Source organism: Myodes glareolus, chromosome 18, assembly GCF_982192425.1.
Source record: "Myodes glareolus chromosome 18, mMyoGla1.1, whole genome shotgun sequence".
In the NCBI taxonomy this organism is placed as follows: Eukaryota; Metazoa; Chordata; class Mammalia; order Rodentia; family Cricetidae; genus Myodes; species Myodes glareolus.
The window spans coordinates 37,709,385-38,186,130 of NC_142043.1; the positions used below are offsets into that span (position 1 = coordinate 37,709,385).

General features: G+C 45.2%; 5 protein-coding genes, 1 long non-coding RNA gene and 1 other non-coding gene across 15 annotated transcripts; 3 read left to right on the forward strand and 4 right to left on the reverse strand.

The window, feature by feature from the left end:
* Positions 1 to 8,255: 8,255 nt before the first annotated feature.
* Positions 8,256 to 194,705, forward strand: Npas2 (neuronal PAS domain protein 2). Of its 3 annotated transcripts, none has more exons than XM_087898097.1 (22): positions 8,256 to 8,492; positions 57,256 to 57,347; positions 84,793 to 84,846; positions 108,870 to 109,024; positions 113,513 to 113,604; positions 121,521 to 121,610; positions 136,614 to 136,734; positions 137,727 to 137,840; positions 148,751 to 148,869; positions 149,590 to 149,672; positions 150,379 to 150,485; positions 152,628 to 152,775; positions 154,783 to 154,867; positions 158,050 to 158,191; positions 158,751 to 158,860; positions 160,030 to 160,119; positions 164,225 to 164,371; positions 173,530 to 173,727; positions 175,835 to 176,025; positions 176,671 to 176,763; positions 191,332 to 191,506; positions 193,281 to 194,705. In XM_087898097.1, exons 2-22 carry the CDS (start codon positions 57,337 to 57,339, stop codon positions 193,458 to 193,460), a joined length of 2,505 nt encoding a protein of 834 aa, XP_087754223.1. In that variant the 5' UTR covers positions 8,256 to 8,492; positions 57,256 to 57,336; the 3' UTR covers positions 193,461 to 194,705. The 3 variants fall into 3 exon arrangements, with proteins under 3 accessions (XP_087754223.1, XP_087754224.1, XP_087754225.1); XM_087898098.1 differs by having other exon boundaries at positions 8,258 to 8,492; positions 108,870 to 109,018; XM_087898099.1 differs by lacking the exons at positions 8,256 to 8,492; positions 57,256 to 57,347 and adding an exon at positions 9,008 to 9,223.
* A 5,477-nt stretch (positions 194,706 to 200,182) lies between these two features.
* Positions 200,183 to 204,470, forward strand: Rpl31 (ribosomal protein L31). The gene is made up of 5 exons (XM_048430265.3): positions 200,183 to 200,310; positions 200,575 to 200,681; positions 202,682 to 202,807; positions 203,763 to 203,875; positions 204,127 to 204,470. Exons 2-5 carry the CDS (start codon positions 200,575 to 200,577, stop codon positions 204,156 to 204,158), a joined length of 378 nt encoding a protein of 125 aa, XP_048286222.1. The 5' UTR covers positions 200,183 to 200,310; the 3' UTR covers positions 204,159 to 204,470.
* Positions 204,471 to 204,816: 346 nt separating this feature from the next.
* On the reverse strand, positions 204,817 to 310,875 carry Tbc1d8 (TBC1 domain family member 8). 3 transcript variants are annotated; one of them, XM_085679547.2, is made up of 20 exons: positions 310,588 to 310,874; positions 257,370 to 257,525; positions 240,012 to 240,130; positions 234,913 to 235,141; positions 233,642 to 233,882; positions 225,594 to 225,801; positions 223,286 to 223,483; positions 222,302 to 222,475; positions 221,330 to 221,480; positions 220,992 to 221,206; positions 220,085 to 220,202; positions 215,936 to 216,221; positions 214,890 to 215,019; positions 214,651 to 214,749; positions 214,112 to 214,180; positions 211,977 to 212,217; positions 211,507 to 211,572; positions 207,006 to 207,095; positions 206,627 to 206,724; positions 204,817 to 205,815 (listed from the first exon to the last, which is right to left on the reverse strand). In XM_085679547.2, exons 1-20 carry the CDS (start codon positions 310,712 to 310,714, stop codon positions 205,360 to 205,362), a joined length of 3,471 nt encoding a protein of 1,156 aa, XP_085535673.2. In that variant the 5' UTR covers positions 310,715 to 310,874; the 3' UTR covers positions 204,817 to 205,359. The 3 variants fall into 3 exon arrangements, with proteins under 3 accessions (XP_085535673.2, XP_085535674.2, XP_085535675.2); XM_085679548.2 differs by having other exon boundaries at positions 257,415 to 257,525; positions 310,588 to 310,873; XM_085679549.2 differs by lacking the exon at positions 211,507 to 211,572 and having other exon boundaries at positions 310,588 to 310,875.
* A 26,136-nt stretch (positions 310,876 to 337,011) lies between these two features.
* Positions 337,012 to 376,274, reverse strand: LOC148119118 (uncharacterized). The gene is made up of 3 exons (XR_015735458.1): positions 376,193 to 376,274; positions 341,758 to 341,992; positions 337,012 to 338,364 (listed from the first exon to the last, which is right to left on the reverse strand). It is a non-coding gene; the product is annotated as an uncharacterized LOC148119118 (long non-coding RNA).
* Positions 376,275 to 376,315: 41 nt separating this feature from the next.
* Positions 376,316 to 388,213, forward strand: Cnot11 (CCR4-NOT transcription complex subunit 11). Its single transcript, XM_048430259.3, has 7 exons — positions 376,316 to 376,913; positions 378,108 to 378,272; positions 381,446 to 381,598; positions 383,530 to 383,732; positions 385,609 to 385,811; positions 387,766 to 387,862; positions 387,943 to 388,213. Exons 1-7 carry the CDS (start codon positions 376,403 to 376,405, stop codon positions 388,138 to 388,140), a joined length of 1,530 nt encoding a protein of 509 aa, XP_048286216.1. The 5' UTR covers positions 376,316 to 376,402; the 3' UTR covers positions 388,141 to 388,213.
* Positions 388,214 to 390,337: 2,124 nt separating this feature from the next.
* On the reverse strand, positions 390,338 to 420,283 carry Rnf149 (ring finger protein 149). 5 transcript variants are annotated; one of them, XM_085679553.2, is made up of 9 exons: positions 419,734 to 420,279; positions 407,631 to 407,881; positions 406,487 to 406,555; positions 403,160 to 403,242; positions 401,042 to 401,138; positions 398,063 to 398,255; positions 393,645 to 395,066; positions 391,722 to 391,938; positions 390,338 to 390,420 (listed from the first exon to the last, which is right to left on the reverse strand). In XM_085679553.2, exons 1-7 carry the CDS (start codon positions 420,182 to 420,184, stop codon positions 395,023 to 395,025), a joined length of 1,188 nt encoding a protein of 395 aa, XP_085535679.1. In that variant the 5' UTR covers positions 420,185 to 420,279; the 3' UTR covers positions 390,338 to 390,420; positions 391,722 to 391,938; positions 393,645 to 395,022. The 5 variants fall into 5 exon arrangements, with proteins under 5 accessions (XP_085535679.1, XP_085535678.1, XP_085535677.2 ...); XM_085679552.2 differs by having other exon boundaries at positions 392,040 to 395,066; XM_085679551.2 differs by lacking the exon at positions 393,645 to 395,066 and having other exon boundaries at positions 419,734 to 420,283.
* On the reverse strand, positions 391,536 to 391,650 carry LOC125397956 (small nucleolar RNA SNORD89). The gene has a single exon (XR_007231243.1). It is a non-coding gene; the product is annotated as a small nucleolar RNA SNORD89 (small nucleolar RNA).
* Positions 420,284 to 476,746: the final 56,463 nt, after the last annotated feature.

Below are 476,746 nucleotides of genomic sequence, written 5' to 3' on the forward strand. Positions count from 1 at the left end.
CAGTCCATCTGGAGTTGTTTAAACAGTATGAGGTAGGTTTCAGTACATCCGTTTTCTTTTATGTGTTCATGTACAGTTGTCCCAACATTATTTGTTAGAGAGAAATAACAATAATAATTTTCTCATTGAAAAGACAGGGTCAAAATCAATTAACCATAAGTGTGAGCGCTTATTCTGGGCTCTCATTATATTTACTTTAAGCTTCACACCTGCTTTACACCCACCCATATTCTCTACGAATATTGTTGTATTAATTTGGAAACGGGAGTCTATTTCCTGGCTTGATAGCTCAGATGATTTCTCTTAGACTACCAGCTCCTGCGAGTTCAGACAGTAGCCACAGAATCTAATTTGCCTGGAAGTTGACACCGCCATGGCTAATGAATTGCCCCCTTCACACTATGCCTTTCACAGTAATGGGGATTAAACCTCAAGGCCACACCGTGCTAGGCAAGTGCTTTGCCACTGGGCTGCACCTCCATCCGTGTATGGGGTCCCTCTCTGCCAGCTGTCCTCCATCCCAAGGCCATAGTAAAATTTCAGCCTGAAGGCATTAGGCCTTGTGTCAAGATGGGGTGATGTGCCAAGTGGCTCATTTCTATGGGGAGGGTGTGTGTGAGAGAGAGCAATAGAGAGGTGAGTGCCAGACATGGAGTGTAGGAAAATAAAGGACTAGAAAACTTGGGAGAAGGGACTGGGCAAGGTGACACATTAAAATTCTTATCAATCTCATGATTATGTGCCCCTAAGCTAATATAATAGTACTCAGAGTTCAAGGAACAGGACCCTCTGCACCTCCAATCTAATGCCTGTTCTGTAGAAAAGGGGGGATAGGTGTAGTGGTGTACCCCATTAATCCTAACACTCAGGAGGTAGAGACAGGCAAATCTCTGAGTTGAGGTCTGCCTGGTAAGCATAGTGAGCTCCAGGCCAGCCAGGGTCACAGTGAAACCCTATCTAAAACAAAATAAAAACCATCCTCAGAAAGTAGCTGTGAAAGTTAAACAAAGGCATGCGGTTGTATTTGTCTTTGGCCTTGCACAAGAGGCCCAAGCAGCTCAAACCATAAAAGCAGAACAACCAACTACATAAAGAAATGACTCTCAAACTTCGTATGCAACAGAGCCCTTCTGAGAAGCTGATTGACATGGTTTGCCCAGACAGCAGATTCAGGGACCACCAGGCTTGGAAGTTGACGTTTCTAACAAATTTCCGAGGGATGCTTGAGATAGTTAGTACAAGGAATGAGCTCTCAGAACTATTCGTCTGGTCTGCTGACATCTTCAACTTCTACCTTCTACGTGCAAAGTCTTCGAATAAAAGCTCTAGCAATCAGTCCCAGCCCCGGATGCTGTGGGCTACCTGGATCCCACTAACGTAAGAAGGAAAGGGACGTGGTTTACAGTCAAGCCTTGTTGCTTGAAGCATCGGTACAGTCTTCCTGGATCTGGAGAGGCAGAAAGCGAAAGTGCTGCGCATAGGTGCATGGAAAACCCCAGCGGGGTCATCTTCACGTTCACTGTCAACACACGCAGTCCACCGGAGTCGCTGAGCAGAGCTTCTTTCTCACCAAAGTCTTCAACAAAGCATGCTGATCAAATAATGCATGCCCATACAGGAAATGCGTCGCCTGCTGCCTACTGGGGAGGGGACTATAAATAGCTCCTTGGAGAACATTTTTCTATAATTAGCCTTCCACTCCAAGTGAACTATGTGTAACGAATTTCATATCGCTAGGTGTTCTTCCTGGACAAGGTACGTGCAGAATCTGCATTTGTCGGTGCAGAAACTTAACAAACAGCATCGCACCAAATGCCTGCAGATCTGAAAACGGGGCAGACGAGCAAACCACACTGGGAAAGAAACTCCTTTGCCCACGTGTGTGTGTGCATGCGTGTGTGTGTGTGTGTGTGTGTGTGTGTGTGTGTGTGTGTGATCTAAAATATCAGAATCACCTCTTTACAGTTGGGACAAATGGAACATGGGGTGGGAAGAGCTTAGACAAGGTCCGCTTGAGAGTCGGTGCAGCTGTTTCTCAGCCTGCACTTACAGGGTGTTCCTGGTGCTTGTTAGAAAAGCGCGTGTCTCAACAGCTTGTCCGGGCCTCCACCAACGCTGGCCGAGAGCAGAAGCCTCCCTGAGTGGAGATTTCTCCTCCGTCGGTTGTGCTCAAGCTCTGGTTCTTCTGCAAGCCTCTCTGCTAATTACAGGCACTAGCACCACCTCCCATCCTTCTGGCACCTTCTCAGTTCACCCACATTGCTGCCCTCACCACCTGCCTTTCCCCAACCCTCAGCGCCCGGTACACAAACACCTTTCTTCCCATCTATTTTTCACAGGCACTGAACGCCCCTCCCACATTCCACAGGTTCACAGCAATGGCGGTTCACCGTGAGTGGGAGGGATTAAAGGCTTTCTCGGGCCACTCACAGTTTCTATCTTGCCCGTGAGAAAGGATATATCCCTGTACATTCAACCAAGCACCTTCTTTGGACTGACCTATTCTGGAAGCAGGAGAAGGAGGTCTGAGCTGTACCCAGGGACTCTGTAAGGAGAGGAACTTGCATCCATTCCCAGTCTAAGACCTGGAATTGGCTGGAAGGTCACCTGTATTTGCAAACCTACACTCCCTTCGAGCCTATTGCCAAAGTCCAAACAGTGCCTTGGTGAGATGCCAGCATGCCAGTCATGCACATATTGACCCATGAACTTTATTTCCTTCAGAGAATTATCAGAAGGGACGAGGTGTTGCTCTCTCACCAATCCCAAGCCTCCATCCTAGAGCTCTGTTTCAGACCCATGGAGCAGTGCTGCTATAAAAATGGAATAAAGAAGCCAGGAGTGGCTAACGCCTATAATCTCAGCACTTCAGAGGCAGAGATGGGTTGGTCTCTGAGAGTTCCAGGCCAGCCTGGTCTGTGTCGCTGGTTCCAGGCTACCTAAGAAAGCCGCATAATGAGATCCTATCTGAAAGGTCTGGGGGTTAAAAGTGATTGCTGCTCTTGCAGAAGCCCGGAGTTCAGTTCCCATCACACCCGTGAGGTAGCTCACAACTGCCTGTAACTCCAGCGCTAGGTGATCTGATGCCCTCTTCTGCACAGGCCTCTGCACACATATGACCTACACACACAAGGACACATGCACACACAAATAAGAATTTTAAAGCCAACCCAAAGAAAACAAGTGTAATGAAGACATCGATGACCAACGCACCCAAAGGAGAGAGCAGCAGTTGCGTTAGCAGGGTGGTACCTCATCACCCTGCATCAGCCAGCAAGACTCCAGCAGGGCGGTGGTGGCGCACGCCTTTAATCCTAGCACTCGGGAGGCAGAGGCAGGCAGATTTCTGTGAGTTCGAGGCCAGCCTGGTCTACAAGTGCTCATTCCAGGACAGGCTCCAAAACTTCAGCAAAACCCTGTCCCAAAGGAAAAAGAGAAGACTTCATGCAGAAGGAAAGATGACCATCTCTGCACAGCTGTCTGACAGGTGTATGTGGTGGGCTGGGCAGGAGACGCTTAGACACGCACAGTCCTGAGTCCTGCTCATGTGTTTCTCTGTCAGATTTGTCTGCTGAGTGGCTGAGAGCACCTTGAACAGGGCCTCCTGAAGATGAAATGAAGTAGTTTGAACACCTGGCATATGATATTAGATAAATGTCACCTTTTATTACTGCAAACATTATTTACTGAGGTTTCATTTTAAAATACCTTCTTGTCCAGACAACAGATTTTTTTCTTTTGGCACTAAAATGACATGGGCTATTGAGCCATGAAAAGACATGGATGAAACTTACTTAAATGCAGATAACTAGGTATACAAAGTCGGCCCTAAAAGGCTTGCATACTGTATTATAGCAGCTGCACAGAATTCTGGGAGCAATTAAAAAGTCTAGAGCATGGGATGGGGTGGGCAGGGTTTTTTATTTGTGTGTTTGTTCAGTTAGTTGGTTCATTGGTTTTTAAGGACGGTGTTTAATACCACGATACAAGGCATAATACATTTAAAACCACCAGCAGGGAACACTAGTGCACACTGTGACCCTAAAAGATTGCAACACCTCCTATTGGCTCAGCAAGTATAAGAAATGTGGGGCACCAGCAACAGAGAGGGCTCAGCAGTTAAGAGCCACTACTGCCCTTTCAGAAGACCCAAATGTGATTCCCAGCACCCACATCAGGCTGCACACAACTGCCTGTAAGTCCAGCTTTGGGGGTGCCGGCACCCCCTTCTGGCCTCTGAGGGCACTTGCAGTCACAGGTTCAGACTGACACAGAGATACACACATTTATACATAATTTTAAAATAATAAAAATAAAATTTTTTGAAGCAGTAATAAACATGAAGGCCTAGTGGGAAGTGTTGGTATTATGCGTCTACAGTGGGGGAGAATACGCTCTCTTAATTTTTTGTGGATGAACAATGCTCTTACATGTCTGCAATTTTTAATGCTCCTGGACAAGTAAATAAAACCTAGATTCAGACTTCATTATCAGAGTTGTCTCTGATAATAAAGAGACATCCTCCAAGAGCTCAATCATAAGGAAGGATTGCTCTCAAGTGCCCACATTTCTTACAGTGCCAACAACTCTTTTTCAGATATATATGTGCAAGCCTGTGAACCCAGATCGGCACCCCGCGCACCATCTCCTCCAGGGTGTTAGCAGAGACGTTAGGGCTCTGTCACCTCCAGGCTCCTTCAGCTCCATTTTCCAACCTGGTCCTGCCCACCAGCTCACTTCATTCTTCAGATGATCTATCAGGCAAGACCATCCAGTGAGGTCCAAACTATACCAGGCTGGCTGTGCAGGCCGGATTGTCTCCTGCTGACTTGGAGGCCCCCAGGGGACAGCCAGCTGCAACCTGCTCTTCCCTCCGCTATGAAGCTGCTGTGGGAACAGTGTACCTAATTCTCACCTTGATAATTTCAACACAGGGTGGGTAATTTCTATTTTCTTCATCGCTGCTCACAATTCCTGTGGTCGGAGGCCTCCTCATGCTCTTCCATCCAGCTCTCTCTGCAGTGTTCGTCTCAGACTCTTTTCTAGCAGAATATGATTCTATGTAAAAGGCATGGTATGGTACTTGATTTTTCTTTTGGGTGGAAAAAAAATGTTGTTCGGAGGTAACAGTCCAGAACCTTCTAGATATTCAAATCAAAGTGTCGTCCCACCTGTGGCTAACTAGAAATAGGAGCTATCCTTCCGAGTGGAACTTGCTTCTATTGTTTTTCGAAACCTGTGCTGCGGTTACTGAACGTATGTCCCAGTATGAGTTCCAAGTCCTAGGCTAGTGTTGTGTTTACTGTAAGAGCCCACACAGTCTCGCCTATATATAACACTAAAAGCAGACACCGATAGCTGCCCAATACCTATGCTGAAGATTAATTCTACTGATATTTCTAATCAGGACATGCTACAGATTTGATGTCCATGATGGAGAAGATGCAGTTAGACCATAGAAACTTTGAAGTGTTTATCATATTTTGAAAAAATGATAAGGAGGAAAATTTCATCCTCCACATCACACGCTTTCGTCTCTTGAAAAGTACCTACGGTTCCTTGGGGAGTCATTGAAAGAATCAATAAAAGAAGGCTCCTTTCAAGGGTTAATGACCGGGACCGCTTAAGAATTTTGCGTTCCCAGTTTTGGAATGCTGCATTTGATCCGCGTTGCATATTTTAAATAGTGTGTAGGTCGTGAAGACGCAGCTCAAGGTTGTCCCCTTGCCATTGGAAAGTCCTAGCCCGTAGGCCATCTTGCCCAAGAAGCCCATTCCCAGTTCCTCTTTCCAGCTCCTCTGTCACTTGCCCTATTTAGCTCCTGTTTATCTGTCTCAGGCTGCAGAGCCTTCTGTGTACACAAACCCTCTCAATGGTCCCCTCCCCACCCCCGCCCTTCCCTGGGAACCTGGCCTGAGTCATGACAAACTTTCAACAAGAGGCAGTAAAAGGAAGCACACCCTCAAATACGTAGAATGAAGAGCAGGCTCTCTGCATTTGGAGGGAAAAAGCATTCTTCTGTGGACTCTATTCTCCACTCTAGCTCAGGGTCCTACCTGGGAGGGAAGAAGCACTCATGTAACGGGTTGAAGCTCAGAATAAGTATAACAACCACATCTACACCGTCTCCACATGAACAGGAAGAAACCAATCAGTAAGATATCTTGCAACCGATAAAAACAGGACAGAGCAAAAATACTCGTTGTGCTGCAGACTTGATGAGTTATTAGGCTATGCCAAGTTTCTTAAAAGATCTCCCAATGAGTTTTCAAACTGCCAAAGGGCGTTTGGAATCTCTTTCAAAGAAAAAAAGAAAGAAAAAAAAAGGAAGGAAAGTAGCTCTAAATTCTTCATTAAATCCAGCGAGAAGCACACAATTTCATCTTTGCTAGATATTAGTCATAGCCACCCTTTAAGGGCAAAGTTAAAACATACTTGCCTGAAGGAAAAAGTAAAATGAAAGACTCCCCTTTTCTAGTTGGAACATAGCAAGGGGGTCCTCTTCCCTCAGAATCCCGAAGCAAGCCTGAGAATGTCAGCGGCTAGGGGATGCTTGGAGGTCTATGCAGATGCTTATTTTTCAGGAGAATTAAACAAAAATAATACAAATGGGAAATAAAGAGAATGACCTACTTTACTGTGTGTGTTGGGAGGGGGGGCGGACTCTGTGAGTGTTTTGATCTAATTGACGGTGTGAGGTTGCATGCCCAAATAAGGCGCCTTTGGTACTGGTCCTGTTTGCGCTGGAGAGGAGAAATCCAGGCCCTGGAAACCCATGAGCCCCACTCCCCCCCCACACACACACACACGTGAAAGTGAAAAGGGGAGCCAGTGGTGGCGCTTTCCTTGCCTGAGCCACTTGCTGGAATGTGGGATCTAGAAAGACACTTGAAGGACTGCCAAGGCAGGGTGCTGCTCCAAGAAGCCAGCACAGAGGTGTCAGGGAGCAAGTGATCTTTGTGTGCCTAGCGCAGGGGGAGGTGGCTCTTTCTTTGGGCTGGGCTAGCCAGGTGCCGGCGGCGGCCTTCCGTGATCGCCGGGAGTGGAGGGTGGTTATGGGTTTGAGTAAAGCATGCTACCCTTGTACTCCTTCACCGGGTTACCGGGTTAGCAGCCTCCGCCTTTCATCCCATTCGCGCCCTAGAGCCCCTCAGCGTGTCCAACAGCAGCCCCTGGTTCTGGGACACCGTGTCTGCACATCTGTCTCGGCTTGGGGTTTGCAGGAGCTTGGTAAAAAGCCTCCCTGTGTTCTTGCGCGCGCCGCTCGCTCCAGCTTCTCTTTCTCTTGGATTCTTGCCTGTCTCCTCCCACAGGAAAAAAAAAAGGTCACGTATGTTTGGAAAAATATGTAGGTCAGTGGAACATTTCCTGCACTGGTGCAAAAGGAGAGAGGGCAGTGGGGGCGGGGAGGGAGAGGCCCGGCGCTGCTCCGAGGGCGCCTCCTGGCCGCAGCCCCCGACCTGCTGGCCTAGGCTTGTGAGGGGGACACTTAGCGGGTTCTTGCCAACCCTTGACCCATTTTCCGGACCAACTACATTAGCCTTGGAGGAGGCACCGAGCATTCTTCTCTAACAACCGGTGCTGTTTTCCACGAACAGCGTTCACTCTCACGTCCCCGGAACCTCTCTTCTCACCTGGTGTCTCCTCACCCACCCACGTCCCAGTTGACCTGAGTCACAGAAGCACATTGGTCTGTCCTTTCAGGTCTGCGTTGGACAAGGGGGAGTGACAGTTATGTTCTAGCGTACAGGACACCCCATTCCCGTGACAGCAGGCACTGCGATGGTTTCCATTTACCCCGGGGCGCAGGATTCTTTACTACCCCCCTAGTGACAACTTTAGCGGGACCCCAGCTGGCAGCTCCACGATGTCAACAACCTTGCCTCCTCTCTTCCCGGTTCCGCGCCAAACACAACCTCCACCCTTCCACTGAACCCAGACTGGCCGGAGCCCCCACCTCTATCCCCCAAGCTCATCCTTGAAGCCCCCGCAGGACCCACAGCGGCCTTGGGGACGCACTGGTGTCTGTGCCTCCGAGAGACGCCGGGGGTCGCAGGGTCCGTGTCCCTGCGGCACGCGCTGAGTGAGCGGCTCAGACTGGGTCCGGGCCAAGAGAGAGCGGGCAGCCGCGGGAGCCTCAAGGCTTAGGAGGAGGAAGAGGAGGAGGAGGAGGAAGAGCGGGAGGAGGAGGAGAGGGAGGAGAGGGAGGAGGCGGCGGCGGGGCGGGGAGGCGGCGGCGGCGGTCCCCGGCTCTGCGCGCCCAAGAGTTTGCGGCGCGAGCGGCGGGCTTTCCCGCAGGACCCGAGGGACCCGCGCAGCAGTCGCGGAGCTCCGAGACCCCGGCGGCAGCGGCGAGAGCAGCGCCTCCCGCCGCCGCCCGGGAGAAGGTCCCCGAGCCCGCCTGCCGCCCCGGCTCCCAGCGGCGGCGGGAGGCGCGTCGCCCCGGCCCAGTTGGTGCCCGGCCTGGTGGGGCCACCCCGGCCAGCTCGGAGGTAAGAGGCCACTGCGCCTGGGGACGCATGATTTCGGGTAGGAAGACGTGCGCGTAGCTCGCGGCTCTGGTCACCTGCTCGCCAGCGCTGGGGACGCGCGGGGCAGGGAGGGACGCTCGGGCGCGACACCGCGCGAGGCTGCGCAGCGCAGGCACCCGGGGGTGGGGGCGCGGGGAGGTGAGTCCTGCGCACTACGGTTCCTGTCGCCCAGGGCATCGGGTCCCACCGACCACTGCAATCAGACGGCCGGTGGGTTCCCGGAGCTGCTCGCCAAGGGAGAGGACTAGGCACCCCGAACCTCGGGATTCAGGGCCCTCAGAGGGTACTAGAGGGGTACTGCGTCCGGGACAGGAGCTTTGAAGATTGCCAGCTGTCCTTCCAGAGATTCACCTCGTGCATCACTAAGCATAGGAAGCCCGGGACGTCTGGAGAGTGTGACTACCGGGCCGGGGCCCTGGTGTCACCGTGTCCCTGGGTCTGACTCGGCTTAGGGCCGGATTGAAAGCCAGGTCTTTGTGCTTAGACAGCCCGAGGCTTCTGGGACTCCCGGGATTGGGTGCTAGAGCGTTGCTTTACTGGGATGTGTGGCCCCTCCCCATGTGGAGGAGTGGTGCACCGTGACCTTTCTATAAAACCACTTAGGGTGGGAACCAGAGGGCAGGGACAGGTACCGAGAGGCTCAATTCAAAGCCAGCCTCTCCCCTCTGCCCACCTCTCCTTAACTGCTTAAGGTAAGAAAGTTTGTTTTCAGCTCTGTGATTCATAAATAATTAGTAGCCAGTTTTGTTGACGAGGCAAGATGGAAACCTTACGTATACAAGCGCATTTCCACGAATTCTAAAATTTCCTAAGGTTAAATCCGGGAGTCTTAAGCTCATAAAGTTCTAAGTTGCAGCGTTCAACAGGTGTTGCAAGGGTCCTAGATGGGCCAGCTTAGTGTTTCTTCTCTGCCCATTGCCATAGGATCTGCCCCGAGTTCGTGATTAGCTTGCTTCTTTACAGGTGAATATTGAGTAGTTATTAACTGAGTCGGCGGAGACAGCTAGTCTGTCTGTCTCAACCGCTAGAACTCTATTATCCTTAATAGGGTTTTCTTTAATAGGAGGGATTTCCCATTTGGACTTTCCAGGTAGTTAATCCTGAAGCAGTTCCTGGCAGGATGGCTCTCTCAACACCTTTGTGTCTCCCACAATGAAGTCCCCATCCAGCTAACTGGCCAACTAATTAAGGCTTGCATGAAAAACAGAGCTAGCCCTGGAAGGAATCCTTCAGACTCAAGAGCAAATACTGCTCGATCTTCCATCCTGTTACTAAAATTCCCCTGAAGAAAAACGTTGCCAGAAATAACCTTCATTTTTTTAAATAACCCCCAAATAAATATAGTCATGTTTTTTAAAAGAGAGTTTGCGATCTGGGCCACTATTTTACAAAGCAAAATTTTTCGTTACAGACAAATGTGAACCAGTAGAAGTATTGGCATTTCCCAGCAGTCTACTTACAGATTTAGTTAAAAATAAAGTGTGGAGCATAAAAGCATTCAGTAATTATCCTCTGTCTCAGAGAGACATGGAGCGTGGCTTAGAAGATTTGTAAATGTGCTTTTTGCCATTTTCCCTCAGAAATCCATACCTCTATTTATTTGCTGATGTGTCCCGCTGTGCAGATGTAGAAATGGTTTTATTCTCACTCCTCCCCAGAGTGACTTCCTGGGGAGTAGCACAGGCTATACTCTAGAGAAAGTACATTATTAATAAAATGTTCAACACCATCCCCAAGACTTAAGCGTGTCTAGAGAATGAACTGAGACATTCACAATCGGTGTGTTGAAAGGAAAAACCTCTAGTATGATAGATATTCAGATGGTAATAATTGCAATTTTTTAAAGCTTACTTAGTTGTTGGTAACAATTTGGTCCCTGCTTTATATTTCTGGCCGTTTAATAATGGAAACATAAAAACAATGAAAACAGCTTTAAAAATTGCATGATGTGTCATCAATTTAAATCCATCTTTTTGTACTGTCCTTTTAGGTCTTGGTAACCTATAAAAGCAGCTACTTCTCAAGGGCAAGAGTCAATGGTATTGAATTTCCTTGGGTTAAATTAATGCATGGGTCTCTCCGTCTTCATATGTTTTTTTTTTTGCCCCAGAGTTTTGCTTATAAATTTGCTTCTAATTTTGCTTATAAAGAAGCCAAAGTACTAAAGCTTTGTGAATTTTAAAAACAAGCATATGTGTGTTGGCTGTACATACATACAGGTATATATGTGAATGACTGCCTGTGAACTTCCACTGTGATCCAAACACTGGCTGTTTGATGCTGATACCCTGCACACGGCAACATCTTCCCCAGCACAGGTCAAATTGTGAGGGGTTGAAAATAGCCTAGTGACTCAGGATTCTTGGCTGCTTTATGCTAACAGTTTAATTGGCTTCATCATAGCAGGCATCTAATCGAGTTTCACATTTAAGTAGTGAAAATGGTACTTGAAGCCTTATTGGCTTACAGGGATGTTTGATTAGCATATTTCCCCATCCTCAGTTCTATTTGTAGCGAAGACAGGAGGTTGCGGACAGTGACGTTCATATGTCATTTCTTCCTCTCATCTCTATGAGGCCGTGTTCATAATAGATGCTCAATAAATAGGTGTGGGAAACAAGCTGAACTGTCGGTAATCACTATCCAAAGGTTAGAAATTTCTGAGTGTTAATGGGGTACTTAACTATGAGTAATCCTGCGTTAAATCAGAGGGTGATTAATAGCACGTAAGTACACCAGGAAACAATTATTAAACACCAGCATGTAAAAAGGGACATTTTTCATGCACTCTTTAGCTCAGGCCGTGCTGTTTCTCATTTGAATTTTTTTTTTTTAGATTAGGGGCCATGTGCTGTTAGGCCAGGAGTCATTTCTTGGGAAAATTTCCCCTAGAGGCCACTTGAATGACTGCAGGTCAGAATGCCTGGTTCCCTTTGATGATTCACAACAGAAAAGAGAATTTCTCTTTTCTTCTGTGAAATACACAGTGTGTATAAAGAGGTGGAAGGGGGGGGGCCTCAGAACACAGTGAGTCACTAGGGGTGGGGGTTTGTTAAACAAAGATTCTAGTTCAGGAGCTTCGGTGCATCTCACCAGCTTCCGGTGTGACACACTAGCAAGCTCTGAGATACATTTGCTTTCATTAACACATGCTAACTGGACATGTACTAAACAATAGCCCAGATGATACATCACATGGAGATGGGTCATGCCTACACCCTAGGAGCTAAGGGACTAGGGGGAGGCAAGTGCAATGGATTTCTGCCATGCCTCTCCTAGGGTGGTGGACCAGGAGGAGCCTTGACCGGAGTTTTCTGAGAGGGTTTCCTCATCGCTGCCTTTGTGCCTTGGTGTGAATGGAGGAGCATGTTGCGACCTGGCAAGAAATAAAACCCAGTTTGAAGTCAGAGGGACTTGGGCTAGGCTCCCTCACACCCAGGTGCCTAGGGGCAACTTCTTAACATTTATAAGCTTAAATATTCTCATCAGAAAAAGTAGTGGAGTGATGATTGTCTTGCCAGGTTCCTGGGATTGCCAGTAAGGGATGTACAGAGGCCTAGCAAATGGGATTGCTCTTGTTGTCATTGCTGCTCCTGTAAATAGCTCCTCACCCATATCCCTGTCAGTTACCCGAATAAAACTCACTGGCCCTCCCAGTTGGACTTTGGTGGTATCTGTATTCTGCTGTCATGAGCTCCCTATCTAGGGTGAGTAGATGTGTCTGTTACATCTCCCCAGGAAATCTGCCGTGCAAGAGTGAGTAAAATAGTAAAAGATGGAGATCATTTTAAAAGTTTTTTTATTTATAAGAACACATCACGTAGATGTTGGAAAAGACTGAAAATAATGAAGTGAATGAGAATGCATATTTTGGCCAGGGTGTCTTCCCCTTCCAGTGTCTTTCCCAGAGTTTAAAATATTTATAGTTGACTTAAAACTCACACACAGAATTTTGTCCCTTTCACATTGCTGTCCCGTAATGTCTGACAAAAGCAATGGAAGGAAGGAAGGAACCATTTTGGCTCACAGCTTGGGGTACAGTTTATCATGGTAGGAAGGTCAAAGCCACAGGAGGATGAGACAGCTGGTTACCCTGCGTGCCCTTTCCTCAGCTCAGAACCCCAGTCCATGAAATGAGGTTGCCTATATTCTGGGTGCATCTTCCCAAGAAACACCTTCATCCATACACCCAGAGCTGTCTTTCCAAATCCAGTCAACTTGATAATGACAACTGACTGTTACACATACAGGAAAATCTTACAGGAAAAAAAGTCAAACAACAAATATATTTCAGTAAGAAGCAAAGGATCCCTTCACCTCTCCATGGCCTGCTTAGCCACCATTTCCCATGTTTTGACTTGAAAGAAACCTGGCTTTTCAGAGGAGTCTGCTCTCCCCAACCATGGGGCAGGAGGAGAACACTGATGAGCAACCCTGGAGGGCCTGTAGCCTTTTCCCGTGATTGGCTCCAAGTGATTGCCAATAAAATGTGAGGTGAGGCGACTCAGAGGCTTCTAGGAAAGTTTCCCTAGCTCTGGAGAAGAGGTAACAGAATAAGCCACCCTTCTCCCACACAGTCCTGTGCAGAAAAGATGTAGTGTCTATTAGCTAAGAAACCAAGGGCCTCTGGTAGGCGGGGCTGAAAGAATGCAGAGGTGAGAGCAGGGTCTCTTTAGAGGGCTCTACCCAGAAAGTCCACTCTGAGACATTTCCGAGCTCTTAAAACCTTTGCTACAATGTGTAACCGGCCCAGTTAGGTTTTCCTTGAGTTGTAGCTAAGGTCACTTAGGTGCCTCTACTCCCTCATCCTTTACAAGGGGGAGGAATTTAACCATGGGGCTTGCTCTGCTACTCATTCTGATTGATGCACTTACACACGTAGGCAAATATTTTAGAATAAAGCTCATTCTATATATATTACTGCCGATCTTGAAAAGTAACTGTGTGGCACAAAGCTTTGCTTTGTTAAAAAAAAAAAAAAAGAAAGTCATCATCACTCATATTCCCTTTAAGGACCATATAGTATCATTTGATGTGGCTAAAACCTGGTTTCTTCAGCCCATGTCTATGACCACCATTGACTACATTCCTCTCACTTTTCAATTTTATCTACCTCCTTAATATATTCATCTGTAATTCATACTTTTGTAGGTCATGCATTTCTAGGAAAGGCTTCCCAAGTAAAAGGTCTATCTCTTTGGAATATTGGTAGACACTGTTCAGTTGATGGCTAAAGAGTGGTACCCATGCTGCCCATCCATGGGGCTTGACTGTCTCGCCATTGTGTCTTCACTCCACTGTGTATTACCCAACTTTCACATCTCTTCTGTGCATTTTCACACGTAGGGCACTTATTTCCACCTGTGATTGTTTGGATGCACTAGGGTAAGCTAGAAGATGGAGAGCGTGGAATGCAATCATTGGGCAATGTTTCCCGTGTGTGTAATGGTGCAAAAGGAAACCTTAGAAACCGAGACTGTGTATGAAAATTGAATACAAGTGATTAACCTTGTTGTAATCTTGGGATATTCTTAGAGAATGGTGTTAGATGATCTTTAGTGATCTGTTTCCAAGAAAACTCTAATGAGAGAGACTTTCAGGTTCTGGTCTCAATATGTAGCTCTGGCTGGCCTCGAACATCACAGAGATCCCCCTAGCATCTGCCTTCAGAGTGCTGGGATCATAGCGTGTGCCACTGGACCCAGCACTGGCCCCATGCACTTCTGAGAGGCTTTATTGCTGGGCCCCGTGTGTTACCATTTGATGTACTCTGATTTGAGCTTTCTGAAGGTTCAGTTATCACTTGCAGATATGTTGTGTCGCTCATAAGACACAGCTAGAGAGAAAGATGCTGGATCTTTTGACTTTTTCACAAAGAAGACAGGGAAGAAAATGGAATGAATGAAACTTAAGAAATACTAATCGCCCTTCAGAAAAAGGTGGTTGGCAGGGTAGTACTCTTGTTCCAGCAGTGGCCATGCATGGTCCTCTGATAGACAAGAGAATGGGAGCAAACAAACAGAGAAACTCTCCAGGAGGAACTAGCCACACAAATAGATACGACTTCCTAATGAGAGCTCTCAGTAGACTTTCTGGGTGTGCCAACAGGTACCTGACATATCTTTTTGGTCTTTATTGTGTGGATTCCAAATAAGTTGAGAAGAATCAAATAGTCACCAAACCATCTTCAGTAATGACAGAAGACAGAGGAGACTTGGAGATGACCAAGAAGTAAGGGCATCTCCATTTCCCGTCGGTTTTCTTTTCCTATTTTTTTTATGGGACTCACTGCCTATAACCCCATCGGTTTTATTAATATTTACATTTTTTGGCACACAAATGCAAATGATTTTTTCTTCTTTAATTCTGACTGGTTAATTTTATTAAAGCCCAGTGTCTCGTCACTGGCGCTGTGTGTAGGGCTGAGGAGCTTCTGGGTGATACTACAAGTCTTTCACATCAATAGAATTTAGTGTCACATAGAGAAACCTTGATCCAGTGTTGTGCTAGCCAGTTTTCCGACACCGTGATAAAATCCTGAGACAAGCTAATTACAGGGAGGAGATATTTATTTTTGGCTTATTTTTCAGAGGTTACGGTCTTGGGTCACCTGGCTCCATCGCTTTCTGCTTCATAACATAGCAGATCATGAGAAAAGGGCTCTGTTCACCTCATCATGGCCAGGAAATAAAAAGAGACAGGCTGGGCACACCCTCGGCAAGCTAATTTCCTTCCTCCAGACCCATCTCTTGAAGGTTCCACCAGGTCTCAGTAGTGCCACAGGTGATACCCAAGCTCCCAGCAAGAGCCCCCTGAAGCACGTTAAAGATCCAGGCTGCTGTGCATGCATTCAGCTCTGGAACTTCTTGGTTTCCGTTTCCCGTCATTTTGCAAGGGTGAGTGATGTTTGGAAATAGGTGTCGTTAAAGCCAGGCTTATCTCAGGTGAACAGTTCAGAGCAGCCTCCTGTTGACAGCACCTGGGACAGGATGAGCTCACCCGAAGGCAGAGAAAGCCAGGCCCACTGCAGTAGTGACCAAACCAGTCGTGGCATCTGCCACATCCACGCGTTTATCTCTTTCTCTGTCCTAGTTACTTTCTTAATTGCTGTGATAAGATAGTGTGAGCAAGGACATTTAGAAAGCATTTGTCTTGAGCTAACGATTGCAGAAGGCTGGAGTCCACGATAGCAAAGCAAAAGTGTGGCGGCTGGAATAGCTGGGAGCTCACAGCTTGATTGACACTCAAGAGGCAAAGGGAGCACACTGGGAACGGAGACTTTTGAACCCTCAGAGCCCTCCCCCAATGACAGCACCTCCTCCAACAAGGTGACACCCCTAATTCTTCCCAAACAGTTCCACCAGTGGGGGGAACAAGTATTCAAACACATGACCCTGTGGGGGCCATTCTCGTTCAAACCCTCACAGTCTTGGGAAGGCACAGCCTGCCATTCATCGGCCCTGCTAAAGATGCTGGTTTCCCTAGAGACTAAGATCTAAGAAAAAAAGAGAAACCCTGCTGCACCCAAGTTTGGGGTTGTGTTTGTTGTGGGGCGGAGAATGCGGCAGGAGCACTAGAGAGTCCAGAGGAGAAACTCACTCAGGGTAAATGACTGTGGCCACTGTAGAACGGCCGTCAGAGCCTTCATGCCAGGGACCGAGCATGTCATCCCATGCAAACGTCGGGTTTGCTTTGCCAGCAGTCTCTAGGTGGGTGACTCAGGGCAAACTGAACTTCGTTCAAGACGAGGGAAATTCTTACTTGTGAGCTGCTTCTGGGGCTTTCCATACTCCACCTTCCTCAAATCTCAGCCTCAAATCTCAGAGAGTGGTGAGCTGGCCTTGAGCCGCCTGGTCTGGATAGCACAGATGTTCTGTGCTCTACTTTCTCTCCTGATTTGCACAAGTCTCCCCCAGGCACCAGGTTCACGAGTGGGCACAAAACAGTTGCTTTCAGTCTCCTTTCTGAAGATGATGTGTAAGGTGTGGGAGTGTCTCGATATTGGGGTTTAGAGTTTAAGGTGGCCTAGATGTAAATAGTCCCCTCTCCGTCACTACAGAGTCTCCCTTTATGAAACTTAGGCTGGCCTCAGACTCACTGTATAGCCCAGGCTTTCGAATGTCAAGTGACAGGTGTGTTCCACCACACTTAACAGCCATAGCATTCAATGTTGGGGCTAAGAAAACTAAATGGCTCCTGCCAGACAGCAGATGTGTCCCCTCGGGAGAATGACAAAGAAAGCCTCACATTGATTCTCCTATGGGCAGACAGTACTTTGTCGACCTTCCTACTTTGGGCCAGTTTGGCATTCATTCATAACCACTGATTTCTTTAGAAATCTGCCCCAAGTCTCAACTAGTATGCTTACAAGTTATCCTGGCCTTACCTTAGCATCATTGGGTTTTCTACCATTCTGTACTATACAGGTCCCTGGCAGTTTTCATGGTCTACACAAATGATGATGTTCTAGGCGTCAAGATGGCACATTTGGTTGCACCACATTTGTTTGGAAATGTATTGATTGACATACAGTGATCCCTAGTGCCCTTAGGGTTGGAGGGGTTCCAGGACTCATGAGAAAACCAAAACCTGAGCATGCTTAAAGCGCCTTATACAAACTGATGTAATGTTTGCATGTGACCTACACACGTCTGCCGGTGCACTTTAAATCACTCATGCGTTGCATAGATCCCTGAAAATCCTATGATGGCTGTGCAGATCAATATTGTACTATACAGGCCACAACATGAAACAAAATATGAGTGCATGTTCAGCATAGATAATGTATTTCCAAATATCTTCAATCTGCGGTTGATGGCATTTGTGGATGCATTGCTGAAGGGTGCAAAAAGCTGACTGTGTGGTGTGTGGCTTTACTCAGCAGCACTCGCCTATTGCCATTCCAGCTCTCTAGGGCAGTGGTTCGCAACCTTCCTAGTGCTGTGACCCCTTAGTACAGTTCCTGGTGTTGCAGTGACCCCCAACCATAACATTATTTTCATCGCGACTGCATAACTGTAAGTTTGGCACTCTTACGAATTGTAGTGTAAATATCTGATATGCAGCATAGCTGACACATGACCCTCAAAGGGGTCTCGACCCACAGGTTGAGACCTTCTACTCTAAAGGGTTTCTTATTCTGTGCTCCCTTCTTGGGACAACGGCATTCCCCTATAAGAAGCTTCCTGTTTGTCAGCTTCAGCCTGGGTTCTATAGCCATTTGATGGCTGAAACCTAGGAAATAAGGGTTCCGCTAAGATTATGTCATGCCTACACTTTTAAAAAGAGCCATTCTTTTTGTGTTCTCATTTCCATAATGTCTTCACAAAGTAGCTGTTGGATGGTCATCGAGGTGACTTGTACTTGCTGTAGACAGCCTCCTTTGGTCCCTGCCTTTCTGTGTATCTTGGGTCGTATCACCATTTAGTGCTTCTTAAGGTGCCTCGTTTGGTGCCTCACTAGGATGTACTGACTGGAGGTTCCCTCTGTGTCTTCTTTTTATACTTCATTAAATTTATTTATTCTTTCTGAATATATGCACATAACACACTCATATACACATGTACACATACATGCATGTATATATACATATATACATAATATATATATATATATATAAACATATCTCTAGTATTTAAACTCGTGACTAAAGACAGTTAAACCACCACTAAAGCTAATAAATAGAACGGATCTGAGACCATAAGAGGATGTGTCTCCTCTCCCATCATGCCGTGGCTCAAATGTGAAAGTCAGAGGATAACTTGCAATTGGCACTTCTCTCCTCCTACCGTGTAGGTTTCTGGGATTAAACTCAGATCCTCGAGCTTGGTGGCAAGTACCTCTACTCACTGAGCCATCCCGATGGCTCCGATGCTTGTGTTTTCTAACACCTCTAGTATATGTGATTCAATTAGGTGCCTATAAAAATTCCTCTGATCCTCGGGCATGTCAGCTTTGACTTACGACCTTGTTTTAAATCCCAGCCTATACTGTCACACGGGTCAGTGACACTTTTGTATGGCTTAATGGATACAGCTTGTGGCCCATAATAGGAGGCTTTGACGTCTTGACCCCGCTGCTGTGACCAAACAACCTCGGCAAGTTCCAAATACCAAATACCTAAGAGTCAAGTTTTCCTTTTGTAAAGGGAGACACCAATATAAAAAGTTGAAAATCAGGAACATAGACTCCTTACTAAATAGTTTCCTATAAAAAAGAAGTAGTATGGTTTCATCGCTGCTGTGACCCGTTCACCAAACTGCTGCACACATCAGCTGGGGACATGCCAGCCTCAAGATGGTTTCTTCTTGAATGAGGCTCTTGGGTTTTTTTTTTCCTGACTATGAACACTGTCTGCACACACAATTAAAAGCATAGCGTCGCTCAGTGTCCTCTTGAAGGCTAACACAGTGAGGGAAAGTGAAAGTCGACGGTAGAAGCGGAACACTCAGAAAGTCTTGGCAGTTGCTCGAGGTTGCAGTTTGCTTTCAAAGGCTTTGTCCATTTAAAAGAACAAAGTGCGGTGATAACCCCGGGTGCCTGAGATTGTAATCCAAATCAAACAGCCTCTGTGCATTCCCGGTTCTGAATCTTATGGGCTGTGTGCGGCTGTGCAGGTGATGCATGTGACCCTCACTGTTCCATGGGATCTTTCTTTTTCTTTTTCTAATGAAGTTTGGTCTGAAGTATTACTGAGTCTCAGCTCCTCCCTCCCTGAGAGGGTCTTGTCATTTTCCTCCTGTGCCAGAAGCTCCCAAAGAGCAAAACTGAGCTGGTTTTCAATGGGACCAGAGTTCTGGCTAATAAAGTGGACTGACAGGGAAGGATGGGGCCCGCGGTCACGTCCTAATGATATAGTTCATGTGTCCCACAAGAAAACTGGAGGTGAACACACCCACAGCTGCCTGCCCTGGCTCTGGAGCTTATAGGTGACACCAAGCCTGCACATTTCTGGGTGGCTGGGTGCTTTCCTCCCTCCACTTAGACTCAGGGAAGCTTCTTCATCGGGAGAATCAGGGACTTCTTGGGCTCTCCTTCCAGCCAGTCCTCAGGAATGAGGCTTCCCAAGCTACAGCCAACTCATGCAGCACCCAGAAGTCCCTGGAGGGCCGTGCCGTAGACAGAAAGGCCAACTTTGCCCTGCCTCACCTTATCGCTCCGCGTGCTCACCCCAATCTGTGCTCCAACATGAGAATAATAAGATAAAGAAGTCAGAGTTCTGTAGGCAAGCCAGTACAGGGAGAAACGAGGGCAGGGCTGGGCTCGGAATGCCCGTACTCATTCGGTGAACCTCCTCGCTCCTAGTCTCTGACATCCAACTTTTCAGATAAATAAGTTTTTTTTTTTTACAAAGTACCTTGCTTTTATAATAAATAGTAAATACTTTAGTGACAATCCTGGTTAGTTCTGTTGCCAACATGACACACCTGGACAATTGAAGACTTGCTTCAGTTGGGTGGGCCTGTGGGTTTGTCTGCAAGGCATTCCTGGGCAGGTGGGTCTGGGCCTTGTTAGAAGTGTAGCTAGCTGCCCATGAGTTTGAGAGGGAGCCAGCAGCAGTAGCATCGCTCCATGGTTTCGGTTTCAGTTCATTCCTTGAGCTCCTGTCCTGACTTCACTCCCCGGAAGTATAAGCTGAAATAAATTCTTTCTTCCCCAAGTTACTTTTGGTCCTGGTGTTTTTCACCTAGAAATAAAACTAAGGACAGTAAGTTTAACAACTGGCAAGGAACCGTATATCCTTTTGGGAGACAGTGTGTTTCCCTAGCACGTTTTTGTTCTGTGTGGGGGTCAGCTCGGGGAAACAGCTTGTCCATCATCGCCAACACGTCTTACTTCCTTATGATGAGAACATTCAGAATTCTCTCTTCTAACTGTTTAGACAATTTGTTTGTTTGTTTGTTTGTTTTGGTCAAGGCTGGAGAGATTGCTCAGTGGTTAGGATCACCCACTGCTCTGGCAGAGGACCAGCGCACACATTGGGTGGCACACAACTGACTGGACCTCCAGCTCCGGGGGATCTGACACCCTCTTCTGGTCTCTGTGGGCATCTACACACACACACACACACACACACACACACACTCACACACACGGGAGGGAGGTACAGCAAAATAAGGCTCCCTTGTTGCGTTATCATTCACTACCTTCACTCTGTGTGCGTTCACTACCTTCAACCAGAATGCGTTCTCTTATCTAGCTGGGGTTTATCTTCACTTTCAATAGTCCTCAGATTCATGGTAGTACAGGGTTGGCCACAGGGTTCACACATGCACAGTCCCTTGCTGGGCATGTCCTTCTCAAGTGTCCTTTAGCAGTTAGACAAGTATGAGTATCATTAGCTTCAGCGATCACCTGGGAGAGGGGAGCCCATGCCGAGGTCATTGTCATCCTCTCCACACATATCTGACTTCCCTTTGACTCAATGATAGTCTCTGGGGTGCGGGGTTACTTTGTTGCCATATTTCTTTTTCATGGAAGAAGTTGAGGCCCGGAGGAGTGAGATGACTCACTCAGCTGGAGTCAGAGCTTGAATGTAACCCTTTACAAAAAGGACCGAAAATAGAATCAGCAGTGTTTATTTACTTTTTTTTTCTGAAATGCCACCTCCAAAATGATAAAGAACGTGTCCAGAGCAAATCAAGCCTTCGACGTACGCCTGCTTCGACTTAAGCACTTTGCTCAAGTGCACGGCTATTGTGCGCTGTTGGGTGTGTGCAATTTGGTTTCTCTGTGCCACCCAGCTCTTGGGGAGAGAGGGCTGCATGTGAAAGGGCACAAAAGAGGAGCGCTGGCAGGAAAGTCTTTCTAGGGCACAATCATTATTCTGTCTCTTGCCATCTTTGAGTAGCTAACCTGCTTTTAAAAATTGTTTCTCTGCCTGTAATAAGGACTGTTAAATCAGGACACTCATTCTGCCGCTCCTCATCTTCTTGGAGTCAGGTACAACTTCCTTCAACCGGGCTCAGCTGGGAAGTCACTCGAAAAATTGTGGGAGGAGCTGCCTTGGGTACCACGTTTGCCAACCAACATTTCAGCAAGGCTGTATCCCCCAACCTGTCCCCCCAGCAAATGCAGATGCCTAAAAAACTGTGGAGAAGTCTCTGTGTCTCCAAGCAGTCACTCAGGGTTATGGTGAAATCTCTCCCATCCCCCACCACCACACATGAGTGCAAACCTCAGCCCTCAGTGTAATATAAAGAAAAATACAACCAAAGCATTATAGGCTTTCCAGTAAAAGAATGTTCTAAGATTGACTTTTTAAATGTATACATGTACGTGTGTCTACGTGGGGATGTGTAAGTGTGAGTGTGGGTGTCTGTGAAGACTGAAGGAAGGGGTCAGGTCTCCTGGAGCTGCAGGTTCAGAAAGTTGTGAGCCCCACTCCGAGGTGGCATGGATGTGGGGAACTGAACCCTGGTCCTGGAAGAGCAGCAAGCACCCTTAACCCTTTAATCTCTCCAGAGATAGTAATAGCCCTTTCCACGTTTTTGTTGTTTTGTTTTGTTTTAACTTAGGGGAATACCCCTCAGGAGGGCTACTTGCTTTGCTAAGGGCAGGGTAAGACACCACAGCCCTCCTTCCCTTCTGATGTCTTTGTCAGCTGTGGTCCAAGGTACTGGGCTCTTCTTGTATGGGAGCATCAGGGGTCCCAGTTATATGTTACCTATTTGCCTATCTGTCTGCCACTACCATTTAAGAAAAACAAAATCTGTAGGCATAAAGATAATTTGACCTGTCTTATGATTGACTTAGGTATACACACACATCATATTTATCCCTCAGAGAGTTTAAGTTAGCCACTCAGCACCTCCTTAGAATGAGTCCAAGAAATTTCTAATTTTTTTTCCTTCAGAATTCTTTGGTAATGTCTCTCTGAATTATTTCTGGCTGCATGTGAAAGGGTACATGGCAAGGATGCTTGAATATATATTTTCAAAACTCTAGGAAATCAACACTCAAACTGACTAAGGAAGGATGTTTTAAGGAATGGCAAGGCAAATGGGGGATGTGATTCAATAGTGGAATACATGGCTAGCATGTGTGAGGCTTAGATTTGATCCCAGCAATGTAGAAAGATGGATGGATGGATGGATGGATGGATGGATGGATGGATGAAAGGGTGGGTGGGTGGGTGGGTGGGTGGATGGTTGGATGGATGGATCGATAGATAGGTAGATAGGTAGATAGATAGAAAAAATAGAAGACAAAAGTTTCTTTGTGGAGCAATGGTGATATGGGAGTTTGAATTTGTATGGGCCAACCATAAAACAAATTGTTGAGGAGTTAATGATTCAAAAGTACAGCAGAATTTCTGAGTGTTTTCCAATTTGCCTTTACTATAACAAAATAACCTGAGACAATAATAGGAAGGCTCTAGTTCATGACTGATTCTGCTGTTTAGGGGTCTGTTTTGATACATGGCAGAACCATGTAGCAGGGCCAGCTATTCACCTCATGGCCAGGAAAACAAGAGAGAAAAGAGACTAAAATTCTCCAGTTGCCGTCAGGAACACGTCCCAATGACCCAACTTTCTCCCACTAGGCCCTACTGCTTTAAGGCTCCACTGGTAGCTTCATGCTTTCAATACAGGGCCTTTGGAGATGTTGAAAATCTAAACCACAGCATCAGGAGTGGCTGTACTACGCGACCGCTTCCTTACCAGTTCCACACACAGATGTTTCTGCGTCCTGGCATCAGTGCCTCCCTTATTCACGGTGGTACAGTTTTGTCTACATTCAAAGTAGGTCTCTAAGTCACAGCGGTCGGGGAAGGAGATAAACTAGATTTACACGGAATGTTTCCTCTTCAGCTTTCCCAGATAGGGGAGTATTTAGTCAGAAATACCAAAGGATTGCATAAAGCGCATGAGAAAATTGGGTGACTTGGAAAACAAAGATCTTCACTTAGTTCTGGGGTAGGCTTCTCTTTTCCGAGATAAATCATCAAAACCAAGGATATTTTTGAGCACTTCAATGTACCTTTACTATTTTTTACTTTACCACACTCCTTTGCTGTTTCTAGTGAGTTGGGTTGCTTACAGACACCTGGGTCATGCAAGAATGAGACCCACCCTTCCAGACTTTCCCATTGTTCTAGGGTAAATTCTAATACCCTAAGATGTTACAGAAAGATCAAAGACCTGAACTCATTTGAACTCTGGCAGAAAGAATAATTCATTTAGATCACTGAGGGCCAATGGATGCCTATGGTGCACCCTTGAAAGACTGTATCTCCCTCATTGTCCATTCTCTGTGTTATACCTTCGATACTATATATTTTTTGACAAACAGATCTCATTCCGCATGTGCAGTGTTTTGATAAGTATCACAGACTCCTAGCTGTATTTAGAGTTAGTTTCCTATGAGACTGAAGTTAAATCAAGTTTTCTTTAAATGAGTCCTTTTGCCCTCTTTGAGCTAAAAGGAGGAAAAATGGAGCACACCCCAAGAAGATAAGATACAGAAGAAAGACAGCTTCAGTGTTGTTTGCAGGCGCTGTCAGCTAGACTTGGGGCAGTTGACTGGGCTGTGAGTTGGGAAGACAAAGCCACGGTGTTACAGAGGGGGAGCCTAAGGCTCAGCAATCAGAGCCTAGGAGGAATTGCCTCCAGCCTCCCATTATGTGGCGGCCACCTGCCTCTTCTTCACTGGGCTCTCTGGAACAGCCTTCCTTTCTCACCCTACCTACCATCCAGTAAAGGCGATGGTCATCTTAGGAGCCAAGGCAGGACTGTTCTGTTGACATACTCAAAAAATCTTCTGCCATTTAAGCTCCCAGTTGCCCTCACCAGTTTGGTTCATTTTTCTGATTTCCATAAATTGGATGTTAAATGTGCTCTCCGCGAACTTAGAATCTGATTTATTGTCCTTGAAACTTGATTTGCAGAGTTAGTGAGTGGAGATGCAGAGAACTGGGTCTCCCAGGTCAGAAGGCCCTCCCAGCCCCAGTCCAGATCCTTTTAATACACTTACTTCTTCAGTGTGTGTGTGTGTGTGTGTGTGTGTGTGTGTGTGTGTGTGTGTATGTGTGTGTGTGTGACTGTGCGTCTCTCTGTGTTACAATGCCTGTGAATGTCAGATAACAATTTCTGGGGAGTCACTTCTCTTTCCACCTTTTGGGTCCCAGGGAATAAACTCAGGTCATCAGACTTACTGGCTGGGGCCTTTACTGCACCGAAGTCACTGGTCTTCCAGCCATTTTTTTAGCCTCAGTGAAGTTATCTACTTCTCTGAAGCACTTAAGATAACAAAGGCTGCCTTCTATTTGTTTTATTGTTGTTTTATTTAGAACGACTTAGTTTTTTAAAAATTATTTGAGGTTGTCATACACTATACATTATTTACATTATTTACATCTCTCCTGTTGTCCCCCAACTCCAGCCACCCACCCACCCACTAATCCACCCACGAATCCACCCATCCATCTACCCGTCCACCCATTCATCCATCCATCCATCCATCCATCCATCCATCCATCCACCTACCCACCCACCCACCCACCCACCAAACCAAACAACCACCCACCCATCCATCCATCTACCGATTCAACCATCCATCCATCCATCCATCCATCCATCCACCCATCTACCCAACCAACCTACTGAGTACACTTAGTGTCACTTATATGCACACATCTGTAGGGATAACTTCTTGGGATTTGACACATTATTGGAAGCTCATTCCTGGAAAAAGGTAGTCCTCCCTCCCCCAGCAGCCATTGATTGCCTGGAGCTCTTCATCTGTGGATGACAATTGGTGAGTCTTCCCCATTCATGTTGGTATATTGACTGGCATGGTCACTATGCAGGTTGTGGTTAGGAAACCATATTGTTGAGACTTCATGGGTACAGCAACCCTCTCCTGTCTAAACTACACTATCCTGAAGCAGGCATCCTGAAACTCTGAGTCTTAGAGCTTTTCTGCCCTTTCGTCTGCATTTGTTTCCCGGGCTTTAGGTATGGGGGTTGTGCTGTAGGTGCATCAGCGGGGACTGAGCACCCCCACAGTCACTCACTCTCTGCATTTTGACCAGGTGTGGGTCTCTGCTGTAGCTTCCATCTGCTGCAAAAAGAAGCTTCCTTGATAAATGGGGAGAGCTAGATTTATGTTGTTGGCAGGCACTCGGTTAGGACTCTAGATGGGCGGCCACCTTCCACTTGTGATGATCAAATGACATAACGGGGCTTGTTTTGAAAACCATTGGTACTTAAGACTAAAGGGCATTTTACTCCTTTGTGTCAGAGAAGTGGTTCTAGGATGCAAAAAGAGATTGATTGCCGTTTGGAAATGAATATTAATATTGGGATGTAGATCATTTCAGGGATCCGCAGAGTGTTCTCCTTCCTCTTTGTTTTTATCAAAAAATCAACAGCTAGGGTGTCTAGAGCTTGTGTTTCATATTGGTTACATGTCGTGCCTACAGAGAGGCAGACAGTACTGCATATTCTCAAATGTGGAGGCCTCAAAGGTTGGTCTCATAGACACAAAGGGGAACATAGAGGCTAGCAAAGGCTGGGAGGATGGCAAGGAGCTGGGTGAGATGTGAGGGAACAAGAAAGATAACCTCTGATGTCCCATGGCACAGAAGGGGAATTGGGACTGACACCAATTGATGGACTATTTCAGAATTGACAATGTAGAGAGTTTTGAATGTTTCTAACATAAAGAAATGTTTGCGAGGGATTAATAGTTCCTCCAGTGGCCCTGATCTGATCCTTGGAGTTACACACCGTGTTCTGTCTAGGTACAATCACTATTGTGTCGATTAAAGAGCCTTACACATTTTAAAGATCGTGTGCTCAGCTTTTGAAGTTCATCTCTAGACTGACTGTGAGCAGCACTTGCAAGCTCTTCTGTTTGCTTAAATTACAGTGTCATTGTTTTATATGGAATTTAGGGCTGTGTAAAAGCCGCTTCTGATCAGCACATGCTAAGCATGTGAATCCTTCTCATCCGTGTCCAGGGGGTTGTATTTGATGTTTCATGTGTACAGCGACTGTTGTTTGCAATTAGCTCTCATCTAGGACTCCGAGACTTTGCCTGTGTGTGACCTCTGCCTGTAAGGAGGGTCCACGTGGCCCATTCCTTCTTTCAGCAAAACACCCAGTACTTTTTTTTTTTTTTGCACAAACTCTCTCCCTGGGTTCTTTTATAGAAACATACAGTTTGATGAGATGACTCTATCCTACCCTGCTTCTGAGAGGGGTGGGAAATGCTGCACACACCCCCCCCCCCGGGCATTCTAAGTTGATCGGCCTCATCTGGAAATTTCATACACTTTCTTTCTGATCAGAGTCCAAAGTCTCTACTTTGTTCAAGTTTTCATCTTCGGTTCTCTTCACCCCATGCCCACTCCTACCATTGTACACACATATTTTAAACTCAGACCGTGAACGGTGATTTAGTTCCTTGTTTGGCCGGGGATGAGCAAGCACATACTTCAATAACCAGGTTACCAAATCTGTCATTATGTGAGGACGCTGTGTCAGTCTCAGAGAAAACAGCTCACTTTTGAAGTTTTGCTCTGTGCGCTTTGAGTGTTTTGAGATAGCCTGGCCTGTGTGCCGAGTTTTGCAATGGCTCTGTCTTCTCTGTTATTTCTTAATATTTATATCAAACAATAGAGGGAACAAGTTAGGCTTAAGTGCTTTCCAAACTCTTACTAATATGAACTTTCCCTTGATTAAGAAAGCCTGGTGTTCCATTTCCTTGGAAGAAAGAGGTGACATTGATCAGCCTGTCTAAAATATCAGGAATCAGGGTAAGGTGATAACAGATGCCCGACTGAACCACTTCCTTCTCAGAATTTCTGATACCACCCTATCAATTGGCTGTCCAGATAGGTTGGGAAATGGGCGGCGATATTGAGATAACCCATTCCTGAGCTGAGGTAGCCTAACCCTCGTGTCCTCGGTCCTGTGGTCACCCAGGAAACAGAAAGTGATTCGCTACTCAGAGGAGACAAGATGAGCAAATGATGAGAAAGACGATGGGTTTAGAGGGACACCTGGTCTGCCAAGATAGTCCCTGACACTCAGATGCTTGGGATCCTATCAATGGTCAGTTGCTGTAAGCTATAAGCCTTGCCAGATCTGATGGTTCTTTTGTCAGTGCTGAGCCAGCTAACACAGGGTTGGCATTGGTCCTATACACGGTGAGGTGATTTAACTATCTCACGTGGGCCCATCGTTTGTCAGGCCCTCACTGTGCTGGGCACTGGGGTAAGTGTGTAATGGGATACTGGAGAGGTTTAGTGTCATGTCCCAGACCTGCAAGAGGCCTTCCTCTGTTACTGTAACAGACTACCCGAGACCGGGATTTACAATAACCAGACATGTATTTGTCCTATGATTCCAGTAGTTAGGAAGTCTAGCATAGGATGAGGTCCTTGAGACTGCACAATCCCACAGTGGAAGGGAGACAGGCAAGAGCAAGGAAGCCACACTCATCTTTTGTTGTTGCTTGTTTCATTCCGTTTTGTTGTTTAAAATCAGGAGTCTACTGCTCGGCTAATGCCTAGTAACCTACTTCCCATAACTCCTTCACGGAGGGTTAAATCACCGCATGAACTCTGAGGACTCATGCAAACCTTAGTAGACCTTTACCTGAGGTGTTCAGAGAGTCCAGAGCTATGGCTAGTGAGCGTTCTGATGATTCTTTCTAAATATATACTTCATACTTAGAATAACAGTTTTTAGGGAATTAAATAAGCAGATGGAAATGCTACTCAAAAGTTTACTAGTTGAGCATTTTAACTAGAATTGATTCATTTCTTCCCTCCTGCTCCTTCCTCCCTCTCCTCCCTTGTCTGCCCCACCCCAGAATTCAGTCTCCTTCTCTAGAACTTTGTCGTTACATTTCATATACATAGAAACAAGCCAACACAGAACTACAATCTGCTGAGTCCAGCCTGAGTTGTCTGCGTGTATATGCTTCTAGGGCTAACTCGTCAATACCAGATCACCAATCAAAGGCCTCATTCCTGAAGTCTCATTTTTCCCCTCTCTCAGCAGTGTTCATTTCTCGTACCTCTTCATCTAGGAGTGCAGCCCTGTGAGATTTTCCCATCTATGCTGGGATGTCAGCTAGTGTTGGAATGGTCCAGGTCTTTAGGCAGTCACACTGTGGAGATTTCAAGGGCATTACTGCTATCTTATGGTTAGCAGGCACAATCTCACAGCAGGCTTCTGGGTCCTCTGGCTCTTACAGTCTTACTGCCCCCTCTTTGAGGATGTTCCCTGAGCCTTAGATGCAGGAGTTGGGTTGTAGATGTATCAGTGGGATCCGGGCACCCCATGGTGAGTTGTTCTCTGCATTTTGACTGGTTGTAGCTGTCTTTAGTGGTCTCTTGCAATTGCGAACAGAAGCTGGTTTGATAAAGGGTGTGAGCCACGCTTATCCGGATGAGCATTTAGAATACAGTTGGGAAGAACCCTGGTTTAGAACAGCAGCAGAAGTAGGTGCTCCTTTAAGGTCCATGGCCTTGCTCTACAGGAGTAGTTGGCTATGTTTGCAGCACCAGGAATGATTTTCCTCCTGTCTAGAGGGTCATGAGACAAATTAGACGGCTGCTGGTTACATCCAAACTATTGCACTTTAGGGATACCTTGCTGCTCTGGTCATATCTGGGTAGGAGTATTAGTTACTTTCTTCCTTTAGCAGTTTGCACATCACACCTTCTGCTACTGTGAAATCAAGTCCTTAGGGAGGTAGCTGTTTGGTCAGTTCCACCTCGAATTCTCTGAGTCCTGTGTCCAAAGTGTATGGTGTCTTCAGCAATAGGGATTGGGCTTAAACTTCCAGGAGGCAACCAAGGTAAAAATAACAATAGGCTCTATTGTTTCGGGAGTCTCTTGGATGTCCTGGACCAACAATTTGACAGGTTTCTCATGCCTAGTACTAGAGTTTTTGTTAACTAATCTGTGGTTCTTGGGGGGAATACGATCATTTCAAGTGGCATAATTTCATTTAATATATCAATATTATATCTATCTATATTAATCATCTATCAAGCACCCTTGGTAGGTTTTAAGTCCCTTCTCCCTCTCACTCCTTTTGTATACCTCTCTACCTGACCCCCACTTAAGTGCCATCCCCATTTTCCCATTTCCCCTTCCTATCCCCTGTATTCCTGCTCTTACTCTCTCTACAGCTCTCCACCACCATCCCTAGGGATGTAGCTCAGTGAAGCGAGCATTTGCCTAGCGTGCATGAAGTCCTGGATATAATTGATCCCTAGCATCACATCCACCAGGCATGTTGGCACATGCCTGGAACGAAGGCACTTGAGAGGTAGAAGCAAGTTGATCAGACGTTCAAAGCCATCCACAGCTGAGTGGCAAGTTTGAGGCCAACCTGGGCTACATGAGACCCTGCTTCAAAACATAAATGTTCACCTTTGCTTATTCAACCTCCAGCAGCGCTGAGGAGCCCATGATGATGAAAAGTTGCTTCACGTTCCCTGCTGGCTTTATGACTGAAAAGGGTTGGGTTGAGTCACTGATGCGCATCTGCAGTAGTAAGGGTATCATTGAGGCAGACTCCTAGTGTTAGTAGCCACCCCCTTTCACTTTCTCAAGAATCCCTTCCTTGGGGGATTGGCAACAACGTCCACTTCTCCCTCCCAAGGTCCTGACGACAATTCACTGTGCAAATCTACCACTGTTCACACCAGGAAGCCAATGGGTTTGTTTGGCTTACAACAGAATCCTGGGAGTGGAGGCATTGGCAAGAACAGGTGACTCCCAAAGCATCAGCCCTGAGAAGTCTTTACCCACCGTGGTGATGGCCTATAGCTGCAAAGGTGGAGCCCCCTCCCCCTGGTGTTCCCTACCCTGCTTGCTCTAGCCCTTCCCAGAATCCCCAAGGCTGTATGCAATTAGGGCAGAATTGCTTACAAATGGCTGGCAGCAGTGGCTGATTACTTAGGTATGGGTTCAATGCCCCTATCTACCCCTCCTTCTAAGAGGGAAGGTCAGCAGTCCACAGCACAAGTCCGGTGGAGATGGAGTCTCACAGTAGGAAGCACTGAACTCATGAAGTTGATGGCAGTTTGGCTTAGAGCAATGGTTCTCAACCTTCCTAATGCTGTGACCCTTTAATACAGTTCCTCACGTTGTGGTGACACCCAACGATAAAATCATTGCTGCATCATAACTGTAATTTTGCTCCTGCTATGAATCATAACGTTAATATCTGATACATGACCCCCATGACAGGGTTGTCCAAGCCCTCTCCCAAACGGGTCACAACCCACAGGTTGAGAACCACTGCCTTACCCTAATCCACATCCCTGGATGGTGTGGGCACCTGCGGTTAGTTTTTCTACATCAGTGAGTATTTACTGCCAACGCTTTCATCCAGGTCACTCACTCTACCTGAAGGCAAGAGAAGATGATCATTTTTCCAGAGCCATGTCTCACGCCTGCATTAGAATTTGTTAAATTGGCCGGGCGGTAGTAGCGCACGCCTTTAATCCTGGCACTTGGAAGACAGAGGCAGGCGGATCTCTGTGAGTTCAAGGCCAGCCTGGTCTACAGACTTGGTTCCAGGACAGGCACCAAAGCAACATAGAAACCCTGTCTTGAAAAACCAAAACAAACAAACAAATAAACAAATGAAATGAAAAAGAAAGAATTTGAAGAATTTGCTAAGTTGTCCTCGGTGCTTTGGATAGAGGGGAGCATGAAGAAGGTGTGAGAGACCTTGTCCTGTTGGAATAAAGGAAGACTCCCAAGAGAGAAAGGTGAAGATTTCTTAGCCCTCACTACAGTAAGGGGGCTGGACACCGCCGCCACCCACACAAGCAGGGACAGGAAAAGAGTTCATAGTGAAAGAAAGAAAAAGGTTCTCTGAATGGATATGATTGGTCCAGAAGAGCCAATCAGGTAGGGGGCGGGGTTAACTAGAAAGGGGTCAGCGTGTGACAGGTTGGGAGTGTACACTGGTTTGTTCTGGTTGGTCCAAACTGGAACACACATCAGCTTACCTGGCAACTTGCTCCTCGTCAAGTCCTGGCCAACGGGGGGTCTCTGGTAATACTTGGCTTCAGGGATTATTGTTATATAATGGTGTGACTTCTGCAAGTCTGACATAGTGCAGGCTGGGCCCCTGGGCTGGGTCCTGCAAGCTCACTGTAAGAGTTCTGCTTTTATATGCGGCCCTGTCTGTACGTTAAATCGTTTAGAGCCGATGTATGATGTTGGAAAGCAGCTTCTCTCAGGGCAGAGCCATTTAGAGGACAGGGTCCGCCCACAAGGACCAGCACTGGGGTTCTTGCTCTCAGCCTTAACCTGGTCCTCACCATAGCAGAAGAGCTTTCGATCAAGAATGGATTATGCTAACCATTCTAGAATTTTCTGGAGCAGTGAATTCCTGCACCACCCCGGAAGCTCAGTGCCGTAGCTTCCCTGCCCTGGGTGCTTCAGGAATTGAAGCCCGAAGGCTGTTGCACAGGTTTAGCTAACTCATCCCCCGCAGTCGTGGGCCCCATAGCCCTCTGACATTCAGGACACTCGGGGTCCTCTGTGTGGCTTTGTTCTGACATTTACAGGAAATTCCTCAGTGGAAACATGTTGAATAGTCAAGAGAGGCAATGGAACCTTTTACTTTTCTAGAAAATGCGGGGTAGGAAGGAAGCTTGCAGCTTAAGGCCTTAAAGCTTTACAGAAAATGTGTTTAAACTACGTAAGTTCTATAAATAAACTAAAAACATTGTGTAGGGATTTGAAAGGCATCTGCATTTTTTGACGAGGGGATGGTTTTAGAAAGACATCTCCTCTGTCCCCGTGTGTGTTTGCGCTTTTAAATTAAATGACATCCGCTGTGTGTAGGAGGTAACTCAAAGCTGGCAAGATTTTTTTTTTCCCCTTCCTAATAACAACTCTTATGCCATTGACTACCAAGAATAACAATAAGACTTTTTTAAGTTAAAAAAAAATGAGTATTTATTTTTGTCCCTGAAAGAACAATTATCTGTGTCCTTAAGTTATTTAAACTATTTTTCTGAGTTCCAAGAATAAAGCATTTTGAGATTCTGTAGCATGAAATAAAACTTGCACCCGAAATGTCTCGGCCGCTGGCCTTTGGGCAGGGTCTGTATCATCTAGTGAAAGGCACAGCTGTTCCATTCACTGTTGGAAAAGTGTTGAACGTATTGACAGGGGCTCCTCGGCCTTGTCCCACTTTATAACTTGCAGACTGGCGTGGTCCACTTTTCACCGCACGACAGAATTCTAAACACAGAGGCAAATAATAAATAATCGAGTTTGCTTGGGTAATGGTTCTTGAGGTTGGCAGGTCCAAGGCAAGATGTGGCAGTTCATCTTCATCCCGTGACGGAAGGCGGAAGGGGAGGTGAACACTGAGGCCGAGGGGGTCCAGTTGACTGTACCCTTTCATCAGAAATGCTCAATTGTGATAAGGGGGAGAGCTCTCATGACCCAATCACTCCTGCAATCCCCACCTATTAATACCATTACAATGGCAGTTAAATTTCGATGGAAGCTTTTGAGGAGACATTCAAACTCTGCTATGATCTGAGGGCCAGACAGGTTCAGTCATTTGCCTGAGATCATGCAGAAAATATGTTCTCATTAAACCGAGGCTGCCAGACATTCACTGTAAGCCTGCTTTGACCGGAGAAACGTTCTGCTGTGCGCTGCTGAGACATTCAGCTTCTCTCTTGTTTTCCCTGCAACTCACACTTGGAAAGGAAATGAAACATTTGTTACATATAATTTTACCTAAGAACACTTTAGGCTTCTGCAGTCGGAGAGATAATAATGGCCATTGTGTTCTCTTTGGGAGTTTGACCTGAAGGGGCTGATGACACAGTTGCTGCTGGTTTATCCGGAAAGCTAAAGTTGAAGATGGGTCCAAAGGACAGAGAGAATGGTGCTGATAAAAATACGCCATGGCTCTCTTCTTATCTTGTGGTTCTCTCTGTACGATTAAATGGCGCCATTGAACAAGCCTTTATAAGTGGCTGCAAACATAAAATTCACCTAATGGCTGTTCCGTAACAATAAGATGAAATAGACATGTAAATACACATTCATTTTTAAACCCATGCTCGGCAGGGTATGATGTCCATGAGTCTCAAAGGCATGTTCATGTTCTGGGTTGACCTCAAGAGTAACCAGAAAGCTTTGGCAGCACATGAAGACATTAGAGGAAGACAAGAGACCAGGGAAGGCTTTTGGTCCCCCTGCCCCATTCAGCGGTGGTTTTAGTGGTCTTAAATCCACTGCGGTTTTAATGAAGCGTGAGGGTGCGACAAAAGCAGAGATTCAGAGCTGTGTCTTTAGTAAGGGTGCGGGTAAAGGGGGGAAGCCAGAAAGGAACAGGGAAAGGACTGTGAAGGATGGGGCCATGGCTTTAATGTTAGTGAGCCTGGCTTCCTTCAGAAGTGGAGTCCTCAGGACTTTCCCTTCGCCGAAGCCAGGGCGGGCACTGGCGGTGTGGGCGGGCCTGGAGTGTTACAGCTATTCACACAAATCAGATGCATCCTCACTACTCTGCCCTGATAGTGGCTTTTTTTTTTTTTTGACATTATCAGGGTTTTGTTTTTTTAAGACTGTGGTTTCAGGACCATGTGTTCTAGACCCGGAAGTTAGAAACGTGAGGCCATTGGGAGTCCTTAGGGAGAGGGCAGGACCTGGGTCAGAGCTGGACTTTTAACCTCTCTGGGATCCAAAGAGGATCCAAAAAAAAAAAAAATGAAAATGGGTGGTGAAAGGAAAATTCCAGAGGCCCAGCCCCCCTACATTTGACCTGAACTCTCCTAGCTTACCATAAAAGGGTCGCTTCCATATCTAGGGAACGCTTTGTGTCTCAAAGGCCTCCTCCCTTTTATAATGATTTATTTACTTTTGTTTTATGCATATGGGTGTTTTGCCTGCACGTGCCACATGCATGCAGGGCTCACAGAGGTCGGAGGAGGGTGTTTGAACTAGAGTTACAAGGGGTTCACATGCCCTTACCCGCTGATCCAGCTAGGACTTACTCCAGTCCCTTCAAAAGCCTGCTTTGAAGGACGGAACACACCCATGCCAGCATAGGTTGAAGCAGTAATCTTCTCAGCCTTAATAGGTGGGAGACAAGTCCAGTCAATGAATGCATAGGTAGAAATCTGGGAATTAGTTTAATCTCAGTATTTCCATAATAGACAAACTACCCATGTGTATAAGCCCCTCTAGACTGTGAGCAAGTTCAAAAAGAATCTTTTTGGGGGGATAAAGCTTGTTGCTGCATGTTCCCAGTTGCTCTGAGTGTTTCTCTGTTTCCCCAAGTTCTGTATCTTGGTGTATAGCTTGTGAAGGTCAGAAATGCTGTCCACTCCGTACTCTGGGAATAGCTGCAGCAGGTCACCTCAAGCCCTTGCCTTGCTTCCTGTCAGGAGTGCAGGTCTCCTTGTACATGGGTGCAGTGTGGGAAGCCATTCCTGGGGAGACACATGTGTCCACTTTCCAAGAAAGGGAACCCATAGCAGAGCCAAGTAACCATTGGACTGAAGCCCTTCTTGATGAGCCAATGAGTTGTTACTGGGGTTACTAACAGGAGTGTACGTAAGGGGTTACTGCAAAGGAGTGAGGGTGACCCAAAAGTACTGAGAAGCGGGGGTGGGGAAAGGAGAGAAGAAAAAATAGCAGGCCCCATCCTCAAGGGTGCCATTGTCTCTAAAAAGTCAATGTAAACTAAAAGAGGCATCAGGAGTTGTTGTGGGGAAAGCTGATTCTGCACTGTTCATGGAAGGACTCTAAAAAATAAAGTCTACAGATTTACATCCTCATTGTACCCTACCTATATAATCTGCGTTCAGTTCCAGACCCGTCTAGTGGTGACATTCTTTCTTTTTCTGGAAACACAGAAGAAAATAAAAAAATAGAAACATTTGTGAGCCACTAAGAATAAAGAACCCCCTAAGAAGAGCAGAGCAAAAAGAAATCGCGAAGACCCATAAATTCCAGTTATACACCTGCCCTCTAGAGAAAGAAAATAAATCAGGTGTGGTGATGTTTGTGCAGGCTCCTCGCCCTTGGAGGGGGCAGGCAGGAGGACCCAGAGTTCTGGGGCATCCTTAGCTACATGCTGCCTTTCTAGGACTATCCTCACAGACACACCTAGAGACGGACTTGACTAAGCAGCTCTCCAACCACCCACTTTGATAATGAAGATTAGCCCAGATGGGTTGGCACTGGTTCTTGGACAGGGGTTGAATGGGACTTTTAAAAAGCCATTAAGTGCCTTGGTACGAATTTACCCATCTATCTTTTCATATCCCTTGAGATAGGAGGCAGTCGTCAACTTCCTGGGCTTCCGTTGGGGAGCAGGGATCGATCATTGGAATCATGGAGACATTTTAATAGCCAGTCTTATAATTACTGTCCCCAGTGTGACACAGAGTGAAGGTGCTCCAGCTGCACCCCCTTGGGTTCTGAGGCGGGATGTTTAAGATTCCGTGACCCTGCCCACTATTGCTCCAGTGAATGGAGTGTTGTGGAGAGATGTGGTGCTCAGCTACCGTCTGAACGCAGAGCTCTCTGGTTCTGCCAGGAACAAGCGAACAGCACCTGAACTAAAGGAAGAATTGCACTCTGTTTCTAAATAAAATTGCATGGTAAGTTTATATGCACGTAGCAGACTCCTTCGCATATACTACTGTTCATAGTGCCATTGAGGCCAGACCCAGGTTATTTCCACAGGGTGTCAAGTGGTGGCTCATGGATTCCCTGAGTGACAGTTCTTTGGACAAGTGTAGAAATTACTGTAAAGGGGAAACCTCACACCTTTGCAGAGGACAGGGCTGTCACCCTTGTACTTATAGCCTTGGGTCTAGAACCTCTCCTTTGGGGCTAGATGGATTTGAGATGTAGGTGTTTCAGAATAGGCCTTTTATGCAGTGACAATGGGGCCACTTAGAGCCTGGTGGGAAGGCAAAGTATGGCCCACGATACTTTGGAAGGTGTGAGGACAGAGAGGAACTGCAGGCTTCAGCAGGAGATGGGGCCACTTGACTTTCTGGTGCATGTCTATCCGCAGGACAGGGGTGTGAGGACAAAGATCTGAAGCCACATGGTGACCTGGGCAGGACACTGATGAAACTCAAAAGATGCAGCCCTGTCTGTTGAGTGTCCCAGTGTTCCTCTCTGAAACTTGTTGCCTCACTTACAAGGTCTAGATGATGGTGGTGGGCGGGGTGAGGGGGTGTCCCTGCCAATAGCTGAAACCCAACTCAGATTAGTCTACATGTGTGCGAGAAGACTGAGAAGGAAATGAAACAGGTAGCTAAATCTGTAGAGACCTGAACTGCAGCCTCAGGGCACGGAGCCATTGGTTTTTGTTTCTCCGTCTCTCTGACATTTATGTTTATTGGACTTCTCTGGGTACCTTTCCCTCCAGTATGGGCAAGGACAGTGTTAGCTTTATTTCCACAGCTCGTCTATGGGATGGTTGGCTCATGGATAGCCTAAGTGACAATTTTGTCTCTTCACAGCCCCATCTTGAGACAGCCTCAACTCATAATGGAGAGAGACCCAGAATGACATTCTAGAAACTTCAGCAAAGAAAGGCAGAGAACTCCACCACTCCCTCACCTGTACTATCCAACTTCTGAGTATGAGTTCCAGGGTTTGGCTTGCCTGATCACATATCTTCCTATTATACTACCAGTGTAATATAAGTTATATTTGGAAGACCAACAATAGGTAATCATCCGGGATTGAGGTGGCAGATACTCTGTGAATGACAGTCTCATTCAAACTGTCACAGAAACTCAAAGGAAACAGACATCAAATAAACTAACCTGAGCCTCCCACAAAGAGCTGGCTGCTGAGCCTCTGAGATCTGAGCTCTGCTTAAGATACATCATAAATTTATTATAATTTATTACATTATATTTAAAGATTCAGTGGAAAAGAACATGTGGTGTTCTGCTAGTATGTTTCATATTTATTGCTTGTTGGAATGATGGCATTTTGATATATTGATTAAAATTAAGTATCTGACCAAAATTACATTCACCTATATCATCTTCTAAAAATGTGTCTTTTAGATATTTTTTTCATTTATTTTATCTTTGTGTGAGTGCAGGTACATCAGGGCCACAGCACGGATGTGGAGCCAGAGGTTAACTTTTGAGAGTTTGTTCTCTCTTGATGCTTTGTGGAATCCGGGACTTTCACCATCAGCCCCTACTGTTGGCCTCTGTCTCCACCAAGCCACCCTGCCAGCCCACTTCTAGATATTATAAATTACATATGTGAGTTGCATCATGTCTCTCTGCAGAGCATTTTTCTAGACTGTCCAGGTCTCTGTCTCGGGGATATTAATATGACAAAATAAATATTGTGGGTAAAGCTTCCTGTCCAACAGGGTCATGGTCTTTCATTTTCCTTGAATTATCCACAGATTTGAGCATGGATTCCCAGTGTTGGGGGATTCCGGGAGTGAGTCATCATTTTCCCTTCATGGTTCTGAAAGAAAAGTCTCCTAACTTGTTTAGTCTGCCTCATGAAGGCCGGACTGCAGGTTCACTGGAACTACCTCAGACCCAGGAGAAATCTGGTGTCTGGAAGACATCACAGCTAACGGAATGTCATTGTTGAAGTTTACATATCTCAGCTAAAACAATTGCAGTCAGAATCTCTCTCCCTTTCTCTGTCTGTCTGTCTGTCTATTTGTCTCCCTCTTTCTCTCTGCCCCTCATTTCTTACAGGTGTTTGGTTGTACCCCCACCTTGCTGACCTATCATGCATTTCGTCCAAAGCCCGGGTGTGAGGGAGCTCTTCAAATCTTAATGAAAACGAGAACCCCTATTTTCCTTCATGGGTCTCACACTTGTTCTACCCATCCACCCCTCCATCCGTGATCTTGTCCCCATCACTGTCATCCCCATGGTACTGGGTGCTGGCAATATTGCAGTGAACCAGCTCATTCTCCAAACTAGGGGAGCCAACAAACTGCCCACTGACACATGACTTCTCCTTACACATGACCAGTCAGTGGCTCTAAACCAGTGTCCCCAAAGCTCTCCCATGAAAGGTCACTGCCTGGATCGGCCAGAAGAGTTCTAACTTCAGTGGAAAGGCCACTGCGGGGACAGGTGTCCTTACTGATCTCTCCAAAGGACTCCACAGACGCCCCTGTCACAATCATCCCTGTCCTCAGAAGCCCTGCTCTCAATCACTCGTGTCTCTCCAAATAAGTTAACTTGGGCTTTCAGAGATATATTTTGATTCGATGGGTTAGAACTGAAATTTCTATTAATCAAGCAAAAAATACAATGAGATTTTCCTGAAATCCACAGCTTACGAGAAGACAAACCAATAGAAAGGGGTCCAGATGTGCCTGGGTTCTTAAGAACTCTTCCCTATGGACCCACAGTAGGTCCAAAGAAATGACACAAGATTGTCCTCTGAGGAGGAGGCAAGATGCTAGTTACTAGTCTCTGTCCTCTTTAATTAAGCACACAGTTTATTCATGATTAAATGCCAGCATCATTAAGTTATTGTCCATGTTCCTGAAATGCTTCTGTTACTCCATGCTCTTACAGGCCCCTTACTCATGAACCTCTGGTCCACTGAGTGGCCCCAGCTGGAGGCTCCCATCTCACCTTCCAGGGCACCATGGAAGATATATTCATTGATGAATAGTCAAATGCTTTCCATAGATACCTTAGTAGAGATACATTAGTGAAGAATTGGGGTGAAGGAGAAAAATAAGAAAGAGAATAGTTTTCCTCTTTGGACTATTGACTCTGTAATGTTTTTCAAAAGATACAGTTAAAGAAGTTGAATATAATAATACTTAATGAAAGCCACACAATGTGTTCTGAGTGTGTCTGTAAAATCAGAAACAGCACAAGATGAACATGAGTCCAGAGGGGAGCATGTGTTTGACAGAACCATTGCTGGTGTGGGTCAAAAAGGAGCTCGAGCTGCGGCCAAGCGAGGTCACCACATAAGAAGGAGAGGTGTGGGCGTGCTTGGCAACCAGACTCACAGGCCATTCACAGTGTTAGAGGGCGGGAAGAAGACTCTGTGTAAGTCCGTGGGGCAGATGCTCCAGAGCGGACGGCAGGGGTGCCCTTTTGATGGAACTAGGCATAGATCTCTAGGAATGGCATAGGGGAGGAAGAACAGGATGTCCAAACACACTTAAAATGTCACGCCCTGAGACCACACACACATACAAGCACACACACACACACACACATGCACAATTGTGTGTGTTCTTCTGCATGTATGTGCTCATGTGTGCACATCCCTGTGACTTTCCACTTCTTGGGAACACCTGCTGAAGCCTTCTGCAGATGTGTGACAGGGATGTGGAACTAAACAGTCCATTGTCTTAGCATAAGAAGCTGCCAGGAGTAAACACAGCAGAGTGAACCGTCAGTGCTCTGGTTACCCTAGGATACAGTCACTGGGCTCTGTGCTCACCAAGGAGGGCCAGGCCAAGACTGGTAGCCATCAGATGGGGCACCAGACCTTTGTTCTAGAGAGAGTTCTGATATTGAAAGGCCATGGACTTAAATAATAGAATTAATTGCCCAGTCTTCCTGGTGTTAGAGGTGATCTCTGCCCATCTGACTCAGACTCAGGGGTGCCTCTCTGTCCCCAGTTTTTGCCACCCATGCATCTCTGTGCCCATGCTTCACCCTGGAACTCAGCCTTCCTTTTCAAAGTGTCCGATTAATTTTGATGTTAGTTTAACAGAGTTCAGAGTCATCTGAGAGAATTGTCTGGATCAGACTGGCCTGTGGGTACGTCTGGGTGGGTGTCTGGATTCTTAACTGCCGTAGGAGGACCTAGCCCACTGCAGGTGGTCCCGAACTGCTTGAGAAAGCTGAGTGTGAACTGACTCGTGAAGCAGCTGGTAAGCAGCCGCCCCGCATGCCTCTTTGGTTCCTGCTCTACCTCCTTGGCTGTGAAGTGAGCTCCTTGGTTAGCAGTCATACTGTGTGGAATCCCAAGTAGTCCTGACTTGGAATGTCTGACCTGCCTTCCCTCAGAAACGATCAATAACACATAAGCTGAAATAAACCCTTTCTTCCCCTCAGTGGCTTTTGGTCAGGATATTTTGTCGCAGCAACAGAAATGAAACTAGGACAGGGCCACCAGGTCCCTCTTTGCTCCGTAAACTTCCCACTCGTGCTTATTTTGTGACGTTTCTCCCGAGCTTCCCCTGTATGGGGACTCAGCCCGCCCCTCTCACACATTGCCCCAATGTGTATCCAACCGTCAGTTGTTATAGGCAGGCTGGCAAGCTGGTTAAAGCATTTTTCTTTAGGAATTTGGAGGAAGAGGGGATTGGGAGATGATTCAGTGCATAAAGCCTTTGCCTTGTATGGTGGCTTGAATGATCTGTGTCCCCCATGGCTCTCGTATTTGAATACTTGGTCCTCAGTTGGGGGAAGTCCAGTGTTGGGGAGATGATGGAACCTTAGGAGACAGAGGTTCACTGGAGGAAATGTCAGGAGGGTGGACTTTTGCCTCCACTCCCAGGTCACCCTCTCTGCTTGTTTTTGTGGTTGAAGCTGTGCTCTCTCAGCTTCTGACTCCAGTTGCCTGTTGCCATGCCTCCTCCATGCCATTATAGACTCTCCTTCACCCTCAAGTTCAGCGTAAACCCCTCCTTCTATAGGTTGCTTCTAGTTATGGTATTTCACCACAGTAACAGAAAAGTAACTCATACACCTTGCAAGTGTGAAGACCTGATGAGTTCAAATGCCCAGAACACACATAAAGCCGGATGCTGCAGTGTGCATCTAAAGCCAGATGCAGCAGTGTGCATCTAAAGCCAGATAAAGCAGTGTGCATCTAAAGCCAGATACAGCCGTGTGCTTCTAAAGCCAGATGCAGCAGTGTGCGTCTAAAGCCAGATACAGCAATGTTCATCTAAAGCCAGATAACAGCCATGTGCGTTTAAAGCCAGATACAGCCATGTGCATCTAAAGACAGATACAGTCGTGTGCATCTAAAGCCAGATACAGCAGTGTGCATCTAAAGCCAGATACAGCCGTGTGCGTCTGTATTCCCAACCCCATTACAGTGAGATGGCAGTCCAAGACAGAGAAAATCTGGAAGCTGACCTATGGCATCAAATAAGAGTCCTTGTCTCACACAAGGGAGAAAGAGACAACCAACATCCAAGGTGGCCCTCTAACCTCTACACATATGCTGTGGTATGTACATACCTGTACTCACACATGCACACATAAACCCTTGTCCATGTGCCATCTATATGCATATATACAAGGATTTAAAAAGAAGGAAAAGATTATACAGGGTTTTTATTGTTGTTATTTGGTAGTTGTTATCATTTTGGTGCACACATTGGAACTCAGAGCCTCAGTCATGCTAGCAAACACTGAACTACACCCCATTTCCTAGCTGTGGCTTTAAAAATGTGATTAGTATTAATCAGTTTGTCTGAATGCTAGGCCGAGACCAAGAGAGTGAGGTCAGCCTTGATTCTGTGTTAGTCAGCGTCCTCTAGTCTAGAGGAACAGAACCTAGAATACACACATACATGCACATATACACAAGTACACATGCACACAAACATACACATAAATACAGATACACATACACACACATGTATACACACATGTACACAAACATGCATACACAAACACACATTCACACACATGTACACAAACATACACATATGTACAAACACACACATATACACACATACATACAAATGCATACAAACATACACATACATACAAACACACACATATACACACATGCACACATACATACACATATATAAACACACACATATACACACACATACACACACATGCACACAAACATTCACATATGTCCAAACACACACATACACACACACATACACAAACATACACATATGTCCAAACACACACATATACACACATGCACACACATGCACACAAACATACACATATATACAAACACACACATATATGCACACATACACACACATGCACACAAACATACACATATATACAAACACACATACACAGATGCACACAAACATACACATATATACAAACACACATACACAGATGCACACAAACATACACATATATACAGATACACATACACACATGTATACAAACATGTACACAAACATACACAAACACACATTCACACACATGCACACAAGCATACACATATATAAACACACATATACACACATACACACATGCACACAAACACACATATATACAAACACACGTATACACACACATACACACATGCACATAAACATACACATATACACAAACACACATACACAAACACACACACACACAAATACAAATTCTGCTGCCAGCTCAGTTCAAGAAGCCTGACTCTTCAGCACTTCTCATCTGGCACAAAAGGCACAGGAGTTCCCAGGAGAGATGCCCATGTTAAGTCCAGTGACAGCTGAGTCCTATGTCCGTGGTTGCTACAGAAACCTCAGGCACACTTACTTGGAAACCCACCAGTCCATTACTTGGTGTTGCCCATATTTGTGACTCCCAGACACTGCCCTACATGTATGCCAGTCCTCTCCAGAATGGCCCTCACAGACAGCACCAAGGTGTTTGTCATCCATCCTCAAGTTTCTTATTCGGGCCAAGTTGAGACCGGCCATTCAAGTACTTCCCACCAAGCCTCTGCTATCACTTAGCACAAAAGTCTCAGGTCATGTGACTCGGCCCTATCAGTCACAATGCTACCTTCATTTAAAACTGACATGGGCACCTAAGGAAATAAAGTAGATGGCAAGAACCAGGATTTGAACACATATCTCTTGCCCTACTCTGCCAAATACTGCTTCTCTCCCTTGGTCTTTGGATTTCTACTCTCTGCTCTTAAAAGTTACAAAGAAAAGCATGGTGGTTCCAAGATGTGTCCTTGCTTTGTATGAATTACTGTAATTACCTCTATGAGCAGGGAGAGCATCGGTCACACTAAAATCTGCTTGGTGGGCATCTATTTCTGGTTCTCCACGTGTCCCCCACTTTAAAGAGAGTAGTAGCCCGTGGCCGATGGGGTTGGGAGAACTCGGAGGGCTGAGCGAGGAGCTGTTGGGAAGAAGTTGGTAGAGGACTTCCAGGTCTGAACATAAAAATTAATTACAGAAAAGAAATACATCATTAACGTCAGAGCTCACAATAGGTCCCAGTGTGACTATTATGTGAAATTAATTACTCCCTGCTCCACTTTCTAAAAATCATCTTCTCTGAGCTATGAAAATAGTCCTAATTACTGGCGTCAGTTGCTTTAAGTCATTAAGGGTCATCACTTGGGGTGTCGCTGCGCTCGTTCTGTGGTCGTACTTGGGTTTAAATATAGCAGCCCTCATCTCTGTGAAGATCTCCCCCGCCCCAACACTTAGACATTTGGTAAAGCTATGTCAGCTTGTGAAATCAAGGTTGGGGGGCGGGGAAATAAACAGGCATTAAGTATAAAATAATAAGATTGATTTGTTTACATGGAAAGACTATTGTCTAAGACTAGGATCCTGGCCACGTCTCTGCAAGTGAGATCCCTTTTGCAACTGGGTCTTGGAGCTGGAAGATGAACGTGGGGAAAGCAAGCATAGCCCAGAGTTTATGGCAGCTGTTCTTAACCTTCCCAAAGCTGCCACGCTTCAGTGTCGTTCCCATGTGTGGTGACCCCAACCATAACATTATTTTAGTCGCTTCTTCGTAACCGTAATTTTGCTACTGTTATGAATTGTAGTGCAAAATATCTGAATGCAGGGTAGCTGATATGTGACCCCCAAAGTGGTCTTGACCCACAGGTTGAGAACCACCGGCTTATAGGCTGGTGGGGAAGAAGGAACTTCAAGTGGACAGCTATAGAATGTTACCCACAGTGAGGAACTTGATCTAGTCTAGGGCAGAGGAAGCAACACTTAAACTGAGGCCCGAGTGGTGGGAAGAGGTGGGTAGATTTTTCCCAGAGGTAGAAGTCGTGCCTATAAACCTCATAAGGCCTGGAGGGACAAGACACTGGCTAGGAGTTCCTTTTGAGGACCAAGTTTAGTTCCCAGCACCCATACCAGGCAGCTCACAACTGTAACTCCAGCTCTAGGGTACCTGATTCTCTCTTCTGGCCTCTACTGTCACCTGCACACGTGTACACAAATCTCCACCTGTACACATACGCATACTTCTTTTTGAAAAAAAAAACAACTTAAATTATGAGCAGAGAAAAATAAAAATGTGACCTAAGGGGCAGACAACTGGAGTTCCAGGGTTCTAATGTAGCTTGAAGCATTCTGTGCCAAAGATGCTTTGGGGCATGCTTTTGAGGTCATTTGGTTGGACTAAACAGTTTTTCTGAATCTTTTCACATTTAAGGACCAAGAAGAGTACAACTGAGTTCCTTCTATCCTTCGCTGGGAATCCCTGTTATGTAGAACCGCCTTTGCCTTATAATTACCATGCATATCCATGTCGTGGGTTTCCGTTAAACCATCTCATGTCCCATTAGAACAGTATCCTCTGTGTCAGCACATGACCTTCAAAATGGGGAAACTAAATAAGGACAGGATTTCCTTCCGAGCTCAGATCTCACTGGGATTCATGGCCTGTCCCATTGTGTCCCCAGGAGTTCAGCATCCGGAGTCTACCTTGCATTCAGCTGTCTTGGGGCTTTAGTCTCTTCCATCCCGGAAGGTTACTAAATCTTCCATAGTGTTTCATGATCTAGTCACTTTGGAAAAGTAACAGGTCATCATTTTATAGGACGGCTTTTACTTAGTGTTCGTCTGCTGCATAGTGCTTATTAGTGATGGTGTAGGAGAATGGCTGGAGCACGGTGCAGCTGCATGGGCTGGGCTGTGATGCAGGAGGATGGCTGGAGCACCGTGCAACTGCATGGGCTGGGCAGTGATGGTACAAGAGGATGGCTGGAGCACGGTGCAGCTGCATGGGCTGGGCTGTGATGGTGCAGGAGGTAAAGGCAGACGACTGTAAGGTCGATGGGAAACTAGAACTGGCAGAAGAAGTAATGGGTGGGATATGGCAGTGGTACAGGAGGATGAAGTTAAGGAGAGAGGAGCAGGTTTTGGCAGAAGTGACTCAGACTTCTAGTTTGGGCCTGCGAACCTTGAAAGCTGAATGGTGGCCAAGCAGCGATGGGAAGAGGCAGTGCGCACGGGAGCATGGGGCTGAGGAGAGACGGGAGCCTGAGCTGCTCACCTAGGAAGAATCAAGCACAGTTTTCCCTTGCACAGGTTTTCAATCAGGTCCTCCTGAGCAGTGACTGCTGCAGGTGCTACTCTGCCTTGTTTCCTTTTCGCAGTACTTGGCAAATACTTGGCATTTTCACAGCAGATTTTGAAGCCTTGGGCTGTTTAAAGCTTGGGGCCTGTTCTCTGGCTGTAGCCCTTGAGATATTCATCAAGAAAGAGGACTATAAATAGATTATTTTCCTGTACCATCTCATGGGTACCTAACTCCAACACACTAGGGAAGGCATCAAACTGTCCCATTTTGTCCATGTGTTCAGTGATCTATGCAGGTGCTAAGAGAAGAACACGTGACATGTGTATATGCAAATATGTATTCATATGTAATGGTAAAACCATTTACTAGCAAAGATACATTAACAAAATTATTAAAAACAGACTGAGAGAGACCTGGAGAGATGGCTCAGCAGTTAAGAGCACTGACTGATCTTCCAGAGGTCCCATGCATGAGTCCCAGCACCTACATGGTGGCTCCCAACCTTCTGTAACTCCAGAAGGCACTGCATGAACATGGTACACAGACTTATATTCATAGCTGTGCAATCAAAACAAACGAATCTTTAAAAAGTGAACCAGACTGGAGACTGGAGGGATGATTCAATGGTAAAGAGCACTTCCTGTTTTTCCCAAAGGCCTGAGCTCTGGTCCCAGCACCCACATCAGGTGCACATCAGGTACAGCAGTGTGTGACCCCAGCTCCAGGAGAGCCGATGTCCTCTTCTGGCTTCTGTGAGCACTGCATTCATATGCACAAAGATACGAAGGCACGCATGTAAACATGTAATTTTTTATTTAATTTTTTTCATTTTGCATTCCAACCCCAGTTCCTCCTCCCTCCCCTTCTCCTGCCTCCCAACCTGTCCCCTTCTCACCCCCATCCACTCTTCAGAATGGGTAAGGCCTCCCTTGGGGAGTCGTCAAAGTCTGGCATACCAAATGGAGGCAGGAACAAGCTTCCCTCATTCCCAGAGCCAAGGCTGAGCAAGGTATCCCACCATAAGAAAATGGGCTCCAAAAAGCCAGTTTTTAAGTATTCTGTGGTCTGAAGAGATGACTCAGCAGTTAAGAGCATCTGCTGCTCTTGCAGAGGACCTGAGTTCAATTCCCAGCACCCATGTGGTAGCTCACAGTCATCCCTAACTCCAGTTCCAGGATATCCAACACCCACTTCTGACTTCTATGGGCACCACACATGCATTTGGCACACGTACATACATGAAGGCAGGCCAAACACTCACAACCACAAAAAAATAAATAACTCTAAGAAACTATATTTAAAAACTTCTAACAGCACCCTCTGATCAAACACTATACATTTTTTATAAAAATATTTTTTTAAAAAAAAAGCAGATTATTGCTTAAAGTCACGACAGACACTGTCTTCACAGCATTTCCATAACCCAGGGGCGGGGCTGCAGAGAATCCTCAGTCCAGGAGATGCTGTGGCTTGAGTATGTTAAGAATGTGTCTCCCAGAGGTAGAGTATGCTAGACCCCAGTGGGGCAGTGTTGCTGTAGAACCTCTAGGGAGTTGCATGTAGTGGAAGGCGGCTGGGTCGCGCGACATTGCCCTGGGGTGGGGCGAGGGGGGGAGGGATTAATGATGCTCTCAAGTAGTGACTCAGCTCTTACAAGAGTGTGTCGTTTTAAAGCAGAACTACCCCCACGTACTTACACACGCAACTGGTCCTCTTTCTGCTTTCCATCCATGCTATAATGCAGCTGGGGCGAGGGCGCATGCGCTAGAGGCTGAATCGATGGCGTCACCTAACCTTGGACGTCCAGATTCCCAAACTCAGCTGAATAAACTTCTTTTCTTTATAAACTATCCAGACTTGGGTATTTTGCTATAATATCAGACTAATACACAGGACCAAAGCCCAAACTGCTACTGAATCAAATACATAATTCATAAACACGTAGTGATTTGGTCATAAACCATGCTGCTCGGACTGAAAGAGAGAGGCATTTGGCTTTCGTGCATCTTTTCAGTTAATGTAGGTTTGTTTGTTTTGGCATTTGGGGTGATGTCTACTGAGTTCCCTTTTCTTCTGCATCAGACACAGCTGATGTTAATCAGGTTGGTTTAAAATTCTGTTCTCACCGCAGAGCTACGTTGGGAGGGTTCGATGCCCTTTGGTTTCATTTTTATTTTAAATCAAGGACTGCCACTGACCATGGTACATAGATAAAAACTGATGAGTAGCCAGGACTGGTTCTATCGACAGAGTAGCAGTCGTGTGGCTGGGGGTGAGCCGTGTGTTGCTTATGACACACCTACTCTGTATCTAACACATGCATAGGCTTTGGCCTTGCACTTGGTCAGTTTGAACCAAAGCTCTATGTGGAAAGCTCCGGTGATCGTCGCTCCTAATGAGATCATCTGTGTACAGGTTCACTGTGTGCACCTCTAGCTTATGTCTTTGTCTTACAGAAAACATCAGCTCTTAGGCCCCTACTTACCCTACCAGTTGACAGCATTGGTAACAGCTTATGTAGTGCCCTCGGCAGTGAGCAAGGACCTGGCTTCACTTCTCTATCAGGGACCACAGGCAAGGCAGAACAGTGTAATGATGGCAGACCACGGTTGCTCAGGTGATCTGATGCCTCTAAAAGCCTCCTTGGAAATGGCATGCCCCCCCCCCAAAACAAGAGAGCGAGCAAAAGCCTATAGCAACGTGTGACATAGCACGGTGAAAATACACCTTGAGCACGTGAGTGCTGCGTATACAGAAAGTCACTTTGGTATCTGGCCATTCATGTTCCAGAAAGTGACCACATCTGCTAAGTGTGCCTTTCCCACAGTGCAATGAATGGTTGGTGGATCAGTTGGTTTGGTGAACACTCATGTGGCTACTCATGGGCCCTTTTCTCAATTACTGATTGTGTTGAGAGAGAAGAAAAGAGAGGAGAAGGGAAAGGGGAGAAGGAAGGGGGAGAGAGAGAGAGAGAGCGAGCGAGCCTGGCAAGTAGAGAAACGCCTATCTGGCTGTACTACCCACACACCGTACCCTGTATTTGATGCACTGTTTGCTTTTCTCAATATATGAAGCCCATCACTAACTTCTGTTGAGGAAATATATTAAATGGGTCAGAATGGTATGTGAATGACTTTAAATAGCGTTTCCATTTTTTGTCCTACTATCTAAGCACTGGGGTGGGAAATTATAGATGCTGACAAGTTGCATATTTAAATACTGCTAGACCAATTTCACACAATGGCGAAGAAATGCTTTGTGCCAATATTTTTATCTCTTTGTCATTTTGATCATTTTTATTTTAGTCTTTTCCATCTGTGAGCTCTAATGGATCCTGTTATATATGTGATGTGTACGGAACTCCCTGGATTCCACCTCATGATGCTATTGCTGATGTGTTACTGCTCCATGGTATCCTCCATAATGTAAACATTCAGCTCAAAGCACATGTTACTTCCGAACTGAACACAATTTCACACACGGATGAACAAAAACATCTCCTACAGTGAGACTGCTTAGGTTAGCCTCATGCCGCTATAACAAATACCTGAGACGATCAACTTCGGAAGAGAAAAAAGGTTTCTTTTGACTCAAAAGAACTTTGGAGGTTTCATCCAGCAACTGAAGATCCCCATTGCTTTGGGCCTTTTGAAGCTGCTGCTCGCCAGAGTAAAGCCACTCACCTCATGGCCAGGAAGCAAAAGAAAAAGAGACCGGGCTTCCATACTCTTCCCCAGTGAATCCTTTGGGGCTCTCATTGAAACAGCCCACCTATCAAAGAGGGTAGCTTCTACTAGGCCCTACCTCCTGAGATGGGAGGTGAGGTTTTGGGGAGCCACTTAGGCTCCAACGTTGTGACACCCATGGAGCTTTAAGGTTGCTATGCTGCAGTCTGTAGATAAGCAGGCCACTGTGACCAGCACATTAGAGGCTAAAGGCTCTTCCGGAAGTCAGTTGGTTAAGATCAAAGTTTCTCAACATGTGGGTTGTGACCTCCCCCTTTAGGGATCAAATGACCTTTTCACAGGGGTCACCTCAAGTCCCCAGAAAACACAAATATTGACATGATTCCTAACAGTAGCAGAAATTGCAGTTACGAAGTAGGAACAAAGTAATTTTATGGTTGGGGTCACCACACCATGAGAAATGTATTAAAGGGTCATAGCATCGGGACCTTTGAGAGCCACTGGTTTAGATTATTGTGAGCTAGCATCGGATCTCTTTGGAAGTTAGAGATAGTGTAGAGCATATATGGAGGACCTTTCTCTTCTCCTTGGCTTGTTGATTTGTGTGTTGCTTGTGTTTGAGAAAGAGGGCTCATCTGAATGTCATAGCAACATTTTGTGGTATTGTATCAGTCATGTGTTCAATTAGCTTCACTTCCAAGCCTTGGCAATCTATTGAGAGAAAATATTAGGAGTATATCCAAATTGTTCAAAAATGCCCTGTTGTTTTCCAAAATAGTGTCATATAATGAGAGTCTATGCTTCCTAAGAGCCTGCAAATGAAGCCTTTGCGGCATTTAATCGTGACAGTTCCAAGCTGAGTTCCCATTTGATTAGCCAAGAAGTCTTTGGGATAAATAGCTCCATGAGGACCCTAATTTGGGACACACGTAACATGCCTACTTTAGAAACTATGGAGCCATTTCTGAGGCACAAGAAAAATGCCATTAAACAAATGGTTGACACCACTTCCTTATTACCATACATCTATACAACAACAAAAATGTGACACACTGGTTGTGTAGCCTTGTTTTTAAATTTATTATTTTGTGTGAATAGGTGGCTTTTTTTTGCATGTATCTCTATGTATCACATGGGTGTGGTGTCCATGGAGGCCCGAAGAGGAGATTAGATCCCCTGGGACTGGAGTTACAGATGGTTGTGAGCCACCATGCGGGTACTGGGAATTGAACCCAGGTCCTCTGGAAGAGCAGCCAGTTCTCTTAACCACTGAGCCATCTCTCCATCTCCATCTCATAGTTTATAAAGTGATTCATGTTCCCAGTGAGTGCAACGGTTTGAAACCAAAGATTTAACAGTGAAAAGTTGAAGTATTAAACTGGTTGATCTCAACACTCCTGGACATTCCTAAAAAGTTCCAAGAAGAGTGTATTTGTAGTCCTAAGAAGGTTGAGGCAGGAAGATTACAAGTCTGAGGCCAGCCTGTGAAATAGTGATCACAGATAGTGAGATCCTATCTCAAAAAGAAAAGGCAGGGGGAGAAAGGGAGGGAGAGGAAAAGGAATTAAAAAGTACAGAGAATCCTATCTGTGAATAGTTGCCATCTTAGAAATTGAATGTGAGAATGGTTTTGAGTGTTTGTTTATTCCTTTTAAAGTAGCAAGTGCATTTAAACAAAGTAACTGTTTCCTAAAACAGTATAATCTGGTGAGAAGAATGACATTGCTTTAATTTTTATAAATCTCTTCAGTGTCTGGCTTCACAGAGGCAAATATCACACATCAGTAACCCCTGGGAACTCCCCTGCACATTCAAGAAAAAAGTGAGCTTCCGGGAGGAAAATAACATCTTGGTGTTGTTATGAAACTGAAGTGGAAAAAAGAGAGAGACTAGTTTTGATTTCACAGTTCACGATGCAGATGCCTTCGTGAGTGACCCAGACCACATCCTGGAAATCACAAACATAATAATTATTTGAACAAGGATATTAAGCCCTGAACCAATGAAAGTTCTGCTCTTTGAGGCAAGATGAGAGGAGTCTGTGGGAGGACACAGACTCTACCTGCTTAAGCTAATATCGTCCTTCGTCATCCATCTTCTCTCTGTAATTGGGGCACAGCCCCCATTCTTGTCTGCTTGGGATGACACTAACTCCCTACTTAGCTTCTTTGTGTTCCTAGGCTGTCTTAGTTAAGGTTTCTATTGCCGTAAAGAGACACCACGACCACAGCAACTCTTACAAAGAAAACGTTTAACTGTGGCGGTTCACTTCCAGCTCAGAGGTTTTGTCCATCATCATTATGGCAGGACATGGCAGTGGGAAGGCAGAACATGGTGCTGGAGAAGCAGCTGAGACTCCTGCATCTTGCAGGCGAAAGGAAATGGTCTGAGACACAGGGAGGTATCTTGAGCATATATGTGACCTCAAAATGTACCTCCATAGTGACACTCTTCCTCTAACAGGACCACACCTCCTAGTAGTGCCGCTCTGTTTAGGGGCCATTTTCTTTCAAACCACCACACCCACTCAGTGTTGTTCCTTGGATGGCTGATCTGATTCCTGTGGTTCCATGACCTGTTCTGCTCTGTCAGACACCTGTGTTCAACCCAGGGAACCTGGAGATGCCCATCCCTATTGACTAAGCTGAGATGTTAGCTCCTGAGCACCCAGGATCAACCTTTCGGCCTACCTCAGAGAAGAATTTGGAAAGGGAACAATTTCAGGTGTCTGGTGCTATTGCCTGAACCTTCAACCCATATGAAAGAGATCAAGCTTCCATTGGGTTTACAAACTGAAGTTTCTCTGCTCTGTATGGATACTGCTGACTTTGAAACAAAGTTGCTTCCATTTGGACCAAACTGTTGGCTTTTTTGGAAAGCCTCCAGGAATCCTAAGCACTTGCCTAGACCCCCGTCCTCCTATCTTCGGCTTCTTGCTTTTACACCCATTTGAACCACATCCCGAGACGCACTTCTCAGGCTGCTTGCCGAGGGTGATCCTCCACACCTGCTTCAGTACTCATGTTTCACTCTGCTTTCGTGGGTGGAGAATACATGGCGCCTTCTCGAAGTGGTCCTTGGTGTTGATGATGCTCTTTGCTAAGCCCTAGCTGGACCATGAGTGAAGATGAAAGTTTGAAACCCGAGTGCTGACATAGAGGATTTAAGATAAAATGGAGCAGCTGACCAATGCTGAGAATTCTTGCTCATCTTCTCCTTCTCCTCAGACACTCCTGAAGGAATAAGATTCCCATAAGTCCCTTGAGCGCTGTGAGATTTCCTTCCCACATCTGTAAGAAAACTGTGATGGAAGAAGAGCTTGATTCATTCTTCTTTCTTCCTTCTACTTACGGAAATCAATTCTTTGATAACATCATACATGTATACAATGCATTCTGGTCACTCTTCCCTATCCTCTTATTTTTCTCCATTTCTATCTAGCCCTCTTCTCCTTCCTTCTACCAGACTCCAGATTCATGATTATCAGTTTTGTTTTATGGCTCAGTCCGTTCAACTGTATGAGCATTGGCTTAGACCTGCATGTTGGAGTCTGGTGAAGTCACCAGTGGGTTCATAACTAAAGGCAACAACTTCCCCTCTTTCTGAATCTATCAGTAGCAAACAATTCAACAGTAAGGGGTAAGGCCCCAGCTCCATCCTCCATCCATGCTGACAGACCCATTCTTCTGTAGATTCATTCATTTTTCTTTCACCCTCCCTGCTACTTTTCCCAGGAGGCTTTGCCCCTAACCGCAGGCCCAGGTATGCCTGAAGGACATCTCTTTGTCCACCAGTTTCAGATGGCATGGAGCTGGCGTGTGGGGCACAGAAAAACAATGTAAACACAGAGAGCTTTCATTCTAAAATACATGTCAGAACTGGAATGTGGGTTGACTAAATTGTGGGTTGACTAAATTGCTCACTTGTCCAATTGATTTTGTCTGCCACAAAATGTCACATTCTCATGTCACAAGGAAAGGCGAGAGACTATCCAGTAGAGTGTAGCAACCTCATTTCTTCATCCAGTTTTCCAGAACTATCTACCATGTGTTACTATATGCCAGACACAGCCCTATCTATACACAAATATCATCATCCAATCCCACTAATACTTTAGCCAGTAACAAGTCATGCAAAATTTTGGGCATAATATATTTGTAGGGCTTATAATGATGGCTATTTTGGATGTTGGAGCTTTGATGATATTTATTTGCTGTTTATTTTTTCTTTTGTTTCTCAATTCAGGGATCTGCGTGTAATTGGGATAGACAATGTTTATTCTCTTTGGTGACATGAGACACAGTCCATTTTAAAGACAGGTCTTTGCAGCTTAATTTATTTGGTAGCCAATATCATATTTGGTCACTTACCAACTAGGGAGAGTTTGAAATGGTTTCTCGAAATTCTCTGTTATACAGACCAAAAACCTACTTTTTAGATGATCAATATTTGTTACGGGGTTTGTTTTTTTATTGAAAACTGTTTCTTCTAATGTAATAGGGAATGATATTCCACTATGTCTCTGATCCTCAATTTCTATAATTCTAATGAATTGTTGTGTTCCCTGATAAATCAGTTGTTAGATGAGATATGACAGAAATTTCTGGCCGTGGTAGATGTCAGCTTTTCCTAGTGGTTCGGCACATTTCTGCTTTATGCATTTTCAGAGCGCACATATACACACAGACACACATGCAATAAGTGTCTATTTTTTTAAAAGGCTTGAGCAGACACACGGCCTTGGGGATGGTGCAGATGTGAGGATGATGACGATCCAGCGACCAGCATCCCAGCAGACAGCGAGAGCGATCCTCAGCAGGGTCCCACCCTGCCTGACTCCTGGAAGCAGAGCTTGCTGAGGCTTGAAAGGCATGGGCAGGGCTGCCTTCTGTTAGTTCTGTAGACCAGAGGTCGTTTACTTTGGCATTTTAAACAAAGATTTAAAGTTTCTGGAATTTTCCAGTCACCTGGTCTCTCGTTCAGATTAAGCAGTGTGTACTTTATATTGCCTTAAACGCAGAACAATAGCCTGCCGCATAAAAGCTTTCTTGGGGCCGTTCTTCCCCTGAAGTAACAGAAAAGAAGACGAATGAGAGGGAAGAAACCACCCACACAGAATCAAGTATCGTAGAAAGCGAATTTCAAGCCACACGATGCCAGCACAGAGACTCTGGGGACAGGTTGAAGCCATACACAGCACACCTCAGAAGTGAGGCCTCTTACAATATTTTTAGTGTCAAAAATGCCATGAATCCTGTTCTCCTATCACACTGCGCTGGATCAAGTCATTTGCCTTTCTCCATATTCACCACGACAAACTTTTCTATTGGTTCTGTATGAGCAGACCTGCCACAGAGGCCTCTCTCTTCAGGTCCTCAGGCCTACTTTGGGGAAACCCATGGCACTCCCACCAGCCATGCAGAAGTGTTCCCTTTTCCCCACAACCTCTCCAGCATAAGTTGTCATCAGTGTTTTTGATCTTCACCATTCTTGCAGGTGTTAGATGGAATCTGAGAGTTGTTTTGATTTCATTTCTCTGATGACTAAAGATATTGAGCACTTCCATAAGTGTCTTTCAGCCATTTTATATTCCTCTGTTGCAAGTTCTCTATTTAGGTCTGTACTTCATTTCTTTATTGGATTATGTGTTCTTTTGATGACCATATTCTTGAGTTCTTTGTATATTTTGGAGATCAGATCTCTTTCTGATGTGGGGTTAGTGTAGACCTTTTCCTATTCTGTAGGCTGTTGTTTTGTCTTGTTGACCATGTCCTTTGATTTACAGAAGGTTTTCAGTTTCAGGAGGTCCCATTTATTAATTGTTTCTCTCAGTGTCTCTGCTACTGGAGTTATATTTAGGAAGTGGTCTCCTGTGCCAATGTGTTCAAGTGTACTTCCCACTGTCTCTTCTACAAGGTTCAGTGTGGCTAGCTTTATGTTGAAATCTTTGATCATTTGGACTTGAGTTTTGTGCACGGTGATAGATATGGGTCTATTTTCATTCTTCTACATGATGATATCCAGTTATGCCAGCACCACTTGTTAAATATACTTTCTTTTTTCCATTCTATATTTTTTGCTTCTTTGTCAAAAATTAGGTGTTTGTAAGTATGTGGATTAATATCCATGTCTTTGATTCAGTTCCATTGATCCTTCTGTCTGTTTTTATGCCAATACCAGGCATAAAACTACTGTAGTAGAGTTTGAAGTCAGAGATTGTGATGCTTCCAGAAGTCCCTTTATTGTACTGGATTGTTTTGGCTATCCTACATTTTTTGCTTTTCCATATGAAGTTGGGTGCAGTTCTTTTGAGGTCTGAAAAGAACTTTGCTGGGATTTTGATGGGCATTACATTGAATCTGTGTTGCTTTTGGTAAGATTGCCATTTTTACTGTGTTAATTCTACCTACCCAAGAGCATGAGAGATCTTTCCATTTTCTGGTGTCTTCTTCAATTTCTTTCTTCAAAGATTTAAATTTCTTGTTGTACAAGTCTTCCACTTGTTTGGTTAGAGATACTCCAAGATATTTTATGCTATTTGTGGCTATTGTGAAGGGTGATGTTTCTCTGATTTCTTTCTCAGCCCACTTGTCATCTGTGTACAGGAAGGCTACTGATTTTTTTTAGTTAATCTTGTATCCTGCTACATTACTGAAAGTGTTTATGAGTTGTAGAAGTTTCTTGGTAGAATTTTTGGGATGGCTGATGTAAACTATCATCTCATCAGCAAATAGTGAGAGTTTGACTTCTTCTTTTCATGATTTGTATCCCCTTGATCTTCTTTTATTGTCTTATGCTCTAGCTAGGATCTCAAGAACTACATTGAATAGATATGGAGAGAGTGGACAACCTTGTCTTATTCCTGATTTCAATGGAATCACTGGGAGTTTCTCTCCATATAATTTGATGTTGGCTGTTGGATTGTTGTATATTGCCTTTATTATGTTTAGGTATGTTCCTTGTATCTCTGCTCTCTCCAAGACCTCTATCATGAAGGGATGTTTTATTTTGTTGAAAGCTTTTTTGGCATCTAATGAGATGATCGTGTGGTTTTTTTATCTTTCAGTTTGTTTATATGGTGGATTACATTGACAGATTTTTATATGTCGAACCATCCCTGCATCTCTGGGATGAAACCGACTTGATCATGGTGGATGATGGTTCTAATGTGTTCTTGGATTCGATTTGCCAGTATTCTATTTAGTATTTTTGCACCAATGTTTATGAGTGAGATTGGCCTATAATTCTGTTTCTTAGTAATGTCTTTCCGTGATTTGGGTATCAGGGTAATTGTAGCCTCATTAAAAAAAAAAAGAGTTTCTGCCTCTTTCTTTTGGACTTGACCTTCTAGCCCTTTCACTTGGAGCTGTATGTCACAATCTCCTGAGGGCTCCTGAGGGCTCCAGGAGCTTGAGTGTCTGCTGCTGTTCCAAGCTGACTGTGACCAAAATTCATGAGTTGGAGAGTTCATCTTTGAGGCCATAGATTGATGGTACTTGGAGGTGAAGCCTTTGAAAGGTGTTTCATCTAGGACTGGATGAAGGCAGAGCCCTTTTGATGTCATCTGTGGCTTTTAAGAAAGACCTAAGTTAGCATGATGCTCTCTGTCTTACTGAGTAATGTCATCTACTACGTTAAGTTTCAAGAGGAAAGCCCTTACCAGATGTCAAGAAGGCATTGGCACAATATTCTTGAGCTCTCTAGCCTCCAGGACCATGAATCGAATACAACTGTATTCTTCATACATTACTGGGTTTTGGGTATTATATTATAGAAACAGGAAACAGACTAAATAGCTGCTCTCTACATCACTCCACAGATCAGCCAGACTCAGGAATCACAGCCTTAGTCATCGCCTTTCCATCTGTTGCCATCCACAGAGGGCTTCATCGTGGACCTGATGTATGGCTGGTAGGGAGAAGAGCCTCATAAATCCCAGCTGCTTGTTAGGATGGTGCATGTGATTTTAGGAACTCGAGACTGAATTCTATCTCTTTGCTCATCTCACTACTCTGGATAACACAGATGAAACAGGATCCACTGTGCTGAGTCCCCAAGGAGGAGCAGAGTGCTCACCGACCTCTTACTGCAGATACATGGAGGTGACATCTGCCCCCCAGGAGTTCAGGACAGGAGCACTGTGAAGAATAGGGGCTATAGTTGCCAGGAGAGGTAGGCGGCCCTCTCAGACTAGGCAAAGGGCAGAAAAATGGCAGAAAGTGGACAAAAGAACTGAAGAGGTTTGGTGTTGCATGAAAGCATTCACCTTCATGGATCCAGTTCATCTAGATGACTCTAGCTTAGTGGTTCTCAACCTTCCTAATGCTGTAACCCTTTAATACAGTTCCTCACATTGTGGTGACCCCCGACTAGAAAACTGTTTTAATTGCTACTTCATAACGGTAATTTTGCTACTGTTCTGAATCATAATGTAAGTATCTGATATGAAAGATGGTCTTAGGCAACCCCTGTGGAAAGGCCAGTGGGTCACCAAAGGGGTCACAACCCACAGATTGAGACCCACTGCTTTGGCCCATCAAGAGCTAAAAACTGCCCCATCTACCCTACTGAGGCAGACAAGATGGTGTGAGATCCAAATGGGACGGATTCATCCAAAATGGTTAAAAGAAGGAAAATTCTGCAACAGTAGTTTAAGAGGATTTGTATTCCTATCCAATGGAACCACACAAGACCATCCTCTCTCTTTTCCCCTCCTCTCCTCTCCTCTCCTCTCTTCTTCTCTCCTCTCCTCCCTTCTCTTCCCCTCTCCTCCCCTGTCTTACCCAGTGATCTCAGTAGCTGTGAGATGTTCAGGGAGAGCTTCCTTGTTTGAAAGCATCCTGTGAGTATTCCCATATACATTTTACGCAACCCTACATCCATCATACTTCTGCTCTTTCTGATTACCATCACAAACTTCCGTAGGTAGATCATTGCCAACCTGTGAACCTTTGTTTTCATCCCATGGACTGTCTTGAAAGCATACCAGAGATCTTTCTTGTACAAGATCAAGGACGGAGCGAAACAAAAGCCAAAAAATCAGCATGGCTGAATCTCCGAAAACACAGTGTTGCGAATGCTAACACAGTTTGCAACATGGCAGCTGTGTGTGATAAAGCTGATCCAAGAATACTGTATCTTAGAGGTCTTCTAGATGGTTACTTTGATTGCAAAAAATGATAACAGTCTCTCAGTCTGTATAGGAGGTTCTTCAGCAGCAGATCAGACACCCCTGTGACCAGACAACCTTCAGGAGCTGGGAGTCATGTTCATCTGGCTCCAGATGCTAGGGGAACCAGGAGAGTTTAAAGGGCTGTTTTAGAGGCTCAGCAAAGGAGCCTGGGATCAAAGAGGGCAACACATACTGAGGTTGATACCCAGTTGAGGAAAGCCTGGCTTTTCCACACAGAATAAACATTATACAGACAGTGCTCCAAGTCTGGACCGCTAATAGTGTTTGCAATATTGGCTAAGAACACTCACATAGACACACACAGAGAGACACACACAGAGAGACACACAACACACACACCCCACAAGGTAGAGAGAAAACAGAGAGAAGAAAAGACAGGGTGCTGTGTTTGTTCTTCTGAGTTAGTATTTGGCTTTGGTATCAGCTGACATGGGGGATGGTCTTGAAGGGCACACAGGGCTCAGCAAGAATATCTACTTCCGGTTCACTGCCTGGTCATTCAAGACAACTTCCTTGTTTGTTGGCAAGTTCACTGATGCCAGTTTGGTGGATTCTCACTGATAGTAAACTCCAAGGGCATGAAGCCTGCTCGTCTGAAGTTCATCCAAGCTTGTGGACTATACCCTGGATTTAAATGTTCATCATTGATCTTTTAATACTACAAATTATTTGACAAAATGCTTTCAAAATGTTTTCTTAACTATGCAGTAAAAAAAAATGTCCCTGGGGCGTCTGTTGGAGACAGGGATAATTTATTTTTGACAGAGCTTCATGATATGTTACTGGATGTGTTTGGCATTTGTAAAATGATGTTGTGAGACATGCAGAAAGGGGAAAGGTGCGATTGTAAGGCTCACTGACATAGTCATTACCTCACGGGGTTACTTTCTGGGTGACATGAGCGGTTAAAATCAACTTCTTTAGCACAAAGAGAAAGCAAGGAAAACGTTACTATAACATGATCTTTACGAACTATTCATGGCATATGTTAGACCTTTGGAATTGCTCCTTCTTATGTATTTTATGTCTTTTTCGAACGATATGTGGTATTCCCCCTATACCTGATAACCAATGTTTTACTCTTTTATATTTGACACACCCCTTTTATCAAAATCCCACAAATAAGAACAATCCTGCAATGTTTATAATTGTGCATCTGGTTTCCTTCACTCAATGTAGCATCTTGGTCTTTCCATGTTGTGGCAAACTGTGGACTCTCCTTTTTATAACCAAATAATATTCCCCTGTGTACACATACACCTTCCCTTACCCATTAGTGTAGACACCAGGACTGTCTGCACATTTTGGCTGCTGGGAACAGTACTGCAGTCCACTGCAGGGGTTTTGTGAGTCTGTGCTTTCAATTTCTTTGGGTGGTCGGTGTCCAGACGAGGAATTTCTGGGTCATGGAGTATTATAATAGTTCCCTGGTAAAATGGAAATGTTACGCGTCACATCGCTTCCCTCTAAACCTAGAGTCACAATCTCTCTTTAGGAAAGAAGAAATCACAAACCTTTTAACATTTTAGTAGGTAAGGGGGAAATATGGTTCCTTAAATATAAGAAGGAATAGGTGCGCATGGCCGGGTGCCGGACAGAGTGGCATTTTTACGTGTTGTGGTTTGAGTATGAATGGCCCCCATAGACTCATAGATTTGAATGTTTGGTTATCAGAGAGCTGCATGATTTAAAAGGATTAGGAGGTATAGCCTTGTATGTCACTGGTGTTGATCTTTGAGGTTTCAAAATGCCCCCTTTCAAGTCCAGAGTCTCTCTCTTCCTGCTGTGGAGAGCTGAACGTAGAACTGTCAGCTCCTTCTCTAGCACCATGTGTGCCTGCAACCTGCCATGCTCCCCACCATGATGGTGATAGACTAAACCTCTGAACTATAAGCAAGCCCTAATTAACTGATTTCCTTTAAGAGTTGCCATGGTCATCTATCCCTGGTGCATGAGCTAGTTTGTTGGGGCCCATTCCCTTTGTTGGGACGCCATGCTTATGCAGCGGGGAGGAGCTTGGTCCTACCCCAAGTTAATATGCCAGACTTTGTTGACTCCCCATGGGAGCTCTTACCCATTGGGAGGAGTAGATAGGGGTGGGCTTGTGGGGGGAGGTGAGAGGGGATGTGTGGAGCAGTGGTAGGGAAAACTGTGGTTGGAATGTAAAATGAAAATTTAATTAATATTAATTAATTTAAAAGAGTCACCGTGGTTGTGGTGTCTTGTCACAGCATTAGAACATTGACTGAGACACCATGCTTCGCTTGGACTCTGTAAGTTGAGGCCACTATGGGAAGGTGCCTAGATGCACACCCTTACTGGTCAGACTGCCTTGGAATCAGCCTCCCCACCCCTCACTTTTCTCTCATGACCCCTGCTACTCTGGAGCCTCCTGTCCCATCCCTCACCTGGGACCCCATGGGCTCTCTCAGACCCAGGGAGACGTGGCTGCTCTGAACACCCACCAGCACGACATTCTCCGTGCCTTCATGGAACTTCACCAAAGGCTGTCACCTGTAAAGCATTCCCAGGGGCCTAGGCAACCACTTCAGCACAGGCTCCTGGGCTGGAGCTAAAGGCTGGCCATAGCTGGCTGCCTGCGCAGAGGACTCCTAGGCCCATCACTGCAGTGACACTGGGTGCCTCCAAAGAGCAGGTGTCAGAGGGTCCTTGACACCTGAAAAGAGGGGAACGAGTGAAGACAGTGAAGATGCTAGGCTTGAGGGGCTGGAGAGATGGCTCAGTGGTTAAGAGCATTGCCTGCTCTTCCAAAGGTCCTGAGTTCAATTCCCGGCAACCACATGGTGGCTTATAACCATCTGTAATGAGGTCTGGTGCCCTCTTCTGGCCTGCAGACATACACACAGACAGAATATACATAATTAATAAATAAATATTTTTTTTAAAAAGATACTAGACTTAAGAAGGAGGCCTTCCTTGGGCAAGGGGTCAAGGTCATTCTGCTCCAATACCTGTGACTGCAACCCCAGAATGACTTGAATGGACAAATTTTTTTTCATGGAAACAAATAAGTATTGGTGAGAATAGAGAGAAATTACAACACTCAGACATTGCTGGTGGAGATGTATGCTGTGCAACCAATGTGGAAAACAGTAGTTCCTTGGACCATCAAATTGCTGCATGACCCAGAGATTCTTCTCCTTTATTTGCCCCCAAGAGAAATGCAAACCTAGGTCCACATAGAGCCATACGTACCCACGTCTCTAGAAGCTCTGTTTATAGGCGCAGAGAGGGACAGATAAACACAATGGAATCTACCCGTGGGATAGGTTAGCCACTCTTTAGAAGGGAGAAGCATTCTGGCACAAGCTCCCACGTGGATGAGCCTTGTACTCCAATGCTAAATGTGAAGCTCACGACAATGGGTCCCATATCACGTGGTTCCATTTATAGGATGTAGCTAGCCAATCAAGAGTCAGTCAGGTGGTTGGGGAAGATGGGAACGCGAGGCGCTCGCTAATGGATATAGGACTTTCTCTGCAGTGATGAAAGTTTTGAACTGAGATCCAGCTGGCCCAAGCATTACATTGTGAATGCTGTAAATGCACTGACTTGGGCATTTTAAGATGTCGAATGCTCACATGGGCTCACCACAATTAAAACATTATGATCTGAGCTGCCCTTCGATGTGGTGCTAGAAACAAGAGTCAGAAGCCATGACTGGATGCCCTGCGAAGGGAGGGCAGTGATATTCGGTCTCAATTGTCTACTAAGTACAGTGAGCAGATCAGGCAGGAAGAAACTGGAAAAAATGGCCAGGCAACTCTCTGTGCAATGAGGGACCCAGGAAGCACTGCTGGATTCTGAGAGGCAATCCATGCTAGGGAGTATCGCCTGTCACACTGGCTACAGCCTGGAATCTCCTGGGCAACGTTAAAAAGAAAAAAAAAACAAAAACGAAGCACAAAAACTTCATCCCTGCCTAGGGATGTTCATGTCACTGGTCTAGGGCATGGCCTCAGGATCCACTTTTAGGTATCCCCTTCCCACAACAGGCACAAATGTTTGATTCACCTTGATAGTCTAGGAGCTGGTTTTAAAAGATCCTAGGGGGGTGACTTGTGTGAGCTGAAGGTCTTTCTATGAAAGATGCTTGAAATTTCATGTTCTCATGTTATCATGTGGGTAGGTGTGTTGCTCATGCATGTGTAGATGGATGATAGAGTTGTGTGGGTACTTGTGCATGGTGTGTGTTTCTGCTCGCTCTCTCTCTCTCTCTCTCTCTCTCTCTCTCTCACTGTGTGTGTGTGTGTGTGTGTGTGTGTGTGTGTGTGTAGGCTAGAAGTTGACCCAAGTGTCTTTCTAGCTCTCAACTGTATCCACTGAGACAGTAACTTAAGAAGTTCAGGGATTCTCTTTCATGGCCTCTGAAGTGTTAGGATAACCTGCCACATCCACCAGGTTTTACAGAGGTGCTGGAGATCTGAGATCCATTCCTCCTGTGTCATGGCATGTGCTCTGTCCTCTGAGTCATCTCCCCAGCCCTTCATTTTACCTTCTCAAAATCACAAGTAGTCACAAGGGCAGGCAACAAATGTCACCATTTGACAGCTGAGAAAGGCCAGGCACAGGGAATTCCCTCACTGCAATGCCTCAGTATGGCCCATCTCCTGGGATGGCCAGTCCAGGGCTCTCTCCACCAGGCCTGGGAACCCATTTCATTCAGCTTTACTTTTTTCTTTCCCCACCTTTCACCTCCATGTCCCGCCCAGAGCCAAGCTGGGTAAATATTTAATATATTGAGGGAAAAGAACCAAAGAGTGGGGGAACCACGGGGCCCCTTCTGCTGTGTCCACTCCCAGGAGCCCAGCACACCTGTGCTTTCCCTAGCTCAGTTTCTCATTTCTGATGTCTCTGTTCCCAGCGCTGCCCGGTGTTCTGTGATGCAGGGCCTCACAGTTAGGTGAGAATGAAGTCAAGCACAGGGAACTGGGTAGTTTCCTTAGGGTAAGAAACTGGTCGTGGCAGAGCCATTTTGAAGAGACACCAGAGCCTTGGCTAGGACAGGAAAGGTCTGCTCTCCTCATGATGGCTGCAGGTCCTAAGGAAGAATACATCTTCTGTGGATGTTGTCATGACACTCTTATCTGACACCGGGAGACTTGTGCTTGTCCTTCCCCTTTTAAAACTCTGCCTGATTTGGATTCTTCACTGACAAATGGGGCGCTCTACTTTGCAGACCCCTGGAACTCAGAACGGGAGGAGATGGAACTTGCACACTGTGACAGTGAGGGAGCACAGTGCCCTAATGCCACCTCGGGTCCTGTCCCTGAGTAATCTTTAAAGCCCAATAGTTGCCTTACAGAGCCGTATGTTGGCATCGGGTTCCCATGGGCTCTGTGGTAAATCCAAAGCAGACAGAGGTGGGGTATTTGGAAGCCTCAGCAGCCTGTTTGAGAGCTGTTCCTCACAGTAGTGCCAGGTCAGAATGTGGAAAGAATGTTCTGGAGACCCCTGGGGAGCACCATACTTCTGGGTGTGAACACCCAGCAGTTGGTGCTTTGGCCCAAAGATGTGAGCTGGTATGAGTGCTTGTGGGCTCAGTTGCTCTTTGAAAGTCTGCTTGCAGTGACTAGTAAAAATGGGGGTCTGAGGCTCAACCAATAGAACCAGCTAGAAAGACAGTGATCTTAGAATCCTTGTAGCCTTGCTCTCTCTATATTTTTAAGATGGGGAGGAAAATTATCTGTTTGCATGTGCTTATGTGCACATGAGTTGGATTTACTGAGGCTGAAGTTAACCAAACCTGGGTCTTCTGCAAGAGCAGTCATGCTTTTTAACCACTGATTTACCTCTTCAGCCTTGAATCCTTGCTCTTTGGCTCAAGGTCTACAATCTCCAGCACTCTAAATAAGCAGAGGGATGGATGAGGGTTCTTGTATCCCCATACCCCATTGATATTCAATCCCGTACAGAGCTGAAGTCCCCCCCCCAAAGCTGAACTGCAGATGTGGGGTAAAGTCAACCTCCAGCCTTGATGTTTAATGACATGGAGCCCCTCACAATATGCCATCTATTATCCCATTGGCTGTTCCCTAAAAAATAAATAATAAAAGCACACAAAGAGACACACCCATACACATGCACACACATGTGCACAGAGATGCACACACAGAGACACATATACACACACGCATGCACACACAGAGAGACACATGTACACACACACATACACATGCACACACATGCATACACAGAGATGCACACACAAGCACGCACACACAGAGACACACATGCACACGCATGCACACAGACACACACACACACGTGAACACATGTACACACACACACACACACACACACACACACACACACACACCTTGGGGCTGAGAGATAGTTCAGTTGGTAAAGGCTCTGGCTACCAATCCTGACCACCTTAATTCAATCCCCAGAACTCATATGGGGAAAAAAGAAGACAAATTTCCGAAGATACCACAATGTTTTCTTTGAAATAGCACGCATTCTGAGGAAGTGAGAAGGGGTCATGCTCTGTGCCACCATCATCCATTAGTGACATCCGTCATTGCTGCAGCACAACATCACAGCCAGACAGTTGTCCCAGGCACAGGTGTGTGAGGTCCAGTGTCATTTCACAACAGTATAGATGTGTGCAACCATGTTGACACATTCCCTTATTTTAATTTAAAAAAAAGGAGAGATCTTGGCAAATTTTATAAAGACCGATTTCCTAGTGGCAGGAAAGAGCCATAACACATCAAAAAGCAGGTCGCTCAGTGTGGAGCGGCACAGCCATCCTCAGTGTTGCTTAATATCTTCTCTCATGGGTATACATGTGTACACACACTGAGGCACACACACACACAGAGGCACAGGCATGCACATACACACACAAAAAGGCATAGGTGCACACAAACATAGGCACACACCCAGGCACACACACATAGAAACATAGATGCACACACACATGTGCGCACACACACAGAGGCAGAGGTGCAACACACAGAGGCAGAAGTGCACACACATAGGCACTCACATACACAGGCCCACAAAAATGCATAGGCACATACACACATAGGCACACACACATAGATGCACACACACATGTGCACGCACACACACACACACACAGAGGCAGAGGTGCAACACACAGAGGCATAAGTGCACACACATAGGCACTCACATACACAGGCCCACACAAATGCATAGGTGCATACACACATAGACACACACGTGGCACACACATGGAGGCATAGTTACACACACACATACACACACACACTCACAGAGGCACAATGTACTTTCTCTGGGTAAAAGCCTGAAGTATTTCATGTTGTTCTGAGGCCTGTTCCTCTGTGCTCGGAAGGGACAGGAACCAGCTCCTTTTACCCATATTTCTTTTCAGAGGCGAAATTGGATAGTCTTGAGAATGAGTTGCTTTTCTGTGTAAGAAAAAGAAACTGACTAAGTCATCAGGAAACTCCTTCAGATCCCATGTCCTGTACTTAGAAATGTAGCTTCCATCCCAAGGAACACCAGAGTCTCTGCCTAAATCCAAATGAGCAAAGAAGGCAGGGGATTGATGAGTACAGCTACTGGACTCCTTTTGTGGCCATTGGACTGTTTATATTAAACAAGTCACGTTAATATAGTAAGACAAAAGTTTGTGTAGCTCACAGTTTTGGAGACTGAGCTTGGCCCCAACTCAGGGTCTAATGGTGGTCACAATGGCACTCACACATCCTTAAGAGGTCACATAATGAGATAGGACACAAAGGAGAGATGAAAGAACTAGGCTCTCACAAGAACAACTAGAACATGGTCACAAAACTAGCACTTATTCCTTCCTTCCAAGGGTAACACCCCAGCCCCCAGTGACTCAGCCACCTCTCCCTAGGCTCTGCCTCTTAAGAGCAGCACACTGAGGGTCCAGCTCCCAACACAAGAACTTTTGGTAGAAAGCCATAGCAAAAATATTAGCTTGTTCTGAAATAGACTCCCAACAAAAGGCCTGATCCAGATGTTGACATTAGTATCTGGATTTATACCAGGCCATCGGCAAACTTGGCTGTAGATGTTCCAAGCAGGGCTTGTGGGTCAAAATGGGCTTGCAACCTGGTCCCTTCCAGAGCCTGTCAGCAGGTAGGAACCACGTGACTGGCAAAGGCATGTCAGAGCCACTGCTGGTAGCAGAAACATAGGAAGCCAGGCACTCCAGGACATTAAGGTTTGTTAAGAGGGTTAGTACCAATGACTCTTGTGTTGGTACCATGGTCACTGATGGAGAATGGAGTATGGTAACCAGGGCTTCTGCTTTCAAGGGTTCCTAACACCGTTCCTCATTCTTCCTATTTAGCTGTATGGCCACTTGTGCAAGGGATTCTTGCCTCAGCAATGACGTAAACGGCCACCTTCAAATAATTATAGTATCTCATTCCTACTGTGTTTTATTTACTTTTATTAGCATATATTCATTGTCTAGAGTAACAGGTCCCATGACAACATTTTTAATGCATGCACTGTCAGGTCCTTCTGCCACATGCACCCCACATTCTCCTCTCCTCTCCTCCTACTGCTCTTCCTCCTCTTCACAAAAAGTCTCTTCTACTTCGTGCCTTTTGTCTTTAATCTAGACTCCATGTTCGAGAACAGATGTAACATTCCTCATTCTGGACCTGGCTTTTTTTTCACTTAACACAGTGATCTCCACTTGCATCCGTTTTCCTGTAATGACACACTTTGTCCTTCTCTAAGGCTGAATGAAACTTAACTGTATGTGCACTATTGTCCTTTTGATGGACCGCTGGGCTGCTCCCATACCTTGGGCCATGGTGAACAGTACCTCAGTCAACATGAACATGTGGGTATCTCTGTGCTACCCTGCCTGATCACAAGACTAGTTTTAGTCTTTTGAGCCTTCTGTTTCCACTGCTATGTGTAGTGGCTACACCGATGGGCAGCCCCACCAATAGCATATGCAGCATTTTATAGTTTACAGAAGTTCCTTTCTATCACACCAAACAAAGAAAACACAGTCCAGGCTAGACCAACAGTTCCTCCGAGGCTACTCAAAGATGTCACAAACATCCTCGTCTTCCAGGGCTGAGCATACTTTACCATTGACTTGGATCCCTTTCACCCCTAGAGGAAGGCACATGGGCCGGAAGCTCTGGAGCGAGGCAGGAACAGCATCGCCTTCTGAGGGAGTCCCTTGGATTCCCCTCTTCTCATCCTCCTTAGAAGTCCTCAAGGGCAGGAGCTTGAGAGATCTTGACCTTGGCTTTTTACAGTCTGGGTTTCTTTAACTACCATAGCTACAGATCCATGGGGGCACTTTGCAAACAGCTTGCTGCATGGAAAACCACTCTGTTTCTATTCTCATTTATTTATACTCTTTTGATTGTCTTCCTGAGTCTAACTCCTTTCTCGTTGTCTGAATGCAAGCCACATTCTTACCTTCTTCTCTTGACCATGCCATATAAGAAGTTGTAAGGGCATGTAGAAACCCGTCAGGAATCAGTGTCTTTAGAAAAGAAGGTCATTTGTTTCTCTGCAATCAAGAGCAGGGGCAGTCCTTAGAGGAACATTTAAACTGTGCCACCAAGCATTGCAGGTGATGTGCCATCTTCTTGCCTCTTGAACTCTTGGTCTTGCCAGAAGACAGCTCTTATTGTTGCCTGACTCTGTGCATACAGATACAGACTTTCTTTAGGTCTCACTTGTGACTGAGGATAGTAAAGGTGGCAGTGCTGTTATTGGTAACTAAACTTTGTCACCTTCCGAATGCTTGCAAACTTGGACACCCAGACGGCACTCCTCCACAGGGAACCAGAGTAGGCTCATTCTAAGTTGGCCGGTGTTCCTCAGCAAGGTAGAGTACGCAATTTAAATATTCTGTGAAGGAAGACTCACAAGTGAGAAACTTGGAGGGGTAGGTGGAGAAGAGAGAAAAACACTGGTGACCATAAGATCGAATCATCCATCAGCTCTGACAAATGTTGAAGATGATCTTTATCCTGCAGGATGATTCAGTGTTCCTAGGAGAAGGGCTTAGGAAAGATGTAATACCTTACTACTCCTCCTCTTTGAAGAATGTAATACATAACACACACGCATATACAGGGGAGTGGGGGAAAGAGAACTTGACTGCCTAATTAAAAAAGATAATAACCTTAACATTTCTTGCCCAGTGACACACTGGACTGCTCCTGTAACTTAAGTAACTCGGGGGGGGGGAGCACTCTTTGAGAGAACACTGTTGCATTAAATGCCTGGGGTTGCTGATAGAAATGATGCGTCTCCACTCTTAACAACGGTTCGCGGTTGAGTTTTTATAATTTAGCTAAGCACACAAGAAAATGTCTTTGCTTAAAATTAAAACAATAATCACAATTCAGACATCTCTCATTTTATCTAGGATTCCCAAGTTTGGAGAGGGAAAAAAAAATCAAAAACAAAAACAAAAAAAAAAAAAAGAGAGAGAGAGAGAGAGAATGCATTTAGCCCCGGTTGCCTGGAAACCAGGTGTGTGCTACTTTGTTTGGCAGCCTAATTGGCAGTGAGGAATTCTGCATGGCAGAAGGCTCATTAGTGAGGGTGGGTGGGACTCGGAGCTCCCCTCGCTGGTGGCTGTGAGCCACTCACACATTCAAAGTGTGATTCAGCTCATAGAGATGTTTACTGCCAGCTCTTCAGGAAACTCCTTGCATGCCAACCGACTTCCCTGGTCTAGCAACCATGTAGATAGCAAGGTCCGTTTAAAAGGACCCACTTTGCTGGTTTCCTGGTGGCGGGTGACAACTGTCTTAGAAGTTTGGAAGTAAAACTAATAGCGGCTGGTCAGGAATTGGTTTTCAGTTGTAAAGACGTACGGACACCCTTGGAAACTGTTATGACAGAAATGGTCACCTGCCCGTCCCTGGTGTTTTACGTTCTAGGTGCTTCCAAGTTACTGTGTTCTTGAGTTTCATAGCCCCTGGGCAGGCTGGAAACAAGCAGAGAGAATAACGTGGCTCAGGTCACTCAGATGACTGGATGACAGAAGCAGTATTTGAATAAGGGATCTTCCTAGACCCGTGCCTCCTGGAGGGCCAATCCCAGTCTCTCTCATTAGTGGTGGGGTCCATTTATCTTCTGCTAAATAAATTCATAAGTACGGGTCAAGGGAAGGAGATAGAGGGGGGGATGGAAGGACAGAGAGAAGGAAAGACAGACAGATGACTACTGTAACCTTTAGTTCCTAGAAAGTCAGAGGAAACTCTTTTCATTAGGTCATTTCCTAAAAGAGGTTGAGAGAATATTCCCAAAGTCCAGGGTATTTCCTGTTAGATGTGCCTCAAGGACCGACTGACAAGTCTTCCTCATCTGTCCATCCATCTCTTATGGAACGACGTTCAGGAAAAAACCGTGACCTGTATTAGAAAAGCCTCTGAGAAGCGTGTCTGCGGCCGCTTTGCTCTGAGCACTCTGGAACCCAGACTCACTCTCATTTGCCCCATTTGCTGACACTCAGTGTTACCAGTGTTCTCTGGGTTCTAACCAGCCTGCAGGTGTGTGCTCGACCCTTCTGGAACCACCTGCCTCCACATGCCTGTTCCCACACCTCACCTGCCTCTGGTCGATTTCTGTTCAACTTCTAGACAGAAACACCCGCGGAAGGCCTTTCCGTATGTTTCCTTGCAGATCTGGGACTCCGACCCAGGGCCTCGTCAGTAGGCAAATGTCCTACCGTAGAGTCTCAGCTAGACCTTTCTGTCTGTACAGCTGCAGCCTCGTTACGCCGTGGGAACCGCAGAGGACAGCAGACCCCTCGCGAGGTCTCTGTTCCCACCAGTCCCAGCCACCCTTAACCCAGTTCTTCCTCTCTCCCAGGCTGTGGCATCTATTCTAATGGCCTCTGGGTTGGTCGTGGGGGAGAGAGAGAAAGAAAGGGGGGTGCAGCAGAGGCACCTGCAGACCTGGGACATGGTGTTGCCTTCCCGGTGGCCCACGTAAAGTGCCACAGCAGAGCCCTGAGCCAGGGAAGTTGAGCCAGCTGCATCACAATGAAGACTTAGGCCATTTTGTCTTTAGTGACAAGACTCCAGGGCCTCCAGGAGCTTCTGGGAGCATGGGTATGGGCTGTTTTTCTGTAGTTTAGGTTTACCGCTTTTTGTTGGTTTGTTTTTTGAAAACCTGTTTTTATTTTTTTATTTTTTAGTTATGTGCTTCTGTTTGTCTAAGGGGGGTCAGGGGAGTCTCATGGGAGTGCAGGTGCCCAAGGGAGTCCCGAAGAATAAGGAAGGAGGCTGATCTCCTTACCAGCTGCTGTTTCCCCAGTGCTTTTCTGTGGGTCCCCTGGCTGCCACCTAGAGGCCACCCTGAACTGCTCAGGCTGGGCCTGGGACCAGCCTTGCCTTCCTCACGGCTTATCATCCAGGAAGTGCAGGGCTGTTATGCTGACCCACTTTTGCTGTTTGCCCACAGCAGGCTAAGCCTGTCTGGCCTGGCTCGGTTGCCTTCTGAAGGAGTGCAGATGGCCGCCTGAGTCTGCGTGTTCTGTCTAAAGAACGCCCACCTGGCACCCCAGAGTGGCTGGAGCACAGGATCCAATCACAGGGGTTGGGGTGGGGGATTGCCCCACTTCAGCCTGTCTCATGTCCCCAGCAGCCCCTGGTTAGGATACACTCTCGCTGGGAACCAAAGCTGTGCTGTTCCCCACAGCTTTAAAAACAGATCCCCACGTGCAAGCTACGTCTGTGCACAGGCCACGCTGAACACCTGCCCTGAGCCCTAAGCACCTCCGCGGCTTGTAGAGCCACCTGGAAGGTGGAGACGTTCCTTCCTTGAGGGGTTTGTCATCCAGGAAAAGGGGTTCTGAGTGTCTAAAGCCAAGGAAAGGGGGTGGCAAATAGAAAAGAATGGTACCAGGTGCCAGAGACAGAGGAGGTACCGTGGCAGAAAGGATGATGGGAGTGCAGGATCATCGACTGACAGCTTGTCATCGGGGCTTTGGATGCTACAATGTGATCTCTGTCTCCTAAACTATGGGGGCTGTGTTGGTTGATGTGCGTGTGATCCCTCATCTTCTCTGCACAGACTTGCTTCTTGTATTTCTTGCCACGATCTTGCCGGATTGGTATTTGTGAGCATAGGATAGCATCTCTTCATTGTTTTGGATGGATTAGAGCTATGATCTGATGCCTATGGCAAAAAAAAATAAGTTGATGTGTAAGAAAGCCATAAGCCATAAGCCTTGAGAAGGGTGTCCTGGACCCAGGACTTCCGATTCTGAAGCCTGCCAAGGCTCAGGTGATGGTTTTGTGAGTAAAACACAGGCATCTCAAGTGTGAGGATCCGTACTGACAAGTACAACCCCAGCACTCGGGGGACAGGGAGCACGCAGAGGCAGATAGAGCCCCAGAGCTTGCTGACCAGCCGATCTAGCTGATCAGTAAGGCTCACTGAGGTGGAAGGACAAGGAGGTGCTTCAGCAAACAAAAACACTTGTTTACCCAAGCCTGACAGCCTGAGTTCGATACCCAGGATGCATAGCACAATGAGAGCGCAAACTCCCAAAAGTTGTCCTCTGACCTCTCGGTGCAAGCTGTGGTATACTCAAGTGCACGTGCATATTGACATTGACCTCTGGCCTCTATATGCACGGGCAAGGACACCTATATATACTCACACTGGGGGTGGGGGAGAAGAGGAGAAGGAAGAGGAAAAAATGAGGAGAAGGAAGGGGAATAGAGAAAAGGAGGCAAAGGAGGAGAAGGAAGAAGAGGAAAACAGGAAAGCCCTGCTCTGATATAAACCCTCTCTGGGTATGCTGGGTCTATCCAGTGGCTGACTATGCCTGGGTCCAGGCCAGGCTCAGAGTTAACAGGAGCCGAGCTACTTCACACTTGACTGTAGGAAGGCATAGCAAGGCTGGCTTTGTTCTGTGGTCGGCAAAGAAGCGAGTCAGGGATAATTAGTTCCCAGCCCTATATGTAGCGCTGCACTGAACCATGCCGGCCTTCGTAAGAAGGATCTAGCAAGAGGGAATGGGGCCTTGAGGACATCTGGATAGGACTGTAGGTGTAACTGTAGGACCTTCAAAACAGCACGCCAAGAGGCAAGTAGTTGCTAGTCACGCAAAGTGACCTGAGAGCTCCTGACACGCCCTGCTTTCTCATGATCAGGACCTTTGAACGAAACGGCGCTGCCTGCCCCTTCTGTTCTCAGCTGATCTGCTCTAGAGTCAACTGAGGAAATACGGGGAGATTTCACCTCATGGGTACCTTGTAAAAGGAAGTAGAATAAAGCACAATAGAGCTTCACACTGTGAAGAAAGAAAGCCCCTTGCTGCTGGTGCTCATAGACAGTCCCTACAGGAGCCAATGCCAGCTGTGAACACAGCTGGCTTAGCAGTATTAGCAGAGTGGGTGGGCCACAGCCCCCTGGCTGTTTAGGGCAGGCAGACTCTTCAACTCTAAATGAAAGAAGTAACGATATCAGGAGAAGGGAAGAAGCAATGCTATTTACTGATTCTTCATCCTTGATGTCGCATGGCATTAGACGGGCCCGACCTGGAAAGCCTATGGTTCCATTGTAGCTATTGTCCAGTAGAAGAGAAGAGGGTCCTAGTGGTGTCTCCTCTTGACTGTACAAGGCAAGTCTTAGCCACATCCATTGCTGATGAAATCATCATACTCAGGATGCAGCGAAAGCCACCACAGGACCAGAAGGGAAGAGGGTGAAGGACTGTCAAACCTAAATCCAACTCCCTCTCAAACTAACTATTCTACTGCCTCCACCAGCCAGGGGTTCACATGAAACATCCCACATTCACATGGTGAACTGTTATTGGACACCCTGATGTTTTAAGCTCAAAACCCCACACGCTGGTGTCCCAACGAGTTTGGCTTCTTGTTCCCAAAGATATCTTGTTTTTCCTTTGTTCTCTTTGAGTCCAATTAGGATGAAGTTTCCCAGGCCCAAGGGATCTTTTGGAGCGCAGTTACCTGGAGAGAGAAGCGGGGCTGAGCTCTGCTTGTGGCTCATTTGGGTTTGTCTTTGGCAGCAGCTCCCAACAAAGGCTGCCAGCCTGACCCCACTTACTGATTTCTCTAAGGCAGCCATTGTCCCCACCCAGGCCACACACGGTCACTCATCAGATTCCCTAGTTGACTCAGGACGACCACAGTGTGGCTTGAAGTCTTCAAAGGAGCCCCCTAGAGGGAATCTTCAGGGATGGAGACATAGGTGACCAAGGTTACAAGAACTACATGGACAATCAGTCACAGTGGCCCTTTCACCCAGTTACCGCGACCATTTCTAGGTTGGAAACTCTTTGCTGACCAACGATGTCATTGTAAGTTGACTTAATAACAAATTTTCTAACTTTCTCCATTCCCTCCTTCACTGCCTATGTCATCTTTTCCCTGAGCAGTGAATCACCAGGCCTTAGGAAAATAACAACTACAAAAGAACTAGAGTCCCAAGAGGCAGATAAAGCCACAGCCTTGGCCACGTGGATGTTTGTGGCAGAGCCACTGGTGGTCACGGGAGCTCTGTAAGGGCCTGGTCACGGACTTACCCTGGAGTCTCACTCTGTGGAAGCCACAGGAAATGCTCCTGAGATGTGGCTTCTTGTGGCCAGTGCTGGGTCGGACCAGAGTTGAGATCAAATCTGCCAGCCTGGCTCTTCCCCACTCGGGAAATATGCCTGAACCTGAGAATTAATTGAAGGGGAGTCGGGATTATGAAAACAGCTGCAGCCTCTCTGGTTTTTAGTGCCCATTGCCTTTAGAAAAAACTATCCTCCCCCCACAGTGAGTGAATCACCAGCAAGCTGAAAAGCCATTCCCTGGAGAGGAAGAATCACAATGTAGAAGTGACTTCCTAGTTTCCCCAAATGACAAGGGGGTACATTTACAGTTTATTGGCACCTGTCCCTCAAAACCTTTTTATAAAGTATGAGAAAAAATTACTGTAAATCTCCCATGTACAAAATACAGATACTTGTTGAAGCCAACATAAGATAATATCAGGGGCTGCCTGGACGGACAGAAGGCAAATTCTCTGTTCATAGTCATAAACCCAGCCAAATGGGGAGGATGTATGTTTGGCCTGTTTTCATTTCAACTTGATTTTGTTTTCAGTGTTTTGGGGTATTGTTGTTGTTGTTGTTGTTTTATTTCTTCCTTTTAATGAACTAGATTCACCAGATTTTGTTGGTATGGTAGGGATTTTCCAGCTAGCTTGGGACCTGTAACTCAAACCACTTCTGAGCCATTTTGAAAACATCTCAGCTTTATTTTGTGAAAACATTGGCCTTGTAGCACAATAGACTTATGAAAGTCATTTCGCGGAGGATTCCTGATGATACAGAGTGACCCACTGGGCCTATAAAGATAATACAGAAAGTTCAAAATGACTCTAGTGATAATTTAACATGCTTGGCCCTCAGTCTATGTTAGTAGATAAGGTTTTATTGGAACACAGCCATACACTTTAATGCATATGTGGTCAATGCCTGGTTTTACATGGTAGTGAGAGTTGAGCGGTCACACAAACTATAGGGTCTGCTTCTAAACTGTTTACCAGCTACCAACCCCATCCTTAAAAAATTAAAAAAATAATATTGTTTCAGTGGTTTGTTTTAACAGCTTTCTAAAGAGCATCTTTTTTTCCCTTTTATTTTAGTAAATGAGATCATAGGCCTGGGACTTGCACAGAATTACAGGTTGATAAGGAAAATTTTTAGTCACAAGGGTTGAAGGAATCCTTCCTATTCTAGGTCACAGGGGAACAAGATGTGTTTTGACTTAAACAAAGTCCACCACCTTACTAATTAGTTAGGTTCTCAGGAAATTGCAGGTTTATTGCTGGGAGGAGTAGGTTAAGCCCAAAGGTCACATGTGCTTGGGCCACAAGCCTGGCCTATTGCTATTTTAACATCTTTATCTATGAGAAGAAGGACTGTTGTCTTTGCGTGGGCAACGGAAGGGTCTGCTTGCTCAGAATTCTTGACTCTCAGAAGGTGGGAGGGAGGCTTCATCTACTGCTGAGCCCTCGTCTGTCTCTACCGTCCTCGCCATCACTACTGCAGGAGTCAGATGAGATGCGCAGAGGAGCCTGTTGAACACAGCTGGGGCTCTAACACACAACATAGAGTGGCACACTCAAGGGTGAGGGCACCAAGCCGCGAAGGAGGAAAACACTCTAAATGGGTAGCGTAGATGATGGCCAGCGTCTACAGGTTAGGCAGACTTTCTGCTGACCCTCAAGAATCTAACTAGAAAGCTTTACTGGGTGACTGGCAGGCCAATTTGGATTAACTCTTAAGACAGAGAAGCAATGGTGTCTGTTCTTTACTAGAAAACCACTGGCTGAATAGTAATCTAATGACCTGCTGGGCAGTCCAGACTCTTATGATTTCACCTAGGAGCTTAGATTCATTGAGATCCCATTCTATTGATCAGTAAAAGAGTGTTTCAGTCCATGGTTATTTCTAACTTGTTACCTATTTCACCTGGTTATATCTAACTAGCTACCTAATTTACCTGGTTATAGCTAGCTAGCTAGCTAATTCACCTGGTTATATCTAACTAGCTACCTTATTCACCTGGTTATATCTAACTAGCTACCTAATCCACCTGGTTATATCTAACTAGCTATTTAATTCACCTAGTTATATCTAACTAGCTACCTTATTTACCTGGTTATGTCTAACTAGCTACCTAATCCGAAGGCTCTATGTCTCCTTCATTTTCCACATGTCTTGCCTCATTTCTGTTTGGTCTCTTCTGGAGCCCCACTGTCAGCTGCTAGCCCCCAGGCAAACCCCATCCACTGTCTGCTGCACTGTTGACTCACTGTGAGCCCCAAAGGCATGCATATGTAGCACCAGGAAATAGCCACACTCTCATTTGCCAGTTCCCAGTGATTCAGAGGCAAAGTCCTTATCCACTGGATAATAACTAAGTTCTTGTAAGAAAGAAGTTCCTGTGTCCTCAGGGCGGAAATGTAACCCAGGTCATATAAATCTTATTTGGAGCCTTGCTGTATAAAAGATATCTTCAGTCATTTCTGCCCATGCTTATTGCATTCCCCTGTGTTCCAATCCATTCTCCCACTTCTTCCCAACCTCATAGTGGCCTGGGGTGTGTCCCTGCTATCGTTAGCAGAGCCTCTCCTCCATTCGGCATGCACGTGTGTCTGTGTGTATGTTACCAACAGTGCATGCATGTACACACACGCTTTGACACTGATAGGTAGAAGCAATAATCCTCCTGCCAAAGACACCTGCCCCCTTCAGTGCCACGCCCCACCACTGACCCTTTTCTTATTGATACCGGGAGTAACAGTGGCTACAGTTTTAATGACTTGCTTATGCCAGGGACTATGCTAGGGTTTGGATTTGCTCATCTCACCGACTAAGCACAGAAATGGAGGCCCTGCTGTCATCCCCACTTCACAGATGGAAAACTAGGGCTAGGACTTCACACATGCGTGAGATCACATGAACAGAGGCAGAGCCAGGGTTCCAGCTGGGAAAGTCGCGCAGCCACGCTCTTACTTTCCTTCCGATGTGGGGTGGAACCTGCCCCTTTCCGCTGCGCCAAATTAGCCATTTTAGATCCTACTTACAGCGGAGCAGACACTTCTCTGAGTCCAGTTATGCCACTGAAAATAATGTCCTTCCCAGACTTCAAAAGAGGACAAACAGCTGATTGACAGGTATTTGGAAGAAGCTCAACTTCACCGATCATTAATTAGAGAAGCATCAATCCAGGCAGGACCATGGTCAGAAGTCAGAAGATGGCAAATGGCGATGAAGATGTGGCGGGGAGAAGGCTTTGACCATCACACAAACCAGTATGGCTCTTCCTCAAAAAAATCAAAACTGGAAGTACCCTAGTGTCGAGCAACCTTCTTCACTACTGGGCACCTATGTCGGCGTTGTTGAAGTTGTATCTTTACTCAGATATTTATAGTAGCAGCACATGCATCAGACAGTGACTGGGATCGACTGGAAAGTCCTGTCATTAGTGACAACATAGACGGACATTCCTTGAAGCTCGTGCTCTGCACACGAGAGGGTCACGGGGTGGGGGTGGGGGGAGACAGGCACCAACCCTGGAGTCACACAGACCTAGTGTTTCACGGAAGGACTCTTGAACAGAGGAAAGGAAGAGCCATGTGGCACACAGAGCGACACAGTACACAAAGTCACATGGTACCCAGAGTCATGCAGTATACAGAATCATGTGGTACCCAGACCCATGCAGTATACAGAATCAACGTGGTGCACAGAGCCATGCAGTACACAGAGTCAAGTCATACCCAGAGCCATGCAGTATACAGAATCACATGGTGCACAGAGCCATGCAGTATACAGAATCACATGGCACACAAAGCCATGCAGTATACAGAATCAGCAGTGCACAGAACCATGCAGTACACAGAGTCACGTCGTACCCAGAGCCATGCAGTATACAGAATCATGTGGTGCACAGAGCCAGATGCCCAGCTGCAGCCGGGGCTGCCCCCACAGCTCCAGGGACTGCTTGCAGCTGGTGGTGTGTTGGACAGAGTGAGACGGGCTGAGGCACTTGTGCTGGGCCCAGGAAACAGAACGAGAGAAGCTAAGCAAGCAGGACCAGAAGATCACGGAGTATGCTGAGAAGTTTTCTGGAAATTGTCAGGGCTGTGGGGAGACAGACCTTGGGAGAGGAGGGTGGGAAAACTGACCAGTGAGCATGGAGTTACAGGTGATGGAAGGCAGGAGTAAGCTCCGGTGCCGTTCCGTGCAGTGGAAAGACGTGACCAACACATTCTGGAAGTTTAAAAACAGCAAGCAGACAGCAAGGCAATGATAAATGAAGCTGTAGTTCAGTGGTTGAGTGTGTGTGCGAGGCCCTGGGTTCAGTTCCCCCACACTAGGAAGAGAAAGACGCTAATTGTCGGGGATGGAGAGTTACCCCGTTTGATCGTTGTACAGTGTGGCGGTGTGTGGACACATCGTACCGTGTTCTGTAATACATAGCTTTAAAATAAAGACTAAAGTCCATTACACTTAAAAAGGGAATTCAAGGCAAACAAAATGGGAAGCTGGCGCCACCTGCCCTAACTAACAGACTTAATGACAGGACGGAACAATGGCAGAACGGTGGTGTGAGGCAAATGTGAGATGATGCATGCCGCATCAGACTGCGGCCCTGGCTGCGCAGGTATGTCTCCTACCTGGTGTGCGTAGCCTCCTCCTAGAATAGAGAAACAGGCTGGCATCTAAGTGTCTCACTGGCGTCATGGAACAAATAGGTAACAAAGGAAAAGTAAAGTCAGGCTGGCCGAAAGCCAGTCACCTTGAGCAGCAGTGTGTAAGAGTCTGCGCTTCCCAATGGATACCCACGCCCGACCCAGGCTGCGCGCTTCCTGAACTCGGGCCCACGAGAAGGAACGATTGTCCTGAGGGTTGAAAAAAGAGACACACACACAAAAGAAACCTGGCTCATCTACAAGAGTAAATGGCTACTTTATTAAACTCAAGTCAGATATTTATACCAGTGGGCTAGAAAGACCGAAAATGCAAGGCCTCCTCCCATCCAGGAGCAGGATGAGAAGATTAAAGCTTCCCCTAAAGCTGCTAGGGGAGGCAGGCATGGGCCCACTGCTAAGACTTTGAATACAAGTGGAATCACCATAACAAAGAGAACCAGATTCTAGCTAGGTTATCCCCTCAAGCCAGAGCTAGTGCAGAGTCTCCAGGAAGTCGGAGGTCACACGGCCCTGCGAATCGCCAGGAGAGAAGGCAAGAAACTTTGGTAGCTACAGCAGTGGACGGAGGAAAGTAGCTATGTCCGTTGCAGAGACTCTGCCCTCCGAGCTCGCATCTGTGGGAAGGCCATGCAGCCTGCCTGGAGGTGCCTCCCCAACTCCTACACCGAGGATGGCTATGGCCAGCTTCCCTGCAACTCTCACCATGGAACTGCAGGGAGACAGGAGCTTTGGCTTTACCAAAACTTGGCTCTGGCGGAGAAGTGGTGAAGGAATCCTTGGGCACGGCCTACCGTTTCTGTCCCGGAGGGGTCTCTTCAGCAGGTAATTCCTGCACACACAGCAGTTCTCGCTTTCATTTTCGTCGGGAGGCTATAATTGTACCTCAAAATATGTTACATAAACAGTGTTACCCTGGATTCTCCACGCTCTCAGGGAGCGATGTTAGCAATTCTAGGAGATTCAGATAGGGGGTCAGTCCAGGATAGTCCCTGCCCACCCCCATCCCTGTCCCTGTCTCCTTCATGCCTCATGATTATATGGTGTGCTAACTACGGTCTGAAGAGAGGCTGGATGTACGGGACTTGTGAAGACACACTATGCTCAAGCCCGGCCAGCTGTTTCTGTGTCGGTTGTGAACCTGGCTTTGTAAACTTAACTCATTAAAAGTTTCAGCTATCCTTGGAGGCTAGAGTCTGCCACTCCTCTGCCCAAAACCCTCAGTGTCTTCTCACCCCACTTGGATAAAAACCCAAAATGTCCCCATCTCCCTGATGGGCCCCCAACTACCCTGACTTCATCTCCCCTGCATCAACTCCACCCACCGTCTTGGCTTCTTAGCTGCCGCATCACAGAACTTGGAAGGAGCGGTAGGGAAAGATGTCCTAGTCATGGACCAGACCCTTAGCACATCAGTTTCCCCAGTCTGATTCCTAGACTCAACATCACAATGGCGATAAAGATCACAGAAAGTATCTTTATGAAAACTGACAGGCTAATTCTAATTTTTCATGGAAATATACAAATTGAGCATCTTGGCTGGTCTTTGCGTCAACTTGACATAAGCTAGAGTCATCCAAGAGGAAGGAATCTCAATTGGAAAACTGCCCCCACAAGATCAGGCTATGCGCAAGACCGTAGGGCATTTTCTTAATTAGTGATTGATGTGGGAGAGCTCAGTCCATTTGTGGGTTGGGCCACCCCTGTGCTGGTGGTCGTGGGTGCTGTAGGCGTGGTGTTTCAGAGCGCAGAAAACGTGGAACTTCAAATGTGGGTCAGTTGTGCTTCCTTAAGAAATGCATAACATGTGCCCAGGTGCTTCTGAGTGCCGGGCAATCAGTCCACTGGCTTCAAGGTGAAGACACAAATTTTCACATGTGACCTTTCGTTCAGATTAGAAACTGCATCTGCTTATACGTTCTCCAGATCAAAGGGTGTCTGGGAGCTGAAAGAACGCATTGCACATGGTGTGGAAATATAACTGACACACCCGTGCTTTATTACATGTGCTACGTATTGTATATGACTCTTACACCGTGTGTACATAGCACATGGTAATATACCATCCCTTATCAGGAAACTAACTTCCCACTTAAAGATGAGTTCACCAGACTCAGCAGGAAAAGGCGCTTGTTACCAAATCTGACGACCTAAGATCCCAAGACCCACAGGGTTGAAGGAGAGAACCAACTCCTGCAAATTGTCCTCTGACCTCCACATGTGCAGTATGGTGCGCACACACACACACACACACACACACACACACACACACATACACACACACAGGGGATGAGGGAGAATGATAAAATAATAAATTAATCACTACCGTAGTCTTATTTCTAAAAATAAGGGCACCCTCCATAGGATAGGTTATAGTGACAGCACAGGGTTGGGGAGGCCACGTGACCTCTGGGATACTCCTCCCCAAATCCACAGGAGTGAGTGTGCTCTTGGCATGGGCATGGCCATGTCAAGGACCACGGGAAGTGGCAAAGTCTGCCCTCCTGATCTCAGTGTGAATGTTGACAGTATGTGGAGAAAATGTCCATTGCAGCTTCTCTCTTCGGCTGTTGGCAACCTGAAGACTGTTCCTCTACAGTGACCATTCCTACCCAAAATAGCTAAACCTGCCTCCTTGCTTGGCTGCTGATAGTAACCCTCCCTTCCTGTAGTTTTCTTGGGGAGATAAAGGGAGAATGAGGCAATGGGTGGTCACTTCTTGGATCCTGTCTTGGTTTGTCTCTCGGTTTATCGAAGACTGCTTCTCCTGTGTGTCTGTTACCTCCGGGTATGGGAAACCACTTTTCCTCTAACCCCTTACCTCTACTGTTGCCAACCCCAGTGGTGACCCCCATCCCACTTAGTTCCCTATGGCCCACACACCTTTACAAGTGAGCCCTCCTTCAGGTATCCTCACGGTACCCTCTGCCCTCTGTAGAGTCCCGGCTTCCCAAGCCTTAGACTCTGGTTATTTGGAGGGAAGACCTCGGCTTCCCTTCACACTCCACCCTGGTGGTGAATCTCCAACCCCAAGCAGAAATTCCCTTTTCTCCAATGATTTCTCTTCACCGTCTTTCTCGGGTCATGGGAAAACAGCTGCTCAAAGTTTTCTCGTTGGAAACTCTACATAATTGTGTAAAGCAATTATATTCCTTCGTTATTACTTTATTGCATGCCTCCACGATTTTTTTAACTTCTTCCTGAATTCCTGTTAGTCCTTTAATGAAACCAAGTGTGCATTGACAGACGAGCCAATAACAAGATGCGGCATAACTGGCGGCGGGATATCACTCAGCCTTTAGAAGGGAGGAAATGCTGTCACATGGTACAGCACGGAGACGTCTCACGGGCATTAAGACGAAGCAAAAGAAAGCATCTGCAGAGGACAATACTTTAACACTTTAATATCTAAATTCCTGGGCAAACTCACACAGACAGAGAGTCGCTAGGGCCGGAGACAGTGGAGGACAGGGACATCAAGTTGTAACTTTGAGGAGGATTAGCATTCTGCAGACGGACGCTGGGGATGGTTGCACAGTAGGGTGAATGAACACCGTGCCACTGAAGTTCTAACACACGAACGTTACAACACTATGATTCATTATACGTTCCTCACCAGTTTTTATAGTAAGAAAATAGTGCGTAGGGAAGACATGGGAGATGGCAGAGGTGACAAAGCAGTGGGGACAAGAATGCCCTCTGGGCAGGTGTTGCTGGGGAGCTGGGATTCTTGCTGCTCAAGGGGAGCAATTTGGCTAACCAGGGGAAGGAATGGTGGCAGAGACCTGGGAGGGAAAGGAAGGAAGGGAAATGAGTGTGGGTCACCCAGGCTTTGTGGATCCAAATAGCTATAAATGCAGATAAATAATAGCTATTAGTCAGATTTGAATGCTTGGCTTATGATGCATCCTTCCCACTCATGCTGTCAGGATCTAGTACCGGACCCTTTCATACCTCCTGTGAGTGTGCTCTGTCCAGGAGGGTTGTAGACACAGCTAAATGGACCCTCACTCCTCCCGTGGACACATCCTACTGCCCCAGCCCTTGGTGGCACAGGACCCAGGCTGAATGCCCTGAAGGCCTTTTCCTCAAAAGCTCTGAGCAGATTCCATCTGGAAAGCATCGAGGGCGTGCCTGTGCAGGTGCGAGCCCCGGTGCGATACAAAACCTCAGCTGTTCAGTGGAGCTCCTTGTGCGTCTACCCCTAAACCCACCCACCACTGGCCAAGAGGGCCATGGAGATGAGCAGCCGTCGTGGCTGCAGAATTTCCTGCCCTTCCTCTGGCTCAGCTGTGTGCTTGTGCTTGGAAGCAACCAAGATCACAAGACGAAACCGCCTCGGGAAAACTTTCATCAGAAACTTCAAAGACGCAGCGTATTTGCTGGCACGCGGGCCAAGGGTGGAGTTCAGACGTCTGGGGAAGAGCAAAGCATGATGGGGAGGCTGGTTCGTTGTCCCCGCTGGCCCCAGCCTAGCTCAGCCCTTTTGCCCACTCAAACACTGCCACCGTCTGCTTCTAGTACCCCAGTGGGCTATTCCTCGTGGGCACCCCGAGGCTGTTTCTCCTTGACTGCGGGCTGTCGCAGGAGCCCTGCAGGCAGGCAGGTGGTGCATGATAGAAGAATCCGGGATATGCTCTTCTGTGGGAAGAAAACTCAGGGCCACCCAGGGTAGACAGGGAAACTGCATCTTTGGGGCCCATGGCCCAGAGAATAGAGGCTCCAAGTGGTAGAATTTGTGATACAAGAACATTCCAGAATGATTGTATAGTCTTTCATGTCCATGAGCTTTAAGGAAGGACTATATGGATCACACTCCTTTGGGGCTGAGTCTTCCTGGTCACATGTCTTTAAATGGACAAGTCAAGGGCAGGATCCCCAGGATATCACATCTGCCAGAAGGAGCTTCCTGGTGTCTGGTTTAAGACAGAGAATCTGCTTCATTGAGAAGGGTCTCTCTAGGACAATTCTCAACACGCGATCAGGATACACCTAGGTCTACTTTTGAAAAAGTAATGACTGTTTGCTTAAAAACAAAAAAACTCATTCCCTGGGGTTACAGTGAACTTTTCTAGAAGCTGCTTAAGCATCCGATAACTTATCACTCTAATGGCACCAGATATGTCCAACCTTCAGCCCCTAAGGATCTGTCATTGTGATCCAATACAAAAATCATAAACACATAAACACACCTGAAACATTGTGAGGTGTGTGTGTGTGTGTGTCTGTGTGTGTGTGTGTGTGTGTGTGTGCGAGCACACGTGGGTGGGGGCCTTTGCCCATTGAACACATAAGGAGACCAGAAGTTTATATATCTTTTCTCTATTGTTATCCATCTCTTTTCCCTGAGGAGGTGGGTGTGGAGGATAAGGTCCCTCATTGAACCTGGAGCTCACTGTTTCAGCTAGACCGGTAGTTCAGTGAGTCCTAGGATCTACCTGTTTGTGCTCCCCAGTGCTGGGGTTTTACATACACACACACGCGCACACACACACACACACACACACACACACACACACACACACTACTATGCTCAGTTCTCACAAGAGTGCTAGAAATCCAAACTCAGGTCCTCAGGCTGATAAGCACTGAGCCCCCTTCCAGTACCATCAGAAAGGTTCACGGCGATTTCACTTTGACTCTTTGATTCCTAAGCAGATGACTTTTCGGATGACAAGTCGGCTGCCCTTTCAGAAGGTTAGGCATGCTCAGAGCCATGAATGCCTGTACCAAAACGTAACTGTTCAAACTCACATGAACAAGAACACTTTGGAATCCAGCGGGGAGGGAAGCTGCTGTGGTCAGTATGCTCAAGAACCCCTGAACTGAGGCATGTATGTTAGATAAGACCAAAATAGTGACAACCATACAGACCTATAAGAAAGATCTAGAAACAGACTGCAACCATCAGATTTTTTTCCCCATTTTGTTTTGCAGGCAAAACTGCATAGAAAATCTAATGGATGAAGATGAGAAGGACAGAGCAAAGAGGTAAGTGGGAGGCATGCCCCTGCCTCACAGTGCTTGCCTTCATTTTCACTCTATTTAACAAAGCATGACAGGCAACTGTGAGATGTGTCTCCACACTCTCTCCCTAAAATATTTCAGAGTGGCTCCCAAATTTCACGCCTCACCAGAGAAGTTATCTATTGTGTGGGACCCTGTTGATGGTGGTCTCCAGAGGCCTCTGGTTACTGCTTTCCTAGGACAGATACTGCTTTGCAAGGCCGGCTAATAGGAGCCAAGCCTACCTGGGCTCAAGCCCCGATGGTGGTGGTGTTGGGGCATTGCCTGACTTTGGGTAGTAATAGCATCATTATTACCCCATCATTACTCTATCCATCCTCAGTTGTTACTGAGTGCACAGTAACCAAGCAGCACTGCACTGAGCATTGTCTTTATATTTTCCCATCTATGAAGTAGGGGCATTGTACCCCTGGTACCACAGTCGAACAGTCTGTATTTCCTAGCCTGGCAGTCATTATGTTAAAGTACCTATAACCGTGTGTGTGTGTGTGTGTGTGTGTGTGTGTGTGTGTGTGTGTGTGTATTCCTTTGTGAGCATTTGTTAAATACCTTGAAATGCATTCAAGGTAGTCACCAAGTTGATACTGAAGGTAAAGAATGGTCAAATGCCCTCAGACTTGACACAACCTACCCAAGTGAGCAGCCACTGTGCTAAACTTGGTAAACTGGAAAGCAAGGGTAAGTAAGTGGCTTCAGCCTCCCCGGGGATACGCAAGTGAATGAGCAAGGAAAGCTCACTGGAAACCATTAGGGCACAAGAAGGGACAGGACAACAGTAGAGAGAGTAACGTGAAATGCGGGCAGGGTAGCCTCCATTACAGAGCCACACAGCAGCCTCCTCCTTTCAATCCCATCCTATTCCCTTCCACACTGTGCTGGGCAGGTACTCCGTTCTCTGCTCTAGGCCTTCTCGTGGGCCCCTAACAGACATACCTGCTTCCCTCCATAGAGCTTCATGACTGACTTGCACTGTGATAGCTCTAGAGCGACTGTCCCCTGAGGAGAAAGCCATGAGAGACACAAGTCTACAGCCATGGCAAAGTTGCTCAGTCTGACTCCACAAGACTGCAGCAGTCTGGACTGTTGTAACCGCCCCTCATAGTTCCAGTAACTAAAGGTCAGTGTGCTGGCCAGGAGCTCAGGTGGGACAAGTGTGGCATGGAACGAGGGGTAGGAAGTGGCAGGTCAGCCATCTCCTTTGATCTTATTTTCCTTGGTTTTTCTTTTTTTTCTGAGGGGGCGGGGGTAGTCGGAACTAAAGGGAGAGCCTAAGGCCTCATGCATGCCAGGTTATTTTATTCTTATGTTCAATTTTCCAAGCACACAGACACCCCTGCCCAAACAGTCCAACAATGACACGAGTCTTGAACTTCTTCTGAAACAATAGCTCTGGGCCCTTCACCTGATCCTGGGAGTTCCAGCCTCCTCCAGAAATGCTTTTGAAGTCACAGCCTGCAAGGTCACAAAGTCCATTTGTGTCCTCCCAAACAAGTAAAGGAGTGAACTCGACCACACAGGCCAAGCATATTCTTGCCTGCTCTCACAGATAGGCTGGCACCTAGCTCTTCCTCTGGAGTGTTTTGCTTTTGGATCCCTGCAGGGTAAGCTAGAGATCACTGGAGACAGAACAGCCTTTATAATCCCACGTTCCTGTTCTCTCACCCGCGACACAAGACCTGGTCTGTTGTTCTACTCAAGGTATTTTGGGAGCCGGCCACCGCATACACCAAGTGACACTTAGGTATTGATCGCCATATGTGTCTGAAAATTCATAGTGCTTTACAATAACATGCTGACAGAATAGCGATATGAGAATTTATACAGTGAACAGTGGTGGCCAGCATGCATGGAGAGTTTCCTACACATCTCCACTGAGTACTGAGCTAGGTACTTTTGTGTGCATTACCCCAAATCATCAATTCAACATCCTTTTGATGTGTATATTAGTTTTATTCTAAACTAAGGCTTGGAAAAATCAAGGAAGTGGCAGGTGGGACATTAAATGCAGGCTTTCTTAACCTTAGACTCTGCTCTAATCCCTTTGGACATGCGAGAGTCTTTTTGTTTAAGTACAAATTCCACATCCACCCCCACAGGCCTAGACCAAGACGTTCTATTTAAGTCCTTGAAATCAGTCAGACTCCCTGCACTTTGCTTTCATTCATTCCCAATCCCATTTGCTCTGAGCTAAGAACATCTCTCCGTTTAATCAGGTACCCATTGCTATAAGAGAATGAAGGGGGCGGGGGTTCCTTCAGTCAGAGTTCTGGTGGATGGGAAGGGACTCTGGTGAGAAAACTGTGGGAGATGGCATCACTGTAGGAGCCCAGAAGTAGAGGGAGAGATTGCAGTAAAGGATGAGGAGAAAAAGAGGGGATGGGGAGAGTAAAGATGAGGGAAGGAGAAGAGAGGTGAAAGGTCACATCATGAGCATCACAGGTCAGGAATCCGGAGTAGAGAGAGGCCAGGCTCTCTGCTTCCCATTGGCTGCACATCTTTGGGCTCTTACCATCTCTTCACACCATCCCATTGAGGACCCCTTCCTACATTGTCCGTTTTTGCAGGGTACTGCTGCATGGATATCTACATAGAGAAGCTGTTAGCCCTCGCTTCTCTCACCTCCAGACGCGCAGAGGGACTCAGAACAACTGTTAACACCCCAAGCCTTGGCCAAGATGCAGCCCTTCCTAACACTGTGACCATAGACTGTTTCACACGCTTTTCAAAACCTCCAGTTTTGCAGACTTTTGTGGCAGCGACACAGGAAGCCATTCCTTTAGCCCATCTGGAGACCCTGGAAGGATTTCCTTGCATTCACAAGACATTCTTATGATATTAGGAATGTTTATTAGCTGGAGATCATGATCCTCATTGTCTCCCCCCAAAAACTTACTTTATGTGAAGCATGACTCTCAGAACTTTGGGGGCAAACACAGTGCCTTCAGATCGATGGCTCACATATTCTGGAAAGGATTTGATTCCACTGTCTTCTGTGAATTTCCATGTCAATCCAGTGGGTGTTAACTGAATTCCTGTCACGTGTCCAGGACCGTCTACTGCTTTCTTTGGGGGAAGGCTTATATCAAAGAGGTCAAAAGAGAAACACTCTGGTTGAGAGACGTGAGGTCCCAGGATAATGAAGCTCCCAGCTTGCCATTTTGTATAGGAGTGTGTCTCTGTATTTCAAATGAATCACTCTGCATGTATGTGTGCATGTATGCGTGAGTGTGTGTGTGTGTGTGTGTGTGCATGAGAGAGAATGTGTGTATGCACACGTGAGAGTGTGTGTGTGTGTGTGTGTGTGTGTGTGTGTGTGTGTGTGTGTGTGTGATACATAGGCATCAATCACACAAAGCTGGCTTTGCTTATTTTGTCTAATTTTGGACAGGGCACCAAACTGCCCTTAACCTCAGCTTCATCTACTGTAAAACAGGGGTGACTGAGACAGTCACAGGCATGCAGTGTGTGTAAGCTTTTGGCACCACTAGGCGTCCATGGTGCTGAAGAGACAGCTAAGGTGTATGGGCTCCTTGGTACGCCTGGGTCACCCAGTCTACAGCTCCTGGCCCGTTCTCGTGGAATCCCTGGAAAGTGGGCTACTACTGCCCTACGTCTCTACTGTCCTCCAGTAGAGAGGCCCTGGAACCTGGGATTCCACAGCCCACCAGTGGCCACAGGGACCAACTCTCAATATCCCTGACCTCCTCCCGCGCTCATAAGTAGGAGCTGCTCCCTTTGCTTTTCAGTAAGTGCCGGCAGTTGCTTTGCGCAGAGAACACGCGTGTCTGCAGGTTGTCTGCCTTGTACAATTGTTTGCTTGACTCGTTGCTAACGGACTCCTGATGCTCACTTCTTCTTTGACCTGGGATTGAAGAAATGTATGCTCTCCTCTTTCCAGTTGGCTGGGAAGCTGTTTCCATAACCCCAAGCATTTAGTTGAGGTGAGGAGGTGGGAGGAGGTTATGACTTTGCTGTGTTTTGTTCAAGAGAATCAAAAGTGTCAGGCAAGATTAGCCGGCATTTGGGGTTCTCAGTAGGGATTGCTGGATCTGAAATGTGAACTCTTTGACCGTAATCCTGAGTCTCAGTGTGGCTTGGGCAAAAGGGAGGCATTCAAAGAGGACAAGCAAGGATTCTGTGCCTACCACTGCACTGGGGGAGCCTTGTGTGAGGGAGAGCTCCAGCCACACCCAGGTGTGTGGCTACTCCTCAATTCCCAGGTGGTGGGAAAGGGTGTGGACCGCTGCCTGGGACCATCCCTTTGCATTTGTTAACCGAGTCCTACAGTAAGCAAGTGAATGCTACAGAGGAAGGCAGCATCCTGCCTGCAAAGGGCACATTTCGGGCAGGGGTGGGGGTGGGGGCGATCATGGAAACCATCATAAAGGGGAAAACAGAGCCCGCAGTCTGTTAGGCGAAACCAGGGCAGTGAGTGATGGAGGTATGAGCGTTGCCTTCTCAGGCAACTTTTCACACACTGATCTTGTTTCATTTGTATGATTTCTTTGCCTATAAATAATGTAGGTGTGGATGAAAAGGCTCACAGACAAAGGTTGTGGCCAACAGAGAAGACATGGGATCCACGCATGCTCGCAGAGTGCCACGCCCACAGGCACCATGCCCTGGGCGCTGTGTTGTTGCTCTAGCTGAATCGTGGATACTCGTTTTGCTGCGATTTCCTATCCCAGGCTTTGGACTTGGTTTTATGTATGTCATCATTAGCTCCATAATGGGACAGAAATGACAGTAAGCCATTTTTGAGGCTTTCTCTGTGTGCTTAGATGGCGATTAAGGCAGCGGCAGGCATCACAAGAACAGGGGCGGTAACGGGACACGGGATTCATTTATATTACCCTGTAATTTCCAGATGAGTGGTTCTGTTCTCAAAACAAAGGGAAAAGTAGAACTGTGCTTGCGGGCGGAATGCTAATTCTTCCCATGGCCCAGTAAACAGCAGAATGGAAAAGGGGGCTCCCTCCTCTGGGGCTCTTTAGCTCTTACCTGTCTGGTTTCTGCTCTTTTGACTAAAGAGAATTGTCATCAGAAATCTGTGCCTGGAAGGTCTGGAAACCTGGAGCTGTCTTGGCTCAGAGAAACCCAGAACCTCTCTGGGGCATCCGAGGTAAAGGATAATTTATTTCAAAGCAAGTTCAATGATTTCAATAAGTTGCCAAGTAATCAAGGACGGCCAGGTATCCATCTTCTTGCCCAGACCATCCTTCCTTGGAAAAGGCTAGCCATTCCTTTAAGGGGTTTAGTGACAAGCTGCGAAGGGCCAGACTCAAGTTAAAGGATGTGCGTGTTAACTAAGAGTCACTGTGAAATTAGGCCAGCTTCCCACTGGGATGCAGACGTTTTTCTGAAAATGGTGGCTAAGAATAAAGATGTCCTACACTATCTCAGAAGCAAAGAAATGCCTCGAAACCACCCTGAATTGCTTGCCAAACCTGCAGAGAAGTTGTAGCGAGGTCCCCAACTTCACCTCAGGTGGCACCAACCCAACCCATTTTGCCCCGTATGGAACTTTCTGCCCTAAAACCCAAATCACATCTTCTTCTACAAACTACTTAAGACTATGTGGGGTCCCCTACCCCGACATCTCTTCTTAGGCCTCCCCCTGGAATCCTGGACTGGCCATGTGGGACTGAGCTGAAAAACCCTATGGAGTCCTCAACAGAAGTCAGAGAAGCGTCTGGAAGTGGGACGGGGATTTTTAAGTATCAAAGAAAAAGTGTTAATCTTCAACTCTATTTCCAATGAAACTGTCCTTCAGGGAGGACTCTAAGTGAGGATGATATCTAAGAAAGGGGGCCATGCTGTCAGGAGACCCCACTAGGGAAGAATCACTCAAGTAACACTAACAGGAAGGAAATAATATCAGACAGAAACTGGGGAGTAGGAGGGATAAAGGAAGGCATAAAGGAAATGGCAGCTAACTGGGGAGAGACGGTAACGGCGGACATAGTAAACCTGCACAGTCTCCCAGTGTCGTTGGGGCTTAGGGTCTGTGTCTGCACACCGAGGACAAAAACACAGATGCGCTGCAAACTGGGAGAGCAGATAAAGAGAACTACACAGAGTAAAATTTCCCGTGCACATTCTGGAAAGATAAGTTTCCCTTGTAGAATCCCTAAAGTGTTTACGGCACACGTTGCAAAGAAATAAAAAGGAATGTTAGATGAAATAAAGTAAAATACAAAATGTTCATCTAATTCAAAAGAAGATAGAAAAGATGAACAGGAAACCAAAAGGCGTGAGTGAACAAACAGAAAACAGATTGTAGAATGATATCTTAAGCCTAAACACTCTCTCTCTCTCTCTCTCTCTCTCTCTCTCTCTCTCTCTCCACACACACACACACACACACACACACACACACTATATTGTTAAATACAAAGTATCTAAAGATGACACAGAGGTTGTCCAATGGGGTTTTTTGATTTATTTATTTATAATTAGATGTACACTCTGTGTACATACACAGAGTGCAGATGCTGGCAGAGGTCAGAGGCATCAGATCTTCAGGAGCTGAAGTTACAAGCATTTGTGAGCTACCTGAATACAGGGGTGCTGGAAAACAAACTTGCGAAGAATGGTGCCCTCTCCCAATCACTGAGTCATCTCTCCAGGGCAATATTTTTTAAATTATAATATGCTTATATAGTCTTTGACAATACCATACATGTGTACAGTTTTGTTCATAATTACCCCACACCCCAATTCTTCCCTGTATTGACTTCCAAATTCATGTCCTCTTACTATTTTTATAAGTAACAGAGGCCACTTAGTACTACCTATACATACATGTGTGTGGTATGTGTGGGTTCATCAGCTGAAGTATGGGTCAGGCTACCAGAGACCATACCTGTCGTAGTTATGACCAAAAAGCAACCTGGAAATAAAAGGGCTTGTTTGGCTTCCAATTCCATATCACTCTTCATCACTGCAGGAAGTCAAGAGAGGAACTCTATCAGGGCAGAGTCCTGGAGGCAGGAACTGATGCAGGGTCCATGGAGGGGTGCTGCTTACTGCCTTGCTCCTCAAGGCTTGCTCAGCCTGCTTTCTTATGGAACCCAGGACCACCAGCCCAGGAATGGCCCCACCTACAATGGACTGGGTCTTCCCTGCTCCATCATCACTAATTAAGAAAACTAGTGCTTCCATACAGCCTACAACCCCGTCTTATGGAAATGCTTTCTTATTAGAGGTTCCCTCCTTTAGAATGACGTTAGCTTGTGTTAACTGCCGTAAAACTATCCAGCACGATATCCCCACAGGAAACCAACTCTTCTTCGCCTGGCAGCCTCAACTATCAACAGCTCCTCATCTAGGGGTGGGGGCTCATGCGCCCCTCCTGCATCTATATTAGAATGTTATTATGACTGTGCTTGGTCTTTGAGTTCCAGAGTTCAAAGGTCCTGCCACATCCAGAAGACGCTGCTTCACCCCAGTTCTTTCTGACCTCTGGCTCTTAGAATCTTTCTGCCTCCTTCTTCCACAATGTTTGGCATACCCATGGGGGTGTGGTACAGAAATCCCATTAACGTCTGATCGTTCTCCAGACTCTCACTCTCTGCACTTAGACCTGTTGTGAATCTTAGCATTAACTACCCACTGAACAAAGATGCAGATGCTTCTCTGACGAGAACGGAAAGCCACACTAATCTATGGGTTTAGAGATACATGTTAAGAAGACAGCTTGATACAGTGCCCATTTAGCAAAGTAAGAGTAGTAGGTTCACCTGTGGAGACTCAGAGCTCCCCAACCTGGTTCTGGCCAGATTACCAGTACCAGACATGAGCTTCCTCCCGTGACACGGCCTTACATCCAACCAGAAATGACACTATTGCACCCATAGGCCTAGCTTGTCGGGTCAGTTGTTACTGTGGCCCCCAAAGTTGACAGCTGTAAAACTGTTGATGCTTTCCTTTCCTCTGGTACTGTGAACTCTAGTCAGCAGGGAGAAAGCTTCCAGGTCAATACCAGCTTGATTTCTCAAATTCTGTAACCAAAGCATGTGATGTCTTCAGCAACAAGGTCTTACCATCAAGCAGGATTTAAAAAAAAAAAAAGCAGCCTAAATACATGCTGTCACGAGAGACACTTACCAGAAGCCTAATCCTGTAAGTAGGTTAAAAGTAAAACAGAAACTTATATTTGGCGCAAACAGTAATTTAAAGAAAGCCAAAGTGATTACAAAGTACATGTCAGAGTCCAAAATCGTACCAGGAAGACAGAGTGGCATTCCATGAAGATAAAAGACCAATTCACCAAGAACAGATAACAATTCTAAATGTGTGCACACTGAAAAGCGAGAGCTTCCAAGGCTGTGCAGCACAACCTGAAGAACCAGGAGGAGTCCTCACTACGCCTTCCTCAGTGATAAACCAGCGAGCCGAGACGCAGCAAAGATGTCAAAGAGCTAAAACGCACTAGCAGCCAACAGAATCTGATTGACATTTATAGAACGCGCCACACAGCAATATCAGAATCCGATTTTCAAGTACCTATTGAACACGTACCAAGATAGACCAAATGTTGCTTCATTAAACAAATGTGGAGAAATCCAAATGAACCTAAATTAAATTAGAAACAGAAAAACTTTAGGGAAAAAAAATCTCTGGAGCTTAGAAATTGAATAACAAACTTCTAAGTAACCCACGGGTCAAAAATGACGTCTCCAGGAGGCTTAGAGGCTGTATTGGCTGAATGAAGCAGAGAATGCGTTTCAGGTGCTGTGTGCTACAGTGGCTGTAGTGCCTAGAGAACCCAGCAGCAGCAGATACTCACATCAGAAAAGGAAAGTGTCTTATGCCACCATCCAGCTCCCACCACAAGAAGGAGGGAACTGGAAGGATGACTCAGCAGTTGAGATGGCACTGGGCTGTTCCGTTCCCAGTACCCACATCAGGGGACTCACAACTGCTTACGACTCTAATTCTGGAAGACCTCTTTTGACCTCCACAGGTACTGCACACACAGGCACAAACTCGTATTCACACACATACACACACACACACACACACACACACACTTAAAGGTAGAAAGAAGGACTGGGGAAATGACTCCATTACTAAACAGGCTGCTGTACAAACAGGAGGACCTGAGTTCAGAACCCTGACTCTATGTAAAACCAGGTCTCTATAACTCCATCACTGGGGGCCCGGGGCCAACACAAGTGGCTCCCTAGATCTCATGGGCCGGTCAGCCTATCTGAATCCATGAGCTCCAGGTCTAATGAAATGCTCTGTCTCAAAAAATAAGGAGGAAAGCAATTAAGAAAGCAATTTAATGGTGATTTTTGATCTGTACACACAGACGGAGGGGGGCGGGGAATAAAAGGGAGGTAAAGAGATGAGAAGAGAAATGGAAGAACAAAATTAATTCATAGAATAAACATAGTCATGGTGGCCCATGCTTTTAATCCCAGCTCTAGGAAGGGAAAGGCAAGCAGATCTCTGTTAGTTCAAGGCCAACCTGGTCACATAGCGAGTTCCAGGCTTTCCAGGGATATCTAGTGAGTCCTTGTCTTCAACAAGAAGGGTAGCATAAATAAACAAACAAGCAAAACATGGGGGAAAAAGCTGACTAGGCAGAAGGTGATTCTTGAATCAAGCAAACCTAGTTGAGAAAGATCCCCTCAAAAAAGATGCAAATTGCCAGTAACAACAACAGAAGACTATACTGCACAGCTCTTTGCCATTAAAAGGTCATAAGAAAGTTCTATGACCAACTGTGTCCATGTAAATTCAAGAACTCAGATGAAATGGACCAGCTATTTAATAACCACAAGCAATCAGACTCGCATGGGGTAAAGGAACCTGAAGAGTTCTCTGATACATGGATTCGAATTTACAAACAGAAACTACAAAAGCCCAGATCCAGATGGTTTAATTGATGAATTCTGAATTCTGCCAAATACTGAAGGAAGAAATACCTCCCTCATTATGTAGTCCTGTGTGGACAGTAAAAGAAGGGGGAAATACATTCCAGCTGATTTTATGAGGGCAGCATTATCCTCTGAACAAACGAGAAAACATTCACCATGTCCCTTGTGAATGCAGACAGAACATTCCTCAAGAAAACACTGGAGTTAAGTGTGGTGGTGCACACCTCTAATCCCAACACTTAAAAGGCAGAGGCAATCAGATCACTGTGAGTCCGAGGCTAGCCTGGTCTTTGTAGTGAGTTCCAGGACAGTCAGGGCTACATAGAGAATTCCTGTCTCAAAAACGGTGAAACATTGGCAATCCAATTGGGTGGGCACATACCTGTAATCTTGGTTCTCAGGAACTGAGAGAGGAGGGTTATGAGTGTGAGACCTACCTAGACTATGTAGTGAGACCTTGTGTGGTTCTTCAAACAAAACAAAGCACTGGTATTTCTCCCCTGCCCGCTTTGTGGGGGTGGGGGGAGAGGGGCCTTGGTAAAGTCACAATCAAATAGAATTTATCTAAGGAATGCAAGGCTATGTAGCATTTGAAAACTAGAGTACAACCCACTGCTTAGAAACCCCACATAATAATGCAACTGATAAAAAAAAAGAGTGTAACAAAATTGAACAATTTTTCATGATATATCAAACAGTGCTTAACTCAAAATAAACCATAAATTGAAATGGGAAACACATAAAACCCTAAAAGAACATGTTATGACCTTGGGTCTCACACCAAAAGTATAAGCCCAAGGAAAGGGAGGGGGTGATAGAAGAGAGGGGGAGAGGAAGAGGGAAAGTGGGGAAGAGAGGAGGGAGTGGAAAGAAGACAGGGGGAGTAGAGGGGAGGGGAGAAAAAAAGGGGAGAGAGGAGAAGAGAGGAGAGGGAAGAGAGGGGAGGGGAAGGGAGGGGGGAGGAGAGGAGAGGAGAGGAGAGGGAGGAGGGGAGGGGAGGGGAGGGGAGGGGAGGGGAGGGGAGGGGAGAGGAGAGGAGAGGAGAGGAGAGGAGAGGAGAGGAGAGGAGAGGAGAGGAGAGGAGAGGAGAGGAGAGGAGAGGAGAGGAGAGGAGAGGAGAGGAGAGGAGAGGAGAGAAATAAGCAATGCAGATAAAAGTCAAACAGGAGAGGGCTGGCAGGGTGGCTCTGGAACCTACCCACAGGAGGCAGGAAAGAACTCACCCTGAAGGGTTGTCCTTTGACCTCCAGATGTGCCTGCCTGCACACATACATACATCACACAGTAATGAGAAAGCAAATACATGAGCAATGCTTCAGCAGAGGGAGAGAAACACAGGGCTGAAGAAGCGGTCCATTTGGGTACGCATGCTTAGTTAGCACTGCAAGCACTCGGACCTGAGTTAGACTCCCCGGCCCCCACATCAACACTGAGCATGTCTGCCAGTGCCCTGGAGGGTGGGGGGTGAGGCTGGGTGAACTCCCTGGATAGTCAGCCTAGCCAGAACAGTGGACTTCAGGCTCAGTGAGAGCCCTTGTCTCAAGATGATGAGGCAGAGAAAAATAGAAGTCAGCCAGTCCTGCTCTGGCTTCCACATGCAAGTGCATGTGTGTGGAACACCACACACACACACACACACACACACACACACACACACACTGTGTCATATCGTTTTGCAATATGGAAATGTAAGTGAATACCCCAATAAAGCACCACTGTGCATTTCCTAGGAGAACTGGGATGCAAGAACCGACAACACTAAATCCCTGGGGGACACTGGCTCATTTGCACATTGCTGGTGGGAAGGGAAAATGGCCACTCTAGAGAAAGGGTTGATATTTGCTTAAAAAGGTGAATACACATCTTCCCTAAGGTCCAACTCTCCTGCCCCTGTATTGTTTACTTCAGAGAACTGAAACTGTCTCTTAAGCGTTTGTGTCCAGTCTATAATCCATGACTCTCCCTGGAGACCACGTGAGTGTCCTTCAGTGGGTAGATAAGCCAGCTGGGTTGTCACTCTTAGAGCAGAAAAGTCCTTGGCAGCAAGAGGATCAAGACACAGACACAACTCAGATGACTCTAAAGGGCATTGTGCCGGGCAGAAGTCAAGTTCAAAAAGTGGAAATCACTCAGCGATCTTGACTGCCGGCTGCTCTTCCAGAGGACCCGAGTTCTGTTCCCAACACCCACATTAGGCAGCTCACAACTGCCTATAATTTTAGCTCCAGATCTGAGTCCTTCTTCTGGCATCTGAAGGCATACATACCCAGAATCATACACATAAATTTTTAAAAATTAATATTTTAATTTTTGATTAAAATTTATCTATATATCTCCTTCATCTCCATTCTCCAACCCCTCCTATGTCCTCCACCATCCTCCCTCTCAAATCCATGACCTCCTTTTCTTTCATTATTATTATTACACACATACACACACACACACACACATACGATAAACACACACACTCGAAAAACACACAAATACAAATACGACCTGCTGGGTTTGTTTACTGTTTCCTGTATTATGTGATTTAAGGGGTGACTACTTGGTATTGAAAAACTAACTAGGTAGCTTATCCCAGAGAAAGACCAGTTCTCCCTCTCTCAGCAGTTGTTAAAGGCCTGAGGCTCTTCATCCAGGGGTGGGATCGCATCCTTCCCCCATCTACATCGGCGTGTCAACTGGCACTCTGATTCCTCGGATCTTGCTTAGGAAGCTGCGTGTTGAGTTTTATGGATGTAGCTTCCCTGTCATAGCTAGAAGGTACAGGCTCACAGGAGACTCTTTATAACACCCCTCCCTTTCTGCATTGTTCCCTGAGCCTTCAGTGTCGGGGTTGTGATGGACATAGCGAGATTTGGGTTGCACACCCCATGGTCAGTTTCTCCTTACGTTTTTGACCCGTTGTGTTTTTCTGTAAAGGTCTCCATCTAGCGTCAAGAGCAGCTTCTCTGTTGAGAGGGGTTGGGAGCCACACTTACCTGTGGCTATAAGAATAGATACCTGGAATGCAGTTAGAAATGACACTGGTTTAAGAAAGTATAGGTGGTGGGTTCTCCTGTAAGATTTAGGATGTCACTAGCCATGCATAGTTGGCTAGGTCTCCAACACCAGCCATAGTCTCCCTCCTGCTGAGCATGAAGTAGCATATTGTGTGCCAGTATTCGTTACGTAAAAGTACAATGTCCTTCGACGTACAATGGGGTTCCAGTTCAGTAAACTCTGTTAAGGTGGACGTCCTGAAGGTCAAAATGCCTGCAGCACACCGGACCTACAGAACACCTCAGCTTGGTCACACAGGATGCTGTAGAACAACGGTTGCTTCCCCTACTGACTGACAGAATTATGGCTCACAGCCACATCCCGGCGTAGGCTCTTGCTCATGCCACTAGCGAGGCAAACGTTGGAATTGAAAGCTCAAAGTCCAGTTTCTAGTGAGTGTGTATCATCTTCATACCATTGTAAGAGGAGAGTCACACCAGGTCATCAGAAGTTGGGGACCATCAATGTAGTGGTAGAGAGAACAGGGCTTGTCAGGTGATAGAGGGTGGGGCAAATGAGGGAGTGTCGGGTCAAAATGTTCCCGTTAGACACGTGGTGAAGTATATGGAGCTCTGCCCCCAAAGTCTCTTATTCTATGTTACTTTCAAGATTACAATTTTGAAAGAATTCTATCATCAGAATTCCCTTACTGTGGTGGTTTGAATAAAAGTGGCTCCCATAGCTTCATATATTCGAATGCTTAGTCACCAAGGTGTAGAAATCTTTGATAGGACTAGAAGGATTAGGTGTAGCATCGTTGAAGGACATAGGTCACTGGCCTTGGGCTCTGGGGTTTTAAATAGCCCACACCAGGGCCCCCAGTGCTTTTCTTTTGGTCAGTGGATCGGGATGTATCTCTCTGCTCCTGCTCCGGCACCGTACTCGCCTCCATGCTCCACACCATGCTGACCAAGGACGAAACCTCTGAAAACCGTCAGTGAGACCCAGCTAAATGCTTTCTTTCATAAGAGTTACTGTGGTCGTGACAGCCATGGAACAGTGACTAAGCCACTTACCTCAGCAAATGAGACTGGACAGGGACTCCATCATTTAGAAACCCCTGAGGCCTGGAGCCCCGATGGCAGGAGTTAGGGCTGACTCTGGAGAATAACAAATAGCAGTAACCCTGGAGAATAACCCTGGGGTGGTCTTTGCATGGGGCTCCCTTTAACCCTTCCTGTGTCTGCTCACCACCACACCAGTTGCATCCTTCCTGCCTCTTCCTGGTGCCCTCACCAGTTTCTGGTCACGGACTCCATCCACACCTTGCCTCCAACTCATCCAAATGTTCTGCCAACACGGTTGGATCTCATTTTATGGCTTGGAAGATTCTCAAAGGATGGTTCTGCACCAGAAAATAGATGAGCAAGGGACAGAGTCCAGTTTGGTCTGCCTGGGATGAGGCCAGCCTGCTAAACCTTGTAAGCTCTCTGGTGGAGAGCTAAGCCCAAGATGGAACCACAGATTCCTCCTGCTCTTTTGCAGGAGTCAGGGTACTGGTCCTCAGCTCATCTCACTGAGTTTTATCTGGAATGTGTCCAGGGCTCTTCTCTAAGGCCTTGGCCAGCAATTTGGCACAGCTCTGGTAGAAGGGTCAGATCCTGTGGCCCTGCCGCATATGACTTGAAGTATCCTTCAAAGTAAAAGGTATTCTGAATTCATAGTGAATTCTGAATTCACTCAGCACCTTGGAGATGAGGAAACCTGGAGGCAGGAATACCATAAGCAGTCCTAAAGAGGCTGTACCACGATGTTAATGATACTTGCCGCAGTGGTATTAGACTCATGTGGGGATAATTGGAGGCAGGGACTCTGGAGACAGAGGGCACCAACAAGGCTGGATCACCATGGACTCTTGTTCCTTCACCCTCTTTTTGCTTGCCAGGCTTCTGATACTCTGTAGGTGGCCTTATCAACCAAACATTGCCACTGTTTGTCTCAACCCACTGACACACTGACTGTCTCAACCCAGTGGTTGTGCGCATGTCATTAGACTTAAACTTCCACAGTACCACATTCCTGCTGCCTTCATGACTGTGACATGGTCTATGTATCACTCCCTGTTCACATGCCTCTCCACACGCACCCTTTATCCTTCTGAGCCCTCTTGAGTGCACTGGGTCCTCTTCCCCTAACTATCTGAGTGCTTGCCTGAAGACTCTTGAAACTGAAGAGTCAAGTCAGTGATGGTCTACACTCAAGGGGGTGGGCCAGAGTACAGTCTTGACAGAAGGATTTTCAAACCTCGGGGGTACCTCAGATGACTGGAACAGCCTGAAGGTACTGGTCTCTAGTTGGGGTATCAGAGCAGAAGGCTTAGGGACACTATTGGTGACCAGAGCCTTTCAGAATTGGTTGTTTGTTGTAGGAACTTGTATGGGATGGAATATTCTCAGAACATTCTTGGTCACTGACAGTAAAGGAGTTAGTAGGATGCTGAGGTCTCCACTTAGGTTCTTCTTTGGAGGGTCTGATGGTCATTTCAAAAGGTAATGTCTTCATATCAGCTTGGGAGTGGATTAGTATGGCCTTCAACAGCTCTTGCTGATCGTGAATTTTCTCCACCAGCTGCTTCTGTTTCTTTCTGTGTCTTTGGGTCCTTTTAAAGGTCCCTCGGGGCATCTTCTGCCTCTGTTCAGAAGCCTCACCCTAGTCCTGTTCAAGATCATGGTTCCCTGAGCAAACCCAGGTACTAGGGCAAACTCTCCTATTGAGCTCAGCTGGAAAGGGAGGGTCATCCACTCCAGACACAAATCACAGCGGAATAGTGGTCAGGGTTTCCACAGCCCCCTGGCATTTGAAATGCAGCTCACCAGATGGTGGAGGGCTGTTCCATTCGGTGGACAGGTAGCCAAACTCACCCCAGAACCTGATGGCTCCATTCTGGGCGATAGTGAGAGCCTTCCCATGATATGCCAGGCTTTCCCCCATTGCCTGAAGCAGGTGTCCAACTCTTCTTGGCATCTGCAAAAACCTGCTTATTATATGTATGCTGTGGGACCAGATCGGAGACCTAAACCACTCAGGCATGTGCCATGCTTCCCTCCAGCCACGGGCTAGGTTTCTTGCACATCTTGATGAAGTGGCTACTGCTGTAAAAGATAAATGGTCCACCTAGGCTTGGGTATTCAACGTTCTCCCCCCAAACAAATATTATCTCCTTGTGCTTTTTGAGGCCCTGCCACTTGGCATCCTTGATACTGGCCTTTCCGCCCAGGGTAATAGCTATATTTTGAACCTGCCGCATAATCGCCCTGGAGTCCTGTGTGAGATCTCCCACACATAGAAACTTCTAATACTTGAGCTTTTGCTCACTGCCTCCTGGGTCTTTTCCTTAGCAACCTGCAACAGTTTTACACTGCTTTCTTCTATTCCTATCTGTCCTGGTTTTGAGCTGGCCTACCACGGACTTGTACAAAGTAGACTAGTCAAGGAGGGCGTCTTGGCCTTTACCTTCTATCCATGGGTGAGTTTCCTATCTGGGGATCGGTATCAGACCTGGCAGGATATGTACAGGAGGGCTAATCTGGCTTAGCGCCCTCTGTAACGGTCTTGGCTATCTGGATACTTTTGGGGTTGGATGTTGTGTTCTGTAACATCCATACGCTTGAGATGAAAAGTATCAGCACCACTCTCTGTCACAGGAATCTTCCTTCCTGTCAGCCAGCCCTGTATTACTGCCGCCTCGCTGGTGGTCCTGGAACCCCTAGATTCTCTGGCTGTGCAATCAAAGGCAAATTACGGCTGTTCTCAGGAAGCCCCCATATGGGGTCATCACTTCCTCCACAGTGCAGAAGGCAGACTATTTAAAAATGAACTTGGCCTCAATGGCAAATTCCTCCAACAGGTCCCTGTGCCCAAACATTCCAGGTAGACAATAGGACTGGTTTCATCAATGCCTTCTTCCTTGTGAACGAGCTGAGACAGAAAGAAGCTCTTCATGGTGTTTTCCTTCCTGGTGAAGAGGGTAAAATTCTTCCCCGTGTACATTGAATCTCATTTTAAACCCTTTCCTATACTGCCCAAGCTGGATAGCCTTGGGTATCCGTTTGGTTGGTTTCCCAAACTGGATCACACTGGCAACACTCCCCAAGACTTTCCTGCTCCAATCTAAAAATGAAAGCATAAATCCTTCTTGAACTCATATGTCAAGACTTGTTTATCTTTTTGCCTCTTCCTCATTACGTGACGGAAAGATAATTTTTCCTGTTTCTAATTGTAAGATCTGAGGGAGCCTTATATCTCTCAGGTCAGAATCCTAAGATGAGTCTCAGTGTATTTTGCCTTGTTGTAACAAAATGCCTCCATTAGAGTCTTTAAGAAAAGAGGTGCCTTTGGCTTACGTTCCCTGAAGCCTGATAATATGATGCTAACATTAGCTTCTGGTGAGGTCTTCATGGTGGGTAACTGAGCATGTGTGCGGGTGGGGGCGGTGTAGCATGAATAATAAAAACCTAGAGATAGATATTGGGGTTCAACCTGACGATCAGAAAAGCAAAGCAGCCAAGCTACTGGAGAGCTCTTACCTCTGTGAAATCGTCAGACTGAAAGAGGAGGAGTTCCTGTCTCATCCCATCTTCTATGCCCCTCTAGGGCTGGGATTAAAAGCGCGCACCACCACTGCCCGGCCTCTATGACTAACTAGTGTAGCTGCTGGGATTAACGGTGTGTGCCACCACTGCCTGGCCTGTATGGCTGACTAGAGTAGCTGCTTTACACTGACCTTCAAGCAAACTTTATTTATTAAAATACAAGTAAAATATCACTACAGGGAAGGACAAGAGTAAATGAAGAAAACAAACTTGCTGCATAGCAACCGGCCTGTGTGGTAGCTAATTCACTCCCATCAGGTATGAATCTGAATTTTCTTCTCAAGGTGATGGCCTAATATTCTCCCATTAGTCCCCACCTCCTAAGGATGCCACCACCTCTCCATACTATCCTGCCAAGATTCTTGCTATTAAGTGTCTCCCTTGGGGGGCTCAGGATGAGAGAAGCGTCACCTGCCTCCTTACCAAAGCAGGAAACAGCAGTTCTGAATAGACGTTCAAGTCTCTAACTGGGAGCAGACCCCTGTTATTCGTACCTACATTTCCGTGTCCAAGAGTCAGAGCCTGACTGACTTCCAGGGCGGAGAAAAACAATCCTATGTCTGTCTAAAAGAGAACCTGGAAATATTACAGTTCAACAGCCACACACTTGCCCATGGGTGACCACATGGCTGTTATATTGGCTGTTGTATTGTACAACAGTACAGTGTGACCACAGATGACCACAGCCATGGAAACACTACTCCTTATGGAGCTGAGACTGGAGTCACCCTCTGCTCCGTTTTCTATAATATCCAGCCCCGAAGGGGAATGCAGACTGTCTGCAAGGCTGTCTTCTGTAGGGCGTGTGTTTCATTCCTGTGCTATGAATGAACCACACGCCATCGCCATTAGTCACCCTCCGCTCTGGGCTCCCGGAACACGGGGTATGTGGCTTCTTAGCAGATGATGCCACATGGCCAAGGAGAGCTGCAGAAAGAGGCAGGGATGCGCTGGGCTTCACCCATAGATGCCCACGCCAGCCTGCGTTGCCACTGACCCCACTGTGTGACGGCGACGAGTTGCACAGTCTCTCAGTGCTTTGGCTTCTGCAAAATGGGAAAATGAATGGAATCGCACCTACCTAATAGGGTCATTGTAAGCATGAAAGCCTCAGCAGGGCCGTGTGCCTCTTACCGACAGAAATAGGCTCTGAGAAATGAATCATATGGTGATTTTGTCATCTCTGCAGGCATCATAGACTATACTATGTACAAACTCAGAGGGCATGTCCTTCTGCACGCCTAGGCTGTTAATATAGATACAGATGTAGAGATAGAGATATCTATATCATATATATGTGTATATAGCATATATACATATGTGTATGCCATATCCTACTGCTCTTCAGACTACTATAAACAAAATGCTATGAGGTTGAATCAAGCACAAAAGAAAACGATGCCTTCAAGAAACCTGATAAGCAGATGTATGACGTTGTTGCTACCGATGGAACTTGTGCCGTTTTCTGTCAACATGTTTTCAGAAGTAGACGTGTATACCTCTATGACGATTTAAAATGCAGCTAATACACAAACCGGTAACACAACTATTTTTTTTCATAAATATTAGTTCCTATGCATGGTTGTCCGTGCTGGACTTTTAGATGCCTGAGTGCACAGTAGGTTTGTTTACACCAGTGTTGCCAGAATCACATGAGCAACGTATTGAACTGTGACGTTGTGAGATCAACGGGCAACTACAATCCTTCTGCTCTGTGAAACTCTTATGTGCCTGGTGTCACGTGTGTGACCTGTTGTTAATGAAAACCTTTAGCGGCGTGCAACTGTATGTCAAGAACTACATAGCACCTCTTAAGTCATAAGTACCCAACAAATGAGGCCTATAGAACCAGGCTCAAGCTTCTCAGATGTCCAATGATGGACATTTCACCAAAGGTATCCTGGGACCTTCATTCCAAAGCCAAAGACTGGGTTCCTGGGGGTATGTGTCAACACAGAGGCATCTCCTTTATCCTCCAATCTGCTGTCTCTGTCATCTCTGTGTCTCTGTCCCCCCATAAGACAACACAGTTGCTTATAAAGGCATAACTGAATAATTCTTTTTAAAGAAGACATGAATGATCATAAAGCACACAAAGAGATTTTCATTGTTGCCACTGATTAGAAAAAGGCAACTCCAAACCGCAATAAAATCACACTTCAGTGGTAAAAAATGACTGTCCCAAGTGTCGGCAAAGATGGTGGCGAGTGGGAATCTCATTTGTTCCCGATAGAAATGAAGCCCAGCTATAGCCAACTTCATGTGACAATATTGTGGTATCTCAGCTAAGCCCCTATTTGTCAAATGACCCGACAGTTTTATGCCTCTGCATTTGCCCGAGAGAATGAATCCCTACCGCTGCTTAAAGGCATGTAGAGACAAATGTTCAGAGTGCATTGTTTAGAGTTTGTTGTTGTTCCTGTTGCACTGGGACGGGAGTTGGGGCATGTATGTGTGTATGCATGTTTGCAAGTGTACACATCCTTGCGGAGGCCAGAGATTGATATTAGGTGCCTTCTTCGATCACTCTCCACCCTATTATTGAGACAGAATCTCTCACTGAACTCAGAGCTTGTCAATAGGCTACTCCACTAGCCCTCTTGTTCCAAGGATCCCCTGTCTCCACCTCCTGAGTCTGGGATTGTAGATATACTGTCAAGTCTCCCAGGTTTGATGTGGGAGCTGGGGATCCACCCCAGTCCTCACACTTGTATAGCCAGTTCTCAGCCCACTAAGTCATCTCTCCAGTCCTGTTTGTTTGTTTGGGGTTAATTTGTTTGGTTTGATGTTTTGAGATAACTTCTTGCTATGAACCCCAGGCCAGCCTGAAACTCATGGTCGTGTAACTCCAGCCTCCTGAGTCCTGGGATTCTAGGTGTGTGCTACTATGCCTGCCTAGTTTTCTTTTATTATTGCTACGTTTATTTTTTATACCACTGCTGGTGGGAGTGCAAACTTGTACAGCCACTTTGGAATCAGAATGGCAATTTCTCAGAAAACTGGGAATCAATCTACCTCAAGACCCAACAATACCACTCTTGAGCATATACCCAAATGATGCTCAATCATACCACAAGAATACTTGCTCAGCTATGTTCACAGCAGTGTTATTCAAAATAAGCAGAATCTGGAAACAATATAGATGCCCCTCAGCCAAAGAATGGATAAAGAAAATGTGGTACATTTACACAATGAAGTATTACTCAGTGGTTAAAAAAAAAAAAAGCAATGACAGCATCTGTTTTTATGGTGTGCGTATGTGGGTGTGCACATGCGTGGAGGTCAGAGGACAACTTGTAGGAGTCACCTCTCCCATTTTACCCTGTGGGTCCTGAGGATCAAACTCAGGTAACTGGGCTTGGCAGCAAGTGTCTTTACCCAGAGAGCTACCTCTACACTCCCAATTCATGATACCCTCAAACTGGACACATCCCAAGCCTGGCATATCTACATGAACCAATACTAGAGAGCAGAAGTAGAGCTGTCAGTCTGGGCAGCCATGTGCAGGAGTCTCAAAAGGTATGCTAAACGAAGGCCCAAGACTCAGGATTCCGTTAGCGCAAACCTCGAGAAAATGCAAAACTTGCGTGGCTGGGGTTGGAGACAAACATAAGGAAGAAGCGGGGAAAACATCCCTTGAGATGAAGCAGTTGTCTCTCTCGTGTTGGCGGCAGTCAACAACTACAAAGGCTCATTAAACGGCGTGCCTTACATGGACGCATTTCATGGCGCGCAGATAACGCCTTCAAAAATCCCGGAGGCCAAGTGTCCCAGTGTCATCCAACCTGTTGTCCCAGATCCTCAGTCCAGGCAGTGCTCATTACTGGAAACAAGGTCAGCCCAGGCTCTTGGCTTCCTCTTGCCTCCGAGCCGCAGATCCAGCTGACATTGACCGATTTCCAGAGTGCACCGCGGTGCATCCCAGGCGGAGGCCAATGGAAACAAGCTTGTGTTCCTGTCACTAACGATAAGAGCCTCCATCGGATTCTCCGCCAGGCCATGTTCATCGTCCTTACACCCGTTGAAGATGAGAGCCGAGCAATAATGAGCTGGGTGTTATCAGCTCACAAATAATTTATAACGGGCAAACTAGGACAAGAGCAGAGCTTTTTTTGGCTGAGGAGGTTGCATGTCACTCTTTAAAATCTAGGCTAAAAATGATTTATAATCCATAGCCACTCAGCAAGTGAAAGGGTCTCTTTCTTCTGTCTCATGCATTGGAACACTGGGCCTTTTACCCTGAGCAATGAAGAGCCTCCGCATTTCACCACGCTGGCCACTGAGCTGCGACAAGAAGACAGTGGCTTAGTCAGAAATGAGACCTTTGCAGAAATCCCTTACTCCCAAAACCAAGACCAGGCAAGAAGGAAGGAGACATCAGAGGAAGAAAGGACCCCTTAGAAAAGCCGGGAGATCACACACTTGAGTTGAGCTTTGGAGGGCTGCTAAGATGTGGTCAGGAAACAGCCCCGCCTGAGATGGAAACAGGGGAACTGGACTGTGCCTGTGTTTTTGAAATTATGTGGATGTTTGAGGCCAACAAAGTGGCTAAACCATGGTGGCTTCTGGGGAAAGGGTATTTGAGGTGTGTTCTTATGTTTCCATGAGCTCTTCAGGGAAATGGTACTAACACCTGTAGGTATTAATACCTGCCCCAAGAGAAGTGAGTCACTATCCACCAGAATCTTCTGTCCTAACCATACATTCGCCAATAGCCTCCTGATAACAGGATTAACTCCCCTGGGAACTGTGACCCTCAGATCCTGAAGTACATGGACCAGAAGGCAGACCACATGTAGAGGTTTCCATTTCCGACAGCGAGCTGGCTCTCTGTTAAAAGTTCCTCTTGGGTATACTTGGGAGGGGTGGGGCAGCTTTCCCAGCTGTGGCTCACCTCGGAATCAGTTAAATCCTTATTTTATATTCATTTTTAATGTGCATGGCCTTTTGTGTGCATATATATCTGGTGCCCACAGAGGCCAGGAGAGGACATCAGATCTCCTGAAACTGGAGGTGTTACAGCTGGTTGTGAGTTACCATGCAGATGCTGGGAATCAAACCTGGATCCTTTGGAAGAAAAAAAAAACAGCGCTCTGAATTGCTGAGCCGTCTCTCTAGTGCCATAGGTTGATTGTTGATGAAAAAACTCTGGTGTGTCATTGAGGCTCAAGACTCCACCATAGAGCTGCTTCCTAAGCTTTAGGGGGAGGGAGTCCCTCTACCATGTGTTACTTATTCTTCTTGTTGGGACAGCCCCAAACCCAGATTTTCTGTTCCGATTCCTTCAAAGCCTGGGGTTCTTCAGAGGCCCTCAACCTGGGTAGCCTTGCTTTCATCTATTCTACAAACACCCAGTGTAGAATGTCCTCTTGAAAGCAGACTTCATATTGTAGACCAACAACCACAGAAAAAAAATGGATGGGAGGTATAGAGGCTTCTCATATGGTCCCTGTCCTGCACCCACATGAATTTCCTTGCTGTACATGCCCTCCAAATGAGTGGTAGGCATACCTGTCACAGTTGGTGAGACTCCTTGGCATGTCTCGATCTCCTATGTTTACATTAGGGGTCCTTCTTGGCGCTGCATATTCTATGAGTTTGCAGAAGTATGGTGCCATATGCCTGCCATGGTGGTACCAGAAACAGCTGTGTCGCTGTCCCCCAAACCCTCTGTGCTGTGCCCAGACAGCCCTCCCCATGAGCCTTGGTGAGCCAGGATTACTCTACCACCTCTGGCATTTCACCTTTCCCAGAAGGTGGGATAGTTGGAGTCACTCAATATCTGGCTTTAGCACCCCCAGTTTCTTTGACTTAGGAACATACGTCTGAGTTTCTTCCATGTCAGGCTGAAGTGCGAGTGTTCTATTTTCCACAGCTCACCAGCCACTTGACAAACAGGACAGCAGTGTCTGTCATTTATCACCCTGGATCTGCACAGCTCAGAGACTGTGCCGAGACAGCTTTACTCCTCCAACAGGATGGTGGTTCTTGGGGCATGGGCCAGGACATGTGCATGAGTGAAACAGCCAGAAAACCCAGCCACACCTCATGACTTGGCATGAGGCTGGGTGCTCTGGGCTAGAGGAAATAGGATTGGAGCCTCACCAGGGGCTCTCAGAGTAGATCCTGGTAAACAGCATGCAATTTGCTTCCTGGAGCTTAAAGCTCTATGAAGTTGGGAGGCTGTATCTGTCAGTGGAGCTCAGCCATGTAAGGTTTTGTACGTGAGTCAGAACTTGCTTATTATTAATGCTGTCTCTCTTTGTGGCCAAAAGTCTAGCAAAACATGTTTCTTGCCCCATTACTCAGCTCTGAGCAGTGGCCAACATCACCTCCATGGGAGTCTTTTCAGTCGGGTGCTCTCTGCAGAACACGCTCTGAGAGAGGAGGCGCCCCTCTTGCAGAACACAGCCTTCGTGGAGTGGAACGTTCTAGTTACCTGTGTCTTGTGCATTTCCAGAGCCTCTAGAAACAAGTCTGAGAAGAAGCGCCGGGACCAATTCAATGTTCTCATCAAAGAGCTCAGCTCCATGCTCCCGGGCAACACGCGGAAAATGGACAAGACGACCGTGCTGGAGAAGGTCATCGGATTCTTGCAGAAACACAACGGTAAAGGTTGCACTTCTTGCATTATCTCTTCTACCCTGCCCTTCCCACGGGTGATGAGTGTGTCAGGCAGGGCAGCCTGTTATCACAAAGTCACCCTCATCACCCATGAGCTCTCCTCAAAGGCTCTGGACTCGCCGGAAAAAAAAAATTCCTATGTCCAGTTGGGGAGAAGACAGTCACGCTACAAAATACTTTGTCATCCTGAGGGGAGACTTGAGCGCAGCCTCACAGGTGGCCCACAGCCTGCACAGGTGGCACTCAGCATGTGTCTGCCTTTATCATAAACCCTTGAAACTCCCCCAGTACCTGCCCCTCGTGGGACATCTTTCCCCACATGTGACATCTGTTCTGACTCCACATTTGAAACCATTTCTGCCCTTTGGGATCTTAGTTGGAATCACAAAGTTCATTCATACTCCCCCCGACCCCGGTCATTGGCAGAGACTGTCCTGTCACGTGATGTCACCACATGATGCCATTCTGGAACACGCATCTTTCGTAGATCATCCTCCCTAGGTGCTCTTACCCCTTTACACTTGATCGTACCAATTCTGCCACTCACTTTGAACAGTATCCAAAGCCACAATAATGAACATAAATAAGAAAAAGGTCAGAGAATAGTTGAGAGGAATCAGGAGCCACCCACAAGCCTGGAAAGAAAAAAATCTTTTGGCTTGTGACACCAAACAGAATAAAATCAGGAAAGTCCAAATCACCGAGGACATGATTACAGTCCTGAGCTTCACATCTGACTCTGCTTTCCTCTGGACGTATCTTAGACAGGATGAAATCACGGCAGGAAGTAGTGCCGAGACATGGGAGAGTGTCCTTGTACATGCTATTCTTTCATCATTTCCTTGAGAATTGTATATTCCTGTTACCATCCCTGACAGCGGTGACAGGCTGTCCTTTATCTTGGAGTTGCTGTAAGAGAGAGTAAAGAATGTGTTAATTACTTTTGTTCAAAGTCGGGGGAAGACCACACAAGCTGAATGGCAACAGTTCTATATCACCCTGATAGTTTCATCAGAATCCTTCTATTTCCGAAGAAACATTGTAGCCAAGTGAAATAACAGGTTGGTTTGATTGCCAAGATATTTTGTGCAAATTACTTGAACTAGGTCAGTGCCACGGAGACACAGGACAGCTGTTAAATAGGACAGCTGGGATCAAGTTCATCCGTGTGACATTTATGCCGCTCTCTGTCCACTGCAGACTTCCCAGAGTCCCTCCTCTGGACCCCAGACGGGCCAGATCAGCAGCGGTGAGCTTCCTGACACCAGCAGAGCCTTTCCAGGCTCGTCTTTTCATGAGGCGAGGCCTGTCTGCACAACTATCTACCTGCAGTCAGAATTATGCAGAATCACGTGTTTCTGAGATTCCCCATCCAGAAGAAGGGGAGGTCCACGGTAAATTTCACATGGAAATAGGGTGCTCGCACCAAACTATGGCTTAAGGTAGTAAAAGCGATTCAGCCACTTTCCATGTGTAGATGATCTCCCCAGGTCCAGGCAGCAGTGGAATGGTGACTTTTCCTTCTGTGTGAACACAGAGAGCCAGTTTCCCTTCAGTGCCTCTAAACTTCACAACTTTGCGCTTTACACAAAGTCTCGTGGCAAAGGAGAAGCCATTGAAGTATAAGAGGTTAACTTCCACAAGTCAGGCGTCCAGGAAGACGCAGTCTTTAAACCCTTCAGCCTGCCTTACAGAGCCCTGTTCTTAAGTCCCTTTCTACTGTTCTCTACAAGGTGTAATGCCCAGGGCTCCTGGAGAATCGTCCATCAAAGCTGCACTGCAGTCGTGTGTATTAGTATACCCACTCGGATCACTGCTTCTCAATCTTGGCTGCCCATGAGAATCACCCAAGGAACTTTGAGAAAAACCCATTCCCTGGATAAGATAACCAGAATCTTGGGGTAGTTCCCCAGCAGTGTGCTTGGAGTCTGCTGGTGCCAGCTCAAGGAAAGAGCGCTAATTTGTCCGTGTATGCACTTGTGCATACGATGCATATGTGTGCAGGTATGCACATGTGTGTGTGTGCATCATGTAGATACCAACGGACAATTTTGAGCCTCATTATTCAGGTGCTTTTCACCATTTTGGGGGGACAGGCTTCCTCACTGGTCTGGAACTTGCCAAGTAAGCTAGGAAGGCTGACCAATCAATTGTTCATCACTGAAGAAGTCAGAACAGGAACTCAAGCAGGGCAGGCACCTGGAAGCAGGAAGAGAGGCCATGAAGGGTTGCTACTTACTGGTTTGCTCCTTATAGCGAGCTCAGTCTGCCTTTTCTGGGGGTCTAGGCTATAGCAATGATTTGTGTCAAGCCCTGGGATCTCTGTCTCACTCCGTTGCATCAACTTAACAGCCCCGAGATGAACTCTAGCCTAGCTGTGTGGAGCACCCTCTCTCTGCTTCCCAGAGTGCATTTTGCTATGTTTATCATGTGACTTAGCACTGTGGGGCAGCCCTTGCCATGGATGTGAATGGATGGCCTCACAGCCCACATGGTCTCTTCCAGATCCCTTCCTGTGCTCAGTTAACAAAGCCTCTTTGAAGTCCTTCTGCAAGCTTTTAAGACCTCTGTGCTGACTAGTCTTATATCAATTTGCATAATCTAGAGTTATCTAAAAGGAGAAAACTTCAATTGAGGAAACGCCATCCTAAGATCTGACTGTAGGCATTTTCTTAATTAGTGACTGATGGGGAAGGCTCAATTCATGGAATTGTCCCTGCACTGGTCCTGAGTTCTGTAAGAAAGCAGACTGAGCAAGCCATGGGGTGCAAGCCAAACAGCAGCACCCCTCCATGGCTTCTGCCTAAGTTCCTGCCTCCAGATGCCTGCCCTGCTTGAGTTCCTGTCCTGACTTCCTTCAGTAACGGACAGTAATATGGAAGTGTAAGCCAAATAAGCCCTTTCCTTCCAACCGAAAAGGGTCATGGCGTTTCATTGCAGCAACAGAAATCCCAACTAAGACAGCGATACATGAAGGACAGCTCAAGTTTGTCTAGCAATGACAGCAACATGTTCTTTCAGGCATTTAGGAGGGAGAAAACTTCCCAGGAGGCCTTGCTTCTCATAGGGACACTGGGGACAGGCAGAACGAGTCAAGGTCTAGTCTCATTCGCAGCTTGGCGCTTCCCACCCTCTTTCTCCATGAGTAACTACTGAATCCATTTAGACTCATTCAGAGAGAGGACTCAACTCCCTCTCCATGGGAGAGAGATTGCCAAGATCATGGGTGCAGGTGTTGGGTGGTGTTCATCAACAGTGTGTGCCTGGCATGTGTGAGGTTCTGCATTTAGTGCTTAGCACGTAAAGGGTGCTAAGAAACGCAACTATGAAGTCTTCCCTGTGTACAATGGGCGGGTTCTCTGCCTGCATCATCCACTTTCTGCAGGAAGTCGTACTACAGGTTGGTTTTATTCCCTGCATGGTGTAAGTGGTATAGTCTTGCATTTGCATTGGTCTTGACGTCAGTGGGGGAAATGTTGGTTTAAGGTAGAGGATAAATGAGGAAAGCCAAATAGATACGCTGTCATGTTTATAGTGTCCGCAGTAATATCGAGGTAATTTAATAACAGAACAAAATTTAAGTGTGAAAAAAACTAGGTGGCTTAAAGAGTCCTACCTGGGCCAGGGAGAATCCAGTTGACATGTGTGAACCAAGCCATCAGTTCACCATCGTGGCAGAGAATAGATTAGAGTAATAACAACAAAAAGAGTTTTGAGAACAGTAAACTCAGATCTTGAAAGCAGTTCTGTGGGCGGAGGCCAGGAGCTGTGAGTCAGGTGCCTCCCTAGCACGCGTGAGGCCTGCAACCCACAGAGGCACAGCTGAATAATGGGTGTCTCTCTAACGAACTGTTGCTCAGTAATGATGGGGAGGGTGAGAAATGACTTCTGTCCTCCATGATACAGTGGGCTGATTGACTGTAAGCCTGTGGTGTTTCTGGAATTTTTTTTTAAAGTGCTGGGAACAGAATCCAGGACCACGCACATGGGAAGCACACTCTCTAACCGGTGAGCTCTACCCCTGGCCCTTGGATTTTGACACTCCTAGATCTCAGAAGTGTTTATTATCTGCTTTGACCATGGATAAGTAACTGAACAAGATACCACCACGCCAGTCTTTGCACCTTCCCTTGAGGGTGCGGGCTGCCAGTCCTAGCTGCTCCAGCTTTGTCACAGAAGAGAGTCAAGGTCACGGCAGTGGCAGGCACTCTGCTCTACCTGGGCTCACAATGGGATATTCCCTTCTCGTGGCGTCATTAAAGGCTATGACACCATCAGGAGTGTTTCTCAGCCCATGGGATCCACAGTCCTCAGAGTTTGGAAACCAAGGCTAGCATATGCCCATTGCTTTCTTTAATTAAAGATTTACACAAAATAGCATAGAAGAGACATGTGCTGCGTTTATTAATTCCAGATTCGAGGGGCCTTGAATGTGAAGGCTTATGTATGCGTCTCTTTTCTTGATTTTTTTTCTTTTAGAAGTCTCAGCCCAAACAGAAATCTGTGACATTCAGCAAGACTGGAAGCCTTCATTCCTCAGTAATGAAGAATTCACCCAGCTGATGTTGGAGGTAAGCGTGCTTTCAAGCTAGCTTACTAAAGCTGGGGGTAGAACGGGGAAAGAATTGATGGGACACTTAGAGAAAGTCCACAAAGCCCTGTGGTGGCACACACCTTTTATCTCAGCAGGCTGAAGAATCAGAAGTTCAAGGTCATACTCTGTTACTTGGCAAGTTTGAGACCAACCTGAGGTACACATACACGAGGCCGTTGTCTGAAAACAGTAACGATAACCACCACAACAAAACAAATGAGCAAACAAACAAAAAGCAAGGAAATAGCTCAGTCAGGAAAGCTCTTGCCTCATAGGCATGAGGACTCGATTTTGGTCCTCAGAAGCCACGTTTTTTAAAATGCACACACGGTGAAGCCCATTTCTAATTCCAGCATTTGAGAGGTGGAGACAGGCAGATCTGTAGGACTGGCTGCCTAGCCTACCAGCCTAGTCTACATGGTGAGCCCCAGGACAAAAGAGAAACCCTGTCTCAATCAAAAGAATCAAAACGAAGGCCCCTGCAGAACGACGCCCAAAGCTGATCTCTGCTGTGCACGTATATTCATATGCATGCACATGCACTCATACGCATGTAATATGCACTCACACATATTTGCATACATATTCACACACATGCACATGTACTACATGAATATGTATTCACGTACATGTATTCACACGAGCACTCACACACATGCGCTTGCCCATACGTATACTGTCACATGCACAGACGTTCATATATATTCACACACATGTGTCCTTGATAGGTTAAAGAGTTTAGTAAGTTAGAAATTAAAATGCAGCTGCTGATTCCTGTTAGTTCCCATGCCTGAAGAAAATAACTGCCCAAGGCCTTGGAAATAAGCTTTGGAACAGACACTGGCCTGTGACCCTGCCTGCTATTGCTTATGCTTTGGCTACTGAGTTGGGCCTCCTAAGCAATATTTTCCAAACTGGAAGTGGTGGGGTGCTATCTTTTGCCTCAATGCCTGTAGGACAGGCCCTCTTTGTTGTCTCCAAAGAAGGGGCATAGAGCATGAACCAGGAGTGAGTGGCAGAAGACAGAGTGGAGAGGAATAGAAGATCATGTCAGACAGAAGCCCCTGTGTAGAATGCGGAGGTTGTAATTTCCTCCTTAGTGGACACACATTGGCAAACAAGCCTTTGAAGAGTATGTTTTAAGCCTGAGCTCATAGTACATTGACGTTTATGTGGATGTCAGTCGCAGTGACTTGTGCCTCCCATTCAACCTATGCCCTTTTTGTGCAAGATGGCCATGCTCCTTCATGGGGTCCAGTCACTGAGTTTCCCTGAAGGATCAAGTTGAGGTGGACAGCCTGCTGCTGCTGAAGTAATAACCTCCAACAGTGTCCTTGAAATCATTACGCAAGGCTTAAAGTCCTCAGGACAGATCATATCTCTACAAAGCACCAACAGATACTGATTTCCGACTTGTGGGGGGGGGGGGTTACTGGAGGTGCATGCCAAGGCCATCAGACGGATAGAACCAGAAGGGACTTGACTGAGACGTGGACCAGAAAGTCCAGCAGAGGGAAGTTCAACCTGGTCGCATGACCGTGAATGGCTCCTAGCTGAGGCTTCGGAGGGTGGCTTGTTAGGATAAGACTGTCTATAGCTCCTCCCTGTGCCTATATAACACTGATGTAAACTTCAATTTCCATAGATTATCTATGCAGAAAACAGAAAGTACTGGAATAAGAAAATGCCAGAATAAAGATGTCTAAATATTATGAAACATAAATGCATTAATGAACGTTTGCAGCAAATGAAAGCTACTTAACTCTGCATGGGAACGATATTTAAAGAAAATACAGAACTTTCTGCAGAAGCAGTGTATTTTAAGTATGTTAAATTTAAAGCCGCTTGTGAAATAGAATGTTAATTTGATGCATCATTATGCTGCTGTACAGGAATTGATTTATCTCTTCATTCCTACGGAAAAGAAGTTAAAAACATATAGCCCTCTGGGATCAGCCACTTTTTAAGAGCCCGTTAACACAACCCTTTTGTTTTATCCAGTGCATTTCAAAGTCACAGAATAAAGCTTCTGTGAAGTTTTAAAATTGTTGATAAATTCATATCGGGAAGGAAGGTCTAACCATCGGGACTAGCATTTCTGGAAAAAGATTTTAGATTAATGTGGGCAATCCTAATTAATGCCCGCATGCAGCTGCTCTCAGATGAGAGTCCTTGAAGACGATAGAGCAGAAGTCTAGATGCATGACCTGGATCAGCAGTCATCCCTGCCTGTCCTGGTCCACGGAAGGCAGCTCTGAGTTAGATGTCTACCCAGCCCTGGTCCACAGAAGGCAGCTCTGAGTTGGATGTCTACCCAGCCCTGGTCCACAGAAGGCAGTTCTGAGTTGGATGTCTTCCTAGCCCTGGTCCACGGAAGGCAGCTCTGAGTTAGATGTCTACCCAGTCCTGGTCCACGGAAGGCAGCTCTGAGTTGGATGTCTTCCTAGCCCTGGTCCACGGAAGGCAGCTCTGAGTTAGATGTCTACCCAGCCCTGGTCCACGGAAGGCAGCTCTGAGATGTCTACCCAGTCCTGGTCCACGGAAGGCAGCTCTGAGTTGGATGTCTTCCTAGCCCTGGTCCACGGAAGGCAGCTCTGAGTTGGATGTCTTCCTAGCCCTGGTCCACGGAAGGCAGCTCTGAGATGTCTACCACCTAGTGCAGGTGTCTAGCTACGTTGAGCGTCTCTTCCAGCCTGTGCCCTTCAGTACACACAGATCTGGGACTGACTCAGCAGAACCATCTGATTTCTCCTCCCTGATGGTCCGAATGCAGCAATGTGCCCCTTCAGGTGACTCATGAGTTTCCACGGAACAACTTTTTCCTAGTGTTTGTCCCGTCCATACGGCACAGTCCCCTCTTTCAGAGAGCATGTTGTCCTTCCAGGCTTCCAGGCTTCATAGCCAGGAGATTCCGTCTACTTCCATGGGGACCCAAACTGGTTGGGAACACATATGCTCCTAGGGAATCTCTAGTGTCTCCAGGCATGAATCTTTCTTTCTTCCTACCATCTGTCAAAGGGGCACAGAACCAGATTTCAAGACTCACACTGTTGTGAAGTACAAAAGAACAAAAACAGCCCAGTTAGAACCCAGCCTCTCTAATAGAGTGTAAGCTGAGGAAGACTGTGGCCAAAGCACTCGGAGAAATGACTCAAAAAGACAGAAACTTCCTTTTTTCTTTTCTGTCTTTCTTTCCCATCCCGTTTGGATATATCTCTTTAATTTTTATGTGTGTAAGCGTTTCGCCTACATGTATGTCTAGGCATAGCACGGGTGCCTGGTGTCCACAGAGGTCAGAAAAGGACATTGGATACCTTAGAACTGGAGTTAAAGGCCGTCTCAAAGTTACCATCCAAGTGCTGGGAACCAAGACCAGGGCCTCTGCAAAAACAAATGCTTTGCCTACTGAGACAGCTCTCAAGCCTGTAAAGGAAAGATTGTTCTTGCTGGCCAAGGTTTGGGGAATTCAAGGTCTTTCTTCATGTTTTCAGGAAAGTTTTAGCAATTTGTTTTCTTAGTCCATACACTGCCCCAGAAAATGCAAAGAACAGTCCACCAGAATCAGGAGTCTGTAGGTAATTTCATCTCTCTGTAATATGCAGTGTGGCTAAGCCTCCAGGACCTGTGGACATCCCCTTCCATGGATAGGGGCACATTGTGGTTCTGTTGTACCACATGAAGTGTCACTGTGGGATTTCCAGAGCCATGGCAAATGACAAGAATTGTTCACATAGAGACTCAATGTGGGTCTTATATACTTTGTGTATAAGGCCAGTGAGCTGGTGGTCATCTCCAAGAAGGACAGGGGCTCACTGTACCAAAAATAAATAAATAGAAAAAAAGAAAAACGACTTGTCCAACTCCTTTCCCCAGGCTTCCCATCTATTTCCAGAAAGGTCCAGTTGACAAGAATGCCTCCATGCCTTAGAAACCTTCACCTACAGACTGCAGAGAGCCTTGGGGAAAATGGGGTTTACCACAGGCTGGAGAGACGAGGGGTGTGGGATGAGACAAGACTAATGATAGGCTCTGATTTACAGTCAGCTCGAAATAAAAAGTTCTGGGGTGCTATAGCACTACGGGGTGGCTGTAAGTACAACAGAGTGTTGTGACTTCCAGAAGACAGAGGGAAGTATTTTAAATGTCTTCACCATGAAGAGATGGCAAAGAGGCAGATACCTCTAACCTGACTTAAACATTATACTAACTACACACATAACAAATATCCCATGGTGCCACATGGGTAGGTCCAACTTTATATTTTCATATATCAATTTGAATAAATCTAATTAAGGGCTGGAACTCAATCTCAGTAATAGAGCTTATCTCCCACATGTTACCCTCTTAGGTCCAACCTCAAAGCACCACCCCCAAAAGAAACCACTGAGGTTGCATTGATGAAACAAATTTGAATTTTAAAGGAAAAACCATTTAGGAGAATAATGGAGGAGGGGTTAAAGTTGCTGGGCTTTGCTTTGTTTCACCATCACACCCAAGTCTAACCCAGAATGTCTTGGCCTCCATGTGACTGGCGTTTGTGCCTGATCTTTCTTTGATGCCCTGTGTATTATGGGATGTGTTGCATCATCCCCTGCCTCTCCACGCTAGAGACCGCTGTCAACCTCCAGTACCAACAACACCAAACACCCACAGACATGGCCAGACACCTCAAGGAAGAGGTCCATGGATGTATCCAAAGGATGAGGCTCCTTTAAGAGTTGTGTGTTACAAAAACCAACTCAAAATGGATCAAGAACCTTCTCATAAGACCCGAAAGGGTGAAACTGCTTCACAGTAGAGGCAGAGGCAAGAACTCCTGGAAAAAAAAAAAAACCCAACCTCAAGAATTGATGAATAAGACAATAAGACAGCATGAAATTAAAAAGCTTCTATACAACCAAAGAAGCTATCAACAAAGTAAACAGAAAACTTACAGGATTTGGGGGGGGGGAATCTTGCATAAGGTATCCCTCAGACAGGGGGTTAACATCTAGAATATGTAAAGAACTCCAAAAATCAAACACCAAAGAAAAATAAATAAATAAAATTCCGTCAATAAAATGGGCCAGTGAAATCAACAGTTTTCAAAAGAAGAAACATAACTGGTAGATAAATATTCGCAAAGGTCTTCAACATCCTTAGCCATCAGGAAATGTAAATTAAAATTAAGCTTCTGCCTCGCCCTACTCAGAATGGCTAACATCAAGAAGACTAATGAGGGGCTGAAGATGTGGTCACATGACTCACATCCTGCATGTCAGCCTCATTGTCCCTGTGTCCACCTGACTTCATCCCACTTACACCATATCCAGGCTCAGGGCCATTCTGCTATGGCCACATCAGACCCGCAATCAACAAAAGAAATTAGCATACCCAGGTCTCATTCCATAAACACAAACAATGTGCAGATCAAGACAGTATGCACCACCCCAAACCCACCAGTCCTATGCTACTTGGGTGGTAACTCTCAGGACGGGACAGAGAACATAAAAGATCATTCATAAGCTTTATCAGAGAATTCAAGGTGTTTAAAGACACACACACACACAAAAAAAAACAGTTCAGTCAGCTTAGAAAAACCCAAGCGATGCCCAAGAAAACACAAACTCAAGACTGAATTTCGGAATGATGAAGACAATCCAGGATTTTAAAATGGAATTCAATAAAGAGAAACATGGGAGAGAGCTAAGGCTGAAATCAAGATGGAATTGGAAAACTCAGTAAGAAACTCATGGGAAAGCCTTACAAGTAGAACAGATCAAAGAGAAGATGGAACGTCAGAACTTGAAGATAGGGAAATTAGAGCACACCAGCAAACAATGTGGAAGAAAGTTAAAACATAGGAGGAGGAACACACAGGAAATGTAGAACACCGTGAAAAACCAAACCTTTGAATTATAGACCTAGACAAGGGAGAAGTCAATGATAGGCCAGATCTTCAATAAGATCATAAAAGAAAACTTTCCCAAACTAAGAGAAGACACACCCATACTGATTCAAGAAGTTCACAGAGCCCCAAATTAAAAAAGACCAGGAAAGAAATTCCCATGACATATCATACTTAAAACACTAAGTACAAAATGAAGAAAGAGTTCTGAAAGCTGCAAAGAAAAACCAAGCCACATCCACAGTTAGTGCCCTGCTCTGTTCCTTGCTCTCCCACACTCAGGCACACCTTCCTGACTTCACGGCCCCTTCATGGGGCTAAGTTCCCAGCAGCACTCTGGGAGGATCTAGGGGAAGGCATCCAGAATGTTCCCAACTCCTTCAAAGCAAACATTTCGCCTCTTTCCCCAAAGCAAAACCATTCCCAGATTTGGAGAAGACAGTATTTCAAAGACATGGCTGGTGTACCAGCAGTGGAAGGCTTCCTGTGGATGTCCACCTGAGCCTTTTGTGCTGTTCCCTCATAGACTGACTGGTGAGGTGGGCCTTGCTTTCATTCGCTCTGGCTGTTCATTCATTCACCAGGTTCCCCAGATAGCCAGATGCCAGCGTGACTCCTTCTTTGCTGAACTGCATAGATTGAGTCTTAGAAATTAAATTAACTTTGAGTTGTGTCTTATGAAAGCATTATAAATATTCACGGTCAGATATCTATAAATCTAAAACACTAAACCTCAAGAGACTGACCCGACCCTGTGAAAGATAATGGTCCGTGTTTATTTTCTCATCGCCAAGGTGAGGTGCCTAGCAGACAGTATAGACGCTTCTACGTACATGGAATTTTTAGATGTTTGGAAACACTTGTGTCCGGATGAGTTAGTTATAAAATCCCCACTCCCACCCAGTCTGGTGGAACAAGGTGATTCCTTTTGGAGTCAGTAGGGATTAAAAACGAGTTTCACTATCCTCCTGCCTCAGCCTCCCAAGGGCTAGGATTACGGCCTACTGCTGTCACAACGTTCTAATATAGATGGTTCCTTCGGCGGCCACTTCTGTGGCAGTGGGTGCTGATGGAGGTCTGCCGTACCCAGCATGGCTCCAGGGATAGACTTGACCGGGGCAGCAAGGGAATGAAAAAGAGACACACGGAGAGACAGGTGGACAGAAAAACTGGAACTGAGTGGTCTGGGCTCCCTGACGTAGAAGCTGCAGCACCCCCAGAAGCTCAGTGTGTTTATTATACAGTTGAACAGGGAGGCAGGGCTACTGCATATAGCTGAACAAAGAGGCGGGTTTGGCTAATCTTGGTAGGAGCAGTCTCTGGTGGGCAGCAGTCTTCAGGCCTTAAACATCCATTGAGGGTGGGGGCTGGAGCTACAGTGGATATTTTCTATACACACTATCGATATTTTCACTTGGATAGGAAAGGAAGGCTTTGCCATTTTCCCATAGGCCTAAGGCACTAGGGTTCTCGACATGGCGGACTTATGTCAACCATACAAGTTTGCTCAGGCCTTTGCAAGTTCTTTCCTCTGTTTCCCACAGAAACCTGCTTTGGCCTTCAGGCACACATTTCTGTTTGTAAGGTATCTTTCTCGATACCTTGCAGGAAATGTTTATTTGCTCCTGAGCGCACAATGACTTTAGGGGCAGGGCCTGGGGACTGTGGCCTGTTGCTGATCCCGTGAAGTGGTAACATGATATTTCTGATTCCGCTTGGTAACCTGCTGAAGCAGTTTCCACGGGTGCATTTCATTTTGTGATACCAAGAGGTCGACTTTTTCACCGAACCCGCAGTGATTTTGCAAGCACTTTGCCTGAGCTAGACAAATGGTGTGCAAAACCATCCTGTGTGGAAGGTGGGAAAGTGCTGTGAGGTCATTCGCAGAAACGGTCTGGGGATTGGGAAACAAAGCCAGCATCATAAAAGGTGGACCCTGTGCTTCAGTATCATGTTCTTCCACAAAAGCATCGCTAAGAAGCTTTCAAATTTTGCATTTTCCCCAGGCATTAGATGGCTTCATCATCGCGGTGACAACAGACGGCAGTATCATCTATGTCTCCGACAGCATCACGCCACTCCTTGGGCACTTACCGGTGAGTTTCTGCTCCGGCGGCCTTGGCCCGTGCACCTTTTTATGTTTCTCTGAAGAAGCATTCAGATCTAAGATGAATGTTCAAGAGTGTCCAAGCGCTGCCGAACCAAACCAGGCTGAGCCCAATGTCCTGGGGCGGGTGATGGGCAGGAGAAGGCATGTATCAGCCTGAAACTTAGGCATGGAACCGTGATCTCGTCAGGCTCAGGGCTGCCGTCAGGCTGGGACTGACGTGATCGTATCTCGGTGCTGCTAGCAGAGCCCAGAGGACAGCAGATGTCTCTGGTCAACGAAGAGCTGATTAAGCAAGGGAGACAGATGCCTCCTGTAGGATGATATGTGGTTTGGAGCTCTGGAGACACGTATGAGATTGCAAGTAGGTTGTAACTCTCATCACACGGAGTCTTCACTGCAGCAATGTTTCCTGGGAACTGAAATACTCCAACAAGATGCTGTTGAACCAGCATTGTGAGGGCCTTGGGGAGTGAGAAGGGACTGCACAGGAAGGGAGGAGAGGACAGCTCTGCAGCCATGGATGGATGATAGAGGCTTCGCTGTGAGGCGGCTGCAGGCCCCTCTGCTCCTTCTCCTTCCTTTCATCTTCCTTCCTTTCTCCTGGTTTCTTCCTCCCTCCTCTTGGTAAGCCTTGACGGCTCCTTGGTAACAACAGCCCGACGCGAAGTCACTTGCAGATCTGCACCAAGCTAGAAGATCCACCTTTCAGGAAGCCTCAAGCCTTTTCCCAGCCTCCCATTTCTTGCCTTGCCATTATTGATTGCCACAGAATGTGGCCTGAAACGTCAGCTCCACTGGGAGCGACACGTGTAAGCGAGGGATAAAAGTCCTCTCTTCTTGATCCTAACCAGACTGGCAGAACCCGCCACCCCAGTCCTAACCCTTGCATTCAGAAGTAAGGCCTCCAGTTTACGTGACAAGCAGGGTAGTTGCTTGCCCTGGATTAAAGGAAATCCCGGACGAGCATGACGCTAGGAAAGTGTGGTTCCCCTCTTCATGGCCATGCCAGGCTGGGAGGCAGCATGACTTTGATTCATGAGCAACTTCTGTCTGTCTTGTAGTGATAAGCTCCACTCTGGTGGATGGAAGCTCAGGGTTCCTTCCACATTGTCCTGGCCTATTGGTTCCTCGGAAGTCATTCTCCCAACCCATCATTTTTGCAGATGGTTTTGTTCGCCTACAGAACTATCACCGGCATTCTTCCATTATCCCTGTCTCTTAGGTCTGGAAGATACTTTTGATCTCTCTGGGTGAGGATCATGCCCATGGCATCAGAGGTATCATCAGTGTTTCCTGAGGCCAGAGTGGGAAGGGCAGACGGGGTGTCTCTTTGGGGACAGCTGCTGGGATAGGTTCCTTTTGGTCTTGAAGGATGCAGAAGTGCATCCACTCCTTGATCTTTGTCTCAGCCAGGAGGGTGGTGATGGATGGGGAGTGAACTCCGCTTTCTTCAGCACAGTTTCTTGGGGCTTATCCAAGGATGACTGGGGAAAGAGGCAAAGATGAGTGTCTTTCTGGGGGAAAACTTCTATTCTGCTTTGAATGGCAAAGATAGCACAGTGATGGGCCCCGAAAGAAAACCGTCGAGTGTGACCTGCTTTCTGGCTGGGAAGGAAGGCCGGAGCCCAGAGCTGTTTGGGTAAACAGGGTCACTCTTTTCTGCTTTATGCCTTCATGATTATCTGATGACCCAGTTGCTATATGTGGCAAAGGGAACTTAGTAATTTTTCCGGCTTGAAATTTCACTGGGGTCTTCCTTTGCAAGTGGGGTGGGCAAGGGCTTTTAAGAGCAGACATGTCCCTGGTTCCAACAGCATTCGACCGTTTCTTCCGGGAGCCACTCCTCTATTGCTTCCAGCTTCCAGCTGAGGAAGCCCAGGGACCCAGCCACTGAGGGCAGAGCAGGGGCTGGAACAGGTATCGCTGTGGCGAGAGCAAGCTGGTTGTCATTTCGCTCTCGTGTCTTCCTGGGGCCAAGAATTTGGATTGCATCTTGGGAATTCATCTTGGGTCTTACTTCCTGGCATGAAATAAGGACCTGTCTCTACAGTATTGAATGTTTGCAGAAGCCATGTGAGGGTGACTTTCCTTCAGGATTTCAGTCAGAGAACTTCTGCCTTTTCAACTATTAGGAACACTCATTGAGCACTTACTGCCCACCAAGCTCCTGTGTATTAAAATATCTGTGAAGCATTTGGAATGCTCTCTCACTCCCCTTACTGATCCTTACGATAACACCATGATGGTCATTACCCTGTGCACAGATAAGAAAACATGGCAGTCCAGATGAATCCAGTAACTGACCCACAGTCCCTCAGTCAGTCCGGGGTGTGGCTGTGGTGTGAGCTGGGACAATGGGCTTCAGAGCTTAATCATTACTCAGAACTCTCCAGAGGACAGAATAAAAGGGGGCCAGCTACCCAGATTGTAGTGAGCATGGTGAGGAACTGGAAGGCAATCATTCTACAGGAGAGGTGGCCATTGAGGAAAGGTATGGCTGGTTGGGGACAATCAGGACGAGGGGCAGGAGACCACAGTTCCCAACAGCAGAGCCCCGCTGTGTTGCTTAGCGCAGGCTGGCATGCCAAGGTTCAACCCACCGTCTCCCGGGTAACTGGGATGAGAGGGTCGTCCACGATAGAGAAAAGCCCACCAGAATTCTTCCCATGAGTGAGCAAGCTTCAAGGCTGTTTTCTTTCATCTTCATGTGATAATATGTTCCTGATAGATTCTCAGACAGTGGTTTTCTGATGAAACATAATTCTCAGTTTGGCAGAGGAAAGAAAGGAATGAAACAAAGCAAACAGCAAAAACACGCCCAAAATAGAAAGTGATTTTAAGATAAAAGCAATTTTTTTTCCAGTGGTGTTAGCATCAACAGTTGGCCTTTCTCAGTGTCTAGAATGAGTACAGGCAACCACAGCAGAAATGGTGTGTGTGTGTGTGTGTGTGTGTGTGTGTGTGTGTGTGTACACCTGTCTGTGTGTGTATGTACCTGTCTGGGCCTCTGTGTGTGTGTGTGTGTGTACACCTGTCTGTGTGTGTATGTACCTGTTTGGGCCTCTGTGTGTGTGTGTGTGTGTGTGTGTGTGTGTGTGTGTGTGTGTACACCTGTCTGTGTGTGTATGTACTTATTTGGGCCAGTGTGTGTGTGTGTGTGTGTGTGTGTGTGTGTGTGTGTGTACTCCTGTCTGTACTCCTGTCTGTGTGTGTATGTACCTGTCTGGGCCTCTGTGTGTGTGTGTGTGTGTGTGTGTGTACACCTGTCTGTGTGTGTATGTTCCTGTTTGGGCCTGTGTGTGTGTGTGTGTGTGTGTGTGTACACCTGTCTGTGTGTGTATGTACCTGTTTGGGCCTCTGTGTGTGTGTGTGTGTACATGAACACATTTCTGGAAGCCCAGGGCTAAAGGGAGCTTTTGAGATGTCAGACGTTCATGGAAAATGCTGGGAAAGCAGACCGCATGCAAAGGGCGCAATTGGGAAACAGTCTGGCTATGGCAGAACCACAGTAGGCATGATCTGGGGTTCCTGTTTCGACTTACTTCATTTTCTTTTAGACTACCATTCTGGTTCCTTTTTCTGGTTTGTTTGCAAACATGGTGCTTGCCTGAAGCACTAGGTCATTGTGCTCTCTGAAGACAGAAGTCACATCCCCAACCCTGAGCATGGTATACGTGTCTGAGTGTTTATGAAAAAGACACCAGCTTCCTGAATAGGCCTGCCATGTGGGAGCAACTGTCTGCCTGTAGTTCGTCAAGGTGGGCATGTCCCAGAAGAAAGGCAAACCTACTGATATCTCAATCCCACCGAAAGAAATCAGGTAAGATTAAGGAAGTCTAGAGGCTGGAAAGTCCTTTCACAAGTTAGTTCTGCAGGTGAAAGCTCCACTGAGAACCACATACATGATTATCACGAATATGTGGGCAAGTTCCCACGAGGTTCACAGTAGGGAAAGGCTCAGCCTCTGGCTTGTGTTACTGTGAAATAGACCAGCAAGGTCAAGGCCAGCAGCAGACCCACTTTCCAGGAAACAACCTCCACCCCCACTGGCAGGAAATGCCTACCTCCAGGCCACGTCATTAGAGGGCTCCGAGGCAGAGAACCCAACAAATGTGATTGCGACTTGAAGCTGATAATATTGCAAGTCCAAACCTCCAAAGTACATGTGTGCATATGTGTGTGTGTGTGTGCTCGCTCGCGCGTGCGCGCGTGCACGCACATGGGTGTGTGATATCTCTAGAATTTAAATTAATGACTAAGAACAGGCATGTAAAACATCTACCAACATGATTAAGAACTAGAACAGATCTGAGACCATCGAGGGTCCATCTGCCACCCTCTCACCATGCCCCACCTCTGCCAAGAGACAACTGTCTTCCCAAGTTTTAGCCTAATTACTTGCTTGTTCTATTTGCAGTCTTATTAATGCTGAATTGTTTGCTGAGCTGTAATTTAGTAGAGGTTAAGAATTTCATACTCCAGCCGGCAGTAGTGGCACATACCTTTAATCCCAGCACTCAGGAGGCAGAGTCAGGCAGATCTCTGTGAGTTCAAGACCAGCCTGGTCTACAAAGCGAGTTCCAAGAAAGCCAGGGCTGTTGCACCGAGAAACCCTGTCTGGGGGAAAGAAGAAAAGAAAGAAAGAGAAAAAGAAAGAAAGGAGGAAGGGAGGGAGGGAGGGAAGGAGGGAAAGAAAGAAAGAAAGAAAGAAAGAAAGAAAGAAAGAAAGAAAGAAAGAAAGAAAGAAAGAAATTTCATACCCCAAATGTTTTTGGAACAAGGAGTGTTTCGGTATGGAATATTACCCCTCCTCCTGCTAAGATTTTTATTTATTTGCATAAATTTTATTATGCCTCTATATTTGCATAATGAACTATCTTGAGAATGGCCCCAAATCTAAACAAACAAAATACATCTATGCTTCACCTGACATTCGTAGCCTGAGGGAAGTTTTAGGAAGTACTTAAAATCACTCCATGCATTAGACAACATTTCACGGTGTAGAATTTTTCTAAAAGTTTCAGATTTGGGGGTAGAGATTCGGCCCAGTAGTCAAGAGTACTGGCTGCTCTCCCAGAGAACCTGGACTCAGTTCCCAGGACCCACAGGGCAGCTCACAACCTCTGTAATTCCAGTTCTGGGGGATCCAACGCCCTCTTCTGGCCTCTGTGGGCACTGCACACATGCAGGCAAAATACCCACACATGAAATAGTTTTTTTTGAATCCCAAGAAAACCAAAAAGTTTCAGATTTGGGGCTTTTTGGTCATCGGGCTCTTTGGAGCAAGCTTCATTCCTTTGTCCTTCTTCATGTAAGTGGAGTCAGAAGAACAGACGCAGTAAGTCAAAGGGCTTGCCACACAAGCCTGATGACCTGGAACCTGGGGGCTGAGAAGGCATCTCTTTGCCCAGAGGATCCAAGTTTGATACCCAGCATTCACATTTAGTGGGCAGCTCAAAATCTCCCGTAACTTCAGTTCCAAAGAATCTTAAGCCTGTGGCCTCTCCTCCACTACACACACACACACACACACACACACACACACACACACACATAGACACACAGACACACACATGCACACACGCACTCACACATATACACGCACACATGCACACACATCATTTTTAAAAGCAAGATTTCCCTTGTAAAGGCTAAAAGAAAGCATCAGTTCCCATAAGTTATTTTCTGACCACTGTAGGTACACTATGGCACATACTCTCCACCACACACACACACGCGCGCGCACACACACACACACACACACACACACACACACACACAGATACATACTAATAATAAAGTTGAAGGACTTTTAGAATCAAGTAATAATAATAACAAAGAGATCTATGTGACTTCTTAGCCTTATTTGTGAGCTCCAGAGCAGCCACTGGTTTCCGTTACTGGGCAGGACCCGTTGTAAGAATGGACTCCAGTCCTTGCTTGTGTGCCTCTCCCTGGCGCTTCCTGGTGAGCGTGAGCAAACAGCCCTAGAGAGGTGACCCTGTGTAGGATGTTGGTTTGCAGGACAGTGGAGCTTTCACCCTCGCTAGATGAAGTTTGTCTGCCCCCAATGCTGTGTCAGTTTGCCTCTGCCAGCAGGGGGCAGCATTCTGGGAACACTGAGTCATCAGAATTTGGTATTTGTCAGGGTACTTAGCTTTTGGCAATCTCGTGTGTGAGAAGATATCCCATGAAGATGTCGTTTCCTTCCCCCCCCCCCCCCCCGGCCCGGTTACTGTCTTGTGCTTACTGGCCAGGTGGATGCTCTCTTGTTCGAAGCATGTACTCAAGTACGGTTGGGGGTTTGTTCTGATGCCTGCATTAGTAGCTGCGTGTCCTTGTGTGAACATAGTGTATGCTTGCTGTTGCCACACACCTAGGCTGTGTGATGGATTCCCCTATTGCTGCTGGACTGGAAGTCTATACAGCCTGTTTTTGTACTGGATACTGTAGCAACTGTGACTGTATTTAAGTGTTTGTGTATCTGAGCAGAAAGGGTGCAGTAAACAGTGTATCATAACCTCATGAAACAACCAGGATATTACGTTATCCATCACCACCCATCACCGCCCATCACTAATCACAATACCCTTTGCTACTGGACTTTGACTTTCTCTGTAGCATGCGGCAGGCATTCGCATCACAGTCTGGACACTGATTCTCAGGGAGGATTGCTGCCGTCACCTCTTAGGCCCCATCCTGCTGGAGATGTCCGAACACAGCAAATGATACCTGACACTAGATAGAAGAGATGGACAGCAGGACATGAGCTACCCATGTTCAGAACCCAGTGGACGAGAACACTGCGCATCCAAAGGGCCATGGCAGCCTTTGCATAGATGAAGGGGGGGGGTCAGAGGGAGACTGACTTTGTAATAACAAGATGGGGGTATGCACCCAGATCCTAGTTAGCTTCTTTGAGTCATTCTACCTGCAGGGGTTGGCACCAAATCCTCCATCCTGGAATGAGCAAGAGGTATGCCTGGTCTCTTGACAATAGGAGCTTTCGGTTAGGCCATCCAGGCTTCCAGGTGCCAAGAATGTATACCACATAACATTGAGCCTCAGTCTGGAGCCCTTTAGCGTAGAGAGCTAACCTGTTAACACTGCCTCTTCATGTGGCTTCCCGTTTCCCTCTCTTTAAGATATATTGGTGAACAGAAGTGTTTTTCCTTGGTGTTTGCTACTTTTGTATTTAGATGTTCTTTCATGGAAGCATGGTCAGAGGGATTCTGTACTGTCGTCTGGGAGCTTGAATGTCTAGTTTGACTTGAGACTTAGATAAATCTAAGTATCTCAAGCATGTTTCTAGTTGGCTGCTTCCTTTGTCTGAGTCAAGGCCTTTAGGATTCCCCTGAGTCTATGGGCATGTCTTCTCACTGGGAACCAACCAGTGAGAACCCTGGGACCTCTCAGATGGTTCTTTTTAGCTGTAGCCAATACAAAGCTTCAGCTAGAACTGCCACAGCCCCTCAGAGGCATTCTAGAGCTGAACGTTCACCCAGCCTACTTGCAGACCCCCAGACATCTTGAAGTTGCTTTTGGTACAGGCTCACTACACGTTGCTGGGTGCCCCTGAACTGCCATTACCTGTTCAAGCCTGAGATGTTTCCCAGGTTCACAGTAGTCTCAGCTCATCCCAAGACTCCTAAGGTTTGGCAAGGAGAAACCTGAGAACAACACAGTGTGGAACTCAGGGGAGACCCTTCCCAAGAAAGTCCCCAAGTGGGACTAACTCCTAGATCGTCAGCCCAGGGTCTATCAACAAGTGGGAGAGAGCCCCTACTACCTCCCGCCTCCCACAGGTAAGCGATGCTCTTGCAGAAGAACCAGGTGGGAAGATGGCTGTAGAGAGTGTGGTCCCTCCTTCATCCCTGTAATTGCTATCATTTTCATCAACAGAGCTCGGCTCATTGAAGAAGCAGTTCAGCTGCAGAGGCAATGTACCCTTCTCTCAGCACTACGGTTTAAATTTTCCAATTATCACTGTTTGTAGCAGTTTTTATCATCTGAAAATGGCGTCATAGTAAAAATAAGCAGTAAATACATGTAAGATCTAGGAGCAGCGTTGAGCCCTTGCTTAAATATCAGCCGACCAAAACCTCACAACCTCGCATATGCCCCACGAACCCTATCCCTACCCATTCATCTTCATTCTAAACAGTTATTCATCCTTGCGCCCTCCAGCCCTCCAGCCCTCCAGCCTACCATTGCTCTCCCACATAAGGACCTAGGCTAAAAGGTCTCTCGCTTCGCTCTGCCACACCCACCCTAGGGGAAGGATTTAGACGGAACCCTCAGAGAAAAGACTATGGAGGGGCTTGGGGTTTGCAAGAGTCTGAAATATCTTTAAGAAGACAGGCTACTGTCATCTGGATGAGCATTAGTCATATGCTAAAAATGCTAGAGGGAATTGGCTTAAAATAAAATCCCGAGTGCCAGAAGGGAGGTGGTGAGAGCCAAACGGAGGACGGATGGCATAGGCTGATAGAGTGTCCGCAGGGTCTGTTGACGGAGGTATGAACTCACATCTCCAGTGTAAGCCGCCTGGGTACTCCCTTTCCTCACTCCCAGTCAGCCAACCACCTTATCCCTGGTCCTCACACCTGCTTAAATGCTGGCTCCAGAAGGGGAGGGATTTACCTGCTCTCTAATGCTTTCTCAAACTCCCAAATGGAGTCTGACACCCCGGAGCCCCCAGTACTGCTGGCTGGAGTTTAGCAGTGAATTGAGTCCTGTGAACCCTGTCCCTGCTCCCTGTTCCCTTCCTGTCCCTGCTCCCTATTCCCTTATTCCTGTTCACACTTGGAGCATCTCCAACCCAACTTTGGGTATCCCACTCTTCAGAATACAGATGTGAGACCTCTTTGCTTTGCAAGATGCTCTTCAAACTTGCAACAGGGCGGTGTCCTGACGAGCCCATCTGCAAGCTGTGATCATCATTAAGTCAGAAATGCATGACATGGATCCGGGTCTGTGCCTTGGCCTTGCAGCCCAGGACTTGCTGCAGCTTTCTGTCGTGATAGTGAAGCCGACCTGGGCAATCACTTCCCGCCACTGCCCAGGTCTCCACAGAGGAGTGGACCCCATATTTCTAGCCCAAGAAGAGATAAAAAAAGTTCTAAATTCTAAGTGCAGTTTCTGTAGACTGCAGAGAGTCCACTTGGGGCCATTGGCAAGTTAGAAAGTTGTAAAGCAGGGACTGTCCATCCTATGCCCACCACCCGCTCTCACAGTCTCAGTGCCCTCCTGGTACACTAATTCCTCCAGCCAGGACTCTGCTACCTGGGTCGGCGTTCTTTTTGCAACCTCCTCTTTCATCGCTACCTGCCCCGCCCCCTGCTCCCATCCTCTAGCAGCCGTGTGTTGGGTGTGTGTGTTGACTTCTCCCTGGAGTTCCTTTCCACTCTGACAGTCCCCCAAACTCCATCCTGCTCTTGGATCTCACCCAAGAAGTCCTCTGTCTGGAATTGTTACCTTGTCGACCTCCTCCCCTGTCATGTGAAATCAGCACCCATACTCGGGATTCTCTGGGCACTTTTTAAAACCTTCTCTCGTGGGGCTGGCTGTCCAGCTAGTCCATAAGACATGCTGGGGATCAGGGACATAGCACTGAACCAGCTCTGGGGTTCCTGTGGGTGACAAGGGAAGCAGAGGACACCAGACTGCAGGTGTATGAGTAAGCAAGCATCACTGCAGTGTGGATGCATCTGTACGCATTCCCCAAGTGTTTGCTCAACATACCTAGCATAGCAGCATTTCCATCTCATTTAATCTTTACCCTTCCTCTTTCTTGTATTTGAGGAAAGTGCAGAGCCAATGTTTAAACCCCTTCTGGGACTCCTGTGGGCTTTGTTGTGATATAGAGGCATGTTGCTAATCCAGCAGAGGGGCTGTCCTCACAGGCCCTAAACCAGCAGCGCACTGGAGCACTGGAAGAGGGATCCAGGGTGAGTAGCTAGGGAGAGCATGCTCAGGAGGGAAACTGCAAGCTCCTTCAGAAGATGTGTCTTCAAAGCTCAACAGCTCGCTGAGCACAAAGGTGTGGGACAGTCCGGGACAGTCAGGCTGGATGAAGGCCCTGAGGAATCTGAAAGACGGAAGAATGGGAAGCTGGTAATGTGGGCGGCGCCAGGGATGGTGGGCAGGTAAAGGACACAGGGCTTAAAAACTGGGGTGAGCTGAGCCTCTGTTCTTAGGACAAGGGAATCCAGGGACAGTGGTAAGCAAGGGATGACTAGGACCTCCTCTGGCTGCTAGGGAGGTCGCATTAGACAAGGACCAGCACTGGGGTGCGAAGCCCATTTTGTCCATGTCATGACTCAGGTAAGAGACAAAGGTGATCCAGATAGGTAGAAACCATGAGAGGACTGGAGCAGAGAGAGTAATAGGGAATGACACCAAGCAGTCCCAAGGACACTGTCCTGGTTGGTTGTTTTAGGATTGTTGTTTGTTTTCTTGTTTTGACACAAGCTAGAGTTCTCCGGGAAGCAAAACCTCAATTGAGAAAATACCTCCATCAGACTGATTAATGATTTATGTAAGAGAGCTCAGGTCCCGGGGTGGAAAGAGTGCCATACCTGGGCATGTGGTCAGGGTTACATAAGAAAACAGGCTACCTGGGTGGTGGTGGCACCTGTCTTTTATCCCTGCACTCAGGAGGCAAAAGCAGGTGGATCTCTGTGAGTGCATGGCCAGCCTGATCTACAAATCAAGTTCCAGGACAGACAGAGCTGCTACACAGAGAAACCCTGCCCTGAAAAGCAAAGCAAAACAAAACAAAACAAAAGCAGGCTGAGCAAACCATAGGGAGCAAGCCAGTAAGCCGCACCCCTGGCTTCTGCTTCAGCCAGGTTCCTGCCTTGACTTCTTACACGGACCTCCTGCAGAGAAGTGCTGTTACCTGCAAGTCTAAGATAAAATAAACCCTGCCCTGTTTGAGTTCCTGTCCTGACTTCCTTCTGTGATGAACAGTGATGTAGACATATAAGCCAAATAAACCCTTTCCTCCCCAACTTACTGTTGGTCACGGTGTGTCACTGCAGAGATAGAGACCCCAGCAAGGACTAGTTGGTATGAGCTTAGTGGAGCATTGCTGCGACAGACCCGACCATGATTTGGGGAGGCTTGTGGAAGAACTTTGAAATTTTGAACTAGAAAAGCCACTGAGTGCTGAGAGCTCAGTGGGATGTTTTGTAGGAGCTAGTGAGATAAGAATATTGAGAGCAGTTCAGCAGATGGAGGCCTGGCTTGTGAAGTTTGTGGGGGAAGTTTAAAGACTATCAGGGCCGAGGGCTCTCTTGAATTAAGAGCTGTCATTCTGGTCAGCTGGGAGCCAGCCATGACACTGGCAGCACTGAAGTTAAACCTTTGTCTTACTGGGACAATTGGTGCTGGTTAGGTGGAGCTAAGAAATTAGTAGTGGTTAGGTAGAGACCAGCATCACTGAGGTGAAATATTCTGGGCTGTGTTTCCCCAGAGTCAGCACGCTGAAGCTGGGTTCTAGAAGTGACCGAGGTTGTCTCTCGTGCCGGCAGCCGAACTTAGTAGTGTAAGAGTCACCCAGCTGGTACTGGTTTGAAGGCAGGAAGGGGTTATAGAAAGAAGCTGAGGATTGGCACGGTGACAGGGCAGGAGAGGACATTGGTAAAGGTGCAGCCTCAGTGGCAGCTGAGGGCCCAGGCTGAAGGAATCCTGGCACCACGAAGACAGCCTATGAGAGGCTATTGGGGAAAGGTCATTGGCCAGCGTAGCAGATGACCCCAGCAGTTTTGGAATGGCAGTACGGTGGGAAGACCACCAAGAACTGCAACAGCAGTGTAGTGGAGCCGCTGGAGCCTAGAAGACAAGCTGTGTGTGCTGAAGAGGGTGGAGCCAGAGAAGTGGTCCAAGCCCTTTGGAGGAGCCCAGGAGATTGTGAGTGGGCCCCGGATGCTGGAAATTCCTTTATTTAGACTATTGGGAGTTTGTCTTTGCTTTGTTCAGATTGTAACTGTGCCCTGGTTCTTTCTTCCCTCTGGAAAAAAGAAAGTACTTAATTTTTGATTTTTAACAGATGCCCACAGTTGAGAGACTAAACTGAGAGAGAGAAAGAGAGAGAGAGAGAAAGAGAGAGAGAGAGAGAGAGAGAGAGAGAGAGAGAGAGAGAAATTTGTGGTTTTACAGAGAATTTGAATTTTAAAAGAGACGATATTTTTAAAGAGACTACTTTTTAAAGTGAATCTGTAAGGCTGGTGGACTTTAAGTTTGGAAAATGTCTTATATTGTGATGTCTTTATTAATGTGTGATCTTGGGGATGACCAAGAAAAAAAAAAGTTGTGACTTAACAGCGATGTGTTTATGTGTCAAGTTGAGAAGAGATCAGTTGTGCTGGCCAGATCTATGTCAACTTGACACAAACTATAGTCATCCAAGAGGATGAACCCTCCATTGAGAAAATGCCTCCGTAAGATCAGGCTGTGGGCCAGCCTGAAGAGTATTTTCTTAATTAGTCATTGATGGGGGCAGGCCTATTCCATGGTGGACCTGGGTTCTATAAGAGAGCAGGCTGAGCAAGACATGTGAGCAAGCCAGTAAACAGCCCCCTTCTATGGCCTCTGCATCAGCCCCTGCCTCCAGGTTCCTACCCTGTTTGAGTTCTTGTCCTGCCTTCCTTCAGTGATAAACTACAATGTGGAAGTGTAAATCATATAAACTCTTTCCTCTTTCCTCCCTAGCTTGCCTTTAGTCTTACTGTTCCATCGCAGCAAAAGAAACCCTAGCTAAGCCAGGCAAACGTGGGGCACGCCTTTAATCTCAGCACTCCGGAGGCAGAGACAGGTGGCTCTCTGAGTATGAGGCCAGCCTGGTCTACAGAGCGAGTTCCAGAACGGCCAAAGCTACATACAGAAACTCTGTCTTGAAAAAAAAAAAAAAGAAAAAGAAAGAAAAAAAAGAAAGAGGAAAAACCCTGGCTCAGACCTTCCCCCAAATTGCTTTTGGTTATGGTGTTTTATCACAGGAATAAAAACTGTAAGATAGAACTATCTGGGTGTGGCAATGAAGGTGTAAGGAGACAAGGATATCTGAACGCCTCTTTCGCGGGTGATGTGCCAGGTGACCTGGTGACAAATTAGTAGTACCATCTGTAGAGATGAGAACCCTAGATGCAGAGAGGACAGGGAAGAATTAAGGTGGCATGGATTACCTATGACTCTATGGTCCTGGAGAGTCTGAGTGACTGATGGAAGGTTGGGTTTGTGGACTTGAAGTTGGTGAAGATTTGAGCTAAACTCCATCAGGTGTATTAAAGCTAAATAATTGGGGGTGTATCTCCCAGGACGAGGAGGAGGGTGAGCCATGTGGGTCTCCTCTCTTCACTGTGAGCTCCTCGTCACACACCTCTAGTCAAACCATTGTACCTCAGTCACACTGGCCACCTCCCGAGAATTCAGCGTCTGTGTTGGCTGGTGCCTTCTGTCACAGGTCAGGACGCTATCCACTTCCGTTCACTCCACTGGCAGTTCTGTAGGACAGAGTTGGACCTGGGCCGTGTGCCGTATTCATTTTCTATTCCCACTGTCTGGGCACTCAGGGGAACAAAATCCAACTCCATGAATTAGGGACCTGTGAGAAACAGGCAATAGCTTTACCTGGGCTAAAGTTCCAAGGAACTCTGCGTTCTCTTTATGGTTGTTTAAATGAGTGATTGACCTCTCTCCAGGGCTCCTTATGGTCCTCGCCGACTCCAGCCAGAAGGCAGGAGTACAGGCAAACAGGGCTCTCCAAGGCAGGAAGGGACTTAGTTCTCTGTACATGTGTCAGACTTGACACTTGGTTGTTCCCTAAGCCACAGACAGCAGCATATATGAATGTGAGCGAGTGTGCACATATCGGTGTGAGCAAGTGCACACACAGGCATGAGAGCGAGTGCAGAATCCTCCCGGCCAATGGACCAAACCAGCTGCAGGTGGGAAATACTTGAGACAAAACTGCCCGCCCTGACCATACGCAGACCCCTTTTCCATGCCGTTAGTCTCTAAATGATATAACTTTGTGCAGGGCATTCATGTTGCCTCAGGCACTGTGAGGCTGTTAGAGATGACCGGAGCCCAGGTTCTGTGAAAAAGCTATACCGTGGATTCCACAAGAGATCCTTCAACAATCTCCTGAGGGTACTGGAGAGCAACTAAAAAAGCCGTTACCGCTTTTATTCTTTGACAACTTCATACATAATGTGTTGTAATCATTCTTACCTCTCATCATCCCCCTCTCTCATCTCCTTCCCACTCCCCTCAGGCCCTCTCTTCCAACCAATATGTCCCCTTCCTACTCTCAAGACTTTGTTTTGTTTTGGTATGACCCAGTGAGTTCATGGAGCACTGCCTACACGAACATGGTGGGGTGGGGTGTTATTTACAAGATCATAGGCGAGTTACCGGTGGCTACTTAAAGGACTCCTCCTTCCCCAGAAACCATTCATTGCCAATAGCTCAGGAACCCCACCCCCACCCCTGACTCTCTGCAGTCTATGATGGAATGGTAATGGGGGCCAGTATCTTGTACAAGTCTTGGGAAAATGCCCACAGCCATTGTGAGTTCTCTCCAGCAGCCGTGCATGTCCAGAAGACAGTCCCCGCATCTGCTGGCTCTTTTGTTCCTTCCATCCCCTCTTCTACCATGTCCCCTGAGCTACGGAGAGAGTCATATATAGATGTCCCTAAAACTTTTATCTTGTAATCTATATATTTGCAGCTGGCTAAGTCCAGGGCCTCATGTTCTCTAATCAAGCACTCTCTTGCCGAGCTGTGGTCCCAATCCCTATAAAAGCTTTCACTTTGCAGTCCCCCAGTACGGAGGAGGGGTGGTCCATGGAGAGTCTTCACAGACGTGTGGCCCCCAATTTTTCATCTCTACATCAATGTTGAGCTTCCAAGAACTCTGGGGTTCTGCCCCCTCTGACGTTCATTAGGTCGAGTGTATGCCTTTTCTCTTTATTTTCTCTTGCAGTCGGATGTCATGGATCAGAACTTGTTAAATTTCCTTCCAGAACAAGAACATTCTGAAGTTTATAAAATGCTTTCCTCCCATATGCTTGTGACGGATTCCCCCTCCCCAGAATTCCTAAAATGTAAGTTCACCTTCCTGGTGCTGTTATTGGATCTCAAGACAAGAATTAGCTCTAGCTCGTGAAAGGAGGTCAGAATGAATTAAGAGGGGAGGACTAATTTTAAGAATAATTTTACTCGTGACTCAGAACATCTCCAAGATCCCTTGAGGTATATTTTAAGGGGAAGCTAAAACTGGAACTTGGAGAATGTAAGACATTTTAGCTTTTATGTGGAAAAGTTGCAAGTACGGCCTCATGAGGATAACATGTTTTGCATGTATGACAGGAGATGCCTTTTCACGTGAGGGTAATAAATAGGGCAAAAGTCAGAGAGCAGCCTGCTGCTTTTAGGGAATACTAAAAGGTAAAGTCTCTATGGTAGTAAAATAATCAACTGCTAATTGAATAATTAGGCCGGAAATCCATAGTCTGTCCTCCTGGGGCTGTCATCTGGTTATTTATATACATGTGCAATTTCATGGAAGTTTGAGATTTATATCAAAATATTTGGCAACCCAGATAGAAGGCGGGCCTCGGTGCCTGCTTACCACGCGCCGCTTAACGAAGCATACGCAATTGCAGGCGGTAGCGAAGATGCTCGCATTTGCTCAAGCCCCAGTCCATTTCCATGCATAATTGGTCCCGTCGTACATCTGATTTCCCTTCAAAGCAAAGCAAGAAAAGATTAAATTAAAGAGAGTGGCTCTATACGAGCAGCTTTATTTTAGTATGGCATGTGAAAACAACCAGAACTAATCGATGCCGACACAACCAACCACAGACATCTGTGAGCAAATTGACTAATTGGGTCCAACTATAGAATACGGAATACGGATGAGCTATGGAGACACAGGCCCGTCGCTTCCAGGGTTAGAAGCCAGATCCGACAGTCTGTTATAAGAAGAAATCCACGCAGGCCATGCGTGGAGTAGATCATGAAGGCACAACTTGTTTAGTCTGGCGTCTGTGTAACCTTTCCTCTCCCTTTCTCTCTCCTCCCTTTAACGGCCCAGCTGACAACGATTTAGAGTTTTATTGCCACCTTCTCAGAGGCAGCTTGAACCCAAAGGAATTTCCAACTTATGAGTACATAAAATTTGTAGGAAATTTTCGCTCTTACAACAATGGTAAGCTTTCATTGTCCTATCCTTTCTATGGTGTCTTTTATCGTGCAAAACACGCACAGGAGGTCCTAAGAATTAGTTCATGTCTGCGTTTGGATTTTCCTGTCCCCAGGACCGTGTGTGTGTGTGTGTGTGTATATGTGTGCGTGTGTGTGTGTGTGTGTGCGTGTGCATGTGTGTATGTGTATGTGTGTGTATGTATGTGTATGTGTGTGTGTGTGTGTTCATCAGTGTTCTCTCCCGTTCAAGAACACACACACACATCAGTTTGTGCCAGTTTGTGCATACACCCTCAACTGTATGAGTTCTGTTTATTTGTTTTCCAACTGGTGGGATAATTTTGTGCAGTGAGAAATAGTTTACAGTTAATAAAGAACAGGCCCAGCCTACTTGCTCTACCAAGCAGGCCTGAACTGTGACACCCGGATCTGCCCCTTGCTGCCTGCATGTTTATCTCTCCCATACAGTCCCGCTGTGAGCCCAGTTTAATAGGTCTGGCTCAAGGTCATTCACTATGGCCCTTGTGCACAATAAAGGGCCTGTTTGACCATGAGCCAGGAATCTACAACGGATCAACTAGCCAGCAGAAATCAGAAACCACCCAGACAGCCAATTGCCCAACCTCTAGCGGCAGAGACACGAACTCTAAACCAGACCTGAACGTTCATTTTGACTTGTTACCTATGCAAAACGGAAACGCAGGTCTAATGCCAGAAATTTCAAACCCAGGTCCTATTCTGGGCAGAGCACAGAAGGCCTGCTTCTTGAGATGCTGTGGTCCTCAAACTCAACACAGAACAGATAGCATTGGAAAATCTAATATTTTCTAAAGAAAAATAGGAGACGACATTAATGGGAATTGGGGGAGGAGGAGAGAAGAGGAGAAGGGAAAGAAACCAGAGGAAAAGAGAGTAGGCTGCTGAGCTGCAGAGTTGAGGAGGAGGGCCTGTGGGAGGCACAGGGAACACATGAGAACAGTTCTAACTTCTGCTGCTTGGGTTACTACTCTTTGACTCGGGACCCACTTGAGGCTGTTACCCCAGCCAAATTAGTCCCAGGTTCCAGTGGAACAAGCCAAAGTCATGGCACCACACTCTAATGCTGAGGCTAACCAGGATTTTTTCCTTCCACCCTAAATGATCCTTGGCTACATGGTATTTCAATAAACACGCGTGTTTCATTTAAAAGATGGCTAAGTACAGGAAAGCTGCCAGAGTGATTTTCAGTTCCTTGTTCAGGATTTTGTGCCTGGAGAGTGGCCTCCATGGCTGACTTGGCCCTTCAGAGGACCAGTCTATCCAGTGATCCATGTGACTAGGATGGTAAGTGAGCGGGGGAGGGCAATTCGTTCTCCTATGTGGGCCCCTAAGTCTACATGAAGCCAAGGCCTGTCCGTGTCTGATCTGACTGATTGGAAAGGTGTGGACAAGCTTCATGAGACAGCCTTGGGAACCATCACATAGAAATAAGTGGTAGCTTGTGGGCTGCCTGACAGAAGACGTTGACACCTGGTAGAAAAGCCAACGTTGTGCCAACCCCAGAGCAACAATTCCTTGAATGAAGCAGCTTGTCAAAATGCAAACTCTTAAGCCATGTTCAAAAATGCTAATCCAGGGAACCCACAGCCTAGGGTCATGCAGTTGGAGAGGGCTGGAGAGATCCTGGCTCCAGGAGTCCCGGACTTCATTAGTTCATTATCGTATCATTTCCTGGAGACAAATAGTGCTCCTTCCTGTCAGCTTTATCATTGAATGTAAATGGCCATTTAGAATAGGCTTAAAGTGTGTACGCTGATTTGCTCAGCCCCAAACTGGACTACTATATGATCCAGTCACCCCACTTCTTAGTACATACCCAAAAGAAGTGACAGCAAGTGCTTGAAGAGGTATTTGTGCGTCTGTGCAAAGAGAAGCATTAAGTGCCATTGCCAAAAGGTAGAAGCAGCCCAATTGTTCGTCTGTGGGTGAAAGGATTAAAAAAAAAAAGTGTGCAGTATTCCTACAGTGGATTATTACTCAGCCTGCAAAAAGAGGAAGATGTTGATGCATGCTGAAGCATAGAAGAGCTTTGAAAGAAAGCACTATGCTAAGTAAAGCAAACCCATCATCGAAGGGCAAATGTTGTGGGATTCCATGCATATGAGGTTCCTAGTATAACTAAATCCATAAGGATAAAGTAAAGGGTATCTGCCCAAAGCTGGGGGGGGGGGCTAGTGGGGAGTTGCTGAGTGGGTGTGCAGTTTCCATTTTCTAAGGTACAGTTCTAGAGATGGATGGTGGTGGTCATGCACAGAGATGCTTAACTGTCTATTTAAATGCAGGGTGGGTCTGGGATGTAGCTTGGTGGCATGCTCAGTCCCCAGCACCAACAAGAAAAAGGCTAATGTTAAACTGATACTATAGTGATTTATTGAAGACTATCCTAAATGGCCAAAGGCACAGAGGGAAAGGCATGGCATTCAGACTGAGCACTCGGGGATGCTACTCCTATGTGGCCCTGTGCCAACAGTACCCATGATCAGGTCAAAGGGTCACCTGTGGCTGACTGTGAGCTGCCATCCTGTACCCCGTGAATTTATGTTTCTCTTCCAAAAAAAAAAAAAAAACAAAAAACAAAAAACAAAAAACTTCCAAATAGCGCTTCACATCTGAGAAGGCTTCAAGAAAATAGGCTTCCTTCCGAATACCTGAGCTGTGTTTTCATCTTTTATCTTTTAAGTAGCAAGGCTTTATTTTCACTTCAAGCTGAGACAGTGTTTGTTTGCTTGAAAGAATGTGTGGAAATTATGTGTGACTTTTTTTTCTTAACTGTTGCTGCTATAAACACGCAGCATCCAAAGCAGAAATGTTGAAGCCAAGAACATCATCTCTCTCTAGACCTTCTTGGGTAGGCTGATGCTAGAAAGGTTTGGTTGGAGCAAGAGTCCCCACGTGTAAATGGAGACCTTGGCACGAATGCAAAAGACCTCAAGTGAAATGTGTAGGCTGGCGTCAGTTAGACTAGAGACATAAATTCTTTTTTTTATTATTCTTATTTACATACCAATCCCAGTTCCCCCTCCCTCCTCTCCTCCCGCTCTCCCCTTCCCCCCACCCCATCCTCCATGAGCTCCTCAGAGAGGGTAAAGCCTCCCCTGGGGAGTCAACTAAGTCTGTCCCATCACCTCATTGAGGCAGGACCAAGGCCCTCCCCCCAACCCACACCACCCTACCAAAAACAACAACCCCGCCCCTATGCTATGCAAGGTATCTCTCCATAGAGAATGGGCTTCACAAAGTCAGTTCACGTATTGAAGTTAGATCCTGGTCCCACTGCCAGTGACCCCACATGTCCAAGCCACACCATTGTCACCTGCATTCAGGAGACTTCGTTTGGCCATAATTCAAACATAATTAGACATAAATTCTAATGCCCTTTTCTACCACAGGAGGGTGACTAGGGATAACCATACTATTTCACTCATTTAAAACTCTAGAAGAAAGGACCTCAGTGTTTGTCACCAAAAAGAAGTGATCCGTGTTTGAGGGGGTGTAGAAGGAATGGCGGGCTGCTTCCCATCGTCTGCCCAGCTAGCTTTACTTGAAATAATTACACGGAAACTGTATTCTTTGAAACACTGTTTGGCCCATTAGTTTTAGCCTCTTATTGACTAACTCTCACATCTTGATTAACCCATTTCTAATAATCTGTGTAGCACCACAAGGTGGTGGCTTACCGGGAAGGATCTTAACCTGCATCCATCTTGGAGAGGAGAGCTATAGCGTCTGACTCACTTCCCTTCTTCCCAGCATTCTGTTCTGTCTACTCCACCTTCCTAAGGCTGGCCTATCAAAAAGGCCAAGGCAGTCTCTTTATTAACCAATGAAAGTAACACATAGACAGATGACCCTCCTCCATCAAGGAGGAACCAATGCTTACCATGACTTGAGCATTGCACAGCATACATGAAGCTCCTGGTTCCTCCTTAGTATGTACAGTTGTTAGGTCAACTTGAAACACAAGGGCTAGGATAGAGCTGGGAGATGGGGGTGGCATGCATGGGACCCTGGGTTCCATCCGAGCAAGAGCAGGGGAGGGACAGGATGACGCTGAGCCAATGAGTGCTTTTGGAGACCCTCACAGTGCATACATGAGGATCCTGTCTGCTTTCTTGTTGACCCTGGATAACACTTTGATTTTCCTCCAGTTTTCTGACCTTGACCAAGGGAGGGCAACCGAAGGAAGAGAAGGAGGGAAGGAGGGAGAAAGGGAGCGAGAGAGCAAGAAAAACATAGAAGGAGAGGGGAGTATCATTGTCCCCACTGGTGAGATTATGCTTTCTTATAGGAGTTTTGGGACCACCCATTCACCTCTGTTCACCACCCCAGTTTGTTGGGCAGCATAAACAGCAGCCACTGCCCGAAGGCTTGAGCAAAGTGTAATATTGTATATATGTTGGCCACTCCTTAGGAGATGATCATTGGTCCCAGTGTTCTAGGAAGAAGATCTCAAACAAAAGACTTTATTATATTATCCTAGATGTTTTTAACATGTGAAGAAATATATGTTGGGAAATGGAACAAGAAACGAGTCTTTTTAGAAGTGTTCACTTGAGGACAGTTTCTAACCTGCCTGGCAAAAGGCTCCTGAAGAATACAGACTGGGCTAGGTGACCGCAAGCCCCAGCCTTTCCCAGGAATCCTGGCTGGTGGAGAGCATGGGGTAACCACTGAATGCAGGAGTCCTGTCTTCCTCTGCTCTATGCATTGATGATTTCTAGAACAACACGAAAATAAAAAGACTCTTTTTGAACTTTGGCTGTCCTGTCCAGATGTTCTCTCCAAAGAGAGACAAGGAGAGACGCTTTTGAACAAAATACTGCTTTTTCTCACCCTTCTAACTAAATATGGGGTCAGGAGGACCTTCTTAAGTTCTATGCACCCAAGTGCCGTATCCCCTACCCTACCACTACAAGAGCAGGGAGGAAGCAGCTAGAGAAGTATCAAGAATGTAATAAACATCTTTGCTTTCAGGGGTTGTAAGAAGCGGGCTCTACTCCTGATAGTTCATTTCATGGCAGAAAGAAAGCCTTTGTTGGGCCCTCTCCCAGCCTTGGACTTGAATGTGCATCTGACTGAAATCCAGAACACAGTATTTCAAAAGTTGCTGGTATGGTTCCAAATAGGTCACCCTCAGCAAACATTCCACCCTGGGCTTTCCAGAAACCACACACCAGAGTATAAAAGTTTCCCTGCCCTCATTCTACCTAGTTGCCTCTAACCACAGCACCAGATTGAAGTGCTGGCAAAAGCCAGGGCCTTTCAGCTTCTAACACTTGGTTCCATGTGTTCCCTGGGGTTTCTGTAGGTTGCCTGGCTTTGAGGTTGCAGCTTCTGTGTTTTGTTTCTTCCCTGTGCTGAATTAAGAGGTCTTGGTTTAAGAGATCAAGGCACAGACACACCAGATCTCCCTGGATACAGAGGCAGAGGATTGGAAATCTCTTAATACGGTGTCTGATGTGAGCATCCCTGGCTCCTCAGCGCTAGAAGGGAAACATGCTCTTCACTCAGCCAGGCAGCATTGAGTCCTCCCCTAGTGGAGGTCAGCTATCAGATTAGGCAGTAGTAGGTTTCAGGTCATGGTCAATAACAAGCCATGGTCCTGCACAGTCATCCCAAGTCCGCATTACAATGGAGCGATGAGGGATGGGCAGGCATTCATCCGCTGCATCTTTCTCCTTGCTCTCATCTGAGAGTGAGTTCATGGGCGAGATGGTCTATAATTTTAACTGAAAATATGCCAAAAAATATCCAGACAGGATGAGGCTCTCAAGAAGTTGCTCAGTATCCTCAACACATGAAGAACTTATTGCTACCCACACCACCCCTCAGGGGACGTCTTAACTCCATCACCAAAGTCCTCTGGTCCCCTGAAAATACTCAGTGAACGGCAGGAAGTAGAAAAGATTTAAGTAAGACATACAGTTGCCCTTTAGAGCAATGTTCTTTTCTCAGCTCACCAAACTGCAAACCCAGCCTTCTCACCACACATGACACTTCTCAGCTAGGCAGACCTGGCAGGAATAAAATAGCCAAGCATTATGTGGACCAGGTAGGTGGTACTCAGGCCAGGAAGTAGCAGAGTGTGTTATTGTCGCCCAAGAACATTGGTATTGGGCTGCTCAGAACATACCCAATAAAGCATGCTGCAACCCTGTTATCTGGCTGTTCTGAACATACCCAATTAACCATGTTGCGAAGTAGGAAACATGAATCTGAAATTGACACTTCATTTGTGTGAGATGATACCCCATAATGGACTGAAGAGTATTTTCCTCCTGATGATCCCAAAATCAGAGCTAAATATGTAGGATATCTGTCATACTTGGGGGGTTGGAAACCTCCTCCTTCTGCAGAGCGAATCCCTGATTGCTAAGCCATGTCTTCCCAGATACCCATCAGCTTTGATTCTCATTTGTTTCAAGAAATGCCCAGAAGGTACTTTTACTTTCTGTGTGGACTAGTGTGTGCTTTCCCCGAGACACTGCAAGCAGTTCATCAGCGGTCTGTCTGGGGAGAGTAGACTGAGCTATGAGCCGAGTGGAGCAGGATCAGGGCATCTTTTTCCTCCCCTTCGCTGCTAGCTAACATCGGCTGTTAGTGCTGACCCTTTCCACGCCTACCCTCGGTGCTGTCCTAAACCCCTTGAGACAAGTTCTCCTGCCATCTGAGGTCTCCCAGGCTGGTGTCCACATCAGGATTTGTCTTGTGACCTTATCATGACTGATCTGGAAGCTCAGATTTGCCATGGGACAGACTTGGGAGCCAACCTCAGGTATGTTCCAAGGAAGTTAGACAATCTTAAATACCCAAAGAACCTTGGGAGTTTTATTTTAAGACTCCTGAGAATGCCAACCCAAGACAACTCATTCAAGGTATTTAAGATAGAGATGATATTGCATAGTTCAGAGCCTGAGAATCTTTGGACCAAACATTTTAGTTTGAAGGTCCTTAGCAGCGTCACCAAGCATCTCTCCAGACAGAGACCCCTGTAAGGCACTGCTGCTGTTTGCCAATCTTTGATAACCATTGTATCATGTAATTCCCAGACACTATCTTGCCCAGACCGCCTTTGGACCAGTGTTTGCCATCAGCAGGCTAGTGAGCTAACCTGAATACCAGTGACCTCCTACAGTGCCAGAGTGGAGGAACTCTGAAGGAGAAGCCACCCCAGGGTTCCCAGGTCTGTGTGCTAATTACTGGCAAAAATCAGAACGTTCCTTCCTGAACTGTTTGAGTATCAGGTGGAAGTCCTTCTTGAGAAATTCCCCAGAAAACCTGTGACGAGAACGAACTCAGCCCTGGAAATAGGAAGTAAAGCTCGCTCCCACGTGGGAAAGGCCCGCTTACCCAGCTTTTGGCAAGGGTAGCATCAATTTTAAGTCAGCAGCCTCTAGAAGGAAAATGGAGCAAGAGAGAAACACTCCTCTACATCACGAGTTTGGGAGACCAGAGGAAGGAGGGCTGTGCCGACAGTAGGTGGCAAATCCTCCTGAGACAGAAGAAAGCCAGTTGTAATTAGATGTATTCTTTCTATTATTTAAATTGAAATAGGTAATTGAATCCTTAATTAATGGCTTTAAACTGCCTTGGGAGCTGAAGTGCCAGAAAGTTATTCAGATGCTAAGTACGGCTGTGAAGGCCGCGTGTACAATACAGCACGTATGTTACCTCTGGAACACGTGAGGGGCCTTGTGCTTCAAGAAAAAAGTCATTTCACACTTAACCAGCACTGTGTAAGGGAATGTCCTTCCCGAACTTCCTCTGCAAGGCCTTCCTCTCAGACTTTACTAGACCATTCACCCCAGTTTGCTGTCTATCACCCTGGATCAGGCTCTCAGGTATTTAAGATTTTCAGTAGGAAAGCTGGTTGGAAAAGAAAATACAATATGGGGCCCGTCTGTAAAATATTCATCTAAATGCAGGCTACCAGTAGTAATGGAACTTCCCTAAACAAGGATGGGGGCAGAGCTGGGGATTTTCACCTTTGAAGCCTTTGAAGTTATAAACGAGCAGATAAAACTGGGCTGGAAGGCAGCCAGGCCGAGTGGAAAGTCTGCAAAATCCCACTTAATGACCACCATGCCGGTCTCTTAAGGAAGGAGCACGCCTTAGGCAGATGTTTCCCTCTTCTCCAGCTCTGTCAACTCCTCACAGGAAATCGGGGAGAAGGCTCTTGCTGGCAGTATGTGGGTTTAGTAGCCAAAGGGTGGCTCAAGCCAGGTGCATCAATTTCTGAGAGAAAGAGGCCTTCTTAAGTTCCTAGGGAGACCTCAGAAGCTTGTCTCCAAGGTCTCAGCATTCCAGAAAGAGTCAAGAGAATTTTATTAGGTCATTATCTGGCGGGGTAATGTCTCTTCGATTCAAGCAGAGAGTATTTCACATCTGGGAAATTTTTAATGTCTTTTTTTATTGCACAGATGTTCACATCTGCAGACCTTCCCTTATGTGGGATTGTTTTCCTTTCTCTTGATAAATCTCTTGGCTCACCCAACAAAACGAATCTACAATAGTCTTAAGTCAGCTCATGACAGATGTAAACTCTCTTGAGACCACTGTTTTTTATTTTACTCACTTTGTATTCACGTTTGGAAACATTTATTAGTATTTATGTGAGTGAATTCAGAGAATGTGTTTGGTAAAATGAATTTATTCATCTTAGCGGAGAGCAGACCATATTATAGATTCATTTACAAACCTGTAAGTATTAAAAAACAAAAAAAAAAGTGATTGGAAAGCTAAACTATAATCCTGCAGATTCCATTTTAAAATGGATTTGGTTTTCTGATGTTCCATATGCTATTGGTTAAATTGGAAAGCGTAATGATGCTGAAATCTGTGAGTTTAGAAGGCACAGGTTATGCAGACACCCCTCAGTATCCACTGGGGATTGTTCCCGGGTACCCCAGACATACCAAAACCCTTGAGTGCTCAAATCCCCTGTATAAAATAGTGTGGTATTTTCCTATCTCCCCTCACACCCCCGATATGTTTAAAACCATCTCTAGATGACTTTCAGTGCCTAATAAAATATGAATGCTACATGGTTTTACTGAATTGCTTAGGGAATAATGATGTTGAAAGTGTGTGTGTGTGTGTGTGTGTGTGTGTTCAATAGATATATAGTGGCTTCTTTCAGATATTTTTCAGATAAATTTCAAATATATGGGGTCCACAGTTGGTCCAGTGTGCAGACTCAGAGGCCTCAGTTGTGAAGGGCCAACTGTAACCAGCCACATTTTTTAAAGAAAAGGTCATGCGGACTGCTCCTCTAGGGATCCTCAGCCCTGGCCACATCATGGCTAGTCAGTGGAAGTCTGGAAAGTACCCACGACTGAATTATGTGATCTGGGCGGAACCCAAGTTACCAAACCAGAGGACCCAGGGGAGCCAGCCACACATTGGAATTTGAGGAGTCTATGGACAGGCCAAGTTGGTTATTTTCATAGTTAACCAGGTTCTCTCCTCCCCTCAAAAATTTAGTCTACAGATAATAAAATTTCTCTGGCCCAAAAGGTCACTTAGTTCTCCACAGTTACCCTGAAGAAAGATCTGATGGTCCCCAGGAAAAAACCCAATGGGATCTTAGGAGGACATTGGGAGCCTGATTCCAACACATTGGTGGACGTGAATTTAGATCCAAATCCTTTATCCCCTGAGAACTGGACTTAGACAAAGACCTGTGGGGTTGTAGGGTGACCTTTTTGGACCTCATTTCCCCATCTAAAATTGTGGCAGTCATGTCTTCTTAGGCTCATGAGAGAAAAAAAAAAAGACAGACTTGTGGAGAGAGTCATCACATATTGTTCTACTGGTTGAGATTTCAGAAGTTTAAAAGTTATTTTGGTTCAGGGTTTCCGAGGTTTCAGTCTGTGATCCACTGTCCTGTTGCATTGAGGCCTATGGTGAGGAGGATGGTCACATCAGGGAGCACAGAGCACAGAGCAGAACAGAGGTGCATAATCCATGCCTGGAAGAGAGACAGCATGGATGAAGCCAGAGTCCCATAATCCCTTTCCAAGGCAGACCCCAAGAGTCAAGAACAACCCAAGTGCACCTCTCAGGGTTTTTCCACTGCCCAATAGCATCAAACTAGAAATTAAGCCTTTACCCCATGGAGGGCATCCCAGATCCGTCCACCACCACCTAAGTTGCAAGGACAGCTTCTCAGTGGTCTGGCCCCGTATCATCCCAGACTCCCTAAAGTGAGATTTGAGACAGAGTCCTTCATGCTTGTGAAGCCATCACTTCTTCTACTGGGACTATCAGCAATGGAAACACTGCTGGACAATGTAACTCACCCTTGAAACATCAGAAGCCAGCATCAGGCCCTTCCTTGAGAACGGTGATTCTCAACCTGTGGGCTGTGACCTCTTTGGGGGTCAAACAACCCTTTCACAGGGGTTGTAGATCAGATATTTACAGTAAAATTCATGACCGTGGCAAATTACAGTTATGAAATAGCAATAAAAATAATTTTATGGTTGAGGATCACCACAACATGAGGAACTGTGTTAAAGGGTTGCAGCATTAGGAAGGTTGAAACCCACTGCTGTAGAAGGAGGGCCTTGTATTATAGAGCAGGTTCCCTAACACAAGAAGCAAATTCTGAATTGCTAGTAGAAGTGAGGGTCAGTGGGGGTATAGTGGTTATTGCCGTGGCTTCAATTCCTAGTTCAGCCAGGAAGATAGCCTCAAACACGTGCCTCAGTTTCCTTCTCTGTGCAATAGGAATAACAGGTGGACCTACCTCCTCAGGGTTTTGTAAAAATGGAGCGAGGTAACATGCCTCGACTCCTGAAAGCAGGAAGTGCCAAGTAAAGGTTAGCTATTGTTGCCAGGCCGGGCTAACCTGTGCATCTTCCTCCCACCCAGTGCCTAGCCCGTCCTGCAATGGCTTTGACAATGCCCTTTCCAGACCTTGCCGTGTGCCCCTAGGAAAGGAGGTCTGCTTCATCGCCACCGTGCGTCTAGCAACACCACAGTTCTTAAAGGCAAGTACCCTATAAGTGACGTCACGATGTGGACCTATTTCAATGACATCACACTTGGTTACATGTCATTAATGGTCCTTACGGAAGGGAATAAAATTGCGATAAAGTTAGTTTGAAAAATTAGTTTCCAAAACTCTAAATGTCTAGGTTCTGGCCTGCCCCTATGGCCCATCCCAAAGCCCCAAAGGTTTCCGTGGGATTTTTGTTGTTGTTGTTTGAAAGCAGCACCCGTTGGTGATGAAGCCCCAAAGATGTTTTTAGCCAGGCTTCATATCCTTGCACCACCATTATGCGTATGTACTGAGTTGGTGTGCCTCAGACTGTGAGTCAAAAAACTGTGAGCCTTTAATATGTTTTCCCTTCCGTGGTCACACTTCCTATCTCTGGTACAAATATGGATGGAATTAAATTCCTGATTCAAATTCAGAGGAAAAGCCCTCACCTCATGTTTTCTATGCGCCCAGATAATGGGAAGGGAGTGAGGCACAGTTTGGCTTCTAGGTACTTTTCCCAGTTTGTGAAACAAATTTAGGGTCAGCTAATACAGAAATTAAGTGCAGATGACAAATTTCAGTCCAGCACCGTTTGGAGATTGGCTCGGAGCAGCTTGAGCTTGTGCTACCCATCATTCAATTCCTTTTGAACCAACCAAGGATGAGCATTTGGCACCCTGAGCAACATTCTGGTTTTTTTTTTTTTCCTCTTCCTTTTCCAACACAGGAAATGTGTGTAGCTGACGAACCTTTAGAGGAATTCACTTCGAGGCATAGCTTGGAATGGAAATTTTTATTTCTGGATCACAGGTTTGTGAGAAGAAAAACATATTTGAGTTGGGTCCTTTTCAAGAGTTGTTTGCAGGAGCCAGGCTCCACTTGGGAGAAGAAAGTCCAGCCTGGTGCACTGAGGGGGTAGGACTCCTTGGCGCTAGGAACAGTTGTTCCCAGCTAAGGGGAAGGTCGGGATCCCGTTTGTGCCTGGGGCCTATGTTCAGAGTGATGTCTCAGCCCCAAGACATCTTTGGGATGGCCCCAACTTAGGCCATTCCTACTTCCTGATTGGCAAAAGCAAATGTGGGGAGAGAAATACTCTGATTTCTTTGATCCTCCTTGGATCTTTCAGCCCGATGCTTTCTTTCCTACATAGCACATCATTCCAGGTTTGGGAACTGGCAACCATTCCCTCCCTGCCCTTTCATTTTGAGCATTGGGTTGGCCCCGTTGATAGCTGTTTTAAATTCTCCAATATCTATAAGTTCTTATTAACATTTGGGCCACGTTATCCCAAGGAATGAAATGCCTGTATGCTGGAATGAGTGAGTTCCTTTTCAATAGGGGCTCTCTGATCCTGACTGCCATTGCAATACTGTTTTCCTGCCCCTGGTTCTTGATGAGCGTGGCCTCCATGGAAACCACTAAGCGTTCAAACTGCCCCTCCTCACCAAGTGTTACAACCAGCTTGTGTAGGGTGTGGCGTTTCCCCTCGTAAAGAGTTCCTCTTGTCTCCCTTCAGGGCCCCGCCCATCATAGGATACCTGCCCTTTGAAGTACTCGGCACCTCAGGCTATGACTACTACCACATCGATGACCTGGAGCTCCTGGCTAGGTGCCACCAGCACCGTGAGTACCACTCGCCAGCCCAGCCAGGAGTTGTGTGCTTACCAAGGGTCCAGGTAGCGAGATTCTGTGCAACTGGAAGTCCCCTTGCCACAGTGGGCGCAGGCACGGTGTCCCACGCAGCAATTATGTGGGCTAATGGGTTCTCCACGGGTCCTACTTTAACTCGGAATTGGCATTGCCCTGATCCCCAGCAACATCCCACTGTCAACCAGAGGAGTCACATTCTTTAATCCTAATCATGGAATTAAGGTAGGGTTAGATATTTCTCCGGACTGCCCTCCCAACCAGAGTCTACTAGGAAATCAAGAAGCAGGTGAATTTGCAAGACGCTGCCAGTATGTGGCAGGGGTATGCGCAGGATCTTGGGGGTGGAGGGGATTTTAGAGGGCCCCTCTACAGCTGATGGAAAAGTCAGAGAAGACTCTGTGCCACAGAAAGGGGGAACATTCCGACAAGCATTCAGGGTAGGCCCCGTGCCATAAGACAGCAAGAATCACAAACTCTTCTAGTTTGCATTTCACAAGAAGAATCAAAAATCAACCACTCAGTGTCAGATTTTAGTACCAGCGCTCAGCTTTGAGGAGGAACAGTTTCCCAAACACTGAGCTATGGACTCTGAGCTAATCTGAGCTAACAGACGACAGACACTGGTCTTCAGTAGCTGCCTTGTCTAGAGTGGCTGTTAGGACTTTCTTTTCTGTGCCGTCCTTGTTGACAAGGGAACATGCTAGAGTTGCTGCTAGATCTGTCAGGATGGAAAGTTCATCTTCATCTTAACCCTTCATTTCTCAAAAATATAGCTGAAGCAAGCTATGTACGCACCAGGTTAGCTTACAGAGCCTGTAGACTCTCAGACTCCTTCCACCAGGGATCAGGAATGAGAAAATCCGTTTTCACAAGTCCCTGCGGCCGATGGTGATGCACATTCAGATCTGAGACGCATGACTGCTTTAAACCTCTGGCTGCCTCTGCCTCTCCTAGCATAGAGAAGCCTCTCAGGTGGCAGGACCACACTAGGCATCTGATAGACTTGCCCAGTGACTCAGGCATAAAGTGCTTGATTTGTAGAGCTCACACGTCCACTCTGTCAGACTTCTCTACTCAGATCCAAATCCAAACAGTGCGGTGAATCCTTTGCCAGGTTCGCTTTCCTAGGTAAGATTTCTCATGGCTGTGTTCATTACAAGATGCTAAATTGCCAGCACTGTGGTAATAAAATCCAAATATGTCCTCTTCCTTGGGTCCATAATTTATGCTTCTGCCTCACGTGAGCTAATAAACCACCGGCACTCATTCTGTCCTGTATACCCCCCCAAAGGAGCCATCTGCAGACACAACTGTAGAGGCTCTGGGCAGCCATGCAGCTGCAGGGGGAGACCTGGGCTACAGGCATCCATGCCAGACTCTCTGATCTAAAACGGTGTGGGCAGACCCTCAACTGTTGGTGACGGCTGTAGATGCCCATGGGTTGCTGGCTGGCAGGTTTATTTTGGGTCCATTTCTCTCAATGTCTGGATGCTCCATCCTCTGCTCAGTTCTTGAAGTCCCAAAGGCATCTCACCTGCAGGAAGATGAATCCCAAGAAAATCAGGGCCTCTTTTTACTTAAATCTCCAGCTGGAAAACCTATCCTTGTGTGCCCTTACGTGAAGAGTTTTTTTCAGCCTTAGTGCATTTGGGAACACATGAAATCATTGTATTAAGAATTCTTCATGCAGGGCGATGGTAGTTCACTCCTCTAATCCCAGCACTCAGGAGGCAGAGTCGAACGGATCTCTGTGAGTTTGAGGTCAGCCTGGTCTACAGAGTGTCCAGGACAGGACAGCCAAGGCTACACAGAGAAACCCTGTCTCGAAAAAGCAAAACAAACAAAAAGAAGGAATGCTTTGGTTTGACTGAGTATGACTAAGTCAGATCACTTGCCTAGTAAGCACGAGGCCTCCAGATCAATTCCAGCACCTCGCAGCCCCCCAAAAGTATCAGATTGTCTGATAATAATCACTTAAACTACAGTGCAACCAGGGAAATAAGCAGTGTTTGGTGTCATCTTCTGGAACTTTTGGATTTTAGTAGTAAGTCTTGGGAGGAGGGTCACTTTTCAGTGAGCACTGTTACATGCAAAGTCTACTTCTTTTCCTCCTAGTGATGCAGTTTGGCAAAGGAAAGTCATGCTGTTACCGGTTTCTAACCAAAGGGCAGCAGTGGATTTGGTTACAGACCCACTACTACATCACCTACCACCAATGGAATTCCAAGCCCGAGTTCATCGTGTGCACTCACTCGGTGGTCAGGTACTGTCCAGACCGCCAGCCTGGGCCTCTGTGAAGTGCCTGGGAGGGTGGGCGAGGCCACCAAGGGTGTGGGGGAAGGATCAGTGACCACCTTAAGGACACCCTGTGTCAGAGGAAAGGCTCTGGCTGTCGGCGGGTGGCGGCAGCAAACTGGATGGTCAGAACTCGGGCCCCTGCCCAGGTACACGCCCTCCCGCCTCCCAGCTCTGAGACGTGCTGTGAGTTTTCAATCAAGCCCCTTTGAAAGCTACCAGGATATTATTTAGTAAGTTCCGGCTTCACTGACCTACTTACATATTTTCCCTTGTCTCTATCCATCCCCCAACTTTCCCTTGTTGGTGTTTTTGAAAAGGACATTAAAATGTTACCTCCAAATAACTCAAACACATACTTCTCTTTTCGTTAAGGCTTCAAAAACCCCTGCTGGCAACTGAGGCATGTTAGGGTAACAGCTGGGCTGCCTGTAGGAAAGTGTCCCTGGGGTTCCCTAGTAGCTTTGGGGAGCCCTCAGCTCAGGGTGGGTGAGCAGAAATTCAAAGGGTAGCAATATGCCCAGCATGGCATGGACGTGTCCTGTGTGGGTTCCCAACTCTCAGAGTTAAAGAAAACTGGTGATTCACCCTCCATCCCAGGAGAGACACGCCAAGAAGACTAGTCTGGAGGCTGGCTTAGAAGAGAGACTTTGTGCCCAGCATAGTGTCAAACTCCAATAATCCTAACATGAGGGAGGCTGAGTCAGAAGGATCTCAAGTTTGAGGCCAGTCTGGGCTACAGAGTGAGACCCCATTTCAGAAAAAAAAAATCTAATAAAAATAATTAATAGTTCACCCATATCAAGTGGATTTTGTGTTCACATATTTTGGCTAAACACTGATGGAAAATATTTTAAATTGCATTTGTAGGAAACATATGCAAGCATGTTTCTTCTCACTGTTCCCTAAAGAGCACAGTATACCAAGTGTGTACATGGCATTTACCTTGCCTTAAGTATTAGAAGGAAGCTAGGTATGGCTTGAAGTATGCAAGAGGATGGACACAGGTGATGTGTAAATGCTACCCCATTTGGTTAGGGACTTAAGCACCTATGGGTTTCAGTATCCAAGGCAGTCCTGAGCCTGGTCCCCATGGATACCGAGGGACACAGTATATATAAACTATATGTGACGGTGGATACACACCTGCGCATATAGAACAGACTTGCTTAGCGTTTGCAGAGAACAGAGAAAACGGCTGGCCTTTCTCAGCCAATGACCTTGCTCTCATTTCCTTACATCTTGTGCCCCACTCTCCTTTGGGACTGTCCTTTGGGACTTCCTCAGTCAGTGGCTTGTGTCTTCATGTCCAGGAGTCATTCACTGCCTCTCAGCCTGTCTTTTCCAGTGGGATGCTCAGTCCCCGGGGAAGGGAAGATGCTACCCTCCTTGATCCTCCACCTCCCAAATCATAGGAAGAAGCTAGTTCTAGGAGAGCCTGGGAAACAATCTGAGCAACTAAATAAGGGATCAAATGCTCCAGTTTCTCATCCCAGTCACCTCCCCATCCCGCAACTCCACACGGGGGTTTGTCTACAGTGGGGACAGAATGGTTCGCTAGATTCAGCAGTGGCCTGGGTCTGGCTAGTTCTGGCTTTGTGTCTTTAGGTATGCTTCCATTTCCATATACACTGTCTATAATGAACACGCTTGAAGCACGGGTTGTAGTCCTTTACATACAGAAGCTCATCAGCAAATAAAAATATATCTTAAATGTTACTGTATCTGGAGGTCTGGGGAAACCAAGGGATAGAAACGAACCATCCCAGAAATGGAGGTATCCGCAATATATTAGAATCTGTGTAAGGCAATTAGGCAGGAATGAAACTCAGACCTCTAAGGAGGTCACAGATGGGTTCTTCTGTGCTGTATACGTCATGAGCAGGTTTTAGGTAGAGGGCCCCCATGTGCTCCGTTGGGTATTGCCCTCATGGAATGTTCTAACACCGCTGTGGTCTGTCTCTTCCCTGAGCAGTTACGCAGACGTCCGGGTAGAAAGGAGGCAGGAGCTGGCTTTGGAGGACCCACCCACAGAGGCCATGCATCCCTCGGCACTGAAGGTGAGCTTATGCCTCCCTGTCCAGAGGATGAAAATGGACAAGGGCTAAGCAGTGACAGCCACCATGGGTTGGTGTGACCAATACTGGGGTAGCAAGAGCAGATTCCTCTCAGCTGAGCACTTGCTGAGTTCCCCATTACTCTCGGTGACTTGTGGGTGCCTGCTTACTTACCTTTCATGAAGGCCCTGTGAAGTAGGCACTGAGTGCTCTTTTCCCTCAGGTGAGCATGGAAACATGGGGATCCAAGGGCACACTTGGAAAAACTGGCTCAGAAGCAGCCTCTGGACCCAAGGGATGGCTTGGCAACTTCTGAGCCTTCCAATGATGGCTATAAAAAGCCCAATTTGCATTTCTCCCACAGATAAAATGCTGGGGAGTGATTCCGTAACCCACTAGAGTGTGGAACAGCTCAAGGCTCGGTCTCTCCCTTAGACTAAGCTTTGGAATGTTGTTCCCAGATCATAGCCTGTCCCTTCTGCTCTTTCTGGTTTTGATTTTTGAGTGCTAGGAATGGAATCCACACAAAGCTACCATCCCGTGCCTCCATGTTGTTTTTAATTCAGTATCACGGATTTTCGTTAATAGCCACGGTTGTGTCAGCTTTGTATAAAGAAGTCTGATGTAAAAAAGGGAACTCTGATGTCAAAGAGATCTTTCAGTCTACAAAGCCTTCCTTCCTTCTCCTACCCTGAGTTCCCTGCTCCCATCTGACCAGGTTTTTCCTCAGACAGGGAACTGTGACGATCACCTACAAGCAGACCAGAGCCTCAGTTCTTCAGAGGTCATTCATAAAGCAAGCAGAAACATTAGAACACAAAGAGAAAAGGCAAGAAAGGAAAGAGTGTTGTATTTCATTAAAACTAAGAAGCTATCAGCTAGAAGGGCCAGTGTTATTTTAAGAAGGCAAAAATGCTGCCAATCAATATGAAATAATGATTTTCTTATATCAATTAGGGAATAAAACCCTTTTTTGGATATGTTGAAAGGTAGTTCAAGGGGTAAGGAAGGAAGGAGAATGGAGAAAAATACATAGCTCAGTAAAATCAATTTTAAAAAGAAGAAAGATAGTTCTAGGGTGTCCAGCAATCTAGAGTCTAGAACCTGACCAAAGACTTTGTGGCAGCCCGCCAGCCTGTCTGTGATCACCAAAAACGTCTCTCATCCCTTGCCAATGAAACTGGGAGGAAAGAGAAATCCCCTTTAAAGATCAGAGAACAGTGTCGGCAGCTGCCTACCTGCTGCTATTCTGCCTCCGTGAGCCATCACCTGCATCCTTGCACGAGGAGGCTGCCATTGCTGAAGGAAGAGTCTGGTACCCAGCTCACCACATCACACATCATAGGGCAGGGCAGAGAACGGAATTCCACTAGTAATTGACAAGCGCTCGGCACACCCTACGTCACAACCAAGGAGCAGGTGTAATGTGAACCTAGCCATCAGCCAATCCGAAATTTGTCACTCAGGTTTCTGGGTGACAAAGGTATCAGCTCCTTTTGAAGTGGAACTTCTGGGACATTGCTTCTCAAACTGTCCGTGCTGATCCTACGTGGGGGAATTTTAATGTTCCACTGGCTGAGATGTTTGTGAAACGCTGTTCCATCATTGGATTGCTATTCAGGGTCGGCAATGGCTCTGACAGGCCCTCAGTGGGCACACTCACTCCCTGGATGATTCCTCTGCTGAGCAGGAATGTGCGGTTCACCATGGTCATGGTGCAGTGACCCTGGGACCAGCCTGACCTAAGGCAACTGTCACTGAGCAGCTATTGTTTCCCACCACACAGACAGGCACATCCTGCTTGGCACAAGCTTGTAGGTCTCATATCAATCACCACAGTCCTCTTTGCAGGTGTGCACACACACACACACACACACACACACACACACACACACACACACACACAATGGTGGCAACCATCCTTACTGGAGCCATGAGTCCAAAGACAGAACAGCACACAAAATCGCATACATGAAATTGAATACCCAGGTCAGTGGTCATAACACAGTGGGTACTGGCAATTTCTACTTTTCCGAGTAAGAACAGGACTTAGAATAAACACCACTTTTTCTTCTTCAGCTTAAAAAAAGCTGTTATAACTTTTCCTACATTTAGTCTAAGCCGTGGAGGATGGGAGCCAGGCCACTGTTGCTGCTTTCTCTCTCATCACGCCTTGTTTGAGGTAGAGATGGCCTGGAAGCCAGGACCAGTTAAGAGTCAGAGATCTAAAGATGAGAGACCCCAGGCTCTCCACTGAAGCAGAGACCCCAGGCTCTCCACTGAAGCAGAGACCCCAGGCTCTTCACTGAAGCAGAGACCCCAGGCTCTTCACCGAAGTAGGGAGCAAGCCTGAGCGGCAATATGAGACGAATCTTTTGATGACCTCGTGGTGTTGATCTCGCTGGCCGTGTTAACAGTTCAGTGCTTACAGTAGCCTTGTTTCTTTCTGATCTCACCTCTCCTTTCCGAATCCCAAAATTCCGGGTGATGAGATAATGATTTTAAGGGAAAAACAGAATACACAGTCAGTGGTGGGGGGATGTAAAAATTCAAAATAGAAGGTGAGACAGAATAGGTAAAGGTAGCTGGTAAGACATAAGCCTCTCAGTGATGCTACATGACACATGAGCATATACTCTACCCAAATGTTTATACAATGTTGCCAAAAAATAGAGTATTTCTCTCCATTTCTTCCAAATTCTTCTAAGTACTAGAACTAAAGTCATGTTGTATCATTTTTTTCATGGAGTCTTAATGCTGAAATATGGATTTTTATGTGTGTGTCTCTGTATCTGTGTGTGTGTCTGTGTCTGTGTGTGTCTATGTGTCTGTGTGTCTCTGTGTCTGTGTGTCTGTGTGTGTGTGTTTGTGTGTCTATGTGTCTCCGTGTCTCTGTGTCTGTGTGTCTGCATGTTTGTGTGTCTGTGTCTGTATGTCTGTGTCTGTGTGTCTGTGTGTGTGTCTATATGTCTGTGTCTGTATGACTCTGTGTCTGTACGATCTGTGTCTGTGTGTCTGTGTCTGTGTGTCTGTGTGTCTGTGTGTCTCTGTGTGTGTGTGTCTATATGTCTGTGTCTGTATGACTCTGTGTCTGTACTATCTGTGTCTGTGTGTCTCTGTGTCTGTCTGTGTGTCTCTGTCTCTGTGTCTGTGTGTCTGTGTCTATGTGTCTGTGTCTCTTTCAGGAGAAGGACTCAAGCCTGGAGCCCCAGCAGCACTTTAACGCCCTTGACATGGGTGCCTCGGGTCTAACCACCAGTCCTTCGCCTTCAGCATCCTCAAGGAGCTCCCACAAGTCCTCGCACACAGCCATGTCAGAACCCACCTGTGAGTGTCATTCCATGGATGAATAATGGATGGGAACCCCATCAGACCAGGGGCGCAGAGTCACACGAAGTCCCAGACTGAGTCGGGCCATGCCATCTTACCCAGAAAGCCCAGCTTACACTCTGTATTTTATACCACACTGTTGGTGCTTCTCATATGTGTTAGTTAGGGTTTGTATTGGCATGACGTGAAACACGCACACACCATGATCAAAAACCAATGAGGGGAGGGACGGGTCTGTTTCATCTGTCATCCAGGGAGTCAGAGCAGGAACTAAATGCAGGAGCTGATACAGAAGCCGTGGAGGGATGCTGCTTACTGGCTTGTTCCCCCTGGCTTGCTCTGCCTGCTTTCTTATGCCATCTAGGACCCAGGGGTGACACCACTTACAATCAAGAAATTGTACTACAGGCTTGTCTATAGGCCAGTCTGGTGGGGGCATTTTCTCAGTTGATGCTCCCTCTTCTGAAATGACCCCAGCCTGTGTTGGGTTGACATAAGAACTAGCCAGCACACAATTCCCTGTCTGTACCCTGGCATGACCCTGGCTTCCTTACAGCCACGCCAACCAAGCTGATGGCTGAGAACAGCAACACAGCTTTGCCAAGATCGGCCACCCTACCCCAGGAGTTACCAGTGCCAGGACTCAGTCAGGCGGCCACAATACCGGTATGTGTGGGATCTTCTCAGCAGGGCATTGCTGCCTTGAGATGTGGGCTGAAGAGCCACAAGAACACACGGAGGCTCTCCAGGGAATCAGTTCTACTTAGGGATTGAGGGGACAGGATGAGGTATGGTGGGCAGGGAGAGAGGCATGAAGCCATGGTATTCATTTAGCAACTAATTTTAGATATTTTTTATTGGAAAATGGGCATGAATATGTAGTTGCAGAATACAAAACTCAAGTGATTTTAAGAATAGAACTTAATGCTTCAATCATAAGGGTCTGTCTCCTGAGCCTCTAGGGGCCCTCCTGTTTGAATCTCATTCTTTGTGTGACTTTATACAAAAAGACTGGTGGCAGGCTATGGTGCTGATGTATGCCAAACCTCTCCATAACACCATAGATTGTTGACCTGTACGCAAAGTCATCCTCAGACCATATTTTGTCTTGGAGGGTGGCCCAGTGTGCTTCTGTCTCCCCCAGATGTGCAGGGGACACAGAAGAAGCCAAGTGAGCCTCTGGAGGGTGAGCTGCCTCTGGCGGGCAAGCCTGCACCTGGGATTCTCCCTGGCATCACACCTTCCTGCTGCTACTTCCTCCCATTGCTGTCCTGAGTGATGCTGTCTATGCAAACTGCTCCTTACAACCCCTCCGGACTAGGCGCCCTGGAGGATATAACTTCAGAAGAGTCTTCTTTCTTAGCTCCCGAAAACATTTAACAGCCCATGAAACTGTAGCTCTTATTTCTACATATTGTTTCCCAAGTGATCAGGAAATGACTCCATTGACGACATCCTGAGAATAAATCCAGTGGGGAGAAGAGTAGCCTGATCCTCACGGAAGGAGTCTGTCTGGCACAGGGCAGCGGAGGGAGATAGAGTGGAGCTGCCAAGGGCAGGCAGACATCAGCAGCCGTGCCTAAGACATGGTGGTGGGGAATCATATACCCTGGGAGCACCCAAAACTGGCTCAAGAGTCACAAGTGTCTTAGACCAGCCGTGGGTCGTCCTTAACTCTATGTCCTACACCGGAGTCATTGCAGTCAGGAAATAGAGGCCTTAACTTTCTGTAAGTCTCCATCCTAAGACTTGCAGCTAGGAAACCCAGTCAGCAGAGAGCCGGGCCCCTGAGCAGTTTGGAAGTGATCTTTAATAAAGCCCCCCTTTCTCACCAGGCTCCCCTGCCTTCCCCATCATCCTGTGACCTTGCAAAGCAGCTCCTGCCTCAGACAATCTTGCAGAGTCCACCTGCTCCCATGACACAGGTGAGTCAGAGACTGGGGACAGAGGGACGTCTTCTGAGTTTGTGAAGGTTTTCACACTGCTATGTATTGTACATCCAAGCGTCAACTAAGGCCTGAAGTGGGGGATTTTACCCCAAAGCCCACATGGGACTTATCTAACAATGGACTTCCCTATCACCGCTGTCCCCAGCTGTCTCTTGCATCTTCTCACTTGATGTTCTTTTCCCCAGTGTCTGATTTTTGTCTTCATAATCGTCTTTGTTCGTCACTCTGCTATTTGTCTGCATTCTTTTCATTCTATATACCTCCAAATTTTAGGGAAGGTCTGAATTAGACAAACCATCACAGAAGACCCTGGAAGGCTCTAGAGGCTATTAATCCATTGTGATAAATATCATGTTTCTTTTAAAAGGGGGGTGCCTTTGCTTTGGTAACACTTGGTGAGTTCTTGCTTGGGTCAGTCCGAGAGCAAGGCGTTAGGGATGCAGGAATGTTTGTAACATGGCCCTCCCTCTTAGTTTGTAGAGTCAAGGGGGAGGTGGTTAGGTAACCAGAGAAACCACCTATTGCAGATGCTTCACAGGGCCAGTCAGACATAGTCTGTCTAGGATGGCTTCCTGGAGGAGGCACCCCTTGAGTTGGCCCTGAAGAATGGCTAGGAGATTGGAGACGAATAAATGGGTGACAATAGAGAAGAGAGACATTTTAGAGGAGAACTGTGTAACGCCCCACTCGCCTGGCACAAGGCAAGAGCCCCAGCATGGAGCCATCCACTCTGTGGTCACGGGGAGTATCACACAGAACTGCTCCTGTTTCCTCTGTTAAGCCCAGAGCTCTGACTTCAGTTTCTTTACGGGAATTTGGCATTGTCCCAGTCTCTGGTCCCAAGTTGTACCTGTGTCCCAGATGGCCGTTCACCAACACCTCAGCTTCTCAGAGTTTGGCTGTCTCTCTCGGTACAGCTCCGAGATGGCTGATGGGAACATTTCGGAACATATGCCCTCGTAGAAGTGGCCTCGGATGCTTTCCTGGAATAAGAAAGACGTGTGTTAGCATATGCTTCTTGCTAGCGTCTGACTTGAGCAGTGGTATCAAAGCTGTTCAGCCAGAGTCTCCTCATTAAAATAGTCCATCTTTATCCTCATCGGGGGAAAAAGAAAATCAGAATAGTGTTCTTCCTTTTCAAGTTCTTGAGATAGATTTGGTATGAAATGCGCGATTTGTTCCAATCCAAAGACACAAGAAACAAGAATTCTTTTCGCTTCTGGGCCTTGCGTCTCAGAAAAAAAATTTAAAAAGTGTATTGTTTTAATACCTCATGGTATTGGCCCTTTGGGAGTTCTAATTTTTTTTCTTGAAATCTACTTACTACTAACTATTCTTGGTCTGTGGTATGCTCTATATATGACAACAACTGTATTTAAGATTTATTTTTTATTTGTGTGTGTGTTTATGCATGCCATGTGTGTGCAAGTGCCCACAGAGGCCAGAGAGTATCAGTTCCCCTGGAGGCAAAATTAGAGATGGCTGTGAGCTACCATGAGGTGCTGGGCACTGAACCAACCAGGGTCTTCGGCTAGAGCAGCAAGTGTTCCTAATACCGAACCATCTCTCCAGCCCCAACTATTGCATTCTTTAAGACAGTCTTACAAAAGACAGACAGACTGGTTCTGAGACCTCTCCCGACAGATGTTCAGGTCCCAGTGGTTCCCTAGAGCCTGTTCACACCCTCTGATATCCTGCAGATCCCTCTGGTGATGAGTGTCCAATCCAATGCCAGTTACCCTGCCAACAGCTGTTGTCTGCAGTGTTGCCGAATAGCGGTGAAGAGGCATGCCTGCGCATGTCTGCACAAGTTCAGTATGCATGTTCAGGGTGCATTAAAAATGCATCTGAGGTCGGTGGAGCCACACTAGTCAACTCTCCTGACTTCTCAAGTCCTTCTCAGAGCTACTGCAAGCGAGAGAGGACGAGATGCTATGATTTCCCTTCAGTTATGTACCAACCTTCTGGTATTGTATTGTCCTGTGGTGAGGGTAGGGTGTAAAATCCATGTCTTGGGAGGTTTTTGTCTGAGTAACTCATAATTTTACCAAAAGCCTCTTCCCCTTCATACTCATAAGTTAGAGTGGATTCCTCTACCACAAAGGGGCACTGTTATGACCGGGAAAGTAGCTCGGTGATAGGACACCTCTAGGCTGTTCAAGACCTTGAATTCAAGTAAAACACACACAGAGAATGAGAGAGAGAGAGAGAGAGAGAGAGAGAGAGAGAGAGACAGAAACAGAGACAGAGACAGAGAGAAAGAGAACATTAGCTCCTGTAGTCCCTACAACACCCAATCAGAACCACCCTACTGCCAGTTCTTCTCGTGTATACCATGAGGCCCTGACAATTACAGACCTTATGGAACCCACCACAGAAGCTTTGTGTCTTGTTTTTTTAATTGAATACCCAGTGTGGCTTGGTTGTTCCCTCGGCGGAATGTTCTTTCAAAACCCAACTGCCTGCTTGGATGGGTTACATTGCAGCAGAGACTTGTGTGGGGTAGGTTAGTCTACATCAGTCATGATTAAACTCCTGTGTGGCTGAGGAACCTTTTGTTGAGGAGGTCTGATATCGAGGCTCCTCTCACTGAGGTAGGACTTTAGATGAGAGAGGAGCTTGCCGATAAAGCCTCTTAATGAGACTCGGGTCCAGTTTATCCCTATACCATGCAGCTCTCTGACCTCTAATAAACTTGGCATGGGTTTATGGTGAAGAAATGAAGTTTGCAGTAGAGAAGTAGGGTGTTCCCATGTCTGCTAGCCTGGGGGATGGCTGATGAGTGAGGCTCTCTGCAAACAATGGCAGCTCCCCTTGCCATTCTTACAGGCTCTGTTTTTGGCCAGTACTGGGGACTGAATCCAGGGCCTTGCATTTGCTCGGCATATACTCCCCCACCGAGCCACACTCCCAGCCTACACTTTCTATTGATGTGCTGTTCCAAAATGGTGCATCTTTCAGAAGATTCTGTCTGCATTCTCAACTCCACTGCCCTCCTTCCTTTGCCATGTAGGAGAGGTCAAAGACCAGAGTAGAAGAAGGCAGATTTCATGGATATTTGCAAAAAGACGGAGGACAAGAAACAGAGCAGGAAGATATAGGGGTAGAGGTTGAGGAAAAAAGAGGAAGTTACTGTTTTTTTTAAAAAAAAAAGGAAGAAAGAGAAAGAAGATGAGGAGGAGAGAGAGGAAGAAAGAAGAAAGGGAAGGAAGGATAGAGGTAAAGAAGAAATAAGAAAGGATAGAAGAAGGAGAAAGAGGAGACAGAGGACGGGAAACTGCAAACCTAGCAAATTTGCCTCAAAACATAGGCATCAAGCTGGGTGTGGTGGCATACATTTGTGACCTCAGCACTCAGCAGACTGAGACAGGAGGATTGCCATGAGTTCAGGCCCACCTGAGCTACATAGCAGGAGCTTATCTCAAGAAGACAGGCGAAGGGAGAAATGGGAAAGGGATGGGAAGGGAAATAAAAAAGAAAGGAGAAAGCAAGCCCAGAGCAGAGATTGTGTGCCCAAGGAAGGCCACCCCTACCTCTCTCTTTTGGTTTCCAGCAAGGTAAGAGCCCTTGTTGAAGGAGATGTGAGAGGGCACAGAGTTTTCTAAGGCCAATCTCAGTTTCAGGAAGGGATTCAGAGGCCAAAAGCAAGTTCAGGCAAAACAAACTAATGGTTCATATTATGGGGCCCCCTCAGCCTTGATCATCCTTGAGGCAAACATCACCTTGTCCTTGCCCATAGTTCTAACCTGTGTGACTGTGGGAGGCAAAGGTGAGCCTGGGGAAAGGGTGAGAAGGCCTCAATGGATCCAGGCCCATTAGGATCAAATTTATGGTGGTAGAGGGGCTTGCTGCCATCATTAGCACAAGGAAGGTTGGCTAGAGACCCTTGGAACCCCTAGCCCTTGTTCTAGATCCTGCCTCCTTCAGAGCTGAGCAGCGTTGTCTTCAGAGATATTGAGAACAATGGCTGAGGAATAGGAAAGAAAAACATGTAAGATTGATTAATCAGGATGGTGGCAAGGGTAGTCTCAGGCTGAAATAACTCTTTGATCTGATTACTTTTTTTAACTTCCTTTTGAAGTTTTCAGCACAATTCAGCATGTTCCAGACCATTAAAGACCAGCTGGAGCAGAGGACACGGATCCTGCAGGCCAACATCCGGTGGCAGCAGGAAGAGCTTCACAAGATCCAGGAACAGCTCTGCCTGGTCCAGGACTCCAACATCCAGGTGATGTGCCTCACAGGCTAGCCTCTGCTCTCCTTAGCATACACTTCTGCTCAGGCAGGACTTCCCCCCAAGTCCTTGTGCACTGTGTTACAGAGCCCAGCATGCTTAGGAAGCACGTGGAAACTCCTACAGACAGATCACGTGAAGCAAGTCCACCCGGGGCCAAACTTGAAATTCTCACAGTGTCCTCTTCCTCACCGCTCATTTCTTTGGGTGCATTTCTGTTTACTGTACCTCCTGAATTTCCTTTCCAGAAATGATCATCTGGTTTCCCTGCCTAGATGTCCCTTTGGTCATGGATCCACCTCCCAGGACCTCTATAGATAGGCTTCATAGAACTAGGCCAGGTCACTGCAGAGATCTCCGCTGTCTTCTCTGACAGAGCGGGAGATGAGAAGCCATGCTACCTATTCTGTAGCCTACGGAAGCAATAGAGACAGCTGGTCTGTCACCCTGCCACCCCACTGGTGAAAGTCAGAGGGGACACTCCAAAGTCTGACTGCAGTGGCCTGTGCCATAAACCCAGATTTCATTGCTTGGAATTCTTCTAAGAATCGTTTATTTGTTTGGGATGTGGGTTTGTTTGTCATGGACATAAATATCAGGTATACCTCAAGGATAGGTTACATGGACTCCCCCACCTTTGCAGTGAGTTGTGCATATTTTAGTTCAGGACTGCTTAACTTTATGGATCTGGGCCCAGCCTTTAACTGCAGATGTCACTGTAACTAACCTTGAGACTGCCTTGAGAGTCCCAAGCATTTACAACCACCTTAGGCAAGATACAGAGGGCAGAAAGGACAGCCACAGAATTGTCTCCACAGCTTACCCTTCCGTCCACACCAACGTCCCTGAGCATCAAGCAGCGACAGGCACACCATGGTGGATACTAGGAAGCCATTGCATGGCAAGACTTACATATGACAGTGTGGCTTCATTGGATGGTCACAGAATCCTCTCTCCAGCCATCCTGCCTCTCTAAGTACTCGTTAGCTCTGCTGGGAGGTTCAGGGGACCTCGGTGGCATCTGCTGATCCTGTCCTTACGGCCCCTGCGTGGCACCCTTACCAGATAGGACAACCTAAGATACACCTGTGCTGAAGTGCAGGGAAACCCTTCTGTATTCTTGCAAGCCTTCCTCGGCAAGCTACACTCTCCCTCTGCTGCAGTGACTTCCCTGCCTGGACACGGGTAGACGCTGGAGCAGTTCCACGAAATTAAAAGCGTGATCATCGAACTGTCAAATTCATAAAAGGCCACTTGTTACTCATTCTTCCCCAAGTGCAGTATTTTTTTTTCTCGTGCGCAGATCCATAACCTGGTTGCTAGCCTTGAACTTGTCTAGCTTCAATTACGTTAATGGAATTTTTATACTAACAGGAAGGGGGGGGGGTTGAAACAGAAAGTGCTAAAAAGCAAGGTAGGCGTATGAACATCCTCCAGAGCGCCTGGAGCCTTCTGCTTCCTGCCTGTGCCACATTAGAGCAAGGCTTTAAAATAATAGGCAGCAAAGCTATTGCTTTTGCTCCCAGCTGTAAAGAATAGGATGTTTCCCCATTAGAGACCCATTTTGTGAAACCCCCCCAAAGCATAGATGTGTGCCAAAATAATATGTACCTGAGTTCTACAAGGAACTGTGGGAACCCAGTCCCCCTGTGTGTGCCTTCCCTGTGGAAATAGATTGTTCTAGTGCTCTCCCACCTTGGAGATGCCAGGTCCTAAAGTCCAGGCCTCTCTGTGGCTATGTCCTTCAGTGTGTGCACCTCCCTTCGAAAACTAACCTCTCACCTCCGTCTGCACTGTAAGCTCTCCTGTGCACACCTCCCATGCCACATAAGCTCTCCGGTGCACACCTCCCATGCCACATAAGCTCTCCGGTGCACACCTCCCTTGGCGAAGCCATGCACACCTCCCTTGCTGAATCTATGCCCTCCAGTGTATGCCTCCCTGTGGAGAAAAGGAACCCGACTTCCTTCTAGAAGCCAAGCCCTCAGTGGACACCTCCCCTGTGATGCCAAGCCCTTTGGTGCACATCTTCCCAGTGGAAACTAAGCCCTCTGCTGCAAGCCTTCTCTGCATGCATTCCTCTGTCCTTCACAATGGAATTTTCCAAAGGAACATGGAGATCCACAGATAATCAAACCAGAGAACATCTCCTCCAACAGCCTGGATTCTTGTTTTTCTGAAAGACTTAAATACATCCTGAAACTCCTAGCAAAATGTATTCCTTTTTTTTCTTCTTTAAAAAAAAAAAAAGAAGATTCAACCATAAATATAAGCAAGTGGAGATGACTATAGCCTCCCCGCACCTCTACCCCACATAGCACCAGCGAGGGAAGGCAGAATGATGATAACACATTGGCGATGGCTAAAGCCTGGGGATGAAGCCATAGCATACAGGACTTTTTGTACCGTTTCTATGTTAATTACTTCTGAATGTCCTATAATAATAACAATAATCTGCAAGATTAGGCAGGTATGAAGAGTGTAAAATTACACGTAAGTGTGGCCTATTTGTTCTAACATACTTTTCTTACTTGGTTTGAGGAACTATTTTTTTTTCACATTTTCTATAAAACTGACCCCAGAACCTTTTGGAGAAGTCCACGAAATTCTTCTCTGTTGTTGATATAAAAAACAAAAAAAGCGGAGGCATGGCCATCTGTGCCCAGGGGCAAACCAGGACCCCACTCAGTCCGAGTCCTTTCAGTTCAGTGGGCTCACTTCATGGGCTTGGAACTTAAGCCTGTGCTAGTAAGTTCTTTTAAAGTTCGGCTATCAGGAAGTCCTCCGGGATGTTTGATGTTTGCTTCCAGGCGGATGTGAGGGACACACATCAGTGGAGCTTTGCTGAGAGACCCTGGCACTCCCTCCAACCAAGAGAAAGTGGCCTCTTGCTTTTTATTTTTTATTTTTATTATTATTATTTTAACTGGAGCGTGTGCGCCCTCTGCTGGTTATTCTAATGAATGCCTAAAAGGACAACTACAACCTGTTCCTTTTTTTTAACTAGAGAAATAATATGTGGTTTTTTATTGTTTTATTAAACTATATATTTTTCTCTGCTCCCCTCCCCTTCTACCCTCTCCCACGGTCTCCATGTTCCCAATTTACTCAGGAGATCTTGTCTTTTTCTACTTCCCATGTAGATTAGATCCACATATGTCTCTTTGAGGATCCTCATTGTTGTCTAGGTTCTCTGGAATTGTGATTTTTGGGCTGGTTTTCTTTGCTTTATGTTTAAAAACCATTTATGAGTGAGTACATGTAATAATTGTCTTTCTGGGTCTGGGTTACCTCAGTCAATATGATGTTTTCTAGTTCCATCCATTTGCCGGCAAATTACAAGATGTCCTTATTTTTTTCTGCTATGTAGTACTCCATTGTGTAAGTGTACCACATTTTCTTTAACCATTCTTCGGTCGATGGGTATTTAGGTTGTTTCCAGGTTCTGGCTATGACAAACAATGTTTCTATGAACATAGTTATATGAACATAGTACTATGAACATAGTACGATTGAGCATCCTTTGGATATATACCAAAAGTGGGTATTGCTAGGTCTTGAGAAAGGTTGTTGCCTAATTTTCTGAGAAATCATCATACTGATATCCAAAGGGGCTATACCAGCTTGCACTCCCACTAGCAATGCAGGAGTGTTCCCTTTACCCCACAACCTCTCCAGCATAAACTGTCATCAGAGTTTTTGATCTTGGCCATTCTTACAGGTGTAAGATGGAAAGTCAGAGTTCTTTTGATTTGTTTTGATTTGATGGCTAAGGATGTTGAGCATTTAATTAAGTGTCTTTTAGCCATTTTAGATTCCTCTGTTGAGAGTTCTCTGTTTAGGTCTACACTCCATTTTTTATTGGATTATTTGTTCTTTTGATGACCAATTTTGTGAGTTCTTTGTATATTTTGGAGATCAACCCTCTGTCTGATGTGGGTTGTAAGCTGCCATTTTGTCTTGTTGACTTTGTCCTTTGCTTTACAGAAGCTTCTCAGTTTCTGGAAGACCCATTTATTAATTGTTTCTCTCAGTGTCTGTACTACTTGAACAACATGTTCCTTGAATGGTCTTTAAGACATCTATAACATGAGGGGCTGGCTTGTTGGGGTATCTGTCCCACCCGGTACCCCACAACCGGCATGCCCCAAAGAGAAATCACACACAGGACTCCATAAGATTATAAAACTGATTGGCCCATTAGGTCAGGCTACTTATTAGCTCTTATAACACATATTACCCCATTATCCTTATCTACATTAGCCATATGGCTTGGTACCTTTTTCAGCTGTCAGCTCACGTGTTGCTTCTTTGGTAGTCTGGGCAGGAATGGCAGAGGGAGCTTCCTCCTCCCTAGCCTTCTCCTATTCTCATTGCCCTGCCTCTACTTCCTGTCCAGTTGACCCGCCTATACTTCCTGCCTGGCCAATCAGAGTTTTATTAAAATACATGATTGACAGAATACAGACAATTCTCCCACACCAGACATCCTTCAGTCTAGCCAAACAACTAACCAGCTAGCTGTCCAAATATGTGTACCTCACTTGGTGGTATAGTGGGAGAGCGGAAAGCTAAAGAGAACAAGGGTTTTAATCCTAATGGATCATACACAGATGGGCCAGCGTAACATACCAAACTGTTAGCTTCATGACATAGCAGAGACAGTTTGAGCAAAATGTTTTGTTCCCTTATCTGTTTGGCTGTGTCTTTTCCCATCCATACCTTTTTCAGGTCCCTATATGCCCAATCAAAGGAGCAGAGATCTCTCTCTTCTATTTGAAGTGCATGTTCTCATCTTGCATTCATTCAACATTTCCTGCATCTTAAGTACATGCTATGCCTTGACTTCCCTAATCCTTTCGGAGACTACGTGCTGCCACTATCACTGGGCCGGCTAGTTTCCTGTCAGTTTGACCCAAGCTAAAGTCATCTGAATGGAGGGAACTGCCATGGAGAAAATGCCTCCATTAAGATATGGCTGTAGACCAGCCTTTCTTAATTTGTGATTGATCGGGGAGGGTCCAGTCCATCGTAGTTGGAGCCACCCTTGGGCTGATGGTGCTGCATTCTGTAAGAAAGTAGGCTGAGCAAGCCAGCCACAGCACCACTCTATGGCCTCCTGCCTCCTGCCTCGAGGTTCCTGCCCTGTTTGAGTTCCTGTTCTGACTTCCTTCAGTGTCTGACAGAGATGTGGTAGCACAGGCTAAATGAGCCCTGTCCTTCCCAACTTGCTTTTGGTCATGGTGTTTCAGCACAGCAAGGGTAACCCGGACTAACACAGAAATTGGTACCAGGATAGCGGGGTGTTGCTGTGATAGACCTGACCACGTGTTTTTAGGAGTGTGGAAAGACTTTGGAACTTTGAAAAGTGGGTTTAAAAAAATCATTGAGAATGCAAAGCTTGGTGTGCTGTTCTGGAGGAGAGAAGAATATGGAGAGACATGCAGAGGATGGAGACCTGGCCTGTGACGTTTTAGACGGAAGCAGAGACTTTCTACCAGGTCATTTGTGTGAAGACTCTGTGGTATCTGGTCAGTTAGAGCTGAAGAATGGGCTGTGATTAATGAGAGACCAGAACCACCAAAGTGAAACCTTTGCTTTGCTGGGACAATCAGTTCTGGTCAGCTGGAGCTGAGAAGATGGCGATGATTAAGAAGAGATCAGCATCAATGGGGTGAAATCTTCTGGGAAGTGTTTCCTTAGAGGCAGCACATGAAGCTGTGTACCAGGGGCAGCAAAGGTTGTGCCTTGTGCTGCTAGCTGAACTGGTGGTATAAGCGTCCCCCAGATGGCACTGGTTTTGAAGTCATAAAGGAGTCGTGGTGAACAGCTGAGGCTTGGCACATGGGAGGCCAGAAGAGGCCGTTGGTGAAGGTGCAGCCTCAGTAGCAGTTGAAGGCCCAGGACTAAAGGGGTTATTCAGGGAAACTGAGGCTTGCTTTGGGTCATGGTGTTTTATCGCAGCAATAGTAACCCTAACTGGTACAGTGAGTCCTATATGAATGAGGAAACCAACTCACTGAAAAAGTTATGACTATTACCCAAGATCATTCTCAGTGGTAGGACTTTATTTGCAATTGAAGTGGGTCATCTTTAAGGCAAATACAATGCCTGTGTTATATTATAAGGTAAATACAAATCTTGCATTAACTTGACCCTTAGTCAGCAAGCAAACCATTTCCTGTCAAAAGGAATATAGTAATAGGACCTGAGTCTGAGGATCTGCTGAAGCTATGAGATACTGTTCTTCCCATGTGCTCTTCACAAAGCTTAAGCTAAGACGTAGCTGGAACTGTATAAACCACTAATGCTCGAGTGTGTGGGTACTGAATCCGAGGTGATGGGTACCCAGAAATTATTCTTGCTAGGCTTGATGCCACATACTTGCAGTCCCAGCCTTTGGGAGGCAGAAGTAGGCAGATCTCTGTGAGTTCCAGACTAGTCTGGTCTACATAACCATTTCTAGCCTGGTCTACATAACCATGTCTAGGCCAGCTAGGGCAACATAGTAAGACTCTGTCTCAAAGAAAAGGGGTGGGGACTGGAGAGGTGGCTCAGCAGTTGAGAGCACTCGCTGCTCTTCCAGAGGACCCGCGTTCACTTCCCAGCATCTATGTCAGGTAGTGTGGAACTCCAACATCAGGGAGTCGGAAAACTTCTCCCAGCCTCCATGGGCACCTGCATTCACATGCAGACATCTGCAGAGAAGCACATGTACATAATTAAAAATAATAAAATGTTTTTTTAAAAAAAATTCTCTTAGACTCTAAAGTAACCAAGAGCCTTCCATTCACAGCTGCAGGCTCCTGGGTTGGGATGAGCTATGGGTGTAGGTGGAGAGAAAAGGGTGTCTGATCCGAACCTGTCCGCGCAGCCACCTGCTGCCCTCGGGATCCCAGGTTGGTGCTCAGTCTGTGAATGCGATACTGGGAGAGCTGGCCTTTGAGCGCGCCTCCCAGCAGCTGCAGGAGGCAGATTCAGATCCCCCTGCCTCTTCAGATCCCCTGTGGCACTCAGGGAATGTGAGCCTGCTGCTCTGGGATGGATATATGTTTGTGTTGCCCTGGTTCAGAAACTGCAACTCAATCTACTGTATGCTACAAGGAAGAGCATCTCCTCCCCTAAGGATTGCAAAGCTAAGAGCTTGGAATGGGACATGTACAGTAGGAGCCACAACAGAGACTATCAGTGTGCGTTTTCAATGCCCAAAGAAGTATTTTCATGCTTCTGATTATATTATTATTAAGATTATTAAAGTTGTTTCTCCAGCATTTAGACTCAGCTTATAGATGGGATATTTTCCTTGCAACTCTAATTGGGTCTTAAACCATCACTGCTTTCATTTGATGGTTTTTTTTTTCTTTAATCTATGTCCAACTAGTTTACAAACTGAACAATCCACGCTAGCTGCCAGAGCCAATATCAATGCAATATTTCAAATATCCAAAGCTTTCAGACATCCCATGTACTCGATACAGAAAATTTAAAAGCCTAAGGAAAAAGACCTGTTGAATCACCTAAATAGCTGTTAGAAGTGAGTTTCAGTTGCCCTTCTGTGTCCGCAGAAATCCCCAGAGATACTAAAATCCACGGGAACTCAAGACCCTTTGTAACACAGCATGGCATTCCATAAAATAGGCCCACATCCTCCTGTGTTCTTTAAATCAAGAGCGTCCCACCCACAGCTGTGAACCCTCAAAGTCAACACAAAGTCGTAAACTTACTTAAAACATTTTAAATTGTTTTTTTGTGACATGACTGAGTGGTTCTTAAACTCTGTCGATGGCAACATTCTGTGCCCCGGCACACAAAATAACAGGGCACTCATTAGACGCCTTTATGTGGCCAAAGACGATTTGGTTTTGCCCAGTGCGATCCAGACGGGCTGAAAGGTTGGACACCCCTGCTTTGACTCATCCTTAGATGGGCGTATACCTCCAACAGCCTCAGTGCTCCGAAAGTGCTTGTTGTAAAGCGTTGTTTAGGAAAGGACACACAAAGCCATGTGCAGTTGCGTCAGTACACAGGCCACCCTTCCCTGAGCAGGTTTGACCTCAGGCTGGATGAGTCTGGAGATGGGAAGCTCACAGATAATGTGGATCGACTGTGTGCCGCACAAACTGCACTAATTGGAATCCTCATGAGTACTGATGCGTTTTCTTAAACTAATAATGTATCACAGCCTTAAGTGGCTAAGGCAGCTTATGTCGCAAAGCATGATTACAAAACAAGTGTAACTTTAAAGCATGTGGACCTGGTGACAACCTCTGCTCCTATTGTCCTGCCTGGAAGGCTGAGTAACCTGCTCTCTGAAGGCAGGGCTGCTCCCTCTCCTTTCAGGCCTGGATTGAAAGTTCCCAAGAGCACTACAGGTGCACACCCTGGTCACTGGGCAGAGATTTAAGGTTGGGCATAAGACCCAGCCCTACTCTGAGTATAACATGGCCCATACCATGCCCTCTCCCACTGTTAGTATATGGACCATTCTCTTCCTACGATACCGTTCCCTTCTAATGTGACACAGATACGCCAGCTTGGCCCTCAGAAGTATATTGGCTTGTGCATAGAAAACCTAGATGTGGGGGCTGGAGAGATGGCTTTGTGGTTAAGAGCACTGACTGTTCTTCCAGAGGTCCTGAGTTCAAGAACCAGAAATCCCATGATGGCTCACAACCATCTGTAGTGAGATATGGTGCCCTCTTCTGGTCTGCAGGGACACATGCAGGCAGAACACCGTACACATTAATAAATAAATCTTTAGGAAAGAAAGGAAAGGAGAGAGAGAGGGAGAGAGAGAAGAGAAAGAGAGAGAGAGAAGAAAGAAAGGAAGAAAAGAAAGAAAGAAAGAAAGAGAGAGAGAACCTAGATGCAGACCTCTTTGGCTCTATCACATCACACTTAACTGTGACCCTCGGGAGGGCAGGCAGGGACTCTCTCTCTCTGACCCAGACAACCTCTATCTAGTGTGCTGGCCCATGCCGGCAGCATCACAGACACAAGCTGTCTGCTGCTGAGCCAGGGAATCATTTTTAGGCGTGTCAAGGATTCCAGGTCTTTTTCCCTCTTCCCTGGGACAAGGAAGACAATGAAGGTGGACATGTGTGAAGCCCACGTGGCCCCGACTTCACAGGCATTTCCTCTTCTCTTCCCAGATGTTTCTGCAGCAGCCAGCTGTGTCCTTGAACTTCAGCAGTGCCCAGCGACCCGCAAGCCAGCAGCAGCTGCAGCAACGGCCTGCCGCAGCCGCTCAGCCCCAGCTCGTGGTGGACACGCCGCTGCCAGGGCAGATCACGTCGGCCCAAGTCACAAGCCAGCACCTGCTCCGAGAATCGAATGTGATATCCTCCCAGGTACTGTTCCCTCCTGCACATCCTGTCTGCATCCCTAGGGTACACTGGTGCAACTAAGATGCACTTGATTTCTGCTGCTGTGAAATTCTGGAAAACTATACACCTTTGTCTGGACTAGGGAAAGAGTATGCTTATATGTTTTTATTTAATTATTATTACAAAGCCATTTCGAGGGTCCGAGCTATATTGTTGTTCTTTCTGTACTGTGCACCTGGGCTTTATGCCCCTTACCTACTGTGCTCTCTCATCACTGCTGTGTAAATAGCTATCTATGTTCACTGTCCCTTGCCCCCAGACCACCTACAAACCCTTTTTTGGTAGCCATTGCCACACAGTACAAACCACCAGTGACCTCACAATTTGACCAGGTCACTATGGTAAGTGACACTCGTATGAAGCGGAGTGATGGCCTGAGTCCCTAGTTCCGAGAAATCACAGCATAGTTGGCAGCTCGCTGCCTCTCCTGGCGCCTCCACAGCCACACAATAGACTCCAGTGCCTATCTGTTCCCTAGGGAGCAGCAATAAAAGAAGGGTGTTGTAGACCTCAAGGTGTTCCTCATCCAGTAGAGAATCTGGAAACTGGGCCAGGGGACAGTGCGGGACAGATAAGTTAAAGCCATCCCTCCAGATCCATAGTGGATGGTATGAAACTACTCATGGATGCCAAAACTTGAGGAGACTCAAGTCCCTCATACTGAATGATAGAGTGTTTACACACAAGATATGCATGCATTTTTATATATATTTTATTTACTTATTTATTGATTCTGGGGCTCAGACTCAGGTCTTCTTAGATACCGTGGAAACACTAGACCAGTGTGCTGCATTCCAGACTCCTTCATGTTTTAACTCATCTCAGATGTTAGTTTGTTTAATTCTATGTCCATGGGTGTTCTGTCTGCATGTATGTCTGTGCTCTACATGCTTGGTGCCCACAGAAGCCACAAGAAGGGATCAAATCCCCTGGACATGGATTTGCACCTGGTTGTGAGCTACCATGTGAATGCTGGGAAATGAACCTGGGTTCTCTGGAAGAACAGGCCGTGCCCTTAGCTACCGAACAATTGTTCCAGTCCCATAGATGACTTATAATGACCAATGCAACACCAGAGCTATAGGAATAATTGTTATCTAGGGATGATGGGGACAGCTGTGCATGGTCAGTACAGATGTGATGTTTTCCAAGTACTTTTATCAGGGATTGGAATCAAATCTACACACAGAAGGGAGCTTAGTTAATCCTTAAACAAATTAAGAGTTGTGCCTAAAAGCACAGCCTTTTAATTTGAAAAAGTCATCAAAGCAAAACACAAAACTAGTAGGTGAGAATGACCAAGGGGGTTTTGGAAAAGCGAAGACTGAGGAAAAGTTTACACAGATCCTAGAAGATTAGTGTTAAAACTAAAATCTAAAGCATTAATTAAGATGTCACCGTAGGAAAGGTCAGTCAGTGTCACAAAAAAGAAAAATCAGGGTAAGGCCACCCCCTTGTTCACTTATTATTTGAGGCAGTAGATGTTTATTGAAGCTCACTGCACGGCCTGCACTGAGAGAACCATGAATGACAAAGAAAACCCTCAGTTCCAATGGGCAGAACAGCAATGGGTACACAGCACGGTGTGTCAGAGGGTGGCATGGGGATGCCAGGCAGGAGACGGGTTGTAGATTTACACAGATAGTCAGAAGAGGCCCCCCTGGGAGGACTGTGTCAGCAAAGCCGGTGCGGGGTGGTGAGAGTCAGCTGTATCAGCATCCAGCAGAAGAACATTTTGTCAAGATGGATCAGCCTGTGCAAAGGCCCTGGGGCAGGCATAGGACCAGTGAGGTAGACAAACAGCAAAATTATGGAAGCAAAATTTGTAAGGAAAAAGAAAACGCGCAGTTCAATGGTTCAGTTCTGCTGAGAGCCTGGAACACGAGATGAGACTTTCAGAATCTTCAAGGTGCTTACAATCCAGTGGGGAAGATACTCAAAATAAAAGCCGTTTGCTGCACTGTTGGTAGGCCCTACCTTAGAGGCAAGGCAAGACAGGAGTTCTGTGAGCTTTCCTAGAGAGATAGTCTGGGCGAGTCTGAACTTTCCCTCTTGTTAACCGATGCTCCAGGGTCCAAAGGCAATGAGAAGCTCACAGCTGCTGCCCGCCAGCAGCCGGTCAGTGAGCAGCCTGCCATCCCAATTCAGCAGCGCGGCTGCCGTGCTTCCGCCTGGCCTGAGCCTCACCACGGCTGCTCCCACCTCTCAGGATGCCAGCCAGTGCCAGCCCAGCCCTGACTTCGGCCACGATCGGCAGCTCAGGTACTAAACCACCCTGTTGAGAGGACAGGAAACTTCTAAGGCTTCCCCAGTTGGTCTCAGTTAAGGTGACAGCAGGGACAATCTTAGGGTCCTGAAGGTCAGGGACAATGACCTGTTGTGTGGCTCATAGTACTGCCACCTGGGGCCACAGTTTGGGTACTGTTCTAGTTCATTTCTGTTTCTGTAATTTAAAAAACAAAGAAACAAACAAAAACCACTCTACCATAAAGGAACTTGGGTGAGAAAGGAGTTTTCTTTCGGCTTACAATTCCAGGTTACAGTCCACTACTGTGGGAAAGTTAAGACAGGAACTTGAAACACCAAGTCCCATCGCATCATCCCCGGTCAAAAGCAGAGAGAAATGAATGCATACGCGCTCACTGGCTTGCTGGTGCTCAACTTGACCACTCTGCTCTTACACATTTCAAGAGCCCTGTCTAGAGAATGGTGCTGCCCACAGTGAGCTGGCCACAGCAATTAATTTAAGACGCTCTCTCTCAAGACATGCTCACAGGCCAACACAGTATAAACAATCCCTCTAGACTCTCTTCCCAGGTGACTCTAGATTGTATCAAGGTGACAGTTGGAAAACCGGCCATCCCAAGTGCTGACTATACTGCCCAATTTCTCTTTCTCCTTTGAAAGGCTGCTGCTGAGCCAGCCCATCCAGCCTATGATGCCCGGGTCCTGTGATGCCAGGCAGCCCTCAGAAGTCAGCAGGACTGGACGGCAAGTCAAGTAGGTTGGAATGGGACAGACACCTATGTGGCATGGTCCCAGTCGTGCCTTTTATTTTCCTTAAAACGACGCTCCAGGACATGATATTCCTGGCAGTGGTACACAAGGCTTTCCTAGGCCTGGTCAGGTGCACTGTGGATGTCCTATAATATGTGCTCGTAGCCTTCAGGGACTTTTCCCCAGAGCTTTCCTTCCACAACGCTCACGTAAACAGATAAAACCTGGTACCCAGTCTCATGCTCCAAACGGAAACTGAAGGAAATAATGGCATCTCATAGGTTACAGCTATCTTTGGACTTTAAAGAAAAAAAGATACAGATCTCACAGCCTTCATCCTAGTTGACATCCTGAATGAACAACAGCCCTATCCCCTTCCTAAGGCTTCTCTCCAACTTCCATGGGTGCTTTACAACCACACTAAGCTTCCTTGCCTCATGCTTCTGGCACTGGTACCCAGGACTAGGAGATGCTACACAGAGGAGCTCCCTTACCCTTTCGGAGATACAGCCTCCCTTCCATCTCAGGGCATCGTCTATTATTCTAGCCAAATGTCACAGGCAGGGTGACATCTATGAGAGTTTTATATGCCTCCTGATTCTAGATAACGGAAGTCCAGGCAGGTTGACACTTGTTCAGCATCTGGTGAGGAACTTCTTGCAACATTGTTACCCGGGAGAAGAGCATTCTCTGGAGAGACAGTCAGTGTGCCAGTTGAGTTCTCTTGTTCTTCTTATAAAGCCACTAATGTCATCATGGGGGCACCACCCTAATGACCTCATCCAGCCTTGATTACTTCCAAGGGCCCCACCTAAAATGACCGTAAACACAGAGTTTAGGAATCGGGTTTCCTTCCAACACATGGGCTTTGGGGAACACACTCGGGCCAGAGCAGCCCCCTTTCCACTTATCACTGCTGAGGAGCAGATTTGCTCAGCTGTTGAATTAGCAGTGACCAGGGTTGCCGGAGACAGAGGACGAATCATTCACATGGTACTGGCAAACAGGCTTTAAAAAAAAATCGCCTCTAGGTTTTGATTTCCCTTCTCTTTCATGACAGGATTCTCCCACCTTGGCCTGAGAATGCTGGGGTTACAGGTGTGTTCCTCCATGCCCAGCCTTTAGACGGGAGGCTGTCACGTGACCCTTATTTGTATAAACACTGTTTGAATTTGAGTTCAAAGTTTATCAGGACAGTGTTAGCTATTGAAGCCTGGTGTGCAAAGCCTCTCAAGTGGCCCCCAGGACTGTCCCTAAGATTTCCTTCTCTGCCTTCTGCAACCCATAATAGTAAAACTGAGCAGCTCTGGAGCTCGGGGGGTGTTGGGCTATTCCCTTTTATCCTAGGGATTAAGGATGCTTTCAATTCCTTCCATCAGTGGAGATCCTGAGCTTCACAAGGATGTAACTGGAAGGCCACACATCTCCTATGTGACTCCAGAGCACAAAGTCCCTCGGCTTTGAATCTTCAAGATGGCCTTGTCGGCCCTGTCTGGGATCTCCCTTCAGCATCTGAATAGCTTTCTGTGTCATCTGTGCCCCTTACTACTTGACCTCCCTCCCTCTGCCGGTGGAATCGGAGCAGGCAAGGGCAAACACCCTGTGGGAAGCCATCTTTAAAACTCACGGCTTCTGGTCTCAATTAGGCAGGCGGGTTTGGATTTTGGTTTTCTGTTGTTTGTTCTTCCGAAATGTTCCAAGTAAGTGGAAAGAAAGACGCTTGGTACCTCACTCTCCAGAGAGGCTCAATTCTGCTGTGAACGAGGCAAACCCGAGTGTTTTCCCAGCTGTAACTGCCATTTTCGGTCAAACCAATCATTCCTACCCAACTGTCTCTTCCAGACATGACCTAACAGTTTTGTTCTCCAGGAGGTGTCCAGCTCTGTCTCCCATAATCACACAGAAATCTCTGCAGGGGAAGTCTGGGAGTTCCAAAGCCTGTAACAGATGACCTCATGCAGAGAAATGACTTCTTCAAAAATCAAACACAGAGGGGAATTCCCTGTATTGTCTTCAAACATCATCCTGTTCTTCTAGACCTTCCCAAAAATGAAGACCACTCATGGGTCTTCATTAATGGACCATATCACCAACATCTTTTTATGTTGTTATTGTTAGTGTGATAAAGTGCACATAATGGAACATTTGCCATTGACACGTATTAAAGCATCTGCCATCGTAACAATTAAAGTATATAGTTCAATGGTATCGAGTCTGCACTTTGCACAGTCATTCCCCACCATCCGTTGCCAGAACTTTTCCTCTCCCTCGATGGAATCTCTGTGTAATAGCTCCCTCCAGTCCCTCCCACCGCAACCCCTGGCAATCACCATCCTTTTCTCTGCCTTTCTGGGGTTTTGACGATTTGGGGACATTTGCCCTTTGGTAACAGACAGTTTTCACTTTGCATAATGTTCTCAGGTTTCCGTCCTGTCCCAGCCTGTGTCGGTACTAAGGTGTTGTGTTCCCTTGTATGGACATACTCACCAGGCAGTGGACATGGCACCATTCTGCCTTCTGGCTACTGTCGTGAATGATATTTTTATGGGTACACAAATGTCTATTTAAGTGTGTACATTTACTTCCTTTGAATATGTCACCAGAAACAGACTTTTCTGGATAATATGATAATTCTATTTTTATTTTTCTTGACTTTTAGTTAACAAATGAATTAATGGAATTTGTTATGAAATTTTCTGACATATGTGTGCTCTTATTAATCCCCCCATTTCTCTTGTCTGTCCTCCAATCCCACCCTCTTGCTGGCTCCTGTCCTCCCCCACAAGTAGTTTCTGTATAGAAGTTTTTGTTTTTTTTTTATGATTATGCAATCTTATTTGCCAATTCTTGGAATTATTTCCTGTGGACCTATGGTCCTTTTAAGAATGTCCTTGCTTATTCCTGTCTCTAGAAATGTTTTCCTTTAGCAGCCAGAGTCCCGGTGCTACTAATTGTGGTCTTTGATCAATTTTGAATTGATTTTGCTTAAGGTGAAGGATATGGATCCGGTTTCTTCTCCTACTTGTGAGAAATCTAGTTTTGCCAGAGTTGTTTTTTGAAAATGCTGTCTTTTGTGCAGTTTGTGATGCCTCCAAGATGGCTCTTTCTGAAACAGACTGCTTTGACTATTTGGGGTCTTTTGTATTTCATTTTCATTTTTTGACTTTTTTTCTATTTCTATTTTTCTGTGAAGGGTAACACTGTAATTTTCATGGTGACTGTGTTGAAACCATAGATCTGTTTTTGTAATAGAGCCATTTTACAGTATTACCTTTCCAATGTCCCCATGAGTGTGGGAGGTTTTTCTAACTTCTAGCGCCTGTTCAACTTCTTTTTTCAGTGTCTTAAAGTTTCCACTGTAGGTGTCTCTCATTCCTTTGGTTAGGTTTATTATCAGTCATTTTCAATGATTTAAGATTGGTTTATCTAGGCATTTTAAAGCTATTACAAATGAGATTATTTTCTGATTTCTTTTTTGGCAAATGCATTATTGATATATAGAAAATTTGCTCAATTTTGTAAGTTAATTTTGTGTCTACTACTTTACTGAAACTATTTCTCATGTTTAAGAGTTTTCTGGAAGAATCTTTAGTCTCTAAATATATGGCCATGTGATCTGCACGTAGGGACAGTTTGACTTCATCTTTTCCTATTTGTGTCCCTTTTATTTCTTTTTTATCTTATTTCTCTAGTGGGACTTCAAACATGTGATTTAATAAGAGAGGTGTAAATGGCAACTCTTGTCTCTTTCCTGGTTGAGGGGAGGGGTCTTTTCCATTCTTCCCCATATAGCAAAATATTGGCGGCAGGCTTTCCATGTAGACCATTTATGAAATTGTGCTATAAGCCTTCAATTTCTAATTTCTTCATGAAGAACTATTTCATTCATGAGGGAATACCGAGCATTCTCAAAGGTCTTTGCTGTATCTATTATAAAGATCCTGTGATTTTTGTCCTCAAGTACACCTGTGCTCTGCATTGCATTTATTGATTTGCATATGTCGAACACTCTTGGTCACGGTATAAGATCTTCTTAATGTGTCCTAAAGATCACAAGATTTTATTGAGACTATATGATCTGTATTCAGCAGGGCAATTGACCTTTAGTTCTGTCTCTGTCTCTCTTTCCCTTTTTCTCTGTCTCTCTCTGTCTCTGTCTCTCTATCTCTCTATCTCTCTCTCCCTGTGTGTGTGTGTGTTGTTGTTGTTGTTGTTGTTGTTGTTATCTGGTTTTAGTATCAGGTAGTACTGGCTTCATAGAATGAATTTGGTAATGTTCCTTCTCTTCATATTTTTTTTTAGTTTTGTTTTATGTTCTTCTTCTTTATTGATTTGGTTGAGCTATACATTTTTCTCTGTTCCCCTCCTTTCCTCTCCCCTCCCCTTCAGCCCTCTTTCATGGTCCCCATGCTCCCAATTTACTCAGGAGATCTTGTCTTTTTCTACTTCCCATGTAGATTAGGTCCATGTATGTCTCTCTTAGGATATTCTTTGTTGTCTAGGTTCTCTGGGATTGTAAATTGTGGGCTGGTTTTCTTTGCTTTATGTTTAAAAACCACTTATGAGTGAGTACGTATGATGTTTGTCTTTCTGGGTCTGGGTTAACTCAGTCAATATGATGTTTTCTAGATCCATCCATTTGCCCGCAAATTATAAGATGTCCTTATTTTTTTCTGCTGTGTAGTACTCCATTGTATAAATGTACCACATTTTCCTTATCCGTTCTTTAGTTGAGGGGCATTTAGGTTGTTTCCAGGTTCTGACTATGACAAACAGTGTTGCTATGAACATAGTTGAGCACATGTCTTTCTAGTATGATTGAGCATCCTTTGGATATATACCTAAAAGTGGTATTACTGGGTCTTGAGGAAGGTTGTTACCTAATTTTCTGAGAAATCGCCATACTAATATCCAAAGGGGTTGTACCAGCTTGCACTCCCACAAGAAATGCAGGAGTGTTCCCTTTTCCCCACAACCTCTCCAGCACAAGTTGTCATCAGTGCTTTTGTTCTTAGCCATTCTTACAGGTGTAAGATGGAATCTCAGAGTTGTTTTGATTTGCATTTCTTTAATGGCTAAGGATGTTCAGCATTTCCTTAAGTGTCTTTCAGCCACTTTAGATTCCTCTGTTGAGAGTTCTCTGTTTAGGTATGTACTCCATTTTTTTTATTGGATTGTGTGATCTTTCGGTGTCCAATTTCTTGAGTTCTTTGTATATTTTGGAGCTCAGACCTCTGTCTGATGTGGAGTTATTGAAGATCATTTCCCGTTCTGTAGGCTGTCGTTTTGTCTTGTTGACCGTGTCTTTTGCTTTACAGAAGCTTTTCCGTTCCAGGAGGTTCATTTATTAATTGTTTCTCTCAGTATCTGTGCTACTGGGGTTATATTTAGGAAGTAGTCTCCTGTGCCAATGTGTTCAAGTGTACTTCCCACTTTCTCTTTTATGAGGTTCAGTGTGGCTGGCTTTATGCTGAAGTCTTTGATTCATTTGGACTTGGGTTTTGTGCATGGCAATAGATATGGATCTATTTTCATTTCTCTACACATTGATATATCCAGTTATGTCAGCACCATTTGTTAAATATGCTTTTTTTCATTTGATATTTTTTTACTTCTTTGTCAAAAATCAGGTGTTTGTAGGTATGTGGATTAACCAAAAGGCAGAGAGAGAATATCCAAATTAACAAAATCAGAAATGAAATGGGGGACATAACAACAGACACGGAGGAAATCCAGAAAAATCATCATGTCATATTTTGAAAATTTGTACTCCACAAAATTGGAAAATTTAAAAGAAATGGACAACTTTCTGGATAAATGTCAATTACAAAAATTAAATCAAGACCAGATAAGCAAATTAAACAGGCCTATAACTGCTAAAGAAATAGAAACAGTCATCAAAAGTCTCCCAACCAAAAAAAGCCCAGAACCAGATGGTTTCAGCTCAGAATTCTACAAGATTTTCAAGAACTAATACTAATAATCCTCAAACTGTTCCACACAATAGAAACAGAAGGAACATTGTCAAATTCTTTTTATGAGGCTACAATTACCTAAGAAGTAAAGACATTACAAGAAAGATAATTACAGACCAGTCTTACTCATGAACATTGACACAAAAATACTAAATAAAATACAGGCAAATCAAATCCAAGAACACATCAGAACCATCATCCACCATGATCAAGTTGGCTTCATCTCAGAGATGCAGGGATGATTCAACATACAAAAATCTGTCAATGTAATCCACTATATAAACAAACTGAAAAATAAAAAGCACATGATCATCTCATTAGAGCTGAAAAAGCTTTTGACAAAATACAACACCCCTTCATGATAAAGGTCTTGGAGAGAGCAGGGATACAAGGAACATACCTAATCATAATAAAGGTAATGTACAGCAAGACAACAGCCAACATCAAACTAAGTGGAGAGAAACTCACAGTGATCCCAGTGAAACAAGACAAGGTTGTCCACTCTCTCCATATCTATTCAATATAGTTCTTGAGGTCCTAGCTAGAGAAATAAGACACCAAAAGGAGATCAAGGGGATACAATTGGGAAAAGACGAAGTCAAACTCTCACTATTTGCTGATGAGATGATAGTTTACATAAGTGATCCCGAAAATTCTATCAAGGAACTTCTACAACTCATAAACACTTTCAGTAATGTAGCAGGATACAAGATTAACTTTAAAAAAAATCAGTAGCCCTCCTGCGCACAGATGATAAATGGGCTGAGAAAGAAATCAGAGAAACATCACCCTTTACAATAGCCACAAATAGCATAAAATATCTCGGAGTAACTCTAACGAAACAAGTGGAAGACTTGTATGGCAAGAACTTTAAATCTTTGAAGAAAGAAATTGAAGAAGACACCAGAAAGTGGAAAGATCTCCCATATTCTTTAGTAGGTAGAATTAACATAGTAATTAATGGGAATCTTACCAAAAGCAATCTACAAACTCAATGCAATGCCCATCAAAACCCCTTCATATTTCTATGAAACAGTTTGAAGAACATTGACATCAGCTCTTCTTGAAAGACTTGTAGAAGTCAGCAGCAAATACATCTGGTTCTGGGATTTTCTTTGTTAATATGCTTTTAATTCCTGTTTCGTTCTTGTTGACTTCTGTGGATCTGTCTATCTTGTTTGTATATGCTTGATTTAGTTGGGTAGGTCGTATGCTTGAAGGAATCTATCCATTTTCTCTAGATTTTTCCAGGGTTCTTTGTCTGTACTATAAGCCTTCCAAGTATTTCCTATGATCCTCTGGATTTAATTGAAACTGATTTTAACATCTCTTTTTCATCCTTAACTACATTAATTTGGGTTCTCTCTCTCTTTCTCTCTTTCATCAGTCTTGCTTATCATTTTATTTGATTAATTCTATATTCTTTTAGCTTCCATTTCATAAAGTTCTGTCCTAATCTTGATTACCTATTGCCACCTACTGCTTTGGGATTTGGCTTATTCTTGTTTTTCTAAGACATTGACCAATGTATTTGAAATCTCTGGATTTTTAATGTCGTCCCTCATAGCTATGAACTCTCCCTTTAGAATGACTTTACCTGTATTCCAAAGATTGACAAGTTGTATTTTTATCTTCATTTGATCCTAGAATTTTTCACTCTCCTTTCTTCATCAACCCAGCGATCATTATGAATGTTTTATTCAGTCTCCAAGTATCTGTAATTCCTAAAGATTCTATTGTTACTGATTGCTAGTTTTATTCCATTATGGTCTTTTAAATACAAGAAATTGTTCAAATTATTTTGTATTCCTAAGACTTACTTCATGGCCTAGAATATGTTCTATTTTAAAGAAAGTTCTATAAGCTGTTGAGAAAAATATGAATACCACATATACTGGATAAAATATTCCATAGATATCTACTAAATCCATTTAGTCTATGATATGGTGTTTGGGGCTTTGTGGATTTGCTTCTTTGTTTTGGGCTAGGTCTCACTAGGTAACTCTGGCTGTCCCAGAGCTCCTGGAAATCTACCTGCCTCTGCCTCCCAAGTACTGTGATGATTGCTCCTCCATAACCATCTCAAGACGTGGTTTCTAAGATTTAAAAAAAAAAACAACTGGGTGCTGGAGAGATGGCTCAGAGGTTAAGAGCATTGCCTGCTCTTCCAAAGGTCCTGAGTTCAATTCCCAGCAACCACATGGTGGCTCACAACCATCTGTAATGGGGTCTGGTGCCCTCTTCTGGCCTACAGACATACACACAGACAGAATATTGTATACATAATAAATATATAAATATTTTAAAAAAAACAAAAAACAAAACATATTTATGAGTCTAAGTATTTATCAGTGAGAGTATATACCACCTGTGCACAGTGTTTGCAGAACCCAGAAGAAGGCACCAGATTCCCTGGAACTGAAGTTGCAGACAGTTGTGAGGTACTTATGGGAGCTGGGAATGTAACTACAGTCCTCTGGAATAGCAACAAGTGCTGTTAACTGCTGGTCTATCTCTCCAGTCTGTGTGGTGTCATTTCATTGTAGAGATTCTTCATTGGTTTGTAGTTTAAATGACCTTTCTGAAGAGAAAAGTGAAATATTGAAGTCACCCACTATTACAGCATGAGAACATACCCAATGACCTTTAATGTCCACTAATGTTTGTTTTATGAAATTGGGAGTCCCAACATTTGATGAATATATTTATGATGACTGTATCTTCTTAATATATTGTTTTCTTTGTTAATATATAGTGGTCTTTTTATTTCTTCGAATTTTGGGTTGACGACTATCCACTAGCAGAATAGCAACAGCCGCTTCTTTCCCACTTTTACACACTCACTAGATTCGTTACCATCCTTCCACACTCAGTCTGTGCACATGTTGGCTAGGAAGATGTATTTCTTGGGAGCAACACCAAGCTGGATCTTAACAGCAAGCTGTTTTCTTAACCCAGCCAGCAAATCTATATCTATTTGTGGTGAGTTGAGGTTATTTACATTTGGTTACAGTTGAGAGATAGTTACTAATTCCTGGAGTTTTGTTGATTGTTTCTGTTTGGTTGGATTGCTTATTTTTTTCCTTTAGAATTAAGTTTTGCTGATTTGCTTTGTTGAACATGATGGCATTCTTAACATTTCTTTATTCATCTGCTCTTCTCATAAAATGTATTCTTTCATTTGCTGTTGTGATTAAGACTTTCTTCCTCCCGAGCACACAGTGTTCATTTAGTGTCTTTTGTAGTTAGTGGCCGGGAGTTTTGATGGATAGCTTTGATTATCTACTTGATGCAACCTAGAATAACTTCAGTAAATTATCTCAATGAGGAATTGTCGACTTTGGGTTGGCTTGTGGCCATGTCTGTAGAAGAATGTTTTAATTAAATTAATTGATGCAAAAAGCCCCAGCCCACTATAGGTCTTCTTAAGATGGGAATCCTGAACTGTGTGAGAGTGGAAACGTCCAGTTAGGCACAGAGAGCACACAACTAAACACACACGCATTTAGTTCCTTGTGCTCTTGACTGTGGATGGGATGTGACCAGCTGCTCCGAGTCACTGTGACCTCCCTTGTGTGATGGACTGTAACCTGAGATTGTCAACTAAACACATCCTTTCTCCTCTTTGTTGCTTTGGTTCAGGTTGTTTTAACACAACAACAGAATCCAAAATCAGTCCAATGGTCATGAATTTCCTTTGTTTGTGACTATCTTGAAATGACCTTAATTATTCATCAATGCAAAATTTAGGATTGTTGGTTGAAAGTTATTTAGTTTCAGGACTTGAAATAGATTGTCCTAAGCTTTCCTGGCACTGAAGGTCCTGATGGGAGGTTAGATATTCTGATGCAAGTTGGCACTTTTCCCTTTCAACTTTTAATATGGCTTCTTTGTTTTTTACGTTAACAACTTGACTACATTATCTTGCAGAAAGATTCTTCCCTACTTATTTCTATTTGTGCTTCCTGGTGGCCCTCATGTTCTCCATATTTAGGAACTTTTCCACTATAATCTCATGAACTAGATTCTCCGTGTCTGTGATTTTTGTCTCGGTCTCCTGCCCTGGGTTCATGGACCCAGTCTTATCATCACTTCCCAGAGCTCTGGGCATCGTGGCCACACTTGTTCTGTTTTATTTTTCTTTACTGAAGTTTGAATCCGTATTTTCCCAACCGTGTCCTCCACCCCTGACTGTGCTTCTTCCCCTTGGTCCAGCACCTTGGCTACACGTCTCTCCACACTTCTCCTTCGATTTATACATTTCTAGCTTTCTTCAAAATCTCAATTTCCTTGTTAAGTTGCTTTTTCCACACAGCTGAGTTAATCGTCTGCTTTACTGACTCTTCTGTGTGGCTGGTTTTCCTCCCCAGATCCTAAATTGAATTAATCTGTTTGTTTGTATTTTCTTTGGGATTTTTTTTATTTATTTATTTCATTTTTTGCTGGGCAACTTCTGATCACTTCATTTAGCATTTCACTTGTTTCCCTAGCTTTCAATTCAGGAGGCTGTGTCTTTGCATCTTCCGAACTTTCTAAGCAGTGATGAGGCCGCTGGAAGGACGGAGCGGCTGCTGCCGTGTGCAGGAGTCTGCTCCTTTCTCTTGCTGCTGCTCTGTGAACTTGCATCTTTAGGATTAGGGATCGCTTCTGGCTTTATTTAAAGGGCTTCCTACCATGCAGCAGTCTGCTCTTTTTTAAACTATTTTTATTCTTTTTCAACTTTATGTGAACGAGTGTTTTGCCTGCATAGATATCTATGCACCATGTTTATGCCTGGTACCTGGGGAAGCCAGAAGGGTGAATCAGGTCCCCTGGGTCTGGAGTTGCAGATGGTTGTGAGGCACCATGTGAGTATTGAGAATTGAACCCGGGTCCTTTGGAAGAGCAGGCAGTGCTCTTAATCACTGACCCATCTCTCCAGTCTCCCTACAGTTTTTTTAAACACTTATTGTTTAGTATGTGTGTGTGTGTGTGTGTGTGTGTGTGTATACACGTGTGTGAGCAGGTAGCTATGGAGACCAGAAGAGGTGTCACTTTCCTTGTAGCCAGAGTTTCAGAAAGTTAAACTCCCAGATGCGGGTGTTGGGAACTGAACTTGGATCCTCTAGAAAAAGCAGCAAGCTTTCTTAACCACTGTCTCAACTCTCTGGCCCCAGGAAGTTTACTTCTAAGGATTCAATCCTTTTACTACTTAGAGAGAAAACACTACTGTAATAGCAACATCGACAGATTATAGAAGATATAAAACTACAATTACAACCAGTTAATATCACTAATATATCTCCAAACATCATAAAACAGAAAAAATTACAAAACTATGAGTGTTTTCTGAAGTTAAAAATGACTTAAGGAAATGTGGAAACGGAAAATGAATGTGGTAGAAGGAGACGGGCAGGGAGAAAATGGAGGGCAGTGAGGGCTGAATCAGGAGATCCACCAGAAGAGAAGTGGAGGAAGGTGTTGAGAGGGGGAGGGAGATCACTTTTAAAAATAGAGAAAAATTAATTTTCACCAGTGAGAAAGTTTTACGGCAGAAGTAAATGAATGTAAGAAGGTAACTCAAAGCCTCTAAAACAACAGTAGGATGAAGGGAAAATACTAGAGGTATAGGACAGAGAAAACCACAGAAATGGGGAGAAAGGAAAGAGAAGAAAGGGTGAAGGGAAAGACCTAGCCCAACAATGAAAGGAATGTATTTTTAAAAAATGGTCAGGCCTGGCAGTGGTGATGCATGCCTTTAATCCCAGCACTCGGGAGGCAGAGGCAGGCGGATCTCTGTGAGTTTGAGGCCAGCGTGGTCTACAAGAGCTAGTTCCAGGACAGGCTCCAAAGCTACAGAGAAATCCTGTCTCAAAAAACAATCAAACAAAAACTGGTCAGTTGGTGACACATGCCTTTAATCCCAGCACTTGGGAGGCAGAGACAGGTGAATCGCTGTGAGTTTGAGACCAGCCTGATCTATAGAGGGAGTTCCAGGACAGGCTCCAAAGCTACACAGAAAAACCTTGTCTTGAAAAACAGTCAGAGACAGAGTTAGGTCAATGTATGAAGGGAAATAATAAATAAAAAAAATACTTGGGTGTGGTGGCACATACCTTTAATCCCAGCACTCAGAAGGCTGAGGCAGGTGGATCTCTGTGGTTCCAGATCAGCCAGAGCTACATAGTGAGATCCTTTCTCAAAAATGAGTTAATTGTTTAATTGAAAGCGTAAAAGATTTTTTTAAAGGTAATAAAGCAAAACTGCCACTAAAATTGTAATAAAAACAAAGAAGAGAAATCACAAAAGGCAAAAGAAAAAGGGAAGAAGAAGGGAGGGGAACAGAGGGAGAAAAGGAGAGGGATCACCTGTGAAATGCCTTCTTTCTGGGTCCTCAAAAAATGGAAGCTGCCAATTGTAGGCATGGAGGCAGAGGTGTTAGAAATTGTGGGGTCTTGTCTTTTTCATGGGTTATGGTGTTGTTGAGCTCTGTTGGACAAGTGTCCAGTGTCCACTGAGGCCAACTCACTTAAGTGGTTTCTCTTTAAAATGTGGGGGGAGGGGCCTCTGCTGTCCACACTTAACTTTGTACCCTCCCAAGATTTCCCAGCCTGTACCTCTCTGGGTGGGCTTCTGTTCTAATGGGGAAGAATCTCCCAGGTGCATTAAGAATGAGGAAGCAACCACAACCCTGAGGGCTGTACACATGAAGGACCAGTCTGACCTTTCTAATGGCCTTGTGTACTGGTCATCCAGCAGGAAGGATGTAGCAGTAGATGTCAAATAGTCCAGAGGAAGGAACCTCAGATGCAGCAGATAGGTGTCTCTAGAGACTGGTCCTTCTGGGCTCTGCTCTTCATCCCAGGGTTGTTCTTGGTAGAGAAGGTGTGTTTCTGGCCCTAGAACGCAGGGTTGCTGTACTGGATGCTCTCACTGTCTGAGCTGAGTCTTTGACCACCTGCCCCTTCCAGCTTGTCAGCATCTAGCCTCTCTTGTTCTCTGTAACTGCCTCTGGCCCTAGGATTGTAGGAGATTAAATCAGGCTCCCTGGTTTATAGACTGCCTCATTTGGGGGACCCTCCAGGATTATCTCAGTTTTAAGCACTAAGTTAGTTCCCTCTGAAATGGGACCTGGCCACTGCTCTCTGAGGCATACAGAACAAGATGGAATTCCTCCCCACTGCTGAATTGTCCTTTGGAGGAATCAGGCTCACCCAAACCTGTAACTGGACCTGGGCTTGTGAGAGCTTTGGGTGTGTGCTGCAAGTAGGATTTTAGGGCTGCCTACATTATCAGCTTTTAAATGAGACTTCTGGTCTACCTCAGAGCCACGCGACTGGAGCTGTTGCAACTCAGCGGCGTAGTTCTCAGTGCATCGCCCATCCTCTGTCTCTGTTCCCACGCTTTTCAGCTCCCACTGCTTGTGAATTCCCAAAGTTCTTTCTCTCCTTGGAGCAGACTACATTTTCTTGTTCTGACTCTTCTCCCTGACCAAGTAACATGGAAGCAGCTTTTAATCTGCCATCTTACCTAGAAATCCCATGTTTCAATTTTTGAGGCATCTCCATACTGATTTCCAGAATGCTTGTACCATTTTACGGTCTCACCAACATTACACGAAATGTTTAGTTTTTTCACATTTTTAGTAACAAGGGGTTTTTTTCTGGTGCATGGACATACACATAGATATAATGTCTTCAAGGTTACTCATAGTATATGTCAAAATTTATACACATATATGAATGTATATCTTCATCATAATGGTGTGAGTGGATAAATAGATAGCTCATTTCAGTTTTGACTAGCATCCTCCTATTGACTAGTTACAATGTATAATTTTTCATATGCTTATTGGCCTTTGTATCCTTTCATTGGATGGAAAGGACCGTTAAAGCCATTTGTCCATTACTTTGTTTGGGCTCTTTGGGTATTATTAGAATGTTGTTGGTATAGCTGTAGGCATTTTTTATATATTCTGAATATCCCTTATCAGATGTATGATGGAGAGAGATTTTTCTCCTATGCCTGAATTGCTTTTCTGTCCATGGATAGTTCCCTTTGATGTACACATTTTCTGATGAAGTCTACTTGACCCATTTTTTAATAAGTATTTATTTATTATATATACAATATTCTGTTTGTGTGTATGTATGTAGGCCAGAAGAGGGCACTAGACCTCATTACAGATGGTTGTGAGCCACCATGTGGTTGCTGGGAATTGAACTCAGTACCTCTGGAAGAGCAGGCAATGCTCTTAACCACTGAGCCATCTCCAGCCCCTCCCCCAATTTTTTTCTATCATTGTCAGTAAGGGTTTTTTTTTAAGATTTATTTATTTTATTATATGGGTATTTTGCCTGCATGTTTATCTGTGCACCATATGCCTGTAGTACCTGTGGGAGGTAAAAGAGGGTTCAGATCTCCCGAACTGAAGTAACAGGTGATTATGAACCACCATGTGAGTGCTGGGAACCAAACCTGGATCCTCTGGAAGAGCAACCCGTGCTCTTGACCACTGAGCCATCTCTCCAGCCCCTCTAGTTGGTGTTTCTAGTATCATGTCAAGTGTCTCTTTCTCAGAGGATTTGTTCTATCTGTCCTGCTTGAAACTGAACAGGTACACACAGAGCCAGGTCATGTTTCCAAGTCCAGACTCGCACCCTGCCAGCAGCAGTGCCTCCACCCCTGTCCTGCTGATGGGGCAGGCGGTGCTCCATCCCAGCTTCCCCACGTCTCAGCCATCACCACTGCAGCCAGCACAGGCGCAGCAGCAGCCACCGCACTACCTGCAGGTAGGTGAGCAGTGGGGCCCAAGGGAGACCTGAGCGGCTTTAGTGAGCAGAAAATGAGTTCCACATTCGACTTTTGCAGGGTTTTTTCTTCCCTAGTAGAGAGAACAACCTCAGAGAAGTTCATATTTGGTTAATTTTAATGCTTAATGTACAGTACGAAAATTAAGAATAGGTAAATAGTATGCTTCATTCAGGGGTATGCCGAAAATATCTATTTAAAGGTAATTTTTACCAGTTTTGCATCTTGATATGCTCACATTTTTACAAAAAAGTCAAAAATTAATGACTGGTTTTGCCGTACATTTTAGTGTATTGAAGTATAAAATTAAACCACGTTTATTTAAAAACACATTTACTACTTTAGGTAAATATGTTAAAGTGTGAAATAAAGATTTGCTGTGAAAACTGGGGGTACATTTCACATAGACACTGTTCAGAAAGCAAAAAGTACTATCAAGCAAACATCAAGCACACCAGAGGGGGGGGGGGAAGGGTGGGCTGGCCTGAGGCTTCAGATAGGAGCAATGTCCCTCCTGAAGCTCTCACAGGTCTCTATCCTCCCCACATACTAGTCAAGGGCACCCTTCTAGCTCATCCTTCACCCTACTTTGTGGACGTCCCCTAATAAGGACCACCTACCCGCTCTGCTTGGCATCTTTGAGGCCAAAAGACAGCAGGCAGTGACTGAGACATCTTAAAAATGGTGAGACAGAGGTAGCGACCGCATCCTTAAAGACCTAGGATGTCGCTTGGTTCCAAAGCTGTTAAAACAGCTGTGGTCTAATTTTCAAATCCCCCTGGCTGGACCCACAGTGAAAGGTGGGTGTCAACTTTGTGGATCTCCTCAGTTCTGAGGCCAAGGACGTAATCTGGCACGTGAAACAATGAGGAAGAGAGAAAAGGGGATGGAGGTGAGACCAGGAAAGGTCTTCAGCAGCAGGAGTTAAATACCTGCTGGGTTCTAGAGACTCAAAGAACACTCCAGCCATCCCATCCCCATCCCCGTGACCTGGGGATCTCAGAGCGCATGCGGGGAGATGGGCTAGCACAGCACATTCTAGGACTCTGATTGTACTAAGAGAGAGCGCGCCCGCCTGGTGGAGAAGCCGTCCTGGAGAAATGCTCAGAGGCATTTCTGGCAGAACCCGACCATCACGATTACAGACAGCCCAGCATAAGGTCAGGGAGAGGTGTGCTGGGAGGCCTCAAAGGTGGTGCTGGGCACTATTATTGAAAAGGGACATTTATTTGTAGGCAAGAGCAAAAAATGAGAGCGGAACTTCCGAAGTCGGCCTGGCCGGTTGAAGATTTTGCATTTTCAATCATGAACTTTCCTTCCAGGTTCTGGAAAATGGCAGTATTTGAAGTAGTCACAGGACCAGGGACCGACTTAAGGGGAATACATTTGTCTATGCAGATTTTTTCCTTCCCACAACCTATGTGGGCTTCAGACTCCACCATCCACACACGCAGTGGATGTATACAGATAGCATGTACTACTGATTTGGAAACCTTACCCGCAGCCTCAGCCCCAAGTCCATTGACCCAGAGGAGCCCCACTCCTCCTCCCCACCCAGAATCGATACAAAAGTGTTCTGTCAGAGAGCTTGGCTTTCCCCCATCATGCACTCTGGCAAGCACACAGGCCTAGCCATTTGAGGGGAGTCCCAGAATCCGATAGCATCTGCAGCAAACCCCGGGGGTACTGAAGCGGCTTGAAGAATGGAGGAACTGGCCAGTCATGCAACCCCTTTTCTCCTTTTTCCTGCTACAGGCACCAACATCTTTGCACAGTGAGCAACCGGACTCGCTCCTTCTTTCCACCTTCTCCCAGCAACCCGGGACCCTGAGCTATGCCGCCGCAACCCAGCCCACACAGCCTCAGCCCCCACGCCCTTCCCGCAGGGTCAGTCGGCTGTCAGAGTCCTCAGGTCTCCAACAGCCACCCCGATAGTGCCCTGACACTGGAGTCCAGATGCAACCAGCTTTACCAATAAAGTGGGGGAGGGAAATAGCCTTGGGAAACGGGAAAAAAGGTTTACGTGGCTTTGGCACACCCTGTATACATTTCAGAACTCCCCATGGTAATGTGTCTGGAGTGTGGCACTGGCAGAATGGGGGAAAGAACAGGAATACTGGCCATGATTCCCTTGCCCCGAGGTTCTCGGGCATCCGCTACAGCCATACTAGACAGGAACCAAGTGCCCCCGTAGGGGGGTTCCTGCTCTATTTGCAGAAGTGGTACCTCTCGCTGCCTCCAGGAGAGAGCGCGCCAGGTACTCTACCGACTGACACAGGTCCCAAGCCCTAGCTGGCCTTCACTCTCTTGATGGTCTTTCCTTTATAGTCAAGGACTATGTTAGAGGTCTTTGGAGAGAGAGAATAAAGAGATTTTTTTCATTATTTTTAAAAGTTTGTTTTTGTTTTAATTTGCACATCTGCGCACAGGGGAAATAACTTAGGCACTTTCTGGCTTTTTTTTAATTTATTTAAATCATAAGGTCTCATGGCTTCACTGGAAGCAGGCAAAACAAACAAACAAACAAAAGCAAAAACAGTCCACCAATCAGATAAGCCTGTTATTAATGAAGTTGCAGAGCCACACCTTTGGCCCAAACCCTGTGGACCGAGGCTCTTCACCGCCACGCCCTACTGGTAGCCATTTTCCACCCTAAACAGAACACTGGACTATTCCTGTTGACTTCACCGATAGTAACTATAAGGGTGAACTCAGAGCAAAGCACAACCTCACAGCTATTCCAGAATGTCCTAGAGACCTCTAAGACCATGAGGGAAGAGGGTCCGCAGGCAGGGCAACCCGGCAGGCTGCGGTCTCCCGGGAAACCAGTCACGTGACGGCCATCCTGGTGAGGCCGCTGCATCTTTCCACAGATCTCCCCTGACGATTCTGAAGATTGGACTTTCCTTTTCAAAATGCACTTTGCTTTTTTTTTGTATGTTTTGTTATGTTGAGATGTTTCTAAAAAGAAGATTTTATGTAATTTTAAGAGGAAGTGTAGTGAATTGTACAGCTGTTGTAATAATGACCTATTTCTATAAAAGAATAAAATTGTACGGATTATGTGTAAATTATTTTGTATCTGAGACACCAGTTCCATTCCCAAATATAAAAGTATAAAGGTTTCCTTGTGTTTTTCTGTGAGTGAAGATTTTGTAATAAATTAACAAGTTTGTACAATTTCCTTTGTCCCTTGTTGTATGTACACACACACACACACACACACACACACACATTTGTTTTTTTAATTTCAGGATGGTGGTGCACACCTTTAATCTCAGCACTTGGGAGGCAGAGGCAGGCAGATCTCTGAGTTCAAAAGCCCAGACTGGTCTACAAAGCAAGAACAACCAGGGCTACACAGAGAAACCCTGTCTCAAAAAAAAAAAAAAATGACGAAAGCTTTCAAGGTAGTTTTCATGTATTTATTTATTTATTTATTTATTTATTTATTTATTTATTGTGTATACAATGTTCTGTCTGTGTGTATGCCTGCAGGCCAGAAGAGGGCACCAGATCCCATTACAGATGGTTGTGAGCCACCATATGGTTGCTGGGAATTGAACTCAGGACCTCTGGAAGAGCAGGCAATGCTCTTAACCTCTGAGCCATCTCTCCAGCTCCCGAAAGTTTTCATGTTTTCGTTGAGCTTTCTGTTACTATAATGAAATAAGTGAGGTGGTGAGCTTTACAGACATGGTTCATGGACTGAGAGATTTCAGTCCATGGTCACTTGTTCCTGGTGCTTTGTGCCTGTGGCGGCATAGAATATCATGGAATGAGTTCATGGCAGAGCAGACCTGCTCACCTCAAGATGGCCAGGAAGCAAAGAAAGAGAAAGGGGTCAGGGTCCCACTAAAAGATATACCCCCATAGCCCCACTGAGCAAACTTTATTCCACTAGGCCCCACCTGCTAAAGGTTGTGCCACACCCAGTAGCTGAGGTCCAGTGTTTTCAATACATGGGCCTTTGGGGGACCATTCAAGACCCAAACCACAGTATGGTTGTACACACAATGCAATAACCAGTACTGGGATGGAGCTTCTTGGGCTGCATCAGTCTGCCAGTATCCTAAGGTTCTAAGCTTGTGACAGGAAAGCAATGCTTCACTGTAGAAATGATAACAAAATGATGCCGGAAAGCTCCTGGGAGCATCTCAATCTTGTGAACACTGGAAACCTGTAGAAATGATGGAGACGTTCCCCACCAAAGCACTCATTCGTTGCTTGTGATTATACACAATCAGGCTGGATCTAATGAACCCTCACTGCCAACATTTAGCCCAGTGATGTCAGCAAGGTAGGTGTGCCCGGGTATGTGTGAGATGTGCACACATATTCACACTGAGAAGGCAAACAGCATGTCTGAGGTCTTGCTCAGTTCCAGCCATCTCATTCATGAGGTCCAGCATACTAACATGAGGGTACCCTGGTGGTACTGGTGGTCTCCACTGAGTGGTTCCAGGTTCTTGTTGTCTTGTTCAAAAAAAAAAAATGAAGCACACACAAATAGCGAGTTAGCTAGGGTCTTATTCAGGAGCAAAAGAAATACACAGAATAGATATACTGCTGAGAGAGAGCAGTGGGGGCCAATCAAAATTGCTCTGGGTTACTTTGTGAAGCTTCCTTTTGTAGGCCCAGGAGGACAGGAGGAAGGAGTTAGCTCTTGGGGATGAGGAGTAGGTGACTTTGTGTCTCCATTGATGGGTTTGGGCTATGTGACTCTGTTCACTCAACATGTTCTTTCTCATGATGCATCTAATATTTTAATCATATGCATGCCCAATCGTGCATAGGCATAGAATGGTAAACGGTTTCCCCTGAAAGCTCACTTGAGGGACACAAGTTGCCTCTCTGCCTGAGCACTGAAGTTCAGCCCAGGCGGAGTTGGCTCTCTGCCTGCACTTCTAGGACATGTTCCAACATGTGTGATCACAAAGGGGGAGTCCCCCAGGGGTTGCTAGGATTGACTGGCCACTTCATCTGGAGAAGGCTGTCTATACACAAAGCTCCATGCAGATGGGGGTCCAGGTTGCTAAGCTGCCTGTGAAAACTCCCTGAGTACCTTAGGAGCACACGGCATCTGGGAACCACCAAGATGGCCACTCCCTTTCCAAACATCCTGACTGCACGGAGTTATCCATGTTCCTTCCAGCACTCTATCAAGATAGGTCTGCACTTTCACCCTCTTCTGTAAAATGATGATGGCTCCTTTTTGGTTCTCTAGCTAGCATCAAGTTTTGAATGCCATGAAGTTGCTACATACGTGTGTCCATGATTGCTCTATGACTGAGGGCAGAGATGGGGTAGGTTGTAAAAAACAAAAATATTTTGCATATACAAAGAGGAACATTTCCTTTTTCAAAGAACTTGAAGTGAACCTTGTTTTTAAAACACGAAATCTGAATGGAACTCAATGACCTATTTTCTAAAAAAACTTAACATTGTCTAAGGTTTAGAGATCTGGCTTTTCTAGAAAAAAAAATTATAGTTCAGTTGTAGCCATACTTTAATTGGTGGTTAGACCCCTAAATGGAACAAGATTGTTAATGGACACAGTGTATTCATTATCCTAGGATTGTCTAGCTGGAAGCCATTAAAAAGGGTGGAGTGTATTATGCTCCTAATTTAATTTAGTTATGCCTGAATTTTACACATGTTAAGAATTTGGATAAACTCAAAAAACTCTTGTTGTGTAATTTTCCATTAAATGCAGGCATCCTGGGAATTGTAATCACTGAGCTCTTCATTCATTACTTTGCTCATTAAATGGCTATTTTGCAACCACATCTTTGTTCCAGAAAAACCATGACCTGAACTGTCTGGAACAGTATAAAAGTGTCTTGGTTCAAGAGTCAAGATTGAGTGTGAACTTGGAACACTTGGTTTAAGATTTTAAAAACTAAAATTGTAGCATATTCTGTCTAAATATTGCTTTGTACAAACAACATGGTAAGTTGTTATTGTTGTTTTTAAATGAGGTCTCACTTTGTAGCTCTGGCTGGTCTGGAACTCCCTATATATATAGATCAGGCTAGTCTGGAACTTACAGAGATCCACTTGCCTCCACCTCTGTGATTAAATGTATATACAACCACACCCAGCTATGTCAACCAACCATTAAATAGTTTTTTTTTTCTTTTTCTTGTTGGTGTTTTCAAGACAGAGTTTCTCTGTGTAATCCTGGCTGGCCTGGAACTTACTCTATAGACCAGACTGGCCTTGAACTCAGAGATCTATCTGCCTGCCTCTGCCTCCTGAGTGCTGGGATTAAAGTCATGTGCCACTATGGCCCTGATTATTAAGCAGTTGTTAGCCTTGACTTTTGCCCTCTAGCCAAATGTCCTGGAAAAATTTAGTGATATAAAATTACTTTAATTTTTGTTCATGTTGTAGCCTGAAGATCTCAAAGTCAGTCATTAATGTCCTAAAAAAAATATCTAATTTGAGTCATCTAGAGAATGTTGTTAGTGGTCAGATGAACTTTATATTATGCAGATAAAAAGTTTTGTTTTTCTGTAGAAATACTCATTAGAAATGGGGTAGGAAGGGAAATTTTCTTTTTAAATTTTAGCTTAATCCGTGATGGGTATGTCTAGTTTATTGACTCCATAAATTACTCATATTTTTTAGTACAAAGTCATGAACTCACAGCCTTTTATAAACTCAGTTTCTAGTTGACCATTATTATCTCAATGCTCAGATCATCACTCTGATGAGAGAGAGCTAGTTCCTCTTTCGTCTCATTAGTAAAGTCCATCCAAAACCAGCCTCCAGATTTCTCTCTTGAACATCAGAGGCATGATCTTTTTATCTACTTTTCCCTCTGTCCCAAACTATGGGGTCAACTTCCTTCCTGGTATTCTTTTACTTAAAAAAAAGTCCAATATTAAAATCTGGTGCTTAAAGTGAAACAGGGATGTAACTTTGGGTAATAGAGCTGCTTCAGTTCCTGTCATTGGCTCATTCTGTGGGGAGAGAGCTGAAGGTACACACGGCCATGCAATGCTCAAGGACAGCCGATACTGATGGACAGCCTGGCTGAAGATACAGACCATACAGCTTAGGTTTGTGATAGACTAAAGCACATAGGTGTGTACACACTGCAATGTTTGCACAACGATGAAGACAGTGAATGGTGTATCTCTGGGAATACGCTGCTTATAAGAGACTCACGAAAGTCACAGAATCACATTGGTTTTGCCTAGCTAATAGATCATACACTGTGCGATGTTTTACCTTTCTGATGCAATTCTTACCTGATATTGCCTTTCTCCTAAACTGTCATCTCACATAAAGTTGCTCTTGAACTACTGATCTTCATTTCAAATGCTATCTGTGCCTTTCTTTTCTGGTCCACTATTTGCTGACATGCTCAAGGCTCCATCTCTGCTGTATCATAGCAACATCCTCCTCACCAGGCTCCTTCCCTTTGGAACCGTTTTCATCACCAGGCTGCTTTCCTTTTTTGTAGTGGAGGAGGGTGAGTGCCTATCAAATCCAGAGCTTGTATATGTCAGCAAATGTTCCATCACTGAGCTGCATCCCCAGATTCATATTTTCATATTCGCCTCACCCCCCCCCTTTTCCTTCTTCCCACAGTCTACTCTTCCCTCCCCTTTCTCCCTCTCCCTTCCTTCCTCCTTCTCCCCTATCCTAGGATCAGATCTCTTTGGGTAACCAAGTTGGCCTCTAGTAGCCTAGAGTAGCCTCAGCCTTAATCTGCTATCCTTCTGCTCTGCCTCCTGAGTGCATCACGTCTGATTTCCTCTTTAAAATGTTTTGAGTGGTTCTGTTTAGGAGATTGCTTTGTAATTCCCTGAAGCTCAGCCCAGCATTACTGTACCAACAACCCGCATTCCCATCGAGCCTGGTAGTGGTTTGCAACCCACGAAGAACTGGAACAGAGCCTGTCCACGTCTTTGCTCCTAGCCCCATGAAGAAGTCTTCAGAACTGTGAGGTGTGTTTAGCTCACTGTCAATACTCCTCCTCACCTAATCCCTCAGGTAGGCCTCTAACTCACCCAGTAGTCAAGGATGACCTTAAACTCGTGACCTCCTGAGCTACCTACAAAGTTCTGCACTACCACGTTCCGCTGAGGACGCCGTTTTCTTCTGAGATCCGAGAGAGAGTGTGCTTGTCTACCCCAAGTCCTGCCCTTGGGGAATTCGTATATACAGCATCCCTTACCCAAATTTCCCGGTAAGACCGTGGAGTCTCTGCCTGCCTGTCTTTTTTATCTGTGGGATCCTGACCCCAGTGAATAGGCTGTTCGGACTTGTTTGGATTCGGGGATTTTCTCACCGAAAAGGCTAGCATTCACGTGGACCTTTTCGACTTGGAGAAATGAGTGCTTTGGTTATGGTCTCAGGGACCTGAGACCTTCTGCCAAGCACATCACCTAATAGATTCAATAGTAGGATCGAATGAACGACTGAATCCGAAAAACAGAAGAGCCTCTTCTTTCCTGGCCCTGCAGTCTGAGGGTGCGGATTTAAATCCCACCCACCACCTTCAAACACCGCTAACGGGACGCTGCTCACAGCAGACAGTCAGAAGACAGGAGCCTCGACTCCGCCCCGGGCCCGCCCAGGACCCGCCCCGGGCCCGCCCCGTGACACTCGCTCCGCCTCCGACGCGCTACCTTTACGTCGCAGCCTAGCCTTCGAACTTGCCTCGCCACACTTCCTCTCCCCCGCCTCCCGACCCGGAAGTTATCCTCGCGACGCTGCTTTCCTTCCCACAATCCCTCGCGCCCGTCCTTTCCATCTTGGGCCCGGCGGAGTGAGTATGGTGGCGGGGTCCTGGCTCTGAAATCCAGCGCCATCCTCACCGGGCGCGGGGCGGGCCGGCTTGGGGGATTTGTTCTGCGCTGACCGGAGGCTCGGCGATCCGGGGCGGTGGGGCGTGCGCGGACGCAAGGCGCTGGGGTCGCTGCGGCGCTCAGAGGAGCAGGGGTTCCGGGGTTAGCCGGATTCTGAGCGGGGGCATCAGCCCGGCCTTTTCCCGCTGTCTGCTTAGAGCCTCCCTTGTGCCTGCATTTTTTAGATGGCTCCCGCAAAGAAGGGTGGCGAGAAGAAGAAGGGCCGTTCTGCCATCAACGAGGTGGTAACCCGAGAGTACACCATCAACATTCACAAGCGCATCCATGGCGTGTGAGTACCTGCGGCCGGCGTGGCCCGCGAGCCGCTTCTGGCTGTCACTCGATCCTTACCCTAGGGAGTATGCGGCGTTTGTTTCGTCTTTTCTATCCTGTCGCGTGTCTTTTAAAGGTGTGCAGGGTCTGGAGTGTACGGTTCCGGGTAGAAACTGGAAACGGGAGGTCGTGTTGGAACTTTGACAATTTGGAACGCTTGGTGGTGCTAAACCGAGAGTTTTGATCATCTGGACGGCTCAGAGGAGAAGCTTGTGACGGGGAACCTTGACTAGCTTCTGTGCTACAGGAACTAGGCAGTTGGGAATTGCTGAGCCCCAGTAGGTGTTTCTTCTTCCTATGACTGATGGAGAGTCGTACTAATGCGGGTCCAGTTGTGATACCGGAACTGGAAATGGTGAGGAGAGGCGTGTAGGTTGCCAAAGTTACAGTGCTGCGTATGGTGAACCCAAGGTGCTTGTGAATTTATCGTCGGTTATATTTACATACGTTCCAACCCTGCACTCAGCAGTATTTCTTGGACGTGACTGTTAAGTCTCTAGTGAAAGATTCTGCCGTGTCGAAATTGTGTCGGCGTTTCTGTGTTGTCCCATGTGAGGTCTCTGCTGCGTGTAAATGCTACTTGCTACCAGCCGCATTCTGTCCAATGGTTGGTGCACATCGAGCACTGTCCGGCACGGCTTTGAAGTGGGCAGATAGGTGAGAAAGATAAGAGCCTGCCCTCCCTGTGTCACCAAATGGGGAAAAGTAGGTGAAAAACAGTTTGAGTTGAAGATTGTTTGCTTTTAAGTGCCCCATGTGTTGGGTGATTCTCGAGGAAAGAGGTGTTCTTTAAGAAGCCCTAAAGAGGGTATAGGGTGTGGGTGGGCATGATTTTCGGGCATCTGTGCTGTTGGAAGGACCTATGCGAGGATCTCCAGCCTCCTTTATCCTTTGGTAACATCTTGGTCCCCGTTTTCCAAACCAAACTTGCTCCTGTCGTCTTCTCCTACTTTCTCTATTTCATTGGTAATTCAGCTGACTGCCTGTAAGTAGTGACAGCAGCATCTTGTTTACACTCCCTGACCACAGTACTGGAATTGCTCAATGCTCCATCTCTTTCCTGGTGTGTCATTTTTGGTACTTATGATACCACCTCATGGGTCGCTTGCATGAGCTGGGTCCAATAGACCAGCCCGTTATTCCTAACCACATTTTTCCAGATTTGTGAAGTGGGCTTGTTTGGACACTGCGCGTGGGCTGGTACTGAGTGGAGAAAGTAGTTCCATGTTGTCTGTCTTGGGGTGACCCAGACAGACAGGTGCCGAGCACAACTGGACTTTTGTGGTTGGTTGTGAGTTTTGGAGTTGAGGTCTTCCTGCCCAGCTTCCAGTGTTGTAGTTAACGGGAGCACCAACATGCCCTAGAAAAGTTGGTAGGCTTTGTTGTTTCGTTGGGTCTTAATCTGTATTGTGTAGCTCTGGTTGTCCTGGAACTAGCTATGTGACCAGGCTAGCCCTGAACACAAAAAGAGCCACCTGCCTTTGCCTCCCAGGTGCTAGGATTAAAGGAACACAGCACCACATCCAACTAGTTTTAGGGTTTTGTGCTCATTTGAGTGAAAGCGTAAAGTATATATAGATAAATGGTTGCCTTGGTTTCACAGCTTGATCTCCGTACATGGTTTGCTTGTATGTTTGTGTGTGCATCACATGGATGCCGGGAAGCAAACCTGAGTCCTCTGCAAGAGCAAGTGTTCTTAAGCCCTGGGCCATCCCTGGCACTTCAGGGCTGCTGTGAGAGTGTTTGTTGTAGGAGTGGTTTGTGGATGCTAAGTCGGGAAAGCATGGCATCTTGTGCTACGATTGTAGAACACTTCGTATTTTTTCATCCTCTTGTTCAAAGTATTGATGCTAGTTGTTTTTAGAGTATGTTTCTGACTAGTTTTGATTGTTTTATGAGAGCATGTCATTTATATATTCTGTGTAATTTGATTTTATATTCTTGTGTTTTGAACCTCAGGGGCTTCAAGAAGCGTGCTCCTAGGGCACTGAAAGAAATCCGGAAATTTGCCATGAAGGAGATGGGGACTCCAGATGTACGGATTGATACCAGGCTCAATAAAGCCGTCTGGGCCAAAGGAATAAGGTACTGATGTTATATTTGTTAACAGTGCACCAGCTATTCCTTCTACATAGTCTCTTGTGACAGATTTGGTAGTTTGATTACCGGATGTGGAGTCTAGATACTGGGACCTCGGCTCTAAGCTAGTGTCCTTTACTGTGAGGGAGAGAGCAGTGTTAGAGCTTGGGGAGATCTGGGAGAGATTGGGTTTTTATAAAGAGCTCCATCCAGAGCATGAGACACTCAGAAAAAGCAGTTTTTAAGCCTGGGGAAGAAATCTTGCTGCCCAGAAAGTTGATTTGTGCCATGTCCTATAACGTGGAAGGGTTCTCATAGGCTTATCCAACCTGAATGTAAATTAATGCCGAGTTTGGGAAGTTCCCTTTAAAGGGGAGTACATATGAAGATGGAAAGGGGTGCTACTGCAGAAATTTAATTTTGGGACCTTCTATATAGAAAATTGTCCAACAAGAAACTACAGTGGAAGAGGGATGGTGTCACAGGGGCATGGAGAAGCCTTGTTTGTAGGAGTCTGGGGCCCACGAACACCTAGCTTGTCTTGAGGGTGATGAGGGGGGAGGGGATTGTGCCTTTTGTTTGGATTAATGAGTATTTCTGTTAATGACAACCATTTTCTGCCTAAGAACAATTAGTTGTCCTTGGTGAATCCTGACAAGCATGCATCTTAGGTGACAGCTTGTTGCTCACCCACCTGGGAATTATTTTCATGGCGAGACAAACCCCAACATGCGCCCCACATCCTCACAGGCAACGCTCGTGCTGCCCAAGGTTCTGCTCCCAGCCACTGAACTTCCTTGCACTTAGAAACGCAAAGTACCCCTGCGCCCTCGGGTGACCAGCAGTCATCCTCAGGGTCACGCCCAAGTTTTTCAGAGCATTAAGAAGCAGGAATAGGTGTGAATGCCACTGCTTTCTGAAAGGAAGCATTGACCTTAGCAGCACATTTGTATTTTATTAGGAATGTTCCATACCGTATCCGGGTACGTTTGTCCAGAAAACGTAATGAGGATGAGGACTCGCCAAACAAACTCTACACATTGGTAACTTATGTGCCTGTTACCACATTCAAAAGTAAGTTTCATGCTGTTCTCAACGCTGTTGAAATTATAGCAGGAAATTAGCAGCACCTTTCAACCCTAAATCTGTTCATTGAATGTTGGTGCCTATTTTCAGTGAGATGAGTGGTGGGCAAAATTATCAGACCTTTAAGACTGTCTTAATGTGGGGGAAATAATGGAGTTCATACAACTGTAGTGTTGAGCAGGTGCTCTGAAGGATGGGACGAGTATGGGTGCTGATTGGCTGTCACTTCTGCATTTCAGATCTACAGACAGTCAATGTGGATGAGAACTAACCTGCTGAATCTCAAATAAAGTTGGAGAGTTGCCTTCAGGTTTTGGTTTTTCTTTTTTGTTGTTTGCCCCATTGGGGGAATTTTTGGTAGTGTTTAGTACGGTCTAAGGAGTATTGTTGGCAGTTATTTAATTGCTGCTCTGGGTACTTGGGAAATCGGGATTATGTGACATGTTCTTTTCATAAAAATCAATTGTGGTTTTGATTTTTCAAGACACAAACTCTCTGTAGTCCTTGCTGTCCTGGAACTTGCTCTGTAGACCAGGCTGGCCTCAACATTGCAAGGGCTGGAATTAAAGGCGTCCCACTGCCATGCCTAGCTTGTCTGTTTTTTTAGCAAAGAAGCTACAGTATTAGGTCTCACATTAGTCCCAGGTGTGTATGTTGAGTTTAAGATTAAGGATTGAGGTTATAACTCATACATGATACTGAAATTTTGTGTTGTTAGTCTTCTAGCCATATTTGCCAAATAGTCCAGTTCATTCCCTATATACTCTTAAGACAATATAAGCTTTTTTTTCCTCCTCCCATCCCCAAAAGACAGGGTTTTCTCTAGCAGCCCTGGCTGTCCCGTAACTCGATTTGTAGACCAGGATGGCCTCAAACTCAAATCTGCATGCTTCCTTAGTGCTGTTTTGTTTTTAATTTTAAAGTCAGTACAAAAAGAAAGTTTTTTTTTATTAAAAACCTTGGGGGCCAACATTGAAAGCATGGTTTGCACATGTTTTTGGAAGGACATACAAAGTGAATACAACGAAATATATTAAAATGGTTTCAATTACCAGCATTGAAACAAAATTAGTGCAAAAAAAGCCAAATACAATTGTGCAGACGGTGGTTCTGGGATCTTGGTGAGCTTATTTCTTGACCAATCCCATAACCAGTGGAAAACGAACCTGGGGTTGATGTCTCTTGGTTACCATGACATCTTTTTATCCATCAAAGGGTAAACGCAAAACCAGGATCACAGCAGAAACACTAGTTTCAGCAAAGTTGATAGTCACAGTGTAAAGGGCATTCCACCTCTGTCTGTCCTTTTAAGAATAAATAGAACTGTGTGGGAGTTGCAGCAATTCCCCGGCCATGGATCTGAGGTTCGTTATCCACACTCAGCTTGTAGTTCCCTGTTTTTAGACTGAGATCTGGACAGTGACAACAGTCCAGTCCGTGCTTTGGTGTGGTGGGCTCCAGCAAACTCCTGGCTACAGGTTACTCAGCTTCAGTTCAGGCTGTGGTGGATGGCTCATTTCCAAAGCTTTGAGACTGTACTGGTTGAGCTTGGCATTTTCAAGTTTGGATTTAATGTTGAGTGGCTTTTCAAAAAAGTTTACCAGTGATTGCTCAGTAAGAAGTGAGGCCAGGATATGTTCGAGAGAGACAGTCCAGTCCCCTTCCCCTGCCTCCGGAAAGGCCCTAGGGTCTTGGGGAGTCTTCCCAGTCTCAACAAAAACCGAGTCCTGTTCAGGAGAAGGAGCTGAAGCCTGCAGCTCCTCACCACATTCCTGGGAACAGCTTCCTGAGCTGCTGCCTCGCTGGCCCACTTCCCCTATCTGCAGTAGCAGAGTGGTTACTGTGGCGATGGCTTGGTACAGCTCGTTCTCCTCCGGGTCTTCATGGAACATGCTGTACAGAGTTTTACAGAACTGGATAAATTCTCTCTGCAGTAAAAAAAAACAATAAAACAGCATGAGGATGGAAAGTATAATTTTTACGTTATCAGAAAAACATGTAGCATTTAATTATGTTCAATAGGAGCTCCGTATTTTAAGACTGTCCTGCAACCTGTGATCTTCCTGCCTTACCAGCAGGTGTGTACTGCTAATTCCTGGTCCCACGTGCAGAAAATAAGAAAAGGCTTTAGGTGGTGTTATGTTGCTTATCAGTGAGAAATGATACGTCTCAACAAAATCCAGAGCTACGTTTGCTTCTTAGTGGAAAGGGGGCATGTGGCGCACACTTTTAAATCTAGTGTTCAGGAGATAGGCAGGTGGGGTTCAAAGCAAAATGATGTGGACAGCATCATATATAAGGAACAGAAAGAAAGTTAGCACCCATGTAAAGCTGGGACGACCAAGGACTGCCTACCTAGTTTGAGGTTGAGAGACTTGAAATAAGGTAGAGGAAACCCATTGGCCTTCATGCATACCTATTCAGTCAAACGTGGTCCTAAAGCTTCCCAGTATGTGGCATGAAAAAAACATTGATGTCTTAGACAGGAGCATTCCTAACTTAATCCTGCATTTCTTGTGTTAGTAGAAAGATCCTTTCCAAATTAAACCTGCCATCTTGTAGCACCTAAGAACCCTCCCTGTTCTGGGAAGTGGTTAGAGGTATTGGAGACTTGACTGGTGTGTATCATTTTGCAGCCTCCTCTTTAAGAGGTGACTTGATCACACTGGTCTGAGAAGTCATAAGATTTATGGTCTCAAGTTGCTGAGATGGGTTTTTTTTCTTCACAGAAGTCCTTACCTGGCTCATTTTGGGCAACTCTTTTTCCGTTTTATCCTTTTCTTTGGCTAAATCCTTAATCATCTGTTTCAGTTGTTTCTGATAATCAATTGTGTCACCTTGACAAAGGGAAACAATAGTTTAAAGTCCATGAAAGCAATAAGATTAGGACAGTAAGGGAACAGGGTTCCACTAAGAAAATTTCATATAAAGCCAGAAAGCAAAAGGCTACATTTTTATAACTGATTACATAGGACCTTCCTGTTAAGATCTTAGAAAAAGATTAAAGCAGCAGAAGGCACTCAATGGACAATCAAGCAATGCTGGCCAGGGGCTAAATGGTGAACAGGATGGAGAGGGGATGGGCTGCTAGGAACAAGTGGTGAAATCAGATACTTGCCATTGGGCTTGCCCAATACCAGGGGTCTTGACGTTGACAACAGAGGATTCTTCAGTGGTGACTGACTGTCTCTGTCATTTTCAGTGAGTGCTTAAAAGAGAAGTATTAAAATTGAACGTAGTTTGTTTAACTGACAAAGACTAAGCCATCAGTTCCAATATTGTAAAGAGCCTGTAAAGTCAAATGAAGTAGGTGAATTCTGTTTTATAGATATGAGCTGAATAAGCATGTAAATTCATATGCAGATACTGCTGGTGTTGATCTGAGAAAACAGCAAATCCCTTCTAATACTATGAATAAGCTTATCTTGACAATGAATTACAGTGAGCATATAATCAGTATATTTCGATGGTGTAAGTGGGAGCTCTTGGTGGGAGGAGGGTGTTGAGACAGCATCTTGACATAGCCCTGGCAGTTCTAGAACTTGAAGAGATCCACCTGTCTCTGCCTTCTTACATAATGTAGGGTATTTTTTAATTTTGTTTTAAAGTAGTGCTGACTTCCAAACAGCAGCATACTGCTGTTTTTGAGTTTTTCGAAGACAGGGTTTCTCTGTGTGGCTCTGTCTTGTGAATTTTATAAACAAAAAAATTTATTTATTATGTGTGCAATATTCTGTCTATGTATGCCTGCAGGCCAGAAGAGGGCACCAGACCTCATTACAGATGGTTGTGAGCCACCATATGGTGGTTGCCTGGAATTGAACTCTGGACCTTTGGAAGAGCGGGCCATGCTCTTAACCGCTGAGCTCCAGCCCTTGTGAAATCTTTTGTAGACCAATTGGCCTCAAACCACCACAGGTTTCTTTGAATTGCACTGAAAGTAAAACATCAGAAGTTCCAAACATTGCTAGTAATAAAATGGTTCAATCAGTTTAAAATTTGGCATTTCTCAAAAATTTAGGTAAATGATGGTTCACACCTTTAATCCCAGCAGAGGAAGGCAGATTTCTTAATACCTACATCATGAGGTCTAGACCCAGTATCAGAACAAAAAAGTCTTCAGGTAGGCAGCAGTTAAGCACACAGGCTTGATTCTCAGCACATATTTGTTTTATAAACTGGTCCCAGGAGATCTGGCCTCTAGGCAGCAGGCAAAAATGCCTATACATTTTTTTTTAAGGTTAAACCCAGAATTCCCACTTCTGTATAGTCTACTTGGGAGTATGGAAAATTTTTGTGCAAAACTGATAGCAGCAACACAACCACAGCAGCAGTGGTGGTCATAGCCACAGGAGACACTCCTGGCCAGAAGGACTGACTCTACAACATGGACCAACTAAACACAGTTATCAGCAGAAGCCAGACAGTGCTACACACTATAGCCACTTAAACATGGAAGAGGCAACAGATTTCAGAAGGCTGCAGGAACATGGATGGTCCAAGGCCAGGGTGGGGAGGTTCTTTTTAGGATGATGGACATCCGCAGGGACCATGGCCTTGATTTTATATCTCAGTGTAGTTTGTGGTTTCGACACTATAAGTGGGTAGAGACATTTCTGCAGGAAAGCTTTCACTGTGTTTCACTTGGTTATTTGAAACTTGCCATTCCAGACTTTGTATGATAGATGACTTTTGTCACCTCTGACACCCAGTGTAAGCTAGAGACAGCAGTCCTATCCCTGGGGCAAGTCCAGAGGCCTCTCAAGTAGCTTTGCAGTCTATGGGGTGGGTTTGTCCCGTCTACTGGTGGACTCAGTACTGCACCAAAGCTAGCAACTGGATGTTCTGTCGTGACAAGCCCTGAAGTAAAGACAACATGGTTTTAAACTGTCAGTTTTGCAGTCTGGAATCACCTGGAAAGTGTGTCTTAAGGAATAGAATTAAGCTGGCTAATGGGCAGCCATTTCTGGGGGATTTCTTAATTGGGCTTACAGGTGGGAAGATTCACTGGGAGCACCATTCCCTGAGTGGGAGAGTGAGCTGAGCATTGGCATGCATTAATTCATTACTTCTGTTCTTGTGGCTGTGATGTGACAGCTTTGGGTTTCTGTCACCCCACAATGATGGCCTAATACCTGGAATTGTAAGCCAAATAAATTTTCCCCTTAAGGTACTTTTGTCTGGGTGTTTATCACAGCCTTGTACAAGAAAGATTTGGTCAGCCGGACCCAACCCCACCCTCAGAGCATCTAATTTTAGTCTGGTCTTCAGGGGTCCAGGAAGCAGCTACCCCATCTTATTTTCTGGCCTGTCTTTGCTTCCTGAGTTTGCTTTTCACTTTTTCTTTTTAACCCAGGACAGGGTTTTGGTGATTAGCCCTGACTGTCCTGGAACTCACTTTGTAGACCAGGCTAGCCTTGAACTTCTGAGGTCCTCCTGCTTCTGCCTCCTATGTGCTAGGATTAAGGTCATGAGCCACTACTGCCTGGCTTCACTTTATTTTTTAAAATTCTAAATTTTTAATTAATTCCCCTTCATACATTGATGTACTTTTTATACATTTTGGGCATTACTTGACAACCTTTTTCCCCTTCCCCTCCTTTTCCATCTATGCTCTATTTTTAATGGATTTTTAGTTCAACATAAAAAACCTCATGCTTTTATTTTTCATTACTTTGTTTTCAAACTTGTTCCTTATTTTAGTTAGAAGTTAAACTTTCCCCTACACTTTTCTGTTTTTTTTTCTTGATCTCTTGCTCTTTTTTCTTCCCCCTCAGCAGCTTCCCTGCCTCCACCTTTGTTTTCTTTGCTTCTATTAAAATGCTTTTCTTCCATCTTTTCCATATTCCCACATTTACCCTAAATCTAACCAGGTAAGACATGGTCATTGCACATTCATCTTGTTGAGAAAGGGGCTCACAAGGTCCTAGCTCTTCCTGAGGCCCAATGGGCAGTTAACGGTTGCTAGAGGAGGTAGAAACATTTCCTTCATAGTCGGGTGTCTGTACCTGCAGATAACCTCTCATCTCAGCTATGCTTACTGAGTGGTCAGAAGGAATGGGAAAGGCTTATATTATCAAATAAAATACATGTATGGAAATGTATAATAAATATGTATACTCTTAAAACTTAATATAAAACATCTTAAGTTCTAAATGCTTTAAAATGATCATTTACTTCTAAGAGCATAAAGACAAGCAGATTCAAATCTGGGGTCAGGGAAAGAGTCAGCAATGTAGTAGAAGAAAACATTTTTGAAAGCAAAGAGGGGAGCTAGGGATAGGGCTTACTATGCAAGCATAAAGACAAGTTAAAATCTTCAGAACTCATGTAAAAGATGAATATGTTAGTATTATCTAATACTAACATAATCTAATAGTATTATAACATATCTAATAGTATTATAGTCCTGTAGACAAGAGAATCCCTGGAAGCTCTGCAGACCAGCCAGCCTGATAGTAGTACAAAGCTGCAAACAACATTGACCTCTTTGAAACATGGTGAAAGATGAGAATGGACACTCAAGATCCTCTGACTTCCGTGTGTGCATGTACAGATTTTAAAAACTGTTGGGAATGAAAAAAATGAAGGAACCCGGAAGCATATGTGACCAAGAAACATCAAGAATGGAGGAGAAATGTGATGAAATACTACATTCAAAATCAATCAAAAGGTTTAAAAAAGCATGACCATGGGCTGCTCTTCAAGAGGACTTAGGTTCTAATTCCAGTACCCATGTGGCAGCTCACAACCATCTAACTCTAGTCCCAAGAGATATGACAATCTCTGGCCTCTGCAAGTACCAGACATGCACATGGTGCAGACTTAAATGTGGACAAAACACCCATACACTTAAGAAAACAAGATTATGACGAATACAACTCAAAATATAATCAAGTGACCAAAACCTTAGAATTCATTCATTTAAATTATAGCAAGAAATTGGTTAAGTCTAAAGAAAGGGCATCCAGACCTATCAAAATACAGTAAGATCAAAGAGTTCTGTCCAGTCATACCAAAAAAAGGGTCTAAGAAATACTAAAATCTGAAAGGAAAACACCAACTCTACAAAAGTAGAGCTGCTTTTCTGGAACCCTAAAAAGCCAGGAAAAAATATGACACAATAAATTCCATGTCCTAGGATTGTTTGCTGACAATAAAAATGTCTATATTATGGATATCTACATATTTTAGTGCAGTCTCCATCAATGATTCAAAGATGTATCAAAAAAGAGCATGATGGGGCGGGGGGGGGGGAGTGACAACTTTAATCCCAGCATTTGGGAGGCAAAGGCAGACAAATCTCTGAGGCCAGCCTAGTCTACAGAGCAAGTTCCAGGACAGTCAAGGTTATCGAAAAACCAAAACAACAAGCCCCCAACATGATAAAAAACAGACACAAAACCAATGGAATAGAATAGAGGACCAAGAAATAAATCCACACAACTATATCCAATCTTAAATGAGTCCAAAAATGCATGGTGGTGGGAGGGAATAGAGTCTCTAATAAATGGTGCAGGGAAAATATATACATGGAGAAAAGGGAAACTAAATTTAGAGCTGGTCGCTGTCCTGCAGAAAGTTGGCCTTGTGTTAAAGCAGAGCACAAAATGACTTACCTGGTGGGATATGAAGCCTGTATAACAGCTTAATCTTTTCATTCATTTCTCCATTGTACATAATGTCTGCAAATTCAAGAAAGTGACCGGGTACAAATGAATCCCATTAGTCATGGCTTCAGCTCAGAGTAATGGCAATGCTTGTTGCTCTTAGTACCCTCAGCCCAAATACACCCCATACTAGAAATGACTGAAGTGCATGACTTTTCAAAGATTTTGGTTTTATGCACAGCAAACTATGGCTGTACCTTAGGTATCAAGGAGAACGCGTCAGTGGCTTTAAATATGAAGAGCCAAGTCCCTCTCCTCCCCAAAGGAGGAGTAAGGATGACCCTAACAGGAGCCTGTAGAGCAATATTTTAAAATCATGGGATAATTATAAACACATTGTGTGGATCTGCCTAGCAGCAGATAACCTCATCTGTTCACAGATAAATCCCAAACCTTAGAGTGAAGACCTAGAGTCATACCTAGACAGCTTACGAAGGCTTTGAACTCCATGAGCTGGTCCATGTTGTCATCCAAGAGCCTGAAGGTTCTCTCAGCGAGGATCTCTGTGTGGACTCCACAGGTCCACGGAGAAACCAACTGGAACAGATGTGCAAACTGCCGGGCGTCAATGCGGTACTGCTCAGCATAGGGCCTGCTGGGATCATGGCGCAGGGGCATGGGCCTGGGATGCTCCCAGTAACAGCTCATCATGTGTGCTCTCTTAAAGCATGAGGGGAGAAAAGATGGTGTTACACGGGGCCATGAGTGCCTCAGAAAGTGCTGCTTATTGAGTGACTGCTGCGGGACCAGACAGGCGAACACCTCACCAAAGTCAGCAAAGCTGGAATGAAGACAAACATCCCTCAACAGGAAGATGGCTATGGTCTTGTTATCTTTGCCAAAGGGAATTATGAATTTCATTACAAAAGTTTTAAATTTTTTATAAATTTCTCTGTGATAAAGTATACATGACACAATTTATCATCTTATGCAGTTTTAGAAGTATAGTTCAGTTGATGTAGTTTTAATTATGAGATATTTCTATTATTTTCACTGACAATGGCTATTTGAGATTCAGAAAGGACACATGGATTTACAGAACATGGAAGGAGTCTGTAGGGCAAGGTGATGAAGGTTCAAAGTACAGAGGTAGAAGTCTCTTTTCCTATTTTCTGAATTCTTATCATATATATATCTTAATTTTAAAGAAGTGGTACATTCAAGTCCCAGGAACTCATTAAAAACTAAAGCAATGTGTCCATGGTCTCAACTGGAGGGAAAATCGGCATCACATGTCTGGTCTCAGAAACCTGAAGGACTACTGAAGGTCAATAAAATAAATGCTATCAAGCACCAATCCTATTGTTCATCTCTTTTTCCTTTCTCTGTGGTACTAAGGACCAAGCTCTGGGGCCTGCCTATGCAAGCGGTGCTGGCTAGTTTTAACTGTCAATACAATCCAGAACCACATGGGAAGAAACGTAAGAAATTACTAGATCAAGTTGGGGAAGAGGGGAGTGTCTTGGTTGTTAATTGATGTAGAAGATCCATCCCATTATGGGAAACATGCCCAAGACTGAGGGTTCTAAGAGAAAGCTAGCTAAAATCAAGCAAGCAAGCAAAGATATGTTTCTTTTCTTTGCTCTTGATTGAGGATGTGATATTATGTGACTAGCTGATTAAGTTTCTGCCTTTACCTCCCCAAAATAATTAACTGTAACCTGAATTAGGAGCTAAACAAACCCTTTCCTCAAATGTTTGGGGGTGGGGGGGTCAGGATATGTTGTCATAGCAATAGAAATAAATCTACAGAAACAGCTAACATTTCACTACTGTCTGGGCTACGTTCCATATTTATGTGTGTTTGTGTGCACACAGAGAACAATTTGTGGATACAGGCTTTCTCCGACCACAGGTTTCTGAGGAATGAACTCAGGTCTTCAAGCTTGGTGGCAGGCATTTTTTACCTGCTGAGTCTTTTTATCCGTCAGCCCCTAGTTTTGTTGTCCCACTATGTAGCCCTGCTTAGCTTCAAACTCCCGACCTGCCTCAGCCTCTCATTTGCTCGGGTTACAGGCCTGCACCACCATGCCCATTCTTCTTTAATTGAAAGAATATTTAAAGTAGTTGGTCAGAGATCATGCCTGTGAGTCCTATGCATACGAAAGAAGGAAATAAAGTGAGGATAACATGTTCAGTTAAACATAGTAATTCTAAAACGGTGAGGATATTTCTGTGTAGCCCCTATGGAAACAAAATTCAGGTTCAAAGGGCAAAAGATGCACTTAAAACTCAACCAGAAAACAGTATGCCCACATGACTTGACCAATACTAGCTCCTCCCTTCATGTGCCAGCCAGCCTGAGGCTGGACCCCAAGGAAGACTAACATACACTCACAAGAAGCACGTATCTGTGAACAGAGTGTTAAGGTAGAGTTTTCTGATTAAGGAAAGTTGGTGAGCAGCTCTAGCCTCTGCTACCAAAGAAAAGACATGGCAGGCCTCCTCAGGTGACCATTAGCCTTATAAGAAACCACAGGCCACAGGCAAACTGGGCCCTCTGGGCTAGGACCTGGCTCATAGCCCAGGACTCCCCTCCCCCCAGATTTCCTACCTTGAATAAGTCGTAGAGTTCATCAAGGTCTTCAGGAAGAATGGAGACTTCTGGGATAACGACACGGAGCTTAGGGAAAGAATTAACAGTGATGTGATGCCCAAGTGTACCCCTGCACCCCTGGGATCATCAGAGGGAGGGTGGGGACATGTGCGGCACCCTTGTCTCAGTAGCATCAACTCCTATAGTCTTTCCAGTAGTTTGCATTCATCTTTCTAATCTGCACATGTTCTGAGCCAACGTATTAAGTTTTAATGGAGATGAGAACACTGGGGTTCAATATAAGAACACTGACTGCAGCCCATCTGCCTGAGCATTGCATAGTCCCTACTCCATCTCCTACTAAACCATAGCCCTTAACCCTGTTTTATAACCATGGAAACTGAGGCTCCCAATTTAGGAGTCCAATTGACTCCTAAAATTTCATCACATTCCATATAACACTGTGGCAGTTTTTAGTTCACTGAGAGTGGGAGAGAAGGAAGCAGTACTCGCGACCAACTCCATCCATGAACCCCAAGGAGGTGTCCTCTGCTCACCACATTCTGCTTGGTGGTGTCCTCGTGACCTTGCAGGACCCTGATCCTGTGTTTGCATCGCAGGTGCTCAATCTGCTCCACAGACTGGTTCCCAAATTTCTGCACAAATACGGGCCTGCTGAGTCCAAAGCTAGCAGGAAGCCACCAGCAAACCCACCCCCCCTCCACATCTACATCCCAGGCACACTTCTGTCTCCAACTAGCAAGCGTCTTGAGGGATGGAAAAGGGTCTCCTGTACCTCATAAGAGTCCCGGATCAGGTCAGCAATGTCCGTCACTGGATAGGGCTCCTGGTCATCAGAGAAAAAGGCATGGTGGCTGCCAATGGGGGGGCCCGGGCTGTCTTCATTCTTAATGTGATCTAGAAACCTGAGCACACCCCATAGTTAAAGCCCACATCTACCCTCATCTGGAGATCACACGGTACATGAGTTTAAGCACACACTCAGACTCTAACATTTGGAGCAGAGCAAGGCACCATACACTATTGTCACTCTAGCAGGAACAGCCAACATACCCCAGAAGTCAGGCTTGCGCATTGCTAAGCCTTGAGACTCCCCAGTGAAGTAGCATCAACTGTGCCTGTGTGGTTTTAAACTTCTAACATACTCTAAAAATCAACCATCTACTTGTCTCCCAGACATAGGGCCCAGGCTCAACCTTGTGTGATTTTCTGTCACTGTAGCTCACTTAACCACCACACCAGTGATTCTCACTCTTCCCAGTGCTGCCACCCTTTAATACAGTTCATGTGGTGATCTCCAACATGAAACTATTTTGTTGCTACTTCATAACTAATTTTGCTACTGTTATGAATCATAATGTAATTATCTAATATGCAGGATATCTATTTGACCCCCCTCAAAGGGGTGAGGATCCACAGGTTGAGAACTGATGTCCTATACGTAGCACCTGACACTTCCAGTTGACACCCTATACATGCATCAGCATTTCCTGTCAGTCCTCAGTTCTTAATGGTGTAGCACATTAAGACATTTCATCTTCTTGGAAGAAAAAGCACGTAGGGCCCTATTCTCCCTGAACTCTTATTTAGCAGGAAGAATGAGAGAAGATGGCAGCCGTCTTTGCCTCCCACTGACAGTGCCACGTGACACTCATCCTGGAGAGACCACAGAATGACAGGTGCCAAGGGGCAGTGTGGAACAGAAAGCTTCCACAGATGTGGCACACGTGTTGTGGCCTCCCTCCGTGGTCAGCCAGTGGCCCCAGCCGCAACCTACATCGTTGCCCACACTAGCCACAGGAGGAAGCAGGCAGCGCCCACCTGCTGAGGATCATCAGGGCCTGTCCGTCATCCTTGCTGCTGCACAGCTCCTCTGCGTTGGCTTCCAGCACGGCTAGCCCCAGCTGGAAGATGGCCTTGATCCCGTCGTAGAAGAAGCAGTCGACGACATTCACAGCACTCTCCAGGGGCATGATGCTGAGGAACAGAGTCAGGAACCAGGACAGAGAGATGGACGCCAGTGCCGAGAGGTCGTTCATGTGCTCCGCCAGCTCTGGGAGGTGCTCCTTGATGAGCTCCTCGAAGACAGACTGGTCCACCTGAGCCCCTGCCAAAGAGAGCAGGAAGCTCTGGTGGGGAAGACTCGTGCTCTCCAGGGCGGCTGAAAGTAAGCGTGCTCTAAACCTTAGTAAGATGATGTCATGAAACAAGATCTGAGTCCAGAAGAGGACATGTGTTTAGTTCACTACTTCTTGGCAGCTGACCACAGTCATTCAATGTAAGGACAAGCTTTCCAAAAACACAGTGCTTAGTCAACTGGTTATCAATGGGGGGTAGAGCAGAGTCCTAACCCCTAACCTTACCTTGCACATAGAAAAACACATTGGAAACAAACCATAAACCTAAAGACAAATGCTCATAATTTAGAACTTCTAGAAGAAAATATAGGAACAAGACAGAATTATCTTAGGATGTAAAAAGTACTAACCATTAAAAGCATTAAAAATCCCCTTCTTTGCCAGGCAGTGGCACACACTTTTAATCCTAGCACTCAGGAGGCAGAGGCAGGGGGATCATGGTAAATTCCAGGCCAGCCTGGTCTACAGAGCAAGTTCCAGGACAGCCAGTGCTACACAGAGAAACCCTGTCTCAAAAAAAAAAAAAAAAGAAAGAAAGAAAGAAAGAAAGAAAGAAAGAAAGAAAAGAAAAGAAAAGAAGAAAGAAAGAGAGGGAAAAAAACACCACACACACACACACACAAAATCCTTCCTTCAAAAGAAGCTGTCAACAAAATTCAAATGTAAGCTTAAGTAGAGAAAACATTTGCAACACACCTGCCTGTCTCAAACCCAAAGCAAAGACCTGCAGTTATAAGAAGCCAACAACCAGTCTTTTTAATAAGCTAAAAATTACCTAGGTGTCAGTAAACCCAAACAAGTATGTTCAAAGTGATTAGTTACCTGAGAAATGTAAACTAAAAGCCATGTGATAAATACCATTCCCAATACATGGATAAAATGAAAAAGACAGCCCCAGATGTTAACCCGGACACAGCGAATGGAGGCTCTCACACGCTGCTGAAACAAAATAGGTAAATGACCCACTACATCCCCTTGGTAAAACTGGTGGCTTCTTGCTGACCCTATAACCCATCTTCCTAGGAAAACACCTGGAAGAACATCCACTGAACTTCACTGACCACAGGCTCAAACTGAAAGAAACCTAAATTCTCATCAATATGTCTGTATCTGGAATCAATGGAAAGGAAAGCATTGGGGGGGGGGGGGAATGAAGAATTTTCTAGATTAGAGTATTTATGGTGGAAAGACCCACCCTTAGTGTGGGCGGGACCTTCTGGTGGCAGCCTAGATGAAGGGGACTGGAAGAGGAAACATTGCCCTTTTGCCCCCAGATGAAGGGAAATCGAAGAGAAAACATTGTCTTTTGCCTGCTTGCCCTCTCTTGCTGATGGCTGCTCCTGCCGCATTCCTTCACTCGTGTATGACCAGCTTCTCTAGCCGGCTAAGTAAGTCAGGACCAGCAGCTCTCTAGGGCTTCAGGTCTTCAGGGCAAAACTGGGAATGAGACATCCAGCCTCGCGGACAAAGAAACTCCTGGGTTCTCTGCTCTCTACTGTGAGACAGTCACTCTTGGACTAGTCAGACTATATTATATAAGCTGGTCTTATATATATATATATATATATATATATATATAATATATTATATATATATTAGACCCCCTTAATATACATCCATTCTTTTGGCTCTGCTCCTCAAGAATGCTGACTAATACAGGACAAGTCAATCATGGCATGGACCTGAGGAGCAACACACAGGAGCAAACTACCTACATGGCAGATGCTTCCGCAGACCCAAAACACTTCCTTCCAGAGTAGGCTAAATTCACTGTAGGTGCCAGAGACCAGTATCAAAGGCTGCAGGCAGCAAGAGGGGCAGACGGTGACTTTCTGTGGTGAGGGAAGTGTTCTAAAAATTTCATCCTTTCCCAAGGCAGTGGTCACACACACGCACGCACGCACGCACACACACATAGGGTCACTGCAGCATTGCTGTCACACAGCAACACTTACCAACCAGTGGCTTTGACAACTCTTCTACCACTGACCCCAGAACTCATTTTTTCCTTGCTCTTCGGCACATCATACCAGCTCCCACAAAACAAAGTAAAATGGAGAGTGAGCCAACTGCCCACACAGGCAAAGAGAAGAGCCACAAAAACAGTCAAATGCCCATCAAGGGCACAAATATATTCAAAGTAACACAGCCTCACATACACAGACCACACATTCTATTTCTTACTCCTACAGGCTGACAGGCCCTTTAGTTCTTAGGACACGGGTCTTCAAATCTATCTTCCTACCTGGACCCTATAGCCAGGTACCAATTCTCTATCAGCCTGGTTCTTTTATTTGTTCCCATACTGACACACATTTATTCCTCTGTGTGTGAGTGAGTTGGGGGGATGTGGGGGAGGGCATGCACGGAGATAAGAGCACCTTGCTGGAATCCGTTTTCTCCTGCCTGGGGATCACACTTGGGTCATAAGGCTCGGCACACAGCACTTTCCCAACAGGGCCATCTTGCCTGCCCTAACACCTTCATTTTAGTGGTGATTTTTTGTTTGTTTTGTTTTTTAGTACAAGGTCTCTCTATGTAGGTCTAGTTGGCCTGGAACTCACAGAAATCCACCTCCTTCTGCCTCCCAAGAGCTAGGATTCAAGGTGTGCATCACCATGCCCAACTACCCTAACTTTATTTTTTTCAAATATTTGTTTGTTTGTTTATTTATTTATTATGTATGCAATATTCTGTCTGTGTGTATGTTTGCAGGCCAGAAGAGGTCACCAGACCTCATTACAGATGGTTGTGAGCCACCATGTGGTTGCCGGGAATTGAACTCAGGACTTTTGGAAGAGAAGGCAATGGTCTTAACCACTGAGCCATATCTCCAGCCCTACCCTAACTTTAAACCACTTTGACGGCTCCTCTGGATTACTAAGAAGTAGCCCCCCACCCCCCAAGAATAGTGCCAAACTCAAACAACGCATTGCTTTCTCCACTAGGAGGTTGTGGGGACATGAGATTGTGCACATCTAACCCAACCAGTGACGGATCTAGCCAGTGCAGGCTGTGCAGCTCTAGGCCCCCCAAGCTCCTGCTATGATTAGGGTATGATTGAATCTTGCCCAGTCTTGGAGGGTCTTGGGTAAGGCTTGGTTCCCAGGGTGGTGTGACTTGGAGGCAGGGCCTAATGAGAGGTGCTTGGGTTTGGGGGACAAGACACAGTTCTTCTGCAAAGACTGAAATAAAAGGAGCAAGTGTGTCCTTGCTGAACTCTCTGCTTCCTGGTTAGAGATGTGACCACAGGCTTCAACAAGCATTCCCACCAGAACTCAACTGTGCAGGTACTGTGCCCTTCAACCTTCAAAACTGAGCTAAACCAACCTGTCTCTAAGTAATCAGCACCAAGTATTTCCTTATAGCAACAACCACAAAACAAAGCAGAAAGGACCAATATAAGTCCAGACAGGAAAGAAAAAAAAACCTTTCTCACAATCTCCTTCTGTGAGGGTCTCCTCCAGGGGGAAGAGGACGTCTGCACAAGCTGGCTTGGTAACCCAGAGGATTGCCACTCCCTTTCCAGGCCACAGCATCCATGCGAAGTCCCCAGTGTTTCACACTGATCTGGTCCTTGGACCTAGAGGTTTTCCCTTCCCTCTTATATATTCAGCTATTTACTTCAGTGTGCTTGTTTTCTCAGTGCAAACTCATTAGGTGTTTCACAGCACTACCTGGTTTTCTCTATTGCTACAACATAGAGAACTCCCCTGAGTTAAACGATGTGTATGCACGCAGACTGCCTAAGGGGAGCAGAGGTGGGTTTCAGGCAGGGCTGACGGTGACTGCCTTCCCCAGATATGGAGGAGGAGAAAGGCAGGCAGTTTACCGATCACCCGGTGGTTGAAGTAATCCGGCAGCATCCGCTCACAGACGGCAACCAGCAGCCAAAAGGCTTCCTCCTCTTTGGCATACAGCAGCAACACAGAGGTCAGAATGTTCATGGACTGCACAGAGGGCCATAGAAGTGACAGTTAGTGTCCAGACCACCTAGTGCCACACAAACATTAAAAACCCACAACTGAGGGGCTGGAGGTGGGCAAGCACTGCCCTGGCCTACACAAAGCACTGGGTTTGAACTACAAAACAAAATAAGCCCAAGCAACCCACAGGAGAAGAGTTTGCTGAGGAAAAACCCAGCATTCCCCAAGCAGAATGGTAATGAGCTACAGGCAGCTGGGGCATGGCTTTAGGCTTGGTCAATACAGCCTTCTTCTGTACACTCAGACAGCAGATGGACACATATATACTTTGTTCACCCACTGACTTTGCTGATTCACTGACAAGTTAAATCTTCTATCTGTCAGAGCTTCTAACCCAGTCTTCTGCCAGATTGTTGTCTGAATTCCCTGGACTTCCGCTTTGCTGGCTGCATCCTCCCACTGGGAACAGCTCAAAGAACTCTCTACGCACATTTCCAGCAGGAAAGTGCCTGGCCCAGGTCACCCTGTTCTCCACAAACACACTGCCACTTCAGTCCTACTATTTCTGCATCGGTCTCAGTACTAATTAGCCCACTCCATCTCCACTGTGCTGGGGAGATGAGCAGCAAGCATGGCTGCCCATCCTAACCTCCACCCCATGTCCTCCTTCCCAGAGGATCAGCCTCTGTCTGACTGGACAGCAGTTTGCTGTACTGATTCTGGGGAGGTGCTTAGCTAGATGGCTGGAAATGAGCAGAAACCCGGGGCGATCACTGAACACAGGATTCTCATGCCTCCATGCACATCACTCACCTGGCAGTAGCCAATCTTGGGGTTCCGGTGGGCATAGGCTGTCAGCACCCGCCTCAAGGCAGCAATACCCGTTTCGTTCTGGAAGGCAGGGTGCTCGGGCAGAGAGCGGTGCAGGTCCCGCTCTATCTCCTCTGTCACCAGGCAGCATCTGCCCAGCGACTGCTCCACCAAATTTCCATAGTACCCAGGGTGCGAGGCGAGGTCTGTCACAGCGTCTGAGGATTGGAGAGCAACATTTCAAGACAACATGGTTTTCACGATGGTGTCACAACTCACAGGAGATCTACTCCTGAGTCTATTCCAAAGATCACAAAAAGCTTGACTATGCCAGGACCTACCTGAGAAAAGCAGCCACAGCCTTCCACGTAAAGACTCCGGGATCCCCATGGCCACCAGCTTCCGGATCTTCTCAGTGCGAAACATACACACGGTCCTGCCGTACTCCACGAAGTGGTCGTTCCACAGACTGATTTTTATCTGTTCCCGGGACTGGAAATGGAAACATCTGTTAATGGGCCTACCAGCCCGTCCACACACAGCACTGGTGTAATAGTGTCTCTGTTTATCAGGGACTGACAGAAAGAGCAGTGGTTCACACGGCAAAACCTGGCTGTGCCTCTGCTGGGCATAAAGGACGCCGGACAAGTAACACAGAGCACCAGACCCTCAGGGGCCTCGTGCAACATCTGTGCAAATAAGATGCAAGGTTCATAATAGGAACTGGTCCATCCAAGGCCTAGAGCAGCTCAAACTGGATGGGAGAGAGGGGTACAGCGGAGAAATGGGGTAAGGTTTTGGGGCACTGATGCAGAGCCAACTGCTAACACACCACTCGACCCCAGCGACGGAGGGAGTGCAAGGCACCTGATGTGCCCTGTATTTCCTGACAGATAAAGGGAAAACTGAAACCTGACCCCAAAAATTTAACCAATTTTATATGAGTGCTTTGCCTACACACAACACATACATGTCTGGTGCCCACAGAGGTCAGAAGAGGGTGTTGGCTCCCCCGGAACTACAGCTAGGGATGGTTCTGAACCACCATGGGAACTTGGCAGAAAAACAAGCACTTTTAACCACTGAGCCACCTCTCCAGCCCCATTCTCATCATCAGAAATAGGGAGACACTATTTCTCTAAAAGTCCTATGAAACTATCCACATGTCAGCGACATTAGGACCTTTCATAAGATATTTACAATTACTTGTAATAATTACTGTCTAATATGTGAGTAATATATCCTCTCGCATTAACCCTGTGGACTGGGAGCAGACAGCCGGGTGACCCCCATCCTGAAGGCATCTCACTCACCAGGTGGGAATCAGGACTCTGACCGCCCGACTGCTGGAAGACGGCAGTCAGGGGCTCAGGGTGTGGCAGTGGGCTCTTTTCCTTCTCTCTCTCCTCGCCATTTTGAGAAGATACCATTTCAAGATCCCCAAACTTGTCACTGCACATGCTTGTTGAATAAAACACAGATGAGGTCTGCAAGGCAAAGAGCGTGAGTAGAGACAGTATTGTATATCCCTGAAAAAATAAAAAAGGGGGGCTTGGGAACACCTGTAGCCCAAGCATGGGGACCAGAGTTTGGATATTTGGAACTCAGATTTATTGCTGGGTAAGTGTGGCAGCTGAAGACCGAGATGGGATCCCAGGGCAAGCTGGCTAGTGAGACTAGCCATATCGGTGCACTCTGAGTTTGATTGAGAGAGTCTGCTTCAATGAATTGGTGGGAAAATGATCAGGATGATTCCTCCATCTGCCCATGAACACATACATGCACATGTGTACCACACAAATACATGATACACAACATGCACATTAAAATATAAAGATAAACCAAAAGACTTTTTCTAATGGAAATCACAGCATTCTGGTATCTCTCCAATCTTAGAATGACAAACCATCTCTCTTAACAGACCACAACCACCTGAGTATTAGTTTCATAACTTTGAAAATGGGGTGATACCTGCTTCAAAGTGCCTGCAAAGTGCCCCCCCATTTATGGGGTCCCATTCCTCCCCTGACCCACAGAAGGAGGAGTCACATCAACTCCACCCCAGGCAGAATGTGGACATAGTCAGCTCTCCAACACACAGGTTTCCCCAGTCAGTCCTCCTAACCCAGGCACCAACTCAGGACACCAGGGCATCAGAGGTGACATCACACTAACTCATGGTACAGCTGTCTCCAGCCATTGTCCTCACACCCATGTGGCCCATCTTCTGAGGCACTCTCCTCTTAAAGACCATGGCACTGGGGGTCACAGCCAGCCAGCGCTGTAAAGGCTCCTACCATGTCGTCATCACTTGGTGAGCTGTCATAATGCACGGGGTGGTTGGCGTGGACCTGCTTCAGTCTCACCAGGAGGCCCTCCACCAGGTTCTCTCTGTCCTTGAGCTCGATGAACTGGAAGGCCATCTTGCTGCGGATGCTGACAATGATGGGGTTGGGCAGCAGGCTCGTGTCCTCCATCTTCTCAATACTTACTACCTGAAGCAGAGATGGCACACAAAGACATCAAGAAAGAAGCCAGGCAGGTGTCTGATCACATCCTTATTCGATATCCCAAGGCAGAAGGCTAAATCACTTGCAAGAAGAGCTCTGAGCAAAGGCTGGAAAGTGGGCTAGGCGCGATACCCATCAACACCACAAGGGGGCAGCAGGCCAAGATTCTAGCCACAGGTTAAGCGCCTAAGTAAACTGGTTTGTACAGTATTGGTGAGCCTCCAAAAGGAAACACCAACACATGCTATAATATAGATGAAGCTTGAGGGTGTTGATGCTGTCTGGAAGAAGCCACTCATAAAATGATAGATACTGGAGCTGCAGAGATGGTTCAGCAGTTAAGAGCATGGGTCTTGCAGAGGACCCTAGTTTGGTTCCCAGCACCTCTATCAGGTGGTTCACAATGGCCTGTAATTCCAGCTCCAGAGTAGCTAATGCTCTCTTTTGGCCTCTATGGCTGAATGAAACGCGTGCATGTGTGCACGCGTGTGCACACACACACTTTAAAATGAAAAAAACAAAACAAAAAAGGATAAATGCTGTAGGAGTCCATTTATTCAACTATGTTGGATAGTCAAATTCACAAGGGGAGGGAGGGGAGACTGAAAGGGGCATCAGTGTCTTAGAGGGACAAAGTTTCAAACTGGAAGATGAAGAAGTACCGCAGATGATGGTGGGTTGGTTGTGTGACGGTATGAACATGCGGTACCACTGAAATGCATCGATAACAGTGGTTAAGAGGGTAAGTTATGTTATGCATAGCTCACTAGAAAAGAAAGCAGATGAGGCATGTTCTGGATTTGTTTTTGAAGATAGGGCTCACCATGTAGCCTTAGCTGGCCTGGAACTCACTGTGTAAACCAGGCTGGCCTTGCATTTACAAAAATCTGCCTGTCCCTGCCTCCGGAGAGCTAGGGCCCACACCTGACCTGGCTTTCTTAGTTGACTGTTCAGAACGAACACGCCAACTGCAGAAGAACAACATGGAGATCAGAGGCCACTGAGAGAACTATGCAAGGACATACACACAGGCGCCAGACTCCAGAGGTTCCCATGTGTCAGGGTCTTGGTGCTGTCATGGCTGGGGTGTCTGAAGCCAAAGGACTGAGCTGCTCACATCTGGACATAAGCTATGGTTGTCTCTGATCTCCAGTAAGGTTTATAAAACTTTACAGTACAAAGCGACCCAACTCACACTTAATTTTAAATTTTTAGCTAAAGTTCTAGAAGTGTACGTAAGCCAAGGAATTTGCCATTTTGATCCTGAAGGTGACACTTCTAATAGACAACTTATAGGTTGCTTCTTTCTTGGGGAGGGGCTAAGTGGGGAGAATGCATTTCTAGGAGCTCTTGGGAAGCTTTAATTACTGGCATGCACTAAATTTAACAGTAGCTCCATCAATGAAGAGGAGGTTAGAATACTCTTTACCCAGCCCTTCTGGGCAAATTTCAGGCTGCTAGGACACCACCAGAAAGAACCACAGCCACGCCAGTAACCAGAGCCACGCCAGTAACCAGAGCCACGCCAGTAACGGGCAGTTCAGGTCCTGTTCCTCAGAAAGTCAGAGGTCCATCTCTAGGCAACAGAGCCCTGGCCTGTGGGCCCTCCCTGGGCCCCTCACAGCAGCACCTTAGATGCTGTGGTTTCATATGGTTTCAGCGTGACCCCAAAGGTTCACTAGTTGAAGCTCAGTCCCCAAGAAGCAGTGTTAAGAGGAAGTGGCGCAATTAAGAGGTAGGGCCTAGCTGATGTAGTTGGGTCACTAGGGGCATTTCCCTCAGAAAGGATTAACACAGTTTTCATGAGACCCCAATGAGTTATCACGGAGTAGGTCACTGCAAACAGAAACAGGACTGACCTTGGCTCTCTGTCTTACCATGTGATGTCTCTAGCCACTGTATCACCATTTTAGGCAAGATGTGAGCCCAAACATAGCACCAGACTCTTAGGAGCTAAACCTCTTTCTTTACAAGTTTATCTGGCCATGAGTTTTCATTTGAGCAACATAAAGCAGACTCAAACACTTGGGTTCAAATGGCACAGGGTGCTTCAGGGGCACAAAGCAAGGCCGCAGGGGCGAGCCCCCGGCTCTACCTCTCTCAGCGGGAGCACAACATTACAGCAGCCATCCTCCCGGCTGGCAAAGCAGATGTAGCTGTCAGAGGTGAACATCCGCCCCGCCGTGTGGCAGCGGCTGAAGGGTGTCCAGAGGGAACAGTCTACCACAGCATGCAGCCTCTCCTTCCTCGGCAGCCTGAAGAAAGCCCGGAAGAACTCATTCTGTGCTCTGGCTTCCAGGTCCCTGGGGGGAGAATGAGGTTAGTGAACGTGAGCCCACAGACAAAACCTCGACACCCACTGACAGTAAGGGCGTGTAGACAGCTGCTGTGTCCCCAGAGCCTGAGGCGGCCTTGGTGCTCCACGTTCACAGTCAACCCTCGGAGCAAACACTGCGAGCAGAACACACTGAGTCCACACAGAAATTAGTGCCTGAGCTCGTGGATCAGGATAAACATTTCCAGGGGCGGGACAGAAGGCCTGGAGGGTAAAAGCACTGGCTGCTCTTCCAGAGGACTCAAGTTCCATTCCTAACACCCACATGGTGTTCCACACTTTCCAATTCTAGCTCCAGGGAGATCGAAACCCCACCAGCACAAAGTATACAGGTGAACAGACATACATGCAGGCAAAGCACATACATACAAAATAAATCTTAAAAAAAAAGCATGCATTGCTTATTTGATTTGGGTAAGAATGACCACAAAAGGGCTGGAGAGATGGCTCAGAGGTTAAGAGCACTGCCTGCTCTTCCAGAGAACCCTGGTTCAATTCCCAGCGCCCACAGGGCATCTCACAATTGTCTGTAATTCCAGTTTCAGGGGCCCCGACACTCTCACACAGATATACATGATAATGTACATAAAATAAAAATAAATCATATAAAAAAGAATTTAAGTATCAGAAAGTCCAATTTCTCTACATGTTGGCCAGGATGTGGGGAATCAGCCTTCACACAGTGCTGGTGGGCAGGTAAAATGATGTGTTCATGCAGGAAACCAGCCTCGCAGCTCAAAGGAGACTCACCACTGATCTAGAAATCCTACTCCTGGGGGTACACAAACAAGAGACACGCATACCTGCTAACAAGCCACATGGTAATGGTAACCAACACATGACCCAAATATCCATCAACTGAAGAATAAATAAAATGTGGCATGTCCCTTTAATGGGCTAGGTGCTACTCAGGACAGGAGGAAGGTTCTGACGCACATGGTAAGGTGGCTGAAGTGTAAATACACTGAGTGTGGGCAGACACAGACATGCTGACAGATGCCTTACATCTGAGGGCCAGCCATTACTCCAGCACAGCTACGGTGACAGCAGGGACCTGTGTAGTAAGCGCTGGCTCCACATGAGGATCGTCATCAGCCCACCATGTCAGGCTGTCCCAGGCAGGTGACATGCTTGGCCACTTGTTTCTCAGATGAAATCACTCAAGAGTGACATAGGGAAGGACTGTCTTTTTCAGTGAGATTTAGTTTTTTAAAAAAAAAAAGCCCTAATGCCATAGATGGACAAGTGGACGGCAGTGTGGCAGGGGCTTTGAGGAGAGTATAGGCCAGCATGGCAGAGGAAGGGGCCCTTTTTACTTTAGAGGAAGGGGGAGGTGCTGTACCACTTGACTGACAGACAGTCTGTAGCATCATCTTATAAATGTAGGCTCTCTCTGACTCCTAGCTGGCATCAGGGAAGGAGGGGGCTGTTAGCCTGAGGCCTGTGTGCAGAATCAGCTGTGAGGGCAAGAGGAGCTAGAATCTAGGAAAACAAACTGTCTATTGGGAGGGCTTTATAGAAAGTTAGCACAGGGCCTCCCAATGCTTCCTCTATAGAAAGGCCAGCGGACAGCAGTCATGAAGAATATGGGATACCACAGTGAGCCCAGGTCTGCAGCCACTGAAGAAACATCTCTGAGCGTGGACACTGCCCCAGGAGCAGCAGACCCAATTCAGAAGGCTCTAGAGCTAGACTCCACGGACACCTGTATTAAACTTAGGTTTCAATTCCTAAGGCTTCTGGAACTCAGAAACTTAAGAAACCCCAAAACTTACAGGCAAAAAAATAGATTGCTTTCTCTCCAAATCCAGAATTGGTTTAGTCCAAACTAGATCCACCCCTCCTAGATCAGAGCAATGTTCCAAAACCAGGTTTCTCTCTCTCTCTCTCTCTCTCTCTCTCTCTCTCTTTCTCTCTCTCTCTCTCCTCCCATCAGCCTTCAAGAATTCCACCAGGGATTCACAGTTCAACCCTCACTCCCTCTGCACCGTGCTCAGGCTGAGTGACAGGCTAGGCCAGCCTGGCTATTTCTTAGCTTAGCATTGGCAGCTCTCTAGTCACGTCCAGTACAGAACACCTGACTGACTGTGACTTGCGTCATCTGGGTCACTGGGTCCTATGCTGTCAGCTTGCCTCACCAGGGACTCTGCCTTGTGTAGCCACCAAGACCCATACCCATGGGTCTTTGGGAAATGCAAGAATTAGCAACACAGGAACAGGCTGAAAGGGCAGATACTGTTTCTCCTCAATGCCTCAGTTCACATGTAAGAGTTCCTTCATAAATATGTGTTCACTCGAAACATAATCAGAATTGTCAAGGCCAGAACCTGGGTTCCCAGAGCCCAAAAGGCTTAGTTCAGCCTCCCATCCTGACACACCAGCTAAGAAACACGCAGTGTGGAAAAGCAGAGGAAGATTATTCAGTGTGGCCACATTGCAAAGAGGAGTGGATAAAGGGGTGCAGCGACCCCAACTCCATCTTCTGGGTTTTAACATAGACTTCTGAGTTAAGGAGAGGGAAGCCTAGGACAGGCGTGCACAAATACATGGTCCTGGTCTAGGCGTGGTCCTGTTGATCACTGCCTCGGTTCCTGTCCTGCAGGGAGCTCTGAAGGATTCATTGTTGCTTGAGGGGATAAGGGGGTTGTCAGGACATGGTTATCGCTACTCCAGAGAGCACTCTCAGTCTTGTGGGTAACGCCCGCATTGTGGGGTGCAGCCTCTACCATGTGAGGCCGCACTGTTCCTGGACTCCAAGGCTGAGAATAACAACCCATCTCTCTGTGCCTTCAATCAAAGTGGAGAAAAAAAAATGACGGCATATGTCAGGCTCTCCTCCAGCATGGTCACCATGGGGGTCCCTTTGTTTTGGCAGAAGTGGCTTCTGAGAGCCTCTGGCAATCATCCACACTGGCCCCAAGAGAGCAGGATCAGGCAATGTAGGACCCCAGAGGTCTCTGCTCTCCAGGAAAAGTTGCCTGCTGTGTGTTCTTCTAGCTGTGCTGCCCCAGAGAAACCCCGAGCTGACCAGCAGACAATCTCGGAGCAGTCCAGTCTGTGGGTCAGGAAGGGGAGGGTGGACCTTCCCGTGGAAGATGCCTCTTCTGTGACGGCTAACGTTATGTGTTAAATTTAAATTACTATGCTTAAGAGATCCATAAAACAGAAATGCCTCTGACCCCCGTGGTTCGAACATGGGTGTCAAACAACAGAGGTCGCCTAAGACCACCGGAAAGCAGACATTTACATTACAATTTATAACAGTTGCAAAATTATAGTTAAGTAGCAATGAAAATAGTTTTATGGTTGGGGGGGGGTCACCACAGCATGAAGAACTATATAGCATTAGGAAGGTTGAGAGCCACTGTTCTAACCTGTAAGCCACACTCACTCAAGGACGGACAACTTCCTGAAACACTGGGGGCTATTACATGTAAGATAACAAGTCCCATGTTTTCTCTTCTGTAAACAAGCATGGCCGCACTGACTGCCCAGGGTGTGTGCTTGCTCACTTCTAGGCAGGAAGTACGTCAGGATGTATGCTTGCCCCTGACTGGGTGAAGGCAGGAAGTCTGTAGTCTAGAGGGTTCTGCCTTATAAGCCCATGACCAATGTAATTTAGCCACATGTTCTGGGAATCCCAGCTATGGGCCTGGTCAGTATTTAAAATAAAGCTTGCTTCAAATTTGGCTCAAAAACTGTGGTAGTGGTCTTATTCTTGCCCGGTGGGGTTACCGCTTTCCCAGTTGTCTTCCTGTTCCCTGCATAGGGCCTGCTCTGATTGGATGGATGAGACGTGGGCGTGCTGGCGGGAGCTATGGAAGAAGAGCAGGAAACAGGATGGATCGCTTTGTGGGATAATGCCCAAAAGGTCTGTAGAGGCAGTGGGTCAGAGGCAGGAGCTTGCCACTGAGGACACACACTCCAGTAACCACTGGGAAGGAAGTAGTTCCCACATGCAACATGACTGTATCCCAGTATTCAACCTGCCAGAGACTGGAAGAGGCTCATGGCTCATTCCCCTCCAAGCTCCCCTGCCCTGCCCTCCATACAAAATGACTGAATATCGGACCTGATCCTAACTTTGGGATAAACACTCTGTATGGAAATTTCAGCATCAGCTTATCCTTGCTCTCCTATTGCCCTGACAGCATCCTTCCTCCCCACCACCACAGCCTGCCTCCTGAGCCCTGAGATGACGGTCCAGGTGAGTACCAAGCCTAGCAGTCAGCTTTCCTTTCTCCTCCATCACATTGATGAAGATGACAAAGCACCATCCCTTCCTCCCATTCTCACAGAGCCTGCTTCTGCTCCAACCTGGGGACCCAAGTCTCAGAGGAATGACCACAGGACCAAGGTGGACTAACAGGTACTCGGATACTCAGTAACCTCCGCCTTTGCCCCTAAAGGTCACCACTGGAAAGCTGTCATGTGGGAAGGGAAGTGAAAATGGATCAAGGAAAGAGCTGGAAGGGCATTCCAGCTTCTCTGGCTCTGAGTTGGGGAGACTGTTTTCCTAAACGTTAAAATCTGCCTCTAGGCAGGGTGCCAAGGAGCCTGAGTCATTACCTGTTTACACCCACAGGCCTGGTCTCCATGACAAAAGCTGCTGATGGTCACTACCCGAGGGCAGGCAACCAGAGCCTTAGAGAAAGTCCCTTCCCAGGTAACCAGCAGGTGGGGATGCAGCTGGAGACCAGAACCCTGCCTAGGTCATGGGTCCAGTCCTGGACACAGACGGGCCCCAGGACACTCAACTGCTGGCCAGCATAGAGTGTGGGTGGAGACTTGGGGTGTGAAATCCCGGAATCCTGGGTGTGAAATGTACACGGTCAACACTGCCACTTCTAAAACAGTTTGCTTTCTCCTTCTTACACAGTCCAGGATCCCAATCAGAAGGGCATCACTCAGAGGCTGTCTCCTAGGAGACTCGAGATTCTATCCGGTAGACAACAATAACGTACACCCCGGGAGGTTGGTCAGCACACACAACACTAATGCACACCCAGGGAGGCCGGCCAGCACACACAACACTAATGCACACCTGGGGAGGCTGGCCAGCACACACAACACTAATGCACACCCGGGGAGGCCGGCCAGCACACACAACACTAATGCACACCCGGGGAGGCCGGCCAGCACACACAACACTAATGCACACCCGGGGAGGCCGGCCAGCACACACAACACTAATGCACACCCGGGGAGGCCGGCCAGCACACACAACACTAATGCACACCCGGGGAGGCCGGCCAGCACACACAACACTAATGCACACCCGGGGAGGCCGGCCAGCACACACAACACTAATGCACACCCAGGGAGGCTGGCCAGCACACACGTGGCTGCAAGCAGGACTCCTATGCCAAAGGAAATATGACTACAGCTCACAGACTTGTGGGTGTTTACACATGGACAGACAACAAGAGCAATGACCCAACACCCAGGGCCCTGTCATCATGGCTTTTCCATTTTGAAGAGATCTTTATAAGCGAAACCAAAAGGACCCCAACAGAAACTACTGCAGAGAGACAGAGAAGCTTGGCGGCACCAGGCTGCTTCTTTTCAAACCGAATCTCCTCAGACGGCTGTGAAGACTGAAGGGGAAGGGAGGTATGCAAGCACCTGGGTCTGGGCATCAGAAAACCAAAGAACAGAGTTCCGAGTGCCCATCACAAGAGAGGGCGGAACAGACAGTCTCACAAGGAAACTCTCCAGTTATCAAAGATAACCCAAATCATGTGAAATTTCCTGGAATTTCACCCCAAAGGACAATGAAGTTTTGTGCCTTACTCTTTAACACTCAGTCTGAAACGAATGCACACAGCAAGAAGAATGGGAATTCTTCCCAAACACAATGTCATGTCATTTGTGGAACACATTCCCAAGATGCTCAGGGAATGCATGTGTGAGAAATAAGGAATCTTCACCTTCTTTAGAGACTTGCTATTGCCGAACACTAGACTGCGAAGTTTTGAAGGAACTTAATGCAGGCTGAGTATTCTCTCTGTAAAATGACTGAGACATAAAGTATCTCAAATTTTTGTGTTTTTAAAAAAGGGATATTTGCATAGATCTTACAGGTGGATATTTGCATAGTTGAGCATCCCTGGCCTGATAATCCAAAACTCAACACGCTCTAATGCTGGATTTCAGAGCTTTCAGATTCTTTCCAGGTCACGTGTGTTTGACCTATAGCCATCCAAGTCATGTATCAAAGATGAAAAACCATGAGATGCAGCTGACAGCCATGCCAAGGAATCTCTGGTTCGGCAGTACCTCGCTCCCCTCCAGGGGAAAGCACAGCTTCTATGTCTTCAACTAAGAAGACGATGGATAGGAATATTAAAACAGAGAAACACAAAACCAAAGAGGTGGAGCGTGGCTCAGTTGGTGGAGGGCTGACCTAGCACGCAGAGCCCTGACTGCATACAACTGCGATCCCAGCACTCAGTAAGGAGAGGCACATGGACTAGAAATTCAGGCTCATCCTAGGCTACACAGGGAGCTCAAGATCAGCCCGGATAGACACTTAAGTCTCAAAACCAAAGTGTAGTGATTCCTAAAATTCTTTGAAACATAATTACCATGGGCTCTCATTTCTCGAAGGTCACCTTTGTACCTAGCGCCACACTTACCCAGCCATGACCCACCAAGCCTAGACCCCATCAGGCTCAAACTTCTGAGCTTCAGGTGGCAAAGCCGAACTTGTTTAAAGCAACAAACCCTAATGACTACCTCACAAGGTCACTACCAAGTCTTTCGAGCTATGGTCAAGCTAAACATAGACAACGACTATTGACTCTGTAGTTGAAGTGCACTCCTGAGGACGAAGAGCACCCAAACTAATCCAGCTGCTCCGAACAATCCCTCCCAGAAGATTAGCATCGGGCAAGAGGACTGGGCACGTAGCTCAGGGGCAGAGCACATGCCTAGCTGGCATGTCCCTGGATTGAAGGCCCACCATCATTAAGAAGTGAAATGTCTTTGTGTTCCCTGATAAACAGTCCATTTCCACCACAAGGGAGTCCACATTAAGTACTGAACTATTTGGAATGAGAGGGAACAGAGACCCAGAAGGCCATGTCTACCACACAAAGGAAATGAGGAATGGCGACAGTCATCACGTCTGCTCCCTCTGTCAAGATGAACCACAGAGATAGGGTCCGCCAGACAGCTTGGAGGGTGCAGACATTTACATCAAGCCTGACCACACGATGCAGGAGAGAACTGACTCTCTTGTGTTGTCCTTTGGCCTCCACACTCACGCAGTAGTGTGTGTGCAACACACACACTCAAACACAAAACAAAAATGTAACAGAGAAGGAAACGATTAACCACAGAGGCAAATCTGAATGACACCACCATAAATACATACATCTGGCACATCGGTCCTCAGTGTTCATAGGATCCGTACTATTGGGTCCAACCATTCAGCAATCAAATATTCAGAAAAAAAGTTCTCTCTGTACAAATGCATACATTTTTTTCTTAGCATTCTTCCCTCGGCAGTACAGTGTGACAATTGTTACAGGGCACTGACACTGGATTAGGTGGGACAAGTCCTCCAGAGGTACTGCACGGTATCTGGGCATTCGCACAGGCCACGTGCAAGGCCTGTACAGTATCTTACAGAAGGGCTTTGCACAGCTGTGGACTGGGTGGCCGCAGAGATCCTGGAACCAACGACCTAGGCAGATGGAGGAAAACCACGTACCCAAGGCTATCAAACACACAAACACATGAAGGATGCACACAAGCGTGGGTCCCAGGAGTAGCTGAGGGACACCTGGGAGCTGAAGTCCTACCTCTTGGTGATCTGACTAGGTTCCTGAAGGTCAGGGTCCAAATCGAAGACCTCATTGTCCAGCAGCCTCCGGAGCGTCACATCTGCCAGCTGCTCCATCATCTTAAACACCTCATCCAGGTTCAGAAACGTGGAGAAGTCACGCTCCTTATTCTGCGTGGTGATCCGGATGGTGTCCGTGAGAAAGACATTGGACGTCCGCTCCAACTTCAGGATGTCCACCCAAGGGATGACAAGTTTAACTGGACGAGAGAAGGGCAAACCTGAGCTACGCAGCAGATGATGTCAAAGCTCTCCCTTAGCAAAAACACAAATGTCTTCTGAGCCAGGACAGGGAGACCTGTCTAGGGCCATGTGGGACTGCGCCTCATTCCAGGGGTTTCTCACAGATCTGTGTGAAACTTCCCATGTTAATGGCTACTGCATTGCCCCAAGTGCCACACACATCCAGGGAACACCATTCCGGAAAGCCGAGTCAACCATGCACAACTTTCCCATGAATACCCTGCCAGCCATGAGAGCCTTAATAAAGATCTGAAAACAGTTTCTCGTTGAACCGAGTAGCTGGCAAACACTTTTACCATTTCCATTCACCATGCAATTCTGACTTCAGGGCTCTGGTCATTTTAAAGGGCACCATTTGTGTCGTCCTCAACAGGAAGTTTCTTAGCTGCTTCTGTGTTTTCACACACAGTGTCTTACACACACACACACACGAACATATTCAGGTATTCAGGGTTGGAGAGATGGTTCAGCAGTTAAGAGTACTGGCTGCGCTTCCAGAGGACCCAGGTTCGATTCCCAACACCCACACGGCAGCTCACAACTGTCTATAACTCTAGTTCCAGAGGAACTAGACACACTCTTCTGGCCTCTGTGAACACCAGGAGCACATACATATACTCAAGTTAAATACCCACAGACAGAAAATAAAAACTCTGGAGAAGAATCTACCCTCCTGGAGGATTATTCAGTCATTAGCTAAGATACTGCATTTTCAAAGCGCCTATAGTACTAAGACCTGACAGTCGCTACTTGAGTTATACAGAAATGTTTAAGGGAGGAAAAGGAAGCCCCTTGCAGAAGACAACTATATAATTAACACAATTCTCTGCAAGCATCACTGGGAAGCGGAGCAAGCATGCCATGGAAATATACCCATTTACCGCTTCTCCCGGCAGAGGTGCTAAGCATTCCCGGCTAAGCATCCCCCTGGGGCTGGCTGTATCTGTGAATTCAGCACCAAGTGGCTCTTGGCTCAACCACACTTACGCTCCTTGCCCAGGAAGAAGGAGTAGAAGCAGAGGTGGTTGATGCTGAGGTAGAGCCAGCCCTGGCGGGGCACCCGGCCCTTCCAGCAGCAGCATGAGTAGTAGGTGACCAGCTTCTCCGCCTCAGGGAAGTTGAACCTGGCCTCGAACTTCACCAGGGCTTCTCGGAACTTCTCGGGCTCCTCCTCCTGCTCTGCCAGTCTGCTACTGGTCTCTTCCGCGATCAGAGCCTGGGGCACAAGGAGACATGGACTGGTCAGCCAGGCAGAAGTTCAACACAAAGGGAAAGCAGGAAGAAAAGATGGGCACCAGACTTCCTAGGATGTGTGTTAAAGTAACAGAGGACAAACTGACCCAAAGGATGTCAAAACCAAATCTTGTCCTTGAAATTTGGAGTTTAACATTAATACTCGAATGTCTTCCTGTCACATTAAAAAAAAAAAAAAGTTGATTTAGATGCTTCAGTGAGTAAAAGTACAGCCAAACCTGAGCATCTGGGCTTGATCCCCAATACCCACACGATGGAAAGAGACAGCCAACTCCCACAAATTATCCTCTGGCCTCTACACATACTGTGGCATGGGTATCCTTGAACACAAATAAATGTAGTAAAACATTTTTGTGTAAACTGAACAAATATTGATATTAACCTAGCAACTACTGCACTTCAGTAGTTGAGGGAGAATGAAAATCAAGTCAAACTTCCCTGAGGTACTAAGTACCGTCATTGCCTTCAGGTATAAAGACATAAATAACACAAAGAATCTGGATGAACACCCATGATATAGAATGCAAGACATGTCCCTTTAAAAGTTCAAAAGTTTGTGGTTACAAAACTCTGATTCCCCCATCCTGGGAGCTCACTGCTAAATTCTTCAATTAAAGTATCTTCCTTGGGCTGGAGAGATGGTTCAGTGGTTAAGAACACTGATTGCTCTACCAGAGGACGAGGGTTCAATTCCCAGCATCTACATGGCAGCTCACAACCATCTGTAACATCAGTCCCAAGGGATCCGATGCCCCCTTCTGGTCTCTGCAGGCACAACAGGCACATACATAATGAACTGACATGCAGACAAAATTATTCATACAATAGATAAGTAAATAAATAAATACTTTTGAGAAATATGGGTGTGGTGGCACATTCCATGCCTTTAGTCCCAGCGCTCAGGAGGTAGATCTCAGTGAGTTTAAGGGGAGCCTGGTCCACATAGCAAGTTCTGGCCAGCAGAACAACACAGTGAGATCCTATCTTAAATAAAGAAATAAAAGATCTGTCTTGCTCTTTCCAGGTAAGCAGCTATGAAATGTTCACGGGCCTCATGTATTTGAATGAATTTGAAAAATATAGTTATAATTTGATCTCATGAACCCCATGTTCTAAGACGAGACAACTTTACAGTGTGCTGTCTGGCCCCTCAATACAACTCATCTTAGAAATTAGACCTGAGAATTGACATCTCATTTTTTTAAACATAAATCTGAAAGGCTGGACTGAAGAGATGGTTCAGTTGGTAAAAACCCTCGCTGTGCATGCACGAGCACCTCGGTTTGGATCACAAGCACCCATGTAAAGAGCAGGTGTGGCGTCCCACAGCCACGGTTCTAGTGATGAGGGACAGTGAGTGTTGGGCAGATCCCAGGGGTCTCGCTAGCCAATCTAATCAAAACAGAGAGCTCTTGGCGTAATGAGAAACCCTGTCTAAAACCTAAGGGAGTTCTAGGTTTAGTGAGAAACCCTGTCTAAAACCTGAGGCAGAAGGACGGGCGAGATGGAGGGGGCTGGCTGCCACCAAGCCTTAAGACCCGAGTTCAAGCTCTGGGACCCACACAGCAGAGGAGAGAACAACTCCTCCAAGCTGTCCTTGGCCTGTGCACTGCTGCAGGCATGTGTTCCCAACACACAGAGATTCAAAGATTAAATATAAAAATTTTAGAAGTTAAGATGGAGAAGCAATTGAGGAAGGTATCCCAACAGCAACCTCCACAAGCACTGCACGGGCCAGCATTTCCATGTTCATGTTCACACACCTCTCCCTCCCCTCTCCATCCACCTCTCTTTCTCTATACACACATACATACACACACACACACACACACACACACACACACACACACACACCCCCCAATCTGAAAGCTTACAAAATCAGGTGATGCTCAATTTCATCATGTTTTTATTTTACAAATTTCACTTGATTTTATGAACCATGAGATAATAAAGAATTTCGGGGCTGTTACATAGAAAACAAATGTTCAGTTCGCCCCTGCCCTGGAAGGCTTTTATAGTAAAGCATGTACATCTGTGACGAGGTCATACAGCCTCCCCACTCGCATGTGCTCTAGCGCCTGTCCACAGGCACAGCTGAAGAAGGAATTTGGTGGTTATGGAAGTAGCCAAACATCCAGAAAATGACAGGAAAGCACCCTTCAGATTTGGGCAGCAAAAATGGGAGGAGAAATGCTTGCTTGTGCCCTCAGCTTCCCCCATCCCAGCCCTGCCTCCTGGAGACTACACTAGTCTGGGCTTTTGTTTTCTCATCTTCTGAGACAGCCTCTACTGCATCTCAGGCAAGCTTCTGCCTCACTGTGTAGCCCACGCTAATCTCCAGCTTGAGAGCCTCCTGCCTCAGCCTCCCCAGTACTGACATTGCAGGGATGTGTCTCCACACAGAGCAAAGAGACACGACTTTTTAAAAGTAGATAGTTCCAGTACTGAGAATCTGAATGCGCCACCCCCAAATATGCTACTTTGGCACATGGATTATTTTGAGCTGAAGACAACTGAGAGAAGCCCCATCCCCCATCCACCCAAGACTGCAATAAGCTCCGTTTGTACCGGCGCAGCCTCCCCGGGCCAGCAAGAGGATCTGACTTTAAACCACCAGAGACCCCTTCAGATGTTCACCAGCCTAGAGACAGCACTGCGGTGGGGCACAGAACCCCTTAAGTCACAAGCTGTCCCACGAGCCCCGTTCCCCGTGGCTTTCGTCCTTGGTCTGTCACTTCCCCACAAGCTCACCCTTCCTTTTTTCAAGGTGCCTGAGGAGGCTGAGTGCTAACCACTTCTCACAGTTACTCACAGCTGAGCTTCCGCCACGCTTATGTACCCTGGGAAAACTAAAATAAACCTCCAGGGTGGGAGGACCCAAGAGACAGTGCCTACTGCTCTTGCAGAGGACCTGAGTTCAGGTCCCAGCACCCATAGGGGCAGCTCACAACCGCCCATGACTCCAGTGTCATGGGATCTAGCGCCCTCTTCTGGCCTCTGTGACACCAGTACACATAAACTCACACAGCTACATGTACATCAATTTCAAAAATAAGTAAAACTTTTAAACTTTTTTAATTAAAAAAAAAACACTTTATTTTTCTCTTGCTAACCCCTCTTGTCAGGTTATCTTGGCTCCCACCACGGAGCCCAGGAGGAGCAGTGCTCTCTCGCGCCACGCCAGGCCAGCTTTTATGAAGCCACTGGAGCAGAAATGAACTTCCTGCCAACCAAAAGAAAGACCTAACTCAAAAAGGAAAATCACTACAGTTGTTTAAGACTGAGAAGGGGGGGGTCTAGCCTTCAACAAGTAGAGGTAAGAGGACAGCCTGGGCTACAAAATGAAACCATGTCTCAAAAACCAAAAGAAACAAGGAATATGGATGTGGTTTGGTGGTAGAGGTTTACCTAACAAGTACAAGAGTATGGGTTTGGGAGAGAGGAAGAGGAGGGACAAAAGAGGGGCCAGGCGCAGGTGAAACAGAGGGGCAGCTCTGTCACTAACCCTGTGTGAGGTCACCCTGCAGCTGCTGTCAGTCACTTAGACCAGGATGAGGGTTCAGGACAGCTGCCTAGGCCTACCCTGACGGCCTAGCCTGGTCTACCCTGACGGCCTAGCCTGCGGGTCTGCTGGAGGAAGTCAACTAACACAGGTGTCCTGGCCCCGGCCGGCTCGCTCGGATGTCCTCTGCTTGCAATGTTTCTCCTCACTGCGGTGTAGCTCGGCCTGGCCTAACCCTCAGAGACCCACCGGCCTCTGCCTCGAGAATGCTGGCATCCATATGTGTGCTGCCATATGACTGCCTCGGTCCCCAAAGGAAAGGGGACTTCCATCTTGTTTTTCAATAGGATTTGAAACAGGGTTGCACTATGCAGCCTAGGCAGCCTTCAGTCCCTCTACCTCCCCAAAGCACTTAGATCCTCTTCTAAATGAAGATTCCCAGCAGGGCTGTGGTGGCTTGCACCTTTAATCCCAGCACTTGGGAGGTAGGTCTCTGAGTTCAAGGCCAGCCTGGTCAACAGAGTGAGTCCCAGAACAGCCAGCCAGGGCTACACAGAGAAACCCTATCTCAAAATACCCAAAAATAATAAGAGTGAAAGAATGAATGAATGAATGAATGAACAGTAAATAAATTAAGACTCCTTCTGATAGAATTTACTAACAGGCAGAACACTGGAGGTGTCATAGCTCCTTGCTTTTTAAAAGAAAGCAGATAGTCTGGGTTTTCACCCTGAGGGAGGAAAGCTGTAGCAAACTGACTCTCCTCTCCCTGCCCAGAGGGCTCTCCAGAGCTGATGCTAACCATCAATACGCTACAGCAAGACCAGCTGTGCACACCTCACAGGTCACAGCAACAAGCACTTCTCTGAATGTCCCTTCCCCATCTTCTCCCAACCTCACTGGCTTTCATTCCATTTAGTTGAAGTACTGAAGAATAAGCAGCCACTATTAAGGAGAGGAAGAATGCGCCAGGTCCCACTAAAGGGACACGGTGCCATCCACTGCAAACAAAAGCGAGGGACAACGAATCCAAAGAATCAAATAACGCATCATACAGCAAAATGGAAAAATGAACAGCCTCATGCTCTCAGAAAAACAAACAGGGTCCCAAACTTCTGAAACAGAAACTTGGGAAATGGATGAATTTGTAAAACGCGGGGTGCATCTTGCTGGACTGGACTTTACACAATGGGTGGTGGCAAACTGAACTCGCTTTGCTGTACGTGACATGACAGGAAATGTAGCCACAGCGGGTGTGGAAGCTGTCGGGAAGCTGCGGAGCTCGGGGCCCTGTGAGGGGGACTAGCGGGCGGGGAGAAGCGCTGCCCACCTTCACCTTCCCTTTGACAAAGCTGGCGATGTCGTCCTTGTTGTCGAAGACCGACAGGGTGTGCACCAGGTTCTGCTCCAGCCAGTCCCAGTGCTGGGTGATCTCCTCCAGCGTCGCCCCTGGATGTGGACAGACACGTGCGTCAGGAAACAGACGGGATCGCGAACGCATGAACTCACTTTACAACTCCTGCTTTTCGGGAGTCTATGTGTATCTTACATCACGGTCAGGGCGCCTGCTGTAGAGCAGACCCCCTCCATTAAAACCAGTCTTCTCCTGCAGTGTGGGCATCTACAGGGACAAATCCCACTGCCACAAGACGGGCCGGCTGACCGAGAGGGTCACTCTTAGATGTGATGTGGCCATCTTGCCTGCTTTGACAATGCCCCCTGGTCTCCACCTCCGCTCAGTGACAGAGATGTTGGTCATTACATAGCTACCCCAACACAGAACATGCCCCCAGACAGCAAACTCACTGCCCCCAGGCTCACACAATGTCCCCTGTGAGAACACAAGGCCCCAAGAGGTCCTAACAACCAGGTTCACAGTGGAAGAGCCTGCTGCACAGCCCTGTAGGCTATACAAGAATGTTACCACTTGGGAGCAGCAGAGCACGAGCTAGCCAGCCGGCTTTAGAAATCAGCTGTCTACAGATGGATACCTTGTGACGTTTACAGATGCACACTCAAATGCATGGAGAAAGAGTGCTTATAGTGCATGTTATTAAAACACACACACACACACAAGCATGAAATTATATGCAATCCATCAGTTAATTTCTTTTCAAGGTAATTAAAACTCTTACTATACTACCAAAGCATTAAGCAGCGCTGTTAACAAAGGCGTAGAGCTGTCAGGCATCTCTTCTCGAGGATCCCTATGCTCAATCTCCACCGGGTGATGGACACCCGACATGGGATCTGTGTCAGATGCTCAGCTAAGGGCACTGACGACAGGTAGAATCCCTGACCAGAAAGGTTTTTTTCAGTCACATTTCCAAAATGGGAAGAGAGTAAGCTCAGAGAAGCTAAAACTACTGAACCACAGTGCAGTTGCCCAAAGCAAGGGCCAGCAGAAACAAGTTATCCAAAGCAGGTGTGTTTGGCTAAAAAAATGAGTTTCCTTTCTCTGTGTTACTTGTGGTCTTCTTCTCCTTGAATATAATTGCAAAGATCTTGGAAATACATGTATTATGTTAGGGTCCCTGGTCTGAAAACACTAGTCAGAAAGGCCACAAGTCTGAATTGTGACATGATGTCACATGTGTAATATTCTATGGCTGCCTGATGTCTGTCTGACAGCTAGATATTTACAGACTTTCTTCATGCGCAAGATTTAAAATGCAGTATAAGAAAAATGGAGGCTGTAGGGAGAAGGTACATGAACTTCATACCTAGACCAAGGTCCCATCCCCACAATATTATGTCTATGCAAGTATTCCACGAGCCAAAAGAATCCAAAAACACTTCAGCCCTGAGCATTCTGGATGAAGGACCAACTTGCACTGCACACAATAAAGTGTCAGAGGGCTCTTTCTGGACTTGTGATTTGGGTCCGTGGAAACGAAGACCACGTGTTAAATTAGACCACTGTTCTGAGTGGGCAGTGAGGGTAGGAACAGGAAGACCTGAGAGGCTGCATCATAAGGAAAATTGAGAGTTAAACAACACAAAGTACCCAATCCCTTGGCACCACTCAGAGGAGCATATTTGCGTCCTCACTAAATCCAGTTGTTTCAGCACGGGACCAGCCATGTGGTTCTCAGCCCAGTGCCTCTATTCACAGGTCTGGGTTTGGTTCTTGCACCTACAGCTCATGACCCCTGACTTTCACTTCCCTCCAGCTGTACCTCCCCAGATATCCCAGACATGTTCAGTTGGGGCTTACCAAGAGTTAGCCCTGGAGCGAGAGGCTCTTCTTGCTTTCTGCTTTCCTCCCTTACACCTCGGGGTTTCTGGGCTGTACAGAACCCCAGCCCTTCTGTGGTGTGGGAAGTCTTTCTGTATATGTGCTGCTTTTATTGGTTAGTGAATAAAGAAGCTGCCTTGGTCTGTGATAGGGCGGAGTAGAGGTGGGGAGGAGGGCTGGGTTGTGGGGGAGGGAGGGACACTAAACTGAATGCTGGAAGAAAGAAGGCAGAGTCAGGAGAAGCCATGTATCTGCCGCTGCCAGAGACAGATGCACCAGAACCTTGCTGATAAGCCAAAGCCACGTGGCAATACACAGATTAATAGAAATGGGTTAACCAAAGATATAAGAACTAGCTAGAAATATGCTTAAGCTATTGGCCAAGCAGTAGTGTAAATAATATAGTTTCTGTGTGATATTTTGTGGTCTGGGCAGCCGGAAACAAACAAGTGCCTCCCCAGACAATTCTGGTTCCCCACATCTCTCTGTACAACCCCCCCAAGTCCAGCCTTCCCATGACCATCCATGCCAGCTTCTTCCTTTTCCCGCTCTTCTCTGACCTTTTGCTACCTGAACTTGGGACACGGAGCACCCTTCTGGACCCTCAGCTGACTGTGACACACCATGGGCTGACACGGCTCAGGCAGTTTACCCTCCTCTGACCTGCATGTCCCCGTTCCTTCAGCACTGTGTAAGTGATGGTATCCAGAATGACACTTTGGCATCTGGAGAGCAGGAGGTACCTTTACGAAGTTAGCTCTGCCACAGCCTGTGAGTCTGCACAGAGCTGGAGAGGGCAGGCCTTTATGTACCGTCAGACAGAAACCAACCAGGACACTGAGCAAACGAAAGGAGAAGAAAGGGAAGAGGAACCATCTTTATCAGCCTTCAGTATTCCACTATGGTTTTTCAGAAGTACTTCCTCATTTGTAAAAAACAAAATAGTGGGAGGAACAGGCAAGAGGGAGAGGGGAGAGAGCTGCTGGCCTGTATTCATGATAAAAAGGGGAAATGGAAGCTCAGGTATTTGTCCTGGGTCACATATCAGATGAAAAGCAAACCAAGCTTGCAGCACAAGGTTCTCCTCCCTGCAATCCCCTCTTCGTGCATCTTCCCAGATGCAGGGATACAGGTAACGTTTCAATTGTCTTAAAGATTGGATTTCTTTTAAATACATATATTGGGGATGTGTGTGTACACTATATGCAGTTGACCACAGAGGCCAGAAGAGGGTGTCTGAGTCCCTAAGGCTGAAGTTACAGGCATCTGTAAGCTGCCAAGCATAGATGCTGGGAACCAAATTCAGGTCATTTGCAAGAGTAGTAATTACGTTCAACTGCTGACCGTCTCTCGTCCCCTGGGATACAGGCTTTCCTGATCATGTCATCAGAGCTCCCACGAGCTAAGAATACCTACTAACAGCTTCAACTAACAATTTAGATAACACGAATAAAACCATAGTCAAATCCCAACCCCAATATATCACTGAGGAATTAAAAGTTGAGACAGACGTTGAAGAGAGGGCTCAGTGATTAAAAGCACTGGCTGTTCTTCTAGAGGACCAGGGTTCTATTCCCAGACCTACAGGATGGCTCTCAACTGTCTGTAATCCCAGTTCCAGGGGATCTGACTTTTCTAATCTCCAAGGACCCCAGGCACACACATATGGTATACAGCCATAAATGCAAAACATCCATACACTTAAAATAAAAATAACGTATTTTTTTAAAAAATGACCTGAGATAACCCGACATGGTGGCACACTCCTTTAATCCCAGCACTTGAGAGGCAGGTGGGATCTCTGAGTTCGAGGCCAGCCAGGTCTACAGAGTAAGTTCCAGCACAGCCAGAGCTACAGAGAAACCCTGTCTCCGGGGGTGAAGCGGAGGTCGGGGAGAGCCCAACTTCCACTCTCACAAAGCACTTCTTTGCAATGTTCGTAATAAGGAAAGAAACTCTACAAGTAAAAAAGAAAATTACTACATAAACCCATCTCTGGGCCACAGCGTGACTGAACTGCGTCTCTGTGCTTTTGAGTGGGAGTCCTCACGCATGCCTCTCCGGGCAAAGACAATCAGAGCAAGGAAACATTTCCACCCCAGGGTCTGTTTCCTACAAAAGTTGCCAAATGGCAGGGAAACTTTCCAAACGGAGTTTCCCCCACAGAGAAGCCTCGGGACTGACTTCAGGAGCGCCACAAAACAAGACAAGCTGATGCACGTCCATGACCCTAGCTGACAGTTCTGAGCCAGTACTGTGGCAGTGGTTTTCCAAGAATTCAAAACTAGCTTAAAAACAAACAAACAAACAGAACTCAAAGTGGACTACTGCACACCTCCCAGGAAGAATGGCCACTGAATTGGGCATTAGCTGTGAGTTATATGCACACATAAATATATTTCTGTCTGCAGGTCACGCTCCGTGTGAAAGTCTGCACTGCACTGAAACCATCGAGAAAGCTAAAGAAGGGGAAATAAGAAAGCTTTCCTTCTATTATAGAGGCCAGAAGGTAAAAGGGGCACAGGCAGGCCCAACCTATGCAACACTGAGGTTCTCATTTACAAAGTTCCCACTCCAGACTCACGCAGCGAGAGGCCAGCAAGATGGCTCATGGGTACAAGAGCTTGCCGCCAGGCCTAACCTTAGAATTCCAACCCTGGAACCCATGTGGTGGAAGGGGAGAACTCTGAACCCCCACACACGCTGGAACATGAGTGCACCTAGACAGATAAAAAAAAAATGCAATTGAGTTACCAAAAAAAAGCCACAAAAAGCATCACAAAATGTTTGACATTTACGATTCTGTGCAGGCCACCTTCCTAGTGGACATATCATGGTCATATACAGCTCACCGACCATGGATTGGACACCTCTGGCATAATTATTGAATGCTGGGGGAGCAGGTCATCCTTCCTGCTGTATCCTTCCAAAACAATAGAGATTTGCTGTCAGGGCCTGAATGTGTCTCCCCAAATTCATACGTAGATGTCCACGTGCCAAGACTGTATTTTAAGAAACAGCTTTGCAGAAGCAATTAAGTTAATGAGGGCATAGGGTGGGGTCCCCAACCTGACAGGACTGGCATCATATCATAAGATACCAGAGATGTTCCTGACCAATGAAAGGGTATGGGAAGATACAGCAAGAAGGTGGTCATCTACAACAAGGCCAAGGAGAAAGGCCTTATTGGAAATGGCTCAGTTGGACCATAACAAACCTATCAGTAGAAACAGAAGCAGAGGAGGTACAGACAGCAGGCAAGCACAGGGTGAAGCAGCTATCAGCAATGAAGACCAGACCCTCAAAAGGTAGACGGTCTCAAGGCCTGCCCACAACTAAGCCCTACCTATCCCTGCTGAACGATGGGCTACCAGGGGAGTCTGGGAGAGGAGAGTTGCTGTTTATAGTTGAGTCCCACTGGTGAACCCACCAATGAATAACCAAACACACAGCCACAGAGTCAATCCCGGTTAAACTCTGAGTCACAAAAACAAAAACAAAAACAAAAACAAAAAACCCAAGACATGAATGTGGGAAGGGAACTCAGAGGAAAAGAGGGGTTGACTGAAGTGGGAGGCAAGAGTAATTAGAAAATGTCAAAGAACAAATTTAATTGTTCCCCCCCCCAAAAAATATCAGCTTTCTTTATAATAGAAAAATGCAAACCTCTTCCTAGCAAACAAGGCAAAAACAGAAAACAGGGGCAAGTGACCAACACACACAGAGCTGAGGAATATAAGTTCAGAAGTAAAATCAGGGTCAGAAAATGGCAGAGAAGTTTATATTGTCTTAAGTTCCTTTATTATATTACAGGCTGAGATTCACTAATAAAAATAATCCCAAATCTGAAGCTTTGAAGGAATATACATGATGCCACAAGAAGGAAATTCCATAGCAGAAACTTGTTTTTACAGACAAAATTATTTTAAAAGATTGCACATGATTACTTTCGTTATGTATAGTATATATGTATGTATGTATGTATGTATGAAATAAATTGAGTTCTGCGTTTAGATATGGGTTCCACCCCTAAAGTATTTTATAATGTTTATGTAAATGTTCCAGTATAAGAAAATAATCTAAGCAGTTCAGATAAGTGGTTCTCAGCCTGTGGTTTTGAAAGCAGGATCATGTAACTCAGATGGATTAGATAAGCTGCCCTCAGCCTTCCTCACGCTGCGGTCCTCTCGTGAGGTGACCGCCACCATAGCATTAGTTCAGTTTCTACTTCTGACCCTAGTTTTGCTGTTATGAAGAGTAATGTAAATGTCTGTGTTTTCTGATGGTCTTAGGTGACCTCTGTGAAAGGGTCATTGGGGGGGGTCACAACCCACATGCTGAGAACCACACTGTATTAGACGCTTGCTCATGGCAGAGATGCCAGAGAAACAGACACTTAGCTGAGCCATCTGAGACAGAGCTAACACTAGCAGACACACACACACACACACACACACACACACACACACACACACACACACAGAGGAGGAAAACTCACCCTCCAGTGTCAGTCTAGTGAAAAGAGGAGAAAAAGCCCTCGGGACAGCACACAGCACAAGGGCATCCCAGCAACTGCTCCCATGATGCCCCTTTCTGACCACCAAGGGATTACCTAATAGTCCTCAAGACTATCTTTCTGTGACCTTCATGTCTCAACAGCTCTTAAATTTAAAAAAAAAAAAAAAAAAAAAAGGGAATTAACTTGGATTATCTTTGAGCACCCCCTCCAGGTGATCTCTGTTGACAAGCTGATCTACCTGGAAGTCAGGTAACCTTAGATTTTAGGATTCAGATTTAAGTTTGCTTTTGTTTGTTCTCCTTATATGGTTCAGGCTGATCTCAAATTCATGGGATCAAATGATGCTCCTGCCTCAGTCTCCTGAATAGTTAGGAATACAGGCATGTACCAACACATTCATCTCCAAAGAGATTTTTTTTAACCTCACTTTCAGCCTCAAAACATACTAGATCTAAAAGTTGGTCTCAGCACGCCCTTGCTATAAAACACCCACCAGCAACACACATCACAAAAGGAAGAATGCGTCCTTTCAATGAAAATGTGGACACAAGCAAAATTACTTAAACACACACACACACACACACACACACACACACTAACAGCTTAATGGCAGTATCTCCATGACAAGGGAACAAACATGAATTGGCACCCCTCTTCCACTTCTAAAGGTGAGCCCCATGTGGAAAATTCCAGCCGGTGTTGTTTCAAGGAAATGCCGCGCTACTGAAAACAAGCCTGACAACCCTGACCTCAGAGCATAAACCCAGAAAGTTCACGCTCTCCTCCTGCTGGGCTGCCTCCCAGATGTTCCTTGAAGCACCCTGTGAGCCCTCTGCTCGGAGAAAACGGGCTGGCACGTCCTTTGCCACCTTGGCATGAAGTTCAGGAAGACACTAATCTGGTCCACCCGGGAACATTTCCTCCCCTTAATAAAATCCACTCCGCAAAGACAAAGCAAACAGTGAGGCAGAACACAAGAAAGCAAAACACCAGCCACGGTCAAGGGCACGGATAAGAGACCGTGCGTCAGAAAGAACACTCTGAACGTACATTCTGTCAGAGCTCACGGCTAAGCTGGCTGCTAGCACCCCGGCGCCTGGTGTGACCCTGGCAAGCTTCCTACGCTCTGCATCTTTCCCCTCCAGAGAAGGGTGTGTTGTCTCCAGCATGCTGCTGAGAGGAATGGATGGGGAAAACAAAGGGGCTTAACGGGAGGATTAGCTCCTATGGCTCCCAACTTTTATAAACATGCACCATGTTTCAATTAGCAAGTGTTTGCACCTTTCCTTTAGTGATCTTTGTTTTGAAGTTTTCAAAAGGGTGTCTGTCTTCATTTTCCAAATCTAAACCATTAACTAAGTGTTTTTCACACTACAGCAGCCCCTCTCTGTCTGTGGGGGACTGGATGCAGGGCTTCCCAAAGACACCAGCGACCAAAGGTGTTCAAGTTACTCATCTAAGATGGTGTAGTATTTGCAGGTTACTTACACACTCCTCCCAGATACCTTAATTCATCTCTAGATTCCTTTAGAAAGCAAATGATACAGAATTCTCATAGCATATTTGTTCACAGAATACCAAGAAGTCTGTCCATGTCCGGTACAGATGCAAGGGTTTTTATTGTTTTGTTTTGCTGTTTTTAGTGGGTTTGTTTGTTCCATGTTGGTTGAATCTGCAGGTATGGAACATGCAGACATTAAGGCTCAGTGCACACACACCCTCAGTGAGCGTGCTTCTACCCACCCAGCTGTGCATCCAGACCCTACCTACCCATACTGGCTAGGCCCATGGAAAGCATGCTCCTAACCCTCCCTGCTTCTCCTTCATTTTATTCAATCCCATGGAGTAGACCCAGCAAGCAAGCAGGGAGACTCTGCACTTATGCAGCTATGAACTCCTCAAGTCAGTTCAAGTCCAAATTAAGGTCTGGGAACGGGGGCATTGTGGAAAGTCCTGTACAAAGCTAAGATGCTCCTGAGAAGAGCTCCACAGCCCCCTCTGCACTGGCTCTAGGATGGCTTCTTCCAGGAACCAGGGAAGACACAGCCCCCACCAGGCCTCGGCTGACAGTAAAAGGAGTCACCTTATTGCATAAGCAATTTGACTCTTGAAAACTGATTCTCACCAGATAACTCAGAGCCCTGCAGAAGCTCTTTCTTGTTCCTTTCTTTCTTTGTGTGCTTCCTAGAAATCAAATGTGGACAACAAACAATCCACCCAGTGTTCAAAGACATGGTGATGAATAAGATGTGCGTGGCAGCATTGTTGCAACAGCACTGAGGACCACTGAAAATTACCAGGACATGTCATGTGGAAATAAGGACAGCCAGTACAGAGGACAGCGTGGCCCAGGTGGCCTGGACTTCAAGTGCAGGACAAGACAGAGCACCAGACACTGCAATGACAGGGATGCCTCGTCCTTAGAGGGAGAGCCCCAAAGCTTGCCACAGCATAGGAATCCACTCCGCAAGGTCCAGACCCTCACTCAGCGGTTCTCAACTTGTGGGATATTTCACAAGGGTCGCTTATCAGATATTTCCATTATGACTTATAACAGGAGCAAAATTACAGTTATGAAGTAGCAATAAAAATAATTTTATGGTTGGGGGTCACCACAACATGAGGAACTGTATTAAAGGGTCACAGCATGAGGAAGATTGAGAACCACCGCTCCAACCTGTTCCTCTCCACTTGACCAGGAATTAGCTCCTGGTATTCTGCCCTCCTCATTCCGTGCCTCGTGTCCTCTTCCTACTCATGGGCCAACTGTTAGATGTCTAATTCCAAAATGAAAGCAGTCATACCCTGGATTACCATCCCGAAATTCTGACCCGTGATGACATGAACAGACCAAGAACACGCGATGACATGAATGGACCCAGAAGACATTACAAGCCGCTTTCAAAAGGATGAATCATGCATGATTTCACCAATGAGATGCGAGTCAAATCCAGAGATAGATAACAGGATGGTGGTGGCCAGAGGCATGTGGCAGGAAGGTGCAGAAGTAGCTGTCTCCTCTGGACGGTGATTCAGCTTGGAACAATGACGAGTCTGAAGGATCCGTGGTGGCCACGAAAAGCAGTGCACCTGAAGTACACCATCGTAAACAGAGCCCCAGCGGGAATGCAGCTCAGTGGTGCAGTGCTGGCTCAGCACGCGCCGGTCCTGGGCTAGCTCCCCTCCCATCAAAGGAAAAGGTTATGATAATGAACTGTTACCGATATTTTCCTGCATTTCTTCCCTAGCGTAGACAGAGCACCTCCAGCCTCATCCGTCTAGGCAAGGGTTACACACCAAGCTACACACTTTTTTCAGTTTTTCCTTCCCAGCAATTACTGACCCTCCTCTCCCTGTGTCTACTCAGCATTCTTTGTGAAGGAAGAGTGTAGCCCAATGAGAGTTTCCGACTTTGTATTTTGAGGCAGGAGTCCACCTGCACTGCCCAGGCAGGACCTGAACTTGCACTCCTCCTGACTCCAACTCCTGAGAGTACCTGAGATTATAGGCCTGGGCCACCAAGCTCAGCAAAAAATTTCTTTTAAGACTCATAACTTCTGCCTTCTGGGTTCTACCTGTTTAACAAGGAGACTTGCAATGTGCCCCAGAAAGCCTGTTTTCTGGCATCTTAAAGAGTTTCTATTGCTGTAGCAAACGCCACGATCAAAAGGCAAGTTAGAGAAGAGAGGGTTTATTTGGATTCACACAGACAGCAATCCGTCATGGAGAGGGTCAGGGTAGGAACCTGAAGCAAAAGCCATGGAGGAGCACTGCCTACTGGCTTGCTCTTCATGGCTTGCTCAGCTTTCTTGCAGAACTCAGGACCACCAACCCAGGGATAGCCCCACCCACAATGGGCTGGGCCTTCCCTCATTAATCACCAAGAACACGCTATGCAGCCTGAGGCTCCCTCCTCTCTGATGACTCTAGCTTGTGTCAAGTTGTAGAAAGCCAGCCAGCACACCTGACTTACCAGAAAGGGCCCAAGACTCATTTGAAATGACTGAGGCTGAAACCAGCACCTAAGCTGGAATTTCTGTGAGTCAGAAATGCCCTTCACGCAGTGACCCACCAAGCCTGGCCTGCCATCAGTGTGCTGGAATGCTTCCATCAGTCCATGGACCACCAAATCTCTAGGAAAGTACACAGCAGAGTTGCTGTCCGTCTGTGCTTCAGATAAAGACAAAATACTCTTCGTCCAAGGCCACGTGAACCCATGTCACCTCACAGGGGAGCCTGAGTCCCCTTCTTCCCAACTCTTTCACCTGGTGGTGACATACTCGGTGTTGTCTTGGGCATCAGAAGGTTACTGTCCAGAAAGACTCTCAGTGTTAGCACATCCATGAGGGAGGCAGACAAGAAACAAACGGCAGTGGTGGGAGAGCGTGGGAATGCACAGAAGCAGGTGACTATTGCTAAGGAAGGAAATATCTGGGTTCTGACCTAGAAGGCTGGGTCCATTTCTGTCTGCAACTTCTCCAACAATTCGGTGTCTCTCCCGCAAGAACTGACTTTAGCTCCCTAGTCACAGAAACTGCCTGTCTTTCTAGAGTCTTACGGTTGTTTGGTCCATGCTGTTAAAACGGTATCCTGTCTCTGTCCGGAACCTTGATGATCTTCAGATCTTTTGCCAAGTAAAATAACTGACCCATGAGACAATCTACCCATCTCCTTTGACCTCCACTCTCAAAGGCTCCGCTCAGCCTTGTCAGTCCACCATGCGACAGTCACACTTAAGTGAAGATCTGGGTTGTTCCTGCAGACTGCTCTTCCCGGTTGGACACAGACACTTCCTACAGCATTCTACTTTACCAGAGGCCCCAGACCATGGGTGTGGGGTCCTTCCTCAATGCTCAGGTCACAATTCAGTATTAACTACGGTGAGTGAATCAGAGTGTAAGATGCCCAGGTGACTGTCAACGAAGACCTCAGCGTCTCCACTGACCTCACAGATCCCAGCCTGAATGTGCTCACATTTCTCAACAGGAAAAACACGCTGAAAAGATAAGCATTGTCTGGGGGACCTTCTGCAAGCAAGATGGTAGCAGAAGGTGACCCTCTGCAGACCCAGCCTGTGTCAAGTCCAAAGCACAAATCGAGCCAGACAAAAACTGCAGGAAGCCATCCTGGATCACCAGAAAGAGAATGGGTTCTGCTGCATAGGACAGCTGCCCTGGCATGGTGGGAAGCCAGAGCAGTCACAGAAGGCAGTAGCAGGAAACTCGGAAATACACAGCATAAAAGGTGCATACATGCACCCCCTTCAGGGTTTTTCTAGCCGCTCTGTCCTCCGCAGTATTCACAGCCCACTTCTTCCCTGTACGAGTCTTTCCCGTACCGCTACGTGTACCTCCCATGGCTCTGTAGGGCTGGGTGGAGGGAGCCCGCATTTGACACATTCTCCACAGTATCCCCCACATTAGGAAGCTGCCTGGTGTGAAGTAGGATCCAGACACTTCAACTGAAAAGAATCTGGGGAGTGGGGTGAAGGGGGCATGGACAGTGTTCTGAAAATTTTAAGTGAAAAGATGACTTGGAAAGTACTGAGAAGTAGGAGCAATTGACATCTGCTGAAGAACTGGAAGAAGCAACTGAGCTACAGTCATGGGGCCTTGCAGACGTTAAGAACTGTACTGTGCAGCTGTATTTCCAAAGTGTGTAGACTCAACGGATACAGCAGAAATTCGGGCTGACATCTACCTAGCTTCTGGGAGTACTCTGCAGCCAACGTAGTAAGGAGACAAAACTCCAAACAGTCACGCCCAAGGTTTCAAATCCAGGGGGTGGCCAAATGCTTCTGCTCGAGGTAGGGCGCTCCAGGATAGTTGTGAGGAGTGAAGGGGATGCTCACTCCCATGTCCCGTCTAGCAGAACATCAGTGTTCCTTGTTCTCCTCCCATAACCCAAGCACAAAGTCACAGCATGTCAACACTCAACAGAGCAGCAGAAGGGAGGGTGCTGAGCATGAGAGATGAGGAGCAGTACCGCACAGGACGGCAAAGAACACAGACAGATGAGGACGTATGGTTCCAGACATGGACAGAAGAAAATGGAACACCCTGGGGAGAAAGGGAGGTGCTCTGCAAATGCTCCGTGCTCCCAAGAACAAAGCAAGAGCACAAGAACTCAGAGGAGATGGTGAAGTAGGAGAAATGAGAAGCGAGATCGAGACATTGAACTGCAAATAAAACCTGACTCCCAAACCCTAGTAAATAAGTTAAAGCACAAGGTACAGAATATCTGCTGAAAACTGAATTATTAGCTCAAGAAAGAATTATGAAGTGAATGGAGAGAACAGACTTAACAAGATAAAGAAAAACAAATAGAGGTGGAATACCACCAAAAGCTATCGAATAGAAAATGTCTTTATGGAGAATGATGCAATAAATGCCAGGGAAAAGAATCTAAAGCAAAATTTATGTACAGAATCATAGGAAAAATTTCCTGCAATGATTAAAGAAACCATTGTGCTGATCGCCAAGAGGACAGTCTGTTTAAAAAATGGCTAACCCACTGAGCTTAGGGGAATAACAGACTCTAGTCAAAGTATTCTAGCCCAGTCATAAAAGCAGTGTTGCATGTTTGAAAAGCATTATGATCCACAAGTGGGGAGCAGGTAATGAGACAAGCAGAAATCTCGACTGTCACATCAAACACTAGAAGACCCTGAAAACCACAGTCACCAAGTCAATGTGTGGCTATGACTATATTTGGACGTGGTACTCCAAATTCAAAAGCCAAAAGCAGACATCTACAAGTCTGAAAACATTCAGAGAACAAGATATCCATGATGCATTATTCAGCAGAAAGCAGGAAAATAGCTAGCTAAGCAGTAAACAAAACAAAAAGAAAAACCAAACACGTTTCTTAGCTTATAACTTTTTTTAATTGATTTTTATTGAGCTCTACATTTTTCTCTGCTTCCCTCCCTGCCTCTCCCCTCCTCTTCGACCCTCTCCCAAGGTCCCCATGCTCCCAATTTACTCAGGAGATCTTGTCTTTTTCTACTTCCATGTAGATTAGATTTATATATGTCTCTCCTAGGGTTCTCATTGTTGTCTAGGTTCTCTGGGATTGTGATTTGTGGACTGGTTTCCCTTGCTTTATGTTGAAAAACCATTAATGAGTGAGTACATATAATAATTGTCTTTCTGGGTCTTGGTTACCTCACTCCAAATGATGTTTTCTAGCTCCATCCATTTGCCTGCAAATTTCAAGGTGTTGTTATTTTTTTTCTGCTGTGTAATACTCCATTGTGTAAATGTACCACATTTACCTTATCCATTCTTCGGTCGAGGGGCATTTAGGTTGTTTCCAGGTTCTGGCTATGATAAACAATGCTGCTATGAACATAGCTGAGCACATGTCCTTGTGGCATGATTGAGCATCCTTTGGATATATACCAAAAAGTGGTATTATTGGGTCTTAAGGAAGGTTGTTTCCTAATTTTCTGAAAAATCACCACACTGACTTCCAAAGGGACTGTACCAGCTTGCACTCCCACCAGCAATGCAGGAGTGTTCCCTTTACCCTACATCCTTCTCCAGCATAAGTTGTCATCAGTGTTTTTAATCTTGGCCATTCTTTCAGGTGTAAGATGGAATCTCAGAGTTGTTTTGATTTGCATTTCTCTGATGGCTAAGGATGTTGAGCATTTCCTTAAGTGTCTTTCAGCCATTTTAGATTCCTCTGTTGAGAGTTCTCTGTTTAGGTATGTACTCCATTTTTTATTGGGTTATTTGTTCTTTTGATGACCAATTTCTTGAGTTCTTTGTATATTTTGGAGCTCAGACCTCTGTCTGATATGGAGTTAGTTAGTTTCCCATTCTGTAGGCTGTCGTTTTGTCTTGTTGACCGTGTCCTTTGCTTTACAGAAGCTTTTCAGTTCCAGGAGGTCCCATTTATTAATTGTTTCTCTCAGTGTCTGTGCTACTGGGGTTAAATTTAGGAAGCAGTCTCCTGTGCCAATGTGTTGAAGAAGTCAAACTCTCACTATTTGCTGATGATATGATAGTTCACATAAGCGACCCCCAAAATTCTACCAAGGAACTTCTACAACTCATAAACACTCTCAGTAATGTAGCAGAATACAAGATTAACTTAGAAAAATCAGTAGCCCTCCTGTACACAGATGATAAATGGGCTGAAAAAGAAATCAGAGAAATATCACCCTTCACAATAGCCACAGATAGCACAACATATCTCAGAGTAACTCTAACCAAACAAGTGGAAGACTTGTATGGCAAGAACTTTAGATCTTTGGAGAAAGAAATTGAAGAAGACACCAGAAAATGGAAAGATCTCCTATGCTCTTGGGTAGGCAGAATTAACATAGTAAAAATGGCAATCTACAGATTCAATGCAATGCCCATCAAAATCCCTGCAAAATTCTTCACAGACCTCGAAAGAACGGTACTCAACTTCATATGGAAAAGCAAAAAACACAGGATAGCCAAAAAAAATCCTATACAATAAAAGAACTTTTGGTGGCATCACAAGAGCTACAGTACTGAAAACAGCCTGATATTGGCATAAAAACAGACAGGAGGACCAAAGGAACTGAACTGAAGACCCGGATATTAATCCACACACCTTCGACCACCTGATTTTTGACAAAGAAGCAAAAAATATCGAAAGGAAAAAAGAAAGCATATTTAACAAACGGTGCTGGCATAACTGGATATCAACATGTGAAAGAATGAACATAGATCCCTATCTATCCACCATGCACAAAACTCAAGTCCAAATGATCAAAGCCAGACTGAAACTCACGGAAAAGCAAGTGGGAAACTCAGACGTTTAACCCCAGCACTTGGGCGGGGTGAGGAGTGGAGGGTAAAGTCAGCTGATTTAGTCTAGAGAGAGCCCCAGGCCAGCCAGGACTACTCAGTGAAACTCTAGTCCAGTGGTTCTCACCCTTCCAATTCTGTGACCCTTTAGTACATTTTCTCATGTTGTGGTGAGCCCCCTACCCACAAAATTCTTTTTGTTGCTACTTCATAACTGTAATTTTATTACTGTTCCAAACTGTAATATAAACATCTGTGTTTTCCAATGGCCTTAGGTGGCCCCTGTGAAAGGGTCATTCAACCCCCAAAAGTTTAAGAAGTGCTGCTCTAGGCCCCCAGGAAAGAAATGAAACAAAATGAGGGCTCCAGGATGGGAAAAGTCATACCTGACTGCAAGTATTACATCAGCACAAAGACCTGAGACAATAACAGGAAATATAGGAGCCGGGGAGAGAGCCGGCTCCGTGGATAAAGTACTGGCTGCATAGCCGTGAGAACTTGAGCTCAGATCACCAGCATCCACACAAAGGCGAGAGACAACAGCATCTGCAACCTGAGCTAGAAGCCGGCAGAGAGGGCAGATCCTTAGGGTTCACTGGCCAGCCAGTCGAGCCTAGGTAGAGAGCTCCAGGTTCAGTGAGCGACCAAGTCTCAAAATCATACGGTATCATCCTCTGGTCTTCGTACATACTATGCAAAGAACCACACCACACCTACATACACGTGTCAGAAAATAATAGTGGAATATCATTGTAGGTCTGAATGGGGCTTGCAATATCAACAGCAAGTTTTTAATGAGAGATAGGAGAAGCAGAAGGGAAAATATGCTGATACGCTTGTCCCAAAAGGTGACAGAGAATACTGTCACTGTTTTTCAAACACTGCAACTCTAGCTTCGTCCTGTTAAACAAAGACCCTGGCCTTAACCTGACATCAACCTTTTTGAAAAAACAATCTCTAGTCTAAGCATCTGAAGTCTTATTCCTCTTTAGTTTTTTCTATTGAAACTAAATGTAACATTTTCTTTATAAAATGGCACTGTCAGATAAGCTGGCTTTTATAAAATTACTTTTGTAACCATCCTTGTTTGTTCAGAAAGCAGATCAGAAAAATGTCCATCTGGTGTAACCAGAAGGTATTCAGGACGGCTAGAGTTTGAGGCAACAGATATCTTAGTAGCGCTGAAAGGTGATTGCTTTATAAATCATTTTTTAAAATTGGAACAATCTGCCCTAGTTATGAGAAAAAAAATGGCAGACAAGAGCATGCCCAGGTGTTAACAGTGTTTAGGATGGGATGGCAGATAGGAAGGAGAAGTTTCTCCAAACTTCTGCTTTTTCCAAGGGAAAAGCCCACTATCGCTGTTGAGCAGGGGGCAATGAGCAAAGTTTACTGTACCCAGTGCAAAGCTAGAGACACTATGTCCATGGGCACACAGAGATCGAAGGTTAACACTGACTCCAGCATTCAAAGAAAGGCTCTCGGGTGATAGGTTCTTATTTTTTAAATATATTACTCATATAGAATAAAACAGACATTAGGCTTCATTGATACAGTGCTTCTTGGGGTGTGACAGCTCCATTCGGGACGACCCTAGGGGTTCAATGCAACACCAGGAAGAACAGGACCTCAAGTCCTGTTCTGAGAAGTGGGGTGTTTTCTAAATTCCTTCAGTACATGGCAGAGACATGTTCTTCTCTCCCTTGTGTGAAACAAGGAGAGAATATTGTCCAAATCAGATAGAGCCCTCAGACTTCGCCTCTGTGTCAGTACAGTGGGTGTACACACCCGGGCACACACAGGTCAGAGCAAGATTACAAAGCAAATGGTTCAACTCAAATGGAGCAATAGTCATGCTCTGGGACCTCTTGGAACATGGCACACCCAGACCACAGCGTTTGCGTACTATGGTGGTTAAAAGCAGAGACATGGAGGATAAGGAGAAAAAAACAAAACAAAACCCAGGAAACAGGAGGATAAAGAGGGAGAGAAGTGGGTGCAGGAGGGGAAGAGAAGAAGGTGAAGGCGAAAGAGAGGACTGTGGAAGGCTCCAGGGTGTTACCGTTCAAACGTCACTGACATGCAGACACTCGCATGCTTCGCTGGTTAGGATTGGAACATTCCACCTGGAACAAAACTCACCAGTGGCTATGGCCCAGTAAATGTCTGATCCAGTCAGTAACTCACCACATGCTATGGGAGAATAAACCTGGGACCCGGGAACTTGAAGCAGGATCCGAAATGGAGCAACACGTGCACTGGAATCCAGCACCGCATCCAGAGCGCCCACGAGGCGACCTTAAAAGGGAGACAGAAGAAAGGACACTTGTGAGTCCAGGGCAGACCAGGTCGGGCAGCCGGCACACAACCTCCTGCTTCCATGCGTGGGAGCTGGGGTGGTCTGAACAAGAATGGTCCTGTTCTGAGCTGTTTCTGTTGCTGGAATAAAACACCATGACCTAAGCAACCTGGGGAGGAAAGGGGTTATTTGGCTTACACTTCCATATCACAAGTCATCTTCAAAGGAGGTCAGGACAGTAACTCAAACAGAGCAGGAACCTGGATGCAGGAGCCAACGCAGGGGCCATGGAAGCATGCTGCTTACTGGCTTGCTCTTTCACCGTTACCCTCTCCTGGGCTCTCTTCAAGGTGCCAAGTCTCAACTTCTCTGTATGATCCCTTCAATCCTAGGCCTTTAGCTGCTACAGAGGCTGTACCTTCACCAATGGACTCTCTGGTCTCTCGTAGCGCTAAGCCCCAGCTGCTCTCCACGACCCCCTCATGCCTTCGCCAGTACCACCTGGGGGACGCTTACACATTACCAAGGCCAGCTGTCAGCACAAGGAACAACCTCGGCCACTTCATGAACACAGACTCTCAGTGTACTGACTCTGAAGAATCACTTCCCAGATGGCTTCGCCTCAGCGATGCTGGTCTCTTCTTAATCACCGCCAAATTCTCAGTTCCAACTGACCAGAATCAACTGTCCCAGCAAAGCAGAGATTTTACTTTAGTAATTCTGGTCTCTTATTAATCACAGCCCATTCTTCAAGCTCCAGCTGACCAGAACCACAGAGTCTTCACACAAATGGCCTAGTAGAAAGTCTTTGCTTCCGTCTGAAACTTCCCAGGCTGGGTCTCCAACCTCTGCATTTCTCTCTATATTCTTTTCTCCTAAAGAACAGCTCACCAAGCTTTGAACACTCAGCGGCCGTTCGCACCCAGAGTTCCACGGTTCTTCCTGCTGGCAGTCTCTCGGCCTGCTACTTGCAGACACAAGCTCTCAGCCACTGTTCCTGCACCACAGCTGCGGCCCGTTGCCATGCTCCTTGCCCTGATGGCCATGGACTCTAGCCCCCTGGCACTATCAGCCCCCAATAAACTCTTCTCTACATTGCCTTGGTCATGGTGTCTTAAAACAACAATAGAAAAGTGACTAAGACAGGAGCAGTCACAGGCGAGGAGCCTCAGGTCACATTCCTGGATTCTCACAAAAAACTCCTCCCACTTCCCCAGCATCAGCTACAACAAGACCTGGGAAACAAGAGCAGTGTCCCACAAGTCAAATTTTTAATTCAACCCTGGCGCTACCATTTCCAAACTATGTGATTTAAAGTCACTTAAACTTCTGGTGTTGCTGGTCTCCTTATTTGAAAAATAAAATAACTTATATACTATAACACTACCTTGTATAGAATAGAATAACACTACCCTGTAAAAGTAATTGAGGGAATTGCATGAGTTTCATGCCTGTTACTTGAAGTGCTGCCTGGATCACAAAAAAGCACCGTGTTAAGCATTGTTCCTGCTACTACTTTATCCTGGGCCTCATCCCAAATCTGAATGTTACCTCTACCTGCTCCAGAAATATGCTGTGAGAGGAAAATCTATTAAGTCCTCACAGACTGGGAGTCACATGCACACACACGATATATATGATGTACATATATGTATGGTATACATGATATATAAACGTAAGGTGTACATATCATGATATGCATTGTGTGATATTCATGATATATATGTGTGATATTCATTATATGCATATTTGTGTGATATGCATGAAAACATGTATGACAGACATTTGACATACATGATATGTGTGAGATATATAATATGCACAAGTGATATACACATGTATGATAAGCATGTATATGTTATACATATGGCATGCTATATATGGTATACATGTGTGCGTATGAGTGTACAGCTATAGATATATGATACAAAGAAAGGATTGGCTTTCTGCTGTGGTGGACATGCCCTGAGCTGAAGGTGGACAACTGCATTTGTTCCCAAGGCTGGGGAGACTCTAACTGACTACACCAAGCCACTTCACATCGGGTAGACCGCACCACCCATGGGAGAGCACCACTCATGACCTGCAAGCTGACTGCAAGCTGGAGCTGCCCGCCACTGCCCAGTATCCCATGAGGACTGTAGCATCTATCCAGAGGAAGGTTCAAATTCAAAACTCCAATTCCACAGACCAACTCTATACCATTATATAGAGAAAAACACCGACTACAACCCTCAGACGTGGAGATCCATCTGTACTATCCTTTTCTGTAACAGGTTCACTTCAGGGTCAAGTGGTGTATTTAGTCATTTTCTGTGGCATTTTTTCAAATTTAAATAAAAACTTACAACAGATATAGGGGCACATGCTTTAATCCCAGCACTTGGGAGTCAGAAGCAGGCAGATCTCTGAGTCCAAGGCCAGACTTAGTCTACATAGTGAGTTACAGGACAGCTGGAGTTATATATATGGATATATATATATATATATATATATATATATATACAAGGTGGAAGCTTGTCTCAAAAAAACCTCATATATATGTATATGAGACTGTGTGCATAGATACACATATATTTATATAATTTGTGCACATATATTTTGTATAAATATATATATACATATATATATACAATTAACACTTCCATTTGTATTTGCATATACAGCCAACACTTAGAAAAGTGAGGTCTACACCAGCACTTCTGACTACAGTCTACTCGTACAGTATTCTTCCCACAAAGTCTGCAACCTGTAGCTACACCAAACCCAACACTGAGAAAATCCTTTTAAGCAAGTTCAGTCTAACTCCTAACTCACATCCTCCTGCCTCAACCCTCTGAGTAAGGATTACAGATGTGCCCCCACCAAGCCTGGCTTTTATGACTTTTAGCATGTTTACTTATCTATCAGTCCCGTTGCAACCAAGATAAGCTCCCTGGCAGATATCCTCCTCATGCTACCCAGCCTCCAACTGTTCCGCCCTCACTTAACAACCGTCTCCGGGAGAAGGATAAAGGGCATAGTGCTTTATAGCAGAACTACTCTCCCTACAAAGAAACCCACGTGGCTGAGCAAGCTGTCTGCGGGAGCCGGGCCTCTCTGAATAGGAGGGCCGAGCAGCAGCTGTCAGGCAGGAGGGCTACAGGTGTGTTTGCAAAAGACTACTGAGATAAGACACTTGTCTCGCAAAGATGAGCTGGGATAGAGAGGCCGAAGAAAAGTTAGAAAGGAGCTAAACGACCCATCCACCCAACCCACACAGACCCTTGGCACTTCCAAGTTTGATAGAGAACCCATTCTTTTGTTTGATTGACGGTGCTGGGGATTAAATCCAGTACTTTGTGCACAGGAGGCAAGCACTTAGCACCCAGCTATCACCCCAGCCTCCTGAGGGACTCAGGCAGCCATGGAAACGAGAATGCAGGGGAGGTGGGTAGCAACCCAGAAAAGCAGTGATTTTTTTTGGGGGGGGGCTGGAAAGAGTGGTTACTTCCCTCTGTAAGATTCAGGTGCTTTTGAAAGGTCAGTGCCTTACATAACCCCAGCCTCTTCAACTAGTGGGAAGGTGGGGAAAGCTGTGTGAAGAAAGCCACAAGGGGACTTCCACTCTTGGCTCAACCATGTGGAAGCCTGGAAGTCATCTTATCCATGCAAGAAAAAGCTGAGCAGCCTGAGAAGGGGGAACTTTTCCTCAGCTCACCAGAGAACTGAGGTCATGGACCAAACCACAATCACCAAATCCAGAGACATCCAGGAGAATCCAGAGTCACAGATGAGGATGATTTCCTCAGTAAAGCCACCAACTGCAGGAACAACCGAAGAGCGACGCTGGTACAATGCTGCATGTGGACTGAGTGTATAAACACAAATCCCAAGACTACAGTCTTAAGGGAGCCTCTGAGCTGCATGGGCTTTAACATCAGGCACCCACCAGGCTGGGAAGGTCCAGAGTAACACTATGCAATGTGGTAACACTCTACACAGTCTCCTCATCTGTTGAGACCATTTGGAGTCCTGGCCTCCAGCTGCTCTTCCCTGCTAGAGATCTTTACTTTCCTTCTGATTTGAGTTACTGAAAACTGTGTCAAAGTTGTTTGCCAGCTCTGCTTCACAAGCACGTGTTGCCTTGCCTTGAGGATCAGAGGATAAGGTTTTCACCTGTTGGCCCACCTGACTGTGTTGGGTATATAAGCCTCCGTGATGATACTGAATAAAAGGGCTTCTTACCAGTGACTAGAGCTCTGTCTCTCTGTGTGTTTCAATCTCCAGCCCCTTGCTCGAAGCTCGCAAACAGTATGGTAGCGCATAGAGAGCAGACAGGCGTTGTGTGTTGCACTCATCAAAATCCTGGACTTCCACGGAGGCGTGGCCAGAGCCTTATCCAAGCTAGGGAAGAGCACTGGCCAAGTCCTACATTTCCTCTGGCTTTTCTGTCCTCAAAGATGGACAGGAGTGACAAAGAAACATTCATGAAGATCACAGGCCCATCACCACTGCGATTTGCCGGTATAATTACAGAACCAACTCCCAAAAGCCCCTAGCACAGTGATGCCACATGAGAGGGTAAAGCACTAAGACTCACACTGTCTGAAAAAAAAATTGTTAAAGGAACCCAAAAACGGAAGGGCATCAGAATGAGCACCTCTGAGGAACGTCAAAGTCCTGGCATCTACAGCGGTAGCCAACCTTAAAACATGCTCCGATCCAGCCAGGGCATTGATGACACCTTCAGTTCCTCGTACCCAACGCAGTGTGACTGGCTTTCACAATAGCAACTGTTGGTAGGCAAGTAAATCAGTCTCAGATAGAAAGCACAATCACTGAGATGCTGACCATGCGGATACAGATGGGGAGTTTATAAAAATCCTATTTAACAGGTTAATAACCCTTCTAATGGAAAGGCCAGGGCAGGCAGGAAATTTAAGTGAAGAGAGAACTCCAAGAATGGACTGAAAAGCCAACCTGCAAATCCACACCCAGAGAGACCGATTATCCTTCGGAACTGAAAAAACCACATAAAGCAGCACATGCCTGTAATCCAGCACAGCTGCAGGGGCACGAGCTCACGTGAAAGCAAACACCAGCCCTGAAATCTACACCCCGCGAAACCATCCTTAAAACTGAGAGAACGCTGCACAGTAGCACTGGGCAGTAATCCAGCCCAGGCAGAAGGACACAAACTGAAGGCCAGTCTGGAATACATAGCAGAGTTCTGTCTAGAAAACAATAGTAAACATTTTTTTTTAAAAAAAAAATGTGGGCTGGAGAGATGGCTCAGCAGATACAAAGGCACTGATGCTCTTCCAGAGTACCCAAGTTCAGTTCCCAGCACCCACTTGGAGGCTCACAACCATTCACAGCTCCAGTCCCAAGGGATCTGATGCCCTCTTCTGGCCTCTGAGGGCACTGCATACATGTGATACATACATACAGGCAAAACACTCCTATCCATAAAATGCACTTTTTTATATCCTAAAAGAGAATTACTGTTCTTAAACAAAACTTGGGAAATTGATTCCTACCTGACTAACCTACAAAATTTCGTCAGGAAGTGACAGAATCCTGTGGATCAGAAAACTAGACTTTGCCCAAGAAAAGAAGTTGGAGAGAGAAGAGCAAATGGACTCACATAAAGCATTCAGTTAAAACCAGAGAGGGGTTTAAAATAGGTCAGTTAATAGAGGCCAGTTGACAAATGCTAGAAATTACCTCCACCACATCAACTTATGACTTTGTGTGGTTTTGGTCTTAGTTCACCACCAACTAAACGTGATTTTTTTTTTCCAGAGTGTATTTTTTAAATAACAAATCCCACTTTGTAGGAACTTCACATGAAGACTTACAAAGGATAAGGTTAAAAGTAAGCAAATAGTACCTGTACACCAATTTTAATTTTTTTTCTTTTAAGATAGGGTCTCCAGAGCTCAGGGGAACCCCTCAGAAGAGGGGAAGGAAGAATCGTAGAAGCCAGAGCACTCACGGACAGAAGAACACAGGCCACAGAATCAACTAAGCAGGGCTTATAGGGACTCAGAGACTGAAACGGCAATAACGGAGCCCGAATGGGTCTGCGCTGGGTCCTCTGCATGCGAGCTGTGGTTGTTTAGCTTGGGGTATTTATGGGACTACTAACGGTGGGAGCATGGGCTGCCCCTGACTCTCCTGACTGGTCTTAGGACCCTTTTCCTCCTACCGGGTTGCTTCGTCCAACCTAGATCTGAGGGCTTTCACCTTGTTTTGTTGAATCTTCTTTTGTCCTGTGTAGATGTCATCTCCAGGAGGTCTGCTCTTTTCTGAGAGGAGATGGAGGGGCAGTGTATCTGGGGGAGGGGAAGTGGACAGGGATAGGGAGGAGTGGAGGGAGAGGAGGCTGTGAGGAGAACTGGAAGGAGTGGAGGGAGAGGAGGCTGCAGTCAGAATGTACTGCATGAGAGAAGAATAAATAAAAAGAAAAAAGAGAAAAGAAAAAATAGCGTCTCCTGTGGCCCAGGCTGACCTCAACTCACTGTATTGCCTGTGCTGACCTTGCATCCCCCACGTCTCTTCCTTCTACCTCCCAAGCATTGAGGATTTGGGTTGTTTGCCACCACATCCAGCTTAAAGTTTACTAACGCGCTACTAACACCAAGCAAGGCATGTTCACCAACAGGAGTGTGGCCGGAAGGAAGAAAAGAATGTGGTGCACACGCAAAATGGGGTTTTAGTCAGCCATAAAATCAATTTATGACTTTGTGTGTTTCTGGTCTAAATATACCAACTAAAATGGATTTCAAAAGCCATAGAGAGCAAAATCTTGTCATTTTCAGAATAATGGATGGGACCTGAGATCATTCAGCAAACTAAGCCAGTTTCAGAAAGATAAACATGATTTTCTCTCATATGCCAAATCTAAATAGTGTGTGTGTGTGTGTTTTTTTTTTGTGTGTGTGTGTGTGTAAGAGGTTTCTATTTGAGAAAAGGGATGGGAAGGAGGAGGAGGCAAGGGCCGATAAAGAAGGCAAACATGGTCAAAGTACAATACACTTGTATGAAAGTGGCAATGAAAACATCACACCAACTGTACAATATGCACAAATACAACATTTTAATAAATTTTTAAAAGAAGTTTCAATTTTTAAATACTGGGATAAGGAAGGTAAGCATACCAAGAGATACTAGACTAACACCAGTTAAAACTGAGCAGATGTGTTAATTTTAGACAAAACAGATTTCATAACAGAAAACACTATCGGGGTTAAGAGAGGCATTATGTAACACTGAAGGTTTCTGAAGGACTGTACACCAGTCATTAACACGAATTATCTAACAGGACATCTACATCCTTTTGACCAGAGTAGTAAACTACAGGGAAAACAGAGGAGTCTAGCATCCTAGTTGGAGACTTCAGTAACCATCTTCTAATAACTGGCAGACCGAGCCTTCAGAAAAGCACTGAGTCCACATTTACCCCAAACAGTATTAAGTCAACGGAATCTAATCTGTGTGTATGGACCCCTTCTTCATGGGCACCAGACAGTGCATCTCTAGTGTACAGTGGCGGGTACCAAGATGGACCTAAAACAAATCCTGTCTGAAAGGAACAGAAATCACACAGCACCCTCAGACCACAAAGGAATTAAACCAGAAGCCAAGGAACAGAAAGCAAGCTGGGAATTTCCCCAAAATTTAGAAATTAAACAACTTCAAATAATACAGGTAAAATTTTTTTTTTTAAAAAAAAAGAACCCTCAAGAGAGTTGTTAAAAAAAAGAGAAAAATGGTGCGGGAGAATTGTCTGTATTCTGTCAATCATATTTTAATAAAACGCTGATTGGCCAGGCAGGCAGTATAGGCGGGAAAGCCAGACAGGAAGTAGGAGTGGAGTAAAGAGACTGGGAGTATTCTGGGACACAGGAAACCCTCAGCCACTCCTGCGCAGATCACTGAAGAAGCAACATGTAAGCTGCCCCCGCTGGAAAAGGTACTGAGCCATTATGGCTAACATAGATAATGATAATGGATTAATATAAGTTACAAGGACTAATAAGAAGCCTGACCCAATGGGCCAATCAGTTTATAATCTTATGGAGTCCTGTGTGTGATTTTCCTTGGGACTTGCTGGCTTGTTGGGGTACCGGACGGGACAAATACCCCAACAAGCTGGCCCTCATGTTACAGAAAACAGAAAAAAAAATCATCAAGGTAAAATTCTTGTGCCAATTGGTACAGTAAAAGTGTTTGAAAAAAGATCTATCCCTCACTCGTGATTAATGAAGACAAAAGCCAACCACCAAGGAGTTGAGAATTTCTATAATCTGGAAGTCTCTCTCAACATACAAACAGAGCGCATTACAGTTACCATACTGAATGGTAAGAAACCAAACACGTCCCTGGACAATGAAGAAGACGGTAAGGACGCTTTTTTCACATCATTCCCACTTAGCATCATACTGAAAGTCCTAGCTGACACAGCAAGACAAAAAAAAAAAAAAAGGAAATAAAGCGTGCACAGATAGGGAAGGGAGAAATAATACTTGGTTCACAGATGACATGTGTGTTCAACAAAACAGAAACCTTAAGGAACTAATAACCAAAAGTATAGTACTTGCAAGATACCATGTTACCCTATGACAACTCCCTTCCTGTGTGCCAGGATGAATGCTGAGACTCTGAAGAAAAGCAAAAAGTAAGTTACTACGGGCAATAGTAAAAGGTACTTTTTTCCAGCACAAGCTTAACTAATATGCATAGAACTACATGTCTAACATTACAAAATGCTGAGGAAGAGGAGCCAAAAAAAAAAAAATGTAAATGGGAGACACCGGAGCTATTGTGGTCGTATAGTTTCAACTCAACACGAGTAAAAATCCCAGCATGCTACTTCATAAATATTGATAACTGAAGGAAAAGCAAGGGCCAACAAACTCTGGAGAACAGATTTAAGACAATTCAAAGCTGTTGTGCAGAGCTATGATGGTCAAGCCCTTACCCAGGCCAGTAGGAGGGAACAGACCCTCACAGATGAAATCAACCACCCATCCGATCTTTGACAAGGGAGCAAAGGCAACTTGGTGAGAAAAGTTTTTTTCAGCAGCTGGTGCTTAACCGAAAAAACTAACCTAGACAACAGACTTTACATCAATGACAAAAATTAACTCAATAGCCTATTACAGTGTGAAGTACAAAGTATAAGTCACAGAAGTTCCAGATGAGATCACAGACCACCTAGATGGCCTCAAGTGTGACCAAGCCTCACTGGTTTTTTAAGAAAAAAAAAACAATCTAACTGTGCAAGGGATGTGGGACCCATCTTACTAAAGTGGGCAAGGAGAATCACATTCACATGTAACTGGACATAAACTGAGTCTAAAACAAGAAACACAAAGAAATGCATGTATGTATGTATGCATGTATGTATGTATGCATGTATGTATGTATGTATGTATGCATGTATGTATGTATGAACTCCATGGAGCGCAGCTTAACAATCCTGGTGCTACTACACACAGCTACTAGAAATGAAGCATCAAGGAAGATGCTTAGACTTGACAAAGGAATGCCCACGTATCTAATTGTAAAGCACCATCTCCAATTCCAAGGATATTTCTATTTCTGGACATAATGCTGAGGATATTTCCAGAAGAAACTGGTGTTTCAATTGATACATTAAGATGATCCACCCTGAACCTAGGAGGACATCGTCCAATCACATCAACGGGGCAGAAGAAAAGTGAATTCTGCAGGCAGTGGTGGCGCATGCCTTTAATCCCAGCACTCGGAAGCAAAGGCAGACAGATTTCTCTGAGTTTGAGGCCAGCCTGGTCTTCAGAATGAGTTCCAGGACAGCCAGGATTGTTATATAGAGAAACCTGTCTTGGAAAATCAAGAAAAAGTTAAGTGAATTCTATCTTTTCTCAAGCTACACCGCCCTCTTCCTCTTGGACTTCTTAGCTAAAGGGGTTCCAACCTTTAGACTCCAAGGCTTACTCCACTGGCACCTCGCCCCAGGCTTTCAGTTACATCATGAGTTTCTCTAGTTTTCCAACTTATAGATGACCTTTCCCGTGAATTCTCAGTCTTCACAATCACATCAGTCCCTGCTGAATGGAGAGGGTCCCTTTGTTCCGGCTGCCCAGCTAGCTTACACCCGAAATAACCACACAGAAACTATATTAATTAAAACACTGCTTGGCCATTAGCTCTGGCCTCCTATTGGTTAACTCTCATATCTTGATTTAACCCATTTCTATTCATCTGTGTATCGCCACATGACTGTGGCTTACCGGCAAGATTCTAACCAGCATCCATCTCAGGCAGGAGATCCATGGCGGTTCTCTGCTTTCTTCCTCCCAGAATTCAGTTCTGTCTTCTCTGCCTACCTAAGTTCTGCCCTATCAGGCCAAGCAGTTTCGTTATTGATTAACCAATGAAAGCAACACATGAACAGAATAACCTCCTGCACCAAGTCCCATAATAAACATTTGCATACATCCCAGAAACAAAGGTTTTCATCAAGGCAGAAGAGAATCCACAGAACCTTACCTATCCCTTCATAAAAGTCTATGACACAAAGAAGCAAGCCCAGCCATCAGCATGGCCGTACCTCTACAGGAAAAGAGAGGGGCAGGAGAGATCCAGAAAAAAAGCACTGGTGGAGCTGAGGGATGACTCAGCACTTAGGAGTAGGTACTGTTCTAGAAGACCCGAGTTCAGTTAATTCCCAGCATCCACACTAGAGAGCGCCTATAACTCTAGCACCAGAGGATCAGACACCTTCTTCTGACCACCTAAAACACCTGCACTGCCACCAACAAATGAACAAAAACACACACGCACACGCATAACTAAAAATAAAAAGAAGACAGTGGCAGGACTGTCACCTTAAGAGGTTCCTTACCCTGAAGTCCTTCCAGAGTGACAGGATGTGCAAAAGACAGTGATACTGATGGTCTTGATGCTATGTGATCCTAGGCTAAGCACTGTGTTAGTGTGTCAGTTTAGTAAAAGACAAACAAGCAAAAAAACTTAAAATTACATATATGTGTATAGATATACATATGTATATATGCACATGTATATATATATATAATATCTTAGGATATAGAACTATCCTAAGATATATATAGAACTATCCTAAGATATATAGAGAGATATAGCCTAAGATATATATATATCTATATAGACCATATATGTGTGTCTGTGTGTGTCTATGTGTGTATATATATATTTCCTAAGATCTTAGGATATAGATATATATATATACATATATCTATATATATGAGAATATGGAAAGGTTTATAGATGTATTTTAAGCTAAGAACCACTAGAAAAGTTTTTTTAAAGTTTATAAAAGAAAAACAAACAACAAAAATCACACAGTAAACTATGGCAATTGTTCTTGAAAAGGGAAAATTATTTTGGTATAGATTTGGCCTAGCCTGGGCACAGCATGCCTCAAGACCACAGTGGTGAACTTGTCAGGGCTAGTTACACTAGTTCCCAACATGCCCTGCTGTGTGGCAGTTTGCTCCAAGGTTAAAACTGCCCAATTTTGGAAGGAACTCCTCAAGACACAAGAGGTTCTAAAGCAGTGCTTCTCAATCTGGGGGTCAAGAAAGACCCCTTTCATGGGGGTTGCCTAAGACCATCAGAAAACATATTTATGTTATGATTCATAACAGTAGCAAAACTGCAGTTATGAAGTAGCAACAAAAATAATGTTATAGTTGGGGGTCAACACAGCATGAGGAACTGTATTAAAGAGTCACAGCATTAGGAAGGTTAAGAACCACTGGGCTAGAGTAAGGTGAAATAATCCATCCAAGAAAGCCCCTTAAACTCACAAAATAAACAACTGGGTTTCAGGAAGTCCCTGAAACCAACCGCATTCACTTGGTCCCTCCTGCCCCAAGCATATATAAACAGAAAGGACTACCGAGGGGCACTCTCAGACAAGCAAGCAGCCTAGAAGGGGCTCAGACTAACAGCTATCTGGAAGGGCCACTCTACAACATGTTGAGTTGCTGGCAGGGCACTCCTGGTTTCAAGCTGTGGCCCGTGATGGGGTATGGGGTAAGCTCTAGTGATGGCAGCTGTCCTTGAGTCAATTCTGCTCCTGCAAGAAGTGACCCTACAGTAAAACACACTGGTTCACCGAGTTGGACTGTGGTGGATCCTTACTCTTCAGTCAGCTAGAGGTTCCCTGTCTGGGGTAGCTAGGCATTTAGTGACATCTCCCCAGCGTTAATGTCACAGAACCCCTCCAGAGCAAATTCTAGCCCTACAAGTACCACCCACTGAAAGTGCCCTGTATAGGTAGACTACGGTGTTTATTTTTACTGCGCTTTTTTCAACATTTAGGCATGTTGCAACATGTATAAATATATTTAGACAAATACTATTACGATACAATTACATATAGCATCCAGTAAAGTAACATGTTTTTTGCCTGGGAGCAGTAAGCTATGCCATTTATCCTATGTCCACAGATGGTAATGGTGCCTCAATGTGTGTAAATATACTCCAGTGTTCAGAGAATAGCAGCAGCAGTGTATTTCCCAGAACACAGCCCCATCACTGGGTAACACATGACTATGTGTATGCAAACATCCTACTGGCTTCATCTCTGCACTTTACTGACACAGTTGCATAGAGAAATACCCCCACCGAGGATGATGGCACACTCACTCTTGTAAGTGTAGCACTTGGAATGCTGGTGCAGGAGAATTGTCACAGTTCAAGGCCAGCAAGGCTGCACAGTGAGTTGCAGGCCAGATTAGCCTATGTTGTTAAAACAGTGTCTAGATATGTGCACATACAAGTGTTAGCATACATACACATATCCCTTGCTCTGTCAGCTGATAAATCCAGGAGCAGAGGGAACGTACGCATGCGTGCATGCACACAAACACACAATCTGGTTTCTGTTGAGAGTCTCAACAAAATAAATGGTTACAAAATTAGGTCTGTGCCTCAAGAAGACAGGCTTGGCCATCAGTCCTTTATAAGTCAACTAACCAGCTAATTTAATAATTAAAAAGCAAATAGGGGAGGGGGCTTACTTAATATGAACATACAGGGATGAGAGAAAATGACATCTGGTGTCCCTCTTACATCCACCTCCCAAGTGTGGCTACACTGAACAAATCTTTTTCCTGCTTTTAACGATTGACTTGACTATTCTAATTGACTTGAGGACAGGGAGCTAAGCCTGTCTTTGTTGGGGCATCACACCCCCAAGAAAGCCAAAAACAGAGTCCCTTGGAGAAATAGTTCCTTCTGGAACTATGGCAGGTAACAGTCCAGATGAGCCTGGAACATTCTGGAGTGCCAGGCAGTATTGAAGCAATACACACAGCGTGCGTGCACACACAAGCACACGCACACACATGGACACACCAACAGTATGGGAAGCAGGGTGCCTGTACGGTTGAGAAACTTGACAAGCTCAACCTCACCCAGGTGCTCAAGGTTGACATCGTCAGTGACATCATGTAGTCTGTGCACAGACTACCTCTGAAATAAAGACACCAATCATTCAGTCTACATATGAGAAAAAAACCACACAAATTCCAGTTGAACCATATTCCAAGACACATAACCAGTCATCTGTGTGACTCTCGAGGCCAGCAAAAGCCAGGAAAGGCTTAGGAAGCCACGTGTTACCCTGAACATGATTCTGAAACAGATAAGGATTAAGGAAATCCAAACAACTGTCACTGTTACTGTCACTGTTCCATAAGCAGAAGCCTAACACAGGTCCCTCAGCACTCAGATCTGTGTCAACAGGAACACTCCTTCGGGAGGCTCCAGGTGAGAACACATGTGGCCCCCCTTCCAGCCTCTGAGCCCACCCACTTCACTTGGCTCGTGGCCCCATGCTCCATCCTCAAGGCCTGCAACATCAGGCCATGTTCTTCCCATACTAGCACTGTTCTGAGCCTTTCTTGAACCTCCTGAAGCTGTTAAGGGTCTTTCTGAGGTCTACATATCAGCTCCATGGCACAGCCCCTAACTCACATGACAAGGCCCTGCTTTCTATCCTCAGATTCAGATGAAGCAATCTTGTGATTACCCCATGCCATCTACACAATCCAGAGTGATTAACCGCCCACTTAAGATCATCTCATCTGCCATCTGAAGTCTCCTCTGCCTCATGACTTAACATAGCCAAAGACTGGAGTCACTGTTCTGCCTACTGATGTCATGCACCAATGTCAGTTCATACGTAACAGATATTCTGTACCAACAGTGCATCATTCACAGAAGAGACTTGGGCTGGGGTGTCAAGAACTCCCTAACATGACAACTGTTTCAGTAACTCCATACTGTTCTAAACGTGATAAGGAAAGTCAGGACAGCCAATGGCCGTTACAGATACGTCATAAATACAACCAGAGTCGGTAGAAATCCACGGCCAGGGCAGGAGCACTTAGCCAGAGAGCCCGTCAGAGTACTCAGCATGGAGCCACCCAAAGTCTATGGGACCAAACTACAGAGAAGATGCAAAGGACACAGGGTGAAGACAGCACAGAGAAATGAAAACTCTGAAAGGACATATAAGTTTTTGTTGAATAGGCCAACTTTTAAAAGTCAGAATAGCAAAGAATATTCTCAAAGTCACGAGAAAAGATTTCCATAAATTCTAAAGGAGTCCAAAACAAGCACATAGTTGGGAGGCTGAGGCAGGAGGCTGTGGAGTGAGTTCAAAGATGGCCGGGCTACACAAGTAAAACAATCATAAAGCAATACTCTAACAGGTTCTGATAGTGGTGTGTTGGTGTGGGAAGTCATTCTATATATGTGCTGTTTATATTGGTTAACGAACAAAGCTGTTTTGGCCAATGGCTTAGCAGAATAAAGCAAGGCAGTGATTCAAAGAATATAGAGGAGGAAAGAAGACGGAGTCAGGGAGATGCCATGTAGCTGCTGGAGGAGGAGACAGACGTACCCTGGAACCTTACCAGTAAACCACAAGCCTATTAACCAATAATAGAAATGGGTTAATTTAAGATCTAAGAGCTAGCTAGCAATATGCCTAAGTGATTGGCCAAGCAGTGTTTTAATTAATACAGTCTGTGTGATTATTGCTGATCTAGACAGCAGGGAATGAACAAGCAGCCTCAGATCTGGGCATCCGGGAATGAATGAGCAGTCTCCGCCTACAGTGTACAGTCACTTTGACAATACTAGCCAGCTAATAAAATGCACATGTAGTAACTTTAAAATACTAACATCCAACAAATAGTGTTTTTAACCCAGCCTTCACATGAACCGTGTGTGTGTGTGTATTTTAGAGACAGGGTCTCACTGTGTAGACCAGGTTAGCCTCAAACTCATAGAAATCCACCTGCTTCTGACTCCTGAGGGCTGGGAGTAAAGGTGTGCACAGCTACACCCAGTTTACAAGCTCCTTTTCAAGATCAGAATGAAGCAGATGAGGCTGGGAGCACAAAGTGTTAGGGATATGGGACTTGCCCAGTCCTGGCTGCAGGACCCATATTCTGTCCTACCAGGCACGGTCTGTTTAAAGACAGGACCATGACAACGTTTTAGCATGGTGACACACATCTGCACTTCTAGTAGAGGCAAGAGGATCAAGAGTTCAAGGCCAGCCTAGAGAACCTGAGATTCTGTTTCAAAAAACAAAACAAAACAAAACAAAACAAACAAACAAACAAAAGGTAGAAAGGGAATGGAGAGTCCTCTGATCTACAGAGGACCCAGAGTTAGTTCCCAGCTCCTATATCAGGTGGCTCCCAATCATGTGTAACTCCAGCTCCAAGAGAGAAGAACTCCAACATATCTGGCCTCAGGCACTTGCATCCATATGTACAAACCCACATACAGACCAATCATAACTAAATGCACACATAAAAACAAGCAGAGACGACAAGCCATCACCTAAAACCAGTAAGCCCAAATTTACAACTGCTCTCCAGGGGACCCCAGGGCAGCTCACAGGGTGCATTCTGGTCTCCCCTCAGCAGAGGCTCCACGTGGCTTGTCTGGCACCACAGGAAAATCCTCCTGGCATCCTGGTGAGCAAAACACTCCTATTTTTAGGTTCTTAAAATAACAACTCTGGCTGGGAGCGACATCGGGTGACAAGCTGCAGGAGGAGAGACCGAGGAGGGGCTTCCTAAGAACTCACTCTGATATGAGGGTGCCATCATTTGATCCCTGCTGGATCCATATGCTCAGGGATGTCAGGGCTGAGATGAAATGGCATTATTGACCTGGGACAAATAGGGACACTAGGAAAAACCTTCCATGGTTTTGTAGTTTTTGTGATCTCTGTGTTGGGCCTTGTACTTAACACAGGCACTGTGGCAATGTTCTCTGCTCTTATTGAAAAAAAAATGTGAGGCTCCCATAATGGAGACATTTACCCCCTACCCCTACACACAAAGCATTTCAAAATAAAGCCTGAAGTCTTTTTTTTTTCTACCTTTGTATTAAACAAAGCAGGTATCTAATGGCTTTGGGTTCAGACACAATCTGAACAATCCCACGATGGGAAATTCTTTACCTCAAGGAAAGGGATTCCTGCCATCATATACTAACTATCAAAGTGTGTTCATTGGGCACCACAGCCCAGTGAGGCTGGGTCTCTCTTCCTAGTAGGCTGTTTGGTTTGGCTATTGTGGCTGTGGGATACAGAAGAAAAGAAAATCAAGAACCAGGCGAGCTGTGGGCAGCCCCTTGTCTAGCATGCATCAGGACTTGGTTCAATCCCTAACGTGCACACACACCATCACAGAGGAAAAGAATGTTAAACTCACGAGTCACAAATAACCAAAAAGATATCCCATAGCCAAAAAAGTACTTTCCCCTAACTGGAAGAAGTAGAGTATTGGAAGAAAGATTTGGCTTTTTAATGGGAGGGTTCGTCCTAATCCAGGTGCCAGCACTCACCCGAACACTGAACTCTGAGCTCTTTTCTCAAAGAGTTCTGTATAACTCAGGGTCCCTTTGGATGCAGAACCTTTATGCTCCACCCAAATCTCACCTAAACCAAGAGGTACAGGGTTTAGTTCAGCAATACCAGCAGACCATCAGGCAAAGCCACCATGCGGTAGCCAAATCACACCCAGTGCCCCAGCAACATCCACCACATGAGCTCCTCTCTCAAAACAAAGTAGACAACATGGTGATGGTGCATCTACCACAGCTGCTGTAAGCGGCTGCGGGGGTCATAACCTGAATACCAAGGTATGTGTGCATGTGTGCCCCAAAGAGCAGCACAAGGCAAGTGCAGTGCGAGGGTGTGGCCAACCAACTGCCTGCCATGCCCCAGACATGTGGGATGACATCTCCGCAGCAGTCCTTAGCTTTCTCAGGACATCAAGGGAAGATGGCAGGGGTGGGTGTCCGCCTCAGCCAGCCAGGGCGACAGACGTTGCTCATTTTTTTACAGCCGTGCAATAAGGAGCGGGGAGAAGCTTCTGAAGGGTTTTCACTGAAGCTAAAAACCACTGAAAACAGAGTTGGTTTTGCAGCCTATATCTGAAGAAGCTCAATGGTGAGGCTTACACAACAGCGGGACTATGCTCAACACTGTGGAACTATACATTTCAAGACGTGCACAAAGGCCGATCTCTGCGTGGGAAGCATGGGAAGCTCCAACAGTCAGAACACATCTGAAACTCAAAACGTCAAAGCAAATTTTGCCTAATCCACATCTACAAGTGAGGAATTGAAAATGTTTCTGAACAGGATCTGAGCCTGAACTCATGCAGCTGACCCTGGCATCTTCCTCTGTGTACTCTGTAAATAACCCCTGGATAGGAGCCAAGCCCTCTGCTTTGCCTCACAGTAAATGCACGGGTGCTGTGGTCCTGGCCCTCGAAGCAGGATGATGTAATGCTCAAAACGCATCGACTGTGAGCATCCTGCACAGAAGGCCGTCAGGACAGGCCGCCCAAGCATGAAGACTGCTGATGCTTGTGACCACAGACACGGAGTGTGCAGCTCTGTGAATGCTTCCAGCATTTCTGCCCACATGGCCCTGCCTGATCTAAGCTACACTCTGGTGTGGTGGAAGCAAGACAGGTCTTTTCTTGTCATAAAGTCATCATTCAAGTCTGTAAAAGTAGAAGGCCATAGACACGATGGGAGGAAGAAGCATGGCTTTCAGCTCTAATAGAGTCTTCAAATGAAGTACCAGCTACCAGAGGCATCCAGAATAGACAATTATGCAGCCCAAGGCAAGCTCATGGTCCAATGAGGACCTTGCACAGCTCTTCCTTGGACCCTCAAGGATAGTTCTTTCTTGTCCTTAACTGTTCCGGCTCTCAGCAGCTGTGGGTTCTAATGGTTCCATCCCACTGTATGGACCCAATCACTTGAGGCTCTTCCTAGGAGCCTCAATGACTGCCATTTTAACTGCTGGACTCCTCCATGAGTAACCCAGTAACCCCTAACTCACCAAGACTAAACTATTATCATGCCCTAATCCATGAAGCTTAGACAATAACTATTTTTTAAAATATGTATCTTATTGCTACATGGGGCCATGTAGGTAAATGCAGGTCATGTAGTACATGGGATACTCTCTTGCCAATGCCTGCTGCTTCAAACGAACCAAGATTCCTGAGGCAGGTGGATCTCTGTGAGTTCAAGGCCAGCCTGGTCTACAAGAATTAGTTCCAGGACAGGCTCTAAAACTACAGCAGAACCCTGTCTCGAAAAACCACACACACACAAAAAGAGAACCAAGATCCCTTAGTGAAACCTGTGTATACACATTCTCATTCTCTCTTTCTTTCTCTCTCTCTCTCTCTCTCTCTCTCTCTCTCTCTCTCTCTTTCTTACATGTGCACGCGAGCACGCGCACACACACACCTTGATATTCCCTTTTAACAAGTTTAGTAACTATTACCCCTACCCTAAAATCACAAAGAGAATGAAGTGGGGTTTTGTGTGTGTGTGTGTGTGTGAGACAGGGTTTCTCTGTGTAACAGCCCTACCTAGCTGTCCTGGAACTAGCTCTTGTAGACCAGGCTGGCCTTGAACTCACAGAGATTCACCTGCCTCTGCCTCCCAAGTGCTGGGATTAAAGGCATGTGCCACCACTGTCCAGCAAGAATGAGTTTTTAAAATATCTTTCCTAAAATCCCACCTAGGAAAATAAGACTGAGTTTTGATCTGTCCCCCAATAGCAACTTCTCAGCTGCTAAAATAATCGGCTGTACTAATAAGCTTATTTCCTATCTCCTGGGTGGTAACCCAGGAGAGACTGAAAATTGGAAATAGGCAACATGGGGCTGGGGATATGGCTCAGCCAATAAAGTGCTTGTTGTCAAGCATGAGGACCTCTGTTTAGATTCCAACAACAAAAACTGGACCTGGTGGTATGTTCGTAACCCTAAGCACTGGGGAGGGGGAGATAAAAAAGTACTTCTTCACTGGCCAAATTGCTGAGGTTCAGGTTTAGTCTAAGACCCTGTCTCCGAAGAATGGAGAATGCCAGGGAAAGATGCCCGACGTTGACCTCTGACCTCACACACGCATACACAAAGGACCATGTACACATACCACACACAAACCATACATCTGCACACAAGACTGAACATGAAAACACACAGAGTTTCCATTTCATATTCAGAGACAGTTGCAGAAAGGCTGCTAAACTTGCCCAACAGGACTAACAACAGCACATGACACAGTCAGTCTGCCAGGCCGAATTCAGCACAAATGCAACCTGCAGCCCGACAGTATCTTACCCCGTCAGAGCCACAATCCTGCCACCTCCACCTTGCGATCCACATTTTTACTGCTCCCATTCCGAACTAAAGGCAGAAAATGGGAGCTTGGAGGCACTTAATAATCACAGAAAAATAAATAAGCCAACAGTGTCTCCTTTGCAAAATGGAAATCAACATGAAAGACAAAAAGGTCAGAGAATGACGTAAGTTCTATAGGCTCAAGTTCAAAATGAAAGACGGTGTTGAGGTGAGCTCTGTCTCAGCACAGGGGGCAGAGGGGGGGACTTCCCTGGGAGCCTGCACCCCGCAAACAGAGACCACTGTTTACCAAGCCGCACGCACATCAAGACAGAGGCTCATCCTTAATTTGTGAAACAAGCATCTAATGTTCATCCACTACGTGCTAGGTGTCCTGAGGCCAGACCGGGTTCCAGTGGTACCAAAGGTGCCCAGCTGAGCACACAGCGGCATTGGGTATGACTGTTCACAGCCCTCACAACAAAGCCCAAACTAACTTTCATGTCAACATTTACCTTTGAGCGCACAGTGTCTTCAGAACTCAAATTCACTCTAGTTTTCTACCACTAAGCAGGTGTTTTCCTAAGCGCAAGTCTATGAGGAACAAAGGCAAAGGTTAGGGCTGAAGAGTCCTCTGAACAAGAGAAGTTCAGAGCACTGAGTCCGTAAGCTCATTTGGAAACTGTTTTTCCATATGCTAAGTAGCTGGAGTGTGTCCACCAAAGCCCTGAAATCGGATTACTCAAAGCTGGCCATCTGTCACTCTCCTGCAGGGACTTGCAACACAGCCACAGTTCTGTAGCTCTGCGACAGTGCCCTGCTAATCTTATCCTGGACTACGCAGAAATGCATGTTTAAGTAACTAAATTTATCTTGTGGATTAAAATAGTTGCTTTCTTTTGAGGCAAAAGCATACAGTAAAGTCCCAGCAGGATAGAATGTATCCCCGGAGATGCTGCGTGTTTTCTGTACAGAGATACAGATGGCAAATGTGCCAACCATTAACTCCAGAAAGTAGAGCAGGGCAAGATGGGAGAGAGGAGAACACACTGCCTCCCTCAAAGAAGGGTTCTATTCAGGGAACATTGGAAATCAATATGAAGCCATTCCAAGGTCTGATTTCCTCGGAAGGTGACACTGTCAGAGCTGGTCTTTAAAATGCTGCCAGTGCACGAGTTACCAAATCTGTTGCTACTCTTGGGTCCTAAGAAGGCCACGGACCAGGGCTCAGCTGCATACAAGTCCTGATAAGACCAAGATGGTCGAAGAGAAAGAGTGACTGTTTGCCCTATGTCTCTCCTAGGGACAAAGGTCACCCAACTTGTCTCTAGGAAAAGTTGTCCTTTTTCCTCCCAAGATGTATTTCCACCATCTGCAGGCAGAGAACACGTGTCAATGTGAGGACAGTGATTAGGAAAAATTCTTATCCAATTAAAATTATTAAGACTGAGTGGCAGTATCCCAGCAGGGGCAATTGACTTCCTTGGATGGCTGGCTGACTCCTTATTACAGAGGGTTTCCTACGGGGGATTCAGAGCTTGCAATCTATTGGCCGCTGCAGCCTTCCAGACTCTGCATCCCTGAGACAAACCAGTGCACAGCACTTATTAGCAAAGAACTCTGACACCGACTCTGCAGACAGAAGCACGGTGATGGTGATGATGATGATGATGGTGATGATGATGGAGCCAGGACATCTTAGGGCTCCTACCCTCTGGGCCCTTGTGTGCTAGAGAAGCCACCAGAAGCATAAGCAATCATTATGTATGGCTGATGGCATAAAAGGGCCCCGTGCTCACAGCAACATTCAGCAAAGTATGGAGAAGCCAAGGTCTAAGAGCTTTTTTTATTCCATTAAAGGTTAAGTACAGCTTGTTAGAGCAAGTGTGTGTGTGTGTGTGTGTGTAAATATGTATATTTAAGAAAAACATCCACCCCTTCTCACCACTTCAACCAATTAAATTAACAGGGTGTTTCCATGTTTCCTTTTAGAAACAGGTGATACTTGTTTTTATCAAGAGAGGTAGGAGACAGGAGTGTGGTTTCTCAGTAGTACGGCTTCTTGCAGATGTGTTCCAGCACCCGTTCTGAAAAGGACTGAGAGAATACGGACTCCATTCTAGACAGCCCCCAAAGGATCCCAGTCAGTCTTGAGTCATATGTTCTTGAGCTACAAAGTCCTGGGTTCAAAACCTGATTCTGTCAAACACACTCACCCCCTTCGGTCTCAGCGTCCTCTGGGTCCAAGCACAGTAACACCCAGTGCACAGGTCTGCTTGGGATGGCACATGCACAAAGACTCACCCATCTGCCTGCTACAGTGAAACTGTGCTCCCCTCCCCCAACATATTTAGTCCTAGCCTCAATACCTATGGATGTGAACTTAAAAATTATTATACAGATGCAACATGAGTCAGTGTTGAAAGAAAATCAAGAGGCAGGGCTATAATTCAACACTAGGACCCTTGCCCTCCATTCATGAGGCCCTTAGATTCAATCCACAGCATCATAAATAAAGGAAAAAACTCAATGCTATTTGACGTCACGTTGGAGTAAGGTGGTCCCTTAGTCCAATGACTGGTGTCCTCATAAGAATATAGACATGTGAAGACAGACACCCAGGAAGAATGTCATCTGAGGATGAAGGCAAACCAAAACTATGAGGAAACCCACAAACTGTCAGCAGCCACCAGAAGCAAGAGGAGGTGAGGCAGAATTCTTCTCTTGGTTTACAAGATGCATGGTCCTACCTACTTCCCAGTTTTTGGATATTTAGACCAACCTAGGACCTCAGTTCTGCTGTCTCAAGCCACCCAGTCTGTGGCCCTGTGATATGGCGGTTCACAGAAACTGACAAACTGCCCGATGCAGGAACAGGCTCCAGTCTAGGCAGCAAATACTATGGGCTTGAGCAGAGCTGTCTCTAAAACCTCCTGGGATAGGGCTGGAGCAGAGCTCGCTGGGGAAACACTTCCCAACACGTACAAGGGCCTGGGTTCCACTCCTAGCACCATTAGAAGCAAAGAAAAGGAGAAAGAAAGACAACTGTGGATTAAGCATCTCAGTTAGTCCGTCTGTCTGAACTCAAGGTGGATTTCAAAAGCAATTCCTATAGTAAGTAGTTCTTTATATTACTCTTCAGTTTATCCATCTTCTTGACTTTCTAAAGTGCAATGAAGGACACATTCAGGGAGAAAGCCACAATCAAAGACCATGCTAGTTATTAGGGTGGCTAAAAAAAAATTGTTTAACTTTCAGAAAGGGTGAACTCTTCAGAATCTCTCGGACATGGGCAGGTTGCTCTTAATAACCTCCCCTCCCCCTCCTTGCACGCCAGCGAATGTACCCACGTTCCTGAAACAGCTAAGGCCATGCCAGCACCATCACCACTCTTTGGGTCAGAACTAGTAAGGATGGGACTTAACAGGTGACCTGGCAACACACCAGCCCCAGCACCTCAGGTCCAGGGCCTCAGCGAAGTCCTCTCAGCTCTCTGCAGAGTGGGGAGCAACTGAGAGTACTTCAGCATCTATCCCTAGAATCCTTCAAGTCTCTCTCCATAGATACCGCCACAAAACCCCACCTAGAAACTACGCAGACAATTCTCTGCTCACGCTCTTGGTCCCTTTCAGTGATGCCCAGTCTCTCCACTACAGAGGCTCCTGACTTCTGGCTACAATGCTGAGGTCAAGGCCCCACATACCATCTAATGGCAAGAGCCTAGGGGGCTGCTTCAGACATGGGAACTACCCCAGGTCATGGGGGACTTGCTATGCAGTCCAAACCCACCACCAGTGTCCTAGGACTTGCCCTCTCATCCCCGGGGCTACTGAACCTGCTGCTGTGCTTCCCTCTGCGCCACAGGTCACCCCTCTGGTGCTCACACCTCAGAAGTGAGGTAGAACACACCCCCTCACTGCTGCACCTGCCATGCACACACGGTTTCATCTGCATGATGAAGATGGTGATCTTTCCTGCTGGTCATAGGAAAAGCAGATAAAACAAGATGGTAGACAGGGAGGAGCCTCTTTCCCACCAAGCAGGCAATAAAGTAGCCAAACCAGAGACAACTGTGGACTCAGGCCTCCCCATCCCTCAGCTGGGACTTCCTTTGTGCAGTGCCTGGAGGTCAGGGCTGGGAGGGGCTCCCTGACTTGTCATTCCAGCGTGGGTGGGGGCATGGAGGAACAGAGTTGTTCTAGCATCCACTAGCAGCTCCAGTCTGGTGCTGGAGGCAGTGTGAAAACGTCTCCGGTCTGCAGAGCATGTTGGGGGTGGGGCATCTTGCTGCTTAGCCTCCCTAGGCGTCCCTCACACCTCCAACCTCATCTGTAGCCCAGGAAACACCAGGGAGCTGTTGAAATCCCAGTACCAGAGGAGTTATTAGGGCAGAAGATGGCAGTCTGTACAGACAAGGTTTGAGAAACACAGGGTCTACCCTCGTTGTTCTGTACAGTCAAGCAGGGGCCTTGGGTACGAAGCGGAACTATCCGCCAAAACTCTGCCTGAGAGAACATAAAACACAGGCGAGCCACCTACAGTTAGGAATTATTACAAAGGTTGGAACACCTGACAGTCTCCTTCATCCAGTGAGGCAGGACGGTTGGCCCCTGTAAGAATGCCAGTCGCATGGGGGACAGACTCTCACACTGGGCAGGAAAGGCCAAGGACCATACACAAAGCTGACTGACATCTAACCTTAGCACAGCTCCCTCATGGTCACAGGCTGGGGAGGGGGTAGGAAGAGGGCACACAGGAGGGTTTAGGCACACACACAGGCCTGGGAGGACATAAGAACGAGACGATTACACTTCAACACTAAGACTCTGGTGCTATGCTGAAATGTTTGGTAGATTTGAGTTCTTAACCCTTTCTTTTTCCTCCTTTCTCCTCTTCTTTTCCTTCCTTCAAGCTTGAGAAACATTTTAATAAGTGGTTGAGACACAGGGGGGGGCAGGGCAGACAAACTTGTAAATCCCACAGCTGCTAGGAGGAGGGACATGTAGGGGGAGAGAGAAAGTTCTGCCTTCTGAGTTAGGGTCCAAGAAAGCAGGCAGTCTCAGAGCGGCGAGGAAGGGCTGTGAGCAGCTGTGGGAAAGTGGGAGGGGGAAGGGTGTGAGAGGAAACGGTGAAAAGCCCCAGTGTCAGGGCGCACAGCCTTAGGAAGCCATGGGTAATGGAGGAGGGAAAAGAAAAGTCATGCTTTCTGGGTTAAAACTCACAGCCTTGGGCAGGCTGAACAGCTGAGTGCTGGAAGCAACTGCCTTCTTATCTATTTCTCACTGTTACTCTCCTGGCCCCTTGGAAGCCCAACAGCACATTGATACCGGACATGATTGACCAGGACACTGAATGGCCTAAGAGACCCCAAAACAGCAAGTCTCCAACTCGCCTAATGGACTACATTCAAGGTTTCCAGCAGGGCTTTGGAGGGGGAAAGAAAGAAATCGGAGTCAAAACTCCAAAGCACTTGGGAGGTGGGTGCAGAAGGATCAAAGGTTCAAGGTCATCCTCAGCTACACAGCAAGTTGAAAACAGTCTGGGAAACATGAAATCTCATTTAAAAAGGAAGGAAAGTGAACTCTGGGATGAGATCTTTCTCTTTTATTTTCCTGGCCACCTACAATCGCCATTTACAAAACCATTCAGGAAAGCATCACTACACACACACACACACACACACACACACACACACACACACACACACACAAATAATTCACTATATATCCCTGACTGGCCTTGATCTCATGGGTAATCCTCCTGCTTCAACCTTAGAGCACTAGAATTATACTACATGCCACTGCCTGGCTCTTGTTTTTGTTGATGTTTTTATTAGTTTATATCAATTATATATAACAATGGATTCTATTGTGACATTTCCACACATTTAACATAGTCTGTGACATTTCATACATATATTAAACATTCTGATCATATTCAGCCCTGCTCTGTAACTTTCTCTTATCCTCCACTTTCCAGATTCCCTTTTTCTTCCCAACTAGTACTCACCTACTTTCATATCTTGTTTTTTTTTTTTTAATAACTCAATGTGTATCATCTGGGCTGTGTTCAGGGCTATGGGGACCTTGCCAGTTGTTACACCACTGAAGAAAAGGTCTCTCCCTCTGCCAGCACACACTGAAAATAAATGACATGTCTGCCCTGGCAGTGCTGAAGCACGCATGGGCAGCCCGTGTGCGGAGGTTCTGTTGAACCTGGCAGTGCTGAAGCATGCATGGGCAGCCCGTGTATGGCAGTTCTGTTGAACTTGTTCATATTGGGTTTCATGGTCTACGTTGATAAGGACGCAGCATGCATTAACTATGTAGAAATCCTCAGAGAAGGGTGGGGCCTACTGGCCCCTGGCTCTTGTCTTCTAATTTAATCACTAAATTATGTTCATCATAGCTGGACACACCTGTAACCCACTACTTAGGTGGCTGAGGCATGAGGATCACCTCAAGTTTAAGACCAGATTGGGCTTCATAGTGAAATCTTACCTCCAAACAAAACAAAACTCTGAAAGCTGTAATACTGACCTGCCAGAGATGATGTGCCCACTGGCCAAGAATGGAGTAAGGTATAGGGGTAACCAACTGATTTCCGGGTAGATTTCAGGTCTGCTCTACAGAAAGAAAGCCAGGCCTTGTGCTGTAAACCTGGTCAAAAACCCGTAACTCAGGAGGTCATAGGCCCTAGAGGGACCTACTACTGTTTTGCTGTTTTTCTCAATGGACACACTGTTAAACTGCCTTCCAAGTACTTTTTATACCCATAGATTAAGGAGGCGCTCAACCTTGACCAGAGACGCTTCTCTCTGAGGTAGACAACAGTTAATACAGAGACTCATGACTACTCGAGGTACTGAGAATACATAATTACTGTGTCCTCAGTCCCAAATGGGAGACCTATATCAACCACCCCACACACACCCCACACACATCCTGGCTCAGTGGAAGAAAGGGGTAGAAAGAATTCAAGAGCCAGAAGATGGGAAGGCTGCCGTGAAATGCTGCCTGCTGGACATGACATGGCCAATGTACTCAAGAGTTCACTACAGCCATGGTGACCTCTTCAAGATCAAGCCAACAAGATCAGTACCAAAAAAAAAAAAAAGACACTAACTGGACTCAGAGGGTTTTGTTTTTTTTTTAAAAAAAAAAAGACATGACTATAGGAATGAGATGGGAAATGTTGAGTAGGGGTAGATATAATCAAAATATATTTCTCTCTCTCTCTCTCTCTCTCTCACACACACACACACACACACACACACAGTCACTCTCTTACTTGTCAAAAAATAAATAAAAGACACAAAGAAATGAGTAGCCAGGCATCAAGCCAGTGCACGCTTTTAATCCTAACTTTAACTTGAGAGGCAAAGGCAGGCAGATCTCTGTGAGTTTGAGGCTAACCTGGTCTACACAGTAACTCTGTCTTAAGAAATGAAGGGAGAGAAGGAGAGAGGGAAGAAATAAAAATGACAGGCAGGCAGGCAGGCAGGCAGGACTGAGAAAGTCTCTAAATAAGGCTCCCTCCCAAAGACAGCAGCCCTTGTGATAAACTGGAGCCATAAATACATGTAACCACAAACACTCCTGAACTAGTCAAGATTTTAATTGTTCCAACACTTAATAAATTTAAAACAGTTGCCCCTCCCCCAACCATACTTGTATTCCCTAGCAAATCCCAGGGTCTGTCACCATATAGTGTGCTTTGCCACAGCAGAGATATTTACATGTATGTTGCTGTCTACTGGCCAGCAGCAGGTGGGACAGTCTTGTGACACTGGGGTACAGACTGCTCCCGACAGAAGGCAACAACACTATACCACAGCCAAGCAGGTATACTCACTCTTGTGACACACTTTCAACCTTGACATAAATGTAACGCGGATGTGTGACTTGTCTCAAGTTCGTCTGACACCTCAAGGCTGTAAGAGAAACTGCTAGAAACTGATCTTAGGCCTTAGGTCAGTAAAGTTCTTGCTACACAAACTGTGGGGACCCCAATACTGACATTAAAAGCCAGGCAAATCGAAGTGTGCTTAAAATCCCAGTGTTGAGGATACAAAGACAAGACCTCCCTGTCCACCCTGTCCAGCCTAATCAGCAAGCACCAGGCTCCAGGGAGAGACTATCTCAAATACAAGGTGGACAGTTCCTAAAGACGACATCCTCCCTCCCTCCCTCCCTCCCCCTCCCCCTCCCCCTGTGTCCTCTCGCTCTCTTACATGCATACAAGCACACTGAATACATGAACGTGGGGGTGCAAACTCACGCCTATGCACACATTGATATACCTAAAGAAACTATTTGGGGGACATCTGAAACACCTGAGGGATTATATAAAGACTGAACAAGAGTAAATTACCACACTGCTATTTTGCAAATCCCACCCCATCCCCACCCCCCCCCACCCCCGACCATTTTTGCAAACCCTCTCAATGTAAGGGAACACTTCATACTAACTCAGGGTATGGTCAGTGGCTGAAGGTGTGACTTGGCAAAGGGGTTCAAAAAAGTAAATAAGGCTTGTTCTCTCCAAAAGTAGGGGACAAGCCTACATCGGGGACAAGACTCCACTTGGCTTTTCCCTTCCAATACTCAGGACACAATCCTGTTTTGGTTCACAGCCCAGGGTTGGTATGGCAGGGGAGGCACTTATTTTGTTGTTACTTGTAAAGCTGTGGGAAAAAATGCTGCAACCAGTTATGAAGGAGCCGAGTGGGCCAGAGAATCTGGAGGCATGGGAAGGCTTCTCATAGCTCAGCTGAGCATTCCCACAAGAGGGGGTCAGAGCCTCAGAACAAAGTTTCCCTGTAAACCAAGCTATCTCACAGGCACAACCTAGGACCACCAAGGTTCATAGCACTCTTGAGTAAATCAATTTCCTTTGAGCAAAACGGTACTTTTATGCTTGTTAAAAAAAAAAAAAAAGGCAGTCTCCCATGACAAATGCACTCATCCAAACATCCAGCATCCAGCAGCCTTCTGGCCACTCCTCTAGACAACATCACTTCTGGCCAACAAGCGCTAGCCAGCCAAAGCAGCACCTACGGAGCCCCCTGCATGCTGGGCTCAGGGTTCAGACTATGACAACACGGCCCCACATTCCTGAACCTGCTCCTCACAGCCACTCCCTCCTAAAAGGATACACGACGAGCCTGTAAGGAAAAACCGTGGAAAACATCACATTTTCCATGACTTCTGCACCACTCCGAATACCAGTCTGACAGATTTATGAAGCCCTTGCGGACTCAGGAACTCGAGAAAATATACAAAGACGTTCACACGCACAGACAAAAGCCTCTCTGGGAGGATTTCCACAAAGCACAGTATAGACAGATCCATTACGGAGCCACTTATTATAGATCTAAAGCCTTTATTTTGGTTTGGAGGAAAGTGGTCAGCCCCTAAACCTCAAGATCAGCAATAACATGTTAGGTGATGTTTCCTGTCCTTTTACAGCTAACAACACTGCCAAGTAGCCTAGATAGAGGAGGCAAGACGCTTTTAATGCTACACAGCAACACAGAGAGGCTGCAGGCCAGGCCACCTAAAGGCTGAGACAGGAGGATAGCTGTGAGTCTGGGTCCAATCTGAGCTACAGAGCCAAATTCCAGGCCAGCCAGAGCTACAGAGTGAAAATCTGCCTCAAAAAGCTAGAGATAAGGTGGGAGTGGAGGCACACGCCTTTATTCCCAACACTCAGGGGCCAGAGGCAGGTGGATCTCTCTGAGTTCAAGGCCAGCCTAGTCTATAGTATTGAGTTCCAGGAAAGACAAAGCTATGTAGGGAGTGTAGCTCAGTCTTGGAACACTTGACTAGCATGCGTTAGACACCAGGTTCAAAAACCAGAGCCACAAAAAGAATGGGAAAATGAATTCAGGGGAAGACTGTGGCTCTGGCCAGAGGGGAGCAGAGCAAGTCCTTCCTAGTCCCTCTTTCCTGCCTTATTCTATTTTCCCATCACATGCCCCACTTGGTGTGGATATTGTCTGAGAAACAGGGCCTTGGGAGTTGATGTCACATAGGTACTTCAAATCCTAGGCTACAGATACAACACCAAGCTGCTAACAGGAAATTATAACCCAGAAGACGGGCATCTTGAACTAACATTCATTACTCTTCCCAGCTCTTTCACACCCCACGAGACGTGTCTGCCATCTACAGAGAGGGGCACAGAGTTCCTAGATTTAAAAAAAAAAAAACCACTCCAGGAGTCGGGAAGGTGAGAGGTCTGGCCTCCTCACAGGTGAGGAAAATGAGTAAGGAGTAGGGCGGAAGATAAACACCTATATGAGACCCAAATTCAGCCCGAGTTCTACCCTCAGCTCCCTTCCGAAGTGGGGTATCAAAGTCAACCCTTGCCACAGGGTTTCTACAACACACCACCCCAACACTCCGACAACAGGATTCAGCTCGCTAATGACTAAGCACTGCCCCAGGTGGTTCAGATCCACTTTCCCAATTACTCACAACCATTACTGGTTCTGTGTCATTGGTTCAATTTCACAGAAGAGGAAACTAAGGCCTAAGGACATCCAGATAACAGAAACAAGATTACTTTCCCTGCCTCCTAACGGCACCCACTTTACATACAGATAGAACAGAGGATATGTCAGGAATAGCCTCCAAAACCAGACTAACCTGCAGCATTTCACTTAGAACAGAGCCCATGAAATCCCAAACGAGACTTAATAAACCTGAAAACACTAAGTCATTTTTTTTTCCTCTTAGATGAAGTCATCATCAGGGAAAGTCAAGGTGATCTCAAAATTTAACCATCACCACATGGGCCAGCAATTCCATTTTTAGGACCCACACCATAAAGGGCTGCGAGCAGGGACCTACAGATTACTGTACCGTCGGCAAACCTGCCTCTCCGGAACTCATTCCAATAGTCAGGAGGGCAAAGGAACTCGATGCCCTTCAATGGACGATGGATGACGTGTGTGAGGGCACACCATGGAGCGTGAGCCTTGAGCACATTCCTTGGGACACCTGAAGATACCGTGCTGAGTGAAATGAGACAGGCACAAAACAATAAATGCTATGTGACTCCACTCTCCGAAAGATCAAGAATAACCAAATCCATAGAGGCAGGAAGAAGAATGGTGGTAGACAGGGGCTGGTGGGGAGGGGAGGGAGGTGAGCAGCCTGTCCATGTGAGGATAAAAGTTCTGGAGGCAGACGGCAGTAATGGCTGAACCTCGTGAAGGGCCACTCAACCTCACACTCTTAACAGTTTAGGTGGCAATTCGAACGATCGGTATATTTTTGCCACAATATTTTTATATGGGTTAAACCATTAAAAGCAGCTGTGCTGACACGTCTTTAATCGCAGCACTTAGGAGACTGAGACAGAAAAATGACAAGTTCAAAGCTAATACAGGCAACAGAGCGGATGTAAAGTATTTCAGGAGAAGGACGATGCCTGTGTGGAAATCAAATAAAGACTCTGAACTGCCACATCTCTTTTGCTCACTCAGGCATGAGACAGTCGCGGGAACCCATCTTTTAAACAGTTGTTTCATGGGAAAGAGCTAACCTCAGGTAAAGGACAACCAAGCAAACCCGTCTCGGGCACAGATAAGTTCCTGAACCTCTTTCCAGCTCTCTCATCTACAAGAAGATAGTCTCCACTCCCAGCTCGAATGAGGACTTGTCCTGACCCTTGTGGAGCACCATGACCAGGAGTCCCAGTCCCGAGACAGGTGCCATCCTCGTGACCAGAAGCCTTGAACCCACAGCTGTCGGGGCTATTTTTAAAGCAGAAACATGAGTCCCCTTTATCCCTGGTTCCTCCAGAAAACAGCTGAGCTGCTGGACACAAGGAGCGGGGACAGGGGAGACAGAGACGCATCTATCCACCAGAGTGGCTGTGCCAAACTCTATAGGGTGGAAGAGGGCTGCGCCCAGTGAACAGGTGTCTGCACCCTGAGGCCCAGAGCAGGGCTCCACTCCAGCTATGCGCTCACATGCTCCACACGCCTCACGTCTCTGGTGAACAAGCCTGCGCGGAATCAAAGCTGCTCATTCCAAACCCAAGTGCTTTACCCCAGGCTAGACATCAACACACCTAACACAGAAGAGCGCCACAAAGGCAGTGTTCAGAGGTCCAGGTGCCTCTTTTCTGAACAGTAAGCGCTACAAAAAGTCAAGATCTTCATAGATGATGGAACTACCAAATATTTTAATTAAGTGTGCCCCAGTAAAATACTGGCCAAGCTAACATATGTGGCACCATGCACATATGTGCACACCAAGAACGCCTGCCCTACATGACCAAGGTAGTCTTCGAGTTCCATGTTCCATGAGGGCAGACTTTGATTACCCAATACGTCTCCACACCCTCCCTTTCCATCAATCAAATTGCTTTCAGTTTGTAAAGCGAGTGATACTATCACTCAAATGTTAGTCTACTTAAAAAAAAAAAATCAATAGATGAGAGCTTCCAGATCCACATTAAATTCTTTTCCTTTTTATTTAGAGACTATACATTTTAATACAATGTTCCATACTTAAAAGCAATCAATCTCTCTGATGCTATAATGGGAAGATTTCTAATTTGCACAATTATGAATCTAAATAAAGCTTTTCAGGAATGCACATGTCTATGTCAGGTAGAGTGCATGCGCATGTGTGTTGCCAACCAGTTCCGGGATGAGGACCTCTCTGCGCCAGTCCACCAGGCACAGGCATCTCAGGTTACCCACGCGTACACTTTCTCTGCTATAAATGGGGACTCTGGGCAGGAGTCTTAGGAAGACTCGGGCATCAACAAACCAAACTCTGGCTTTGCTCTATAAATTAAATAAAGCTCTAGAGTTCCTATAAAGTTTAATTCAAAGACAGTTAAGAATACTCTTATGTAAAATGCTACAGAAAATTCCTCGGATGGATCATGGTCAGCAGCGCTTGCTTGAAGAATGGTAAACAAGACAAAAATAATTTGCAAATTAATTAAAAAAATAAAACTACTTGACTGGCTACAGCTTAATCAGTCAGCCAATTAGTTATAACCTAATTCATTTGATACTAGGCCTCCTTCGGGCAAAGCTCCGTCACTGACTTAGTCCTTCAGGCCAGTGCAGGGGCCCAGTTCATAAACATGATCTCCCAACAAATTTTGCTCAACAAAATGACATCAAGTCAGGCATGATGGCTCACACTCCTGTAGTCAGCATGGGGGCTCAGGAACCCACGGTCATCCTCAGCTACTCAGTGAGGTCAAGATGGGCCTGGACTACAGATCAAAACCTCACCAACAACCACAGCAAACACCTTGATCCAATAAGACCACAGGTCACTGGATGCAGCGGTCCTTCGAGAAATCCAAGATTCCAAAGGGAAACCAAGTCCCACTTCTTCAACAGAGGATGAAGTCATCAAGAGCGCTAATCAAACCTGCGTTCTATTATGACCAGACAAAATTCTAAAAGCTACAAAATTCTACTTGTGAATAGATCTACTTTGCGGCTTCAGCCAACCGAGGGCACGCCTTGCATTCTTCACACGGGAACGGCTTCCAGTTTCAGCTGCCACCTGCTCACCGGAAGCCAGTTCCTAGGAATCTCAACTTCTAGGGACGACTAAGGGAGTGATTTTGAATTTTAAATCAGCGATTTGTGAATGAACAACACTTCATAAGATTCTTGGAATCATGTCTCCTCATCATACAGTTCTGGCTACCCACAGACCCAAGTGCACCTAGATTTCCCACACTTTGTAAAGCTAAGACGAGAAAAATTGACTCAACAGAAAAGCAGCTCTCCGATCTGTGTTAACTGGTACAAAAATGCTGACACAGGGAGCCCACTTCAAGCCTCCCATTGTCTTGTAGGAGTACACGGGTGACAGAACAGACAGCCCCCTTCTCCCTGTGTTTTCCTACAGTGTGTGCATCTGCTTCTCCTATGGCTCCCATGAGGGAAGGAACTACCTTGTCACTTCCCTGTGCCTCGCAGACTGTGTTACACTTCGATGGTTGTGCATCTGTTGAATGCCACACGTTGTCAGCCTCAACCACCTTGCTGCTCTGACTCGATGCTCTCCAGTTAGAACCCACTACACACTTCTCGCTGTCAGCAGGGCACAGCTGGTTTTCAGAGCAGCCCCCGGCAGTCCACCACAATCATTACAGGCACCTGGGCACTCTGCTGTGGGATTGCACTGAAAACGCTCAGAAGCTTTAGTGGTTTAACTTTCTTCAAAAAGACCCAGACACTTCATAGAAAGCTGTGAATTCAACAGCACAGTGGCAGACAGACCTCAAGTTCAAGAATCCCAAAGCTATTGTCAAGCTCACAACAGATTTATGTTTACCTTACATATGCCTGAAGTGCTTAAAGTAAGTTGTTAAAAGAGTTTAAAAAGTATCACCCCAAAATATATTCTTTTGAATATCCATACTAATTAAAAGTCCAAAGTACTAGAAAGACAACAAGTCCCCTCCAACAAGAGATGATCCTCGGAGATCAAGTCTGTCTCAGGAGAGGCTCCACCTAAACCAGGCACAGCGCCCAAACAAAGCCTCCTGCCCACTCAGCGTTCTCAGCAGCCATTCCATCTGAGGAGACTCACTTGTCCTTGCCCACGGGAGAGAGAGGGTCGATTCCAGAACCTCCCGCCTTTCCGTTGACTGAACTGCCTCAGGATGGCTGTAGATCAGATTTCAGACATGAACACCATTCCCGGCCAAGACAAAGAGAAACACTAGGTAGGACGCCATGGTCAAGGGTGAAGCTTTCATCTTCCCTCGGCCCCAGGTTCAGAGGGAGCCACCTCCCCTAAGTATTGCTATGGAAGCAATTGATGTCAGCCGTATTCCAACTGCCTCTGTCCTTTTTACTGAAGCCGAGGGTCTTGTTAACACAGGGCACCTTCCAACCAGGATCCTTTACTACTATAGGCTCAAGAGTTTTGATCAACACATAAAGGTGTTCAAAAGTGGCAGATCCCACTGATCTAATAAGAGTTCAACATCTATAAACTAACCCCCTCCCACACACACTTAGTTGTTTTAAAGGCCTCTTTATACTAATTTTAAATATATATCCATCCTATAGCCATTGAGATGGCTCAGTGGTAAAGCTACCTGCACTAGAGTGGAGCCGAGGGCTACCCCTAGCACCCAGCACCCACTTCCACAGCGACAACTGACTCCTGAGAGCCGTCTCCCGACCCCCACATGCATGCTCACACACACTTCAAACCCCCACATAAAGGAATAAAAAATTTAAAGCTCCATACATTCCAGCACTCGAAAGGCCAGCCCGGCCTTGAGACAGATTCTGTCTCAAGGGTAACATTATACATTCCATTGTTGCCTTGTGGATTCTCAACTTTCCTTTTATAATGTACTCTATAAATAGTTTTACCCAAAGCAGAACTCCATAACCGTGGCCACTGTAATTTCTGGTAAGGTCTATCCTTTTCTCAAAAAAGTATAGGCTCAGGGAATTCTTATACATGAGACTGGCTAGAGATCCAAACAGAGGTGCCCCGGATCCTGGGACTAGTCCAGTTTCTATTTAACTCAGGCATCACCACAAACCCCCGAAGGGTCGCATGCCCTCCCCAGCACACACTGCCTCTGGCACACCCTAAAGTTACTGGTTCTCTAGCAGCATGGCTAACTCTTGACAGCGTAAGGGAAGGCTGAGTTCCACACTCCCTGGGTCTGGAGGAACCCCAACTCCATGCTTCCAAGAGTCCAACCCTATTTACTGAACCCACTTCAGTTTGGGTTGTGTTTTTATTTTGGTGAGGGGAATCCCCTCTCCATGATCCAACCCCATCCTATTGAACCCAGTTCAATTTCTGTCTAACTTAGACACCTTAGGATTCCTTCCAGGACCCAGTCTTGTTCCTGCCACATCTTCTAAATCCAGGCCAAACGAAAACGTGTATCAGACTCAAAGAACTCAAACCATAAACGTGTGGAGCTATGAAAAGTCAGGGGAGAACTCACTCTGACCAACAAAGGTCAGTACAATGCACTGTGGGGCAGCTAGGAGACAACCTGACCTGACAGCGTTCAGGGGGAAACAGCGGCAAAGCATCGAGAATTCCTAGACTGGCTACCACTTAATCAAACGTCAACCAGTTGCAGCATGGTTGGCTGGCAACAGGTGCTCTTGCATGCAATGCGGTTATTGCAATTAAATGTCACATTGACTTGGCCTGTTGAGTCCACCTGCAGGTGCCCACACTGCATCCATCCTCAGCCTAAATGAATTTAGGAGAGTTTAACTTAACCTTTTATTTTTTTTATATTGAATGCTCACACCTGACTTTCTCGGTTATATAAGAAGTAAAATCCAAACTGAGAAATTAGCTTGTGCCGTGAGATACACGACAACCACAGAGAGGCCTCCAGTCTACAATGGGCTCCCAACTCTTTCCTTTCCCAGATCGAAATGTTTGTTGGGAAACAGCATCCACTTAGTACAGAGGTGACCTGTGGTTACAAGCCCATCCAAATAGCAGAAACCAGTACTGTTGCTCCAGTGAAATGTCTCACCACCAATATACCACTGCCCCCCCATAACACCTCCCCATTAATACAGCAGACCATAGACAACTGTCTGACCTCTGGCTGTGACGTCCGTCTTAGGGTCTTCAACTCGCATCACAAGTTTGACTTATCAAATTTAACAATCTGTGTCAACCACCACACCCTGAGCAACACGTTAGCATGGACTGCCTGTTACTGGGAGAAAGCACACCCCATACAGATTCACGGGACACTATCACCCAGTGACCCTTTACAGCACAGCCACGTTACCGAGGGACAGGTGGCCTGCTGTTTCTGCAGCTGTTTTCACCCCAAGCAACCTTGTCCCACATGTTGCTTTTGCAACCTAATTCCACACACACAGACACTAAATCACAGGCAATAAACCTTATCTGTTCAGAAAGCTGACCGGATGTCCAAATCCCACTTTCTTAAGGAATCCAAGAGAAGCTACATATTAAAGCAAACCCCAAAGGTGTGGTTCGCATGCAGAGTCTGGAGACACTGTATCTACTAACACCTTGCCTGATCCTTCCCACCAACCAAATACTGTTGCTATTGGATCCCACACAAGTGAGATCAATCTCAAGCTGCAGATTCTGAGAGCAAGCTTCATGCCTTGTTCAAGTTTCACACTTAAAGCGTAAAACAACAACACAGCCCAGAGCCCACTTTAGCTCTCTGCACCCTCCTCCAGCGCCTTTCTGCAGTTGGGCGAACGCCGTCGCAGAGTTGAAGTGTTTCTGTCATTCAAACACCACTTCTCATGGGAAAAGTCCAAGAGTCTATTCTAAGCTGTTTCTCACTAGGCAAACCCCACTGGAAGAATGCCCCTGCATTCTGCAAAGTCCTCTCCATCCCAGCCAATGGGCTACAGACATTCAAGACTCTCTGAAACTGTCAATCATTGTTGTAATTTAATTATAAAATGCTCCCCCCCCACACACACAGTCATTCTTGAAGGCTTGGCCCCAGCTGAGGATATTCTTTCAGTGGGTTCCGGAAGCTTTAAGAGGTGGGGCTAGCGCCACAAAATAGGTTCCTGGTCAAGCATCCTTGATGGTTGTACCTTTTCCGGGGGTCCCTCTCTCCTTGTTGGTCACTGTGAGCAATCCGCCTGTTCCATCATACGTTCCCAGCCATGGTATTTATTCTCATGTCAGGCCCACAGCAGTGGGGCTAGCAGACATGGACTGAAAATGCTGAAACCATGAGCCAAAATCAAACGAGTCTCTCCTGCCGAAAGGTGTGTGTCACATGGTCTGCCACACACCAAGAATTTAACACAGTATTTAAGGGGAGCCGAATCTCCTGGTCAGTCCACCTAAGTCACTGAAGTGATCATCTACCTTTAGTTCTCTTCTAAACCTAAACTGTATCGCTCAAATCCTGATCATACCATTTATAACAAAACATTTCTACGAAGCAGAGACATGAAGCCTGAGCCAAATAGTGAAGCCAGCAGAGTCCTATCGCCATCTACTCCAGGTGAGACAGACAGCGTGGAACACATCCAGGCACCATGTGTCACCAGATGCCAGGTAAGTCACGTTACTCACTTTTTAGGGCCTCTGGTTTGCTTCACTACTGTGTGTTGTTTTCGTTCTTTTGGCCTTTATTGGCGGGGGAACAACACCCAGCTCCCAAATAAATCACACACAGAGGTTTACTCTTAGTTATGAATGCCCGACCTTAGCTTGGCCTGTGTTTTCCAGCTTTTCTTAAGTTAAATCATCCCGACTACTTTTTGCCTCCGGGCGTCTTCCTTTTCTTGCTTCTGGGTATCTTACTTTCGCTCTTACCCCATGGCTGGCTGGCTGGCTGGCTGGCTGGCTGGCTGGCTGGCTGGCTGGCTGCCCCTGCTGTCCTCCTCATTCTCGATTCTCGATTCTCCTACTTCTCCTCTCTGCCTGCTAGACCCACCTGCCTTTGCTCCTGTCTCACTATTGGCTGTCCATCTCTTTATTAGGACCATCAGGTGTTTTAGACAGGCAGGGTAACACAGTTTCACAGAGTTAAACAAATGCAGTGTAAACAAAAGTCACACACCTGAAAATAACATTCCCTAACACTTCACCACCAAGCTATGCACTGGGTCCTTGTTCCTCAAATTTTAAATTTTCCTCCAGTACTACCTTTCTCCCAGTGATACATTTTCCATCTAGTGCTAAAAAGACATCCTTGGGTTCCATTTTTTTATTAGGTAATTCTCTGAGTTGGGAGGCAACTGCTATTATTAACAGTTCTGAAACCTAGGAAGTGTGGATTCTCCCTACATCAACGGGATGTCCAGCATCCCATCAGAACACCAACTACCTGGAACCCAGGCAGATCCTGGAGGTGAAAGGTACCATCCTACAGGACTGACCCACCTCAGATGCTCTTTACACAGTTTCTACCTGTATATCAATCATAAACTAGGAATCACCATGCCTCCTTCCTCATGTTTGATAATTTATTTGAACAGCCCCCAGCACCCAGGAACCAACTTATTATAAAGAATACAACAGGTACAGATAAATAATCAGATAAAGGGGTGTTCAGGGTGAGGTCCAGAAGATCCCAAGTATTGTGGAATAGAATATTTAAGTAAAGATGTGTTACATTTGTTTGTGTGGCAGAATAATTAACTATGTAAAGACATGTTGCTGTTTTACCTTGCCTGCCTAGGCTTGATTGGTCCAATAAAAAGCCAAATGGCCAATAGCTAGGCAGAGAAGGGACAGGTAGGGCTAGGGAGTCAGTCAGTCAGAGGAAACAGGAAAACAGGATGGACAGTATGTAGATGAGGTAAGCAAGCCTCAGGGCAACACACAGATTAATAGAAAGCAAGTCTAAGCTAAGGCTAAGCATTCATAATTAATAATAAGTCTCCACATCATGATTTGGGACAAGCTGCCCAAAAAAGCTGGCTACATTTGGCACCTAACATAGAGCACATATTTCTATGTAGGGCCTGAGAATACTGAAAACAAAAAGCCGACAAGGCTTCTTAGTAGCCCAGTGCGGGTAGAGTACAGAGGCATGGCTCTGCCATACAGCGAGCACTTGAGCATCCAGCACATTAAGTAGGAACAACAAGCTAAGAAAAACTCCGTCACAGTGTGGGCACCGACCTCCTAGAGCTGGGGGATTAAATGCAGCTCCCAGAACAGCTCTTGATCAGGCCCGTGGGTGCAAAGTAGGACTTTCACAGACCCAAGTAGGGCAGAGCCAGCCGCCGCGCAGAGGTGCACTTCAAGTGGGGGAGAGCCAGCCGCCTGCGCAGAGCCACACACCAAGTCTAAGGTTCAGTTCAGGCAATCAGAAAAGGCTACAGAAACATAGTAAAGCAGGTGTAGATGGAAAAAAAACTCTAAATAGGTTACACTGTGTTTTAAAATGTCCATAGGCACTTAAGAAAGAAAAGAAAATGGGCACAGACTGTCATAGGAAAAATAAATAGTTTAAAAATAATAGTCTTTAGTCGGGTGGTGGTGGTGCATGCCTTTAATCCCAGCACTCAGGAGGCAGAGGCAGGCGGATCTCTGTGACTTTGAGGCCAGCCTGGTCTACAGAGTGAGTTCCAGGACAGGCACCAAATACACAGAGAAACACTGTCTCGAAAACAAAAATAAATAAATAAATAAACAAACAAACAAAACAAAAAACAAAAAAAAAGGAAGGAAGGAAAATAAGTCTTTCAAGCAAGACTAAAGTAATAAACGAAAAATGTCATGTCATCATGTAAAGATGGGAAACACACAGGGAGTCTTTATTCTGTATGATGTTGTGTTGACTTTGAATTTTTTGAATGCTGAAAAACATTGGATTATAAAAGGAACTGATGAATTAAACCAGCCTAGATACTTTAGGGATATCTTAACTTTAAAATAAAATTCAGAAAATGTATTGCGTTGGGAGAGAAGTTGTGCTTTTGTTTCCACAGGGAATGAAAGGCTGTGGATTCCTTCAAGGTTAACAGAGATCGGGTTTGATAGAAGGAGACCTCCTGAAAATCTTGACACAGACATAAAGAAATAAACCAAGGAAGACTACAAGACAGGTGGCACATAGGCTGATCCCTCTGCATGGCGACAGTTCTGAGACTGACAACAATGTTACAGCTAGTTTTCCCAGAACTTGACCATTGTCTCAATTTTCTCAGGGTCCTCTGGAGGTGCCATTGCCCCTAGACAACAGAAAGCAGTCTAGAGAACACATGTCCACATTCCCAAGAGGTAGGGTATGTGGTTTCTGGTCATTTGGTGGGTTATGGATTAATGGTTTGCATTATTTATGGGGGACATAGGAATATAAAATAAAAAGACAATTGTTAACCTCAAATATTTTACATTAGTATGGATTTTGGTATACTGATACAAATTTAAAGTTATTTTTGTTACACTGTATGTATGTTTCTACTCTTATTTGGAGTATTGTGCTTATGCAGCTCATTTAAAAATGTAATGTGTAAAAATATAATGTATAATTTAAAATGCAGGTCAGTAGTTAGTCATCTAAAATAGTCAAACTTGTAGTGATATTAGGTATATTTTCAATGTTACACAGATATGTTTTAGATAGGTGATCTTCAAATGCTTCAGAGACCTACAGAATATGGTATGTTTAATAACCTACGGCTTTTTATGACAGTGAGACACATCCTAGAAGCACCAATCTACTTCAGAAAAGGATGGTAAGCTTTGAAGAGCCTCCATATGGAGTTTGCTTTCACTGTGGCAATTTAGCCAATGGGGTAAGACACTGCTCTTGCTTCAACTGCTAACAGGTTTACTGTCCACACTGGACATGCAAGACTCAAAGGAAAGTGACTGTCAAACTTTCCCAAGGCAAGGCAGGACAGTCCTTCAAAGTTCCTGCTTTGTAGAAAAGTCTGTCAGATATTCTAGGCCTGTAGACTGAAGATGGATGCCTCAACACTGAAGAAGTAACTTGGGTGAATCTACAGGCAGCCAGATGTCTCTGTCATTTTTATAGTTTTGGAAGTGGCTTGCACTGCACTTCCTGTTTACTCAAGTAATATTATAACCTTCTGGGGTCTTTGATGAAGTTGAAGACTAGACAGTTATAGTTTTCCTTAGTTATGATAGAAAGAAAATTAGGTTAAAAAAAACTTTGGGTTCACCAAGATAGGATAAATAGTGAAGTATTTTCTTTGCATTTGCCACATACAAAAAGACTGGATACTGTAAATGTAATTCTTACTTGATAATTGTTCTTATTATATATATTTTTACTATGTTAAAGCTAAAATCTTTTGTTTTTATCTATACAAAAGGGAAAACGTTGTGCAATAGAATATTTGTTTATAATAAGAAGTCTCCATGTCATGATTTGGGAGCTGGTTGGTGGCCCAAAAGAAAAATACTGGTACACATGTGGTTACAGAAATCAAACTTAGGTCATCAAGCTTGTTGGCAAACACCTTCACCCACCGAGTCATCTCAGCAACCCACCCTCCTAAATTAGAAAAGCATTTCATGGAAGAAACTGGGGAGAGAAAAATCATAATCAATGTATACTGTATGAAAATAATGTTTTTCAATAAAAAGGAAGGAGTTTCAAAAAAAGATTGTTTAACTAAGTAAACATGTGTTACATTTGTTTGTGTTGCAGAGTAATTGTTTAACTATGTAAAGACGTGTAGCATGTGTGGATGTTGTTACCTTGCCTGCCTAAGGCACCTGATTGTTCTAATAAAAAGCAGAATGGCCAACAGCTAGGCAGAGGAGGGATAAGTGGGGCTGGTGGGCAGAAAGAAAAGGGGAGCCAACCAGCCAGCAAATGGCCCAGCCAGTCATGGGCCAGACAGACAGACAGACCTGGAGGAATCAGGAAAGCAGATGGACAGTACGTAGATGAGGTAAACAATCTTTGGGGCAGCACACAGATTAATAGAAATGGGTTAGTTTAAGTTAAAGAGGAAAAAAACCTAGCTAGAAACAAGCCTAGGCTAAGGCCGAGCACTTATAATTAATAGGGTGTCCATGTCCTGATTTGGGGGCTGGCAAGCCAAGATAGCTGGCTACACCCAAGCCTACAGGCTACAGTCTCTGTGAGGCTGAGGTGCACCACTCTCCCTAGCAACGTGGTCTTCCCAGATTGGACTCCTGGAACCCTGTAGTTTAGGTACTTTTATCTAAGTTTCATCATATAGGATCAATTGTCGGTTTGATCTAAGCCCTTTCTCTTCCCAGGAGCACAGGGCTAGGGCTGGGGCTGGGAACTCTAAACTTCTGATCGTGGTTGGTCCAGGAGCCCAAAGGTTGCCTCACTAGGACAAAGGATGCTCCTGTCACCAGGAAATTCCCAAGGATTAAGATCTCTGAGGCAGGAACCCAAGTGACAGGCCAATTATTGAAACAAAAGATGCTTCTAACACCCTGTCACTCAAAAATTATAGCGTGTTAGGTGCTCCAGCCAGGGAGAGACACGAATGCGTTCATTACGTACAGGAAGTTGCTCACTGGGTCACTGAAGTAATTATCTCTTCTCTGTGCAGAGTAGTTGGCATGATTTCAAAAGCAAAACTTCCTTGGGAAATGACACCTAAGCCCCTCCTGGGGATGCCTCACTTGCCTCCTGATTACGCAAATCCTACCCTGACCCATCTAAGGCCTGCCATCTCGTCCCCTGGCTTGCCCACCTGGAGACTGAGCATTCCACAGATGCTGTGTATTAGCGGATAATAAACTTTTCTAAAAAAATATTTATTTGTTACTATGTATACAGCGTACTGTTTGCATGTTAGTCTGAAAGAGGGCACCAGATCCCGTTATAGATGTTTGTGAACCACCATGTGGCTGCTGGGAATTGAACTCAGGACCTGCGGAAGATCAGTCAGTGAGTCTCTTAACCTGTGAGTCATATCTCAAGTCCCAGTGAATAGAAAACCTTTAAACAGATAAGAATAGTAAGTGTAATGCACTCACGATCTGCCTCATGTGCCCTCCCATTTCGCTCAACCACCACTGGTCTTCAGGAACTTCTTCCTGTGGCCACATTGCACTTATGGAGGCTCCCAGTGTCTTGCCAGCTGTCCCCCTCCTTCCTTCCTGTATAGACTTCAGCTTCAGGGAAAAGCTGCTTGCTGGTTTTCTCCTGTGCCTCTGGCCAGCCCTCGGTTCCTACAGTTTCCTCTACTACAGGGCTTACTGACCAGCTCTGGGAATGTCAATTCTAACAGACTCTCGGTGGCCTCAGGGCCTTTGCACACACTGTTTCTGATTCTCCTATGGTACTTTCTCCCACCTTTGACCCAGTTAACCATCTCACACACTCTGCAGATCTCGGCTGAGATCGCAGGTCCTGCGACATGATTCATAGTGCTCCAATCTGCATTCATTTATCTGATGCTGTCTCTTGCATTCCCTGCATTCACCGCCCTTTGGAGGATGGTACTGTGACTTAATGTTACACCACCACCACTGCCCTATCTCCTCCTCCTTCAGACTGTAAAGCTTTATGAGCACAGGGCTGCGTGCTGTGGGGAAGAGAAGCCTTCTGGGAATTTCTTCATCTCTGATTGCAAGTCACTAAATTGACTTTGTCAGCATATATGGAGAACAAAATGATGTGGGACAAGAAATCTTCTGCGATACAAAAAAAAATTGTTTAGGTGGTTTGATAGTAATTGTTACTATTGTTTTACAGGTTAAGAACCTGAGACCCTAGATGGAGCGTGTCATGTGACGGTCACTTCTCTAGACTGGAGGCAGCACAAAGAGCCTAAGTCTAAACTGCTTTCCTCTCTAGAGAGAAAAAATCTAGAGTAGATTATCTTTTAAGTTTAATTGAAAACACCTGAGCAGGTTAGCTCACTTCTGAACACAGGTACACGCCTACATGAAACACACCCCACACATTTTAGACATCGGGAGAATAAACACAGCCCACCAAGGGGACACAGAACTGGCCATGAGGTCTCCCCAGGCTAGGACAGGACATGGTCCCATCACCTTCCTGGTACCCCCCCATCACCTTCCCAGTCCCCAGTACCCACACAGGGATGCTAGCAGAAAGACTACCAAGCTCTCCCAAACTTCAGCTTCTGCTCTATTTAGTCAAAGCTACAGGTGTGTGCAAAGAAACACATAGCCCTGGCAAGGCTCATGTGGACGACACACAGTCTCCTGACCCCAGTCTGACCTCCCGTCCCCTGCTCCTGAGAGCGACTTCTTCCAGTTCTTCTTCTATATTCTTCTTCACTTCTTCAAGTCCACACTATGGAACTATCTGAATTTTCTTTTTTCTGATTTTCAGTGTTAGGGGTCAGACCCTTATACACAGTACTCAAGGACTCTACCACTATATCATATCCATGGCAGTTTGGGTGGTTTTTGTTTCTGAGGCGTAGTCTCACCAAGGAACCAAGGCTGGCCTTGAACTCCTAATCCTCCTGTCTCTGCCTCCCTGGTCCTGGGATCTTGGACGTGTATCACCTTATCCAGCCTCTTGAATTCTTAGTGTAGGCACTAGCTACCAGCTCTTAGCAGTGGAGTAACCATTCCCCTTTCACTGGCCACCATCCCCCTACCACTCACATCCCACCTAGATGATAATTTAGTACGTCAACCTTGAAATTATTACAATCACAGGAACATTACTGAATGTAATGTTCAGAGGGAAAGAAACATGTTCCACTTTGGACAGAACCTTTAATGGCCAATATGACATTTACCAAGTGCTTTCCCCTGCACCTGTGATCACGGAGACACTCTGGATGAAGCCTTCATTCACTCTCAAATGACTTCAGTGAGAGGAGACCATTGCTGACTCACACAGGACGGGCAGCATGAAGAAAAAGAAATTCCCTGAAACAGACGTGTGGCTCAGTTGGTAGAGCACCTGCCTGGCGTGTCGTCCAAGGCCGGGCCCAACTCCAAAAGAGAAAGAATAAATAAATTCCGCTGGTGGGTGAACTACCGCAGCATAAAAAAAAATCTCACCTTGACGGATATGCCCCACTGAAGTCTCTCACAGATGATATATTCTCTACTGGTGTGGGAAAATTGTCTGTATTCTGTCAATCATATTTTAAATAAACACTGATTGTCCAGGCAGGAAGTATAAGCGGGTCAACCAGACAGGAAGTAGAGGTGGGGCGATGGGAACAGAGGAATGCTGGGAAGGAGGAAGCCCATTTCTCCCAGTCTAGCCCAGACCACCAAAGCAGCAACATGTGACCTGCTCCCACTGTGAAAAGGTACTAAGCCATGTGGCTAATATAGATAAGAATAATGGGTTAACATAAATTACAAGAGCTAATAAGAAGCCTGAACTAATGGGCCAATCAGTTTTGTAACTTATGGAGCTCTCTGTGTGATTTTCTTTGGGGCTTGCTGGCTGTGGGGAACTGGACAGGACATAAACCCCAATAAGCCAGCCCCCCATCATGTTACACTCTACAGGAAATTTTATATGTGTGAACACTATACAAAAATGTCCAAGGGACTGGAGAGTTGGTTCAGTGATTAAGAGCACTTGTTGTTCTTACAGAGGACCAGGGTTCTGTTCCCAGCACTCACACTGTTGCTCACAAATATCCAGGGGATCTAATGCTACCTTCTGACCTCCATGAGGGTACTGCACACATGTGGTCCACACACACACATTCAAGCAAAACTCATACACATAGAACAAAAAAATCTTTAGAAACATGAACATTCACAGCAACATTATATGTCATGGTAACAATGACAACTAGAAGCCAAACAGCTACCAGCAGGAGAATAAACAAACAGCAGTAGTCAGACCATAGGCTACCACACGTGGGTGAGAATGAGTGGACTCTGGCTACATGCACCATGGTTCAATGTCAGGGAGGCATTTTATTGAGGGAAATGGGTAACTAAGCTGCTGAAAAATATATGTGTTGAATAAAGCATGACTCTTCATTACGTAGTTACAAAATTATACATAACTAAGCAATAAATGGAGTAGGGATCGACATAAGCCTACTTAAATGAAGGAAAGCAAGGTGATGGCACAGAAATCAGGGCTGCGGTTACCATGGGGGAGGGGGAGGGAAGCAACGAAGCCTTCTGTTAACCAGAGATGTGTGCACAGGGTTGGTCCTATGGCTTATTCTTTACGTTTACATCGTACACAGGATCTCACACAGGTTTCGTACTCGGGATGATGCATGGCACGCATCGTTCTTAAGAATAGCCACAGTAGGGGTGTTTATTTTGTTAATTTTTCTTGTTTCCTCTGTGAAAAGCAGATCTCTGGAAGAAGAGAAAAGATGAAAATCCAGGAGACTGATAGAGCCCCGCAAGCATCCAGGAAGACAAAGGGCTGGAGTTCCCAGAGCTGAGGGCTACTACCAAGCTGGGAGCTCTGTCTGGCTCAGAGTGGAATTCCTTCTGTAAGGTCACCTATGGGTAGTTCCAACAGCTAGCCCCGCCAACATTCAACTGCCTGTCTGTTGTGTCTGTCCTTCCAGCACACCACGCTGGCCTTAGAAGTGAGAAGCAATGTTCTGTTGTTCATACCTATGTTCCGAACAAGCAGAATTTCCATTTCCAGGGCTAAACTCACAGGCTCCCATCTCAGACCTGCTTGGATGCCCATGCACTCAACAAATATTTACCGAGCATGTTCCAACGGCAGGAACCACTCCAGCTAGAGAGAGTACAGCAGAGGAACAAGGACTTCCCCCCCCACACACACCCTGCTCCAGTTCCTGCGCTAGCTGACTGTGGACACATAAAGCCACCAGGAGCTCAGATGTGACAGGTGGAAAGAAGAAGATGGTCACGACTAAAGGGGGGGGGAGGGGCGGATCCTGAACTTCCAGGAAACGGAAGCAGGAGGGGTGAGGGACTTATGGCAGAAGGATCCAGTAGGGACAGCCAGCCGTAAAGATCCAGGCAGACGTGACTGCCTGGGTCTAAGGGTGAGAGCAGAGGTGTAGAAGTCTTAGGACTTACAAAGGGGAAACACCCACGACTCAGAACAATGAAAGCCTACTCTGGCTACTTTTTGATACAGTTGAAGAACAGTTTATACAAACAGCTGAAAGCTGCCTTACAGTGTTATCTACGGCATTTGCTACTTTTCTTTCCCTAAGTCCCTCCCTTCCTCAGTGCTAGCAGAACACCAGGTCAAGAACATAAAATTCTTGCCCCTCCTTCCCTGCTATGAATTCGCTTTCTTAAAGCTACCGGCCACTCAGTTCAGTCACTCAGAGGTTTCCAGTGAGCTGGAGGCTCACTACCCACCACCCAGAGGCTTTCTCCTTCCATGTTCTGGGAGTGCCACTGAGAAAGGTTTTGATCATCTCGCTCTAGCGCTTCCTCTTACTGTGCCTCCGTAAGGGCAAGTCTTGGAAACCACCAAGTTTTCTGCTAATGGTTTAACAACCCCTGGGATTGTGTCCATTATTTCAGTCCTGTCATTTCTCAGATCTGTGCACCAATGCAAACTACTCTCTTTATTTATGGTTTCTCTTAATGGTATTTTGAAGAAGCAAAACCAAAGCAGTAAGACTCTAGAAGCAACATGGAGGCACCTACACAGTACAGCGAGCTGCCCTGCTCAGCCAGAGATTTTCCTTGGAAACAAAACCACCAACAAATCCAGTCACCTGAGTGGGTCCCCAGCCAGCACCAGACATACCTGCCATCCTAGTTTCAAGTCTGTGCTGTGACAAGATATTCTGATGGAAACAACCCAGAGGAGGAAGAAAGCTTTATCTGACTGTAAACTCCAGGTTACCATCCATCAATGTGGGGACATCAGGGTATGACCCTGCAGCAATTAGCCGCAACTCATCCACAATCAGGAGCAGAGAAAAAAATAAACGCAGGCATGCTTATTTATTCCTAGTTTGCCTTTTTACACACTCCCACCATGAAGGGTCCAGCCCTCAAAACCATGCCACCCACATTCAGGGTGGTTTTTCAAACCTCAACCAAATATAACCCCCCCCCTCACAAGCATGCCCATCAGCCTGATCTAGGCAACCCCCTCAGTAAGATCTCCTTCCAAAGGCTGAAGATCAGTGGTTAAGAGCACTTGTTCTCGCAAAGGACTCAGGTTCGATTTCCAGCACCCACAGGGAGGCTTACCACCTCTTCGGGTAACAGGCATACATGTGGTACACAGACAGACACACAGGTAAAACATTCATATACACAAAGTAATAAATCAAAAAAGTAACATTACAAAAGACTCTCTTCCAGATAAGTCTAAGCTGTGTCAAGTTGAGAATTAAAACTAGCTGTGACACTAGCCAAAAAAAAGGCAAGGACAGGCTTAGCCGCACTCATGCCCAGATTGCCAGCACACTCCACAAAAGGATATGGGGTGAAGTTCTTTGTATGTGATCTAGGAAGCCCCATATCAAATCCTGGAAAAATATCTTTCCCTTTTTTTTTAAATTATCGTTGTTTTTGTTTGTTTTTTGCTTTGTTTTGAGGCAAGGTCTAACTCTTGTCCACATTGGATACAACTCACTTCTTAGCCTGGGCTACCCTCAAACTCATAGCAATGCTCCTGTCTCACTCTCTCGGGTATGGGGATTGCATGTATCAGCCACCACAGGCTGCAAAATGCCTTTCCATGGGCAATGGGCAATCCTTTGCCCCGCAATGCTCTGAACGTGTCAATTTTTAAATTGCATTTAGGAAGCCAGCCGTGGTGGCTCACCCTGGTAAGCCTAGACCTTAGGAGGCTGAAGCAGGAAGTTGGCTGAGATCTAGGCCAGCTTGGGCTACAGAGTGAGTTGTGGGCCAGCCCTGCAGCTCAGACAACAGTACAAACTTTTTTGCACATTTATTCTCAGAAGCCCTCACGACACTCGAGTCTCTTTTAATGCTACTTTTTCTTCTTTTCCATCGTACTAGGTGCTAAGGGCCAGGCAGCGTAATGAATTATCCTACTGAATTCTAACCCTTTCCCGCTGGTAGAAAGGCAGCCCAGAACTGCTAGCGTGGAACCACTCCTAACCCTCCGCGTAACTTTACCATTGCTCCACTTCAACTCTGAGTTACAATTCTGGCTCGAAGGACCGGATCAACAAAGCTCAGGTCTCCCACCCCACACCGGTACCCAGCACACTTAACCCTGACTCCAAAGACAACATTAGCCTCTATATTCCACTATTACCTACCCCCTTCCTTGATCCACCTTAGGTCATTACAAAAGGAGCAATGTGAACAGGGGCTACAGCCAGCACTCTACAAAGCAGAAAGCGTCAATAACTTGTTCAAGTTGTGAGTTTATACTAGCAAGGCTCTACAAGAAAACAATTATAAGATTATAAGATTGTACAGAACCAAACACTAAAATGAAATCCTTCAGAGGGGCCCATCTAGTCTAGGAGGTCTGAGCTTTAGGGTTACATTTATCCCTACTGCTTGAAGGGTTTCAGAGCGACCTGGGGGAGAGGACAGAGACGGTGTATGCTCTCTCTGTCCACCGCCTCCCACATGCTCACTTGCTGGCTCTTTGTTCTCCCAGGGTGGACTGAACTTCCCTATGCAATATTCCCATGAGTTGGAGACTGTATCCAAGTGAATACAGCCTCAGTCTAGGTCCTCCCCAGGGTGGCAAAACCACTTCTGTCAGCAGAGCGCTGGAAACATCTCAGGACACTGAACTCATGTTCTAACCTGACATGATGGCCACCCAGACTTCCCAGAGCCCAGGCTTTCGTATGTCAGCAACCCCTCCCCTCTAAGAGAAATGGGTCCCAGGAGGTGGCAAGAACAGCTCCATCTTACCCACCCTTGCTGGCCACCTGAGAAGTCAGTACCATGGTCCTCCCCAGGTCTCCAAAGCAGGGGCTATAAAAATAAAGGGAATGGGAGAGGGGGAAGAGGAGGGTGCAACATCCATCCACCCATCGCAGCTTCCCACAGTTGTCAGACTGACAGGAAAGCAAGAAGTCCAGAGGAGGTCGGGGATGCTCTGATCCCATAGGATCAGCTTAGCCTGGGTCACTATGCCCATACCCAACATGAACCCCATAAAGGAGGCTCATGTGTTTTCACCCACTTATTCCTATTACAAATGTTTATTCAAACTACAGTATGTACCAAGCATCAAAGATAAAACATTTGCCCTTATAAACAGGCAACCGAATCAAGAAAAACATCTAGTGGGCCAGAGATGGCTCAGTGGTTAGGAGCACTGGCTGCTCTTCTAGAGGACCTAGGTTCAATTCCCAGCACCCACATGGCAGCTCACAACTGACTGTAACTCCAGTTCCAGGGGATCTGACACCCTCACACAGGCATACATGCAGGTAAAACATCAATGCACATAAAATAAAAAGAAAATTTTTTTAAAAAAAAGGAAAAACAACTAGAAAAAACATAAATACATGACTTGAGAGAATGTGGTGGTTGGAATGAGAATGGCTCCCATAAGCTCATATATTCAAATGCTTGGTCCCCAGGTGGTAGAACTGTTTGGGAAGGATTAGGAGGTGTGGCCTTGTTGGAAGAAATGCATCACTGGGGGTGGGCTTTGAGGTTTCAAAATCTCAAGCCATTCCCAGTTCTCCCTCTCAACTCCCTTCCTCCCTCTCTCCTTCCCTCCCTCCCTCCCCCCCCCCCAGCCTCTTGTTGCTATCTCATGGTGCCAGTCTACTGATTTCTCTGCAAAAACAAACAAACAAGATCTAGAATTAGTCATAACACTCATCATTTTAGTACCTATCATTTCCTTTAAACACAATGTAAACAATAAACTCTTATTACTAAAATGTGCCAACTGCATTTCTGCCTTCTAACGGCTGCCACACCGGAGCTGCCCAGCGCCCTATCGGTCCTGACTCTACCACATTCCTATGTAGCTAAGTGAAGACGAGCTCTCAAGGGCAATGCACTAAGTCTAGATTGCTTAATAAATGTGCAAAGGTTAAGATTCAGTCTACAAAGGGCATGTCCTCCTGGCACAATCAAACATCTCAGAAATGAACTACCTTCTCTTGGTGGGCTTTCTCTCTTTTAATTTTTTTTTATTTATATGTTGCCTTTAAGAAATTTCTCACTTGGGCATGGAGGCATGTGCTGTAATCCAGGACCCCCAGAAGGGGAGGCAAGAGGAACGTGAATGTGAGGCCAGGATGAGCTACATATTTTAGACTGTGTCTCAAAGAGAAGAAGAGAGGGAAGTTTCTGCATACTCACAAGACAGAGACAACGGAAACACCAGGGAAAACCAAAGCTACAGGTATTACAACACGAGACCTCAGCAGGAAGGAGTCCACATCGCTTTGAAGTCATGGACAAACGGACTCTGTACATCTGAATCATAAACCCCCTGAAGCTCCACCCAGCACTGATGGGCAGCTCTGCCCTCTGGTCTGGACGCTGCTAGATGGAGAATAAGCCCAAGGCTGCGGGTCCTTACCTGCCCCACTGCTTTCCCACCCCCCTAAGGCAATGCATCAAACATCCCACAGGGTCAGTGGATTAAGTGGGTGGGTGGGCAGGACAGAACGTGTTTGGAGGAACACAATGTCCTTGTGTTTCCCAAGTTCACAAGTCTCCTGCCCTGCGGTCACCTTCTGCCCCCCACTTATATATCAGATACTCTACTCAATCCACCACAAAGTAAGCCACTGTCCTCAGCGTTGTGGACATACAGTGCTCTCCAGTCTCTTGGCCTCTGCTGCACTTTACGGAATGATACCAAGTTCTTGTTCCCCAGGCCAACACTAAACCCCACCTTGCTGCTCAGGTGCTCACAACAGACCCCTTACCTCCCGCCTCCTACCACACAGCCCACCCACTGCAGAAGTTGTCCTTGCTGCTCAGGCGGACTAATGGTCACCCCACTGCCACACCCAGAGCCCCCCACTGTCCGCTACCCCTCTCAACCAGAACCCTACCCATAGCTGAGGTCTCAAGAAAGACTCTGTTGTCATGATGGATCCCCCCCACCTCACTCCCAAACCCACACGCTGGAATATACTGCCCTTTTTTATGGTTTTAGGGGCATATTCCTCAATTTCTCTAATCATACTCTACTCCCAAAGGGCCTTTCCCAGACTGGCCCAAGAGCAGTCACCAACAATTAATCTGAGCACACAATTCTGCTCCTTTGACTTCCTCAGCTCCCTTCCGCAGAAGGTTTTGAAAGGATGGCCCATCATCTAAGATCCCTGCTATTCAAAGGACTCATTTCCATCCCCTAGATAACAATACCGCAATTCTCCTTCACTGATTGAACCGGCGCTCTAGCTACTGAAAACTAGTTCCATTTTCTAATAGCTTTGAGTCCTAACTTTTAGGAAGGGAAAATGCCTTGTTTTGGGCAACTTCAAAGCCTTGAGTTTTTAACTGAAAGGAGAAACAGAACTGGTATGTTTAACTTCACTACTCCAATTACAAGCTTAGGAATTACAGTGCCTCAGTTTCCCTTCGGAGCGAAGACACAGTCCTCTCCTCCTGAGCCAGAAAGTACGGAGTCTCTGGAGCCTCGCTATGGTCTGGCCTTAGGTCCCCAGCTGCAACACCACCTGGAGCCACAGCTGCGTCCAGATGGTCAAGTCCGGGCCTGCCTAGGCGCACCCTTCTGTCACCTGGCGGGGCCCTAGGGCGCCCCGATCCCGCTGCCTTGTGCCAACCTCTAAAAGCCGTGTCTCCAGCGCTCACGAGCCAGGTCACATCTAGGTGCACCTGCCTCTCCCGGCCCGTGGGTCCCTGAGCTCCAAGCCCGACCAGAGCTCGCGTGAGAAACGAAGGAGAAAGGAAAACAAGCCATAGGCTGGGCCGTCCTGGCCTCGGCGGCTGCCACCGAAACACCACCTGCGACGCGATCGGGCAGCAGGCACAGAAACCCGGGCCGAGCCGCCGCGCGCGCCCCTTACCCGTGAGGCGGCCGCCCCCCTCGCCGTGCCCGCGGCGCCGCTGCAAGACGAAGTAGCAGCTGCTCTTCTGGGTCACCCAGAGCTTCAGCGCGTTCTTGAGCAGCACCTCCTCGGGCTTGAGCCACATCGCGGCGAACCTGCCGCGCCCGAGGGCCCCGGTTCACATCGCCCCAGCCGCCGGCCACACCGGGCCGAGCCCGCTTGGAAGGAGACGGCGGAGGCTGCGAGCGAGGACCGCAGCCCGAGCGCGCGCCTGCCGAGTCCCGGAGCGCGAAGACCACGGCTCGTCGAGATCACCCCGCGCAGCCCGCTGTGGCCCCGCCCCGACTAAGTCCCGCCCCTCCCCACCAGCTCGGTCACGCCCACCTCCCCGAAGTCACGCCCTCCACCCGCCTCCGTGGCTCCCGTGGCGCCTCCCTGGTTTCCTAGTCCCAGCAGCTCCCGGGCAGGGTTCCGGAGCGGCGGGAGGAAATCGTAACTACAGCCAGGTTCCCTCCCTCCCGTTTTAAATCCCCTCCTTCCCGGGAGGAAGCAAGCAATAGCGCCAGTTGTCTCCTCGCTCCAGGTTCTAAGAGGTGAAGGAAGGCCCTAGGGGAAAAAAAGGCATCTTGTTATCTAAACTGCAGGTTGTCCAACCCAGAGTCTTAGTTAACCCTGGGGAGTACAATGCACGCCGGTAAACTCGAGTGTGTTTGAGTTTCAAATAACCAAAACTAACACTGAAATTAGGAAACCATTATATTTGGATTCTTTAACCATTGCGTTCTTTATTTTTTAAATTGGCACTAATAACTACGTACAAAGTACTGCATATTTTAGTACCCGTATACAGTACATGAGGATAGGATCAGAGAAATTGCTTTCCGTTAATTCAAACATTTATCATTTCTTCTTTATTACATTTCATTTATTTGGAGGGTGGTTCGAAAGAGCCAGGTTTTGGCATGAGGAAGCCAGAAGACAACTTTTCGGGAGACAATTCTTGGCTTCCACTCTGTGGGCTCTGGGGATGGAAGTCAGGTCGTCAGGCTTGACAGCAGAAGTCATTTCTTGACAGCCCCCATTTGTTATTTCCCTTACAGCACACTTTTTCATGCTTTTGTAAATCTCCAACTGAGCTATGGAAGGGGCAGAGAGGCAGAGCTGGAAACAGCAACAGCCCATACTGAACACTGGCAATGTCCCTCCAGAGGCACAGAAGATAGGAGGCACCGCTATGTGAGTTACCCCTGGGGGTCCTTGACACAGAAATAAAGCCCTTGCGTTTATTCTGGGAAAACGTCAAACACTAGAACATGCGGAACAGGTAATAGTAGCGAGAAGACACCGGGCATGTAGACACAGGGTTTGAGTTTTGCTTTTGTTTGTTTTGATTTTTCGAGACAGGGTTTCTCTGTAGCTTGGGAGCCTGTCCTGGACACAGGCTTTTAAATAAATATTTCTTCCTGTAGAAATTGGTACATGGTAGCTGTCCTTGAAAGGGCGGCAGAGGAGGGATCCAAGTGCTCCTCAGAGAGGCGGTTAGAGCCAGTATCCTAGCCAAAAAGAGGGGAAAGGTTCTCTTAGTCCCTGGGTTTTGACAAAGGGACAAAATGTGGTTGTTAACTAGGACAGGCCTGAAAAGAAGAAGCTGAGGAACCTGTCTGGGGGAGTATCAGAAACTCTGATCAGATCCAGCAGAAAGGAGCCTTGTAGAAAGTGAAGCTGGGGTGGGGGGCAGTGGGAGGAGTGAATAAGCAAGGCTTAGAGCTATGATGTATGAAAATGTCACCATGAAACCCATTTCTCTTCAGATCAACCAAAAAAATTAATACAGAGAGAAAGAAGGAAAGAGAAGGAGAGAGAAAGGAAAGAAAGAAAGCCGGTACAGTGACCAGTCACAGACAACCATCTTCTGAATAAAATAGAAAGTCTGCAAGCCATAATCACAGGCCTGGAGCCACACCAGAGTCAAAAGAGTCAGGGATTGGTGGTAAGTAAACATCCCTTGGAGAAATATTAACGGGTACCCTCTGCTCTCAGATGCACAGCAGGCCAGAATTGTAGAGGCGAGCTGGCAATTAGCCTGCTGTTGTGTGTCAAAACCTTTCCTGGGGAAATGCAACACACGTGTCCACCCCAGAAAGGGAACCCATGACAGGCCCAAGCACACATGCCACCAAAGTCCATCTTGGTGAACCAATGAGTTTTATTAGGGTTACTTACAGGGCCAGAAATGACTCAAAAACAGCTGCATCACCAAAGCCTACCCCAGCATGGGTGACAGCTCACAAAGCTGGGAACCTGGAGCACCCTGCACAGCCTGCAGCAGCTTAACAGGATGAAGGTGCCCTTTCCAGGTGCCTCCGTGGGTCTAAACTCTTCCAGGTAGCTTGGCTGGCTTCTGCTTCTTCAGGGCACCTGGTCTGGTCTTAGGCACTTCTTCACGGTCTAGCTTTTCTGTGTCTGAGGGAGACTCTTGGCTTTTATTGCTGCTCTGCAGGGAGGGGCCTAGAGACTCTGGTCAGTTTCAGGGACTTCCTGAAGCGATTTGTTTACTTTCCTGCTTAGGGAGCTTCCCTGCAGGATGGACTGTTTTAACCCTGGCAGAAACTGTTACATAACATCTGCCCTAAAGAGTCACAGATGGTAAAGCTCTGACTGAAGTCACTGCAGATGCACAAATTCAATGTTCAAGTCCTTGGGCACCAGGTGGAGAACGTTCTAGAGAGCAGCTTTCATTAGACGGGAACTTAAAAATTATATACGGGCTTGCCACAAAGTCAAGCCTAACCGCTCCTGATGCCCCAGCCTCCAGAACTGTGGCGCAAATAAACCTCTGTTCTTTATACATTATTCCAGCTGAGATATCCTGTTATAGCAGCAAAACCAGACAAGACACGCTGCACACACCCAATGAACATCAGCTGCTCTTCTAGAATGCAAAATCTCCCAATGCAGCTACAGTCACTCATGTTGTATTTATTAAAGGCTTCCCTGTCAAATGTTAAATAAAAGTAAGAGAAGCGGGGACTGGAAAGATGGTTCAGTGGTTAGCAGCAAGACTACTGTTCTTGAAGTTTGGGTCCCAGGACTCAGACAGCTCCAGAGGTCCAACGCCCTCTTCTGGCCTCTGCAGACACTGCACTCATATAAACAGACCCACAGGCAGCCAACACCCTTTTCTAGCCTCTGCAGGCCCAGCACTCACACGATACAAACCCACACACAGACACATACATTAACACATACTATAAAATATTTTTTAATTTTCCTAAACAAGACCGAGAGGTACACAGAGAAGCTACTCTGACTTACCTCTCTTCCTGTCTCTAAGACCTCTCACCATCTATGTCAGAGAGACTCCAATAGAAGCCAGGAACACTCATGGTGCGGTCTTTGGAGCTCAGTCTTTCGAAACAGAACAAGAAAAGGGGAACCATAGCACAGAATACATAGCACAGGTACCCACAGAACTCTTCTGTCACTCACCTCTGGATGTTAATCACCATAGGGTTATCATAGTGTATCTCTCAAAATTCCTGGGCTGTAGCTCTTACCCATCCAGTAGCTCAGACTGTGTCTTCACTTAGAATCAGAGCAGATATCATTAGTTGAGGCGGGGTTATTAAGGTGAGTCTTAGTCCCGGGGGTGCGGGCCTTATAAAAGGGGAACGTTTGTTCAGACACACAGAATACCATGTGCTGTTTAGAGTAATGCTGTCACGGGAAAGCCCAGGATTTCGGAGAAAGCCTGACCATCCTCAGCAGGAACCAGCCCCAGTGACACTGAATTCTGGGTTTCCAACCCACAGAACTAAGAGATAATAAAGCTCCATTTAAAGTCTGGTTTGTGGTGCTTTGTTATCCGTATTCTAGCAAAAAGATGACGGTTGCTTCCCTGAGCCTGCCTACATCTGTGCAGCATCGAGTTGCTTCCAACCACTCTGAGATGGATGCCAGTTCTGGACAGGACCCTGGCTGATGGGAAGAATGACCTCAGGAAACAGTTTATTGACAAGGAATTCTGACTGAGCTACTCCTCTAACTGTGCACAGGGGACAACAGTACACCAGTAACCCATGCAGTTCTCTGCCAGCAGGGTTCCTCAACGTATCCCTAGTGGTGGTGTGAGGGGCTGGTAAAGAATAAGGCTTGGGGGCTCTTGCTGCTGTGAAATGTGGTTGCTATGGCAACAGTGGTAATTACAAAGCTTGTACAATGAGATGGCTGTTTGCGACTGCCCTGAAGAGAGAAAGAAGAAAGAAAGGGAGAATGAAAGAAAGAAGCATGAAGTATTAAATTCACGTCTCAAGGTACAGACGTGGTGTAATTCAAAGAAGCCCTTCTCTATGTGACCACAGGACAGACAAGGTTCTTCTGATCCTAAATAGAATTGTGCAGGTTACCAAACTGGGACAAAGGTCAGGCATTTTACCTCAGCAAGCTCTGTTGTGAAGATGAGGACACAGATTGGGGAGATGTTAGTCAACAGACACGTTCTGAAAACATCTGGACTGACCCAGGCAAAGCTAACTCCTCAGATCCACATCTCCCAACCCAGTGCAGGGGGAAATCAGCCTCAGCCTTCACCTACAGGAAACCTGAGACTCACCACAGCCCTTACTTAAAACCTACCCTGATGAACATCAACTCCAGCACCGCAGAAGAGAGGCTCACTGGGAGGAGAATCCAAGGTCAGTTGGAGAAAGGGGAATAAAAATACATGATGTACCTCGGAATTGGAAAGTCTTGCCCGTATATATTGAAGGTCATGTACAAGTCATATTCCAGAGTGTTAGACCAAGAAGGATGAAATAGAAAATTGGAGTCAGCAATATTTATAAATAGTCACATACTTGGGATTATTATGTGATATATGATATGTCAGAGTAATAAAAGAGTTTTGGAAAAGGTTATGGAGCTTACAAATATACATGCATATGCCAAAATCCCTTTACAAGTGAGGGCTTGTGCTGGGTAGTGGTGGCGCACACCTTTAATCCCAGTACTTGGGAGGCCGAGGCAGGTGGATCTGTATGAGTTCAAGGCCAACCTGGTCTACAGAGCGAGTTCCTGGACAGCCAGGACTGTTACACAGAGAAACCCTGTCTCAAAAAATAAACAAACAAACAAACAAAAACCACTGAAGGCTTGCGACATTAGGAAGAGGACTCAGTCAGTCAACTGTTTGCTGTATAAGAGTGAGAACTGAGGTTGATCCCCCAGAACCAACAAGAAAAGCCAGTGGCACATATGGTACGGCAAGGGCCTTGGGACATGCTAGGCAGCCAGTCTAGTCAACTCAGCAAGCTCTAAGTTCAACAAGAGACCCCCATCTCAAAAATAAGGAAAGGGGGCTGGAAAGAGAAATAAATAAATAACCTTTTAAAATCAGGATTGACTTTTTAAAAAAGCTACAGAGCCATGAAGGGAGACACCTGACATCAGTGTGCAGCCTCCATATGCACATGCGGACACCCACACGTATGTGTACATACACATACAAAGGAGACACCTGACATCAGTATTCAGCCTCCATATGCACATACAGACACCCACACGTATGTGTACATACACATACAAGGGAGACACTTGACATCAGTGTGCAGCCTCCATATGTACATGCGGACACCCACACGTATGTGAGTGTGTATATATATGCAAGCAAAATAACTTGTAAATGTTTGAAAAGGTATTTTGTAGAAAACAGTAACAGATAATTCTTATTCAGAGCAATGCAATGTGCAGTTGAATGGTTTGAATGGGGAAGGATAGGGCTGTGTAGTTAGTTGAAAGGTTTGAATGGGGGAGGATAGGGCTGTGTAGTTGAATGGCTTCAACAGGGAAGGATAAGGCTGGGAGACAGTCAAGCATGTGCCATGCAAGCATGAAGACGCGGGCTCGACTGCCACAACCCAGTGGAAACCAGGGCGTGGTGGTGCGCATGCGCAATCCTAGTGCTGGAAGGCAGACACAGGTGGACACCTGGGCACTAGTCAGTAAGCCTTACTGTGATTCCTTTTATCGTTTCATTAAAAAATAAAACTCGGGGACAAATATATGGGAATAAACTTGAGAGACCCACTGATCGATCAAGACACGATCCTGCCCCTCCCCACTTTCCAGATCAATTGGGCCGCGCAACCCCTTGGCTCCTCCTCTCTCTCCCCTGTGTGTCCTTCTGTCTCCCTCTGAGGTAGCCAGTGGCGGAAACTCTTTGGACCACCCGGCCCCAGCCATCTGACTGTGAACTCGGCTCTCCAAACCAAGGTTGTAATCTATTAGTGGTCTCGGAGCAATCAACACAAACAGATCTCCACACTGCCCCCGCAAGGCCTAGCTCAGTTCCAGAGTCCCAGGGCCAGTGGGTCATGCTGTCTCAATAAATAAGGATGAGGGGCCAGAAAGATGGCTCAGTGGTGAACAGCCCTTGAAGCTCTTGCAAAGGGCCCCAAATTCAATCTCCAGTACCCATACCAGGTGGCTCACAACCTCCTGTAACTCCAGTTCCTTGGGCACTGGCATTTACATGCACATATGTACACACAGACCCACACACATACACATAATGTTTTAAAAAATAAATGTAAGGGGGAAAAAAACCAAATCTGACAGTTCCTGAGGAATGAAACTTAAGCTTGACCTCCACATATACATATGCATGTAATAGGAACACGCACGTGCATCAGCGCACACATGAACACTCACACAGGAACATACACAAAAATAAGTAAATAAACAAGTGAAAGAGAAAATGTAATGGAGGAACTAAGAAAAAACCCTCAAAGGTACATTTCCTTTTCCATCCACAATAGAGACACCCCACTGAACACCCCACTGAATCCCAAGAAAATACACTAATCTCTTCAGATGAGACACTTGGCCAAGCCCAGGAGGGAAAGAAACCAGGCCTGAGCTAGCTCGTGTCTGCCACCCATCCCAAGGTCACCCAGTCCTAGTGGCGGCCCACGGCGGCCACCTCCTCGGCACTGACCAGGGTCTGAGAAAGGTCTTGGAAATGAAGCACAGGGATGCTCCAGATGAGATGAGAAGCACTCAGAAAAGAGGAGAAATGAGTAGGAAAAATAGAAGTTTTTCCTGTCAAATACTACAAAACTTGTGTTTAGGACTGTGAATGCAGATATTTACACACACACACACACACACACACACACACACACACACACACCTTGAAAGACTTTGATGCAAATGTTTTGATCCCCGTCTCACAGTTTATTTATACAAAGGTGTTCCAGGAATTTGGCACCTGGAGCTGTGACCCTTTTCCCTCCCTTCACTTCCCAGGCACCATTCCCTTCAGACTAGCCACTTAGATTAAGACTGTGACCTCGGACCCCGGCCAATAGGGCAAAGGCTCAGCTACCACCTGAGTTAGAATGAAAACCCAATGTGATTCTTGTCTCCTCGGTGTGTTCACCTTCCAAACACACGATCATGACCAAGAATAAAACTGGCCTTGCTCAGACATTTTTATTGGAACGGTGGTCTCTTCCTTTGGGACCCAAAACTCATTTCTAACAACTATTATCAGCATGCCCTTCTGAGAGGGCAGATGTGGACCCAAGCATCAGCTTCCTCTAGGGTGTAACCACAGGCAGGCCCTTTAACCTCAGACAGCCCCAGCGTCTTCACCCAGACACTTGAGAGTTTCTCACTGCAGCCTCACACGGCTGAAATGAGGTGGCCTACCACAGGCTTGTCATATGTGCATCTCCTAAACAGAGCTGTTGCCAGCACCTCCTGGTTATCATGGCCCTAGCCCTGGCATGTCGCGGTGTGTGTCTCACCTCTACCTGCCGCTCTGCGGGTGATTCCCAATCATGAAGGCCAAAGGAACGGCCCTGGCATTCTTCCAAGCATAGGTGGAGGTCAGCATCCAGGAAAATAAGGTGATAGGACATAAATCATAATGACACATCTACACTGAACTACCACGAAAAGCATGGAGTGTGTATATGCATAATTATGGGTGGGGTTATCTGACATTCTCCCAAGGATGAAGATTAAAATCATGTAGCACACATAGAGGCCGCATATGGACATTAAGGTAAGTTTGGCTTCTGTGTCTGCAGACAAGCCCGTCACTGAAAAGGACCTCATCTGGTATAGGGAGAGGGACGGTCCCTGTCAACCCCTTTTGCAGGGACAGTGCTTTGATGCCTCTGTAATGTAGAGGAGCTCATCTGCCCTCCGCTTGCCTTTCCCTGACTCAGGACTCACATTAGAAATGTTAGCAGGCTACATGCATCCTACAAAAATACAACCGGAGTCCCTTCCCAGCTGTGCAGCTCCACTGTGAGAATAAGGCACCAGAAGAAAGAGAAAGAAGGAAGATCAGAGAGGTGTGTGTGTGTGTGTGTGTGTGTGTGTGTGTGTGTGTAGCTCTTTGCATCCCCATTCTTACCCCCCCACACACACACACAAAAGCTGAAGTGTAGTGAAATCTGAAATCCAGGCACTTGGGAGGTTGAGGCAGGGGCCAGCCTAGGCTCCACAGTGAGACCCTGTCTCAGAAACTGCACACGTGTCAGAGAAAACCACAGTGGGATGAGCAGGTGAACCGTGTCCTCTGCCAAATGATTTCCCCATTTTAAAACCAGCTGGTTTCACTTCCTTATAAAATGAGAAGGAGAACCCACGCATTCACACATAGCCCGAAGAACAGAGCCGCGAAACGGTCTCTAATGGGCTCCTCATCTACAGCAGATGCAAATCTGCATTCTCTTTCTTCGGAGAGTTAAATTGGTGTCAGTGCTGGGGACTGAAGCCAGGCCTTTGGGCCTGACAGTCAAGCACTCGTCCACAGAGCCGCAACCCCTTGGCCTGGTGTTCAACTTCAATTTTCTGCTTCTTAAACAGAATGATAGCAAAATTCGGTTTATTTTTGTTTTTAATTTTAAAATTTAACCACTACGGTATTAGATATCATCTGCTTTTGTTTGTTTTGAGACAAGGTATCACAGTGTCGCCCTGGCTGTTCTGAAACTCACCAGGTAGGCCAGGCTGGCCTTAAACTCACAGCTGTCCTCCTAGTTCAGCCTCCCAAGTCCTGAGATTAAGGGCATGGATCACCATGCCCGGCTGTCTCATTTTGGTATTTTGAACAAAGTGTGTTTTAGTAGATTCTGCTCTCTCATCTTTGGCTCCTCCTTTATCCCTCTTCCCACGTGTAACCTCCTCTCAGCCTCTTTTCTCTTTTCAAGCCTCGGGTCCTTTTGTTCTCCTCCTCTCTGCCCCCGCCGCCCATCACATGCTTTGGCAAGTATCTTTACCCTCTAGTCTCCTTTCTAGTTTTTCAGGCTTCCCCCCATGTCTACCCTCATATATAGGTATACACACATACATCACAGCCAGAACACGTGTATGACAAAAACACACAGGTTCTGTGTTGCTGAGTTTGGCTACCTCACTTAATATTATGCTTTCTAGATCCATACATTTTCCTGCAAGTTTCATGATCTCATGCTTTATTTATAGTTATCTACCACATTTTCCCTGTTGATCTCTTATATATATTATTGATATCTAGGCTTGTTGATATCCATTCCATCACTGTCATGAATAGAGAAGTAATAGGCATGGATAAGCAACCATCTCAGTGGTAAGGGTATGAGATCCTTTAGATGACAGCCTCTCCCTTAGCCCAGGCTGATCTTGAACTCACTATGTGGCCAAGAATGACCTCGACCTCCCAAGTGCTGGATTCCGGTACCATGACTGGTTCTACAAAGAGAACAATTCTCTTCAATCAATGAAAAAGATCTTCAAGGGGCTAGGGAGATGGCTCAGTGTTTAAACAACTTGTCACGCAAGGGTAAGGATTGAGTTTGGATGTCCTAGAAACCACCATCAAGGATGATTCTCACCAACCTCCAACTTTCACACGAACATCCATCCATCCATGTGCATGCACACTTCCACACAAGTGCATCACAAACACATGCAACATACGTACATGCATACACATGAGAATGAAAAAACGGGAAAAATCTCCAGTCTGATATGATATAGCAGCACGTACCTGTAAGCCTAGCACTCCGGAGGCTGAGGCAGAAGCATCATCATGAGTTTGGACCGCCAGGGCTATATAACAAAACCTGGCTCCAAAAACAAAACAAAAATGATTTTCACAGGACTAGGGATAGAGTTTTGTAGTTGAGTTCTTACCTAGCTTAGCACCACGCCAAACTTTTTTAAATTAAAAAAAAAAAGTCAAGCCAGGCATGGTGGTGCACACCTTTAACCCAGACACACAGGAGACAGAAGCAGGTGAATCTCCGAGTTTGAGGATAGCCTGGTCTACAGAGTGAATTCCAGGACAGCCAGGGCTACAGAGAAACCCTGCCTCAAATAAAAGAAAGAAAGAGAGAGAGAGAAGAGAAGAGAAGAGAAGAGAAGAGAAGAGAAGAGAAGAGAAGAGAAGAGAAATGCCTGTGAATCTATGACTTTTTGGCTGTGCTATCACTTGGCATATGGACCATTTTGATTTCTTCCTTTTTGAGAAAAGCAAGAATTGCAATGCTGTCTTGCTGGAAATCACCTTGTAGCCTAGACTGGCCTCAAACCCACAAAAGTCTTTCTGTTTCTGCCTCTGAAGTGTTGAGATCATCACAGCCATCAGCCACCATATTTAGTATCTAATCAGTGTTGGCATCCAACACTAGGGATGGAACCAGGGTCTGCTTTGCTTAGGTGGATGAGGATTCCATCCTTGGCCTTAGATGTCAATTTAAATTAGTCATGTCTACACATAACACCGCAGTAAACAAAGACAGCATGTATGGTAGTGGTCCCATAAGGTTATAAGAGAATGAAAAGCTTCCTCTTGCCTGTGAAACACATTAGGGACTGGCACAATGCATTAACCATATGAGTGGTGCTGCCAGCATGAATGACCTACTGTGTTGTTGGCCTATGGAAGTATCGCCTGTGCGTGATGCATGGTGCATGTACTCAGTGATAGTCAGCAATGTCTACTGGTTTACTATTGCTGTACCATACAGCTTAGTACATGTTCCTCCTACATGTATGAAAAAGGTTACAGAACAAATTATTACACTTCATATGTTTTGTGTACAATGCATCTCCTGAATTTACTGGGACAGTGGTTCTCAACCTTCCGAATGCTGCGACCCTTTAATACAGTTCCTCACGTTGTGGTGACCACCCTCAATCATATAATTATTTTTGTTGCTACTTCATAGCTGTAATTCTGCTACTGTTATGAATGGTGGCGTAAATATCGTGACCCACAGATTGAGAACCACTGGCTTAGGGGTTGCATTTAGAGGCCATGCTGAGAGCCCAGTTGTCCCTTCTAGGACTTTGTCTTTTCTCCTCTTTCAGAACTCCACTGAAATGACTGTGAATGGGACTTAAAGGCTGATAAACGGAGGAGGAGTGCAGAAACGGCATCCGAGCTAGCAATAGCTTGGAAATGGAACTGGGCTAGAAACCAGTCTAAACCATGAAAAGTTTCTTCAGAAGAATTCTGTTCACACAAAGCTGAGCCGTCTCCATGGTCAGCTCTGAATGTCATCAATTTCCTCTCCAGCTTGAGAGGAGGCAAAACTGGAAACAAGAACCATTGACTGAGGCTTTAAGGAACATGTGAAGGGGTTTTCCACACACACACAGTCAGGAAAGGAGAGAAAATGCATAGCTGGTGAAAACTGACTGCAACATACAGACATTTGAAGCCTCTCTGAAAAAGATAGCTCAGTTCCTTGTGCCCACAGTGAGGGGCCAGCAATCAGCACCACCATGCACACATATGCCGCTCAGATCTACTGTGTAGTGCTTCAGTCTAAAATATGAACAAGCCACGGAATATTTCAATACACTTGGAAAATGCTAAGACAGACAAGAGACTCTGACAAACAACACTATAAAAAATAAACTCAGACACAGAAAAGGAAGCAGATGACATCTTTAAGAAAACATCTATAATGAAATCTGGGGACGGTGATACATGATCATCTTTCCAGGAACTGGGGCAGGAGGATCTCTTGATCCCAGAAGGATAAGACCAACCTGGCAACCTAAGTAGACTCCATCTCAAGGAAATAAATTAAAACTTTGAAAATCTATGCAGGGCAGTGGGCAGCAGGAGGCAGAGTGAGGTGGATCTCTATGAGTTCAAGGCCAGCCTTATCTACAGAGTGAGTTCCAGGACAGTCAAGACTGTGAAGAGAAATCCTGTCTCAAACAAACAAACAAACAAACAAAAAACTTATTAAAAATCTATACTGAAAGTCCTCAGAGAATAAAACATTATGCCATGACATGAGAGCAGGAGCTATTTTTAAAAAATGGGAAAAGAGAATAAGGAAGACACTGGAGCAAAAGAAAAAATACAACTGTAAAAGGGAAAAGTTACAAATGGGAAAGTGAGAAGTTCAGTAGAAAGGCTGGGAGTGGAGCCTGAGGTTACATTCCCGGGAGGAAACAATACAGGCACAGAAAGAAACAAGGTATCCATTTAAGTAGGCGGTGTCTAGCAAATTAGAGTTTGTAAAGAGAAAGCATGCAAAATGACAGTGGAAATTACCTAAAAACACAGAGTAAATACTTATCCAGAACTAGATGACACGAGTCTATGCATTGCAAGGTCCCTGTTCCAGTAACGAACTTTAAGACCCAATTTGAAAGTACATAGCTTCATAAAATAGAATAGAACCATGCAAAGACACACCATCACACTAATTAATAGATCCACACTAGAAATATGATTCTGAACCCTTCCCAGAGAGAGAAGAACGGTCACAAACAAAAGATGAGGCATTAGAAAAATGTCCTGGTTTCATCACAGCTGACATAAACCAACAGGGAGGAAACGGTTCATTTTAGCCCCCAATTCCAGGTTACAGTCTGCCATGTGGGGACATCAAGTCAGCAGGTTCTTAGAACAAGAAACTCTCACATGGACAGTCAGAGCAGAGAGAAACGAATGTAGGCATGTTCAACTGCTCGATTGCTTTTCCCCACTTTCACACAGCTCAGGGCACCAGCTCTTGAGATGGTACTGCCCACAAACTGTTCTTCTCACCCCAATGAACATAATTAAGGAATAGTCCCTACAGGAATGCCCACCGGTGAGCCTGATTTAGGCGACCCGTCACTGAGACGCTCTTCCCCGGTTATTCAGGGTTGTGCCAATCTACTGATGAAAACTAGCACGGCAATCGATAGTGTACTTCTCGGGGGAAATATCGAAGCTGGAAGAGAGCAGAACAAAGCCTCCAGAGGTCTGAGGAAGGATATTTCTTTTTAAAGATTTATTTACTTATTAGGTGTACAGTGTTCTGCCTGCCTGTATGCCTGCAGGCCAGAAGAGGGCACCAGATCTCATGACAGATGGTTGGGAGCCATCATATGGCTACTGGGAATTGAACTCAGGACATTTGGAAGAAAGAGTAGACAATAAATACTCTTAACTGCTGAGCCATCTCTCTAGCCCCGGAAGGATGATTTTAGTTAAAAAAAAAAAAAGAAAGAGAGAGAGAGAGAAAGAAAGAAAGAAAGAAAGAAAGAAAGAAAGAAAGAAAAACTTCTATACCCAACTCTAGTAGCTATTTTCCTTATGACTGCAAACGAATGCATGAGGAGAAATGGCTGAAGGGAAAAGGAGTTCACCTAGGTTTACAATTAGAAGGTTACAGCCCATTACTCTGGGGAAGACACGGGAGAGTGAGGCTTCTGGTCGCATTGCATTTAGTCAGAAATCACAGAGAACAGGAACTGAGCCACACTAAGAAACATCAAGGTCTATTTCTAGCTGACAACCAAGCATTGAAACACATGAGCCTATGAGGCACATTCCACACTGAAACCACAACGTTCTGCCCCAGCAACCACAGGCTTATAACCATCTTTTTTAAAAATATTTATTTATTATGTATACAATATTCTGTCTGCGTGCCTGCAGGCCAGAAGAAGGCACCAGACCCCATTACAGATGGTTGTGAGCCACCATGTGGTTGCTGGGAATTGAACTCAGGACCTTTGGAAGAGCAGGCCATGCTCTTAACCTCTGAGCCATCTGTCCAGCCCGCTTATAACCATCTTATGATAAAAAACGTCTTCACTCTAACTTCGAAAGTTTCATAATTTATTGTTATTATTTAATTTTATTACTTATATGTATGAGTGTTTTATCTGTATGTGTGTGTACATATACACACATACACACACACACACATTTATATTATATATGCTCTACAATACCCATGAGGCCAGAGGAAGGTACTAGATCCTCTAGAAATGGAGCTACAGGTGGTTTTGAGCCACCATGTGGGTAGTGGGAATTAAATCTGAGTCCTTTCAAAGAGCAACGAGTGCTCTTAACACCTGAGCCATTTTTCTAGTCCTCCATGGTTTTCAACAGTCCCAACAAAGTTTCAAAATCAAAAGTCTATTTTGAGACTCAAGACAATCTCTTAAATGTGAGATCCTGGGAAATAAAAATACAAGCTACATGCTTCCAACACACAGTAAGCAGAGTAAACATTTTCATCCTATGGCCAAAGAGGCCCCATAGTCAAACATCACAAGCTATTGCCATAACCTGATGGTAAGACCTTATTGCTAAAGATAACATTAAACATGAAGTCCATCTGGTGGGTGCCTAACTAGAAGCTTCACCCCTACTGACCATCATGCATGGTATTGGAAGGCACTTTGCATGCTACTGGAGAAGAAAAGTAATCATCTGTTTCACCAAGCTATGTATTAACCCTGCAACCTACAAACAAAACCAACCTGTAAGATACACCTGAGAAACAGTGGCACGAATGTTATGGGAGTAACCAACAACTTCATTTAAGACCCACTCCATGAGCTGTAACTCATACCTGACACTGGGAAAGTGGCCAAGAACCTAAGACTAGATAGATCATGGCCCTAGGAGAAAACCTAATACCATTGGTCTGCTAAAGGAACCCAGTAATAAGGGGACTCCTAAAGACATACTGCTATACCCATAGATCAGTGCCTCTCAGTCCTCATCAGAGAAGCTGCTTCCTCTTCTTTTTGAAATAGATGGGAAATAACACAGACCACACAACTGGACAATGTGCAGAGAGCGAGAGACTTTGGAGCACTCAGTCCTAAATAGGATGCCTTCATCAAACCCTCCCCTCAGGGCTCAGGGAACTTGTGGAAGAGGAGTTGGAAGGATTGTAAAAAGCCAGAGGGGATGGATAATAAGGAAATAGCATCTTCCAAAGAAAACAGGATTGATGCTCAGACAAGATGGGGCGTTCAGGGTGGTATGGCCATAGATCGGACTGATGCTGTAGGAACTCACAGAGATGTGGCAGCACACGCAAGGTCTACACAAGTTCACACCAGGCCAGGTTCCATCACTGAGATGGGGAAGTGGACACAGGATCCCACCTCTAGCCAAGAAACTATCTGCAATTGATACCCACTGGCAAAGGAATCGATTTTCTTCAATGGACTCTCACTGGGTATATTAATCACACCTCAGGAAGGCACACAAAACAAATTCAGTGGTATTTCTGTGGGTTTTTGTCTCACATTTATTATTTGGGATTTGTTGGTGTTTGTTTCTTTTTAGTCTTATCAATCTTTTGTTTGTTCATTTTTATCTTTTGTGGGGCTCTGTGTGTGTGTGTGTGTGTGTGTGTGTGTGTGTGTGTGTGTTTTGGTGGGGTTTGTTACTATTGTCTTTATCCCTTTTATTTTAAGTGGAGATAGAGAGAAGAGAGAACATAAAGTTGGGTGGGTGAAGAGGTAGGAAGGATATGGAAGAAATTGGGAGAGAGGAAAAGATGATAAAAATACATTGTATGAAAAGTAGGTGTTTGAAAAACTGCAAAACATCCCATTCCCAAAGGGAGGGGTGGTAGCATAGTAAGACAGGTCACCAAATGCTGCAGCTGCACCTGGAGCTAATAATGGAACCATCTGGGCCCCAGTGTTCCCCCAGCCCTATCACAGACCTCAGAGCCTCTCCCTTGTACCAAGCTCTCTTCTCTGCTATATAGCTTTCCTGGCTGATGTTCCATGATCCTGGCATCTCCCACATCCTGGGGTATGCATTTGGACTTAAGTTTCACCTTCCCCTCTTCATACAATGGCCTCTCACAGTATCTTTGAGTGCAGTCTAACCTGCCACATATTGCCTGACCTCAGCCACTTTTTGTAACCTTGGTACAAACCTCCACAACTCCCTCACTCCTACATTTCTCATTTCTGCAAAGACATCACCATGTGAATGATGCTGCTGGGTTCTGATGACAGTTTGAGATGTAGCCTGGTACCCTACGACCACAGTTACTGTGACCTCTGTGAGGTCTGACTCCGAGAAAACATTTCCTTAGGTGGTTGTTTTTTGCATAGAACCCCTTCATTATTATTCTCAGTTCAGGCTCTTGTTTGGTTGGAAGCATCACCCCAGCCCCCTGGCACCCCTATATCCAAAGAGTCTGGAATGTTTGGTTGGAAGCATCACCCCAGCCCCCTGGCACCCCTGTATCCAAAGAGTCTGGAATGTTCAGATTGGGCTTCACCCCAGCCCCTGGCATCCATTTTGGAATGTTTGGGTTCCATTTCAAGCTCCCTCCCCTGGGAGTTGTCTCAGTCCAGACTCCACCTCCAAGAAAGTCCACCAAATGGTGACCCCTCCTCAGAGAGGGTCAAGACCTCTCCCACAGGCTCTTTAAACTGCGCCCCCCCCCAGGAACAAACACGTGGTCTTTCCAGTTCTCCTTTCCCCTCTCCTGTGTTTTCCTGGAGGGTCACCCAGGAGCGCTGGCATCCATTAAACCAGGGCTTTTTCTAATTTGGTTTGATTTGGATTATTGTGTGGGCAGAGAGGCTTATCAGGCCATAAAAAACATTACAAATTACTTTGTACTTTCCTAAGTTGGAGTCTTTACTGGGTGGGGTCCTGCCCTCAGAGCTCCTTTCTCACCGCCCCGGAGAACTAATCTTTCACCTACCTCTATTTTCTTGCCCACAACTTTGCTGCCTCACACTCCTTTCCTCCTGAACTTTATGTTATTTCCTATTTTTCTGTTCTCTGTCGCTGTGAACTTGAACAAGAGCAGTGAGCAATAGCTGTGCCCCAGCCTGAATGTTAAGTTGTCTTCAGTTTCTTCTGTCAAACTAGTTAGTCCAATACGTTTTAATTCTTTCTCAACCAAGTTTTCTGGACCCAGCAGAGTGAGCCAAACTCTTTGCAAGAATGTAATATATCTCCAGCCAGGTTCCTGATAGTCGTTTCTGTATCGATTACACATACTCTTTGACAATTCCAGACATGTGTATAACGGATTCTACTTACTCTCACCCTCATCCTCTCTCATCTCTCCTATCTTGTCACCCTCGCTCCTCATGAGTCTTTTTCACACATCCATATCTACATTTTGAGTCACTAATTTTTACCAAGACTGTCTGTGTGACTATGGGTTTGGAGCTATACATTGGAGCCTGGTAGACACACCACTGGGCACACAATGAAATACAGTGATTGTCCCAGCCCTAGAATCCATCAGTTGCCAACAGTTCACCATGGGCGTTTGTGCTGGTGAGTCCCTCCACGATCTATGACTGGCGCTGACGGGCTGTCTTGTGCAGGTGCATTATAGACCGCTGGGAAATCACATTGCAATTGTCGTCTCATGCCCCAAGGAGAGCATTTTGGAGCTCTTCTTAGCTCCCAGCTCTTAGATTCTTTCCATATCTTCTCCACTAGCATCTGTGTTTCCCCATCTGAACCACACAAGTCAGGTGCTAGCTTAAGTTCACATCTCCAAATTCTTCCATAGCCCTTCTACAAACCAGTTTCGAAGGTCTACAAATCACATGGTCAAGTTTATCACAAAATGATCCCAATCCCAGAACCAATTTCTGTGTTATTTTTCTCATAGTTATGACCAAATGCATGAAAGAGTCTAAGGGAGGAACAACTTATTTGTGTTTATAGATTGAGGAGCTATAACAAACCAAGCTTAGAGGACGGGCCCGGTGACAAGAGAATGAGGCCGCTGGTCATACTGTGTCCACGGCTAAGCAGAGAGACGAAAGGACTGGGCTGGGCTAAGAAACTTTGAGGACTGTTCCCAGTAACCTGTTTCCTTCATGTACACACCAGATCCAGTGTTAGTATTCAGGCATCTGTACGCACCTGCCCTTGGGGTTCTGACAGGATATGTCCTCAGCTGCAGCCACTAGGAGCAAGCCCCTGTGCACATTCCCTGCTTTCTCTTTTAAAAGGCGGGCCTGCCTACATCCCCCCCCTCTATCTATCTATCTCTATCTCTCTCTCTCTCCCCTCCCTCCCTCCCTCCTTCCTTCCCTCCCACCCTCCCACCCTCCACTCTTGTCCCCAGGGACCTGTCTCTGCCCCTCCCTGCCCCCTTACCTCTCCTCTTCCAATAAACCTCCCACATGAGCCTTGTTGCACAGAGTGACTTCTCTTCACACCATTTTTAAATAAATTGCAAATAAACTGCACCTAATGTTCAAATATAAGAGGCCATGGGAGGACATTGCACCTTCAAGCCACAGCACTATCCAAACTGTTAGCCAAGAGTTAGAAAGAATAAACACGCAACATACTTTGGCAGGAATTATTGAAAGTTGGGATCTACTTAGAAGGCTGAAGTTGAAGGCCAACCAGGACAATATAGCAAGAGTCTGTCACCATGGGGAAGGGATGGAGGGGAAAGAAGAGAACAGGAAAAGGAAAAAAAAAAATAGCAAGAGATCCACTAAGTGAGCAAATCAAGAAAGTAGGGAGGAAACAGGAGCCGGAAAGTAGGCGAGTCACCCCAGGAGTGAGTTAAAGGGAGCCCACAACAAAGGTCCAGGCAAACTTCACCCCAACCACCAGACAAGAGACCTAGAAAGTTCTCCCTCCAGCATTTAATAGGAAGCCTGAGGCTTGGAGACAACTACCAGAGGTTATCTGCTTGTCAAGGATGAGGCTGGGAGGACCTTGATAGCTTGCAGCAGACTTGGAAAAGGGATTTAAGTTGAAAACACAGATGTAGCAAAACTGTAGATCAAGAGATTTGAATATCAAAAGTGACAAGCTCTGGTATGCAAATACAACTTGTCTAAGAACAGCACTCATGTAAGCAACAAACAAACAAAAACAAAAACCTGAATCCTTGAATGTTAGCTTTTACCTAAACATTGTTACAGCCTTTAGTGAATGATTACTGAATAACAGTAATGAGAGGCATTACTGTTATTCTTCTTTTAAAGTATAAGGGGAGGGGGAAGGCCGGTCTCACAAGGGTTGACAGTCCTACTAGTGGTAGTGGCGGGTGACCTGAGGCCTTGGCAGGTCACCTTGGTGGGTAGGAGACAGACAGATACATCATGCAGAGAGAGTTTAGGTATAAAGTTTATTTAGTAGGTTATGGAGGGAAAAGGAAGGGAGGGAGGAGAGAAGGGGGGAGAAGAGAGAGAGGCAGGGGCGGGGGGGGGGGGTTAAGGAGAGCAGAAGTAACCTCTTCAGGAGAGAGGGAGGGAGGGAGGGAGGGAGAGAGAGAGAGAGAGGGAGGGAGGGAGAGAGAGGGGGGGGAGAGAGAGAGGGAGGGAGAGAGGGAGGGAGAGAGAGAGGGAGAGAGAGAGGGAGGGAGAGAGAGAGGGAGAGAGCTCCTGCCCGCACAGGTTGGAGGAGGCAGGAGAGAGAGAGAGAGAAAGAGAGAGAGAGAGAGAGAGAGAGAGAGAGAGAGAGAGAGAGAGCTCCTGCCTGCACAGGTTGGAGGAGGCAGGAGAGAGAGAGAGAAAGAGAGAGAGAGAGAGAGAGAGAGAGAGAGAGAGAGAGAGAGAGAGAGCTCCTGCCTGCACAGGTTGGAGGAGGCAGGAGGCAGGAAATCTGCTTGCCTCAGGGGAAAGGGAGGGTTGGGAGTAGGCGGGGTTTGTCTCTTAAAGGGACAGGGTACCCAGGTGATAGGCCAGGCCAGCAGATCATAACAACTACTGTGTAGTTTAGGAGCTGAGAAAAGCTATGTCCTAGAGCTCCATGTGGCTAGGTGACTGAGCATGTGCCTCAAAGCAAAGCTCTTGGTTCACCTAGCATCACAGTAATATATAAAGCAGGTCTTCACATTGGGTAGCAAAAATATTAGCAATATCATACACTGGAATGCTAAGAGTTAAGAATTGGTAACAGAGCCTAACATTTGGAAACAGGAGAACTAGCTCTCTGGCTCTGAGCTAAGATCAATTATAAAACTAGGAAGAAAAAAAAGAACAGGAATTAAAACAGGTTACCTTTTGGGCACTGACCATAGGGGCAGGGAGCTCTTACTTTGCACTAGAAGTTTGAATAACAGAGCTGAAAAGATGGCCCAGTGGTTAAGAGCACTGGCTGCTCTTCTAGAGGACAGAGGTTCCATTCCCAACACCCACATGGTGACTCACAGCTGTCCGGAACTCCAGTTCCAGTGGATCAGACACCCTCACACAGACATACATATGCAGACCAAAAAAAAAAATCAAAAAAGAAATTTGAAGAACAATGAACAAGGAATCATGGCTCACACCTGTAATAGCAACACATTACAGGTTGAGGCAGGAAAACCACACATTTGAAACCAGCTCTGGCTGCATAGCAAAACCTTGTTTCACAAACAATAGTTTGGAAATCCGTCTGTAGGGGCTAGAGAGATGGCTTGACGGCTAGGACAGCTCTTGCAGAGAATAAGAGCTTGGTTCCCAGCACCCACATCAGACGGCTCACAACCACCTGTCATACCAATGGGATTACCGAGGCCCTCTCTGTCTCTGCAGGCACCCACATGAATATGCATATACATGTACACACAAATACACACACATATATGTAAAGATATAACCGTTTCAAGAAATAACAATATGTCTTATTAAAAATATAAATTTTTAAAAGAATTTTTCAGAACATACAGGATCTAAAGAAATACACGAAAGACATTTTAGGGTGAGTGTAGAGACGAGAATCGGTTCTTTTATTTCAGGATTGTGATCTCCACTTTCCTCACCTCACCCCCGTATTAGTGACTGTTCTGCTGCTGTGATAAACACCATGGTCAAGGCAGCTTAGAGAAGAAAGGGTGGGAGCTTCCGGTTCCAGAGGGAGAAGAGTCCATCATGGCCACTGGAGCTGGAAGCTGAGGGAGCTCACATATGGGCCTGCAAGCAGAGGGAGTCACTCTCAAAACCTGCGTCCAGGGACAAGGGCACACTTCTTAAGCTTCCCCAGATAGCACCACCACTGGGGACCAAGTATTCAAGTGCCCCAGACTATGAGAGACATGCCAGTTAAATCATAACAACGTCTAAAAAGACAGGAAACCAAATCTCACATAACCTCCCATTTCCCTAACGTATGAGAAGACAGTCGTGCAAGACTCAGGGACTCCTAGGCATCAGCTGGCTACCACAATGAAGGTTTAGCCTCTGGTAGCACTGTTTATCTGTTTGGTACAACACTGAAAACCTAAAATGTTGCACCTAACTTTGTATTCATTTTTTATTATAATTTCAATTATGCGTCTGTGTGGGCTATGTGCACATGAGTGCAGGTGCCCAGCGAGGCCAGAGGTGTCGGATCCTCCAGCTAGAGTTACAGGCCGTTGTTAGCCCCCCTCATGTGGGTGCTGGGAACCAAATTCAGTTCTTCTGGAAGAGCGGCACATGCCTTAACCATTGGTGGTTGTGTTTACTCTCTACTCCTTGGAGGCCCGCCTCCCAGCTCCCAAATAAACACACGGAGGCTTATTCTTACTTGTGATTGCCCAGCCTTAGCTTGGCTGATTTCTAGCCAGCTTTTCTTCACTTAAACTATTCTATCTTTTGCCTCTGGGCTTTTATGCTTCTCTCGTCTATATACCTTTATTTCTTACTCTGTGATTGGCTGTGTAGCTGGGTGGCTGGCCTCTGACATCCTTCCCTCCTTCTCCTTTTTCTTGCTCCTTTTTTGCTCTCCTGCTTCTTCTATTTGTTCTCTCTGCCTGGCAGCCCTGCCTATCCCTCTCCTGTCAAGCTATTGGCCATTCAGCTCTTTATTAGACCAATCAGGTATTTTAGGCAGGCAAAGTAACACAGTTTCACAGAGTTACACAAATGCAACATAAAAGAATGTAACACATCTCTGCATCATTAAACAAATGTTCCCCAGCATAAATGAATGTAACACATCTTCAACTAATATTCCACAACACTTAACCCCTGAGCCATCTCTCCAGCCCTCATAGACATTTTAGATGCATGGGGGGAAAATATCAAAAGAAATCACCAGGTGCTACAATTTGAACGTTTGAGTCCTTCCAAGATTGATGTAAACATTAAAAGCCCAATCTGCAGTGTGATAGCATTAGGAGGTGGGGCCTTTGGTGGGGTAATTAGATGGGGTAGAGCTTCATGAATGAAATTAGTGTGCGTAAGAAAGAAAACCCCAGAGAAACTTCTCCCCCTCCCACCACAAAAGAATACTGAAAAAAGGTACATCTATGCACACCTGCATCAGATACTGAACATGACAGCACTTTAATCATGGGCTTTCCAGGCTCTAGAACTGGGAGACATAAATGTCAATTGTTTTGAAGTCCCCAGTCAAAACATTCTGTTACAGCAGCTTGAGAAGACTAGCAAGACTCCAGCTATTCATTTATTGAAGCATACTGAGCTAGCTAGCAAATTTATTGTCAGGGTTGTTTTATAAGTCTGTATAGATGGAGGCTAACATGTAGATTTTTGCCTGATAGAAATGAAGATTGTAGGGCGGTGGTGGTGCACACCTTTAATCCCAGCACTCAGGAGGCAGAGGTAGGCGGATCCCTGTGAGTTTGAGGCCAGCCTAGTCTACAAGAGCTAGTTCGAGGGCAGCCTCCAGAGTTACAGAGAAACCCTGTCTCAAAAAAAGAAAGAAAGAAATGAAGATAAATTTTTGTTCAATTGGAATTTCTGTTCATAACCCCAAAAGTTATGATTTGTGGACCTGTTCCAAGTTCCATTTCCTAAAGTAGTGTGTGAAATACGGTGTGTACAGATTTATATTACATAATACATATATTAACTGATTAACATAAATTCTTGACATATTTTCACTTTTTTTAAATTTCATTTTATATTTCATCAGAGTCAGGACTGTATGTTTCCTAGAATTTTACTTTAACAAAGACTAAAAAAATTTAAAAATTTTTTAAAAATTTATGTTTTTCCTGTTTTGAGAGAGTCTCACCATGTAATTCAGGCTTGTCTTGAACCTCACCTCCTCCCCTAACATGCTTGCATCCCAGGCATGGGCCACCACACCTGCATTCAATAGGAACACTTTAAATGCCTATTAGAATTAGCTTTTCAAACACCATTACAGAAATTAAGAATTGTATATATTTTCGTTTTTAACTACATAGAAGTAAATGAATGGGTTTTATCTTCTTCACTGTTTTGGCCAGAGGTGCTACTAGACCCTCAACCAGTCCATCAAAAGATTGTTTCTAGACTTGAAAGGGCCCAGTCTTCTCAGACTTTATGTCAAAAGGGAAGAAGAGAGGCCATTTGTTCAGATGAGGCCTGAGGCTCCAGGTTTGGTGGGAAAGTCACCTCTCTTGGAAGCAGCCAGCTAGAACTAGGGCCTCCACAGAGGAGCGAAGCAGGGGAAACAGAACGAGCAAAATCAAGGAAACTGGCGGAGAACAGGACACTGTTCTCAGAGCATGAGTGAGAAGAACTGTGTACCCAAGAAGTGGAAAATAAACATTAATCACCCTGTGAACTTATTTATTACATTTTTAAATTTTTATTTATTGGTGTGTATGTGTGTGTGTGTGTGTGTGTGTGTGCGCGCACGCAACAGGTGCCACTGCATGGTTGCAGCAGTCAGGGGACAATTTGTGAGAGCTGATTCTCTTCTGCCACCATGTGCCATCCAGGGATCTAACCCAGGTTGTCAGCCTTAGTGGCCAGTGCCCTTACCCACTGAGCCATTTTCCTGGCACTCATTACATTCCCGTTTTTATTTTTTTTTTCATTTTCGTTTTTGTGAGACAGGGTTTCTCTGTGTAGCCCTAGCTGACCTGGAACTCACGCTGTAGACCAGGCTGGCTTTGAACTCAAGAGACCTGCCTGCCTCTGCCTCCTAAGTGCTGGGGTTAAAAGCGTGCACTACCATCCATCTGGCCTATTTTTAAATTTTTAAGATGTTCTTACATATTATAATAATTATTCTTACAAGAGGAGGAAAAATGTCAAGTCAGGTTTACTGCTATAACAAAGGGTCACAGACTCTCAACTTAGAGAACAGGAATTCCCTTCTTTGGAGTGCTGTATGTTAGAAGCACAGGATGAATGTGCCGGCACAGTGGCTTCTGGTGGGCCTCTGACCTTTCCCGCTGAGTTTCCACTTGGCCTTTACCACTCCCTGCTGCCTCTCTCTTCTCTCTTTCTGAGGCCATCAGGACTTAGGGCCCACTCATAGGACCTCATTTACCTCTTGTGGTACTTTTCTATTGTCTGATAAACACCAAGACCAAAAGCAACCTACAGGATGAAGGATTTATCCTGACCTATGGATCCCGAGGAGGTGTCCATAATGGTGGGAGGGGGGTGTGTGGTAACAGGTGGTCAGAGAAAGAGGCTAAGCAATCACATCTTCAGCCACACATAGAGAGCAAAGTGGAAGTGGAGGCTATAAACTCCCGAAACCTGCCCCCAGTGATGTACTTCCTCTAGCAAGGCTATAGCCTATAAAAGCCTCATAAGCTCCCCAAACAGTACTGCCTTGCTGGCTGGTCTTCTGTCAACTTGACACACGCACTAGAGTCAGCTCAAAGGAGGGAGCCTCGGTTGAGAAAATACCTCCGTAAGATCCAGCTGTAGGGTATTTTCTTCAACAGTGAGTGATGGGGGAGGGCCCAGTCCATTGTGATTCTATCCCTGGGCTGGTGGTCCTGGGCTAAGAAATCAGACTGAGCAAACCATGTGAGCAAACCAGTAGGGAGCAGCCCTCTGTGGCCTCTGCTTCAGACCCTATCTCCAGGCTCCTGCCCTGTTTGAGTTCCTGTCCTGACCTTCTTCAATGTTGAACAGCAATGCTGACCTGTAAGCCAAATAAACCCTTTCCTCTCCAACTTGCCTTTTGGTCATTGTGTTTCATTGCAGCAATAGAAACCCTAATTAAAACAGACACCAACTGGAGACCAGGTGTAATACGTAAGCCTGTATGGGAGATTTCTCATTCAAGTCCCCGAAACCTTAACTGCCTCTTGCAAAGCACTTTCTCCAAATACAGTCACATACTGAGATACACTTGGAATTGTGACTTAAAGTGCTCCATGCCACACACTGAAAACTACATATGTCTATCGCCGCATCTCAAATACACATTATCATGCATGTTTTATATACATTCGTGTGCGGGTTCTCTTGGGGTCAATACCACGTGGTACAGACTGTGCAGAAAGGCGTGGCAGCCTTGCTTATGACCTCAGAGGGAAATGAACAATGGACTTGGAACCCCTACAGCCAGCGTGTCCCTTGACCTCTGGCTTGTGGAAGGCAGGATGACTGGGAACAATGCCTCCTGGGTGCAGCTGAGAGCAAAGTGGACATCGCCATAAGTACATCACCCTGGGAAGTGGGAGGAAGACCAGGAAAGAAAATATAAAGATTTCCGTGACCTGAGAACTTCCAAAGGGACAAGATAAAACGTGGCCCACCATATTTGCAGACTGAAAATCTTTCATTTATCTGTGTGGGTGCATGCAAACACAAGCATGTCAGTGTGCTATGTGCATGTGTTATGAGTGCATGCCTATACAAGTGTGTGTGCACATGGGTGTCCATGTAGAGTCCAGAGGTCAACGTTAAATGTCTTCTTCTAGCTTTTTTTTTTTTTTTTGAGATGGGGTCAGTCATCCACTGAACCATCTTCCAGCTCTGTCTCTTTATTACTGAGGTGCAATAATTTCTTATATATTCTAGATCCAAGTCTAAGTCACCCTGCTGAAGCTGCCAGAGCGAAATACAAAGGAAAGGGTATGGGCAACAATGGACACTGATTTTCTCGCAGTCCTGCAGGTTCACCATCAAGGTACTGCTAAGAATTATTTCCCCTGAGGCCTCTCTCCTTGGCCAGCAGACGTCATCTTTTTGTTCTGTCTCACACAGCCTTTCCTCTCATGTGTCCTTGGTGACTCCTCCTCTCCTAAGGCACCAATCCTCTTCCACTAGAGCCCATTTTTATGATTCAATTTAACCTAACTGTCTTTCTATTTTTTATTGTAAATGTGGTATTTTTAATTATTCGAGAATTCATACATGCACACAATGTATTTCGATCATATTTACCTCTTAACCCTCCCCCAATCCCTCTGACATCTACCCCTACCTCCCCACCCCAGCCCAACTTTATGTTCTTTCCCCCCCTTTTTTTTTCTTAAATAACCCGTGGAGTCCAATTTGCGTTGCCCATATACTCAGAGGGGTGCGGCCATGCCCTGGTCAACCTACCAGGGGCCATATTCTAAAAGAAAAATGTCTCTGCCTTCCCTTAGCCACTTTTTGAAAGGCCCAATATGTGGTGGGGCTGGGTATGTGTAGGTGCAGGTGCCTCTGAAGTCCAGAAGGTATGGGATCCCCTGGAGCTAGAGCTGCAGGCAGTTGTGTGGGTGATGGGAGCCAAGCCCCGGTTCTCTGCATGTGTAACACAAGCTTTAAAACACTGGTCCATCTCTCCAGCCCCTCTCTCTCCCTTAATTAGGGTCTCACTCAACCTTCTCCTCTCCCCGCCGTCACCGCCAGTGTGGCGCGAGACTCTCATCATGTCTTACTTGAGTTTCCAACCTGGGTAGCAGAGCCTGAATCTCTCAGCCTGTATGGTAATAAGACCTGTCCGACTCTGCTCACCCCTATAACATTCCAGGACCCACGTCCTGTGTTCAAATCACACTGGGAGGCAAAGCCTTGCATGTGCCTTCCTAGACCCCTGCTTCATCACCTTCTCATAACCGCTCCTTAGAGCTACGTACACTGTGTCCTCCCCAACCCTTTACCTTCCCTAACCAGATCAGACTCCTGCTTGTCCCAGGATTTATGGGACAGAAACATTGCCTTCCCTGGTGCCCTATAACTGTGCCATCTGGCTGCACACCCAGACAGGTCCCAGAGACAGGCCCGTGTTCTGGTTACGGCTCAGTGGCTGCCATTCCAGGTATTTCTCAAGAATGATCGACAGAACCACCATGTTCCCAACCTACTGGGACTCTTGCCTTTCCCACTCGATGCCATCTGAAAACTCTCTGGAAGCCACGGGAGCTTCCGGCTCTGACCTAGCTCAGTGTTTGCTTCCGTGCCAGAAGTTTCTTCTGTCAGTCAAGCGCACAATCATTCAAAGGAAAACAGACATAATAATTAGGGGGATTTTGTGTGGGACCTAAGGAGCCTTGGGTCCCAGTTCCTGTCTGGGGTGACCTTACTTCCCCACTCTGGCCTCCGTTCCCACCGCTCCTTCTAGGAGAAGTAGGAGAGAGGAAAGGGCACCCAGATCTCAGGGAAGGCTGGAAACTTGGGGTGTTTCCCAGTTGAGAGCTTTCCTGGCAGGAGGTTACTTCCCACTCAAGGGAGCCTCAGCCATCAGACCTGTTCTCCCAATCCACGCTGGACATTCAAGATGGGATTTCCTCGGCTCTTCTCCCAGCACTCACAGAGCGCAGAGTAAAGTGAGCCGCTGACTTGCCGAGGTCACTCCCACTCCGCAGGTCTGTGGGGACAGAGAGGAACTGAGACCTGTTGCCAGAGGGGTCATTTTCCCTGCAAGAAAGGGAAGATGTTGTGAAACACAGATCAAGCTTGGGGCTTGATGTTGGCAGTTTGCCAGCAGTCAAGGGTCACCTTCCAGGACCTGGAGAGGAATGGAGGAAGCTAGCCTGTTATGTGGCTGTCTCCTCCCACTGCCAGAAGAGTCTTTCTGGGTGAACACACTTTTCTGCTGCTTAATAATAGCAAGAAGATTTTGTGATGTGAAAGTGCCCACAGCTCCCCCTCTTCCCAAAACTGAGATTTGACAAATGCCAAGAAAAAAGTAGTTTAACAAACCAAACCCCCTGAGTATAAACTCCACCATTGTCCGTATGTGTGCATGCATCCATGCATGCGTGTATGTGTGTTTGGGGGGCATGATGCATGTCTCAACAGTACCAGTGTTAACCTGTCATTTAGAACTGTTACCCAGGCCAGACACAGTGACAAACGCATACAGGGGCCCAGCACACAGGAGACCAAGGCAGACCTTTGTAACTTCTGGGTCAGCCTAGTCTACATATCAAGTTCCAGGATAGTCCGAGGTACATGGGGAGATCCCGTCACAGAAAAATAACAAAGACAAAATAGAAATGTCACTCTAAAGGTCAAGGTAAGAAGAGTTCAGAGACTCCTAATACAAGGAACTGATGAATGGTCCAGGGCATAGAAATTATTTGATCATTAAATATTGTATTCATAAGCCAGGCGGTGGTGGCACACACCTTTAATCCCAGAACTCAGGAGGCAGAGGCAGGCGGATCTCTGTGAGGTCAAGGCCAGCTTTGTCTACAAGAGCTAGTTCCAGGACAGGCTCCAAAGCTACAGAGAAACCCTGTCTCAAAAAACAAAAAAAAAAAATTTTTAAAAAATATATTGTATACATGTATCAAGTTATCCCAGAGAACACATAGTGGTACAATATTCTTCTCACTATTTTGTGGTACTTTGTCCTTATTAGGCAAGCCCTCTAATTTAAACTATCTCCCCAGTATATGTAATGACCACATGCTAATTGAAAAATAGATGTGAAGGGCTAGAAAGATGGCCCAGTGGTCAAGCGCATTTTCTGCTCTTTCAGAGGACTCTCATTAGGCTCCCAGCATCCAACAGCCTGTTCTGGCCTGCAGAACGTGTGCACAGATATCCATGAAAGCAAAACATGCACTCACATAAAAATTTTAAATTTATTTTAAACAGTTTAATATAAAAAATATTTTTCAAAGCAAACATTATTCAGAATATTTGTTTATTTTGTTTTGTCAAGACAGGGTTTCCCTGTGTAGACCTGGCTGTTCTGGAACTTGCTCAGTAGACCAGGCTAGCCTCAGACTCAGAGGTCTGCCTGCTTCTGCCCCCCAAGTGCTAGGATTAAAGCATGTATCACCACATTATTATTATTATATAATTATATACTTTTTATTATATATAAATAGTATATAATTATATATTATTATACCAGCTAACATTATTCAAAATTTTAAGATGCTATTTACTCTTCCAAATGAGTTGGTTTACATCTGAGTAGTTGGTGGTCAGGGAATGCTGAAGGTAACTGTAATTGGGGATAAGCAGATGGGGTTCCTGTTCAGCCCCTAAATTCAGGCCTCATACCACTCTCAGTCTTCCCTTCTGGTTCTTTCATTGCATGTGTAGCTAGACCCCTGTGCAATTCCATAGCCTATATTTCTCCCCAGAGAAGTTGGGACCTCCTTACAGAGATGTTCAACTCCAGCCCACTTGGAGCTAGACATAGGCAGATGCCTGGACACACAGTGGTGTCCCGTGTGTTAAGATTTGCAAGCCCAAGAGCTGGAGAGGTGGCTTAGTTGGTAAAGTCATGTTACAGCATAAGAACCCGAGTTCATGTCCAAAACACCCTAGCGGGACATGGTGGCACTGGAGAAGCTGAGATGGGAAACCCCTGGGGGTTCCCTGGTGAGACAGCCTAGCCAAACTGGAGAATTTCAGGTTCACTCAGAGACCCTGTTTCAAATAATAAGGTGGAGGGGCTGGAGAGATGGCTCAGCAGTTAAGAGCGCTGGTTGTTCTGCCAGGAACTGGGTTCGATTCCCAGCACCTACATGGCAGCTCACAACTGTCTCCAATTCCAGTTCAAAAGGATATGATGCCTTCTTCTGGCTTGTTTGGGTACCAGGCACATATGTGGTACACAGACATACATGCAGTTGAGATATCCATACATATAAAATAATAAAAGTAAAAAAAAAATAAGGCAGAAAGTAAGGAAGAGCAGACAATTGGGGCAGACTGAGAAGCCAATAATAATGGCACTGGGATTTGTCTCTACTGCATGTACTGGCTTTTTGGGATCCTAGTCTATTTGAATGCACACCTTCCTGAGCCTGGATGGAGGAGGAGGGCCTTGGACTGGAGAGGGAGAAGGAGGGAGGGTGAGTGGGGGAGTGGGAGGGAAATGGGAGGAGGGGAGGAAGTGGAAATTTTGAATGGTATTATTTATAAAGCAATAAAAAATAAATTAAAAAATGAAATAAAATGAAAAGTTAAATAAAATAAAACAGAGTTAAAAAAAGAAAGTGAGGAAGATACACACCTTGAATTTCTGACCTACACATGCATACATGCATGTGCATACACACACACACTCATTTACATGAAAATGAAGCAGTACAGACTCATATACACATACATACATGCACCTATCCATTTACACACACATGAACAAGAACACAGGTACACACACAAGGATGCACATGCATGTGAACAGTTAGCTACACACACACACACACACACACACACAGACACATCAAACCCACACAGGGAGATTGGTTAAATCCTCTGGGGGGGGGGCGGCGGTGGTGGTGCATGCCTTTAATCCCAGCACTCGGGAGGCAGAAGCAGACGGATCTCTGTGAGTTCGAGGCCAGCCTGGTCTGCAAGAGCTAGTTCCAGGACAGGCTCCAAAGCTACAGAGAAACCCTGTCTCGGAAAACAAAACAAAAACAAAACAAATAAATCCTCTGGGGGGAAGTCTACCACCCAGCTTCTAACCTCTGCGCTCTAATTTACTCTGAAGAGCCCTTGACCTCCTTTCCCACTTGGTGGCCTTGGGACAGGGCAGTGGTCACTGGAACTCTTTCTTCCTGTCTCTCGAAAGTCTTGGCTGTTGAATTTCATGGTCAGTTGAAGGGTAAGCATGGGGTTGTCTTACTGCCCTTCCACACCTACCGCTTCGTTCTGCGTCAGAGGAAAACGACACTCGCCTGCTTCCCCCACCAGCACCGCACAGCAGACCCGAGATGACTGCAGAACCGTCAGCTTTTAATGATTTTGCTGAAGTCGGCCCCCGGCAGGGCCTCTAATGGAGAATGTGTGTCTGCTTAGAGATCCACAGACTGTCCCCAAGGTGGCTCAGGTTCTTACCTGGACTCTTTATCAAAGCTGGCCATCAGATATCATCTCTGGATTGATTTCAGCTGGGGCTCTCTGGCGGAGGAAGCTCTCAGAACAGACCAGCTGAGGTTTCAGGAGCTCTGGGCTAAAGGAGAGAGGCAGGCTAAGCACCGAGAGCGATGCTGGGTCTTACAGAGATTCTCAAAAGTATCATGCAGGGTCTGCAGTAGTGTGATAAATGACCTCAGTTGTTAACTCGATGCACCTGGGGAGAGAGAAAACCAACTGAAGAACTGCGTCTGTCAGATTGGCCTGTGGCCATTCTCCCAGCCTATCTGTGACAGTGGAGGCCTAGACTTTAAACCACTTGGAACAGGCGGTTTTCTGCCCCACCCCCCACCCAAAAGCCCCCTCTCATTTTGAACACCATAGGGGAGACATTGGGAATCGTCCTCTTTTGTCCCCTGCCACCAAATGACACACCCACACCAGAATGGGGACAAGGTAACTGATGTAAGGATTGGGCCTTCCTAAAGTACCAGGAAAACAGAAGTGTACCCCCGAAGCATGGTTGCAGTCATTTTCTCTCTACTCTGATCCCCACCACAGCCATTGCGGTATGAGTCCAAGACTGTACCCTGGACTTGCTAGGAGTGGGTACTCAGGACAGTGTCCACAGTGAATCACATGCTCTTCTAGACCCTCCAGATCTAGCAGCTTGTTTGATGAAGCCAACCTACCTTCCATTCACTTTGCCTTGGCCCAGGCTAACACTGGATCTGCTTTGGGCAGGTCAGTGGGGAAATCACCATGTGCATACAACGTGGCCACATTTTATACTCTAGAAACTGCCGTGGTGGAAATCAAAACCAATCCTGGACATTCTGATGGCTGAGTCACTGAGTAACTCTGTGGGAGAGTGTTTAGACTTTCTACTGCTGGGAAGAGACACCATGACTGCACAACTCTTATAAAGGAAGATATGTAATTGTAGTGGCCTACAGTTCAGAGGTCCAGTCCCTTGTCATCATGGTGGGAAGCATGGCAGTGTGCAGGCAGACACGGTGCTGGAGAAGGAGCTGAAAGTTCTTACATCTTGACTCACAGACACAGGAAGTGGTCTGAGACACTAGGCAGTATCTTGGGACCTAAAAGCCCCCTCCACAGTGTCACACTCCCTGCAACAAGGCCAAACCTTCCCCAACAAAACCACACCTCCTAGTAGCAGCACTAATATTCTTTAAAAAATGCTGGAGTGCCCCAGGTGGCCCCAGGCGGCAGCTGTAGGCAAGCAGCGAACTCTAGTTCCAAGGCAGAGATGACTGTGGGGGCCATGTGAGCAGAGACGGCTGTGGGTCCCTGCAAGATCCCCAGGGGCCATGTGAGCAGAGCACAGAGCAGCGGGAGCACACCCCGGGAGAGCGGCTGGCTGTGGGCAGGCAGACACATGGCAGGCAGGCAGGAGACAGAAATTGGATAAACACCACATGTAGAGTGAGATTGAAATATTTATTCAGAGGGTTATGGAGGAGAAAGGGAGGGGGCAGAGAGAGAAAGGGAGAGGGAGAAGGAGAGGGAGAGAAAGAAAGACAGAGACAGAGACACGTGTGTACACACCAAGAGAGAAAACAGGAAGAGGCCAAGATGGCAACGAGAGGTCAGAAGTCGCTGGGAGTGGGCGTGGCTTGCCCCTTAAAGGGACCAGAGACCAAAGGAATAACAAGCACTCCCTATATTCCATTGTTTATATCCTTGAACACAGTACTTAGCTCTATTCCACTTCCCGGTGCTCCTTTTCTCCTCAAATGTTTTTCCTTGCTCAGCTTGCTCCTGTTGTGGAAATTAGTTTAACTAGGCAAAGATGTATTGTATTTTTTATATTGTAGAATATTATTTTAATTGTGTGAAGATGTGTTATATTTGTTTATGCTGTAGTTGTATTTGTTTAATGATGTTAGGATGTGCTACAATTGTTTAGGCTGCGTACTATTACTTTAACTGTGTAAAGGTATGTTACATTTGTTTATGCTGTGTACTATTACTTTAGTTGTGTAAAGATGTGTTACATTTGTTTATGCTATATTTGTTTAATGATATAAGGATTGTTACATTTGTTTATGCTGTATTTGTTTAATGATATAAGGATGTGTTACATTTGTTTATATTGTGTACTATTACTTTAATTGTGTAAAGGTGTGTTACATTTGTTTGCATTGCATTTGTTTAATGACATAAAGATGTGCTGCATTTGTTTAATGACATAAAGATGTGTTGCATTTGTCTCACTTTGCCCACCTCAGGCGCCTGATTGGTCTGGTAAAAAACTGAATGCCAATAGTTACACAGGAAAGGGAGAGGCGGGGCTGGCAGGCAGAGAGAATCAGTAGTAGGAGAAATCTAGGCTCAAGAGAGAAGGAGAAGAGAATGAGGGAGAAAGGGAGGGACACGGCTGAAGCCAGAAGCCAGGCAGCTGCCAAACAGACAGATACTAGAAGCCATGAAAGTAAGATATACAAAAATAAAGAAAGAAAGGTAAAAATCCCTGATGCAAAACACAGATAAAGAGAAATAAGTTAGAACAAGAGCTAAGATAAGGCTGAGCATTCAAAACTATTAATAAGTCTCAGTGTCATGATTTTCAAGCTTGTTGATAGCCTAAGAGAAAGCCTGATATATGTTTTCATTATAAATGTTCAACAGACTTAACACTAGTAACCACACAACAGAGTCTATACCAGGCTGTATTGAGATTTCTTCTGCCAAAGGAATTAATCCAAAACTCTTCATTTTAGCCTCAGGCAAACATTTTGGACAAGGGCAAAAATTAGTCACATTCTTCACCAAAATATCACAAGAATGATGTTTAGGCAGCATATTAAAATTCTTCTCCTCTGAAACCTCTTGAGCCAGCCCCCACAGTTCAGATCACTCGTAGCAACACTGTCTTCCATGCTCCTACTAGGATGGCCCATTAAGCAACACTTCAAGCTTCCACTGCTTTCCTAACCCAAGGTACCAAAGTCTAAATTCCTCCAAACAAAAGCATTAATCCCAGCACTTGGGAGGCAGATCTCTGTGAGTTCAAGGCCAGCCTGGTCTACAGAGTGAGTTCCAGGACAGTCAGGGCTACATAGAGAAACCCAGTCGAAACAAAACAAAACAAACAAACAAACAAAAAAACCCACCATGATCAGGCCTCTCACAGCAATACCCTAATTCTGTCTTAGGGCTTCTGTTAATGTGAAAAGACACCATGACCATGACAACTCTATTCCACAGACTTCACGACAGCTGATTCAGGAGACTCCAGGCCAATCATTTGACATTTCTTCCAAGTGACGTTTTTGAACTGATCAATTGCTTTTGTGATTTTTTTTTTTCTGAGATGAGACTCACTCTATAGCCCAAACTATCTCAGAATTTGTCATATGGCCCAGGTTGGTGATTAACTCACAGTGACGTTCCTGAATCAGCTTCTCAAATTTATAGTATAGGCATAAGCCACAGCTGGCTAAAAGTTTAACATCTTTTCTTTTTTGCTTGTTTGTTTTGTTGGTTGTTTTTGAGGCAATGTCTCAAGTAATCCAGACTGGTTCTGAATTCGCTGTGGAGCCAAGAGTAGTCCTCTTGCCTTGGCCTCCCAGGTGCGGGGATTACAGGCACACACAACTACACTCAGCTCTCTAATTTTCATCTCTTCCCCCTTTTCAGCATTTTTATTTGAGGTGTATAAGCGCTTTTTTTCTGCATGTAGGTGTAGCATGCATGACTGTCCACAGGGGTCAGAAGAGGGCATTGGATCCCATGGAACTGGTGTTACAACCATTCATGAGACACTGCGTGAGTACTGGGGACCAAACCTGAGTCCTCCATAAGAACCAAAGATGCTCTCAACATCCATGCCATTTCCCTAGCCCTTCAGCACCTCCTTAGTGGGACATAAAGACGGTCAGTTTATCTTCAATAAAAACGATACAGCTCCTGTGTTCAAAATAAAGAATTTACTCCAGGCCCATGAAAAGCAGAAGTGCAGATGGTTAAGGAGGCAGTTTATTCAGGCTGTCACGAGAGCAAAACCACCCGCAGCTGAGGGACAGCAGAGGCAAAGGGAAGGAGAAGGTTCCCAGGGGCAGGTAGATGAGCCAGTTTGGAAGCTCCAGCCTTGGGAAAATGGCTGGACAGAAGTGCTAGCTGAGTCATTAGGGGAAGAGGACTCTTAGACATCGGGGTCAGCCCTTTCCGGGAGTGCAAAAGGTCAGACAGACTTCATTCAGGAGACAGACTGGGGAACTTCACTGTGCTTTTTCCAGAGACACAGGACTCAGCTTACCATTCCCAGTCCTGATGGGCCCTCAGAGACAATGTGGGGTTTTGTTGTTGTTTTTATTTTTGTTTTTTGAGACAGGGTTTCTCTGCATAGCCCTGGCTGTCCTTGAACTCATTCTGTAGACCAGGCTGACTTGCCTCTGCCTCCTGAGTGCTGGGATTAAAGGTTGTGCCACCACCACCTGGGACAATGAGGCAATTTTTTAAATGAGGGATTTTCTTTCTAATTTTTGATATCAGGGATTTAATTCGGGGCTTTATACATGTTAAACATGCACCCTACCACTGAGTTACACCCCAGACCTACCTAACACATTTTTTTTTTTCTTTTGAGACAAAGTAGTCCTGACTGGCCTTGAACTGATAGAGCTCTACCTGCCACTGCTTCCTAAGTGTTTATGCATGCACCACTAAACCTGGCAGAGTTTTTTAAAATTATGTTTGTTTAGTGCATAAGAGCTCACACATGTGTGTCTATATCTGTGTGTGTGTGTGTGTGTGTGTGTGTGTGTGTGTGTATGTGTGTAAGTTGTAGGAGCTGGTTCTCTCCTGCCTCTATATGGATCCCAGGCAAGGAACTCAGATCATCAGGTTTGGTGGCAATGCCCACTGAGCCATCTTGTTGGGGGCTGCAGACCCCTGACTCCTTGACTTTCTTTGCCTGCCTCAGACCCTTTGCCTGCTGGAGTGAACAGAGTAAACAACTTGTTTACCTGTGCCTGCAGCTGCTCTGAGCATGAGACCCTCATGAGTTCCTGAGGGCAGGGGAGTGGATTCTGGTGGGTTTTACAGCTGGAAATCCTGAGAGCTGGGGCGTGGCTATCAGTTAAGGATCCATATATAAGCTTCTCTGAAGCACGATAAAGTTGACGTTCTTGTATCAAGGATGACCAGTGACCCCGTGTCTCTGTCTGTCTGTGTGCGTGTGTTTTTAAATCTCCAGCCTAGTTCCCAGCTTGCGTACCCTCCCATAGTGCAGGCGCTGTACCATCTTGCTGGTCCCACGATTGAATCTTTCAAGAACTGTCTTTCCGGTCTCCGTTTGTCTATTGTTTGTTGCTGGACAGTCTGAGTAGCTCACATTACCAGAGATCTGGCTGAAATATATTTAGATGATCTTTCCTCATTTGCCAATGACAAACACTTCTCTACTTCTCAATAATTCTTATTTTCCAATTCTATTTTGCTAGTTTAAGAGTTGGACAACTTATTGACAAAAATATTAAAGGTTTTCAAATTTAGAGGGTAAGCCCTCGAGTATAGTTCAGCCCAGACTTTGCTTCGCTAGACATCACCTTGGGTGACTGGCAGCTGGCTGGTCCTGGGTTCAAGGGTGGGGCTGGGGTTGTTCAGTATGGTTTTTATCGCAGACATACAGCAAGAGCGCACACTGGAAATGCGCTGCTGCTACTGATAGGCGATGCTTCAAGCGATGGTTTGTTTTGTTTTTGTTTTTCACATTCATAGGTTCCCCAAGACCACAGGTAAGTTGTTTTGTAAAAACATAAGGGGTGGGGGTGGGACTGGGAGTGGGTGGCCCTGGCTCTAGGAAGCAGAAACAGGGGCCTCTGAGGTGTCTTCCACACCTGTGCTCTCTGTGATCTCGCTGACCTTGCTCAAATCCTTGATGTCCCACCACGGTCTTCAGCAGCCAGCCCTCCTCACAACAGGCCTCTCCTGAGCACACGCTGGCTCTGCTCCCTGCCTGGCTCTCCCTGGCCATCAGCACCATGTGCCTGGCCTTTTCCTTCTGCTCCAGGTGCCACCTCAGATGCCACCAGGAGCCCCAGGGTGGGCAGGTTCCGAAAGAGACAGGGCCTGAGTTGCCAGATACGAGGCAGAGGCAAGAGGAGCCAGACCCTCTGTGCGGAGTCCCACTTCATTACATATGCGTATTCCCCTCATCACATATGTATAACCCCTTCATTGCAAATGCATCTTCTCCTCATTACATATGCATAGTCACCTCATTGCGTATTTTTCTTTCTTTCATTACATATGCATCTTCTCATTACATACGCACATTACCCTCATTGCATATGTATATCTCCCTTATTACATATGCATCTTCCTATCTGCATAGGGGCTCTGCTTCACTGATCTGAAAGAGAAGGGCACTGGAATAGATGCAGGGTAGCCTGGTTACTCTTCCTGGCATGCAGGAAGACGTATTTGACACTGAAGTTCCCTACTAGGGTTGGGTCCATCAGCTTTGGGGCCAGGCCAAGGCGCTGGTAGGAATGCAGCACAGCCGCTGACGTGCTAAGTCCTCTGGTCGAGCACATCATCTCAGTCTTCTGTTTTTGGCCAGGATGTCTCCCACCGTCTTCCCATTCTCATCCCCAACAATGAAAGAGAGCTGGGGCCAGGAGAGGCCATGATGAAAACAGTGTGTCATCCAGCAGTTCTCGGGCAGGCAGAGGAGTTTGCAGTGCTGCACGGTCCCCAGGCCCACAGGCTCCCACAGGCTCCCACAGGCTCCCACAGGCTCCCACAGGCTCAGCACTGTGTGTGATCACCAGCACAGCGGAGCTTGAGGGTCCCTGTGGGTTGGGTTGTGAATGTACCCTCATCAGGGACAACAGAGGTGGGGGCTGGGACTGAGTTGATTTTTTAAAAATCTTTGCTGTCTGGGGATGTTTTGTCATGTATATGAATGTTTGCCATGTATATAATTTGTTGTGGATATGACCACACATATTGCATGGAACTTGGTGTTCATGGACATCCCATTTTCCATTTATTCTTTTTGCATGTGGGGAAGTGGGGGAGTTGAGACAGTCTCAACGAGCCAGGATAGCTCTGTCTATCCTGGAACTCACTATGTAGACCAGGTTAGCCTCTAAAAATCATTATTATTGAGTTACAAAGCACATGTCACAATTTCACCCTCGTAATGTGAACAAGCCAGAGGTTTCTAATACATTAACAAACCTGGACTGCTACCATTGTCCCTTAACTCTAAACCAGCCTCACCATCCCTGCAAGAAGCTCAGTGCCGATCAACAGTCACCCCTCGCTCTCTCCTCTCCCCAGGTCCTGGCAACCATTAATCTAGTTTCCTGTTTCCATAGATCCATTTCTGCCAGTCAGACATTCCTGTACATACCTGTAGCACAGAACGTGAGAAACTGACTCAGGAGGACCAGGAGTTCAAGGCCAGGCTGGCCTACACAGCAAGACTGTACGTAAAGAGGGAAGGCCAGCATGATAGTTCAGGGCAGTGATTCTCAACCTTCCATATCCCGCAGCCCTTTAATACAGTTCCTCCTGTTGTAATGACCCCCAAACCATAGAATTACGTTCATTGCTACTTCATAACTTATTTTGCTACTGTTCTGAATCGTACGTAACTACCTGAGTTTTCCAATGGACTTAGAGCAACTTCTGTGAAATGGTCGTTTGACATATCCCCACAAAGGGGTCAAGACCCACAGGCTAAGAACCACTGGTTCAGTGGATAAAGGCTTTTGCTTCGTAAGATTGGTGACCAGAATTCTAGCCCTGAAGCCAATGTGATCTTGACTGGAGAGAAACCATTCCACAGCCACCCTGTGACCCCCACATGCACACAACGGCATCAAGCATGTACTGAAAAGACCTGTGAGCAAACACTGGCCTGTTGTGTTTGTCCAGAATGTTCTCTGAAACATCCAGGGAATAGATAAGTTTAAGGGTCACGTGTAGTAAGTAGTGGATGCCTGTAACTCCAGCACACCAAAAACTAAGGCAGGACGATTGATCATCACAAGTTTGAGCCCGGCCTGGGTTACCCAGTGAGCTCAAGGCCAGCTTGAAGGATATGTATTGTATCAAGAAGCACTGGATTAAAATTAAATTAACTGTGATTTGCTGGAATTAAGCAGACTTAAAGTCAAATTATCCTGGGCTATCTTTAGTCCCCTTAACAGCCATTCCTTACCCTCTTCTGTGTGGGACCTGACATCCTTGTGCCTACCAAGAAATACCTTTCAGAATGTGTCAACTCGGTAGACAATCATTTGATGGAAGTACCTTCCATCAGTCAAAAACAGACATGAGCTAGCATCTGAGACCTGTAACAGAGCGTCCTGTTTGATGTAACCCACTGGTCTGATTTCTCCACTAATGCATTAGAAAGGAAGTGCTTTGATTTCTGACCCCGTCCCCCTTTGTTCATGTTGGAACCTGTTATTTAGGGCAACCTGAATCGGTGTTTCCCGGCTAGAGTCACAGTGGGCCTAGCCTATTTTCTCTCTAAGGTGACAGCTGTATTTTGCATTGACAACGTAGACATCCATCCCACACTCACACTCTTCTGCTGGGACTGTTCCATTGAAAGAAATGGCCCCCAAAGGGAGTGGCACTGTTAGGAGGTGTGGCGCTGTTGGAGGAAGTGTGTCACTCTGGGGGTGGGCTTTGAGGTCTCCTTTGCTCAAGCTTCCCTCAGTGTGACGGACTGTCAACTTCCTGCTGCTTTCTGGTCGAGATTTAGCACTCTCAATTCCAGCACCATGTCTGCCTGCACGCTGCCATGCTCTCTGTCATGATGATAATGGACTGAACCTCTGAAACTGTAAGCCAGCCCCAATTAAATGTTTTCCTTTATAAGAGTTGCCACGGTTGTGGTGTCTCTTCACAGCAATAAAAGCCTTAACTAAGACAGTCCCCAAATGACAGTGCTTCCAAATTTGATTTTTCCGTTCTGTATAGAGCAAAAAAGATAAGTACTCAACAGGAACCATACCTCAAATTCTGAACTGAGACATTGTTTCCAGTTAGCAACATATGGTTTGACCCCCTTTTATCTTGCTGGGCTTTGGTAGTGAGCACAGCTTCCAATCAATCTGGCCACCACATGGGAAGGTGACAGACTCTATAGTATGCTGTGGTACTAAGCTGGGGCGCTTGATAAGCTGAGTGGATTGGCTACATGTCAACTGGCGATATTTCCTGTTGGGCTGATTGAATTTTATGTCAACTTAACATAAGCTAGAGTCATCTGAGAGAAAAGAACCTCAGTTAAGAAACTGCCCCAGTGCCAGGCCTAGTGATATATGCCTTGTGTCTCAGTCCTTGGGAGGCAGAGGCAGGTGAATCTCCATGGGTTACAGGACAGACAGAGATACATGGTGAGACCCTGTTTCAAACCAAAGGAAAGAAAATGCCTCAATAAGATAAGGCTATAGGCAGGTCTGTAGAACATTTTCTTAAGGATATTGATTGAGGGGGAAAAGCCCAACCACTGAGGGTGGGGGCAACCCTGGGAAATTGGTCCTGGTTTCTATTAAAAAGAAATCAGGCTGAGCAAGCCATGGCTGGTTCCACAGCCTCTGCACCAGCTCCTCCCCTGTTTGAGTTCCCATCCTAACTTCCTTCAGTGACAGGCTGTGATGTGGAAGTGTGAGCTCAAATAAACCCTTTCCTCCCCAAGCTGTTTTTGGCCACGTATTTCATTCATCACAGCAACAAACACCCTAGCAAAGCTGCCTGCCTAGGATAGAGCAGTGGGTCTTCTCTCTAGGTGTGTTGTGGCCTCTCTGCTTAGGTGGGAAACTGTTTCAGATGCACCCTGTGGTAGAGGCTCATATGGCTTCAGGGTTGGCATATCCATCGATAGATGTCACGCAGAAAAGCTCTCATAGTCCGAGGCCTTTGCTCCTGACTGTCTCCGGGACAGAAGGTGGTACTCTCGGTGATGTGTAGGAGAACGTCGCTTTCCCTGACACTGTGTTCGCCATGCTAGCAATGATGCGAAACAACCCTAGAGGGCATCTGCCAAACAGTCACACCTTCTTATCTCTGTTGAGACAGAGTCGGATGAGAACAGAGGGCAGGGCTCTAACTGACCACTGAAAGTTGGGGCAGGGGGGCAGGAATGTAAGACTGAGGGTCTGTGTACATAGAGATCAGACAGAGCCCAGAAAAATAAAACCAGCTGATACAGCCACAGGTCCAGCTGGCTCTATTACTATTCTTCAGTGTCTGGATATGTAGTAAAAAAGATACAGAGGGAAAGGTAATGCGAGTGGTAAATCTTGATGTTTTCCCAGAAAGATGCATAGAGTTTGATGCGGTTGGTACCTCAGGAGACGACACGTGATCTGTGCTCTAATGACATACATAAATAGCGCTGAAAGATGTTAATATTTTACACAGGAAAATCGATAACTCCCCGCTGAGAGCATCTGATCGCTATTACGTTTCATTCTAGTGTATTTAAGCATCAAGTAGGATTGGCTAGAACGGTGCCAGCCTCTGGGCATGCAGAGGTGAAAAGGAAAGGGAGAAATAAGAGATAAAAATAGAAAGGGCCATGTGTGTGCCTGGAATCAGAGGGCTTTGGGAAGGAGGAAATGAGCCTGGGCCAGCCTGCTTGCCTGTGGCCTGCCAGCCTCTCCAGCAGGCTCCTGCCGTCTAGTCTGGGCTGCAGCTGCTAGCGGCCTGGGTCTTGCCTGCCAAAGGTGGCTGTCACAGAGCCGCCCACGATAGAGCCTGATCTTAGCATCTAGGTAGAAGTGAAGTCACCTAGCCCTGTACAAATCACGTTGCCTCCCAGCCAGGCCCCGCTTCCTCCATACTAAGCAGAAACTAACCCCACACCACTCCCAGCATCCTCCCCGACGGTGACGAGAGCAGAATCCAGGATAGGCGCTGCTTCCTGCTGGCTGGCTGCCAGTATTCTCAGCACCCCCATCCTTTCCTACCATTTCTCATGGCCCGGGGGATGAAAAACAGAAGCTATAGGACGTCATTGCTGCAGATTGAGCTCCTGTGCTGAGCCTCATCATGTCAGAACAAACCCACATGGAGCGTCTTCTGCTAACTGCTACCTCATCCAACTGAACTGACAAGGAAGCAGGTCCCCAAAGAGTTCAGTTTTCCTAAAAAGTTTCTACACAGCAAAAGATACCCCCTTGGGGTTGCATATCAGATATCCTATATATCAGATATTTACAATATGAGGAACTGTATTAAAGAGTTGCAGCATTAGGAAGGCTGAGAACTACTGTAATAGAGGGCTAATAACTAAAATATATAAAGAGATCAAAAAGCTGGACATCAAGAAAACAAATAGCCCAACTTAAAAATAGGGTATATATATATATATGTGTGTGTGTGTGTGTGTATGTGTGTGTGTGTATGTGTGTGTGTGTATATGTATGTATGTATGTGTGTGTATACACACTGTATATATATATATATACATACATATATAAACAAAGAATTCTCAAAAGAGGAAATTCAAATGACTGAGAAACACTTAAGAAAATGTTCTACATTCTCACTCATCAGGGAATCAAAACTACTCTGAGACTTTGTCTTATACCAATCAGAAGGGCCAAGATCAATAAAACAAATGGAAGGTCATATTGGCAAGAATGTGGAGTAAGGGGAACACCCATTCATTGCCAGTAGTAGTGCTAACTTGTACAATCACAATGGAAGTCAGTGTGGTGGTTCCTCAAAAAGAGGGGAATAAATCTGCATCAATATCCAGTTATACTACTCTTGGGCATGTGTCCAAAGGATGTTTCATCCAACTACAAACTACAGACATATTGCTCAACCATGTTCATTACTGCTCCATTGATAACAGTCAGAAAACGGAAACAACCTAGATGTCCGTCAACAGATGAATGGATAAAGAAAATATGGTATATTTATACGATGGAATATTACTCAGCTGTTTAAAAAAATGGAATCGTGAAATTCACAAGTAAATGGATGGAACTAGAAAAAAAAAAACATCCTGAGTGAGGTAACTGTGATCCAGAAAGACATATATGGTATGTATTCACCTATATGTGAATATTAGCTATGAAGTCATTGATAAGCAAACTATAATCCATATTACAACAGATTAAGTAGAGAGTAAAGGACTAGTGGGTAGGAATGGATCCCCTTAGGAAGGAGAAAGAGAATAGATAGCTATGGATGGAGGAGGGGGCACTGAACTGAAACAGGGAGGGGAGTATAAAGGGGAACAAGGAAGAAAATATGGGGAGGAACAGAGAAAAAACTACGGGTCATTTACAGGTCATATGGAATGCTAGTACAGTAGAAACTTTCTGAGATAGACATAAAAGAGACCTAAATGAAATCGCTTTATATCTCCAAATAATGGGAGATACATAGCCTCAGTTGGACATCTCAACAAATGAAGTTTTCAGTACTGGGAATGGATTGCAAATAAGCTGTTGGCCAAAGGGGTCTCATGGGAACCTCCAAACAACCCAGGCTATTGCCAGTATTCTCCATGAACTGATATAAGGCCCTACTGCTGAAGATAATACTTACACAGTTCACTGAACAAAAAGAAGTCAAGCTGGTACCTTCCACCCCAAAGGAATGTTCCTGGTACTTGAAGGTACTCTGCATGCTACCAAAGGAAAAAGGTTAAACCCACCCAGCTACAAACCCGTACAAGAGTGTCCTGCCTGAAAGATATGCTGGTGCAGTAGTGGCACAAAGCTTGTGGGAGCAACCAACCACTATCTGATTAGATTTCGAAACTCACTACTCGAGATGGAACCCCATACCCAATGCTGCTTGGGTGATCAAGAACCTGAGCAAGCCATGAGAGCAAGTCAGTAAGCAGCACCCCTCCATGTCCTCTGCATCAGCTCCTGCCTCCAGGTTCCCACCTGGCTTGAGTTCCTGTCCTGACTTCCTTTGATGATGATCTATGATGTGGAAGCATAAGCTGAATACACCCTTTCCTCCCCAAGTTGCTTTGGTCATGGTGTTTCATCACAGCGATAGTAACCCTAACTAATAGACCAGTCATAAAAGTAATCCCCTGCTCTCATTCTGGAGAAGGCCTGCCCTATTCAGGTGGAAAGACAGCACAGAGAGACAAGAAGGAATCCTCCACTCCAGGAGTTCCAAACCTTTTCATATTGACCTCACCACACAACACCCCTGATTTAGTTAGCGTTTGTATTGCTGTGAAGAGACACCATGACCGAGGCAACTTTTACAAAAGGAAAGCATTTAATTAGGTGGCTTACAGTTCAGAGGGTCAGCCCATGATCATCACGGTGGGGCATGGTGGTGTGCAGGCAGACATGGGGCTGGAGGGGAAGCTGAAAGTTCTACATCTTGCACAGAGATTAGAAGGTAGTATGAGACACTGGGCTGTATCTTAAACATAAATGAGACCTCAAAGCCCGCCTCCACAGTGACACACTTCCTCCGACAAAACCACACCTACTCCAACAAAGCCGCGCCTCCTAATAGTGTCACTCCCTTTGGGGACCACTTTCTTTCAAACCCACCACACTCCTTCTTGACAATACTGCTCAGCAAAGCAAAACTTCCACCTCAGGCTACAACCCAAGATAGCAGAAGAGGAAAAACGGCCTGAGGTAGAATTTTCTTTTTCTTTTTTCTTCTTTTTAAATTGTTTTCTAAATATGCATTTATTATGTATACAGTGTCCTCTCTGTATGTGTGCCTGCATGACAGAAGGGAGCATCAGATCTCATTACAGGTGGTCATGAGCCATCATGACACCATGCAGCTGCTGGGAATTGAACCTGGGACCTCTGGAAGAGCAGCCAGTGCTCTAAACCTCTGAGCCATCTCTCTAGCCCAAGGTAGGATTTTCTGAGAGACACATAAATATAACCCGTCTAGAGTTCAAACTCATATTCCTGACTCAGCCTTCTGAGTAGCTGGGATTACAGTACATGCTGTCCCTTACCCACCTAAATTCAACTTTCAGAGTTCTTACATTAAGTGTGTTTGTCAAAAGAAAAACATTTTCTTTCTTTTTTTCTTTTTTATCTTTTTTCTTCTTCTTTTTCTTTTCTTTTGTTTTGTTTTGTTTTTGTTTTTGCTTTTTTGAGGCAAGATTTCTCTGTAGCTTTGGAGCCTGTCCTGGAACTAGTTCTTGTAGATCAGGCCTCAGACTCAAAGAGATCCACCTGCCTCTGCCTCCCGAGTGCTGGGATTAAAGGTGTGCGTCACCACCGCCCAACTATGAAAAACATTTCTTTCTGGTAGAAAAGGAGCAAGGAATGAAGTTTCCTGTTTAGTTAATTCTATATCTCTCCCTAATAAATTCTCAGCCCAGATTAAATATCCTGAGCAGGTTAAACTCTAGAAAGATGCTCATTTTTGACTCTGCATTGAGGTTAAATGTCAAACAAGGAAGTAGAACTTTATGTGAGATACATCCTTGGAAAGATCCCATTCAATTTACAGCTTGCACAGGTCACACGGCTACTGTCGGTGGGGTTTCTGCTTAGCAGCCGAGGTGTGCTGACAGGCACACCTGGGTCATCCTTCTGAGACTTGAGGTACAGTGGATCAGGAGGAATGGATGCTGACCTTTAGATGTCTGTTCTTCCAGGGCAGGTGGGAGGCAAGCCTTCTATCTCTGCAATAAAACTGAGACAAGCCTATCGCAAACCTTCCCAAATCTGAAAAACGGTCACTTCCCACACACCTGTGGTTCCAAGCATTTCAACCTGTGTTGGAGTTTGAAGGCTGGTAGGCTGGTATCTACTGTACTTGCATGCTCTCTTTTAAAGGATTTCTGTGGCTTAAATGTCCTCTGCCTGCAAGCAATGATCTCTATTGCCAACTGCAAATGAATCAGCCAGGGAAGGGGGCGCCTCCAGGCTGAGTGAAGGAAGAAGAGGGAATAGTTGAGAGAGAGTTGGCCTTTTATGACTGGGAAAACCCAGAGCCTTCTGGGCTTCTCTTTCAGGAATATTTCCCTTCTCTTTTGTTACAGGGAGCCCACAGAGATGACACTTAGACTTAGTTTATTGTCCATTGAAAGTCTTTATGCCAGCTGGCTGGCACTACCCTCAGGTTTGGGACCAAAGTATAGAGCCAAGCATTTAGGGTAAAGGTCTTTAAAGACAAGCACCACATCCTGGTATTTCACTTGGCAGCTACCGGGGATGTTTTGCACAAGCAAGCGGTTTAACAGAAGTTAAACCAAGTTAGCTGGGGCATCATGATCTCGGGTTCCTAGACTAGAGCTGAGTAACTGTCCACGGGATTCTCCTTCAAGGTGATCAAATTCTAGTTAAACCATTGGTTTGTTTGTTGAGGCAAAACAAGACTGAGTAGCCAACCTGGCCTCAAACTCTCTCATTTCCTGAGTGCTGAGATTAAGTGGGGCATTTGGGGTGCTTTGTTATTATTGTTGGTTTAAGACAAAAGATGGTCTTTTAAAATCCAGGTTGTTGGGGTCTCAGCTAAGGTTATGTGAGGGTATGAAGTCTGTGACTCTGTGACATGGGCACGGGAACACTTTTTTTTTTTTTTTTCCAAGACAGGGTTTTGGAGCCTGTCCTGGAACTAGCTCTTGTAGACCGGGCTGGCCTTGAACTCAGAGATCCGCCTGCCTCTACCTGCTGACATTAAAGGCATGTGCCACCACCACCTGGCCCCATGTTATATTTCTTAAGAAGAGAATTTGGAATGCCTACAAATGTGGGGAGGAAGAACACGGGTGCCTGTGACCTTCCTCAATTCCGAGAGAATAGTTAGGGTAAATGAAATGTTTTTCTTCAAATGCTTCTCTGAAGACAACACTGTTGTGCTTTATATGCCCTTGGGCATGCTGGACTGGGAAGCAGGCTTCTCAGTTGAACTGTAAACTCTTAAAACTCTTTTGTTACAAAGGAGGTGCAATGATACAAATGGGCCTCATTGTGCACACTGTATAAGTGATCAGTGCTGGCTTCCCTGGTTCCCACTTCAGTTCTTCCAACATCAACCAGGAGAGCTTTAACCAACCTCTCCCACCAGATAATATAAGTTTATTACCTCTCTCTCTCTCTCTCTCTCTCTCTCTCTCTCTCTCTCTCTCTCTCTCTCTCTCCAGAGTCTCACTGTGTAGCCCTGACTGCCCTAGAACTTGCTGTGTAAGGTCAGCCTGGCCTTGAACTCACAGAGTTCTACCTCCCAAGTGCTGGGATGAGAGGTGCGTTCCACCAGGACTGGTGTAGGTTTATATTTTAAAAGTTTACATATTTATTATTTTAAATAGAGGATTGAAGGGGGAGGTCAGTAAATGGTACCAGAAAGACCAACGACAGAAGCTCCCACGCCATGGTGTTTTGAGCTTTGAGTTTGGGGCTCTTAAACAAATATGGAATTAGACAGTTCACAGAAGGGGAGGAGTTGGAAGAGAAGTCCGAGGGGGCACACCCAGGAGGACACACTTTTCTTTCTACTCCTGGTTCTTACCTGGAGACACTTACCATACTGATGTTTATATTTTGGATGCCTAAAATGTTTATTAAGGAAAGGGGTTGGTTGGGAGGGACTAAATTTTGTTCAAAAACATTTCCTGCACACCAGCTTCGAGGATAGGATGTGGGGGTTGGCGTTTGCGTGCTGGAAGTGGTCACATAGTCATCAGTGGCGGTTGACATTTGGCGTTTGCCCGATTTCAAAATAAACGAACGGGAAATAACGAATTCGTTGTTGGCTAAGGGAGGGTTGGGCTTGAAGGACTAGGTTGGTGAGATTGGACCATTTTCGATTGCCATCTAGTGGTGAGAACGGGCTTCGGAAACATCGGCAACCACTGTCCCACACCCCCATTCTGACATAATAATCTTGGGGTGTTTTCTCCAAAAACTCCTCCGGTGATTCTAGTGCGAAGCTCCGAGAACCACCCTAAGATGAACCACAGCAGTGAAGCCCGGGGCCGTGATGAAGGGCCACTTATTCAGCTCCACTCCGCAGCTGTTTATTGAACATGGACGGTTGGTTTTCCAGAACACTTCCAAATGCCAAGGCAAGAATGTAACGGAGACACGCAAGAACCCTGTTCTCATGGAGCATTCTTTTCAGGACAGGGGAGTGAATGAGTCAATAAATTAAAAGGCTACCCATCAATAGTGATGAGCCATATTCAAAGAGTTAAGCTGGGCAGTCCTGCACACCTAAACTCTGCAAGGCTTCTCAGAGGACGCTGCATCCTGGCATCTCACCACGGAGACGGAACTGAAGGCCACGCAACACGTGTTCAAACAGAGCCAGGCAGCTGAAGGCACGCCACGGCAGCCCCCAAGCTTGCCTCTTCTTGCTGTCCCCTCTAAGGTGGCAATAGCTCCCAGTGGTCCAGATTTGGGGGGAGCAAAGAGGGAGGCAGGCAGGGAGGGAGACTGAAAACACCTGTGGCCTTTGGTGGTCTTGCTAAGCTGTGATGGTGCGGTTATAGCCTCTGTTCAACCTTCGGCTTTCTGCAGTTCACAAACATTTCGTCAACTACAGTTTGAGAATATTAAGAGGAGAACTCTAGAAATTATTAAACTATTTTGAATTGCTTGACGTTCGAAGCAGTGTGACGAAGTCTCATTTGGCTCTGCTCCCTCCTACCTTTGCTGTGTGTGTTAACTTCCCTATAACTGTGACAAAATGCCTGAAATAAAATATTAATAAAATAAAAAAGCTGAAATATCAGCTTCCAATGAGGAGAAGAGCACCTTGGTTCAAGGTTTCAGAGGTGTAGAGTCTATGGCCATTTTGTCCCTGTTGTCTTAGGACTTTGATGGGACAACACATCATGTCGAAAACACCTGACAGAGGGGGCCTGCTTACCCTGTAGCGGAGAAATAGGGTCTCCCCAATACCCTCTCCGAGGGCCCATCCAGTAATCTAACTTCTTTCTAATAGGCCACTGTATTTTCTACCACTTGCCACACACTCCCCAGCACAGGCCTTTGGGTGCTGGGATTAAAGGTGTGTACCACCAAAAGCTGCAAAAGTTACAACCACGGTGACAGGGGTTTAAGATGAAAACAGCATTAGGTTATGGGACTTCATTCACAGGAAGGGGAGGGGTGTCTTTGAACACAATCCCTGTGACAAGGGAAAACGTGTATTTTGAGATTTAGTAGTTCATAGACACGCTGATGAGCACTGATCCTTCGAGCATTGTATTTTTTTAATCACTTACTTTTTTTTATGTACATTGGTGTTTTTATAAAGATTTATTTATTTACTATGTATATAGTGTTCTGTCTGCATGTATGCCTGAAGGCCAGAAAAGGGCACCAGATCTCATCACAGATGGTTGTGAGCCACCACGTGATTTCTGGGAATTGAACTCAGGACCTCTGGAAGAGTAGCCAGTTCTCTTAACTGCTGAGCCATCTCTCCAGCCCATGCATTGTATTTTGAGTAAAGGCTGTCATTTATAGCAACCATCTCCCACACAGGCATAAACACCCAGAAGAACTACCACGTCTCTGTTTTGTTCTTATATCATTCTAAAGCTATACTCTTTATGCATTATGCAAAATTATGCTTATATCAAAATATTTTACTGATGTGGTATACTGTAGTGATATTTTGTTTATGCTTTAACAAATAAAGCTTTCTTGAAGATCAGAGAAGCACTGTGGCCAGCCACTAGAGAGACCTTTTACCTCTATCAGTGCTCAGACTGCAGGGGCGATCCTGTCCTCAGATTGCGTCCTGAGACTGCAATTCTCTCTGCCAAACCTCAGACTGCATGGCTCCTGTCTCCTCCCGCCTTATAATCCTCCAGCCACATCACTCCTGTCTCCACCTCCCTAGTCTGGGATTAAAGGTGCTGGGATCACCTCTGTGTTTCTCTTTCGGACAGATTCAATCTTGTGTGTCCCAGGGTGGCCTTGAACTCATGGAAATCCCTCTGCCTCTGTCTCCTGGGAGTAAAGGTGTATGCCACCACTCCCTGGACTATGATGGCTTAGTTCTGTACTCTGATCTTCAGGCAAGCTTTATTTCTTAACACATAAACAAAATATCATTACAATAAACCTTTGTAAAATCCCAGTATTGATTAGTAAGAAAACATTTTAAGAATTTTTCCAGAAACTTATTTTTTGACATTTATATGAATGTCATTTGTAGACACATGAAAGTTTATAGTTTTTATTTGTATATAGTATTTATTGGCAAAAACTCTCTCTTTTAAAGAAAATATAGCTTCTCTTACTATGTAGCCCTGGCTGGCCTGGAACTCAAATGTAGACTAAGCTAGCCTCACAGAGATCTACCTACTTCTGCCTTCTGAGTGTTAGAGTCGACTAGAAAATTCCTTATAGACATGCAAAGATCAGCTTGGTCTATGAACAAGTCTGCAGCTTCACTTCCCAGATGATTCTAGCTCAGTTAAAGCTATCTGAACGAAGCAGGCATAAAAACACCTTGACCTGAGTACTGACATTTTGGTTTCAGACTCCATTTTACCTTCAGGGTGAAATAGAGTTCAGGTTCCCAAGCCCTGGGGGAGCTGAGAACTTTCCAGTGACTGACCCACCTCTTCCCCAAACCACAGAAATGGTCATTATGCATCTTTAGTTCTCTAGAAAGATTGTGGTCACTCCTAACAACAGAAGGGACAAATGAATCTGATTGGCTGGACTGAAAAACTTGCATTGTTTGTTGGTTGACAATGATGGTACCCACAAGGAAAGTCCCTAATCTTTGATTCCTGATTGGTGATAATTGTAACTGTAACTTGGCAACAAATGTTTGTGGTTTTTATGCTTATAAACCCCGCTTCTGCCTCTGCTTGGGGCTGTCAGGAAAAACAAGGCTCCCTTCCTAATCCTTGTCCTGCCCCAATCCATTAGTGACCCACTTATGTGGTAAATTATTAAAATCTTCAGCACCCATAAGTGTTGTCTCTCTTCTTCCTCCTGGCACATAATGGGCTAGGTGTAACACTAACCAGGGCAATGGACAAGAACACATTCCTGCCATCCAGAGGTCTGAGGCAGCCAGACAACTGTCACATCTCACCATCCAGAGGTCAGAGGCAGCCAGACAACTGTCACATCTCCCCGGCGTGGCGCGTATTCACCAGCCTGCATACCCCACTGGTCCTGTTTTAACCAAAGCTGTTATTCTTCAGTCTTGTGGCCCAACAGCTCCCCTGCTTCGCTGCTTCCTCCTTGCTTTGTCGTGTAAAGTGGAGGTGGGGCTAAAACTGCTTCAGACACCCCTTGCTGGTGACCTTCAATAAATATCTTGCTTGGCTGGGTGAGGGGTGGGGGGTGTACACCTTTAATATCAGCACTCTGGGGGCAAAGGCAGGCGGCTCTGAGTTCAAGGTCAGCCTACTCTTGCTTAAAAGATACTTGGTGTGTCTCTCTGTCTCTGACAGTCTTTTAGTCTTTGAACCTCCTCTCCTAATCCGTTAATATCTGGAGGTGGGGGGGATGATGACAAATTCCTATCACATACTTACAGCAGTTATTTCTACTTTTTCGATTAATTTATGTTGTTTTTGTTTCTCAAGACAAGGTCTCTTAATATAGCTCTGGCTGTCCTGGAACTCTCTTCGTAGTCCAGGCTGGCCTCAAACTCACAGAGATCCACCTGCCTCTGCCTCCCGAGTGCTGGGATTAAAGGTGTGCACCACCACCACTTGTAAATTTCTTTTTTAAAGATGTATTTAATTGTACTATATGTGAGTGGGCAGTTGCCGGCATGTATGTCTGTGTACCCCATGCATTCAGTATCTGAAGAGGCCATAAGAGGGCATCAGATCCCCTGGAACAGGAGTTAACAGACCTGAACCTGGGTCCTCTTGAAGAGCAGCCAATTTTCTTAACTATTGAGCCATCTCTCTGGCCCTCAGTGTTTTGTTTTGTTTTGTTTTAAACCTAAAATATAACACATGTTCATTTAGAAGTCAGACGAAGGTGGAAAGAACGCAAGCATCCACTTAAAAATGTTCACTTCATGTAACTAGAAGTGCTTATGTGTGTGTGTGCACATTGTTGACTGGGACCATTTCCGCCTAGCTGAGAACAAAAGGCTCGTCTATCTAGGACTACGGAGGACTGCAATCCAGGAGAACACAAGATGGAGGGGAACTTAACTGAACACTTTAGATTCACTTGAATTTCTTTTTTAAGTCAGGGTCATGTACCTTACGATAGACTCAAAATTGTTAGGTAGCCCAGAATGCTTCTGAATTATTGATTCTCCTGTTTCTACCTCCCTAGTGCCACGATGCTTAGTTTATATGGCAATGGACATTGAACCGAGGGCTTCAGGAATGCTAAGCAACACCGCCAGCTCTTCTTATGCTTTAACTCTCCTAGCTTCATCACCAATGTCAGAGGTCAGGTAGGTCCAGGGTGCTCCCCTTCCCCTTGCTGTGGTAACAACTCAAAGGTGGAGTCACTACAGTAATGAGTGTGTACGTTGCTTCTCAGGACCTTGGTGGCTAGGTTGTTGTTTCATCTCAACTTGGTCAGTCCTTCATTTGGACCTTCACAGGTGCCCAGTCTGTGGCCTTTCAGGTCAGAGAGTGGAGAGACCCATTCCCGGAGCACACCAATGCTGCCGGCTTCTGAACACGTGACCCAGGAGAATGCCACGGAGTTTGACTGTGCTCACAAACATCCCAGACTGTCTCATGTTCCCCCATGTCTCAATCCACCCTGCTTTTGTATCCCACAAATCCTTGTATCCCTGAAACTATGAGTCTGGGAAGGCAGAGTTAAGGTTCTTGGTCCCACCTCCTAAGGACTGGCATGTCTTGAAATGGGCTTTTCTTCTGTCAAATTTGAAGTTTCAGTGATGAGCAGGCTGGGATGGGGGTGTGCAAAACAGGCCTTGTTTGGTGACAGACTCAGACTGAGGCAATCTTGAAAAGGTATTGATCATGTAGGTCTGTAGAATAGAGGATCTAGAAATAAACAGCGACGTTCATCAGAGTCTCAGCAAACGTTCCCTGAACACTTCAACAAATGATGCTGAGAAAACTGGAAGCCTCCATGCCAGAATGAGACTAGGTCCCTAACTCTAACCCTGTGCGAAGAAAGATTCAAAATCCATCAAAGACCAGGGGGCACCACTTCTATAAACAGGGACTTTCTGAACGGCTTTCGACAGCGGAGAAACAAACACAATAAGGGGGTCTGAGGGAATGAAAGGGTCTTCGCATCAAAAGAAGCAATAGCAGAGTTCTTTGTTGGCTGTTCATCCAGTGGGGGACTGAGTGGAAAAAGAAATAAAACGGAAAGGACGTGACTGCTCTTAGGAGGATGGAGGAGAAAAGCTTATTGCAGATATGTGGAAAGCACAGTCAGAGGCAGGGACATCAGGGAGAGTCCAGAGTAGACATGACCAGACTGAGCTGGAGGGGAGAGGGAAAGAGAGAGGAGAGAGTGCAATGAAGGGCCAAGCCCAGGCCCTGGGCTGAAGAATTTGAGGTGGAGGGTGGGGCATGCCAGCCAGGAGGATGCTGGAACAGGAGGACTGAGGGATGCTGGGAGAACCTGATGGACAGGTCTGCCTTGATATGTTAAACAGGCACCTCAGCCATTTGTTCCAGGTTTGAGACTTAACAGGGATTAATAACCAAACAGAGCATGTAAAGAATGAAAAATTAAACACCCCAAGAACAAATACCTCAATCAATCACATCAGGAGAAAATAAACCAGATGATTTTGAAAAGAACACAAACGTAGAGCCAACACACGAAACACATGAAAATGCTCACTATCTGTTCTGAGGCAAATCTAAGGATATGGCTTCAGCTGGGCGGTGGTGGCGCACACCTTTAATCTCAGCACTCGGGAGGCAGAGACAGGCAGATTGTTGTGAGTTCGAGGCCAGCCTGGTCTACAAGAGCTAGTTCCAGGACAGGCACCAAAACTACAGAAAAACCCTGTCTCAAAAAAACAAAACAAAACAAAACAGAAAAGGAATTTGGATTCAGGTTGACCCGAATGACATGTTCCACTATGTTATATACGTTATAGTCTTAGAACAAAATACAGTCACAACCAATGTATTTACCAACACTTTACTGAGGGTAGGGCTCAGTGGTAGAGCCTTGTCTAGTATGCTCAGGGCCCTGGATGTAACCCCCAGTCCTTCAAAATCAAATCAAAACCAAACTCATCGGGGTGGATACCACCCACACTGCTTCAGGCAAAGTGGAGTAGTCCCTGCGATAGGTTTCGGGTGCTATCTGGCTTTACCTTTAGCCTTCAGTTGCTGGCGGCACACCGAATTTAGCAAGCCTTTGTAAGCAGCTTACCTGGAAGGAAAGGGATGTTAGATCAGACACAGATGAGGATGACAAATAGCTGTTAGGGTCAAAAGACAGCCAGAGAGAATACAGGCTGTCTGCGGCAGTCCCAGAGCCCTCGGGGACTGATCGGCCTGTAGACAGAACACCAATGCAGCTCTTCCAGGGAACTGAATGGGGCTGGAGCCCTTAAGGGAAAGTCCCCATATCAACGCACCTCCAAAGTGTTATTTCTAGCGGCTACAACAAAAACTTTCCTTGGGAAAAGAAGCCAAGCATGGCCGGAAGCATTCCTATCTGCTTTCTTTCTCTCTTCTACTATGCTCTCTAACTGAGCACGCACCATTATGCGCATCTTAGCACTGGAGAGAAGACTCAGCGGGTAAGAGCATTGGCTACTCTTGCCGAGGATCCGAGTTCGATTCCAGCACCCATGTAGCAGTTTACATTTGCTGACATCTGTAATGGGATCTAGGCTGTCTTCTGGCCTCTGCAAGCACCGACACATACATGGTACACAGGCATGCCTTTAGAGAAAACATGAGAGAGAGAGAGAGAGAGAGAGAGAGAGAGAGAGAGAGAGAATGTTCTCTGTGGTTTTTCTCAATAGTAGAGCTGTATTTATAGTTTTGAACTGCACAGGAGGTTGGGGGTTGCTAATTACCTAATTCACCTATTATAGAAATTATAATTGTGGCAAAAGTTAAGCCACTGGTAAGTAAGGAGATGGGTGTGGGCAGTCTCTGGGTGATTTGGGGAAGAGCACTGCAATTCAGAAGATCAGCAGGGGTTAGGAAACAATGTTTCAGGAAACTGTGGCTTGACCCAGTTCAGGAGTTCAGCTGGGATGTGTCAGCCCTGACTAACGGCCTCGAGACTGGATTCATGTGTCCTACACCATTGCTGCTTCATTTTGACTGGACAACAGACACACACACATATTCAGACACATACTAGTCTACATATTTTTTTTTGTCTTTAGTTAACATTACGCTTTGATAATGCTGCCAGATTATTTTAACGTCTATTTTGAAAGAATCCTAAATTTACTGGAAGTTAGGGAATAATGTGTAGAACACACTTTAACCAGTTTCCCTCGATGGTAGCACCGTCTAGAACAGCAGCATATAGTCACTCAGAAACTGGCAGTCACAGTGTGGGTGCGTAATTGAGAACTTATCACACGCATAGACACAGCCACAGTTCTGTCGTTACAATGCTCCCTTATGTGAAGCCTTCAGGGTTGCTCAGACCTTTCTCTCCGCCTCCCCCATCCCCAACTCATGGGAACCACTGATCTGTTTTCTACCTCCGACCTTTAAAGAGATCCTGTTTCAGTGTGACATAGGAGACTTTCAAAATGGTTGCAAGTGCTGAGCACTAACAGAAAGCAAAAGGGGGCAGGACTAGGGGGTGGCTCACTTGGTAGAGTGCTTGCCTAGCATATAAAAAGCCCTGGGTTCATGGGTGGTGGTGACACACACCTCTAATCTCAGTGCTCAGGAGCCAGAGGCAGATGGATCTCTGTGAGTTTGAGGTCAGCCTGGTCTATAGAGTGACTTCCAGGAGAGCCAGAGTGGTTACACAGAGAAACCCTGACTCAGGGTGGGGGTGGGGGGATGTGATCCTGGGTTTAATCCTCAGTACTGCCTAAACTTGCAATTCCACTATTTAGGAGGTAGAGTGTCCCGCGCTACCGTCTCGCCAGCAAGAACCACGCGGTACACATAGGATCCTTCTGCAGAAAAGCTTTATGTCTCTTGGGAGCTAGAGCATAAGCCACATGGCGGAGACCCAGATAAGATGGAACCCATCCCTTATATAGGAAACAGACCCTGCTTCGGACGTGTCATTCTTGGATTGGTCAACTGCTCCCAGTCCCAGGTGATACCTTGGGAGTAGTGGAAAAATACCAACACGTGTGAGCTTTCTAGCTCACCTGGCGGTGCAGCGCCATCTATGGTAGAGAGTGTGGTTGCGGCCTTCTACATCTCCCCCTAATTTTACTTCTTTGCAGAAAGGCAACTCCCTCAAAAGGTAAAGATAGAGGTCGCACTTCCCAAAATGAAAACATTAAAATGGGCTTACATGGAATCTGTCCCTAGGCTCATGACACCTGGAACCTATCCGGCCTGCCCTCTGCCAATTTTCTGGGAAAGGGAATATACGGCAGGAAACCCTTAAGCAGAGCGACTTATCTCTCAGAGAGGGTCATTCTCTGTGCGATGCTCTTAAGCTCGACAACCTTCAGGGCTAGCTAAGCCAAGCACTCCACCCTGTGCCATGGACCATTGTCCTAGGGGTGCAGGAGCTGGTTGGCTTAAACCTTACTGCTTTAACATAAATAACCACACATCAGTAGAGGCTCCCTGTTCCAGGGCAGCCAGCGCTGAGCAAAAACCACTTTGTCCCTATGACTTTGGGATTAGAGTCAGCAGACCATCCAGAGGAGAAACACTATTCCATAGCATAGGACTGTTCCAAACATTCCAACCCCCACCCATTCTTTGAAGTAGGGGATGAAGGACACAATCCAGGACTGGAATTCTTCGGCCAAACTTATGTCCACTCGCATGGAGTTGATTGTCACGATGGACCGTCTCAAGGAGGACAGCAAATCATCAAAATTCTCCTGCAAGATACAAAGACAATTCTCGGGACAAGTTAGCCACTTTTATAAAGTTCTCATATGGTACATTGGTCACACATAAGGCTGGAGTTTTCCATTTACAGTCCAATTGGGCAAGCTGCCATAAGATATCCACCTGTTTTTGTACTAGGTCAATTATTTGATTAAGAACCATTATTTCACCTCTAATAGATGTATCTATGGTAGCCTGCTGATCCAGGGCTGTAGCCACTGTGGTAGATACCTGATTGAGGGTCTCTGTTTTTTATGGTATAGGCCGTGCTGTCCCAGTGGCGCCTAGGAAAAACCCAGGCCCTGTTTGTTGATATAAGGTTTAAGATTTATTGGCTCCTGTATTCCTTGCTGGTACGGTGGCCTCGGGCTCCAGAGCCCGCCCGCCATCCAAGGGCTGTGTGCGGCCCTGGGCCTGCTCGCTGCATGGATCCCCGTGTCCCAGGCCAGGAAGCAGGCCAGGCGGCTCCACCCCCAGGCGCCCCTGCCTTCCCCGCGGGGCTAGCCTAGTTCTCTGAGGCTGTGTTGGTGGCGGAGTGTGGCGGGAGCCGACACTCAGACTGAGGCGGCACAGGCGGCAACATCTCAAGGTCCGCGCCAGAGCCGCTGCGGCTCAAGGGGCCGATGGGAGAGGCGGCGACCAGGGCCGCTTCCCTACTAGCAAACTCTCAACACCTGTGCCACAGCAAAAGCGGCTATAAACTCTCACAGATCCAGCCAACGACCCAATCACCCCAAAATCCAAGGGCCCTTCGCATCCATCTCCCTGCGGATCCTGAAACACCAGACAAGCCAAGCGTATACACAGTAATCTTTCAGGAGGACTTGAGTTCTTAAAATGTTAAGTAGTTCTTAAAAACTTAAGTCGCACTATGTAGATGTAATACGGTATTGCCTGTTTACTGCGTCTAAACCTTAATTGCGCTTTTATCATGATAATTACGACCAGCCCTGCCTGAAGTCAGCATAGTTTAGCATAGCCAAATGGAACCAGAGCCATTTTAGCCTCAGAGACCCTCATAGTTTCAGGTACATTGTAAGCCCTCTGGCCCGGCTGCCTGTGGCACCGCTCTCACTCCCGGCATTGTTGTGACATCCTCCAGGCCAGGCACCAACCGAGCCTGCGCAATATGCCTCCCATCATAGCCACAGAGCAAAGCTCCGCTCCAGCTGCCCTCCAGCCCCAGCTGCACCCACTCCGAGCCCAAACCGGTGCATGGAGCAAAGCTGAACTCAGAGAAGCAGGCTTGAAAGGACCTCATTTAATCTTTTAGGGAATTTGGGCGTCGTTTAGTCTCTTTGGCTGCTTCCTGCTGTTATTGGGCCGTTGCATTCTTAGGGGTATACACTACAACATTTCAGGAGGTCTCGGTGATTCAAACCACATAAATCCCAAGTACACCCTTAGGCTCTCCTTTTCTGTGGAGACGAAAACAGAACCTCTTTCCCAAAACATCATATCCTTAGCAGTTTCTAAGTTTAAATATCTTTCTCCTATCCAGTACATAAAAGACAACACATATAACATAACATAAAGCTTTTGACCTTGTAAATCAGCCTTCTCCCCCATTTTTACTTTCTAGAATCATTGGGGGGTCCTTTTTAACTTATTTTCTTTTCTGTCTCCCCCATTCTTTACCGGAGGGTCATTTTTTAACTTATCTGGGTGTGCGCACAACCTCCCACTGCTGCTCAGTTTCTGATATGCTCTCTGGACTTTAGAACGTACCTCTCTGAGCACGCATGCCTGCAGTTCTGAATCCTCCTTGTGTCCAAGGGGTCTCCGGCGGTGCAAAGTTCTTCTTTTTCTTCCCGGGTTTCGGCACCAGATGTCCCGCGCTACCGTCTCGCCAGCAAGAACCACGCGGTACACATAGGATCCTTCTGCAGAAAAGCTTTATGTCTCTTGGGAGCTAGAGCATAAGCCACATGGCGGAGACCCAGATAAGATGGAACCCATCCCTTATATAGGAAACAGACCCTGCTTCGGACGTGTCATTCTTGGATTGGTCAACTGCTCCCAGTCCCAGGTGATACCTTGGGAGTAGTGGAAAAATACCAACACGTGTGAGCTTTCTAGCTCACCTGGCGGTGCAGCGCCATCTATGGTAGAGAGTGTGGTTGCGGCCTTCTACAGTAGAGGTAGGAGGATAGGAGAAAATTCAAGGTGAATCTCGGCTACACAGTGAGTTCAAAGCCAGCATGGACTCCATGAGACTTTCTCACAAAACATCCACCAAAACAAGTGTATAGCTGCATTTTAAGCTGAGTGGCTGTGGGGGAACACCAGAAATCTGGGAGATATTAGGGACTTGTAAGATCCCTAGACCTGCCGGGCAGTGGTGGTGCATGCCTTTAATCCCAGCACTCAGGAGGGAGAGGCAGGTGGATCTCTATGAGTTTGAGGCCAGCCTGGTCTACAGAGCGATTTCCAGGACAGCCAGGGCTACACAGAGAAACCCTATCTCTAAAAAGAAAAAAAATGGGGGGGGGGGGAGAGAGAGAGAGAGAGAGAGAGAGAGAGAGAGAGAGAGAGAGAGAGAGCGCCCAGCAAGGTATCTAGCACTCCCTGTCCACAGCCAGCGGTGTGGTGTCTTCCTCTAAGGATGAGTGAGTCCCAGCAAACTCTAGCAGAGTGGCGAGGGCAAACACTGCTCCTGGCAGGTTTCCCCATCCTCACCAGCTTGCGATCCAGAGTGCAGTAACTTGAGGTCTTCACTGTCACTCTTTGGAAAGGCAGCATCCCGTCTCAGCCACTCTCAGGGTGAAGGAACTGTTGTCTGAGTTTGGGTTGCTTACATATCCCACTGCACTGGCTCAGAAGGTAGCTGCCTTCAAAACCCAACTGGTCCAGCAAAGTTACTCTGACTTAAACTCACTGGGTGCCCAGCACGGTAGGAGATAGTTGTTGCAGTCCACAGGGGGACGTGGAGTGTGCCACCCTGGAGAACTGGGAACCTGGTCTCTGAGACCAGGGTGGAGACAAGTTGAATGTGCCCCACACTATGCCAGGACTGATGGGCACCACCCATACACTTCCCACACACCATCCTCCATGCATGCTGCTGACAGGGCGAGGGAAGAGCATTTGATCCCTCTTCTGTCTCCAGCAGTGCCCCTCTGGTGTCACACTACCCCCAGGGTGCACAGCCAAAGGAGGTCTGGAGAGCTGCGGGGATGCTGAGGTCTGTCTTCTCCCGTGAAAGCAGCACACGGGGACACTACACTTCCTGCTGCCAGTCACCAGCATAGTGCAGCACAGCTACCACTGTGCCTTGTTTGAGCTTAAGACTAGGTATGAGCACCACCCACAAGGGGGTGCTGTTGCTCCTGACGCTGCTTCTTATTCCCATGAGGAGTCATGGGAATAAACTCATACCAACAGCCCCTGGGAATCTCTTATCGCCGAGTAGGGACAGTTTCTATCGTAGGAACAGTCACTCAGGATTCCCCTGACATACTTTCCTGTTTATACCATAGCTGCTTGAACAGCCAGCTAGACCATCCTGACTGTTGCATGGGTCCCATAGGCACTGGGTTTTCCCAAATCCAGCAAAGCTAAAGGGAGACAGCACTGAAACACCCAGTTGGAAGTAAAGCTGACACCCCAAGGCACATCTCTAGAAGAACACCACCCACAAAAACATGGTAGAAATCTCAACCCACCAGAGAAACGAATCTCAAAGCACAAGCACAATAAATGTGTTCACACACACACTCAAGGAGACACAACAATTTCAATTACTGTCTTGTAAGATAAAAGAAAACACACATACACAAAACAGACTGTCCAACTGCTCAATAAAGATTCTAAAGAATTGTCAGGCGTGGTGGTTCATGTCTTTAATCCCAGCACTCAGAAGTCAGAGGCAGGTGGGTCTCTTTGAGTTTGAGGCCAGCTTGGTCTACAAAGCGAGTTTCAGGAGAGCCAGGGTTAGTATACAGAGAAATCCTGTCCAAAAAAAAATTCTAAAGAATTATTACAAAAACTTCTGATGAGAGTTGGTAGAGGGCTCATCTGGTAGAGGAGCTTGCAGCCAAAACCCAACACCCTGAGTTCAGTCCCTGCATCCCACATGGTGGAAAGAGCAAAATGACTCACTCCTTCAAGCTGTCCTCAGTCCCCTGAACATACACGAATAATGCATGAGTTTCCTCCACACCAAATAAACAAACACACAAACTTTAAAAGGCCACTGGAATAGAGATAAGGAGTTAAAAGAAATTAGAAGGATGATGCAGGAAATGAATGAGAAATCAACAAAAAGCAGGGACTTTGAAAAAGAATCAAACAAAAACCTTGAAAATGGGCATCGTCAGTCAAATTTAAAAAAATCCAGCCTTGCTGGGTAGTGGTGGCACATGCCTTTAATCCCACCCAGCACTTGGGAGGCAGAGGCAGGAGGATCTCTCAGGCAGGAGTTCAGGGCCAGCCTGGTCTACAGAGTGAGTTCCAGGAAAGCCAGGACTGTTAAACAGAGAAACCCTGTCTCAAAAAAAGGTTTGTCACTCAAATTGGCTTAGTAAAATACCGATTGGCCAGTAGCTAGGCAGGAAGTATAGGTGGGCTGACCAAATTAAGGAAATGTGAAGAAGGGCAGAGTCAGGAGTTGCCAAACAGATGCAGAGGGAGTAGGAAATGAATATGCCATGTGGCAAAGCTAAGAATATAGTTTAATTTAAATGTAAAAGTTAGCTAGTAACAAGCCTGAACTATTGGCCAAGCATTTATAAGAAATAGTAAGCCTCTGAGTGGTTATTTGAGACCAAGTGATAGGGACAAGAAACGTCTGACTACAGGCAGGAGAGATGACTTACAGGTTAAGAGCACTGGCTGCTCTTCCAGAGGATCACAGTTCAATTCCCAGCACCTACATTGAGGCATGCAACTGTCTGTAACTCTAATTCTAGGGGATTTGATGCCCTCTTCTGGTCTCCACTGGCACTGCATGTATGTGGCACTCAGACATGCAGACAGACAAAACACCTGTACGCATAATAAATAAAATAAGAAGAAGAACAACAAAATGCCAGCAAATCAGAAAGGAGTTGGGGTTTGTGACTCAGTTGACAGTCACTGCAATGTGATGCAAGGTTTCTCAGTCATCAAAGATGAGCTCATCAGCACACGCAGCCACTTTGCCCCCAAACCATGGATACAGCTGTAAAAACCAGTAACCAGACATGGTGCCCACTGCTCTGAGACCCTCAGAACTGAGGGAGCCCCTGTCCCTTTAAAGTAGTTGGTAATTCAGGAGTGTTCCCTTTACCCCACATCCTCTCCAGCATAAGTTGTCATCAGTGTTTTTGATCTTGGCCATTCTTACAGGTGTAAGATGGAATCTCAGAGTTGTTTTGATTTGCATTTCTCTGATGGCTAAGGATGTTGAGCATTTCCTTAAGTGTCTTTCAGCCATTTCAGATTCCTCTGTTGAGAGTTCTCTGTTTAGGTCTGTACTCCACTTTTTTTTATTGGATTATTTGTTCTTTTGATGACCAATTTCTTGAACTCTTTGTATATTTTGGAGATCAGTCCTCTGTCTGATGTGGGGTTGGTGAAGATCTTTTCCCACCATTCTGTAGGCTGCTTTTTTGTCTTGTTGCCTGTGTCCTTTGCTTTACAGAAAAGAAGATTTTCAGTTTCAGGAGGTCCCATTTATTAATTGATTCTCTCAGTGTCTGTGCTACTGGGGTTATATTTAGTTGCATGTCTTATGTCCTGAACAGGGACCATGCAATTGATGTCACATTCTGTTTATGATCCTGTCTAACACATGCGGCATTTGTGGCTATAATATATACTTTAGAGTATAAGTCATTAAACAACATTGTGTATCCCCATTCATTAACGAAGCATCCCGCTCTGTACTGCATAGAAGAAGATGGCTATTATGGGATTCTCCTCACAGACACAGACACTACATTGGAGCAACCTTAGGTGGATCTTTTCACATACAGTATGGTGAAATGTCGGGCATGAAAATGAAACAGCCAGGGAAATGTAGTTGCTACTGCAGCAACAAAGCATGCTGGTCCATACCACAGAGGAAAAGAGCCGCACTGGATTCCCTGGGGTTTGCCCCACCTTCAGGCGGCTCAGCTCAGTTGTAGGTCTGATCACCCACAGTAGAAACAACACAAAAGCTCCTCTCAGATACATCTTTGGTTCTTTTATATCCCTGTTTATGGTTCATGCCTTTTCTATCTATTCACCCCAGGTAGGGCACCAAAACCAGACCTCAAATTTAGGTGGGTGAGTCAAAGGAGTTCAGTTGGAGTGGATACTTAAGGGAGCATGGGAAGGGATAATCCATAGAATCATATATACCAGGCTTTTTCTTTCAGGCCACCAAACAGCCCCCAAATCATGACATGGAGACTCACTATTAGTTTTGAATGCTCAGGCTTAGCTTCTGCTCACTTCTGGACAGCTTTTTTGTCCAACTCAAATTAACCTGTTTATCTTCATCTACATTTTGCCTTGGGACTTTTTACCTTTCTTTCTATCTGTCCTACCTCTGTGTCTGCTGGCTCCGGTGTCTTCTTCTCTTTCTCCCTCGTTCTCTTCTCTCTTCTTCATTCCCCCTTGTCGGGTCTAGATTTCTCCTCCTATTTATTTTTTCTGCCTGCCAGCCTTGCCTATCCCTCCTTTGTCTAACTATTGGCTGTTCAGCTCTTTATTAGACCAATCATGTGTCTTAGACAGGCAAGGTAAAGCAAATGTAACACATCCTTACATCATTAAACAAATGCCGCATAAACAAACGTAACACATCTTTACACAGTTAACTATTCCATAGCAAGCATAGACAACTGATAAGCAACCACACTGCATAATTCTAACAAGCATTAACTAGGGTACACCCTGGGGAAGGAACAGTGCTTTGTGCATCTGTCTAATGCACTCCTTCACAAGTTGCATGGGCCCACTCTCCCTTCCACAAGGGAATGTTAGTGGATCCAGTCTTGTGAGGGTTTCATGTGGGTAATCACAGCTGCTCTGACAGCAACAACCATACAGTGCCCAGAGCACAGCCTTCCCTACCAGGAAGCCACAGAAAAACTTAGAGGAGACACAATTAAGGCCAAATGATGAAGCAGAGATTGGAACGGCGTAGCTATGAGCAAAGGGATATCAAGGACTTTGGGTAAATGCCAGAAGCAAGAACAAGGCAAGGAAGGATTCTTTTCTTGATGCCTCAGAGGTGAATGGCTGAGCTGACATCCAGATTCAAGATTTTCAGCCTCAGGAAGGGAGATAAAAGTTGGTTTCTACTGTGAAAACATACCCAGTTTGTGGTTATGCTATAGAAGCCCTGGAAACAAATACAGAATGGGAACATGAAAGAAATTCTTGGTACCACATTAATCTTGATAGAAAAGCAGTTTTATTTGGGGGTAACATGCTATATTTTAAAACATCTTGAGACACTCCTACATTATTAACAATTAAATTATTAATAAAATGTGACACTGAATAACTAGCACAAATCAGTGTTAGCATTGTAGACTAGCTGTCACAAATAGAGCCTACAATGTAAAAGGGCTCCAAGAGAATGTAGTTAGTTGATTTATAATAAGAGCAGAGCTAATTTGAATCACTTCCCCCATTTGCCAAGTTACATTTTCTGCTGATTGTAGCACTCACTGGTCCGACTTCTCTAAGAGTTTAACAGTGAACTAAAGAAGTCCTTAAAACTTGCACTGTATTCAGCACCCCTTCCTCAAAATTTCCTTGAGAATTTCGTGGGCAAGCAAATTGAAAGCTCCGCGCGCGCATGGGAAGCTGGCAGTGGTGTTTTTTGAACATCTGAATCAGATCACAGGGGACCAAAATCAAGAGGCTGGTATGTAAGGAAGTTTCCAGGGTTTTCCAGTGTTCGGACAAGGACATCTTACTTACGTCAGGGTAAAGAAAAAAGAAGTACAGCAAATGATTTTGTAAATGAGTATTTCTTGAGACACTTTCTCAGATTTTTGTTTCCTTTTTATTATTTTTTGAGACATGGTCTCTCTATATAATCCTAGGTATCCTGAAACTCACTATGCAGACCAGGCTAGTCTCGAATCACAGATACCTGCTTTCCTCTGCATCCCTAGCACCAGGTACCGCCCAGATTTTCGTTTACCTAACCATGCACAAACACTTATTAGCAATAGGATCCCATCTCTGAGATTAGGAGTAAGCCTTGAAATGTAAACTGTTTATGAGAAACCTGTTTTTATTTGCATATAATTTCACCATGAACCATCAAGAATGTTCTATTAAGCCAGTTAGCATCTAAGACCCATTTTTCAAATCATAATGTAGGCAATATTTACTGGGCTGGTTTGGCGCCACCCACTTCCCAGAGATGGCGTTCACTGGCTTTAAAAACCACACCTTCTCCCCTCCTATGTTGCACAGGCCAGGAAAGACTAGGTGGACCCCCTCTCTGACCACAGGGCCCCGCCCTCCAGAACGCCCCCCCACTTCCGGACACGGCGCCCCGCCCACCTCGTGTCTCCGGAACCTCGGCTCGGCCCGGCTCGATCAATCTGCGCTGTTTCTCGGTTCCGATCGTCTGGCTTCGGCGCTGTTTTGTTTGCGACGCTGTCGTGCGCTTTACGGTGCGCTTTACGGCCGAGGGCGGGGGCGAGGGGGAGGAAAGCCGCGAACCGGTGCCAGGGCCTTTCGGCCGGGAGGCAAGACAGGCAGGCGAAGTTGATGCCCGGCGGCGGGGTGAGCGCGGCGTCTGGCCGGCTCCACTCCGCAGCAGATCCCAGAGGAGCGCGGGAAGCGGCGGCGACGTTCCGGAGCGGCCCAGCGGGCTCGAGCGGAGGCCGAGGAGGAGCAGGTGGCTCCGGGCCAGGGAGTGGAGGTCCCGGGGGCCCCGTGGGCAGGATGAGCCTGACCCCGAAGGAACTCTCGAGCCTGCTCAGCATCATCTCCGAGGAGGCGGGCGGCGGCAGCACCTTCGAGGGCCTGTCCACTGCCTTCCACCACTACTTCAGCAAGGCCGACCACTTCCGCCTGGGCTCGGTGTTGGTGATGCTGCTGCAGCAGCCGGACCTGCTGCCCAGCGCGGCGCAGCGCCTCACGGCGCTCTACCTGCTCTGGGAGATGTACCGCACCGAGCCGCTCGCCGCCAACCCCTTCGCGGCCAGCTTCGCGCACCTGCTCAACCCCGCGCCGCCCGCCCGCGGCGGACAGGAGCCCGACCGGCCCCCGCTCTCAGGTACCGTCCGCAGCCAGCAGGGAGCTCACTGGCCAGGACAGTCCAGTCTCCTTGGAGAGAGAGGATCATCGCCTCCCGCCCCATCCACACTCTCACTAAAATAGGGAAGAGGTAGCCAAAAGTTCCAAGTTGTGTGCTTTTTTTTTTTTTTAATTTGCTGCACTCCAGATGATTCCTCCCAACCGAAAAAAGCCAACAAACACATCGTACAGCCCACCGAAGGGCTGCACGTAGCTTAGTATGTCAAATACGGCTCATTCATGATTTTAAGACCCTGGGGTATGCGAAGTTAAAGCCAGTGACACCGAGTCTACCCCCTTCCCCTTTTAAGTCTCAGAGTAAAGAAGTCGGTATTGAGAACACGAAGAAGTGGCAGGTTGAAATCCGCATTACACAGCCGCCTTCTTGGTCTGCTGGAATGTCATGTGGGCAGAGGATGGCATTCTTCTCTAAGTCATGTCTCCTGGAACAGATCTGTAGAATGTTTACCTTTGCAGCATTGCCGACATCAGATGTAGGTTAGATTAGAGGATGCACCTTTAACTTTGGTACCAGAGATGGGCAGGGTCACCCCTTCTACTCCACAAGCCTAGCCCAAGACTCTAGGACAGCTATACCCACCCACTCACACCCTCCACCCCTGTCACAAAGCTGCATTTTAGATTTTTTTTAAAAAAATCTATTTTTATGTTCATGGGTGTTTTGCCTGCATGAACGTCTGTGGGAGGGTATCCGAAGCCCTGGAACTGGAGTCACAGACAGCTGTGAGCTACCATGTCGGCGCTGGGAATTGAACCCCGGTCCTCTGGAAGAGCAGACAGTGTTCTCAACTGCTGAGCCATCTCTCTCTGTCCCCCTAGATTTTTTTTAACAAGTGTATTTAAACTGGGCAGTACTCCAAGCCCTAAAAAGCCTTTCTGAATGCTACCCTATGTAAACTTTAGCGAAGTTTTTGATAACAGAAAACTCTGAAGAGTTGTTAGAGCCATGCGTTTCACTGACATTTCTCTAGATCTCAGAATCTCAAGTGATACACTTGTTTATAGACTTTAAATTTGATTAACCGGAACCCAGTTGCATTCAGTTTATAAAAATAGCTTGGTGTGGCAAGTAGCAAATGCTGTTTGACCAGATTCAAGTTAACTTAAAAAAAGGAACCATTGGAGAGAAATCGGTGTACATTTTTATTTGCAGGGTTTTTGCCTCCTATAACTCCACCAGAAAAGTTTTTTCTTTCCCAGCTGATGCTGGCACCCCCAAGGGAACTCTTCAAAAAGACACCTCGCCAGATCGCCTTGATGGATGTTGGAAACATGGGGCAGTCCGTGGACATTAGCGGCCTTCAGTTAGCCTTGGCAGGTAAAGAAGGGCCGCTTGGGCATTCTTGTCTGTTCATGAGAGCCTCTACTTAAAATTCAGATTTATTACTTTTACCCATCTTCTGTCTCCATCTCCCTGTCTGCCACCCTCCTCTTTTGTTTGTATTTTTTGTTCTTTTTTTTTTTTGGTTTTTCAGGATCGGTTTTCTCTGTAGTTTTGGAGCCTGTCTTTAACTAGCAATCCAGGGTTTCTTTGTGGCTGTTCCTGGCTGTCCTAGAACGTGCTCTATAGACCAGGTTAGCCTCTAACTAAGAGCTCCTCCTGCCTCTGACTCCTAAGTATTGGGCTTAAAGTATTGTGTACCAACTACCGTGCCAGATTAAGCCCTTCTACCCCAGCATCCCCTCTTTCACTTTCCTTTTTCCTTTCTGTGTTTTGTGTGCTTTTAGTTGATGCCCCACCCATCCTCTCGTCCCACTTCCCTGCTGTCCACCCTTGCGCAGACCCCTTTACTCTAGCATTCCCGTTCACAGTCATTTGTGCCACTGTGTGGTGTCACCGTTCTTACCCCTCCTGAAAGCCTGCTTTTACTCCCTCAGGTCCCCTTTCTAGTTTTCCAGAATTTGCAAACATTACCACACTGCATATGTATGTGTGTGTACATACACACATATATACACACAAAGTTAATTTGTATATGAGAGGGAACCTTCTTTGTTTGTTTTGCCTGCAGGAGAGAGTGACTATTGGGGCTGTTTTGCCTGCAGGAGAGAGTGACTATTGGGACTTTCTGTCCTCCCCTCAGATGAATGCTGTCCAAATCCCTCTCCTCCTCAGAGTTCACCACATGGTTCATCTCTGAGCCAGACATGGTAGCACAGGCCTTTAATTTAAGCACTCAGGAGGCAGAGGCAGGTGGATCTCTGATTTCTAGACCATCCAGGGTTACATAGTGAGACCCTATGTGAAGAAAATAAAACGTAAAGCGAACAACCCAAATCCAGATCATCTGTGTAACACATGAAGCAGATATCTTAGTAAGATCTGTGCACTAAAGGTATGTTTGTGGGTGATTCCTGTTGTGTTTTCTTAATTTTAAAAACACAAGCAAACAAGTTGAGCTTTACTGACTGCACAGGGCAGAGATTTATTATTAACAGTTTGTTCGTTTCAGAAGTTTGATTTAAAAGTCCCAACAAATACCTGTTATCTATTGATTGGCTTTCTAACTCTTAGCTGGTTATGTGTTTTTCTTTATCTTGGTTAATAGTTGTTATTTAACTTCTTTTATTTTTATAATCAAGAATGAAAAGGTGGCATTGGTTTATTTCAGCTAGCATTTTGTTGACTGAACAAGACTGAACATCATATGGAATGTTTGAGGTATCTTTTCACATGTCTTTGGCTAGTTTTTCAGTGGGTTGATGGTCTTTACCATCTAATTTTAAAGCTCTTTTTATCAGGAATTTAGTTCTTTGTCAGATAAGTCTCAGAACACCGGTATCATGCTAAGGAAAGAAAGATGAACACTTTACCTTGGATTAATTTGACCAAGATTAAACCCAAGTTTGACTTCTTTCCTTCTTACTCTATGTTTTCCCTCAGTCTGTAGTTTTGGTCTGGCTTGTCCATAGTCTTTCTGTCCCCTTGTCTATGTTCTTGTCTTCCTCCCATTCCCCCAGACTGTATCACAGCCCTTGTTGTCCTGAAGAGGAGTTTCATAGACCAGCCTGCCCCTGCCTCTCGAGGGCCAGGATTAAAGGTGTACACTACCACTGACCTGTAGTCTGTAGTTGCCTTGGCATCTGTAGTCTCTCTGATGTGTGAGTGTGACTCTGTCCCAGTGTTCCCGTTGTCCTGTCGTGTGTATCTTTGTCTGTCTGATGTCTAACTGTCTCTAACAAAGGCCATTACTCTGTATTGAACATTGTAGCACCACATGGGAAAGGAGGGAGGATACTTAGCAAGAATCCTTATCAGTTTTACAAGGGATTAGGTCACTGACTCCTGCTCACCCCAGAGGACTCAGCACTGCTGGCATTCCATTTTCAACTTGTGCCTGCTGCATGCTGTTTCCAGTGTTTATGCTAACTAAGTATTTATGTATTTATATTGTATAAGGTCTCTCTCTTTGGTTTTTTCTCTTTGGAGCCTTTCATTGAACTCACTTTGTAGAGCAGGCTGGTCTTGAACTCATGAAGATCCGCCTGTCTTTGCCTCCTGAGTGCTGATATTAAAGGCGTACGTCACCAGTGCCTGGCTGTATAAGGTCTCTTTACACACTATTTAAGATTACAGCTGTGCATTTAATTTATGTTGTAAAGCTGATATATGGGAAATCCAAGAGCAAGTAAAGTTGGTTGTTACATTGTTCTCTGAGTACACAGCAAGTTCATAGGTCAAGTCTTAAGTGACCTCAAGGTATATTATTAACTTGGCTGTGAAGTCCAGAAAGAATTCCAGTTTCTTAGGATGTAAGAGATATCTTACAAGAGATTAAAATCTTACAAGAAAATATCTTTCAAAAAATTGTATCATTAGAGTCTTCTGGTTTTGTTTTATTTCTTAGATTTAGTTTATATACATATATATATGTATATACACATATGTACACGAAAATACACACACACACACACACACATATATATGTATATATATGAGTGTTTTGCCTGCATGTATATATGCATACTACGTAACTGACTGGTGCCTTTAGAGTTAGAAGAGGGTGTGGAATCCCCGGAACAGGAGTTATGTGTGGTTATAGGCTGCTGTGTTGGTGCTAGAAATTGAACCCAGGCCTTCTGCAGAAGCACATGCTCTTAACCATTAAGCCATCTCTAGCCCTTAGCCCTCTATTTTTAAAATGTCAGAGTCTGAAACATGGCATTGTATCCTGGTTCCTAACATCGCTTCAAATGTTTATTGGCCATTTACATTTTCTGTAAAATGTCTGTTAAAATCATTAGTTTTTTTTTTCCTTGTCGAGTTATTTTAATGTTATTGTTGTTTGGTTTATAGGAGTTAAAAGATATCTATTTTGTACCCCTGCTCTATTCGTGGTGTTCTCAATTTCAAAATGTCCTTTCTGTCCCCAGTCTCAAGTAGCCAAGGCTGGCCTTGAATTCTTGATCCTCTTGCCTCCACCTTCCAAATGCTGGGGTTGCATATGTCTTGTCCCTAGGTCTGGCTTAAAATGTTTGGATCTCTTCCAGAACGTCAGTCTGAACTGCCAACCCAGAGTAAAGCAAGCTTCCCAAGTATCCTCAGTGACCCAGACCCGGATTCCTCTAACTCTGGATTTGACAGCTCTGTTGCCTCTCGGATCACAGAGTCTTTAGTTAGTGGACCAAAACCGCCTATTGAAAGTAGGTATATGTGAATTAACTTTACGTCTGACAGTGCTCGGTGAAACTTTTCAGTTTTTGTAACACTTGTTTTCATTGAATCTGAGGAAAGACTTCCTGCCTTACTGTCTAGAATATAACAGAGATGAATGGTAAAATTCAGTTTCCTTTTAAAGCAAATTATACACTAGGATGCTTATTACTTATTTGCTATATGCCTGCCTGGAGATAGAAATTTGTATTTTACTAAAATGAATCTGAGTTTGTTTTGTTTTAATAAGACAGCCTCTCGTGTAGAGTAACCTTAAAAACTCTGTGCAGCTGAGGATGACCTTAAAATCTTAATTCACTTGGCTTCTATCTCCCAAGTGCTGGGGTTACTGAGGTGTGCCATACCCAGCTTTTTTGTTTTCTTTAAAGTGTTTGGGATCAAAACCAGAACCACTGTGTAAAAGGAAAGCACTCCACAGCTAAGCTACATCTTCAGCCCCTGAAATGAATCTTCTGTAACTTCATGTCTAATAGAGGTCATTTTATACTTCTTCACTAATCTTATTATTACCTTTTGTCTTTCAGTTTTACTGACTTGATAGCCTTTATTTTACTTTTTAATTGGGGGGAAAAAACAGAACAAAACCCTACAAACCCACTGAATTTGAAATAATCCAGCTGTACCATTTGGGTTTACAAGCTCCTGGGTGACTGAAGACAAAGACATTCTGCACAGGGATAGGAACATCATCTCCTAATTACAGAGCACCAGGACTTGGAAGCTTCCAGTGTGACTTCCATTTGGTTTAAAGTGGTCCGAGGAGAGACACAGGAATTCATTCTGGTGATACTAGTGAGCAGACATTGAAGATGTGTGCTTGGTGTTACTTTGCCAGGAAGACTTTGTCAGTAAATTCGAGATTCATCTCAAATTTGGCGGAGCTTAGGATCCAAAACAGGACAGACCACCTTATGTGGGAAATGCTCTCTGGAAGGCTGGCAGTGTAACTGGGTAAATGTTACTGTTAGGACAAAAAGAGAATTTTTGCTGTATACTAGAATTAGTGGAGAGGGAGGGAGAGTTCTTTATCACGGTTTGGTAGAAGTTACTTGGTTACTCCTGAGTCTTTTGTGGGGTTTATAGTGCAGGCAGAACCCATAGCTGGGTATTTAGGCAGGTGGGTGTCTGTCTTGTTAAGTAGAAAAATTTACTGTGCAATTTGTCTTTCTTGAGACTGGCCACTTGGATATAGTACTGTGGGTCACTGGAAGTTAGGCCACAATGTTTATGTAAGATACTATAAGCCACTGGGGGCAGGCTTGTTGACTTGGTTGTCATAGTATGGGGTTTAGCTTTTCATCTGTGTAGTGACCAAGTAAGGTGTGATGTTAGTTCAGGAGGAGTTCTAATGAATTTATTTTACTATGTTGATAACTTACACATCAACCTTGAGTTGCAGGGATAGCTCCAAGGACTCCGTGTAGCACTGTGAATTTCTGAGTGCAAAAATAAATAAATAAAATCTTAGTTATAAGCTGGGTGTAATGGCAAATGCCTTTAATCTCAGCGGCAGATCTTTGTGAGTTTGAGATCAGCCTGGTCTACGTAGTAAATTCCAGGATAGCCAGGACTATATACTGAGATTTAATAAAAATAATAACAACAACAACTATAATAATAAATTCTGCTAATTGGTATCTGTAGCCTAAACGGACATACTTGACTTTAAAACATCATGCACATAATTTCTTCTTTCCAAAAAGCACATTTGGTTCCTGACATCATGCTGATTTTTGTGTTTTCTTAGCTATAATTTGAGTGGAACTCTGATTTTATATCATTACTGTTTGAAGCATGAAGTTAATCATATATTCTTATTAAAGGCATTGTTGCACTTCACTGAGTGAAATGAATATAAGGTATGTGTGGATAATAGCTCACTGTACTATTCTTATTATAGGCCACTTCCGGCCAGAGTTCATCCGCCCACCACCACCTCTCCACATTTGTGAGGATGAACTGGCCTGGCTAAATCCTACAGAACCCGAGCATGCCATTCAGTGGGATAAATCAATGTGTGTTAAGAATAGCACTGGTGTGGAGATAAAGAGAATCATGGCCAAAGCCTTCAAAAGCCCTTTATCTTCTCCACAGCAAACACAGGTATGTATGTAATACAAACAGAGTCCCATCCTCCCATAAGTGATAAGTCAGCATTCATGAGGAAGCGATCTGTGAAGCTGTGTTCTGGCCTTTCCAAAATTTGTTAATTTTGCTCTGATGAGACAAGTCTAATGACTGAAAGTCTAGACTCTGTTCATTTTGTCTCATGGAGAGGTGGTGGGATAGGAAGGGTCTCAATTTGGGGCACTGTCAGCGCATATCAGCCAGGCATATCATGTGCTTTGCTGTATTAGGCTGGACAGTAACTCGAGGATGTGTGAAGTTACTAGGTTCAGGGAATAAGACTTTAGCATACAATGTTTAGTGGTGGACTGAGGTTATTATCTCCTGCTGCCTGAGATTACAACTAGGTGGACCCCTTGGGGAAGAAGAGCAAAGACACTCCAGGTTGTATATTTTATTAGGTTTGTACATTTTCAAGTTAGATCTGGTAGGAAGATACTGTTACCTTCAATCCAGTTTATCACTTAAAATATGCATTTTAAAGATTTGTTTTATGTGTATGGTGGTTTTGTTTGCATGCATGTCTGTGCACCATATGGGTGCAGTGCCCATAGATGCCACAAGAGGGCATCTGATCCTTTGGAGCTGCAGTTAAGATGTGAGCCTCCATGTGGGTGCTAGGAACCAAACCCTGGTCCTCTAGAAGAGCAGAAAGTGAATCATCTTCTAGCTTCCCCACAAATACTTTTTAAGTGATGTAACAGCAATTGTTTGTAGTCCAGTGTGGAATATACAAGTAGATAGAATATAACAGTTAAGACAAAAGGGCATGGCGCATGCCTGTAATTCTAGCACTTGGAAGGTAGAAATTGAAAATCAGGAATTAGGTTGCTGGGCGATGGTGGCGCACACCTTTAATCCCAGCACTCGGGAGGCAGGTGGATCTTTGTGAGTTTGAGGCCAGCCTGGTCTACAAGAGCTAGTTCCAGGACAGGCTCCAAAGCTATAGAGAAACCCTGTCTTAAAAACAAAAACAAAACAAAACAAACAAAACCCACTGGCTGCTCTTCCAGGGGTCCTGAGTTCAATTTCCAGCAACCACATGGTGGCTCACAACCATCCATAATGAGATCTGGTGCCCTCATCTGGCCTGCAGGCAGACATGCAGGTAGAATACTGTAAGCATAATAAACAAACAAACAAACAAATAAAATCTTAAGAAAATCAGGAATTACAGGGCAGGCTTCACGAGGTAGAGTCTCAAGACCAGCCTGGACCAAGGAGACAGCCTCAAGATAAATGATTTTGTTTTAAAGAAAGTGTATTTGGACAAGGAAAACAATATTTCCATCTCTTTGAATTGCAAAGTGTGGTTGTAACTTGAACTGTAAAATACTATAGGTAGAAGACTTGAAATGTCTCCTATTCCATCCTTTTCTAGAATATTTCTGTTATTTCTGGATAAGACAGGGCATGGCTCTTGTTCTAGATTATCCTGTGGTTTTTTTTCACAACTGTGAAGTTGTGTGTGGCTTTTTTTTTAAAAAAACTGAAACAGGGTCTTACTATATATACCTCAGATAGCCTTGAACTCTGTAGCCCACGCTGACCGCCTCCTGCCCTAATGCTTATATTACAGATGTGTGCTACCACACTCAACTTGGCTTGTATGTGTTTGGGAGAAGTTGGTAATTAATTGAGATTTTAAGAATGACACTATTATGGTCACATTGTATACTACCAGACAAAATCAAGACTGTCATGTCTATAGGAAGAATGACTAGTGGATTTACAAATTGCCTTTTATTAACTCAACAAGGATAATTTTATAATTCTTATATAAAACATGGGTTTATATGTAGGAAAAATACTCTAATACGACTCAAGAACCTCTCACTTTGGTTTTCTTTAGCTCCTTGGTGAGCTGGAAAAAGATCCCAAACTTGTTTATCACATTGGCCTTACTCCAGCGAAACTTCCAGACCTTGTGGAGAACAACCCTTTAGTCGCTATAGAGATGCTGCTGAAGCTAATGCAGTCGAGCCAGATCACGGAGTATTTTTCTGTCCTGGTCAACATGGATATGTCCTTACATTCAATGGAGGTCGTAAATCGGTAAGCTTTCATGTTCCAACAGAAGTACAGTTAATATTCAAACCCTGGTTAAATTATCTGGAAATTTGAAAGGCTGTAGCAGGTTTTTGTTTTGTTCTTTTCCCCTTTCTGATACCATTAGCTTACACTGAGTCTTAGTATTCACTACATGTGAATTTAGCCTCCATTTTTAAGAACTCAATTGTTAAATGTACTTCACTGTCTTTTGTGCCCTCTGCAATCTAGGTATTCTATTCCTTGGCAGCCAGTCTCGGCAGCATGCATGCGTGGGTCTTAGAATGGACTTCTAGGCATGCGGTCCTAAAGACTGCTAGTGTTCTCCCAGCTTTTGTTACTGTTGTTTTGTTTGTTTTTTAAGACAGACGCTCTCTGTATCCCAGACTATCCTCCCAGCTCTTGACTTTGCTCTTAGTGACCCTCAAGGGTGTGTTCTATGTAGGTTTCATCTTTTATTTTCTTTACAGATGTATTTTAAGGTAAATTGTGAATTAAATGTACTTAGGTGGGTGGGTATTATTTTTCTGAGGTAGTCTTTACTTTCTGCTTTTCTTTTGAAATAGGATCTAATAGTATCCTGGCTTCAAACTTAGTTCTGATTGCCTCATTCTCTGAACCTTGGATTATGGGTGTGAGCCAAAACACATTTTTTGAACATCTCTATATAAGTTGGCAACTATTTTAAACTTGAACTAAAGAATGTGTTATGTCAACTGGTGACAAAAGTTTGGCAGGTAGCTCGGTGCACAAGAAAGAGGCGGGAGAAGGAAGTGTGAGCTTTCTAATTACTTTGTAAGCATTGTGTCACTGTGGAGCTGGCTGGCTACTTGTTGAAAACATGCTGTTTGCATGTTCTCCTTGCTTGGACCTCCTTTATCATAGTCACAATTGCTGTTTTTGCATTGGCTAATTTGCCATTGGATGGAGCAATCTGAGTGTTCTTGGATTCTGCCTCACTGCATTCCTGCAGTAGTGTCTTTACCAACCAACTCCTAGTTCTGCTTGTTTCCTAGCACCCATCGTAATTTATCATTTGCAAGGATGAAGCAGCCTTGCTGCTGATACACAGATCTCAGAAGGCAGAGCGTGGGTGGCAGCTTTCTTAAAGTACTTCAGTGCCTTATCTTTTAAGGTCAAATCGCTGACAGTAGCCAGCCCTGGGTTGAACTTGACCTCAGTGTGGAATTTTTGGTTATTTTCCCCTAAGGCAGGGTTTCTCTGTATAGAACAACTGCTGTCCTGAAACTTGCTCTGTAGACCAGGCTGGCCTCAAACTCATAGAGATCTGCTTGCCTCTGCCTCCCAAATGTTGGAGTTAAAGGTGTGTACCACCACCACCTGGCTGACCCATTTCATATTTCATTTAATGTTTTGGAAAATACTCTCTTGGGTTTAAAAACTCTTTAAGCTTGTTACACAGTTGCTGAGTCTTCTTCAGGACTTTGTAATGGTCAGTTCTAAACCTGCGTGTCTTGTTCTCTGGAAGGCCTGTTTTGGTCTCTTGTCAGTTCAAGTAACTTTACCAGGTTCATACTACTTCTGCAAAGCTTCATTTTAATCTGATTATATGTTGTGCTGTTTGATCCACCTTCTTCTCAGACACACTGCCTCTCACAGTGCTTATACTTACAGGACTTTTCTACGTTTTAAATGATGGTAATAACTTTTGAGGTTGAGCTTGGAAGTGGGTAAGACCAAGACTGACAGTGATTCAGCCAGGAACACAGTATGACACTCATTGCTTAATGGGTAATTACAGAGTAAAATATGTAAACATAAACTTAACAGAGTGTCAGAGGTTTAAGTGGCTGTGGCAGGGCTCTTGGGTTTAAAACTAGAAAATTGGGTCACATAAATTCTCACTAGATGACCACAGGGAAATTTTGACTTCATGCTTACATTACTTCTTAATATTAGTAAATACAGTTAACAGCTCAAATTTTCTTTCATGAAACAGACTAACTACAGCTGTTGATCTACCTCCTGAATTTATTCACCTTTACATATCAAATTGCATCTCTACTTGTGAACAAATTAAGGATAAATATATGCAGGTGAGTAGTAGAAATGCTGTAATATTATCATCTGCCAGGAAAACAGGTTTCTAAAACTTACCTTTTTTTTTTTTTTCCAGAATCGTCTGGTGCGTCTTGTATGTGTGTTTCTCCAGTCGTTGATCCGTAACAAAATTATTAACGTGCAGGACTTGTTTATAGAGGTGCAGGCCTTCTGTATTGAATTTAGCAGGATACGGGAAGCTGCAGGCCTATTCCGGTTGCTGAAGACATTGGATACTGGGGAAACTCCTTCAGAGACCAAAATATCAAAATAATACCTCACCAGAACTTCCCCTTCTGTTGCTAAACTGTATTTGGATTGGTTTTTAAAACTGTTGAAACTCTTGAGTGGATTGCTTGCTTTATCTAAGAAATATAAATGACACTATTTACTTAAGCAAAATTTCCTTTTTCTTAGAGGAGTTTCCCATGGATGAATTTTGGTAAGAACTTGGGGAAATGTATTTTTTAACTCTCTTGCTGATGATAATCCATAGGAGAAATAATTATTCTAAAAAGTTATTGTAGGAAAGGAAGTGCAGGTGGTTTTTTTTAGTTTAAAACAAAGTACCCACTTTTTTCTAGAAGAGTAACCTAAAAGCCACGAATATTGTCCTTTGTAGCTTCTAGTACAAAACATGTTCAATGAGAGTAAGTGAAGACACTGAGAATTCATGGTCCAGTCTGTGCTGAGAGCAGCTGAGTGTAGTTATTAAGCAGGGTCTGAACCAAGGAGTTAACAATTCTTCTTCTTCTTTTTTTTTTTCAAGACAAAGTTTCTCTATGTAGCTTTGGCTGTCCTAGAATTTGACCAGGCTAGCCTCAAATTCAAGAAAGCCACCTGCCTCTGTAGTACTGGGATTAAAGGTGTACCACCACTGCCTGGTCAGCATACACTTCTTAGCAACAGTGTTTCTTGAGCCTCTAACAAAAATGGGCACTCTCATGCAAGGACCTTTTGCTAGGCTGTAATAGCTGGAACTTTATCAATGGTAGCCTAACATGGGCATGCTTTTTGTTTTATAGATAAGAACTGGTACACCAGAAGGGTGTACTCTAGATGCCTGTTTGGTGGGGAGGTAGAGTAAGGTCAGTGCTTAAGACAATGGTGCCCTAGACAGGGTCTGTCTATGTAGCCCTGACTCTCCTGGAGTTCTCGCTAGATGGACTAGGCTGGCCTAGAATTCAGAGATCCTCTTGCCTCTGCATGCTAAAGGTGTATGCCACCACATCCAGCTGTAATTATTATTTTTTAATATCTGACTTTGACATACCTTTTTATTTAGAGAATTATGATTTCTAGAATAGATTTATAGGGATAGAATCTGTTCTCCAACATTTGGCAAGAGTTTAAGGAAGCCGAAGCTTGGTGGTTTTGTTTTATTGTACAAATTAGTGTTCTGATAGTGGGGAAGGAACAGAACTCCGGATGTTTGATACATTCTTCTTAGGATTAGAGGAATGAGCCTTGAGCCCTTGTATCAGTGACCTACATCTGAACTGAACAGGTGACTTCTCTCAATGTCCCAAAGTGGCCACCACCATTTTGAAGATGGCATTGGGCAAAGAATAGCACACGACCAAACACTGTTTTTAAATGACAAGTTTCAAAGACTCACTGGGAAACAGCTTTATAGCCGATATGTATGTCTAACCTCTAGCCCAGGTTAGTTCTAGGGGTAGCCCAACGCAAAATTCAAACTTAAAATAATAGCATTTCAAGGAAGGTGTGTGTGTGTGTATTTTTAAAGCTTGATTATGTGGTTCTTGAGTGTGAGCAAGTGTCCTGTCAATATGACAAACTCATGGTTGCATGAGTTTAGGAAAATAACATTTAACCTGTAGCCAACAAGGACAGAACTGGGACCCATGAGTACATGCCTGAAACTTATTAACGTATAAGAGCTGTCACAGTCTTGTTAAGCTGACACCAGGAAAAGATACTTCACCATGCTCATTTTAATGTAACTTCCAAGACTAATGCAATGACCCCCACCCTGCTAAGGTACGAGTCTGGAAGGGACCCTTGCAATGAGAGCTGCAGCAAAAGACACAAGCAACTTAAAAATTTCTGCACATCAGAAGACAAGTTGTGTTGTGGCACACAGAGGAGAAATCAAGTGTCCATACTGACTTTGGAGTCCCAAATGAAATTCTCAAATACAGACCCTACAATGAGGAGGTCAAGATCACAATTGTGGGTTTCACCAGGAAAACAGACTATAAAGAGTAGCTGTGCTTGGTAAACATTAGAGGTACATAAAGTTGGTAGCACCACTAGATTACTCTAGGTTTAGCATGTTTACACTAGGTACACACCCTGGTTCAGCCCTATCGTCCCAGCTATCTGGGACTACTGACAGGATTGTGTAAACATGGAAAATTAAAGCCAGCCTGGACAAGTTATCTATCATCTCCAAAAAAGGAAGTAGAGTTATACTCTTAAGTGAGACTGAATAACCACAATCGACGTTTAAGTGTCATTAAATGAGTTTAATTTAACATAGGTTAAACTTCATGACATTTTTTTAGTTCAACTTAAATCTTCAAATCACCTGTCCAAAAAAAAGAACACTAATCAGTAACATTTTAATAGAAGTTTTTTAAAAACACATTTTGGAATCCCAAAATACAACCACTTAAATTATTCAACAGCATTTATTACCAATTTTATCAATTTTACAGAAACGAGATCACTAAGTTTATAGGACACATTCTCATTTATACCTAATTTTAAGTAGCACACTTTATATATTTTAGTTAACATTTCCATAGTAATTGTGGATCTCAGAATCTATGATCTACGGGGCAGTCTATACAATATTTCGAATAGGTCTTGTTAACCAGTATTTTATCTGAGAAATTAGTGATTAAGAAAACTGTCTACATTAGGAACATCCAAGACTTACAAAAGAACTGACACACAAACCTGAGATTCGGTTACTACAATGGGCCCACAGAAAATACTGTTTTTCTTAGACTTCTTATCAGCCCAGCACGTAACCTGCCATTTGTCATAGAGACTGACTGATCTCATATTTTCAGTGAATGGGCACAGATACTTCAACTCATGATTTTCTAGACTTTGATGAGAAAGAAGTCTCAGCAAAGTATGTGGCAGATACCGCTATAAAGAGTGATTCAGATACTGTTTCTGAAAATGAAATGCTGATGCTTCTAAGGGTTTAAAAGCAAGATTGAGCTGGAAAAAAAAAAGACATAGGTAGCTTTACTAATGTAGTATTGTGCCACAGAAACACATCACATTATACCACAAAGCTATCTCTGCTTCAGGTCAACACCTAGTGCTTAGGAAATGGCAAAGCAATGTTTTCCTGACCTTAAGAACTGCTTTTGTCTAAAACAATGTCCTCAAAGTTCCAGCTAATAATAGATACACACTGATTAAACCTCATCCTTCCTTGAGCAAATAATATCAACTTGCCTCAAGGAAACTGCTGCCCAATTTAGCTATCTTGCTTTGGAAGGGCTACTATTACTTTTACAATTCTAGCAGTCCTTGATTTGGTAAGTATATCTAAAGGAACACTGATTCTGCTTGATCAGGGTAGTTAGTCTGAGACACTGATTATTTTTCTTAGCGTGGGAAGGCTTTTCCTAGCCCCTCTTGGAAAGTTGACCATAGGCAGGAAGCTTCCACCCTGGCATTACTGAGGTCAGACAGTGATTCGCTTCAGGAGGTTTTGTCATCGTGTGCCCACATAGAGAGCAAACTGTTGATGGAGACACTGCAATTCGGCCTTTTATTGTCATCATTCCTCAGCAGCCATAGGAAGAATCATCTGGGAAGAAAGGTTCAAGACCCCAATCAATTCAGCATGTAAGAAACAATTACCTGCCAAGTGAGACCATGTGCTCACAAATCTGGTTTTCTGCTGAGAGAGCCAAAATATCAATCAATACTGCAGAGTGAAAAGCCAGGAGAGCAGGAACCACAGCAAACCACCGTCTGTATCATGGACACTGCCTCTTTCAACCACTGCCTCCAATCTTCAAAACACTATTCAGAGTCAGAAGTGGTCCACATGCTTGTAATCTCACCACTGGGAAGGCTGAGGCAGAAGGATGGTGAATTCAAATTCAAATTGCATTAAACAGTGAGATCCTGCCTTAAAAATTCTTCAGTAATCATAAATAATTAAAAACAATTTACCTTGCTCTATCACAATATCCTTTGTAAAAGCCAGCTTCATTTACTGTTGGAATGATGACATTCTCCCTGGTATGTCTCAAAAGACAGCACTAATCTACTTGGTAAAGAATTCCTATTTGCACTGACCACAGTGGTTCAGTAAGAACTTGTAAACCCAACTCTGAGACTCTTCACATAAGACAGATTTTCTACTTCAACAGCTCATGCTCATCTGGTTGTACATTCTTTCAGTAAAATCTACATTTTACTATGAGTAGCTAGAATCCAACTGTAGAAAAATAGCTTAGTAAGACACTTTCATGTCTTAGATACAGTTCTAAGGATAAATTTAGCCTTTAAAATTGTATTTACTCGGTGCCTTGGCAGAGCCTCTGCAATTCTCTGGAGACCTGGGACAGCCCTTGATGCTGATGCCTGTGAAGATGGAGGTGTATGGTGTCATGGTGCTGTCCTAGGGCCAGCTGTAGGACATGGTATCCATGCATTAACAGACACTTGTATGTGAAACTGTCAGTTATTACTACATACAAAAATCTCAAAATTGTACTGGACTCATTTTTAAAATGATAGCAATTCCAGGGAACTAAGGAACTTTTCTGGAACAATTCCTATGTATTATGGAAGCAGTATGTATAATATTCCAATATACCTATGGCTGCTGGACCCATTTTGTTAAGCCCACTAGTTCAGTGACTACTGAAAGCATGTGGTTCAAAATGGGAAGATCTACCTTCCATACCTACAATGAATAGAAACACCCACAGTCAGCCTTCTGGAGCTTATTCAGGTTATGACTGTAATGTTTAGAGAAGGATCTTTTCAGTGTTCTCCATCCTACATTTCTACATCCTTTCCACTGTACCTAAAAACAGGACAATCAATGACCTATATGCCAGGCGTGCCAAGGGAATTTCTATACTCATTTGGATACCTCTCTCCCTAATCCCAGTGGTTCTGCCAGCTGTCCTTACCCACCCAGGTGGTCCATACTCTGCCACAAGTTCCCACTTTTCAGGCTCCTGTGGTCAGAGATGACACAACAGTAAGGACACTATCAGAGCATTTCTCAGCAGTCAGTGATAAACAGAGATGGCAGATGGAGGAAATGGATCACACCTAGGTAGGGTTCAATGCCTTGAAACAAACAAAGACCATAACAGATCACTGGAAACTAGAAGAAATGGTCACCTATTTTGATAAGAAGTAGCTGAAGTTGATCAAAGCAGAACTTGTGAAGAAAGATAAAGAATTAAGTTTTGTGCTGGAGAAAATGGAAAATAGATCTGAAAATGATACTGATGAAGTTATTCCTAAACCTGTATGCTGAAGAGATGCTGTGAGGATACTTATCTTTTCCCTAGCAGAAGCCTCGAGAGGATAGTGATAGATCTGGAAGTGTTCCTGACTCCTGTTTGTCTCCTGTCCAAAAGTAGTTCCAGCTGAGGGCATTAATGCAAAAATCAAGAAAGACTGTGGATCAGTGACCTCCAGGGACTTGTGGTGTCAGCCAGAAACACTTCTTAAAACATTCTTTCCTTGGACTGGAGAGATGGTTCGGTGGTTGGAGAACCCAGGTTCAAGACCCAGTACCTACAAGGTACCAACCTTCTGTAACTCCAGTTCATCAGATCTGATGTCCTCTTCTGGCCTCTTTTGGAACTAGGCATGCAGATGGTACACAGACATATATACATACAGAAAAAGTACCCATACACACAAATGAACTTTAAAAAAGCACTCTCAGTTTATCACTGAAGTGTAAAATATTTTGAATCAAGAATGTATTTTTCTCTGTCCTTTGGGCAAAGACTGGCTTTTAATAGACTTTATCCTCTGTAAACTTTTTGTGCTGAAAGTTGGGACTGACTATGCTAAATAATATCTGTTACATAAAATATTTGTCAATAAACATTTTTGTCTACAAAGTAGACATGCAACACAAGTTTAGGATCAACAAAGGACTCCTCACTTTAAAAAGATGTATTTGACCAATTTAGAACTTGGGCAACGACCTTAATTGGCTTTACCTGTAGGAACACCAAGCAGAGAAAAGACAGATAAAAGGTCACAGAGAAAGTGAACTATATTAAAATCTCATTAGAAAAATGTTAGTCTAACAACAAAAATCAAAATTTTAATTTAAATATTTTTAATTTTAAAGATTAGATCCACTGAAATATAATTTAAAAACATCACAGTATGCCTAACTTGATTTTCTCAATGAATCAATATTTTAATACTTTTAATGTGCAATATGGATGGCATTCCTGCCATTTTTTTGGTAGAGAAACATAGATAAATGTCCTTCTCCTTCCAAGTGTCAAAAAAAAAAAAGGCAATAAAGGTAAAAATGCAAATCATAAAATCAACTAGTGTTCTTTTCACAATTCCAAACAATAAAAAGGTACGCTTGGTTTTGAAGTCTCTACGGACAATATAGTGCAAGATAGTAGATTTCTCTCTTCCCTCAGTTCCTTCTTTTTGGCTTGAACTCAAAATTCTCTTGCCTCAGCCTCCTGAGTGCTGGGTTTACAGCTGGACACACTGCCTACGGCAAGATTTCTCATTCTACAAGTTCTAAAGAGTCTCTGCTTGGGGAAAAGTTCATTTGATCAATTACTGAATTATATTACGCAATTCTACTTTAACTTTTGTCTAAAAGCCTGAGAAACAGAATCTTGGTTTACAGTACCACAGAAGCTAGTCTATTACTCAGAAACACCCCCTCCCATCTGTGACAGTCTGACACAACAAAATTTATGATACACATCATACTTTAGTAGATAAATAGATCAAGGCTAATTAAAAGTCCTTTTAGGAATAAAATATCTCAGCCCTTTGTATATCAAATCTGAATCTGAAAGGTAAAGTAAAATAATATCCACTGTTTTCAAGTATACAAACTATGCCCTAGAGTAAAAAATTAAATGTCCTGTAGTTCAAGCCAAGGCTCTGTCGGTGAGGCTGTCAGTGAGGATGTGTGCTAGCAGATGGATCCTCCATGTTGAGGGTCATTCCTGCCGGCTCCTACAACAAAGCATCAGAAGCCATCCTAGGTCAGTAGGTCTGTCCAACCTCAGTTACACATTGGAGAAACAAATTATAGAAACATTTAAATAAAACTTACATCTAAAAATGACAACCCATGTCAAAGAATGCCAGTAAGAGAAATACAGAAATACCCCTTCTTTTAGTGTGACAGGCTTTCCAGTGTTACCCGAGCCGCCAACATTCTCCCAGTGACTGCCTTTGAAGGACCTCTGTGTTTACACATCTCACAAGTGAGGTCATGCTCTTGAGAAAAAAAAAATTATTTTTTTTCTGGACTCTGATCTCAGTGGCCCAAATCATAGTATGAACTTTGTCTCAACAGGATTCCTAAAAGCAAAATTCCTTACTATACTGAATATACTGCCCTGTAATGTCAGTTCAGTGTTAACCAGAGATATGGTGAGATCAAGGCCCAGCTTTACAATCCTGTGAAACCCATTCCCTAGTGCTCCCCACTCTGATGTATTCCTTTTCCTTTTTCCTCTAGTATTGGTTTAAATTTAAAATTTATAGGAGTTTGGAAGATGGGTCAGCTCATAAGTGCTTACTACCTCAGCCCAACCCCCAGAACACTCATAAAAAAGATGGGCATGGTAATGTGTGCTTGCAATCCCAGGGCTAGAAAAAGTGGACAGGGATGATGGATCCCGTGGCTCCCCAGTCAGCGTAGCTTACGAGGGAAGTCCCAGGTCAGTGGGACACTTTGCCTCAAAAAATAAAGTAGATGATGCCTTGACGGTGACTTCTGGGCTTACACACGTGTGCACAAATGCACTTACACCCGCATATACATGTGCAGTCTACCTCCCAATACACACATATGTGCACAATACAAACTGAAGTTCTAAAATTTCTATAAGTTTTCCTAAACATAGTAAAAGACACACTGATTCAATTTGAATCTTACTGTTTTGGAAATCTTTTAGGATGGCCAAATCCAAAATCAGAAGCATCAATTATTCTCAATAAAAATAATCTATAGATTAATTTAATTCTACTAAAATATTGGTGGGATTTTCTTTTAACAGACAATATAAAAAATTTATTTTATATGCATGGGTATTTTGCCTGTATGTATGTGCGCACGTATGTACAACATGCATGTCTGGTGCCTGCAGAGGCCAAAGAAGGTACAGAATTTTCAGGAACTGGAGTTACAGATGGTTTTGAGTTATCATGTGAGTGCTGATAATGGATCTCAGGGTCTGAAGAGCAGCCAGTGCTCTTAACCATGAGTCATCTCTATAAGAGCCCCCTCTTTTGTTTGGGGTGGGGGGTCTTACAATGCAGTCCTAGCTGGCCTGAAACTCCGTATATAGACCAGGCTGGCCTCACACTCACAAAGATCCATATGCCTCTGCCTCTCAAGTGCTGGAATTAAAGATATCAAACCAGGCTCAAAATAATTTCACAATTAGTCTTTAAAGAATGCAGAAGAGGGTCAGTAAGATGGCTCAGAGGGTAAAGGTACTTGTTGCCAAGCCTGACAATCAGAGTTTGATCCCTGGGACCCATGGTAGAAAAATAGAACCGACTACCATTTGCATGATGGTACCCCAACAAATTAATGAATAAACTAATTAAAAGGGGGTAGAAATGGGGACAGAGCTCAGTTGGTAGAGTGCTCGCTTAGCATGCATATAACCCTGGGTTTGATTCCAAGCACTGCACAAAACCATGGTGGTAATGCATGCCTATAATCTCAGCAGTTGGGAGGTGTGGTCAGATAATCAGAAATTCAAAGTCACCCTCAGCTACCTATGGAGTTTGAGGATAGGGTGGTCTACATAAGACCGGCTGTTTGAAAAATGAATTTGGAAAAAAAGGAAAAAAAACCCACAAATATTAGAAAACACAGGTCAGTAATTCTATAACCAACACCAAGAAAAAAAAGAGTTTCCTATTTAGCATGGCCTAAAAAGTCTAAGGAGACCCAAGAAGATAGAAAAATTATAAAGAAACTAAAAGATACAGAAATTAGACACTGGAAGATGGCTGAATGCCAGAGTTTTCCGTCCTTAGCGCTTAGAAGAAATAAAGAAACAGAGGGAGAAGATACAAAATACATGACAAAGGTCTTATACTTCAATATTAAATTTTAAAAAGTTCTAAGAAGGAGCTAAGAACATATAGCTCATACAGCCCTTGTTAGGCAAGCCCAAAGTCACAGGTGATTGACATCACTGCAATACAAAAAAAGCTTATTTTCTAAATAGTCTATGGTGGTTTGAACAAGAATGTGCATAGGCTCATATATTTGAACACCTGGTACCCAGCTGGTGGATCTGTCTACCTGGGAAACATCAGTGGTACAGTCTTATTAGAGGTGTGTCTCTGGGGATGGGGTTTTGAGATTTCAAAATCCCATTCTTTTTCTCTCTCTGCCTTGAACTGTGGATGAGATGTGAGCTCTCAGCGCCTGCTCCAGTGCAAGCCTGCCTGCTGTCATGCTCCCTACCTATCATAACCTTCTAACCTATCTAACCTTCAGGAAGAGTGAGCCCCAGTAAGGGTTTTCTTTCAAGTTGCCTTGGTCATGATGTTCAGTCACAGCATTAGAAAAGTAACTAAGACAAAGCTTGAACTAAGAATTATTTGGTTTGAGAAGAAGAGGCAAGACTATGAGCTATTATGCTATACTACATAATACAATGAGACTACAGAAAACCAAAAAAACACAAAATAAAGTAGCAATGAATTGAGCAACTCAGAAAAAAATTTAAAAACTTAAATACAACATGGTCATAAAAATTTATCTACCAATGACATAGAAAAGAACAGTTTTCTGAACATTTACATGATGACATTTACATGATATTCCACCATTCTTGAGAAATATATGTTCTTGAGAAAGTATTTATCAAAAGGTTAAAACGGTATCTCTAAGTGTGAGACCATATGCTTTTATATTTTTTCTTCCCATTTCACCCCATCACTGACAACACCACGGCTTCACAGCTGCAGCCGCATACCTAGTAATGCTGTGTCTTCCCCTGCATCTTCTTTAAAACAGGGGCGGTGTGGTGCAGAGTCACTGGAGGACGATGACGGAAGGTTGCTTTCTCCACTCCTGTCCTCATCTTGGGATGTCACACTGAGATTCCCAACAGAAACACTTCCTGGGGCAGCTTCTGGAATGGGCTCCTGTGCATCCTCAGGGTCCCCCTTGAAAGGCAGACAAAGGGCAACGGTTTTCTCAGTGACATGAGCACAGTGTGGGGTCAGTTCCTTGTAAGTTAACACAAGACATCTGACTTTCTACAGGTAATCTGGTGGGAAGCACACCACCTCTTCTATCCAATGTCATGATAAAAGGGGTTAATTCTCAAGACCTAAAAGTTTGGTTTGGTTTAGTCTAAACAGTTTCCCAGTCTCATGAAAGCTGCATCTGACCTTTTAAACTATTTAGTCACCAAGTGGCTCTTTCCAACTGTCTTTCTGCAGAGTCTGTGAACTTGTGCAACCTCACTGATGTTCCCTTAAGAGGCAGCCAGGTGCCCTAACAACAGCCCCAGACAATTTTACAGTCAGCACTGGGGTATCAGAGATAAACAGGCTCTAAACAGCTAAAGGCTTTAGATTTTTTTTGTCTTTTTCCTTATATATAGTGCCCTCCCTCTTCTATTTGATGCCTTGAAGGAAGATAATGAAAGGAAGGTCAGAGACTCCTTTAGCACAACTATATAAAGCCTCAACATCAGTGGGTGGGTGTTCCAAGACATTCTTTTTGATTAATCAAAGAACTAAAGCTGCACGTAGGAAGATGAAACTGTTGAAAAATGACTAATGGTTGGTAGTTGTAAGCATGGTAGGCACAGGCACAGGCACTCAACTTCCTTGGGTTCTCAAGACGCCCTTGGTCTGCTCTATGACCTTTTTAAAATCACCCCTTCCTCCCTCACTGGTAACTAGACATCCTAAACACTCAAAACTGTTTTTCCCTGACACCAACTCCTAACACATCAAGCAAACATTCCTGTTGTAATGTCACAATGCCAACTCCTATTCAGCCCCATCCCAGCCTGTTTCTCTAAACACCTGCCAAACCCAATTACCTGCTAACCTTTAACCTGACAGTTCATATCCTTGTGTACACACCATTTATCTATTACACACTGAGTCAAAGCCCTCATCAGTCCCACTAAAATATACTCTCTCCATCTTTCCATGTCTAACAGGCAGTAAAAGATCTTTCTTTTCTGATCCAGATGGCATTTACTATGTTCCCTTGTTATGCTGTATCTCTGGATATGTACTGGTTCCATTTGGCCTAAAAGAAAAATCCCCAAGAGTCCTTATCTAGCAAAGGAGCTATACCTTCCTTATCTCTGAGCCAAGCTCAGTGTAACATCTTAGATAGTATCCCTCTGATCAGTGTCTTCACAATGAATGCAGTGGACACAGCTGCAAACCAAAGGACTGCCTTTAAAGTCTGCGAAAAGGGTCACTGGTAACTCTTGAGTACTTATAAGGGAAGAGGGACCTCTTAAAATTGAAACATTAAAAGACACATAAATTCTTAGCTTTGAAGTTACAATAACTCTCTGTCCTTTACAAAGTAAGTTATATACTCTGGTTCTCTATATTCTAGCTTAGCACAAGCTTAGGAGTGGACCTAAGGAAGGGAGTTCAAGACTTTTTCAAGAAAACATTTCATCAAATTCTATGTTTTTTTTTTTTCATTTAATATTCTGAACCATTCAGCTTCTTGCTAAACTGTGGTTTCTACAGTAGAGGGCATGAACCAAGCGCATCAGGGAGATATGCTATCCCAGGCTAAAGGAACTGAAGGAAGTTTAGGTATTCTGTAAGAAAGACATTTCAGGACAAAGCAGGATGGCGTTGTGGTACAGTAGTTCTTCGGTGCCAACCTTTCCTCCCTGAAGGGCTACTGTAAGGGAATTATGAACCACCATGTGAAACATTCTACAGGGCATGTCAGCAGCAAGAGGACACACCAAGCTAGAGGATGATGTCACACCTGTAGCCTATGAAGACAGTCTTGTTCCAAGGGAAGTTCATTAGTGACACCATTATAGATGCTTACATGGCTATTATGGCTTAAAGTTGCATAAAATGTTCATCCACTTTATGTGCTGTGGGGAACTGAATCTGAGGCTTCAATGCAAGATATGCAAGCTACATTCCCAGTCACTTCAAATATTTTTATCTAAAATACTTTATTATTAATCAATAGTATTTTGAGCAATAATAGATCATATGGGTATCTAAAAAACAAACAACAACAAAACAAAAAAACTTAAAGAAGACCTCTCTCCATATCTTCTCTACATAGGAAAAAAAATAACATGTTTAAAGCCAATTCCTTAACAATTAGCTATAAGTTTTAAATTAACAGAGTAGGGACAATAAGAGTGCTTCATATAGAGGCCGTGAAGATGAAATGTAGCTAGCTATTGTTACAGTCTCTTTCATTTTACTCTTACATCCCCTAAGAAAGGTCCTTGTCCATCAAACTATCACAGAATAATGGGCAAAATACAAGACAAATTTAGCCCGTATTAATGAGCTGTGAAACCCAGCAACAGTGAACACAGATGTCAAAAACTGTAGAGTGTAGTATGTGTAAAATGTGTCTCTGAAGTCAGAAAATGTACAATGCCCTTCTGTTTCATACATTCTATGATTCAGGTTTACATAAACCAAACACACACACACATACACACACCCCACCATAATACACAGAACTACACCGCTCTAAGTAGTTAAAAACTGGGCAATATGCTAGCATAATTTTTATGTCATAAATCAGTTCACTGACTTTTGTGGACTACTTTACAAATTCATTTTTAATACAGAAAACTTTAGATAACAGCAAGAATACTAGAAGGAGCATTGTGTCTGTTCCTCTTGCCTCTAGTTAGTGATAAAAGTGAGATATTCAGAAAGAACTGGGGCAGAGATTGAATATAAACAAAAACGTAACAAACCCAGTATCCCAGGGCTTTGATGACATCAAGTTTACACATTGGACACGTTCGGTGATCCAAAAGCCATGGGTCAATGCATATTCTATGAAAAATATGCCTAAAAAAATTAAGTATGTATTAATGTCTTAAAATAAATGTTTCCATCTCTTATAAAGGAAATAATGCATTTTACCAACACATCCGTCCATTAGAGTTAACCAACAGTACATCAACAATGTAGTCTAGTCACATATCTATTTTCTTTTCTACTTTCCATTTAAACAGATTTTGGAATTAATAGTGAAATGTTTTTTTTAAAAAGTGAAAGCTTCTCTTCATTCCACAAAAAAAGAATGGATCAACTTCTACCACATATTAGGCACATCTTTTGTGCACATTATATTTTTTTGAGATATGATCTTGCTATACACTCAAGTTAGCCTAGAATGTGCTATGTAGTCCAAGATTATCTTTATATTTAGAATCCTCATACTTCTACCTGCCAAATACTAGAATTATAGTTATGTGCTACAATGTCCAACCATTTTTATGTGCCTTAGTAGAATACTTATAAACCACTTAGGCTAGTAAAGCCCATAAATAAGTTATTGCTAATAAACTAGTCCTAAACTGGTCATGTCTTCTTTAAGTCTATAAATGACTCAAGTGAAAACACATGACAATACTTGTGAGTGGCAGGAAGAAGCTATTTCCTCTTACGTACTTTTATGAATCCTTCTTTAATAAACATCTATTGCTACCAGTAGCACACATACATGTTCCATTCTTGTTGGTTTATCTTGGTTTCCTGCCCCTCCCATGTTATGAATGAAGTTAAGTAGAGGCTTTGAAGCAGGACAGATTAGGCTCAAGCACCAGTTGACTAGACCACAGGACCACAAGAAGCTATGTATCGCCTAATTTCTACACCTACACCATGAGCTTTTCACAGTGTCTACAAGTGTATACCCAGTAACTGCTCACTTTTATTACTTTTTATTTTAGAGACAGGGCTTCTCTGTGTAGTCCTGGGTGTCCTGGGAACTTGCTTTGTAGACCAGGTTGGCCTCAAACTCACTGAGACCCACCTGCCTCTGCCTCCTGAACACTGGGATAAAAGGAGTGTACCACCACTGCCCTATTTGAAGACTTTCTTTAAACAAAAAGCTGCAGAGCCATTAATAGCAATTCTTAATTATGAAACAGTCTAGTCCAGCTTATCATTTAACCTCAAATCAATACTGACTGACCCAGAAGGTTTCCAAAAAACAAGAAACTTCCAGTTTTGCTGGGTGATGTTTAACTCTATGTTCAGTGCTTTTCTGCATACCACGACCAACACAGACTGGCCTCAATTCATTGAGTGGCTACTGTGCTGACCTTATGTAAATGCTGACAAATATTAGACACTTTTCTCAGGGAACAAACCCTTATTATTTTGATACTCATATGTTTTTTATTTCCTCAACAGAGGTATCAAGAAGGTAATCTTCTAAAACGTACCATATTAAGAGTAAAATATTTTTTTTTTAAAAAAAGCAAATACACTAACTTGAAACTTGATTCTAAAATATGTAAAGTATAACTGAAATTTATCAGACTTTTAAAAAATCTAATTTTTATACATACAACAAACTCTTCTGCTAATCAGCAGTTGTTTAAAAAAAGTAGATTATTAAAAATGAAATGGCTACTTCCCAGTGTTAAACTCCACCTGTGCTACTGAAACCTGAGAAAAGGGAGGAATGTATTTTAACACAGCTTCAAAAGGAACCCACACCCACGGCATAAATAATAGCCAACTACTGCCTGCTTTCAGATCATTGAAGGCCTTAGGTCCTTCATCCTTCTTGATTTCTTTCAGTAAAATATGTGTTCTGCTTCACTAGGTTTATAACAGAGTCTACACAAGTCCTGATAAAACTAAAAGCCAGTCTAAAACAAAGATATAATGGATCTTAGTGGTCACCTAGAAGTCTCTCAAGCAGAGAGACTTTAAGAAGTCTTGAAGACAATATGAAAGATAAGATAAATACGACCACAAGATCTTTCTATCAGAAAAAGTCTGGAACTCTTTTATCAAAAAATTGAAACTTGTTAAGTCATTTTTAGATTTTAGTAGGAGAAACTTATTCATACTTGCATGGCAGGATTCTGATAACATCCTTTACTTTAAAGTTTTCAATACACACTGCACAATTCTCGGCATCAACATCAATTCCCTGCAAAGAGAGTTAAGAGTTACACACACATATTACACATATAATAAGTTAGGGAAAAAAAAGAAAGCCGACTAAAACAATGTATTCTACTCTATGCTGGAACAATCTGATCCAAATCACAGATAATCACACTTGGTATTTACTTCTTACCACTATTAAGCAGTTATTTAAAGAATCTAAATAAAAAGGGAAAAAAATTCATTGCCTAATCAGGCATTAGCACTGTTTTAAATAGTATGTTGTGTTTGAAAAAAAATGGACTATTAAGGACTGTAGAAATACAAACCACATACTTTTTTTCTTTTTTTGAGACAAGGTCTCTTGTTTTCAGGCTGGCCTCAGGTTCACTGTATAGCCAATTATGACCTTGATTTTCTGATAGTCCTGCCTTCATCTTCCAAAAGTTTGGATTATAGCAGTGAACCACAAAGCAAAGTTTGTATGGGGCAGGAGATCAAACAGGACTTCATCAACGTCAGAAAACATTCTACAAAGTTAACTACATTCCAATCTTGCTGGCTATTATGGTTAAACAAAATATTTTCAAGTATAAAACTTGAATATTCAAAGAAAGAAGCTATTTGTCTTCTGGAATTATTTAAAAGAAATCTGTATCTCTCTTAAAGAACAGTTACAACTTGGAGAAAGTACAAATGGCTACATAACTGAAATTTTACTTCATTAGTGTTAACATCCACCCCTCCTGATTAGAATGAGTCGCCATTTTTGCCTAACAAATGAACAAAGGCATAAAAAAAAACAACAAAAAAAGAAAAACAAAAATTGCTGGCTGTAGGGTAGCAGAGTTGGCAGCATTCCTACAACTAAGAATCTAAAGGCCATAGACTTTCTGTGAGTTAGTAGGGGTCATTGTAGCCAGGACAAGCTAAGATTCTGACACAGGGATTCAGGAACACAAGCAGTGTGTACTTCTGAGGCCACAATGTTGGCAGCTTCACAGTACAGAATACAGCCACACTATCCTTGAGCTGTTATTTAACCATACCTTTAGCCAGGTGTAGCAATTAACCAAGAAGCAGTAAAAACCTTATTTAGTATGTACAGACCATTACCAAAGACTTAAAATTAACTTTAATAGCATTTTAAATTTTTATGTCATAATATTTTATGAAAGATTTTCTTACTATTTCTATATGTACTCTCTGAGTTTATGTACACGATGTACATACACAAAGCCTCAGAGGCCAGAAGCACTGGATTCCCTGAACTGCAGTTATAGGTAGTTATGAGCTGACATGGGTACTGAAAACTAAAGCCAGGTCCTCTGTAAAGCAGTTAGCGCCATCTCTCCAGACCCTAAAACTCTATGGTATAGTAAAATTCTACGAAAGTAACAAAATACTTTCACTTCTATTTCATGCTATGTAAGAAACTACTTCTAATTTCTTAATAATTTACAAGCTTCCACATCATCACAAGAAAAGAAAAAAAACTAAAAACACTTGTCTACAGAACTGGATAAGATGTAGACTGCAAAAATTTATTTTCCTGTGTAAGTTTAGATAGAATGTAGAAATACTTCCAAATCCAGGCACACACTTCACAGATCATTTAGAGATCTTTTAAAAATTTAGTTTGACAATTTTAAAACAGGTTCCTGGTATCATACTTTAATAAAATGTTGGGTATAGGAAGAGAAGAGTATCAATTTACTTGTATTCTCAAGGGCTTGGCTCAGAAAGTTAGACATATCAACCTGTCTTCTCACAAGTAAGCAATGAGATTTTTTGCTAAAGGAGGGAGGGGAACCCATGCAGCAGGTTCAGTAGAATTTTAAGTTTGTATAAAGTATTGATTTCCTCTCTGAAAATGAAATAAAGAATAATTCTTTTTTTTTTTTTTTTTTTTTGAAACAGGGTTCTCTGCACTAGCCCTAGCTGTCCTGGAACTTGCTCCTGTAGACCAGGCTGGCTGGAACTCACAGAGATCCACCTGCCTCTGCCTCCTGAGTGCTGGGATTAAAGTCATGTGCCACCACCGCCCGGGGAAGAATACATTTTTAGAAATCAATTCTCACAACCTAGATCAGCATCTAATTTATAAATCAGCAGAAGAATTTCCTATTTAACACCCATGAAAACTCTACACATACTCTGCCTGGCTAGTTACTAACTGGGAACTCTCCTGGTGATTTGCAATGTAAGGAATCAGTACTTTACAGCAACTATTAAAACTCCACTAACTATACTACAGTATAAAAGTTATTGGGGGAAAGAATGATCCATCCATACAATCCCAAGCATACCTTAATCCTAAATATGCCACAGAAGCCATTAATAACAGATTTCAATTTTTAACACACAAGTTTATAATTTAATGTCTTTTAAGAAAGTCTTGTAAGTAGGGCAGAGGAAGAGAAGGAAGTAGTTTCTTTTCTATTCTTCCTTCCACGAAGAGAAGGGAGGACTGGAAAGTGAAACAGGTTGAGTCTCAAAGCTTAATGAGATAAATGAATAGTATTGACTGGTTCAGCTCACAGCTACAGGGTGACATGTTGCTGCAGAGGATGGCCCACTAAAAGACTAAATATTATTACATTAACAAATTTCTTTCTAAAGGCTGTATGCCTGAGGAGTCAGTGCATCTGGAACAGTGACTTTACATCTCTGACTGAGCATGTCAATATGGTTCCCCTTTAAAAGTATAGTTTTAAAAATACCTTTTCTGTCCTTTACAAATGTTTAGTGTTCTCCCTGTAATTGGGGGGCTTTGAGGGAATGTACAAACAGTCTCAGATGCAACAGATGAATTTATAGTATTACAGGTGCATACTTTTAAATGCAAATCATCTTTATAGTCATTTACTTTGGCCTACCAAAATTTTCAATGACAGGAATATTGGCACATTATTGTCACTGGGTACATACAATGTAGGAACTATCTTTTAAATTAAACTTAATTCATTTAACCTTTTGGGGGGATGGGGTACTGGGGTCAATCCAGGACTTCATGCATACTAACTAAGTAAGGGCTTTACTACTGAGCCACAGACTGTAATTCATTTACATTTTAACAGCCAAGTGACTAATGACTGCTATAATGGCCTCTTCATTCATTGTATTTCTGTCAGCCTTTCTTTAAAATATTGAAACACAGGTATGAAGGCTTAGTAAAGTGTCACAGGCTTGTCACTGATGGAAGAGTAGACTGGAAAGAAAATATTTCTCAAACACATAAACATCCACCAGTCTGAACCCCAAACAAAGCACAATGAAAGTATTACCTTCTCTCCGTGCTTTACAGTGTGTAGTGGAAGCTGGCCAATAACTTTCTTAGTTTCCTTTCTATGATTCTTGGGGAGGAAAACAGTATTATTAAGTAGTCTTTTAAAATAACCCACATAATACAATGTAAACAAAACATAAGTTTTCATTAGTAAAAAAGTTAAATGACTACTATAAAATAAATTAGAAAAAACTTTTAATATATAAAAGAGACATATAACGTATAAGCTACTTGGTAAGAATTACTATTTTTCTTTTCTTTCTCCCTCCCCTTTTTGGAACTAATGCTTTACTCTAAAGCCCTACTTAGTCTTGAGCTCGACAACCTCCTGCCTCAGCTTCCCCAACACTAGGACGTGCGCTACTATGACCAGCTAAGTATGTATTCATTTACTTACTTGCTTATTTGCAATTAAGTCTACGGTCTCACACAAGCTGAACAAGTACCCAACCACAGAGTAGTTCAGGAATAGCTGCGTTTAATTTTATATCTGGAAAAGAACATTCCTTCTTTTCTTTTCTTTTGATGTTGGAGTAAAACTGGAAACTCCTAGCACTCTAAACATGTGCTGCCATTTAGCCATACTTTCACAACTTCCAGAAAAACAATTCCTACACTTAAACACTGGCATGAAACACGATGCCCAGGAAGAAGGCACCACCTCCTCTCCATCAACAGTCTCCAAGAGCCCTGCCAACTTATCAGGCCAGGAAGCCTATTGTGCATAGAACTGAGTGTGCTACTGGAAGCTCTGGCTTTTCTCTCTGCTAAAGAAAGGGTTTGCCTTCAGGTAAACGGTTTATCAGCTACTCTAGTGCAGAGAGAACTCCCCGTTGCTCCTCTGCTTTATGTCAAGCTAGAAAACAGAGTTACATATGTTCTTTCTGTCACATGCCCTTCTCCTAGTCCTCTCTGTCTACAAAAAGACAAAGAGGGTATGGCTACCTATAGGAACCAAATGTACAAAAAGTGACCTAGACTTAAAAACAAAAAAATTTATCAAAGTTATGAGTACTTAAATAAGTAAACTAAAAATAGTGCACTTAAGTGTAACTTCAAGTAGTATATAAAATATATTGATGAGCTATCATTTATAATGAACCAAACTGAATAAATTAAAATGAATAGTTATCCATAACTACCTGACTTCCAAACTGTGAGCCAGTATATAGGAAACGCTGTATATAATAGAATATTAGCCATGCTAATGAGATAATCATCATCGTGATGAAGGCAATGGCCACAAACACCACAGACTGACCACTGATGAATTCTTGCATATGACGGGTACCAATCCCTATGGTCATTTTTACTGGAATTCCTTTTTGCACCAGATCAAAAATTTCTCGTCCTTTTGGGTAGCTAATCATAATGACAACTGTATTTCCCGTTCCTGCACAGAACAAAGAGATGAACAAAGGCAAAAGTTAGATAAAAATTAAGAGTATGTTCATTACTACATTAAATACATTTGAAAACTTCAACAAGCTCGGCGGTGGTGGCACTCGCCTTTAATCCCAGTACTCAGGAGGCAGAGGCAAGCAGATCTCTGTGAGTTTGAGGCCAGTTCTAGGACAGCAAGGGCTGTTAACCCTATTTTGAAAAACCAAAAAAAGAAAAGAAAACTTCAACAAAAACGAGTAATTTTCAGAAAAACATCAACTGCCAAAATTGGTTCCTAAAGAGAAAACAGGCTGACTGAAGCCAGGACACCATTTAGACTTACAGGTGAATCATCAGACCTTTAAGAAGCACAAAATACTAATGGTATTATTTAAACTGTTTCATAGTTAATTAAAAGGACACTTACAATTTTCTCTAAGCCAGGCATGGTGGAGATAGCAGACTTCAGTTTAAAGATAAGACTGGACTACACAGTAAGTGAAGGTCAGCCTGGCTACATAGTGAGACCTCCATGCACCAACCCCCCTCTGACCTCCCAAAAAGACCTTCCCTGAGAGCTCGATGTAGCTCAATGGTAGAGTACTTGCATAGTATGTATAAGGTTCAGGGTTCAAATGTCAGAACTATAAAATGTCTATCTAGGATTATAAAACCCAAAATGGTAATAAAAGGCAAAAGAATCATGCAGATTAATTTCACTTATGAATATGAATGTAAACTGCTTCAAAAATGCCCATTAGAATTAGGGAATATGCCTACAGAGTGGGTTCCAGAACTGCCAAGGGCCATAAAGCGAAAGCCTGTCAAAAAAAAAGAAAGAAGAGAAAAGAAAAAAAAAGAAAAGAAAAGAAAAGAAAAAGGAAAAAAATTAGGGAATATGAGAACTCTATAGTGATCACTACCATTTTGTTTTTCTTGCCCTGAGACAGCATCTTATCTCATGATGTAGCTCTGGATGTCATAAAACTCATTACATAGACCAGGCTGGCCTAGAACTCACAGAGATCTACCTGCCTCTGTCTCTCCAGTGCTAGGTGTGCACCACCTTGCCAAGCTTGTGATCACTACTATTATTCCTTTGAAGACATGAAGCAGCCCTGAGAAAAAAGAGGGAGGGAGAGAATAAAAAGGGGTACAAATAAAGCTTCACTTTTATTACGACTAGGTATAAATCAATATAGCAATCACAGAGTATCAACAGATAAAAAATACTCCCTCTACATCACATAGGGAAACTTGTTAAACAATGAAAGCTGAACTACCTTTACAGTTAAAGTATGAAAACAGTGTGGTAGTAGCAGATAAAGGCATCCACAGAAATAAACCCAGGATAGCAAATGATAACAGAAATCAATTTAAGAGAAATGGCTTTAAAAAAAATAAAACACAGATAAAGGCAAATGGGTATGATATTGGGGGAAAATTAAATGTTTTTCTCACAATGCATGCCAAAATAAATTACTAAATCTAAGATGTTAAATGTGTAAAGAAAAAGAAACATACAAAATCCAGAAGAAGAGAATTAAAAATTCAATTAGAAAAATCCACCTAGAGGTTCTTTAAAAACAAAACAAAAGCATGATGGTGGCATGGGAGAGAAGAGAGAGAACTGACAATCGGAAAATAGAAACTGTTTTCAAAGTCAAGGTTAAAGTAATAAATGACCAATTAGGGAAAAACAGATATAATAAAGACAACAGCTAGTTTCTTATTTTAAAAAAAACAGCAGAAAATAAAAAAACTAATTTTCAGAAACATGTAAGTTTTAAAAATGGTTGCTTTACTGAGAAATAATTCAAGCACCACAGAAAAAAAATCTGCTTTAGAGCACAGTTTGGTGGCCTAAAGACTGGTAAGAAACGTGGAGGTGATAACGCACAACTTTCATCCCATTATTCAGAAGTCAAAGGCAGGCCAACCTGGTCTAGAGAGGGAGTTTCAAGATAGCCTGGGCCACTCAGAGAAACCGTCTCTAAAAACAAAACAAAAGACTGATAAGCATTACTATCTACTTCTATACCATCCCATCACCTTAAGAAGAAACCCTATGTCCATCCATTAGCAGTCATCTCCCAATAAATGAGTTTTAAATGTTTGAAAACATGTTTTCAGCTATCTGTAACATCAGCAAAAATGCAGGGAAGAGGGGACAGGGAAAGAGGGAGAGATACAATATGAATTACTCTTGTATGGGAGACCACTGTATTCAGAAACTTAGATGTATTCACATATAAACATGGCAGAATATTTGTAGAGATATTTTTATTCAGTGATTTAAAATTTAATTAAAGATGCTTACTTATGCTTACTTTATGCATATTAGCATTTTGTTTGCATGCATGTTTGTGAACCACATATGTACCTGGTGACTGTGGAGGCCCAAACAGGGTGTCAGATGCCCTGCAACTGGAGTTGAAGACAGCTGTGAGCTGCCATGTGGATGCTGAGAATTGAATCTGGGTCCTCTGGAAGAGCACCCAGTGCTCTGAACTACTAAGCCATTTCTAATTTCTTCAGTGAGTTAAAAAATAAAAATCTTTTAAAAGTCAAAAGTAAGGATTCTTACTGTCAAAATAAGACATCCTAATGATGTTCTGATAATTTCAGACTCCAGAACCACTAAATGAGATCGGCCCCATGTCAGTAAGACAGAATCCAAAATGAATGAACTCAGGTATTTCAGACTGTTCAGGAGGTGACTGGACATGCACAGGACAAACACAAAGGCAGTCTTTATATTTCTTTCTCTATTAGGGTATATGCTGCATGAAGGCACGAGGCTTTTTTCGAATGTTGAGTGTCTTTCTTTTTTAAGACAGTGTCTCATGGCAGGCCTTGAATTCCTCCTGCCTCTGCCTCCTGAGTGTTGGGATTAAATATGCATTACCATGCCTGGCAAAAATAAAACAAATTTCCGTTCAGAAAACTCATAAAGTTTCAAGGATAGAAACCAAAATAAGGTGACATTAATTGAAAACTGTAACTGTACTTAACACTCTCTTTGCTTTAAAAAAGTTTAGAGCTAGGGGAATGGCTTAGTAGTGAGTGCACACCTACCAGGCACGAAGCTGATTTCTATTTCCAGGACCATGGGAAAATAAGTTTAATAACCACTTATCAATACCAACAGTATGTTGAATTTTCTCCTTCAGATAGTTTTCAACCCAGTTGAAGTTAAACCAATCTAAGTGAAAAAGGATAAACAAGACTAGTGTTTAAGGGGTTGGGAAACTGCTTAATTATACAATATGTGCTTGGCATGGAAGAGGCAGAATTTAAACCCAACTACCCTCTCTAAAAATATGTTTATTGCATGCTATATGAACGCGACAAACTATTTAGCATGCTTGAGACCCCAGCTTCAGTCTCCAGTAACAATGAGAGGTGGGAAGCAGGCATGAAGAACTGGCTGCAAGACAGAGCTAAAGAGATACAGCAGGTCTTCAAGATGCTAGGTGCCTCCAGCTTTAGTCTAAAGAGCTCTGCCAAGTATGACTGTTAACTGTGCCCACACCTTAGGCTCCCTTACTGATTAGGTTGCAGGCAGCACCAGCACACTCAAGGCATACTGGTAGTGAAAAAAGAAATAAGAAGCCTAGGTTTGGGGATATCATAAACACCATTTACCTAGTAAACAATGATAGAAATTCTGGTGTGGGGTAAATGGCACAAAAATAAGCAATGAGACTCCCCAAACATCACTGCTGAGACCATTTGGAGGTACTATTTTCAAGTAGTACAAAAAAAGTCGTTTCTTCCAGAAGAGAACAAGTCTTGCAGGAATGCTTCTCAAAAAATCAGTTCTTTCTCTAGCTCTAGCCACAGTTTAACAGGTTTTAAACAACACACCTTGAGGGTTGGTTGAGATGACTTAGCAGAAAAGAGCACATATTGTTTTTGCAGTAATTTCAGTTACTGTAACTCCAGTTCAAGAGGATCTGATGTCCTCTGGCCCCTTTGGGCACTTGTTCACATATGGTGCACACAAACTCATAAAACTGCAAATACATACAAATAATAAATAATTATTTTTTAAAAAAATCACATTCTTTCCCTGAAGAAAAGCCAGGAGCCTACAGTCAGGTACCACAGAGAAATGTGACATCATTGATGGGCATTCATAATTGAGGACAGCTGTTTGGTTTCTAAGACCTAGCCACTTTGGCTACATGTCTTCTTTGGTGCTCTTGGTCCTTCTCCTCTTGGTCTCTTGGTCTCCTGGCTCGCTCTGGACCTCTTGGCTTCTGGTCCCTCTCTTGCCCTCCTGTCTTCTTCCTCTCTTGTTCTCCCCATTCTCTCCTCTCATAGCCCAGTTATCTCTGGCTGTGCTCTCTCTCATATCTACAATAAATCTCAACCATACCATGGGGCATCAAGCTCTCATTTTTGTTTGTTTGTTTTTATCAAGAGAGGGTTTCTCTGTAGCTTTCTGGAGCCTGTCCTGAACTAGCTCTTGCAGACCAGGCTGGCCTCGACCTCAGAGATCTGCCTGCCTCTGCCTTCTGAGTATTGGGATTAAAGGTGTGTGCTGCCACCACCGCCTGGCATGTTCTCATTTTTTTTTCATTCATCCGGTGAAAACAAGCATATACTATTTTATCTTGGTGATTTCCACTATGATCTTAGCCACAGGAATTTACTGAATTGCCAGAAGGGCACCCTTGTAAGGTGGCTTCTGTCTGCAAGATGATGCTGAAACCAGTTTGAGCCTAACTAAAGAAAACTATGGTTTCTTCAACATGTATAATAATGACCCTGCTGTCACTGAGAAGACATACTGAGAGGCAGGTATTGACTACCTTCAGGAAAATATCCAGCAATCCAGATACATGGATAGCAACAACTACAATACAGCTATAACCCACCTAACATTATGACAAGGTACAAGTTAAAGGCTTGTTTAATAAAAAAAAAAAAAAAACCTTGCAGAACATTTCAAATAGAAACAATGGTATAATTCTGCCATCTTGGTTAAAAGCTTTCATACAGAAACCCAAGTGGCTTCTACACTACCAGCTGATAACAATTTCTGGTGCCAATATCATCACATTCTTTTTGACAATGAGAGATGGGGTGTGTTGGGGCGGGGAAGACCCATCACAAAACATATCGTGTAAAGCAGAAAGCTGCTATATTGTCATTCTACAGCTGCAGGCTCAGAAAATTTCAGGGAGTTGTTCAATGTTACACATCACCTCGAAATGCTGGTTCTTGGGGTTGGAAAGCTTATGTCCAAGGCAGTATTCATTCCTTTTGCGTTTTTCCATAGAGTGTGTGGCTGCAGAGCCAGACCTGGGCTCAAATTTCATCTTGTTCACTGCCTGAGGGGAGGTGTGTGCTCCTGGATAAACTGCTCTTTGAGAATGATTCTTCTTTGTTGTCGTTGTCAATTAGTTTAAGAATGACTCTTCTTTGGGCAGCCATTTATAAGCCCGTAGAAGAATAAAGAGCTTTAGATATGAGGGATAATCTTGCTTGGAGTAGAGGGGCTCTACCCTGATAGGCACATTTACACTTTATCTTCGTGAATAGAAAAAGTTTAAAGAACCAAAGGAAAGGAATTTCTCTAGGTCATGAAACAATCATAGAATCAGATCGAAGATGGTTCTGTGATTAAGAACACTTGCTCTTGTTCCAGAGGACCCAGGTTCAAATCTTAGCACTCACATGGAACTTGCAACTGCTCTCCAGTTTCAGGAGATCCAATGCCCTCTTCAGTCTCTGTGGGTACTACACATCCACGATGCACAAATAACAGTATTCAGATAAGAAACTCAAAAGAAAAATCTTTTAAATACTTGTATTTGAGAAGATGATGAGTCTAGCTTGGTTAGTTACTAAAAACAGGCATCTTGTTGAATGAAGAGGAAAGTGAAAAGTTAACCAATATGAGAAAAGTGCAAGCTCAGTTTATTTACAGAGTGAAAAAAAATTATAGCATATTTTAAAGGTTGTAGCCTGTATAGGCAGTGCCTAGGACTGGGGATGGCTTGTTATCCAGCAGTTTCAGCAGCAAGACTGTTTCCAGAACCTATTTTAAATTGACAAAACTCAGTGATGACTTCTTCTACCCTGTGATTTATTCACTTTTCACAGCTAATCAGGAGGCTGGGGCAAAGGAGTTCCCAAAGGTCAGCACGATCAATATACCAAGAACAATTATCAAAGAAGAGGCAGGCAGATGAACAAGCAGCAAGGCAGATGAATAAAAATGTACAAGCTCTGAAGTGAGTTTGTGCACAAGTCAAGGGATGTCACACACATCTACCAGAGTCCCTCAGACTTTATTTCCTGCCAAATCACAGGCTCTCTGGTCCAACCCAAAAGAGCTCATCTGCTCAAGTAATTTTGTACAATTGTGTCTGCACTGGCACAGAGAGAAACATTTCTTCACAGGTGGCATAGAGACTTCAAGCATAAGAAATGAGCCTTTGGAATTCTTTTTCTTCCCCAGGGCTTAGTGTTGCTATCATTCTTGCTTGACTAAAAAATGTCATCTTGCACAATCTCGCCCACAAAATAATCTCAATACTTTACATTAGGCAGACAGCTCCCTAAGGGCAGTTTCTGTTTTATCTTTGTCTTCAGCTGAGCACAATGTCATTGTACACAGCAGCATCATAAACCTCCTTGTTGAGTAAGATACTGAACAGTATTTTTAGCAAGTCAAATTACCAGTAACAGAATTCCAAATGTTCCCATGCCAAAAATAAAATGGTTTCCATTTCCTTCTCAATTTTTTTGTGCTCCTCTTGCTACCTTGTCAGAAACAACACAGTTGTAAAGGATTAGCACTTGGACAATAACTTCAAAATTTAGGATTAAGACTTACGAATGTAATGGACCATATTTCTCCTCCCAAGGTAACTAAGTTTACTTCAGTATTGTCTTTAAGGAGATAAGAACCACTGAAATATTTAAAGTAGTAGATTGAATTTCTGGTGGGAAAAAAACTAATTTAACAGCAATAATTGATCTTGCGGTTCCAATAACAGAAGCTCTTAAACTTTCAGGTTTTCCTTTTTATAAATAAACTGCCATATTGTGGCCATTTCTATCCCCTAAGAGAATCCTCAACAAAACCAAGATTTAGTGCAAACTCAGCTCTACGTGCAATCACTGTTATTAATTTTATTTGTGTGTTGCGCATGCACACGCGCGTGCGCGCACACACACACACACACACACAAGTGAGGTGCCCAAGGAGGCCAGAAGAAGTAATCAGATTCCATGGGCTCTGGGAACTGAAATGGGGGCTTCTGCAGAAGCAATACTCACTCTTAACCAAAGCACCATCTCTCTAGCCTCAGATAGGCCTCCTTTCATAAATCTTTTCTCATTTCTTTATAGGTCATTAGATGGAACAAGCACTACCTGTTTAATTTATCAGGTTTGTGGCATGAAGCATGGATGGCCTGTGGAAGGTTTCTTCATGAATGAATAGATATAAAAAACTAGCTTATCTCCCAGGACTACAACCGAAATGACCTAGGAAGAAGAATTACAGTAGAGAGGAAGTAATCTGGAATGTCTTCTTTGCTGTAGAGCTTATGTTGAGTTTGCACTAAATCTTGTTATATAAATGTTTAAAAGGTTGGCTAGGGTGAATGAGGAGGACACAATTCACAACTGGGCAACATGATTATAAATATTTCTGTATGATTTGGTTTTAGTCAAAAATATTGGGGTGCAAGAAGACTTGGAGAGATGGCTCAGTAGTTAAGAGAACTTGGTGCTCTTTAGCATAGGACCTAAAGATTCCCAGGACCCCCATGGTGACATAAAAGCCACCATAACGTCAATTCCAGTGCCCTCATCTAGTCTTCATGGGCACCAGCTATGCATGTGGTGTGTTTCCATATATGCAGACAAAACATTTATACACATAAAAATAAATCAATAAAAAAAATCTGGCCAGTATGATGATCCATGCCCATAACCCCAGCACTTGGGAGGATAAGAAAAGAAGATCATGAGTTAAAGAAGGCATGAGCTATACTTAGCAAGACCCCAACTAAACATTCAAACACAAACAACAAAACTTCACCACCACTACCTCCCCTGAAAATGCATTTGTTGAAAATTATACTGAATACTTCTCCTGAGAACTCTTTTGCAGCCTTTCCATGTTAGTTCACTTCAGAACCTTTTAGCCTTTTGCAACATTACTTCTGCTACATGGAAGTCTTCTAGCCCACCTACTACACATAACTCCCCAATGTCCTGAACCTGTCCATAAAGTCAGTATTTCTGGGAAACTGTCCTAGTTGACCCCATCCTCTATGAGGCTATTAGGGTACAACTTCTGGTTAGTTAAGCACCAAGATATATTTTAAATTCAAATTACAGTTGTACATCAGTTGAGAGCACATTATCACAGATAATAACTGACTATGCATAAAAGACATTGTAATATGCTTTGCCAATACAAAAATACCTCTTAATATATAGCTTCTCTAAAGTTGGGTATTTCTTTTTCTTTTTTCCAAAACTCGGTTCTTAGAACTAGTCACAGTGAACTTTTAGTTAAAAGCCTTATGTTTCATCATTACAATATTGTGGCCATTTTCAGGGATCTTAAAAGACTTATATTGTCTTTAAAGTCTTAAAAGACTTTGTAATGTAGCATCACCATGGCAAACTTTTTCTAAATGTCTGCAGAAATGTTCAGGTAAACAAACTGGCTGGCTTAGCTGGGTATTTCTTCTCTATCTCTGAAATCCTCCTTGCAATTCAAGCCCTTTCTCCAGGCGTTTGCCAATTGTTTAGCACTTGGTAAATAACATTCAAAGATGTAAAATGCCATTCTTAAAAGGCTGTGCCAAAATTTCAGCTAGAGGAGTGTGTTACTTATTAACCTACCATAACTACAGTAAGGTTAACACTAAGACTTTAATGATTTGGCTTCTATCTATTTTTATCTATCTTGGTCAAGATAATTTCTACACCTTTCAGCATCAACACTCAGCCTTTAGGCTAAGCACCTGTGCATATAATTCAGTTAAGTTTAAACTCTTCTGGCCTGGAAAGTTATGTTTATTGACAGGCCATAACTCTTCAGAGGCAGGCATTCATCTTAGGTATTTCCAACTCTAAGTAAGTACAATATTTGGTCCTACTTAAGACTGTTTAAGAAAGAAAAAGGAGAGAGAGAGAGAGAGAGAACATTAGCATAACTCCAAGTCCTTACTGATGTTTCTGAGATAGCATCATCACAACTTAGAGACAATCCTCAGTTTTAGCAATGACTTAAATTTTAAAAGTTATCTAGAGCTAGATTCCAGTGAAAGAAAAAATGGATTTAAGAACTGGGAAGAAATTCTCCCCACAATTTAGGAAGATTATCAGTATGCAGTTTCAGAAGCACACGCCTACCTGTTTCATAGAAATCCAGTTAGACATCAGCACTAAGAACAGCTGAATCAGTGGATTTTCCTAGCTTCAGCTACATTCTGACTACACAGAGGAAACCAACCTAAGTCTAAACATTAGCCTCAGTGGCTCTATATATTCAGCTCAAATTTAAATAGTCTGTCAAAGCTGGCTTCTCCCATCTTCTGTTTTTTGAGAAAGGGTTGCTTTGTGTAGACCCAGATGTCCTCTAACTCACACTATAGATCATGCTAGCCTCGACCTCACAGAGACCTGCTTGCCTCTGCCTCTCCAGAGTGATGAGATTAAAAGTGTGCACCACCACTGCCCAGCCAAAGTGATGCCATTGTCATTCCCAGGTACCCAAATGGGCTAAGTTTCACGAGAGTCACAACCTTTCCACTTTTGCAGTCCCTACAGACCCAGAGTTTAAAATGTTTCCAGCTTTTTCTGTTATCAATCACACAGCTACCAAATTAATATTATATTCCTCCAGATCAGTGGTTCAAAATGCTAGATAATTTTGTTGTCCCCTGAAGTTATGGCAAAAATCTCAAGGCATTTCTGGTTGTCACAATTGTGCGGAAAGCATTTAGGATGTGGGAAGATAGGAATGCTGCTAAAGATTCTATAGGCCAACCAAGTAATCTGGGCTAACTTTTAAAAGGCTTTTGAGTATGTTTCCTTACTCGAAGAATGGAGTTAGGGATCTACCTTAAAGGGCCCTCAGAAAGATTCAGTCACTTACCGCATCACATTTTTTGATGTGTGTATTGTCACACATTTTTTTAAAGGTGCTAACTTTCCCTTTAAAAGGTCAGAATTATCATACTCAGAAGGCTAGAAAGGAGGCAAATAATGGGAACAGAAGTCTCCCTCCACCGAAGACTCTAATTAGCATCACTGAGGTGTTTTCTGGGACCAGATAAATTATATGTCAACAATATAAACAAGAAAGGTTGCTGAGCCATGGTTAGAAAAAGTGTTGTCTGCTTGGGAGGATGTTAATGTCATTATCAAAAAATGCAGCAGGGTAGAGTTAGAAAATTGTAGGGTGATGAGCCTGTCATTTAAAAAGAAAAAGTCTGCATGAAGATGCGTATGCACCTAGAAGTGCACACACCGGTATCAAGGAATCAGGCTCAGCACCCCGGCCTCTTTTCATTGACAGAACTAATTTGGGACCGCTGTAGACAGGGTACATCTATAATGTTAGGAGTCTTGTGGAAATAGGGTGTGTGGACAATGACATTTAGGCCAATTTGTAATCACTGGATTAACTGCACCAAAAACTGCCTGACCCAACACCACCACGGGGACATGTGTGGGGACATCTGTACTCATTCTTACCTACCTCTGTCGGCAGCCAACCACACCTTGTTCTCAAAAACCCAACTTCTTCAGGCATTTCTCCATTCTAGCAGATTACTTTCATGCATTTTCAAAGTCTCCCTACCTGCTCCTATTCCACCTTACTATGCTCCAACAGTTTGAACCCGTTTCTCTGCTAACCTGGAGTCAACCTTCCTGAAAAAGAGTTGATCCGCAAGTGGAGGTCACTCCCTGGCCATCAAAAAGCCATCGTTCCCAACCGTCTATAAAAACGGTCAAATCCATGTCACTTTTTACTTTATAAATTCTGTGTTGCGTTCAAGCCAAACCAGAACAACAATAACAACAACAACACACAGTACAGGAAAAGGATGTCTGACTTAGTAGCAGCAGAAACAAAAATGGTAATCACAGGAAATTCGGAATGAGTCAACTGTGTGAGGTCTTAAAACTAGTGTGATTTTTAGAAGGTGCACCAGAAATCCGATCAAATTCTGAGTCCCTGGAGAGAACTCTGTCCCAAGGATGGTATTTTGCTAACTCATCCTTGCCTGAGGTGCAACCTGCTGTCCCTGGAACAGTGCGCTTAAGGACCGGCCTCCCGACAATGAATACGGTGAACCGATTTCATCTGAACGCATTACTGTCCAAAGACAATGGGCGCGTGTGATCGCCCTCCATGTGTCGGGAGCGCCCAGCAAGCCCAGGTTTCCCGAGTCGGGGTTCTGATAGATTCAGAGACGCCTCGTCAAAGTGAAGAAACCAGAGAGCCAGCAAGCCATCGCTTTAGGCTGGTGAAGAGTCGATGCGACCCTGGAGTGCGCCGGAAGAAGGATCTCCCTCCGCTCCCACACAGGCACCACTCAGCCAACTTTGCGAGACGGTGAAGCGACCTTAGGCGACCCCGGCGATCAGGGATCTGGAGACCTCTTGCAATCGGGAGGACCTTCCTCCGACGGAGGTCCTTTGCTAGTCCTCTGCTGAGGTCGCTTCCCGGCCTTCTCACACACCTCCCCACCCCACCCCGAGGGGAAAGCTCGGAGCCAGTGGGGGCACGCACTTCCCTCTCCACGCCACCCGGGAAACCAGCAGGCTCGCCCCTGCCCCGGAGCGCGGCCCCGCGTCCGGCCTGCTCACCCGCGTGCGACATGGGCTCGGTGGCATTCCCGTAGTGCTCCAGGTTGTAGACCACCACCGCCGAGGCGTTCCTCCGCGCCGCCGCCAGCACCTTGTCCTTGAAGGTGCAGACGCCTCGGGCCACCAGCGCGACCCAGGGCGCGGCGCCCAGGCCGCCGGGCGCGACGAAGCGCGTGTCGGGCGCGCAGCCCTCCTTGTTCTCGTCGGCGCGCGGGACGCCCACCAGGCCCTGCTTGTTCTCCCTGGGCGAGCTGTCGCCGAAGCGGCCGCTCTCGGACACGCTCTTCACCGTCTGGTTCGACAGCGGGTCCACGTACTCGATGCCCACCATGGCCGAGTACCACTCGAGCGCCCCGCCGCCCACCCCGGGGGCGCACAAGGCCAGCGCCAGCAACGTCAGCGTGTCCCGGGCTCCCGCGCCAGCCGCGGGCCGCCGTCGTCGCGCCGCCATGGCCGACCGGCCGGGCTGCCGAAAAAGAAGACCACGAGCGCCGAGCGAGCCTGCTCGCTCCAGGGCCGACCCGCAGTTCTGAGGAGGCGGCCGCCGCTCGCGAGACACCACCGAGCGCGGCGGGGGCGGGTCCCGCGGCGCACGCGCACCTGGAGGGGCGTGAGCGTGAGGGCGCGGCGACGGAAGGGGTGGGGCCCCGCCCGCCCGCGGCCCGCAAGGTGTGCGCAGGCGCGGGCTTCTGTGCCTCAGAGGCCGTGGGCGGCCGTGCTGGAGCTTGCTGATGCTAAAGGCGTCTTGTGTAACCGGACGTCTAGAGTCCCCAAGTCTGGGGACATTTGTGTGGTTCGGGCAGGCAAGCGTGGGACTGCGGTTGTGTAAAATCTCTCAGAGGGTGGAGTTGCCTGCGCCAGGCACACGGCAAAGGCCTGGCTGTCTAAACCACTTCAAAACAAAACGAAACGAAACAAAGCCGCCCGCACGTTACCCGGATGCTTTTTATTAACCGACTTTGTTGATTCTTTGTCGCTCTTCTCTCCAGGGTTCCCGTCAACCCTTTGTGTTAGTTTATATGTAACGCGTAGGCTTCTCTTTGCAGGAAGACGGAGGTGCCACATCAATCAAAAGAGAAAAGGGAGGAAGATCTGTTTGGAAATAAATGCTGACTGATAAATAGTCCTATGACAACATGGTGAATAATTTTTTGTGTGCCATGAAATGATCCTGAACACCCTTTACATGGTTAATCGCATGCACGGTCACTCTTCGCTCTGGTAAAAACTTGGAGGGTTGAGTAGAACTGAGGTTTGTTTTGCTCCGTGGTAAGGCATCTCCCGATCTTGGAAAGTGTTTCTCCTTCCCTTGAAGAATATGAAGTCTTGCTAGACCCCAACAGATATGTGAGATTTCTCCTTCCCGCTGAGGTGAGGCATCATACATCATATATGAGCTACCAAATATCAAAATACATTTAAAATACTTCATCATATATGAGCTACTGAATATCAAAATACATTTAAACATAAGAACTAGACACTTTTAAGAACTTAGCATAGTTATACACTGTCAGTCATTTCTGACAGACAACATACACACACACAGAGAGAGAGAGAGAGAGAGAGATAATATGCTGTGACAGACCTTCAGCTCACATCCCAAGCCTGACTTAGCCACACTCACACTATCACACTATCCTCTGGCTCTGAGGGGCCTCAGGTACCCTCACAGATCTCTGCGGAATGAGTTAAACCAGTTTCTCTTGAGAACAACTGACATGAAGGTGCCCCAAGTCTTTAATTAGACTGGCCTTCCAGCAGAGGCCTGCTTCTCTCCTGATGGAGCAACCGAGCTCCCGATTTCAAAACTCACTATGTGGTTGTGCCTCTTCTGCTAAGTGTGTTTCCTGTGAGATTCTTTCGTGTTTTTCTCCCTTTTTAAGTAGTGTGAGCAGAAGGCCCAAAGTTCCCTTTGTGTGGCAATAAGCTGCGAGATTCGTGAAGTCATATTTTGTTCATCTCTTCATTTCCTCCAAGCAAAGCACTAAGGAGCTGAAAAATGAAGTTTAGAGCTTTGATTTCTGATTGACTCGTTTCTCCGTTTCTCTTCCTTCTTTGCACAAGGGTCTATGATTACAGGAGACTGGTTGTTGCTGCTCAGACCATGTGTTTTCTGTCAGACCTTAAACCGTCTCTTGCTCCTCTTTTGTCTTTTGGATTCCACCTGTGGTCTGAAACCCAGCCTGAGTTCCAGCTGTGAGGAGCTTTGAAGTTGACTCTCTTCTCTCACTCCCATTACTAAAGTAACTTATTTTTGTTTTATGCATATGAGAGTTTTGCCTGCATATCTATCTGTGCACCAATGCCCTTGGATATTCCTAAAACTGGAGCTATAGACTCTTGCAAGCCAACGTGTGGGTACTTGGAATTGACCCTAGGCTCTCTGGAAGAACAGTCAGTGCTCTTAACTTCTGAGCCATCTCCCCTGCCCCAGTAAAGGACTTTTTTTAAGGCCAATAGGATTTTAAACTTAAGGCCTTTCCTGTGTTTTAGACCCAGAATAAGGTTATATGTTGTGGCCTGAGGAACAAGCTCTAGAACCCCTGGCATGTCTCAGCCATGCAAATACTTGCAATCCCCCAGAACACACCATTGTGGTTTCATGCTGTCTGACACACTACTTCCTTCTTCCTGAATGACCTCCTCCTTCTGCCTTTTGTTCTGGTAAACACTACATTGGTCTTAAAATTTTAACCTCTTGGCTGTTTCTGCTGTAAAACCTGTCTTGGCTGCCTATAGGGGAGCAGAAACGCTTTCTGTTTCCCACGGTATTTGAGCACAACATGTACACACATTATTTCCATGCTACTGATGCTGATTTCCAAATATAGGGTTTAGGGTCTTTCCAAGGGCCAGGATTACTTGGTTGCTCTTTCCACACGCCTATGCCAGCTAGGAGTGTGGGAGAGATTTTTATACAGGTCAAGCACTATTCTACAGTAAAGGACTCATGATTCATCAAACCTTTGCTCAAAAAAGCCAACTTGGCTAATGGGGCAGCGCAACTTCTTGGTTTTTAACTTTTTATTTCCTTTTTTTTTTTTTTTCTGTTTCTGAGACAGAGTTTCTCTGTGCAGCTTTGGTTGTCCTGGAACTTGCATTTAGACCAGGTTGGCCTCGAACTCACAGAGATCCTCCTGCCTCTGTCTCTAAAATGCTGGGATTAAAGGCGTGCGCCACCACTGCCCGGCAGGTTTATACCTTTTCATCACCAGACCACGCCTCAGCTGGTTTTCCCTGCTGAAGCGCTACCACTGGCTCAAACTTCCGAGACCCTCCTTGTGTACTGACTGTCAAGTACCATACCACCTCCATGCCCAGAAGAGCTAACAGCACTTACCGCTAACATTTATTTTTGAAGGGAAAGAACAGGGCTATCATTACCTTTTAATAGTTTTAGTATGGGACATTTCAAATAGTTCTCAGAGTTCACAAATGGAGCTCTCTACACTCCTAACTTAGGTTCGAGAATGACTATGGTTATCAGTTTTAGGTAGACACGTAGCTTCTTTCTCTCTCTTCTATTACATTACCTTGAAGGAATACTCCAAGGATCGTATTATTTTTTGTAATACTTTTACTATGCACTCATGACTATTGCTTTTTGTTCAGTTGATTGGATTTAGACTTGCTGTGGAAACACGCCTCTGGGACATTTCCAGGAAGGTTTAACTGAAGATGTCAGTTAACTGACTGTGGGTGGTACCATCCGGGACCCCAGAACGAATGGAAAAGGAGAAAGCAAACTGAAGAGTAGAATTCATCTCTCTTTGCTTCTTGTCTGCAGGTGGAGTGTGACTAGCTGTCCCGTGCAGCTGACATCATTACTTCCTGTCCTTCACAGACTGCACCTTTGAACAGTCTTCACGCCCCTCGTAGCCTTTGTCAGGTCTTTTGTCACAACAACAAGGAAAGTGTCTGTCCCAGAAGATTGGTACCATGGGTGTGGTCGTTGCTGTGATGAACCTAACCATGTGATCTGACGGCCTTTGAAGCTTTGTGGCAGGAAGGTGGAAGAATTTGGAGCGCTCAATAAAAATTCCAGAGTCCCGGGAACTCTGTAAGCTGAGCTCCACGGGCCAGACTTGTGGGAGGCTGGAGAATTAGGATGCTGAGAAGAGATGTTTCAGAAGGGAACAAAGATGATCAGGAACTGGGCTGGAGGCCATTTGTGCTACACTCCAGCAAAGGGTCTGGCTTCATTCTGCCCAGTCCTTTGAATTTACGTGAGGCAGAATTCAAAAGCAATGGACTAATGAATGTTTGGTGGAAGAAATTTCAAGACAGCAAAGAAGTCAGGCTGGGGCAGGGCTGCTGTGCACTGTGTTTAATTTAGAGCTACATCAAGAGCAGCACAATATAAAAAAATACGCAGTCTGGTGAAGAAAAACAAGAAATTTAACGTTGTAGACAGGAGGTTACAGACAACACATCTATTAATTGTTAACAAAGTTAGCAACATTAAAAAGAAACCTCACATTCTTCACAGGGATGATCTGAAAAGTGCCCTGTGGCAAGACCACATTTATCATCGAAAGCTCCAACTTGTGAAAATGTGGGTTAGTAGGAAGAAGAGATCCTATACTTAGGATGCCACCATAGCAGTCCCCTGCTTCAAAATGTCACCTAGTAAAGTGTTTCTCCAGGACCAGCCCTGAAGACACATGACAGCAACAGCAGTTGTAGCAGGCAGCAAGGGAACCTTTAGGTTCAGGACCCCCAGGACCAAGTGTTCAGCATCAAGAAGATTTGTTTGCCCCAAAGGGACAGAGGGCAGGGAATAAGAGACAAAGACAGGAGACAGAGGATGAGGGAGAAGGGGAAGGGACAAGGGGTGGGGGAGGGGTCTTTGTCCCAGAAGTAGAAATAAACAACTGCCTCTGGATAGAGGAGACAGATGTGACCCACAGGCAAATGGTTAATGAAGGTAAAAGGGGAAACCCCTGTGTCAGGATAAAGTGTTTAATTTTAACTGGGCATTGTTAATTAGGTGAGCCAAAGGAGTCTTTTAATTGCTGGGCTTCAATACTTTGATAGCTGGAGCTTGGTAGTCAACCTTAGGAGGAGGAAATGACCTAATAATAGAATAGATCTTGATGGCTCGCTTTAAGAATGTAATCTAATGATTTTTAGCAAGGCAGAGGGAATAGTTGTGAAGGGCAAGGCTTGCCAGAGTCACATGGCCATGCTTGACTGACCAGAGTCCCCTCATGGGCTACATCTCAAGCTAATAGCAGACCTGGGCAATGTTGTCCATGTAGTATTTGTTTTATAGTCAAGACATATACAAAGTAAGAGGGCTATAGTTGCTTACACCAAGGTTCTGGACAAGACAATGTGCAGTATGGCTGGATTCCCTGCAAGGAAGACCTGACAGTCTTAAGGTCAAGAAGATGGAAGCCTAAGTTTCAATGAAATCCCAATGTCTTATTTAGGATTTCTATTTCTGGGAAGAGACTCCGTTGACCACAGCAATTCTTTTAAAGGAAAACATTTAATCGGGGTGACTCACAGTTCAGAGGTTCAGTCCATTATCAACATGGTGGGACATCATGGCATGCTGGCCGACAGGGTGCTGGAGAAAAGGCTGTTACATCTTGATCCATAAGCAAGAGGAAGTGAACTGTACTACACTGAGCATAGCTTGAGCATATGAGACCTCAAAGCCCACCTCCCAGTGACACACTCCCTCCAAGAAGGCCACACTTACTCCAACAAAGCCACATCTCCTAATGTGCTCCTCTCTCTGTGGGTCATTTTCTTTCAAACCACCACAGCCAGGCTGCTGGGACTGTCAACAGCATGGGATGTGAGCAGAAAAATTCTGCAGGCCCTTAGTGGAGCTACACCAAGAGAGAGGCTATGGGTGCTTGTAGAAGGCAGAACTAGAGGAACTAAGATGACCAAAGCTATTGGAACCTGGTTGATTCCATCATGAGCCCCAGACAATGGACATGAATCTTCAGGATTTAGTGTTTGCTTTGCTTGGTTTCAGTCTTGCTTTGGTCCTGTCTTTGCCCTTATTCCTCCATTTTGGAATGGGACTATTTACTATGTACCATTATATATTGAAAGTAAGTAACTTCTTTTTAAAAAAAATTACTGAAGTTTATAATTAAGAGATTGATTTGCATTTCAGAAGAGACTTCAGACTATTTAATATTTTGCATATATTTTAAGCATATTCTTTCTTTCACTCAACTCCTTCCAGATCCTCCCTACCTCTCTGCCCACCCAACTTCATGATCTCTCTCTCTCTCAAAATAAAAACAAAAAACCCCCTGAAAAACAAGTATAAATAAACAAAACCAAAAAGACAGAAAAAAAAGTAAAATAAAAGGCACACAAAAATATGGACTCTGTTTTGTGTTGACTAACTAATACTGGACATGAGATCTATTCTGAAGTGGGGTTAATATACCCAGTGACACTCCCTTGTGGAAAACTGGTTTTCTCTTTCCCAGCAGGTCTGAGTTGCAAGTATTTTCTTGTTTAAGGGTAGGGCTTTGTGTCTACATCTTTTTCTTGGTCCAGGGATTTTTGTCTGGTTAGACCTGTGCCAGTCTTGTGTGTGCTGTCATTGTTTCTGTTGTGTCTGGAAATTTCCTTGGAGTCATCCATCAACTTTGGCTCTTACAACCTTTATCCCTCCTCTTTTGCATAAATTCCCGAGCCTCGAGGAAAAGGGTTTGATAAGAACATCACATTTAGGAGTGAGTACTCCAAAGTCTCTCATTCTCATTCTCTCATTCTCATTGTCCAGTTGTGGGTCTCTTTGTTAGTTGGCATCTACTACAAGAAAAAGCTTCTCTGATGAGGATCAAGCAATGTTCTGATCTATGAGAATAGCAATATGTCATTAGGAGTCCTCTTAGCAAAATTATTATGGTAGGTTTCCCCTAGGGCCTATGACTTAAGTAGCTCAGGTTCTTGGTCACTTTGGCAGTGTCACGCATGGGTTCTGACTCATGGAGTGGTCCTAAAATCAAATAGTAAGTGATTACTAACTCCCATAACATCTGTGCCACTACCTGTTAGCAGGCAGGTTTCTGTTGTAGGTCTCAGGGTTTGTAGCTGGGTGATATTGATGATTGCTTTTCTCCCCCAGTAGCATGCAAAGAACCACAAATACTAGTCAGTAGGAGTGAAGCTTCTAGTTGGGAACCAGTTTGATTTCTCATTGTTCAAAGACACAAGTTAATCTTGTCTTCAGCAATAGGACCTTATCATCAGGTTATGGAGAGTAACCGGTATCCTTGGCAATAGCCTGTGGTGTTTGGGGAGCGGTCTGGTGTAGGAGGTTCTTCTGCATTTGTGTTGCTTTCATTGGTTATTAAAGAAACTGCCTTGGCCTAATTGATAGGGTGGAACTCAGGTAGGTGGGGAAGACAGAACAGAATTCTGGGAGAAAGAAAGCAGAGACAGGCAGATGCCATGGTTCTCCTGCCTGAGACTGGTTAGACTCATGCTGGTAAGCCACAGTCAAGTGGCGATAACATATTAATCGAAATGGGCTAAACTAATATGTGAGAGTTAGCCAATAAGAGACTTGAGATAATGGACCAGGCAGTGTTTAAATGAATACAGTTTTTGTGTGATTATTTTGGGTGTAAGTGGGGCAGCTGGGACAAACAAGAAGCCCTGCTGCTTCTACTACAGAGGTCTATGGGACCCCTTGGTGAACTCCACTCAACAAGATGTCACCCACTCCTGGCACTGCAGGTTTTACTTGGTGGCATAAGATGTCTAGCTGGGGCATTGTCTCCCTAATTATACGGGATTTGAATCTCATTTAAATTTCTTTCATATGTGTATATTTTTTAGGATACTTATACAGTAGTAGGTTTCCATATGGCTTTAGAAAAGACTTCTAGCACTTGTATCTCTCCCCATGATCCCTCCTTTGCTATTCCCTTCCATCTCCCTCCCCATTTAATCCTCCCATGTTAGTTTCCCTCTATCTCTTTATAACACTATATTCTATTTCCCCTTCCTTGGAAGATTTTCTCCTGCCCTCTGGTTCCTTATTAGACACCCAACCTCTGTGGTTCTTATAATTTAAACACACACATATCTAAAACTCAAAAACTGACATCAACATATGAAAGAAAACATGCAGTATTTGTCTTTGGGCATCTGAGCGACCCCAGAATGATTGTTTCTACCTATATCTATTTACCTGAAAATGTCTTAATTTTACTTTTCTTTACAGCTAAATAATATTCCATTGTGTAAAAGTACCACATTTTCATTATCCATTCAGCAATTAAAAGGCATCTAAGCTGTTTCCAATTTCTGTCTAGTATGAATAGAACAGTAATAAACATGGATAAGCAAGTATGTCTAAATTAAGATGTGATGGTCTTTGTGTATATGATCAAGAGTGATATAGCTAGATGATCTATTTCCAGCTTCCTGAGGAACCTCCACACTTATTTACACAGTGTCTGTACCAGTTTGCACTCCCATCAGCAAAAAGTGAGTGTTCCCCTTCCTCCAAATCCTCATCAGGCATATGTGTCATCATTTGTTTTTATTGACCTTGGCCATTCTGACTGGAGTAAGATGAACTCTCAAGGTAGTTTTAGTTCACATGTTCCTGCTGGCTAAGGCTGTTGAACATTTGTTTAAGTGTTTTTCATCCATTTGTGTTTCATCTTTTGAGAACTCTCTGTTTGGCTCTAAACTTCATTTTCAAATTGAACTGTTTGTTTTCTTGTTGCCCGGGTATTTTTTTCTTTACATATTCTGGATACCAACTCTCTGTGAGATGCATAATTAGTAAAAATTCCTCCCTCCCCACCCCTGCCATTCTGTAGGTTGTTGCTTTGTTTGAATGCTGGTGCCCTCTGCTATAACAAGGAAACTTTTTAGCTTTGTGAGGCCTGGTTTATTATCTGTTGAACCTGGGCAACTGGTGTCCTGTTCAGAAAGTACTTCATTATACTAATAAGTTCAAACCTACCCTCACTTTCTCTTCTATCAGTCTCAGGGAATCTCATATTTTGTTGAGGTCCTTGATCTATTTGGAGTTGAGTTTTGTGCAGGGCGATAAATATGGATCTGTTTGAATCCTTCTACATGAAGTCATCTAGGTTGACTGGAACCATTCATTGAAGACACTGCCTTTTCTTCATTTTATTTATTTATTTATTTATTTATTTATTTAGAGACAGGGCTTCTCTGTGTAACCTGTGGAGCTTGTCCTGAAACTAGCTCTTGTAGACCAGGCTGACCTTGAACTCACAGAGATCCTCCTGCCTCTGCCTCCCAACTGCTGGGATTAAAGGCATGTGCCACCACCACCGCCGACTTTTTTTTTCTTTTTTGTCTTGTTTTGTTTTTTTTGGGACAGGGTTTCTCTGTAGTTTTGGAGCCTGTTCTGAAACTAGCTCTTGTTGACCAAGTTGGTCACGAACTCATAGAGATCCGCCTGCCTCTGCCTCCCAACTGCTGGGATTAAAGGTATGCACCATCACAGCCTAGCACCAATACCATGTTTTTATTTCCAGCTCTGCAATACGATTTGAAATCTAGGGTCTAGCCCTCTTCTGACCAGAGATCTGGGAAATATGGCATTTAAATATTTAATTATTGTTAGACTTTTCATAACAAAAAGAGACAGGTTGGCTCCTAGCAGCAGTACTCTATTTCCTCCAGAAAAGACAGAAGACAAATGAACACAAAACAGCATCTGTCCACAATTCATTTCAACTGCCAAGTGCAGACTATTGGGAAAAACTGCCTTTCGTCTAAATTGAAGATCGCCAGACAGTGGACAGAATCGCTGGAATCGACAGCCTAACTGCTCAGGTCAAGGTAGGCTTGTCTTCCTACAGATTTCTTAGCCCACAGGATCTTCTGGAGTCTGGCAGGCCCTGTGCAAAATAGCAAAAGAAAAATATCACTCTCAGTGACCATGGAGGACCCTGAGGAGTAGCTGTAGGTGCCAACCAAGTAATTTCTCTGTCATATTTTAATCAATAACTCAAGTAAAATTTTATCCTTTTCTAAGATCTCTGGTGCAGTTTGACAGCTGAGAGGTTTTGGCAGTTTAAAAGGACAACCTCACCAAATTTCAATAAGATATTTTCTCTCACACTGCCTTTCATAGTCTTAAAGATACTTTTCATTATGCAAAAAAATCTGTCAAGTCATTCTAATATTAATATGCTGCTGTCTAAAAATTATGTTTTCATAAACCCAAAATATTCATGTAAGTTCCAGGGAGCCGAATTAAAGGATCCAACCTAAACAGGTCAGATATAACTCTCTCAATTCCCTGTTCCTAAATTTTTTTCCCTAAACTTAACTTTGTCCTCTATTCTGTCAATACCTTAAACAGGTGTAAGAGACACCAGACATTTCCATACCGCAAACATTGGACAGGAGCAAACAGATCAGCTATTCCTGGATATGAACAGGTTTCTCAAGTTCCCCCACCAAGACAATGCCCACAAATAAGCAGGAAGCAGTCTTGAGAATCTGCTGCCCCTATTCCTTTAGCCTGTCCTGCCTAACCTCTCATCTTTTTATTATAAAAAGAGATAATTTAATGGTCTGTCCCGTCCCTTTAAGAGACAAGCCCACCCACTCCCTCCCCCATCTACTGAGGCAAGCAGAACTTCCTTCCACTTCCAGCCTGAGTTCCTTCCCTTTCAGTCTCTTTCCCAAAGAGGCAGCTTCTACCTCTCTCCCTTCTCCCCACTTCTCTCCTCCTCTCTCTCTCTCTCTCTCTCTCTCTCTCTCTCTCTCTCTTTCTCTCTCTCTCTCTCTGCTCTTCTCCCTTCCCACCTTTCCCTTTTCCCTCCATAACACACTAAATAAATACCCACTTTCTTCGTATGGCATGCCTAATAGGTCTCTGTCTCTTATCTGCCACATGGCTCCCTGCCTGGGACCGGCTGCCTTTGTGGCCAGCTGTGGTTTTGTGCTTGCTGCCCACTGCAGCCACTTCGGGACCTGAGGCCTTTTATTTTTTACCATAATGTTGGTGCTTTTATTTTTACCATAAGAGAAACATTCTGAAATTCTTTTATTATTGATGGTTATTTTAACTCTCTTGCTGTGTGTGTATGTGTGTTTGTTTCCATATGATGTTGAATATTTTTTTTCAATTTTCTGTGAATAACTTTATTGGAATTTGATGGGGATTGTATTGAATTTGTAGATTGTTTTTGTAAGGATGGCTATTTTCACTGTTTTAATCCTACTGATGCTTGAGCATGGGAGGTTTTTCCATATTCTGGTGTCTTTTTACTTCTTTTCTCAATGTTTAAAGTTCTATTATACAAATCTTTTACTTGCTTTGTTAGAGATTAGAGTTATCCCAAGATAATTGTTTGAGGCTATTGTCAAAGGTTCTGTCTCCCTGATTTCTTTCTCAGTTTTTCTGTTGCTTATATATAAAAAAGCTACTGTTTTTGCGTATTTGTTTTATATCCTTCTACTTGACTGAAATGTTTATCAGTTATAAAAGTTTCCTGGTGAAATATTTAATGTATATAATTCTATCATCTACAAATAAGGATACTTTGACTTCTTCCTTTCCTATTTGTTTCCCATGATCTCCTTCAGTTGTCTTATTGTTCTAGCTAAGATTTCAATTCTGTATTGTTGCGAGATATTTGTTCTAAGGCTGATTCTGTAATAACACATTTATTAGAAGTTATGGTCATTATGGAAATACCTGCATAAATTAAGACTGACAGTGCTCCAGCATATGTCTGTAGTAAAATGAAACAGTTTTTTTGCATATTACAACACAAAGCATTTTATGTTTGCACAATCCTACAGGACAAGCAGTTATAGAAAGATCTATTCATACTATAAAAGATATACTTAATAAACAGAAAGGGGTAATAAAAACCCCCAGAGACAGATTACATAATCTTTTATTATCTTTAAATTTTTAAAATGCCAATGAGAAAGGAACAACGGCTGCCAAGAGACATTGGCTAGTAGAAAAAAACAGTTAAATTAAATTGTCATGTATACTTTAAGGATGTGTTGACCTCAGAATGGAAACCAGGACATGTGTTATATTGGGGAAAAGGTTTTGTTTTTATTTCCATAAGAGAAGAAAAGCTATGGATACCACCAAAATTGATAAAGATTAGACTCAAATAGGAGAGACCTAGAGACCTCTTAATTAGGAGCGGCAATAGTTCATCAAACAGTGTGGTCTTTCAACATGCCAAGAATGGAAACTCCCAGGCTGGAGAGATGGCTCAGTGGTTAAGAGCACTGCCTGCTCTTCCCAAGGTCTTGAGTTCAATTCCCGGCAACCACATGGTGGCTCACAACCATCTGTAATGAGGTCTGGCGCCCTCTTCTGGCCTGCAGACATACACATAGACAGAATATTGTACACATAATAAATAAATATTTAGAAAAAAAAGAATGGAAACTCCCCACGGTTAAGGTTGGGGCAGAGTTTTGTTTTTGTCTTTCCAGGAGACTAAAAGCATCTAACTAAGGAATTTGAAGACCACTAGACAAATGAGACATCTGAAGAAAAAGGAAAAATAATCCAGAGAAAATGTCCCACGAAAAAGTAAATTGGTCTATTGATATATCACATTTCCAACAGTATAAAATCTCATAAATCTTCCCAAATGTTTATTTCTATTGTTCTCTACAGACATATAAAGCAAATAGTCTTTTTGCTGTTCCCATTAAATTTAAAATTTAAGCTGGCTTTGGAGTTGGATCATGCCTCTATCTCTTCTAAACCCAAGTGTTTTTGTTAAAGAAAAATTCAAAAATCTCTGTCTCATCTCAGATGTGCCACCTGGTATGGAACAGAAGAGAAACCAAAACTAGAAACTATTTTATTGCCACTAATCTCATAATAATTAGATTTTATTTTTGACTCTTTAAAGCTTTTCTTAAGGTATAAATATTATCTCAAAATATATAAGATTAATATATATAACTGTATATGCTATATATATAAACGTATATGTTATCTATCTATCTTCTGTTGTGATATTAATTGTCATATAGAGTACTACCTAATTCTAGAAATAGTCTTCATCTAGCTTTCTGTATGTAATTTTGGGCTTGAGTCTGAATGTGGTAACTAGGATTTAAGTTTGTGTACCCCGAATGTGTTTAATAGAGTGTGATCCTTTAACCTCTCTGAGATCTGCTGGATATGACCTTTAAAATGTCTAAGATTTCTGCAGTGATCCATGGCCATTCCTAACAGCAAGCTTTGAAGTCTCCAAAAGGATGTTGGGGTTCCACAATGACGAATCCACCTGGATGATGGTAATACCACTAAGATGGCAAACACCTCCCAAAGATCAGCTTTGTGCTCCAACTACTCAGGACAACTTTGAAGCTGTTAGCTAAGATGGTTCAGCCTCAGAGACTACTCCAGTCAGTTTTTCAAATAAGCCTTGAACTTTCCCATCACACTGAGACTGAACAACAGCTGGTTCTCCCAGAACTTAATCTTTATTTCAAAATTTTCAGGGTTCCCTAAAGATGTTGTTACTCCCAGATAACAGGGAGTAATTTTAAGAACACAACATCCACATTCCCAAGAGGTGGTGTGGGTGGATTTGGGTCGTTCAGTGAATGTTTGTCATTGTCTAAGGGGGTTGGTTACAAGATGTTATTGGTCATAGTCAGGCAGGAAATTAAGCAAAGGAAATTAGGTTCAGGGATCTTGTTCTGAAAAGAGAAAGGGGGGGATATAGAAATGATAGTATAAAAGGGTAGATTATTGAATCTACTTTCAAACTAAAAAAGGCAACTACTAGTCTCAAATATTTTACACTGGTATGAATTTTTGTATATTGATATAAGTTTAAGGTTATTTTTGTTATACTTTATATATATATATATATGTATTTCCTCTTAAGATATTTTTATATATTGACACAAGTTTAAGGTTATTTTTCTTATTCTGATTTATATGTTTTTATTTCTTGTTTAAGGTATGCAATATGAAAGTATTTTATTAATAAATGAAAGGGATATTGGTATATAGTTTTCTTTTGGGGGGTTTGTTTGTGTGCTTTTGGTAACAAAGTGCCAGTGGCTTCACAGACAGAATTAGGATTTCTATTTTATAGAATAATTTGAGGAATACTGACAGACTTCTTTGGAAGTCTGATAGAATCCATTCTGTGTTAGAGCCGTCTGGTCCTGAGCTCTTTTGGGGAATGAACGGGTTTTAGTTGCTGCTTCTATTTCGCTGGGTATGTGGGTCTGTTTAGATCAGTGATTCTCCTAATGCTTCAAGGATATCTTCTTAATGCTTCAAGCCTTCAATACAGTTCCTCATATTGTGGTGACCACCCCCCCCACAACCATAACATTATTTAATTGCTACTTCATAACTGTAGTTTTGCTGTTGTTATGATTTATAATGTAAATATGTGATACATAGGGTATCTCATATGTTCCCCCACCAAGGGTCATAACCCAAAGGTTGAGAACCATTGGTTTAAATTGTTTATTTCATCTTGACTTAACGTTGGTAGGGTGGAATACATATTTTCAAAGTCTGTCCTTATGATTCTATGAATCTCCTCAGTATTTGTGATCTCTCCCTTTTCATCTCTAATTTTATTATATTGGATCGTCTTTCTCTGCTTTTAGTTAATTCAGCTAAAGCTTTGTCAATCTTATTGCTATTCTAAAAAAACAAAACAAAACAAAATGAATTCCTCAAAAAAAACCCCACAACTTTTTGTTTCAATGATTCTTCGTTGTTTCTAATTTATTATTTTGGGTGTTTTCCTTCTTGTTTTTCTTACACTTTCAAATGTGTTACTAAGCTATTAAAATAAGAGCTCTCCAGTTTTTGGTGGAGGCACTTAGTGCTATTTGCTTTGAACTTGAGTCTTAGAATGGCCTTCATTGTGTCCAATAGGTTTTAGTATGTCATTTTTTTCCATTTTCATCAAATTCTAAAAAGTTAATTTTATCTTGATGTCTTTCTCGACCTGATTTTCACTCAGTAGTGAACTGGCCAGCTTTCATGTGTATTCTTTCTGCTGTCCCTGTTGTTGATATCCAGCTTGAGTCCATGGAGGTCAGCTGGGATGCTGGCTGCTACTTCAGCTGCCTTAGGGCTGTTGAGGCAAACTTTGTTTCACAATATGTGATTCATTTTGGAGAAAGTTCCATGGGCTGTTGAGAAGAAAGTTTATTCTTTAATATTTGGGTGGAATGTTCTGTAGATATTGTTAGGTTTGTTTGATTTAGAACGTTATCTATCTACTTATTTATGTTTTTTGAGACTGGGTTTCTCCATGTAGTTTTGGAGCTTATCCTGGCACTCACTGTGTAGATCAGGCTGGCTTCGAGCTCACAGAAATCTGCCTGCTGCTGCCCCCTGAGTGTTACAATTAAAGGCATAAACCACCACTGCCTGGTTTATTATGATACTTAACATCAATGTTGCTGTTTATTTTTTGTCTGTATCATCTGTCTACTGTTGAGAATGGGTGTAATGATCTGTTCTGTCTCTTTAAGAAACAAGCCACACCCACTCCCTCCCCCTCCCCCATCCACTGAGGCAGGCCGGTCTTCCTTCCTGCTTGCAGCCTGACTGTCTTCCTTTTCTATCTCCCTCTCAAAGAGGCAGCTTCTGTCTCTTCCTTCTCTCCCTCTCTCCTCTCTCTCTCTCTCTCTCTGTCTCTCGCTCTCTGACTCTCTGCTCTTCTCCCCTTCTTCCTTCCCCCTCCATAACCCACTAAATCAATATCCAACCTCACTCTGCATGGCGTGCCTATCCGTCTATCTCTGACCCGCTCGCCACCCAGTACCAGCCACCTGCAGAGACCTGAGATGTGGTATGGTGCACCATCCCTGTCTAGGACTGGCTGCTCTCAGGACCCGGTGCCCCCTGCCTGCCACCACATAGCCTGCTACCTGTTGCCTGGGGACCTGCAGCATTTCTGCCGCTGTAGCTACTCAGGGATCCTACAGCATTTTTATTTTTACCATGACAGTGGAATATTGAAGCCAACCACTATCCATGTATTAAGGTCAATCTGTGATTTTAGCTGTAGTAGTGTTTCTTCTATAAACTTGGGTGCTCTTGTGTTTAATGTGCAAATGTTTAGAGTTGTAAACTTCTCTTGGTGAATTTCCCTTTAATGAGTATGTAGTGTCCTCCCCTATCCTGACTTTAGAATCGAAGATTATGGGAACGTTTGGGGTGAATATATTTTTGAGTTACAAGATGGTTATGAACCGATATGGGGGTAGAATGTTATGACTTCCAGTCAGAACTTGGATTTCAAGTTAACATTGGTGGAATTATGATGGCTAATCTGCTTTGCCAATTTTATTGATTTAGGATAACCATGGACACACACTTCTAGTTGTGTTCATAGGGGTGTTTCTAGAAAAGTTTTACTGGGGAGAGAAGAACCACCCTGGATGTGGGTAGCACCAAGCCATGAACTGGGATCCTGGACGGAATAAAAAGGAGGAAGTAAGCTGAGCACCAGTATCCATCTCACTCCCTCCTTCCTGACTGCAGATGCACTGTGATGAGCATCTTTCTCAAAAAAGAATAAGACAAGCTGCTGAGTACCAGCGTTCATCTCTTGCGCCCTCCTTCCTGACTATAGATGCAGTGTGAGCATCTTCCTCAAGTCAGCCTCATGACTTCCTCACCATGATGGAATGTACCTCCAAAGTGTGAGTCAGAGTAAACCCTTCCTTTCTTAAAATGTTCTTTTCAGGCATAAAAATGCATTAAATAGGGCTGTAGAGAGGGCTCAGCAGTTAAGAGCATTGCCTGCTCTTCCAAAGGTCCTGAGTTCAATTCCCAGCAACCACATGGTGGCTCACAACCATCTGTAATGAGATCTGGTGCCCTCTTCTGGCCTGCACGTAGACAGAATATTGTATACATAATAAATAAACAAATATTAAAAAACAGCAAAAAAATCCCTAAAAACGCATTAAATAATGAGACAGTAACTAATATAGTGCTTTAAAGAGACAGACATGTAAAAATCATGAGCACAGTTATATATTTTTTTTCATTGACTTTCATTCAGCCATGGTGGCGTGTGCCTATTACCCCAGCTGCTTGGGAGACCGAGGCAGGAGGATTGTTACTAGTAGCTGGAATTTATTATTACTCTTCTTGGAGAGCCAACTTTTAAAGTTGTAATTAGAAACTTAATTCAGTTTTTAATTTTTTTTTTTCTGTACTGAGACCTGACCTTGTGCGTTCTACAGAAGTGCTATGCCACCGAGTGACAGTTCCAGGTAGAAACATCATTTAATTCACAAGAGACTTTAGTTATACGACCAAAGTAGTCTCCCCTCTCTCACCTCCCTCCCTCCTTCCCTGCTTACCTCTTGGTCTAATTCTAGGTGCTACATGTATCATGTTGGGCATAGAGAATGGCAAATAAAACCATGAGAATAGCTAAACAAGTGGGCCAAAGAAGTTGGCGAGGAAGAAGATAAGGATTTGTGGCAAAAACCAAGAGAGGAACAGAAGAAACTTGGGAGCTAATAGCCACAGCCTCAAGGACAACCTTCTGGCTGCAGAAGGAATTAAGAACACTGGCAAAAAGTAAGCTGTTCTTTATACACAATGGTGAACATCTTCTGTTCCTGACCATAACATTTTTTTCCACATACACCTAGAATGAAGAGTCATCGTATTGCACAAAATTTTTGTAAAAAAAAATATCATGCAATGGCTCATTGTTTCTAGCTTTCATTCAGTTACTTCTGTGCCTTAAATTTAGAGCAGACACATTCTGAAATCTTGCTAGTGTTATTCCTTTTTTCCTTTTGGTCTCCGGTCCCTTTAAGGGGCAAGCCACGCCCACTCCCAGCGACTTCTGACCTCTCGTCGCCATCTTGGCCTCTTTCCTTTCTTTCTCTTGGTGTGTGCACACGTGTTTTCTGTCTTTTCTCTCTCTCCTTTTCTCTGTTTCTGTCTTTCTTTCTCTCCCTCTCCTTCTCCCTCTCTCTTTCTTTCTCGGCCCCCTCCCCTTTTCCTCCATAACCCCGAATAAATATTTTAATCTCATTTTACATGTCCATGTCTCTGTCTCCTGCCTGCCTGCCCACAGCCAGCTCTGCTGCTCACCGTGGAGAATCTGCACCGCTCTGGCAGCCTCTGCTTGGCTTGCGGCTGCTCTGCGAGTCTGCTGCCTGGGTATCTTGGACAGGCAGCGCGGCTGGGCACACCAACAGCATCATTTTTTAAGGAATATTCGCCGGAACCTGTTGGCTCATCTTTGTTGTACTCTTTGCCATAATTTTTTAAGGTTTAAAATTTATTCAATGTTATGATGTTTTGCCTGCACATATGCCTTTGTATCTCATGCATTTGTTGTCCATCAGTGCCAGAAGAGGATGCTGGATCTCAGATCCAGGCTTTAGTATGTTGTGCTCAGAGTCTGGACCCCAAACCACCACCAAGAGACTAGATCCGATGCAAAAGCAAAGAGTCCTTTTAATTATGAATTAACTTGGGTCCTAGGTCTGTTTATCTGACACAGTGGGTGGAGTAGGAGAGACCCTGAGCTACAGTGAGACAAGGTTTTTTTTTTAAATCATAAGTAGAGGTTGGAATGAGGGGATTTTCAGGATTCAGAACCCTGATTGGTTGACATTTGTCTAGAGGTTTTGAGAAAAGGGGAATAGATGAGTCCTGATCTCAGGGACATCTGGTGATCTTATCTAATCTTATAGAGTGGTACTTCCGTTTAGATACTGGCCCTCCTTGGTTGGTGACAATTTATAGCTTTTCCTAGAACCCAGTATTGCCTGCCAGTAAATTGAAACTCAGGCCTACTTTTTAGTTGGGTTTTAGTAGGTGTCATGGCAGCAATGTGGCCAAGCTGTTCTGGGTCCCATACTAGCTGGGATGTTCATTTCTTGTGATGCTACAAGACAATGACCTAAGCAGTCTGACAGAGGGCTTGGAACAGCTCCTAAGCCCATGGGTCTCTATCCTCTGGAGGTTGTACAGGGGTAGTCAAGGACCACCTGCCTGTCAGATGTTTGAATTGAGATTCACAACATTGACATAACTGCAGTTGTAAAATAACTACGGGAAAATTTTGTTAATGGGGGAAACTGCAACATAAAAAACTATGTTAAAAGATCAAAGCATTAAAAATATTAAAAACCAATGGCTTGCAAATGTATCTCTTTGCTCAAGGTCTATTCAGGCTTAAAAATGTATATCTTGCCTCCTTGTATTTGCTAACTTTGTTAAGTTTAAGTTATTTGGGTTAACTGAGTCATATATATTAAAAGAGACATTAACTGAAAAGTTGTTGTTCTTTAATGCACTTATTTAATGTACTTTAACTACAAAGTCCTTTTCCCAAGATCAGGCATTCGGATAAATATCCCATTCCCTCAGGAGGCTTGGAGAAAGTTCTTGCTCCCTCAAAAGGGAGTCACCCTCCTTATCTCTGGCAAAAGGAACTTGTGACCCTTCTCTAAAGCCTGACTGTGGTGCCTTAGAACTTATCAAGGGCAATGATAGTCCCTAGGCTTTCACCTATTCCCATTTCACCTTGGGACTTTTTCCTTGTCTTCCTAGGAGACAGCATTAACAGCTGGATTTTAATTTGTTCAGTTTTTACTTTCAGAATGGCTATTTTAGTTTCTTTATTAGTTTCAATTCAGAATCATTATTTTAAAGACTAAACCTGACAGAAATGTAATGTAAAGTCCTAGTCTTATGAAAGCTACTAACTTATTGTAGACTGTTTGGAAATACAAGTGAATAAACCAGTCATCCTTAAAGTACTGATATAATTAATTACTGGGATAGGCCTTATTTAATCTCCTATATATGTTTTCAAAGTCAAACTTAAAACAAGTAACTTGAAACAAAGTTTATCTAATCAGATATTCCTAGACAGCCCTCATACTTCAGAGAGTGCAGAATATGGCATTTAAATAATGCTTAAAAAGATTATTATATTAGACAGAGACCTCGCAGTGATCCAAGGTCTCCGAAGAAGATTATAGAACACCATGAAGTCTCCACCTGAATTATGGCAATGCTGGTCACTGAGCAAGATGCCCCTATGTAACACTTCCCGCCAGGACCCTGCCCAGACTGTGGACAAACAACAGGACACTGGAGAATTGACTGCACCACTTTTGCCTAGACAAAGTAAGTTGGCCACTCCCCCCCCCCACCCCGGTCACGTCGCTCTTCCATAGAATAATAAAAAAAAGTCACCTTATGGGCCTGGCAAAGACTGATGCTGTTCTTCTGACACTTCTGCCTCCAATGCCATGGAGACCTTGGTATTGCTCTGTCATTTTTAATAGATTCAGAAGCTGCTTGGTCTACACTCAGGTATAATTTATTTATCCTTCTGGGATCTCTGATAGTATTGATGGTTATTAGGCTTGCTATAACTTTGTCAGCTTGGCAGCATCAGACAGCCAGATCCTCCCACAAGGCTGTAGCCAGAGTATTAGCTCATTTTATATATAAAAGTCAAGCCTTGCTTTTTGTAAAGATACTAGGTCTCTTGATAAAAAATGTTTTAAGATCGATAAACGTCTGAGGATATAAAAGTGTATAAGCTTTGAGGGGCTCAGAAAATGATTTAAGATATAAATACAGGTTACAAAGATATAAATAGATGATTAAGATATAAAAAAAATGTTTCAGATTTCTTTCCCTTTTTATGGTGTAGTTCTGACAAGCTGGCAGAGTGGTGATTGCTTATTGTTCAGTTACAAGCTCAAGATTTTAGATTTATTTTGGTTGTCATCTAGGTATAGACTTTAGGGTGCTTTTCATCAGGCCAAAGACATCTCTGTCCAATCCAGACCTGGCTTTCTGTACAAAAGAAAAATGTACATACTTCTAACCAAAATCTGTAGTTTTACCTAGGACTCAAAGGAATGAGTCTATTCCTGTTCTTTTACAGATACCTGTTATGTGCATTTTCTACGATATGGATTTCAATATGGGCCTGAATGCTTCAAACTTAATATTTTCTTTTAAGTTTATAATTTTAACTCCTGCTCCTACTTTGAACTTGTCTCAACAGGTTTCCACCTGACTGGCAGATGCATTCAAGCATCAGTTGCTGAGTACAACCTGCTCCAAATGACTGTGAGCCCTGGACTTGCTGAAAGCTGGTGTAGACCTATGTGAATGGTCTGTCCTTTCAGCAGTCAGCAAATCAAATGCTTCTGATGAGTGCCCCATTGCCTGAATTCCCTCCTTACTTTTGACTAACCCTTCAGCCTTCTGATGAGTGCCCCATTGCCTGAATTCCCTTCTTACCTTTGACTAGCCTTTCAGCCTTCTTGGGCCCTAATAACAAAGCCCCAATGTCAACTCGAAGTAGTTACAGAAAAGAACACGTCATCCCGTGCTCCCTGCCCAAAATGATTGAAATGCTGAGACAAGGGGGAACTCCCTCGCATGGGGGACAAAATGACTACCTATATTGCCCATTACCAGAAAATCAGGCCCAGAATTGTCAATTGATGGATTTATTAACGAAAATAATTCTGCAATAAGATAAGACACCTGATCTTCTTTATGCAGAACCAAAAGGTATTATTATTATTTCTATATAAATCATTCAGGATTCTAATTGGCTATACTCAAAGATTAGAACTATAGGACCTTAAGAATGGCAATAGATGCAAATGCCACTGCCCTAAAAAAAATCCCTTAGCTAATGGTACGGAGGTCCTGATACCACTCCCTAGGCAGGCAGGACCCATGATTGGGTCCTATCATTGTACCTGTGGAAGTGGGTGAAATTACCTGGCATGAGTGAGAAGGAAACATGGAACATGCAACAAACTCACTTAGAAGTTTATTGTGGGGGTGTACAGGTCTGGTGAGGTCGGTGTGCAGAGAGAGAGAGAGAGAGAGAGAGAGAGAGAGAAAGAGAGAGAGAGAGAGAGAGAGAGCTGAAGACGGCACATCCAACTTTTAAAGGCCACCCAGTGCATACGCACAGGGGGTGATGTGGCTGCATTATACACAGATGATGGAGCTCACGCATGTGCACAAGGGCTCACGCACCTGTGTCATACGTAGATGATGCAATTATGCTACACATGGGTCATGCCTGAGGGCTTGTCCACACATGCGTGGCCCTGGAACCAGGAAGTGTCAGCCATATTGTGACTGAAATCATAACATTCAACCCTTTTGTTTATTATAAAAATTTGGGGAGTTTGGGATCTTTAATGGGTTAGAATGGGGAAAATATTTGGGGAGTTTGGAGTCTTTAATGGGTGGGAATGGAACATTTTAAGGTCTCTCGTGACTACTTCCTGTTGATTTGTGGGTATTTTCAGGTCTCTTGAGACTGCTTTTTTTCTGATTTTGTGGGCGTCGGAGAGTTGAGATGGGGTGGCTGATTACCTTTGTGTTTTTTTCCAGGCTCTGTGGAACTGCCTGGTTGGGAGCTTGGACCTCGGAAGATGCTGGAAAGGCAGAAAATTATGTCTGGAAAAAATTTTAGATCCTGGTGATTAAGGGAGGAGAGACCCAAGATGGAATATAGAGTTTTGGGGGGGGTGGAAGAGGGAATTTTCCAGGGGTTCCTGAGATCAGGAATGATAAGGGAAGAATTAAATGATACTTCTGGGCAAGTCTGGTCCGTTTAGATAGGTCTAATTTGCTCCCTGGAGCTTATGAAAAATGTTAGAAAAGAAATAAATTTTAGACATATTCAAAGGTTGTGATTATGATAGTATAGTGTTGGAATAGAAGATGGTGAGGAGGAGAGAGGAAAAGGGGAAATTATTACAAAGGGGAATTTTTGGACCCCTCAATGTTTTGCCTGAAGCAAATCTTAAGGCATGTGTTCTCTTTAGCATCATGGTATTACCTTAACATCCAGGAGTATTACCTTAACATCCAGGAGACACTGCTGCAGTCAGTGATAAACCTGTTATGTTAAAGTCTGTTTTGTGAGTTTTTGGAGTTTGGGGCTGTGAATCCCCCAAACTCATTGTTGTTTCTTACCACCTGGGCTTTTTGGCAATCCTTGTAGCTCTGGCTCTATGTATAATGATGGTCCCTGTAATAACAGCTGAGTGGTTCACTGGAAATTCAAGTATGACATTGGAGATATAGAGAAGTTGGTAAAGCAGATAGGAGAAAGAGGAGGAGGGAGAGGATATGGAGTTTTTGGCATAGGAAAGTGGACTACAGTGATGAACCTTTTATTTTTCTGGAACTGGAGAAAGCGTGACTGATCTTGGTGCCCTCTGGAACTTAGGGGAGCAGAAACCTGTTTGAGTTACTGTATATAAGGGGGTATCTTGAGCTGGAAGAACAAAAGGTTTAAGGTGAAACAGGTGGATCCAATGAGGGAGTCCCTTGAGCTTGGCAGCTGTGGGAGTTACCAGAATTGCTTTAAAGGGGCCCTGCCATTTAGGGGAAAGGGGTGAGGGGCATTGGTCTGAGGGATAGAATAGTACCTGATCTTCTATTTTAATTGGCTGTAAGCATGACTTGGCACATGGTTGGGGTAATGAGTAGTTGGTAAAATTCCATAATAGGGAGTGAAGATAGGATAACAGTGGATTAAGCACGTGATCAGAAAGGGGAGAGGTTTTGGTGAGAGGCCGGGGGTTAAAACCGGCCACCCATACATGAGTTCAAAGGGCAAGATGGAAGGGGGGCTTTTGGGGAGAGCCCTGAGTCTAAGAAGGTCCAGGAAACTGTCTGGGCCCTCTTGTTAGTGGTGGGAAATGCTTCAATCCACCCAGACATGGTGCCCACCAAAGCCAGGAGATATTTAACTCGTCTGACTGTGGGCATATGAGTAAAATCAAGCTGCCAGTCAGTTCCTGGAAGAGAGTCCCTGGCCTGGTTGGTGGGTGGGAAAAGGGAAGCTATGTTATTTAGTCTTGGGATCTGACTTTTGACAGATTTTACAAGAGACAGTGATGGCTTTTAAGAACTCTAAGTCCTCAGGGATGGGCTGGAGGTGAGCCTTGACAAAATGAAACAGAGCTTTGCTATTAGGATGAAAGAACTGATGTAGGTAGGGCAGAATTTTCCAGGTGTCAGGAGGTATCTGTGAGAATGTGGGCTGTACTGTGTGACCCCTGTGAGGTGATGGAGGTAGGTTTGGGCTCTAGAATGCTGCTGTTCTAGCTGCTTGGTCAGCCTGGTGAAGGCAAAGATATTTTGAGATTGAGAACTGGGAGGACTAGGGGAAAAATCATCCTTAAGATCTAGAACTGAGAAGTGGGGGAGGTTCCTGGGGGGATAGTGGGAAGAAGTGTGTAAGGATTAGGCACTACAGGATGAAGAGGGACCACTGTGGAGTTAATGAGCCAGAGGTCTTGAACCAGGTGATAGGTTCCGTTTCCGTTAGTCTTTTTTTAATCAGCAAGTATAGGGGTGTTAAAGGGAGAAGAGGTGGGGTGAAGTAGATTTTTCTTAGAAGGTCAGAGATATAGGCTTAAGTCCCCTAAGGCTCTGGAGAGAGAGGGGGTACTGAGCTTGGGTAATGTACTTAGTAGGATCTTGTAATTGGATAATGATGGGGGAATGGTGTTTAGCAACAGAGGGGTTTTGGGTGTCCCAGACTTGGGGGTTCACCTGAGAGGCTGGTAGAGGAAAAGACATATTGGAGCTGGGAGGTAGGGAGGCTAGAAGGAGGAGGAGGGGAGCTGCTGGTGAGTCTGAGGTAAGGTGAATGGAAGGAGCAAATAAAATGGAAGCTCCTACTTTTGCTAAAAAAATCTCTTCCCATAAGCGGTACCGGGCAGGTTGGCATGACTAAAAATGAATGAGTGAGATAAATACCCCTAAAAACACAGTTAAGTGGTGAGGTCTGCTGAGGTGGATAAGGCTGTCCTCCTACAATAGGGAAACTAGAAGGAGAGGTAGGCCCCCAGAATTCCCTCAGTACCAAGTATGTAGCTCTGGTGTCCAAGAGAAAGGAGATGGGCCGTTCTGATACCGTGATGTTTACCCGTGGCTCCCTGTTACAGATGACGGTTGTGGTCGGGTCAAAGGAGCTTGGGCAGCCTTGCTTATCCATGGCTAGAACTAGAAGGTCAGCTTGGGAATTTTCTGGGCTTGATGTCTCCATGCTACTATGTGCACGACAACAATTGACTGCCCAATGTCCTTCCCTAGGGCTTCTTGAATAAGGTCTCCCAGGACCAAGATGAGGATTAGGGCATGCTCGGGTCCAGTGACCAGTTTTACCACATTTGAAACATAGTCCTGGCGGTTCTTGAGCCCCAGGGGGCAAGGGAGCAGCGTGGACAGCACAGATTGTGCAGTCTGTCACCTTGGCCAGTTGGAGCACTGCGGCTAGCACGCAACAGTGGTGGTTGCAGGCTTTGTCATTCCTTGCATGGTACACCTTAAAAGCCAACTACGACTTCTGCCTGTGGGGTCAAGGGCCCTTTCTCCAAATGTCTAAGTTTAGCCTTAATGTCAGGGTAGTACTGAGAAAAAAATGAGTCATGAGTAACTGTCTGCCTTCCATGGTTTCTGGGTCTAAGTTAGTATATTGGAACAGAGTTTTAGTGAGGCATCTTGAATGACCTCTGATGAGAGTTTATTATAGTTTACTGGCTTGAGGGCAGCCTTATGGCAAGTCAAAAACCGGTCCCTAGCTAAATTTTTACCTGGGGTGTTATAATCCCAGTGCGGTTCCTGCTCGGGGACTGCCTCTGTCCTCAAGGGGTGTGTTGCATTTGTTTGGTGAACCTTATCTGCATATAATCTGGCCTGCTCCCAAATTTGCCTGTGCTCTTCAGGAAGTAGGTTATTAGATAGGATTATATAGATATCCTGAAAGGTGAGGTTATAAGACTGGGACTTAGAGCTTAGTCGGTAAAAGGCTTGGATATAAGGAAACTCCTTCCATTTGCCTGTGTGCTGACAGTAGTTAGAAAACTCCCGTAGGATATCAGGATCAAAGGTGACATTAGGTGGCCTCTTTGAACTGGTATCTAAATTATAACAAGACCATTCTTGAACAAAGATGGACAAGTCTGGGAATCTGCAAGTAGGGTATTAGGGCCTGGGGTTTTAGGGCCTCTAAGGAAAGCAATGCAGAGATGAATGTCACTGAAAGGCTCAATTGTAGCCATGAAGGCCATGGTTGGGGGCTGTATTCTCCCCCCCCCCCCCCCCCATTTGTAGGAATACCAGAAGATTGCCAGGAGCTCAACAGTCAATTCCTCGAGTTCAGAGAAACAGTTAAGCTGGCTAGAATGGGGAAACTCACCAAATGAAGCCAGTGGTGTGCATAGAGGTCTTGCCCAGGTAGATGAAACTTGTGGTTGTTGTGGAAAAAATACCCAGTTCCGGATCCCAACCCCAGGAGAGGGGCAGGAGAGCCTCCCGAGTCTCCTGACACCAATGAAATTACCTGACACAAGTGAGAAGGAAACACAGAACATGCAACAAACACACTTAGGAGTTTATTGTTTATTGTGGGGGTGTACAGGCCTAGTGAGGTCAGTGTGCAGAGAGAAAGAGAGAGAGAGAGAAGGAGAGAGAGAGAGAGAGAGAGAGAGGTGAAGATGGCAATCCAGCTTTTAAAGGCCGCCTAACACAGGGAATGACATGGCTGCATCACACATAGAAGGGTCATGCCTGAGGGCTTGTTCGCACATGTGTGGCCCTGGAACTCAGAAGTGTCCTCCATATTGTGGCCAAAATCGTAACAGTGGGGAATAAGGGACCCAGAACAGCTTGGCCACACTGTTGCCGTGACACCTAATAAAAGACAGTTAAAAAGTAGGCCTGAGTTTCAGTTTACTGGCAGACAACACTAGGTTCCAGGGACACCAACCAATGAGGACCAGCATCTAAAGGGAAGTACCTGACATTCCAAACGTTAGATAAGATCGCCAGATATCCATGAGCCAAGGACTCACCTACTCCCCTTTTCTTAAAACCCATAGACAAATGTCAGCCAATCAGGATCCTGAATCCTGAAAAATCCCCTCATCCCAACCTTTACTATGATAAAAAACTCTGCCCCACTGCAGCTCCGGGTCCTTCCTACTCCACCTGCTGTATCAGACAGACGGACAGAAGACCCGAGTTAACTTGTAACAAAAAAGACTCTTTTCATTTGCATTGGATCTAGTCTCTTGGTGGTTTTTTGGGTATAGACTCTGGGCATGACAAGTTCTCTGTAGTTGACCTTTCTGGTTGGACTTTCTTGGGGACCACCAGCTCCCCAGTAGTGACATGGAGACTTCTGTTTTGTTTGTTTGTTTTGAGACAAGGTTTCTCTGTGTAGCCTTGGCTGTCCTGGAACTTGCTCTGTAGACAATGCTGGCCTTGGAATCACAGAGCTCTACCAGCCTCTGCCTCTTGAGTGCTGGGATTAAAGGTGTGTGCCAGCACTGCCCGGCAACATGGAGACTTCTTATTAATTATAAAAGCTAGGCCTTAGCATAGGCTTGTTTCCAACTAGCTCTTATAACTTAAACTAATATGTTTCTATTAATCTACATTTTGCCATGTGGCTCTTTACCTCTCCTCAGTACTGTGAGTTCAACTTGCTCTGTGTCTCGCATCTCCTCCTGCACCAGAATCTAACTCTGTATTTCTCTCTTTGCCCCAAAGTCCTGCTTATTCTCTCCTGCTTAGCTATTGACCATGCAGTTCTTTATTAAACCAATCAGGTTTCTTAGACAGGAGAGGTAAAACATGGACATATTTTTATGCAGTGTGATCAACTATCCCTTAGCAGTCCTCTACAAGAACAGAAAATGCTCTTAACCACTGAGCCATCGTGACAACCCACTCTTCCCTCCACTTCTGTCAGCATGTAAAAGTTGACAGAATCAAAATGCTTACAGAAAATGTAATAAATTTAAAAAACTTAAGTAAATAAATGAGTCAGGGGATTAGAGAAGAAGTAAATCTCAGCATGCATTCCCTGCCAAACAAATTACACACACACATGCACACACACACACACACACACACACACAGAGAGAGAGAGAGAGAGAGAGAGAGAGAGAGAGAGAAAGAGAGAGACAAAGACAGAGAGAGACAGAGAGAGAAAGAGAGAAAACTGCTACAATCAATACTTCACATAAAGATCACCACAACCTTGAAAAAAATATGTCTGCAATGATATTTGTCCAGCAACTGCCCGTCTAGCCTTGGATAAAGGTGACTCTTTCTATTGATCCGCAGAACCAGGTCTTTTTGTTTTAAGAAACTTCCTCTTGCTTTAACATATTCAGACTTCAATACAGTCAGACTTCATTATATCTATTTCCATTCTACTTCTAATGAAGCTTATTAACCTTTGGAGACCATCCAGCACTTTGGTGCTCATTTTAGATTGATATTCTTATTAAAGAAATAACTTGAAAGGAGATTGGCTTAAGTTAGACTATCATTCACAACCCTCAACTGAAAAGTCAAGCATTTGTCAACGTTGTTTATTGTCTCCCTTGTTCTAAAAAATATTTTATTACCATGGCATGAATACAGTGGTCAGTGGACAACCGGTGGGAGCCGAGTCTCTCTCTTTCCACCATTGGGGATCAAACTTAGGTTGTCAGGTTTTGGGGAAGGTGCCTCCTCCTTTCCAGCCACCTCAGCAGCCTCTGTTTGTTGACTTTATACTATTGTGATAGAGAAAAACTTTAGCTTGTAATCTCTGGTGCACAAATGCCTTCTGATTCTTTGTCCTTTGGAGTGGTGGGTTTTGACTGTTTAAAATAAAAATAAACTGCATTGTTCCTGCGCACCATGGTGCGTGTCTCCGGTAGCTAAATGCTCCTAGGAAGATGAGGTCTAGAGACCAGGATGGAGTCTGGGAAGCGTTTTCTGGGGAGCCCTGGGGAGAGGGACGGGAGATGATTGTGCAAGTAGGAGGCCCAGTGCCTCTCTTCCACTGTCTCCCATGTTCCTTTGAGTATGTTTCTGGTTGGGGATGTAGTTTGGTGTAGATCACCAGTGGCATCCCACAAGGCCCAGCATCTCTTCGCAAAGTACCGCTGAGCTTTGCAAGTCTCGTGGGCTGATTTCTTCTCTTCCTCTTAACCATGTTGTACCGCTCAGCGCTCCTGAATCCTTTCTTCTAGTTACATGGCTCTCACACCTTAATGTGCACAGTCATTACCTGAAGAACTCGTTAGAAGACTCAGGGACCGCCTCTGTGAGCTGGAAGTGGGGCAGGGCTCATTAACTTATGCTTTTAAAGAGTTCCTCCCAGGTTCCAGGGAGGATCAGCCTTCTGAAGCCCCAGCCCTGCTCTTTCAAAGGGTGGGATAATCTTCCACAGCCTGTGTAGTCTACAAAAGTTCCTCCGGCAAACCAATGGCTCGTCCCAGCCCTTGTTGGACTAAAAGTTCCTCTGGCAAACCAATGGCTCGTCCCAGCCCTTGTTGGACTGGGTATGGGATGATGTGGGCTCAGGGAGAACAAATTTGTGTTTCAGAGTTAATATTAACAGTTTTGAATTACAAAATTGGGTCCTGGTAATAAAATGACCCTGAACACATTAATATGCACACTTTATATCTACTACTAGAAATTGTTGAGCTTTTTGTTTTTGTTTTTGAAGAAGAAAAAGGTGATTATAAGTATATGTAGAATCTATTTTCCTGGGCAAGTTTCTTTCATAATGGCTGTGGGAAAGGATGACATCTAGATTTGTATGTCTAAGAAATAGTGATAAATTAATACTTATTACAACAGAAAAACGCAATCACCTTCACATATCCATTTAAAAAAGGACTTCAACAAATGTCATGTAATTGCTAATAATCACTGTTTGTGATGTTGGTACTACTCTGAATAAAATTTCTCTGAGCTTGTTTCACTTTTGACACATTAAAATGTTTGTTTTTGTATTTTGGATACTTAATGTACTTGTGGGGATTGTTTATTTATTTATTTATTGCTAATAGAATATAACAAACATAACTAAATCTGGATTGGTAGCACTAAAAATCTCTTTGCCTGTGTTCAGGCTGTGTAAATGTGTATTGTGGGAGGAACAGAGAGCAAAGGACATCTGGACATCTGGGGGTACAAAGATCCTGTCTTCCTAGACTGTCACGGTGAACTGGTCAAAGGCTCTGACCACCTGACTTCTGTGGGGGTGTTAGAAGAGAGTGGTGAGCTTTCACTGGGTTATACACAAACCTGAAAATCTAGGCTGGCTCCTGAGAACTGGGAAGACTCATTTCAAGTCTAGAGTCCAGGTCCACAGAGGGTCCTGGCGGACTAGACTTTAATGTAGAGAAAGGTAAGTACAGGCCCCTCTCTGTTTAAAATAAACACTAATAAAAGAGTTCATAAATGTGGCACTAAATCACAGAAAGGGGTAATTTGCTTATGTTGGTCATGAGGCCATAAACTGGGACATTATCAAGCATCTTTTTGAGGGACTGAATCAAACTATAATTAGGTAGGTCCAAGCCTGGCAACTATTTTCATAGTAACCTATTTTTTAAAACTTGCTAACCAGCTCTTTAGTTTTATGAACACTGCCTGTGTCAAGAAATGATGGAGAGTTGGGTGTGGTGGTTCATGCTTTTATGCCTAGCACACAGGAGGAAGAGGCAAGAGGACTTCTTGGTGAGTTCCAGGCTAAGTTGGTCTATATACAGAGGGCTTAAGGCTACCTAGTGATATAGTGAGAACCTATCTCTAAAGAAGAAGGAGAAGGAGAAAAAGGAAAGAGAAATCGTAGCAAACCCCGATTCCATTCCCCACAAGTTCTCCATGGTGCATCTTTCTTGCTTCTCTGAACCCCTTTGGTCCTGCACAGCTGTGATGCTGATTGCAGTGCCCCCTCTTTGCATTGCCAAGTTGTCTGTGGTAAGACTACGTCATTGGTATCCAGGACGAAGAGAATACAGCTATGCGTGTAATTTAAGTTTTTAGTAGCCACATTAAAACACGAAAAGAAGCAGATGAAATTTGTTTTATCAATGTCTTTTATTCAGTTCAACATACCCCAAATATACCATCATGGAAACAATATAAAACTTTTGAGATCATTACAATTATTTTTTGTGAACACTTTAGAATTAAAGTGTGTTTGATACACACAGCACTTCTCTGTTAGGATTCGTTTCACCTCAAGTACTCAGCAGTCACATTGGCTGGTTGAACAGTGCAGAACCAGGTACATGCAATATTGAACAGGGCAGCACCAGGTACATGCAATATTGAACAGGGCAGCACCAGGTACATGCAATATTGAACAGGGCAGCACCAGGTACATGCAATTTTGAACAGGGCAGCACCAGGGAAATGCCATATTGAACAGTGCAGCACCAGGTAAATGCAATATTGAACAGGGCAGCACCAGGTAAATGCAATATTGACAGGGAAACACCAGGTAAATGCAACATTGAACAGGGCAGCACCAAGTAAATGCAATATTGACAGGGAAACACCAGGTAAATGCAATATTGAACAGTGCAGCACCAGGTACATGCAAGTGGGTTTCTAAAGATATTGCTACTGTGTCTACTAAGAGCATATTATTGTTGTTAGATCCAGCTATACGTTGATGCTCCACATAAGCAAGATCATAAAGACCTGTTCTGACATGTGCCGAAGACCCAGTCTTTGACTGCAAGTGCCAATCATCTTAGCTTCTAAGATTTTTATTTATCTAATATCTTCTACTCGTGAAAATAGGACTCTCTCACACATGGCCCAAAGAGGCTCCTTGACCATTTTGTCAGTTACGAGGTTGGGTATTTCACGAAGTGCTGATGTTTAGACGGTCTTATCCTTGTGAATCAAGGTGGTAGCATCCCACATAACACGTAAAGGTGCAGACTTGTGAGTGGTTGCTAGAAGCCCATAAACAGGGGCCATAATCTGTTAAATTCTTCAGCTCACCACTCTAGGTCATTTAGTGATTATAGGTGTCTTAGCGAGATCTTGTGCAATGCTCTCCCTGTGGGAAACTTCCTTTTCTTCCAGTCTGTGAACCACACTGCTGACCTGGAACCAAGTAACGTCCCTTCGCTTATCCCCACGCAATGAGCTACTTGTCCAGTGGCTAATTAGAAAAAAAGGCAAAGTTCTTTATTGAATTTCATGAATTTTTTTTTTTTACAAATTATTATTTTAAGTCCAAGGATAATTTCATGAGTTTGAGAGTAAAATAGCACAGCCAGCAAGCGGTAAGCCTCTGCAGTCGTCAGAAGGGAAGTGGAGGGGAGAAAGAGAAAGCTATGCTGTTCGACTTAGACAGCCATGTTTAACCATGGAAGTCAGCCAGCAGTCACTGGAGGATGGAGGCCCATCATCGTCTGATGTCAGTCAGGACTGAGAACACAGCGAACTTCTTCACTTCCTCTCTGGGAACACATGTCTAAGGCCAGGCCGATAAAGACATCTCCATTGAATAGAGGTGTTAAAATTGTATTTCTAAGAATTTGTTCTGCTTAGAATATCATTTAGTGCCATATGATTGCTTATTCCTTAAAATCCTTTTTTATTTCTGTAAGTTTGGTAGTGATGTCTCTCCTTTCAGTGATAATTTGTTGATTTGCCTTCTCTCCTTTTGGCAGTATAGCTAATGGTTTATCTTCTAGTTTCATGGCTTTTCTCTTGTCTAACTCCCTTATTTCTGTTGTAGGTTTTGACAAATTTCTTCTGTTGCTTAGAGGTTGTTATTATTTGTTTGTTTCTTTTTTTCTTTTCTTGGAGGGGGCACGACAACAGGATAATTCTGCCTGACCTAGAACTTAGACCAGGATGGCCTTGAACTCATAGAGATCTGCTCTTTCTGCCTCCTAAGTACTGGGATCAAAGGCCTGAGCTATCACACTCAACTCCTCTTCTAGGTGTGTTTTTTTTTTAAAGATAAAAGTTGTTAGGTTATTGATTTGATATCTTTCTAATAAAGACAATTCAAACTGTGTATTTCTCACTAAGCACTGCTTTAATTGTAACAGTTTTGTCATTTTTTTTTCATTCATGGCATTTTCTTTTGGGTTGTGTGTTGACACAGGGCATTGTGTAGTACGGACTTGCTATGTAGCTGAGGATGTTACTGACTCAGGAGCTTTCTAACTCCAGGTCCCAAGTTCTGGGATTAGCGGCCCACGCCACCGCACCTACTTCTTTTTGTTGTTGTCTATTGCAAGGCAGTTTCTGATTTTCCCTGTAAAAAACTGATACACTGTTGGGAGCCACCTGGAGGCACAGGTGGTCCTGCAGTTTGGAGGTATACCTGGCTTGGCCGCGTGGGGTTGAGCACCCTTGCCTGCACCCTTGCTTGCACATGCTCAGACCAGCAGAATGGCATTAACCAATCAGGACAGCGTTCAAGCCTCTCCACCATTTAAAAGCAGCTGCCTCTGGGCTCTTGCTCTCTCTCTAAGCTTTCTCTCGTCCCTGCTCTATCTTCCCTTCCCCCAATTTTCCTCAAGGGAATGCTCCGAATAAAGACGTGTGCAGAGAAGGAATTCTCGTTTTTAGTGGCGTTCATTCCTGCCGGACAGGATGCGCGCCGCAATACACTGATTTTCCCTTTTAAAGAAACTGATACTCGACACATTGATTATTTAGGAATGCGCAATCTAATTTATAAATTTCTCAAACTCCTTTCATTGCTTGTGTATGCATGTGTGTGTGCACGACAATGTTTTTGTTGGGCTGTATGTGTGTGCTATGTACATGATGAGGATACGTATGTACATTTGAGCGTGTGGGTGTGGAGGTCTGAGGTAGACATCAGATGACTTTTTTACATTGCTCTCCAACTTTTTGAGACAGGGTGTCTCACTGAGAAGCTCATCCACTTGGCTAGGCTGGTTAACCAGTGAGCTTCAGGATTCCCAGGACCCCCTCATCTGTCTCTCTCCATCCATCAGCCCAAGGCTGAGGTTATAAGCATGCTCCACCATGCCAAGCATTTTGTGTAAGTTCTTGGGATCTGAATTCAGGTCCTAGTACCTTCATGACAGACACTTTGCTGATCCAGCGATCTACTTCCTCTTCAAATGTGAACTTCTGACTTAGGGTAATACAGATGTGTCAATATCGGGCAGCCAAGTATAGCACTACACTACAGTATAGTGCATGTGCCAGGACAGAGAAGCTGGGACATTCTGTACCTTCTGCTCAGGTTTGCTGTGAATCTAAAAATGCTCTTAAAAGGAAAAAAAAAAAAGGCTTCAGAGGAATCTATTGGAAGGTACTGTGTGCTAGGGCAGTCTACTTAAAAATGTGGTCTGTGCTTGGGCTGCTGATTGGTGAACTGGTTGTTACTGTTCTGCTGTGAGATAAGGAGTTTGTTCCAGATGTAAATCAGTCTATTGTTTCCGGTACTCATAAAGTCTGTTCGTAAAAAGACAACAGCTGCAGCTGAGCAGGCCAGCACGCTTGCGTCTGTGGCCTTTGCGTGTCGGAGACTTTGTCTGAGGAGATGCGAAGAGGAGTCCGGCATCAGCCTGCTCGTGACAGAGATAAGATGCTCCTATTTGTCTTGTTTCTTGGTAAGCCAAGCTCACGACAGTAAGAAGCACCGAGTGAGGGGAGCGTCCAAGAGGGAATATGCGTGCTGCTTCCCGGAAGCAGTGAAGGCAAAGGAAACTTGAAATGCAGGTTAAGATTTTGACGATATGTAGGGGTGAAAAGGAATGGTTGTAATGATCTGTCCTGTCCCTTTAAGAGTCAAGCCACGCCCCTCCTTTGGTGGAGGCAAGCTGATCTTCAGCTTTCAGCCTGAGTCTCTGCAGCTTCCATATCTTCCTTCTCTCTTCCCCCCCTCTCTGTCTCTCTCTCTCTCTGCCCCTCTCTCTGCTCTTCTCTCTTCTCCCCTTTCCTTCCATAACCTATTAAATAAATATCCAACCTCACCCTGAATGGTGTGTCTATCCATGTCTCTGTCTCTCACCCTCCCTCCACATGGCTTCCTGCCAGGGACCAGCCACCTTCGGAGACCTGTGGCGTGGTCTTGTGCACCATCCTTGCCTGGTACCTCTGCCCACTGCCACTGCTCGGGGACCTGCAGTGTCTCTGCTGCTGCAACCCCGGGGGATCCTGCAGCATTTTACTTAATCCATTATGGTATTTGAGGCAAACACAATCTAAGCAAAAGTCTGAAAATGTAAAAGATGAGGTAGTAGTTAGAGACCAGGAAACAGTTTTAAATGAAATTAAGACATCTACGTTAAATACAGCCAAGAGATGTCAGGCAGGGTTTGAGGGCAGGCTAGATAGATAGGACTTAATTCTATACCATGAAGTTTGTCTTCTGATTGGATGACAATAGGAAGCAGAAAATGACCTGGCTCAACTGTGATTTAAAATTAACCTGCACCACTAAGGGAACCCACCTACAGAGAATGAACCTGGACCAAGAGGCTCATCAGGATGCTACTTAAACAGTAAGAGCCCAAATGTAAGGGGCTGAAGCGGGTCTTTAAACAATGGCAACATACAAGCTACGATGGAGGGAACGTGCATCAGGTTTGAAAACTGCTCCAGCGTGAATAAGGGAAAGAAAGGGTGTCTGGAACGCTGACTACGCAGAGCCAAGGGCGGAAAGGCGGCGCCAAGAACCGGTTGGGTGGGAAGATAATGATTTTGCCTTGGCTTGAGCTGGAGGTACTTGGCAAGACATCCAAGTAGAAATGGACATAGATAATGTAGGTCAACACCTCCAGAGAGACGTGAACTTCCGGGCAGTCAGCAGTGTGGAGATGGCCGGGGAGCTCAGAAAGAGAAGCTACAGGAGAGCCCTGGAGGCGTGGAGGGGCTGTGGAGTGGAGATCAGACAATGGAGAAGAGCCAATGGAAATGATTGACAGGCAAATGATCAGGACTGAAGACCCCCAAAGAACATGGCGCCCACAGAGGGACAGGTGCGGAAGACAATGGTGAGCCATTGTCATATGTGACAGACTTAGTACTGGCTATAATATTAGGGCCACCCAACTTAAGTCATCTAGGTTGTATAAGACTCATGATGGATGATCCCAAACAGCAGGATTGAGGGAAACACACCCCTTGGAGCATAAATTGACACCAAGGAAGCAGGAGAGCAAGAGAAGACAGAGACTGCAGGTTAGAAGAAGCAGTTGAGGCCACAAGTTTGCAAAGAATGAGCCAAGAACCTAAGGTTGGCACAGAGATGTGACCCTAGAACAGTGGCTCTCAACACGTGGGTCATGACCCCTTTCACAGGGGTTACGTCATATCAGATACCCTGCATATCAGATGTTTACATTACAGTTTATAGCAGTAGCAAAATTACAGGTATGATGTAGGAATGAAAAGAATTTTCTGGTTGGGGGTCGCAGCATTAGGAAGATTGAGAACCATAGCACCAGGGGGAAGGGGGTGTGCTGCTTTCTGGGATGTAGGCGAAAAATTCAAATGTAAAGGAGGGTGTACAGTCAGTTTCACAGCAAGGACAAAAGGTTAAAGATGTTCTTGGCAGGTGCTCTGCTCTTTTCGGGAGTGTGGGAACGGAGGTCATCAGAAACAGGGACTGGGCAGGGTCGGAAATGAGGGAAAAGAATCAACACACCTGCTAGAAATGAAACGAAGAGTCCGCTATAAACGGGTAAACACACCTCTGAAGTTCATCAAAGGCCTAACTGAATCAAAAATCCAAGGGTGTGCAGTAAAATCAGTTGGCACTTTGCCAAAACAAAACAGTAACTATATAGTGGGACCCTGAGTCAATCCAAGCTGCCGCCTGTGTGTTTTATATTATCATTGTAAGTGAAGGATTGGTTCAGACTGTATTTATTATTGTGTTTCTAATACCCACACTGGTATAGATTTGTGTGTTTACAAGTAGGTGTCAGTGTGGGTTCACATGCTTATAGGTTACTGTTGCAGGCACATGGGGCCCATGGTCAACCTTGAGTTTGCTCCTCAGGTGTCATCCACCATGTCTTGTGACATGAGGTCTCTTATTGGGACCTGGGACTTTTGGATTAGACAAGGCAAACTCTGGCGATTCTCTTGCTTCCCCTTCCAAGTGTGTACCTACCATACTGAGCTTGTTACATGGTTAACGGGGGCAGCAGGGGTATGGGGTAGTTGATCACAGTGCATCTCAAGTCGGGAAGCAGAGAGATGAAGACATAAGATACAATTATTACTCATTTAGGTATCATATGAACACATAGTTAAAGGACATACCTTGTAAAAATTCATACTTTTTAGCTGGGCAGTGGTGACCTTTAATCCCAGAACTTAGAAGGTAGAGGCAGGTGGATCTCTGTGAGTTCGAGGTCAGCCTGGTCTACAAGAACTAGTTCCAGGACAGCTAGAACTGTTACACAGAGAAACCCCGTCTCGAAACCACCTCTTCCCCCCTCGCGAATTCATACATAGAACATCCCCTTAAGGGACCAGGAGACAACGGCTTGCTATTGCTATTGACATGGTTCTTATGTTACAGGAGGAGTAAATGATCAGGTGACTCACAGGAAGCATTAGTAAGGGTTCCTCAGACAGACCCCAGAGCACCCGAACCTCTTCTTACCACCAACTTTGACCCGAGGGTTTCATTTTGGTCTTGTGGTCTTCCCTGGGTCACCAGGTAGCCTAGGGCACTTCTGGACGCTCTTCCCTCACTCTTTCCTTAGAGTCAGACTTTGATGAATTCAGTGCTGCTCTCAGCTTTCTTCTCCTTATGACTCAGAGACTCTTCCATGACCCATGTCCTCACGGAGCCTGATTCCCAGAGGACCTGGATTGATGTAAATCTTTCAGACCAGAGACCCGAGGTTGAAGAGGGGAGGCGGTGTCAGGTGTGGGTTTTCTTACTCTAGCGCACTTGGGGGTCAGCAAGACAGCGTTAGGGAATAAGCGGGTGCGTGCATGAATCTGCTTCCCCTCCTAGCTCATTGATAAAAAAGCTACTCCTAGAAAAAGTGGCCCGGAAGTGGAGATGGAAGGTTCAAGTTGAGGGTAGCAGAGCCTTTCTCCCACAGCCCTGTTCCCAGAGCCCACCCTGAAAGAGGGTGGCTGGGTTAGAACGCTGCTGTTGTTGTTCAGGGCATCTACCGTTGTGAGCAGAACAGTTCTGGGTGGACTAGGGCTAGAGGGGGGCCAGGCAGAGGCAACAGAAACCCCACTATCCAGCACCAGCCTTCACAACCGCCCCGGGAAACACCAGGGCTATTATTCCTACTTTAGTCATCGACACCTGGAAATTCTGTTCTGGGAGGCAATTCTCAACTTCCTCCTCTCATTTCCAAAGAGACAGAGATGAGAGGTGGTCCGTGCCAATTAAGGCTTAACCGAGGAGCCTGTTCTTCTTAGGGTCAAGCGGAGAAGTGTCTGTTGGGGTGTCCTTGGCCCAGTTCTACTTCCTGCTCTTCTGGTGGAAGCGCTGCCATTTTGCATTGTATACATGGCCTTCTTTAGTGCATAGTCGTGACAAACACTGCTTAAGCTGCTTCCTTTTCCTGTGGTCACAGGCTGGGCTAGTAACTCATGTTTTTCCAAGTGAGGCTTGCTCTCAGGAAGGCACTGCAAACATCAAGGAATGTTGTGTGACGTTATACTCTTTGCTCTTTGGGACCTGCCACCCAGCTCCCAAATAAATCACACATGGAGGCTTATTCTTAGTTATGAATACTTGGCTTTACCTTGGCTCGATTCTTGCCAGTTTTTCTTAACTTAAATTATCCCATCTATCTATCTGGCTTTTATCTTTCTCTGTGTCTGTATTCCTTTTCTTTACTTCTTACTCCTGTCTGGCTGTGTAGCTGTGTGGCTGGCTCCTAAAATCCTCCTTCTTCTTCTCTTTCTTCTCTCATTCCTCAGATGCTTCTCTTCCGAATTGCTCCTCATATTCATCCTCTCTGCCTGCCAGTCCCGCCTATTCCTCTCTCCTATCTTACCATTGGCCATTCAGCTTAGAGTTAAACAAATGCAACATAAGCAAAAGTAACACATGTTAAAAATAATATTCCCCAACATGAGAAGGATTCCTCGAGGGGCCAGGACTCCAGAGGGGCTCTTCCTTAGCCCATGCGCAGGAATTTGACTCCTCCGTTTGGCCTTTAGAAGCCACGAGCTTCAGCCTTCTTTCAAGTCTATGGCCATGCCCTAAGCCTCCAGTGTTCCCTGCTTCAGTTGCCCAGACGTGGTTTCCACTTCCTGAATTGTACTCCGTGTTTCAAGACAAACCCTAGGAAGGAATGAGGAGCAGACACTGAAGTTTATGTTTATGTGTCTAGACTGGGTGTCTCGTGATCGTCACGGTGCCATTGCTGTCGTGGTCATCGCCACCATTGTCATTATCATGGTCCTCTTCTTCGTGGGTAAATAGATCTTGCCCAGGTTTCATAATTAGGAAGTGGGTAGGGTTGAGACACACAGTCAGCTCTGTCTGACTCAGCAGTGCCATGCTGGGATCTCCAAACACCCTCCCTGGGGGCTCATCTTATCCTTAGGTTATGACTCTGGCTTCTTCACTTAATGCTTAGTGAGATGTGAGGCCTGGTGCTTCCAGAGCTCCAGTTCTGTACTTGCAACCCAGTACTATCAGCCTGCAGCCTGCTTGCCTTCTAAGCTGCTCCTTGCCTTCTCAAAGCACCTCCCTCTCTCTCTCTCTCTCTCTCTCTCTCTCTCTCTGTGTGTGTGTGTGTCTGTCTCTGTCTCTCTCTGTCTCTCTGCCTCTCTCTCTCTCTTACATGAAAAATAGAAGGTAAGAAAAACATTTGCTCAGCTGGGCATGTTGGCTCACATCTATAATCTCCAAGGTTAGGAAGGTGAGGCAAGTTTGCTTCCTGTCTGGGTTACATAGTAAATTCCAGGTAAGCCTGGGTTACAGAATAAGATGCTGTCAAAAGAGAGATAGACAGGAAGGAAGGAAGGAAGGAAGGAAGGAAGGAAGGAAGGAAGGAAGGAAGGAAGGAAGGAAGGAAGAAGATGGGTACGTAGGTAGATGGATGGATAGAGATCATTTTCTCTGGGCTTAGTACATACCAGTCCCTATTCTAAGCCCTGTGTGTGTGTTCATTCACTCAGCTTCATCACATTCTGGTGAGGTAAGTGCTGTGTTGCTCCATCTCACAAGTGAGGAACTTAATGCCCTGAAAGACCTGAGTGGCTTAGTCAAGGTTACTCACACAGCAAAGGACAGCTCCTCTCTGTGACAGAGTCTCGACTAAGGCATGCTGATTTGTTAGTTTGTTATGATATTTACTCAGTGCCCGGTACCAAGTGAGTAAGTTAATACCAGGACAGATGAAGGAGCGAGTTAAGATAAAGCTAAGGTGTGCATGATGTGTACAGAGGGGCACAAGGGGCACAGTCCCATTTCTCCCCGTCTAAACGGGTGTCGTCTGTATTTCCTGATGCTCCCGTGTTCCTATCATTTCCCACGTAGCCTGTAGGTGTTTTAGAGAGATTCCTGAACTAGTTCTTTTTTTGTCCAGCTGACATAAAGATACAGTTTCTGAATCTGCTCCGTTTCCTGTGCCTTCTTTCACAGAGGACCGATAACCCTGCAGGAGTACTTGAGTGACAGCTGAGTACTGTTTACTTTCTCAGGATTTAGATATGGCGGACTCCTGGGGTTGTGAGACAGGTTGCACCTTATCCAGGTTTTCCATGGCTGATCCTTGGAGAAAGCCTTTGGCTGAAGTCGTTGTACACTGGCATCCCTTGGAAGACAAAGCTGCAGAGCTCGCCTGAAAGGCAGCAGAAGAGGACATCCTGGGCCTAACTTCTTGGATGGAGCGTTAGTCATGGGGATCATTTGTGTTGTTTGTGGGCCATCGCGAAAGGTTGGCCAGATAGCTAGGGGTCTGGAACATAGAAAGTTAACGACTCAGACTTCTGGGAATGTAACGTGTGGGTAGGTCTCCAAATAACATTTGTCGAGCGATTTAGGTTCTATAAATATGCACCAGGGAGCAACTTAGGCAGAGGAGGACAGTAATGAAAGTGAACAGGACGTCCTAGGCTGTGGGCCTCAGCCCACATCTCCAGGCTCCCCGGCTTTTGCGCAATGGGTGGAGGGTGGAGGTGAGATGCAGACTCCACAGCATTTCCTCTCTCAACACGTATTAACTACTGCAACTACGGTGGCTTAGATGTTCCAAAACCAGAAGCCAATGCTTAGTTGCAGTGTGGTGCCGCTCTCAGAAAAACTGACCTTTCACCTGGAGGACAGTTTTATTGTAGCAGACTGTCATTTGACTCTCAGGATCTTTAGGCCTTTGGGCCACAAGACTGGGGTGATTGTGCCTGACCACCTAGGAGAAACAAAGGGGGGGTATAGATATCTCTTAGTGAAACACAGGAAATATTATAGGAGACATGAAAAATAAGACGGCCAAGGAACAAGACCCTACAGAATGGCCACTTGCCTAGGGATCAAACCTCCTCTGAGCTGCTAACAGGAACAGAAAGGATCCAAACCCTACAGTAGAAGAAGAAAGTTACAGATGGCCACTGTGACCAGCTACACAACAAAAGCTGTAGTGTTCATTCTTTGTTTTCCTTCTTGTTTAGATTTCTAATAACGACCCCCCTTTCCTTTTTGATTTGTAGAAAGAGTATGGGTGGGAGCTGTCAACTTGATTTAGGGGTTCTAGGATACTCAGAGTGGGAGACAATGCCTGATGGACTTTTCCTGGAGACAGCCAGAGTATCTTTGTGTAAAAAGCATTATCACGTTTCAAGGGGAGAAAGCGAGAACCTTGCTGGCGAAGGGATGTGTAGATGTTATTAAAGGGTACGGACGCTGAGTAGTCAAAGGAACGAACTGTACCAATTAGGAGCCAGCTGTCTCTTTAATCCACCGTAGCTCTTTTCTATGTGGTAACATAAGGTTAAGCTGAGAATCAGCATCCCTGTGAGAGCCAGGAAGTCAGTCTCTCTTACTTCCTGTTAACTCTTGCTAAGAAGAGGCACTAGTGGTGAGCCAGACAAGGGGGGGAGATGTACTTCTTTAATAGGTGAAACCCATACTCGAATGAATTAAGACAAACCATTCGCCTCTCCAAATATTCAAGTCTGATATTTGATGTTGATAGCTGATCAAAAACGTCATGGGGTTGGATGACACGGCACTGAAAACTACCAGCCAGTGTGTCATCAGTGTGCCTGATGTCATTACTGCCTATTAGGTTGAACCTGGATATTTTGACAGCTCTCTTTTGAAAAGCCTGGGGGAAATTATCTGCCCTGCAGATCGCTGTGCATTCCTGGTTTATTAAAATGTGCAAAGAGAGCCTGCACTTTCTTCTGAGGTAGCACCGAGGCCCTTTGATCTCTGCTGACTCCCACTGACAGGATTTGGAAGTCTCTGTTGGCATCAGAAAAGACAAGACTTTGGGTCAGATAGCTGTTTGACATTTGGCCTCTTTTAACTGAAACAATTGCAGTCTTTTCAAGTTCGTGGATTATTAATATTTGGTGACTAGCTGTGCTTAAACATCTGTGAAGATGAAATTTCAAAAAATGATTATTTTGGCTGTACAATATGATCGAATATATGAAATGTTAATTCTCTGTCATGGGAATTTTGCTTCAATTAAAGAAAAATCAAGTATCTTTGTTTTACAATGAATATTTTATTTGTGTGAGCTGAAGTTACAAAAAAAAAAAACCCCACCCCGTAGATATGATAAAGATTCTACAAGGATGGTGGACAGATTAGAACTTGGGGATTGTGGACAGCTGGAATATTGTAGATCCAGAGCGAAGTTATTTTAGGGTGTCGTTAGCGCCTTGAGAGTTATTCACTGCTCACATCTGTTTTACCTAACACTCCATAACTCTCAGGGAAATGTCTGGACGTATATTAAGAGACCACTAGTTTCCATCAACCCCAATGTTCAGTCTGCCACCAGACAACATCTGAAACCTTACAGCGGAGATGTCTCTGTCCTCGGGTGTTGTGTTGCCCCCCCGCCCCTTCCCCACGGCTCTCCACCCGTGTCAAGCTGTTTTGTGCCCTCCTTCTCTGTGACCACCCACCTACTGTTTTCAAAGTGTATTTGAGAACCACTTTAATTCATGACTTTCTTTTGTTCTGTAACTATAAAAACTTCATGAAACCATTTGCATGTTAGAACACGGTATCTGCGGAAACTTGAGTTAATCCATGTTTCCGGGTTATGGCCACCAACGCGTGGCTATGATTTCACCTTGCTTCAAGGCTATCTGCAGGAGAGCTCTCTGGCTGTTTCAGCTTATCTCTATGCTGAGAGCCAGTTAAAGAGTTCTCAGATCTTAGGCGGTTTTTACCCTTAGTGAAGTTCATGAATTTTAATCATGTAATAGATAAAACAAGCCAGAAGCAGCTCCCACTAGCTATTAACTACATCAAAAGAATGAAAACAGTCAACTATAAAAAATGTACAGATGTCTCAAGATACTTCCTTATGAAAAAAAAAAGCCCAAAGTCTTATTTACTTAATGGTAGTATCCTCTTGTGGTGAGAAAAGTTGTTTTTCCTCCATGCTGGTAAAGGTCGCCTTTCCTTCTGTGTTCTTCCTTTCATTCTGCCCTATTTTTACTACTTAGGTCATTGGCATAAAGAAGGAATATGTATTATTCCATCATACTTCTTATTTTCAAAAGAATATTCCAGAGTCCGCTCATTTAGTTGAACTGAGCGAGGCCCAGTTCATTCATGCAAACTGAGGTTTGTTTTGAATTAGGCTCCGCATCACTCAGCTTCCCGTTACCCCGACAACACACCTGGCTAAAGGAAGGGCAGGAATGGTTTCTTTTGGTTCAAGGTTTCCGTCTGCAACCGCTTGGCTTCTGGGCCTGTGGCGAGGCACAGCATATGGCGAATATGTGTGAGAGTAACCCTGCTCACCTCAGAGTAGCCAGGAAGGAGAGAAGAGAGAAGTGAGGAAGCGGGAGAGGGCTTACTATGTACCCTGAATGACCTACTTCAACTAGGTTCCCACCTCCAGCAGCTCCCAGTGGCTCTGCCAACTGAGGGGGCAAGCCTTCCACCCTCAAGTTCTGAGGGGACATCTAAGAGCAAATCCCTAACACTGACCTTCAGTCCTGACTTATTTGTCACGTGAATAAGCTTGCAGTCAGTATATATTGTACCAGTTTCCTCTTCCTGCTTGACAGAATTCCACACGCTCAGAGGCCTCATACATTTAGCGGCTTCAAGATCTGGGGGGTGGGGATGGCAATGTCAGAATTGTCAATAAATTGTCGACGAGTTAGGTGTCAACACAGCTTTGGATTTTTCCTAGGGACTTCAGAACAGAATTCTTCTTTTTGTCTTCCCCAGCTCTGAGAAGGTGCCTATGTTCTTCAGCTCACAGCTAACTATTCTTAAAGCCAGATGTCCTGCACGGTCTGGGCAACGAACCACAATAGCCCTGGACCTATTTTTGGTTTTGAATGAGTAAGCTTATAAAGTATACAGCAAGCTAAGTACAAGAAGAAAGCAGTAAGAGATTGTTAGGTAGGTAGCTAGATAGACAGGTGCTCAAAACCACCAGCAGAAACTGTGGAAATCCCCTTTAAGGCAGCCGGGTGGTGTTCCCAACTGAGAGGCCCAAGCCAAGCAGAGTGTTCCCTCAGGTAAGGCTTCTAAAAAACAAAACAAATATCCTAGATAACATCATCAAACCTAGTGTTCACGACGACATCCAACAGAAACAAACCGAGACAGCCAGCTGGAGTTCCAAATTGAGCTCTCTCTCCCACCGCTGGGCTTCCAGCTTCTCCAGCTCACTGGAGTTATTTGTTCATCACGAGATAAACGATAGCAACGTCTCTTGGAACTGGTTCACCTTCGAGCTGTTCTCAAGGGCATCGCGTTTGCCCGCGTGGTCTGCTTGTTTTTATTCTGCCTGTTACAGGGGTATAGAGGGGGGCGGGTGAATGCTGGATGGGTAGATGATGGAAGGATGGATGAATGGGGGAGTGGAATCTCATATTAGACAAAGGATCTTAGAGGACACTTGACATAAAGGAGCTCAGGTCTAAAGTGTGTGTGTGCGCGCGCACGCTTGAGCAAGCGTGTAGACTGCTTCCGGAGTCAGCTTCTTAGTGAGCTTAAACAGCACGTGACAATTTATCAGTCTAATCCCCATAACAGCGGCAGATACAGCCGGTGTGACGTTTCTCACGCCGCATCATTCAGAGGTCCCTCGCTTTCGCTTACAGGGGTGCTTATGATTGCACCAGGTCACCCAGAGACCCCCAAAGAGCCTTCCCGTCTCCAATCAATCATATCTGCAAAATTCATTTGGCTCTTTGAGGTAACCAGTTCACAAGTTCAGAGGACCACAAATGCTGGCATCTTTAGGGGGACCGTCATTCTGCTTAACTTTATGTAACAGTAAAAACGAATCGTCAAAACCTAGTGCTGCAAAGGTATGGGCCATGAGTTCAAGTCTGTTAATTCATTACAATCCCATGTGTTCTGTGTGGGAGTACACACAATTTGGGTAAGTCTGAAAATCAGTATGGAGGTGGATCTATTTGCCTTCTGCTGGGAAAGCGATGAATAGCGAAGGTCCGCACTCATATGGAGAGTGCCGGAGACTCGGGTTAGCAAAACTAAGGCAGCGTTAGCCTACGGGGACTGATGGGCATGTTGACTGAGTGCAGAGTATGGTTCCTAAACACTAATAAATGACCCTTCCTCCTGTTCCTCTTACTGAGTGATCAGTAGAGTATGGTCCTGCTATCCTTTACATTGTCTGATCAACAAAAACTGTATGTGAGTTCATGTCTAATTTGTTCCATTCTGTTTATTTTAAAGTAGATCAGATGCATGACCTCATGGCAAGCTTAGCTATTAGTATTTTGATTTTTGTTTTTTCGAAATAGGGGTTCTCTGTGTAGCCCTGACTGTCCTGGAACTTGCTATGTGGACCAGGCTGGTCTTACTCAGAGATTTGCCTGCTTCTGCCTCCCAAGTGCTGGGATTAAAGGCATGAGTCACCACTGCCTGTTAAACCTGGCCACTAGTAATTTTCTCCTCTAAACTTATAGTTTGAGCATGTATTGAAGGGAGTAACAGCAGAGTTTGGAATGGAGTCAGGGAGGGGACATAGCGAGATTAGCAAGCCTTGGCCAGACTCTAAAGCAGAGGTTCTCAGCCGTTCTAATGCTGTGACCTTTTAATACAGTTCCTCATGCTGTGGTGACCTTCAGCTTTAAAATTATTTTTGTTATACTTCATAACTGTAATTTTGCTACTGTTATGAATTGTAATGTAAATATCCAATATGCAGGATATATATGTGACCACAGTGAAAGGGTCGTTTGATCCCTGGAGGGGTTGCAAGCCTACAGGTTGAGAATCGCTGTTCTAGCAATTTCTATTCATTTGGACCTAAGTTGAATCAAGGCTTCTTTGAAAATGAACCATCAGATTTTATTTCTTACAGTGGGAAAAGGAGAAAGGAGGGAGAACTAGATAGCTAGATAGTTTATTTCTTCAAATAAAATTAAAAAGATAGTTTTCTTATGAACGGATGTCTAATATATTATAGTGATATACTTCATAGTTCAAAAAGTAAGAACTAATCAATTTCTCAAACAATAATGAATGATTTGAGCTAACTATAATCTGACTTTATTGCTACAAATGAAAAGTTTTTCATAACTGTTACAAAACATACTTGAAAGCTAATGAAAATTTGCTTAATAATTGCTATATTTATTTAATTTTAAATTTTTTATTTGTTTGTTTTTGAGATAAGGTTTCTCTGTGTAGCTTTGCCTATCCTAGAACTCATTTCATAGACTCAAACTCAGAGATTTGCCTCCCTCTGCCTTCCCAGTGCTGGGGTTAAAGGCGTGCACCATCACCGCCCAGATAACATTTGCTATTTTTAGTTTAGCATTCAATTTGATAGCCCAGTTCAAAGCGTTGAAGTTTTTGTTTCAAGACAGCAACTACTGGTTTAGCCATAGCATTTGTGTATTAACCTGGTGACTGACTAGAACAGAAGGAAGAAATGAAAACAGACCTATCTTAGGGGCAGAATGGACTCTGGGTACTATGGTTTGATGCTGAAATGCCACCACAGGTGTTTGTTTTGAAGCTTGGTCCCCAGTTGATGGCGCTGATGAGAAAGGCTGTGGAATCTCTAGGAAGTACTGTCTAGCAAGTGGAAGTAGGTCATTAAAGGTGGGCCTTTGAAGGCTATCCCCCGCCCCCTTTAGTTCCTGCAGCACTGTTGGCTTTCTGGTCTACCAAGATGTGAACAACTGTCACCACATGCTCCTGTCATCAAGAACTGAACTGTTGTTGACATCATGGACCAAAACAGATTTTTTTTTTTTCCTCTCTTAGGCTGGTTCTAACAGGTGCTGTGGCTACAGTGATGTAAAAGCAATGGATCCACCAAGTACTGGAAATACTGACCTACAAAGTATCAATTCTGTGACAGAAAGAGAATCATTAGGCTTAATAGAAAAACAAAACAAAACAAAACAAAACAACAACAATGCTTCAAAGTCCCCCACAGATAAGAACGTCAATTTTTTTTTTTGATTTTTTTTGAGACAGGGTTTCTCTGTACCTTTGGAGCTTGTCCTGGAACTAGCCCTTGTAGATCAGGTAGGCCTCAAACTCACAGAGATCCTCCTGTCTCTGCCTCCCCAGTGCTGGGATTAAAGGCGTGTGCCACCACTGTCTGGCTCAATGTCACATAATTTTTAAAAGGAAAGCAAACCAAACTAAAACTCGTATCAAAAATTTCAAAGCCAATTCTGATGATCAACTTGACACAGTTTAGAAGTTGCCTGGGGAGAGAGACTCCAAGAGAAATGTCTGGATTCCATTGGTTCATGGACACACCTGTCAGGAATTTCTTTAATTGGTTTAGCTGAGGTGGGAAGACTCACTCTGAGTGTGGGTGGTGCCTTTTCCTGGGTCGGAGTCTAGAATGAATGAAAACGGAAGAGTGAGTAGAACACTGCCAAGCACGCCTGCATTTGTTCGCTTTCTGTTCCTGATTTTCGCGTTGAGCTGCTTCAAGTTCCTGCCGCCTTGCTGGACAGTAACCTGGAGCTGGGAGCCGAAATAAAGCCCCGCCCCCCAAAGTCGCCTTTCTTAGGGCATTTTATCGCAGCCTCGGGAACTGAAACCAGGACACCGATATACAAGCAACGCAACAATAGACTTCATTCCCCAAAACAGTGAAAGAAAGTGCAATCGAAACTCTTCATAAACCATCAAGCACTGCAGAATATACTTTCAACCCATGATACTTTATCCCACTCTGCCATCAACCTGAGGAGTCCCCTAAGTCTCAGAGTGGGTGAGATAATAATCTTCCTGCTGTGGTAATTAATATTGATTGTCAATTCCCACAGTCTCTAGAAACAAGGAAGTGAGTCTCTGGCATGTCTGTGAAAAAATGGCTTAAATTAGTTGATGCGGGACGACTCCACCCTAAAAATGAGCAGTGCCTGCCATTCCAGGGGCTAGGGTCCCCCAGAGCATAAAAAGGAGGCAGCAATTGGAGCAACCATGGTTGTCTTTCCCAGATTCCTGACTGTGGAGTCAGTATAACTAGCTATATTCTACCGCCATGCTTTCCTTCCTAGGATGGCCCATGTCCTCCGGATCGACAAGCTAAGATCAAACCCTTCCTGGCTCAAGTTGTTTTTGTTAGGCATTTCATCCCAGTGATGAGACTATAACTAATTGTTCTCTGAAGAAATGGAAAATGTCAACAGACATTAAGCACTTAATTAATATAAATGTATAAACACTTAAAAAATATAAATAGACATTTAAGATTAAAGCCAAGCTTGGATCTACAAGGTTAATGTACAAATGTTATATGTTATTACAAAGTAGGAATAAGACAACTAAATGATGGGCGAAAGTGAAAACTGAAGAGGCTCACTCATTGTTACGGACAGTAGGTGGGCTTTAAAAGACACATGGACAATGCTACTTAAGGAAACAGGGACAAGTATGTTTAAACAATATGAGCAGTGCGGATGTCCCTCAGTGGTGGAGACACAACAGCCTTTTAAGGTCTACAGCTAAGTTTACTCTCCTGCCCACACCCCCTTGAGTACTGTCCCTCAGTTCCTCTTGTGCTGTAGATCAGGTGGCTTCCAGTGGAGGTCCGTGACTGTAGGATTGATTCCTAGCCCTGTCCGAGACTGGAGCATTTCTCCCGTTAGCATCTTATGTATTCATCCAGGGTCCCACACTGCCTGTCTCTCCCCATCTCTTGCTCCCTCTTTTAAGACTCAGAACCTCAGCTACACCGAACAGAACGCTCCACCCCTGTGTTTTTGTATTTCTTTAGTTTGTTTTGAGGCAGGGTCTCCTGTATGTGTCTCCTAAGATGACCTTTAACAACTCATTATGAACTTGATTGCTTTGATCCTCCTGCCTCTGCCTCCCAAGCGCTGGGATTCCAGGCAGATACCTTTATACTCAGTTTCATGCGGTGCTAGGGATTCTGTCCAGGGCATCTAGGCAAAACACTCTATGAACGAAGTTATGTTCCCAGCACTTGCTTTTGTTTTTCTAATATAAAAAAATCTTCCAAGACAATAGTGCAGAATTAATTGACTATTACCACAGAGCGTATTATTATTATTATAAAAGCAAAAACCATGCCATCATTCCAAATGAAGCAATTCAGACCACCGTTAATTAAAAAAAACATCCAGGGAGATTACATTACTTGCCTTAGAAAAACAGCATGCAGCCAGGAGGGAAGCCCTGTGCCACGGCGAGCCATGGTGTGTGCCAAGGGGCTGAGGCAAAAGGAAGTTTTAAAAGACGAGAAGGTGAGGATTACATCGGATGTTTTGAATCAATAATCCTTGGCCACAACGATGATTAATAACAAGAATGGTGTGGTGTTGATCTCAGGTCGGCCAGTTTGTGTGCATGGGTCCTTGGAGAAGGGCGAATGCAGGGTACTTTTCTGGCACAGCCACTAGCAGGTAGCACACAAGTACAAATCCTTCTCTCACAATCTCCAAGCTGTCGCCACACTTGACACAAGTGTGATTCCTTTTTTCATTCTGATGTCTTCTGTATTTCTGTTATACACGGATGCAAATATAGTTTTCCTTGGTGACAGTTTTTGTTTGGCCACAATAGCAATAAGCAGTTTCTATTTAGGTGCCTCTATAATAATTTCACATTGTTTTAGGATAGCTCTATTCTTGATGATTTAATAGGGACATCATTGATTCTGTGGATTTCCCTGGGTAGATGGACATTTAAACAATATTTCTTCTTTCCATGGGTAGTTGAACCTCTAAATATATTTATTCGTCCTGCAGGTAGATGAACTTTTAAGCAATATTTATTCTTCCCAAGGGCAGATGGACATCTCAACAATATTTGTTCTTCCTGTCAGTGAGCATAAGATTCTTTTTCATTTGTTTTAAATCTCCGATTTCTTTTTTCAGTGCCGTATAGCTTCAGCAAGCATATCTTTCATCTCTTCAGTTAAATTGATTCCTAGATATTTTTAGTTTTGTGGCTATTGTTAACCGGGCCCTTTTCTTGACTTCTTTCCAGAAAGTTTGCTACCAGTTTATGGAAAAGCTCTTGGTAGTTTTGCATCCAGCAACTCTATTTCTTTCATTCCTGGTGTTGGAGCTCACACCCGGGGCGAGCTAAACACTGGCTCTTCCGTGGAGCTCCATCCACAGGCCTTGTACATCCATTGTTAAGAGCTAGGTCACACTGTGCTGCCCAGACTGATCTCAGACTCCTGGGTTTCCGTGATCTCTCTGCCTCGGTTTCCCAAGGAGCTGTAACTACAAGCATGTGCCATGGTGCCTGGTTCTACTTTAAAAACATTATGTGTATATGTGTGTGTGGATTGGTGGACATGAGTGCAGTGTCTGAGGTGGCCAGAAGAGGGAGTTGGATCTTCCAGAGCAGGAGTGAACTGTCCAAAGTGAACATTATCTAGATTTGAATTTTTGGTTTTAGGGAAATCTACTTATGTAATGTTCCTAGCCTCAGAAATTATGTAAGATAATGGTGGATTTTTGTTTGTTTGGTTGGTTTGTTGGTTTTGAGCATTTGAGACTGTCTTTCATTAGGTAGCTCATGCTTGCCTCAACTTGCCATCCTCCTGCCTCTGTCTCCTGAGAAACAGGACAACAGTAGGCATGCACTACTATGCTGGGCTTATGAGTGTTGTTTTAAGCAGCTAAATTGGGGGCGTGGATAATCTGATTCAGAGCAGTAGATAACTAAAGCAATGAAATCCAGTTTCATTTGCTGAGAATTTGTCTCTCTGCTAGGCCATTAGGAGAAATGCTCTCTCTCACTTGGGTGGTGATGGCTGTAGGGAAAACCCAATGTAAACTGTTGGAAGTTGTTGTGGCTAGGACCACACCTTTGGGAGCCGGTACAAGCAGCTGTAGCTGCTGTGTAGCTTCCTCTGGGTGTCTGTGGATGGTCAAAATGGACGGTACTGACACCGGCTAATGGGCTAATAACTCCCAAAGCCTCCAGTGAGTCAAGAACTCCAGAAAGGTAAACTGATGCAAAGATAACATCTTCTGCGGGGAACTGGGACCTATTGAACTCTTAAAAAGGGCAGCCTGCATTGGCATTTACAACCTGGAGACCGCAAGGGAACAGATCTGCAGATGGACTCTTCCACCAGAAAGGTTCCCTTTTCAAGGCTCTATAAAACTCCAAGTCTCAGGCAGGGCGGCAGTGGCACACACCTTTCATCCCAGCACTTGGGAGGCAGAGGCAGGTGGATCCCTGTGAGTTCAAGGCCAGCTTGGTCTACAGAGTGAGTTCCAGGTCAGACTCCAAAACTTCACAGAGAAATTCTGTATTGAAAAACCAAAAAGAAGAAGAAGGAGGAGGAGGAGAAGGAGGGGAGGAGGAGGAGGAGGGAAGGAGGAGGAGGAGGAGGAAGAAGAAGCTGCAGCTACCCCTGCTGCCAGGCAGGTCTGCAGTGGCTATGTCAACATCATTGAAGATGAAGTAAGAGAAGGGCAACCCAAGGAAGTGAAAGCGGAACCCTCCTCCATCCGTGTGGAGTTCCCCAAAGCATGGTCAGAAGGGAAAGGACTTGAGTCAATGTAAGGAGCCGTCCGATTATCGCCATTACAAGATGGCACCGGTGGTCCTGCAGCTTGGAGGTAAACAAGTCCTTATTTGGTATTGCCGTGTGGGGCTGAGCGCCCTTTGCCTGTACATGCGCAATTGAGCCTTGTCCCTAGCCAATCTCGAGGCTCCGGGCATCAGCAGACTGGTATTCACCAATCAGGACAGTACCCGAGTCCCTTCAACCTATATAAGCAGATGCTGCTTGGCCTTCGCTCTCTCTAGCTTCCCGCTCTCCCTTCAACCAAGAGGCTCCAATAAAGTGTGATTTGAGAAGAATCCTCGACTTCGTGGTTGTTCTTCCTTGCTGGTCAAGGGGCGCACCACAAGTCAAGGTGGGGTTTATTGGGTTGTGGCATCCCTGAACCCCAAAGTTCCCATGCGAACATGGAAGCCTTTACTTCCTTGCAGGGCAGGTGTGAAAACTAAAGGAATTAATGTTTGCAAAGCCACAGTTCATAACTGGAAATCAGCTACAGTTACTGCTAAAAATGGCTTTTCAAAAATATCATTTCAATAATCCTAGAATTTAAGGGGCAAAGGGAGGTGGATCTTGAATTCTAGGAAGAAGGCCTGGGCTGCACTGGGAGATGCTTTCTCAAAAAAAAGAAAAAAAGAAATATCGCTATTGAAGTTCCATGTTTTGTAAATATACACTGTGCGGAAAGTATTCATCTGGGTGTATTTACAAAGGGAGAGAGCTTGGTGTGTCTCCACTATAGACAAGTTACTGAAATTGGCTCTTGGCTTCACAGTTCCTCTCTTGGATTGAGAGTTTTAAGAAAGTGACTTTCCCCCGGTCAGCCGCCAGGTGGCGCAGTGATTCTTTGCCTCTGCCTTTTGTTTTCCAAACCATGGCAAGTTTGTTAGGAACAACAGGTTCAGTTGCTTATCTAGAAATGGCCAGGAGACTAAGAAACCTCCCTGAGACACAGAGAAGGTAGAGGCCGAAATGAGAGTTGGAACTATCCCCTCTCAAAGCCTTCCCGTTCTTACCAGGGGACCTGACAGAAGACAAATGGCTTCCGTCGGGTGTGAAAAGGAAGATGCCATGACTCAGCCAGTCCTTTAACCCTTCCGGTGAGCCAGGGAATAATCCCATTCTACAAGGGAAGGAACTGACTTACAAGCAGGAGAAACAATGAATTGAAGTCACCTCCGTCTCCCAGCCAATTTAAGATTCTAGGAGAGGGAAGACATCGTTCTACAGACCAGCGAGCAGAGAGGAGGACGGTTTGGGGATAACAGTACCCAGGGAGGCACAAACAAGGAGCAAGAAGCTAAATGTTGCCTTCAGCTCGTACAGTTAGGACAACATGGACAGCAAAAGAACTGACCGTTGCATGCCGGGCCTTTTTCCATCACCGTTTCTGGGTACAAAGCTTAAGGTAGCAGGAAATTTAGTATCATACCAAACCAGACTGAAACCAGTCTCTGATCTCTCCTCGACATCAGTTATGTTTGTGTGGCTATGACCACAGCATCTGGAGAGAACAGGTTTAGGGGAGGAAAGATCAGCTGTGGCTCACAGTTTCAGTCTGTGGTGGTGGAGAAGGCACAGGCGAGCATGCGGTCCCTGCTGTGGTGTGGATTTCAGGCTGTTAGCACATCCGAACAGGAGGCAGAAAACCCCCAGTGGTTCAGTGCCTCTATCAGTGACATCAACAACTGCGGACCAGGTGTTCAAACCACGAGCTTGTGGGAGACATTTCCTTTAAAACCAGATGCCCCCTAATCTTGATTCCTCAGAAGGTTGGATTAGTGCCTTGGTTTCAGCATCGTGGTATAGAATCTGTGACCAGCACGTGTGACTCCATTTTGATTTTTATTCTGGTCTTTTGGGGCCCAGTGTAGGAATTCAGTCCAAAACAACAGTCTCCAGTGGCTTTTATTTGACTATTCCTAGGACCGGAGATGTAGCTAAGTTGATAGAATGAGGCAGGCATGAAGCTCTGGATTCAGTCCGTGGCCTCACGCAAACCTGGGTGTGGTGGATCATGCCTACCATCCCCAGGTGAGGTGGAAGTGGGAAGGTCAGAGGTTCAAAGTCATCTTCATCTGCATAGTGAGTTCAAGGTCAGTCTGTTTCAAGCAAGCAAACAAACAAAAACAAAAACAACCTAACACCAGAACCAAACCAAACCAAAATAACACCCCCCCAAACCATTACTCACCCAATAAACCAAAACAACCACCATATTTTAGAGTTCATAGTGCTGCTTTACCCTTAGTAAATAGCTGATAAGCAGATGTCTGGGTTGAGATGCCCAGAGTATCTAATTGGTTTTGCTTCTTCTCCCTGCAGGGACCACCTCACCTCTGGCCACAGCATCTGGTCCCCCCGCCCCGCCCTTCCCAGCTACTATCTTCTACATCTTCCGGTTTTCTATGCTCTGACCTTTGCTCAAGTACAGGTCTTCCCCCTGCAGCTGTCCCACACTGCTAAGGGCCCGACGGGCTGGTTTCTTAATCTGCTTCCTGGCATTGCCGGCTTCCTTCCTTTTGAGAAAAGTGTTGCTACCAAGATGAAGTTACTCTTACCAGAGCCCAGTGAAACCCAGAGCTGGGGGAGCACAAAACATGTGGGAGGCTGACCTGCCCCGGGTAAGGATTATTTCCGCACTTTCTGAGCACCTGACCAACGTCTCCTTCAAAGTCCCAGTGCTGCTCAAGCCTCATGGGTTCCCCCAATGAAAGGTTCCCAGAAGTCTGTACGGCGACAATGAGAGGACACGCCCTCCACGGACCTGATGTCTTCAACACCTGTGGGCTTTGTATCCAAGTAACTCATGACGTTTGCCAGTAAAAGCATCTTCCTCCTCTACACATGCTTAGTGTGCCATCGCACGAATCCTCAAACATAATTCTTTTGCTCATTTTCAAGTTAATGCTTAACTCTTGTCAATGCTTCTCTGCATATTTATTTTTTTTGAGACAGGGTTTCTCTCTGTAACTTTGGTGCCTGTCCTGGAACTAGCTCTTATAGACCAGGCTGGCCTCGAACTCACAGAGATCTGTCTGCCTCTGCCTCTGCCTCTTGAGTGCTGGGGTTAAAGGCGTGTGCCACCACCACCCGGCTTCTTTTCATCTTTAATACTCTCCATAATATGGCCTACTGCCCACTCTTGAAAATAGTCTGAAGACTCCCAGAATCTCCCCTTCTCGCCGTTCCCTTTATCTCCTGCACCTCTTCCCATCCTTCATCTAACTGTCGTTGCTCTGTCTGTACACAGACCCATTCCGCAGGAGGAGAAACAGCGGCTGCTCTCTTGGGAATCTACTGAGGGTATGCCCGGTCAAAGATTTGGACCTTAAAATGTGGACCTCAGGTTTAAAATGAGAGCTAGTTCTTGTGAATATAGCTCAGCAGAGAGATAAATACGGAACTTATCCAGGGATGGAGTGTGTAATGGTGTTAGCCCGGGAGGAGCATTCACTGAGGGTGTGGGCTGCGTCGATGGAGTTTGAAGTTCACAGTGTCTTGAGGGCAGGGTCACTGACTTGCTCTCCACTGCACGCCTATTCTGTGGTTGCTAACCTTTCCAAATAGGTGTGTTGGGAGAGGATGCTGAGGAGTCTCTCTGCTCGGGCAGCAGGAAAGCAAGGATTGGGTGGAGAGAAGAAGGAAGAGTCTGGACACATGGTCAGAGGGAGATCAGTTCTGAAGAGAGCCTGCCCAAGTGTGGCCAAGGGATTGGGGGCTGAGATAGAGGCGAGGAAGAGCCAACCCACCTGAGTTCGTAAAGAGCCCTGGACTATAGGAATAACAGTTGTACTAAAAACAGTAAGTGCGGGGGCTGAGGAGAGGGCTCAGTCGGTAGACTGCCTAGCACCCAAGCATAAGCACCTGGGTTTAAATTTCCAGCTTCGGAGTACCGGGGGGTTATGGTGGCATGCTGCCTGTAAATCCAGTACTGGGAGAACCAGGGTTGGCAGAATCCCAGCGCTCAATGGGTAACCAGCCTAGCCAAATCAGGAAGCTCCAGGTTTATTGAGACATCTTGTCTTTAAAAGTAAAGTGGTGGGGGACCGAGTTAGTGGCTCAGCCAGTAAAAGGGGTTGCCATTGCAAACACAGTGACCTGGGAGTTCGAGTCCCAGCACCCACGTAAAAACTTGGCCGACAGCCTTGTCACCCCATGTCTGTAGGGGGTCAAGATAGGAGTATCACTTAGTTCATCACAGTCCAGCTGTGGTCCAGTGAGAGACCCTGCCTGTCTCGGGGGGAATGAGATGAAGAATGAGAGAGTGAGACTCTTGATGTCCTCCTCCGATCCTGTGTACATGTCCACGTGTGCACACCCGCACATACACATTTGCATTCAGTACACGCACACACACACACACACACACACACACACCCCTAAAAAGTTAAAGTGGAGAGCATTTACGGAAAACATCTGACATTGACTTCTGGCCTGCACATGCACATAGAAGCATGCACACCTGTCTGCAAATGTACGCACACTAACATGTGTACATGACTATATATAGAGTATGCCACATGCACACACACGATTAAAAACTGGTAACACACAACAAAACTGGTAACTCCTTCAAGAATGAGAAACATAGAATGTGGCTACAGCAGCATCTCTAGTTATATATTTTTTTATTATTTGACAATTTAGTATGTGTTTACAAAGACATATTCCCCCCCCCAAGCTTTCCCCCTTCATCTCCCCTGGGATTTATACCCACCCCTGCAGTCCACCTCTCAATTCTATTCCCTTTTCTCTTTGTTTAGTTAAAAGAAAAGCCCCCTAAATCCACGTAGTGCTGCCCATATGTTCACCTCTGTGGGTCCAACCAGTGGCCCACGCCCTCAAAGAAGAATGACGGTTAACTGCTCACAACTCCTCTGTTAGGAATGGGTCCTCAAACAGTATTTACAGTGGTACCTCTAAGTCAGCAAATAAAGTTCATGTAACTCAGAGCCTCGTGAAGTCATAGCAGCCAGGAGCCACGGCAAACCATGAGAGTTCCAGCGCTCTGGGGGACTGCTTGAGCCTAGGG

Coding starts and splice junctions, on each gene's coding strand:
- Rpl31 (XM_048430265.3), top strand. CDS start 200,575: ATGGCTCCCGCAAAGAAGGGTGGCGAGAAGAAGAAGGGCCGTTCTGCC. Junction 200,682..202,681: donor CACAAGCGCATCCATGGCGT/GTGAGTACCTGC, acceptor TTTGAACCTCAG/GGGCTTCAAGAAGCGTGCTC. Junction 202,808..203,762: donor GTCTGGGCCAAAGGAATAAG/GTACTGATGTTA, acceptor GTATTTTATTAG/GAATGTTCCATACCGTATCC.
- Tbc1d8 (XM_085679547.2), bottom strand. CDS start 310,714: ATGTGGCTCAAGCCCGAGGAGGTGCTGCTCAAGAACGCGCTGAAGCTC. Junction 211,573..211,976: donor AGCCTTCGTAAGCTGTCTAG/GTATGACTCTAG, acceptor TTGAATTTGCAG/ACATTATGTACAATGGAGAA. Junction 206,725..207,005: donor GGTATTGGGCAAGCCCAATG/GCAAGTATCTGA, acceptor CCCTTTGTCAAG/GTGACACAATTGATTATCAG.
- Npas2 (XM_087898097.1), top strand. Junction 154,868..158,049: donor TGCATCCCTCGGCACTGAAG/GTGAGCTTATGC, acceptor TGTCTCTTTCAG/GAGAAGGACTCAAGCCTGGA. Junction 191,507..193,280: donor AGCCACCGCACTACCTGCAG/GTAGGTGAGCAG, acceptor TTCCTGCTACAG/GCACCAACATCTTTGCACAG.
- Cnot11 (XM_048430259.3), top strand. CDS start 376,403: ATGCCCGGCGGCGGGGTGAGCGCGGCGTCTGGCCGGCTCCACTCCGCA. Junction 376,914..378,107: donor CGACCGGCCCCCGCTCTCAG/GTACCGTCCGCA, acceptor TTTTATTTGCAG/GGTTTTTGCCTCCTATAACT. Junction 378,273..381,445: donor CCTTCAGTTAGCCTTGGCAG/GTAAAGAAGGGC, acceptor GATCTCTTCCAG/AACGTCAGTCTGAACTGCCA.
- Rnf149 (XM_085679551.2), bottom strand. CDS start 420,184: ATGGCGGCGCGACGACGGCGGCCCGCGGCTGGCGCGGGAGCCCGGGAC. Junction 398,256..401,041: donor TCAAAGCCCTGGGATACTGG/GTTTGTTACGTT, acceptor CTGCCTTTCAAG/GGGGACCCTGAGGATGCACA. Junction 391,939..398,062: donor GGAAGACACAGCATTACTAG/GTATGCGGCTGC, acceptor CTTCTGCCTCAG/CCTTCCCAGTGGTGAGATTA.